The sequence below is a fragment of the Nycticebus coucang genome, chromosome 23 (genome assembly GCF_027406575.1).
Source record: "Nycticebus coucang isolate mNycCou1 chromosome 23, mNycCou1.pri, whole genome shotgun sequence".
In the NCBI taxonomy this organism is placed as follows: Eukaryota; Metazoa; Chordata; class Mammalia; order Primates; family Lorisidae; genus Nycticebus; species Nycticebus coucang.
Window position 1 is genome coordinate 37,390,791 of NC_069802.1, and position 503,100 is coordinate 37,893,890.

At 47.6% G+C, this 503,100-nt stretch overlaps 12 protein-coding genes, 2 non-coding genes and 2 pseudogenes across 29 annotated transcripts; 8 read left to right on the forward strand and 8 right to left on the reverse strand.

Moving 5' to 3' along the window:
- Positions 1–306: 306 nt before the first annotated feature.
- On the reverse strand, positions 307–26,366 carry RNF4 (ring finger protein 4). The gene is made up of 8 exons (XM_053577985.1): positions 26,218–26,366; positions 14,990–15,155; positions 14,193–14,307; positions 11,495–11,574; positions 2,166–2,175; positions 1,537–1,696; positions 972–1,020; positions 307–456 (listed from the first exon to the last, which is right to left on the reverse strand). Exons 2-8 carry the CDS (start codon positions 14,996–14,998, stop codon positions 307–309), a joined length of 573 nt encoding a protein of 190 aa, XP_053433960.1. The 5' UTR covers positions 14,999–15,155; positions 26,218–26,366.
- Positions 26,367–29,590: 3,224 nt separating this feature from the next.
- CFAP99 (cilia and flagella associated protein 99) lies at positions 29,591–60,710 on the reverse strand. Its single transcript, XM_053577652.1, is given in 16 exon segments — positions 29,591–29,707; positions 29,796–29,958; positions 31,871–32,076; positions 32,748–32,899; positions 33,061–33,202; positions 36,257–36,461; positions 37,069–37,157; positions 37,396–37,467; positions 38,258–38,332; positions 38,483–38,563; positions 41,286–41,463; positions 42,944–43,056; positions 46,654–46,748; positions 47,569–47,713; positions 55,406–55,533; positions 60,556–60,710. Coding segments are annotated over 15 exon segments (1,944 nt in total). The 5' UTR covers positions 55,517–55,533; positions 60,556–60,710.
- Positions 60,711–61,023: 313 nt separating this feature from the next.
- ZFYVE28 (zinc finger FYVE-type containing 28) lies at positions 61,024–158,453 on the forward strand. Of its 10 annotated transcripts, none has more exons than XM_053577986.1 (14): positions 61,024–61,424; positions 69,130–69,223; positions 109,561–109,701; positions 120,265–120,405; positions 122,211–122,413; positions 123,680–123,769; positions 125,493–125,582; positions 138,531–138,632; positions 145,055–146,341; positions 154,353–154,507; positions 154,938–155,054; positions 156,167–156,271; positions 157,026–157,129; positions 157,451–158,453. In XM_053577986.1, the coding sequence occupies exons 2-14, from the start codon at positions 69,173–69,175 to the stop codon at positions 157,580–157,582; spliced, it is 2,718 nt and encodes a 905-aa protein (XP_053433961.1). In that variant the 5' UTR covers positions 61,024–61,424; positions 69,130–69,172; the 3' UTR covers positions 157,583–158,453. The 10 variants fall into 10 exon arrangements, with proteins under 10 accessions (XP_053433961.1, XP_053433962.1, XP_053433968.1 ...); XM_053577987.1 differs by having other exon boundaries at positions 120,265–120,402; XM_053577993.1 differs by lacking the exon at positions 156,167–156,271.
- LOC128576040 (lactosylceramide 1,3-N-acetyl-beta-D-glucosaminyltransferase-like) lies at positions 89,562–90,797 on the reverse strand (annotated as a pseudogene).
- A 4,846-nt stretch (positions 158,454–163,299) lies between the features above and the next one.
- On the forward strand, positions 163,300–177,057 carry MXD4 (MAX dimerization protein 4). Its single transcript, XM_053577997.1, has 6 exons — positions 163,300–163,537; positions 163,630–163,729; positions 166,758–166,787; positions 172,261–172,375; positions 173,455–173,617; positions 174,021–177,057. Exons 1-6 carry the CDS (start codon positions 163,474–163,476, stop codon positions 174,176–174,178), a joined length of 630 nt encoding a protein of 209 aa, XP_053433972.1. The 5' UTR covers positions 163,300–163,473; the 3' UTR covers positions 174,179–177,057.
- A 4,817-nt stretch (positions 177,058–181,874) lies between these two features.
- On the forward strand, positions 181,875–194,478 carry HAUS3 (HAUS augmin like complex subunit 3). 4 transcript variants are annotated; one of them, XM_053578001.1, is made up of 5 exons: positions 181,877–181,969; positions 183,571–184,620; positions 185,865–186,304; positions 188,368–188,596; positions 194,159–194,478. In XM_053578001.1, exons 2-5 carry the CDS (start codon positions 183,712–183,714, stop codon positions 194,390–194,392), a joined length of 1,812 nt encoding a protein of 603 aa, XP_053433976.1. In that variant the 5' UTR covers positions 181,877–181,969; positions 183,571–183,711; the 3' UTR covers positions 194,393–194,478. The 4 variants fall into 4 exon arrangements, with proteins under 4 accessions (XP_053433978.1, XP_053433976.1, XP_053433977.1 ...); XM_053578002.1 differs by having other exon boundaries at positions 181,879–184,620; positions 188,524–188,596; XM_053577999.1 differs by having other exon boundaries at positions 181,882–184,620.
- Positions 194,479–195,322: 844 nt separating this feature from the next.
- On the forward strand, positions 195,323–301,256 carry POLN (DNA polymerase nu). The gene is made up of 25 exons (XM_053577998.1): positions 195,323–195,909; positions 197,067–197,211; positions 208,091–208,170; positions 214,567–215,064; positions 220,176–220,348; positions 225,622–225,734; positions 229,026–229,183; positions 231,322–231,390; positions 239,033–239,093; positions 239,655–239,719; positions 243,656–243,739; positions 244,073–244,168; positions 250,710–250,766; positions 251,648–251,701; positions 252,655–252,720; positions 267,799–267,856; positions 270,497–270,574; positions 271,478–271,592; positions 286,109–286,191; positions 291,868–291,999; positions 292,198–292,308; positions 292,827–292,905; positions 298,117–298,184; positions 299,829–299,890; positions 300,933–301,256. Exons 1-25 carry the CDS (start codon positions 195,874–195,876, stop codon positions 301,119–301,121), a joined length of 2,730 nt encoding a protein of 909 aa, XP_053433973.1. The 5' UTR covers positions 195,323–195,873; the 3' UTR covers positions 301,122–301,256.
- Positions 210,053–211,237, forward strand: LOC128575779 (neugrin-like; annotated as a pseudogene).
- Positions 301,257–306,220: 4,964 nt separating the features above from the next.
- NAT8L (N-acetyltransferase 8 like) lies at positions 306,221–312,052 on the reverse strand. The gene is made up of 3 exons (XM_053578009.1): positions 311,432–312,052; positions 310,363–310,527; positions 306,221–308,369 (listed from the first exon to the last, which is right to left on the reverse strand). The coding sequence occupies exons 1-3, from the start codon at positions 311,805–311,807 to the stop codon at positions 308,002–308,004; spliced, it is 909 nt and encodes a 302-aa protein (XP_053433984.1). The 5' UTR covers positions 311,808–312,052; the 3' UTR covers positions 306,221–308,001.
- LOC128575887 (spidroin-2-like) lies at positions 311,806–324,466 on the forward strand. Its single transcript, XM_053577653.1, has 6 exons — positions 311,806–312,008; positions 312,152–312,810; positions 316,953–317,030; positions 318,282–318,389; positions 320,865–321,457; positions 321,527–324,466. The coding sequence occupies exons 1-5, from the start codon at positions 311,806–311,808 to the stop codon at positions 321,122–321,124; spliced, it is 1,308 nt and encodes a 435-aa protein (XP_053433628.1). The 3' UTR covers positions 321,125–321,457; positions 321,527–324,466.
- A 26-nt stretch (positions 324,467–324,492) lies between these two features.
- Positions 324,493–326,152, reverse strand: C23H4orf48 (chromosome 23 C4orf48 homolog). The gene is given in 5 exon segments (XM_053578011.1): positions 324,493–324,595; positions 325,353–325,441; positions 325,643–325,803; positions 326,078–326,121; positions 326,123–326,152. Coding segments are annotated over 5 exon segments (390 nt in total). The 3' UTR covers positions 324,493–324,529.
- LOC128575888 (uncharacterized) lies at positions 326,151–328,309 on the forward strand. The gene is made up of 3 exons (XM_053577654.1): positions 326,151–326,171; positions 326,232–326,861; positions 327,936–328,309. Exons 1-3 carry the CDS (start codon positions 326,151–326,153, stop codon positions 328,191–328,193), a joined length of 909 nt encoding a protein of 302 aa, XP_053433629.1. The 3' UTR covers positions 328,194–328,309.
- Positions 328,310–345,472: 17,163 nt separating this feature from the next.
- Positions 345,473–385,053, forward strand: NELFA (negative elongation factor complex member A). 4 transcript variants are annotated; one of them, XM_053578008.1, is made up of 12 exons: positions 345,473–345,712; positions 356,965–357,136; positions 358,741–358,902; positions 360,905–360,994; positions 362,182–362,312; positions 362,401–362,470; positions 362,820–362,908; positions 363,793–363,904; positions 364,711–364,988; positions 365,065–365,164; positions 375,992–376,069; positions 385,038–385,053. In XM_053578008.1, exons 1-11 carry the CDS (start codon positions 345,503–345,505, stop codon positions 376,021–376,023), a joined length of 1,446 nt encoding a protein of 481 aa, XP_053433983.1. In that variant the 5' UTR covers positions 345,473–345,502; the 3' UTR covers positions 376,024–376,069; positions 385,038–385,053. The 4 variants fall into 4 exon arrangements, with proteins under 4 accessions (XP_053433983.1, XP_053433982.1, XP_053433981.1 ...); XM_053578007.1 differs by lacking the exon at positions 385,038–385,053 and having other exon boundaries at positions 375,992–376,240; XM_053578006.1 differs by lacking the exons at positions 375,992–376,069; positions 385,038–385,053 and adding an exon at positions 371,461–371,913.
- Positions 366,842–457,449, reverse strand: NSD2 (nuclear receptor binding SET domain protein 2). Its single transcript, XM_053578004.1, is given in 22 exon segments — positions 366,842–370,333; positions 371,931–372,135; positions 373,144–373,250; positions 373,798–373,939; positions 389,048–389,164; positions 390,342–390,611; positions 404,872–404,975; positions 406,733–406,938; positions 407,077–407,233; positions 407,562–407,741; positions 408,701–408,901; positions 409,892–410,015; positions 411,166–411,297; positions 422,654–422,778; positions 424,803–424,884; positions 427,028–427,146; positions 429,679–429,823; positions 437,329–437,811; positions 439,023–439,189; positions 452,638–452,800; positions 456,851–457,432; positions 457,435–457,449. Coding segments are annotated over 22 exon segments (4,098 nt in total). The 3' UTR covers positions 366,842–370,061.
- On the reverse strand, positions 374,047–374,170 carry LOC128576155 (small Cajal body-specific RNA 23). Its single transcript, XR_008377267.1, has one exon. It is a non-coding gene; the product is annotated as a small Cajal body-specific RNA 23 (non-coding RNA).
- Positions 453,744–453,877, reverse strand: LOC128576156 (U11 spliceosomal RNA). Its single transcript, XR_008377268.1, has one exon. It is a non-coding gene; the product is annotated as a U11 spliceosomal RNA (small nuclear RNA).
- Positions 457,450–503,100: the final 45,651 nt, after the last annotated feature.

Below are 503,100 nucleotides of genomic sequence, written 5' to 3' on the forward strand. Positions count from 1 at the left end.
CAGGTTCCGAAAACAGAGAGGAACCCTAATTCTCTAGTCCAGTGTGCCTGGCTCCCCTTCTCCAACTCTAGAACCAGAGGACTGTGGGAGCAGAGGGAGAGCCCTGTCTGGGTCCAGACCTGGGTCCAGCCCCACAGCATCAAAATAGAGAAACAAAAGGGTCTAAGAAGGGCTGGAAACAAAAGAGCAGTTTACACTTCAGATGTTGGTTTTTTGAGCTCAGGACAATGGAGGCAGATACCATACGGAGAACCCAGCCAGGCTGTCTGTCCGTCCATCTGTCTCTCCCGAGCAGCTCTCAACACTTCATATATAAATGGGGTGGTACCTCTTGTGGTTGATCTTTTTCCTACAAGTTGGACAAGTGTTAGCATTCTTAAGAGAATCACGGAGGCACTGGCTACAAAAGACATGGCCACATTCTGTAGAAACAATGAGACGTCCGTTCTGCACAATCTAGAAGACAGTAAAAGGAATAGCCTTCAGGTAGCCCTTGTCAAAGAGCAGCAGCCACCCCCAGGGAACCCCACCCTTGCCCATCTCCCAGATGACTGATGAGGAGGGAAGGGCTGGGCTGTGGTAGGAGAAGCAGGGAGCTCTGGAGAGTTTAGGGGACCTGCTATGCAGTCTCAGAGCATGGTGGGCTCTGCCAGACAAAGCAGCAGGTGGGAGCCACAGCCCCCTGCAATGGCAGTTCAGGGGCCCCAGTAAATTGGAGGAGCTCCTAGTCAGGGCCTGGACAGGGACACAGAGACTAACACATTGGCACAGGGACACTCCGGGCATACACAGGCTGAAGCTGAAGGCTGCATGCATGGTCCAAGGGACATTCTCCCCCCCACCCAAAGACACACAATAAGCCATAGCCCAGGCATGACTGCAGGTAGGGGTGTCAAATCCCTCATGAGAAGATCTTACCTTTCACTCAATTAGAAACCAAAAGCAGGGAAGGTATGGTGTGGCCTACTCACCTCAGAGTATCCATCCATGCAGATAGGGCAACTGACAGTACCAGACGGCCTAAGACCACAGGGACCACAGGGTTTCGCGTCAGTGTCAGCATAGCCAGACACTCAGCTACACCTCTGCTAGTACCCACATCCTCACACACGCCCCTGCCCTGGCTTAGCACTGACATCCAGGAGACTTTCCGGAAAGCCAGCTGCCCCAAAGGGGTGTGGAGGGGTTACCGTAAGAAAAAGGGAAAGAGACTGGAGCAACAATAATGCAGACAGCCTGGTCACTCTGCTCATGTGGAGGCCCCTCGAGGATCCCAGTCTGGGCTTGGGGATGTTCCACCCCTCAAGCATTCCTGCTATCGGAGGCAGGGGCACCCGGCCTGTTCACCCCCACTGGGTCAGTGCCCGGCACACCTGGTCACTGTGGGAATAGCTGGCCCCCACTGTGGACACTGTTCAATCATCCGTCTACTGGGCACAGGTGGAGCCAAGGACTCAGATTTGCTGAGAAGCACAGTACTCCTATACCCTAGCCCTCTACCCACGCATGGTAGCAACAGAGCAGATGTGGTAGTACCTCACTCCTGCAGCACCTTCATCCCTGGTGTTTCTGGGAGTTTGGGTGGTCACATACACATCTCTGTCTCTGGACAGTTCCTCGTCGTCACTGCTCACCACACAGCTGTCGGCATGGTCCTGACGCAGCCTCCTAGCATTCCTCCTTGGCCTTCTTCTTTCTAAGGTAAGAGTCAAATTTTCAGGTTGGAGGCTCCTATTGTCACCATCCCCACCTCTCCCCCTGATTCCTCTAAGAACCCCCCTCCGTGCCTAGAAACTCAGAAACTGCTGCCCTGTTACCCACCCCCAGGAGAGGTCCTGCCCAGGGTCTTGCTCACAGCCACTGTCTCGTCTTCCCAGGAGAAACCCCCCATTCCTATTGCAGTGCCTGTGCTACAGAGTAGTCTAGAGACATCCGCCTTCTCCAAAATCCAGTAGGCCCCAGGCAGGGCTTTAGCTCAGGGCTCAGAGATGGGGTACAGCTTCTTCAGCAGTTGCAAAAGGACTGACTGTGCAGGCGTGACCACAGCATCATCTCCCCACCTGGACTTCTCTGACCCCTTCAGGACGGTCTGGCAGGGCCTGTAGCACCACGGCCCTCACCCATCCCTTTCCAAACCCAGTGAAAAAGGAGATGAAATCACTCACCATCAACAATCTTTTAAAAGAAGAAAAACAAAAGAGAAATAAGCAATCAGTTTGACTTAGGCAATAAAATAGGAGCGTTTCTTGTTTCTGCGAAATTCTTTTGTGAGCAGCATAGTCCCCGGCCCTTACCAACCCCCAGAGGATCTGTGTACCTCTCCAAAGCAATCACTGCACCTTCTCTAGGTCACTTTATCCCTAGCAGCTGCTGTGCTGTGCCGTGCCCCACTGGGCATTTGGTGGGGTGTCTCAGAGCACAGGTATAGCCACACACCACGGACTGCCCATGGCCCAGGGAAGCGCCTCACTATGCTTCCATGAAGATGGAGTGAGAAGGTGAACACCCAGCATGATACCTGGGTGATGGCACTCAGTGAATGCTGCCGCGACTATTCTCACATGCTCTCCTCATGCGGCTACAGCTAACTCAGGCCACTGCCAGGTAGAGAGCCCGTATTTGAAGGAAGGTTTGCAGTGCTAATACATTACTAAAAAAAAAAAAAAAAAAAATCAAAGCAGGCCACCATGTGTGGACCAATGAGAATGGCACACAGCAAGGATGGAGATCAATTCAGCTTTGTATTGTTTCCTGAGACCTATGTGAAAAGTTATGGAGAACTTGACAAGCCCCTGGCTCAATGGCTCAGCATTTACATTTATACCATTTCTTCTAGGTGACGCCTGTGGCTCAAAGGAGTAGGGGACCAGCCCCATATGCCAGAGGTGGCGGGTTCAAACCCAGCCCCAGCCAAAAACTGCAAACAAACAAAAAACAAAACTAGACCATTTCTTCTATAACAGTTTCAAACCTGGTCACTTCTTCCACCTTCTGGTCAGGTTGAACACTTATCTAAGGGGTGGCCAGCGGCACAGCTTTCCCCTCCTCGTCAGCGTGCATAGGAGCTCACACCCTAAGTGCTGCAGCCCACCACACCTCAGCCACCCTTGTGGTGGAGGCAGGGGGCTGCCCCTCTAACAGTGCCTTGCCCTGCAGTGACTCTGTTGCAGTTCTTCTGCAACAGGGATTCTAAATATGGACTAAGTTCCCTCAATTAGATGTTCTCACGCTATAGGCAGGGCACAGGGTGGAGGCCAGTTTCAGCTGCTAGAGCATCGCTATTGGCTGTCACAGCTAGGGTTATCAAAAAGCAGTTCCAGGCAGGAGCTGCAGTAGTGTCTACTTGAATGCAAAGATGTTAGTGCAGGCAGTGGAACCCACCTCCAGACCTTCTGCTTAGAGCAAATACAACAGCTCCCAGACAGGTCAGTGCTGAGTGGCCAGAAGTATTCCTGGGGACTCAGCCTGGAGCCCACTCTTCTAGGCTTTTCAACATCATGTAAGTAACTCCTTCCACATATTAAAATCCACATGAGCTTAGAATAATTGGAGTGGGTTGTTTCCCAAACTGAACCCTCACAGGTACAAATTGCCACCCTGGGAATAACACAGTTCTTAGTATAAAGGACTTTATTTTGCAGATGGGACTATCAAATATACACATGGAGTGAGAGAAAAGTGTTCCCCCTTCCTCTCAGAGAGTAGTACAGAAGGGGACGGTGGAAATATGGGACAATCAGTTAACCTCCCCACTAGAACCAAACTTAGCAGAGTTGGCACAAGGTACCATCCACATGAAATCTAGAAAAAGGGGCCCAGACTAGGAGGCACTGATAGCAGTGCTGTCCCTGAGGAAAGCCCTGAATTTAGCCAGAAACAGAACTCTTCATGTCTCTAAAACACCAGTTAGCCTCTGAATACCTAAACCATAAGAGATCCAAGTAGCAGGAGTCATTGGCATCCCTGCACTCCAGCTGATCCCCAGCATTTCTAAGAATATTCATCTAGTGAGAGCACTGAGACGCCTGCTTTAGACAATCCTCCAAGTCACAGCACCACACAATGTTCTGCTGGAAAAAACAGCCACCTCCAACCACTGTGCTGTGCTCACAAAAGACTACTACTTTTTATTAAGGGACGGGGTCTCACTCTGTCACCCAGGCTACAGTGTACTGGCTTGATCATAGCTCAGAATAGACTCAAACTCCAGGGCTCAACCAATGTTTCTGCCCTAGCCTTTCAGATAGCTAGGATTACAGGTGCATGCCACCACACTTGACATGTTTTTGGCAGAGATGTTACCCAGACTCGTCTTGAATTCCTGGTCTCAAGCAATCCTCCTACCTTGGCCTCCCAAAGTGCTGGGATTGCAGGTGTGAACTACTGTGCCCAGACAAAAGGCTACTCTTATGTCCAACAGTTGCACAAACCATGCAGAAACTGATTACCGTCATCTGTAGCACTGAAGTATTGGTAATACAGTAGCTGCAATAGCTTTCTAGCCAGGTACCTGATCTATCTCCAATGCATGTAAAACTGTTCTCTTAATTCTTGGATGTGACATCTGAGCCTGCCTTTCTTCAAGTGTACTCAGGTTGGGCCACTCATTCCAACAGTGTGCCTCTTATGTCCTTCACTCCAACCAGAGAGCTGGACAGGGCTATATTCTTGCCTGCAAGGAAAACTCTCTCAACAGAGTCATAAATGAAAAATCAGAGTATAACACAAATAGCACAATTCATTAGCACACTATGGAAAGAGACCAAAAAATGATTCTAGGAAAATCATCTGGACCTTAAAAAAGACTTTCTGGCTGTGGGCAGTGGCTCACACCCACAATCCCAACATTTGTGAGCCCAGGAGTTGAAGGCCAGCCTGAGCAACATAGTGAGACTCTGACACTTAAAAAAAAAAAAAAAGAGAGATGAGACAATGTTTTGACATTTAATTAAGGAAAACAGCCCAAGCAAATAACATTTTCAATAAGCTACTGCTCAAGAACTTGATTCCTTAAAGTGGGGTGCCATGTCTTTTCCATCACTACATCACTTCTAGCCAGAGCAGACTGGCCTGTTGCAATTGTTCATGAAAAGTGACCTGACATTCTAACACACCTAATAAACCAGGTGAAAAACCAGTAGAATGGAAAACATAAGCAGAGATTTCCAATAAATAGCAGGCTACTTATTTTCATTACTTTTCCAACCGAAAACAACCAAAGCAAGATAAAATACAGAGTTATATAAACAAAAAGGTGGCAGAAAGGAAGAACAAATTAAAAAAACTGGTCAAAATTCAAAAGGAAACTATAATCTAGAGGAAAAACGCAGATGATTCTTAAAAACTTAAAGCTTGCTTTTGTAAGAATGAACAGAAGACAGAAACCAAAGTCCAGGCCTAAAGTTGTCCACTTACTGTAATAGAACCACCCTTGTGCAGATGAAGCCTTAAAGCAAGTCTCAACAACCATAAAAGAACTGACATACAGAATATGACCATATTCTGACCATAATGTAGTAATACAAAGAAACAGCAACAAAAAGAAAATCCACATATTTGCAAGTTAAGAAACATACACTTGGGTGGTGCCTGTGGCTCAGTGGGTAGGGCACCAGCCCCATATACCGAGGGTGGTGGGTTTGAACCCAGCACCGGCCAAACTGCAGCAACCAACAACAAAAAAATAGCTGGGCGTTGTGGCAGGCACCTGTAGTCCCAGCTACTCAGGAGGCTGAGGAAAGAGAATTGCCTAAGCCCAGGAGTTAGAGGTTGCTGTGAGCTATGACACCACAGCACTTACCGAGGGTGACAAATGATACTCTGTCTCTTAAAAAGAAAAAGGGAAAAAAAATAAATATACACTTCACAAATATGTTAAATTGAACATAAAATACCAATTCCAAAATCTGTAAGATACAAAGAAAAACATAATGTTAAATGCTATTATTGGAAAAGAAATGATGAAAATCGGTAAGGTAGAGAACAGCAAAATAAACTCACACAAAGAAAGAAAATAATGAAATGAAATGGGGACGAACTTAAAAGAGAAAGGATCCACAAAGCTAAAAGTTGGTTCTCTGAAAAAATCTAACAAAGCTAATAATAATAATCTTAAAAGACAGAAAATACAGATAACCAATATCAGAAATGAAAAGAGACATTACAGATTCCATAGAACACACAAAGACATTATGAACAAATTTATGCCAATAAAAGTGAAAATTTTAGGTGAAACTAACAAATTCCCCAAAACTGATTAAAACTTAAGGTTTAAACTATATGGTTACTGAAGAGTTCTACAAAAGACTCAAGGAAGAAGTAATTCCAATCTTAACAAAATTTTCTGAACAAAAAACAGGAGGCTGGTGCAGTGACTTCATCTGTAATCCTAATATTCTTCGTTAGCTGAGGTTGGAGGATGGCTTGAGCTCTAAGAAACCAGCCTAAGCAAAACCAAGACCCTGTCTCTGCTAAAAACAGAAAAATTAGCTGGGAATTGTGGCAGGTACCTGTAGTCTCAGCTACTTGAGAGGTTCAGAATTTCTGAGTTCAGAATTCTACCTCTTGTGAAAGGTCTGCTTTGGAGTCCTAAGAGTATTAACTCAGGACAAGGGACATCTGTCAAATGAATTAATTTCAGGGTGACCATAGGATCTGCTTATAGGGGAATATAAAATGGATGAAGACAGCCATTTCAAATTTGCAGTGATGTTACCATTTCCACCAGGATCTGTTGGAACAGTTTAAATGTCCTGCCTGAGTGCCAGGAGTAGCCCTATATCTCTAAGATAGGATTTCCTGGACTCTGGGACCCAGGGGCAGCCTTTGGGACATTGGGAAACCTCTTAAGACTAGCAGTTTTGCTCCAAAGTATCCTCAGGATCTCTTGAGCCCAGGAGTTTGAGGCTGCTGTGAGCTAGAATGAGGCCACAGCATTCTAACCTAGGCAACAGAGGGAGGGAGGGAGGGAAGGAGGGGAAAGAGAGAGGAAGAGAGAGAGAGAGAAAAAGAGAGGAGGGAGGGAGGGAAGGAAAGAGAAAGAAAGAAAGCAAGGAAGGAAACGAGAGGAGAAGAGAGGAGAGCAGAGGGTAGGGGAGGGAAGGGGAAAAAGAAAGGAAACAAAGAAAGGGAAGGGAAGGAGAGGAGAGGAGGAAAAGAAAGGAAACAAAGGAAAGAAAGAACCCAACCAAGCATCTTATCCAGGCATGGTGGGCTGTGCTGCTCAAGGATCACTTGAACCCAAAGTTCAAGGCTGCAGTGAGTTATGCTCATACCACTGCACCCCAGCTGGTAGAGCACGACCTTGTCAGCGGTGATGACGATGTGGAACACTAAGAACCTCCAATACTAGTATGAGTGTAAACTGGTAAACCTCTTTAGAAAACAGGTTGGTGTTTATCTACTTAAAATCAAAGATACTCATATAGGCTCGGCGCCTATAGCTCAGCAGCTAGGGTGCCAGCCACATACACTGGGGCTGGTAGGTTCGAACCTGGCCGGGGCCTGCCAAAAAACGACAACTACAACAACAACAACAAAAAATAGCCGGGCATTGTGGCAGGTGCCTGTAGTCCCAGCTACTTGGGAGGCTGAGGTAAGAGAATTGCTTAAGCCCAAGAGTTTGAGGTTAAAAAATGATACTCATACCTTTGGACTCAGGGGTGAGAGTGTTTCTAAGGTTATACAATGCCAAAAACAAAATTTTGAGGGAAACTTAACAAAAAAGGCATGTACAAAGTCTCACTGCATCTTATAGCACTTTTCATTTTCCCTAATTCTTCAGGGGCTTTGGATAGTTTGGGGCAAAACTGCTAGTCTTAAGAAGTTTCCCAATGTCCCAAAAGCTGCCCCTGGGTCCCAGAGTTCAGGAAATCCTATCTTTTTTTTTTCCTTTTTGCAGTTTCTTTTGCCAGGGCTGGGTTTGAACCCGCCACCTCCGGCGTACAGGGTCTGTGCCCTACTCTGAGCCACAGGCGCCGCCCCAGGAAATCCTATCTTATCTTAGAGATATACAGCTACTCCTAGGACTCAGCACACTTAAACCGTAAACTATTCCAACAGATCCTGATGGAACTGGTAACATCACTGCAAATTTGAAATGGCTACCTTCATCCATTTCATACTGTCCTATAAGCAGAGCCTAAGGTCACCCTGAACATAATTCATTTGAAAGCTGCCCCTGTCGTGAGTTAATACTCTTAGGCCTCTGAAGCAGACCTGCTCACAGAGGTAGAATTCTGAACTCAGGTATTATTTCTCACTATACATCAATAAATAGGAATTTGGACTTACTAAAATCATCACTTAAACTATGATTAGAATAACCCAGCTACTCAGGAGGCTGAAGCAAGAGAATCGCCTAAGCCCAAGAGCTGGAGGTTGCCATGAGCTGTAACGCCACAGCACTCTACCAGAGGGTGATAGAGTGAGACTCTGTCTCTACAAAAAAAAAAAAAAAAAAAAAAACAGAATAAGGAAAGCTATAAAGTCCAAAACATCTCCTTAGGCTCGGCACCCAAAGCACAGTGGTTACGGCACCAGCCACACACACACCAAAGGTGGTGGGTTCGAACCCAGCCCAGGCCAGCTAACAAATAATGACAACTGCAACAAAAAGAGGTGGGCATTGTGTGGCAGAAGCCTGTAGTCCCAGCTCCTTGGGAGGCTGAGGCAAGAGAACTGCTTGAGTTCAAGAGTTTGAGGTTGCTGTTAGCTGTGATGCCACAACACTCTACCGAGGGTGACATACTAAGACTCTGTCTCAAAAAAAAAAAAAAAAAAAAAAAAAACCCACCATTTCCTTTATAGCTGGGGACATGGCAGCTAGTCTGAGAGAAAACCTCTAACCACATCAACCAGTAGATCTGAGACTAGGACCTAGGACTCCTGCTTCCTAAGCCAAGACTTTTTAACCACCAACCTGCCTCTGGTCATCCACTCACTCCCAGGACAGCTCTCCTGTCCCTCCGAACACAGGACTTACAATGGTTAACTAGCAGCCCAGGTTAATGGAAGTGGAAGGCCACAGTAGAAGCCTACACCTAGGGAACCAGAAAGATGGAAGGGAAGCTCAGGGAGGAAGTTCATGTGGCAACTGCAGGCTAGTCCTCAAAACAAACAAAAAGAGGTGTGAAAGGGGAAATGATGATGTTTTTTCATCGAATGGATGCCAACTTGTCTTTTTCTTGTGGGCAGAATCCTGTCTCCCTGAGCCTGGCGGGGAGAGCAAGTCAGGTACACTGTAGGCAGACACTGAGAATTAAAAAAAAAAAAAAAAAAAAAAGGCTTGGCTGTAGGAAACTGAGCACCAGGCTTATATGAGCCATCACTGGTTCTTGAGGGAGGCACTGGGCCTGGGACAATCTCCTGGCTGGCATGGAAATGTTTTGCAGCCTGGAAACAAGCCTCAAGCTACTGCACATGTTAATGGCATTAACGCTCCTTAGGAAGCAGGTGTTGAACCTTGGACATTTGTGGTGCAACAGGGTGGGAGTCGAACCCACGGGGAAAAAACAGTAGTGATCATTAAGCATGTGATCCTAGTGTGTGGGCCCCCCACATCTGTTGTATAATGCTTCAGAAAAAGGCTACTCAGGGCTTCCCCACACCTATGGGAAGTCCACCTCTTGTAAGCATTTGTACTTCTAACCCGTGTCCTGGCTGTTTCTTTTGCGCAGTGACAGGGTGCCGCAGCAGGCACCAACAAAGGTAACTGGGGGCCACAGTGGCACCAACGCTTGGTGCCTGTAGCTCAATGGTTAGGGCACCCAGCTACATACAACAGGGCTGGCAGGTTTGAAACCGGCCCAGGTCTGCTAAACAATGACAGCAAAACAAAATAGCCAGGCGTTGTAGCTGGCACCTAGTTTCAGCACTTGGGAGCCTGAGGCAAGAGAATCCCTTAGGTCCAAGAGTTAGAGGTTGCTGTGAGCTGTGACACCATTAGCACTCTACCGAGGGCAACATAGTGAGACTGTCTCAAAAAAAAAAAAAAAAAGAACTTTGCAACTTAGCAGGCACTATTTCTAGCAGCATTCATCAGCAAGCAGGTTGCAGGCATCAGCCAATATGCCAAATTAGGCTTTCTAGAACTCCAGAGAGTCCACAGGGACTTGCCAGCAAATTACAGTTTGTATGTTCCTCAGAAAACACACGAATGAGACTTAAGCAGAGACCACTCACGATTAAACCCACTCCTACTTATGTCTCAGACAGTTCTAACCTATCTCCAGGAATACTGCCAGCTCCCAACTGGTGCCAACATCCCCTGAGCCATGATCCTGTCAATGCTAGAGGCAGTATGGCTGGGGGTGGTGGATGTGACAGGGCAACCAGTTGTTTCAAACCAAGACCAGAGTCCAAATCTGTCAAGACAGTTACCTGTCCTTACCCTTTTTATCTTTCTGAAGTCTTGACACTTCTCAGTACAACTCTACCCTGATGTTCTAAGCAGTCCGGGAGCAGTGCCTTACAGCTTGTCTCCGTTCTGACACACTCGCCTCAGCCAGGTCAGACAAATCCATTCCAATGAGCCCAGGGCCAAGGGAAACTCATCGAACAGCAACCAACCCCCACCTCACTGCACCCGTGTCCCACCCACCACTGTCAGGTGGATCACCACCTCCACTCTCCAAGTCAGTCTTGGCACACTATCAAAAAATGCTTAAGTAGCATTCTTTGTAGTGGCCAGGTGGGCACCCTGTAGGCACCATGGAATAGGTTTCCTAGAACTAACTTCTCTACACATCCTGACCAGACCCCATTCCCCACAGGCTATGCATGGGGCCCAAGTGCACCCTGCCAGAAGCCAAAACTCATGCCATGGCAAGGGGACACTAGTAGCCTCCTGGGCTCCCTGACATCAGAACACAGCCAAGGTATCTGATGGCAATGCAGGGTAGCTGCACCCCCACTTCCCCAGGCAAAGTCAACCAGCAATTGCTCTTGGAGTTAGAAGATTTCTCACTGGGGCGGCACCTGTGGCTCAAAGGAGTGGGGTGCCGGCACCCCCATATACTGGAGGTGGCGGGTTCAAACCCGACCCCGGCCAAAAATTGCAAAAATAAATAAATAAATAAAGATTTCTCATTGGCAGTGCGGACCAAACATCCCCTTTCTCTTCAGCCGGGAGGACATAAACCCACCTTGACTGTATTAATTCTTACAATATCCCACAGACATGGGTGGCTTACCCCCATACTATGGATGAAGTGAGTGAGGCTAAGGAATATGCCCAAGGCCACACAGGCGGTGTAAATTGTGGAATCAAGGACATAAAACACGTCAGAACCTTGAGATTGTTTCCAAACCACTTTTACTCAGACCTACTCCATAGTCACAATAAACGATTTTACCAGAACATTTTCCATTTTGGACTATAGTCACTAAATGACTGAACTTCTTTAGCACAAGCTATAACCTTTACCTATAATCTGTGGCCAAGGTTTTCAGTCATACACAGAAAATGGCTGATTCTCACACTCATAACACTTACCACAACAGAGTCATTGTGAGTCAGGTCAACAACCACGGGCTCTAACGATTCACAGGTAAGGTCCACGATTTCATCTCCAGCTTTAAAAGAAAGCATTTCAAAAAGCATTAGAAGCAAAGCAAAGGTGCATCCATCTAAGCTTCACTGATCTGATTACAAATGTAGTACAGGTTTCTACCCAACTAAAAGTTCCTGAAGTACACTATGAAAAGAGTGTCAGGACTAATCCCCTTTTCAGGAGTAATAACCAATAAAGGCCTTGCAGAATTTTGTGACAAGTGGGGGTACAAGGTTCTTATGAATTTACTACCAGTGTGTGTGTGTGTGTGTATGTGTGTCTGTGCACACCTCTATCCCATGGTGCCCCACTTCCACAAGGCTGTGACTCTGTGCCCACCTGCTTCTTCACAGGAGTGAGGCAGTGACTCACCTGCCAGGAGACCTGGGAGAAGGCACAAGGCAAGCTCAGCTAAGGGCCTTTCTCTTTAGGATGAACCAGCCAGAAACCTCTGCTCACCCCAGCAGGGGAACCACCTTCACTTGGCCCAAAGTCATGCTTAGTTTAGTAAGGTCATCAGCTAATGTAGGGAGGGCTTTTAATCTCCATTTCCCTCTTGAGTGCCCCACCCAATTTGGATGGAGATCAGTAATATTTATTAGCCCCCTACAACCTATGGTATGTGGGTTGGGCCTGTTGTGAAGCTTGCCTTTTGAGCCCTAGGATATACTGGGACATACACTTGAACACAAGATGAAGTTAAGTAGAGGACATGGACCAGGCAATTAATGGCAATTATAAGCAAGAGCCATAGCACACTATCCACTTAAAAAACTAAGAAAAGGCCCAGATGCAGTGACTCATGCCTATAATCCTAGTGCTCTGGGAGTGCCAAGGTGAGGGAATCACCTGAGCTCATGGGTTTGAAACCAGCCTGAGCAAGAGAGAGACCCCATCTCTAAAAATAGCCGGGCGTTGTGGCAGGTGCCTGTAGTCCCAGCTACTTGAGAGGCTGAGGCAAGAGAATCACTTGAGCCCAGTAGTTTGAGGTTACTGTGAGCTGAGACACCACCGCACTCTACTGAGGGTGACAAAGTGAGACTGTCTAAAGAAAAAAGAAAAGATTTACAACCATTTCTGCTTCTGATTACTATTAATATTAAAAAGTACTGTGCACAGTACTGAGATTAAGATTTTTAGAAGTAGTATTGGTCTAATGTCAAGGAAAATCACTCATAATACATTTAAAATACTTTAACTTGTCTTATTTTCTTGTATTTAAAGTTTCACAGAGGCTGGGCATGGTGGCTCACACTTGTAATCCCAGCACTCTGGAAAGCTGGGGTGGGTGGATTGCCTGAGTTCAGAGGTTTGAGACCAGCCTAAGCAGGAGGGAGACCCCATTCTGTGCTAAAAATAGGAAAACTAGCCAGACTTCATGGTGGGTGCCCATAGTCCTAGCTACTAGCAAGGCCAAGACAGAAGGATCCCTTGAGCCCAGGAGTGTGAGGTTGCTGTGAGCTATGATGCCATGGCACTCTACCCAGGGCGACAGAGTGAGACACTGGCTCAAAAAAATAAAATAAAATAATAAAAAGTATCACAGGAATAAAAACTACAATAGATTATAGATATCCAATATAATTTATAGAAACTTACATTCTTTATTAAAAAGGACTGCCTAGTAATCCATACATTGAAATACAATAATTCATCAAACCATTCTCTTTCTGGTGAACACACTCTTGGCTCTTATAAAACCAGTGATCCAATGGGCAGTATGAGCGAACAGCCTTGCCATGGGCTAAGACTGCCTATAGATAAGCGCCACACTTGGAAGCGACTGGATCCTTCCTGTGCCTGAGAGACTCAGTGTCACAACTGAGGACAGTACCAACTTTAGGGATGGAAGGGTCCTAGCCTCTAGGTAAACTAAGTTAAGGCTTTTAGGACTTCACGGTTAGAAGTCAAACTCAAAAACCACACAGAGAACTTTGTTACTCTGCGTGGCCCATGAAATTTATCTCATACTAAGTTCCTTCTCTTTAAAATTTCAGTTTTTCAGGCATCACAGTTACAAAAACAATTTTCATCTACAAAAAGCCAAGGCCATTTGACACTTTCTGGAGCAGGCAAAAGGAGAAAACCCAATCTGGCCTCTGCCTATACCAAGCTCCACCACTGGGAGCTCTGTTGACAAGTTTGCCTTCTTGGCAGATTTTCTGTCTTTATACCTTACAAGGTCAACCAAAGCAATTTCAAACACAAAAGGTGAGCCAGGGCAGTCTTTTCTTCCCTGCAGAACTTTACCAAAGGGCTGAATGGTCAGCCCAGCTGAACTGCTATTTTAAAACCTGCAGAGATCTTAGGGTTCCAGGGGGGCACCACTGCTCAATTTAGCACTTGGCTGTGAATGGTGAGTTGGACTACACAGGTCTTCTGAAGACAAGAGCCCTTCTTACGGTGAGCCCCGTGTGGTGTTACCTGCCAAGCCTCCTCTAAGTGGACTCACTTTGGCCTATGACAACTCTAGGCTGCAAGTCCTAGAATCCTTTGCTGAAGAGGGAACAGAGGCTCAGACTTATACAGGCTCCATGGCCAGCAGGTGGCCATGCGGGTTCTATCTCCAGCTTGCACACTCCGCACATCACAGATTTCCACCTTAATACCCAGCAGTCACGGGTGTCCCTCTAACCTTACCAGTTTCCACGAGTTCTATGGGTTCTGCTTCCAAAGAAATCTCAGGAGTAGAGGCTGTTTCCCGAGTCCGTTTCTGAGTTTGTCTAGAATTTACTGTTCCACCACGACGCTTTCTCTGAAGATAATAAGGTTGGGAAAAGCAACGGTCACATGAGCTCCAGATTGACAGAGTTTTATGAAGAACAAAAGGCCAACATGGAAATAGTTCACTTCTAAGATTTAAAAGCCAGCAAGTAAATTTGAAGCTGGGGTCCTTTCTTTCTTTTTTTTTTTTTTTAATATTAGTATTAATGTTGTTATTTAACTACTTCTTTTTTTTTTTTTTATTAAATCATAGCTGTGTACATCAATATGATCATGGGGCACCATACACTTGGTTCATAGACCATTTGACACATTTTCACCACATTAGTTGACATAGCCCTCCTGGCATTGGGGTCCTTTCAAAACTTGAGATTTTGTAATACTGAATGCTTACAGAGAGAGAAATCACCCCAAACATACTGTGAATAGAAATTTAATGAAATAAAATTTCTATTAAATATCAGTTATGGCAAAACTATGTGATAAACCCCTGTACAGAAGCCTCAAAATGCTCTGGCTGGACAGACAGCCTCCTGTCTTTAGACACCACCCCTGACAACCTGCTTAAAACAAGCAACTTGGTTTAAATACCAGAAGGCCCCTAAACACAATCCTTCAAGAACTAAGGTAACTCAGAAGCACCCATGTGGTACTATCATTAATGTGCTATAGCAATAAGGCAGTTGTTCAGCCTCAAAAATAAAATAACTTACTGTACTCATTGTGCTCTTTGGTGCTGACCTACAGAAGCAGCAGCAGCAATCTGTACCAAAGGTTGCAGGGGAGTTGAATGTTCTCAACCTCTTATCCCCATCAGTTATTTCTCCTCTGGCTTGGAAAAGAATTTGGAGCCAGACAGATTTCTAGTATCTTCAAGTCCTAAAAAACAAAGATACGATACTGACTTGATAAATGCTGCCTCTGCATCGCTGATAACAAAGTTCAGGTCAATAATGTACTAGTCCTTTCTGTCATCTGGGTGCTTTGCTGAACACTTCATGCCATTTGCATCCTTAATCCCACATTCATATTTAAAAATATATATATTATTGTTGAATAAAGGGCTTCCTGGTCCCAAAGCCTGCAATTGGAACTACTGTGCCTTCATCTAGGCCCCTGCCAACCTAGCCGAGTCCTGTGCCAGGTGCTGGGAAAAGACGGAGCGGCCACATATGAACACACCAACTCCTCAGTAATGGGGGTGGGGTGTGGGCTTCCAAGGCTAAGCAGATTCCAGAGCAAGTCTGCAAGTTCGAGAGGCAAGAGACACACACCCTGAAGCACCTTGTGTCCAGCTAAGACTTATGTCGTCAGCAACAGGTGAATGAAGGGCAGAGAAACTATGCATCAGGAAACCTGATGGAAGGTTCCACAGAGGGTAGAGAAAGTGCTAGGTGCAGAGACTGAGACATCCGTAGGTTTCACAGGGCCCACTGTGAGGTGGCAACTGAACACAGTAAACTCAGCGTCAGGGATGCAGTAGGTGAAGGAATAAATGAGAAACAAAACCTTAAAGCCAGAAGCTCAGCTATGGAAGGTGAGATGTGATTCCCATGCTGGGAGTCCTGGACATGGGGCAAGGCTGAGGAACTGAGAGAATGCCACTGCAAGAAGACTCCTATGGTCACATAGTCTGAGGACAGTGGCTCTCAAACTTGAGCCTGTATCAGTCCCACCTGGAAAGCTTGTTAAGCATAGGCTGCTGGGTCCCCCAAATTGCACTCTAACATGTTCCTGGGTGATAATGATGGTGCTATCCCAGAGGCTACACTGGGGACTCACTGACCTAGGATGATCATGGAGTTGCAAAGAAGTAGACATAGCTGAGAGAGATCTAGGTGGCAGAAATGACAGGATGGCTCTCACACCTGATCTTCTGTTCTCCCTCAGTGTTGCTGCCTTGTCACATTCCTGTGGACCACATCCCCTGGTAACCCATCTCCCGTCTCTGGACACTACCCTCTGCCAGCCTACCTTTCTAAAGCAGTTTCCCATGGCAACATTCCCGGGTTCCTCACTGTGTCCTAACTCCTGAGCACGGTGTGTGAAGGCAAGCTGGCATTGCCAAGACAGCACATCTCTGCAGCCTGACAGTTAGGACTGAAATACAGGCACCCCCAAATCCTAACTTGTGACTACTTTAGTCTGTGCCATTTCCTTACCTATAAAAAAGGACAGCACTGACCTCAACAGGTGTGTGAAGATTCCAAGAGCTAACACAAAGAGAGCCCTTGGAACAGTGCCACGTAAAGGCCCAGTGTCTGCAGACTCTCCCACCTTGGCCTTCCAGAGTGCTAAGATTACAGGCACAAGCCACCAAGCCTAGCCATAGCAATTCATTTCAAATATGGTTTTCCTCTTTTGGGAATAGTAAGGCTCAGGAGTGAGAAGGCACAGAAGGTGGGAAGGCAGGGTATAGAGGTGAGCAAGGAACATTTCTAGCAGATCATCCCCAGTGTGTGAATAGAGAGGCCAGAGTCATGGGACAGGTTCTGGATCGTGCAGGTGGCACAGGTCATCAGAATAACAGGACCAGTAATAGCTGAAACTTACAGGTCATTCCTACACACAAAGCACTGTGCTTTCTAAAAGCACACACACTCCTCCCATCACCCTGTACGGAGGCAGGAACCATTCTGCACACACGGCAGCTAAGGGTGACCAAGAATTAAGTAACTTGGACTTAAACCAGGGCAGTGTGACACCAGAACCCACACTCTTACTAAATACTATGTTAATGCTAGAATCAGATGTATTTATAAACAAGAAGGAACAATGAGATGTTTTCCAGATTTCTCAAATGTAGTAGGTCCAGAAAGGAACCCTTGCTGCCACCATCCTCCAGCAACCCTGGCCCCCACTTGGTTTGGCAGGACTATGTACAAATACCTAGCTGAGGCTCAGACCAAAGCAGATGCTCAGATTTAAAGAGACAAATACCTTGGGGGGAACCGTGGGTGGCTGACAGTGCTCCTGTCACTAAGAAAAGAGCTGGTATGGAGCAGCAGCCATTCCTAACTGGGAAAGGTTGGGAAGGCCAGAATCCAGGGATTCCTAAAGCTTCCAGGGTGAAAGAAACAACTCACACCAAAGTACCTAGCTAGTCACCATGTAAGATGATGCCAAAACCGAATGAAGGAAAGAAGAAAAGGAACTGGTGATGAGAGCAGTTTCAGTAAAGCTGGATGTGATACCCAAGAAGAGAGGTCCATCAGCAGCTAGAAAACTCAGGATCAAGACCTGGGGTGAAGGCCGGCACAATGGCTCATGCCCATACCCCAGCGCTCTAGGAGGTCCAGACAAGAAGATCTCTTTGACTCAGGAGTTCGAGACCAGCCTGAGCAATAGCAAGACCCCACCTCTACTAAAAACGGAAAAAGTTGGCTCGGTGCCCGTAGCTCAGTGATTAGGGTGCGAGCCACATACACCAGGGATGGTGGGTTTAAACCCAGCCCGAGCCTGCTAAACAACGACAACTGCAGCAAAAAAAATAGCTGGGGGTTGTGGCGGGTGCCTGTAATCCCAGCTACTTGGGAAGCTGAGGCAAAAGAATCACTTAAGCCCAAGAGTTTGAGGTTGCTGTGAGGCCACAGCATTCTACTGAAGTCAACATAGTGAGACTCTGTCTCAAAAAAAAAAAAATAAATAAAATAAAATAAAATAAAAATAGAAAAAGTAGCTGGGCGTTGTGGTGGGCACTTGTAGTCCCAGCTACTCAGGAAGCTGCAACAGGAGGATCACTTGAGGCCAGCAGTTTGAGGTTGCTGTGAGCCAGGCTGAGGCCACGGCACTCTACCAAGGGTGACAGAGTGAGACTCTCTAAATAAATAAATATTAATATAAATCATCAGCCTCCAAAGAGCCAAAATCACAGCAAGTGCTCCCAAATGATCATAACCCCTGCCTTCAGAGCATTGCCTAAAGTATTCATGTTATGTAGCCAACCTAATTTTCCAACTCGCTCCTCCACTTTCTCTACTCGTTGTTACAGATATTATGTGCTCCTTAAAAAATCATCTTGCAGTGCAAAACTCCACAGGGTTTATATGGAAAAAATGGAAATTTGTGGCACAGCACTCAAAACCTTTGTCAGTGACACACACAAAATAATCCAGCAGCAGCAAATGGCAGCAGCACAGTGCTCAATTAAATGGTTAAGAAACACAAGTGACAAACTGTGGTACTAATCTTGTGAAGGAAGGCCCTACAGCTTACTTGTGTAAATGGGCATGAGTTGAGAAGTGGCATCAGATGTGCATGGGCGGGTGCACACATGAAGCCAACCAAGCTAGCTGGCGATGGCTTGGTTCACGTCTGGGTTTACCTAGTATGTCTGACAGATGAAACTGCACAGCAGGCCGGGCTCAGTAGCTCACGCCTGTAATCCCAGCACTCTGGGAGGCTGAGGCAGGTGGGTTGCCTGAGCTCTTAAGTTCGAGACCAGCCTAAGCCTAGAGTGAGACCTTGTCTCTAAAAATAGCTGGGCGTTGTGGCGGGTGCCTGCTGTCCCAGCTACTTGGGAAGCTAAGGCAAGAGAATCACTTGAGCCCAGGAGTTTGAGGTTGCTGTAAGCTATGACACAACAGCACTCTACCAAGGACGACAAAGTGAGATTCTGTCTCAAAAAAAAAAAAAAAAAGAGAAACTTCACAGCAAACTAAAAATTCTCATTATGGGCGGCTCCTGTGGCTCAAAGAAGTACGGTGCCGGCCCCATACACTGGAGTTGGTGGATTCAAACCCGACCCCGGCCAAAAACTGCAAAAAAAAAAAAAAATGTCCCATTATGTTCAAGTTGTTCCTTAACATCATCAACCTCAATGAAATCAATTCATGCTTCCAAGCAGAACAACAACAAAAGCAGAACTGTACTTCACTGTAGGCACCAGGATGCCAGTCTTCCATCCCAGGTTCTCTCCTACAATACTGGATATGCGGTCAAGGGACTGCCGTTTCTACCCTACTTTGAGGAATTTCTGCCCATGCTTTAAGGGCAGAAATTTTTGCTCACATCGAATACTTCCATTTCTCTTGCTTCTTCCAGTCCTGATTTAACCATTTCTTCTACTGCACTTCTTTAACATAACACATAACTTTAAATCAATTATTTATCATGGCATCCCCTCCTCTTAGCACAGCACTTGGGACAAACATGGGAATAAGCAAGGATTTTTTTCCATTGAATTAAATTATCAATGTCATCAGTTGTTTGAAAGAGATAGCAGGGTGTTTTTGAGAAAGAAAAATAAAAGAATTTCAGAGATAGGGGGAAATGGAGCCTTCACATTGCAAGTAAAAATAGTCACCAAAAAGAAACAAAGGCAAGGAAGTGCCCCGTAGCTCAGTGGGTAGGGCGCCAGCCACATACACCCAAGGCTGGCAGGTTTGAACCTGCCCGGGCCAGCTAAAATCAACAATGACAACAAGCAACAACAACAACAACAACAACAACAACAAAAAGAAACAAAGAGAGACTTAAAAACAGATGATCTTGGCCCATGCCTGCAGTTTCACCTATTCTGGAGGTAGAGGTAGGAGGCTGGCTTAAGCCCAAGAGTTCAAGGCTGCAGCGTACTATGACTGTGCCTGTGAAGAGCTGCTGCACTCCAGCCTGGGCAACACAGTGAGACCCTGTCTCTTAGGGAAAACAACAGATGATCATCATGGCAGAATAGGAGAGAATATCTCGTCCTAAAGTATTTTCAACTTGTAAGTAGGAGGCCAGAATAAACACTGGAAGGCATCAATAAGGTACTTAGAAAGGAGGCAAATCTTAGAACAAGTTACAAAGAACATGGCCACAACAAGCCGCAGAATTTAGCAAAAGTTTGGCTAAAGAGGTAGGTTGCAGCAGACAGAGAAATGCAGAGGCCCTAAGACTGTTTTCCCTAGATGAAGAGAAAGGAGCAAACTCAGGAACAGCAACTAGATTCTTTAGGGATATAACATAGTCACTGAGAATCCACTAAGTTCCTTGAGAGTATTTATAATGAGACCCTTCTTGGGCAAAAATAAAATATCCCCATTTTGTAAGTTTTATTTTTACTATTATATATATGTATATATATGAAGCTGCTAGATACATGTGCTCCTTAAAAAAAACATTTGCAGGGCAAAAAAAGTGAATGACACAGCAAAACCCAACAAAAGGAACAAATCTGTAGAGGTTAAGATGCTAGCTTTGCTCACTAATTGTGTGACCCTAGGCAATGGCCCTGCTTTCCTTGTGCCTCATGATAAGTAATATGGAGCTAACCACAACTACTTAGTAGGTGGTTCTGTAAGAGACAGTATTAAGTAAGGACTTACTCAACAGGAGATATAGCACAAACCAAAGGTAACTTCTATAGACAACTAAGTCATATTCCCAACTCCAGAAAAAAATTGCCACACAGGCATATTTGATATTATGGTTCAGTTGCAGACCATTACAATAAGGCAACTATCACAATAAAGTAAGTCCTATGAAGTTTTTTGGTTTCCTAGTGCATATAAATGTTTACACTATACTGTAGACTATCATAAAAACAACACACATACTTTAATTAAAAGCTTACCCATTAGAAGCAACTCCTCATCTGTTCAGGTTCAGTCACATCTTCAGACTCCACCTCTAATTCTAGTTCTCTTGCCATGCCCACCATATCGTTCTCTAGTCTTGAAACCCTCGAGGTCACCCTTGAGGGTTAAACTACTTTTCCAAACTCTTGTTCATAATGGTATTTTGACCTCCTCCCATGACTTCAGTGTTCTTTTTTTTTTTTTAATAGAGACAGAGTCTTAATTTGTCACCCTCGGTAGAGTGCCGTAGCATCACAGGTCACAGCAACCTCCAGCTCTTGGGCTTAGGCAATTCTCTTGCCTCAGCCTCCCACCTGGCTATTTTTTTGATGCAATTTGGCCGGGGACGGGTTCAAACCCGCCACCCTCATATATATGAGGCTGGCACCCTACTCACTGAGCCACAGGCGCTACCCGTTGAGTGCTCTTAATGCTATCTGCAATGGTGAATTGTTTCCAGGTTTTCTATTTATATTGCCCAGATCCATCAGAAGAATCACTGTATGTGGCAGCTATAACCTAACAAAACATATTTCTTAAGATTTGAAAATCAAAAATATTCCTTGATCCACGGGCTTCAAAATGGTTGTTTCTGCTACCAGTCATGAAGACATTAATTTCCTTGTACCTCTCCATCAGACCTCTTAGGTGACTAGGTACAATGACAATGAACAGTAATCTTTTGAAAGAAATATTTTGTTCTGAGCAGTTCTCTACAATGGGCTTTAAATATTCAGTAAACCATGCTATTAAAAGATACACTGTCATCCAGGCCTTGTTGCTCCATTATGGAGCACAGGCAAAACCAATTTAGCATAATTCTTAAGGACCCTAGTATTTTCAGAATGGTGTTTCTAAATGAGCACTGGCCTTAACTTAAAAGCCACCAGCTGCATGAGCCACTAACAAGCTTTGAAGTAGGCCTTGACTTCTCTCTAGGTATAAAAACCCTAGATGGCCTCTTCTTCCCATGTAAAAGCTGTTTCTTCGAAAATTTGTTTATGTAGCCACTTTCATCGATAATCTTAGCTAGATCTACATAACTTGCTGCAGGTTCTATATCAGCACTTGTTCCTTCACCTTGCACGTTCGTTATAAAGACAGCTTCTTTCCTTAAACCTATGAACCGACCTCTGCTAACTTCAAACTTGTCTTCTGCAATTTCTTCACTTAGCCTTGAAAGCCTTCAAAGAATTAAAGAGAATTAGGGCCTTGCTCTGGATTAGGCTTTGGCTAATGTCCTGGCTGGTTTGATTGGTCAACAATAAGACTATTTTTCTTTCAGCTAATGATATGTTCCCTAGAATAACACCTTTAATTTTCTTCAAGAACTTTTCCTTTGTGTTCACAACTTGGCTAAATAGTGTAAGAGGCCTCCCTTTTGGCCTATCTCAACTTCCTCACTAAGCATAATCACTTTTACTTTTGATTTAAAGAGATGAATTTGAATTGTAATTGTAGGATTATTAAATGGCCTAATTTCAATATTGTTGTGGTTCAGGACATAGAAAGGCCTGAGAGGGCGGCGCCTGTGGCTCAAGGAGTAGGGGGCTGGTCCCATATGCCAGAGGTGGCGGGTTCAAACCTAGCCCTGGCCAAAAACCACAAAAAAAAAAAAAAAAAAAAGAAAGGCCTGAGAAGAATGGAAAAGGCTGAAGAAGTCAGAACACCCATATATGGATTAAGTTTGCCATCTTATGCGGGCATAGTTCATGGCACCCCATAACAAAACAGTGAAAGTACAGTTAGTAAGAATAACATGGAGTCAGGCAGGCTAGGGCAGACATGACACAGCTGGTCTGGTCAGTTTAGGTCCTGCCTGACCTTGCCCCCATCTCCGTTCTTACTATTTTGTAAATTTGGCTTCCACCCTAAAAATGCCTATCTGGAGTAGTTTAGGTGGATTGATTTAGGAGATTAACTTTTGAATTGGAATGTTGCAATAGGTCCCTGAGTTACGCTGATTATTCTTTAAAATAAGGGTGAATGTGATCTTTGCTTTGAACTTTTATGTATAAAACTGTAATTTTGGAAATGGAAGAATAGAACAGTCTTGAACAGGCTACTCTCACTGTTCTCCTGAATCCCTGCCTTCTGACAAAGTTTGGTAGACCTATCCCCATCTCTGCATATTGGCTGACAGTGAGAGGTGGCCGGACCCTCTTTGTCCGGTAACAATAGAAACATCAAAGATTACTGATTGCAAATCAAAACAGACATAAAAATAATGAAAAAGTCTGAAATATTGTGAACCACCAAAATGTGACAAGAGACACAGTGAGCACATGCGGTTAGAAAATGGCACCGAGAAACTTGCACAATGCATCGTTACCACAAACCTTCAACTTGTTAAAAAAAAAAAAAAAAAACCCACAATGTCTGTAAAGTGCAATAAAAAATGAAGTATTCCTGTGTTCTGCTTGCAGGGATTAGCTCTCATTCCCTCCACCCTTCCTTACCTCCAGGAAGACCAGCACCATAATTTTTTGAGTCTTGCTGCCACCCCAGCTACAGTGTAGTGGTGTGATTGTAGTTCAGTCAACCTCAAACTCCTAGCACAAGTGACCCTCCCAAGTAGCTTAGACTACAGAAACCACTGCACCAGGCTAATTTTTCTATTTTTAGTAAAAATGGGGTCTCATTCTTCCTCAGGCTGGTCTCAAACTCCTGAGCTCAAGTGATCTACCACTTCAGCATTCCAGAATGCTAAGACTACAGACGTGACCTACGCCACCTGGCTACAAAAACTATTTTGTGGGCAGCACCTATGAGTGGGGCACTGGCGGGTTCAAGCCCAGCCCCCACCAAACTGCAACAAAAAATAGCCGGCCCGTTGTGGCGGGCGCCTGTGGTCCCAGCTACTCTGGAGGCTGAGGCAAAAGAATCACCTAAGCCCAAGAGCTGGAGGTTGCTGTGAGCTGTGACACCACAGCACTCTACCAAGGGCAACAAAGTGAAACTGTCTCTAGAAACAAACAAACAAACAAACAAACAAACAAACCTATTTTGTTCATTGCTGAATCCCAAGAAGAAAGTTTGGCATCCAGAAACCAACTTAGAATACTGCCATCTTGTGTGGGCATGGTTCAAGGCACCCCATAATAAACAGTGAAAGCACATGTAGTGAGAATAACTTGGAGTCAGACAGCCAACTAACAATACTGCAACATCTGCATTGTTAAAGAGGTCAAAAAAAAAAAAGTTCATTTTCCTTACAATGCTAGGATACACACACACATTGTAAAAGAATGACCAAGAAAAGAACATCTAAAAAGCTCCTCACAAAGGTGGTACTTTAAGAAAAGCTGATATAGCTGGGCATTGTGGCAGGCACCTGTAGTCCCAGCTACTTGGGAGGCTGAGGGAGGAGGATGGCTTGAGCCCAGAAGTTTGAGGTTGCTGTTAACTATGGTGCTACAGCCCTCTACCGAGGGTGACAAAGTGAGACTGTCTCAGGAGGACCAAAACAAAAAAGGTTCATAAACACTATTAAAATAAGATTTCTGAATCCAGAGTTGGAGGTTCAAGTTCAGGTAATACAAAAATCAGTAATATATCTTTCCCACTTGATTGTTCCTATTCACCTCGAACTCATAGGTAAAACTGAACCCAATGTCTTACTGCCCATTACAAAGCAAATCACCACCATGGAATACTATTCAGCCATAAAAAGATGGAGATTTTGTAATAACCTGAATGGATTTGGAGAACAGTCTCCTAAGTAGCACAGGAATGTTAAAACAAGCATCGCAAGTGTTAAATACTAAGTTGAAACCAGTGAATTAACAACCAGCGCTTGGGCAGCCCCCTATGCCGAGGGTGGCGGGTTCAAACCCAGCCCGGGCCAAACTGCAACAACAACAAAAAAACAGCCGAGTGCTGTGGCGGGCGCCTGTAGTCCCAGCTACTCGGGAGGCTGAGGCAAGAGAATCGCTTAAGCCCAGGAGCTGGAGGTTGCTGTGAGCTGTGTGATGCCATGGCACTCTCCTGAGGGCCATAAAGTGAGACTCTGTCTCTAAAAAAAAAAAAAACAACCAGTGCTCACTAGAGAGAAAAAATTAAATTCAAGAAGATGAGAGCATTAGCCAAGTTCCCAACCAAAGGTGAACAATGCACTGTTATGTGGCACATGTCCTGGGTTAAGGAAACAACTACAACTGGGACTTTACCTTACACATAACCTAATCCTATGTAACTTCATATTATTCTGAAATAAGAAAAATTAAAAAAAAAAAAAAAAGGAAATTACCAGGAAAAACAACATCAAAAGATTCCCTTCAACAGCTCTACCTTTCATTGTTAGTACTGCCAGAACTCGAGTCACTGAACTAAGAGGTCAGATCCTGCAGTCAGAAACTAGACTCGATCCACCTACTAGTTGTCCGTGTGACCTTGAGTAGACCACCTGACCTTTCTGGGCCTGTCTCTACAACCAGTTGCACAGCTGGTTGCATTCAAAGATCTATAGCTGAGTGAGACCCTAGGTCTGGCCCAAGAACTTGGTACAGAAGCAGAACAGAGATTAAAACTGTGAACATCCGTGGGTATCAACAAGTATAAGACAAAAACAGTTACAAACAAAAACAACTTGCCCAAGCTCCACTTTCCCCCTCCTCTCTCGATGAATCAGGAGGTGAAAAAATGGTATTCAACAGGTATTATTGTGTTTGGTGTCTCGCGAATCCAATCTTTGTACACCTATCTACCTGGGCGCTAGGAAGGTGAAGGGACCCAGAGGTGGAGCGCTGGGCCGCAGGCCTCCGTCACACATTTTTCACCAACGACCAGGCCCGGAAGCGCACCCGGAAGCTGAGGCCCTACCAAGTTCCACATTTCCAGCTCGGCGCTCCCAAAGTTAGGCCTTCATCCCTTCTCAGTCCCATCCCAACCGAGGAAAAGCTCCGCCTCGCAGGCCTCACGACGGTAGGGTGGCCGCGGGAACACACAAAGGCGGCGTCGTCAGCAGAGAACAAAAACCTTGCCGCATCTTACCCCGAACCGGAGCGCCGACTCTCCGAGTGACCTTGGGCGCGTTCCAGCCCCTCCCCGAGCCTCAGTTTCCCTTCTCAGGTTACAGACTACGTCTCGCAGCCGCGGCTCGCCTGGGTGAGCCAAGACCCAGAAGGAGACGTCCCAATTTCCGTTGCCCACGCCAAGCTGGGCTTGGTACACCCGCGTGGACGGCGGTGCGGAGCGGGCAGTGGTGGCCCGAGGTCCCAGTGAGGCCCCGCCGCGCTACGGAGCCTCAGCCCGGTCGAGCCGCGCAAGGCGGTTCCCCAAGCGGAAGGCGCCAAAGGCCTCTGTAGGCCGCGAAGCACCCTAAGCCACGCATCAGCCCGGGCCCTAACCTGCCGTGCCCTTTCCGAGAAGCCTGGCCTTACCAAGAGCTGGCCTGGTCCGCCGGCCCCGCCGCCAAAGCTCTTCAAAGAGGAAGCACCTTTCCAAATCGTGGAGAACGCCTCAAGCAAGACGCCGCCGCCTCAACAGCAACCCACTTCCGCTCCGGGGTCCGCGGCACCGCCCCCTGCGCGTCCCCATTGGCCACCGCTGCCCCTACTTCAGCGGTCCGCCTGTTAGGGGGGCACGTTTTCAATCCTATTGGACGAGAAAACTATCTATTCCCACTTTGAAACGCTCCTCCTTCCGGCCCCGCCCGCGCTGGCGCGTTGGACCTCCCATCTTCCCGCGAGAGGAGCTGACGGCGCGCTTGTCCCGCGAGGCCTCTCGGGAATCGTGGTCTGAGCACAGCCAGAGTGCCTGGCGCGCAGTAGCGCCTAACTGTTCAGGTGCTGCCGGGGACGGCCCACGTATGACTTCCCATTTATAGGTGACGACCGGGCACATCCGCCGCTCTGCCCCAGGCAAGACGCAGCCAGCCAAAGGCGCGGAGCTGGACATTAGCCCAGGCTAGCCATTCCGCGCCCCTCTTTGGGATGGCGTTTCCTCGCCTGTGAAAGAAGCGTTTGGGAGGAACGTGCCCAGGACCCAGGGTGTATGATTACCGGCTGAAAACCAGACCTGGCGCCTTTCAGCTCCCCCTCGTGCCAGGGCCTAGGCCGAGTGTGTCGGTCCGTCCCTGCGAATGCCTGGTCCTGGGACTCTTCTCTGGGGCCTGATGGAGACCGAAGGAAAACAGCTTGTCCTTTCAACCAGGATGTCTGGGAGGTCTCCCTGAGGAAGCAACCTCGGAGCTTAGCCGAGTTCATCAGAGCCAGGGGAAGGGAAATGGGGGAGAGACTGCCTGCCCCACGTGCCAGGACCACAAAGACCAGAGTTACAAATTTGACCTATATCCCGAGGGCAGTGGGTGTCTTGAAAGAAACTGCCAGGACCAGTCTGGTCAGGCATTTATATTACTCATGAATCTACAAGGCAGCGGGGGAGGAAGAGGGTTCTGCTTGTTGATGTCCTCACATTTTGGAGTCTGCTGGTTGTAAGGAGGTCTTCTAGGATGGCCTCTGGGGCAACGGGCTTTCCTGTATATGGTGTCTCAACCCACCAGGCCACCCTGGTTATGTTCACAGAGGTCACTTGAGACCCGGACTCAGAACCAACACATGGCCACTTCTGCTGCAGCCTGTTGGTCAAAGTCGCTAGGTCAGACAAGACTCAGGGCCCTCTTGATGGGAGTGTAAAGTCTCAAGGGGTATGGATACAGGATGACATTTTGCCATCAATCTACCACACAATGCCTCTCCTCAGTTCTCAACTTCAGGGAATGGTCCTATGCCTGCTCCCACCCTGGGTTATATGGATGAGAGCCCCCAGGTGCTCTCAAGCTAGTTCTGAGCAGCTTCTCAGTCCAGGATTGTGGGACAGAGGAAGGGACCTTATTGGCTGCTGACAAGGATTATTGTCAATAGCACCATCATTTTGTTGGCCACATCTGCCCTCTGCTCCAGAGGCTAGCCTAATAAAGGAAGGGTAATTTATCCCGTAATTGCTTGAGGCAACTATGCAGGTGTTTCTCCTACTGTAGGAACTGGCTCAGCACCAATATGTTCAATTCAGGCCAGTGAGACTGGGAGATGTTCTATGTCCCATGTTCCATGTCTGCTACCAGCCTGGAGATATAGCTCCTGGATCAGGCACATCTTGAAGTCCACCCTAGTTTTTTTTCCGTTTGTTTTTAGGACAAAATCTCACTCTGTTGCCCAGGCTAGAATGCTGTGGCCTCAGCCTAGAACAGCAACCTCAAACTCCTGGGCTCAAATGATCCCCCTGCTTCAGCCTCCCGAGTAACTGGGACTACAGGCGCCCACCACAAGACACTGCTAAACACTGCTAATTTTTCTGTTAGTAGAGACAGGATCTCATTTTTGCTCAGGCTGGTCTCAAACTCCTGAGTTCAGGCAATCCCCCCACTTCAGCCTCCCAGAGTGCCACCCTACTTTTGGATGGGAATTAATAAATCCCCTTTTGAAACCTCTAGAGCTTCAGGAGAAACCTTTAGGAGGACTGTCTGGTCCAGTCATGGACTTATTTCCTTAATAGTAAATGAAATGAGTTTGAATCTCCCAACACAGGATGTAATAACTGTTTACTTATTTAAATGAAATGTTATCTGCTCCCAGTGCTAATTTAACACAACAGAGAGATGGGAATTCCTGTCTTTATCAACTTTGGTTGTAAGAAAGTTCTGGGGTTTTGATACAGAGTATTGGAGTAGGACTCTGGTCCTTTAATCTGTTCTTGTCACTGCCCACTTTCCTAGTCTGAATGTACCCCGGAGCCTGACTTCCCCGTCCAAGGTGCCACCTCTACTGCATACCCAAGGTGAATATGAGTGGGGGTGTCTCTCTCTCCTGAGCACATGTCCATTCCATACTCTCCCGTTTTCTCTAGGTCCTGGGAGCTGCAACATGTACTTTCTTCTCCAGGCTCTGCTAATGTGTCCTCCAGACAGAGCCTTCTCCAGCCCAGGGCAGGAAGAATCTATCCTAGTTCCTGCCTTAGGTGAACTCCTGCACTGGGCTGCTTCAGTGATGCTGGTGAAAGGGAGTATGGAGGGTGGCGCCTGTGGCTCAGTGAGTAGGGCGCCGGTCCCATATGCCGGAGGTGATGGGTTCAAACCCAGCCCCAGCCAAAGACCACAAAAAAAAAAAAAAAGAAAGAAAGGGAGTATGGAGGGTGCTCTAAGGTTACTCAGGCTTAGCTGTGGGTTTTGGCTCTCTGGGCAGGTCATGTCAACTGTTGGGGCGCCTGTGTCCTCTTCAGCAGAAAGGGGCAGGCCAGTCCTACGTTCCCGGATTGCAAAAGGATCCCGGGTCCCGCCAAGAAGGGCCAGACCCGAGATGGTTCAAACGCACAGGCACAATCGCACACCCAGTCTTGGGCGTTTCCCAGGTGAAGCCACCGGCTCCGAGCAGAGCGTGCGAGTGCAGGTTTCCACGTGCTGCAGGTGGGGTTCCACGTGCAGGGCGGGAGGACTGGGGAAGGGGGTCTCCAGGAATACCTTGTGCTGGCCGGTAAGGAAGGGGTAAGATCTGGGCCAGGCTGCCAGATTTGGCACATCAAAATGCAGGCGCCCTGTTATGTTTGATTTCCAGACAAGAAAAGGACACTTCAGCACAAATCTGTTCACGCAGTAATTAAGCGTCCTGCCTTTTATCCAGCAGCCCTCCGGGCAGATGGGGACTGCGGACGAGAGAGGATGCGGCAGCGGTACGGGACGGGAGCCTGGGGGCGAGGGGGCGCGGCCGAGGAAGAGGAGGCTCACTCATGGCCGCGCGCTTCACCCCCCGCCCACGCCGGTCAGGCGGCCTCCAGGCGGGGCGCGGGCCAGCGCCCTTAGCCTCCCGGTTGCGGCGCCCGAAACCTGCGCTCGCGGCTCTGTTCCAGTTCCAGCCAGTGCTGCTCGTCCAGCTGCGCCTGCGGCGACACCGCGCCCACCCCTTGACGCTACGACCCCCGCTGCGCCGGGACCCCCGCTCCCGGCCGCTCCCACCCGCCGGCTTACCCGGGGCTTGGGGCGCGCGGGCCGCGGCGCGTACGCGTGCAGGAGGGCCGCCTGCTTGCGGCGCTCCGCCGCTCGCTCCGCCACCCTGCGGCGCAGCTCCAGCACGCGCTGGTCCTGGGAGGGTGCGCTGGAGGCCTCCGCCAGCGCTTTCTTCTTCTCCCACCTGGAGGGTGACAGAGCGGGGGCTCAGGAGCCGCCTGGGACCGGACCCGGGCTACCCGGCTGTGCACGGAGAGGTTCGCTGGAATGACGCAGGTGCAGGACACAAAGCCCCGTCGGGGTCACCATGCAGGGCAGGGAGGATCCTGCCAGCTCCGTTACGATTTTGTTCTTTTTCCTTAACATCGTTTTAAAAAGTATTACACGGTACCACGTGTACCAACTACATAACTGGGGTAGAAGTGTGAACGACCCCTTTTATCTCACACCTCCCCTTGCCTCTTGCCTGGAGGTAACCACTGCCACAAATATACCCATCCATAGGCCATTATTCCTTTGCATTACCCATATTGTACACTGCTGCCTTTGATATAAGGGTATGTCCCAGCGTGGGGCCTTTGTATGAGCTGTTCCCTGTCTCCATGGCAGACTGTACACCCACCTCCTAAAATGCTCCTTGTGAATCAGTGCCATAGAGTCTAGCGGCATGCCTAAGGGGGGCTCTAGAGGAGACACCCCAACACCAACCAGACTGCATCTGGGGTCTGCCAGGCCCAGCACCACAGTCCTTCTGTTAACACCTTCCTCCTCCATCCCAGTCCTACTCAGACACTTTTTTTTTTTTTTTGAGATTGAGTCTCACTCTGTTGCCCTGGGTAGAGTACCGTAGCATCATAGCTCACAGCAACTTTGAACTCTTGGGCTCAAGGGATCCTCTTGCCTCAGTGAAAACATTTTTAGTAGAGATGGGGTCTTGCTCTTGCTCAGGCTGGTCTCCAACTCATGAGCTTCATCAATCCGCCCACCTTGGCCACCCAGAGTGCTAGGATTACAGACATGGGCCACCACACCCGGCCTAGACACTGTCTCTGGAGCCCTGAACTAGGCTCTGCTACCATAGGCCTGGGGGCCACATCCCCTGGGGCAGCTAGGCTCCCCTGCGTAATCAGGCCAGGGCCCAAAGCCCAGCCTGATAGGGGCTGAGGGGAACAGATAACACTACCTATCCCATGCCTGACCAGGCTGGACAAAGTCACCACAGTGTCCCCAATATAAACAAAAAGGTGTGTGTGAGAGATGGTACACTATGGATGACCTCAACTAGATCCTGGTTTAAAAAGGAAAAAAAGCTACATCAAACAGTCTTTACAGTTTTGGATGCCCAGAGAAATGTGAATATGGACAGGGTACTCAGATGAAGTTGGGAATTTGTGTTAAATTCTCTAGTTGTGTCATGGTGCTGTGGTTTTATGTAGAACAATCATTTGTTTTTTAGAAGACACATGCTGAAATGTTTAGGAGTGAAGTATCTGATGTCTACAACAACTTCAAATGGTTCTACAGACAGACAAATAACTAGCTGGCTAGGGGAAGCACATATAGCAAAGTGTCCTGCCCAGGACCTAGGTGCAAAATGACTGCATCTGGGTCACAGCCATCTAAGTCAGTGGTACATGACTTTTTCTTTTATTTTCTTTTTTTTTTTTTTGTAGAGACAGAGTCTCACTTTATGGCCCTCGGTAGAGTGCCGTGGCCTCACACAGCTCACAGCAACCTCCAACTCCTGGGCTTAAGCGATTCTCTTGCCTCAGCCTCCCAAGTAGCTGGGACTACAGGCGCCCGCCACAACGCCCGGCTATTTTTTTTTTGGTTGCAGTTTGGCCGGGGCCGGGTTTGAACCCGCCACCCTCGGTATATGGGGCTGGCGCCCTATGGACTGAGCCACAGGCACCGCCCGGTACATGACTTTTTCCACCATTTCTGTATGCCTGAAAATCATCTAATAAAATAACAGAGGTGGCAGAGTTATTGGAAGGGAACTGCCTGGGCAGGAGCAAGGAGCTCGTGGTAAAGAGACCCACTAGGAGTTGCAAAGGCAGAGGCCTCCTCCCTGGGCCTCTGGCACCTGCACAAACCTCAAGGCAGCAGACCTGCCCAGGGCTGCGCGGCACAGGGAGATCTGCTCTGCTGTGTTCTGCAGCTCCTGGCTCTGGGTGCGTTTGCCCTGGATGATTTGATCCCGCTTTTCTTCTTTCTCTCGCTGCTGGGTCTCTTTGAGCAGGGCCAGCCGCTCTCGCAGCTCCACTACAGACATCTCACCTTCCAGGCCATACCCAGGGATCTGTGGGTAGCAGGGGAGGCTCTAAGCTTGGAGCTGTGCTAGGCCAGGCTGGGGAGCACACATGCCGCCCTTGACCCCCTCAGGCCTGTCCCTTTGCCAGGAAGCTCCTGCCCTGCTGCATCGCGTCCTCCCCGCTTCTCAGCCTGGGCACCTCTTCTCAGCCAGGGCCCCGCTCTGCTGTGTACACTTGAAGCATGCACTGCAGGCCCCTCCATGGTGGAGGTCCCAGATAGAACTAATCACTGTGTCCCCAGCAGGGACCCCATGAGACTCCACACACCCCTTGGGGCGAGCCCCAGCCCTCACGATGCCTCCTCACATAGGCTTCCAGGAGGCCACCACAGCCTATTGCTCCATCCAGCCTTGGGCCCTAAACACCCATCCTTTCCCTACATTGCCCTTACCCCAGTACACAGCTTCTAAGTGGCCTCCTGGATCCTACCTTGGCTACTCCCAAGGCCCTCCCCAGGGGTTACAGAGGACCTGCTCAGTGTCTGCCTTGCTGTTAGGACTGTGAATTTGCAGGGCCTGTGTGCATAGCTGGCAGTGAGTGGCCATGTGGGTTTCAGTGGGGCAAGACCTGCCTTTGGCATCCATGAGAATTCTGGACATGCCCAGCATGGCAACATGCTCAGAGGCCTCCCTGAAGGTCCCTGGGCTGGTGTCCTCACCTGGGTCAGGTCCACGAGCTTGCCCTTGCGTGTGGGCTGTGTCTCCACAGCACGGAGCTGAGAGATGAGCTCACAGCGCCGCCGCTGCTCCTCCCTGGCGGCCTCTGCGCTGCGCTGCAGCAGTTCCCGGCTCTCCTCCATCACTTCCTGAGCTTGGGGACCCAGTGCGTGCTGAGGGGGCTGGTGAACACACCTCCCTGAGAGCTGCTTAGGCCTCTGGCTCAGTGCAGCTGCCTGGGAGAACCCAGACCTCACTGACCACAGCAGCCCTGGGCCTGGGCAGGGCTCCATGGCACCTGGCTCTCCACTGTACCTCTCTGCCGTCGGCCCTTCACAAGCTTCATCTGAGCCAACCTGATGTCCTTCTGCTGCTCCATCACCTGCTCCACCTGCTGCTTCAAGGACCTGTCCTCCTGGAGGCGCCTCTCAGCACACTGCAGCATCAGCCTGGCTGTCTGTGGGACAGAAGGCCTGCTGCAGTGAGAGTGGGGGTCAGAGGGGTCGCCCAGTCCTCCCCAGCCCAGGGGACAGCATGAGGTCTGAGGGTCAGCCCTGGCCTGAAACACCCAGAAGTCCACAGTCTCCTCCAGGATGGGCTTTTGGGGAACTCCTAGCTCACATCCCCCTTCCTCCCCAAAGTGCTCCTGTGCAGCAGGTCTCGGTCATTTTTAGCCAACTGGTTTGTGGTACTTTTTTTTTTTTTTTGTGGTTTTTGGCCAGGGCTGGGTTTGAACCCGCCACCTCTGGCATATGGGACTGGCGCCCTACTCCTTGAGCCACAGGCGCCGCCCTGGTTTGTGGTACTTTGTTATGGCTGTGCCAGGCCAGAGCTTTTAGTTACCCTCATGGAGACCCCCTCAAAATTGAAATGAACACAGAACCCACTGAACAGTGTTTATGTGCCCAGAGCCAGTTGGAAAAATGCTGCCAGCACTGTCCAACCAATGTGATAGGACTTGTGGTGAAGTGCGCTCAAAGGACAATCCTGCAACAGCCAAGAAAGAACCTGCAGCTGCTTACCCAGCAGCTCCCCTGTCTGAGCTGTGGATACCCCACAGCTATTCTGGATTAATTTCATGATGGTGATGGACTTAAAAAACAAGTAATTATATGGCCTTGATGTGTCTTGGTCAACCTATCTAATTATTTGTATGGTTCATCACGTTATTTTAAAAGGGAGATATTTAAATGAAGAAAATATATTCATGGTATTTAAGACAATGTTGGCACTAACTTAAATATATCCATGTTATAGTCATGGTTCTAAAAGAGATCCTTTTCTAGCCCTGTTGCTAGAGGATCTTAATATCCGTCACTGTGAAAATAAACAAAAGCACCAGACACAGAAAGCAATACTCGTTTTCATGAGGCACAGCAGCCCATGGAGGATAACTATGTCTGTGTCAGACATCCCTACCTCAATAGAAAAGTTGTTTCTAGAGGCTTGACAGCAGAAACTAGTGCTGCAGCTGATTAGGGCAGGTGACAGCTATACAGCCATCAGTCAGTCCAATAGGTGGCTCACGCTGGTAATCACAGCACTTGGGAGGCTGAAGCACTCCCTGACTTCACGGGAGTGAAGCTGGTGTCAGCCCCAAGAGGAGGGTCTGGCGGAACTTCACAAACCACATGTTCCAAAAAGCAACCACAGCAACAATTAAAAAGCCCACCTCTCCAGTTACTCTGAATCCCTCCTCTAGAACTTTACCCTGAAAATTCACTTCCCCTAAGATGAAAGACTTATGTGACATCATTCTTTGTAGAGAAAGCATGGTGTAATCCTTTATGTAAGGAAAAAGGAAGTGAAATGTGTGTATTATTTGCTTAGAAATGAAAGAAAAGGTGCAGTGGTTCACACCTGTAATCCCAGCACTTGGGAGGCCAAGGCAGGTAGATTGCCTGAGTTCACGGGTTCCAGACCAGCCTGAGCCAGAGCAAGACCCCATCTCTAAAAATACAGCCAGGCATTGTGGCAGGAGCCTGTAGTCCCAGCTGCTTGGGAGGCTGAGGCAAGAGAATCACTGAACCCAAGAGTTTGAGGTTGCTGTGAACTAAGATGCCACAGAAACTCTACCAAGGGTGACCAAGTGAGACTCTGTCTCAAAAAAAAATAAATAAAATAAAGAAAGAAAGGAAAGAAAATCAAGAAATAAATGAAAATAAGGGACAGGTGCTGTGAGCTCATGCCCGTAATTCTAGCATTCTAGGAGGCCAAGGGGGGAGGATCACTTGACGCCAGGAGTTCAAGACCAGTCTCAGTAAGAGTGAGGACTCCATCTCTACTAAAAATAGAACAGTTAGCCAGCTGTGGTGGCAGGTGCCTATAGTCCCAGCTACTCAAGAAGCTGGCAGAAGGATTGCTTGAGCTCAGGAGTTTGAGGTTGCTGTGAGCTAGTCTGAGGCCACAGTACTCTAGCCTGGGCAACAGAGTGAGACTGTTTCAGGAAAAAAATAAAAAAGACCTATGAAGGTAGGAAATTGTAAGTTATAAACTTACAAGAAGTGAGACTTCCCTGAGTCTACTTTTTCATAATTGTTTGGATTTCATTTTTTTTTTTAAGTGAACTAAAGGCTGGGTATGGTGGCTCATGCCTGTAATCCCAGCACTCTAGGAGGCTAAGGCAAGAGGATTGCATAAGCTCAGGAGTTTGAAACCAGCCTCAGCAAAACCAAGACCCCATCTCCACTAAAAATAGAAAAACTAGCCAGGCACAGCAGTGGGTATCTGTAATCCAGCTACTTGGGAGGCTGAGGCAAGAGGATTGCTTAAGCTCAGGAGTCTGAGGTTGCTGTGAGCTATGATGCCACAGCACTCTACCCAGGGCAACAGAGTATGACACTGTCTCAAAAAAAAGAAAAGTGAACTAAAAAGGTAAGAAAAGGCAAATCATCAGACTGAACACAGACGCAAACGAGTCTGGAGCAGGTCCTGACCACAGGTCCTCATGCTCCCCCCTGCCCAGGCCACTGAGAGGCTCACAGGGAGGAATAGGCTTTCTGGGGAAAAAGAAGTTGAGAGCCCCTGCCTAGGTAAGCTGTCCTAGGAGGAGGAAGAGCCAAGAGCTTCTTAAATGATGGCATGGACACCCTCAAACTCTCCTGTGGAGAGGATACCACATACAAACATATCATATGTAAACTTGTCCACCTTCTGGAAGTTTCTGCCAGAATCTCAGGGCTTCCCCTAGGGACACCCAGGGCTCTGTAAACCAACTGACACCTCTGGTGGGGCAGGTGGCAATCTGGAGCAGAACTGCTGGTCAGACAGCCCACTCAGCCCAGCTGACCTGAAACTCCTTCACACCCTGCCTGCTATGGTGGGGATAGAGAAATCACTGCAACCCTGTAAGATCCAGGGGAAAAGACCCAGGGTCATCCGAAAAGCCAGTGGCCACAGGAGCCGCTAGGCTGTGGCCAGCTGCAATGCACATCTTGGCTTCTCTGGCAGCTCCCAGAGGCCACGCAGCTTGGCCGGCTGTGCCCTGTCCTGCCTGTTCCTTGCGCGTCACCTCCTGCTTCTTTTGGTCGGCCCTCTGCTTTTTCTGCTGTGCAAGGTTCTGGCGCGCCAGGATGGCCTCCTCATGGCTGAGCTTGCCCTGCAGCCGCCGGCACTCGCCCTCGGCCAGCCGCTCCTCCCGGTCCTTTGCCTGCATCTTCCTCTGCCACTCGAGGAACTCGGAGAAGTCCCCAGCCCCATCCACAAGCTTGTCAACCCTGGTGACAGAGGGACCAAGGCCACAGGCTTCACAGGGGATAGTGGCCCTCACAGCCAAGGGCTGCTTTTCACTCAACATGCAGACTTCTCTATCCCCTGTCCACTGCCTGCCATTCACCTGTCCCCTCCTGTGTGGCCAACTGTCAGCCACATCATCCCACCCCTCCTTTTACCATCTTGTTTACTACCCTTGCTCTGTCTATTGGCTGTTCACTCATCCATTAGGCCAGCCATCAAGCTCCTGCCCACAGCCTAACTTACAGACACGGACAGACATACCACATGGCATGGGGTATGCCCAGAAGCTTGCAGGCCAGCCCTGGTGGTCTAGGGCTAGGAGCATCCTGAATGGGTCTGAGGAAGAGGGTACTCCAAGGGAGTATGGGGCAGGCCAGCCATTTGCTAAGTCACTGAGCCAGGATTATCTTTGTAAGATGCAATGGTGACCCTGACACAGTCCTGCCTGCTACTCCCACCCTGTTGATCCACAGCCTGGTCATGACCCTGAGCCCCCTCTCTGCAAAGCGCCCAGCCCCAGGCCTCTCCTGTGCCCTTGTTCCTAAGGGCACAGCTCTGGAAGGTGGAGAAAGGCTCCACCACCCTCACCTCTGCAGCTCCTTCTCTACTTGCCGCTGGTACAAAGCCCCTTCTCGCAGGATCGCCGCGGTGTTCAGCTTGACTGGGACGTTGTCAGGCTGTGGGAGGAGGAAGGCCTGACTGTGGGAATGAGGGGAGGCTGGGGACAGGTGCCCCTCCTATCCTCCAACTCTTCCTACTTGGCCCTGACCAGGTGCTTCTCTGTGTCTCAAGGGTGAGACTATGCTTGGAGCTCTGACTCCCCAGCTCTGGTCATCTGAGCCTCTAGGGGCAGGACAGATCAGGAGAAGTGGGTACCCAGGGAGAGGGGCCTGACCAGCCAGGAGTAGCTCTTACTCTGAAGAAGGTCAACTTCGGGGTCTTTCGAATTCGGGGTGGAAGTTGAAGCTGCAGTTTCTTCTTAGAGTCCTGCAGGAGTCAGGGTGGAGCTGGCACCTGGCACCTGTGCCTTCCAGGTGCCCCCACACCTCAGTGAGGGCCTGTTAGCCCCCCAGGGCAGCATCTCTGTCTCCCACTGCTCTCCCCAGGGGCCTCCAGCAGGAGCAGGGAAAGTGCAGGGCCTGTTGGGCCTGGGGGCAGAGGTTCCAGTCAAGATAACTTGGCCTTGGAGCTCAGCGGCCTCAGCTACCCTTCAGAGCTGGGGTCTAGTGGCTCATGGGCTGCTCCCAGAGTCTGCACATGGCCAGCCTCCTGCTGCTTTGCTGACACACCCAGAGTGAGCACCACCAGCCACAGTGTGGGGAAGGAGCTAGCAAAAGGCCTCCTGGGAGCACCTAGCCATCACAAGCCCTGTGGCCTGCTGCCTGCTTCCCCAGCCAGCTGCTGGGTACCATGGGGCCCGTGCTCCCAAGTGAGCATCCCAAGTACAGTTGCTCCTCATCCTCTGTCCCTTACTTTGTTGGCACACACCTCTTGGCTTGTTTTCTTCTGGAAGTGCTCAGTGTGGAATATCTGGGAGCACCCAGAGGCAGCGGCTGTAGGTAGGCGTCTACATTTGCCCACTGAGGAGCTGCACAGCAGCTGGATGTCATCAGTGTGGCTCGAGGGTCACTTCCTAGGGTCACTGGGAGTCTGCCCTCCACAGCCCTTCTTGGGGGAAGGCTAAGTGGCCACTGAAGTGGTGCTAGGGGTGCTTTCTGATGATGTGGGAGAAGGCCACCCTGATGACTGGTCTTGGGACCTGGAGAGCTGGTAGTACCTGAGTTGGTGGCTGCACACGTGACCTGGGCATGGCACAGCGCAGCTCCTCCATGTTCGCCTTCAGCAGCAGCTCCTGCAAGATGCACAGTGCTCCAGCCCTGCCACCGCTGACCAGCGTCCTCAGGAGGACAAACACATCCACCAACACCTCCTCCCTCCTCCACCCCTTCTCTTTACAGGCCTCCAGGAGTCTCTGGGAAGGCAGGGGTCACACAGGGCCCACCTCAGCCTTCCGGCGATTGTATCTCTTGACCATCTCCAGCTGCAGCTGCTCCTTGGGCACCTTGTAGGTGCTCTGAGGGACCTGGTGGCATGACAGGAAAAACAACTTGATGATCAGCAACGCTGGGGCTGGGGCTGGCTGGATGTAGGTGAAGGGGAGGGCGGTGGCCTACACCAGAGGAAAACCAGGCTGGAGCAGAAGCCACTGGGGCTGAGTGGAGGGAGGGGAAGGGGGTCAGGCTATTATTAATTCTGGGGTCTGGGTCTCGGCCTGGGGGGGCAGAGTGAGATGTGGCCAGCAGCACCAAGGGCCACCAGCCTACGTGGGCTGGCTGCTGTGGGAGGAGGAAGAGGGAAAGGTAGTCAGCTCTCAAGACACTGGAGGGGCAGAGTATGTCCTGGACCCCAGCAAAGTGAGCTGCCCATGAGAGGACACTGCAGAGGGCTGAGCTGTACTCCTGGGTTCAGGTACAAGATACTGCCAGGAGCAATGCCCACAGAGGGTCAGGACAGAGTCAGGTAAGACACTCTGAACTCTAGACCCCCGTACCCTCCTAACTCCATGCCTTCTCCCTCAAGTGGCCAATAGGCATTGGAAACTCCACCCTGTCCTCCCAGCCTGGCTGCCCAACTGCTGTCCATACTCACGCATGCCTGGAGGCAGAGCCCTCCTCAGCACCTCCACCTTACAGCCACGCCATTTCCACTCCAGCTCCTACCTCCTGCCTCGGCCATAGCAGCTGGAGGGACCGTGGCATACATCCTGCCTCCCTGCTCATGGGGGTACCCTGTCCCCCCTTCCCTCCTCACTCCATCCCAGCCACACACACTGCCCCCAAACACTGGGGCTTGTCGACACCTCTACTCTGTGGCACTTCTCAGGAGGCCTTGCCTAGCCACGCTGCCCAGAGCTGCAACTGGCTCAATACTTCCTATCCCCTTTGCTGCATTATTTTGTATCCTCAGCCTTTATCAACTAACACAGCAAATTACTTAGCCTGTTTTTTATCTGAGGCCCCCACTGGAGTGCATGCTCCCTGAAGGCACAGTGCCTAGCCCATGCTAGGCCTCTATACCTATTTGCTAAGTGAGTGGCTGTCAATTCATGAGGGGGTGGGGATCCTGGGCAGGGGGTACAGCAGGGAAGGCAGAGAAAAAAGGCCTCCAGGTCCAGCACAGCCACCTCGTGGACTGCAGGGAAGATAGATGGCCACTGACATCTCACAGCTTGTAATGAGACAAAGCTACTGAACAGTGCTGGGCATGGTAAGTGCCCTGGCAGGGGCTGTTCCAGGTGGGTAAGGACAGAGACACAGCAGTGCAGTTGGTAGGATGACCTGAGACACACTGAGCCCTGAGGATATGGGTCAAAAATGCTGCATATCCTGCAGGTCGGGCAGTGGTAAGGTCATTCAACAAGAACCCCGATCATCCACCTACCCATCCACGCACCCATTCATCCATCCAACAAACATTCACGCAGGGTCTTCTCTGAGCCAGGATAACGCCAGGCTTTGAGAACATGGGACCAGCAAGATGGAGAGGTCTGGAAGCAGACAGCGGCAGACACTGACTGAGGGATGTGACATGGTGGAGGGTCATGCAGTTCTCCCTGGGGAGCAGGATCTTTTTTTTTTTGAAACAGAGTCTCACTCTGTGGCCCTGCATAGAGTACCATGGCATCATCATAGCTCACAGCAACCTTGAACTCCTGGGCCCCAGTGATCCTCTTGCCTCAGTTTTTCTATTTTTACTAGAGACAGAGGTCTCACTCTTGGTCAGGCTGGTCTTGAACTCCTGAGTTCAAGCTATCCACCTACCTCAGCCTCCCAGAGGCTGGGATTATAGGCATGAGCCACCACACTCGGCCAGCAGTGGGATCTTAATGAGACCTGAAGGGTGGTAGGAATGGTGTGGGACCGTGGGACCCCCAGCCCCCGACCTATCCCTCTTGTCCTTGGTCCTGCTGGGGGACCAGACTGGCTCCAGGAAATGGAGTTCAGCACAAGCACTTGGGGTAGTGCCCATGACCAGTCAGGACATTGTGTTCCTAATCGTATCATCAGTTCCAGGCAAGCACGAGACCTAAGCTGGTGCAGTCACCTTTCCAAAAAGAATTCCTGACCCCAGGCATCCTCTTAAGTCTCTGGGTGGTACAGAGTATGGGGATGCAGCTGGGTTTTCTACAGTAAAGAGTCTGGCCCAAAGGTGAAGGTGACCCATAGGACAGCAGGGTAGAGAGAGTTGCACAGCAGCTGAGCAGGAGCCCTAGGCACTTGTGCCTGCTGCCTGTCCTACTGCAGCCAGTGCTGCAGTCTGGGCCCATTTGAGCTTCATTTTTCTGTGACTTGCAATACAAAGCATCCTGTGTGCCACGTCAGCAAGACCAAGGGACGGCAAGGTGGCAGTGCTGGGCAGACAGTGAGCAGAGGGCCTAAGGTGGGCACAGGCATGACTGGGCACAGATGTCATCCCCTGCCTACAACTGAAGAGCATGCATGATCTGCACAGGTGAGCTTTGTTGGGGTGTGGGGGTGACATACTGTGCAGGGCCTGAGAGCATCATTTGCCACCTACTGCTGGGACCACAGTGGTGCAGTGCCAGTACCTACTGGGGGGCTCTGGGGCAGCTGGATCTCCCTCCCTGCAGGGGGGGGGGATGCGGTCATCAATGCTCCTGTTCTTGTCCAGCCCACCCTCAGCTCTGGGAGGAGCCCAGTCCCCCACTGGTCCACAGTCCATTCTCTCAGCCTGGTCATTTTGACAGTAAACCTGTGCACATCGAGAATGCCAGAGGCACTTACTGATCTGGGCTTGGCCACAACAGGGACTGGCTCTGGCACTGGAATGGTGCGGGGCTTGGGAGCAGTCAGGTTGAACTCCTTGGGCTCTGTGACTTTGGCCTTGGTCTTAGAAAGAGGGGAGTGAAAGACCGACACTCCCTCCAGTTGGCTGATCAGCTGTTGGACCTCTGGCTGCCACCTTGAAGGCAAAATGGAGATGCTCCTTATGGTCACTTCCTAATAGGCCACAGGGAATGGCCCTTGGGATCCAAACAGCCCCCAAGCATTTGGGTCTACCTCAGGGTGGGGATGATAATGGGACAGCCCCTCTTTATGGAGTGCCTACTACTTGCAGGCATGATGCCAACCACACTCTTGAAACAGATGTCAGTGTTCCCCTTGTACAGATGAGGAGACAGGCCTAGAGGCATCAGTGTCCTAGGCCACATTGGTGAGGGGGGAGGTGGAAGGACAGGGACAGCCCTACTGCAGGAATCCTGGGGCTCTGAGGAGCAGCAGCAGCTGGGACAGGAAGCTAATCTGACGAGAGCAGATGACACAGGGGAAGGAAGCCGGAGCAGGAAAAGGGGCTAAGTTCAGAAAGGAACATCCAGAAGCTACGCTGAAGGGGGAGTGGGACTGAGGAGCAGGCAGGGCAAGGCCTGTTCCCCTGTATGGTACAGCCTCAGGTGGGGGTGGTCTGGAGCAGGGTCTTGAGAAGGGCCTTGCTGGGCCATTGCAAGGTCTGAGGCTCCACAGCCCACCATCAGCAGGGTATCCAGCAGCCCCTGCACGGTTTGAAACAACTCCTGCCTCACCTGGAGAGCTATGGCCAAGGGCCAGCAGCAAGTGGAGTCTCAGAAGGCACTTTGGGTAGTCCCCAGTGCCTCTGACTCTGGGGAAAGCAGGGGAAAGGGCAGCAGCTTTGTGCTGGGGCTGGGCCCAGAGTGAGCAGGGGAAGGCTGAACTGGGGTTAGGGGGAGTGTGCTAGAATCAGGCTGAGCAGCTGCCCAGAGGCTGCCCTGCAGGCCCTGGCCATGGGGGGACCCTGTGGGTGGGCAGAGTCCAGCCTGGGCAGGAGGTGGGGATACTTGCAGGGCCACCCCCTATTCCTTTGGAGGTTTATCCCCATTACCAGCTGGGACAGATGATTTCCCCTTGGTGAAGGGGCATCTCCAAGGTCCCCCACTTCCTCCTCTACCCACAGGAGGGGTGTCCACCTCTCCTGGGCCTCCAGGTCTCCCACACACAGCTGGCACCTAAGTGATCCACTTGCACTGAACTCTGTCCCCAGGAGGACAAAGTGGCTCCTCCAAGTCTTATCAGAAGGGACACAACTTGGGGATCCCCAGTTGCACTGTCCCACCTGCCCCAACCCCTGAAGGCTGGGGGTCTGCAAAGGACAGGCAGCTCCACAGCAGGTGGTCCTATCAGCACCCCACCAAGCATGGGCAGAAAGAGCCTGGGCTGGGGTTAGGGGGTTGGGCGGGGTGAGAAGGGCCACACCCACTTTCCACCACAGGCTGAGGACCAGCCAGCTCAAGGCTTCTTTGCCCCTCTGATCCCAACACAGCACAGTCTTCCATGGGGCACTGAGCTTCTGGGGCCTGAGCCTGCAGGAGCTTAGAGTGGGGTATAGGACACCGCCCCACCCCTGTGCCCCGCCCAGCCTGACCCACCTCATCAGCGGGCGGAGCCAGTTCTCCTCCACATGGGATGCCTCGTAGACCAGGCTCCACTCATCCTTGACCCATGAGCACAGATTCAAGGGGTTGAAGAAGAACCCAAGGAACTGGGGGAAGAGCGGGAGCCCTCAGGGGTTGAGCCTGGGGCAGACCCCTCCCCTGGGAAGCCCCCCAGCCCCTCTCCACTGCCAGCACATTCCAGCACTGAGAGCTTTCCCAGGCCAGGGCTGCTATGGTGCCCTGGGGATGGCCCAGACCTGGCCCACAATAGGGCCCTGGGCTCCTGAAGGCCTTTCCCCACTCCTGGATCTCAAGTCTAACAGATTTGGCCCCAGAAGACACAGATCAGTTTAGCTTCTGAGATGGAGCCCCGAGTCCGGGGGCTGGAAAACAGATGCACCTCCGTAACACTGGCTGTCTTCAGCTGTGGAGGCACCCTCTGCACAGCCCCATGGGCTGCTCTGTGGGGGTCTGGGAAGGAGCAGCACCCCCAGCCTTAGGGCTTGTCCTTGGAGACAGGCTCTTAGGGCTTCTGCAGGCTCCAGCATCAGGTGTGAGGTACCAGGAGAGCCCCACAGGGCAGTTTGGGAAGCACACGCTGCGGGGGTCATGGGAACAGGGGGTTCACGGGGAGGCAGCCTGGGAAGCATAAGGTAGAATGGGGTGGGGAGGAGGGCCCCCGAGGGAGTGCTGGGGTGGAGCGGGCTGGGCCTGTAGTCTCTGCTGTGCCTCCCCCAGGCAACATCCCCACAGCCCTTCCTTGGGTCGCCACATTCCTCTCCACACAGAGGCCACCATGGGCTCCTTCTAGAACCTCCCAAAGCCTCCCACTTGGCAGCCTGGTCTGCTGTCCCTGGTCTCTTCCTGCCTTCTGTGCCCCAATAAAGCATCTTAGCCCCTTTCCCTGGACCCCATCACCCCCCTTCCCAGCCCTCCTCACTACGTCTCCATCTTATTTTGAGATAGAGTCTTACTCTGTCACCCTGGGTAGAGTACCATGGCATCATAGCTCATAGCAACCTTAGTCTGTCTCTTGGGTTCAAGAGATCCTCCTGCCTTAGGCGCCTGAGTAGCTGGGACTATAGGCACCCAACACTAGTTTTTCTATTTTTAGTACAAATGAGGTCTTGCTCTTATTCAGGCTGGTCTCAACTCCTGAGCTCAGGCAATCCACCCACCTTGGCCTCCCAGAGTGCTAGGATTACAGGTATGAGCCATCCCACCTGGCTACGTGTCCATCTTTCCAGCCCTGCTACTACTCCCTGCCTGAGGGCACAGCTAGACCCTGGGTGGGGCACTGGGGACCCCAATCCACTTCTTCTTGGGCCACCCCCATTAGGGAATGTCCCTTTTGTGCTTTCCTGGGTCCCTTGAGACTCAGCACTACTGCCAACCCCCACCCAGCCCTCCCTCCCTGAGTGCCTGTGCCAGCAGCCCCTCGTCCCAAACAAATGGGGTGTCTGGAATGAGGCCCCATTCTCACTGGCATGTGTGGGGGCAGCCTCACCAGGGAACTTACTGGAGTGGGGTGGGGTTCTAGAGTGGGCCTGAGAAAGCCCTCTGGCCATCTGGCGGATTCCAGAGAGCTAGCACGACCAGTGGGCCCCCTCTAGGGGCTGTCTCAAGGCCACTTGCCCCAGGGCACACACTGTGCTCCCTGCCTTGTCACTCCTGACCACAATGGTGACAGTGCCCTCGGTGTGGCCATTCTGTCCCCAATAGCTTACAGACCCCTTCAAGGTCTAGGTTGGCCTCCTTCTGGAGCACTGAGGCAGGTGGAGGGACCCTAATGGGACCAGCATTGCCCAATCAGGCACAGGGTGTAGGGCTGCCACTCTAGCCCTGCAGCTTCATGGCTTCCTTGAGGATTTGTACAGGCTTTTTCCATGAATCCTTTTAGCAGCTCTCTCAGACAGTAACTGCCCAGGCTCCTATGTTGGAGGCATTTCTGGCTCTGGGTACTCTGTCCAGGGCTGGCACTTTGAGATTCTGTGGGCCAAGGTTGGTCCAGGGCCAGCTCCACTACTGCATGGCCCAAAGCAAGATGGAACATTGTTCAATAATTAAGAATTTGGTTGGGCACAGTGGCTCACACCTGTAATCCTAGCACTCTGGGAGGCCTAGGCAAGTGGTTTGCCTGAGCTCAGGAGTTCAAGATCTGCCTGAGCAAGAATGAGACTCTGTCTTTACTAAAGACAGAAAAATTAGCCAGATAGTGTGGCGGGTGCCTGTAGTCCCAGCTACTTGGGAGACTAAGGCAGGAGGCATCACTTGATCCCAAGAGTCTGAGGTTGCTGTGAGCTATGATGCCATGGAACTATACCCAGAGTGAGACAGAGTGAGACTATGTTTCAAAAAAACAAAAAAATTTCAGGATGGTGAGAATAGAGCATAATCTCAGTCCAAGCCCTTTTGAGTTTGGGGCCCATCTCAAAATGCCACTCAGAAAATGCCATCAGTTTTGCTTTTCATAAAAATGAAGCCTTTAGGTGACGCCTGTGGCTCAAAGGAGTAGGGCACCGGCCCCATATACTGAAGGTGGTGGGTTCAAACCTGGCCCTGGCCAAAAACTGAAAAAAAAAAAAAATGAAGCCCTTGCTTAAGATAACTATAAAAATATGTACTTGTCATGAATTACTTATGTTTATAGGTAGTTAGGAAAAAATAAAATGCTGGTTGGGGTCAGCACCTTCTCTTGTTTCATCTGTTAGGTGGCCAACATGCCACATGGGTTGCCAGTCCTAGGTCTCTGTGGCTGTGATCCTTACGAGCTCTATTGCTCCAGGTCCCAACTTTTCCGGGCAGGGAGCAGCCCCTGCAGAGTTGGATGCTTCCTTCTAGAAAGGTCCTGAAATGCTCCTGGGCCCAAGGTCTTCCCACTGTCTTATCTAGGGAGAAGTAGCCCTCCCAGGTTGGCAACTGCCCCTCCACGCAGAATGAGTGGTAGCAAGCAGTGGCCAAGAGCCTAGTCCAAGAACTGGCTGTGCTACTCACCTGCTATGTGATATTGGGTAAGTTACTTATGAAGTAACTTACTTAGAAGTTACCCTCTCCCTGCCCTAGTTTCCTCAACTATGGGGTGACCCACAGAGGGGACCACCTCAATGGGTCATTTTGTGGGTGAAGCAAAAATAAGCACTGTGACCAGCAAAAAGGATTCCTGACCAGCAAAGGGCAGCAGGCTTGGATGTTCCAGTCCACTGCCGCGGGGTGGCTGTCGCAGCTTTCTACAGAAGTGGACCCAGGCAGGCAGGGGAGTGAGGTCTTGCAGGCTTCCCCTCAGCCCTGCTGAAGCTGCACAGCTATCCCTGCCCTGTGTTGGAGTGGGGAAAAGCTATTCTGGGGCTGGAGTCCGGTCAAGAGTCAGGAAAGGGAATCAAGTTTCCCTAGGACAAAAAGATCACATTCACCTTTATACCTTGATGAGGGTGTCAGCTGGTCAGTTGTGTGTGTGTGTGTGTGTGTGTGTGTAGGGGGCAAGTCTTCCTGTTGCCCAGGCTGGCCTTGAACTCCCGGGCTCAAGCGATCCTCCTGCCTTGGTCTCTCAGTAGGTGGCCTGCAGGCACCTGTCATTGCACTGGCTTGTCAGTTGGTTTTAAACAAAGAATAAGCCCACCCGTTTCTTTCTTAAACCCAATCAGAAAGATGAAATGTCAAGGCTGAGAGACCTTTGCCCCCTGGGAAGGCAGGTGCGAGCGGCTCACCTTGCACATCTTGGCCATGGGCTGGGACTTGATGATGCTGGAGAAGAGCTGGAAGCCGAGCTCCTCCAGCTGGAACGTGGCCAGGTAGCAGATGACTGAGGGGACAGGGAGGCCAGAGCATGAGGTGACCCACAGAAGAGACACCCAGAGTTTTATGGGGGTGGGGGGATCTGCTAGAGGCTAAGAGATGTCACAAGTGCAAGAGAACTAGAGCCCATGGCCTTCACAGCGTCAGGCGCGTGGCCACGGGCAAAAACTCATAAAAATGACAATCTAATAAGAACCAGGCAGACACATCTTACACATAAGGGCATTTGTGTTTCTCAAAGCACTTCCACAAATACCCAATTTGTAAATTCTCAGAATACGCGAAGGTTCCCTGGGTAAAAGTGAAATCATATTGGATACTGGGGTTGGGGTAAGGGCAGAAAGGACCAGCAGGATCCTGCAGCCCTCACTCCCCTCTGGATGGGGCCCCAGGGCTGGACCAACTTCCCTGGTGGAGACAGTGGCCACCACCCTGCTGACAATGTCACCCTGCCTCAGACAGCCATCATTGGCTGTGGGAAGCCCAGGCAGAGCCAGCTCTCTTATTTAACCCCCACAGGACAGTCCAGACTGTGTGTGGCCCCAGGGTCTGCCCTGCCCAACAGCCTTGGGGTCAGGAACTGCTCAGCTCCTCAGAGTACTCAGGCTGGCCTGTTTGGGGACAGGGGCTGTGGGCAGGGGCAGCAGGGCTGAGGTCTGCTTGCTTCAAGCCTGGCCTTCATGAGCCTGAGGGATCAGGGAAAACCCCTGTGCCCAGGGCAGGTTGAGGACTGAGTGAGGAAAGGGGTCCTGGGGGGCAGACACTGTGGAAGGGTAGCACTGGTTGACCGTGACTGTTCACGCAGGCAACCAGGACACAGCACTTACCCTGGAAGAGGTTGTAGTCGGCCCACAGGCAGAGCCGGCCATCCCGCACATAGAAGGCGTCTACCACGACGGTCAGCAACTTCCGGTACTCAAGGCACCCAGATAGAACCTCCAAAATGAACGCCTGCTTCTGGGGGTTCAGGGCCTGGAAGACAAACAGCAAGAGGGGCACTTGGGGGCTCAGGGTGGTAGTGGGAGACAGTACAAAGGCAAGGGTTGGGGGCAGGCACTCCCCCACGTGTCTGAAAAAAGCAGCTGACAGTAACCATGGCAATCAGGAACCTAACTCCTCCCCCCTAGAGACTTAGCCAGTGACAGCTATGGTGAGGGTGGGTGCACAAACAAATAAACATGGAAAATGACCAATGAAAAGAATGACAAAAGGCAAATTCATAGACAGGTAGGTACCAGGGGCTGGGAGAAGGGGTGGAGCTGGTGTTCAGTGGAGACCAGAGCTTTGGTCTGGGAAGATGAAAACGTTCTGAAGGCTGAGTGTGGTGGCTCATGCCTGTAATCCCAGCACTCTGGGAGGCCAAGGTGGGAGGATCGCTTGAACCCTGACATTTGAGGCTCAGTGAGCTATGATCAGGGCACTGCACTCCTGCTGGGCAACAGACAGCCTGTCTCCAAATAGCAGCCACAACCCAGAAGGAAAGCTCAAGCAAGGAAAATCTCTGCAAGAGCTTGTGAAGCCTAAAAAACAGGTGGGTGCTGCAGAGCTAACTTTTTGGGGAGGACGCAGAGCTGAAGGGAACGGGCTGTTCCCCATTTACCCTCGGATTGTTCTGGGGCTCGTAACCTACGTGTGACAAGTGTTGTGTATTCACAAAAGCAAGTTTTTGAAAAGAAAAAGCATGAGAACACCTGGTGTTGCCAGCACAGCAACGGAAAGGCGGGCAGAGGGGATGCTGGGGGGCATCTGAGTTTCAAGAACCTTATTTTCTGTTCAGCGCCTGTAGCTCAGTGGTTAAGGTGACGGCTGGCACCTGGGGCTAGTGGGTTCGAACCCAGCCCGGGCCTGCCAAACAACAATGACAACTACAACCAAAAAAAAAGCCGGGCGTTGTGGTGGGCACCTATAGTCCCAGCTACTTGGGAAACTGAGGCAAGACAATCACTTAAGCCCAAGAGTTAGAGGTTGCTGTGAGCTGTGACGCCACAGCACTCTACCAAGGGCCACAGAGTGAGACTCTGACTCAAAAAAAAAAAAAAAAAGGAACCTTATTTTCCATACACTTTAATTGCCCAGTAATTATACTTTTGTTCTGCTTATTTCTCCACATACATGTATATCTTTTCCTGCAACTGCCATATGCTAATTTAAAAATTACTGATGGGTCTTCCCTTCAACTGGTCACCCCGTTAAGAGATTGTGGATGTGTCAGACTGCCTTTCCAAAAGCCTGCACCAAAGGCACTCTGCGTAGCTGGCGTGTGGATGAACTGCTGAACTCTCACCAGCAGTGTCATTTAAAATTTTCTCTTTTACTAATTTCACTCTTTCAAGATTTTTAAGTTAGGGGGTGGTGCCTGTGGCTCAAAGGAGTAGGGCACAAGCCCCATATGCTGAGGTGGTGGGTTCAAACCCAGGCCTGGCCAAAAAAAAAAAAAAAAAAAATTTTTTAAGTTAGGCTTGGTGACTGTAGCTCAGCAGTTAGGGAGCCAGCCACATACATCAGGGCTGGTGGGTTCCAACCTGGTCCGGGCCTGCTAAACAACAATGACAACTACAACAACAACAAAATAGCCAGGCGTTGTGGTGGGCACCTGTAGTCCCAGTTACTTGGGAGGCTGAGGCACGAGAGTCACTTAAGCCCAAGAGTGTGAGGTTGCTGTGAGCTATGACGCCACAGCACTCTACCCAGGGCAACATAATAAGACTCTGTCTCTAAAAAAAAAAAAAAAAAGATTTTTAAGTTAGTAGTGAAATTTTCATGTTTACTGGACTACTTCTTCTATGAATTATCAATTTACATTTATTGGGGTATCAGGTTTTTTTTTGTTTGTTTGTTTTTTTGAGACAGAGCCTCAAGCTGTCAGTCACCCTGGGTAGAGTGCCGTAGCATCACAGCTCACAGCAACTTCCAACTAACTCCTGGGCTCAAGTGATTCTCTTGTCTCCGCCTCCCAAATAGCTGGAACTACAGGCGCCCACAACAACGCCTGGCTATTTTTTGGTTGCAGCCGTCATTGTTTGGCAGGCCCGGGCTGGATTTGAACCTGCCAGCTTGGGTATATGTGGCTGGCGCCTTAGCCGCTTGAGCCACAGGCGCCAAGCTGGGGTATCAGTTTTGTAAGCTCTCTCTATAGCAGGGGTTCTCAATGTGTGGGTCGTGACCCACAGGAACTATATTAAAGGGCCACGGCATTAGGAAGGTTGAGAACCACTGCTCTATAGTAAGGCTATTAACATGGTTATTAATGTGATAGTTATGAGTTTCTAATTTGCCTTTTAAAGTTGCAGAACTCGTAGAAGTTTTACTTTTTTGGAGGTCAAATCTATCTTTTCCTCTGTGATTTCTTTAGTTGTTTTTATCCCAAGAAAACAACAGGATGATAAGGTGACTTGAGGTATCCTGGACCAGCCACATGACCTCTGGAACCCTCAGTTTCCAAACATGTATGAGAGTATTCTGGTTCTTGTTCTGGCAGACAGTGTTGTTCCCATTCCCAACTGTATCCTGCAGTCAACTGTGCCACTGGGGTCCTGGGTGCAGTCCAGGTTCTGCTGACCAGCTAGTCACAGGACAGTGGAAGATACAAGTGAGATAGACACCCCTTCCTCCCTCCCCAGAGTGACAGCCGCTGGCTTTACTGACAAGTACCCTGCTCATTCCCTGCAGCCGTGCCAGGCAGCAGCTCCCTGCAATGCCCAGGTCTCGAGGCTGCCTGGCATTAACTCCTCCAGCCCCTCTGATGACTTGAAGCCCTTTCTCCTGGAAGTGCCTGGACTGGCTCTGGGGATCCCACTGGAAGCCTGACTGGCAGTAGCATCCTCCCATTGTTGACCCATGTCCCAGGGCCCCCTGGCAGCTCGCTCTCCACCATGCCTACATATTGGAGCATCTCAAGCCTCAGTTCACAACCTTGTTTCTTCACTATCCACACGAAGTCACTGGTGATCTTATTCAGCTTCAAGGCTAAAAACATGCTGACTCCTAAACATGCACTTATGGCTGGCATCTCCCTCTGAGCTCCAGAAAGAAACCTCCATCCCGCCCCTGGCCAGGTTCCCCACAGGGGTGTCTGGCACACACTTCACATGAACACATCCCACCAGCCCTTGGGGCTCAGTGAAACCTGCAAGCCTCCCAGCTCAGGCTGTCCCATCAGTCTTGCTCCACAGCCAGTGGGCTAGGGACCCAAGCCACTCTCTGGCTTCTCCTCTAGCTCCTAATCAGTCTCATTCAACCCAGTGGCCAGAGCAATTATTTTAAGATATCTAAGGCCGTGTGTGGGCTGGCCCAGCTTCCTCTGAGTCCCTGCTGTCTAGCCCCTGATTTGTGTTTGTCCACCATGTGGGGTGTTCCCTCCGGGAACTGGCTGTGCCCCGGCCTGCTATGCCCCTCCCAGCACACTCATTTCCCCACTGCCATTGAAGTGAGTGCCCCTCATGTCAGATGAGGCGGGTCTGAGAAGCACAACACTGGTTGTTTTTCCCCTTAATCTGCTAAGTCACCTGGGTGCTCACCAGAGAAAGAGTGGAATGCCTTGTCCCCACAAGTTGAGGGGAGCACAGACCCAGGGAGGGCTCCTGTGCAGGTTCCTCAGACTGCCAGTGGTACCCACACCAGAGGGCACCAGCCCTAGTGGGGAACCAGTCCCCCTGTTTAACTTACTGCATTTTGACAAAGGGAGCCAGGGTGACAGATGAGTGAGCAGTGATTCAGCATGGCTGGCACAGAAAGACGCCCTGAGCCAGCTCAGCCAGAGCTGAGGGCTGATGACTTTGCAGGACACTGCCAAGAACCTCTGCCGGCCGCCGGGCTTAGACCACAGTGACTGCACTTCTCATCAATCGTGTGTGTTTGGGAAGTGTGAGCATGCATTTTTAATAAGGTTAAAGCCTTCAGTCCAGGCAAGGCAGGTCAGGCCGGGCTGCACCAGAGGATCCTGGAAGACTCAGGCTGAGGGGGAGCCAGTAAATGACACTCTGGTCCACACACCAGGACGGGCCCACGGCCGGGTCCTTACCACTGATGCTAGGCTAGCTGCCACCAGGACATGTGCTGGCCAGCTTGTCCACAGAGAGGGACTAAGGCCTGGGGGTGGTGGGTGATGGTGACACATGGATCAGAGGACCATTCAGACCAGAGACAGTGGGCAGTGGGTATAGGTGGGTGGTCTCTCCCTCCCAGAAGGGCTGGGCCTGGCCTTCCATTCAGCAGATGGTTCCTGGTTCTGAGCCAGCCTTAGTGGCTAAGAAAAAAGGGCTGTGGCTGCCCAAGAGTTTATGAGTTTGTGATAAAGTCTTGGGCCTTAGTCAAATTCAGGGCTCCTGTGTCCCCACCTGGAACCCTCAGCCAGCGCCAGGGACAGCAACAAGCACTGACCGGAGTCACCCAGCAGTCGCATAACTGGGCTTGTTCGCAGAATCACAGGATTAGGGCAGAGTTAGACCAGGGTGAGGGCAGGGAGGGGCCTGCAGCTCACATCTCCAGTACCTGTCTGCTGCAAAGACTACAGCTAGAAAAGTAGGCAAAAGAAGTTGAGGCTTCTGGATGTCCGCACAATACACATCTCCCCTTAACCCTGTGCAACAGAAAGAATGCTGTCCTGTTGAGGTTGTAATGTGCCAGGCTAAAACACTTTTTGCAACTCCCCTTTGCTGATAGAGCCACGTAACAATTTTAATCAATGAGATGCAATGGCAAGTTGCCAGGTATGGTCACCAAGAAAGCACCTGAAAGGAAGAAGGCGGATTCAGCTAGCACAGGCCTTGTGCTGTTGGCCTCTCTCTGACCCTCACCTGGAAGATGGATGCAAAGCTGGAGGTAGGCAGCCATTTTGTGACTGTTAGGCAGATGCACACATACCCTCTGAGTGGAAAGGAAGGGAAATGAGTTCCAAATGGCACCCTGGAGCTGCTAGACTCACTCTGCCCTGCCTGTCTGTAGATTACTTCTCACATGAGGCAAGATACCTCTTTACCCATGGCTTTTCTGGATTCTCTAATAGCCAAACACAGTTTTCTAACAAATAAATGTCCAAGCAGAAGGTTAAAAAAAGAAATACTTATGGTTTCAAAATTTGTGAACATATAGCAAGAGAAGTGCTGATTATAAATACATAAAGTGCCTTTTCCCCACCTATTTGATTGGTAAGGATAAAACCTTTTGAACACTTGACGAGGGTGAAGGGGAATAGGACTCCCTGCCTGCAGAGAGGGCAACGGCATGTGGATCTCTGTGGAGAGCTCTACCGGTGGCTGAGGCAGAGTGAATTCGGATAGCCGGGAGAAAAACCAAGGAGGTGAAAATAGCTGTGAGCAGGCCTGGGGACCTTCACCTCCATCCAGCTGGAGGGGCAGGCAAGCTAGCACAAGAAGCTTTCCCCCAGGCGACAAGCCTAGGGGCCCTTATGTAGTGGCCAGAACAGTGACTGGGAATCAAGCACTGATGCTGATTACTAACGGTAAAAGAGAATAGGCACCTGCCAGCTTAATTATGGTTACTCAAAACAATGTGGCACCTCATGGCCTTCAGGCAAGAAAGCCTAATTGACTCACATTCCCCACAAGAGTCAATTGGCAATACCTGTCACAAGGGCCACTATACAACGAGAATCTGTGCTTTCTGGGATTGACCATGGGTGTACCCACCCAGGTGTGAGGGACACGTGGGCCAGTCAGCACCATGGGTGGTTTGCAACAGACCTTATCTCCAATCCTAATTTAATTATATCTGCACAGACTGTACATACAAATAAGGTCATGTTCACAGCTAAAGGGTCAGAACTTCAAAATATCTTTGGGGGGACACAGTTGAACCCCCAACATTGAAGCCTGTGCTCTAGACTCTAGCCAGTGGCTTATATGTTGTGTAGAGTCTGGCAGGTGGCTGTTTCAAGCCTTGGCCTAACAAAATCTATGAATTACAATGATTTTTTGATGGCTAAAGAAAAAATGAGTTGTCTAAACTGGGTCAATATCCAGTGTACCATTCGCTTTGGTGCATGAGGGGCTTTGAAACAATCCAAAAGGAGCATGTGTCTGAAGAGAGAGCTGCCTTTGTGGACGCAGTAGCCACACAGACCCTCCTGCTGGCCCAGCACACCAGGTCTCTGCAGAGCTGCCTTCACTGACGCAGTAGCTACACAGACCCTCCTGCTGGCCCAGCAGACCAGGTCTCTGCAGAGCTGCCTTTGCAGATGCAGTAACCACACAGACCCTCCTGCTGGCCCAGCACACTAGGTCTCTGCAGAGCTGCCTTTGCGGACGCAGTAGCCACACAGACGCTCCTGCTGGCCCAGCGCACCAGGTCTCTGCAGCTGGAGTGGGGCCGCTTGGCTCCCCATGGAAATGCACACAATGGTCATCACATAGAGACCCATCAGGGGCAGTGGGGTCTCACTCACTATTGCCTTTGGTTATTAACTTCCTCCCCCAAACCAAACTATTTGTTGCAACAAACTTATTTTTCTGTAATGATCATTGTCAAAAAATAAGACATTTTACCTTTTTTTACTTGAGGAAGGGACCCCCTTTCCTTGCCAAGATGCTGTTGGGCCTTAGCTGGCCAGGGGAATGTCTCAGGGAAAGTGTTTCAGGTGGAGGGAACAGCAAGTGTGGGTGTGGACAGCTGCCTCCAGAATGTTCCAGAAACAACAGGAGACCTGTGTGACTGCAGCAGAGTGGATGTGGGCGGGGAAGGCAGAGCTGAAGGTAATGGGCATATATGGGCTAGAGGAATGGGGGACCCAGGAAGGCTTCAGAGTCTCTGAGCAAGGACGGTAGCTGATGATGAACTCGGCCATGAGATGAGCAGCTTAGTGGGGGCAGGCGGGCCCACACAGGAGGTGCCCAATGGGCATTCAAGTGAGAGTTAAGTTTGCCTTCTCTCTCTCTCTTTTTTTTTGAAACAGAGTCTCACTATGTTGCCCTCAGTAGAGTGCCATGGTATCACAGCTCAAGTGATTCACTTGCCTCAGCCTCCCAAGTAGCTGGGACTACAGGTGCCCGCCACAATGCCTGGCTGTTTTTTGTTGCAATTGTTATTGTTGTTTAGCTGGCCCAGGCGGAGTTCGAACCTACCAGCCCTGGTGTATGTGGCTGACGTTATAACCACTGTGCTATGGGCGCCGAGCCTAAGTTTGCCTTCTTGAGAGAAAGGCCAGGGCTAGAGGGAGGGGTGGGGAGCTGTCAGCAGGTGGGATACCAGAAGGGCCTTCAGGGGAGGTGGTGTGCTGAGCTGCAGGAGGGGTTTTTCTAGGGAAGAGGATGAGTGTGGATGGGCCTGGTCCTCAGCTGTTCTCATCATTTCCCCCAAATGCTTAGGGTCTCTGGGAAAGACTTGGGTACCAGGGCGTTTCTGAGGTGTGGGGAGGGAAGTGGAGCCACCAGATGGCCCCTAATAATGCAGACAATACAGACCCAGCATGGACATCACATCCCCTGAGTTCCAGCTAACACATCATCTCCCTAGAGCCAGGAGCACCTCCTAAGACACAGAGGGGTCCCCAAGGAAAACCCCATCAGCCACCCTCGTGACGTGGAGTCTCATCTCAGGCTGTTCCCCAGTAGGAAGACAGGCAGTGGGAATGAATGTGATGCTGTTTACTGGACAGCGAATAGCTGTGTGCAGTGCCCTCCCAGGCCCAGAGCAGCACCCTGACCCTACCTGCAGGGAGCTGGATGCAGCTTCCAGGAACCGCTCAGGACTGTCCTTATCAGGTCTGAATTTGTCCAGTTGCTCAATCACCATTTCGACACATCTCCCGTAGTAGGCCATCCTCCCAAGGAAGGACCCTAGAGACAAACTATCAAGGGTCACATCCTCCACAACCTCTGGGCTGCCAGCTTGGCTGGTGGCAGTAGTGGCCACGGAACTGTCACCAACAAGAAGTCTACCAGGGGTCCAGGGACCATGAGCAGTGAGGACAGTTGGACAGTAACATGAGTCCCACTTCCCACGAGGCCCTCACAGGCCTCTGCAGCCCAAGAGGCCCAGGCCAGCCTTGGTGAGGCCACCTTCAGGCCCCACTTGTCCGCATCCATGCTGCGTAGATAGAGTGACCCGAGGGAAGTGCCTAAGCCAACAGTGGAGGTACCTTGTGAGCCACTTCTGGGTCTGGGTGTTCCCCTGCTTAGCCCAGGAAGGGCAACTGTTCACTCACCAGGCCCTGCCTAAGGGGTGCCAGGTCCTAGGTGAGGGGGACCCAATCACAGATGGTTAGAGCAAGAAGAGTCCTGGAATCCGAGGCTCAACGTCTCTCTCTCTTTCTTTCCTTTCTTTTTTTCCTTTCCTTTCTTTTCTCTCCCTCTCTCTCTCTGTCTTTCTTTAAATTTCAGATTACCAGAAAGGCACATATGATTAAGCTACATCATGTTTGCCAGGTAACGTCCAAGTTGTAGTTGAGCCCTGCACCTAGGAGTGTGCCACGTACTCCTACACTGTGCCTCTTAGGTGGAAACTTATCGAACCCCCTACTCCCCAATGCCTCTGTTTCAAAGATAAAGGAAGTGAGACTCAGAGAGGACATGCAGCTGGCAAGTGGCCAGGCCTTGTAGGAGCACTGAACATTCCAGAATGCACCTGTCATTGCTTAAAAGGAGGGAGGCTAGATACCACCAGATGCTAAAGAGACACCTCTGGCATGAAACAGAAAAACAAAGAATCCAGAAAGAAAGGAGCCAGGAGAAAGCACATAATGCACAAAGCAGAAAAAGCCTGGAAGGAAACACCAGGGCCACACTGTGCCAGAACTGCATCCAAGAAACAAGGAGTGGGTAACAGCTAGGGAAAAAGAAAGGGCTCCCGGAAATTAGGTCACTATAGTGGACCTGCAAACACGAATAGCAGAGATGGAAGATAGACGCTGAGGGAATCTCCCACAGAAGAAAAAGATGAAGCTACAAAAGAAAAGAAAAACACTAATCAGGGAACCATTCCAAAATGTCAAAACCCCGATTAACAGGAGTTCCAGAAAAAACAGAAGAGAGCAATAAAACAAGAAAATGCCCCAGAATTGAAGGACATGGTTTTCCAGATAGACAAACCTCCAAGCACTCAGTACAAAGAATGAATCTTGAAATTTCAGAGCCGCAGGTGCCTCTGAATGTTTTCAGTAAAGGGTGCAGAGTAACCTCGGTCTTGGGAGGAGCCAGAGAAACACCAGTCAGCTCTTGAGGCAACCCACTTCCAGCCCGGAAGGCTTCATGGGCTATTCTCTGGGAGTGATCCCAGGGAAGGACAGATGTGGGTCTGGGGAGCAGGGGATGAACTGCAGGGAGCATCTCATGGGGTACTTCTGGGAAGGTGATGTAATCCCAGAGGACAGTGAGCGGCAGGACAGGGCAGGGGCTCCAGAGAGTCATCTCCAGGAGGAGCCACACCTGGCATGACTCCTGAGAGTTAGTAAAAGGGGCTGTGATGCCTGCCAGGGACAATGGGAAGGACAACGGGAGGGAAGCCCTTGCCGCAGTCACATCAGAGCCCAGCCCCCGCTGCACATGGACACCAAAGCCAGAGGGGGCCAGGACAGTGGCTCATACCATAATCCCAGCACTCCACAGGCCCGTGGGCCTGCAGTCCCAGCCACTCACTTGACCCCAGGAGTTTGAGGCTACAGTGAGCTATGACTGATGATGCCGTGCACTCTAGCTGGGGTAACAGAACAAGACCCTGTCTCTCTGTAAAACAGACAAACAAACAGCCCAGAAGAAAGGGCTCTTGCAATTTGGAAATTTGAGACTGGCCTGCAGCCTGATGCTGAGGATAGGCCCTGGGGACCAAGTCCCAGAAAACAAAATAACTGTGGCCCACTGGTACAGAGTGAGCTCACAGCAGGCACCACCAGGATGCAGTCAGTGCCCAGGCTCGAGCCCCAGCTTGTAATGATGATGATTAGGACAGACACCTTTTCCCTTTCCCCCACGTCTGGTCCTGATGACATGGAGCAAGCAAGCAACAGTGTCTGGATGGCGTCAGATTAAAAGCTATTAAACATGCAAATCCACAGATGCTGAGACTCCAGCCAGGCTTGGCTGGCAGGGTGAGATGAGTGAGGGCTGCATTTAGGCGCCAAACTTCCACCCCCTACAGGCCGCCTCTCCAGCAACTTCCTCCTGGGGCTACCCCTCACCTCCTGGATCGCTGGCATCACTCTAGTGGGCTTCTGGGGTGGCTCACAGCCACTTCACAGCTGTGAGCAGAAAGCTCAAGAGACCTGGGCAGCACCTTTGCTGGAAAACTGCTGGCCCTTGGCCATGTGTTGTGCCACATTCAGAGTAGGGCCTCAGCTTGTGACAGACTTGGCACCAGTTGCTGCTTTGGCCTCTCTGAACACAACGCCCCCTCCTTGGAAGGTCCAGCCCATAGTAACTCAGCGTGGCAGGGGTGGTGGGCCTTAGACTCCACCCAGCCAGCCTGAAGACAGCAGGTCTGGGCAGCTGTGACACCACCAGGAGGGGACAGCTAAACTGCTGGGGGTGGGAAGCACTTTTCTAGGGCACTGCTCAGTGGGGGCAGGGTCCTGTGACTTTCACTCTAGGCACTGCTGAGACGTGAGCCTCCCCTGCAGGCATAGAGATGGGCTGAACTCCCCATTTTCACTAGGGTCACTCACATTGAGGTGACACGGTAGACACAAACCACCTCAACACTCTCAACCATGAGAGAAGCCTCATTTACATAAGATCCCAAATGTGTATTAATTAAAAGACATTCTTTTCCTATGATGAAAACTAGTCTAAGGATTGCTGCCAAGTCAAGCCCCTATGGATTGTGCTTAAAGCACAGCTCCGTGTGGCAGACTTTGCTGGCTGATTTTCCACTTGCACTCCCGTTTTCCTCCCAAGTAATAAAACTGATTTTTAGTTGAACTTGTTGCTGCCCAACTGAAGGATAACATTTCCTAATCTCTCTAGCATACGGGTGGAGTCAATTGGTTAAATTTTTTCATATGCAAGATAGCCCTGCGTTGTGGTGGGCACCTATAGTCCTAGCTACTTGGGAGTCTGAGGCAAGAGTATCACTTAAGCCCAAGAGTTTGAGGTTGCTGTGAGCTATGATGCCCCGACACTCTACTGAGGGCAACATAGTGGGACACTGTCTATAAAAAAAAAAAAAAGTGGTACCTGATGCCTGGGCTCAGGTGATGGCAGAAACACGGGGAACCATCCTGGATCATGAGGAAACGTGATAGGATGGTATCTAGGCAATCTGATTCCTGGTGATGTTGGGGCTGCCACACCAGCCAAGATTGCCTCCCCATTGACCTCTTTTATGTAAACACAAAAAATCCTGTTTGGGCCATGGATTGCTCATTACATGCATCTGAATCTAACCCTAACTGATATACCCACTTTCATGAGGTCAGCCTTTGACTGGACCGCAATTGCAAACCATGAAGCACAGGAAGGGAGCCTCTGAACAGCAACAGCCCCAGGCCTTGGAGTCGGCCAAGGACAAACCCCAAGAGAACATTCACTCACTGGACATGTCCATTAAGTCTCTACTTGGAGTTCCTGTGCTGAGGAAATGGTGGCTTTGGGAGGTTCAGGTTTTACAGGGGGCCAGAGAGTACAGTTTTAGAACTGTTAGTCATCCAAATAGCAAAAAAGCAGGTAAACAAACCTGGAGTTTCAGAGTTCAGGCTGTATACATAAGATTTGGAAAGGTTGGGGAGAAATTGTTGTTTATAAAAGCATGTGCCTGCAGGAGGTCACCCAGAGAGGGGTGCATGGAGTAGCCTCTAAGGACTGGGTTTGGGCTCCAGTGTAGGCATGTTAGGGAGCAGGGAAAGCACCCAGACAAGGAGGCTGACAAGGGGTGGCCTTGGGTGAGGAGGGGAAGTGAGGACAGTGTGTCACAGAGGGAGAGCAGCCAGCTGGTCACCTGCTGCTGACAGTTCAAGGAGATGAGGTGCTGAGCCCTGTTCTTTAGATTCAACAACGGCAAGAAAGGCTTTGATAAACAGCTTCGAAGGAGTGGTTAGGGGGACAACCTGATTGGCATAGGTTCAAGGAAGAATAGGTGGAAGGAACTGCAGATAAAGGGAAATTCTAGAGGGGGATCCTCTTCAGAGAACAGTGACTGGGTGGTCGCTAGATGGGAGCAGGGAAAATCAATCAGGCTAAAAATAAACACAGACTACCACCACTATGTGAGGGAACTCTCCCGATGACCTTAGACCCACACTGAGTTTAATGGCCTGGAGGGATCAGGGTGTCTTCAGAACAATCTGAGCACCCGGACCTTGAGCTGGTGAAGACAAGGAGCAGGGAAACTTCTTAATTCCATACCAAGGAAAACTTTACTTCCTTCTTCTGTCTTAAATGTGCATATTCCAGAACAGGCCAGAAAAGCGGTGCTATTGGTGTATCCGTCCCTGCTCTGGATCCACCCCGTACATCGAGGGCACATCAGCCTCTTTGTGCCTCAATTTCTTCAACTGTAAATGGGAATTTTAAGCGAGCCCACATATTTCTTTTTCTGCTTGGCACATAATAGGTACTCAGTCTGGTGAGCGTTTTTATAGACCCAAATTGGGGCACCGATAGGGAGAAATAGTGCGGGAGAAGATCTTTTTTATTAAATAAAAGTACTGCTTATTGTTGCGATTAAAAAAAAAAAAGAAAGAAAACAGCACCGTTAACTTGAATCAGGGAATAGAGAAGACCCAAAAGATGGTTAGCGAAAGCAAGATGAGAAGCAAGGAGATGAGAGGTCTCCCGCAGAGAAAGGAAAATCGTCGGTGAGGAGACGCTGACGAGCTGGCAACACGCCTCGCCCCTCGCCCTCCTCCCTTCCGGTCCCCCGCTCCGCACCTGTCTCTGTGGCCGGCACCTGCACCCCGTACCGTCCGCCAGCCCCGCGGGCGCAGCGGACCGCAGCACTGTCCTTTGCGCGTCCACGTACCCCGCAGTGATCCCGGCAACCGCAGCCAGTCCCGCTCTTTACTTCGGGTGCTCCCGGACCCTGGAAGCCGCCGGGGGAGGAGCTGAAGCGGGGGCGCCGGTTGGGCGTCGTCACCTAGCAACCGGGTGCACGCTCCGGCGCCGTCGGAGGGAAGACCACAACCCCCACAATGCACAGCGCCCGCGGCGCGTCTACGGCGCCGCCTTCCCCGGTGCCCGTCGGGACTTGTAGTCTCTCGGGCCCGCGGGCGCGTCGGGTCGCCCGGCCGGCAGGGAGCGCGCCTCCGGCAGGGCGCGGCGCGGCGCGGGCGCCGGGATTGGGCAGCCTCTCGAGTCGGCTCCGCCCGCGGGCCGGGGGCTCACGGAGCCTTCCGCGCATGTGCAACGCTTGCGGCCGTGACCGCGGAGGCGCGGGGTACCAGCGAGTGACGAGGAGCCGCGCGCCCTCGAGCTACGCCTGTGGGTCAGCCTGTGCGCCCGCGCGCCGCCCGCGGGTCTCAGTGTCCACCCCGGCGCCGGTGTGCCAAGCATCTCTGGGCGGCTCACCTGCCTGGCGTACCTACCGGTTGCCTGCTGGTGCTGTGGGCTCGGCTCGTACCCCGCCGCCCCGGGACCGCGCGGTGCCCCAGAGATCTCTGGTCCGCCTCTGCCTCCGCGTCCGCCCCGCGCCACAGCCGGGCCCGGGCGCAGCGCTGCAAAGGGAGGAGGCCGCCTGGAGCCCGACCGGGGCCGGCGCGGCGATGATGAACAGATTCCGAAAGTGGCTGTATAAACCCAAGGTGAGTTCCCTCCGCCCTGTGTTGGACGACCCTTGCATTGAGGACCCCTTGCCCGGAGGACTGACCTTCTCCCGGTGCCCCCTGCCGAGGCGGACGCCCTTTCTCTGTGCAAGAAGGGTCCTCTTTTGTGCCGCCCGAACACCCTTCCCTCCACTCCGCGTCTCGGACAGACCTTCATCGCCCTACGCCCGGGGCGGGTCTCACCCCGCCCCCCACGCCCCAACCCGGTTCAAGACTCACCCTCATGCTCTTACTCTTACTCTCGGGCGCAGTTCCCTTCCCCCGCTGCCCGCAGCCAGAACCAGCCCCTCTCCCCAGGTCCTGGTTGGTCCCCTCTCGCTCCTTGCACCCCCCCTTTACGACTCTGGGTCCTCCTCCCTGCACCAAGGCTGGCTCCTCATTCTCCTCTTGCCCTCTCCCCTCCCCGTTATCTTGGGCCAAGAGTGGATCTCCCAACCTCCCTCCGTGTTCTGAAACAGACCTTCTTCCCTATTCCCCAGGTTCTGGAGGGAACCCCCATTTCCGGACCTACTTCTCCTTCCCTGTGTCCGGAGAGGATCCTCTTGCCACGGCCCTGGCCCTTCTTTCCCAAACCTGGCTTGCTCTACACCTCTGCCCAGTTACCGTCCCCTGGAATCCGGGACAGGTCCTCTCCGGCCCGCGGGGTGGCCCTCCTGGGCCCGCAGCCTCTGCAGGGCTGGAGGTACGGCTCCCCACCCGTGCTGCCAGCCCTCTTAGCGCCGCGGGGTCGGGGTCCTATCTGCGCGCCCCGCGCTCGGCCGCTCCGCCAGTCGCACTGCGGGCGCGGCGTCCAGCAGCCCCCCGGGGCTCTAGTCCTCATCAGCGGAAGAAGGGACCGGTGCGCCGCGCAGGATCGGTGCGCGGCGGTGCTGCGGTCTGTGGTGCTGGGTCCTGGTGCTCAGTCCTGGGTGCACGCTGAGCGTCTTGGGGCTGCGCGCTGGGGGCTGGCGAAACCGGAGGGCCGGGGCACGGGTCTTGGAGGAGAGATGGGTGGGATGGGGCCACCGCGGCGACTAGGGGCTGGAGTCGGGAGGCCACCGCACTCCCGTAGCTCAGACATCCGAGGTCGCCGCGTTGCCAATTATCCTGGGAACTGTCCCTTTCTCTCTGCGCTGACCACTTTTCTCGTGCGGCGTCCCCAGCGTCCTCCTCCGCCCTGGTGAGCACTCGCGATGGGGAGTTCCCTAAGTCTGTTCTGCAGTCCGTTCGCGCATTTTCGGGAGGCAGAGGTCGCCTTGGGAGACCGGCGCCCAAAGCTTTGGGGGCAAGCTCGGGACCGAAGGGCTCGTGCTTCGTGGCCTTTGAGGTCGGGGTTTTCCCTTGGGGTTGGTGTGTGCTGGGTTGAGGGCGTACAGTGTATAGGACCGCCTGGCCCAGAGATCTCAGGCTCGCCTGGTGCCCAGTGGGTGCGCCCCGCTGCCCGCGCCCTGCCCGGTAGCGGCTACTTATCCAGGCTTCGTCTCCTGGCCTTACGCTTCCTCGCATTGGGTGTGGTTGGGGCCTCGCCTGCCTCGACTGCCTTTGGCCACCTTCCGCCTTCCCCTGCGGTCTCTCTCTTGGCTGCTGTCGCCGGGAGGGTGAAGGCCTTCACACTGGATGTCTATTTGTGCAGGGAGTGGCTTTTCGTTTGAGCGACTTTTCCCCACCAGTTAAGGAAAAACCAAGTCCACTGTGAAAAGATGATTTTAGGGGTGAGAAGCAGCATTATTATTATTATTATTATTATTTTCAGTAACAGATAGCAGAGGGCAGACAGGGGAATGTATCTTAGGTCAAATGGCATTCTGATGTCTCTGAAAGCACTTGTCATGGGCACCTGCGCCCTGGGGATGCCTTTTCCAGTTGGCTGTGGAAGGGTGGAAGGGGCTTGTTTCCAGAATCACTGTCCTTATATTGTCGGCTGGGAAGAAAAAGTAATTGCAGGCTGTTTCCTTAATAGCTGAATCATTTCAGGGTGGTCTTGCCTGTTTCAATTTAGGGTACAAGACTTTAAAAGCAGAAAATAAGGCTGACGTTGTGGCTCACAATCTGGGAGACTGAGATGGGAGGATTGCTTGCCGCCTAGAGTTCAAGAGGGGGCAGAGTAAGAATGATACCCCATCTCTACTAAAAATAAAAATATTAGCTGAGGGCGGCTCCTGTAGCTCAGTGAGTAGGACGCTGGCCCCGTATGCCGAGGGTGGCGGGTTCAAAACCAGCCCCGGCCAAACCACAACAGAAAAATAGCCGGGCGTTGTGGCGGGCGCCTGTAGTCCCAGCTGCTCGGGAGGCTGAGGCAAGAGAATCGTGTAAGCCCAGGAGCTGGAGGTTGCTGTGAGCTGTGTGACGCCACGGCACTCTACCCAAGGGCAGTACAGTGAGACTCTGTCTCTACAAAAAAAAAAAAAAAAAGTTAAATAAAAAAAATATATATTAGCTGAGTGTCATGGCAAGCAACTGTAGTCCCTGCTACTCAGGAGGTTGAGGACAGAATTAACCTGGGCAACAGAGTGCGACCCCATCTCAAAACAGAGTGGAAACTGATACTACCCTAAAAGTTGTGAAGCTAAATCCCTTGCTGGCAGACCAGCTGCTCTTCCAGGCAATCTCCAGGGGCTGGCAGGGCATGGAGAAAGTTGGTGAATTAAGAGCCGTGTGCTTTAGGAGAAGGGAGGGAATGTGGCTTCATCCAGACCTCTCCTTTTCTTTTTCTTTTCTTTTCTTTCTTTTTTTTTTGAGACAGAGTCTCACTGTGTCACCCTCTAGAGTGCTATGGTGTCATGGTTCACAGCAACCTCAAACTCTTGGGCTTAAGCGATTCTCTTGCCTCAGCCTTCCAAGTAGCTGGAACTGCAGGTGCCTGCCACAATGCCCAGCTATTTTTGTTGTTGTTGTTGTTGTCATTGTTGCTTAGCAGACTGGAGCAGGGTTTGAACCCGCCAGCCTCGGTATATGCGGCTGGCATCCTAACCACTGAACTACAGGCGCCAAGCTCTCTCCTTTTCTTCATGGTCATGTCTTGTCTTGCTGTCTGATGTTAGTGCCTGAGCCCTGAACTTGGGGCATGTCTTCATCTCATATCCGTTTCTGGCTGTGGGGTTTGATGGGAGCCAGTGCCCTGCAATCAGTCTGAACTTAGGCTGTTTCTAGTTTGAGATGTCTTTGGGGTTAAATATCTTGATTGAAAGATTAGAATATATCAACCAATAGCTTTTCGTTTTTTAAACCAAAGCTGAGATTTTTGCCTTGGATTATGAATTACATTTTAGGCTTTTGTTTCCTAATTTAGCGTATTTTGGCATAAGTTAGCACAAAGTCAGTTCTGAGAAGATTCCAGGCCTGGGAAGAGTTGAAGTGTTAAATGTTAGCTGTAGGAAAATGTGTCTTGAGGAGATCACTTTTCATTTTTGTATTTGGATAGATACACAATTCAAACTGCATTTCTAATTTAATCCCTGCTTTGTTGTTCTTGTTGTTTATTTTTTTAGACAGAGCCTTGCTCTGTTGCTATGCTTGAGTGCAGTAGCATCTTCATAGCTCACTGTAACCTCAAATGCCTGGGCTTAAGTGATCCTCCTATCTCAGCCTCCCAAGTATCTGGGACTACAGGTGTGTGCCACAACACCTGGCTAATTTTTGTATTTTTTGTAGTGATAGGGTCTGGCTGTGTTACCCAGGCTGGTCTCAAACTCCTGGCCCAAGGGGATTCTTCTGCTTTGGCTTTCCAAAGTACTGGAATTATCAGCATGAGGCATCCTGCCCACCCCCTGCTCTGGTTTAAAACTGAACACTGGGCTTCTTGTTTATTATGATGTACAGTGGAAATATTCTGAAATACAATTTTTATTCATTGTTCTAAAAAGCAATTGGAAATGCTTAAAAATATTCCTCTATGACACTTAAATTTTTGATATCTGAATCATTAACTATCTGAGTTAAAAATAACTAGTAAAGAATACAATAGTTTCACATTAAAATGACATTTGCAAATTATTATATTTTTATTCATTTTCTTTTTTTTTCTTATTTTTTTGTGGAGACAGAGTCTCACTTTATGGCCCTCGGTAGAGTGCCGTGGCCTCACACAGCTCACAGCAACCTCGAACTCCTGGGCTTAAGCGGTTCTCTTGCCTCAGCCTCCCGAGTAGCTGGGACTACAGGCGCCCGCCACAACGCCCGGCTATTTTTTGGTTGCAGTTTGGCCGGGGCCGGGTTTGAACCCGCCACCCTCAGTATATGGGGCCGGCGCCTTACTAACTGAGCCACAGGCGCCGCCCTTTATTCATTTTCTTTAAAGAAATCTTTTAAATACCACTGTGATTTTTCTTTATTTAAAGTGTTCAAGTCTTGCATTATCCGGACTTTGAACACTACGTGGAAAAGGTGGTGTGCAGGAAAACTTACTAGCCTGTCCTTCTTTATCAATGTTGGTAAAATGCTTTTTGCTTTTCTTTAGGATAAAGCCTTTCCAAGAAAGAGTTGATGTTTTAAATAGGTGAACAATTTTAGCAGAGTTGGTGTCTTTATTTGAGACAAAAGTATCAGAGCTTACGTTTCTTGTTTGCTGGAAGTTCCTATTGATGGTCCTGGCTGGAGATGGCTAGTCTTTAGGAGGGGATAAATCCTGGCAGGGGAGAAGGGGACTGGCTGGAATTTCTGCACCTGGCTGGAATTTCTTGGCCATCATCAAAGAGCATGTTAAGGATCATCCCAGAGAATTTCTCAGGCCATGCTGGCGGGGCAGAGGGGCTAGCTTCTGTGTGTGCTGGCCAGTCATTGTGCTCAGCATGCACCCTGACTACAGCCCTCTCATCTGCACCCCCAAACTGCTTCCTTTCCCCCTTCTTTGTAGGGGAACATTTTTACAAAGCTGCTCTTCTGAGTGATGATAATCTGGTAACTTTCTATAGCAGGCAAGCCTGGAACTGCCTGTGCTTTGGCTACTGAGTTAACCCAGCCTCAGTTGGCAGGGGGTCCAGATCTACAGCCAGGGGCCCTCTGGGTTTCTGGAGTCCCAGCCCACCTAGCATACCTGCTTGTTGGTGGCCAGTTCTCTGTGTCCTGACTACTTGGCTCACTGGGGGTGGTACCCTGGAAGTGCAGTGGCAGATGGAGCAGCTCCCAGGGCAGGGTGGCCAGCACAGGCCTGGGTTTGTACCTGCCCGCCCCTAATTTGCATAGATGAGGAGCAGCTCATTCCTCCTTTCAGGGCTCCCCAGTGGTGGCTGAGGTGAGGGGCAATGACACAGATGACTGAGACCTCCAGAAATACAGCTCTGCTGCTGGCTAACCTGAGGCTTGGGGCTCTGAGGGAGGAGTCTTGGTGGCGTCAGGTGAAACCCATGGTCTTCTCCTACTTGGGTCTCCCGTGCCCTGGGGTCTGGACATGAGTGTGACCTGTGTGCCTCGATTTTGCTGCTCTGCCACCCCCATTTTGTGTCAGTGCTCCATCTGGGCAGACACTGTTCTGTGTTTGGGGTTTGAGTGTTAGCTTCCATCCAGGCTGCTAATGAATTAGTTCTTTTCTGCCCATAAACTTTAAGTGCCTGGCTGCAGCTGCAGCTTTTCTCTCTGAGGTGAGTTGCACAGGTGGGGGGGGGCCAGGGCTGGCCTTCCTCTCCTGGTGTGCCTGGCGCGAGTGGGCTGCGAGGTCCTGGGAGGGTTGCTTGGCAGCCCTGCAAACCCCTCTCTGTCACCCAAAGGTCCCCTGAGTTCAGAAGGCTCTGGGGCTCCTCCCTCCTTGGAGTATCTTTGTTCCCTTCTTTTAGATCACCCACCTCAGGCAGAGGTCAGCTTGGCTGTGGGGCTGACGACCTCTTAAGGTGGCTTTGTAGAATCCATGCCCCATCTCACAGGAGGTGCCTGTCAGCAGGCCTTTCCTACCTTACTTCTTGGGCCTCGCTGAGTCGTTTGCCTGTTGTGGGAGCTGAATGGAGGAGCTGAGCTGCAGACAGAGGCAGCATCCGCCTCTGTGTGGTTATGGGAGCTGCCGCTTGCTGGAAGTGTGTAGCTGGGCATCTGGTAACAGGACAGTCAGGTAGGAGTCGGAAGCTCTGCATAATTGATGTTTGGACCCATTGGGTGGGTCGCATGGGGGGGGGGGAACCTTTGGGGTAATCTCATTTGACCTTAAGTGGAGAGATGGTTAATTTCAGCAGTTTTAGTGAAACTGGTACCAGCCAGCTAGAATTCCCAGAATGCCAGATGTGCTTGCTATGAATGTGGGAAAGTGTGAGTCTAAGAGCTGGTGTGGTTTTGTTTTGTTGACAGCATTGTGTAGCTGTAGTTCTGAAAGTCTGTGTTTGGACCCGTGCAAAGGTGAATAATGGTTAGCTGATTTCAAGAAAAGTAAATGCCTAGAAGGCTATGGGTTTTAATATTTCTCCCATTTTTTATTTTAATTGCCTTAAGTTTTTGTTGCGTGCCATGGCTGGGAACCTCTTACAGGGTAGCAGGGGCTTCTGCTACAATGCCTGGGTGGGAATCCTCCCAGCCTCTGCCTCGGTTTCCTTAGCTGTCAGGTGGGGATGATGGTGCCTGCCTTGTGGAGTTGTTAAGGGCATCTGAGGAGACTACCTCTGCCAAAAGCTCATAGTAATAGCTCCACAAATGACTGAACTCACAAGTAGGTAGGAGGATGTGGGCTTATTACAGTACCAATGTTTATTTAGGGTTTAATGTTGGTATTTTGTGGGTTCCCAGAGGCTGTCATGGCTTCCAGTTGCTTCTGCCAGGTCATTCTGTGAGTGGAAGGGTCTCAGCAGGTGCCTGCTGCCCCGGCAGCTTCTGTTTCTGGTTGGGTACCAGATGCTTCCTTACTAGGAAAAGACCTTGACTCAGGACACAAGTAACAATAATGATGAATGGTACCAATGCTGCAGCCATCTCCAGCACCCTCCTGGAGATACTGCTGGGTACTGTCTGTAGCCTGTTGTTGGCAGAGCTGGAGTGGGCAGCAGTGGGATCTACCTGGCCCACAGACCTCTCCAACATCCTCCCATGGCCTGTGTCCTGTTTATTACAGGTCAGACTCCAGGACCATGTAATGGCTGGGGCTGGGTGGGGGGGATTTGCTGGCATGAATGACAGTGTGGGATCTCAGGATTCCCCTTTTCTATCTTGCTGCCCCCACTGAGAAGCGGCTGAGTTCAGAAGGCCCTGGGGTTCCTCCCTCCCTGATCCTGAGTGGGAATAAATTTCTGTTTTAAGGCCCTGAGGGTGGTGGGGTTGTTAATGAACTATCCTAATGCACCCTGTTTTACAAATCAGGTCATGGAGAGGACAAATGAATTTGCCTGGAGTCTTCACAGCCAGGAGGAGGCAAACCTGGGATTTGAACTCAGGTCCATTGGGTCCCAGAGCCAGAATCTATATGGGACGGGCAGTCTCATTTTCTGTAGTTAGGAACTGTACGTATCATCAGTTTGTACGAGTCCCATTTGGTGAAACAATTACTTTTGTACTCTTTACAGTTGGATCACAAGAAAACTTTAGATATTGATGGGCAATTCAAGTGTTTGAAGGAGGAAGACAACAATGAATGTATTTTTTTTTTACTGGTCTGAATAGATTAAACAGAAGTAGAATAGAACATTTGATATTATGGTAATTTATGTAGAGTAGTTTGGTAAGATGACTGGAGTGATTTTTTTCCCCTTCTTACAGTATTTTGAAGCTGTTCCGTTTCTCATTGTTTTCCTGCCAGATGGAGGCAGGAAGTGGAGGGCACTTCATGTGGGGTTCCTGTCATGGCGAGGAGGGGAGCGCTGCATGCCTGGCCCTGTCAGTCTCTGCTCAGGGTAAGGCTTTGGTCCCCAGAGTTCCCTACTTTCCCGGCCAGAGCAGGTGGCGTTTCACACTGGCCTCTCAGGGATACTGGGCTACTAACATGCCCCACTTAGGACCATGTCCTTAGTCTTTTTCTTTGGATTTCAGTTTTTGAGAATGTTTCCAATTATTTTTAGGGACACTGATTATAAAAGATGCCTAAAAGCAGAATCAACTACTTAAATGTTGGATACATTTAAGAATTGTATACCTATGTTCATGGCAGCTCTATTCATTGTAGCCCCAAGAAGGAGACAACCCAAATGGCCATGGAAAGATAAGCAAAGTGCAGTCAGTCCATACAATGGAGTATTACTCAGCCTTAAAAAGGAAGGACAGTCTGATCATGCTACAACAGGGAGGAATCTTGGAAACGTGCTCTGTGAAAGAAACCAGTCACTAAAGGCCACATCTTGTATGATTCCATTTATATAAAATGTCCAGAACACGCAAATCCATTGAGATGGAAGGCAGGCTGGTAGTTGCCAGAGGCTAGGGGTGAGGATGAGGATTACTCAACCCTACGTGGTTCTCAGCCTTCCTAATGTGTGGCCCTTTAATACAGTTCCTGTGGGTCACGACCCACAGATTGAGGACCGCTGCGCTACAGAGAGGTGAATGTAGCAAATATGAATGAATCACACACTTTAAAATGGGTGTTTGCATGTTATGAAGATGTCACCCCAATTAGAAAAATAGAAATTGGGTGGCTCGCGTAGCTTAGTGGGTAGGGCCCCGGCCACATACACCAAAGCTGGCGGGTTCAAACCAGGCCCAGGCCAGCTAAAACATCAATGACAACTGCAACAACAACAAAAAATAGCCTGGTGTTGTGGCAGGCGCCTGTTGTCCCAGCTACTTGGGAGCCTGAGGCAAGAGAATCACTCAAGCCCAGGAGTTGGAGGTTGCTGTGAGCTGTATGACGCCACGGCATCTCCCGAGGGCGATAAAGTGAGGTTCTGTCTCTACAAAAAAAAAAAAAAGGAAAGAAAGAAACCACCCAGGGCTGAAAGCTATAGCCCATCACCGCCTCCGCACCAGACGGATTCCATGGCTCTTCGCTGGGCGGGGTCTGTCCGCTGGGCGGGGCGAGGTTAGCCGACCCTGGGCCTGGCGGCCCACACTGCGAAGCGCGGTCTGTTGGGCAGCTCTCGCCATCCCTTTTGCGTCCCTAACCCTCCCGCTGAGTCGAGACTTTATGGAAGCTGGCAGGGCCGCCGAACAGAGCTGCTTGTGGCCCAGCTCTGAAGTCGACTGCGCCGGGTCACCGCCCTGTCCATACGGCCAGCCCCCTCCAGGAGAGGGGCAGTCAAATTCGCTTATCCTATGGGAGTAGCATGTACTGGGGCTTCGGGAAAATGCTGTAGCCGGTGGCTGGGAAGGCTGTCCACCCCCTCTCCCCCTAAGCATGGTAGGCGAGGGGTGCGTGTCGGTCCAGCGCTGGGTGAGCGTGGACCTCCAGCTGGGGGCGGGAGAGTCAGACGGGAAGCTGACCACTGCACCCCAGGTTGGTGCTAAGGGGTGCCTGGCAGAATGAAACTCAGACTGTCTGGAGGAGCCCTCCTGCTGCACCTTAAGTGGAGTTTATAGCGGTGTTACAAAACACATGAGAAAGTGGTTTTCTCCAAGCAAAGATAGCAAACCACAGGAAAATGGGAACCAAAGTGCCAGAGCAACTCTAAAGTGCATGAGCTTAAACCAATCCATGAGACAGGAGGATAGAAACCACAAGAACTCCAGACCCTTTTTAAACAAGAGACGAATGGAACTTCCAGAAGTGAAAAAGATAGTCACAGAATTAAAAAACAAAACAAAGTGACAAAGTGGGTCAGCCGGTAATCCCAGCACTCTGGGAGGCGAAGGTGGGAGGATGCTTTCAGCTCAGGATTTCAATACCAGCCTGAGCAAGATCAAGACCCTGTGTCTATTAAACATAGAAAAATTAGGCCGGCATTGTGGTGGGTGCCTGTAGTCCCAACTACTTGGGAGGCTGAGGCAGGAGGATTGCTTGAGCCTGGGAGTTTGAGGTTGCTGTGAGCTATGATGCCACAGTACTTAGCCTGGGCAACAGACTGAGACTCTGTCTCCAACTAACAAACAAACAAATACCCAAAGCTACCCCAGTGAATGGGTTAAACACCTGAAGGGGGAATCACTGATCTGGAAGTGGGAGTTGAGAGCTGGCATGCAGCACAGGGAGATAAAGGGGAATCAGGAGAGGTTCTGATCACAAAAGGTGGATGAAAAGGCTCAAGGGGCATCTCATGAAACTTGAAGGGATAATGGTACAGCTGGAAGCGTCAGCGTGAAACTGCAGGACACACGTCTTAAGGGCCTAAGAGAAAGACTACTACATGGGGACAGCTGGACTGGCCGAAGATTCGGGACAGATGACTGTGGAGCAGACTCAAATCAGAGTTCTGCTAAGCTGTCATCAGCAGAGGAGGGCAAAATGGAAGACAGTTTTAGATTAAGACAAAAAAGTAACCACCCCCAAATCCTTGCTGAAGAAGTACTGGGAACTCTACTCCAAAAGGAAAAAATTAAAGTCAGAGGAAGGAGTGGGCGGGAAGAAGCAATAGTGGGCAGAGTAGTCAGGGAGTGTGTGGGCAGAGTGCTGGCAGTCAGTGCAGTTACTCCACTGCAAGAATGTCTGCAAAGACAGGTGAGTGAAATGGTAGGCAGTAACACCTGGAGGTACTACCGAAGGACTCAGGGTTGTTTCTGAGCTCTTTGATGGTTGCAAGGGCCACATGAGGCGGTGTGATTATATTTGTTCTCGTTTTGTTTTTTTACTTCAAAATAAGATATGTGCAGTGTGCATAGGAATTTGTTCATAGTCTGAGGGACAGTGAACTGGCCCCCTGTTTAAAAAGTTTGAGGATCCCTGGTAAGGCTTGAAAGGGTGGCCGACTTCAACCCTGAGCTAATAAGCGTGTGAATCCGCATGGGGTAGACACGAGGGCAGCAGCCACAGAATGAAGAACTTCCACAGCAAGACAGGGAGAAGAAACAATAAAGAAGGTGTGATCAGGTGGACTGAAGTAGAGGGCAGGGAGGGGTCAGAGCGGGAGTAAAAAGTGAAAAAATGCAGCTGCAGAAGTGACCATGTGTGCTGGCGGTGACACTAAGCGCTAGTGGAGCAGGCCCAGCTGGTCAGACAGGGCCTCTGGGAGTGAGTTCAGAGACCCAGCCATGTGCTGGGGGAGAGGTGTCTGTAAAATGGGGTTTGCAGGATGCTTGAAAGTGAAAGGACAGGGAAAGATGCTGTGCAGAGGTTAGGTGAGTCAGCTGCCGCATCCAAGGGTGCCAGACAGCACCACGTGGGCTTCCCCTCCTCAAAGGTGCTTCTTGATGCAGTCACTGGTCCCAGGAAACAGGTCTTGAGAAGGGGCTTGTCTGTTGGGCAGCCTCAGGAAGTGGAAAGGCAGTGAGATGGCCAAGCCACCCGCATGCTGGTGGCTCCCTGGCCTCTGCTATCTGTCTTCCTCCTGCCCCCATCATAGTGGGATGAAGTCTCTGGTAGGCCTTCCCAGTGGGCATTTTCAAACTATGTTGAAAGAACCAAGGGCGAGTGTTGTGGCCAGCCCTAGCGGTCAGCACTATCTAGTTCCCTCCCACGCCCTCCCAGTCAGTAGGTCTCAGGGACAGTGGGCACTGGGACTGGGCTTCTGGGCACCAGCCACTCCCTCTAGCCAAGACCTATGGGGCTTCCCTGGCCTGTGGCTCTTAGGACCTGACTCAGTCCCACCATAATTAAGGCTATGTGGCTGGGGGGCCCTGCCAGGGGCTCCTCGGAGCTCACACCCCATCCTGCTTGGCCTCACCCAGGGTCACCAATGGCTCATGGAGACCTCAAGCTAGGACCTGGTTCCCCTGTCCATTGACCATCAGTGGTTGGTGTGTGGCCTCCTGCAGGTGTTTGAACTCCCAGGATGGCCATTGGTCCTTTCACAGTGTGGGGCCTTTTGTGGCTGGTTTCTTTCACTTTCCAGTTTCATCCCTGTTGTAGCAGGTGCCAGATTTCATTTTTATGTCTGAATAATATTCCCTTGTGTGGGTAGACCACCTTTTGTTTATCCATTCTTTGGTTGATGGACATTTGGGTGGCTTTTACTTTTTGACTATTGTGAGTACTGCTGCCAGGAACGTTTGTGTGCCAGCCTTCTTGTGGGCATTTGTTTTCATCCTCCTGGGGACATACCCTGGAGTGGAATTGCTGTGTTATGTGGTGACTCCACATGTACTGTTTTGAGGAACTGTAGCTGTTTTCCCCATTGTAGTTCTTGACAAAGGGAGAAGGGCAGGGTGTGTGTGTGCAGTGTGGTGCCCGAGAGGACTCTGTGGCCACCTGGCCATCTGCTGTGGCTTTGGGCCGCCCAGCTCTGGTAAGTGGGGTGTTCTGATAGGACCCCCCACTTCTCTTGTGCTTGAAAACCAAGATAGACTGCTTGAGATTGTAGATCTGGGGAGGTCTCCCAAGGCAGGGCTGTATCCTCCCTGACCCCCACTGCAACAGCATTTGGAGATAGGGTAATTAAGGTTAAATGAGGTCACAAGGGCACACCCCGATTTGGATTAGTGCCCTTACAAGATGCCACAGTGCCTGCTTTCTCTCTGCCACGAGAAGCCCTTGCCGGGGAGCTGAATTAGCCGGCACCGTGACCTTGGCCTTGCAGCCTCCAGACTGTGAGAAGATACATTTCTTCTGTTAGAGCAGCCCACATTGACTGATGTGGAGTGATGTTGTTAGGTGATTTTGCCCCACTGTGAAGGGCATGGGCTCATTTGGTCAGATCATGGCAGTTCCAGCCCTGTGGGTGTTTGTCGCCTCTGTGGGACAGCCTGGCCTTTCTCCATATGCATCCCATCCTTCAGCAGCCTGGACTGGGCCTCTTCCTGCTGTGGTGCACGTGGACCAGAAGGGATCTGGTGTATGGCCAAGAGTTACTTGGAGAAATACTAGGTGCATCCTCTGGGGTCTAAGCAAGTCACAGTCCAGTCCCAATCCAAGAAGAGGAAGAGACTCCACTCTGGGTGGGAGAAGGGGCAGGAACGCACCTGGTGGGAGGGTTGATGGTCTATCTTCCAGTTCCTGTACGCAGGTCTCGCCCCCATTCCCCCCTCCCTTGCAGGGTGGCACCCTCCCTCCTGTGAGGGTCTCCCCTGTCTCTCAGATGAATCCTGTAGAGATGAAAACCTACTGAGACTGTCTGTACAGCACCAGCTGCGTACAAGCCACCCTCAACTGGAGGTTTCTTGGGCTGTGATGCTGCAACTTCAGGAGCCTCCTACCAGCAGAAATCCTTGGGAACACCCTCTTATGTGTAGTCACAGTTCACTGCAACCTCAGAGTCCTGGGCTCCAGTGATCCTCCCACTTTGGCCTCCCAGAGTGCTGGGGCTATAGTTGTGAGCCACCCGCCTGGCCTCTACCACTGGCTTTAGGCAGATTCCTCTCAGGTCAGCACTGACCTCTACTGGTCGTCCCATGGTCCATGTGGTCCCATTACTTTTCTCCCCTTTGGCTTCTGTCCTGTGTCCTCCCATCTCCACGTGTTGTTGCCCCTGAGCCCTGCACTGGCCTTCCCCATCCATACTCCCATGTAGGTCAGAAGTCCATCAGTCAGCAGCTCTAAATCCTTCTGCCCTTTGTCTCCCAACCTTGCATTTTCAGCCCTGACCTCTGCCCTGGTGTTGGACCCGTTAGGATAGATGCCCACATCTCGCTCATCCCGCCTCTCACCCCCATTCATGCAGGTGCCCAGCCCCTGCACCTGGACTCAGCCTGCATTCCCCCTGTCCTCACTGTACAGCCTCAGCCTCAGCATACCCTGTGGGCACATCCTCCAAAATGTTCCCAGGACACGCCCATGTTCACAACAGTGTTTTTCCCACAGCCAAAGGGTGGAAACAACCCGGTGTCTTTCAGTGGATGTGTGGATAAACAAAATAATGTGATCTTTATGTACAATGGAATATTGAGCGCATATTCTTTTTATTTTCCTATTATTTCCAAAAATGTCTGATAGTTACAACCCAAGAATAGGGGGAAGGGGGAGAGAGAAGGGAGGGAGGGGGGAGGTGGGCAGAGGGAGGGAGATTGGTGGGATTACACCTGCGGTGCATCTTACAAGGGTATATGGCTAAATCTTCGACTTCAGGAGATTCTGACACCTGCTGGAACAGGAATAAACCTTAGGCCATGATGCTCAGTGAAATGGGCCGGTTGCAGAAGGACCAGTCCTGTGTGATGCCACTCATGTGAGGGCCCTGGTGCAGGCAGGTCCCTAGAAGAATGGGTGCTCGGGTTGGGGAGCTAGTGTTTCATGGGGACAGAGCTTCTTACTGGGAGGATAAAGATGTTCGGGAGGTGGGTGGTAGCAGTGTGTACAACGTGAATGTATGTAACGCTGCTGAACTGTGCACTTAAAAATGGGCAAAATGGTGGATTTTATGTTATGTGGATTTTTTTTTTTGGAATTTTCAATCATAAATCTAAAACGTTTCCAGGTGAGGAGCACTTAGATGTCTCTCCCGTCCCAGTCACAGCAGCAGCTTGAGCACCACATGTGGAACAGCCACTTTCTAGGTGGTCAAATACATTTGTCTTTAGCAGCAGAAGGCAAATACTCTGTGTCCAGAAAAGAGGAGTGAATGGGAAGCCTCTCTGGCTGGCAGTGTGGGTGCTGCAGGGCTCCTGGGCTCCAAGATGGGCAGGGGTTGGCTGCCTCAATCAGTGAGATAGGTGGCTGGGAGGACACAGCCCATCATCCTCTAGGGCAGGCGTCCTCAAACTGCAGCCCGCGGGCCACATGAAGCGGTGTGAATTGTATTTGTTCCTGTTTTGTTTTTTACTTCAAAATAAGAGATGTGCAGTGTGCATAGGAATTTGTTCTTAGTTTGTTTTTTTTTTAAACTATAGTCCGGCCCTCCAACGGTCTGAGGGACAGTGAATTGGCCCCCTGTCTAAAAAGTTTGAGGACGCCTGCTCTAGGGGGCAGCTTTGTAAATTCTCATCCTTTCCCTCTAGGAGAAGAAGACACTATTTGCCTGGATCTGGAAAGGGATGTAGATTTTTACCTTTCTTATAACTCCAGGATCAATTCTCTGTGGGCACATTTAGCTGTGTCTTTGTAAATTCCTTATAGCTGAGGAGTGTGACAGGAGTCCCCTAGACACACGGGGCTAACCTAAGCCTCTCAAGTGATGCCAGTTTAAATACTGGGTATGTGGGGCTGGGGGTAGGAGCTGGACAACGGAAGTAAGAGGACATAACGTTTCCTTTGATAACTTTGAGTCGTGAAGAATTAAGTGATGAGAAGAAAGGATATAAGCAATTCATTGTGAGTTGGAAAATTTAGTTGTATTTACATAATTTTAGAAGATTATTTAGTAATTTTCAGTAGGATGCACAAGGAGTGTCCTACTAATGACCCTGGACTTTTTGGCACTCACTGTAAAGGATAAATCTGTCCTGACCTGCTTATAAATACTGGCTCTTTCCCTGATTACGCCTGAGGTGACTGGAGGGGGGAGAGGAACTATGTGACATTGATGTATTTTTTCAGAGAGTCCTGCCTATTTTATACTTTTGGGTACATTTTTTTATTTTTGGTTTTTGGCCGGGGCTAGGTTTGAACCCGCCACCTCCGGCATATGGGACCCGCGCCCTACTCCTTGAGCCACAGGCGCCGCCCACTTTTGGGTACATTTTTAATTGTCATTTTTGTTTCTAACATAGAGTATACCTAGGCATTGGGCTTTCCAGTTGGATGGAAAGTGATTACTTGGTACAACTTGTTCAGGAAAGCAGCTCTGGGTCACAGAATATGAGGGGTAACTTCTCCCTGTGGTGTCCCAGCACAAGGAGCTGCTGTTTTTCCCCAGGGCATTTTTTAAAATTAAGTGGAACTCAAATAACATAAAATAAACCATCTTAAAGTGAATAATTCAGGAGCATATGGCCCATTCTCAGTATTGGGCAATCATCACCTCCGTCCAGTTCCAAACCCTTCTCAGCCCCTCACAAGGAGACCTTGGCATTAGTGGCATTAGGCCACTCCTGCTCTCCTCCCCAAGACCCCCGCACTCCCACCTGCTGGGGAGCTGCGATCGCAAGTACACAAGGATCAACATCAAATGGTTTAAAATCCAAAGTGCAGGGAGGTGAGCAGCCTCAGGGCAAGCAAGTGGTGGGGCTGAGAGCTGGGGCCTGCCTGCCCCTGACCCCACAGCCCCAAAGGTCATGTGCTAGCTACATAGCCTTGACCAGTGGGACAGCCTCTTTGTGCCTCAGTTTCTGTACATCAGATGAAGCTGGTGGGGCATGAGGCAAGATGCCAGCAGAGCATGGAGGATGGAACTCCTGCAGGCAGGTGCCCAGGGAACTCAGGTGCCCCTCTGAGAGTGTGGGGTGTTGAGATCAGAAAACAACCTCAGCACTGAACACAAACGTACTATCCTTTAGTAATTACTAAAATCTGGGTAAATTTGAGAATCCCGATTGCTGTGGGAGGACTTTTGCTTCTACTGAGACATGGATGAATCCCACCCTGACATGGAGGAAATGCCCAGGGCCCAGAGAGCTGGGGTCACAGGGTGAGTCTAAAAAGCCCCTCAAGATTCCATGTCCTAGCATCCTAGTCTTTGTGGAGTTCCCTCCTGAGCCTGTGCCACGTTCTGTCTCACATGCAGCCTTTCAGGTGGGCCGGGTCTGGTCACGAGTCCTTAGAAGCAGGACCATCCTCTGGCTGGTGGCAGAAGACAGAGCTGAATTAGGGGGGCCACAACCTGGCGCTTGGTTGGGGGACACAGCTGAGGGGTGGGTGGCCTCAGGATCGCAGAGCAGCTCAGGGCAAAGGAAGGAGGGGGCCTCAGATGTGTACCCACAAGGAACTGGATTCTGCAGCTACCTGAGCACATGCAGGGGCCATTTCTCCCCTCGACCACCCCAGGCTGATCCCTGATCCCGGTCCCGTGAGACCCTGAGCTATTTCTCCCCATGACCACCCCAGGCTGATCCCTGATCCCAGTCCCGTGAGACCCTGAGCCATTTCTCCCTATGACCACCCCAGGCTGATCCCTGATCCCAGTCCCATGAGACCCCGAACAGAGAACCCAGCCACGCATGCCACACTTCTGACCCACAGAACCACACGTTGACCAACAGGTGTTTTCTCAAGCTACTGGGTTGGGGTAAATTGTTAGCACAGAAAATGGATATGCAGTGTGACAGGTGAGCTGAATTCCTGGGGGACAAGCCCCAGGAAGAGCCAGGGCTTGTGCACAACTGACCTTGGCAAAGCGTGGGTGATAGGGTGGCTGCTTGTGGGAAGAAGGAAATGAGAAACCCCCTCTTGGCAACAGGATAGAATTCCTGGGAATTCTGTAACACCCAGGTCCAGGCCAGGTGTTACCTGAAGCTCCCTCCTGTGGGCCTTGGGTCCCCTGGGACAGACTGGGGCTGAACATGAAGGATGAGTTTCCTGCCTTAAATCCCCATAACAGAGAAGCGACAAACTCATAGAGGCAGAGAAGAATGGAGGGTGCCAGGAGCTGGGGAGATGCGAGCTGCGGTTTGGGAGGATGACAAGGTTCCAGAGATGGGTAGAAGTGAGGTTGGTGTGAATGTGCTTCGTGTCCTTTAACTGGACACTTAAAGATGGTTAAAGAGAACGGCATTTTACCACCGTTAAAAAAAGGGAATTGACCTAAATGATACTGACCTAAAATAGCAGGCTTGTATTCAGGGTTTGTAACATACGTGGACATCACATCAGTGTATGACTCACACCACGTGTGGAGACGTCTGTCACATGAATGTGGGCAATGAGAGCTCAAGGAGGGCTGTGGACCCCCGACCAGCCACCAGGACACAAGAATGAGTGGCTGGAGCTGGCAGCAGGGTTGAGACGGGCTTGCAGAAATGTGCTCCATCTGGAAGTCCCTCTCATGGGTCACTCTCAGGGAAGGCCTTGCGGCCATGGGCATCTTACTCACTGCCCCTGGGGTCAGAAAGCCCAGCAGGAGGATCCCTTCTGGATGTGATTTGGGGAGTCCTGGGGCCATAGCAGGGTTCATGCTGCCTGGCCAGCGACAGACCTTGTTTTCTTATAAAAATAAAAACAATGATTTTCTGATTGTTATAGTGATATCTTTTTTTGTTGTTGTTGAGACAGAGTCTCACTATGTTTTCCTTGGTAGAGTGCTGTGGTGTCACAGCTCACAGCAACCTCAAACTCTTGGGCTTAACCAATTCTCTTGCATCAGGTTCCCAGTAGGTGGGATTATAGGCGTCCGCGACAACGTTCAGCTGTTTTTTGTTACAGTTGTCATTGTTGTTTAGCTGGTCCGGGCGGGGTTCAAACCCACCAGCCTTGGCATATATGGCTGGTGCCATAACTACTGTACTATGGTGCCAAGCCTAAGCAATTCTCTTGCCTCAGCCTCCCAAGTAGCTGGAACTACAGGCGCCCAACACAATACTTGGCTATTTTTTTGTTGTAGTTGTCATTGTTTAGCTGGCCCAGGCTGGGTTCGAACCCGCCAGCCTCGGTGCATGTGGCCAGCGCCGTAATGACTGTGCTACAGGCACTGAGCCTGTTATAGTGATATCTAAAAAGTAGTACATGCTCATTGTTAACTCAAACTTCAGACAGCCAGAGGGGAAATGTGCTCAGAATAAAACAATGTTGATATTTTGGCATGATTTTTCCAGATCTTTCTTGTTACATATTCCTACTGATGTATAATTTGTAGAAGTGGAGTCTTCTGGGGATATTTCTGAACCCAGTCTTGGCCAGGTCATCTCCCTGCCTCCTGGCCATGGCCTGGGGCAGTTTGTCTCCAGTCTGTCCCTCTAGTGTGGCATGAAGGTGTCTGCGGAAGCTGCTGGCCTTGAGTTGGGCCCTTGGAGATCATCGGACCCCAGTGGACCGAGCTCCCAGGTGGTGAGTGCTGAGGCTGAGGGCACAGGCAGGCTGGTGTGAGACAGGGTGGGCCCTGGTACTCCAGACTCCTGGAGGTCACTATCCCTGGTGGGCTGACCTGAGTGGCTATCGGGGCCATAGAGAAATGGGCTGGTTCCATGAACAGGTGCTATGCTTTGAGGGAAGGACAGGACCTAGGGGTCTCTAACGGAGAGACCTCCCTCAGCCTCCCTCCTTGGCCTCCTGGGTCCTTCACCTACAGAAGGGAGAAGGGCAGAGCTGGAAACCAGAACCCCTGTGGAGCACACCCTCAGGTGCATTGGCGACTCCCCTCCAGCAGGCTGGGCTCTTCCTCACGCTAGGGCCTGCTTTTAAAAGGAGGCAGGTGGGCGGTGCCTGTGGCTCAGTGGGTAAGGCACTGGCTCCATATACGGAGGGTGGTGGGTTCAAACCCACCCCAGCCAAACTGCAACAAAACAGTAGCTGGGCGCCTGTAGTCCCAGCTACTTGGGAGGCTGAGGCAAGAGAATAGCCTAAGCCCAGGGGTTGAAGGTTGCTGTGAGCTGTGTGACACCACGGCACTCCGCTGAGAGTGAAAAAGTGAGATTCTGTCTCTAACACAAAATAAATAAATGGAGGCAGGTGCCTATGATCCGAGCACTCTGGGAGGTCAAGGCGGGTAGATTGCTTGAGCTCATGAGTTTCTAGACTAGCCTGAGCAAAAGCAAGACCCCCGTCTCTACTAAAAATAGAAAAACTGGGGTGAGAGGATTGCTTGATCCCAAGAGTTGGAGGTTGCTGTGAGCTGTGACACTACGGCACTCTACCTAGGGCAATAGCTTAAACTCTGTCTCAAAAAAATAAAAAAAATAAAGGGAAGCATGTTCCTAAGATTTGGGTTGAAATCATAAGCTCCCTGCTCTCTACCAGGGTGACTCCCCAAGCTGGCAAGAAAGGTCTCGGTGGTCTGGCCCTGGCCCTGTCCTCACTGCTTGGTTTTATGCAGCCTCCGTTGGGCTTCCCTGGGACAGACCCTCCCCTTTGGGACACATTTGGGACTGAGGGACCTGGGAAGTGGAGCCCTGAGATGCTACCCTGGATGTGTCCGGAGCAAGCTCCTGTCCTTGCTGGCCTGTGCACCTTTCTCCAAAAGCCTCTCTAAATAAAGTTGTCAGGACTGGGGAGGGGCCTGTTGGGTGGCTCTCAGGACTCTGGGGTGACACCTCCATGTGCAGGAGAAGCCTGCACTTGAGGAAGAAGGAAACTTCCGAGCAGAGCTGGGAGCCTCCCTGTCCTGGGTGGCTGGTGACCTTTTTCTCTGCCTGTAGATTCTTTCTGTGGGGTAACTGTGCTCCGTGTCCATGTGTTAGGACTAACTTTGAGGAGTTAATTGGAAAATTGACATGGTGAAAGCTTTTAATTTGCTTCTCCTAATGGAATCCATGTTTAATATGGTCATAATTGCCAGTTTTTATGTGTCTAGATGTCTTAAATTTATGCCAGGCTTTGAAGAGAATCCGCAGGAGCAGCCGTGCAGGGCAGATCAAGGCAGAGCTGGCAGCGGCCTGCTGGGAACCCTCTGTGTAAACAGCAGGTGCTGGGTGAGGGTGGGTGGGAGGGCGGTGCTGCCTGCACCAGGTGGTCTGGGCCATGCCCAAGGGTGGTAGATCCCTGCTGGGGCTGAAATTTGGGTTGAAATCTAAGATGGGTGGGGGCAGGTGACCCTGATGTGATAGCCTATCACAATGGGCTCTCACAGTTCATATTTTAGCCGTTTTCCTGGCCTATAACTTATTCTTCTTTGTTTGATGCTCCTTTGGCAGGAGAATGCAGGGTTCAGGAGGCAGCATCTTCAGTATTTCAAAACCTTCTAGAACCCCCTCCCCATGCACCCCTGATATCCAGGTGTTTGGAGAGGACAATCCCTTGGGCCTCCTATGCTGAGGAGGCTCCTGGGAATAGGGTGCCTGCAGGGAGGTTCCCGTGTCCCTCCCTGTCCATACCATCTTTCTCCTGGCCTGGTCCCTACCTGTTCACTTGGAAGAGCCCTGGCCACTCTTCTCCCGGGAGGCCTCCCCAGCCCCTGCTCTCCCAAGTCCTGTGTGGGAGAGCTCCAAGACGGGAGCACTGGGTGGGCGGGCGGGCAGGGCCTAGTCTCCACTTAAGGGTCCCATGTTTCTGCCAGTGAATAGAAGAGGGGGTCTGTCCCAGGGAGGCCCAAGGGAGGCAGAGCAGTGGGACTGGAAGGCATAGGCAGTGGGCGTCCCTCTCTTGGTCTGTGTAATGGTGGGCCAGGTCCTTGCCAAGCCAGGGCTCCTGAAGGCCCCAGAGAACCTCTGGGGGCTGTGGGGGCTGTCCTGGCCCTGCTGGGTGCTGAGCTGCCGCAGAAGCCAAGGTGCCCATGCTGTCCCCATGGTGGGCAGGGCCAGCTGGTGAGACAGAGCCCTGGTCTCAGGCCCCAGGCCTTGTGAGCTGTACTTCCTGTTTAAGGTGGTCTCATCCTTCCTGCTGCTGTCCCAGCCCAAGTCCTCACTCCAAGGTTCTACCAGAGCATCCATGGCTGTGTGTGTCCTGAAGCTGCTGGCTAGGAGGGGTGGCAGTCCCAGCAGATGCGATGGGTACACCCCAGGTGGGCCAGTCCCCTTAACCAAGAGTCCTGGGGCGGTCAGGCCACTGGGTTTGCCTGGACAGTTCTATGCGTGGCTCTAAAGCAGTGGCCACTGCTATCATTGTGCAGTGGATGGTTCTGGTAAAGCTACATTTCACCTCTTACTGTGATGCTTTAGAGAAACACATCAGGGTCTTGGCCCCATATGTTTAAAATTTCTATTGGAAGCTCCACTCTTGTCTGTTCCTGCACTGAGTGCAGTGGTTTTGGTGCCCATCGAGTGGACAGTTTGTTCACCTTCAGTTGTTTGGTGAGAATTGTGTAAGCTGAGCTGCTGGAGACATCTGTGGTGTTGGCTGTTATTGCTGCTGTTAATTGTCAGTCTCTTCAGACTGATGAATGAGATTAATGAGATTAATCTTTTCCTTGCAAATTGGTGTGGATGGTCTGCAGTTGTGGCTTCATCCTCAACATACCCCACTTCCTTAAAGGAGTTGTACATTGGGAAGCTGCTGGTTTCTCTGGGGCTTTGTCCCCATTACATTTCGTAGAGTGCCTGTGATTTCACCGTTCTCACACACAGATGTCATGCTCATCTCAATTTGTTTTCTGCAGAGCTCAGGCTGCCCCAGTGGGGGCTCTTTTCAAACTGCCATCTTACCATTCTCGGTGCCACAAACTCAATCCTGTTCAGACATTTTATAACCAGTTAGCATGCATTTATTTTGGTGCAAAAAAAAATTGAAATCCATGCATAATTTCTTCATGAGATGCATATTTCATGAACTTTTTGAAGACCTCACGTAAACTACATCTATGTTGTTGCAGAGAAGTGGGGGTGATCAGTAAAAGAGTTTGAAGCATAAAAATGTATTCCATGAGGACTCAATGACAGGAGAGAAGGGGAGGGGATGTGAGTGGGGGAAGGTAAAGGAACTGTGTGTGTGTGTGTGTCTGCCAGATCTGTGGTGGAGGGCAGCCAGGTCAGGGCTACTCGGAGTCCAGGAGTGAGGGGCAGTTGGCTTGGTAAGGTCAACAAGTATAATGTGGGGCAGTCCCAGCCGCTGCAGCTCCGTAAACTTTAGCAGAACAGTGGCTGTCAGCTTGTTTTTTCCTGATTCTCTTAAGAGGAGAGGGCTTCAAATTTGAGGTGCTGGCATAGGGGGATGGTTCATGGCTTTGGAGGAACATGAATTGTTGAACCACTTGCTCCCCAGATCTGGATGGAACCTGAGGTTCTGATATTTCCTTTTGGTAGGTGAGGAAACTCAAGTCTTGCCGTTGCTGCCGTTTGATTTTCGAGGCTGTGTCATTCCTGGAAAGTCCCTCCCTGTCTGCTTGTTCCTTGACAGTCTGGGGGCTCAGCACACTAGGGTGCTGTCCATCCACATGACCAGCCCTCCCCCGCCCCTGCCTGCACCAGCTGACCCAGCAACCTCCCCACTCAGGCTGGTCCTTGCTGTGTGAGCCAGGCAGGGAGCCCCACAGGGTCCCGGGACTGCCTTTTAACTCTTCAGCCATCTCTTTGTCCTCCAAGTTCTGTGGTTTTACCACAGCCTGGCCCAGCGTGGGTTTACGTCATGTGTCATTTAAGGACAGGTGTGTCCTGCTCACATGTTCCTAGGCGATGTTGCTGTGTACATAGGGTGCACTCACACAAACCCAATGGTCTGGCCTGTTGCTCCGGGCTGCACATCTAACCAGCAGGTTACCCCACTGAACACTGAAGGCAGCTGTGACTCCATGGTGAGTGGTCCTGCAACTAGACACGTCTAAATAAGGAAAAGGTTCAGTGAAAACATGTTGCTGTTACTGGACAAAGAGGGTCCAGCCGCCTCTCAGAGACGGGGATAGGTCCACCAAATTTTGTCAGAAGGCAGAGATTCAGGGGAACAGTGAGAGTAGCCTGTCCAAGACTGTTCTGTTCTTATATTTCCCAAATTACAGTTTCATATATAAAAGTTAAAAGCAAAGATCACATTAACCCTTATTTTAAAGAATAATCAGCGTAACTCAGGGACCTATTGCAACATTCCAATTCAAAAGTTAATCTCCTAAATCAGTCCACCTAAACTACTCCCAATCGGCATCTTTAGGGTGGAAGCCATATTTACAAAATAGTAAGAATGGAGATGGGGGCAAGGTCAGGCAGGCCCTAAACTGACCAGACCAGCTGTGTCATGTCTGCCCTAGCCTGCCTGACTCCATGTTATTCTTACTAAAAGTGCTTTCATTATTTTTGTTTTTTTTTTCCCCATCAAAGACATCCTGATCATTTTTTTCTCTTTCTTTTTTTACCAAAGGCATTCTGACGACGTTATGCCTTTATGGAACCGCCATCATCAGTGCCCAAAATGTCATTATGTGGCACATCACCGTATATTTATCCTGCTTGGAACTCATAGCCCACTTGGTCTCACTCTGCCTGTCTTCAGGCTGGGAGACTCTCCTGCCTTCCAACACTGCTTTTCCACCATCCTTGCCCTGTGCTCCAGAACTCCTATGAGATGCTTTTATAGTCAGAGTAACTACAAATAAAAGGAAAAACTTGGCAGGTTTCTTCTTAACAAGCCCAGGTGCAAAGGGGAGGTGCCAGGAGTCCCGAATTTTATACCCAGATGGATGACTTAGGGCAGGGCAAGGGAAAGCTGTGTTCAGGCCGACCGAGCTTTAAGCCATCGTGGGCTGCATGTCAGCAGAGAGGGAAAGCAGGGGATAAAAGAGACAGCTGTGAGGGTGGAAACTGGACTACTGATGCAGTTACTAGTTTAGCTACTAATTGTTTAAGAAACAGCATGGGCTGGAAAGAGGTAATGCTCCTGACCAGCACTGTCCAATAGAAATAGGACCTGGCTTGTGGGAGCCACGTGTGTAATCTTACATTTTCTAGTAGCCACATTTTTAAAAAGTGAGAGAAACAGGTGAAATTGATTTTAGTAATATATTTTATTTAACTGACTAGATCTAGAATATTGTTTCAACATGTAATCGGTATGAATGCTATGACAGATCTTTTATGTTCCTACTGAAGGCTTTTAAATCCACTGCGTGTTTTACCTTGATGGCACCTCGCTGCCTGATGGCTCCATGTCACGGGCTCTGTGGCCCCATGTGGCAGTGACTGCTGCTGAGGATGATGGGATCTGAATGGCAGCATCAGAAGTCAGGGTGGAGGCTGGCAGCAGGGCCCTCCTGTGCTCGGGCCTGTGATACCAGGTGATTGTGGCACAGTCCCCCCCACCCCCCGTGCCCAGCTCCAGGACAGGTGTGTCGTTATTTATACTTCATGTTGTTCCATGGAAGATTTATGGGTTTAGTGTTTGGGTAATCTGCCTCCTCCCACAGCCTTTCATGTGAGCAGATGCACTGGACTCATCCACCACTCATTCTCGCCAGCGGGTGTGAGCTGACATAGGGCTGCCACCCCGTCGCAACTTCATCCGGGGCTCACAGGGTGAGCCATTTGCTGTCAAGCTGGGGCAGCTCAGGCAGGCCACATGGGAGGTGCCAGGCTACCTTCCACAGGTTGGCCAGGGTGACTAACCCCAGCTGACCTGGCCTGGTTAGAATTTAGCCCCCTAGTTTATGCAAAGTTACTTACAAGGAGTAGAAATGGCTTCATTGTAACATGTTCTGTAAACAGACTGCCTGGGGATCAGAAGAGAACTCATAGCCCACTTCAGGGGCTTGGGGAGAGGAACTTTCCTGAAGGGCAGGGCAGTGGGCAGGACAGCGACGTGGCCAGGCACTGTGTGGGTGACAGTGCCTGAGAAAGGTGACTGTGCCATTGGAGCTTCATTGTGGATGTCTGGACTTTCATGTCATTTGAATCTGCATTTTTATAAGTGGTACAGACAGGAGAACCATCTGTGGGAGGACTAGGTGCCCTCCTGCCAGCCTGACCGAGAGCCTCTCCAGGCACCAGGTGCTGGCAGGGGACACCCCCGTCACACGCTTTTGAGCCTACACCTGCCAAGGATGAGCTGGCTGTGGTGTGTGGGATGGCTGCAAATTGATTCCTCAAAACCTGGCCAGAAAGTGTGTTTTAAGTATCTGCCCAGATGTGGGTGGAAATGAAGCAAGAGCCGCTGTGTCTGACGTTGGGGTTTGTGTGGGTTAGATTTTAAATTTCAGGTTTGTTTCAGAGATATTTTGGGCATTTTCCACATAAGCACATAAAAACATCCTGAAAAACAGATTTCCGACAGACATCTGTCCTTGTCTTAACAGCTCTCAGCTTCTAAAAACACCAGTTGGAGACATATTAGTATTTCTTTTTGGAGACCTTTGCTGTGGTTCTGATTCTTTCTGTGTAATATCACCCCAGTTGCCCTGGGGCTTTTTCCTATGATCTTGACAGCTATATGTTTGTGATGTCACTTATTGTGACTTTACATGGAAGACATTACCTTTGCAGCTTAGAGTGAGGGTCTCTTGGAGAACTGGGCATGGGACAAGGCCTGTCTTGGTGGGGAGAGGACGTCGGGTGGAGAATTGAGAAGAGAGAGGGCAGAGGGGGCCTAGGGCTCTCGGTGTGATGGGGGACTTGGCAGGAATTCCCGTGTGCTTGTCCAGTCTTGGTTTTTGAAGGTGGAGTGACGTGGCACTTGTTTTATTCCAAACTTCAGCCGTGTCTGCGCTGTTTTACATACCAGTGCTTTTGAGGGTTTTGTGGGGAATGTGAAATTCTGTCAAGACGCAGGAGTGTGCCGACGGCTGCTGAGGGCCCAGGCTGACTGTGAATTAATTGATGTGTTTGCAGTTTAACACTGGCAGAAGACTGAAACATTAGCAGAGTTTCTACCCTGGAAAATATTATTTTCCTCTTTACATTTTTCTGAATTCCCATACTTTTCACTATCAAAAGTTGAATTTAAAAATACTTTTGTGTTCCGTGCACTGTGTCAGGGCATGGTCACACTTCACAAGGTTTGAGTACAACAGATTGAAGTGGAATTTTCTTGTTCATCTTTGGGTGATTGGTGAATGCTACCAGCCACCTTGTTCTCAAGCTTTCTGTCAGCATGGCGGGGGTTGTTGTGGGGTGAGATGCTGGCCTGGGCACAGGGTGGGGGGACCCTGAGCATCATCTTGGGGATGTAAGGGTCTTCTGTGGGGTGCGCTGCGGCTGTCCCCTCCTCTGCCACCATAGTTCCCAGGACAGTGCTCTGCAGGTGCCCAGGTCCTCAGGCTGGCCAGAGAGGCCTGCAGGGCTGGGATAGTCCTCTGAGGAGGAAGCCTTGTGGAAGGAGGGTTTTAGAGTTGTGCAGCATCCTTGGTCTAGGTGGGCAATTTGTTCCCATCCCCAAATCCCTGTGGCCAGCCTGTGTTTGACCCACCATACTGGAGGTAGCCCTGAATACTTGTCCCCATCCTTGGGGGAGGAGAGATGGCCAGACCACGTCCTAGGCTTGTTGGTGTTTTCTGCCCAGGCCCCACTCAGCACTGGGCCAGCCTGCCCCACATGACTCTGTGGCCCCACCACTGTCCTCTCTGTACCCTGAGATGCTGGGTCAGGGAGACATCTGTGACAGTGATGTTTTAGCAGAGAACTGAGCGGGTGCTGAGCCTGGAGGTGTTGGGGAGGAGGCTGCTGGGGCAAAGGCTGGAGGCTAGAATGTGCAGTCCGCTTGGGGAGGAGCAGGGCCAGGGCTGCAGGGCGGCAAGGAGGGGCTGGAGCGACGTGACGTCTGCGAGGGCTGGCGAGGGCAGCTTACATGCAGTTGATGGCTGCTCAGGCACTGTGTCCCTATGAGCGGACACATAGGGACACATAGGGGACCGCTCCATCTCTTACACAGTGCTCTTACAACCAGACTCACCATCACCCCTGTCCTTCTCAGCTTGAATTCTCTCCACTTCTAGCTGGTATGGTGGCTCATGCCTGAGTCCTAGCACTTTAGGAGGCCCAGGCAGGAGGATCACTTGAGGTCAGGAATTCAAGACCAACCAATTTCAGACCCCCTCTCTGAAAAAAAATTACCCAGGCATTGTGGTTCACACCTATAGTCCTACTTACTCGGGAGGCTAAGACAGGAGGATCTCTTGAGCCCAGGAGTTCAAGGTTATAGTAATTGGGCCATTGCACTCCAGCCTGGTGCCAGAGTGAGACCCTGTCTTTAAATCTCTGGTTCTTTGGAAAATCCTTTGGTTCTTCTTGGTCACATGAATGGTCTCGCATGGATGGATGTTCATAGAGGCCACGCACCCTGGGGTCTTCCTACTCCTCATGACCACGTACCAGCTGTGGCTAGGCTATGCCCTGGAACCCACTCTCCTTCCTCCTGTGGTTCCATCGTGGTCATCTGGGCGGATCTGCTGCTGTCAGGCTGCTCAGCCTGGGATGGCCTCCGCCCCGGGCCCCTGGCAGACACATGGCCATCTGCTAGAGGCCCTACAGTCCAGCCAGCTCAGTCCTATCACCGAGCAGGCCTGGCTTCTATGTGTGGTAGGTGGGGGCTGCCAGCCTTCGTTGAGTTAAGGCAGAGTCCCAGCGCAGCCTTCCCAGGTGAGCTTTTGTCCATTTGTAAACTTAGTTGTCTTACTGAGCAGTGAGGTAGATATCTTTACATATCCTGGGTGTAAGTCCCTTGGGCCAAATGCCTAGTCTATGGCTTAATGTTTCATTTTCATTTTCTTTTTTTTTTTTCGGGCTTTCAAAATATTTCTTTTGACTTTCATATTCATTTTACGTAAGGTAGACAAACATTTAAAAGTTTCCCATGCAGGTTTGGCTCAGTTGACAGCGAAAACATACAACATTCAAGTACTGTTAGACAAACGTAGCCCAACAAGGATATGTGTCCATATAGGCAAATTTGCAAAGGAGAACTGTCTTCCTTAACCTTCAGTATATCCGACCAAAAAAACCTTGTGAAATGATTTTTACCTTTGGATCTGTAGCATTCTTCCAAAGATAGTGAAGATCCTGTACGTGTCCATGAGATGCCATCATTTTCTCATGTATGCAGGGATGATAAGGAGTTTTACCTTCCCCAGAAAAAAAACATGGTATTGTGGTACTATTCCCATTTTATTGACACAGAGGCCCATGAACACATCGTCTATATAAAGGCTGGAATTAGGTGTCTGTGATGCCACATCCATTTTGGCAGCTACATCACCAGAGATTACATAGGCAGCCCAGCAGAGTAGTCAGGGTAAGATGGCCACTGCTACATGTCATAGGAGACATAGTATTTGCTGTTTTTATCTCTAATGGGAGGGGCGCCACGATGCACGTGACCGATCTAAAAGTCTTGAACACCAATTTGTGCTAAACTTTGAAGGTATTTAATAAGATTTGGCATGTGAATAAATATGTCATCATCAGCAATCATAAGGAATTTGGCATGTGGGCAAAAAGTATTTGCCCAACTGAACTGTGTGAGTAATTTAAGAGTAAGATTGTAGAAAGAACTCACAAAGTCTTGCTGTATTATTTCATGGTACTTTTGGTCTTCCAGAACCAATTTTCTTTGCATTGCTTCTCCCTGCCACGGATTAGGAGTTCCTAAGACAAACAGTGTTTTGATGTTGACATTGAGTTGAGACCAGACATATTTCTCATTGCCCCATGTTGCTCTGATTGCAGAATGTCGAGCCTGGTTCTCAGGAGCGGTCATTACAAACAGTAAAAGGAGGATGTCCTGTGCTTGGCACTTCTCCTCGTGGTGAATCAAGTATGGGTAGCGGGCCCCAGCCAAGCTGTTCTTAAGAGACAGGGTATCATTCGCAAAGTCGTAGCTGTTTACGAGGTATCTGTAAGAGTAGGACTTCACGTGGCTGACAGTGTGATTATTGATCGGTTCCCCAAAAAACATGAGGCTTAGTATAAAACAAGTGGCACACAGATGAATAAACTGCCATTTTTTGACTCTTCTGCCACTAACAAACGTTCTCATATCCACTCAGGTCTGTTTTTATTTATGATCAGTTTTAAATAGGCACTTGCTTCTTCGAGACCATAGAACTTTGTATTTTGTAGAACAAGATGTCCATCTTACTACATGTTTGGTCACTAAAAGTGGAAAAGGACCTTCTTTTTTTTTTGTAGAGACAGAGTCTCACTTTATGGCCCTCGGTAGAGTGCCATGGCATCACACAGCTCACAGCAACCTCCAACTCCTGGGCTTAAGTGATTCTCTTGCCTCAGCCTCCCGAGTAGCTGGGACTACAGGCGCCCGCCACAACGCCCAGCTATTTTTTGGTTGCAGTTCAGCCTGGGCCAGGTTTGAACCCGCCACCCTCGGTATATGGGGCCGGTGCCTTACCAACTGAGCCACAGGTGCTGCCCAGAAAAGGACCTTCTGATTTCACCAAATATGTTCTCTTACTACCATTTTCCTGAGACTGCAATAGAAGGGAATGCAATGTAGACTGAAGATGCTGGCTCCTCAGAATTCTTCCACCCTGGTGGCCTTCATGGCGTCTGGAGAGTGGCCTCCAGCAGCTGTCCCTGGGCTGCTTTCTGTGAACATACAACACTACCAAGTTCAAGGTCAGTTCTTTAAATATCCATATCCGAGGGCATCTTTCCTCCCCGCACCAGAGCAGGCACAAAACTTGCCGGCTTTAAATCTTGTGCGAACTCAGGGAAGGCAGCGCAGGACTCAGTTCTTGGTTCCTGTGGGCGCGGGCTAACGTTTCATTTTCTAATAGGGTCTTTTTTTTATTGAGACAGAGTCTTACTTTGTCACCCTTGGTAGAGTGCCATGGTGCCATAGCTCACAAGAACCTCCAACTCTTGGGCTCAAGAGATTCTCTTGCCTCAGCCTCCGAAATAGCTGGGATTACAGGCACCTGCCACAACACCCAGCTATTTTATATTTTTGTTTGTTTTGTTTGTTTAGCAGGCCCGGGCTGGGCTCAGACCCAGCAGCCCCGGAGCATGTGGACGGTGCCCTAACCACTAAGCTACAGGCACCCAGCCTCTAATAGGACCTTTGATGAGCAGCCTTTTTAATATTGATAAAGTCTCATTTGTTGATTTTTTCCCTCTTTTAAGTTCATACTTTTTGTGAACTACTTAATAAATCTTTCCTGAGCCCAAATTACTATGATTTTTCTGTTTTTAATTACTTTTTAAATTTTTTTTGGTATATTGTCCATAGTAAGAGTTTGTCACCCAGGCTGGAGTACAGTGGCAGGATGGCAGCTCACTACAGCCTTGAACTCCTGGGCTCCAGGCTCCTCCCGCTCAGCCTTCAGAGCAGCGGGGACCGCAGTCTCCCTCACCACACCTGGCCCAAACATCTCTTGCCCCACATGGCTGTCCAGTTGTTCCAGGACTATTTGTTGAAAAGATTCTTTCTCCATTACATTACTTTGGCACGCTTGTCAGGATCAGTTGACATGGGTGTGTGGGCTTATTTCTGGACTCTGTTCTGTGGTGTTGCTCAGGCATCGTGACAATCAGAACCATCCCTGAATAAACCCAAACACCCACTTAGCTGGGCACTGACTGTGGGTTAGTTCTAAAAACTGAAACCCAACCCACAGCCTTTCCCTGTGAGGGTTACACAACCAGGCGGTAAGGCAGCACTCGTAGGAAAGGGTATGCTGTCTTACGTTAGGGAACATTCTAGGCATCAGAGGAAAGAGGGCTCCTCTTTTGCTGCTCACTTGTTTTGGAATGCTCTGGATGCCCCTTCCTGCTGGGTTCTGCCCTCACTCCCCAGAGCCTCTTGGGTGGCTTCTGTGTGGGTGTGGACTGGGTCTGGCCCTGGCCCTTTGCCCTGTCCGGCTGTAGGATGATGTGGCACTTGGCAGCTTCCCCGCCTGGGTCCCCACCTTCAGCCCCCATCCAACCTTCAGGAGGTATCTGGAGGCGGGAGGTGGCTGGGAACCCACAGGCTGAACAGCCCGTTTGCAGAAGCCGCCTGGGCCCCATTGCTGCCCACTGCTGGTCCCAAGGGAAGCAGGGTGGGGCCAGGAGAGTCCATTCCAGGAGCCCAGGCGGTCCAGCCCCATTGCCAATGCAGGGTCACGTGACAAGTTTTAATTATTTGCCCACTCTAGTTGAAGGGAGTGTTCTTATTTTTTGTCTTCTGGTGTTTTGTTGTTGTTGTTTACTTGCTTGTTTTTGTAACTTTGACTTGAGAATCTGTGTCTGAATTACTTTTCCGCACATCCGCTCCTTGTTTTTCTGAGCAGACACCCATTTGGTTCTCTTTTGCCATATGTTGAGCCTCCAGAATATCCGTCTACATTTTTCCTGTAATAATGCAGGAAAACAAAGTGTAGGCTCTTGCTGGACTATTTTGCAAATAATTTTTACCCTTTGGTGAAACACTGTGTTGCTGAGAGCAGGTGTGCCTTCAGGAGGGCTAGTTTTAAAGAAGGATGGGCTTGTCTGAGACGTCCCTCTCCTCCAGGCCACCAGAGATAGCCACTGTTAGGAGTCAAGCGTGTCTGAGTTTTATTTGCATTCTTTGACCATTTGAATAATAACTTCCCTGTGAAAAAAGAATGAGTGATGGCACGAGTCTGAGGCCCTACCTTGCCCCGGATGGGCAGCCTGGATGGGCTGTGAGCCAGCTTAGCCAGTTGTCCCTTTGTTGTTTTTTAATTAATTTCTTTTTGAGAAGAGTCTCACTCTGTCACTCCTGGGTAGAGTGCTATGGCATCATACCTCACAGCAACCTCAAACTCCTAGGCTCAAACTGTCCTCCTGCCTCAGCCTCCCCAATAGCTGGGACTACAGGCACCTGCCAGCTAGTTTTTCTATTTTTGGTAGAGATGGGGTCTTGCTCTTGCTCAGGCTGGTCTTGAACTCCTGAGCTCAAGCAAGCCGCCTGCCTCAGCCTCCCAGAGTGCTAGGATTATAGGGGTGAGTCACCATGTCCAGCCTTCATTTTCTCTTTGAAAAAAAGCCCAACTACCTCTAGGTGTCATGCTTGGCTTACAACCCAAGTGCCACAGTCAAGGCTGGCGGATCTCCCGGGGTGTTGGAGGCCCCATGTCTAGCTGCTCTCCTGTGAGGGGTGTCTTTGCATGTCAAGGGGTGCCTCGCCTTTATGAGGACAACCCAGCTCTGCCCCAGGGCTGGGGTCTGGCTTCTTGGGAGTTTTTCTTCCCTGGTGGGGTCTGTCTCCACATCAGAGGCCAGACTGAGGTTCTAGCAGGCCCTTTGCCATCCCTAGGGCAGGGGGCTTTGGGTTTTGTGGGTTTTTCCTGAGGTTGCCCAAGTTGCAGGGTGGACGGCAGCTGTGGGGAGGGCTGCTGGCTCTGCCACACCATCACCTGCTTCTGAGTTGGCTGTAGCTTCTGTTTGCCAGTGAGACTAACTCAGCTGGGAAAAGAGGTGCCACTCGATGAGAACTGATTTATTGGAGTATCTAAACTGGTTCTCAAAGTCTACCTTATACCCCATCCCCATGCTTTCCTGGGATACCCTTGGGTCTGACATCCAGGGAGGGCAGAAAGGACACATAGCTGTGGGTGGGAACACTTATGCCCAGGACGGGATCAGCTCTCCCCAGCCCCAACGTGGCTGTGCCCCTCCACGTCCGGGGCTCCCAGGTCCCACCTGGGAGGTCGAGGTTCCCTGCAGTTGGGACATCAGGAAGGATGGCTACTATTTGGTGTATTTCTTATCCTCATCAGCCGCGTCCACCATTGTTCTCCATAACAAGGGGGGTGCCAAGCACTGGGCCGTTATTGAGTATGTGGTGTGCCTGGTCCCAGGCCAGCTTCTCTGCTCAATTTAAGCCCACTTTGCAGATAACACACTGAGATGAGTGAACGACTGATGGCCCTCAGTGAGGCCGCATTTGAACTTGGAACCCAGCCCGAGCACCTGTGGCTGGCACCTGCCCTCTGTGCCCACTCAGCTCCTCTTGCTATCCCCACCGTGCTGTGGACAGCTCTGATTCCTTGAGTCTAAACACTTACCAAGATGGTTTGTTTCCTTCGAGGGGATAAAATGCTTTTGACGTGAGTTAAATAGAAAGCCATTGGCCTTTCTTGGCAGCATTGGCTTTGAAGGGCTTTGCAAGGAAGTGGCTGCACCTGGGGCAGGCAGGGCCCACGGCCAGCTGGCCCAGATGCTGGCTGTGGCTCTGAGTCAGGCTGGAGGCCAAGCGGGGCAGGCTGGCCATCTGCAGGTGCCTGCCGGGTGTGGTGGGGAAGCGGGCCTTGGACTTCCCTGCTGAGCCTTTGGTCTGCAGTGTAGGTGGGGCTGGCTGGATGCCTCCCAGGTGCTCAGAGTGGATGTGAGAGCCAGCCCATTGACATGGGCTTTGGGCAACCTGGGTAACATCCCAGGCTGGCATTATGCACCCCAGGGCCCCATGGGCCAGAAGGCCTTGTGCATGAGTCTAGGCCTTAAGCTCTTGAGCCTGAAGCTTCTGTGAACTGAAGGCCCTGAGGCTCAGAAACTTAAGGATGAGGCCCACAGATGAGTGTTCTGGCCCTAGGGACCAGTGTAGATGGTGGCTCTGTGCCACTACCTGGCAGGAGTGAGCAGGGGACCGAGTCTCAGGCAGGCTGAGTGGCTTTGGCGAGCCCCCCACTGCTTACTGGATGTGGGGACTTGCATGCATTTGTGCACCTCTCTGAGCCCCGGTTCTCCCTCTGTGAACTGAGGGTAGCTTCTCACCTCCCCAGGGTGGGGATTGCAGAGCAGGCTCGCTCATTACCGGTCCCAGAGAGGACTCTCACTGATTGGAGAATGGTGATGGTCCCAGGAGCAGTGGTCTTAGTACTCTTCGGCTGGTGAGGCCCATGTGCACGGTTCCTCTCTGCGTCTAGTGAGACTCACATGTTAATGAAGCTGCTTTGTTACTTAAGGTAGGTGGCGAAGGACAGAGGAAGTCTGGGATCTGCCGTGAGCTGGTCCCTCAAAGCTCCGGAAAGCTGTCCAGGGTGGATGACGTCTTAGCTCTGCCTGCTGCACTTTGCACTGCAGCTGAGGGACCCCAAAAGCAGCACCCCAGGATAAATGCCTCAGGGTGTTACTGGGGAAGATTTGATAACATCCTGCTCTCAGTGGGAGCCAGGCATTTCCTCCCCATCTCAGGACACTGCACAGTCTGCAGTTACTCTGGAGAGCTGCAGTCAAGATCAAGGAGAGGATGGGGCTGGTCCAAGGCCACCCAGAGAACCTTCCTACAGTACTCCCTGCTCTCACTGACCTGCCAGTGGTCATGTTTGTGATTAAACTGAGCTCAGGCCACACTCACAAATTCCCAGAACTCCCGACCTCCTGAGTCCTGGGAGAAAGCTGCTTAGTGTGTTGGGAATGCTCACTGTGTGGGCAGAAGTGAGGACTCCGTGAGGCCCCTCCTTATGGAAGGCATGAGGAGCAGGTCCCCAGGTTCTTAGAGAGAGTAGCGTTGGGCAGGGCTGGCAGGAGCTGTGGCTAGTGGAGGAAAGGGGAGCAAACCCCCCACTGAAGCCCTGGCAGGAAAGGGGCAAGGAGAGGGACCGTTCCCCCCCCACTCTCCTGCCAGGGCTCCTGCTGACCAGACATGCCTCCCTCAGGCTGTGGGGCTCCAGAGCAGGGTGAGAAGGAAGGTGAGGGGCTGGGGTGTCAGTAGTAACCAGCGACCAGCCCGCCAACCCCTAAGGTGGACAGGACAGCAGGGCTGCTATGTTGGGTGACTGGGCCCCAGACCCAGTGAGAGGCAGCTGGTGGTGCTGTCAGGTCAGTCGGGCTTTGGCCTGGTGGCCTGGGGTGTCCTGCCACAGATGAGGCCCACACGGGGCATGGCTCATGGCTGCACCGGGATGCCAGGCCTGGGTCAGTGTTTCAAACAATGAGTGTTCTGGCCCTAGGGACCTGTCATCCCCTAGTGGTCGTGGGTTTCCTCAACAACTAGGCATGGCCTGGGCTGCTTCCTCCTGCCCAAGGCTGAGGATCAGCTGGCTGGAAGGTTTGGGGGGCCATTGTCACAGCCTCAAGGGAGTAGCCAAATTTGGACAACCCAATTAGAGGCTTCTCTCTGGATTTCTTGTGATGCTCTTGGATTTCTGGTGTGGGAATGAGGAGTCTAAGGCCCTCCTGAAAGGCTGGTCCAGGAGAAGCCAGGGCCCAGGGTGGGCACCAGCCCTCACCCCTGAGTTCTGCAGCCTCTGTCTAACTCAAGTCCACATGTGGCTACTGTGTCCTGTGGACCTGCTGACATCTGAAAGGCAAACTGTGGGGTTCCTATGGCTGAATCTTGGGGCAGTGGAGAGCAGTCATAGGGCCGCAGAGAGTGGCCTGTCTTGGAAACTGATGTTCAGAGCCCAGCTTATGTCCTGGGGATCGCTGCTGGGAGCAGGGAGGTGGGGGGCTGGACTGGGCTCCACTGCAGCCGGACATACTTGGGGTTGGGGGCTAGTCCTTTCTGGTCTGGCCATGCTGCCTATCCCTCCATCTGTCCTGCCCACCTGTCCCCACCACTTGCCTGCTCCTGTCTTTCTCCCCCTCTTGAACTTGGTCAAGGCTGTAATACTGTCTTCCTGGGATGACAAGGTGTCCTATTAAAGTCCACTAACTATGGTATTTACATCATATCTGTGAAGCAAGAGTGTAAAAGGGATCCAGGTCTGGCCTCTCTCACCCCCCTGCCTTTCCCATATAGATGCCTCAGGGTCTTCAGAGTGACATCTGGGCTGAGATCTGGCTCCCTGGCTGCCAGCTATGTGACCTTGGCCATCAGTTACCTTCCTGAGTTTCAGCCTCTGTCTGGGTCAGAAGTGTTGCATAGGTTAGTCTTTCAGAGGGCTCTGATTAGCAGTGAATCACAGTGAAACTGTGAATGCTGAGGGGGTTAGAGGCCCCATCTCTCCAGGGGCAGCTCACCATGGCCGGGCACCAGGAGCCCTGGGAACTTCTGGGCAACAGTCTAGGGTCAACACATTTGGGGCTCAGCCAGGGCCCCAGCTCCGTGTACCACAGGCCACCTACATCCCATCTGCAACTCTCACCTGCAGCCACACCCCATGTGAGGACTGGGTAGGTGTTTGAATGAATGAATAATGTAATCAACTTTACAAAATTAGCTCTGAATGAGTCAGTTTGCTTTGCACTTTTGAACTTATTCAGGACTGCTTTGTTACTGCATATTTTTCCTCCCTTTTGAGGATGCTTGTTAAGTAGTCATCAGATCTCCTAAATTAAATGTTTTCTTTATGGGTTGTATTTCTCACTTTTTTTGCTGTAAAAGCTTTCACTGCTATGAATTTTACTTTGAGAAAATATTGACATGGTATGATATTAAAAGATATTCCTACTGGGTCCTAGTTTATTCTTCTATAATTTTTATTTCAAAATTTTAACAAGGTAAGGGGCTAGGTGTGGTGGCTCACACCTGTAAATCTAGAACTTTGGGAGGCTAAGGTGGGAGGATTGCTTGAAGCCAGGAGTTTGAGACCAGCTTGAGCAAGAGTGAGACCTTATCTCTACAAAAAGTAGAAAAATTAGCTAGGCATTGTGACACACGCCTGTAGTTCCAGTTCCTAGGGAGACCAAGGCACGAGGATCACTTGAGTTCAGGAGTTTGGGGCTGCGGGAGTATGAAAACACTACTATACTCTAGTCAGCCTGGGCAATAGAGTGAAATCCTTTCTCTTAAAAACCAAAAATTTTAACAAGGTGAGTACTTCTTCCTATTTATGTCAGTTGATTCCCTTTGTTGTGGACATTTTACTGAAGGACATTAAAAAACTTATAATTTAATTTTTTTTTTTTTTTTTTTTTTTGTAGAGACAGAGTCCCACTGTACCGCCCTCGGGTAGAGTGCCGTGGCGTCACATGGCTCACAGCAACCTCCAACTCCTGGGCTCACGCGATTCTCCTGCCTCAGCCTCCCGAGCAGCTGGGACTACAGGCGCCCGCCACAACGCCCGGCTATTCCTTGGCTGCAGTTCGGCCGGGGCTGGGCCTGAACCCGCCACCCTCGGCACATGGGGCCGGCGCCCTACTCACTGAGCCACAGGCGCCGCCCCCTTATAATTTAATTTTAAAATGATGATTAAGGCTAGCAGATTCAAATCAAAGATAGTTTCTTACGTTCCCAAATGTTAATTACTTTAGTCCATCAATCCTGCCTGTGACCTGACTTGAGGGTAACCTCAGAGTCTTCTAGACTACTTAGCTCTAAGTCATGAGCAGGTTGACATGATAATTGTTTGATTCATACTCTGCATGTGTAGTGATAGAAATTCAGTACCAAAAATGTTCTTTCAGATTCTGTTAATCAGGAAAGATTGAATTTTGTGACTGTGTTAATTCATTTCCTGGGACCCCTGCCTGGAGGAGTCATCTCTCATGGCTCTGGGGCCTGGGGTGCTTTTGATCAACATAATAGAGACACACAGAAACTATGAATGCTGAGGGGGCTGGAAAGCTGGCTCAGGGAGTATAACTAACATTTTTAAATAGCATAGATGTTCACCAAGAGTGAGACCTTATCTCTACAAAAGTAGAGGGCTCAGCCAGGGCCCCAGCTCCGTGTACCACAGGCCACCTACATCCCATCTGCAGTGGGTGCACGTAGTTCAGTGGGTTGGGCGCCGGCCACATCCTCCAGGGCTGGTGGGTTCGAACCCTGCCCGGGCCAGCTAAAAAACAAAAAAATAGCCAGCTGGGCATTGTGGTGGGCACCTGTAGTCCCAGCTACTCAGGAGGCTGAGGCAAGAGAATCGCTTGAGCCCAAGAGTTTGAGGTTGCTATGAGCTGTGACAGCACGGCACTCTACCGAGGGCGACAGCTTGAGACTCTGTCTCAATAAAAAGTAAATAAATAAATAAATAAATAAAATTAAAAAATAGGATAGGCCTTTGTGTTTCAGTGATGCTCATTTGTTTCCCTCTGAATTCTCTGAATTTCATCTTCTCTGTGTGATTATTAGCGCTTTGCTTATGGTTAGCACCTTTGGAGGTCTGGTTTTAATAAAGTCTTTCATGTTCTGAAATCAAACAAGGTAAAACCAGAGGGCAAGTGCTGTGGGCAGGTGCTGAGCAGGTAAGCCTGCTGTGCCCCAGGACCCTTTACAGGGAGAGCATGAGGCAGTCTGAAGAATGTTATCACTTACAGTCCTGTTCCTACTGGCAGGTGGCAATTGGTTTGGGACCTGCTGTTTGGGATGGCCTTTTCCCACCAACATTCAAGCAGTGATACTGTCAGAGTCTGCAGTCACAGACACCGTAGTGGTTTCTTCTCCAAATGGAGTGGAAGGTCTTTTGAATGCTGAGCACTTTGTCAGGGTTGTTAACTGTTGCCATGCTCAGGTCCAGAGCCCAAGGGGAGTGTTTCCCTGGTTGACGGGGGGGTGGGGCATAGGTTTTAGGGGGGCCCGAGTCAGCCATGAGAGTGGCTTCTTGGGAGTTGTGCAAGCCCATGTCAATTTCACTTAGCGGCTTCACTAGCTGGCATCACGCCAGTGGCACAAGCACAGACACAGCAGTGGGTCAGCTTGCTGTGTGCCCTCCTTGGTGGATGCCACAGCAGCTGCAGGGTCTGAGGGAGGGCTGGCTTCTCCCCAGCCTGCTCCTGGCTGGTCTACTACAGGTCTGTACCAGCTTCCTAGGGTAGTCATGACAAAGTACCCCAGACTGGGCCAATTAAACAGTAGAAATTTATTGTCTCACAATCCTGGAGACCTGAAGTCTAAGACCATGGTGTGGAAAGGCCTGGTTCCTTCCTTCTATAGCCTCTCCCCATACTTACAGATGGCTGCCTTCTCCCTGTGTCCTCACATGGTCATCCTTCTGTGTGTGTTTGTGTCTTAATCTACTCTGCTTTTAAGGACACCAGGCATATTGGATTAGGGTCCACCCTTATCACCTCACTTTACCTTAATGACCTTTTTAAAAGTTCTGTCTCCTGGGCGGCGCCTGTGGCTCAAAGGAGTAGGGTGCTGGCCCCATATGCCAGAGGTGGCGGGTTCAAGCCCAGCCCCAGCCAAAAAAAAAAAAAAAAAAAAGTTCTGTCTCCATAGTCATTATGTAATGGTGAAGGGAACAGTTCAACAGGAAGACATAACAATCCTAAATGCCTATGCACGTAACACAGTTGCACCCACATTCATAAAGGAAACCCTACTTGATCTAAACAAAATAATGAACAGCAGCATTTTTTGGGGGGCGAGGGGAGGACAGAATCTCAATTTGTCGCTCTGGGTAGAGTGCCACAGTGTCACAGCTCATAGCAACTTCAAACTCTTGGGCTCAAGCGATTCTCTTGCCTGAGCCTCCCAAGTAGCTGGGACTACAGGCACCTGCCACAAGACCCAGCTATTTTTTTGTTGCTGATGTCATTATTGTTTTAGCTGACCCAGGCTGGGTTTGAACCAGCCAGCCTTAATGTATGTGGCCAGCACCCTACCCACTGAGCTACGGGGTGCCACCCTGAACAGTAGCATTTTAATAGCCAGGGACTTCAACATTCCACTGACAGAATGGGACAGATCCTCCACATGGAATATAAATAAAGAAACAAAGGACTTAAACAGGACTCTAGAAAAATTGGCCTACCAGACATTTACAGAACATTCTATCCCCAGACTACTGAATATACATTCTTCTCATCAGTTCTTGGAACATTCTCTAGGACTGATCATATTCTAGGCCACAAAACATATCTCAATAAATTTAGAAAAATAGAAATTATACCATGTATCTTCTCAGATCACAGTGGAATAAAATTAGAAATCAACACCAACGGAAACACTCAACTCTGTGCAAAGTCATGGACATTAAACAACTTACTGCTGAACGATTGTTGGGTCAAGGAGGAAATTAAGATGGAAATCAAAAGATTGTTTGAACTAAATGAGAAAGGGAACACAAGTTACAAAGATCTGTGGGAAGCAGACCTAAGAGAAAATTCAAGCTTTAAATGCCTCTATCCAAAAGACAGATCACAAATCAACAGTTTGTTGAGTCATCTCAAGGAATTAGAAGAGGAAGAGCCAATCAATTCCAAACCCAGTGGAAGAAAAGAAATAACTAAGGTCAGAGCAGAACTTAATTTCAAAAGAATTATATAGAAGATTAATAAATAAAAAGTTGTTTATTTGAAAAGGTAAAATCAACAGGCCTCTTTATAGATTAACCATAAACAGAAAGAAAGGACTCTTAATAAGCTCAGTAAGAAATGAAAAAGGAGATCTTACCACTGATACCACACAAGTACAAAATATCATCTCTGAATAGTATAAAATCTCTATGTACTTGAAAACATTAAGTTCAACAATGGACAAATTCTTGGAAACACGCAAATTCCCTAAGCTCATTCAGGGGTAGAACTCCTGAACAGACCAATATCACATAATAAAATTGAAGCAATAAAGAATCTTCTAACAAAAATGTCCTAGACCAGATTATTTCACAGCTGAATTTCATCAGGCCCACAAAAACAACTGACATCTCTATTGCAGAAATTATTTAATAACGTCAAGAAGGGGCGGCGCCTGTGTCTCAGTAAGCAGGGCGCCGGCCCCATATACCAAGGGTGGCCGGTTCAAACCCGGTCCTGGCCAAACTGCAACAAAAAAATAGCCGGGTGTGTTGGGGCGGCGCCTGTGGCTCAGTGAGTAGGGCGCCAGCCCCATGTGCCGAGGGTGGCGGGTTCAAACCCAGCCCCGGCCAAACTGCAACCAAAAAATAGCCGGGCGTTGTGGCGGGCGCCTGTAGTCCCAGCTGCTCGGGAGGCTGAGGCAGGAGAATCACGTAAGCCCAAGAGTTGAGAGGTTGCTGTGAACCGTGTGACGCCACGGCACTCTACCTGAGGGCGGTACAGTGAGACTCTGTCTCTACAAAAAAAAAAAAAAAAAATAGCCGGGTGTTGCGGGTGCCTGTAGTCCCAACTACTTGGGAGGCTGAGGCAGGAGAATTGCCTAGGCCCAGGAGTTGGAGGTTGCTGTGAGCTGTGTGACACCACAGCACTCTACCAAGGGCGATAAAATGAAACTCAGTCTCTACAAAAAAATAAAAAATAAAAGAAAATAATGTCAAGAAGGAAGGAATCCTCCCAACAATCACCTTGATACCAAGCCTGGGAAAGGACACAACAAAAAAAGAAAACCAGAGACCAGTATCCCTTATGGATAGATGCAAAAATTCTCAGTAAAATTTTAGCAGACTGTATTCATCTGCACATCAAAAAATTAATCTGCCACAACCAAGTAGGCTTCATATCAGAGATGCAAGGATGGTTCAATATATGCAAATGTATAAATATGATTCACCACATAAATAGAAGCAAAAACAAAGACCATATGATCCTCTCAATAGACATAGAAAAAGCATTTGACAAATTCAACACACTCTTCTGATAAGAACTCCTAACAAAATAGATACACCCTGGCAGTCATTGAGTTACCAATAAAATAGGTTCTATATATTTGTTCTTAAGTTGAATTTGTATGTAAGGTGTAACAGTTACATTTTACCTGTTACCTGTAATAGCCTCTGTTCATAAGTGCAATTTATATGTTGGTTGGATGTTTGTAACTCAGGGACTTACTGTAATAGCTTCTGTTTGTAAGTGTGAGTTGTATGTAAGCCAGATGTTTGTTTAACTTAGAGTCTGCATGAACACACCTCAAAATTATAAAATCCATACATGACAAACCCACAGCCAACATTATACTGAATGGAGAAAAATTCAGAGCATTCCCTCTTAGAACTGGAACCAGACAAGGTTGCCCACTGTCACCACTTCTATTCAACATAGTTCTGGGAGTCCTAGTCAATTAGAGCAATCAGGCAAAAGAAGGTAATCAAGGGTGTCCAGGGGGGAAAGAAGAGGTCAAACTATTGCTCTTTGCTGATACAGTCTTATATTTAGGAAACGCCAAAGATTCTGCCAAGAGACTTCTGGAATTGATAAATAAATTCAGTAGAGTCTCAGGTTACAAAGTCACTGTACACAAATTAGTAACATTCCTATATATCAACAGCATCAAGCTGATAAACCCTTGCAACAGGTAAAATGTAACTGTTACACCTTACATACAAATTCAACTTAAGAATAAATATATAGGGCAGCGCCTGTGGCTCAAGGAGTAGGGCGCCGGTCCCATATGCCGGAGGTGGCGGGTTCAAACCTAGCCCCGGCCAAAAACCACAAAAAAAAAAAAAGAAAAGGATAAATATATAGAACCTATCTTATTGGTAACTCAATGACTGCCAGGGTGTATCTATTTTGTTAGGAGTTCTTATCAGAAGAGTGTGTTGAATTTGTCAAATGCTTTTTCTGTGTCTATTGAGAGGATCATATGGTCTTTGTTTTTGCTTCTTTTTATGTGGTGAATCATATTTATAGATTTGCATATATTTTCACAGTAGCAACAAAGGGAATAAAATACCTGGGAATATATATATTTAACCAAGGAGGTGAAAGACCTTTACAGAGAGAACTACAAACACCGAGGAAGGAAATTGCACAGGATATAAACAAATGGAAAAACATACCATGCTCATGGATCAGCAGAATTAATGTTAAATGGCTATACTACCCAAAGTGATTTACAAACTCAAAGCAATCCCTATTAAAATACCAATGCTAGTTTTTGCAGATCTAGAAAAAATAATTCTATACTTCATATGTAACCAGAAAAGACCCCCTTACTATCCAGGACAACCTTAAGCACAAAGAATAAATCAGGCATCAGCTTATAAAACTTTCAGACTATGCTACAAGGCTGTAATAACCGAACAGCATAGCACTGGCACAAGAATAGAGACAGAGACCAATAGATCGGAACAGATAATACAGATGTGAAAACATCCTCATGTTGTCATCTGGTCTTTGACAAGGCAGACATGAATAGAAACTTTTCGGAGGAAGATAGTCTAAGGGCCAAAAAACAAACGTGAAAAAATGCTCAGCATCTCTGATCTTTAGGGAAATGCAAATCAAAACCACAATGAGATACCACATAACTTCAATGAGAATGGCTTTTATCAAAAAGTCCCAAAACACCGAAAATGCTGATGTGTATGCAGAGAGATAGGAACACTTATGCACCATTGGTGGGACTCCTAACTAGTACTTCTATGGAAAGCAGTATGGAGATGCCTTAGAGAACTAAAAGTAGACTAACCATTTGATCCAGCAGTCCCTCCACTGGCTATTTACCCAAAGGAATAAAAGAGTTGTTTTTTTTTTGGAGACAGAGTCTCAAGCTCTTGCCCTGGGTAGAGCGCTGTGGTGTCATAGCTCACAGCAACCTCAAACTCTTAGGCTTAAGTGATTCTCTTGCCTCAGCCTCCCAAGTAGCTGGGACAACAAGCGTCTGCCACAACATCTGGCTATTTTTTGGCTGTGGTTGTCATTGTTGTTTGCCAGGCCCGGGCTAGATTTGAACCCACCAGCTCTGGTGTATTTGGCTGGCGCCCTAGCTGCTGAGCTACAGGCGCTGAGCCATAAAAGACATTTTATAAAAAGGACACCTGCACTAGAATGTTGATGGCAGCATGGTTCACCATTGCAAAGATGTGGAAACAACCCAGCTGCCATCAGTGCATGAGTGGATTAATAAGATGTGGAATATTCTACCATGGAGTACTACTGAGTCATAGAAAATGGTGAACTAATACCTCTTGTATTAACTTGGCTGGACCTGGAGACCCTTCTTCTAAGTGAAGTATCACAAGGATAGAAAAATAACTACCACACATTCTTGCCATTATATCGGAACTATGATCAACACTGCGTGCACACAAGGAAATAACACTCATCAGAAATCAAGCAGGTGGAGGGAAGGAAGGGAGGGGCAAATTCACACCTAACAGGTGCAATGCACACTGTCTGGGTGAGGGCACACTTATAACTTTGATTCAAACCATACAGAAGCAATTTGTGTAACCAAAACATTTGTACCCCATAATATTTTGAAATTAAAAAAGAATATTTCCTATCTCCAGATACAGTCACATTTTAGGTCTTGGGGGTTAGGGCTTCCATGTGTGAATTGGGGGGCACAGTTCAGCCCACAGTAAAGAGCACGCAGTGAATTCTCCCTGCCAGCTGGCCCCACCAGCAGCAGGTCCAGGCAGTGCGATCTGCCCAGTGACCCTTCCACTCAGGAAGACCCAGGCAAGCCTGTGGATCGAGGTCGGGATACCCTAAAGGGGAAGATGGGGGGAAGGCCACAACCTGAGCCTGAGGGCATTTGGGTACCCCGAGCAGCCTCAGTGTTTTCAGCCTCTGTTTGTGCTCTCCTGGGAGCATTATGGCATGAACATGCTTCTGTCCTGGTGGCAGCGTGTTTGGTAACATTCCCCCCACTGGGCAGCTTTATGCAGGGTGGCACAGAGAGGCGAGGGGGTGATGAGGGAGTGTGGATTGGGCTGGGATGAGCCCACCCCTGTCTTGGGCCCTGTGGGGAGCTGCTGAGGTGATGCAGGCTCACCTCTGCCCAGCGGAAGGCTGTCTACCCCAGCAGCTGGGACCACAAGGAGGATCTGGGTTCAGGCAGTCACCACCTTGCAACTGCCTGAGCACTTGGGGTCGTCAGGGTGGACGGCCATGAGTGGAGCTGTATTTGATTTCATTTTGGACACCAGTCCCTTGAGGCTCTCCTCCATGGGGCAGCAGGATATGCACCTGAGCCTCACCTGCTTGCGAGCGTGTGGTCACACCTGTGAGATTGCTTCTCAGATGAACAAGGTGAAAGCCCTTTCCCAAGTGATGTGCTGGCCTCAGTGAGCAGTCAGGAGCCATCTGGTTCTGATGGTTCTACCTGAGTAGAGTTAGCACAGGACAGGTGGGCATGGCCCATGAGGGTTGGAAATCCGCAGAAAGATGCCAGCTGCACGTCCCTGTGTGCAGGGCTCTCAATGCCATTCCCAAGGCTTGGCTGCCTAGATCCAGGTGGAAACACCTGTGCTGGAGACCATGGACAGTCGACACCTTCTCAGGGGGGTGGCTTGTGGGCAGCCACAGGGCTGAATCGGCCCCCAGTCAGGCTTTGCTCTCTTCTTCCTTGTATCTTTCCACGGGTGCATACCTGTCCCCCACTGGCCCCTCAGTCTTCCTGTCCGCTTTGCATTGCCTGCCTAGCCCAGATGTTTGAGCATGCACCCAGGTGGGACGACTTCCTGAGGAGGCCCCAGGACAGAAAACAGGCCCCCTTTGTGCCATGAATGAAGGGAGTAGAGTGCAGGGCAGCCTGGGGGGGCCTGGAACCCAGGGTTGAGTTAGGGACACCAGCCAGCTCCAGGCCTCCCACCCCAGGCTGGTGATGTGTGCAGACGTACACGCACACACAAATACTTCTGTGCACGTGCATGTACACACACTGTCACGTAGTTGCACACACAGACTCAGGTGTGTGTGTGCTCATATATGGTGGTTTGTGGCCTTTCCTGAGCATGGAGAAGGGAGTGTGTGGATGAGCTTGAGTGGACGTGTGCACAGTCCCCTAGAACCTCAGTCCCTTTCTCACTCCATGGTGGAGTAGATGACAGCCCAGCCTGTGATGGGTGGGGCTTCACATTCAGCTCCACAGCCACCATCCCCCTTTCACGCACCTGCAGCGCTGCCATGCCTTCTCCAGCAGCCAAGCGGGGCTGTGGTGATGGGGCAGTTGGTATGAGTATTTGAACATGGTATCTGTTTTTGCATGGTGCAGATTTTGGTGCCAGGCAGAGCTCCCTCATACCTGGTGTCTTTGAGCATGGCCCCCATCACACCCTCCTTCTCAGAGCAGAGATTTAGGTCCCTGGCAACACCTTCAGTGCCCTAAATTCAGCACCTGGCTCGGTTGTTGGGCCAGGTGGTGTCTTGTCAGTGAGCATAGTCAGGGCTGCGGGAACATGGGAACATGTGGGAAGGAACATGAGGGCTTCAGTGCAGCAGGGATACAGCCCACCAGGTGGGGTGGGTCTGGGTCTGTCCTGCTCCTATCCATGTCCCTGTCCTGCCAGCTTCTGGCAGCACAGGTTCTCAGACAGTGTCCACTGGGTGAATGAACAAGGCTCCGTCCTGTAGGAAGTCCTGGGAGCCTCTCACAGGCCCTGCCCATCACATATCCAGGTGGTCTGTCACCAGAGCCGGGCAGCGAGGTGCTGTGGGGGTCCTGTGCTGTCCTTATCACTCTGGGAGCTGTTGGAACCCATGAAGCCCCCAGTTCATGATGGTCTGCTCAGCCTTTTTTGGGGTCTCCTCTCTCTGCCCAAGCTGACCAGGAGGGTCAGGACTGTGGGATCTGCAACTGAGACTCTATACCCAAGAGAAAGTGATGGTGGACGAGGTTGTGAGAGGAGAGGAAAGGATTGAGAAGGTGAAAGGAAAAGGGAAACAGATACAAAAAGAGAGCTCGTATCAAACTGCAGGCCACGAACAGGGCCCAGTGCTGATTCTCTGGTGGAACTGAGAGTGAATCATGTTGATTTTGTGCTGTGTGTGTATGAGTGTGTGCGCACACCGTGTGTACATGTGGGTATGAGTGCATGTACGTACAATGTGTGCGTGTGTGTGCACGAGTGTGTATGCATGTGTGCCTATGAGTGTGTGCACGTGTGCTCACTGTGTGTGCACACATATGCTTATGTGTATGCGTATGAGTATGTGTATGTGCATGAGTGTGCACATGTGTGCATGTGTGTGCGTGCATGAGTGCGTGTGCTCACCGTGCATGAACGCACGTGCTCACCATGTGTGCATGTGCGTGTGTGAGTGCAACATTGTAGCAAATTGGAGCTCCTAGTGATGTAGTGTGTTCCCTGTCCTTGGTACCTCTCCATGCAGTTATGGAGAGTGCCTTGACAGAAATATTTCCCAGGGCTTCATCACTTTTCCAGTGGGCTTCTCTTAGTCCTTGAAACTCAGATCCAAGGGAAGCAGCTAAAGGCCCTGCTGGTGTGTAGGGCTGAGAAGGCGGGTGGGGCCGTGAACTGGCCACCAGGGGAGGGGTGACTGGGCTTCAAGACCCAGGATCAGAATACGTGCACATGTGATGGGAGCCTCAGAGTTTAAAGTTTCCTGTCACAAAGTGCTGGCATTTTGGAGACTAGGCTGAAGGGCTGAGAAGTTTCTAGAGAATAGGGAATGGGAAATTGTCAGTCATTCTTCATTTAAGTGGAGGAAAATATTACTGTATTACTCTGGGCCACTTCTTTTAGTGGCTCTCTCTGTCATCTTATTTTTGTGAATAGCACTCTTCCCTAGAGGGCCAGGCGCGGTGGCTCATGCCTGTAATCCTAGTACTCTGGGAGGCCGAGGCAGATGGATTCCCTAAGCTCATGAGTTCAAGACCAGCCTGAGCCAGAGAAGAGGCCCCATCTCTAAAAATAACTGGGCGTTGTGGTGGGCACCTACAGTCCCAGCTACTCAGGAGGCCGACACAAGAGAATCACCGAAGCCCAGGAATTGGAGTTTGCTTGTGAGCTGTGTGACATCACGGCAATCTACTGAGGGTGATAAAGTGAGACTCCATCTCTACGAAAAAAAAAAAAATCACTCTTCCCTAGAGCATCAATGATGTCCCAGTCCCAGGGCTGGGACCCACTTGTCCAACCCGTCTTCTGTGGGCTCTGCATGAGTGGGGCTGGAGCTGACAGTGGCATCCAGCAGGCTTGGGCAGCCTTTTGCAAGGGGGCACAGCCATGAGTGAGACACAGAGGGACCTTGGATGCCAGGCTGGGGGCAGAAAGGCAGCTTGAGCCATGCTTTAGCTGTGTCCTCATGGGTCTGGGTGTGGAAAGCTGGTGGGAGAGCCCCTGTGGCTCAAGGTAGAAGGTCTGGGGACAGGCCACATGCTGATGCCCACTCCAGCTGCTGTGGGTTGAGGCAGGCCACCCACTCATGCCTCCGGCCCCTTTCTCCACAGAGGTCGGACCCACAACTGCTTGCCCGGTTCTACTATGCGGATGAGGAGCTGAATCAGGTGGCTGCAGAGCTGGACAGCCTAGATGGACGCAAGGACCCCCAGCGGTGCACACTGCTTGTCAGCCAGTTCCGCTCCTGCCAGGTGAGTTGCGGTGCCAGGAGGCCAGGTGGGCTTGGACCAAGTGCCTGTCCTCAGCAGACAAGGACAGTTTTGCCACCTGTCTACACCTTGTGGGGACATTCTCAGGGCTCACCAGGCCAGGAAGATGGATGATCCTGGTGGCACAGCCTGGGGTAAAGGGCTCAGCTGGAAGTGGCAAATTGCATAGGACACTGAGGAGAGCAGGAGTGGGGGGGGGTAGCACCTGAGCCAGGAGCAAGGGCCTGCTGGGCACTGCGGGTCTGCGGGTCACACTCTGTTGCTGACTCACTGTGCTGCCAGCTCCTGCTGCATATTCAGAGATGCCCCAGAAGCTGCTGCGAAAAACATCTCAGCGAGGTTCTCTTCTCAGTGCACCAGACACAAGAGCAACTGGCAATCAGGATTTTTTACAGAGTTCCAGAATGTTCTCCATGAATTCTGCCTGCAGGTCTTGCTGGATCCTTGCTGCCCTGGGAGGTGGGGGGACAGGTGCCCAACCATCGGGGGCACCCACCATGTGTCACTGTGGTCCCAGATTCCACCCACGTGCGGCCCCTGCAAGGTGGCAGAATTGGTGGTGCCGGGCTGGTCCTGGGGCCTCGGCAGCATCAGAGACCTGTCTGTGGCCAGGACAGCTCTTCTGGCCACCTCAGGCCCCATGTGATTTTCTGAGCAGCTTGGTGGCTGTTCCTGGCCCCTCCAAGCAAGCATCTTGACACAGTGAGACCTGCCCCATGAGAAAGGTCAGAAGGGAGTGACTTGAGCACACACGTTCTTCTTGTTCTGGGTCCGCGAAGGGACCTTGAGGGCATCTGGGCATCATCTCACACCATGTGGCGCCTTCCTCCTTGCTGCACTCTGTCTACTTGCTCCAGGACCCCTCCCAACCCACCAGTCACTTCTGCTCCGGTTCTTCAATGACCCTCCTCCCCCAGCCACTTACACTTCAGGCCTCGGCATCTCCCTGTGCCCCTGTTGCTCCTGGCCATAAGCACCGTGTGCTGACCACCCCAGGCGACCCTCTCAGCCTCTGCTCCTCGCAGACCTAGCATGCTCCCCGTGTTCTTCCCAGCCACTCAGATCCAGCGTGCCCAGAACCAACCCTAGTCCTGTTGACCCTTGATCTAGATTTAATCATCAGGGGTCCACTTAGACACGGACCTTTTCAAGCCTAACAGGTTGAGGGATGCGAAGCTCGAGCATGGGCAGTTTGGGCATACACAGGTGGTCCTGGAACCATCCCCTGCGTGCTCCTAGGGGTGACTGTATTTCATGTCTTTTCAGGGTGTTATAAATGACATCGCCTTTTAAATCTTCAATTTTCAGTCATTTGGTGCCAATACATAGAAATACAACTGACTTTTGTGTGTTGATCTTGTGTTCTGAAGCCTTTCTGTAGGAATATAGGTAGCAAGAGTTCAGTCACTCAGTGCTCTGTGGCCAGATGTGGGAGTTTTCCACACATCAGGTGATTCTCCAGCAGACACCTGCTGGGGGTCTTCAAATTCACCCATTTCTGACCCTGTCTGTCTGGGGGTAGCCTATGATGCCAGGGCTGAGGGCTCAGTCTCTTAAGACCACCCCCTTTCAGATGCCGGCCATTGCCAGCTCTGGGTGTGATCTGTGCTTTTACCAACTGGCTGTAAGTTGGGGTTCCCATGACCCCTCCTGGGTTCCATTAATTGTCAAGAGCAGCTCAGAGGACTCAGGGAAACTCAGTTTTACCAGTTTATTAATAAAGGACATGGATGACCAGTCAAACAGAAGAGATGACTAGGGCCAGGTCTGGATGGGTCCCCAGGGAGGAGCTTTTCCTCCCGTGGAACTGGGCCCCACCCTCATGCAGACAGATGTGTTCCCAGTCCTTTGGAAGCTCTCTCTTGGAACCCAGGCCTTTTGGGTTTTTATGACGGCTTCATTAGGTAGGCACTGTTGATTACATCTTTGGCCCCAAGGTTTGGGGGTGAAGCTGAAAGTCTTTCTAGAGATGCCTAGTCTTGAAGCTGTCACCTGTTATCAGTCGTCACATTACCATACAAAAGGCACTCATCACCCCAGAGATCCCAGAGGGTTTTAGGAGCTGTGTGCCAGGCAATGAGAAGAAGGCCCACCATGTATTTTGTACTATCATACTAAATTCACTTCTTAGTTCTGAGTAGAGAGCATACTGTTTACACAATTTCTTTATTGCTTCTTTTTTTCTGGAAACTATAACAAGCATCTCTCCAGGATTTGAAAAAATTTTTTGTAGGTATAAGTAAAATGACCTTTGCTGGGTTTTTACTTATTATAAGAATAAAACATGTTATTTATTAAAATTAGAAAGTACAGCTGGGCGCAGTGGCTCACGCCTGTAATCCCAGCACTCTGGGAGGCCAAGGAAGGTTGATTGCCTGAGCTCCCCAGTTCAAGACCAGCCATAATGGAATCTACCAAAAAAGGGCAGCTTTTTTGGTAGATTTCATTATGTCTTTATTTGAAAATATGCATCAGTACATCTGTAAATGAATAATGCAAACTAAAAATGGCATGAGAATGTGCTCCCTCTGTAGCTCTATAATACAGACAACCTAAGTACAGAAGGAAATGCATGAAAATATTTGTAGAGCTTGTCTCTGAGAGGTGGGATCATGTTTGGTTTTAGTGAGTTTCTTATTTGAGCTTATCTGCACTTTCTTTTCTTTTTTTTTTTTTTTTTGTAGAGACAGAGTCTCACTTTATGGCCCTTGGTAGAGTGCCGTGGCCTCACACAGCTCACAGCAACTGCCTGGGCTTAAGCGATTCTCCTGCCTCAGCCTCCCGAGCAGCTGGGACTACAGGCGCCCGCCACAACGCCCGGCCACCTTTTGGTTGCAGTTTGGCCAGGGCCGGGTCCGAACCCGCCACCCTCAGTATACGGGGCCGGCGCCCCACGGACTGAGCCACAGGCACCACCCTTCTTTCTTTTTTTTTTTGAGACAGAGTCTCACATTGTTGCCCCTGGTAGAGTTCTGTGGCATCATAGCTCACAGCAACTTCTGACTCTTGGGCTCAAACAATTCTCTTGCCTCAAGCTCCCGAGTAGCTGGGATGACAAGTGCCCACCACAACGCCTGGCTATTTTTAGAGATGAGGACTGGCTCTGGCTCAGGCTGGTCTTGAACTGGTGAGCTCAGGCAATCCACTTGCCTTGGCCTCCCAGAGTGCTGGGATTACAGGCATGAGCCACTGCACCTGGCTGCACTTTCTAATTTTAAAAAATAACATGTTTTACTCTTTATAATAAGTAAAAACCCAGCAAAGGTCATTTTACTTATACCTACAAAACTTTTTTTTCAAATCCTGGAGAAATGCTTGTTACAGTTTCCAGAAGAAAGGAAGTGATAAAGAAACTGTGTAAACAGTATGCTCTCTACTCTGTATGTAACGTGGAGGTGCTGTGTAAAACCTTGAAGAACAGAAGACAATACACTAAAAGGTGACAGGTGTTGTCTTTGGAAAGTGATTTTTTTAATCGCTATTTTCCTGTATTTTTCCAAAACAACCTGAACTGCAAGAGTAAAGAAAAGTTTACCATGGATGTTTATTTGGGTTTCCAGAAAGAGAAATAAGCCACCCTAGGGTAGAGAATATTTTGGTCCTGACTCCCACAAAAAGTAGATTTTTTATACTCAAGGAAAAAAACAATATTTAAATGCTCCCCCCATTGCCAGAACACACCTAAAATATTATTTTTAAGGTGGGGGCACAGTGGCTAATGCCTGTAATCCCAGCACTCTGGGAGGCTGAGGAGTGGATTGGTCAGGAGTTTGAGACCAGACTGAGCTAGAGTGAGACCCTGTCTGTACTCAAATTAGAAAAATTAGCCAGGTGTGTGGCAGGCGCCTGCAGTCCCAGATACCCTGGAGGCTGAGGCAAGAGTGTCCTTGAGGGCCTGGTGAGGTGGCTCACACTTATAATCCCAGCACTCTAGGAGGCTGAGGCGGATGGATCACCTAAGCTCCCAAATTTGAGATCAGCCTGAGCTAGAGTGAGACTGGGTCTCTTAAAATAGCTGGGTGTTGTGGCGGATGCCTGTAGTCCCAGCTATTTGGGAGGCTGAGGCAAGAGAATCACTTGAACCCAAGAGTCTGAGGTTGCTGTGAGCTATGATGCCACAGCACCCTACTAGGGGGCAACAAAATGAGACTCTGTCTCAAAAACAAATAAACCCAGGGCAATAGAGTGAGATTGTCCCAAAAAACAAAAAAATGCTATTTGTAAATTATTTTAGCAAAGTTGAATGGCCTAAGAATGCACAGATACTGAACAAGTCAGCCAGGGAGAGAGACGGCTGCAGCAACACATCCAACTGTTGGGGCAAGGAGACAGTGTTTAGCAAAGTACGGGGCAGGGAACCCGCACCTTCTAAGCAAAACACTGATGACAACCTAGTATTTGAAGACCAAATGTTTAGCAAACACAAATCCAAAGTCTAAGAACTTTCTACAGTATTTAGATCTTTGGTATTAGTTGAAGACACACTCAGGACACTGAGATCTGCCAACATGTTCCCCAGACTGGAGATGTAATTCACCCTGGCTGTTCTAGAACTAGTTTTTTTTTTTTTGGGGGGGGGGGGCAGGTCATTTGTGCCAGGGGGTTGCAAATGGAGATGGTGCATCCTTTGCCTGTCAGTGGCTTTCAGCAAAACTTTTGTCACCTTTAAAAAGTCCTTAAATTAAAGAACCACTTCAGGAACAAATTATAGTTGCTTTACTTAGATGGACTTTACCTGACAATTATTGCCCAAATGCTAATCCATTCAAATTGGAGGCTTAGTAGTGTACTATTATGTTGTCTCCAAATCCTGTTTCCTCCTTCCTGAATTTTCTTTCAAAAACTCCATTTAGGGGAAGGGGGAGGGAAGAAAAAAATTCCTTCTGTTTATTCTGTTAAAAGTAACTTTCTCACCTTGCACTATTGATGTCACCAGGAAGATAAAAACTTAGAAAGAAATGAGAAAGAGATTCTATGTTTCACTTTACTGAAGCGAAGAAATAGTCACCTTGAACTTAGGCAGTCATTTCAGATAGCAAGCAACTCCTCAGTAAGAAAAATGCCCCAAGACAAACCACAGAAGCCAGTGGGCTCTGAGAAGCAGAATTCTGTCGGCTCAGGAGGTCCTTCTACAGAGGCCTAAGCCTTTTGGAATTCTAGGCTGAATGTCATTACATCTCCTGTCTCTTCAGCTTACTGACCATGTCATGAAAACTGTCACAATTACTCTTTTAATTTCTGTTATCTTGGGGACTCTTTCATACCATGAGAAGTATTAAATTTGCCTCTGTGACTAAAAAAAAAAACCCAAAAATGGTAAAACCATATTTTAAACCTGACAGTATTTTAAATTGTCACTACTATACCATCTTACCCATCAGAATATCAAAACACTGAATATGTTTTGATATGAAAAATATGAAACACATATTTCATCAAAATATGAGAGAAGGATAATACCACTGTTGTCAAAAATGCAGAGAAATGCACGTTGAAATGTTGCTAGCAGGACTGTGAACTATTGTATCATTTTGAAAAGGAACCTAGCAATATCTTGCAAAATTAAAAATATACATTCTCGATCTGGGCCCAGTGGCTCACATCTATAATCCTAGCACTCTGGGAGCCCAAGGCAGGCAGATTACCTGAGCTCAGGAGTTAGAGACCAGCCTAAGCAAGAGTGAGACCCTGTCTCTAAAAATAGCCAGGCTTGTGGTGGGTGCCTGTTGTCTCAGTTACTTAGGCTGAGGCAAGAAGATCACTTGAGCCAAAGAGTTTGAGGTTGCTATGAGCTGTGACTCCACAGCACTCACCCCCAGGGAGACTGAGTGAGACTCTGTCTCAAAAACAAAAAGCACAACATTTTCTTCCATCCAGCATTTCTACTTTTGCAAATCCATCCCTAGAAATAAATATCCTATTGCATAAGGATGTTCAAGGCTGTCCAGAAAGTATCCAGTCATATTTTTCTTTTTATTTCTTTCTTTCTTTTTTTTTTTAAGAGACAGAGTCTCATTTTGTTGCCCTGGGTAGAGTGCCGTGGTGTCACAGCTCATAGCAACCTCCAGCTCTTGGGCTTAGGTGATTCTCTTGCCTCAGCCTCTCATGTAGCTGGGACTACAGGCCCCCACCACAACACCCGGTTATTTTTTGTTGCAGTTTGGCCGGGGCCGGGTTTGAACCCGCCACCCTCGGTATATGGGGCTGGCACCCTACTCATCTGAGCCACAGACGCTGCCCCACATTTTTCATATGATATGGCTGGATAGTTTCTGGACAGCCCTCATACATGTAACCCCTATATTATGGAATATTAAAGCAGCGATTTTTTTTGCTTTGCTTTGTTTTTGTTCTTGCCCAGGCTAGAGTGCAGGTGCACATCATAATTCATTGCAACCTCGAACTCCTGGGCTCAAGTGATCCTCCTGCCTCAGCCTCCTAAGTAGCTGGGACTACAGGTGCTCACCACAAGGCCCAGCTAGTTTTTCTATTTTCAGTCGAGACGGGGTGTTGCTCTTGCTCAGGCTGGTCTGGAACTCCTGTGAGTTCTGCTTTGACCTCCCAAATTGCTAACCACAACATCCGGCCCTCTATTCAATCTTTTGGAAAAGTTTCTGAAGAATTAGTGTTATTTCTTGGTAAATATTTGATAGAATTCATTGTGAATCTCTCTGGACCTGGAATTTTCTTTGTAGGAAATTTTTTTTTTTTTCTTGAGACAGAGCCTCAAGCTGTTGCCCTGGGTAGAGCGCGGTGGCATCACAGCTCACAGCAACCTCCAACTCCTGGGCTGAAGCGATTCTCTTGCTTCAGCCTCCCAAGTAGCTGGTACTATAGGTACCCGCCACAGTGCCTGGCTATTTTTTGGTTGTATTGTCATTGTTGCTTGGTAGACCCAGGCTGGATTCGAACCTGCCAGTTTTGGTGTATGTGGCGGCACCTTAGCCACTTGAACTACAGGTGCTGAGCCTATAGGAAAATTTTTAACTACAAATTCAGTTTCTTGAGTAAATGTAGGGTTTTAAGATTGTCTTTTTATTCTTGAGAGAGATGTTGTCTTTCAAGAAATTTCATCTAAATTGTTGAATTTATTGGCATAAGTTGTTTTTAATATTTCCTTATGGTTGTTTTAATATATGTAGGATCTATAGTGAGGTCACTTCTCTCATTCCTGTTATTGATAAGTTGTGTGTTCTCTGTTTTCTTCCTGAACTACATCAATAGATTTTTAACAATTTTATTGATCTTCTCAGAGGAGCTATTTCTGGCTTCATTGTTTTTCTCTTTTCTTTTCTTTTCTTTTTTTTTTTTTTTTTAAGACAGAGTTTCACTTTGTTGCCCTAGGGTTAAGTGCTGTGGCATCATAGCTCACAGCAACTGCAAACTCTTGGGCTCAAGCGATTCTCTTGCCTCAGCCTCCCAAGTAGCTGAAACTACAGGCACACGCCACAACGCCTGGCTATTTAGAGACTGCGGCTCACTCTTGCTCAGGCTGGCCTTGAGCCTGTGAGCTCAGGCAATCCACCTGGCTCGGCCTCCTAGAGTGCTAGGATTACAGGCGTGAGCCACCACGCCTGGCCTTTGTTTTCTCTTTTCAGTTTCACTAAATTTGTGTTCTGATTATTATTATCCCCTTTCTTCTGCATGCTTTTGGGTTTCATTTGCTCTTCCCTTTATAGTTTCTTAACGTAGAAGGGAAAAAATAAACTTTCTTCCTTTGAAATGTAGGAATTTCGTGTTGAAACTTCTCCCTAATGGTTGTATTGTGGCCATCCCATAAATTTTGGTATATCGCATTTTCACTTTCATTCCATTCAAAGTTTTTTCCCAATTTCCTCCTTGAGTTCTTTGACTTGTGAGTTATTTAGAAGTATGTTATTTAGTTACCAAATATTTAGGAATTTTTCTAAAGACATTTCTGTTAATGATATCTAACTTAACGTCATTGTGGTCAGAGCATATACATCCTATGACTTCAATTATTTTTAAGTTTATTGAGGTTTATTTTATAGTGTACAATTTGGTCTTTCTTGGTGTATTTCATGTGAAATTGAGAAGTATGTGTATTCTGCAGTTGTTAGGTAGAGTGTTCTGTAAATGTCAACCATGCCAAGCTGGTTAATAGCATTGTTAAAACATACTATATCTTTGCTGATTTTCCGTCTACTTTCTGTGTCCCATCAAAAAAGGGACATTAAAATTTCTGATAATAAATGTGGATTTGTTTATATTTCCTTACTTCATGAAGTTTGAAGCTCTATCATTAGATTTATAAATGTTAAGGACTATTATGTGCTTCTAATAAATTTACCCCTTTATCATTGTGAAATAACTTTCTTTATCCTAGGTACTAGTCTTTGTTCTAAAAGCTACTTTGATATCCATATAGCCACCCCAGCTTTCTTTTGTTTGGTGTGAACATGGTATAGCTTTTTTTATCCTTCTACTTTTAACCTATTTGTGTCTTTGTATATAAAGTAGGTATCTTATAGGTAGCATGTAGTTGGGTCTCACTTCATTATGCTGTCTGAAAATTTCTGCCTTTTTTTTTTTGTAGAGACAGAGTCTCACTTTACCGCCCTTGGTAGAGTACTGTGGCATCACAGCTCACAGCAACCTCCACTTCCTGAACTTATGCAATTCTCTTGCCTAAGCCTCCTGAGCAGCTGGGACTACAGGTGCTTGCCACAATGCCTGGCTATTTTTTTGTTGTTGTTGTAGTTTGGCCGGGGCTGGGTTTGAACCGTGTGCTATCATGGCACTCTACGGAGGGGGATAAAGTGAGACTCTGTCTCTACAAAAAAAAAAAAAAAGAATGACTGGGCCTTGTGGTGAGTGCGTGTAGTCCCAGCTACTTGGGAGGCTGAGTCAAGGGAATCGCTTGGGCCCAAGAGTTTGAGGTTGCTTTTGCTGTGATGCCATGGCAGTCTACTGAGGGCGACATAGTGAGACTCTGTCTCAAAAAAAAAAAAAAAGAAGAAGAAGAAAAAAGAAACATCATGAATGTCCAGCAAAAGAGAGAGGAGTGGGTTAATAGGGTGGTTCCTATGCTGGAATCTTATATAGCTATCCATCAAAAGTTGTGTTTGTAAAGAGTTATAACATGTCCAACAGTAAGTGACAGCTGTGAGTACAGAATTAAGCTCACAGGATGCTCTCAGCACTGAGCAAAGACAGGCCCACAGAGGACAAGGATCAAAGGAACTATGCCCAACCTGCTGGATGGTTTCTCTAGGGACATCTTCCTGGCCTTTATGCTTTTCCATTGTTTCCAATTTTCCTATGATGAATTAACTTTATATTTAACAAATTAAAGGAAAAAAATTAAGCTTTCAAGGTTCTTGTAGTTCTTCTGAATGAACGGTTGATGTCTAAAGAATAGGCCAATTTAAAAGAAAAAGATGGACTGTGATTTAAGATGCAATAAAAAGGGCTTGTTTCTCTTACACACAGGAAGCGTTCAAATGGCCCATTGTGCTTTGTATCTTGTATGTAAGGAAGTGAAGTAAAACCAAGTCTTTAAAACAAAAGTTGCTGTGTGTGAGGCTGCCGAGGGCCAGGATGGAGCCAAGGTTTTTACAAGCACGAGCTTCCACGGTCCCCTCGGCAGCCCGGGGCCAGCTGATCAGAGAAGTGAAGTGGCCTGTCCCGGGTGTCATAGCCGTGAGGGGTGGAGTCAGGGTCTCCACGTCACTGGAGCTAGCTTCTCTTCAGTGTTACTGATATGCTGGTGCCAGAGGAGGTGGGAGGTGACCCCCATCAGGGAGCAGGGCCCAGCCTTGCTCTCCTGACCCTAACGTGGGTCTGTGCCCCTCACCCTACAGAGGAGTAAACTGAGGTTCTGAGATCCGAGGCTATGCCAGGGTTCCCTGCTTGCTGACTCTGGTGGACATTGGTGTTGAAGGAGGCCCTTTTCCTATCACAGAGGATGCTGCCTGCATTACAGTGACAGGCCCTGGAGTTCTGGGCCAGTTTCACTGCGTCTCTTAGTGCCATCACTCCCTGTGGCAGGTGCTGCCTGGCAGTGTTGAGAAAACCTAGGATGACAGGTTGGAATCTCAATAAAAGCAACACAACAATTTGGCAGCAAAAATCAAATTTTTACATGTGTCTATCAACCTAGCGATTCCACTTCTCAGACTCTGCCCTAAGAACAGGTGTGCGGTGCTCAGGGATACTCGTGTGGTTCTTTTGCAAGCCTGCAGGAACCTGCTGTGGGCCACAGATGGAAAGTGTCCTCTTCCCATAGGGACCCATTACAGCTGCCACAAAAGGCTATGTGACATCTGCATAGAATGTGGACATCGTGCCACCACCTACTCCAGGGAATATGCAGGTGTGGGGGGTATCGTGGTTTCTGTCTTCACTCTGGATGCTGCTGGAATATTTGAGCTGTTTGCAGTGAGTATTTAGCAAGGATGGATGTGCTGCTGCATCACTTTTGCAGTCCTGAAAACAGTTGAAACTCACCGTGTGTATTTCTAGCACGAGTTGAGAGGCGCTGGCTGGACGCAGTCCCCAACATGCTCTCCCATTCCATTTTAGGACAACGTACTGAACATCATCAACCAGATCATGGACGAGTGCATCCCTCAGGACCGTGCCCCGCGAGACTTCTGTGTCAAATTCCCTGAGGAGATTCGGCATGACAACCTGGCCGGCCAGCTGTGGTTCGGTGCTGAGGTAGCGGGTGGCCGCCTGGTTTCATGGTCCCCATGGTGTCCCTATGAACCTCATCCAGTGGCACCTGCTGGTGCAAGGACCTGGTGTCTCCTCCATGGCTCAGCCTGAGCCCATTAGGCCATGTACCCCTAAGCAGGTCTGGGAAAGCCATGAACTTGGGCTCCCCAAACTACACATGAAAATGGAGTTCCCAAGTGCATTTTATGAGGTTCTCAGACCCCCAGACTTGTTGGACCTAACACCAATTCTTAATAGCAGTAATAATCAAGAATGGAAGATCCCCAATTTTGATATAAGGACAATTAATGACAATGAATGTCATGCTTGGGGTGAGAGAAGGGGAGAGCAGAGAGAGAAAGAAGGAGGGAGGAGTGGGGGAAAGGAAGAGCAGAGAGAGGGAAGGAGGGAACGGGGTGAGGTCTTGGTGTGTGCCACACCTTTTGGGGGTAAGACACTTTCTTAAGGGGGACTTTACCTAACAAATGCAATCAGTATAACCTGGTTTCTTATACCCTCAATGAATCCCCAACAATTAAAAAAAAAAAAAAAAAGAATGGGAGATCCCTTCTGTCACTCACAGCAAGGGTGACAGGGAGGTGGGGAGCTGTGTGTCACTACAGCCCCTCAGACTTTATCTTCACCTCCCAATGAGGAAGTGAGGCTCAGAGAGGATGGTGCCTGCTCCCTGCAAGGAGGTGGGGCCAGCCTCCCCTAGCTCCCACCATGTGGATCCCCCACCCCCGCTCTTCCCCTTGGCTGTACCCTGGTATCTGACTGCAGCCCTGACACCTGTCCCTTGGTTGTCCTGGCCTCTTTCCTCACCTCTTGATGGATCCCTGGGACGCCTAGGCCCTTACACAGTGCCACCCAGCAAGTGTGCCCATCTGCTTCCCATTTCACACTGCCCCTGTGCCCACCTGTCTAGTTGGGGTATCCGCCAAGGCTGCAGCGGTGTGGGTGGCCCCTGGGCAGGTTATCCCTCATCCCCAGCCTCAGTTTTCACCTCCATAAAGTAAGAAGTGGGTCCCAGACAGAGGGTGAGGAGTTGTAAGGAGGGGCAGGCCCTGTACCCCCTGGCTTGGTGGGCATGTGGCATTCAGGGCATTGTCAGCTCCTGTGTGGTCCTGGTGCCTGCAAGCTCTGTGCTCCCCCAGCTCTGTGTTCCCCCCTGAGAGTAGGCCTGGGAAATTCTTTTTTTTTTTTTTTTTTTTTTGTGGTTTTTTTTTTTTTTTTGGCTGGGGCTGGGTTTGAACCCGCCACCTCCAGCATATGGGACCAGCGCCCTACTCCTTGAGCCACAGGTGCCGCCCATGGCCTGGGAAATTCTTGACTCCCTGCTCTCTCACCTGGGAAATAGCTTCTTGTCCTGCTTGTCTGATTACAGCAGACGCATGGGTCGTTTGATTGGTTCTGCCCTGAACCCACTGAAGCTCTGCTTTGGGAGAGCACCTCTGTCATAGCACCCCTGCCCTGAGATCGGCGGGTGGGACCCCATGTCCCTGACATGCCAGGGCCTGCCCCCAGAGCCCACAGCAGATATGGGGGTATGGGGGTTCATAGGTACAGCAGGCCCTCTCCACCAGCTTGGGTGCCTGGTGGTGATTCTGAGCGTATTGACAGCATGTGTCCGACTCCCTCAAAAGGGCGGCATCCTGAAGTTACAACAACCATCTTGATGGGTGACCATTGCAGGTGGGAAGACAGGCACGAAACCTCAGGGCACAGCAGGCCAGGTTCCCGGGACAGGTGACTCCTGAGAGCCCTGCCCTCCACCCTGGCTGCTCCCTTACCATGTCTCTGCCCCACAGTGCTTGGCCACCGGCTCCATCATCATGAACCGTGAGCTTGAGAGCATGGCCATGCGCCCACTGGCCAAGGAGCTGACTCGCAGCCTGGAGGATGTGCGGGGTACCCTCCGAGACCAGGCGCTCCGGGACCTCAACACTTATACAGAAAAGATGCGGGAGGCTCTGAGGCACTTTGATGTCCTATTTGCAGAGTTTGAGCTGAGGTAACTGAGGACTACGTATGGGAGCCGTTGGTGGGGCCAGCCTTTGCTTTGTGAGTGGAGGGGGGTTTGTCAGCTCATGGGAGCTCACTTGGATATTTCAACTAAAAAATTGTGCAGAGAGAGGAGCCCAGGTTTAGGCCAGGGCCCCTGCTAGTTAACTCTGAGGGGCATAGCTTGGGGAGGGGAGACAGGCAGAAGGGACACAGGTGGGGCCGGAAGGGTCTGGCTGGCATGGGCCTCCAGGGCAGAGAATTTGGGAGAAGCCCACATGGCTAGGCACCTGTGACGGCCATACACAAGACAGCACTCGAAGTAAGAAAAAGAGGAGGCAGCATCTGCAGTGGTCCTGGTTAATAAAAAGTGTCATCTTGTCATCTATTGACCTCTAAGAAACCAGCCATCACTTTAAGGGCTGTAGGAAGTGAGGGCACAGAGGGCAGAGTTTTATTTTCTCCTGGCCTCCTTGTCTTCCCAGATTTGCTGAATAAGCTTTCATAAGAAAAAATCAGTTAGTGACTTAGAGAGAAAATGTTCTCATGTGGAGATGGCTGGGCAAGCCTTAATGTTCTTGCAGCAATCCAACATGTTTCCTGCGAGTGCCTTTGCAGCCTGGGAAGCTTCCAGGGCCACTGAGGTGCCCACGGCATGACGCTGCTGTGCGGAGCTCTAGGGTGTCCCCCTGTTTACCACACAGGCCTCCCTGCCTTCATCCATTCTGTCACTTGCTCACTGTTAGGGCCAGGGCTACAGTAGGAGACAGTTCTCAGACATGGGCAGTGCCAGTTCCAGGGTCATCAGGGCTAAGGTTGTGAGGCCTAAGTCTGCCCTGCCAGGAGCTTTGATTTAAAATAGTTGTAAAGTCTTGGCGCCTGTGGCTTAAGCGGCTAAGGCTCCAGCCACATAACGCCTGAGCTGGCAGGTTCGAATCCAGCCTGGGCCCGCCAAACAACAATGACGGCTGCGACCAAAAAATAGCCGGGCGTTGTGGCGGGCGCCTGTAGTCCCAGCCGCTTGAGAGGCAGAGGCAGGAGAATCACTTAAGCCAAGGAGTTGGAGGTTGCTATGAGCTGTGATGCCACCGGCACTCTACCCAGGGCGAGTAAAAATATATATAAAATAAAATAAATAAAATAAAGTAGTTGTGAAGCTGGGAGTCGTGTGTTTCTGAAACTGTAGAAATGGGGCAGGGTTGCAGTTTCAATACCTTAAAGGAGAGCCCTGTGGTGGTCTGAGGGTGGCCTTAACCTTATTCATTTGTGTGTGTAGCTATGTCTCGGCCATGGTGCCCGTGAAGTCCCCCAGGGAGTACTATGTGCAGCAGGAGGTCATCGTGCTGTTCTGCGAGACAGTGGAGAGGTGAGGATAGGAGGGGAAGATGGGTGCCCAGCAGTCCCTGCTCCTCCTCCTTGCTGACCTGGGCCTGGGTGGAGGGCAGCTTGGGCTACCACTCATCTATGGCACGTGTGGATGGAAGGCACCAGCCCACGAGTCCCCAACGCATGCGCTTCCCATCCCTCCACCTGCGGCACCATCTCGCTCCCAAAGGGGAGATCCTACAGGCGAAGTCACAGCTGAGAGGAGGAAGACTCAGCAGTGTTGGAGGGGACTTCCAGACTTTCTTACCTCCCCCTCCTCCCCCACCTCCTCACTCCTCAGCCCCTCACCTCCTACTCCTCAGCACCCCCATCACCCCTCACCACTCACCTTCTCACTCCTCAGCCCCTCACCCCACACTTCCTCATCCCTCACCTCCTTACCCCCCACCTCTTACTTCCTCATCCCTCATCTCCTCATGCCTCACCTCCTCACCCCCTCACTTCTCACCTCTCACCTCCTCATCCCTTACCCACTCACCCCTTACCTCCTCACCCCTTCACCTACACCTTTCACCTCTTCACCCCTCTCCCCTCACCCTTCATCCCTTATCTCCTCATCCCTTACCCCTCACCTCCTCACTCCTCAGCCCCTCACCTCCTCATCCCTCACCCCCTCACCCCTCATATCCTCACCCCTTCACCTCTTCATCCCTCACCCCCTCACCTCTTCACCCCTTTACCCCCCACCTCCTCGCTCCTCACCCTTTACCTCCTCACCCTTCACACCTTCACTGCTCACTCCTCACCCCTCACCTTCTTACTCCTCACCCCTTCACCTCCTCATCCCTCACCTTATCACCCCTCACTCCTCACCTTCTCACCCCTCACGCCTCACTCCCTCCTTCTTCACCTCCTCTCTCCTCACCCCTCACTTTACTAACCTCCTCAATTCTATCAGGCAGGATGGGGTTCTTGCTGGGTTTCGTGTCTGCTGGACCAAGTTTTGTGTGGGTGAATCATCAATATTGTTATCAGGCCTTTATGGTTATTAAAGTCACCTTTTCTGGATGGATTTTGGGCTTAAGATTTAATGTTGAGTTTTTCTGTGATTTGACTAGCATTATGGTGTTTGGTATGTTTTCGAACTGCTTGATGTCACATCATGAGTTTATTTTTTAAAGATGGAATATTTACTGTTCATGCTTTCAGAGATATTTCAAATTGCCAAAAAATAAGATGGCTGAAGATATTTTTATTTTGAACACCAATTATGCCAGCAGGCCTGCTCATCATGTGTGGAGGCCTACACACACCTAGGGCATGAAAATACATCCAGTTTCTCAGGGAAGTCTTAAATTTGGGGGGTAGTGTTTTTGTTCCGTGTTTATTCTTAACACTTGAGTTGTTTCTATTTCTTGGGTAGGGAAAGGCATTGATTGCATTATCTTTCTATTTTTGTTGGACGTCACAGCTGTCCCACTCATTGTACCCATCCCCTACTTCCTGGGGCAGAGGTGGGACAGGCAGATGGAGAGCTGGGCAGGCTGAACTTCGGCCACCTTGCCCGGGGCATCAGAGCAGAGCGTGGGTTTCCTGCTAGCACCAGCCCTGAGCTTGTGTGAGACACGAGTCGGCCTTTGGATGTGTCTGCTGAGCATGGCCACAGGCACGGCCTGAGCATGTTGTCCCCTACCCAGCTCTGGTCAGAACCGAGGATGTGGGTGGGCCAGTCTTGCCCTGCTCACTCTCTCCCCCTTGGACAGGGCCCTGGACTTCGGGTACCTGACCCAAGACATGATTGACGACTACGAGCCGGCCCTCATGTTCACCATCCCAAGGCTGGCCATCGTGTGGTGAGTGCCCCTCCCGCTGGGACAACTGTCAGGTCTGGCACCAGGTCCCTGCTGGGTGCTGGTGCATGGTGCTCACACCTGGACAGGTGCTGCCTGGCTGCCCAGACCAGGTGCCAGCAGGTCTGCCGTCGGTCCTCGGCAGGTGAGGAGCCAGGCATTCTGCGTATGTCCTATGCACCTTGTTGGCAAGGGAGGGGCCTCCCGCCTTAAACAGTGTGGACGGCCAACCATACCCCTGGACAAGGGAGATGGGCAGCAACTTTTTAGTCATAGAATCACAGCTCGTGGACCATGCAGGGCCATACAGGGTGCACCACATGGGGTGCACTGAGGAACAGAGTGACTGCTCAGTGGCTGTGGGAGGCAGGCTTTGTAGTAACAAGGGGAGGAGGTGCTCCTGGCTTCCGCAGGAGGACATGATAGGTCTGCTTGAATATTTCTGAGGGCTGGCAAGGAGGTGGAGCCCATTAGACTGAAGACCAGATGGGTGCAGCTGGTTTGGTGGGAATGGGGGCATACCTGTGGGGAGGGAGCATCTCAGAAGTAGGTTTTGGGGCTCAAAGATGTCAAGACAGCGTGTGGAATTTTAGGCCTTAAACACACTGAGGGGCACAGTGGTAGGGACACTTATAAAGCATCTCTGAGCTTCTGGGGCCAAGTTAGAGCCCAGGTGTATCACTGATGTGCAGCCACAGCCTGACTCCAGGCAGGGACACCCTTCCCTCCTGCCAGGTGAGTGGCCATTGAGAGAGGAGAGGGAGTGAATGGACCATGAAGAGCTTGGTGGAGCAGACTGGTGGGCTTTCGGGTGTGAAGTGGCTGGGGAAAGTGTGGGGTAGGCACAGAGGCTAATACCAGTCCAGGATCAGGCCATGGAGAGGCCCTGCTGAAGGCCCACGGCACCCAGAACAGAGGTACACACAGCACTGTGCTGGGGTGAGCATAGACCCTGCCCAAAGGAAACGGGCTGCCCTGGAGGGAGTGTGGGGGCAGTGCCACTGGACAGGCCAGCCTTCTGGGCCAGTGGAGGACAGAGGTGCTTCCTTCAACTGCAGGGACAAGTCAAGTGCTGCAGGCAGGAGTTGGGACCCTGGGAGCAGGGTGGAGGGAGTCCAGACATGCCCTGGCAGTCTGCTCACCTGTGTCTCACAGCAGACTTGAGGGTAAGGTGTGTCGAGAGTATCTCTGGAAGCCTTCTGGTTCAGGCTTTGCCAGAACCCCTCTGACAGCTCAGTGCTCACTCCTTTCAGAGTCAGCCAACAGCAAAGCGAGACTGAGCTATAATACTGGTATTCGTTATGATTTACCTTCATCTGGGATGTCCCTGGTGCCAGCATGAAGGTGGCTTGGAGGAGTGCGTCCTGGTGCACAGAGCACCCTTCAGGTGGCCACAGGATTTTGTGATGTTGGTTTCTTACCAGGAAGTATCACTCTGTGGCCAAACTCATTTTGAAGAAGACGATGGAGGGTTTTAGTCCTTACTCTTCGTTTTGTTTAAAAAACAAAACAGCAGGCCCAGCTTCTAACACATGGTGGCTTCTTGCACTCTGGGAGGCCTAGGTGGGTGGATTGCCTGAGTTCACGGGTTTGAGAACAGCCTGAGCCAGAGCGAGACCCCATCTCTAAAAATAGCTGGGCATTGTGGCGTGCACCTGAAGTCCCAGCCAGGCTGAAGAAAAAGAATCGCATGAGCCCAAGAGTTTGAGGTTGCTGTGAGCTGTGATGCCACATCACTCTACCAAGAGTGACAAAGTGAGACTGTGTAAAAAAAAAGATCAAAACAGCAAAGCTGCTGGGAGTCAGGGCTTTACTTAGGCAGCAGGGGTCTGTGAGCCTTTCCTTTGAGGGCTGGCACCCCTTCCTCCCAGCACCACTTGCAGGTCTGAGGTTTGGATACCACCTTCAGGAAACACCAAAATTCTGATCTTTTTAAACATTTCCCAGGAGCAATAGTTGGCATCTTATCCTCATCTTGATTCCTGGCCAGTTTCCCCCAAAAACTCCATCCTGGGGTGTGCAGGTCCCTGGCAGGGAGGGAGGGCCTTAGCCTCAGAGGCAGCATACCAGCTTTGAGGTGGAAGCTGCAGTGGGTGGGGTGTCAGGCCACCCCAGATCTGCTGTTGTTGGACTTCTACACCTGTGTCATGGCTTGGTTCCATGTCTGCCCACCTCTTGGTCTGCCTACTGGCCGCCAGCCCAGCCATGTCCACAGTGTACGTGGCCAGCCCAACAGGGGAGACCCTCAAGCTGGGGGGCCTCAACCTGCTGGCAGGGGCTTTGTCCCCAGAGTCTGTCCTGGAGGGACCAACATGGGGTCCACTCGGGCTCAGGCTAGAAAGAAGACCTGGAAAACAAGCCCAGTCTGGGCTCGGCACCTGTAGGTCAGCAGCTAGGGCGCCGGCCACATACACCAGGGCTGGTAGGTTCAAACCCAGGCGGGCCTACTAAGCAACAATAACTACAACAACAAAAATAGCCAGACATTGTGGCAGGCTCCTGTACTCCAGCTACTTGGGAGGCTGAGGCAAGAGAATCCCTTAAGCCCAAGAGTTTGAGGTTGCTGTGAGCTGTGATGCCACAGCACTCTACCAAGGGTGACATAGTGAGACTTTTGTCTCAAATAAAAAAAAAAAAAAAAAGCCGGGCGGCGCCTGTGGCTCAGTGAGTAGGGCGCCGGCCCCATATGCCAAGGGCGGTGGGTTCAAACCCAGCCCTGGCCAAACTGCAATAAAAAAATAGCCGGGCGTTGTGGCGGGCGCCTGTAGTCCCAGCTGCTGGGGAGGCTGAGGCAAGAGAATCACGTAAGCCCAAGAGTAGAGGTTGCTGTGAGCCGTGTGACGCCACAGCACTCTACCCAAGGGCAATAAAGTGAGACTCTGTCTCTACAAAAAAAAAAAAAAAAGCCCCATCTCACATGATGAGGGGTAGGAAGGAGTAGGAAGGAGGGAGCAGGTCTGGCTCTTGGGACTCCTGAGGTGCCCCAGGCTGTAGCAGAACCACTGCCCTGCAGCTGCTGCAGCCCAGGTTGTTGACCTCTCTCTCTCCCCCTCCCCACCCCACATTGTTTACAGTAGCCACTGTGGGCCCGACAGGGAGAGAACACAGCTACCCAGTGTGGGGCCCAAGACTTACTCCTTTCGGTATTCCCTCAGGAGCATGTATTGAGTGTCTGCTGTGTACCCAGGGATGCTGCAGCGCACATGAGGGAGATGACAGGTGGACAGATGAGCAGTTGCTGTGCAGTGTTCTGGCTGCTGGGGGTGCCTCACTCAGGACCCCCTGGGAGACAGGAGCTGGAGGCTGCGGAGGGGTCCCCAGAGCAGCCTGCAGAAGTAAACCTCCTGAAGCAGTATGGGAGCCAGACAGGCACTAGAGCTGGGGATTGGGGCACTCTGGGCACCTCACAGGTACTTGTGCAAAAATAGAGACCCAGGCAGGCTTGCCCACCCTACAGGATCGAGATTGTGATGTGAGTGTCCTGGGCCCCCCAAAGGCCCCTCAGTAAACAGTGTCACAGAACAATAACCATGTCTGCCAGCACTCGTGGTGTGCCAGGCCCTACCAGTTTTGAGGGGCTTCCAGGCCAGCAACTGGAGGTGGCAGGTTCAAGTCCAGCTTTTGGGTCAAAGCCAGTGCCTGAGAACACAGGGAGGCTCTGCCCAGGAAGGGGCAATGGGTGGCTGTGGCCTGACGGCCAGAAAAGGCTAGCGAGTTTGGTCTTCACATACAAGCTGGTGGGGACAGTGGGGATGGAGCCAGAGTGACCCTGATGTCCCCGCGCCCCTGGTAGGGACGTGCGTTCAGGGGGAGTGTATCCACCAGGTTTAGAGACTCCTCCACAACCTGGTTGTACTTTTAGGACTTCCCAGCCCCGCCCCCCCGCACTCCCCTGTGGATGTGGTCACTGGCGCCAGCCCGGGACCCCACCAGGCCTTGGTGATGTTCCTCGCCTGGGCTAGGCGCTGTCTACACTCACAGCTCCCCCTGCCCCTAGCTTGGGGCAGGGCCCAGACTTGACCTGTGCTGAGGAGGCCCCGCCCCCAGCCCCTCCAGCTTCACCGCGACTCTTCCCCATCTTGCTCTCCCACCCGCGCCTAGTCCGACCCCGCCAGAGCTGCTCACGTGGGCCATGGGTCTGTCCGGTCGGCATCCTCCTTGGTAGCCCCTGGCCCACCTGCCAAATAGGAGGCGTGTCACTCACCCCTGCCCGGAGCCTCCGAGGTTCCAGTCAGGACCTGCTCCCGAGCCCGCCCCACCTCGCCCCGCCTTACCCCGCCCTCTCCAGACCCCTGCTTCCCTACCCCGACACCGAGCCCCGCCCAAGTCAGCTCAGGCCCCGCCCACCACCGGGCCCCGCCCACCACCGGGCCCCGCCCCTGTCACCCCCGCCCCGCCTCCCGCTTCGCTGCTCCCTCAACCCTCTCCGCCACAGGCTGCGCGATCTACTCTCTGCCCTACGACTCACCGTCTGAAGTGTGCCATTCCGTGGGTTTCGGTAGGCACCCAGAGTTACCACTAATTTCACATTTTCGTTACCCCACAGAGATGCCTCTCACCCCTTGGTCTTCACATCCATCCCTAGTAATCCTTAATCCTGCCCGGCCCTAGCAGGCCGCTGACCTCGGGCCGTCCCTGTAGACCTGCCTGTTCCCATCATTCCCCGACTGGGGTTTGTACTGGCGCTGTCTCCGAAGGTCAGCGCCTGCAGGCGGGCTGCTCACACCTTTATTCCCGCGGTGCCCGCGGTGCCCCCAGTGCCCGGCCTGTGGCAGCACAGTGGACTTTGCAGGACTTTGTTGAGTTGGTCTGACAGGGCACAGATATTTATTAACAAAGACTGTTGGTTAAGTGTTACTGTAACCATAAAGATTTGAGGGAGGATGGATATCCAAAATTAGGGGATTGATGAAAAATGATGCTGTAGCCATTTAAATAGTGTTGAAGAAAAATTTCTAATGCCATGCAAAAAAATTCCTTGTGTATCAAGTATAAAAATTATCAAAACAATGTCTGTGTTTTACAAAATGTCTTAATATATAATGGGTAAAATTTTTGTAAATAGAAATTAATGTCCTTTTTTGTGTGGCAAAATATGCATAATATAAAACTGACCATTTAAATCCTTTCTTGAGTACACAATTCAGTGGCATTCAGTACATTCACGTGTTGTACAACCATCACCACCATCCATCTCCTTTTCACCATCCCAAACTGAAACTCTGTCCCCATCACACACTGAACCCTTTTCTCCTCACTAGTTAAACCCCCTTTTTACTACTCAGGGACCCTACAGGATTTGTCCTTTTGTGACTGGCTCATTTCACTTTACACTGTGTTTTCAATGTTCATCCATGTGTCAGAATTTCCTGCCTTTTTAAGATTAATATTCCTTTGTATGTAATTAAATATTATTTTAAATAAGATTTGAAATAATATTCCAGGGCGGTGCCTGTGGCTCAGTGGGTAGGGCACCAGCCCCATATACTGAGGGTGGCGGGTCCAAACCCAGCCCCAGCCAAACCGAAAGAAAAAAATAGCCGGGCATTGTGGGGGACCCCTGTGGTTCCAGCTACTCGGGAGGCTGAGGCAAGAGAATCGCCTAAGCCCAGGAGTTGGAGGTTGCTGTGAACTGTGACTCCATGGCATTCTACTGAGGGCTATAAAGTGAGACTCTGTCTTTAAAAATAAAAAAAGAAAGAAATAATATTCCAAAGAGTGAAACAACTAGGAATAAATTCAACCAAGGAGGTGAAAAGTCATGAATGCTAAAACTATAAAGCATTGCTGAAAACAATTTTAAAAGACCCAATTAAATGGAAAGAGATAGCATATTCATAGATTGGAAGACTTAATATAATCAGGATGGTACTATGCCCATTCAATGGAATCCCTGTGAAAATTCCACTGGCATTTTTTTTTCTTTTTTTGCAGAAAATGGAAAAGGTATTCCTTAAATTCATGTGGAACTCTAATGGGCCCTGAATAGCCAAAGCAATATCAAAAAAGAAAAACAAAGTTGGAGGACTCACACATCCTGATTTCAAAACTTACCTACAAATCAAAACAGTATGGTACTGGCATAAAGATAGATGTATAGACCAATGGAACAGAATTGATGGGCTGGAAATAAATCCATACATCTCTGGTCAAATAGTCTTTGACAAGGGTTCAAAGACCATTCAATAAGGAAAAAATAGCCTCTTCAACAAATGTTGCTGGGCAGTTGGATAACCACATGAAAAACCAGAAGTTGAGCCCTGGCATGGTTAATTTTGCTTGTCACCTTGCTTAGGCCATGTTTGCTCAAATACCAGTCTGGATATTGCTGTGAGAGAGTTTTTTCTTTTTTTAATTGTAAATTAACGATTTACAATTGTATAAATTTACAAGGTACAACATGATGTTAAAATTTATGAATCCAATGTGGAATAATTAAATCAAGCTGGTTAACATATCTGTCACCTGAAATGCTTAACATTTTTTGTGGTGAGAACATTTCGGATTTATTCTCTTAGTAATAGGGAAATGTATGACAGTCTATTATTAACTATATTCACCACACGGTGCAATAGAACTCAGAAAAGAGAAAAAGCTTCTTCTTCCTGAGATTTTACACCCTTTGACTGTGTTCTCTCCATTTCCCGCACTGCCCAGCCTCTGTGACCACTATTCTGTTTTCTTCTATAAGTTCAATTGTTTTAGATTCCACGAGTAAAAGCAGTAATACTCATCTCTCTGAACCTGGCTTATTTCATTTAGCATAATGCTGTACAGTTCCATCTATGTTGTCATGGGTGTCAGAATTTACTTTTTTTTTTTTTTGAGACAGTCTCATTCTGTCGCCTTTGGTAGAGTGCTGTGGCGTCATAGCTCACAGCAACCTCAAACTCTTGGGCTTAAGCGATTCTCTTGCCTCAGCCTCCCGAGTAGCTGGAACTACAGGCACCCGCCACAATGCCCAGCTATTTTTTTGTTGCAGTTATCATTGTTTAGCTGGCCTGGGCTGGGTTTGAACCCACCAGCCAGGGTGTATGTGGCTGGCACTGTAAGCACTGTGCTACAGGCGCCAAGCCAGAATCTCCTTCTGTTAAAAGACTGAATAGTATTCCATTGTGTATATGTGCCAATTTTCTTCATCCATTCATCTCTTAATGGGCACTTGGGTTAATTCTGTAAGTTGGTGATGGTGAATAATGCTACAGTGAACATGGGAGTGCAGACACCCCTTCCACAAGCTAATTTCAGATCTTGTGGGTAAACATCCAAAAGTGGGATTGCTGGATCATGTGGTAATTCTGGTTTTAGTTTTTTGAGGAACCTCCATACTGTTTTCCATAATGGCTATATCAACTTACATTTCTACCAACAGTACACAGGGGTTCCCTTTTCTCCGCATCCTTGCCAATACTTACATTTCATATTTTTGATAAAACATATTCTGACACGTGAGAAATGATATCTTATATTGGTTTTAATTTGCATTTCCCTAATGATTAGTCATGTTGAGCATTTTCTCATGTATTTGTTGGCTATTTGTATGTCTTTTTTTTTGTTTGTGTGAGACAGAGTCTTACTCCGTCACCCTGGGTAGAGTGCCTTGGCATTATAGCTCACAGCAACCTCAAACTGTTGGGCTTGAACAATCCTCTTGCCTCAGCCTCCCGAGTAGCTGGGACTTCAGGTGCCCGCCACAGTGCCCAACTAGTTTTTCTGTGTTAGTAGAGACTGGATCTTGCTCTTGCTTAGGCTGGTCTCCAACTCCTGAGCTCAAGAGATCCTCCCACCTGGCGTCCCAGAGTGCTGGGATCACAGGTGTGAGCCAGTGCTCCCAACCTGTATGTCTTCTTTTGAGAAATATCTTTATCTCTGGGATGCAATGATGGCTCAACATAGGCAAATCAATAAATGTGGTACATTACATTAACAGAATGAAAGACAAATGCCATGTGATCATTTATTTCATTAGATGCAGAGAAAGCATTTAACAAAAATCAACATTCTTTTAAGATAAAAAAAAAAATTCCTATTAAATTACAAGGTGTACAAGGCATGCAACACCTTCAAGCCTACCACTGAGTGAAAATTAAAAAAGGAGGAACATGGGGGCTTGGTGTGTGCCCCCCCTTTTGGGGGCAAGATATGATTGTAAGAGGGACTTTACCTAACAAATGCAATCAGTGTTACCTAGTTTCTTGTACCCTCAATGAATCCCCAACAATAAAAAAAAAAAGTAAAGTAAAAATTAAAAAAAAAAAAGGAGGAATGTACCTCAATACAATAAAAGTCATTTATGAGAAGCCCACAGCTAACATTATGTTCAGTGGTGAAAAATTGAATGCCTTTCCTCTAAGATCTGTAACAAGACAAAGATGCCTACTCTCACCATTTCTGTTCAATGTAGTATTGCTCTTTCCCGAGCAATTAGGGAGGAGAAAGAACTAAAAGGCATATAAATAGAAAAAGACGTCGAATTATTACTTTTGGTGACATGATCTTATATATGGAAATCTGACTGATTCTACCAAAAAAAACATGTTAGAACTACTAAGTGAATATAGTGAAATTGTAGGATACAAAATCAATATACTAAAATCAGTAACATTTCTATATACCAACAACAAAGTATCCAAAAAAGAAATCAAGAGAATAAGTGCATTCATAATAGCTACAGAGTAAAATAAAGTGCTTAAGAATAAATTTAACCAAGGAGGTGAAAAACCCATACACTGAAAAGTATAAAACATTGATGAAATAAATTGAAGAAGACAGAAATAAATGGAAAGACATCCCATGTTCATGCACTGGAAGAATTAATATTATTAAAATGTCCACATTACCAAAAGAGATCTACAGATTCAATACAAACCCTACTAAAAATTCCAGTATCAGCTCGGCACCCATAGCACAGTGGTTACGGCACTGGCCACGTGCACCAAGGGCGGCAGGTTCGAATCCAGCCTGGGCCAGCTGAACAACAATAACAAACGCAAGAAAAAAAAAAAAATAGCCGGGCGTTGTCATGGGCGCCTGTAGTCCCAGCTACTTGAGAGGCTGAGGCAAGAGAATTGCTTAACCCCAAGAGTTTGAGAACTGTGACGCCACTGCACTCTACTGAGGGCAATGTACTGAGACTCTGTCTCAAAAAAAAAAAAAAAATTCCAGTATCATTTTTGATGGAGATAGAAAGTACAGCCCTAAAATTCACATGGTACTGTAGAAAACCCACAAATAGCCATGGCAATTATGAGCAAAAAGTACAAAACTGGTAGTATCACATGACCTGATTTTAAACTATATTACAAAGCTGTAGTAATTAAAAATCATGGAACTGGGAGAGAAACATAAACACATCAACAAATGGGAAGAAGAGAGAACCCACATGTGACCCCAGATGAAACTTGACAAGGATGCCAGGAAGACAAGGACAGCCTCTTCCATAAATGGTGCTGGGAAAACTGGATTTCCACATGTGGAAGAGTGAAACCAAGACCATCACACCATATACAAAAGAATTCAAAATGGATTAAACACTGATGTGTAAGATCAAAAGATCCAAAATTGAAAGAAGACGACAGAGGGAAAACCACACAACATTGGTGTGGGTGATAATTTTTTTGGATTTGACCTAAAAAGTGCTGGCAACAGAAGCAGCTATAGACAAGTGGGATCACATCAAACTAAAAAGCGTCTGCACGACAAAAGAAACTGTTATCAGGATGCAGGGACGACATGTGGATGGCGAGGAAATATTTGCAAGCCATACATCTAATCAGGTATTAATATCCAGCATATATGAGGAGCTCAAAGAATTCAATAGAAGGAAAACAACGAAAATTTAAAAACAAGATTGAAAGAGAAGGGGAGAAGAGCCGGGTATTGCCGTAGGTGCCTGTAGTCCCAACTACTTGGGAGGCTGAGGTAAGAGAATCACTTGAGCCCAAGAGTTAAAGGTTGCTGTGAGCTGTGACTTCATAGCACTCTACCGAGGGTGAGACAGTGAGATTCTGTCTCAAAAAAGAAAAAAAAAAAAAGGAAGAAAGAAAGAGAAGGAGAGAAGGAAAAAATGAGTAAGGGACCTGCATGGACATTTCCACTGACTTTTTTTTTTTTTTGGTTTTTTTGGCCGGGGCTGGGTTTGAACCCACCACCTCCGGCATATGGGACCGGCACCCTACTCCTTGAGCCACAGGTGCCGCCCCTCACTGACTTTTTTTGTTGTTGTTTGTGTTTTGAAACAGAGTCTCACTTTGTCACCCTGAGTAGAGGGCAGTGGCATCATAGCTCACAGCAACCTCAAACTCTTGGGCTTAAGTGATCCCCTTACCTCAACCTCCCAAGTAGCTGGGACACAGGTGCCCACTGCAATGCCCATCTATTTTTAGATGGTCTCAAACTCCTGAGCTCAGGCCGTCCACCTGCCTTGGCCTCGCAGAATGCTAGGCTTACAGGTGTGAGCCACTGTGCCCAGCCTGCCACTGACGTTTTTAAAGCCATAAATGTATTTTGGCACAAACACTGTGTATATGCAATCATTTTTTGTAAATAATTTATTGTAAAGCCATCAGATAGATGTTAAGAATGGTTTTTTTTTTCACCTGAGGATATGATGGGGAAATATTTGAATCAATACGTGATCCTCTGCCTGGTGCTGTTAATCTTGGAGGTTGCTGAGCAGAGAGCAGTAAAGGTCACTTACCTGCACTTGCAGACGAGGCTGGATTATTTGAGACAATAAAGTTGTTCATTGGCAGAGTTTCCCACCAAGTTAGTATAGATTAAATCCTATTTGGTAAAAGATAGCGACAATAAAGTTAATTGTGTCTTTGTTTTCTCTTTAATATTTGCTTTAAGATGGGTGGCGCCTGTGGCTCAAGGAGTAGGGTGCCGGTCCCATATGCTGGAGGTGGTGGGTTCAAACCCAGCCCCGGCCAAAAACACACACACACACACACACACACACACACAAATATATATGTATATATATATATATTTGCTTAAGAGAAAAATCCTGAGGCTTGCAGTGATTCTTGATGCCAGGAAGCCTTGAGCTGCGAGCATAATTAGCAAGCAGGTGACTTAGCTCTTGGTAATTGGCATTTGTATGCTTATGGTTTCCATTCCAATTGTTTAAACCAAGAGATTCTTCATCAGGCTGGACGCACTGTGAGTAGATCTCTTTCCATACAAAATAAGATGGAGAGCCTTTGGAGGACGGTCTTGCCAAACTGGCAAATCATCTTCCTCCAGATGTCAGTGATTTCCCCAGTTCTTCTGGGATGTCCTAGGGTCACAAGAGGAAGTGAGCATGGCAGCCATGGAGATCTGTGTGCTGATCCTCCATTTTAATAATTAATGGATTTTTCTCTGGGGCTTCAGTCCAACATCACTCATGGGTGGGCCTCATCCCCAACGCTGTGCCGGGCCACACAAGGAGGCGGGCCTTCTCCCTGCATGGACAGGACAGATGAGCCTCACTGGGCCACACTGCTGCCAAGTGCAGGCAAGGAGCAAGGTGTCCAGTGGGGCAGACACGGGGTCAGTGGGTCACAACCAGGCTGAATCCCAAGTTCCCAAGTGCAGCAGTGGAGGGAGCTCTGCCCAGGGTCATGGAGGGCTTCTCGGAGGAGGGGCTGGCAGAGTCAGGCCCCAGCCTTCTCCCAGCTTTCTGAAAGAAGATGTCCCCAGGAGGCCAAGACAGGGGTTCACCAACCTCCGCAGTTTTCAGTCCTGATTGCACCTGACTTACCCTGAAGTCAAGGTTCCATCTGGGAAACTGTCCAGTCAGTCAGAGCAGTCAGCTCATGTGAGAACCGTGAAACAAACCACACAGAACCTAAGGCTGGACCTGGCCACTATGTCTCCCACATGCTGAGGACAGCCCCTGCTGCCCCACTGAGCCTTCTGGTCCGGGGCCTGTGGCCTCCTGTCACCACCCTCCTGCCCCAGGAGAGGGCTCTGCTTAGGTTTTCCTGTGACTTCTGAATCTTTCTTTTTGCACATGGAATCCAACCAATTTTAGGGAAGAACAGTTCCTTTGTTCAGTTCTGTCAGTTTTTCTCACTGAACTGCACATGTAAGATAAGGAGACTGTGCCTGGCCCTGGCAGTAAGACCTTGTCACACTTGCAGAGAGAGATTCTGGCAGCATCCATGTAAGCAGATGAGCTCATGCGGCCTGTTCCCAGATAAGGAAAATGGGGACAGGTGGCGCATTCAGGGATGGACGCTCTCTGGGAGAGACGGGTCCAGATGCAGATGATTGAGGCTCAGTCAGAGCTGAGCAGGGCTGTACAGCATGTGGTGGGGCTGCTGCCAAGGGTGGACGTGGTGTGGCCTGTGGGGGGGGGGCTACCAGAGCATGACTAGTCTTTTAGTGGACGTCGAGCCACGCTGCACGGGGAGGGGGCTCTTGAGGCATGGTGGGCACCTTGTGGAGAGAGGGCTGGTTCTGCCTGGGTATGGCAGGAGGCTCTTCCCAACTGGAAGGGTGACAGAGCATCGGCCAGACTGAGGGAAGGGGACCCATGTGGGACCTCATTTCTCACTTCCAGCTTCTGATCTGTATCTGGAGTAGATGGTTTCAGGTCTGATTCTTATAAGCACAGATGAATTAAATCACAAATCCATTTCTCTATTTTCAAGAAGGCAGATTTTAGTAACAAATATGAGGCTAATTTATCTGATTGCAACACTGATGTGTACAGATATATTTTTATGATTATTTTATGATACCACCAATGAACAGAAGCTAATCAACTTCAGAAGGTATAGTCTGGGTATGATTTTCATTGCCTTTTTCTAAACTTATTTAAGATTCACAAGAGGAGAAGTGTGAACCTGTGACTGCTGGGCTCGGCGATGTGATGGGTGTCTGAGTGTGGGGGGGGTCTCAGCCTCATGCAGAGGACCATGGGGCCTAACTATACTGACTTTTGTGTCTTGAATGCAGTGGCCTCGTGGTCTATGCAGATGGACCCCTGAACTTGGACCGCAAGGTGGAAGACATGTCTGAGCTGTTCCGGCCCTTCTATACCTTGCTGCGGAAAATAAGGTGGGAGGATGGGGAAGGAGTGGGCACTGGAAAGGGGGAGGGGTAACGCATGAGTGTTCAGCCACCTCCATGTCTTCCCTCCTCCTGTAGGAAGGACTGGCAAGTTAATGCTCCTTGTGGTTGTAAATGGCCCTGTGGTATTGTCAAGCCCAGCCTGGCTTTGCCTCACCTGGGTGTCACATGGGGCTGGGAGTTCTTGCCCCGGGAGCTTCTGGTGGTGGAGCTGCAGAGTTCCTGACGTGGTCCGATGTGCACCCTTTGTTCACTGAGGTCTGGAATTTACCTCTGTTTCAATCAGGGCCACTCATGCTTGTGGCTTTGTCTTTCATTACTGGTGTGTGTTTGTGTTGACACGTTGAAGCCCCCATTGAACCCTACACCTTTTTTCCTGTGGATGGATACTCTCCTGGGCCTCTCTGCATTGGCAGAGTCCTGCTACGGCCACATGGACGATGGAGCAGCTGACGGCTGGAGTCCTTGAGTGACTCCCTGGCCACGTGGCCTTGGGCCCCTGGGTATGTTCTACCACGGCTCCTGGTCTCGAGGACCAGGTTCCCTTGGGGCATTCAGAGAACACAGAACTCGGCCCCATGTAGAGTCAGAAGTGGTGTGGGTCTAATGGAAAGTGACCCAGAATGGGGTTTCGAGCTCTCGGTGCCTCAGCGGGGTGGCCCTTGGCGGGTTTGTGGGCCCCAGGGCGTGGCCCCGAGGTGACATCTGAGAGAGGAAATGGGAGGGATGACCCGGAGCTGGGCAGGAAGCAGGGTGCCCTGGGCAGATTGTGAGGAAGGGCATGTGTGGTGGAGGGCAAGGGGAGGGGGCGTGTAGGGCTGGTGGAGAGCCCTGACTGTGTATGGTGATCCCCACAGCCTTGTCCACCCACAGGGACAATGGAGACAAAGGTGGGGCTGAGCAACCCAGAGCAGAGTGTTCTGCAGGCACAGTGGGGAGGCCTGGGACTGCGGGCTGGATGGGAGCGGGTCCAATTGTGTCCGAGGGGACAGAGCCTTCTCTATTGAGGATGAGCAATTCGAAATCCCAGATGCTCTTTAATATCATTCTTTAAATATTATCCCCAAAGCTGGTGTGGGTGGGAGGTGTGCAGCCGCAGGCTGGCCCTGCCTGCTGCCCCTGGGGAACTAGAATCACTGAGGGTACTCCCCACACATGGAGGATGGTGAGGCTCTATAGGTGAGCCTGAGCCGCCTCTGAGGACGGGCCTCCGGCTTACCCACTGTCACCCATTGCAGTCCCATGATGACAAATAGGGCTTCAGAAGCTGCAGCCTCCATTGCAGGTCGAACATCACCCCTGGGAAAGAAAAGCCAAAAAGAAATACCTAAATAGAGTACTTAAAAATGAACTTGGATTGAGGCTAGGAGTTCTATGGACAGCAGAGCAAGACCGCATCTCTACACAAAATAGAAAACCTGGCTGGGGGCGGTGGTATGTGCCTGTAGTCTCAGAGTCTCAGGAGGCTGTGGTGAGTTATGATTGTGCCACTGCGCTCCAGCCTGGGTGACAGGGCAAGACCTTGTCTCTGAAAAAAGAAAGAAAAAGTGAACTTGAATCAGTTGTAGAATAATTAAAGGACATGATGAATTTTGTGAGAGGGTATTTTAATAAATGACTGCTGTCAAATACCAGACGTAACTGGACAGCTTCACACCTTCTCTCAAGGGTAAATGAACTGAGGATACTAGGATTGGGTGAACCAAAATTCCAGAGAGGGGAGGACCTTTGTGGGGGTGACTGCCAGGCTCTGTAGCTGTTTTCCCTCGGGGAGCATCTGGCAATTCTAGGCTTGTCTGGGGCTTGGGCTGCCCAGGCAGAGATTCTCCTCTGGGGAAAGGCAACTGAATACAAGAGGCTGGTGAAACAAATTTGGAGCCTTTAAGCAGTACACCTGGGCAGGGGGGAATCCCAGGCAGACCCTCCCGGAGGGCACGGAGAGGCTCCCTGCAGATCTGGGGTGCTTAGGAGACATACAGGCCTTAAGCACACTTCTAGTCCAGACATTTGACAGGTTCTGAAGCTACATGGGTACTGGAGGGGAAGTCCTAGTATCAGAGCTACAGTAACCAGACTGAAGCTGCAGCCCAGGGCCAACCTACTTAATTTTGGAAGGGAATATGATAATGTACCCTGACATCATCTGCCTAATGCAGGAAGGGGGAAGGCCCTTGTGGTGGAAACATCATCTGTAGCCTCTGTGAGTCCTTTATATCCAGTATCTGTCATACAGTCCAAAATCACTAAAAAGTAGAGGTAAGAAAATATGACTGATAATTAAGAGAAGAGTAAGAAAATTGATGCAGACCACAGATGATCTAGACATTAGACACAAGGACTTGAACACAGGATCAATGTGTTAAAGAAATAGGGGAAAATCAGATAAGAGGGCAGAGAACTTAAACAGAGAATTGGAATCTATGAAAAAGAGACAAGTAGGGCAGTACCTGTGGTCAAAGGAGTAGGGCGCCGGCCCCATATGCCAGAGGTGGTGGGTTCAAACCCAGCCCCGGCCAAAAACTGAAAAAAAAAAAAAAGAGAGAGAGAGAGAGACAAGTGACATTCTAAAGGTAAGAAAATTCACTATCTGGAAATAAGAACACAATAAATGGGTTAATAGCTGATGGGACCCAGCAGAACACTGAAGTAGTGAACTTGTGGACAGCTCAATAGAAGGGACCCGAGCTGAAGCACAGAGAGAAAAAGAATGGGAAAAGCGATAAACCCAGAACCATGCGTAAGAGACATACAACATGCTCAAAATGTCTCACTTATGGCCGGGCGTGGTGACACACGCCTGTAATCCCAGCACTTGGGAGGCTGAGGCAGGTGGATTGCCTGAGCTCACAGGCTCAAGACCAGCCTGTACCAGAACAAGACCCCATCTCTAAAAATAGCCGGGTGTTGTGGTGGGCGCCTGTAGTCCCAGCTACTTGGGAGGCTGAGGCAAAAGAATCACTTAAGCCCAGGAGTTTGAGGTTGCTGTGAGCTAAGACGCCACAGCACTCTACCAACGGTGACAAAGTGAGAATCTGTCTCAAAAAAAAAGTCTAACTTATATAATTGGGATCTCAGAAGAAGAGAACAGAGAGGGTGGGCAAAGCAATATTCAAAGAAGTCATGGCCAAGAATTTTCCTAATTCCCAAAAGATGAAAAATCTCTATCCACAGATTCAGCATGTTCCCAAGATCACCTCCCTCACTCCCTCCTTCCCATTCTTTCTCTCTTGTTTTTTGTAGAAATTGACAAACTAATTCTAAATCCCTATGGAAATTCGAGGGACCTGGAATAGCTAAGAACAAGAAGCAGACCATTACTCATCTCTTCTACTCTTTTTTTTTTTTTCTTGAGACAGAGTCTTACTCTGTCACCTGGGTAAAATGCTGTGGCCTGAGTTCAAGTGATCCTCCTGCCTCAGCTGTGGAGTAGCTGGGACTATAGGTGCCTGCCACCATGCCTGGGTAATTCTTCTATTTTTAGTAGAGACGGAGTCTTGCTCTTGCTCAGGCTGTTCTCAAACTTCTGAGCTCAAGGGATCCCCCTGCCTTGGCCTCCCAGAATGCTGGGATTAGAGGCGTGAACCATTGTGCCTGGCCAAAGGATGGACTTCTGACCCATTCAATAGAATATAAAGTCTATGATGTGTGCCACACCTTTTGGGGGCAAGACACTATTGTAAGAGGGTCTTTACCTAATGCAATCAGTGTAACCTGGTTTCTTGTACCCTCAATGAATCCCCAACAATAAAAAAAGAAAGAATAGGGCGGCGCCTGTGGCTCAGTCGATAAGGCACCGGCCCCATATACGGAGGGTGGCGGGTTCAAACCCGGCCCCGGCCAAACTGCAACAACAAAAAAATAGCTGGGCATTGTGGCGGGCGCCTGTAGTCCCAGCTACTCAGGAGGCTGAGGCAAGAGAATCGTTTAAGCCCAGGAGCTGGAGGTTGCTGTGAGCTGTGTGAGGCCACGGCACTCTACCGAGGGCCATAAAGTGAGACTCTGTCTCTACAAAAAAAGAAAGAATATAAAGTCTCGGCACAACCAATACATATGTGGCCCCCTGATTTATAGAGCAGTAGGGGATCATTTTTTCCCCATTCAATGGGCTGAGATACCTATATGAGAAAAATATCTCATATGGATGTCGTAAGTGTCTGGGTCACTACTACAATCATATACAAAATCAATTCCATGTAGAATGCAGGTGTGAGTGAAAAGTAAAATAATAGAGCTTCTAGAGGCAAAAAATCAAGTAGAATTTGTGACACTGGAGCAAAGATTTCTTTTTTTTTTTGCAAAGATTTCTTAAACAGGACACGAAAGCATGAGCTATAAAGAAAAATGCAGTATACTGGACTTCATTAAAATTAAGAGAATGAAAAGGCAGGACACAGTCGGAGAAGACATCTAGTAAAGACACACCCAACAGAGAACTCCCATCCAAAATATGTACAGAACTCCTTACAGTTACCAAGGAAAGGAAAAGGCAGACAACCCAAGTAAAAACCAGCAGAAGCCTTGACCAGGCCCTTCCTGTAGAGGATACCTAGGGGCTGTTGAGCACTAAAAATGGTGCCCTACTTCATTAGTCCTCAGCCTGCAGCAATTTAAAGACACAGTAAGATACCATTGCACACTCACCAGAAAGTAATTAATAGTAGCATGTTCACGAGGGCCTGGGGCAAGCAGAGCTGTGGGTCAAGGCCGTGCAGCAGACATGGCCATGGTTCCCCTGTGGCTCAGCCCTCAGCAGGATGCACAGGTGTTCTAGAGAGTTGCCCAGGGCTGGGGAGGTCACAGCAGCCAAAACCCATCAGGTGTAGGACAGAGAAATAAATAAACTGTGGTATAGTTATACAACAAAATACATAAGAATGAATGATCTGTGACAATGTGTATCATTGTGGATGAATTGTCCTAAATTGGATGGCTGGATCTACCAAGACAACAGCAGAAAGCCCCATTAAATTCAGTAAAACAATGAATACTTTTTCAGCATAAGTGTGTCCAAATGCCCCTGTTTAGGATATACACTAAAAACGTATTTATATGTACCCTTACAAGTTACATACTTGCTGTTCTTCTGAAATTGAAACTTAATTGGATATCCTGTGTTTTATCTGACAATTCTACACAAACACAGTGGCACCTGTGGCTCAAAGGAGTAGGACGCCAGGCCCATATGCCGAGGTGGCAGGTTCAAACCCAGCCCCGGCCTGAAACTGCAAAAAAAAAACACATGCATAGTATTAGCAAACAAAGCCTGCCACAAGGGAGTGTTGCCGGCACATTTCCATTTTCTCCAGGGAATGAAGGCAGGAGAGACCCCAGTCTGCCCTGATCATCAGGACCAGGGTGGTGCCAGCAGTGAGGGGCTTGGGGAGTGTTTGTATCTTGGTCTATGGTCTGGGTCCCTTTTACACAGTGTATTCAGCTGGTGAAAATTCACCATCTGTCTGGTGCCGAGAAGTGCACTTTCTACAAGTTCCTTGACTGTCCTGGATGGTTTAATGTATGACTCGGGGCCCCATGGACAGCGCGTGCTTTCAGGTGGTAGGACCCGTGGACAGCATGTGCCATCAGGTGGTAGGACCCGCTCAGGCCCACCCTGGCTCGGGGCCCTGTGGACAGTGTGTGCCATCAGGTGGTAGGACCCGTGGACAGCATGTGCCATCAGGTGGTAGGACCCGCTCAGGCCCACCCTGGCTCGGGGCCCTGTGGACAGTGTGTGCCATCAGGTGGTAGGACACACTCAGGCCCACCCTGGCTTTGCTACTAAATCAACTGCACCTTTGGTCAGGGCTGCAGTGCCACATCCTGTGGGATGCCTTCCCATCTGAGCCAGGAGCCCTCCTTCGGGCCTGTGTTCTCTTTTGTTGCAGGTGTCATTACTGTGGTTTATTTGTTGCTCATGTAGATACCTGTTCGTTATCTGTCTCGCCCAACTGGAGGCCGACTCCACTGGGCAGGGACCGGCTGCCTTCTTCCTGTGTCCTCAGCGTGCGTGCCTAGCACAGAGCTGGCACATGATAATATTTGCTGAACGAAGGATAAAAGTTTGTATGTAAACCAACGTATTTTTTTTCCCACTCCTTAGAGTTTTATTTGTGCAGTTAGCACATACCAAAGAATCAGGATTTCCTTGTTTTAAGTGAGAGGTTTCAGAATCTCATTATTAGAAGGAAACCTAGAATCAGAGTCAGCCACCCTGAGTACTGCTGACCCACCTCCAAGACTTGGTTTTGTGGTGGAGGAACCATTCTGGTGCCATGTGAATTTATGTGCAAGCCTTCCACACGTGGCTGCTTTCCTGCTGGTGCAGATTTCAGGGGACTGTGTCCACTCTTGGCCAAGGGGGCTAGTGTGGCTTTTGGGACCCTCACTCTTGTTTCTTATCTCAACCCTTGTAGGGATTTACTACAGACGCTGACTGAGGAGGAGCTGCACACTTTGGAGCGAAACCTCTGCATTTCCCAGGATGTGGAGTTCCCCATCCGAGCGGACGTGCAGGTGCCCACTGTCCTGGCCCCCACCTTTTCCGCACCCCTTCCCCCTGAGGAGCCGCGCTCAGCTAAGGCCAAAGACACAGAGGCAGAGCTGGCCTGTTCCATGCAGTATGATGACCAGGAGCTGGAGCAGCTCAGCCGCATGGTCCACAGGGCTGGGGACGAGATGTCCTCTCTACTGTCACCGCCCAGTGCCTGCCAGTCCCCCGCACACAGGGCGGGAGCAGAGGGCAGCCCATGTGGGGAGGCCTCTCCAGGCAGAGTGCACCTACAGGTGGACAGCAACGAGGACCGCGTATTCTTTATGGATGACGTGGAGGACACAGCAGACACCCCTGCCAGGCCTGAGTCCCCTCAAGGCCCATTTGAGTGGGCAGGCGGTGCCCAGCCTGACCCCCAGAAGAGAGGTCAGGGAGGCCAGAGCCGAGGTGCTGAGGTCAGTGTTCCCACTGCTGAAAAGGAGGACCTGAGCAACAACAACAACGACATGGGGGATGGCGGCGCACATGTGGCCAGTCTCCTGGGTTCCAACTCCTGCAGCTGCCTGGACTCACAGCTTTACCTGGATGGCTGGGAGGTGGGGACAGACGATGCCGAGACGGCCGAGATGATCGCCCACCGCACAGGGGGCATGAAGCTCTCGGCCACTGTCATCTTCAATCCCAAATCGCCCACCTCCTTGGATTCTGCTGCCACCACCCAGGAAACCCCAGGCCTGGGTGCTTCCCCCTCTGGGCCTGTGGCTGAGGGAACAGAGGGCAGCTCCCACAGACTCAGCACCGCAGCCAGCGACTGCCTGCTGCATTCCTGTGTATGCTGTGGGAGCTGCGGGGACAGCAGGGAGGATGCTGGGGAGCATCTTCGGGAGAAGTGCCACCCCGGGAGCCTCATTGGTGCCTCTTACACAGCTGGCTTAACCAAGTCCGGCAACAAGGGCCCTGACAGGCAGGACAAGGCCTGGCCTGTCCCTGAGGGCCCCCTGCCCACAGAAGACGCCTGCGACAGACAGGACCCCAAAGCCCCCACTCCCAGTAACTGCCTGGCACAGACCTCAGGTTCCCAGGTGGATGCAGCAAATGGGTCTCAGGGAGAGGCTGAGGTCACCGGTCAGCAGCAGGGACTGGAGGCCAGACAGCAGGATAGCAGGACACCGGCAGCCCAGGTGGACCCCCAGCAGCCAGTGGGCTCCAGGTAAGAGTCAATCTGCTTGAGGTATTGGCCTCATCTTCTCTGCATTCAATGCCCATCATGTCGGCAGCTCCCACAGCATACATAGGAATGCAGCAGGCAGGAATGCAGAGTCCTGGAAGTATTGAAATGTCTCCATGTGGGGCTTCCTGGCCACCAGCAGGTGCTGGGCCCAAGCCAGAGTGTGATCCTGTGTGTGGCAGGTGGGCAGTGGGCTGGCTCTGGGAGGCGCCTACCCTGTTGGAAGTTAAGCAGCCAAGAAATGTGCCCAGTGAACCCAAACTCCCCCTTTCTGATGGCACAGGTACTTCCCAAGTGCTGTGGGCAGTATCCAGCCATCGGCCCACCCTCTTTCACTGCCCTGGTGTAAGCTGCATGTAGTATCCCCAGACCACCCTTGGGCCAGTTGCCAGGCCATGTCCCCAGATGCCAGTACCTCCCAGTACTGTCCCCTCCCCTCCCTCTGAATGAATCTCCCTTCCTGCCACTTCCCCAGTATATGGCTTGGCGCCCATAGCTCAGTGGTTAGGGCGCTGGCCACATACACTGAGGCTGGCGGGTTCAAACCCAGCCTGGGCCTGCTAAAAAACAATGACAACTGCAACAAAAAAATAGCTGGGCATTGTGGCGGGCACCTGTAGTCCCAGCTGTTTGGGAGTATCAGGCAAGAGAATTGTTTAAGCTCAAGAGTTTGAGGTTGATGTAAGCTGTGAGGCCATGGCACTCTACTGAGGGTGACATTGTAAGACTCTGTCTCAAAAAAAAAAAAAAATAGAGGCAGGCTGCTGGGAAGACAGTGGGGTGGGTTGTGCAAGACCTGGGGCAGGCACCTCCGTTGGACTGCAGGAAGCTTTCCTTGCTCCCACTCCCCTGAACAAAACAGACTAGTGACCCAGCATTGGAGATAAGAGGGGAAATGCAGGTGCTGGGCCAGCCACAGTGGTTCACAGTTCACTCGTGGCTGAATGGTCAGGACGCTTGGGCCTCTAAGCAGGACTCCGCTTTGTGAGGTTCCCACCCTGGCTACAGCTGTGTCCACTGGCCTCTCTACCAAGGCAGGAGGTAGAAGGACAGGGAGGCCAGAAAAGCTCCCGGGAGCCATGGGAGCTGGGGCTGGGAGGGCCACAGGTGCAGTCAGGGAGGGTGTCCTCACTCCTGGGCACTCCTTCCTCCTGTGCCTCAGACCCCCTGGGCACCACGAGGCTGTGCCCTCCAGGGCAGTTGCCCAGGTAGGTGGCGGGACCTCAATGGCTATCAGGGCTGCGTTTCCTCCCAGCTTCTGCGCAGAGCTCCACGGCCTCTGCGGTGTGGGCTGTGCTGGCTCCTAGGGTCAGCAGTAGCTGCTCTGCAGTCCCCCATGCCCCGCCCAGCCCTGGATTTGCTGCTTCTGGACACATCCTGTGAGTGGAATCACTTGCAATTTTTGGTTTTACAAAGGTGTGAAAGCCGTACACCTTCAGAGAAACTGTACTTTGAATTTTGAAGGTTAGGTGTGTTAAATGCATTTTTAAGTTATGACATTTTCAAGTTACAGTAGGTTTGTCAAGACATAACTCCTCGTGGGTCGAGGGACATTGGTAATACGTGACCTTTTGTCTCTGGCTTCTGTCTCTGAGCACAGAGTGTTTAAGGCTCGTCCAAACTGAAGTGTAAATTAGTCTTCATTCCTCTCTGAGGCCAAGTAATGTTCAGCTGATGGATGTGTGTGTTGTCTCCACTTTGGGCTACTACGAGCAGTGCTGCTGTGGGAATTTGTGTACAAGTGTTTGTGTGGACACGTGTGTTCAGTTCTGTGGGGTTTGTCCCCAGGAGCAAGTCGGTGGTTTATGTGGTGACTCTGTGACAGCTTCCTGAGGAACTGTCAATCGTGTTTCAGAATGGCTGAAGTTTGCATCCCACTGACTGTGTACAAGGGTCCCAGTTTTCCTGCATCCTAACTAACACTCATTACTGTCTAAGCTTTTTTTTTTTTTTAACCTATTTTACAGATGGTTCGGTCCTTAGGGCATATCCCACTCAAATATACAGTCAACTGATTATTTTAACAGCACTTGAAATCATTCCTCTCCTGAGGTTATGTCACCAGTTTTACTCACGGTTAGGTTACTTTGTTCCATTTAGCAGTAGATTTATAGAGATTTTATACAGATTGCTATTTTCATAGAACTCAGTTTTATAATTAGGTGAAATACTTGTTTGGTTCCCAGTCAAATCTAGAGAATAAGGTATACTCAGAGAAGTCTGTCCAAAGGCACTTTTATTTCCTCCCACCACTAAGGGGAACAATTTAAAATGTTTTCATTGTTTATCCTTTTTGTAGATAGATACACACAGTATTTTGCCCCCTCCCATTCGTAACAGTGCTACAAACACTGCTGTCCACTGGCCTTCCTAGCCTCCCAGCCCAGAGCCTGCCTGCTGCTGTCTGGGATTGTCCTTCATTTCCCGTCCAGCTGAGTAGGGCCCAGCCGTGGGGCTGGGCCAGAGTGTGCTCAGTCAGGCTCTGCTGCTGGCTATCGGGTTGTTTCTGGACTTTTGCTCTTACAGATGGTGCTACAACCACAGCCTCGTGAGAACAACCTCTCCTGTTTTTTGATAAGACTTTTTTTGAGGCTCCTCGGTGGGCCTCAGACTTAACTTAGCTCGTTGGTAAGTGCATTGCTTATCTCCAGAGTTGACACGAAGCTGTTCTGAATCCTTTGACAGGCTCGGGGCAGTTTCCAGGTTTGGCCTGCGCTGTTTTTGTTGTTTGTCCAGGTGACAACAGGCAGACACCCACCCCATCTGGAAGCTCCTCCCATCCTTCTGACATGATCTTTGTACCCCACAGTGGACATGGCCTTTCACACAGCTGAGAAGTCCTTGGCCTCATCCAGCTCAGCACAAAACCCTGTACTTCAGTGGAGAAAAGGCAAGAGGACCTGTAAGTGGCCTCAAAGGCAATGCTGTCTTCCAAGGAAGAAAGCACATGGCAAGTGGCCAGGTGACAGGGACAGCCATGCGTTTGGTCCAGACCCCCAGACAGTGGTGCCAGGGCCCAGGACTATGCCTGGAGGTAGTTGGGAATAGGTCAGCCTAGTGGCAGCAGGTCAGACTTCCACCCTTCGTGGGCAGTACTTACACTGGAGCATCAGCCATTCACCATCCATCCATTTCTCAAGCATCTTCCAGGGTGGCCGAGCCAGGCGGCTGAGACCCACCGAGGAGCAAGAGATGGAGCCTGTCCCCTTGGAGTGTAATGTGACACCCGTGCTGAGGTGATCTGCAGTGTGTATTCTTAAAACAAAAGACCAGCTGCACACAACCAGAAGGTTCACCAAAATTCAGACGGCAAGACATCAGGGAGTGTGATTGGTACTGGGTAACACTTGTGCAAAGCTTTGTGGTGACACAGCTAGTCCATGAGTGGCCTGGCTGTCCTCACCCTTCCTGTTCAGCTGCTGAGAGATGGAAGCCGAGACAATGGTACTGGCCTTAGCTCAGAGCCCAGTGTCCTGGACATCATGCTGCTACCCTGAGGTGACTGTGGGACGTGTTCATCCAGCAAGCACCTCTGGCAGCCCTGTGTGTGGTGTGGGGGGCTCACAGGCAGGCCCTGTGCTCACAGGCCTCTAGTCCATGTGTCAGGCCTCTGTATGAGACAGGCAAAGAAGCTGTGGCAAAGGCCAGCCTAGGGCGTGTGGCTCTGGTCAGGTAGATCACAGCCTCCAAGTGGAAAGGTAGGGCTGCCTGGGCACTGGCCAGGGGACTGACACCAGTGTGGAGGCAGATCACATGAGGGTCCCAACCAGCAGGAGCCCCCTCTCCAGGGCATTTCCTCAGGCCCCGGTGGCCAGACATCGTCAATGGCAGATGCTAATGCATTCACCTGCTGCTAAGAACATTCCAGGTCCTGTGTTCTGAAACTTCTCTTGTTTTACTGGCTGCTTTCCACCTTTTCAGTCATCATACCTTTCCTGGAACAGTTGACATCTTTTAAAAGCTTGTTTTCCTCACCTAGCCTCACCTCTCTGGTCCTGAGCCTCCCATGCCCGTGAAGCCGCTAGTCTGCATGACAGGAGCTGGGCTCCAGCTAGCCCTGCGCTTTTCTCAGGGACGTGCCATGGTGTGTCTCCAGCCTGCCTTCTTTGGAAAGCAGCATGGACCCCCTTATTCCTAATTATAATTGTGGTCCTTGTTCATTGTAGAAACTTTGGAAAACATAAAAAGAATAAAAGAAGGAAACAAAAATCACCCCAAATCTTATGAGTTTTTTTTTTGTTCATTGAAATGAATATATGATCATTTCTCTACTAAGTTCTTTGAAAGCGCAACTTTAATTGGATAGTACTCTATTGTGAGGACAAATGCTTAGTATATCCTTCCATTTTTCCTTCATTAAACTACTAGCCTCATGAGTAGTTCCTTCCATGGTTCTTTTTCACTCGGATTAATTCTTTAGCATTAGTCCTCAGAAGTAGAATCACTATAGCAAAGGTATGACATCCTGCAAAGCTCTGCCACTTACTGTCCGCAGAGCGGTGCTGACTAATCCCCACAGAGCAGCACCAGGCCTAGAGGCAGAGAAGTCACATGCCCTCTTCCTGGACACCTTTTCCTGTCAGTGCCTGGGTGTGTCGTCTTTGAAGTGACTGCTCATGTCCTTTGCCTGTTTTTGGTTTTGTTTTTTTGAGACAGAGTCTCACTATGTTGCCCTCAGTAGAGTGCCATAGTGTCCCAGCTCACAGCAACCTCAAACTCTTGGGCTTAAGCAATTCTCTTGCCTCAGCCCCCCAAGTAGCTGGAACTACAGCTGCCCACCACAATGCCCAACTATTTTTTGTTGTTGTTGCAGTAGTGATTGTTGTTTAGCAGGCCCAGGCTGGGCTTGAACCTACCAGCCTCAGTGTATGTGGCTGGCGCCCTAACCACTGAGCTATGGGTGCCGAGCCCTTTGCCTGTTTTTCAATTGTATTTTGTGTTTTCTTACTGACTTTAAAATGTTCCCTCTGTCTGTTACATCTCAGTCTGTTCCCAGGCTACAGAGTGTCAGCCTAGCTTACAGCCATCTCAAATTCTTGAACCCAGGCTCAATGCCTATGGCTCAAGCGGCTAAGGCACCAGCCACATACACCAGAGCTGGTGGGTTCAAATCCAGCCCAGGCCTGCCAAACAACAATAACTACAACCAAAAAATAGCCAGGTGTTCTGGCAGGCGCCTATAGTCCCAGCTACGTAAGAGGCTGAGGCAAGAGAATACTTAAACCCAGGAGTTGGAGATTGCTGTGAGCTGTGACACCATGGCACTCTACCCAGCGTGACAGCTTGAGACTATGTCTCAAAAAAAAAAAAAATCTTGGACCCAAGTGATCCTCCTGCCTCAGCCTCCTAAGTTGCTGGGACTATAGGTGCTTGCCATGACCTGGCTGGTTTTCTAAAAATGTAGAGACAGGATCTCGCTCCTGCTTCGGCTGGTCTTGAACTGATCTCAAACAATCCTCCTGCTTTTGGTCTCTCAAAGTGATAGGATTATAGGTGTGAACCACTGTGCCCAGCCTTCTTTTGTATTTTAATCTTTTTGTTGCTATTGTCAATGGGAACATTGTCTCAATTTTATTTTTATTTCATTGCTACCATATCTCAATACAAGTGATTTTAAAAATAAATCTCTATCATTTATGGTATACATATCATAAAGTTCTCCCTTCAAAGTGTACAGTCAGTGGTTTTTAGGAATGGACACTCTAGACCTTTTGAACTTAATGCCATGCCAATGCCATCCTCGTGGCTACATATTTGCCACCTCAGTTCCTTTCCCTCTGTTCTTTCCCTGCCTCGATTATCTTTTTTCCCATATTAAAAATGTTGGTAAAATTCATGTGACAACATTTGCTATTTAACCCTTGTTAAGAGCACCATTTGGGACACTAAGTACATTTGCCATGCCGGGTAGCCCTCCCTACCAGCCACCCCAGAACTTTCTCATCTTCCCAAACCAAAGCTCTGTCCCCACTGAACACTAACTTCCACTCCCCAGACCCAGCACCCACAATTTTTTTCTGTCTCTGCGAGTCCGATGGCTCCAGGACCCTTGTGTGAGTGGGATCACGCAGGATGCATCCTTTCACTTCTGGCTTATTTCACTGATCGTGGCACACACTAGGTTTGTTTGCTGCTGTGTGTGTCGGAACTTCCTAAAGCTGAGTATGTTCCACTGTGCACACACTGCCATGTCTGTGCTCCGCTGATGCACACTTGGCTGCTCCCGCCCACTGGTTGTTGTGAGGCATGCTGCATGGAACATGGGTGTGCAAGTGTCTATGACGTGGCAAGGCTGAAAGCGAGACTAGTGACATTCAGAAGCTGATATTCTGGATAGTGATGGTCTCACTCCCTTGCCTTGCCAGTTCCCAGGCTGCAGGCCACCATCAGGGCTCAGCAGAAAGTCCAGTCCTGCAGCTCAGCTACCCCAGCAGCACAGCCAAGTCCCCCGCCTGCACCCGCCCCACTGAAGGAAGGGGACCCGCAAGGCTCTAGCCTCTTCCAGCTCTCCTCCCTCTCTGCTGGAGCAGACGCTGTGCTTCTTAACGCTCTTCCATGATGAGGCTGTACCCACAATGGTGAGGGGCCAGGCCATCACCGCAGACTGGGACTCCTTTCTAGTTGTGCACAGGGACAACCGTGCTGCCTTGGGTATTCTGCAGTCTGCCGTGTACAGAGAGAGTTTGGGCATGTTCCCCAGTAGGCACTGGGCTGCAAAGCGTGAGCAGCTCAGTTTTACTCAAATTATTTTTCCAAAGTGGTTGCACCAATCTCCACTTCCTCCAGCAAGGCAGATGCTTCTGTTGCTCCCCTCACCTACCTCTTAAACAAGCCTCCGGCATGGGTAGCACACCAGACGGCTACCCCCATGAGGAGAACAGACAGGGTACTCTGCCAATGGCAACTTTTAAAAAATTGTAATGAATATTTCTAGATATATAAAAGATTTTGCATCCATGAAACAACTGTAAGAACTGTTACAGTTAAAGAACCTAATAGCAGATGGAAGGAGTTGAGGAAATTTCCCAGAAAGTGGGACAAAAAGACAAAGAGAAGATAGATAAATTATTTTAAAACTGGAGGGCCAGTGACACACAGCCTGGGCTGGGCAAGTAGACACTTTGGGGTAGCTCAGCTGTGAATAGTATTTGGACTATCACAGGGTAATCTGCAAACAGTGGGTCTCACAAAAACCAAGGACACAGCTGCTAGAGGATGGAGAAGGGAATGTATGGGGAGGGTCACTGTCAGCCAGGAGGAGGTGTCGTTCACAGTCCGGAGGCTAGACGTCCAAATCTGGCAGGGGGGAGCCTTCGGGAGGACCTACTTCAAGGCCTCTGCGGGAGGCTCCTTCCTGCCTCTTCCAGCTCCTGGGGGCTCCAGGGGTCCCCTGGCTTGTAGCCACATTGCTCCACTTTCTGGTCTGTGTCCACATGACCTTCTCTCTCTTGTGTCTGTCTCCTCTTGTGTCTCTTATAGGGACATTCATCACTGGATTTAGGGCCCATCAGGATCATCCTGAGTGATCTCCTCATCTCAAGATCTTTCACTTAATTACCTCCACAAAGACTCTCTTTTCGAGGAAGGTCATGTTCAGAGGTTCCACAGGTCAGGGTATGGGCATATCTTCTTGGAGGGCTGCCATTCAGCCCACTGCCAATAAATAGTGTGAAGTGTGAATCTCCTGCTAGAGGAAGTTGGTAGATGATATTAAGCTGGGACTTGTGGGTCACATCAGTGTCTACACAAGGAGACGCCTGTGAATGTGGCTGTCTTAGGGCAGCCCAAGGCAGGGCAGGGCAAGGTCGGAGCCAGCTGTAACCCCTAGCTGAAGGGTGCACCTGTATTACATTGATGCCATTTGAAGTTAAGTTATAGGAAAGTCGTGCGTCTGGGCAGGACCCCCACGCCTGGGGGCCTTCGAGCTCTGTGTGGACCTTCAGGCCACACCTTTGCCACAAACCCTTCTCTATGTCCCCTTCTCTATGTGCAGCGGCTCCACGGCTGGCTCCTGTTCCTCAGACAAGACTGGGCCAGCAGTGGTCCTGGCAGCAACACCTATCACCCCAGTGGCCACAAGAGAGAAGATTCGGTCCAGGTTCCACGGCAGCCGCGACCTGATCCACCGCCTGTTTGTGTGCATTTCAGGTGTGAGGTCCCAGCCTGAGTCGCTGAGGACTCAAGCGAGAAGGTGCATGCCTTAGGGCCGCACGGCCGCCCCCTGGTGTTGCTGTAAATGGTACCTTCTCTGTTGTTTCCCAGAAAAGGGCTAGATCTACGTAAGACTGGAAGGCAGAGGTGGGGACCTCCCAGGTGAATAGGGTGGGGAACGCCCACGGGCAGGCACAGTGTGGGGCTCCAAGTGTCCCTCAGCGAGTGTCCAGAGCCACCTTGCGGTGACAGCTGTGACCTGTGGCTAAAATGCATGAATGTAAATAGCAGACCTCCTGCCCCCGGGTTTTCACTCCTATCTTGGATAGGAGTGTCTCCAAAGCCCGCCTCCTTTTTCCCTGATTCCCAGCCTCTGAAGTTCCTGCTGTTGCCCTCTGTCCCTCTTACCATGGTCCTCCTCCCTCAGGTGTGGCTGACCAGCTGCAGACCAACTATGCTAGTGACCTGAGAAGTATTCTTAAGACGCTGTTTGAGGTCATGGCCACCAAGCCAGAAACGGATGACAAGGAAAAGTTAAAGAAGGGTGAGTTGAATGCCCACTCAGGATAGGTCCGGAGCCTGTGCCAGCTGCCTATGTCCACTGCCCCAGGGAGGCGGGTGCTGAGAAAACCACACCTTCAACCCTAGGCAAATATGGCCCCTAAGAGGCAGGCGTGTACCCAGGATTGGCTAAGCTGCCAGTCCACACATGCAACCAGGGGATGTGTAGCAGTGGGGCCTGGGAAAGACCCAGAGAGACCCCTGCCTGGAGAAGCAGCCCCATCCCCTGAATATGCAGATGGTCCAAGCCCTCTGTTCTCAGGCAAGTGGCAGGTAGCTCTGACCCCTCCCTACACACTGCAGCAAGGCAGTCCGGCTCTCACTACTGACAGAGGCCAGACAGTGCCACAGCACTGAATTCCATCTGTCACAGCAGAGGCTAACTGGGAGTCATGGGGGGACCATGGGCCACACAGCTCTATGGGATGGGAGAGTCCACTCTCACACAGGTGCACACATGATACGCACATGCATACAAGTGCACGTTCACATGCATATAAGTGTGCCACACGTACATGTGACACATACTTGCACACATGTGCATACTCCCACACATGCACACAGCAGTTATTTGGAGAGGGAGATGATGTCAGGGCAAGGTCAGATTAGGCATGGGGTGTTTGGCCCCCGGTGCCTGCTCTGGGGACCTACCCCTCACCACAGGGCTCTGGGCACATGGGGCAGCCCTCCTGGCCCTGGAGCCCTGGCCCAGCAAGGCATGTCCTTGCTGGCGGGAAGAACCTGGTGTCCATTCAGCTCGCCCCAGAGTCCACGCCACACCATTCTGCCTGGGGATTCCTAGCAGGTCTGCCTTCTGGAAACAACACTGCAGGAAAGGTGGTGCCATGGACTGGCTGTGCACATGGGGACTGTGAGCCCCTTGGGCCATGCCCTGGATTGGGCTCTCAGACACTGGCAGTCTGGGGTCCAGGACTAGCACCTAACCTGCTGTGGGCCCTCCCTCTGCGTGCTGAAAGACTGTCAGTGGGTCTGGAGGAGCTGACCCTGCTGAAGACACTCAGGGTACCCATCAGGGACAGGTGACCATGCATCCACCGCCTTGCTACCACCCAATGGCCTCCCTTTCTATGCCAGTCACCCAGACTCTGCGGAGTGCAGCCTTGGAGGACTGTGCATTATGTCAGGAGACCCTGTCATCCTCAGAACTTGCAGCCAAGACCCGTGATGGGGACTTTGAAGGTGTGTGGGAAGCTCTGGGCCAGGGGCTGGCATGCTGCATGTTGACCAAAGCACTCAGAGCCTGGTCTGGATGTTTCTACCTCTCTGCTCCAGTTCAGCCCCTTCCCTACCCCAGACCCTCCTCCCCTCCTGAGTGGACACACAGCCAGCCCTAGACACTACCCAAGAGACAAGGTGGGAGGGGCTGTCTCTTGGGAAATGGGGGAGCAAAGGGGCCTCCTCTTGGGGGGTTTGGGGGTCACAGGGCCTTCTTCATAAAAGGAGCCCTCAGACTGCCACATCTGGGCAGGTGCAGCCAGGACACAGCTCCCCTGTGTGCCTGCAGGGCAGCTAGGGGCTAGGTGGCTTGGCAGTTGGGGGCACTGAACCACATTTGGGCCTTCAGAAGGGGCTGGTGGCAGACTGTGAAAATGGGGCCCTGGGTTCCTGGAGGTCTGGATGAGGTGCCAAGGAGGATGCCAGCAGAAGGGCCTTACCAGGGAGAGCTTGGGAGAGTCACGGCTAGAGTGTGCTCACCCAGCTGGACGCTCCCTGAGGCACTGCCTGCATGCCAGTGCATGACCTGGGGTCTGGTGGCCAGCACTGCCATCACTGGGAGGGGTGCCTGGTGCAGGTGACACCATTAGTTTCCTGAAATCATAACCAGTGTCTAAGGGAGGAGAGAGGTCAGTGGCCTGCACCTGCCAGGCCTCTGATCCTGCCTCCAGCCCACCAGGCCCTGCCATTGCTGATGTGTCCCTGGCTCTCATGACAGACCCACCTGAGTGGGTGCCCGACGAGGCGTGCGGCTTCTGCACCGCCTGCAAAGCACCATTTACCGTCATCCGACGAAAGCACCACTGCCGTAGCTGCGGGAAGGTAGGTGGGACCACACCCCCGGCATCCGGAGACCCACGCACAGGCACGGCCTGAGGCGCTGAACCAGGACCTCTGCCCCTGAGGGTCCGTATTTGGATTTCCAGCCTGGGCCCTCCTGTACGCACTTCGCTCATGTACAGCCCTGGTGCAGGGACCCCCTCCGAGAGCCCCACCTCCTGGGCCAAGCCTTTGCCAGCGTTTCCAGAGGGTCCCAGCTCCAGCGACCCACGCTCCTGGCCTGGGCCCTGGATGGGAGGGGCTGGGTCTCCGGGCGAGGCCCCGCCCCTCACCCCGATCACCCGCCTGCCCGCGGCCTTCCAGATCTTCTGCTCTCGCTGCTCCTCCCACTCGGCGCCGCTGCCACGCTACGGGCAGGTGAGGCCGGTCCGCGTGTGCACGCACTGCTACGTGTTCCACGTCACGCCCTTCTACAGCGACAAGGCGGGCCTGTGACGCGGCCCTCGCAGGACCTGCAGGAAGGACAGGAGAGGCTCCCCGTGGATCGTCGGGCTGCGGGGACACAGGGCCACCGAGACTCAGATCGTTGGGAGCCTCCATCCCACCGCGGGGGCCTCCAGCTGGGGATGGGGGAGGGGGAGCCCGGGGGCAGGAGGCCCTGCAGGTGGGCTGGCCTTCCTGCCTGTGGGGCTCTGCTCTGTGCGCGACTCGCGGATGACCGGCCTCTTCTGTCCCTCTCTGGAAGCGGCGGGGTAGGCTGGACCTGGCTTGGCAGGGCTGGGCAGGGCTTCCCCGGGCGCTCACCAAACCCGAAATTGCAGGCTGTCCCTCCCCTGCCCCGCTGCTGCCCAGCGCCTACCCTGGCCGACTCACGCATCTCGTTTCGTCTTGGCGGGGAATTGCGGGAAGTGCACTCAGCGTCGGCTGGGCCTGGGCGAGCAGGGGGCCCTGGTCTCTGCCCGCCGTTATCCTGCTGCTGGGGGTCAGGTCCTTGGGCCCAGGCTCACCCCAGAATTGCGGAGTATGCTGATTTGGCCACCACAACCCCGCACCCGCACCCCTGGGGCCCACTTTTCCAGACCAGGCTGACCCATCAGAGTGACCCCTTCGCGGACACCGCCTCAGGCTTAAATCTCAGGCTTCACATTGCAATGATGATTGCGGTTTTCTTTTTAGAGATGACACACCTACCGCTTCTTTTATAGGGTAAAATACGATTTCTGTTTAACAGTGGAATACACGTGTGCAAAAAGGCTTCTGTGGGGGGGAGAGTATATAGTGGAGAGAACATTATGTATTGAGATTATATTTATTTTCTAAATGCTGTAATTCGAAACCATTTCCATAAATCTATTTAAGGATTGCAGACGCTCTTCCTGTCTTCTGTGACCACCGACTCCTCCTCCCTCTGACAGACCACAAGGTTCATACTAACATGTGCTTTCCAGAGGGAGCTGGGGGCTTCTGTGCTCTTGGGACAACTGGAGAGCAGGACCTGCTCCCTGTCAACCCAGAAGCAGGGTGGCCACCCCCTGCCCCCCTGCAAGCCTCATCCCACCCACCTCCCCTGCTCCTCCTTTTGGGGGGAATCTTAAGCTTGGGTCCCTGGCTTTTGTCCCTGCCCCCATCTTGGGGTCCACCCCACCTGGGCACTCTGGTCCTAGGGCTATGGGGCTCCTTCTAGAGTGCCCTGGAGAGAACAGGTTGTCACAGCAATATGCCTGAGCCTGGAGGTGGCCACTGGAAGGCCAGAGGAGGCATTTTGTCTGGTGAGAAAGTGTTTCAGAAGGCAGGGCCTCTGCCTTTAGGAGCAGAAGAGAAGGGGTGTCTGGGGAACCTCAGTATCACTGGCTTCCCAAGGCTGGGCCCCATCTACCCCTCACCTGGGCAGAGCACAGAGAGATGGCCCTACCCACTCCACATCCCACTCTAGTGGACAGCTGTACCTGTGTCACTTGGACAGCTGGCCCCCAGGCAGAGCCCCTGTCATTGGTAGGAGGGAGACCTGCTCCTCTGATCCACTGGTCCTCCCCAGGCCTTGGGAAGAAAGGGCCTCCCTGACTCTTTGTCTCCAGCAGACTGAGCAGAGCCCTGTTAGTGCCTCTGGCCTCCCCAGTTTTGGAGGCCACCCCCTAACACCACACAAGTGTCCAAATCTGAACCACATTCCTTCTTCACAACTCCTTTATTCCTGTAAAAGTTTTGAAAGGAAATTTTACTATTTTAATTTTGGGCTATAAGAAATTCATTTAATTAGCAATTGTTTAAGTTGTCCAGGGGTCATAGAGGGAAAACCTTGTAAAGTGAGAAAAAAATCTCCCACACAGACTCTTCACAAATATAACAAACTGTTTTCTTATTTTAAGTTTAAAAATAATGTTCACATTACGTTATGTTAGTATTTAATTACATCTTCATGCATTTTGAATTGGCTGTTTTCTTTTTGTATTCTGGAGATGGCATTTTCCTGAGTGTCAGACTTTTTGGAAGGTCCCCAAATGCTTGGAGGCCTGGCCTGGTACCCATGACTAGCATTCCAGGTCAGCCTGGGCTCCACCAAGATTCTGACTAAGACTGTTATGACCAGTTGTGACCGGGCAGGCCCCTTCTCCTGGAGGCCCTACTGCCCTGTGGGCAGGGTGGAGAGCTGGGACCCCTTGTTGACTTGGAGCTGATTTCTAGGTTCCTCCCACTTCCTAGGCACCCGCTGTACCCAGCCCGATGCTTTTCATGCATACTTCACTGCACCCCCATGTTATAGCTGGGGAAACTAAGGTTCAGACAAATTTAGTTGGCCAACTTTTTATGGCCAGACTAGACTCTAGGGTGTCTTTGGGAGTGGAACCCAGTGATAGAACTCCCCAAGACAACCCCCTATCCCCCGGCGTTACCACACACCAGGCCTCTCAGTACAGAGGACCTTAAGGGGCCAATACTGGTGGGGGGTCAGCATGCGATGGGCTGGGTTGCTTGTGGCTTTCTGGTGCCTAATGACTGAGACCATCTTCCAGACCCAGACCTGCCCACGACAGCCACCCCCAGTCTGAGAGGCAGGCTATAGCCTAGGGGAGGAGGTATGTGGGGCAGCCTCCTGGCTGGAATGTGGGGCTGGGAACCCCAGTGACTAGGGAGGCCGAAGGTGAGAGGAGGTGGGGTTAGGGCTCAATCATCTTGGCAGTATGGGCAGACCCTCGAGGAGGACGGGCCTCAACAACCTCTTGCCCTGGGACACCCTGAGAAAAGGGTTAAGGTTGTGTGTAGTGGCAACAGGGATGTTGGTGATCCTGAGTCCGAGATAGGAAGTTGGGCCCAATAAGTGTAGGGAGGGCTGGGGAGCAGACTCCTTAGGGCCCTCAACATCCTCAAGGGGCCCTGGGGAGGGAAGTAGGGCAGCCTTTCCCAGACTGAACCAAGACTTCTTCATCCCCTCCTCCCAGTGCCACAGAGGTGGTCAGAGCACCCTTATTTTACAGCTGCAGAAACTGGGGCAGGGCTGGGGACTGGGGGAAGAAACCCAGGGAAGTTAAGGCAGACTGAAGATGTGCCAGCCCTGACCTTCCACCCCAAATCAGGGAAGCCCCTTCTGGATTCTGGCCCTGCCTTCCTCCTGAGCCCTGGCTGGGCTAGGCTGGTCTGGGGTGGGGAAGACTGGGCTCCCCACAGAGGCAGTGAGGGAGAACACTCCAGGGGAATGTCCAACATTGGGATGGGTGCTTGGAGGATGGGGCCCTGGGGGCTTGCATGAATGGAGGTGGCTCAAGACGAGGATGGAGACGGCCCTGCCAGAGCAGAGTGGGGGGACTGAGCTTCCCTGGGCAGAAGGCTAGGGATGTCTACTACTACTTTCTGGCCATGGGCTGCCCTGGAGAAGGGGCAGGAGGGGCTTGGCATGGGGAAAGGAGGTACTTGGTCCAGCCTAGGCCCAAGAAAGGCTCCCAGGAGATGCTGCCACCCTCCTGCAGACCTTCCTAGGAAGGGTCCAGGGGTGGCCCACCTACTGCAGGGCTTGGGTCCAATTGGCCAGCCCAAGCCATGTGCTCTCCCTCTCCAGCCTTCCCCCTGGGGCTCCACAAGCATCTGTGCCCCTCAGCACTGACTCAAGGTGCCTATGCCCATCTTGGGGGTGCACGTTGAGGCTTGTGGGTGTAGAGTCCCAGCCAGCCCCAGAAGATACCAGCACTTCACCTGTATGTCCTTCCTACATCCCTGGGGTGCACTCGTTTCCAGATCTCCCCTGGGGGCCTCCAGGCCGGGCCACATCCACCCAGGCCTAGCCAAAGTTGGCTCCAGGACTTGCGCAGCTGCTGCCTCCCAGCCTTGGTGGCCAACACCTGTTGTGTCTCCCTGGCTGCCCCTCGGTCTGTCCAGCCCCTGGCTGTTCCCTATGGCTCCTTCACACTCTCCCAGGCGGTGGCACCCCCATGTACAGTCACAGGCAAGGTCGTGCCTTTCAGGTACCTGAGAAGTGCTAAAATCTCAGGCTGGCAGGTTGCTCCCCACAGTCACACCTGGGCACCTACCCTGCTGGCTGTGGAACTGAACAAACCCTTACCCCATGGCAGGGAGGAGGCAGGGCACTGTGCCCAGCGGGGACACAGCAACCTACTGGGCAGCCAAAGCAGGAATGGAGCAACTTTGGTGGAGAGCCTGAGTCCCAGAGCCCAAAATGCACCCCCCTCCACCTTGTACGGTTCTGGGCAGACTAACCCAGAGGGCCTCAGTGCTGACTTCTTGTAAGGGGCTCTGCCCTGGCCTTGGGGTGACATGGGGCAGGAACCAGAGAGCCCTATGGACATCAAGGGGGTTAATGTCCATGCAGGGCTATCCCTGTGGGTTCCACAGGGCTCTGGGGGAACACACCGTATTCTTAGTCCCACTTCACAGATCAGACAGCTGGGCCAGGAGGTGGCTTTGGTCTCTGGTGTGGGAGCACTAATCTCATCCTACTGCTTGGTGGCGGGGGCGGGGGGATACTGGCAAGTCCTTGAAGCACAGGGCGGTTTCCACACTGGTAAGGGCCTGCAGAGATACACAGGAGTGCTCAGGAGGCGTTCACATTGGTCTGGGGCTGCAAGTACTGAGCTTTTATAGATTTTTGTTTTACTTTGCCCCCCTCACACACATTCAGAACTTTCCACCTTATGCCACAAAACTCTCCAGCTTGCTGGTCCCACCCTCAAAAACACCCAGACCACTGACCTCAAAAATTAGTGAGAGGGATGCTGATGCTAGCGCCTGCACCTCCTGGCCAGCCTCTGTGATCGCCTAATTAGGGCGACTTCTCTCTCTGGAAAGAGCATCTTTGGCCAGAAGGAACAGCACCTGCCCTTGAGAATGTCTCAGCCTTTCAGCACAGACACAGCACCCAGCCCTTCAATTTTGGAAGCCCCTCTAACCTGTGGCGGCGGATTTTTGTCCCCTTCTCTGCGACTGGGACCCCTCCTTCAGCCCTGGTGTCTACTGGGCCGCTCTGAGTGACCCCTCCCACTCTGGGCCTCAGTTTCCCACTGATAACATCAGAGGCCTGGCTCTTAGGCTCAAACGGTGTTCCCCCTTACCCCCACGCCCAGCCATTATTGGGACCACTCTTTGTCCGGTGGAGAGTGGAGTCGCTAGCACCCCCACGCTAGACCCCCAAGCAGATGTGAGGCCCCGTCCTCCCGCGGAGCTCGTATAGCTGCTGGCCCCGGGCACAGCTTCCTGAGAGTGGTGTGCACAGCTCCAGCTGACTGACGGCGCGGCGAACTCATGCCCGGGCTGCGGATTGCTCCAGTCGCGCCCCACTTCCCCACGGTGTCCCCACGGTCCTGGAAGCCGGCGCGGACAGTCCCCAGAACGCTCCGCTTCCTCTCGGCAACGGGTCCGCCCGCGGAGCCCTCATTGGCCGCGCGCCCCGCCGCCGGCCATTGGTCCACAGCCCTACTTTACATAGCCGCTCTGGCCCAATCAGCGTGCAGTGCCTACTTAACATGCACGGTGGCCGCCAGTCAGCTAGCGCGGGGGCCGGGCCACCACGTGCTGTTGCTAAGCTTGAGCTTCTAAATTGTTACTACCGCGGCTGGCCTATCCGGACCGAGCTTCGCATCTGTCAACATTCTGGGCCCGGCCCCAGGCGTTCGGTTCGTCCCCATTGGCCTCTGACCCAGCCTAGTTCCCGCCCCCAGAGCCGCAACAACGGCTTCTATTGGCTGCATCGGCTGCCGCTCGTCCTTATGTGTCAATTTGACGGCCCGAGGTAGAGGGTGGCGGCCCAGCTCACAGCGAGTCGGCGGAGTCTGGGAAGTGGTGCTCCGGGCGCGCGGGGCCGGCGGCAAGCGGAGCCGGCCGGAGCGGGCCGGGCAGCGGCCGCCGCCGTCCCGTGGCGCGCGGGCGGCGCGGGCAGGAGGATGGAGCTGAATTCCCTGCTGATCCTACTGGAGGCGGCTGAGTACCTAGAGCGCAGGGACCGAGGTAGCGCCCGCGCCCCTTTGTGCGCCGGGCGGCGGGCGGGCAGCGGGGCGCGGGCGGGGAGGGGTCCCGCTGACCGCGCCGTCTGTCCGCAGAGGCCGAGCACGGCTACGCCTCGGTGCTGCCCTTCGATGGCGACTTCTCCAGGAAGAAAACAAAGGCGGCCGGCCTGGTGCGCAAGGCCCCAAACAACAGGTACCGCCCCCCGCCCGGCCCGAAGCCAGTTCCGCTCGGCCCGGCTTGGGGCCCTAAGCGCGGCCCCTGTCCCCACCCGGAGAGTCCTCCCGGGCCGGATCCCTAGCCCGCAGCCCTCGCCGCGCCGCTGCGCGCCCCGGCAGCCAGCCTGGAGGAGGAGGCGCGCCGGGCCGTGGCTACCGCCCCGCCCGCGCGCCCCGCCCGCGCCGTCGCCATCTTCCCGCGGCCGCGCCTCCTCGGCCTCTCGCGTAAACAGTGCCACGCGTACAGCGCCCGCCGCCCGGGGTCTCCTCCCGCAGCCGCGCCCGCCCCCAGGTTGTTCTGGACTTTTCCAGGAAGGAAAAAAGTTGTCAGGGGGCGCTGGCCGGTGCCCCGTATATCCAGGGAAACTGAGGCTCAGTCAGGGCACCGTGGGGCTGCCTGCTCTCGCCCCGTCTTTCCGCGGATGGGTGGGCTTTCCCTCCAACTATCCCCAAGAGCCGGACTCCCCCTCAGAAGCCTGGACAAAGAAGGCGCATGGGAGTACTGCCCGGGCCCCCACTACTCCCAGAGTGCTCACAGCGCCTGCCCACCTTCCGCCACACGTGCCAGGGTCCCCTTCTTTGGGACAGGAGGCCTTTCTAGGGGGGAGGAGGGCAGTCTGCAGGGCAGGCTTTGCGACGGGGTTCCTCTTGGTGCTGCTGCCGCCGTGCCCTTGGCTTCCCTCTTGGATTGCAGAAGCCCTAACAACTGGTGGTGCACCTCTCTGGGAGGGGAGTGAGGACCTTAGGCTAGAGGTCTCCCTGGAGTTTCCACTCTCCTGGCACACCTGAAGATCATGGCACACCTGACTCTTGATTCAGCCACTTCCATGTCGCCAGGCTGGGAACTGCGCTTGCAGGGGGCTTCAGGGCCCCTTGGCAAAGGGTGCGGCTCATTCCTGTGGCCTGCCTGTTCTTGGGAAACAGAAAGGCTGGCACAGGGACCCATCTCTGTGGCGTCCTGGCGTCCTCAGGCTGGCCAGGAATTGGTTGAGTTTCCAGCTGCCCTGGTGGGACCTGTCTACTGAGTTCCAGCCCCTGGCCCCCTGTGGGGGCAATTTGGTGTGCTGGACATAAGTGTGTTGGGGACTCCTCAATGACCAAACCTGGCACTTGATGCTGTTCCTCCCCATCCCAAATTCTTGCTACCTGTAGAAAACTCCAAAATGCGACTCAGGCCCTGTAGCCAGGGTACCCATAGCTGACAACCAGAGGCATAGCTGAGACTCCCTGAATGCTTTCTCTGTACAACTGTTTCACACTCACAGCTCGTTAATCGCTGCCCCATCCCAAAGGATGCAATGGCATTTTTAATGCCATCTACTGCTCAGGAAACTGAGGCACAGAGCAATTTTAGTTACTTGCCCAAGGCCACTTGTCCACCTCTGATGACTCCTATCCTGAGGTGGGGTCCTCGCCTTCCACACCTGCTGGTATGGAGACTGGGGGGTTGCCTGGTGAGGGGTGTGGAGAGCTCCCCAGGTGGGCCCATATCCCTTGAGGCTCCCCTGGGAAGAGCCCAACTCCCCCTACCTGAGGAAGCCCCAGGCTGACAGACCACTTTTTCTTTGGCAGTCTCTTCCCTAGAAGCTATTCTCAGCCAGCCCAGATGAAGACCTGGGGCAGAGCAGGGGGCCAGGATTCCCCCTGCAGGGCTTGGGTTCTATGAGATGAGCAGATAGGTCCTTGTTTGAGGGCCCAGACTGGCCAGGGCTAGCCCATGTCTCCTTAGAGACAGGGTGTTCCTGGGATCCATGTTCACACACCTTTGCAGGGGGTCAGGGGTCTCTGAACCCACGAGGAGCTTGGGGCTAACCCAGAGGCTACATGGGGAGGCCCAGGAACCAGCAACCCCAGGGCCCTGTTGGCTGCAGCAGGAGATGGAGGCAGATAAGATGGGCAGGCAATCTGGCTTGAGGGATGGGGACAGTAGACACCACATCTCAAGTTCCTAGAGCAGGAGAGAGTGGGAGCAGCAAACAGTAGTTAGTGGTCAGCAGACAGTTAAGGAAGGGGTGGGGGTGGGGGGCGGGGGCTCCGGGCTTTGTTCACATGTGCAGCAGCCTGGGAGGCCTTGATGGCCTCTAGGGTTCCCCTGGGCTGGGAGGTGATCTGAAGCTGGGAACGCACCCTACCACCCCTTCGTCCTCCAGTGTAAATGCTGTGGCACTGCCCCCTGTGGTGTGTGGTATTAATACTGTATCCTTGTCTGAATGGGCCAGACAGGCAGCATGAGCTTCAGGCAGGGCCCCTGCCCCAAAGAACTGATCATGGGCCCAGGGCATCCTGTCTACCCAGAACATGGCCCCTGAAGGAAGCAGGAAGGCTGGCCTCAGTGTCCCCCTGGGCCCACTAGCCCAGCAAGCACCACGTCTCAGAAGCCTTCTTGTGGGCTGACCCGGCTAAGACTGCTCTGTCCCTGGGTGTCCCTATTGATCCAGTGATCTGTGATCGTGCAGGTATGTGAGCTGCACAGGTCCTATTGTCAGGACTGCCAGGTCTCCTGAAGGCTTGGCCTCTGTGATCTAAACTCAACCTGCTATTGTTCCTCTGTGCTGGCCCACGTTGGTTCCAAAGACACCGTGAGCCTCAGGGAGGCTGTCTGGGCAACTATGGGGCACTGGGCAAGTCAGCCCCAGGACTAGCTACTGCTACTCCCTGGGCCCCCTGCCCCTTCTGAAAGGGGTCTGGATTCTCCTGTGGTCCAGAGCTCTTGCAGACCTTGCCAGGTGGCCTGGTGGTCCTGGATACCCTAGACCTGCTTGCACTTGCATGCTTCCCTGTTCTCATGGTTCAGTATGCAGCACCTGCAGGCCCTTGGCTAGCAGCTGTTCATCTACTCCAGCCTTCACCTCCCTGGGTGATTTTGGGTCCCATACCCACCTGGCAACTAAATGTAGCGCCCCACCCCCACCCCACCCCACCCCCGCACCCAATAGAGCTGTCATCCTTTGTGCTCTGGTGATTGGGCAGTGCAGTGAGCTCTGTCTTTCTGTCTTCTCTAACAGGTCTTCACACAATGAGCTAGAAAAGCACAGGTAAGTGGCACCCTCCCAACCCCGAGGCGAGCTGCCTGACATAACTGGCCCACCCCTCTGCTGAGGGGATGGTGTAGCCGCCTAGTGTCCTGCCTGGCCTGGACGTGACTGGCTGTGCTGCCAAGGTCTGCCCTCGTCTTAGGAAAGGTCCTAAAGAAGGAGGGCAGGGTGTGTATTCAGGCACCATCCTGCAGGGAGGCCAGGGTGTGTATTCAGGCACCATCCTGCAGGGAGTTGGGGCCCCAAGGCTTGTACTCCAGAGCTTAGCCTGGGGGTCAGAGCCAGGTGGTGACAGAGCCTTGGAACTGGAGGTAGTCAGGGCCAGCTTGCTGGAGGAGGAGGTCAATCTGCTTTGGAGAGGCTGAGCCCTGTTGGGAGATCTTTAGCTTTCTGAATGATGGGCTCTGATCAGGAGTTGGGGCCTCTGGCCCCTTAGCCCTATGTTCCCTGCCCCTGTGTCTTCTGGGGTCTGCTTTCTAAGGAGCCACACTAGAGTCTTGTCCAAGGGGCAACAGGACAGCAGCCAGTTCTAAGCCACATGGGCCAGGTGGGAAGCCCTAGCCCAGGGCAGGACTCAAGTGAGCCCTCTTCATGGCCACTCATCAACTGTGCCGCTGGGTCCACAGGGGAGCACAGCCACCTAGGAGGCCTCTGCTCCTACCTCAGCCTGGGGCCCTGCACATAATGTGACCAGGAGTCCTTCCTCTGGCTGACACAGGCCTGAGCAGCTCGGGCAGCAGACCAACTGTACCAGTGGACATGCCGTATTGTGATCTTGGGAGCTTGTGTGGGTGCAGAGGTTCCGTGGGCCAGGCAGCACTAAAGATAGGAGCCCCTTACCAGGACCAGAGAGACCTCCTGAGGGATGCCAGGTAGTCACTCCTCCTGACTTTGCTTCCGTCTGTGAAATGGGCTAGCTCTTTCTTCCCTCCTGGCAGAGCAAGTCTGCACACTAGCTGAGCCTTCCCTGCCTGCTGTAGAAGGCCTGGCATTTGGCCAGTTCTCCACCCACCCCCACATCTGCACCCACAGCAGCACCAACTTCTGCTCCCCCAGGATTCAGGCTGCTGGCTGGGACAGGCAGCCAGGCAGGGGCAGAACGCTGTGTTCTCTGAGGAACTGCACTTCCTGGACTGGCCATGTGTGTTTGGGGGTTCCCCAGAGGGACAGAGATGGGGGCAGGTGCAGGGCCTGAGGAAATGAGGCAGGCCTGGAGTTGCTTCCACACCAGAGGAAACCAGCCTGGTCTTGACCTGAACCCAAGACTTGGGCAGGCCAGGTAGGGGTATTCTGGAGAAATCTTCTTGGATGTGGTGGCTGGGAGGACAGACAGGGATGCTGTTGGGCACTGGTGGGTGGCAAGGGTGTGGCCGTTTCTGACCACTGCAGTTGCCCCTTGACCTTGGCCTCGGCCATCTCTTCCAGGGATGTGAAACATGGGGGTAGGGGGAGATGGGTGGGCACCCTGGTGTCTCTGTAGGCTCCTCTAACCCAGCACAGGGGTCTCTGCTCTGGCTGGCCAAGAGGCAAGTGCGAACAGCCCTGAGTACCCGTAGGCCTGGAGCTTAGGGCTCTGGTGGGGACTCAGTCACAGCCTACCTGTGGGTAGCCCGATACTGATCCCGGATGCTCCTGGCTGCTGGCTGCTGGCTGCAGGAAGGGCTGCCTGTTGTCCTGAGGATGAGAGGAAGCATCTGGCTGGGCCATGAGCCGCCCTGGGAGGCAGGCCCTAAACGTCACCCTCCCTGGAGGTGTCCCCTCCCTAGCGCTGGACTGGGCCTCTGGGACTTCCCCTTGCAGGTTCTCTGGCCACCCTGAGGCCCACCCAGGTCTGTGCCCCCTGCTTCCTCCCTTGTAGCTGAATGGCTCTGTGAGTAGCTCTAGCAGGGCTGCTTGGCTGCTAACCTTGAGGCCTGGGGGTCAAGGTGACCATACGTTTCTTGGCCTGGTGACCCTTATAGCAGAGCTCTACACTTTGACCTTAGCACAATTATGGGGAGGATCCACAGCCATCTTTCTAGGCCCTCAGCACTTCCTGAAGTGTCAGCGCCCATCCCAGAATCCCAGAGGTCAGTCCATAGTCCTCAGTGGGCCCCATCCTATTTCCACTCCCAAGCATGGAAACACTTGTCCAGGTCCTGGGCAGCCTTGTCCCTCTGCAGGGCAGCCACATGCAGCCTTCATGGACCATACAAGGGACATGAGTTTGTTAGTAGCAACCAGAAATGCAGGTAAACCCGGGAGAGGGGGAGTTGCACTTGATCCTGTCCGCACCACCCCTAGGACTGCTGGTCAGCATGTTTCCTTGCTGACTGGGACCCTGGTGTGGTGCCAAGCCCTCTGGGAGCTCTGGGTCTTCCTCTAAGGAGTGGGTCAGCCTCTGGGGACAGAGCTGCAGGTGGTCCTAAAGGCAGGTTCTGCCTCACAAGCCCATACAGTCTTCCCTTAGGAAGTGGTAGGGTTTAAAAGTGCCTTGGAGTGTTTGGGACAGCCACAGAGTGCTGGCTGAGGGCCTAGGGTGCTGTAGCGGCTTCAGGGGGAGGGCTCAGTGGGATCCCATACAGACACAGGCTGTGGGGCCTTGGGGCTCAGGAGGCAAAGAGGGTTCCAGGCCCTGGGTACCCTCTCGGGGGCTGCCTGCTGCCAGGGGGGTAGAGTTTTGACAGTGTCCATGTGTGTCTCTTGAGAAAGGTCTGTTTTCTGATCTCTGAAGTAGTCTGTTCCAGTGCCCCCCTGCACCCACCCCCAGGGATTGCTTCTCGACGCAGCTGCTGATGTTTCTGGGATAGGAAGGGGATCTTACTATCTGCTGTGTCCTCACTCAGTTTTTCACCTAACACTGCAAAAGTGGCATTCACCCAAGTTGGGCACACTCTGCCCCTCTGGTAACACAAGGGGAGTTCCTGACAGCACTGCGGTGACCTGGTGAGTGAGACCTGTGCATACCCCAGGGGATAGTTTTATAGGACCAGAGTTCTGGAAATAGAGACACTGGCCAATGGACAGTGAGGATTGTGGGCCAAGAGCCCTTCAGAACTTTGTCCCTTTGCTCTCCCACCAGCAAACTGTGAACTGTCCTCTGCACTGGCTGGGGAAGAGCCAGTCTCTCCTTTTCAGCCCATTGAAAGGGTGAAAATTAGCTTCTCCTTGTTTGAGTTTTTATTTCCTCCACTACATGTGCACCACGGAGTCGTTTGTATGTCAGATCAGCCATTCGTACTCTGCAATTTGCTTGTCTGTCTTTTGCCCATTGTTACATGGAGATATCCTTCTTTTTATTTTTGATGTGTACATGCTCAAGATAATCATGAATACTAACCGTTTGTCTTTTATATGTATCGCAAGTATTTTTCTCCTGTTATTTGTCTTTCAGCTGTGTTTTTTCTTTCTTGTACAAATGTCTTCTCTGATTGTAATAGTAATCTGTGGTTTTTAGCATAGAAAACCTGGAAAATACAGAACAGCACAAAGCTGAAGAAATAAACGTTGCCAGCCGTGTCAGCTGGACTTGCTTCCTGTGCTTCGTTGTGTTCTGTGGAGTCTCTCATGTGCGTCTGCTGTTTTATTTTTCTAAACAAAATTGGGTCACTTGTCACATGTGGTTCCTTATCCCAAGTTTTTCCACTTAACATTTGTGCTGTGGCAATGTAGATACACTGAAATGATAATGAGGTTGTCTTTGGGTGGTGGAATTTGGGGGTATTTCTGATTTATTTTCTTTTTGTTGATTTATGTTTTCTAATTTTTCCACAATGGTCATGTGCTGCTGATGTAATTAAATGGTGGGTTGTAGAAATTGCCATTCGCTTTGTAGCAAGTGGGCAAGGGAAGGAGGGCCCCTGGCAGCAGCCCCACTTGTAAGCTTAGTTCTAGTGGTGGCTGCAGGATGGTGGGGACATGGCCTGGGCAGAAAGAGTGCCATTCACTCACCCAGCTCAGTGTCTCCTGCCCACAAAGTTCCTAGGGTGATGGGTGATGGGCACTGGGCACTACTCCTACGGGAGGTAAGGAGGTGGAGGTTTCAGCCCATAGCAGTCATGGAGTGGGGGCCTGGGATCCCTCCCCAGGCCTATGGAGCGTGGGGGAGGGGTTGAGGACTCTCTAGCCTTGCGGTGGAGTCATTCTCCGTACAGGTTCCTACCAATGTGAGTCCTGTGTCCTGGAAGTTCTTCCTAAGGTCTAATTTAGCTTCAACCATAAGAACTTCCAGGCCCCATGGGGCTGTGGGCTGGGATGCTGGATGAGAAGGTGCTTTGTCAGTGGAGGGTGCCGTGTGGATATGGGTGACAGTCTAGTGACCCCAGGTTGTAGCCCTCTCCCAAGGCACTGGTCATAGCCCTAAAGGCCCTCCCTGCAGCCCAGGTGCTCGTGCCTCTGGGCTTCAGGCTCCTCCTCTGTCCAAAAGAAATGGCTGTCATACCTGCTTCCCACCTAGGGAGACTGGATTTGCTGGAAGCAGAGGTGACAAGGTGAGGATGCTCAGTGTTAGCACCACTCGGGCAGATGGCATGCGCAGACATTGGCAACGCCAGGGCAGTTGGGCAGCAGGTTTCCAAAAGCCTAAAAAAATATTGCTCCCTGTTGACCTGATGTTTCCACTGCTGAGGACCTCTCATAAGCAAAGCATCCTGTATATGCAAGCAACCTGGGCAGCCTGCTATTGAGCACTGCTGTGATGAAGCCTTCTGATGTCCCGAGGTGCTGGGCCAGGTGGAGTGTGGATGTGCCAGAGGTTCAGGCCGAGTTAGAGATTGCTAGGGGGGTGGGGGGGAGTACCACCAGCCTGCCCTCCCAAGACCAGCAGACTAGCCAGGAAGGCAGTCCTTTTGCAAGGACAGTCAAGCAGAAAGCCCTTGTCCTTCTTGTAAGGCCCATGACAAACAAATTCTAGAGGGTTGTGGCATATGAAAAAGTGCCACTGAATATGAGTGCTCCAGTTTTATGAAAAAAATTGATTTATCTGGGTGGATACAGGGACAAAATCTGGAGTGAAGCAGTTTCCAAAGGGAGACTAAACTCAGGGTTGGGGGGGGCCAGTCCTTGGCTCTCCATGACCTGGATGGACTCACATTTTTGTGGTGACAAGAATGACCAGAGAGCACATTGTTCACAGTGAAGTGGGGGGGAATGTAAATCTTGTCTGAGTTCCCCAGACCTGGTGCACGCTGACCGGCATCCCCTGCCTTGCTCCCTGGCCATGCAGACTACAGATGTGTGGCAGCAGGAGAGTTGGGTCTCTTGGGCAGTGCCTAGTGCTGGGGCTCTGAGGCTCTGATACGCCGTGCTGGTCTGGACTCACTCTCGTCCAGAGGGTTCCAGAGGAGTCACCAGCCAGGCCAAGGAGCATATGCCTCTGCAGCAGGGTGAGGGGCTCTACAGGGCTCAGTTAGCTGCCCCTGCCTCCCCCAGACCTCTTGCTCCAGCCAGCCTTGCCTGCCATCCCGCCTGATGGTTCTGTCTCTGGCTCTTTCAGACGAGCCAAACTCAGGCTCTACCTGGAGCAGCTCAAACAGCTGGTGCCCCTGGGCCCTGACAGCACACGCCACACCACGTTGAGCCTCCTGAAGCGTGCTAGGGTGCACATCAAGGTGAGCGGGCCATGTCCTCTGCCCCTGCCCTGTCCAGCTGTCTTGGCTGACCCTAGCCCATTCCTTTGCACTCTGGGGGTATGCCCAGGCATAGGGGTGGACAGGGCAGTGCTTTGACCGAAAGGCCTGAAGGTGGGTGGGGACCTGCTTGGCAGGTGCCTGCTAGGTGTCCCTACTGTGGATGGGGGAGCAGCAGAGCTCTAGGGCTGAGGTTGTGTGGCTTGTACCAGGTTTTGTTGGGTGGTGACAAATTAAGAGGGGTCGGAACACAGGGCTGAAGGAGGTATTGCCTGGGGTGGCCCTATTATGGCTCTTAGACTGAGATCTGCTGGCTTGGGGATCTGGTGAGAGCTCTAGGGCTGAGGTTGTGTGGCTTGTACCAGGTTTTGTTGGGTGGTAACAAATTAAGAGGGGTCGGGGCACAGGGCTGAAGGAGGTATTGCCTGGGGTGGCCCTATTATGGCCTTTAGACTAAGATCTGCTGGCTTGAGGATCTGGTGACATTTTGGCCCACAAGGGTGAGTGTCCATTCCCTCTAAGGACTTTGTTTACCTGCACCTCCAGCTGGGGTGGCAGGAGTTGGGAGAGAGACCTGGTTAGAGCCCTGGGATCCTCACAGCAGAGCAGGCCGTATCTCAGCTAGGCTTAGAAGCACTGCAGGTACCGGTGTGGCAGAAGCCAAAGCCCAAGACTAGCGGGGCCGAGAGTGTGTGAGAAGGACTGCTGTGGGTGAGACCGACTTCCCAGAGAGGTCCCAGCTGAAGGCTGGGTGGTGCTGACCTGGGGCTTTAAGCCCACATGACTCTGCCTGACCAAGGCTGGCTGGCCACCAGGGGCATTAGAGCCAGTCAGCAGATGGGGAGCACAGGGCCAAGAGGTGGCACCTGTGTGTGACTGGCTGGCTAGGGCAGGGAGGGGTGCAAATCAGGCCACAGGGGAGCAGCAGGAACAGGGCACCCTGTGTTCCCTGGCTGGGCCGTGTGGTGGATGGGGAGCCTGCCCTGCCTAGCCCCCTGTGCCTGACTTCTGATAGAGGGACACTCCCTCCCTGCCAAGACTCACAGCTCCCCCACCCCCAGAAACTGGAGGAGCAGGACCGCCGAGCACTGAGCATCAAGGAGCAGCTGCAGCGGGAGCATCGCTTCCTGAAGCGGCGCCTGGAGCAGCTGTCAGTGCAGAGCGTGGAGCGTGTGCGCACAGACAGCACGGGCTCTGCCGTCTCCACGGATGACTCTGAGCAAGGTGGGGGCGCAGCCCAGGCCTCCTGGAGCTCCCCAGGGGGGTGGCAGAGGAGGCTCCTGGGGGTAGGGTCAGGGACAACAGGGTGTCCTGGCATCATCTAGCATCCTGCATAGCACAGCTCCTTGTCACCACTTGCATGCAGAGGGACGAGATGCAGAGGGTGTGGCACAGAGGCTGAGCCACCTGCCCATGTTGGGGCCGGAGCTGGGTTTGGCCGGGCAGTAGGCTTCAGGGGCTGGCATTTGCCGCCTCAAGGCGCAAGTAGAAACTCCACACCCATTGCCAGAGCTGCTGCTTCCAGTATGGGGGACAGAGGAGACCAGTGAACAGAATGGGAGACCAGTGAAGGAAGCCAGGCTGGCTCTGCGTATGCCTCACCCCAACCCCTCTCTGTTCTCTTCAGAAGTGGACATAGAGGGCATAGAGTTTGGCCCCGGTGAGCTGGACAGTGTTGGCAGCAGCAGTGACGTGGACGACCACTACAGCCTGCAGAGTGGCGGCGGCAGCGACAGTGGCTATGGGCCCCACTGCCGGCGGCCTGCCCACCCTGGCCTCTTGTAGGCCCTGTGCCCTCTGCTCTTGGCCCACCTGCCTGCCCAGCCAAGTGTGTCGGCCCTCCAGGCCTGCCTTGACTGACGTCAGCCTCACCACAGGCCTATTGCTGCACCATTCTGGAAGCTCCAGCTGCTGCCCGGGCTGCCTGCCTCTGCCCGCTCACCAGTCAGGGCCTGCTGAGCCGCCCACCCCTCCCAGCTGGGCAGGGTCCCCTGCAGAGAGGCAGGGCCCAGATCCTGCGTCCTGGAGCCCAGCGTAGCCACCCACGGTCTATTCTCAGATTCCTAAGCATTCCAGAAGTATTAAATGTCATTGCTGCAAACCTCGGCGGACACCGTGTAAGGGGCTTACTGACCACCACAGGGAGCTCAGACCCCAACCCTGGATTCCAGGAGAAAGGATCGGACCCAGGAAGGAAGGCGAGGCTGTCTGTCTGTCTGTCCGTCCATCTATCTGTTGATCCACACAGGATCCTGAAGCTTGGATGGAGGGATCCACGAAGGGCGGGACCTGGGTGAGCACCTGAGGCAGGTGGGCGGATGGGGGCCTTCCTGCCTTGTAGCTGTTGGGAGCCAGGACTGGGCCATGCCACCCTGGCTGGCCTGCTCCTGCTCTGGTAGGCCTGTCACGTGCATCCACGCACAACATAGACACATTCAATCATGTACATGCTCATGCATAGATACATGTGGCCACCCAAAAGGCACATGTCATAGGGAGGTTGGTCTTTGGGGGTCACCTAGGCAAATATTAGCTCCTGGTCTATGCCTGGCTCCTCCTGCAGCCCCCAGCTCACCTGCACCTGCCCAGTGGCCCTGCCTAGCCATATAGGACAGGGAGCTTCTCTTCCTGCAGAGGCTGGTGAATTAAAACCACTGGATCCTCAGGGAGCATTTGCATCTCCCTTTTAAAGAAGCAAATAAATAAAACGCTGCACAGCCCAGCAGCCTGGACAAGGCTCTGGGAGCCCCCCTGGGGGCTTCCTCACGAGCTCTGCCTTGTCCGCCTTGGCCGGCAGAAAGGCTTTTTCCAAAAAACAAAAAACATTTTTGAAAACAAAAAGCTGTAAAGCCCTAGGCCAAGGGACGTGAGCGTGTGCTGCTTCTATTTCCTGTATGAGATTTTTGTACTCTATTTTCCTAGCCGTTGTTACATCCTTGTTTGCCGAGGGGTGGGAGCAACCCAGCGTCTCAGGGACCTGTCCCTCTGTCATGTTGTCATAGTGTGCCTTGTGTCCTGTGTCTGGCCCTGTCTCCCCACCAGCATGTCCCCTGTGGCCTGCCCACCACATGTTCCCCATAGTCGGCAACCCCTACCAGCATCTGGGCTTCCTAGGAGTGATGCAGCCAGGCCTGCCTGGGTATATGGCAGCTCTCTGCCACCAGCGGGAGGGACCGTGATCTGGCCCCCAGTTTTGCCCTCCCCAGCAGCTGGCAGGGACCTGCCGTACAGCCTGGGGACAGCAGACCACCTGGGGGGCTTGCTTGCTTCCCAGAAAAGTAGATTCCCATCTACTACCTGACTTGAACCCTTTGCCCCTGGCCTAGGTTGAGATCTGCAGTCTCAGACATGCTGCAGACTAAGACCCTGGTGATGCAGGCCTGGTATTAGGAGGCGTCTGCAGCTTTGCATTCCTGAAGTCCTTTGTCCCTGGGGACCATGCAGCAATACTTGGTGGTGGGTGTGGGGCTGGCCCGTAGCAGTGCCTGCCACCTTCTCTGGTGCATCTGTAACCAATTTCTAAATCTTGGGGAAAATGCATGTTTATTTTCAGCCATGTGGATGGACACCCCCGAGTGAGTGGCCTACCAAGGCAGAAAGCCCCATGAAAGCAGCTTTGGCATAGAACCTGCCCTGCAGGCACTTGGGATGGCAGGCAGACAGGTTGGGGGGCTGAGCGTGGGGTTGGGGAGACTGTTCAGATGTCTTTCTGGCCCTACTGGAAGGGGCTGCTCCTGCTGGCCCAAGCCTGCCCACCATGCCTGCACTGCCAGCCCTCTGTGAGGGCCAGTGCCTGTTGCTGAGCCTGCTTCCTGGGTCCTGGGACAGTCCCTGCTGTCCATTATTGAAGCATCAGCTCCCCTCTTCACCTTCAACAGAACCCAATCGGGTGACCAGTCGTGGCCTCCCTCGGCAGCTTTCCTGCCAGCTCAGCTGCAGTTTTTTAGGCTATGGTTCCTGGGTGGACTTGGCAGCCAGCTGCTGCCCCTGCCCTGGCTGGCATGTGCAGGGTGGCTCTTGAAGAGTTACCCACATCTATTCTTCCTCCCCAGCTCCCTGCTGTTGGCATAGGCTGGCCGCTACAAGTGGCCACAGGGATGCGGAGAGGGCTGTTAGAGTGTCTATAGAAAGAACTGGGAGTAGAGCAGGGCCACTGGGGGTGTCCTCCTGGGCCATGCAGGGCACTGTGGTGCTCAGTGGCTGAGAGTCTGTAGCTGCAGTCTCAGGTGTGGAATCCCCAGTCCTCACTATATCCTGGTGCAGGCCCCACTGTCAGAAGAGGCTGCAGGGAGGTCTCAGTGCTGGGGCCTGTGGTCCTGGGCAGTGGAGCCACATGCCAGAGGGTGGCCAGCCCTCCTGTCTGCCCTGCTTATCCCTGTCCTGCTGTGCCAGGCAGACCTACCCTTGCCTGTCTTTGGGCCAGCTACCTAGGACGCCTTCCCATTGCCTGCTTAGAAGATCCTAACCCACTGCAGGGCACCCCAGGACTCAGGTCCAGAGCACTAGGGCAAGTTCTGTGCCTGAGTCTGGGGCCCCTTGAAGCCTGGTGCTGGCAAGACAGGTGCACTGGAGTGGGAAAATGGGCCCCCATACCCTGCCCATTGGGTGGGGCAGTGCTGTGTCACTCTGTCGTTGTTAATATAAATACAGATTTTTATACCTCACCCCTCTGGCTCAGCTCTTTCCGTCACTGTGCTTCGGTTCCTTCCCTCAGCCTCTTGACTAGAGAGCCTGGGGCCATTGGTGGCTACATGGCCCAGCCTTTGGGGATTGGCCCTCACTGCCTTGCCCACAGCCTCTGCTTTCTGGGAAGCCTAATGGACTACTGCCCCCTCCCCCCACCAGTCAGCACCATCGGGCCTTGCTGGACACTGTCACATTGGACTTGGATGAAGGTGGGGTCCAGGCAGATGCATTTGCCATTGTCATTTGGGCTCTGTTCCTAGTCAGAGCTGGGGCACCGCCTGGCTGAGGACAGCTCATCCCTTAGGGTGTCCTCCCTGTGCAGGGCCTGCTGCCTCTCAGAGCTGTACCCTGAGAATCCCTCCCTGGGCACTCCCATTTAGGAGTAGCTATAGGGTGGACACCTCATGCAGTGGGAGGAGAGGCCTCACTCTCACCCATGCAAGCAGAGCAGAGCACTGGACCTCAGAGTGGGGACCCTTGGAGGGACATACACTGGGGACCCTAGCAAAGGGCACCCACAGGGAAGAAATGCCTGCCTTGAGTTCTAGACAGTAGATGAAGTGGTGTAGCCAGACAGGTGTTTGTGAGCATGGGTGGCCGCAGCACAGGGGAGGGGCCCTGATAGATGGTTCTGGGGTGGCCACAGGAGGGGCCTGGGTTCCTTCTCCCTCCCCCAGCAGGCAGCAGTAGACTCTGGATTCTTGACCCTGTGTGAGCCTTCCCCCAACAGGAGGTCCAGAAAAGAAGGAAATTCCTACTGGGGTTTCAGCTGGGGCCCTACAGAATGAGAATTTGGGCATCAGTGTGTGGACATTTGAATTATGATTTAGAGTCACCACCACCCTTGTTTCTCTTGAGGGCAGTGGCTGAGTACTATACAATTGGAATTTGTCTGGTCATGCTGGGCCCATCTCACAGGCAGCAACTGGGGCTCAAGGTGGAACCCCCACCATCATGGAAGTCCCTTCTGAATCCCCCCCAAAGTCTCTCTTCCACAGTCCATCTCCCTGTTTGTTGCGTCAGAGCAAGGGTTCCCACGGGGGACCTGCTGCATCTCAGCACTCGGTGGTCAAATTGACTTCAAGCTGGTCTCACTGCTCCCCTCCTTCAAATCCTCCTTTGGGTCTCCAAAGCCCACCCCTGCCCATGCCTCCACACTCTCCAGCTCTGCCTGGACCTCACAGCACAGCATAGCCTCCTCTGTGAAAGGCCCTGAGTCCCCTCTGTCCTTGCCTTTACATCTTTGCTGGAATTGTGGCCCCAGTGCATACCACCCTGCCTTATGGAGATCTTTCCAGGATAGCAACAGGTTATACCCCCACTGTCTCCTTCTCATTGCCCTCAGCCTCTTTAGCCTATCCTGAGGTCTTTTACGAGATGCCTCCCACCCTGTCCTCTGCCCCACCATCCCCTGTCAGCCTGTCGTTCCCACTTTCTACATGGCAAAAGACTCTCCACCTGCCCTGTGGTGAGCTCTGTGACTTCTGTTGGGTTTGGTGCTAACCCAAACCTACTCTCAAGTTTTCCCCTTCATCACATAGATGTCAAGAGGATGGAAAACAAACTCTTACCCACCTTCCTTCAACCCCCTGGTATCAATCAGTGTGGTCTTCACTCTTCTTAGTAGGAAGAATTAATAGGAAGAATAGAAAAAAATGTTGCCCTGTGCCAGCTCTCTCCTCTGTAACCTCATGCTGAAGGAGCTGCCCTGAGTTTTGTCTCTTGCCACCACTTGTCACTTTTGTTCCTGCAGAATCATGCTTCTAACACATCTGACAATAACTCATTGCTTGTAGAAAAGACTCCCACCACCTTGCCTGAGAACCACATCTGAAATCAATCTTTAGGTTGGGCATGATGGCTCATGCCTGTAATCCCAGCACTCTGGGAGGCTGAGGATCGCCTGACCTCGGGAGTTTGAGACCAGCCTAGCAAGAGTAAGACCTCATCTCTAAAAATAGTTGGGTGTTGTAGTGGGCACCTGTAATCCCAGCTACTCAGGAGGCTGAGGCAGGAGGATTATTGGAGCCCAGGAGTTTGAAGTTGCTATGAGCTATGACCACACTCAAGCCCGGGTGACAGAGTGAGATTTTTGTCTCAAAAATACATATAAAAAATAAATAAAATCTTTAACATCAGACTGATACTTATGAAGTTTAAAAAGAGTCTGAAAAGACATTGTCCAAAACCTAAAATACTTTTTAATATCAGTAGGAGAAAAAAAACTTCCGGTAGGAAGGAGAAAAAGCAAATAGTGAAAACACTTGATCCTTACAGCTCTGTGTTTGGATCTGTTTAGTCCATTATAGTCTCATGGGTTTTCTCAGGGAGGATTAATTCCTAGGTCCTACTTATCCTTTGACCCCACTAAAATCCCAAATGATTTTTATTGGTGAAAAGAAAGCTTGTTCTAGAAATAGCTTCCTTAAATTCCAAATACAACCTCAAGAAAAATTTTCAAGTCTGTATAGTTAAACTTAATTGTGTTATCTGAATTCTGGGGCTGGTACCACTGCAATTTTTATCTTATATTTTTATAGCTTTCTATGGTTCCCTACAATCACTTTCAAACAAATACCTATGGTCAGCAGTTCAAAATCACATGGAGAATTTATGGTTCCAGAAATCACCCAGGAATCACTAGGAAAAAGTGTGTTTCCAGAATGACTTCCAGACCTCTGGAGTCCAGCCCGAGTCAAGAGCGCCTGGTTTTGTGCGGTTGTGCACCCCTCCTGCTCTCTGGGGATCTCTTTCTATGAGGTAGCCCCTTTCCTTTTGGCATCTTTAATTCTGTCTCCTCTGAGTCTATAAATATCCCCAAGTTCTTCCAATTTTAAAGTAAACCAAACCCCAAATCCTCCCCCAGCCCTGCATTCCCACCCTCTGTCTAGTGTTATTTTGTTTGTTCTCTCCCTCCCTCTCTCTTCCCTCCTCCTCACTCTTTCCCACCTCAGCAAAATTTCCTGAGGGTGTCCCCTGCACAGCTTCCTCCTGGATTGCTCAGCCCTAGGAGGGCTGGCCCTCCTGCCCCAACCCCCTAGTTTGCCTGTTTCCATGTTGGGCACCACTCCATGAATTTTTTTCTCCTGTAATGTTTGCTTTTCAGATCACTTTAGGCTTTACTGACTTTTGAAAGAGGAAGATAAAAAAGTAAAACAAGAATGAATAGGAAGTATCTTTTATCCAAGATTAATTCACAATATCTGCCTTAGAATATACTTTTTTCTCCTTTAATCAAAGTATTAAACTATCCTAAAGACTTATACCTAGTCACCCTTGACTAGAAAATTGTCTAACAAATCAACTTAGGACCATGGGACACTAGGTGGGGGGGCTCTTAAAACTCATAATGAAAGCCTACACCTTGCCAATGTGGATTAACCTGTAGAGGACTGGCAAATTGCAGATGCTTTTTGTTTATTAGAAATACAAACAAATTCTGTCCGATAGAGATGATGCCCCAAAGGTCTGATTTCACTGGACTGTAGGGCATTAAGTAGGTTTGCATTAAATTCAACAATCTTGCTTCAGCGTTCTTTCACTGACTGCGCATGCCGTTTCTCGCATCCTGCTTGAAAATAGTGTTCCTTCTGCACTAGTTAAATCCATCTTTGACATATAGCCACTCTATGTGAGTTTATTTTTAACATGTTGAAAATGGGATTGTGGAGGAAGTTAGCTTTCGCTTAGTGGTCAGGTGAGGATTTAAAAATTACGTGCTTTTAGCTGGGTGCGGTGGCTCACGCCTGTAATCCTAGCACTCGGGGAGGCCAAGGCAGGTGGATTGCCTGAGTTTACAGGTTCGAGACCAGCCTGAGCCCGAGCGCCTCGTCTCTAAAAAATAGCCAAGTGTTGTGGCGGGCGCCTGTAGTCCCAGCTACTTGGGAGGCTGAAGCAAGAGAATCGCTTGAGCCCAAGTTTGAGGTTGCTGTGAGCTATGGCGCCACAGCACTCCACCGGGGAGCGACAAAGTGAGACTGTCTCAAAAAAAAAATTATGTGCTTTTGCAAAATAACGTTCATTGTAAAAGATTCTAAATCTAAAGCAATCACTAAGCCTTTACAACGTGCCAGGCACTGCTCTCTGATTGTTGTGACACACGAGCTCATTTACCTTGTACAAGAGCCCTATTAGTGGACCCTCCTCTGTGAAGGGCCCTGCGTCCCCTCTTGTCCTTGCCTTTACATCTTTGCTGGAATTGTGGTCCCAGTGCACACCAGCCTGCCTTATGGAGATCTTTCCAGGATAGAAACAGGTTATGCCCCCACCTCCTCCTTTCTCACTGCCCTCAGCCTCTTTAGCCTATCCTGAGGACTTTTACGAGATGCCTCCCGTCCCAAGACACTCTGCAGAGACCTGTGCAGGTCACGCAGCTGGGCAGCGACAAGGCTGGAGGTTGGGCCAGACCCTCCAACTCCGCTATCTTTGGGAAATCTAAGCTTGTCCCCTTTCCCCCTAAAAGTGGATTTCGGTATGGCCGAGGGCAGAACTATAAAGAGAAATAAAGGCTGAACCGAGAGCAGAAGGCCATCCGCTGCTTCCGAGCCGCGCGCCGCCGCGGTGCACGTGGGCGTAGCCGCACGCTTTAGGGCCGCTCGGGAGAGGCCCCCGCTCCCACCGCGCCTCAAGAGAGAGGGCCCCGGCTCCAGCTCGCTCTGGCCACAGGGTACGCGTTGGGCGGAGCGGCGCCTGCTAAGCTCCGCCCCAAAGCCGAGCCCCGCCGACCCCGCCTCTCTTCGAATATTACGCCTGCGCAGACAGTCGCCTCGCTAACCGTCCGGGCCTTCTGCGCTTGCGTAGATCCGGCGTTCTCTTGTAGTGCGAGGCGCGCAGCGCGCGAAGGGTGGTTTTGGCCTGAGACTGTGCGGCGGCGCGTGGGCCCTTCCTGAGGTGAGTGGCGCGGACCACGGTCCGGGCGCCCGGGTGTGGGGCTGTTGGAGCGGCTTCAGTCCCTGTCTGTGCCCCCTGCCTCCTTTTCCCTGCCGTCCTGGGGACTCTTCCAGGCGCGCGAGGGCGGCGCGTCTGACGGGCGGCCCGGAGCTCTGTGGAGCTTGGAACCTGCGCGAGGTTTGTGCGACTGCCTTTACGCCGATGTGGCGGTTTTCGTGAATCTTTATTTCATGAACATGCATACTGGATTGCACCCCCAAACCCAGAAGTTTTCTTTTTTTTTTTGGAGACGGAGTCTATGTCGCCCCCGGTAGAGTGCGGTGGGATCACAGCTCACAGCAACCTTCAACTCCTGGGCTCAAGCGATTCTCTTGCCTCAGCCTCCAGAGTAGCTGGGACCACAGGCGCCCCCCACGACGCCCGGCTATTTTTGTTGTTGTTGCAGTTGTCATTGTTGTTTAGTTGGCCCGGGCCGGATTTGAACCCGTCACCCTCGGTGTATGTGAGCTACGGGCGCCGAGCCGACCCAGAGGTTTTCGCCGCTAGCGTATCAAGTATATCGCGACTTGAGGGTCGCTAATCCTTACGATTTGTCGCAGTCACTGACTGGCGCGGGGGCGGGAGGCCCAGGCGGGCGGATCTCCTGAGCTCAGGAATTCAAGACCAGCCTGAGCAAGAGCGAGACCCGGCTCTACTAAAAATAGAAAAACTAGCCGGGCGTTGTGGCGGCCACCTGTAGTCCCAGTTGCTGGGGAGGCTGAGGCAGGAGGATCTCTTGAGCCCAAGAATTTGAGGTTGCTGTGAGACTCTGTCTCAAAAAAATAAAAAATAAATAAATAATAAAACCAAAGGCCTGAATTAGACTCGGAGACCGCTTGGTTCTTTGGTTTTCTCTGCACTGAGTCTATCGTACCCAGAGATTGATTCCTGCGTGCTTGGTGAATGCAGTGAACCCTTGAGGTAAATATCTAGTTGATTTTTATTTTAAAAAATTGCTGTGTTTATTTCTCATTTCTTACACGCAAAGGACCCGGCAAAGAGGCTGCTCAGCCACATAGTGGCTTGGGTTTGTTTGGATTCATTTACTGTCATTTAAAAACAACTGTTTTTCTATTAAACATAATGTGTTTTAAACTATTTTATCTTTGAAAAAAGTAAGAATTTCTTGTTAATTAGGTTTTCATTACTGTATTTTAAAGAAATACCTTAATTGCTTATATTTATATTAAGCATTGCAGCTACAACTACTTTTCAGTTAGCTGGCTCTCAAATGTCATGCCTTCCTTTTGAAAATACAGTTGTCTTCAGGAGGCTGAAGCAAGAGGATCACTTGAGCCCAGGAGTTTGAGGTTGCTGTACACTGTGATGGCACAGCACTCTACAAGGGTGCTTTTAATTTACATTCTAAATTTGAAATTTGTGTTAATTCAGATAAAGACTGAACTGAGATTTTCTTTTTGTAATATGAGTAGGAACATTGATTTATTATCAGCTTTCTGCCTGCCTGCTCTAACCAGAGCACAGAGTGAAACTGTCTCAAACAACAACAAAAAAGCATTCATCTTTTATTTGTGGCCTAATACTTGTTTTTTTCCCCCTAGGAAGAATAATACATTCTAAAGTTATTTTTTTCCTCTCTATGGAATTAAGGTGAAACTTAGTTTTGTTTCTGTTTGGATTTACTTCCTAAAAGTCAATACCATAAACCCATATCAGATATAAAGAATTAGAGTAGTTAAACCATGAGTTGTGGAAATGACTTTGTGGGAACGTTAAAGAAAATCGGTTATCCTAAAGCGGACATTCTTAATGGAGAAGATTTTGACTGGTTGTTTGAGACTGTTGACGCTGAACTGTTTTTGAAGTGGTTTTGTGGGAATGTGAATGAACAGAATGTATTGTCTGAAAAAGAATTGGAAGCTTTTAGCATTCTTCAAAAATCAGGCAAGCCCATCCTAGAAGGGGTGGCATTGGAGGAAGTTCTTAAAACCTGTAAAACTGCTGATTTGAACACACCGAGACTGGATGACAAAGAGGTGGTGAAATTAGAGGATGATGTTCAAACTCTGCAGAAATTAAAGAACTTAAAAATTCAGCGACGTAACAAATGCCAATTGATGGCTTCAGTAACTAGCCACAGATCTCTGAGGTTAAATACTGAAGAAGAAGAAGCCACTAAGCAGCTTAAGCAGAGTCAAGGAATTCTAAATACAATGATTGCTAAGATAAGTAATGAACTTCAGGTTCTTACTGATGTGGTTACAAAGTTGATGATGTTCTTCAAACAATCTAATTTGGGTCAAGGGACAAATCCACTAGTATTTTTATCTCACTTTTCCTTGGAAAATTATCTAAGCCAGGAGGAGCGAAGCACAGCAGCATTAACCTTATATACCAAAAAACAGTTCTTCCAGGGTATACATGAAGTAGTTGAAAGTTCAAATGAAGAAAATTTTCAACTTTTGGATATACAAACACCATCTATTTGTGATAATCAAGAAGTCCTTGAGGAGAGACGACTGGAGATGGCTAGGCTGCAGCTGGCATACATTTGTGCTCAACATCAGTTAATTCATTTGAAAGCAAGTAATTTGAGCATGAAGTCAAGTGTGAAATGGGCAGAAGAGAATCTCCGTAGCCTAACCAGCAAGGTAAACATACGCTATGAGACATATTGGAATTATTGTTAGGAATGGAGGATATAGTAATTGCTATTAGTACTTTAGAAGGAGGAATGGGGGAGGTCTAATAAACTATGGTTTTTAAAAAATTTGATATGTGTCAGTGTTTCCTACAAATATATTGATGGAGGGCAGAAATAGTTATTATAACCCCAACTGCATTATCCAGTTTGTTTTAAACAAGGGTGCTTTTAATTTGCATTCTAAATTTGAAATTTGTGTTCATTCAGATAAAGACTGAACTGAGGGGGCGGCACCTGTGGCTCAGTCAGTAAGGTGCCGGCCCCATATACCGAGGGTGGCGGGTTCAAACCTGGCCGGGGCCAAACTGCAACAACAACAAAAAAAAAATAGCCGGATGTTGTGGCGGGCACCTGTAGTCCCAGCTACTTGGGAGGCCGAGGCAAGAGAATCGCTTAAGCCCAGGAGTTGGAGGTTGCTGTGAGCTGTGTGATGCCATGGGACTCTACCTAGGGCCATAAAGTGAAACTCTGTCTCTACAAAAAAAAAAAAAAAAAGACTGAACTGAGATTTTCTTTTAATGATGTGAGTAGAGACATTTATTATTGGCTTTCTGCCTTCTTGCTCTAACCAGAACTCAGTGCTAATGAAGTCAAAGGTCCAGGTTTGGTAGACCGAAACCCCGATTCCTTGTTCAGAATCTGTAGATGTATTGCAGGTGTCCATTTGCACTCTTAAAAAGCTTGCTTTTTTTGGTAACGTAACCACTAGATAGTTGTAAAAGTATAACTTTTCTGAATCTGAATAACAGCACTAAGTTACTACAACTGATAGACTTCAGAATGATACATAGGAAGTTCAGTAATTTATAGAAGTACTAAAATTTACTGACTGACTAGGACCTACTGAGGTATTTTTAACCTTTAAGAAAACTTAAATAGCCTGTACTTGGATTCATTGACTAGTGTGCTAATGGTTTTGATAGAGTAGAACAAGTGTGACAGGATCTTTATTTTGGTAGCCATTACTGTACATGTATGGTAGTAGTAACATTAAAATTTAGTATTTCATACTGGCTTTACCCTTGACCTAGTGCACCTTTTTAAATTTTAATTTTGTCTATGCTAACATAAGATTAGTTTTTGTTCATTGAGCTTATTATCGGATCACTTAAAATGGAAAGTAAAAATTATTTTAAGACTATTTCAGGTTTACATCTACAGTTTGAAATGTAATTCCTTTTCTTTGTATAGGCTATTGGTGAAGAAAATCTGGATGCTAAAATTTCTAGCTTGAACAATGAGATTAGGAAACTTGAAGAACAAATCACTCATATGAAAGACAAAAGTCTGCCTGCTATGGTAAAAGAGAATGCCCAGTTACTGAATATGCCCGTTGTAAAGGGAGATTTTGATCTGCAGATTGCCAAACAAGATTATTATACAACAAGACAAGAGTTTGTTTTAAATCAATTGATAAAGCAAAAGGCATCTTTTGAACTTCTACAGTTATCATATGAAATTGAATTAAGAAAGCATTGGGACATACATCGTCAACTTGAAAATTTGGTTCAAGAACTTAGTCAAAGTAACATGATGCTGTACCAGCGATTAGAAATGTTAACAGATCCGTCAATCTCTCAGCAAATGAATCAAAGAAACACCATTGATACCAAGGATTATTCTACTCACAGGTATGTATGCTTAGGTAATTTTTTTCTTTTTTTCTTGGTAAGAATACTAGAGAGTTTGAATTAAAATTGTAGAAGTTTTAGTATTTATTGTCATTCATTCTTTACAAGGTTTTTGTTTCTAGTCCTTAAACATTGTTATTGTTATTAAATTTTAAGCCTTTTTAATTCTGTGAAGGCAAAAGTGGAAACCTAATAAACACAAATACATGTTAAAAAAAAATACATCATCCTACAAGAGCAAACAACTTGTTTAAAAAATCTGAGGCCACATCTTCCACACATATCTGACAAAAAGTCTGCTTTTTCCTCAGAATTAAAATAATTTTTTAAACAAGTTGTAACAGACTTCATAAAACTGGTTCAAACCCAGGACTGGCAATTATGGTCTCATGGAGACGGAACTGCACAATTCCAGGGAGCACCGTTCACATAGGTTGTATCAGTGGCTCTCCCTGAAATTATGCAGTGAGGCAGCTCTATCAGGTCCCTCATTCTATTAATAACAAAAGAATTAGGTAATTTTATCCTAGTCTTGGAGAAAAATCAGGAGGATTCTGATTTATAAGGTCTTAGACTATTTTTCTGCTATTCATATTTATGTTTGGAGAGTTTTTGGGGTTTTTTTTTTTTTTTTTTTTGGAGATAGAGTCTTAACTTTGTCGCCCTCAGTAGAGTGGTGTGGTTTCATAACTCACAGCAACTTCAAATTCTTGGGTTCAAGTGATCCTCCTGCCGCATCCTCCCAGGTAGCTGGGACTACAGGCACCTGCAATAATACCTGCCACACCCCACATCTTCTTTTTCTATTTTTAGGAGAGACAGGATCTCAAACTTGCTCAGGCTGGTCTCAAGCTGCTTAGCTAAAGCAATCCACCTGCCTCGGCCTCCCAGAGTGCTGGGATTATAGGCTAAGTGGCACAGTTGGGCCTTGTTTTGTTTTGTTTTTTATTTATTTATTTATTTATTTTATTTTATTTTATTATTATTTTTTTTTTTTGTAGAGACAGAGTCTCACTGTACCGCCCTCGGTAGAGTGCCGTGGCGTCACACGGCTCACAGCAACCTCTAACTCTTGGGCTTACGCGATTCTCTTGCCTCAGCCTCCCGAGCAGCTGGGACTACGGGCGCCCGCCACAACGTCCAGCTATTTTTTTGTTGCAGTTTGGCCGGGGTTGGGTTTGAACCCGCCACCCTCGGCATATGGGGCCAGCGCCCTACTCACTGAGCCACAGGTGCCGCCCCTTGTTTTGTTTTTTAAAGAGACAGGGTCTGACACTCACTCACCCATGCTGGAGTGCAGTGGCATGATCTTTGCCCACTGCAGCCTCCAACTCCTGGGATTAAGCAATCCTTCTACCTCAGTCTCATCCTCCCAAATAGCTGGGACTATAGGCATGTGCCACCAGGTCCTGCCAATTGTTTGAAATATTAAAATGACCTCAAGGCTCATCAGTGATTTTAATTTGCAACAAAATATGGACAAGACTGGAGTGGCAAAGGTTTGTTATTATTTCTAGCTACTTATTTATTTATTGTTTACATTTTGTATCTTACATTGTTTTAATCTTACATTTATTTTTACATTTTACCTTAATTACATTTTAGTTTTTCTCTTTTAATTCCACCACAATCCTGTAAAATAGGTAGGTATTAAGATGTGGAGATTGAGTCACCCTACTTCTCACACAATAGAGAACTCAGACCTGGGTCTTCTGTTTCAGATTCATTGCTGTTCCTACTATGTTGCAGTTATATTCTGGAGGTATCTCTGAAATAATCTACTTTGTTTGAAGTAGGTTAATGGCAATTAAAGTCAAGAAGAATTTTTTAATCTAAAACTTGAAAGGTAGGGAAACTGGGGATACAGATATAACAATATATATTTCTGCACTGACACAGTATTATATTTAGAATAATTTCAGTTGCTTAATTTTAGTAGCAGAAATATTTTCATAAGTTTTTATTCAGCTATCCCCACAAATGTCTTGATACAGTGGATTGTAATTTTGAAAACTGTACTGACTTGAGAATTTTTCCCTGTAATTTTTATTTTTATATTTTAGGCTTTATCAACTTTTAGAGGGAGAGAATAAGAAAAAAGAATTGTTTATAACTCATGGAAACCTGGAGGAAGTGGCCAAAAAATTGAAACAGGATGTTTCTTTAGCACAAGATCAGTTGGCAGTATCTGTTCAAGAACATTTTTTCTTTCTGTCCAGACTGAATAATGATGTGGATATGCTTTGTGATGCATTATATAAAGGAGGAAATCAGCTTTTGCTTAGTGATCAGGTGGGTGTTTGCAATTGGAGTTAAAAATGCTTTAAAATAATATTTGTTATAGAAGATAATAAAGAAAATGTTAACATTAGGAACATATTACCCCAATCCTATGTCCTAAAATAAAATTTTTTTTTATATATCCTCCTAACTTTTGTTTACATATAAATCCATTTTTCAGATAGTTTTGATGAGTGGGGGCACAGAATTTTTTTTTTTTTTTTTGTAGAGACAGAGTCTCACTGTATCATCCTCGGGTAGAGTGCCATGAGCTCACACAGCTCACAGCAACCTCTAACTCTTGGGCTTACGCGATTCTCTTGCCTCAGCCTCCCAAGCAGCTGGGACTACGGGTGCCTGCCTCAACACCCGGCCACCTTTTTGTTGCAGTTTGGCCGGGGCTGGGTTCGAACCCGCCACCCTTGGCATATGGGGCCGGTGCCCTACTCACTGAGCCACAGGCACCGCCCGGGGACACAGAATTTTAAAAATGTATATAGTTTCCCAGGCACACATGAAATGTTTATGCTAAGTATTAAAAAAATAAAATCCAGGGCGGTATCTGTGGCTCAAAGGGGTAGGGCACCGGCCCCATATGCTGGAGGTGGCGGGTTCAAACCCAGCCCCGGCCCAAAAACATTGCAAAAAAAAAAAAAAAAAATCCACTGCTGTTTTTTCACTCCTCTTAGCAAATTCAGCATTGCCTTTTGATCTTTAAAATTCTCTGTGTACAACCAGGCCTGGTGGCTAACTCCTATAATTCTAGCACTTTGAGAGGCTGAGGCTGAACACTTAAGCTCAGGAGTTCTAGATCAACCTGAGTAAGAGCAAGACCCCGTCTCTATTAAAAATAGAAAAACTAGCAGGCACTGTAGTCCCAGCTACTTGGGAGGCTCAGGCAAGAAGATCTCTTGAACCCAAGAATTTGAGGTTGCTGTGAGCTGTAATGCCTTGACACCCTACGGAGGGTGACAGAGTTGACTCAAAAAAAAAAAAAAAAAATTCTCTGGGCACACTTCCTGATACATGCTCCTTCTAAATAGAATTCCCCTCCCTTCCTCAAAGAATAACTAGTGTGCTTAAGTTGGTTTACTTTTTGCTTGCTTTTATTTATAGCTTTATTACACATATATATCCTAGACTATATATTTAGTTTTATATGTTTCTGAACATTGTATACATGATATTATACTGTATACATTCTTCAATAACTTGTTCTTAACATGCTTTTAAGACTCATCCATCTTGATAAGGCTATAGTTGATTCATAGTTTTCATTTTTATGTAGTTAATGTTCCATTAAATGAAATTCCTATAACCAGGAGTGGTGACAAACACTTGTAGTCCCAGCTACTCAGGAGGCTAAGGTGGAAGGATTGCCTAATTAAGGCCAGGAGTTTGGAGTTGAAATGAGCAATGATTGTGCCAGTACACTCTAGCTGGGGTGACAAAGTAAGACTCTGTCTCATAAAAAACAAGCAAACTAAAAAGAAATTCTACAATGTAAATATCTGTTCTGTTGACAGACATTTTTAGGTTGTTTCCCCTTATTGCTACTATAGATCATTATTGCCATGGATTATCTTTTTGAATGTCTCATAGTTGCACAGTTCTAATTTCTGTACATCTTCACTACTACTAGTTATATTTTGTGATTTTTAAAAAGAGTGCCCATCTTAATGGGTGTGAAATGATATCTGTGATTTGTTTGGGCTTTTTCTTTTTTTTTTTTTTTTTTTTTTTTTTTGAGACAGTCTCGTTTTGTTGCCCTTGGTAGAGTGGCAACCTCCAACTTCTGGGCATAGGCGATTCTCTTGCCTCAGCCTCCCGAGTAGCTGGGACTACAGGCACCTGCTACAACGACCGGCTATTTTTTTTTTAGTTGTTGTTGCAGTTTTGTCTGGGGCCGTGTTTGAACCCACCACCCTCCGTATATGGGGCTGGCGCCCTACCCACTGAGCCACAGGCGTCACCCTGTGATTTTTTTTTTTTTTTTTTTTTTGTAGAGACAGAGACTCACTTTACCGCCTTCAGTAGAGTGCCATGATGTCACAGGACTCACAGCAACCTCTAGCTCTTGGGCTTCCGTGATTCTCCTGCCTCAGCCTCCCGAGCAGCTGGGATTACAGGCGCCTGCCACAACACCCGGCTATTTTTTGGTTGCAGTTCAGCCGGGGCTGGGTTTGAACCCGCCACCCTCAGTATATGGGGCCGGCGCCCTGCTCACTGAGCCACAGGCGCCACCCTGTGATTTGTTGTTTTGTTTTTGGCCGGGGCTGGGTTTGAACCCGCCACCTCCGGCATATGGGACTGGCGCCCTACTCCTTGAGCCACAGGCACCGCCCTGTGATTTGTTTTTTAACAGATCTCCCATTACTGATTTTGTCTTTTTGATCTTTTAGTGAGAGAATTATGTAAAAATTTGAAAATTTCTTCAGGTAGTTATCAGTTTTGTTTTGGTTTTGTTTTTTGAAACAGAATCTCCCATTGTTGCCCTCAATAGAGTGCTGTGGCATCCTAGCTCACCGTAACCTTTTGGGCTCAAGTGATTCTCTTGCCTCAGCCTCCTAAATAGCTTGGGACTACAAGTGCTGGCCATAGTGCCCGGCTAATTTTAGAGATAAGGTCTGGCTCTGGCTGGTCTCGAACCTGTGATCTCAGGCAGTCTGCTCACCTCCACCTCCCAAGTGCTAGGATTACAGGCGTAAGCCACCACACCCGCCTGCCCTATCAATTTTTTATGTATTTTGAACATTTTATAGTTATATCCGGGTTTTAAATTGTGAATAATTATCCTGGTAGTTTTTTTTTTTTTTTTTAAGAGATAGTCTCACTTTGTTGCCTTTAGGGTGCAGTAATATCACAGCTCACAGCAGCCTCTAGCTCTTGGGCTTAGGCAATTCTCTTGCTTCAGCCTCCCAAGTATCTGGGAGTACAGGTGCCGGCCACAATGCCTGGGTATTTTTTTTGGTGCAATTTGGCCAGGGCCTGGTCCAAACCCACCACCCTCGGTATATGGGGCCAGCACCCTACTCACTGAGCCACAGGTGCCGCCACCCATCCTGGTAGTTTTTTTTTTTTTTTTTTTTTTTTTGAGACAGAGCCTCAAGCTGTCGCCCTGGGTAGAGTGCTGTGGCATATCAGCTCACAGCAACCTCCAACTCCTGGGCTCAAGCAATTCTCCTGCCTCAGCCTCCCAAGTAGCTGAGACTACAGTCGGCTGCCACAACGCCTGACTGTTTTTTGGTTGCAGCCGGCATTGTTGTTTGGCGGGCCCAGGCTGGATTCTAACCTACCAGTTCAGGTGTATGTGGCCAGCGCCTTAGCTGCTTGAGCCACAGGCACCGAGCCCATCCTGGTAGTTTTTAAATTGAGGTGAATCAAAACATTTATTTTGCATAATGACCTATAATAATTCATATAATATATTTTGTCTTGATGGTCTTTTGTCTAATAATAATATTCTTTTATTTTATTTTTTTGAGACTGTCTCATTGTGTTGCCCTCGGTAGAGTGCTGCTGTGTCACAGCTCATAGCAACTTCCAACTCTTGGGCTTAAGAGATTCTCTTGTCTCAGTCTCCCAAGTGGCTGGGACTACAGGCGCCTGGCACAATGCCTAGCTATCTTGTTTGTTTGTTTGTTTGTTTAGCAGGCCCAGGCTGGGTTTGAACCCACCAACCCTGGTGCATATGGCCTACGCCCTAACTATTGAGCTATGGGTGTCGATCCTAATATTAATATTCTTGTGCTTTCTTTTAGTTCATAATTGCAAAGCAAGACTTATAGTTTTTTTAAATTATTTTTTGTTTTTACACTTTTCTGATAGGTTTTTATTAGTTAAATCATGAATCAGGGTCCCAGGACAGGGATCGGCTGTGTACCTAGATCTCCCTTTACCACACCATGATAGGAAGGAGGGCAAAGGAGAGGTAAGATTGAGCCAGTTCAGATCTTCCCAGGAAACATACCTTCTTCCTAGTGCTTGTTTCTGGCTGAGTGAGACCACGCTATGGGGCAGAGGATATATTGGTAACATTCACACATAGAGACATCGCCGCCTTTAGCAGGCAAGGCCTTCTCACAGTAGCGAGAAGTCCAGAGAGTTATACTGAATAGTTCCTGGTCTTATTCTGGTTGGGGAAGTGGCTGTCAAATGGAGAAGTTACTGTAGTTTGTGATTTTGATCTGGATCTCTTCTGCCATGCTGCTGACTCCTGATGACAAACTTACGCAGCCGGTAGTCTGATGTGACCATCAGCAAAGACTATAGTTTTCCTTTTACTTTCCATCTTGTTAATTCTTGGAATTATGAAATAAACATTTTCATTCTCTAAATATTTTTCTTAATTTTTTAAGTTGCAATACTCTATTGATTTAACTGCTGTACCATAGTTTCTGTGACCTGTCCATCATTGTTGGACATTTTAGTAATCTTAATGTTTTTCTTTTGTTTGCTCTTGAACAACATCATGTATATCTTTTTTCTTTTTTTTTTTCTTAAGACAGTCTCACTTTGTCACCTTTGGTAGAGTGCCATGGCCTTGTAGTTCACAGCAACCTTAAACTCTTGGGCTCAAGCAGTTCTTTTGCCTCAGCCTCCTGAGTAGCTGGGATTATAGGCGCCCGCCACAACGCCTGGCTTTTTTAGAGACGGGGTCTCACTCTGTCTCAGGCTGGTCTTAAACTTGTGAGCTTAAGCAATCTACCAGCCTTAGTCTCCCGGAATGCTGTGATTACAGGCGTGAGCCACCGTGCCCGGCCATGGATTTCTTTTTGTATATAGATTTTTATTGTTAGATACTTTAATTTGGACACAGTCTTGGAGGTAGAATCCTTGGGGGTTTGAGGGTTGTAGTATATACATTTCTCCCCCCCCCCCCCGGTAGTTTTTACTTTTCATACTTCTTTTTTTTTTTTAGACAGAGTCTCAAGTTGTCACCCTGAGTAGAGTGCCATGGCGTCACAGCTCACAGCAACCTCAAACTCTTGGGCTTAAGCGATTCTCTTGCCTCAGCCTCCCAAGTAGCTGGGACTACAGGTGCCCACCACAATGCCCAGCTATTTTTTGGTTGTAGTTGTCATTGTTACTTAGCAGGCCTGGGCTGGATTCGAACCCGCCAGCTCTGCTATCTTTGGCTGGCACCCTGGCCCTTGAGCTACAGGAACTTTTCATAATTATTAGACAGGATCTTTTTGGTATAAACAGACAGATTTTTATCAAATCACTCTAGAATGTACATTACAAGGAAAAAATAAGCCAATTAACATGGGTAGGGTATTTCTAAAGCTTTACATTCAGTATTCAATTCTTCTGGGAAGTAAGAGTTTGCTTTGAATCATTTAAAATTACCTATCAAAAGTGGCTGGAATTAATCTACATAAAATTGATATTAATTCTACTATGGATTTTTAATTGAGGTCTATTTCTTGCTAAAATTGTGGGAAGTTATTAAATCATTTAGAGTCTTTTCATGTGAATTACACTTTCTTTTGTAAATTACATTATTAAATTTATAATTACTGTTAGAAATAAATTTCTTGTATTAAAAGCATTTTATTTATTTTTTTTTAGGAGTTAATGGAGCAGTTTCATCAAGTTGAAGCTCAAATGAATAAGCTAAGTCATCTCCTTACTGATATTCTGGCTGATGTGAAGACAAAAAGAAAAATTTTGGCAACTAACAAATTGCATCAAATGGAAAGAGAATTATATGTATATTTTTTAAAAGATGAAGACCATTTGAAAGATATCATAGAGAATTTAGAAACCCAATCAAAGATTAGGTCTGCTGGTCTTGAAGATTGAAAATTACTAAAAACTGAATCTTTACTATACATGCTATGTATTTTCTACATAGGAAGAGAATATATCTAATAAACACTTATAAGTTTGCAAATTTGTGACCAATGAAACATTTCGTTTAATGAATTCAAGTATTTTATGTTTGTTTTTTTCCTCATATAACATGTTTGTTCAAAGTACCAGCGGTTTTGGTTTTGTATGACTTGAACATTTATTTCTTTAGTGGTACTTAATTTTTTAGTAATATTTTACTTACAAGGAAAAAGCATTATTATAATGCAAAAAAACTTTTTTTTTTTTTTTTTTTGAGACAAGAATTTTACTTTGTCACCCTCAGTAGAGTGCTATGGCATCAGCTCACAGCAACCTCAAACTCTTGGGCTCAAGCAATTCTCTTACCTCAGCCTCCCTAGTAGCTAGGGCTACTGGCGCTACCACACACCTGGCTATTTATAGACACGAGGTCTCTCTTTTGCTTAGGCTGATCTCTATAACTTGTGAGCTGAGGCAGACCACCTGCTGTGACCTCCTAGAGTGCTTGGATTATAGGCCTGAACCACGGCACCTAGCCATAATGCAGATATTTTTAATAGTTATGTCTCCTCTTTACTATTTTTTTAAATAGAAATTACTGTTAAATGCTTTTTAATGGGGAACTTTGAATCAATGTTTTTTAATCCATAGACCTTAAATACAAAATAGCCAAGTTCCCTCATATTTTGCTTTAAAAAAAAAAAAAAAAAAAAAAATTTTTTTTTTAGGGCGGCGCCTGTGGCTCAGTCGGTAAGGCGCCGGCCCCATATACCGAGGGTGGCGGGTTCAAACCCGGCCCCGGCTGAACTGCAATCAAAAAAAAATTTTTTTTTGAGACAGTGTCACTCTGTTACCCTGAGTGGAGTGCTGTGGCATCATAACTCAAAGCAATCTCAAACTCTTGGGCGCCAGTGATCTTCCTGCTTCAGCCTCAGTAGTTGGGACTATGGGTGCCCACCACAGACTCAGCTAGCTTTTCTATTTTTAATAGAGATGGGGATCTTGCTGTTGCTCAGGGTGGTCTTTAACTCCTGAGCTCAGACTATGCACCCACCTCAGCCTCCCATGGTGCTGGGATTACAGTGTGAACCACCTTGCCAGGCCCCTCATATTTGATTTTAAAGTACTGTTCTGCTACTCAAATATTTCCTCATAATCCCCTGCAATAGATTTTGAGACTAAAAATGTTCCACTTGCACCACAAAGAGTATTAATATTCCACTGGCTGTTAATTCAATGTAGAGACTAGGTTCCAGGGACTCAAAGTTTCTATAAGACAGATCTCAGTAGTACTTCGACTTTAATGTGGCTTACCCATCATAAATAACTTTCAAAAGAAATTTGAATTTCAAAATTCTGTGAAAGATGATAGAGTAGAATATGGACAATTGAAAATTATATTAGGAGATGGTATAAAATAACTTGAAGTAGTTTCTCTCTTACTACATTGGATGCTTCTTGGGGACCCAGTTTATACATGGCCTGTGGTAAGTAACCATCTGAGCTTTACAGAGAATATGCTCAAGAGTATTCCTTACATGTGAATGCCAATCTAAAAACAACACAGATAGTGTTTATGGAATTTTTCAGCAATAACTATCAAAAAATAAGCATGCTTGGGTAATACATGAGCCTTGATGATTTTTATAATCCATTAAGCAAAAATGTTTTGCCAGCTGTATTGCTGTATTAAATATGCAATATACTCTAAAAATTTGTAGCAATAATTCTTGTCTAAGATTTTGTTACCAGATTCTTTTCACTTGAGTGACTTTTGTTTATTTTTTTCTCTATTACATCTTGGGATAGAAAATTTGCTTTAAATTTACTTTTTATTTTTCTCCAATAATGTAGAAAAATGTGTCACCTGGTTTTCTGGTTTACAGTACCATATTCTGTTAAGTTAGTGCCAGATATGTGTGACCAGATGCTTGATGATTTTTATTGTCCCTACACAGACCTTTACATGCTCAGCCCAGGGGGCTACTAGGTGTGAGCAGTGCAAGGATAAGAGGTGTGTGCCACAATTACCCAAGTCAGTTTTAATTGTTGTGTTATTAGATTCATGTAATTAAAGATTTAATACCAGTTTTTCAAATTTCAGGAAATATTTGAGTAGATGGCTTCAAAATTGTTAACTAGAAGATAAGTTGTTTATCGGTTTCCGTGATACTCCAACTGAGCCTCTAGCTGTTTTGCTTTCTTCTTACTATCCTATCTATATTAAGGGATGATTGATACCTATTTCCTGTGATTATTAATAACAGACTTTTTAAGTGGCAGTCTCAGTACATAAAAATATATATATATATATATATATATTTTTTTTAAGACAGTCTCATTTTATCGCCCTCGGTAGAGTGCTGTAGCATCACAGCTCACAGCAACCTCCAACTCCTGGGCTTAGGTGATTCTGTTGCCCCTCCTGAGTAGCTGGGACTACAGGCGCCTGCCACAATGCCCAGCTATTTTTTTGTTGCAGGTTGGCTGGGGCCGGGTTTGAACCCACAACCCTAGCTGTATGGGGCTAGCGCCCTACCCACTGAACCACAGGTGCCACCCCCATAAATTTTTCAAATAATTGTATTTCTCATTTTGAAGTCTCAATATATGGGTATTTGTCTTATGTTGCTCTTAAATTTAGGATTTTATGAAAATGGAAAATTATGAGGCATTTGTAGACTTTGATCTCTGTAAGATACCACTCTCCAGTGTTGCTCAGAAGATTCTGTCTGCTATGCATTCACATGACTTAGTGGATTCTGAGAATTGGAGAGAGAGTACAAAGAGTAAGTAATTTTTAAGAACCTTTCTATTTTTTATTACCTGAATATCTTAATTCTTAAAGCTAAGAATTGAAAATGAAATATATGTAGCAAAATTATTCAGTAGAACTTTGTTATGCAAAGTTCCATGCCTGCAGACAAATGAAGCCCAGTTCCTGTCCCCTTTATTCATCCAGTACTAAGTTTCTGCTTACTAAATTTCATGTTTCCTTAACACTTACTGCTTTAACAGTATAGCACTCTTTCGTATTCCAGGCATTTCTATTAAAACATTCCCTTAGAATCTAGATCAGGAATTTTAGTAGGCTTGGACTGGGCTTGAATCCACCAGCTTCAGTGTATGTAGCTAGCACCCTACTCACTGAGCTACAGGTGCCAAGCCTAGATCAGGTATTTTGGTATCCTCAAAAGAGATGAGTTCTCACAGTGCCTCCTGCTTCAAACCTTGGCTCTCGAGTCACAAAACCTGAACGTAGTATCTGCTGTTGTGTGTGGTGAACAAGAGAAGTATTTTTGACAATATCTGCCATAGAGATGTATAAACGCTTAGGTGGCAAAAATTAGTTCTCATTGTGGGTATGTTTTCTAGGGTGCCAGCCACATACCCTGGAGCTGGTGGTTTCAAATCCAGCCCAGGCCTGCCAAACAACATATGACAACTACAGCCAAAAAATAGCTGGGCGTTGTGGTGGGCGCCTGTAGTCCCAGCTACTTGGGAGACTGAGGCAAGAGAATCACTTAAGCCCAAAAGAGTTTGAGGTTGCTGTGAACTGTGATGCCACCGCACTCTACCAAAGGCTACATAGTGAGAGTCTGTTTCAAAAACAAACAAACAAAAAAACCAGGCCAGGCACAGTGGCTCATGCCTATAATCCTAACACTCTAGGAGACCAAAGCAGGTGGATTGCTTGAGCTCAGGAGTTGGAGGCAATCCTGAGCCTTGGGAGGCTAAGGCAAGAGGATCACTTGAACCCAAGAGTGTGAGTTTCCTGTGAGCTGTGATGCCAGGGAACTCCAGAAAGGGAAACAAAGTGAGACTCTGTCTTAAAATAAAATAAATAGTTTAAAATTAAAAAATATCTTTAAAAATATTTATAGAATAAGGCTATAATGAAAAAGTGTTTTTGTACAGCTATATAATATGTTTGTGTTTTAAGCTAAGTATCATTACAGAACATTCCAAAAGTTAAGTGTATAAAGTAAAAATGTTACAGAAACATGCCTGTAATTCTAGCACTCTGGGAGGCCGAGGTGAGAGGGTCACTTGAGCTTGGGACTTCAGCCTAAGCAAGAGTGAGACCCCCGTCTCTACTAAGAAGAGAAAAAACTAGCTAGGCATGGTGGTAGGCATTTAGAGTTCCAGCTACCGGAGAGGCTGAGGCAAGAGAATCACTTGAGCCCAGAGAGTTTGAGGTTGCTGTGAGCTATGAAAGATCACACACTCTAGCCTGGGGTGACAGAGTAAGACTGTCTCAAAAAAAAAAAAAAGCAAGCAAAGGTGAATCTTTTATTGAAGAAAGAAAAATATTTTTTGTAAATTTAATATAGCTTAAGTGTACAGTGTTGATAAAGTCTATGGTGTGTACAATAATATCCTAGGCCTTGATCTTCACCATGCACCCAGAGAAGCTTCCAATCCTGCAACGTTATTTTATGGTACAAATGTACCATTTTTTATCTTTTAATACCACATACTTATTGTACCTTTTCTATGTTTAGATTTGTTTAGTGTTAATGGAAAAAAGCCAAAACTCTAAAATAATGTAAAGAGATTTATTCTGAGCCAAGCATGAGTGACCAAGGCCCAGGAAACATGCCTATGAGGTCTTAAGAAAATGCACCCAAGGCAGCTGGGTTATAATTTTTTTTTTTTTTGCAGTTTCTGGCCAGGGCTGGGTTCGAACCCGCCCCACATCCGGCATATGGGTCCTGCGCCCTACTCCTTTGAGCCACAGGTGCCACTTTTTTTTCTTTTTTAGATCTCTGTTTCCCAGGCTAGAGTGCAGTAGTGTCATAGCTCACAGCAACCTCAAACTCCTGAGCTCATGAGATCCTCCTGCCTCAGCTTCCCCAGCAGCTGGGACTACAGGTACCTGCCACAATGCCCTGCTAGTTTTTCGTTTTTCTATTTTTAGTAGAGATGTGGTCTCGCTCTTGCTCAGGCTGGTCTGGAACTCCTGAGCTCAGAGGATCCTCCTGCCTCAGCCTCCTGTAGTGCTGGGATTATGGTTAGTATCTTGTTACAAAGAGGAACTCCAAAAGGGAAAGGACCAAGGGAGATATGTCTGACATGTCTCACGGCCAGCAACTTGGCCTTAAGGCTTTCCTGGAGTCTCCTGGGCCAAAGAGGGGGGCATTCAATCAGCTGGGTGGCTTAAGATTTTATTTTAGTTCACAAGTACATACCATTGTGTTATAGTTGCCAATAATATTGGCAGGTTTGTAGCCTAGGAAGAATAGGCCAAACAAGGCAGATTCATGTAAGTAATTCTTAGGATGTTTGCACAGCAACAAAGTCACTAAATGGCATGTTTCTCAGAATGCTTCTCTCTCCTTAAGCAATGCTTCGCTGATTATAGCTTCTGTATCTGTGCCTGTGCCAGCCAAACCCCCCTCCTCCGTGGCATTGTCTGAGTGTTGTGATATCAGTTCAGCATCCTCAGGTTCAATCCTGATTCCTAAGACTTCTCCCCAGCTTCCTGCTGACAAGTCTGATTCCCAGGAAATAGATCTGCTGCACTTGGTGCCAGGAGTGGTCTGAGGAAGTAGATGTGGGATTTTGGAGTCAAGTCACCCTCGGGCAGGCTGGCACTGATTCCTTCATCACTAGTTGTGATGGAACACAAATGGTGGCAGTGCGGTTAGAACTGTGGGAAGGGAGCCCGGGCACAGTGGCTCACACCTGTAATCCTAGCACTCTGGGAGGCCAAGGCAAGTGGATTGCTTGAACTCAGAGGTTTAAGACCAGCTTGAGCAAAACCGAGACCGCGTCTCTACTAAAAATAGAAAAACTGAGGCAAGAGGATCACTTGAGCCCAAGTTGGAGGTTGTTGTGAGCTATGATGCCATGGCACTCTACCCAGGGCAACAGCTTGAGACTCTTGTCTCCAGAAAAAAAAAAAAAAAAAAAAAGAGCTGTGAGGAGGAGTGTCTGCCCTGACAGTGGAAGCTGCAGATTGGTACAGTGCTGCTTATCTGAGCAGTATCAGGCAGCTGAAGACATGGAACTGGATGGCTGTGGCTGGGATGATACATCCTTTGGAAAAAGACAAGGCCTGAGGGAAATTAGCAATTAAAGGCTAAATGTGAAAGCCAGAGGGGCTTCCTGGCACCAAGGCCCAAGACTTAGTCCTTATCACTCCAGAGAAAGTTGGATTCTCAGTCCTTACAGATGTGCTGCCTCTAGGTTGGGGTCTTGATGTGAGAGAGAGGACCCAGACCCTGAGGACAGGATGGGAACCTTTGAATCTGTGAATTAAAGTCTCAAGTTTCAGGTGCCTCTTAAACTTGAACAAGTGGCTCCCCCACTGGTGTCCCTCACCTCTGCTTGAAGACAAAGTGGGGTTGTTTCCTTGGTGGAGGAGAAAACTGCGCAGGCTGTGTCCTGAGAAAGAAGGCTTGTGCCCTCTTTATTTTGTATTGTTTCAGTGTAGGGGGCAGAAAAACCAAGCATAAAGTTCATAAGTCCACATTTTCTTAAAATTTGTTTATATATTTATACACACATAAATAACGAGATTTCAAAAGCATTCATATATGTTCAGGTTTTTCTTCTTTACTGCTGCTTCCCTTCATGGTCATTAAGTCATAACATAACGTAGCCCTGAAGTGCTGGGCCTGTTAAGGAAGTATCTTGAGATAGGCCAGTCAGGACAGAAAACAGCAGTAGAGCTTCTGTAAGTGACCACCCAGGGGACCATAACAAACTGGTCAACCTAAAGGAACCAGGCCTACTGAACTAAGACATGCATGTGCGTGACCAGTTTATGAAAATTAGGACACCTTGAGGAGATGATCAGTGCAGGAAGGTGGTCAGCTGTGGAGTGTCTAATGATTTGAACAGGAAAGTGTTAGGCATTATTAACTAGTAGGGATCAACTACCAAAGAATAGAGAGAACTCTAAAGAACCCAGTAACAGCAGATTACAGGGAGCAGCTTCCTCCCTTAGGGCTGGAGTCGAGTGCTGAAGAAAGGCAAATTTAGAAGAGCCACTCCCACCAAGACTAAGATTCCAACCTTGTCAGAGATGTGTGTGCTGTAGCCCCTTGCATGACCAAGACATCTGCTGAGGTGCCACACACAGGTGGCAAGCTGGAGTCATTATAGGGTAACCCTGAGCTTACTGAGCAGCTGTGTACAGGGATCTGCTGAAATTAGGTGGGATTTCTAGCACACTGGCCAGGTGGGGAGGACGAGGAGGAAGGAAGACCAGACACAGCCCACCTCCAGGCATGTCCCTCTGGCACCCTCTGCTGGCAGCCTTAGCCCTGTGCCAGGGGTGGAGCAGGCTGGTCTGTAGAGGGCCTTACTCCAGAATAGTAGTCAGTACACTGGGGCGAACTCATCTGAGAGGCAGGGAACTACCTGGCATGGAAGTGAAGACACTGTGCTCTGAGGACCTGCAGGACCTGGGGCACAGACAGGGCCTGTGAAAGTACCTGTAGGATGGGATCCTAAGAGTGATAGGTCAAGGTAGGCAGAATCAATGTTGGTGAAGGGACAGTTTATGAATGTGGGATTACTCTTCAGGGACACTGGACCTGACAACCTGATGAGATCCCAGGAATGGTGCTAACATAGTGTGAGGATGGCTCTTGGCTTCTTGTAGGAGATGGGTTATGCCAAGTGAAGGAAAGCTGCTGGGACTGCCATGGCAGGTGGTAGAGGAAGGCATAGAAGAGAGGCAACATGCCAGCATGGCTGTATTGTGTAGGGCTGGGGACTCAGCAAGTGACAGTGCCCAGAAGGGTCCAGTGGACTCTTAGTCCACCACAGCCATAAAGCACACTCTGATGAGGTAGTGGGGCTGGTGCACCAGCATAGCTCTTGTCCCACCAGGCTGTGGCTGTTGATAGAAGTTAATCCCTGGTGACAGTGAAGTGGTGGGGTTCTGAAATAGTGGCCAAGTGGTAGTGCCTATCAGGAGCACGGGAGGCAGGATTCTCATGAAGAGTGACATCAGGTCAGGAACTGACTGCCCGAAGGCAAGGCCAGATCCCTCAAAGGAGGGGGGACCATGTGACACCATGGCAGGTGTGTGTGGCAGTTATTCCTCCAGAGGGACCTGTGTCATTTACACTGTTAACTTATGCATGGGGAAGGGGGAATATGTAAACATTTCAAGGACAGTTGGGCACAGAGTTTAAGGTGACATTGATACCTAGAGATCTGAAGTGTCATGTGGTCCCTCTGTTGGAATCAGGGCATGGGGACTCAGGCAGTGAATGGATTGTGCTCATAATGGTTCCATAGGTGGGCTTGTCCAGTTGCCATTTTCCAAGTGCCCAAATGTTATCTGGGGTGAATATACTTTGTTGGAAGAACCCCAGATAATATTCCTTGGCCTGAGGATGAGGGCTACCATAGCAAGGGAGCCACGTTGGTGACTCTGTAACTGCCTTACCCCCAGATGGTAAGTCAGTGTAGCGACATAGCAGCCTAGGAAGAGTGGCAGAAATTAGGGCCATCCTTAAAAATATTAAGGTTTCAAGGGAAGGAGTGAATTATATTCCATTTCATTTACCAATAAGGTCCTTATAAAGCCGGCTGGATCTGTAATCGCAGTTAACATCACAGACTGCAGCCTGTGACATTGCAGCTCCAGTGACACTGCAGGGCCATGTGGTCTATAAGTTAACAAGTCCCCAGGTACAGGAAGTACAGTTGCTGATCTGATGAATGTGTTCTCTTCCATCTGTATTAGAAAGGAAAATCAGAAATAGTTCATGTTCACTCAGAACGGGCAATGTAAATTTACACCTGCCCCAGAGCTGTGTTACCGCCCAGCTTACTATTTTGATGGCATCATACTAATCAGCATGAGCAGGAAATGGCAAGTTTGTTAGGGGTCTTGCTGTCCACGGGTGGGAGAGAAACCCTACAAAGATTCAGGGCCCACCACTCCGTAGTGGGGAACCTGTGGCCTTGTGGCCACTGTGGCCTCTGGATCTTTGAGTATGGCCTTTTGACAGAATCCCAAATTTTATTAACAAAGGTATTAGTTCTGTGAAGTTTGGATTCAGTCAAGGGGCTATACTTGAGGATATGGAGGGCCACATACAGCCTGAGGTCACAGGTTCCCCTCCTCCAGCTAGGGTATGGTAGGATGTCCTCTTGGAAGTAAATGGGCAGTAATCATAGCTGTGTACATTTGCTTTTTTTTTTTTTTTCAGAGAGGGTCTTACTCTGTCACCCTGGTTGGAGTACAGTGGTATGATCATGGCTCACTGCAGCCTGGAACTCATGGGCTCAAGTGATCCTCCTGTCTCAGCTTTCCAAGTAGCTGGAGTCACAGGTGCAGTGCTGCTACGCTTGGCTTAATCACTGTATTTTTAGCCTCTCACTACTAAGAAGGCATAGCACTTGGTGGCATCTTTGGGTCTGGGGAGTAGAGGCAGTACACTCTTCATGTGGGAATGCTGTTTGGGAAGGCACTGTGTGAGCAGCCTGGGTGGTGGAGCAGGTGGCTCAGCTGCTTGGAAGTCCAGCCTCACTGACCTGCTGTTAGAGGCATTGGCAGTGGGAAAAGGTGCCACATGAAGTATGGGGCAAAACTCCAGCAGAAAAATCCCAGTTTAGACTCCTAGAAAGCTGGGACAAAGCCATGCCATCTGTAGCAGAGTATTATATATTTTTTGAAAAACAAAGCAAACTCCTGCCATGCTTCTGGCTGCTGGTAGAGATGGAGCATGAGACTATGGGTATATCAAATGACCGTGAAGTCAGAACTGCCCAGCACAAGTCGGTGCCATCAGACCTGCCAAGGGGTAGACCTGCAGCAATCTGCTGTGAGTTGGAAATGGTTCTTTTAGAATTAGGTACCAAGCTAGCCAGCGGGCACAACACAGCTGTGTGACAAGTGGCTCGGACTCCACAGCATCATCACTGTTGGCACTGGCACTTCTTTTGGGGAGGGGCAGAGCCTAAAGACCAGCTGATGAAGTTGGAGAAAGGTCAAGCTTGACCCACAGTGGGATATCACAGCATGTGGTGCCTAACGCAGGCTGCAGGTCACTACAGCATGGTCCAGGTGGGCCTGAGAGGCAATGTTGAGGAAAAACGCAGTCAGGCTGTGCACTGGACCATCCACCAAGGGTCCCCCAGCCAAGGACATTCACCACAGAGGACACATCCAGATAGCCATGCTAACACAATCACCTGGCCAGTTGATACCTGCCAGCCTCCATCCCCTGCTGTCTCAGCACCAGTGTACTGGGCTCTTTATTGGAGTGATCTTGGGGTGGTTGAGGTGGGTGTGGGCTCAGCAGCATCAGCACTGATCTGGCTGTCTCCCTGGTGAACATCCAACTCTCCAGTGGCAGAGACCAAATGCTGAGTCCCCAACAGCACCATCCTTTGAGGAGAACAGTCACTTGGGCAAATTGACAAAACTTAGCCCCTTGCACCAGAAAAGATAAAGTGATTCATCTTTTTAAAAATTGTATTTCATTTATTTATTTATTTTTGAGACAAGCACTCTGTAACCAGGCTGGAGTACAGTGGTGTGATCTTAGCTTAGTATAGCCTTGAACTCCTGGGCTCCAGTGATCCTCCTAGTAGCTGGGACAACGACTAGGTAATTAAAATAAAAAAATTACCATGACTAGGTAATTTTTTTATTTTTTGTAGCTATGGGTTCTCACTATATGGCCCAGGCTGGTCTCAAACTCCTGGCCTCAAGCAATCTTCCTACCTTGGCCTCCTGGGTCACTGGGACTGCAAGTGCAAGCCACTTGAGAGGCTGAGCCAAGAGGATTGCTCAAATCCAAGAGTCTGAGGTTGCTGTGATCTATGATGATGTCACAGCAGTCTACCCAGGGTAACAGAGTGAGACTGTGTCTCAAAAAAAAAAAAAAAGAAAAAGTAATCATCACCATCAGTTAACTGATCCAGCTGTAAGTCATCTTTTTAATGGCTATGTATTTCTTGATGTGGATGTTACATAGCATGCCCATCAATTTCCTCTTGACTAGTATCTACTTTGTTTCCAGTCCTTTGCCATCATGCGCAATTCTGCCATAAATATATATATTTTTTAAACTTATTTACTATTGTATATATTTCTGTGCAACGAGTGAAATTGGTTAGAGATTGGTTAGGTGATTGATTTATTTTATACCTGTTTCTATCGAGGGGTTCCCATGCTCTCTTACTCTCACTCTGTCATATATGTGTATGTGAGCACACATATCCTAAGTTTATAAGTCAGAATTTCATAAATACAGCTCAAGAAACAACACTGCTAATATTCCCAGAGGCCCATCTTGTCCACCTTTGGGTCACTCCTCCCCTTCCCAACTCCCAAGAGTGATGTAAGCATTTTAATTTCAATAAGTCTTGACAGTTTTCTTTCCAAAAAGGTTCTAACAATTCACATTTTTTTTTTTTTTATAATTTTTTTTTTTTTTTGTAGAGACAGAGTCTCACTTTATGGCCCAGGGTAGAGTGCCGTGGCCTCACACAGCTCACAGCAACCTCCAACTCCTGGGCTTAAGCGATTCTCTTGCCTCAGCCTCCCGAGTAGCTGGGACTACAGGCGCCCACCACAACGCCCGGCTAACAATTCACATTTTTTGCCAGCAGTACATGAGACTACCTCTTTCTTTTTTTTTTTTTTGTAGAGACAGAGTCTCACTTTATGGCCCTCGGTAGAGTGCCGTGGCCTCACACAGCTCACAGCAACCTCCAACTCCTGGGCTTAGGCGATTCTCCTGCCTCAGCCTCCTGAGTAGCTGGGACTACAGGTGCCCGCCACAACAGCCAGCTATTTTTTGGTTGCAGTTTGGCCGGGGCCGGGTTTGAACCCGCCACCCTCGGTATATGGGGCCAGTGCCTTACCGACTGAGTCACAGGCGCCGCCCGGGACTGCTTCTTTCACTCCATCTCCAGTTATATTTAATTTGCATTTCTCTGACTAGTGAGTTTGAGTATTAGCTTGTATTTGTTTGCTGTTTGTATTTGCTAGTGTGTGTGTTGTCTCCTGTTCTTTGCTCATTTCCCTGTTGTTTGTCCTTTCCTGTCAATGTGTAAGCACTTACTGTATAATGCAGGCATTAACCCTTTATCATTTAGTCATTTATTTGAAGTAGTTCCCCCAGTGCATTATTTTATCTTTTGGATATGGTACTAGTTAAATCACCCTATTTATTAATCTATCCTTTTCTGTTAAATTGAAACGCTTCGTTATTTTAATATCTTATAACTCCTGGGATCAGTCTCTGGTTTGTCTATTCTGTCCTACAGGCTTTTTCTCTTTCATTTTCTTAAACTTAGATTTCTTTTTTTTTTTTTTCAGATATTTAGTGTTTCACATGCACTTTGAAATTATTATATTAGATTTGAAGATCCCTGTAGAGTTTTCTAAATGGAATTGCCTTAAGTTTATATTTGGAAGAATTAAGCACTCAGGTCCATGTGCTAATGCTATGTGTTTCCATTTATACAGACCTTCTTTTGTGCCATTTCTTAAGATTTTAAGTTTTCATCGAGGGTCTTGCCCTTTTTTGTTACTTTTATCCTAAGTATAACTTTTTTCTATTTATAAATGAAGTGTTTCCTCCATTCACATTTCTTGGCTGTTATCATTTTAATAAAGGGAGTATACTTTGCAGTGGTTAGGAGCACAGACTTCTGAGTCGTGTTGCCTAGGGTTGAATCTCGGGTTCATCACTTATTGTTTAGCCCAGGCTTATTAAAATTAAAGCAAAAATCTAAGTTATAAGTTTGTATTAATGATGCTTTACTGACTCTTTAGTTGTTCCATTGCAGTATTGTTCACTTTAAGAATTTCCTCAAACATTTAATGCTTATTAGGTTTCTCTAAAATGTTGATCATGCGTTTTTAGAGTCAAATATTCACATGCAAATGCCAATGCCAACTAATGATTTTTTTTTTTTTTGAGACAGAGTCTCAAGCTGTCACCCTGGGTAGAGTGCTGTGGCATCACAGCTCACAGCAACCTCAAACTCTTGGGCTTAAGGAATTCTCTTGCCTCAGCCTCCCCAGTAGCTAGGATTACAGGCACCTGCCGTAATGCCCAGCTATTTTTTTTTTTTTTTTTTGGTTGTACTTGTCATTGTTGTTTGGCAGGCCTGGGCTGGATTTGAACCCACCAGCTTCAGTGTATGTGGCTGGCGCCCTAGCTGCTAAGCTACAGGCGCTGAGCCCCAAGTAATGATTTTTAATAAACATTTCATAATTACAGAGCTCTGTCTCCAGTTAATTTGAAGATAATTTATGTATTTTTTTTGAGACAGGGTCTCACTGTGTCACCCTCGGTAGAGTGCTGTGACGTCACAGCTCACAGCAACCTCAAACTCTTGGGCTTCAGCGATTCTCTTGCGTCAGCTGGGACTACAGGCACCCGCCACGATGCCTGGCTATTTTTTGTTGCAATTGTCATTGTTGCTTAGCTGGCCCAGGGTTCATCAAACCCACCACCCTTGGTGTATGTGGCTGGCACCATAACCACTGTGCTACAGGTGCTGAGCCTAATTTATGTAAATACTTACTGCAATAATAATATATGTTTTGGTTGTGAATTTTATTACATTGTTCTAAGTAAGTTAATAATAAGTTAATTGCATGACAATGGTGGCTGCTTTCAGTTCAGCTATTACATAACTTCTTTAATACCACATTCCTTTTTGTTGCTGTGAAAGCTGCAGGAGTGATAAACATATCCAGTTCTAAGCATTCAGCACCACCTGAGGATGAGAAGAATCAATCACTGGGAAAAATGGTAAATATTTCAACAGTATCTTTATGCTATAGAGAAAATAGGAATAATTCTGAACAGATAACCTTCCTTTGTTCAACAAATACTTATTAAGTATATGCTGGGCACTGTGGGCATATTAGTTTTTACAAAAGGAGTTCTTGTTCTTTAGGAGCTTCTAGTTTAGTTTGAAATGGGGACAGGCAAGACAGAGAAGCAGGACACATCTCCACAGTAGGGTGTGAAGTGCCGTAGAGAAGTGAGTTCAGAGAACTCTGCGACACCTGGAAGAACGTCTAACCCAGTTCTTCTACTGTTTCAATTTGCTTTCTGGGTGTTGGGGAGAGGAGTCTGAGATGTCTTTTTGAAGTATGAAAATTTTATCTGAGCTGCAATCTACTGGGTGGTTAGGAGCTTCCGGTCAGCCTAAAGATGCTCTTTTTTTTTTTTTTTTTTGTGAGACAGAGTCTTACTCTGTCACCTAGGGTAGAGTGCTGTAGTGTCATAGCTCACAGCAACCTTAGATTCCTAGGCTCAAGCAATTCTCTTACCTCAGCCCCTCAAGTAGTTGGGACTATAAGTGCCCTCCGTGATGCCTGGCTGGTTATTCCCTCTTGCTCAGGCTGGTCTCGAACTCCTGAGCTCAAGCAATTTGCCTGTCTCAGCCTCCCATAGTGTTGGGATTACAGGCATTAGCCACCGCTCACCTTTAGACAGCAGTGTGGAAAGACATTGAGAAAATTTTTCAGGTTAAGGAAGAGCTTGACTTTGGACTAGCAGAAACAATAGAAGTTCCTGGCGGCACCTGTGGCTCAAAGGAATAAGGTGCCAGCCCCATAGGCCGGAGAACACGGGTTCAAACCCAGCATAAAAAAAAAGAGAAAGAAATAATAGAAGTTCCAAAATTTACAATGGGAGAGTTACTGAGTTCTCGACTAGAGAAGAGAGATAAGAAGAGGCCTTCTTCCTGAAGACATGTGTGTGAAAGTGGTACAGAACATGGTGGTTAAGAGAATAGACTCAAGTAAACCACCTGTGTCCAAGACCCAGCCTAGCTTAATTTAAACCTAAACTCCCTGTAGGAAAGTGGAATGCTAATAGGATCTATCTCTTGGGTTGAAAAGACAATTATCTACCCTTGGAGTGGAGAGAACACAGCGGAGGAACTCTTCTCCTTTTCCCTCTGTTAAGTGATGGAAATGTATCTCTCAGTGGTGTATAAACATTGCTCCTTTGATCCCCAAGGCAGAGGTCTTCAAAGTTTTTGTTCCCTCTCACTCAAAAGAATTTTGAAGATCCCACTCAGTTTGACAGTCAGACCCTGACTAAAAAAAATAAAAATAAAAAGATTTTGAAAAGCTATGTGCCTCCTTGCATATTTTATTTTATTTTTTTTTTAATTTTTTTATTAAATCATAACTGTATACAATGATATGATTATGGGTCCTTGCATATTTTAAAGTTGACATTTAAAATACTCATCACAGTGGTAATGGCACCAGCTGGTGGGTTTGAACCCAGCCCAGGCCAGCTAAACAACAATCACAACTGCAACAAAAAAATAGCTGGGCGTTGTGGTGGACGCCTGTAGTCCCAGCTACTTGGAAGGCTGAGGTAAGAGAATTGCTTAAGCCCAAGAGTTAGAGGTTGCTGTGAGGTGTGACACCACAGTACCATACGGTGGACGACATAGTGAGATGCAGTCTCAAAAAAAAAAAAAAAATACTCATTACAAGTTTAAAAAGTTATAAAGGACATTATTTCTGATAAATTGTTAATATTGACATTTAAAAAACTGTTAGATCACATTAAAATATATCCACTCATAAATAGTGTCTTTGTGATTGATACCCACACATCTTGTTAAAAAAATAAATGAGGACCCTGAGTCTGGCTGAGCAGGTGTATGTGTGGGCTGTTGTCATGCGTATGGTCGAGACCCAGGGTGGTGTGCTCCAGCCCCCTTGGCCGTGAGCCAGACCCAGACTCCACTGGGAGCCAGAGGAGCAGGAGCTGCAGGAACTGGAGAGGTACTGGCTCCTCTAGGGGACCTGGCCTGAAACAGGGCCATGCCCGCTCAGTGCCCCAGGCCTCGCCCCCTCGGCACCAGACGTCCTGCCCATATCTGGGCAGCGGCCCTTGTTTCCCCTTAGCAATTGTCAGGGAGCAGGAACAGATGTTCAGATCTTTCCAGTCTAGCAAGTCTGGCCTGCTCCAGCAATTGTAGCCATTAGTTTCCTCGGCTGCTGTGCAGCATTACTGGAAGCCAAGGCAGGGCCCCCGGACAGGGCCCAGTTGAAGAGGACTGAGCCTCTGTGATTTAGCCTAAGGCTCTTCAGATACCCATTTTGTTTTTACACATGGCTTCTGCTGTTGGTTCTCTCCCTTAGCACCCTGAAACAACAGAGAAAAGCAATCCAATTCCAGAAAATTCGGAGGCATATCAGGTTCCCAGCCCAGAACCCTGACATGGGAAGCAATGGAGCAGATCCAGTATTTACATAAGGAATTTGCAGAGTCCTGGTCAGTTCCCAGGTTAGCTGAAGGCTTCAATGTTAGTGCTGATGTGATCAGAAGAGTTTTAAAAAGCAAGTTTGTACCCACATTGGAGAAGAAACTGAAGCAAGATCAGAAAGTTCTTAAGAAAGCTGGGCTTGCCCACTTACTGCAGCAGATCCCTGGCTCTGGAGGTACCTCAAAGCCACTCTGTATCAGGCCCTTTTCTGATGCCAGGGGATGAGGCTTTGTCCAAAGGCCAGAGTCACAGCCTGGCTTTGAAAGTGTTAGGGTCAAATGCTCACAGTACAAATACACCAGGGAGACAGAAGGGAAGGAATAAAGGATTCCGGAAACTGGAGAAGGGGAGCTTTGTGCCTGCCACTGCAGTCCTGGGTCATCAGAAAGCACTGCAGAAATGCTCTCCCAGTGATTGTGAGTGCACCAGGGAGCTGATGGTGATGGGTTGCCAAGTCATGAGAAGCTGTTGGAGTTGAAGGCAAGGGAACCAGGCAACCAGAATGTTAGCAGCAAAGTAGTGCAGAGGGGGCAGGAATTCTTTGGCACCAGTGGGAACTTCCTGTACAGAGATTAAGCTGGGGCTTGGCCTCTGGAAGTGCCTCTTGAACCACAATTGGGGAGGTTTGTTTGTAGCTGCCTCAATTTCTGAGTATGGATTAGCTACCTTGGCATAGGAGGAAGTGATGAGTCTGGAAAGTGGCAGGAAAGATCTGCATGGATAGATTCAGGCTTCTGGGGACACTGCTCCTATCTGACCCCTTGAGATCTCTAGTGTTTCTCTGTGTTATTTGAGCTCTCTGGTGAAAAGCAGCCAGGTTGCATGTGTTGTTACTGAGTTTCTGTGATACTTGCAATGTATGTTTAGGAGGAAATGAAAAGTTTGCCTTCTGACTCATTTTCTTCTTGGTCAGGGAACCCTAACAGTTCCCAAACGGCTTAGTCAATTGGTTTTTCTTTTTCTTTTTTTTTTTGAGACAGAGTCTTACTATGTCACCCTCGGTAGAGTACTGTGACATCACAGCTCACAGCAACCTCAAACTCTTGAGTTTACGTGATTCTCTTGCCTCAGCCTCCCAAGAAGATGGGACTACAGGTGCCTGCCACAATGCCTGGCTATTTTTTTGTTGCAGTTGTCATTGTTGTTTAGCAGGCCTAGGCCAGGTTCGAACCTGCCAGCCTCAGTATATGTGACCAGCACCCTAACCACTGAGCATGGGTGCCAAGCCAATTGCTTTTTCTTATATGCAGAATAAAGTAAAATGTGGCAAAATAAAAAAAAAATACATGAACAAGATCTTCAACAGCCTAAAACTTTGTATTTTTCTTCTTGAATTCTTTTTCTTATATATTCCTCCACAAAGTGTTTAACATATAATTTTAGGCTTGAAAATCTGTTCTCTGCAAAAACAATTAAAATTTTTTGTCTGTGACATATGACCAACATTTTCTTTCAAATTATTTTTAAGGTAAATTAACACACAATTGTTCAAAATAACACATATTATACATTTGAAAATAAACATTAAACATAAAGGGTTATATTAAGTCAATCCTATAATGAAATGGACAAAGATGCCTTTCCGCACCAGTTAGTCTATAGATCTACCGATGTATATTGCATATTGCTGGGATGAGACCGGAAGTGGGCTGCTACTGAACTGTGTGATTTTTTAAAAATTTTAGTAGATAATTTAACATAATATTAAATAGTTTTAGTGATTTCATTTTCTCTATAAGTGGCCTTTACTTGAAAGTTATAAATTATTATTTTTTTAACCTGGTCTTAGCAGATCAGGAAGTTGTAGGGTTTTTTGTTTGTTTGTTTGTTTTTTTGAGACAGTCTCACTTTGTCATCCTTGGTAGAGTGCCATGGCATTATAGTTCAAGTGATGGGCTCAAACTCTTGGGCTCATGCGATTTTCTTGGGCTTAAGCAATTCTCTTGCCTCAGCCTCCCAAGTAGCTGGGACTACAGGTACCCACCACAACATCCAGCTATTTTTTTTGTGTGTGTAGAGACAGAGTCTCACTTTATGGCCCTCGGTAGAGTGCCGTGGCCTCACACAGCTCACAGCAACCTCCAACTCCTGGGCTTAAGCGATTCTCTTGCCTCAGCCTCCTGAGTAGCTGAGACTACAGGCACCCGCCACAACGCCTGGCTAACACCCAGCTATTTTTTAGAGATGAGGCCTCACTCTGGCTCAGGCTGGTCTTAAACCTGCGAGCTCAGGCAATCCACTCACCTCAGCCTCCCAGAGTACTAAGATTACAGGCATGAGCCACCATGCCCGGCCTTTTTATTTTTTGAGACAGAGCCTCATTTTGTCACCCTTGGTAGAGTGCTATAGTGTCATAGCTCACAGCAACCTCAAACTCCTGGGCTCAAGCTATTCTCTTGCCTCAGCATCCCAAGTAGTTGGGACTACAGGTGCCAGCCACACTCTCAGCTATATTTTTAGAGATGGGTTCTCCCTCTTGCTCAGGCTGCTCTTGAACTCCTAAACTCAAGCGATCCACCTGCCTCGGCCTCCCAGAGTGCTAGGATTACAGGCGTGAGCCACTATGCCTGGCATAGGAAGTTATACATTATTAATTTGCACTCTGATGCATGCATGCAACGTACTCTCATCCATGACCTCTGCTTCCACCGTGATTCCCACAACAGAGATCAGAGGCTCTTTGAGCTCCTGCCTGCTCCAGTCCCATGATCCAGATATGCACACCTGCCTTGGCTGGGAAGAATTGCTACTCTAGAAGATACTATATGGTTTCATTAGAAAGTTTGATCTGCAAGAACAACAAAAATAAATGGAACTTAAGTAGCTGTATATTGCTAAGGAAACAACCAAAGCACATAGACAACCTTCAGAATGGGAAAATATATTTGCCTATTATGAATTGGACAAAAGCTTGATAACAGATCTACAGAGAACACAAATTAAGCAACAAAAAAAGACCTAACAGTCTATCACTGGGCAAGAGACAAGAATAGAATCTTCTCTAAAGAAGACAGACAAATGGCTAAGAAACATATGAAAAATGCTCATAGTTCCTAATCCTCAGAGAAATGCAAATCAAAACCACTCTCATTTATCACCTAACCCTGGTGAGAATGGCCCACATCATAAAGTCTGAAACCACAGATGCTGATGTGGATGTGGGCAGAAGGGAACACTTTCACAGTGTAGATTGGACTGCAAACTAATGCAACCTTTTTGGAAGGAAATATGGAGAATCCTCAAAGAGCTCAAATTAGACCTCCCATTTGATTCTGCAATCCCATTACTAGTCATCTACCCAGAAGAAAAAAAATTCTTTATCATAAAGACATTTGCACTTGACTGTTTATTACAGCTCAATTTACAATTGCAAAATGTGGAAACAGCTTAAATGCCTACCAACCCAGGAATGGATTTAACAAGCTGTGGTATATGTATACCATGGAATACTATTCAGCCATTAAAAAAGACTTTACATCTTTTGTATTAACCTGGATGGAGGTAGAATACAGTCTTCTTAGTAAAGCATCACAAGAATGGAGAAGCAGGAATCTGATGTACTCAATTCTAAATTGAAGGCAGCAGATGAGCTAATACAAGGGGTTGGGGGGTAGGGGAATGAAAGAGTGGGGAGAAGGGAAGGGGAGGAGGGGTCACGGTGTAAGGCACACTTCTTGGGGGTGGGACACAATTATAAGAGGTACTTTATCTAACAAATGCAATCAGTGCATCCTAATTCTTTGTAACCCAATGAATCGCAAACAATAAAAAAAAGTTCAGTCACAGATAATGTGAAGCTTGTGTCTGCACATTACCTTAGACAAGTTTTACCAGAAATTAGTTTGGTTTATGGATCTGTCTTATGAATCCATATTCTAATGAAATATTTCCCTATTTTTCTGTAGAATCCTAAATTTTTAATGAGCCAGACATCAAGAGGTCCCGCCAAGCTCCTTCCTCCATCCTCCAGTGTCAGGTGCACACATCAGCTATCTACTGACCAAAACCAGGATGGCAGCAGCTCATTGGCTCTTTCCAGTTGTTTAATTGCAGAGTATAATCGAGAGGCTTCAGTTTTACAGAAAATGGAACATAATGGAAAGCATGTCCAAGAGAAAAATATAAATAATGAAAATAAGAGAAGCACAAATCTTAAAAGAAAACTTATTACATATAATTCATCAGAGAAAATAAGTAAACAAATGGCATTGGAACAAAATGTTGAAAAGGTTGAAGCCTTCTTAAATTCTGAGTACACAAGAGCACTTAAAAAACATTTTTCTGATATTCGGTGTTTGGATGATGTGGCAAAAAGCCAACTGATTGAAACAGTCAAACAGGCAGCAGCCCTGGTGGTAACGCTAATGTATAAGGATGGCTCAACCCAGCTAAGAGCTGACCAGGTTAGTGAACAGTGTTGGGTTTTGTTGTTGTTGTTGTTTTGGTGATGAGAGGTAAAAACTGAAGAAAGCGAGACCAAAGTGTAACCAAGGTGGCATTGTTTATTTTGACACTTGCGTGCAAGTAGAATGAGATCTAAAGGATGTTGGGGGGAGGTTAAGGAGGGAAGCCAATTTTATACAGTGGCCAAGGGGAAGCTGGTTTCTATCAAGGACCAAACTGTTGGTCTCAGCAGGATGTCAAAGATCTCACTGTAGGGACTCTCCTGGCAGATTCGTATTGGAGTGTCAGCGTATTTCTCTCAGGTGGGTCTGTAATTGGGCCAGTACAAGGGCAAGCCTGCAACATGTCTCTCTCTTATCTGAGTTATGTCCACCTATAACAGTATTACAGAATGGCTTTCCAAGATGGAGTTAGTTTGCCCAACCTAACAGACACCATAAATCAAGCCTATTTTCTTAGTGTCTGACTTTGGTTGGAAAACTAGAAACAAGATGTTAAGCCTTCTCCTCTGTCACAGTGGTGATTGACAATGTTTAGTTTCCAACTGCCAAACTTTTCCACAGTGTATGTACCTGCAGGGAGAATGGGGACCAAAGACCCCATTCTTGGCAAGGGAAAACACCCCCAGAAAATGGGGAAAACAGAGAAATAAGATGAGGAAGGCAGAATAAAAACAGTTCAGCTAGCTTTCTTTTAAACTAACAATTTAATTACTTGTCTGGGAAGTTTCTGCTTTTATTGGAAGCCTGGCCTGTGAGGGATGTAGCTTACAAACATCCCTGCTGGGTCTGGCACTCTGAAGAACAATGGCCATAGCAGAAGCTGTGTGCAAGGCCTGGGAAGGAACATTAACCAGGCCGACTCCTGCCCAATAAAAAGCAACCTTCCAGAAGCAAATACCCATTGTGGGAATGTGTATAATGGCCAGGGCAGAAATCAAGGGAACAGCTTGATCCCTGAGATGTGGGCAGGAGGGCTTGTACCCTAACCATGGAGGGAAGTACCTCCAGTTAGAGATAAGGGGAAAATTCCTCTTTTCCATCGATTCTTCAGAGGATGACTGACGCCATCTCCTCTGCTCCATAGAGAAGCTAGAGGGGGATCCAACCTCCCACAAGGCATCTGTGTGTGGGACCGCAGATGGAAGGCTGCCCCTGCACAAGGCTCAGGTTCCGGATTTCTCAAGGCTGCCCAGACCTTTTAAGTTAATGATTATAGATAGAATGAGAATTAACATGCTTACTCTTTGAAACTGCTGATGTTTTTACTCCCTTTCTCAGCTTACCCTCTCAGCTAGATGAGAAAATAGCCTTCAATAAAAGCTGGTTGGAAGCACTCAGGGCCACTGATGAAGCCCCTCAAGCTAGCAGTGGTCCCCTGTGCCCACTTTTTATTTATTTATTTATTTTGATATGGGGAATTTTTTTTTTTTTATTAAATCATAGCTGCGTACATTAATGCGATCATGGGGCACCATACACTGATTTTATAGACCATTTGACGTATTTTCATCACACTGGTTAACATAGCCTTCCTGGCATTTTCTTAGTAAATTGTGTTAAGACATTTATATTCTACATTTACTAAGTTTCACATGTACCCTTGTAAGATGCACCATAGGTGTAATCCCACCAATCACCCTCCCTCCACCCATCCTCCCCCCTCCCTCTCCTCCCTCTCCTCCCTCTCCCCCTTCCTCATATTCTTTTTTTTTTTTTTTCCTTCCTCATATTCTTAGGTTATAACTGGGTTATAGCTTTCATATGAAAGCCATAAATTAGTTTCATAGTAGGGCTGAGTACATTGGATACTTTTTCTTCCATTCTTTTTTTTTTTAATTTATTTTTATTGTTAAATCATAGCTGTGTATATTAGTGCAATCAAGGGGTATAATCTTCTGGTTTCATGTACAATCTGAAATATTCTCATCAAACTGTTCAACGTAGCCTTCATGGCATTTTCTTAGTTACTGTATGTAGGCATTTGTATTCTGCATTTAGTAGGTTTCACCTGTACCCATTCTAAGATGCACCGTAGGTGTGGCCCCACCTATTACCCTCCCTCCACTCTAACCTCCCCCCTCCCTTCTCCTTCCTTGGCCCTTTCCCCATAGTCTTGTGCTATAGTTGGGTTACAGCCTTCATGTGAAAGCTATAATTTAGCTTCATAGTAGAGCTGAGTACACTGGATACTTTTTCTTTCATTCCTGAGATACTTTGCTAAGAAGAATATGTTCTAGCTCCATCCATGTAAACATGAAAGAGGTAAAGTCTCCATCTTTCTTTAAGGCTGCATAATATTCCATGGTGTACATGTACCACAATTTATTAATCCATTCATGGTGTGCCCACTTTTTAAAACTTTATTCTGTGTGTCCTGTCTCTTTATCTCTGGCCACTTTTACTTTCATTTTCCCCAGGCGATCTCTGCTGGTTCCACAGATCTTAAAGGATCCTGCCCCCTGGGGTTCTGGCAGGACCCCAGCCAGTATATACCATTTTACATTCCATAGGCAACATACAAGGGTTCAAATCCTTGCCAATAATTGTCTGTCTTTTTGGTTTTAGCCATTCTGTAGCGGGTATGAGGTGGTATTTCATTATGGTTTTATATTGCATTTCCCAGGGACAGGTGTGGTGACTCATGCCTGTAATCCCAGCACTCTGGGAGGCGGAAGCAGGTGGATCCCTTGAGCTAAGGAGTTTGAGACCAGCCTGACAAAGATAAGACCTGGGCATGTTGGCAGGCTCCTGGAGTCCTAGCTACTCAGGAGGCTGAGGCAAGAGAATCACTTGAGCCCAAGAATTTGAGTTTGCTATGAGCTATGACTCCTGGCATTCCACCCAGGATGACAGAGTGAGAAAAAATAGGAAGGGATGGATGGATGAATGGATGGATGGAGGGTGGGAGGGAGGGAGGGAGGAATGAAAGAAGGGAAGGAAAGAGGGAGGGTAGTTCCCTATCATCTAATGGCATCGACCACTTTCTCATGTGCTTATTGACCATTGACATATCTTCTTTGATGAAAGGTCTATTTAGATTTTTTTTTTAATTTAAAATTGGCTTATTTGTGTTTTATTCTTGATCTGTAAGAGTTCTTCACAAATTCTTATGCAAGGCCCTTATAAGATATATGATTTACAGTTCTTCCAGTTCATTGGCTTTTTTTTCTTTTGAGACAGAGTCTCAGTTTGTCACCTTTAGTAGTGTGCTATGGCATCATAGCTCACAGCAACCTCAAATTCTTGGGATGAAGTGATTCTCTTGCCTCAGCCTCCCAAGTAGCTGGGATTCCAGGTGCCCACCACAATGCCCAGCTATTCTTTAGCGATATGGTCTTGCTCTTGGTCTGGGTGGTCTCGAATGCCTGAGCTGAGGGAGTGCACCCACCTTGGCTTTCCAGAGTGCTGGGATTACAGGCGTGAATCATCACACCCAGACCTAGTCCATGGCTTTTTAAACAGATTTCTTGTCAAAAGCTAAGATGTGTTTTTGAAAAGAAAAAAAAAAATTTAAAGCAACACATCTTTTGGAGCACAATATTTTTTAAATTTGACAAACTCCAGTCTATTAATTGTTTTCTTTTATTGTTTGTGCTTTTGTTGTTGTATATAAGAGTGCTTTGTCTATCCCAGGTGAAGATGACTTACTCCTGTTTTCCTCTAAGAGTTTTACAGTTTTAGTTCTTACATCTGTGATCCATTTTGAGTTAATTTTTGTCCATGGTATAAGACAAGGTCACCAAATTCACCCTTTGCATGTGACTATCTTTTTCTTCCAGCACCATTTGTTGAAAGACTCTTCTTTCTCCATTGAATTTTCTTGGCACTTTTATTAAATACCACTTGACTATAGGGTTATTTCTGGATGTTCAATTCTTTCCTTTAATTTTTGTGTTTTCCTTATGATACTACCACACCATCTTGGTTACTGGAACTTTGTAGTAAGTTTTGAAATCAGGAAGTGTGAGTCCTCCAACTTTGTCTTTTTCAAGATTGTTTTGGGTGTTGTGATCCCTTTGTATTTCCATAAAAGTTTTAGAAATAGTCAATTTATGTAGATATCCAAATGGGACTTTGATACAAATTGTCTTCAATCTGTAGATTATCCTCTTAATAGTATTGAATTTTTTGACCTATAAACATGGGTCAGAATAAATAAACTTAAATAAACGCCATTTATTTAAGACCAATTTCTTTAGGCAGTGTTTTTTAGTTTTCCATGTAATATATGAGTCTTGTTTTGCCTTTCTTTCTTATTTCTTTTTATGAGTCAGAGTTTCACTCTGTTGCCCTTGGATTGAGTGCCACGGTGTCATCATAGCTGACAGCAACCTCAGATTCCTGGGCTCAAGCAATCCTCTTGCCTCAGTCTCTTGAGTAGCAGGGACTATAGGTACCTATCACAATGCCCAGCTAGTTTTTCTTCTCTTAGTAGAGATGGGATCCATCTTGCTCTTGCTCAGGCTGTTCTTGAGCTCCTGAGCTCAGGCGGTCTACTTGCTTCAATCTCCCAGAGTGCTGGGACTATAGGCATGAGCCACTGCACCCCACCCACTTTTTTGGTTTCTTTTATCAGCATTTTGTAGTTTTCAGCACATGGATCCTGCCTGTATTTTATTGACTTATACCTAAGCATTTCATTTTTTGGAGTTACTATAAATGGTAGTTTAAAATTCTTCATTTTTACCTGTTTATTCCTAGTCTATAAAAACACATTTGACTTTTGTGCTTTGTTCTTATATTCTGCAACCTTCTAAATTCACAGATTAGACTTTTGTAATAGACTCCTTTGGATTTTTTACACAGATACTCATGTCATCTGTAAATAGGATTAGTATAATGCTTCATTTCTGATTTGTGTGCCTTTTGTTTCTTTTTCCTATCTTGTTGCGCTGCTTAAGTCATCCATTATGATGTTGAATAGTGTAGAGACCAGATTTGGAGGGCTTGAGTTTGACTTTTGGCCTTGTAAGTAAAAAGAGCTATTCATTTTCAAATTTAATTTTAGGACTTTTCGCTTTCTCTCAGCTTAATTATAAAATGTGACATTTTTTCTTGAATAGATTGTTGTCAGTGTTTAATTTTGAAACTTTACTGTGTATTCACAGGCTCCACTTCCCTCTGTTGAAGGAATTGTCATGCTACTCAAGCCCCAAGAAGAAGGCAGCTGTGGCAGTGTTCTGGGAAAGGCAGTCCCTTCTGGGGATCAGTGTATTTACATACAAACAGAGCACTCTTCTATCAGGGGCCAAGAAGAAGAAGCAAATAATCAATTTGCTAGGTAAGGAATCTTCACTCATCTTAAATCCTACTGATGTGCCTGCTTTATCCTAATGTGAAGTTTCCAATTTTAATTTTTTTTTTCCAAGACACAGTCTCACTTTGTCACCCTCGGTAGAGTGCTCTGGCATCATAGCTCACAGCAACCTCAATGGGCTCAAATGATTCTCTTGCCTCAACCTCCTGAGTAGCTACAGGCGCCCACCATAATGCCCAGCTATTTTTGGAGATGGGGTCTTGCTCTGCCTCAGGCTGGTCTCGAACTGGTGAGCTCAGGCAATCTGCCCACCTTGGCCTCCCAGAGTGCTAGGATTGTAGGCGTAAGCCACCACGCCTGGCCTCAATTTTAATTTTTTTAACTTTCATAAGTTTTGTATGGGCACATGAAAATAAAATGAATCTCAGTGATAGAAGTTCCTGCAAACACTGGCCCTCTCTCCCCAGAGAGCACATGGGATGGAGTTGCTGTCCTCTAAGAGCCTGCTTAGACCTGATAACATCAAATACAAACAACTGCCTCTTTTGAAGAGAACTATAACTACTCAGAGCATGAATTAGCCTTCAACTTACCAACTTTATGCAATACTTCAAAAGGAAAACAGTAGAACCTTTGTCAGTTGACCACCCACAGGACTGTAACAAACTGGGTCAACATACAAAGATGGTCAACATATTTCATATCAGCATTTCAAACACTTTTCAAATCTATATAGCCATTTAATTCTAACTGTCCTCATATAATGACTCAAATATTTTTTCAATCATAAAAGAAAACTTAAGGTAATCTTTATATACTCTGTTTACTGAATCAGGAAATCTCAATTTTTTTTGAGACAGAATCTCAAGCTGTTGCTCTGGGTGGAGTGTCATGGTATCATAGCTCACAGCAGCCTCCAACTCAGGCTCAAGCTATCCTCTTGCCTCAGTTTTTCTATTTTTGGTAGAGATGGGAGGTCACGCTTTTTTGCTCGGGCTGGTCTCGTGCTTGTGAGCTCAAGAAATCCACCTGCCTTGGCCTCTCAGAGTGTTGGGATTGCAGGCATGAGCTACTGTGCCCAGCCCAGGAAATCTAAAAAATTTTAGAAAAATTATCAACTACTAAGTTTGAAACAAAATGGGATTTTATTTAAGTCCACCTAAAATTTTTATTATTTGGAAGACCTTGTTTCACTAAGTTAAGGCAATAATTGACTTAACTTTCTATTTTGCATTGGGGTAGATATTGCCACTTCTAAACCGAATCCAAATAGCTAAAAGCATAAACTATTTAGGAATTACTAGAAGCATTATCTGAAAAACTGAAAAAACTTAAAATTTCAAAGTAAGCATGCCATAGAATTTAAACTAAGCACCTTTCTGCTCTGAAATTAATTATATTTGTACTCATGATCCTATGATCACATGCTTTTTCACAGTGTATGCACTGTTGGTCTTTTTAAAATCAATGCTAGTTCACTCAACAAAGAGGTTCCAAATTGCCTGGAAAAATATTATCTGTCTGGTTTTGTAGTATCCATAACAAAGGAAATTTAGCCAAGCATCTCGTTCCAAATTTAGTGAGGATGACATGTTTGGCAGGAAGAAGGATATGATTTACAGATTGAAAAGTAGAATATCAAAGTGAGTAGAGTTTCTTTTCTGGACATTCTGTTTAATTATCTCTGATAATCTTTAAAAATCAGCACAAAATCCATTCCAGGTAGCTTTGCCTCCCCACCTGCTGTGGCGGCATTTGTCTAGATGCCATCTGTCCCAAGATGTTCATCTCAAGGGACAAGGGCTGAGAAAGAAGAGAGGCATCTCTGCCTGTCTCACAGCTCTGGGACACATTTGGCCTGGACAGCACAGGCAGGAAGAGGCCACAGGACTGAGTGCAGGGACAAAAAGCCAGGGTCCTATGTGTCTGACCACCCACTTCATATTTTTTTTTCATGTATTTTTATTATTATTAAAAAATAAGCCACAATTACTGGCAGAGACCAAAAAAAAAAAAAAAAAGATGGTCAACATAAAGAACCAGGCCTGCTGTGCTGAGATGTACACGTGGTGCATGTCTAGGCTGTGAAAAGTAGGTCATTTTAAGGAGGTGGTCAATGCAGGGAGGTGGTCAGTTATGGAGGGTCTACTGTATATGTTATTCAATCACTGTGGATAAATCAGCTGATACTACTTACTCAGTCTAGGTTTTATAATTCATTGGAGTCATAGCAGGATTTTCTTTGCTACAAATAATTACTTAGGGCACTCTTCCAAACAAAACATGGGAAACAGATATCTTCAACAATTTTTAAGATAAATGTCTTTTTTTTTTTTTTTGTAGAGACAGAGTCTCACTGTACCGCCCTCGGGTAGAGTGCCATGACGTCACACGGCTCACAGCAACCTCTAACTCTTGGGCTTACGTGATTCTCTTGCCTCAGCCTCTCGAGCAGCTGGGACTACAGGCACCCACCACAACGGCGGGTTCAAACCCAGCCCCAGCCAAACTGCAACAAAGATAAATGTCTTGAAGTTAGAATGAATTTGGTAAATTTAGTGAGTGTATGCATAGACAGTGGACCTTCCATGATAGGAAAACATGAAGGGTTTATTGTACAGATAAAACGAGTATAAACAGATTCAAATGCTTTCGTTTCTTTTCTTTGTATCTTGCATCAGCAAAATCTTTGTTCTAAGCTGCTATTTTAAATGACACTTTGCAACAGATTGTAAGTATTGTTACACTATTAGTACAAGTGCTACATGGCATTGTCAGTTTGTAACATGCTAAAGTTGGATGATGAGGGATTCAGTGCGGATTTGCCATATCATTCTAAAGTGTGGTGGCTCTCACAGTGACAGGTGTTAGCCAAAATTTTATCTCTGTGAGAACATAAATTTTATGAAGAACAGAATCAGCAATGTGATTTTTTTTTTTTTTTTTTTTTTTTTTTTCAGTTTTTGGCCTGGGCTGGGTTTGAACCTGCCACCTCTGGCGTTTGGGCCAGTGCCCCACCCCTTTGAGCCACAAGTACCACCCAGCAATGTGATTTTTTTTTTTTTTTTTTTTTTTAGACAGAGTCTCACTCTGTCCCCTAGGTAGAGTGCTGTGATGTCACAGATCATAGCAACTTCAAACTCTTTGAGTTCAAGAGATCCTCCTTGCTGGGCTCTGCGGCTCATGCCTATAATCTCAGCACTCTGGGAGGCTGAGATAGGTGGATCACCTGAGCTCATGAGTTCAAGACCAACTTGAGCAAGACCCCATCTCTAAAAACAGGTAGGCATGTGGCTGGCACCTGTAGTCTCAGCTATTCAGGAGGCTGAGGCAGGCTTGAGCCCCGGAGTCTGAGGTCGCTGTGAGCTGTGATGCCATGGGATTTACTGAGGGCAACAAAATGAGACTCTGTCTCATAAAAAAATTAATAAAATAAAAATCCTCCTGAGTAGCTGGGACAGCAGCCACACATCACCATGCCCCGCTAGTTTTCTCATTTTTAGTGGAGATGGGGGTCTCGCTTTTGCTCAGGGGGGTCTTGAACTCCTGAGCTCAAGGGATCCTCCCACCTTGGCCTCCCAGAGTACTAGGATTACAGATATAAGCCACCATACTCTGCTGCAATGTGATTTCCTGAAAAGATTTCTTTTGGAAAACAGCATTTCTGTGTGATATCATGTCAGATCAAAACAACTTGAGTATTTCTTTGTAAGGTAAACCTAAGTCTTTATATGATATGTGGCAAAAAGCATTCCAACTATTTCCAAAAAAAGCTATCTTTTTTCAAAATACTACTTCAAAAGGAAATTTTAGATGAACATTTTCCCTAGTTAGCAAAGGTCATTGATGAGCAGCATGATATATGCAAATCATTTGAAAAATATGCAGCTGTTACAAACTTATTAATTGGAGAATACAATGAAAGTTTCACTGACTTGAGAATCATGACATCACACTCAAATTAGCATTGCAGCCTCACCTAGCTAGTATCAACAAGGTACCTAAAGAACCACAGAGGTAATTGATTGAGCTCTTAGTAGGTGGCATTTTAAAATAATTGTTTGATGCTAAGAAAGATCCAGTTGAAATATGGAAAAATATACTAGTATACCCATGAAAAATCCTTTCTTGCTTTTTTTTTTAGAGACAGAGTCTCACTTTGTTGCCCTCAGTAGAGTGCTGTTGCAGCACAGCAACCTCCAGCTCTTGGGCTTAGGTGATTCTCTTGCCTCAGCCTCCCAAGTAGCTGGGACTACAGGTGCCCGCCATAACACCTGGCTATTTTTTTGTTGCAGTTTGGCCAGGGCCATGTTTGAACACACTGCCCTCAGTATATGGGTCTGGCACCCTACCCACTGAGCCACAGGCGCCACCCCAGCTTTCTTGCTTTTTAATCAATTATTGTTGAGAGTCTACATTTTCCTACCTACCCCAAATCAAGATGCCCTAGGCAGGGGTCCTCAGAATTTTTAAACAGGGGGCCAGTTCACTGTCCCTCAGACTATTGGAGGGCCAAACTATAGTTTAAAAAAAAAAACTATGAACAAATTCCTATGCACACTGCACATATCTTATTTTGAGGTAAAAAAACAAAAGGGGAAGAAATACAATCACACTGCTGCATGTAGCCCGCGGGCCATAGTTTGAGGACCCCCTCCTAGAGGATCAACTGAAACTGCAGACATCCCTGCTGCAACCAAACATTCAAATGCTTTCCACCAAAAAGCAGACACAGAGTCCCTAGAAGGTTAGTTAACTTTTTTTTTGAGACAGAGCTCACTTTGTTGCCCTTATTAGAGAGCCATCATAACTCACAGCAACCTCAAACTCTTGGGCTCAAGCAATCCTCTTGCCTCAGTTTCCCTATAGGCGCCTGCCACAACACCTGGCTATTTTTAGAGACAGAGGTCTCACTCTTGCTCAGGCTGGTCTTGAACTCCTGAGCTCAGGCAGTCCACCCACCCTGGCCTCCCAGAGTGCTAGGATTACAGGCATGAGCCACCATACCTGGCCAGGTTAGTTAATTTTAAAATTAACAAATAGTTCTCATGTTTTGAAATTATTAAGTACATAGTAGTTAGAATTTTACAAAATAATGTACATTTTTAAGTATATCTAATAGAAGTTCTAGAATGAGACCTGATTTGATTACAGCTAAATTAATGCGGGTTCCAGCATGAAAAGCTTCCCCAGCCCTGATCAATGTGATAACTATTAGTAGAGTAGTAATAATATTTTTCCAAGGTTGAAAGTTCTAAATTAATGTCTAAATGAGTGAATTTCTTTTTATCTTCTAGGAATGTGCTATTTCGAATGCTGAAATGTAAATGCCCTGTTATTTGTTTTAATGCTAAGGATTTTGTGAGAACAGTGCTGCAGTTTTTGGGTAGTGATGGCAGCTGGAAGCACGGTAACTCATAGTTTTTACTGTCTCTAAAACTTACCTCATGAGCTCCTGGGAATCGGAGGCTGCTGTGTGCACCAGTCTTGGGGCGCCTGGCACCCAGACTGAACACACCACTGCACAGGCCCTGAGCATGATGAGGCACTTTCCCTCTGTGCTTCCAACTTATTTGGATTTCTATCACTTTTATAATTTAAGATAGCAAAGAATTAACTTATTCTTATGGTCAGAATGGGATTTGTTATTACTACAAACAATTTATAAACTTTCTAAGAATTAAACTACAATCCAGAATAATTAACATCCAAACAATATAGGACACATTTTTACCTTTCATTTAAAATAGTAAAGAGTTTTATAGTATCTTTTTACTAGATGGACTAGATATATGGTGAAACAAACAGAGCAACATACTCATTGTTTCACCCAGCCAGGAGACATAGGGGTGTTCCCTGTATTAGATTGTTTATACTTGAAAATGTTCATTAAAAAATGCTGGGAAAATCCCCCCCCCACCATTTTTTTTTTGAGACAGAGTCTTAAGCTGTCGCCCTGGGTATAGTGCTGTGGCATCATAGCTCACAGCAGCCTCAAACTCTTGGACTCAAGCAATTCTCTTGCCTCAGTTTTTCTATTTTTAGTAGAGATTGGGGTCTTGCCTTTGCTCAGGCTGGTTCGAACTCATGAGCTCAAGCTATCCACCTGCCTCGGCCTCCAGAGTGCTAGGATTACAGGTGTGAGCCATTGTGCCCCACCAAGAAAACCCCCCTTATTGTAGAAAATTTCTAACACATACAAAAGTACCCTTCACCCAATTTCAGCAATTATCAACTTACAGCCAGTTTGCCCTGTAACTCCTTAAACTTCCAAATCTCTACCCCTTGGATACTTTGTAGCAAATCCTAAACATTATATGATTAATCTCTAAATATTTCAGTTCTATGACTAAAATATGGGATTCTATCATTAAGATGATACCATCATCTTCTTTTTTTAAATTGACACATCATAGATACACATTTGGGGGAGGTACATGTGATATTTTGGTACAATCATATAATGTGTAACAACCAAGTCAGGGCAATTGGGATAGCTATCACCCTAAACATTTATGTTTTCTTTATGCTGCAGGCGTTCAACTTATTCTTTACTAGCTATTTTGAAATATATTGTAGATACGCTATAAATCTCTAGGAATAAGTTTTTCTATTTAACTATATTTTTGTACCTATTAGTCAACCTCTCTTAGACTCCCCCTTCCCCTTTCTCTTTCTGGCATGTGGTAAGCAGCAATCTACTCTATCTTCACAAGATTCACTTTTTTAGCTCCCATGTACAAGTAAAAACTTGCAACACTTGTCTTTCTGGGCTTGCCTTATTTTGCTTAACATCATAATTTCCTGTTCCATTCATATTGCTGCAAATGACAGGATCTAATTGTTAGTATTTTCATGGCTAAATAATATTCCATTGTGTACATACATCACATTTTCTTTGTCCACTTAGCCATTGATGGACACTTAGGCTAATTCCATATTTTGGCTACTGTGAGTGGTGCTGCAATAACGTAAGAATACAGACCTCTCTTTGATGTATTAGTCTCCTTTCTTTTGGATACCACCCAGAAATGGGAAGTATATGATACATAGATTCTGTCATTTCTTTGTATAATTCTTCTACTTCTAATTCTGATTTATGTATTTTTTTTATACCTTTTATCATTTTCTTAATTTGTCTTAGCTTATTTAAAATCTTCCCTTGTTGGCATTTCTTTTTCAACAACTGGCTTTTTCTCTCCCAGTGTAAGGATTTGTCCTAGCAGGCTCCAGCTTGTCAGTTGCAAGAGTTTACAGGGACCAGAGCATTCCAACACTGCCAAGCTTTACCCATGGATTTTCATAATGTGGTTCATAAGAATCCTTTTAGAACACAAGCTTTGAAAAGGCAAGTGGAGTGAGATAGTCCTGTCAGTCAGTCAGTGTCACTGTGCCACTGGCTATCAGGGGTGGCTGCCCTGTGGCTACAATCAGATGCCCACTTCCTCCCCTCATTTAGAGCTCCAGAGCTCCCAGTGCAGGAGACTTCTGGACATAACATGAAAGAGTCATGATACCTGATGCTTTGGTAAATACAAATCTCTTAGACTAGTACAATTTAAAGCTGCCAGACAATATTTAATGTGATATAATCTAAGATTATAGTTTTATTTAAAGGCAAATCCTGTCTTGGTACCTGTAGCTTAGCAGCTAGGGCACCGGCCACATGCAGCAGGGCTGGTGGGTTGGAATCCAGCCCAGGCCTGCCAAACAATGACAACTAGAATAACAACAAAAAAATAGCTGGGTGTTATGGCGGACGCCTACAGTCCCAGCTCCTTGGGAGGCTTGAGCCCAAGAGTTTGAGGTTGCTGTGAGCTATGACAGCACAGTACTCTACCGAGGGTGACATAGTGAGAATCTGTCTCAAAAATAAAATAAAATAAAATAAAAAATAAAGGCAAATCCTTATTTTTACATGGTATAACTCAAAATTAACTTAAAAAGCAATCACTTTAGGATTTAGCTTGTCTAAAGTATTCTGTACTAAAATATTTTCTAAAATGTTTTTAGAAAGCACTTTCACTTGTGTCTCACAGGTATTTACAGTAATCTTTTCCCCCAGATTTCAGTTCAGGAAACTAATAGTGAAGGGATAAGGCAGCTTCATAGGCTCTTGGTGGGCTCTAAACCCAGGCCCACTGTTCTTTCTTCACTGCAGCGTGGGTGCCAAAGCATCTTTGCTCTGCACATGCTGCCCACTAAGCAGTGAAAGACTGGTCCCCACAAAGTGATGAGGATGCCGTGTGTGCTTAGACGGCCCAGGCCCTTCCTCCTTTTACCCAGGAGGTCTGGCGGGAGGCTGGGGTAGGGACTTAGCAGAGAAAAAGCCCAGGGGTGGGAGGATGAGGGATGGACAGAGGAAAATGGGGCCCAAGGCACTGGCTTCCATAGCCTTTAACATGTTTTTGAGAGACCCAAATTCCAAGTGAGTTTGAGACCCCGTGCCTTGTGTCTATAAGGTTTGCCTCCTTCATGTGATGCGCATAGAGCTGGGTGTGGAACCCCATGTGGCATCTGGGTTCACTGAGGCCAGTTCATCAGGGGTTTGAAATTCTTAAGAATGATGGAGAGTCACTTTGGCCTGGTTCTGTAGTCTGTAGGGATGGTTATACATTTGAACTTGAAGAACCTTGACTAAGCAGGAAAAGCAACAATTATTATTTTTTCTTGAGATAACTAAATGGACCTCTCCCTTCAGTTGCTGATTTTGTAGGACTAGATCCCAGAATTGCTGCGTGGCTTATAGATCCTGGTGATGCCACATCTTCTTTTGAAGATTTAGTGGCAAAATACTTTGAAAAATCCATAACAGTGAAAGTGAGCAGCACATATGGAAATTCCTCAAGAACTCTAGTGGTAAGTTGTTTTAAGACATTTTATTGAGCTTAATACAATCCTAAGGTTTTTTCTAGAAACCTTTTGTACTTTATAGGTGGTCTACTAGTAACAAGAATATTTTCAACATTCATTTTCACTTATTCGGCACAAATAATTCTGACCCTGGCATTTCTGGTGGCAAATGTTGAATCAGGATTGGTGATTTCTGTTTTGCAAAACTTGTTCCTCGGAAATCCCCTTGACAGTATGATTCTTCTAAGTAGACTTTCTGGGGCCACAGTCCCTGCTCCATGAGCAGAGAAATGTTTGTTTATAAATCCTTGTGATGATGGGACCACCATTCTGGGGGTCCTGGGTCAGCCACTCCTCCATCCATGTGGAGAAAACTCTAGGAACTGTCCCATGCTGTCCAGGCCCCCCTGGAGGGGCACTGGCTGTCAGGAAGCATTGTCAGAGACAGCGGAGGCCTCACAGACACAGGAACTGTGGCCAGACAGAGGCACAGCATACCCTGGAGGACAGAGTTCTGGTGAGAGCTATAAGACCATAGCGAGGGCTACCTTCTTAGGCTTCCTAGTTTTCAGCAAACAGCCAAATGGTAAGAGAACTGCTGGAAGAACAGGCAGAGTGCCGAGGGCACTCACGGGTCAGAGGGAAAGCAGAACTAGGCCTCAGGAAACAGAGAAGCCAGTCGCCCTGGAACTGCTAGGCATGGTGCCAACACTGAGCCATGGCCTTTCTTCTCTGTGGGTCAGCACTTGGAGAGTTTTTCTTTCCCTCCCTGTACCACGTGTTTACCCCCAGGGGCAAGGAAGCCATCTTGGTTATACTCCTCCCCTTGGCTGTTGGCAGGGAGACTTCTCTACACATAAGTTGAGGTGTTAGTAGCGGAAGGAGGAGTTGTCCACCTCAGTATTATCAGTCCTACTTTACAGATGAGAAAACTGAGGGGCATAAAGTTTAACTGCACGCCCCTTCCCCAAGGCAAAGTTGATGCTGGGGCTCAACTCATGCACTCTCCAGGCAGAGAAGAGCACCTTTGGTTGCAGTTCCATTTGTGTCTTATTGGCCAGATATGTGTCTGTGGCAGAGCCAGGCAGTACATGAGAGTGGAATGTTGGCCATTAATCCACACCCTGCTGCTCGGAGAGTTCCAGGTAGCAGGAGTGGTGTGGAAATGGTCAGGACTCAGAGACCAGACTTCTTGGGGGGAGACAGCATGCCCAGCATGGGGAGAATGTGGCTGGGAAGAGTGTGACCAGCACCGGGAGAGCATGGTCCGCTGTAGCAGCCAGGGAGATGCTCAGAGCCTTGTCACATGGGCTAGACCTGTGCTGGGACCATTTGAAGCAGGAGCCACATGGTAGGCGCTGGAGTTCAGCACTCAGGTGGCCGCCACGTGGAGTTCTGCTGGTAGCAGCTGGGAGCGTTACTTGAGGCTGCTCCTCTGCTAGTTGCTCCTGACCAATCTTCCATGAAAAAGCCACAGTCAGGTGACCAGGAAACAATGCCATGTTATATGCAGCTGGCCATGGGTCTACTGGGGGCTCACCCTAATCCTAGACCTCTAGTAGAAAACTGAGTGGCCTAGAGTTAGGGGTGTCGTTTGGTAGAGTCAGGTGCTGCACGGGAGATCCTGGAGCACTGTCTTGGGGAACAGAGAACTTGACCTTGTGTGGACGGTCCATATCTCTTCCCGTCCCCTGCTCCTTGTCTTTTGAGCAGAAACCTTTATTTGCCCATCTCCCAAGGACTGTGTGCATCTATCCAAATGTGGGAAAGGACTGCTGTGACCCCATGAGGGTGCAGGTAGTGAGTGAGAGAATGGGGCTATGGGGTCCAGAGGGGCCAGGCCTGTGTTCTCTATCCTGTCACCTTTGATATTATGCCTTTATGGGGTTCTGTTTTGCAATCTGTAAAACGAGGGAAAACCTTAGGTTTGGAGGAGTGCCTAGATAGCTTGCACTGGCTCAGTAGAAGTGCTTTCCAGAGCCAAGCTCATCTTCTTGACCTGAGTGGTGACACCACCACGTGTGTGTAGTATCTGCCCGTAGAAGTCCCATGGGACTTCACTTGGAAACATTCGTGAGTTGTGTCAATCCCCAGATGGTGATAAGCATTGTTTGTCTAATTTTTAATACTTTTGCTCTTTAAAGCATCAAAATGTACATGTGAACCTGAGGATACTCTACAGACTTACAATGGACCTTTGTTCTAGATTAAAGGCAAGTCACTTTACTTTCATTTCTAGCTGATGAGGGAGCTCTTGCTCGCTGTTTGTGCAAGGGCTGTATTTTCATTTTCACCCATACTCCCAGAGGGCTACACAGCAGTGTCTTTGGATGTAAAGGAAACAAAACATTGAGTTTTAAGACCAGAATAACCCCTGAATCACTCAGAAAAGGATAGTCTGGGACAATAAGATCTGAAGTTTTAAAAATAGGTTGAGAACAATTGTTACATTTTTAAAAGCCTCCTCTTTAACTGGGGTGTTTCCAATGTTACAGTTACTATGAAAGCTAAGCATTTATTTTGGCTATAGTGGGAGGGACACAGCTTCAGTCAATCAGAGTCTTACTAGGAAGCAGATAGCCACTAGCACCAATAGCTGGGAAGAGTGCAATGCAGGAACTGACTGTGTGCAGGGGTGAGGGCAGGGTGAAGGGAGCCATTGAGGTGGAGGTGCCTCCAGGGACGGTGATAGCCATATGCTTTTCTACCCCTGGACTCCAAGGGCCAGGCCGAGAAAACCCATCTGTGTCCCTTCTGTCCTCAGTCTCCTGCTGGTACCCAAAAAGGTGAATCCAGTCTCGGGGCAGAGAAGGAGCCCACGTGAGGTGGCCAGGAGGGTTCAGGCCTGACACAAGGGCAGTGCACAGGAGGGTCTGCAGGGGCAGGAAGAAACACGACAGCAGGAGTTGGAAGATGAGGCCCAGGACTTGCAATGACAGCAAGGAAGGATAAAAACGGTGGAACTCTAAGGGGATGAGAGGTGATCAGATTAAACAAAAGGAAAAGGCTGGGTACAGTGGCTGGCACCTGTAATCCCAGAATTTTGGGAGACCAAAGCAGATAGATCACTTGAGCTCAGGAGTTTAAGATCAGCCTTAGCAAGAGCGAGACCCTATTGCTAAAAACTAGCCAGGCATTGTGGTGGGCACTATAGTCCCAACTACTCAGGAGGCTGAGGCAAGAGTATCGCTTGAGCACAAAAGTTTGAGGTTGCTGTAAGTTATGACACCATGGCACTCTACCCAGGGCACAGAGTGAGACTTTGTCAAAAAAAAAGAAAAAACTCCCAGAGATTTCATACTCTTTAGAGGAAGTGACCTGCTGTAAGGATTACAGTGCTCCTCAAATTAAGCCATAGTGTCAGTGAAAAATCAATGCGAATGCTAGGTAATGGGGGGATTCATTAAGCCTATTCTGTAGTTAAAATGAAAGACTTCAAGTCCACACGTACTTAAATCTTTACACCTATAATCCCAGCGTTTTGGAAGGCTGAGGTAGAGAATCACCTGAGCTCAGAAGTTCAAGACCAGTCTGGGTAACACAGTGTAACCCCTTCTCCATAGGAAAAAATCATTTAGTTGAGCATGGTGGTGCACCTGTAGTCCCAGCTACTTTGGAGGCTGAGGCAGGAGGATCACTTAAACCTAGGAGTTAGAGGTTGCAATAAGCTATGATTGTGCCATTTTATTCCAGCCTGGGCAATAGAGAGAAACCCTGTCTCTAAAAAAATTAGAGAGAGGCTCAGGGCCTGTAGCACAGTTGTTAGTTAAGGCGCCAGCCACATGCACTGAAAGTGGCAGGTTCAAACCTGGCCTGGGCCAGCTAAAACAACAGTTAAACAACTACACTGGGCATTGTGGTGGGTGCCTGTGGTCCCAGCTACTTGGGAGGCTGAAGCAAGAGAATCACTTAAGCCCAAGAGTTTGAGGTTGCTGTGAGCTGTGATGCCACAGCACTCTACCAAGGACAACGTGAGATTCTGTCTTTTAAAAAAAAAAAAAAAAAAAACGATGTCAGGAGGGGAGGCGGAGCAAGATGGCAGCCGAGTAATAGCTTCCTTGCATCTGGGCACCATGAGTCTGGGGAGATAGGACTCCAGGCATCTCTGGCTGGTAGGATCTGCCTATCATCACCCCTGAGAGGATACAGGGAGTCAGCGAGAGACTTCTGGACCCCAAGAGGAGGACTAAAACAGTGGAAAACCGGCAAGTGGTCGCGTGTGTTCAATCCGTCTAAACCTGCCCGCAACTTCCACAGGCACGAGAACTTAAAGAGCAAGAGGACGTGAAAGGAAAATTAGGGCAAGGAAACAGATAAAAGAAATCACTCATGAGGAAGAATCAGCAGAAAACTCCAGGCAACATGAAGAACCAGCCCAGAACAACCCCGCCAAGGGACCATGAGGTAGCTACTGCAGAGGATTCCACCTATACAGAAATGTTAGGAATGACAGAAAGGGAATTTAGAATACACATGTTGAAAACAATGAAAGAAATGATGGAAACAATGAAGGAAACTGCTAATAAAGTGGAAAATAACCAAAAGGAAATTCAAAAACAGAATCAAATAAGAGATGAACGATATGAAGAATATAAAAAGGATATAGCAGAGCCGAAGGAACTGAAAAACAGTCAATTAGGGAACTTAAAGATGCAATGGAAAGTATCAGCAACAGGTTAGACCATGCAGAAGAAAGAATTTCAGAGGTAGAAGACAAAGTTCTTGAGATAACTCAGATAGTAAAAGAGGCAGAAAAGAAGAGAGAGAAAGCAGAACGTTCACTGTCAGAATTATGGGACTTTATGAAGCGTTCCAACATACGAGTTATAGGAATTCCAGAAGGGGAAGAAGAATGCCCCAGAGGAATGGAAGCCATACTAGAGAATATTATAAAAGAAAATTTCCCAAATATCACCAAAGATTCTGACACACTGCTTTCAGAGGGCTATCGGACCCCAGGTCGCCTCAACTCTAACCGAGCTTCTCCAAGACACATTGTGATGAACCTGTCCAAAGTCAAGACAAAAGAAAAGATTCTGCAAGCTGCCAGGAGTAAGCACCAGTTGACCTACAGGGGCAAATCCATCAGATTTGCAGACTGCAGACTTCTCTAATGAAACTTTCCAAGCAAGAAGACAATGGTCATCTACCTTTAATCTACTTAAACAGAACAATTTCCAGCCCAGAATTCTGTATCCTGCTAAGCTAAGCTTAAAAATTGACGGAGAAATCAAATCATTTACGGATATACAAACATTGAGGAAATTCACCACAACAAGACCAGCTCTACAGGAAATACTTCAACCTGTTCTGCACACTGACCACCACAATGGATCAACAGCAAAGTAAGAACTCAGAAATTAAAGGACAGAACCTAACCTCCACACTGATGCAAAAGATAAAACTAAGCAATGGACTCTCACAAAATAAGACGAATAGAATACTACCACACTTATCAATTATCTCAATAAATGTTAATGGCTTGAATTCCCCACTGAAGAGAAATAAATTGGTTGACTGGATTAAAAAACACAAGCCATCCATTTGCTGTCTGCAAGAAACATACCTGGCTTCAAAAGACAAATTAAAGCTCCGAGTCAAGGGTTGGAAGACAATTTTTCAGGCAGATGGAATTCAGAAGAAAAGAGGAGTTGCAGTCTTATTTTCAGATACATGTGGATTTAAAGCAACTAAAGTCAAAAAAGACAAAGATGGTCACTTTATATTGGTCAAGGGAAAAATACAACAAGAAGACATTTCAATTCTAAATATTTATGCACCCAATTTAAATGCTCCCAGATTCTTGAAACAGACCCTACTCAGTCTGAGCAATATGATATCTGATAATACCATAACAACAGGGGACCTTAACACTCCTCTTACAGAGCTGGACAGATCCTCTAAACAGAAATTAAACAAGGATATAAGAGATTTAAATGAGACCCTAGAACAACTGTGCTTGATAGACGCATATAGAACACTCCATCCCAAAGATAAAGACTATACATTCTTCTCATCACCCCATGGAACATTCTCCAAAATTGATCATATCCTGGGACACAAAACAAATATCAACAGAATCAAAAGAATTGAAAATTTTACCTTGTATCTTCTCAGACCATAAGGCACTAAAGGTGGAACTGAACTCTAACAAAAATGCTCGACCCCACCCAAAGGCATGGAAATTAAACAATCTTCTGTTGAATAACAGATGGGTGCAGGAAGAAATAAAACAGGAAATCATTAACTTCCTTGAGCATAACAACAATGAAGACACAAGCTACCAAAACCTGTGGGATACTGCAAAAGCAGTTTTGAGAGGAAAATTCATCGCTTTAGATGCCTACATTCGAAAAACAGAAAGAGAGCACATCAACAATCTCACAAGAGATCTTATGGAATTGGAAAAAGAAGAACAATCTAAGCCTAAACTCAGTAGAAGAAAAGAAATATCCAAAATCAAATCAGAGATCAATGAAATTGAAAACAAAAGAATCATTCAGAAAATTAATGAAACAAGGAGTTGGTTTTTTGAAAAAATAAATAAAATAGATAAACCATTGGCCAGACTAACGAGAAATAGAAAAGTAAAATCTCTAGTAACCTCAATCAGAAATGATAAAGGGGAAATAACAACTGATCCCACAGAGATACAAGAGATCATCTCTGAATACTACCAGAAACTCTATGCCCAGAAATTTGACAATGTGAAAGAAATGGATCAATTATTTGGAATCACACCCTCTCCCTAGACTCAGCCAGGAAGAAATAGAGCTCCTGAACAGACCAATTTCAAGCACTGAGATCAAAGAAACAATAAAAAATCTTCCAACCAAAAAATGCCCTGGTCCAGATGGCTTCACTCCAGAATTCTATCAAACCTTCAAGGAAGAGCTTATTCCTGTACTGCAGAAATTATTCCAAAAAATTGAGGAAGAAGGAATCTTCCCCAACACATTCTATGAAGCAAATATCACCCTGATACCAAAACCAGGAAAAGACCCAAACAAAAAGGAGAATTTCAGACCAATCTCACTCATGAGATGCAAAAATTCTCAACAAAATCCTAGCCAATAGATTACAGCTTATCATCAAAAAAGTCATTCATCATGATCAAGTAGGCTTCATCCCAGGGATGCAAGGCTGGTTTAACATACGCAAGTCTATAAACGTTATCCACCATATTAACAGAGGCAAAAATAAAGATCACATGATCCTCTCAATAGATGCAGAAAAAGCATTTGATAAAATCCAGCATCCTTTTCTAATTAGAACACTAAAGAGTATAGGCATAGGTGGCACATTTCTAAAACTGATTGAAGCTATCTATGACAAACCCACAGCCAATATTTTACTGAATGGAGTAAAACTGAAAGCTTTTCCTCTTAGAACTGGAACCAGACAAGGTTGTCCTCTGTCACCTTTACTATTCAACGTAGTGCTGGAAGTTCTAGCCAATACAATTAGGCAAGACAAGGAAATAAAGGGAATCCAAATGGGAGCAGAGGAGGTCAAACTCTCCCTCTTTGCTGACGACATGATCTTATACTTAGAGAACCCCAAAGACTCAACCACAAGACTCCTAGAAGTCATCAAAAAATACAGTAATGTTTCAGGATATAAAATCAATGTCCACAAGTCAGTAGCCTTTGTGTACACCAATAACAGTCAAGATGAGAAGCTAATTAAGGACACAACTCCCTTCACCATAGTTTCAAAGAAAATGAAATACCTAGCAATATACCTAACAAAGGAGGTGAAGGACCTCTATAAAGAAAACCAGGAAATCCTCAGAAAGGAAATAGCAGAGGATATTAACAAATGGAAGAACATACCATGCTCATGGATGGGAAGAATCAACATTGTTAAAATGTCTATACTTCCCAAAGCAATCTACCTATTCAATGCCATTCCTATCAAAATACCAACATCGTACTTTCAAGATTTGGAGAAAATGATTCTGCGTTTTGTATGGAACCGGAAAAAACCCCGTATAGCTAAGGCAGTTCTCTGTAACAAAAATAAAGCTGGGGGCATCAGCATACCAGATTTTAGTCTGTACTACAAAGCCATAGTGCTCAAGACAGCATGGTACTGGCACAAAAACAGAGACATAGACACTTGGAATTGAATTGAAAACCAAGAAATGAAACTAACATTTTACAACCACCTAATCTTTGATAAACCAAACAAGAATATACCTTGAGGGAAAGACTCCCTGTTCAATAAATGGTGTTGGGAGAACTGGATGTCTACATGTAAAACACTGAAACTGGACCCACACCTTTCCCCACTCACAAAAATTGATTCAAGATGAATAAAGGACTTAAATTTAAGGCATGAAACAATAAAAATCCTCCAAGAAAGCATAGGAAAAACACTGGAAGATATTGGCCTGGGGAAAAACTTCATGAAGAAGACTGCCATGGCAACTGCAACAACAACAAAAATAAACAAATGGGACTTCATTAAACTGAAAAGCTTCTGTACAGCTAAGGAGACAATAACCAAAGCAAAGAGACAACCTACACAATGGGAAAGGATATTTGCATATTTTCAACCAGACAAAAGCTTGATAACTAGGATCTATAGAGAACTCAAATTAATCCACATGAAAAAAGCCAACAATCCCATATATCAATTGGCAAGAGACATGAATAGAACTTTCTCTAAAGACGACAGACGAATGGCTAACAAACACATGAAAAAATGTTCATCATCTCTATATATTAGAGAAATGCAAATCAAAACAACCCTGAGATACCATCTAACCCCAGTGAGAATGGCCCACATCACAAAATCTCAAAACTGCAGATGCTGGCGTGGATGTGGAGAGAAGGGAACACTTTTACACTGCTGGTGGGACTGCAAACTAATACAACCTTTCTGGAAGGAAGTATGGAGCAAAGCACTCAAGCTAGACCTCCCATTTGATCCTGCAATCCCATTACTGGGCATCTACCCAGAAGGAAAGAAATCCTTTTATCATAAGGACACTTGTACTAGACTGTTTATTGCAGCTCAATTTACAATCGCCAAAATGTGGAAACAGCCTAAATGCCCACCAACCCAGGAATGGATTAACAAGCTGTGGTATATGTATACCATGGAATACTATTCAGCCATTAAAAAAAAATGGAGACTTTACATCCTTCGTATTAACCTGGATGGATGTGGAAGACATTATTCTTAGTAAAGCATCACAAGAATGGAGAAGCATGAATCCTATGTACTCAATTTTGATATGAGGACTATTAATGACAATTATGGTTATGGGGGGGGAAGCAGAAAGAGGGAAGGAGGGAGGGGGGTGGGGCCTTGGTGCGTGTCACACTTTATGGGGGCAAGACATGATTGCAAGAGGGACTTTACCTAACAATTGCAATCAGTGTAACCTGGCTTATTGTACCCTCAATGAATCCCCAACAATAAAAAAAAAAAAAAAAAAAAACCTTAAAAAAAATAGAGAAAGAGTAAAGAAAATGGGTTGGTAGCCTGAGGCAAGAGGATTGCTCAACCGCAAGAGTTTGAGGTTGCTGTGAGCTGTAACACCAGGGCACTGTACCCACAGTGAGACTCTGTCTCAAAAGAAAGAAGATAGGGATGAGCTCTGGCCTAACTGATATTTATAAATCCCTCTCTGGGTCTTGGTAATAAAATAGGATACTTAAAGGAAATACAAGTTTTATTGGGAAGAGCAAGAGAGAGAAGTAGATGTTGGGTACAAAAACAACCATGTCTGTGATAGGAGCGGAATCAATTTTAGCTCAACAAAATTAAGTAGGCTTTTCAAAAAAATGCAGATATAAATCAAAACTTAAAGTAACGTTGATGTAATTTCTTCATGTGAAATAGGTTTATGGTTTGTGGCAACTGTTTTGTACTTTGGAGCTTCCTCTGATACCAATTTTAGCAGGTAAGTTACCATAATGATCAAGTATAGGCATTTCCATAGAGTTCCTTAGTGTTTGGGATGACCATTTCTCTCTAACTTAGAAGGAGGTCATGCTGCACTGGAGTGGTCAGGGCCCCACTGTTTCCGCTGTCTGTAACAAGGAGGGGTGGACTGTGTCATCTCTTTGTCTGGAAGGACTAGAACATTCTGATATCCCTGTTGTGGCTGTCTCTAATCCTGGTTTGCTGCCCTTGTAACCACCCCCAGCCTGCTGGAGCCCTGAGAACCACCCTGTGAGGACCAGGGGAGGGCTCTCTTCTGCCTCCCACTCAGGTGCTGCTGGGTGCTGCACAGCCAGAAGCAACTCTCCATTCACAGCATGCCCAGGGCCAGGCTACAGCTGACAGCACCGTTCCCCTGCCCATTCCCACCTCAAAGGCCCGCTCTGCCAATGCCCCTGTTTCCCTGTGACTCTGGGGTCCTGGTGGGTCCTATGCAAAGGCTGGCGCTCGGCCCCTCATTTTTACTAAGCAGGACTCACGAGTGCAGTGTACACAGGGTCTGATCTGACTTGAATCGCAGTGATGGAGAGCCACAGCATCCAGGTGAACAGAGAAGCCCTGGAGAGGACATCCGCACTTCTCGGGGTAAGTTACTATTCCTGACTATTTGCGCTTATTGTCCCTCCTTCATGAGGAACTGTTCCCAGTGGAGAGAGTAGATTCTGCTTTTGTTCCTCTGCTCATCTGAAGCTGACACTGACCTCTGCTCCCTCTGACTTCTGCAGGGTAGTGCGAGCCTTGACAGATTTAAGCAGCCCTGCCATCGGGTGGCTCCTTGGGACCCTTCTCAAAAGTCAGGTTTTTCTTTTCTTACAGGGACATTGCCCCCCATGGTTTGGTGAAGGAATTCTTGGGTCTCTTGAAAAATAAATATACAGAGATGCCTGAAAAAAATGCATAGAAATGTTCCACTTCAATCTTCTTAAAGGAAACTTTTTTTTGTTTTTTGGTAGTTTTTGGCCGGGGCTGGGTTTGAACCCACCACCTCCAGCATATGGGGCCGGCGCCCTACCCCTTTGAGCCACAGGCGCCGCCCTTAAAGGAAATTTTTTTATAATCATCACCTCAGTCAAAGCATGGGACTTCCAGAAGCCCAGTGTGCTTTCTTTCCCTGACAGAACCCCTTCCTGCTGCCAAAAGTAACCACCATCCTGACTGGTATAGCCATTTTCACAGTTGCTTTTCTTGATAGCTTTTTCTCCTCAGTGTCTAAACCATGTAGTTGGGCTTTGCATTTGAACTGCTAGTAAATCAGTGGTTTGTGAGCTGCTTGTCACCAGCCTATCACAGCTTTCCGTGTCTCCACTCTACCCGCATCAGTGCGTGTCCTCAGTGCTGTAGCATCTTCCCTGTGGGCTATACCCCTTTGATGTCTCTGTCCCACGGCTGATAAGCACCTAGTGGTTCCCCAGAGGGGGACATTACAAACCACGCCGTGTCCCTGAGTGTGACCTCTGTTCCTGTAGGGTAGGAGGTGGTGTGCACAGTGCTACTGGGGCTGGGGAGGTGCTGCTCAGCTTCTGTCAGTAATGGGGAGTCTCACCAACCAGAATGCACACAGTGTCCTGTTCTTGCACGTACTACCTCCCCTGGCTGCATCAGACCTTTATTTTTTAATTTACTTTTATTTATCTTATTTTTAACATATTATTTAATTTGTAAATATTATACAAATTTTAATAGTTTAAATTATATGACAGCCAAATAAAAAGTTGCATTAATGATTGGTGATGCTTGTGTCATAGCATAACTGTGTTGGGTTCCATTTCCTTGCTGAGGCTAGAGACTTAGGAATGGGCTGGAATCTCTAGCAGTGAGGTTTCATGTAGGCCAGCACTGGGGACACTGTTGATCATGAACTAATTAGGAAGATGTGGCCATTTTACATATGGGAAAACTGAGGTCCAGAGATGTTCACTACAGGGCCTTAAGTCAGAGAGCGAATTGGAGAGCCAGGGTCGTAGCTAGCCTGATGTCAGGGTGGGCGGGGCAGGGAACTCAGGCCTTTCACCTGTGATGCTAAGGATGGGGCCAGTATGAAGGCGGACGGGGTGGCATGAATTGGCAGGGGCAAAAGCCCACCTTGATTCCAGGTCTGCAGGGTAGGGAAGTCAGCCCTGCTCTGTGCTGCAAGAGGTGCCAGGCACTTGGTGGTGGTTAGGTCCTCCAGAAGCTAGCCCTTAACCTCCAGGAGCTGGGAACTGTCAGGCCCAAGTCTGGTCTGAAATGGAGAAGGGACCTGGAATGGGCCTCCTATCTCTCTGTCAGACAGAAAGAAGCCAGCAGGCTGACATGGGCACTTCTGGGTCCCTGTGCTCAGCATTCCACTTGGAACTTGGGACCTCCACGCCCTGTGCCTGAGAAATCTGTGTTCTCCATGGTTTACAAAGCCAGGCCAGACATAGAGCAAGGGCTCAGGAAGGTTTGCAGCAGTGAGCCCTAGTGGCCAAGGAAGGGGTGTGCCCAGTCCCTCAATTTGGGTTGGGCTACCACACCCACCAGACAGACCCTTGAATCTGAAGCCCCAGGGCAGGAACAGGCCAAAATGGGGGAGAAGTGACAGCAGTTAACCCCCCACTCGCTTGGTCATTCCTGGTTGGTCTCCAATGTTAGCTGCCCCTTCCCCAGTGCTGACACCTATGCACAGGGCTTCACTGACCCCAAACCCTTTAGCTCTCACACTCTGCCCTGCGCTAGCCCTTAGCCCTGGTCTCTGTATCCTGGTCCCAGAGGCTCCAACACACTCTACTGAGGTCCTCTGGACTCTAGTCTGTGGGGACAGGTCATGCAGGCTGCTCAGCGGGGCCTCTTCAGGAGCCAGGCCTTGACCTGCTGGTGACAGTTATCTTCCCCAGCAGTGAGCTCAGGAAACCTTTCACATCCTTCTGCAGAGCCCAGATCACAGTCACTGGGTGGCTGCCACATGTGATGTCCTCGCAGACAAGAGTGTTGTGCATCTGAGAGTACCCTGCATAGTTGGGTAGGAAGGGTGTCACTGGAAGGCTGTCAGCCACTAGGAGGGGGACAGTGTTTGTGTTCTGGAGGTCTGAGATGCTGGTGGGGTAGCAGGTGCTCCACAAACTGTGTGTGTCTCACCCACAGACACCACAAAGTGGGGTGCTCCAGAGGCTGGATGCCAGTTCTCCAGCCCCGAGGGGTAGCCAGAACATGGTAGTTACCATCTCATCAGACTTTTAAATTATGCCACTTTGGTGAGGACATAGTAGTGTTTCATTTACATGTTAGTTTCTATTTTCCTTATCGCTAATGTCCAGCAAGAGAGTTGAAAAACCAGACTGCAGAGCAGTGAGCCCTGGTGTTATTGGGGTCTTAGGACTTGCAATTTGGGAGATAAAGAGATTCAGCCAATGGCGAAATTATATTCCAAAGGGAAGAAGAGGGGTCAGGGCTAAGGGTTTTTGAAGGAATTGTAACTGGTGGAGGCAGCTGGCTCAACACGTGAGTCTGTGGCTTGTTGGTGGTCACTCTTGCAGCACTGGCTGAATCCAGCCATTTTCTATGATGTTATGGTGGTTGTAGTTTGCCCCCCTTCAAAGACTCAAGGCAAGTTCCTGGGGGTGGTGGTGGTATTTTTGTTTTTTTGCAAAATTGCAAGTCATGGAGGTAGTCCTCCTTAGAATGACTTCCTGACTACATTTTAGAGCTCTGAACCAGAGTGACACTGTTTTGAATATCATATTTTATTTCACACTAATGAGACTGAATAGCTTTCATATTGTCATTGGCTCTTAGGAGTTTCTTTTTTGTAAAAGATGTGCTCAAGTCTTTTAGCTCTTTTGCCCATTTTTATATTTTTTCTTATTGGTTTATAGGACATCTTGATATATGCTGGATATGAGCTGCTCCCATCCCATTTTTTTTTTTTTTTTTGAGACCTAGTCTCACTATGTTACCCTTGGTAGAGTGCTGTGGTGTCACAGCTCACAACAACCTCTAACTCTTGGGCTTAAGCAATTCTGGAATTCAAACCCACCAGCTTTGGTGTATGTGGCTGGTGCCGTAACCACTATAGCTTAAGCAATTCTCTTGCCTCAACCTCCCAAGTAGCTGGGACTACAGGTGCCTGCCACAATGCCTGGCTATTTTTTTTTTTTTTTTGTAGTTGTCATTGTTGTTTGGCAGGCCTGGGCTGGGTTTGAACTCGCCAGCCCCAGTATATGTGCAATGGGCACCGAGCCTCATCCCTTCTACCTCTCTGTCTTGATTGATGTTATGCTGTTATGTTATGCTTCTCATTCCAGTATTGCTGGGGAATTTACTCTTTCCCTCTCTCATTGTGATGTATTATAATCTTTGCTCCTTTCAGTTTGTTAGTTTTAGGGAGGGTGACTCTGTGAGCTGAGTATTCTACCATGAGTCAATATGTATTTTTTCAATGTTCTTTTTGGTAAATTATATATATATTATTCCATTAAGAGCTTTTGGGGGGGATTGTTTGAACTAATTAAATAACTTTAAATTGTGGAAACCGTTATGAGATTGTGTGTATCACATTTTCAGGCTCGTCTCAAGGAATTAGAGCAAGAAGCTCATTTTGTTGCCGGGGAACAGTTCCTTATAATGAGTAATAATCAGCTCCGAGAGGTAAAGCTATTGATCATTTCATAAAATATTTTATTTAGGAGTTAAAAGGGAATTTATTCTGAATTTATAAATATTATTTTGTCGACTATCTCAAAAGTATGTAAGTTGTTTGTGTTCTCTCACAAGTAATTAACACATTGAGATTCATTACTTCAAAGCCTTTAAATCCAAGAAAAGTATTAAATCAGAATTTAAGCATTTTGTAACATCTGTTGGGAGTGCAAGTGGTGTGGGTTGGGTCTTCTGTGGTGGGTAGCTTTGCCTCTGTTATAGTAATATTCCATGTCTCTCAAATGTGGGACTCTCCCACATGTGTAAATTGCTTTGTTGAAGATCCTTTTTGGCAAGTTAAAGCTGCACCTACTGAATCCAGGAAAGAGTCTTCCCAAAATGAGGCTACAGAAATACCCATGCACGTCGGAAGCTGTGGTAAGGTTGCAAAGTCGTCCTTTTTCTTTTTGGGATGATAGCCTGTCTACACCACCTGTGAGCTGACTCTCAGACCCGCCTGAGCTTCCCTCAGAGGACCACCCTCATGCTGGCAGCCACCATTGCGAAAGAGGGCTCTCGCCCCAAGGTCCATCTCCTTGGTATGGACTGTGGAGTAAGAGGCAGGCAGTGTGCTGTTGCAAAAGCAATTAATTGGCTTTCTGCAAAGGATACTTTGGGAGAGGGTTTTGACATGTGAGCAGATCTTGCCACTGAGGAACTCCTGTGCAAAGAGCGAGACAAGGCCTTGCCATGGGACAAGGCTTGGGCTGCCCAGGAGGCTGAGGCTGGAGCTTGTGACTGATGGGAGAAGAGCAGGGGACAAGGACATGATTGTGCTGTGCTTTGCAGGCTGTGTTGAGGAACTTAGACTTTTAGTAAAATGGGTAGCCTTGGGAAAGTTTAGGTAAGGTAGCAACTATCATCTTAGGTTTTTTTTAAAAAAAGACAGAACAGGTGGCGCCCGTAGCCTAGTGGGTAGGGTGCCAGCCACATACACCAGGGCTGACGGGTTCGAGTCTGGCCTAGGCCTGCTGAACAACAATGACAACTGCAACAAAAAAATAGCCAGGTATTGTGGCAGGCGCCTGTAGTCCCAGCTACTTGGGAGGCTGAGGCAAGAGAATTGCTTAAGTCCAAGAGTCTGAGGTTGCTGGGAACTGTGACACACAGCACTCTACCGTGAGACTCTGTCTCAAAAAAAAAAAAAAAAAAAAGAACAATTTCAGTTTTAAGTTAAGAACAAAACTGAGCAGAAAGCATAGAAAGTCCCCTATATCCTGCCATACACGGGTATAATCTCTCCCACTGTCAATGTCCCCACAGCATGGCACCTTTGTTACAGTGAACCTACCCTGACACATGATAGATACCCAAACACCACAAGTGTGTGACTGTCGTATGTAGCAGGTTCACTCTTGGCACTGTGCATTGTGTGGACTTGGACAAATGTGTAAGGATGTGTCTGTCACTGCAGTATTGTGATAGTTAGCTGCGCTGCTCTGAACACCCTCTGCACTCTGCCTGTTGTCCTTCCCTCTCCGCAACTCCTGACAACCACTGATCTTTTTACTGTGTCCATAGCTTTGCCTTTCCAAAACTTGTAAAGTTCGACTCACCTAGGACATAGCCTTTTCAGAAGGACTTCTTTCACTTAGCAGTGTGCACTTAGGTTTCTTCTGTGTATTTTCATGGCTTAATAGCTCATTGCTTTAATGCTAGTATTTCATTCTGTGGATGTTCATCAATTCACCTACTAAAGGACATAGCTATTGCTTCCGAGTTTTGGCAATTGTATAAAGCAACTATAAATATCCATGTGCAGGGCTCAGCGCCTGTGGCTCAAGCGGCTAAGGCACCAGCCACATACACCTGAACTGGCGGGTTCAAATCCAGCCCAGGCCCGCCAAACAACAATGATGGCTACAACCAAAAAATAGCTGAGTGTTGTTGCAGGTGCCTGTAGTCCCAGCTACTTGGGAAACAGAGGCAGGAGAATCACTTGAGCCCAGGAGTTGGAGGTTGCTGTGAGCTTGATGCCACGGCACTCCACCCAGAGCAACAGCTTGAGGGTCCGTCTCAAAATAAATAAATAAATATATATATATATATATATAAATATCCATGTGCAGGTTTTCATGTGGACGTAAATTTTAAATTCATTCGGGTAAAATACCAAGGAGCGTGATTGCTGGACCATATGGTGAGAATATGTTTAATTTTGAAAGAACAAAGTGCATTCCCTCTAGCAGTGCATTAGAGTTCCTGTCACACCACATCCTTACCAGCATTTGATGTTGTTAGTGTTCTAGATTTTCACCATTCTAATAGGTATGACTTTTTTTTTAAGACAGTCAAATTTAGTGGTGGGGAGATATGTTTGTTTTCTTTTTTTTGAGAAAAAAATCTCTGTCACCCTCGGGAGAGTGCCATAGCATTATAGCTCCTTGCAACCTCAAACTTTTGGGCTCAAGTGATCCTCTTGCCTCAGCCTCCCCAGTAGCTGCGACTATAGGCATTTGCCACAATACCTGGCTAGTTTTTCTATTTTTAGTAGAGACAGGGTCTGGATCTTCCTCAGGCTGGTCTCGAACTCCTGAGCTCAGGTGACCTGCCTCAGTCTCCCAGAGAGCTAGGATTTCAAGTGTGAGCCACTGTGCCCAGTCGAGAGATACATTTTTACTTTTTTTTTTGCAGTTTTTGGCCGGGGCTGGGTTTGAACCCACCATCTCTGATGTATGGGGCTGGAGCCCTACTCCTTTGAGCCACAGGCACCGCCCTTGAGAGATACATTTTTAAAAGATCACTCCTGCAGTTGTTTAGAGAATGGAGGAGACTTATTAATAAGCTCTCACCAGAGTCAGGTCTAACAATGAAGAGGGAGCAGATGGAATTTCTGAGCATTTTTTAGAACAGAAAGGACCTTCTGATATGTGAGTGTGAACAAAAGTCAGAATGTGGAATGGTTCCGAGTTCTCTGTGTTATGCACTTGAGCAAATGGATGGGCACAACGAGAGGAATAGTTACTGGGGGATTTGGGTGCTTACTCTTGGACACGTCAGGACAGAGTGCATGTAAGACACTGATGTGCCATGGACACAGTCACACAGGCACTGGGTCTGGACAGAGCTTAGGACAAGTCCTGAGCTGTCAGCTGACTTCTATTAAAGTTGCCCTGGGATGGTCCTCTCCCCTGGCAGAAGATTTGGAACACACTGATGCCAAGACCCATATTGGTCCACTGAGTCAGAATGAGGCTATGTGGCCTAGTCATGGGCCTGTTTTTTGAAGTCCCCTCTCCAGCTGATTCTGATATAGCACTGAGACCCACAGATTTGAATTCTGAGAAACTGACATTCAGAGGTTGTAGAGAGAGGAGGCAGGCTGGTGAGGTGGCTCATACCTGTAATCTGAGCACTCTGGGAAGCTGAGGGGGGTGGATTTCCTGAGCTCACGAGTTCAAGACCAGCCTAAGCAAGAGTGAGAGCCTGTCTCTAAAAATATAAAAACCAGCCAGGCATTGTGGCAGGTGCCTGTAGTCCTAGCTACTCAGAAGGCTGAGGCAGGAGGATTCCTTGAGCCCAGGAGTCTGAGGTTGCTGTTAGCTATGACACTACGGTACTCTACCCAGGGTGATGGAGTGAGATTCTGTCCACTTTCCCAAAAAAGAGAGAGAGGAGGCCCTAACAAGACTGTGGGGTGGCCAGACGGGAGGCCAGAAGAATGTGGTGTTAGCATCCATTGCTGAGCTCAGGGTGGGCCTGCCTGTGGGTGGGCATTGCCTCTGACCTCCAGCCCACTTCATTCTTTTCAGGTGTTCTCAGGCTGTTTGAGTCAAGATATACTGCAAGCCTGTTGGTTAGAAAGTTATTTTGTGGGCGGCGCCTGTGGCTCAAGGAGTAGGGCGCCGGTCCCATATGCCAGAGGTGGTGGGTTCAAACCCAGCTCCGGCCCCAAAAAAAAAAAAAAAAAAAAAAAAAAAAGAAAGTTATTTTGTGAATAAAGTATCAAGATAAGGAGTTAGATGATCTTGGGTGGTTTTCTTGGCTAAGCATTTTCATGTGTTTTCGTTCCTGGGGAAGCTCCTCCAAGCAGATGGCAAATTTGGATTGTGCAAGGCAGGATACCTCCCTGGTGATGGTTTATGGCTGGTCACGACTCTGCACTCTCAGTCTTTATTCAGAGAGTGGTCCAATTTAGTGGTTTCCACTATTACATTAAAATCATATAATTTATAGATTCTAAACATCCTAATTAAAAACCTGGAAAGAGGGCAGAGCGCTGGCCCCATATACCGAGGGTGGCAGCCCCGACCAAACTGCAACAACAAAAAAAAATAGCTGAGTGCCTGTAGTCCCAGCTACTCGGGAAGCTGAGGCAAGAGAATCGCCTAAGCCCAAGAGTTGGAAGTTGCTGTGAGCTGTGTGATGCCAACGGCACTCTACTCTGGGCGATAAAGTGAAACTCTGTCTTTACAAAAACAAAAGAAAAAAACCTGGAAGGAATTATTTTTTGGTAGAAATTGTTGCTAAGCTGATTCCAAGATTTACATGGAAATGAAAAAACCTGAGAGGAGCCAAGATAATCTTGGGGAGAAAAAAGGACTATATGAGGGTTCAACCTGTCAGGTATCTAAGACTAATGATAAAGCAACAGGAATTACTAGGACTTAGTCAAGTGATGCCATCTGGTGTTGAGTCAAGAATAAACAAACTGACCGCAGGACTAAGATGGGAAATCCACAAACAGACCTCCACGAGTGGGTGTGACATGCTTGGGCTCCAACAGGGCAGTGCTGTGAGGCACTGAGAAAGGCTGTACGTGAGGGTGCCCAGCTAATGGGGCTTGACCCCCTCTTTACAGCAAAGCACAAGGCAAACTCTAGTGAGCTGTATATCCCACATCAAAACAAAACAGTAAAGACTGGAGAAGGCATGGAAAGAGTCTTTATGACACAAAATGCATCAACCATAAGGGAAAATATTGGTAAACTGGACAACAGTAAAATTAAGACTCTATGAAAAGATGCCATAAAACAAGTAAAAAAACAAGCCACAGAATAGAAGATATTTCCAGTAAATATAACTGACCAAGAAAACCCTGGCCGAAATGACAAATTACTATGTCAAGAAGAAAAAGATGTACAAGCCAATTTCTTTAAAATAGTTGACTTTATTAGTAAAAGGCATAAACAGGGTTTAAGCACATACATAATAGTAAACAAATATGGGTAGCGTCCAACTTCAATAGTCATTGGGAAAATACAAAGTAAAACTCCAGTGAGAGACTCACCCTTGTAATCCCAGCACTCTGGGAGGCCAAGGCAGTTGAATTGCTTGAGCTCAGGGGTTTGAGACCAGCCTGAGCAAAAGCGAGACCCCGTCTCTACTAAAATAGAAAAACTAGCAGGCGTGGTGGTGCTTGTAGTCCCATAGTCCCAGCTACTCAGAAGGTTGAGGCAGGAGGATCACTTAAACCCAGGAGTCTGAGGTTGCAGTGAGGTAGGCTGAGGCTACAGCACTCTAAATCCAGTGGGATATCACTTCTTTATCAGAACAGCTAAAATTAAGACCAGTGATAAGACACATTGGGAAAGATTTTGGTCAACTAGAACTGCCACGCTTTGCTGATGGGGGCATAAGCATGTTTATTCATTTAATTTATTTTAAAGAACTGACAGTATCTCTGCTAAAATTGACCAAGCAATTTCACACCTCTTCATTACAGGGTGGCCATAAGGTTCATGTGCAATTTAGAATAGTCAACTATTCGTGCCTTTTGCTTAGTTGAGAAGCACCCTGTACATTGAACAGAACTCTGGAAACATGTTAACTATGTACCAGAATGTTCATAGCAGCATTATTCATAGTAGCATCAAAGTGGAAGAAACCCATGTATCCATCAAGGGTAGAATGGATAAATATTTGTCCCACAGTCATACAGTTAAATATGAAATGAATGAAATAAAATAAATAAATAAATGAAATTTGCTCCATACAACATGGGTGAACCTTAAAATTGTGAATACTGAACAAAAGAAGCCCCACAAAGAATACTCCCCACTACATTGATATAAAGTCCAAAAGCAGAAACAGGTAGCCCTTTGTGGTAGAGGTCAGAGCTGTAATTAGCTCTGGAGCAGGAGCTGGCACCTAGTGGGCAAACTGGAATGCACCACCCTTCATAGGTGGCAGTTATACAAGTATGTTCAGTTTGTCATAATTCAACAAATTGTGTTCTTATTATCTTGCATTTTCCTGTACATATGCTGTATTTTGATTTTTTAAGTTAGTTTAAAAACTTACGGCTGAGCACAGTGGCTCACGCATTTTGGGAGGCCAAGAGGGCTCAAGACTAGCATGAGCAACATAGCGGAACCCCAGTTTTGACCCCAGATTTTTTTTGTCATTAGCCAGGTATGGTGGCATGCTCCCAGTAGTAGCTACTTGGGAGGCTAAGACAGGAGGATCACTTAACCCTTGGAGTTCAAGGCTGCAGTGAGCTATGATGATGCCACTGCACTCCAGCCTGGGCAACAGAATGAGACCTTGTCTCTACAAAATAATAAAAACCCCACGTAAACATATTCCTGTGCTACCTCTCTGTGACTGTGCCCAGTAGCAAGTCCAGATGTGGGTATTCATAAACTCGTGAGTTACATGTTCATAGGCTTCTTTGTAGCTTCCTCCCCCATGTGGCATTTTACATATCCTGGATTCAGATTTCACTAATTTAAATCTCAGGGGGCGTTTATTTCCAGGTTTGTGTGAAATGCTTTCAGCTCCCATATGAACAACAGAATGATTTTTATAAGTGATTAGGGTTAATACACATGATACACTGAGTTTATTATAAATCTTCATTTTGGAATATATGCTCAGATCGTTATTACTGGGATTTTCTCCGACAAAAAGTAAATGCTTAAAGTGTTATGGTAAAGTAAAACAAAGGCGTTACATTGGTGATATTTCTATTTTTTAGTTGAGTGCTTTGCAAGACCTTCATCCATTACCCAAGATAATTTTGAAATACAGGCAGGTAAGTTAATTTTTGGTAAGTAAGTTGGCAATGAAGGGAACCACATGGCTCTGTCCCTTAACAGAAACCCATTGTGGCTGAAATCACCCTAACAGCACTCTCAAAGGAGGGTGGTTTGTCCAGTTGATCTGTGTCAGCACTGCTTGCTTGCTCCCTGATGTGATTGTACTCGAGTCTGCAGTCATCCCCGCTCAGCATTGTGAGTCCAAGAAGTCTAAACGCAAGATTAATGAAAATTTGGATGGAAATATCTGGTGTTTGAAGTGTGTGGCTTCAGTGTGAAGATGTCAGGCAGTACAGAGTTTAGGAGCCTCCCACAGAAGCCTCCCCTCCTCCCCTGAGATAGTTCTGATTAACACTTGCCAGGGATTTAATGACGTGCCTTCTCCTCTTCTAGCAGCTCACATTTTCTCTGTTTGTACAGATGTTCTCTGCCAAGTGTCAACCATGTTCATAACCTTTGCCACCACCCGTACTCAGGTACTGTTACTACCTGTGGCCTGCTGTCGTTACGAGAGTCTGGCAGCAGTGCGGGGATGCACAGGCCCCAAACTGGCCCTTTCCCCCAGAAGCAATGTAAGGATTGCAGGATAACTAAACGGCTGCTACAAGAACACTGTCTGGGCATTCACTATGTATCTTTGCAACTTTCTGTACATTGGAATTATTCCAGAATAATGGGCTTTGTAAGGGCAGGATGAAATCTTTCTCTGTGGGTGTTATGTAATCCTGGTACCACTTGAGGTCTTTTGGGGCCTCCCAGAGTCACCTGAGGCGGCACCAGCAGTGTGAGCCCCACACTCTATGAAACGCTGCTGTGCACTTGTTTCTACTTAAACACTTCAACAAAGAACAGGATTGTTCTTGTCTTTGTCACTTAGGTCCAGAAGATCAAATCAACCTTTGTAGATGGACTACTGGCTTGCATGAAAAAGGTAACCAAAGCTTAGAAAGAGATGCTGTGGCTCAGCACCTGTAGCTCAAGCGGCTAAGGCACCAGCCACATACACTAGAGCTGGTGGGTTTGAATCCAGCCTGGGCCTGCCAAACAGCAATGACGACTACAACCAAAAAATAGCTGGGCATTGTGGCGGGCGCCTGTAGTCCCAGTTACTTGGGAGGCTGAGGCAAGAGAATCGCTTAAGCCCAGGAGTTGGAGGTTGCTGTGAGCTGTGATGCCACAGCACTCTGCCCAGGGTGACAGCTTGAGTCTCTGTCTCCAAAAACAAAAAGAGAGATGCCGTGAGGAACTAAGGTACCAGCCACATACACCTGAGCTGGCAGGTTTAAATCCAGCCAAACAATGACGGCTGCAACCAAAGGAACATAGTTTATGCATAAGTTCACATACATTGAGAACTTATATTTTAGTAACTAATCTAAGATTCCTAAAACTGTGAACCACAATTTTGTTGTCAGCAGATCTGCTCATGGCATAGGTCTGCTCTCACATCTATTATTGCATGTTTTCTGAGATCATTTGAGGTAGATGTGACTGTTTTAATTCATTTGTGAGGAGGCTATAGCCAGAACAGTTCCGTGACTTGTGTGAGGACACACAGCAAGTGACAGAACCTGTCTGTGGCAGATAGCTGAGTTCCCCACCACCCGTCATTGCCCCTGCCTGCCATGCACAGGACCTGTGACAGAAACCTGTGGGTCCCATTGCAGCTTTACTTGAGTTAGAGGGAAACTTCCTTCCTTGCCCCTCTCTGATCACACATCAGGTGTTTTGTAGCCCCAAGGACATTTCAGGGCTGGGAGTCCAGGGCCAGCTTTGTGTGGACCTCTGGAGGGGCAAGGGTTTTGTGTTGTAGGTAAAGGGGCTGCCCATTCTGGACTCACACAGCACCACTGAGTCTAACCTGGTTTCCTCTAACTGGCAAAGGGCTCTGTCTCCTCAACATGGAATCAGACTGGAACCGTGACTGGAAGACTTTCTGCCAAGCGTCCTGTGAGTTGTTTCCACTGTCTTTGTTAAGCACTGATTTCCATGCCTTGTAGTTGAGGTTTTGCCCCAATGTGTGTACTGTTTCCCTGTGCACTTTCTGTTTTGTACTGATAAACTGTGTCTTATTGTGTTTATTCGCTTTACTGACGTTCACTGAGCACCTCCTGTGTTCTGGGCAACCTCTCCTTATGAGGTGGCTGAGTTAGCAAGGAAGGAACCATCATGGCCAGAAACTCTGGGCTCCAGCAACCGAGTTCCTTTTCATATTTGTGTTAGCAGAGGGCTTCCAATTTCCAGAAACACATTGACATATCTGTTGCTCTCATGACAAACTCCATGTTTTTGTTGTTATTGCAGACTGTTTGTGATGAAAAAAGCTATAAATGCTAGGAAATTTATGATGTATCTTTAAGAAAACTTAAAGCATGGCTCCGTGCCTGTGGCTCAAGCGGCTAAGGTGCCAGCCTCATACACCTGAGCTGGCGGGTACGAATCCAGCCAAACAATGACAGCTGCAACCAAAAAATAGCCAGGCATTGTGGCAGGCACCTGTAGTCCCAGCTACTTGGGAGGCAGAAGCAGGAGAATCGCTTGAGCCCAGAAGTTGGAGGTTGCTGTGAGCTGTGATACCACAGCGCTCTACCCAGGGCGACAGCTTGAGGCTCTGTCTCAAAAAAAAGAAAAGAAAACTTAGAGAAGTTAACTTTTTAAATGACTTTATATTTTTAAATTAAAGAAGAGGCTATGTGCCAGTAAGTGTACCATATATGTAGATGCCCAAAGGAAAGCCTGACTATTCCTGGAGGGAACCCATGGGACAGACAAATGTTACCAAGGAGAGGGGCAGACAACTCACGTTTCCTTATTCCATAAACTTCCACATACAAATATCTGTATTTCTTTACCATAAATATACATTATTTATACATGTTATATAGTGTATATTTAAACAACTCACATAGTTAATTCATATATTTAGATATAGATTAAGATCAATATTTATTAATGCATAATGATATCAAGAGATAATAAAATAAAAAAGCATAATATAAAATAGCATGGCTTTATTTTTGTAGAAAAAATGTATTTTGTGAATACAAATTTTGTATAGAGACAGAGTCTCCCTATGTTGCCCAGACTGATCTTGAACTCCTGTGTCTCATACAACTTCCCTCAGAACACAGGTTACAAACTGCCATCACCTCTGCTTCCCATGCTCATCCTTGCTCAGTAAACCTCAGCTGATTGAGATTCCTGTCTCAGTTTTTCATTTGGGTTGACACTGTCTTAATGGAGGCAGATACATTTAGGATTGTTATGTCCTCTTGCTGAAGTGGCCTCTTTATTCATTTACATGTATGTATTCTATTTTATTTTTTAGATATGAGGGCTCACTGTGCTGCCAGGGCTGACCTCAAACTCCTGGCCTCAAATGATCCTCTTGTCTTAGAGCACACACCACCATGCCTGACTCTGATTGCCTTCATTTTTATGAAATAAACTTTTTTATCCCTAGTATTTTCTTTGCTTTGAAATCCATTTTGTCTAATATCCAAGCATTAATTTAATATTAATTAATAGAATTTAAAATAGTTTTAGAAATAATAAAATCAGCAAAAGTATAATTTAATATTAATGTTAAAATAGCCTCTCTAATTTTCTTTGAGTAATGTTAACATGGTATTTTTCATTCTTTGATTAATTTTGGGGGGGTTTTGTTTGTTTTTTGAGACAAAGTCTCACTGTCATCCCGGGTAGTGTTGTGGTGTCATAGCTCACAACTTCAAACTTTTAGGCTCAAGAGATCCCCTTGCCTCAGCCTCCTGAGTAGCTAGGAGTACATGCCCAGCCCCATCCTTTGGCTTTTAAGTCATTTGTCTCTTTATATTTAATATCCGTTTACTGTGGGAAGTATACAGTTGGTCTTGCTATTTTATTCATTCTCACAATATCTACCTTTTGACTGAATAGTTCATTCTATTAGCACTCCATGTGACTATTCACAGTGTCAAGTGTAAGTGTGTTATCATGCTATTTGTTTTCTATTCATTCCAGTTGTCTTTCAGGTTGAGGTTTTAAATTTTTCCATCATCTCCTTTTTTGGTTTATTAGCTATACCTTTTTGTTTTATTCTTTTAATAATTAATTTAGTTTCCAATATACTTCTGTCAGGGCCCACCTGCAGCACTGTCTCTCATTCCACCCATGGCACAAGAACCTTATGGACTTGCATTTTTACCCCCCCCCCTTTATGCTTCCATTGTCACACATGTGTGTCTTACCTTATATGGCACATAGGTTATAAATCCCACAATATATTTCATTATTTTTGTTTAAGCAGATCATGATCTTTTAAATAGATTTAAATAATAAGAAAATCCTCAAGTATTTACCCACAGTTACAGTTTCCAGGATTCTCATTTCCCTGTTGGCATCCAGGTTTCTGCTTGGCATCACTGTCCTTCTGCCTAAAGGCGTCCTTTAACACTTGGTGTGAGTCTGCCATCGATGAGTTCTTTTGGCTTTTGTGTTCAGGAAATGCCTTTATTTCACCTTTGTTTTCTGAAAGTTATTTTTGTGAAGTGTAAAATTATCAGTTCAAACCTATTTTTACTCTCAGTACTTTAACGATGTTACTTTCTTCTTATTTAATGTTATTTCTGACAAGAAATCTGCTGTCATTGTTATCTTTGTTTCCTGGTTCCTTTTAGCTTTATCTTTAGTTTTGAAAATTTTGATTATATTGTAACTTAGTGTATTTTTTTAATGTTGTCTGTGTTTGGGATTCATTGACTTTCTTGGATTTGTGGGTTTATAATTCTCATCAAACTTGAAAAATTGCTGGCAATGATTTATTCACATACTTTTTTATGCCCCGCCTTCTCTCTCCTCTCCCTTGGGGACTCCATTTATAACTGTATATATTAGTAGCTTGAATTTATCCCACAGCTCACTGAAACTCATCTTTCTCCTTTTGTTGAATTGTTTTTCTTGTTTCAATTTGTATAGTTTCTATTATTATGTCCACTAATCTTTTCTTTTGTCATGTTGAATCTGTTATTTAATCCCACCAAGTGTATCTTTTATATTAGACATTGCAGTTTTCATTTCTAGAAGTTCAGTTTGGATCTCTTTGTATCTACTTAATAGATCTACTTAATAGATCTCTTTGTATCTATTTTTCTCTATCTTCTATGTATCTACTTAATTTTTTCAGTATACTGAATGCTCTTATAATAATTAATGTCCTTGTCTGGTAATTTTAACATCTGTGTTCAGAATGGATTAGTTTTAGTCAGTGATTATTTTCATTATGAGTCCATTTTCAGGCTTCTTGGTATGCCTGATAATCTTTGTTTGGATGCCAGACTTCATAGATTTTATATTGTTGGGTGATGGATCTTTTTGCACTCTCATAAATATACCTGGACTTTATTCTGAGATGGTTAAGTTACTTGAAAACAATTTGTTCCCCTCTGGTCTCGCTTTTATGATTTGTTAGGCAGGTCAAGGAAAGTGCTTCATTTAAGGCTAATTATTCTTTACTTCCGAAGAAAGCCCTTCCTGAATATTTTAGCTAATATCCTATCCTCGTTGTTATGGACTTGTCAAGAATGGCTGGTGGGAACAGTTCCTTTTCGTGGCCCTATATGAGTATTGGTTATTATTCTTTACCGCTTTTGGATGTTTTCCAGCCCATGGTAGTTTCTTCATGTATGTGCATTGAACAGTTCTCTGCTAAATACGCAGCTCTCTGATGGGCTCAAGAAAAGTTATACTTTTATAGATTATTTGGCTTTTCCTCATTATTAGGGTGGGAACAACTTTCTTTTCAACTGTATATATCCCAAGCAGAAGTAGAAACTCTGCTAAAACTGCATCTTTATGGTCTCCTAGCATAGGAATAGTTCACATATCAGTATTTGCTTTATCAGAACCTCAGTCTGGTGTCCCTCCTAGATACCTCCATCACGATGCTTGTTAGACTATATTGGAACAGTATGTGCCTCTGCTCACTTCATTGGGTTGTAATTCTGTGAGAGAAGGAACCTTTTTGCATGCGTCACTGACACGTCCCTAGGCCTGGCTCTGTACCTGGAATGTAGTAGGACCAAGTATTCACTGAACGTAAAACTGGATGAGTAATCCATTCTTGAATTCTCTTTCAGCGTCTCAGAATCCTCTGGTTTGGGGTCGTCCTCAGGATTACAGCGTGTTGACAGTGTGCACCAAGTGTCTCCCCATGCACGACTGTCATGCTCTTCCCTCAGGCATGAGTGGGTCTTGAGGTCTTTTGTTTATCTAAATTCTCTTCTTTCCCCCACTCAGATATTTTAGGGCTCAGGCCTATCAATCCTTGTTTTGTAGGTCCCCCATAGAATGATCATATTTTTTTACAAAAGCCTTCTCATGGGAAGGTGTTGAGGACCTTTGTTCTCATTGCGCTTGCCAGGAGCCACATTCTTACCATCCAATACCTGTTTATCACACGTAGCTTTGATGTCCCTTCTAAAGTTTCTGCATCAGCAGGACCAGTTTTGTGAGTGTCCCCATTTCACTCAATGCCACTTGTGATACTGACTCAGAACTTATCAACATTATGTAATTCAAAATATCTGACCTTTCACATTGTATTTTTATGAATTGTTTAGTGTTTCAAGTTCTGATTTTTCTTCTAGCTTAGTATTTTCTTCTAGCTTAAAAAATGTTATAGCTATATAAAATCTAGATATTATATAGCTACATATTTGCTTTTATTCCTTTATTAGTAGGTCTTTTTTCCCCTTAGTTCTTTTTTTTTTCTTCAAACTATATGTTCAGTGTTTCATTGGCATGTTTGTAGTAACTTATTATTTATTTATTTATATTTTTGGAGTCAGAGTCTCAGTTGCCCTGGAGTTAAGTGCTATGGCATCATAGCTCACAGCAACCTCAAACTCTTGTACTCAAGTGATTCTCTTGCCTCAGCCTCCCAAGTAACTGGGACTACAGGCGCCCACCACAACGCCAGGTTATTTTTAGAGACGGGGTCTCGTTCTGGCTCAGACTGGTCTTGAATTCCTGAGGTCAAGCAATCTGCCCATAATAGTCTCCCAGAGTGGTGGGATTACAGGCATAAGCTACCAACTTTTGAGTATCTAACTGGGTTCAGCCAAATTAGCATTTGGACATCACTTGTGCTCCTTGGTCCCTCACGCTTTTCCTTGCCTTCAAGCCATTGCCCTCATTACCTCTGTTTAGGGACTTTTTCTGCCTGTAGATCCCTGAATACGTCTTCTTCCAGTGTAGCTTCAGTTTCCTGATGACTGCCTGTTAATTCTTCTGGTTTCCTCTCAGAGGACATGCCCTCAGAGAGCTTTGTTTGATGCCTGCCCCCATCCTCCTGAGGCTAGTTAGATCCCCCTTTTCCTATTAATATAATGGACATCTGTGTGTCCATCATCCAGTTTGGGAGTTAAAGCTATGTGGGTACATCTAAAGCCCCCATCTACCCTCTCACAAGTCTGTTCTGCCCGAGTTGGTTCCCTTTTCTGCCCCAAAGTTGGTGTTTATCATACCATTTTAATACTTGTATATACATATGTGTATTTAAAAATTCCTTAAAATATATATTTCCTTAAATCATAGTTGTTATTTAAACTTTATATAAATGATACCATGTTGTACTTACATAGTTTGCTGTTTTGGCTCAACATGTTTTGAGATTTATCTATGTTGGCAGACATAGCTGTAGTTTATCTATTCATTTCAGCTGTCATATAGTATGTCATAATATAACTGTAATAGATTGTTTACAATCTCTATTACAATGGGACAAGAAAAAAATGCTGCCGTGATGAATATTCTTGAACCTGTGCAAGGGTTTTCCCAGCATGTCTCCAGCATTGCCCTACGATAGGGTGTGCTGATGTCCACCTCTCCTGGTACTGCCAGGCACCCTCCAGATCACCCTCCAGGCATGCTCACACCCTACCTGCAGGATGGGAGACAGCTCACCGCCCCCGACCACTGCATTTGGTTTTTCCAGACTTTTATCAGCCTGATGAGTGTGAGTTAGTTTCATATTATGGTTTAGTTATTATCACTTTAGTTACTAATGAGGGCAAGTACATTTTCATGTTCATTGGTCATTCCAGTTTCTTCAGTGACATCCTTGTTTATCTCCTTTGCCTATTTTCAATTTAGTAGTTTGTCTTTTCTTGTAATTTGTAAAAATGGTCTTTGTTTTTTTAGACAAAGTTTCAGTCGCCCCGGGTAGAGTACAGTGGTGTCATCATAGCTCACAGCAACTTCACACTCTTGGGCATCCTCTTGCTTCAGCCTCTCAATTAGCTGGGACTACAGGCACCCACCACAATGCCTGGCTAGTTTTTCTATTTTTTTTAGTAGTGACGGGGTCTCACTCTTGTTCACCCTAACTTCTGAGCTCAAGTACTTCATCTGCCTCAGCCTCCCAGAGTGCTAGGATTAACAGGCATGAGCCACTGTGCCTAGCCCTATAAAAATTCTTTCTATATTGTAGATTCTAGTCTTTTGTTCAATTATATAAATATCTTCCCCTAATCTATGATGTTTGTTTTTCTCTTGTATTCTATATCTTTGATTTACATATTTTTTCATTTTAATATCATCAAATTTGTAGGTTTTTTGCGGTTTGAGTTTATTTGTGTCTTGTTTAAAGAACCCTTTCTTGTTTGAGGATCATAAAGGTATTCAAATTATCTTTTCATAAATAATTTTAAAGTTTTGCTTTTTGTTTTTTGAGACAGAGTCTCAAGCTGTCACCCTGGGTAGACTGCTGTGGTGTCACAGGTCACAGCAACCTCAAACTCTTGGGCTTAAGTGATTCTCTTGCCTCAGCCTCCCAAGTAGCTGGGATTATAGGCACCTGCCACAATGCCCAGATATTTTTTTGTTGCAGTTGTCATTGTTGTTTAGCTGGCCTGGGCCAGATTCGAACCTCGGCCAGCCTCGGTATACGTGGCTGGCGCCCTACCCACTGAGCTATAGGCACCACCTAAAGTTTTGCTTTTTACATTGGGTCTTTAATTCCAATGGAATTGGTTTTTTTATGTAAGTGCGAGATAGAGATCTGATTACTTTTCAATTTAGATAAATGCTTTCTTTTTTTTTTTTTTTTTTTGAGATAGTCTCACTTTGTTGCCCTTGGTAGAGTGCTGTGGTATCTCAAAGCAACCTCAAACTCTTAGGCCTAAGTGAGCCTCTTGACTCAGCCTCCCGAGTAACTAGGACTACAGGCACCCACCACCACACCTGGCTAGTTTTAGAGACACAGTCTCGCTCTGGCTCAGGCTGATCTTGAACTCCTGAGCTCAGGTAATCCACTCGCCTCAGCCTCCCAGAGTGTCAGGATTATAAGCATGAGCCACCGCACCTGGCCTGGTTAAATGCTTGTTATTACTATTATTATTGTAAGAACTTACAATAATTTGTAATACCTGTCATGTGGATTTTGATAAATGCATGGGTTTGTTTCTCAGCTCTCAGGCCTGCATCCTTGTTCTGTTTTCCCGTTCTTAACATACCACAGCTTCATTATATTTGTGTGTTCCCAGAGCAGTCAATCCTGGACCCTGTCCTGTCACTATTACTTTGCTAGTGACTGACTCAACTCTGCTCTAGGCTCCTGGAGTCTTCAACATTTTATGCCAATTAATGAGTGTAGTGTCTACTATATGAAAGGTAGTTACTAAATATTGTTGAAGAAAAGACTAAAATCAGTGACTTAAATCTTAGTTACTAAGTGCTAAATATAGCTAATGTATTGTTGAGGGGGGAAAATGCTTTTAGGGAAAAATATATATTAGCTCTTACAACTTGTATTTATTAGGCAAAGAAATTTCCTCTAGTAGTTTGTATATTATTTAAATATTAATATTTAGAAGTTGTGTAAGTGAAGAACTACCATTTTTCATAATAGCTGACACATAAGATTTTGATAAATATAGTGAATGAATTCTTTTAGTTAAGAGAATGTTCCTAGGAGTTTTTAATAGTAAATATATATTTACTAATTTACCAATAATAGTAAATATATATTTCATAGAAGACCCTTTTTATAATTTTAAGGAAAATTATTGTTTTTTCAAAAGAATGTTTATAATGTGTGCTATTATGAAAAAAAGATATTAAGTTCCTCATAGTAAGTTTATTGTGACTCAAAGCTTCTGGTCTGAGTGGATTTCGTTCTTTTTTTTTTTTTTTTTATTGTTGGGGATTCATTGAGGGTACAATAAGGATTTCGTTCTTAAGAACATATGGATTGTTTTCTATCTGGGCTGCTACAGGCTTTGTGTGAACTTGAGTCTTCATTTCTCCAAAATAGGTGCCCCCGTGTGCAATTATTGGGTCTTACATGTTTTACTATGTTGCCAAATTCTGTATGCTAATATTTTCAAGGATTTTTGTGTGTGTAGGGTCCCTAATGATATTCCCTGTTTCATTCCTGTTAATGATAATTTGTTTTATCAATCTAGTGAGAGTTTTTGTCAATTTTATCATTTAAAATAACCAGCTATTCGTTTCATTGATTTTTCTCTATTATTTTTTTGTTTTTAATTTGTCAAATTGGTTCTTTATTATTTCCTTTCTTCTGCTTGATGTGAGTTTATTTTGCTTTATTACCTCTAGATTCTTAAGATGAGGGTTTAAATCATTGCTTTGAGAGTTTTTCTTTTTTCTCATGTATGCATTTTAGTGCTATAAATTTTCCTCTCAGCACTGTTCTAGCTTTATCCCATAATTTTTTTAATTTTTAACTTTTTGGACAAATGTTGCCTGATAATTTATCCCATAAATTTTGATATGTTATATTTTGTCGAGAAACAAATTCCATCAGACTTAAACATCCAAGAAAGAGGTGATTTATTGCAATAGGAGGCTGAGTGGGGTGGTGCACACCTGTAATCCCAGAACTTTGGGAGGCTGAAGCAGAAGGGTCACTTGAGGCCAAGAGTTGGAGATTACAATGAGCTATGATTGCACCACTGCATTCCAGCCTGGATGACAGAGAAAGACCTTGTCTCTGAAAAAACATTAAACTTAAAAAAGGAGACTATTGCAATAGGGGAGAGAGATTAAGCTCAACTCCAAATATTGTAGGAGAAGGTGAGGATTTATAGCCAAAAGCAGGGTGAGGAGGGGTCAGTGGGCAGAAAATTATTAAGAGGACCTTGGCAGGATAGCAAAAACAGGGAGTTCTTGCTAAACTGCTTGCAAAATTTGCCAAATTCAGCTACAGTTTTTCTGTGGCATTTGACTGGAGTAGTGTGCTCATTGTCTACAAGTGTTCTGTCTTGCTAGGCTATTCCTTTTCTGATCCTTCTGCTAATGAGAGCAGGTTTTTTTTTTTTTTTTTTTTTGTCAGTGGCTATTGGCATTTCCAGGTTATTGCTGGCTTCTCCAGTATCCAGTCTGTGACATATTAGACCAGAAGACGCCCGGGAACTCACCTGTGTGTAATTCTCTGGGTCCTGCCTGCCTTGTTGGCTCCCCTTGCAGTCTTCTTAGGTTTACTTTCTGTATAATGCCCAGGGTTGTCATTATACGTGGTGGCAAGAACAGTATAAAGCTGAAGTCTCCTTATCTGCAGCTGTAACCGAACACAACACCTGATAGCACAGGGGTAGGTCTGAAAGACCGGAAAGCACGTTTCACCCCATCATCTCCAGCTATGTAGAGGCTGCTGAGGCCTCTGTTACTTCAGCAGGAGATGCAGATTCTGCGAGGAAAGGAGTCAGAGCTCAGCTCTGGCTTTTGACTAAAACCTGTGAAAGAAAACAGCAAAAACAAGGGAAGTATCAGGCACTAGAAATCAAACAGTATTTTCTTTTATTAATATTTAAATTTTAGAAGCATCTCTTAATTATAAGGACTCAAAGCCTTGTATTTTCAGAGTTTAATGCTACACATGTGGAGGAAGCTGCTGAGAGAGAGAATACAAGTTGCCACGGGCAGTTCCATGTCTCAGGGAGGAGATGCTGTTGCCTGGGCTGGGAGCTGCTGAGTGGGAAGCAGAACCCAGAACCATGAGCGATGGGAGGGTCCAAAAGGCAGTGACTGTGGCCCTCCTGGTGAGAGGAAGGCACCCCCACAGACTGCACAGGCCACAGGGACTGAGGCTCCCAGGGACGCCAGACACTTGGTAGTGTTTGGGCAGAGAATGCCTGAAGCTGTCCCTCCCGCCACGTGTCTATGGCCCCATAGTCATAAGTGGGGGCTGGGAGCTCCTCTGGCCCCTGGATCCACTGCTGCCTGATTCTGGCTGGACCATGAGAGAGCTGTGAGATGGATAGTCCAAGGCCTGGTCCACAGGGAGGGTAGAGCTGAGCTTCAGGAGATATCAGTCTCTAGAGCCACTTCCAGGGCCAAATCAGCAGAGGAGGGACAGCAGATACTGGCTCTGCTGAGAGCACAGATGGCCGTCCTTCATGGAGACTTCACCAGCAGAGACAGACAGGGCAGGACACTAGGGCAGGGCAACCACAGCTGGTGACATAGACCCCTCCCTGCTGGTGCCATGTGGTATGTAGGCCCCCTCCATCACCTACCACCCCAGACACTGCACTGGGGGGAGAGCAAGTGGAGGGAGGGTGACTGAAGGGGAGAGTGGCTGGAGTCTGGGTCAGCCCTGCAACTGGGTGCTGCCCCCTCGTATGAAACTGGGGTAAAACACAGTTCACTGGAGGATGATCAGGTACAGGTAATAGAGAACCAAACTCAAACTGCTCTCAAGCATTAGGGACTATTTCTCAGCCTCCCTGACTTAGAAGTTGACAACCCAAAATAAAAGAATGAAGCAAAGAGGGCAGCACCTGTAAAGGAGTTGGGCACCAGCCCCATATACCGGGATGGCAGGTTCAATCCCAGCCTTGGCCAAAAACTGCAAAAAAAATAAAAGAATGAAGCAAAGATCTCAAGTGAAGTCAAAACTCTGAGGATGCACCTAGAATAACACAAACCACAGAAGCCTCTGGGACTTTTTTCTCTGGTGAGGAATTTGGGGACTTCAGTATCTGAGGAGAGGGGGCATACAGAAAGGAAAAGGAGGGGTGGGCAGTGAGGTAAATGGTTACACTCTGTGAGGAAACCAGGAAATTCACCTTTTACATCAGGTCAGGTGAATGTTTGATCAGGACCAGGGGTGAGGGGTGTGTGTGTGTGAAGAAAGATCTGTGATGGGATGTCCCCAGGCAGGTGGAGGGGACTGCTCTCATCTCTTCTCTGGTCTGCACCTGGGAGATAAACCTGAAGTCGACATTATTAGTTTTAGGAGTCACACTCAACCTGTAGACCTAAAGCCACAATTTGCACATCCTTGTTTATGGGAGGCCAGCAAGGAATTTCCTGTGTGGTCTGTAGGGCAGCCCTTATACGTGCCTTGTCTTTCTGTGGAGTTCTGCCAAGTGTGTAATGTTAGAGCTGCACCCTCAGACGGGGATGTTGCAGGATTCAGCCTCTAAGCTTGACCTTACCTTTTGCATAAGTACTTGAAGAACAGTCCTGAGATTTTTATGCTCCTTTACAAAGTCTAAGGAAGTACTGGCTTCAGGAAAGGTTTGATCTGGCAGCTGAAGTTTTATGTGCAAACCCAGCTTCTTCTCTCCTTTTCTCAGCCTCTCTTTCATGTAGACCTCCCTTAATGTAGGAGGGATCAACATTGGAGCTGAGAGCTGCAGCAACAGCGGGAGGCTGTATTTGCAGAACTCTTAACTCCCCAATGCTTTGCAAGACCTGCCCCTAGAGGTGGGATATCCTGCAAGGGGGTGGGTTGGGGGGATTGCTAGATTCAGAGATTCTTGGATTAGCAGAAAAGAGTGTTAAGAGGGTGTGACAGGCCCTTTAGGGGGAAATTTAGAACAAAAAATGGGGTCAGCTTCTTAATTTTAGCTTAATCAGGTGTTAAAATGCCACCTTTTAGTTCCCATAGGGAACCAGGACACCTGACTCTGGCTTGCTTGGAGGCTATTGTTCTCACTGGGTTGTGTCCAGGACTTCTGGACTTCCCCCTGGAAAAAAACTCAAGCTTTTCCTTTATTTCCACACTTGGGGTGCGCCTCACAGAGAGGCGCACCCTGCTTGGTCTCAGAGGCATAGCACACAGGCCCAGCAAACCTGGAGATGCTCTTAGTTTATCTCCAGTAGGGGTGAGGGGCATCTCTGCAGTCAGCTTCCAGGAAAGTGGGAGAAGGCCTCTGGTAGGTGCCCTTGATGGCCTGGAGGTGAGGTGGCTGGCTTAAGACAAGGCAGAGAGGGCTTAATGAAAATGTGAGTGCCATTTTCTAAAGGAAAAAGGAGAGAGAGTGCTGCACGGCCCCAAACAGACAGACTCTTTCCACAAATGGCAGCATTATTTTTTTCCTGCCATCAGCAGAAATAAGAGTTACAAATTTAAACCTACTCGTTGAGATAAGTTTAATTTAACCAATATCCCGTACTCAGCCCTACTATGAAACTAATTTATGGCTTTCACATGAAAGCTATAACCCAGTTACAACCTAAGAATAGGGGGAAGGGGGATAGGGAGGGGTGGGAGGGGGAAGGTGGGCAGAGGGAGGGGGATTGGTGGGATTACACCTGCGGTGCATCTTACAAGGGTATATGTGAAACTTAGTAAATGTGGAATGTAAATGTCTTAGCACAATAACTAAGAAAATGCCAGGAAGGCTATGTTAACCAGTGTGATGAAAATATGTCAAATGGTCTATGAAACTAGTGTATGGTGCCCCATGATCACATTAATGTACACAGCTATGATTTAATAATAAAAAAAAAAACAATATCCCTTTGAAAGGGCCAAAAAAAGCTAAAAGAGCTATTTATTATTATTATTTTTAATTCTAATAGGAAGTGTTCTATTCTGTCTTGCAAGGCACCAGCCATCAAAAGTTATTATTTGATGAAGACTCTTAAAATTTTTCTTTAGGGTACAGATTGCACCACATATGAAGAGGCCTTGCTTTCCTAATACAATATTGAAGCTCTATTTTCATTAGGACATACACAAATGTTATAATAGCTATCTTGAAATAATTCTAATCAAGGTATTTACATTGCTGTGTGCTGCTTTCTACTTCATTAATGAATTTCCCTCCTATGTGATATAAACATCTATCAAAAACCATATTAGCAAGATATCCATAAATTATATAATGGTTTCAAATGGTTTCAGTAGTGGTACTAAACCCATAAACCTCCTTATACCCTCCCTTTTGGCGTTTAGACCAGCATGTTAAAATAGAGATCAGAAGGCTGACAAAACATTCTTTGTGGCAATAAGACACCAAACTACAGACAGTACCTAAGGCCCAGCAACGCCAGGTGCGTTCACAGCTTCAATTCTTCCCAGATCACTCTGAGTCAGGATTCTGGGGCTTTGCTCTGACTAGCAGACTTGTGTATCTTAACTTAAAATATCCCTTTCTGCTTATTCCAACAAATAAGCAAATTCCTTTAAACAAAGCTTTATTTCTTTAAGCAATTATAAATTAAAGAGTCTCTGAACCCACCTGTAACCTGTAAGCCCCTATTTCTAGTTGTCCTGCTTTTTCAGGTCAAACCAATGTGTGTCTTCCGCTTATTGGTGTATGATTTTATCTGCAATTCCTGTCTCCCCATGTATAACACCTAACTGTGACCCAGCTGCCTCAAGACCACTTACTGACAGTCTCTTGGATTCGTGGATCTCTGGCCATGCTCAATCATATTCAGCTTGTTAATGGAAAAAAACCAACCTCTGCAAAATAATTTAAAGAGGTTTATTCTGCGCTGAACATGAGTGACCATGGCCCTAAGACCGTATCTCAAGAGGTCCTGAGTAAAGGTGCCCACTGGCAGCTGGGTTTCTTTCATCTGTAAATCATAGTGCCCCAGGACAGCAACACGGGCTCTGCCCTCCCTGCCCAGCAAAGGCTCAGGCTTCCTTCCCTCTGGCAGCTTGGTGGCTCCTCTGCGCTGCACCATCTCTACTCTGCCCTGCTGGGGACCTGACTTGGCTCTGTGCTCAGAGTGGTCTCTCCTGCCTCTGGGACTGTGAGGGTTTGGCCTTTTCCCAGAGGAGTGGTCTCTCCTCCCTTGGCCCACTCAGCCCAGACGCTGCAATACAGTTGGGGATATTCCTCCTTTCTCCTCAGAGCCTTCTGCCGCCTCCTTCCATGCCCATGTAAATGCTCTCAGGCCTCAAATCTCACTTGTTGCCAGGGGAATCCCCCCCAAAAAAATGCAATCCCAACTTGACCTGGGTAGTGACTGACACTGGCACTTTGGGACATCAAGGTGGAGGACCATTTGAGCCCAGGAGTTCAAGATCAGCCTGGGCAACATTGAGACCCCCGTCTCTACAAAAAAATAAAAAAATTAGCCAGGCATGTTGGCACACACCTGTAATCCCAGCTACTTTGGAGGCTTAGGTAGGAGGATCACTGAGCCTAGGAATTTGAGATTGCAGTGAGCTATGATGACACTACTGCACTCTACCCAGGGCAAGACTTCCGAGGAAAGAAAAAAAAGAATTATTGTATATAATTATGATAACTACCATGCAGGCTACAGTCAAAAAGAATTGTTCTCAAATCTGCTGACTATACTTAGTGATGTATCCACCAAAATTATGTTTCAATATCAGATAATAGTATTAAATATTAATATACTTATACATGATACATTGGCATTACTTTTTTTTTTTTTTTTTTTGTAGAGACAGAGTCTCACTTTATGGCCCTTGGTAGAGTGCCGTGGCATCACACAGCTCACAGCAACCTCCAGCACCTGGGCTTAAGCGATTCTCTTGCCTCAGCCTCCCGAGTAGCTGGGACTACAGGTGCCCGCCACAGCACCCAGCTATTTTTTTTTGTTGTTGTTGCAGTTTGGCCAGGGCTGGGTTTGAACCCGCCACCCTCGGCATATGGGGCCGGCGCCCTACTCACTGAGCCACAGGCGCCGCCCAGCATTACTTATTTTGTTAATGTTTAATAAAATGTGATGCAATTTAAATACCCTTAAATAGTATAGATTAATTTAAAAGTAGATGATTCCAACTAAAGGTATTTTCTTATTTTACAGAACATCCAAGGTATCTCCAAGCAGCCAATTCAAATTACAAAGCCTCAAAATTTTAAAGGTAACTCATTTTTTTCTACCTTGCTAAAATTTGTGTAACATTTTTTTTAAACCTAGAAGTTTATGTCATCACTTTTCTATATAACTAACTGCTTCACTTTCCTGAAGTTCTCTGTATTTGTATGATAAGATTTAAATATACATTGAAAATAAAAAAAAAAGCAGCTGAAGTGATATGGTGCCTCCCTGTTAGCAGCTTACAAGTGAAAATAGATAATAATTATGCAAGGGGAGTAGCTCCCCTCCTACCCTCTCTCCCCTGCCAACTTCCCAATAAAGAGCAAACAAAAATACAACAGCACTGGCTTTCATTAAAGTCTGAAAATTACTGGAAATGTTGTAGAAGCACACTAACACTCTCTACTTTTTTTGCTCTGTTGCCGGGGCTGGAGTGCAACAGTGGTGCAATCAACCACTCCTCCAGGATCAGCTGATGGTCACTTTTCTTTTTTTTTTTTTTTGTAGAGACAGAGTCTCACTGTACCACCCTCGGGTAGAGTACCGTGGCGTCGCACGGCTCACAGCAACCTCTAACTCTTGGGCTTACGCGATTCTCTTGCCTCAGCCTCCCGAGCAGCTGGGACTACAGGCACCCGCCACAACGCCCGGCTATTTTTCTGTTGTGGTTTGGCCGGGGCTGGGTCTGAACCCGCCACCCTCGGCATATGGGGCCGGCGCCCTACTCACTGACCCACAGGCACCGCCCTGATGGTCACTTTTCTAAAAAAGACAAAGCTTATATATGAGCAAATGAGCCTTCTGTAGCCCATTGGCAACACACATCTGCACTGTAAGGGGGTTGCTCCTGCCCCTTGCTCCAGGAAACAGTGGAGCATGATCAGAAGTCCTTTTTAAAATCCACAGTCACGGCCTGGCATGGTGGCTCACACCTGTAATCCTAGCACTCTGAGAGGCTGAAGTGGGTGGATCACCTGAGCTTAGGAGTTCAAGACCAGCCTGAGAAAGAATGAGGCCCTGTCTCTACTAAAAATAGAAAAACTAGCCAGGTGTTGTGGCAGGCACCTATAGTCCCAGCTACTTGGGAGGCTGAGGCAAAAGGCTCACTCAAGTCCAAGAGTTTGAGGTTGCTGTGAGCTATAATGCCACAGCACTCTATCCAGGGTGACAGAGTGAGACTCTGTCTCAAAAAAAAAAAAAAAAAATCCACAGTCACAGCCAGGCACAGTGGCTCATACCTGTAATTCTACCCACTCTAGGAGGCTGAGGTAGGAGGATCTCTTGAGCTCAGGAGTTCAAGACCAGTCTGAGCAAGACCAAGACCCTGTCTCTACTAAAAATAAAAAAATAAGTTGGATGTTATGGTGGGCACCTGTAAGTCCTAGTTACTTGGGAGGCTGAGGCAGGAGGCTCACTTGAGCCCAGGAATTTGAGGTTGCTATGGCTAGGCTAAGACCATGGCACTCTAGCCTGAGCAGCGAAGTGAGACTCTGTCTCAAAAAAAAAAAAAAAAAAAATACAGTCACACTAAACAGGGCTCCTGGGTCACAGTCATGAGCAGCTTGGTCACCTTGCCCTTAAAGAGATTTTCAGCTGGAATTTACAACGTGCACCCCTCATAGACCCTCTCTCAGTAAGAGTCCCCAGCAGTCTCCAGACTGCTTTTTATTGGAATGCATTCATTGTCAGTATTTGACTTTTCCTTTCTTCATTAAGGATTTAAGACAGAACAGAAAAACAAATTTTTTTTTAGACAGCATCTTACTATGTCACTCTTGGTAGAGTGCTGTAGCATCACAGCTCATAGCAACCTCAAACTCTTGGGCTTAAGCGATTCTCTTGCCTCAGCCTCCCAAGTAGCTGGGACCACAGGCACACACCACAACACCTGGGTATTTTTTGGTTATAGTTGTCATTAATGTTTGGCAGGCCCGGGCTAGGTTCAAAGCTGCCAGCTCCGGCGTGTGTGGCTGGTGCCCTAGCCTCTGAGCTACTGGTGCCGAGCCAGAACAGAAAATTTTAATACCAGAAGATCTAGGTAACTTTTAGTAGTAATATATTATTTTTAAATTAAATTAATAAAAATATTCAGAAGAAATAAAAATCTACAGAGAGAGGGAAGGAGGGAGAGGGGTGGGGCCTTGGTGTGTGCCACACCTTCTGGGGGCAAGACATGATTGCAAGAGGGACTTTACCTAACAAATGTAATCAGTGTAACCTGGCTTATTGTACCCTCAATGAATCCCCAACAATAAAAAAAATTAATAATAATAAAAAAAAGAAATAAAAATCTAGACTTGACCTTAGAATGATATTAAAATCATTTTGGGCTTGGCGCCCATAGCACAGTGGTTATGGTGCCAGCCACATACACCACGGCTGGTGGGTTCAAACCTGGCCCAGGCCAGCTAAGCAACAATGACAACTGCAACAAAAATAGCTGTAGTGAGCGCCTGTAGTCCCAGCTACTTGGGAGGCTGAGGCAAGAGAATCACTTGAGCCCAAGAGTTTGAGGTTGCTGTGAGCTGTGATGCCATGGCACTCTACTGAGGGCAACATGGACTCTGTCTCAAAAAAAAAAAAAAAATATATATATATATGTATATAATCGTTTTGTACTGAGAAATAACTATGAGTCAGCTCATGACCAAATTTACCAAGTGCTTTTGAAATAACAATTCAGGTAAAGAAGAGGAGACACTCTCGATCTCCCCGAGGACCATGTTTGTCTCGTCCACAGGCCACACCTTCCTAGCAGCAGGTGAGACTCAGGATCACAGAAGCTCACTTTGTGCATTTTCGTACAGTCGGATACTTAGAAACTGAGTAACTCAAAGGTCCTTATAGAACTTACTGTTTCAAATAAATCTTAAGGCAGAGATTTATAGGAAATAAAGATTTCTCATGCACAGTAAATAAGAATAGGTCTTTTGCTTCCAGGTTCCCTTCATCTCACTACAGCCAGACCCCAGACAGCCCCAAAGGGTCCCACTCAATTTGCCTCTTTCCTGCCTGTCTTCATCCACTGATTTCTGCCTGCCTCACTCTCCATGGCCTCCACATCTGCTCTGGTCCTCATCCCCTCTACAGCTAGGCCACCCAGGCTGTGCTTCTTCCCCAGATGGCATCTTCACACCTCCTTTGCTGCCCCCATGCTAGATGTCACTGTCTTGGGGAGGCTTATACACCCTTGTAGAGTGGTTGATTACCCTACTTATAAAGCAGTTGCCCTCAACATACTCCAGACCTCCTCACACACCTTGGTCAATCTTTTCCATTTTATTTTTCAACTTCTAACATACCAAATAATTTATTCAAGTTCTCTGTCTCCTCCTAGATGTAAGCTCCATGGGGAAGGTAATTTTGTTTGTTTTCTTCACTAATATACCACAAGCACTGAGCCTGACACATAGTAGGCCCTTTCTAAAATGTCATGTACAGAATGAATGAATGAACCAAAGAACAAATGAATGAATATCACCCATCCTGAAGACCTCACTGGCCTGCAGGAGGCAGTGAAAGTATGCAGACCAGGACTAGGCCTTGGGGAAAGGGGTATTGACTTTGACTCTAGGAGGAGAGGAAAGTCTGAGGGTGGGGTGGAGGAGCAGCAATGAGGGCCATCCTCCCGAATTTTGAGTTAATGCAGAGCTCTCTCTAACAGACTTTTCACAGATTGAATTGCGCATTCTTGCACATTTATCTGGGGATCCAGAACTTTTGAAGTTATTCCAAGAACCTGAGAGAGATGATGTGTTTTCTGCTCTGACTTCACAGTGGTAAGCTACCTGTGTGGGTCATCAGACCAGTAGGAATGCCTGAGGTCATTCCACAGCTATTTTCATAAGACAGAAATTATACTTTTTTTCTGTGGTAGTTGATCTGGTTGAAAAAAATAGACGGACGGCACCTGTGGCTCAGTGAGTAGGGCACCGACCCCATATATGGAGGGTGGCATGTTCAAACCCGGCTTCAGCCAAACTGCAACAAAAAACAGCCGGGCGTTGTGACGGGCGCCTGTAGTCCCAGCTACTGGGGAGGCTGAGGCAAGAGAATCACCTAAGCCCAGGAGCTGGAGGTTGCTACCAAAGACAATAAAGTGAGATTCTGTCTCTACAAAAAAAAAAAAAAAAAGAAAGAAAGGAAAAAAGAGTAGACAACCAGGAGTTTCCTAATAATGGAGGGACTAATTGTTCTTCCCTACTAAAAAGCTGAAAAGGGAGAATGTAATAGAAACGGTGTTAGTATTAAAACCAGTAGCCCGCCCTTAGTGAGTGTCTGGCAAGAGCACTGTACATTGCCCTGAGGGTGGTGGCCTGGCCAGCATAGCAGGCCCTTTCCACAAAGCCAGACATGCAGGGGCCTTGGGGCAATGTTGGCAGCAGGCCTCCTGGTCCTCCTTTCTGTGTCTTTTCTTAGGACATTTGCTCTCCTTCTACCGGGCTGTGCACAAATTCCAGGTGCTCTGTCTGTAGACAGTGGCTATACCTCTGTGGAGCAAAGAGGAGCAGATGTATAAATGGCTTGTGGTTTATACTTTATACAGTCCAGTGTTCAACAGAGTCAGAGTGGGAGTCTGCTAGGAGGAGGAAGGTCACCCACACCCAAGGGTGCCTGGCCCTCCTATGCTACCCCAGTTGTACCCGCTGCTTCTCTCCTACCTCAACTATGCCTGGCATTCCTCTCCTACTCCAGGTATACCTGGCGCTCATTCAGGTCCAGGGGGGACCATTTCTGCAGAGCTCCTTGGCAAGGCTCACAGTGGTGGGACTCAGGAGACTTACTGATAAGTGGATGGACAGCACCAAACTCAGACTTTCCTTTGGATCAGAAAACATCTCTCCAAAATGACAATCATCACCATGTATTTGAATAATAAAATTCAGGAAGAAATATTTTATGTAAAGGGAGCACAGGAGGGGAAGGTCACTATACACAAAGCCAGACTTAAAAGAGTAGCTGTAGGAGTTGTGTTTGTGAGAGTGACAATAGGCAAGTGACAAAAACAAAGAATAATGAAGCGTTCACCAGCACAGAAAAGGCACTGTGCCAGGTAGAGGGGAGTCTCGGGGCCCACTCAAGGCTCTGAGGTCTCCACATCCAGCAGCCTGTAGTACAAAGTGGTGGTGGTCATAGTTCTGACTTGCGTTTCCCTGGTGAGTATGGTCTGAGCATCTTTTCATGTACTTGACATTCATTGTCTCTTCCCTCCTCTGCACCTTGGACACAAGGCACCCATCTTCCTTTACATTCTTCCCAGAAGGTGTCCTTCTTTTTCACTTTCACTTTCTTTCCAGTTAGGAGATGAGCTAACAGAATTGTTAGAGTGTGCAATAGATTTAATAACACCCCTACCTCCCTGCAGAGATATAAAAAGTCATAGACAATGGCTTTTCTTCAGGCAAGAAGAGTATTTTGCTTCTTTGATCAACTTGTGAGCTTTCTATTGTAGTGCTTAGATGGAATAAGTGCCCTGGATCTTCTGTTTACAATGTGTGAGAGACTCTCTCTGCAATTCAAGGCCAGTGTTTGTGCATAGATCACAAGCATGCCATTTTTGTTCAGTGGGTTCAAAACTACTCTGGCTGTTGCTGACCAAGTATTACAGCAAAACATGTGAATCAAAGTACTAGGCAAAGGATGCAGCTAAAGAAGCACCAAGAGGTAAATGTGCAGCACTAGACGCTTACAGTAGAAGTCAGGAAAGTTCTCATATCAGCAATCTAATTTTCTATCCTAAGAAACTTGAAAAAGAATAGCAAGGTATACCAAAATCAAGCAGTAAGAATGAGATAATAAAGATAAGAGCAGAAATCGATGAAGTGGAAAATAGGAAAACAATAGAGAAGATTATGAAAAAAGAGCTGATTCTTTGAAAAATCAATAAAATTGATAAACTCCAGCAAGACTGACAAAACATGAAAAGAGAATTGTCAGAAATCATTAATATCAGGAATGGAATAAGGAATATCACTGAAGACCCTGGAGACATCAAAGGGTGAACAGCTTTCCATTCTAGAAATTCAGCAATTTAGAAGAAACAGACCTATTTCTTAAAAATTACAAACTATCCAAATCTAATTAAAATGAAATAGAGAACATGAATATTTATAACCTAATTTTAAGATGAAATAGATGACATGAATATTTTAATAACTATTAAAAACTTACATTTTTTGGCTTGGTGCCTGTGGCTCAAGCAGCTAAGGCACCAGCCACATACATCTGAGCTGACAGGTTCGAATCCAGCGCAGGCCCGCCAAACAACAACGATGGCTGCAACCAAAAAATAGCTGGGTGTTGTGGCAGGCACCTGTAGTCCAAGCAACTTGGGAGGTGGAGGTAGGAAACTCGCTTGAGCCCAGGAGTTGGAGGTTGCTGTGAGCAGTGATGCTGCGGCACTCTACCCAGGGTGACAGCTGAGGCTCTGTCTCAAAAAAAAAAATTTACATTTTTAAGTTAAAAGTTCCTGGAAAAGAAATTCTCAGTCCCAGATGACATAAGTAGAGAATTTTACCAAACACTTAAGTAATAATTAACACCGATTTTATGCAAACTCTTTAAAAAAATAGAAGAGATTACATTTCATTTCATTCAATAAAGTTAATGTTAACCTTGATACTAAAATCAGACAACAAGTAAAACAATAAAATATAAAACTAACAAGCAAAAAACTACAGACCAGTATCATTTATGAATTAGGATGCAAAATCCTCACAAAATATTAGCAAACCAAATCCAACAATATATAAAAAGAATTATATCCTATGTTCAAGTGGGATTCATTCCAGGAATGCAAGTCTGGTTTAACATTCAAAAATCAAGCTGGGCACGGTGGCTCACGCTTGTAATCCCAGCACTTGGGAGGCTGAGATGAGTGTATTGCCTGAGCTCACAAATTGGAGACCAACCTGAGCAAGAGGGAGACCCTGTCTCTAAAAAAAAAAATAGCCGGGCAGTGTGGCAGGTGTCTGTAGTCCCAGCTACCTGGGAGACTGAGGCAAGAGAATTCCTTGAACTCAAGAATTTGAGGTTGCTGTGAGCTAAAATGCCATGGCACTCTACCACCAGTGACCAAGTGAGACTCTGTCTAAAAAGAAAAAAAAAACTCAATGTAATCTACCATGTCATCAAGCTGAAGAATAAAACTAATATAATTATATTAATTGATGCAGACAAAGCATTTCACAAAATCCAACACCCATTCATGATAAAAATTCTCAGCATTGGGGAGAGCAAGATGGCACCCGAGTAACAGCTTCCTTGCAGCTGGGCACCGTGAGTCCGGGGAGATAGGACTCTAGGCATCTCTGGCTGGTGGGATCTGCCTATCATCACCCCTGTGAAGATACAGAGAGTCAGTGAGAGACTTCTGGACCCCAAGAGGAGGACTAAAACAGTGGAAAACCGGCAAGTGGTCACGTGTGTTCAATCCGTCTAAATCCGCCCGCAACTGTAAGTTCAGTAGCAGTGAGACTGCAAACTGGAAAGGCCTTACCTGTGAACTGTTTTGGTGTCTTTGGACTTGGCACTCAGTTGAACTGCCTTGGGGAGAGCCTGAGCGGGAATGTGGAGAACTTTGGCCGTTCTCTAGGGCCCCAGTCTGAGCTGCTGAGCCAGAAGGAGCTAATAGTGTTTGGCTGTGGGCCACAGGGAGCCATTGTCAGCGATGTGCCCCAGCAAGCTCCACCCTCAGGGTCACAGAGCTAGAATCGGGTAGGAGCTGGTAACTCAGCAACCGAGTAGCCTAAGGGTGGGGTCTGAGCCGCCTTGCAGCCCTAACCCTCAGAGTGAGACCTGTTTTGGCACACTGGGTAAGTGGATAGCCACTTCAGCAGTGATTCCAGTGACAGGCACTTTCCTGGGAAAGCTTCTCTCAGCAAGTTTACAAGTTCAAAGTGCCTTTTAAGTGGGCTGAAGAGAGATTTAGGGTGTCTACCTGCTGGGGTTTGAGAAATCAGCAGCCCTCCAGTCGTATCAGAACTGTGATTAACATCTCATACCCCAGAAGACCACGTGTTGCCCAGACAATATCAATAACATATACATACTGCTTTGTTTTTGGTTGTGTTTTGTTTTTTCTGTTTTTTTTTGTTTTTGTTTTTGTTTTTTGTTTTGTTTTGTTTTGTTTTTTTTGATTTGGTTGTTTTTTGTTTATTTTGATGTTGTTGATGTTGTTTTGTTTTTTAATTTCAACCTTTTCCATACAGATCTTTTTTCTTTCTCAATTTTTCTAGTTTAATTATAATTTCCCATTGCTGCCTTTTTTAATAACTAGAACTTCATTTTTGCTAGTGTTTCTACCGCTATTATCTGGTTTTTCACCCAATTTTATCCCGTAAAGTTTTCTGTTTGCTTGTTTTGGTTTGATTTATAGCATTTTTGTCTTTCCTCTCTACTTGGTGGAGATGGGGTACTGTGTCTGATCAGCAAAGAGCTGCTGACTCCAAGGGACCCACCCAACTGGGCACCCCCAGAAGGTGGTTTTTTTAAAGGTTGTGTCAAAGTACCCTACTGTACACCTGTATTGCTCTGTCTCCCTCTTTCTGTGCCTCTCATCTTTTTGTCAATATTCCTTTTACCCACCCCATCTCCTTTCTCTATTTTTCTTTGTTTCTTATCACTTGGTCCTCCTTTCTTTCATCCCTTTCTTGCTCTTCAACCTTCTCACCCTTCTGGTTCTGTACCAAAAGGACTCATCTAACCCTTAGTCCACAGGCACAAGAACTTAAAGAGCAAGAGGAAGTGAAAGGAAAATTAGGGCAAGGAAACAGATAAAAGAAATCACTCATGAGGAAGAATCAGCAGAAAACTCCAGGCAACATGAAGAACCAGTCCAAAACAACCCCGCCAAGGGACCATGAGGTAGCTACCCACAGAGGATTCCGCCTATAAAGAAATGTTAGGAATGACAGAAAGGGAATTTAGAATACACATGATGAAAACAATGAAAGAAATGATGGAAACAATGAAGGAAACTGCTAATAAAGTGGAAAATAACCAAAAGGAAATCCAAAAACAGAATCAAATAAGAGATGAACGATATGAAGAATATAAAAAGGATATAGCAGAGCCGAAGGAACTGAAAAACAGTCAATTAGGGAACTTAAAGATGCAATGGAAAGTATCAGCAACGGGTTAGATCATACAGAAGAAAGAATTTCAGAGGTAGAAGACAAAGTTCTTGAGATAACTCAGATAGTAAAAGAGGCAGAAAAGAAGAGAGAGAAAGCAGAACGTTCACTGTCAGAATTATGGGACTTTATGAAGCGTTCCAACATACGAGTTATAGGAATCCCAGAAGGGGAAGAAGAATGCCCCAGAGGAATGGAAGCCATACTAGAGAATATTATAAAAGAAAATTTCCCAAATATCACCAAAGATTCTGACACACTGCTTTCAGAGGGCTATCGGACCCCAGGTCGCCTCAACTCTAACCGAGCTTCTCCAAGACACATTGTGATGAACCTGTCCAAAGTCAAGACAAAAGAAAAGATTCTGCAAGCTGCCAGGAGTAAGCGCCAGTTGACCTACAGGGGCAAATCCATCATAGTGACTGCAGACTTCTCTAATGAAACTTTCCAAGCAAGAAGACAATGGTCATCTACCTTTAATCTACTTAAACAGAACAATTTCCAGCCCAGAATTCTGTATCCTGCTAAGCTAAGCTTAAAAATTGACGGAGAAATCAAATCATTTACAGATATACAAACATTGAGGAAATTCACCACAACAAGACAGCTCTACAGGAAATACTTCAACCTGTTCTGCATACTGACCACCACAATGGATCAGCAGCAAAGTAAGAACTCAGAAATTAAAGGACAGAACCTACCTCCACACTGATGCAAAAGATAAAACTAAGCAATGGTCTCTCACAAAATAAGATGAATAGAATACTACTACACTTATCAGTTATCTCAATAAATGTTAATGGCTTGAATTCCCCACTGAAGAGACATAGATTGGCTGACTGGATTAAAAAACACAAGCCATCCATTTGCTGTCTGCAAGAAACACACCTGGCTTCAAAAGACAAATTAAAGCTCTGAGTCAAGGGATGGAAAACAATTTTTCAGGCAAATGGCATTCAGAAGAAAAGAGGAGTTGCAATCTTATTTTCAGATTCATGTGGATTTAAAGCAACGAAAGTCAAAAAAGACAAAGATGGTCACTTTATATTGGTCAAGGGAAAAATACAACAAGAAGACGTTTCAATTCTAAATATTTATGCACCCAATTCAAATGCTCCCAGATTCTTGAAACAGACCCTACTCAGTCTGAGCAATATGATATCTTATAATACCATAACAACAGGGGACCTTAACACTCCTCTTACAGAGCTGGACAGATCCTCTAAACAGAAATTAAACAAGGATATAAGAGATTTAAATGAGACCCTAGAACAACTGTGCTTGATAGACGCATATAGAACACTCCATCCCAAAGATAAAGACTATACATTCTTCTCATCACCCCATGGAACATTCTCCAAAATTGATCATATTCTGGGACACAAAACAAATATCAACAGAATCAAAAGAATTGAAAATTTTACCTTGTATCTTCTCAGACCATAAGGCACTATAGGTGGAACTCAACTATAACAAAAATGCTCCACCCCAGGCGGCGCCTGTGGCTCAGTCGGTAAGGCACCAGCCCCATATACCGAGGGTTGCGGGTTCAAACCCGGCCCCAGCTGAACTGCAACCAAAAAAAAAAAAAAAAAAAAATAGCCGGGCGTTGTGGCGGACACCTGTAGTCCCAGCTACTCGGGAGGCTGAGGCAAGAGAATCACTTAAGCCCAGGAGTTGGAGGTTGCTGTGAGCTGTGTGACGCCCCAGCACTCTACCGAGGGCCATAAAGTGAGACTCTGTCTCTACAAAAAAAAAATAATAATAAATTAAAAAAATGCTCGATCCCACACAAAGGCATGGAAATTAAACAATCTTCTGTTGAATAACAGATGGGTGCAGGAAGAAATAAAACAGGAAATCATTAACTTCCTTGAGCATAACAACAATGAAGACACAAGCTACCAAAACCTGTGGGATGCTGAAAAAGCAGTTTTGAGAGGAAAATTCATCGCTTTAGATGCCTACATTCGAAAAACAGAAAGAGAGCACATCAACAATCTCACAAGCCATCTTATGGAATTGGAAAAAGAAGAACAATCTAAGCCTAAACTCAGTAGAAGAAAAGAAATATCCAAAATCAAATCAGAGATCAATGAAATTGAAAACAAAAGAATCATTCAGAAAATTAATGAAACAAGGAGTTGGTTTTTTGAAAAAATAAATAAAATAGATAAATCATTGGCCAGACTAACGAGAAATAGAAAAGTAAAATCTCTAGTAACCTCAATCAGAAATGATAAAGGGGAAATAACAACTGATCCCACGGAGATACAAGAGATCATCTCTGAATACTATCAGAAACTCTATGCCCAGAAATTTGACAATGTGAAGGAAATAGATCAATATTTGGAATCACACCCTTTCCCTAGACTTACCCAGGAAGAAATAGAGCTCCTGAACAGACCAATTTCAAGCACTGAGATCAAATAAACAATAAAAAATCTTCCAACCAAAAAATGCCCTGGTCCAGATGGCTTCACTCCAGAATTCTATCAAACCTTCAAGGAAGAGCTTATTCCTGTACTGCAGAAATTATTCCAAAAAATTGAGGAAGAAGGAATCTTCCCCAACACATTCTATGAAGCAAACATCACCCTGATACCAAAACCAGGAAAAGACCCAAACAAAAAGGAGAATTTCAGACCAATCTCACTCATGAATATAGATGCAAAAATTCTCAACAAAATCCTAGCCAATAGATTACAGCTTATCATCAAAAAAGTCATTCATCATGATCAAGTAGGCTTCATCCCAGGGATGCAAGGTTGGTTTAATATACGCAAGTCCATAAATGTTATCCACCATATTAACAGAGGCAAAAATAAAGATCACATGATCCTCTCAATAGATGCAGAAAAAGCATTTGATAAAATCCAGCATCCTTTTCTAATTAAAACACTGAAGAGTATAGGCATAGGTGGCACATTTCTAAAACTGATTGAAGCTATCTATGACAAACCCACAGCTAGTATTTTACTGAATGGAGTAAAACTGAAAGCTTTTCCTCTTAGAACTGGAACCAGACAAGGTTGTCCTCTGTCACCTTTACTATTCAACATAGTGCTAGAAGTTCTAGCCAATACAATTAGGCAAGACAAGGAAATAATGGGAGCAGAGGTCAAACTCTCCCTCTTTGCTGATGACATGATCTTATACTTAGAGAACCCCAAAGACTCAACCACAAGACTCCTAGAAGTCATCAAAAAATACAGTAATGTTTCAGGATATAAAATCAATGTCCACAAGTCAGTAGCCTTTGTATACACCAATAACAGTCAAGATGAGAAGCTAATTAAGGACACAACTCCCTTCACCATAGTTTCAAAGAAAATGAAATACCTAGGAATATACCTAACGAAGGAGGTGAAGGACCTCTATAAAGAAATTATGAAATCCTCAGAAAGGAAATAGCAGAGGATATTAACAAATGGAAGAACATACCATGCTCATGGATGGGAAGAATCAACATTGTTAAAATGTCTATACTTCCCAAAGCAATCTACCTATTCAATGCCATTCCTATCAAAATGCCAACATCGTACTTTCAAGATTTGGAGAAAATGATTCTGCGTTTTGTATGGAACCGGAAAAAACCCCGTATAGCTAAGGCAGTTCTTAGTAATAAAAATAAAGCTGGGGGCATCAGCATACCAGATTTTAGTCTGTGCTACAAAGCCAAAGTGGTCAAGACAGCATGGTACTGGCACAAAAACAGAGACCTAGACACTTGGAATCGAATTGAAAACCAAGAAATGAAACAACGTCTTACAACCACCTAATCTTCGATAAACCAAACAAGAACATACCTTGGGGGACAGACTCCCTATTCAATAAATGGTGTTGGGAGAACTGGATGTCTACATGTAAAAGACTGAAACTGGACCCACACCTTTCTCCACTCACAAAAATTGATTCAAAATGGATAAAGGACTTAAATTTAAGGCATGAAACAATAAAAATCCTCCAAGAAAGCATAGGAAAAACACTGGAAGATATTGGCCTGGGGAAAGACTTCATGAAGAAGACTGCCATGGCAACTGCAACAACAACAAAAATAAACAAATGGGACTTCATTAAACTGAAAAGCTTCTGTACAGCTAAGGAGACAATAACCAAAGCAAAGAGACAACCTACACAATGGGAAAGGATATTTGCATATTTTCAATCAGACAAAAGCTTGATAACTAGGATCTATAGAGAACTCAATCCACATGAAAAAACCAACAATCCCATATATCAATGGGCAAGAGACATGAATAGAACCTTCTCTACAGATGACAGACGAATGGTAACAAACACATGAAAAAATGTTCATCATCTCTTTGTATTAGAGAAATGCAAATCAAAACAACCCTGAGATATCATCTAACCCCAGTGAGAATGGCCCACATCACAAAATCTCAAAACTGCAGATGCTGGCGTGGATGTGGCGAGAAGGGAACACTTTTACACTGCTGGTGGGACTGCAAACTAGTACAACCTTTCTGGAAGGAAGTATGGAGAAACCTCAAAGCACTCAAGCTAGACCTCCCATTTGATCCTGCAATCCCATTACTGGGCATCTACCCAGAAGGAAAAAAATCCTTTTATCATAAGGACACTTGTACTAGACTGTTTATTGCAGCTCAATTTACAATCGCCAAAATGTGAAAACAGCCTAAATGCTCACCAACCCAGGAATGGATTAACAAGCTGTGGTATATGTATACCATGGAATACTATTCAGCTATTAAAAAAAATGGAGACTTCACATCCTTCGTATTAACCTGGATGGAAGTGGAAGACATTATTCTTAGTAAAGCATCACAAGAATGGAGACGCATGAATCCTATGTACTCAAATTTGATATGAGTACAATTAATGACAATTAAGGTTATGGGGGGGGAGGAAAAGCAGAAAGAGGGATGGAGGGAGGGGGGTGGGGCCTTGGTATGTGTCAACTTTATGGGGGCAAGACATGATTGCAAGAGGGACTTTACCTAACAATTGCAATCAATGTAACCTGGCTTATTATACCCTCAATGAACCCCCAACAATAAAAAAAAAAAAATTCTCAGCATTTACAAACAGACGAGAATGACCTCAATGTGAAAATCTGTTTGTTTAAAAAACAAACATACCTACAGACTGTAGTGTATTTTAATGGTGAAAGGCTGAATGTTTTCCCCCTAAGATCAGGAGCAACTTATTAAGATTGAATATTGGAGTTCTGGCCACTGTCTAAGATAAGAAAAAGAAGTAAATAGCATGTAGATTATAAAGGAAGAAATAAAATTATCTCTATTTGTAGATGACAAGATTGTCTATGTAGAAAATTCCAAGAATATATACAAAGGAAAAAATGTTTTTTAACTCTTAGAGTAAAGTGTGTTCAACAAGGTCTTCAAGACCCGAAATCACAATGCAAAAATCAACACATTTTGATAAACTTGACAATGAATATGCCGAATGAAATAAAAAACATGATACCATTAGTAATCACTCCAAAGATAATAAAATACTTATATATCCAGTTTTCAAAATATGGAGAAGTTCTGGTGTGCCTAAAAGTACAAAATACTGGTGAAAGGAATCAAAGATCTAATAAATTTAGAGAGATGTTCATGGTATGGAAGACTCAACTTCCAAAAAATGTCAGTTATCATAAATTGATCTATAGGTTTGTGATGTAATTCCTATTAAAACCCAAGCAAGGGATGGGTGGTGCCTGTGGTTCAGTGAGTAGGGCGCCGGCCCCATATGCCAAGGGTGGCGGGTTCAGACCCAGCCCCAGCCAAACTGCAACAACAACAAAAAAACCCAAGCAAGGTTTATATTGACATAGACAAGCTTATTCTATTAATAAAATGTGTATAAAAAACCACAGGGCCTAGAATGGCCAAAGCAATCTTGACAAAGAAGAATAAAGTGGGAAGAATCACTCCACCTGATATGAAAACTTAATATATACTAATCAAGAAGGAGTGGCATTGGCAGAAAGACAGAACAGAAAAGAGAAGCCAGAAATAGACCCTCACAAATGTTCCCCACTGGCTTTTACAGAGGTGTAATGTATCAGGCAGAAAGTAATTCTCTCCATATCCATGTCAACCCCATCACTGTAAAGCCAGCTTGAAAAGTTCACCTCTTCTTTTCTGCATTTTGTTAGCTTGCGTTAGTTCTTGGGAGAACTTTAAAACTAAGATATTTTTAATATTTGCATGTTGGTTGCTTCTAACTCCCCACCAGCAGCAGTAATCCAGTGTTTGTGACTTATACTATAATTAATTACTGTGGAAATGAGTTTTAGGTTCCAAACAGAAGACTAAACAATAAAAGCAGCAAGATCAAATACATTCTTAAAAATGTCTGTTTCAAGCCAGTGTCTTATTGTTGAAACACAAAAAATAAAAAGACAATTTGATGTTATATTCTGAAATATCTGGTGACATTTTCAAAGAATAACAATTTCCTTGAAATCCTTTAAGATTGTACTTGTACAGACGGAGTTTAGGAGAAATGGAAGGAAGCACCTAGCGAGCTGACAGAGGGAGTGCTGTGTCCTTTATAGGGAGCAAGTGTGCTCTTCAGTCTCTGCTGTTCTTTTATATAAAACTTCTAGCATATAATAATATTTTTGAAAATTCTAAGAAGAAGCAAGAAAATGTGGCCCCTCCAAGTGTCACTTTAATACTTCCGATGCTGTCTGTGTAACTTAATATACTAGCACTTACAAATATGCCGTGTGTGCTCAAGAAGAAAGTTGACTCTATGCTCTTGTCATCGGAGAGTTTTCCTGACATATATGCATAAAGTCTATTTATTGCATTGCTTGGCTCTTGTCATAGTTTGGTTCTCTGTGAAGCATGTTATGGCAGATTTTAATGCTGCCTCCTCTGACAATTTTCCAACCTGTACAACAAACTAGGAGGGGGCCCCTGTGTGGTCTGATTGAGGGGCCGTGCCTTAACCTCAGAGCACCCCACCACAGTTGTCATCAGATGCATTTGAGCTCCAACAATGCCTGCTTTACTTGCAAGTGGTCCTAGAGGGTCACAGAGGGAGCTGTTCTTAATACATTCATCAGCAATATTTTTCCTTTGAGTAAGTTTGGAGCACATTTCCCAAATAGAGGTAGGGAGGGAGGTATTTTGTGACACAGGAATTGACGTGTGAGCATGGACACATTTGGCTGTTTGCTTCCTATCTGAATTCAGCCCTTAACAATACCAAGTTTTAGGCTGGGCACAGTGGTTCACGCTGTAGTCCAGCACTCTGGAAGGCAGAGGCAGGTGGATTGCCTGCGCTCAGGAGTTCAAGACCAGCCTGAGCAAAAGCAAGACCCCATCTCTACTAAAAATAGAAAAACTGAGGCAAGAGGCTTGCTTGAGCCCAGGAGTTGGAGGTTGCTGTGAGTTATGACACCATGGCACTCTACTCAGGGGCACAGTTTGAGACTCTGTCTCAAAACATATATATATATAAATAAAAATAAAAATAATACCAAATTTAAGGGTAAGGTAAACAAGAGGGCAAAATAGCTTAACATGCAGGGGGGGATGGACGCGAGAAATGCATTGGTGCTAAGAACTGACGAAGTAAAAGTCCATGAAGTCTGGGGTGTCAGCAACAAGGGCAGGGTGACAGCACCATGTGCCCATCCCCCACAGAAACAATGAAAAATAAAACAAAGTCTCAGAACCAACTTTGCTAGAACTCTGGAAAGTAGCCAAAGGTTTACAGCAACCAAGTAAAAGCTGAATCAAGAAAAAGGCAACTTCAAGGTACAGGAGAGCCTTCTGGTGTTTCTGCTTGCTCTTGCTCCCTCTCCCTTCAGTCTTGAGAAGGGCAACAGCATGTCCCCAGAACACTGAGGACCTGGTCCTTGGCTCTGGACGGAGCGGAGCACAGCTTATTTGAAAAGAGGCGTGTGTGTGTGCTCACTCACCCAGGGGCTGCCTGAAGGTCTGGCACAGACACTTGGCATGGTCTCCACAACTCAGGACCAACTCAGTGCAGAAGAGTGGCTGGCTCTGCTTAAAAACATTGTAAGGCAAACAGCTTATAGCTTGGAGGAAAAGCTGGGGATAGAGATTCTTTGGGAAATTAAGACATTTAAAAGCACCCATCTATATCAGCAAATTTAGAAAGTCCCATGCAGGCCCAACAGCTTGCATCTCAGAAGAGACCTACAAAGAGCCTGAGTTTTTGCTGTGGCCTGGTGCCCACGCTCAGTCCAGGCAGAAAGTGAAGGCTAAGGCCAGGTTAGCAATGGAGGCCTAAGCATAGAGCCGTTCACAGCCTGGGGGAGGTATTTCTGTCTCTCTGCTTCTAAATCTGACACTCAGTCCATCAGGGGAGGCTTGGTGGCTCAGGGCTGTCCAACCTTTTTTTCTTCTGCTTCACATTGGAAGAAGAGTTGTCTTGGGCCACACAGTAAACACACAGACACTAAAGAAAGCTGATGAGCAAAAAAAAAAAAAATTTTTTTTTTTAATTTAAAAATTTAAAAAAAAATTTTTTTTTAATTTTAAAAAAATTAAAAAAACTTTTTAAGACAGGCCTCAAATATTCCACATGTAGCCCACAGGTCACATATTGGACACCCCTGATAGATGATAAGGACGTTTACAAGAGCAACATCAGGAAGAAGCATCAACACATGCTGGGGGGCTTATCCTTGGAGTGCCCTGGCAGAGAGGGACTCAGTGCTGCTGCAGTGCCCTGCAGCTCCTGTGCTGCTGAGATGTCTCAGCTCTAATCTCCGGAGGTTGCTGCAGTCAGAAGCCAAGCTGACCCTTCACCTGTCTGAATGCTGCAGCTCCAGAACAGGGACTCCCCCCACAGCCCTCAGAGGGGCCAGAACCATCCTCTGCTAACGTAGGTCCCAGACCCCCACCACAGGGGCAGCCTGTTCTCCAGGTAAAAGCAGTTAGGGGTTTTGATTCTGGATGCCTCAGAACTTGGGGATGCCGCAGCCTCACTGCGAATACCTGAGCAGGGCCTTTGCAGAGCTGGGCATGACAGATGTTGACCCTGTCCCCTGCCCATGTGACAGGCACATTTGAAATGGCTAAGAACCTCCAGAGGAAGAGTTGTGGGGGGGGGGATGTGTGAGCCTTGGATCCCCTCTGCTGACAGTGCCACTGTGCCTGATGACATGCCGTCTTTCCATGCAGGAAGGACATCCCTGTGGAACGCGTAACACACGCAGACAGGGAGCGGACCAAGAAGGTGGTGTACTCAGCGGTCTATGGTGCAGGTAGGCCGCAAGCAAGGGGTTGAGCTTGCCAGATGGGTGTGCAAATATGGCCGTGCCTCAGGGAAATCATTCTGGGAGTCCTTGTGTGCTGTGTACACAGATACTCTGATGATATTTGTGACCTTCAGACACTCATCAGACCACTTCACACCATGAGTGGTCAATGGCACAACCACCCTTTCCAGGTGAGGCCAGAGCAGGGAGAGTGGGTGTGACCGGGCCACCCAGCCCCAACCCCACATGGCACCGCTGTACTGGGCATTCCTGCTGGGCTTTGAGACTCTCCAGGAACCCTCATTTGTGCATACACTGAGGCTTTCTTACTTCCTGATCTCCCCAGCTGAGTGGGGATCCAAAGCCAGGCCCTACGGGGGCAGAGCCAGGTCTCTGGGCAGCAGGCAAGAGAGGAGGCCTGGCAGAAAGGACTGAGGACCAGTGGTGTGTCATCTGGTGCCACCTCTGTGCCTTGCCCGCCTTCTGTGGCCCAGATCCTGCAGAGCGCTCTGTACTCTCCCACTGTCCCTCCTACCCCCTCACCATGGGCTATCTGGGCTTTTTAAATTCTTCTGTGCCTCTGGGTCATGCTCAATCAGTGTGGCCCAATTTCACCCAGGAGGGGCTGTTGGCAGCTGGGGAGGGGCCCGAGTAGCTGTCCAGCCAGTGCAGACCTTCTCCCTTGAGTCACCACTTGGAGTGCCAGGGCCTTGTAAAGTCACTGAGAAGAGGATCCAAGGAAAGTCCACAAAACTGAACAAGCTCAGGACAAGAATAACAGACAGGTACACAGTCGTCTGTCCCTGGGAGCTTCTGGGCCCACCTCCAGCAGGGCTGCACTGCCCATGTGTCCTGCAGTAGGACAACATGTCCTGGACGTCTAGTCAGCTTTGGCCCTGCAGCAGGCCCACAACCAGCTCAGCCAGAAGGCAGCCACCTGCTGACTGCAGGCCTGTCGAGAACCTCCACCTCTGTGCTCTTCTCATCCTTAGAGATGTTCTTGAGGGGCTGGTGCGTCCGAGCCTGGCACACAATTCTCTCTTGTCTCTGTCATCTGCCACCACGTCTGGGTCCTGCCTTAGTTCTGTGCTTCCCTGTGGCACCCCCCCACCCCCACCCAGCTGTCCCAGAGAGAGACTCTGGAGTATTGGCTCTGTCTTTTCTGGAGAGGAAAAGAGCAGCACTGTATAAATCAGTGTGAGTCATTAGTGGCAATGTTGGTGAAGGGGGTAATTCGGTTGCTTTTAGCCAGAGGGTGACATAGGAGTTCCCACCCTCAGCCCCCGCCACTGCTGTTCCCTTTGTTCCTGGCCACCCCAACAGCTAGAATCACTGTGTATATGCTGCAGCCCCAGCTGTCTGTGTTCTGTGTTTGAGACTTTGTCACATGAGCTGGGACAAACGAGCGAGCTTGACCTGGGCTGCTGGGCACCCTTGAGAATTCAAGAGAGGATCTTGGGCCATCCAGCTCTCAGCTGGTGCCAGTGACATGTCTTTACACAAGCACACTCTGCCAGTGTGGGGTTGTCTTGAAACAGTGACCTGACCATTGTGAAGACTGACTGGGAAACAGGCAGAGAGGCCACTCCCAAGTTGTTGGCCTGTGTGCTCAGCCACCACTCTCAAACGTGCCTGCCCAGAGTGTCAGAATGGGGTGCCAGAGCCCCAGAGCAGCAGCTGCCTGAAGCCTCAACCCCAGGGCTTGCTCCCAGGCTTCCTGTGCCTCCTCCATCACTGAATTCAGAAGTCTACTCCCCACCCCCGCTGAGCCCAGTGGCGATCTGCCTCCTGCAAAAGCAGCTTCTGACTCTTCCAGTTTGCTCTGAGCTCTTAGAGCTCTTAGACTTGAGTCTTCTCAAATTACTGAGTAAAGCTGACATTTGCCTTCATATCCGGTCACCCCTGATGGACAGACACCTGCCAGCCTATGGTGGGCCCAGGGCTGCTCCAGAGGCTCTTACCTGTCAGAAGACATAGCTGTACTTTGGCAGGAGGAGGGCCCTGGGCCAGCCCAGAGCAGCAGCACCTGAGCTGAGGGTGAACGTTGCATGGAATTCAGTCAGACCGGCAAAGATCCAAAGGCCCACTGTATTCTCGGCCCTAGACACACAAACAGGAGTGAAAACTGTCAGCAAAATGGGCACAAGTGGGGCAAGGGCACTCGGAGAAGATTGTCCTCCTAAAGTTAGAACTGTGACACACATGCACGTGGGATGCAATTAGCCCCTTGTAGGAGAAGCCACATAGCCCACGCAGGAGGCAGAGGCAGGGTGTGCCTGGGGCTCCCGTGGGAGTGCTCTTGGGACGGGTCTGCCTGTGGTCACAATGTGAGAGAAGGAATCCACTCAACTGAGTGAATGTGTGGAGGCAAATTCTGTGAGAAGAGGGAGCCAGTGCACTTGAAGCACAGCAGAGAAGCCCCCCAGAGCCAGAGGACAGTGGCCTTTGAGTGTGACAGTCCTACTGTCAAGGGCATCCAGAAGTGGGAGCTGGAGTTAGGGCCTAGGCTGCTGACCAGACCTCTGCTCCATTGCGGTCCTTCACCTCTGCTCTTTTTGGAGTTGCCACATTTGCTTCTCTTGTAAATAGGCTTGTTTCACACACCAGGACCTTGGTCACTGATTGTCTTCAGATGTTCTCACAGCTCTGCATAATACATAAGTGTTCAGAAAGACAGGTGTAACTTCTAGTGATGGCCAAATAGCCCCTAAAAGACCAAGCCTCCCGCAAGTATCAGCTGTAATCTATGGAAAATGTAGAAAAACCCAACTACCTGAAGGCACTGGAAAGGGACCAAAAGCAACCAGAAACTGGAGGTTGGTTGGTACTTGGAAGAAAGGAGGGTACAGCCGAGTGTCCCATTCTACAGCTCCTTACCTGGAGGCAAGCTGCAGTCAGAATCTCTGATGGAAAGCCTGAGTCCTACTACCTATAAGCATCAGAGGACAGAGTTGGGACAGAATCTAGAAAGCGAAAGAAATTCCAGGAAGAAAGAAGGCAGAGGTAAGCCCAAATTCTGAGTATGAATCTGCCTAGATTTCCAGCTCACCCTGCCTATGGCTGTATGGGGCAGACCTCAAGCAGTCAAGCTAAGGCCAAAAGGATCAGCTGAGATTTCAGCCACTGTCCTCAGCAGGGAGACTGAGTTTGGAGTTTGACTTTAGCCAGATGATCTGCCCTCTTAAAAAGATTAGTACTCCTGAGAAGAACATAATGGAATTGAGAGTATCGGTGACATCATTCACTATAACCAGGATACAAACCAGAATCCCTAAACATATGAAGATACAGGTAACTTGACCTGACTTGAGAAAAGGCAACCATGGAAACAGATCCTGAGATGACCCAGATGTTAGAATTTGCAGACAAGGATTTTAAACTTGCTATTAATACCTGAGCCCAAGGATATAAAGAAAAATATGTTCATAATAAATAAATAAGGGAGGGCGGCACCTGTGGCTCAAAGTGTAGAGTGCCAGCCCTATATGCCAAAGGTGGTGGGTTCAAACCCAGCCTGGCCAAAAACTGCAAAAAATAAATAAATAAATAAGGAAAACTTCAGCACGTAGTTAGAACGAACCAGATGGAAATTCTAAAACTTAAAACTACCATATCTTAAATAAAAAATTCACCAAATGGGCTTAACAGTAGATGGGAGATGATAAGAGACTTGGCTAAGGAGACTGCTTGAAGTCCTGTCTGGCTGACCTGCCTAAGGTGTCCAGCTACAACCTGATTCCTTTCTGAGAACTGCTGGAATTTTCCACTGCAGGGTCACAACTAAGGGTGCTGATGGGGCTTAATAGAGTTATAGATGAATTATTTCAGTAAAGTGTAACAAATACATAAAGTGCTCATATTTGTGAAGATGCCAGAGTAATAGGTCTTAATGAAGCCCTAAAAGAGATATTAGAGGTTTTTTTTTTTTTTATTTCCAACCAAATGTCTCCAAGTGATCAAGTGGCCCTGGGCTTATAGGAAGGACCAGGGCTCCAGAGCTGATTCCTCTCTGCTGGGACCAGCCTTGGGAGAACAAGGCACCCCAGACTCTCACACTCCTCCTGGCCAAGCAAACATCTGCCCCTTTACTGTTCCAAGACTTGACACTCTTTCTGTCTAGAACCAGTGAGGCATCTGCTGGCTGGGGCCAAAAGTGGCCTGGTTGCTGGGAAGGCTGGACCTAAGAGCCGGGCAGATCCCACAACTCCAGCCCTAGGCCAGGGTTTCTGGGCCATCTTGTTGAGCCAGAGCAGAGGGCAGTAGGCCCAATTTCTGGTCCCATTCTCCCAGAAATGAGGTCTCTAAGCAGCTTGTGCTCTGGGGTTCCCGCCAAGCACACAGCCCCCTCAGCCAGGCCTTTCCCCATGATCCTACTGTCAAGCCAGGGATTATACCCTCATGGACTCCTTTTCTCTAAGTTATATGTCTCTTCTGGAGGAAAAGGGAGGGGTGACTATAGACCGAGTACCAAGCAGGAGCAGGTGCCTTTCTGAGCTTTATATATTCATGGGGTTCTCTTAACAACCTTTGGGGGTAAGGACAATTGTACCCAATTCAGAGGTGAAGAAACGGGTTTGTTGTGGGTCATGTGAGGCCACAAGGAGCCTCCCATAGGTGACAAAGCTGTACTCAGGCCCAGGTGTATGTGGCCCCAAAGCCTACACCAAGCATGCAGGGGCTCCCATGCTACACCGGGCTCAGGTTGCCACCACAGCCAGAGACATCTTTATTAGCAGCTTCTCAACACCTGCATTTTCTAGGAACCAAAAGCATTTATCTCCAGATAAAACAGTGGTTCTCAAGCTTCCTAATGCTGCAACCCTTTAATACAGTTTCTCATGTTGTGGTGACCCCAACCATAAAATTATTTTTGTTGGGCGGCGCCTGTGGCTCAGTGAGTAGGGCGCCGGCCCCATATACCGAGGGTGGTGGGTTCAAACCCAGCCCCGGCCAAACTGCAACAAAAAAAAATAGCCGGGCGTTGTGGCGGGCGCCTGTAGTCCCAGCTGCTCGGGAGGCTGAGGCAAGAGAATCGCGTAAGCCCAAGAGTTGGAGGTTGCTGTGAGCCGTATGATGCCACGGCACTCTACCCGAGGGCGGTACAGTGAGACTCTGTCTCTACAAAAAAAAAAAAAAATTATTTTCGTTGCTACTTCATAACTGTAATTTTGCTATTGTTATGAATCGTATGTAAATATCTGATATGCAGGATGGTCTTAGGCGACCCCTTGACCCAAAGGGGTCGCAACCCACAGTTTGAGAACCACTGAGATGAAAGTTCTTAGGATAGGAACTCCTAAGTACCTTGTTCTCATAATCTGGCCATGGAACATCCCCTTCCTCTTTTCCTCTTTCACCCAGTCCAGCCTCCTCAGTTCTGGAATTAAGCCTCCCACTAGCCAGCCTGAGAGCAAGGACCACATCTGCTTCCTTCTCTGCTCTCCTGCAGTGCTGGCAAGTGCTAAGGCAGGACTGGGCCAGAGAAATGCCAAACAGGCCCCAGTCCTGACTGGCAAGCACCCAGCACGCAGAATTGAAGGCCAGATGCTAACCTCCCCCAACTGTGCAGAAAAGGCCAGTGGTGCTCCCTGGACCCTGACTCGCCAGGCTGGTTTCCATGTACGCAGTCCCTGCCTGGATGTGAACTGGGAGTTAACACCGATCTGTGTCTTTGACTCACAGGGAAGGAGCGGCTTGCTGCTTGCCTTGGAGTTACTGTTCAGGAAGCTGCCCAGTTTTTGGCAAGTTTTTTGCAGAAGTATAAGAAAATCAAGGACTTTGGCCAAGCAGTTGTGGCCCATTGTCAGCAGACAGGTAAGCTAGCTATATCCAGAGCCCCTGCCCCCTCCCACCACCAATGCCTGCCATGGCCAGTGGTGTCCACGGCTCCTGGCTCTGCTGGTTGGTGAGTGGACAGGTGGGTAGGTCAGTGGTGGGTGGCCAGAGGACAACTGGGTCCTGCTGCGTGGCTATTAGTTTCCCCGTTCATCTATCTTCCTTCATGTGACCCAGGCTATGTGGTGTCCCTCATGGGCAGAAGAAGAGCCCTGCCGAAGATCCATGCGCGTGACCCGCAGTTCCGGGCACAGGCAGAGCGACAGGCTGTGAACTTTGTGGTGCAAGGTATAGGCCCTCGCTCGCCTGCTGGCCCCTTGGCCCCAGAGTTCTGGACCCACCTGCTGCTCAGGTTTTAGCTGCTGCAGCCTGAAAGGTGCCCACCACGTTGCTGTCAGGGCATCTCCTGTCCTAGCAAGACTTAGCAGGCCTTCCTCCAGGAGCCCCACAGCCACCCTCCTGCCTGGTGGTCACTGTGGGAGGCACTAGTGCAATGGCATCTGCAGGTGACAGGTGCTTGGGGCATGGTCCTTTTTATAATTAGGACGTTTCCTACAAGAGCAGCCAAGGCAGTGGCTTTTCCCATATCCACAGGCAGGAAACTGAGGCTTCAGCTGCTCAGCGAACACAAGAACCTCCCCACCCCACCCCCAGTGGGGGGTGGTTGGAGGCAGATGGACGCCTAGTCAACTTCAGACACTGCTCAAGGGGCTGAGAGCCAGCAGACCCTGCATGGCAGTGTGGTGACAGGCTCCAGGTACCCCACCATGAAGATGGGGCCCTGAGATTGCCCTTTGTGCCCACAGGCTCAGCCGCTGACCTCTGTAAGCTGGCGATGGTTCGCATCTTTGCTGCAGTGGCCTCCTCCCCGACCTTGACAGCCAGGTCTGTGATGGGTGTCCTTTCCTGGACATGGGCAAGGTGGCTGCTGGGTGAAGGGACTGCTTTGGGCCCACCACATCCCGCCCATGAGATATGAATTCTGACCTTTGCCAGCTATGAGCAAAGGGCCCCAGGAGCCCAAGCCCCTGTGACATGTAGCCCCCACTCCCCCTCAGACACGGATCTCCCCTGAGGAGGCACAGCATCCCTGAGACACAGCCCCAGGGGCCTCTCACGGCAGGCATCCCCCAGCCAAGGGCACACATGAGGCAGCTCAGGACAGAAAGACTGTGTCCCTGGACTCCCTCCTCCTGGAGTATCTGCATTTCTCACAGGCACCCCACAAGGCTGCCTACCCCAGCTATAGGTGGATGTCACAGCCCCTTGGACTCCAAACCACTCCCACTCCCCAGCCCTGTTGATGCCACCAACGCCAGCATACAGATGTCCAGGTCTAGCTGCCGCAGCCCCAACCCCAGAGCCAATGCTCAGACACCCCTCAACAGTGGGGGCTGCCCCAGGGCCACAGGTCTCTCTGGTCTCTGTCACTGCCTCTAGTGTTCCCCCTGGACGCACACCCCAAGGGACAAGGAGCCCTGGACCAGCCAGTTCCTGTGGCTGAGGACGTGGGCTGCTGGTGGCCACCCAGATGCTGCCTCCTCCTGGGGGCGGTCCTCTCTTCAGGAAGCTTAGGAGCCCCTCCAAGAAGTGACCCTGTCAGGCTCCAACAGGGCCTTGCTCCCTCTTATCTACCCCAGGGCAGGGATCCTCACCTCAGTCCTGTAGGGGCTGCTGCAGCTGGCTCTGCCGAGGGAAGAGGGAAAGTAGGGGGTGGTCAGCATCTCTAACACTGCAGAGAGGCTCATAGTGGGCAAAGTGGCAGCTTCTCTAGATCATAAAATGTTACGCAGGTCTCACCAGCGCCCACCTCAGCCCCATGCAGCCTGCCTCTGCACACGGCCTCTTTGCCACCTGAGCTCACACTTTTCTCGCAGCCCTTGATACTACTTTATATTTCCCAGGCCTCAGTCCCTCCCAGAGACCTTTCCTTCTGTAAACACTCTTGTGTTCAGATATTTCCTTCTGTTCCTTTTGACCTTTAAGCCTATCCTCCTTTGTGGTCAGAGCCTTGTGTGTACCTGTATGACAAAGGCCCTGCCTGAGGCCTACAGGGGCACCTTGTAAAGGGACAGGGACAAACTATCCCCAGGCCACAGCCCCCCTTGGCCCTCTGCTTTAACACCCCTCCAGGCGCTTCCTCTGTCCAGTCACCTTGATAGCTGTGGGGAGCAGCCTAGGAGGCCAGGCTGTCATCCAGAATTCTAAGAGGAGACTACCCCAGGCTCCCACCCGGGCCAAACACAGCCCCTGTGGCTTCACTGGTACCTGCAGTGGGCTCTGAGGGTGGCTCCAACCTTTGCAGTCACTGGGGGTCTATCTCCTGCCATCTGCTGCCCTCCCCAACATGCTCACACACCAATGCCAGGCACCCTCTAGTGGCTCTAGGTTTTCTCATGGTTTCCTGATTATTTCCTGAAATCCACACATATAACAAATTATAGTTTTGCACAGGAGATGAGTGGCTATGCTGGTTTCTGCTAGGCAGAAATTGAAAACCAAACCATTGTTCTGCATCTAAGATTCTGCAAGTCTAGAAAAGTCAGTTCATTTTCAGTTTTTGTGGAATTATTATTCACTTTTTCACCAACCTTCAATCCTGCAGACAGTTTTTGAGGAACTGATGAAGGAGATTGGTCAATGAAGACCCAGGTCTCCCCTTGGGGTGACTGGGTCCTGCTGGAGCTGAGAGCACACTTTCTGCTCAGGTTCTGACAGCTGCTGGCCATCTTGCTGTCACCAGCCTCTGCTGTCTGTAGGAAACACTCCTCCTGGCAAAATGCATGTCCCAGAGAGCAGAGCAGACTCACGCAGTGTCCCGGGCCCTGTACACTCCGTCTTTTGGCTGTGCCTTGTTCTTTCGGGAATAATGTGGAAGGTTTTGGACAGTATCTGGAAGGGGCGGATGCAGGCCAAGTGTGGGCTGACACTGGAAAGGATGTGAGACAGTGCAATCACTGGAGGGTCTGGAGCCTCAACCAATGACCCCAGGACCCACATGGGACAGGACCACAGGACAGTCCCCATTCACCACCTCTAGTCCCCAGGACAGGGACGTGGCGTCCATTCGTGCCTCTCGGTCCAGATCCTGAAAAGACTGAGGCCAGGCCCAAAACAAACTAGTGGCTAGCATCCTCAGGCCTGTATGCTGCGATGCTCAACTCCCAGACCACTGCCCAGCGAGGCCTGCCTCTCCTCCCACGCCTGTCTCTTCTGACTAGGACCTTTTTCAAAGAGACCTTTCTTGTTTCACAACATGTCCGAGCTGGAAGGAAGCTTCAGAGACTGTGTGTAGAGGCCCAGAGCCCAGCATGACTGGTTCAAGTTCACGTGTAGCCTGGCCAGCACCAATTCCCCTGGGAGCCACAGCATCCCCTCTCCCCACCTTCTTGTGAGTGGGCGCAGAGAGAACAGCAAAACTGGGTCCTCAGACAGGAACTTCCCAGCAGGCCCCAGACAGGGAGATGAGAGAGCAGGAACCTGAGACCTTCCAGCTGCAGAACACAGTGGCTTTGGAGTAGGGCTGAGAAGTTACATCACCAAAGAGTTGTGGAACACAATTGGTACAAGGCCCTATGTCCTTTGGCCCCTCACCGAGATGACGCCCTCTTCTTGCTCCCTGTGCCCCACTTTCCAATTTGAGGCACGGTCATGTCTCAGTGGCTGTGAGAGTGACGTGTGTGACTGACGATCACACCTATTCTTAGGTTCCTGCCACACCAGCAGCTCACAAGTTCACAATGGGATTTCAAGAAGTGTGAAAACTGCTTCTGCTAAATCTGGAAGAAGTTACAAATGCATTTGCTAAGGTTTCCACCCATTTGAAAAGTAAGTCCTTCTGGAAGCTGAAGACCCTGCAAGAGGCCTTGAAGTTAGTTTAAGAAAGCACGTGCTGATGCTGCCAGCCTAATCTCTACCACTTCTCACCATCTGACCTTGAAAGGGCAGTGCCGGGCGGCGCCTGTGGCTCAGTAGGTAGGGCGCCGGCCCCATATACCGAGGGTGGCGGGTTCAAACCCGGCCCCGGCCAAGCTGCAACCAGGAAATAGCCAGGCGTTGTGGCCGGTGCCTGTGGTCCCAGCTGCTCGGGAGGCTGAGGCAAGAGAATCGCCTTAAGCCCGGGAGTTGGAGGTTGCTGTGAGCTGTGTGAGGCCACGGCACTCTGCCGAGGGCCATAGGGTGAGACTCTGTCTCTACAAAAAAAAAGAAAGGGCAGTGCCCATGGTCCCTGGCTGGTCTGGGCCAACATGAGGCCCTGTGTTTGCCCCTCCTAAGGATGCACACCTGTGGCAGGGGCCCAGAGAAGGTGCGTCTTTCTCCTACCATGAGAAGCCCAGGGCACAGAGGTTGCTGACTTCACTTTTCAGAGGTTCAGAGTCCCCTGGCCTTTTCCCTCTTGCTGGCATGATGAAGGTAACTGCTCCAGCCATCACAACACATTTTAGGCAAAAGGAGAAAGTAATGATGGTCAAAAGAGCACCTGCCCCTGGCCACTTGAGCCTTTCAAAGAGCCTTCCTTAGTCTGGGTGCGGTGGTTCACGCCTGTAATCCTTGCACTCTGTGAGGCCAAGGCGGGTAGATTGCCTGAGCTCACTGGTTCGAGACCAGCCTGAGCAAGAGCAGAGACTCTGTCTCTAAAAATAGTCCGGCCTTGTGGCAGGCTCCTGTAGTCCCAGCTACTCAGGAGGCTGAGATAGGAGGATCACTTGAGCCCAAGAGTTTGAGGTTGTTGCCAGCTATGATGCCACGGCACTCTACTGTGGGTGGCAAAGTGTGACTTTGTCTCAAAAACTAAAAAATAAAGAGCCTTTCTAGAGACACTTGGTGGGCCACCCCACCTGAGAGAGAGCCTGGAAAGTATCATCTGTAGCTGGAGACATAGCTCCATCTCTACCCCACTCAACAATAAGAGCTGTCATGAGAGTGAGGAAGTGTGGTTGGGTTGCCAAGTGCTCATCTTCTGTTAGAAGTGTCAGCCGAGGGCATCTGTCTCTGCTCTGGTGTTGGAAGAGCTGCTCCCAGCCCAAGTTCAGCACTCGGTGCCCAGACCACTGCCCAGCGAGGCCTGCCTCTCCTCCCCTGTGCACCCAGCAGGGCCGATAAAGATCCAGCACGATCCCTGCCCTTGAAGGCTCAGTGCAGGTGACAGAACTGAGGCCACACAGGTCAAGAGCAGGGGAGCCCTCCATGCCCCCACCCTTCCCAGCGGGCTGTAAGTTCCCTCCCTGAGTGTCCCCTGAGGAGGGGCTGGCACTAGGTCTGGGGGCAGCAGCTCTTGGCAGGGGCCTTGCGTCCATGAAGATGCTGAGGCATCTCCTCAGCCATGTGAGCCAGTGCTGTCCCCTTCCAAAGAGCGTGGAAGTTGCAGCCAAATCCAGCCCACAGGGTGTGCCGTATGGCCGTGTCCCCCGTCACTCCTCCCTCCTCTGCACCTACACACCTGCTCCTGTATCTGTAAGCACCACCCGAAAGGCCCCTGCCCCTGCCAGTGCCTTTCACCTGAATCTTCCCCCAGGGTCAGTTCCCACTTTTTTCCCTACTGATGCCCTGGTGGGCAACCTGGGAGGCCCATGAAGGACTGCTAGAGAAGGGAGAAGGACCACTGGAGAATGCTCACCTGCATGAGACGCTTGGTCCAGCACGGGAGGCTCTCTGGGGTTCAGGGAATGACAATGGTGTCTACAGGACTCAGGCCAAGGGCCACTCACGCTTCTCTAAGCTGGTATTCAGGGTGGGATGTCTGGTCCCAATTCCCCAGGACCCTCACAGCAGGCCTGTGCTTCCCCCAGGCCCATGTTGGATTCCTCCCCTCTTCCACCCCACCAAACATTTCAGATAATGAAGTGCTCCCTGAGGTGGGGTGGACCCGAGGCCACCCAGCTGCTCCTGCCTCCCCTTTCTCCCAGCTCTCCTAAGAGCCTTTCTGGTGATGGGGGTGACTACAGGCAGCAGTGCCCACTGGCTGGGTCCTCTTCACGTCCCAAAAAGCCACATCCTCTCAGAACACCTAGTGCCAGAACTGCCTTCAAGGAACCTTGGTGAGTGAGCCCCGCACCCCAGTCCTGACCTTCTGGGGTGACTCGCTCCTCCCCCCAGGTTGGTGGCCCAGATCCACGATGAGCTGCTGTTTGAGGTGGAAGACGCACAGGTGCCCAGGTTTGCAGGTGAGCCCAGGCTGTCAGTGAAGGTGAGAAGACAGTTGACGCAGCCCTTCCCCTGGCTCCTGCTGCATGGCGCCCCAGAGCCAAGCTGGCTATGGGAGCCTTTGGAATGCCCAGGTTGGCTCCAACCCAGGCCAGCACCCTTCAGGGGGCACCATGTGCTCTAGAGCAAATGTGAGCTCCAAGGGGTGTGTGGAAAAGTGAAGGCCACAGGCCTCAGAGCCTGGGGATCTAGAGAGGCAGGGCCTGGGCTGGGCTGTGGAGCTAGCAGGATTTTCTTGCTGGGGGTGGAATGACTGTAGTCGAGGTTCAGGGCAGTCTCCAGGCAGCTCTACCCTGTCCCCGGCCCTCCCTCCTGAGCCACTGTGCCTATGGACGCACCTGGGAGTATCACCATAGCTGTCAGCCAAAGTGTTTCTTTGAAGCCAGAGAGCAATGGACCAGGACCCCCCAACACTCAGCCTCTGGTCCTGTGGAGGCTCCAGTTCTGGCCTCACTGGTGAGGGGGAGAGAGCAGGCACTGCTGGGGTCCAGGGCTCCCGGCAAGGTCCATAAGTGGCCAAACTGGGGCATGTGCTAGTCCCCTGTGACAGCACCATGCTAGAATGGTTCCAGGAGGCAGGATCCAGTGTCAGGAGGGCCTATACCAGCTCTGAAGGGCTGGGTGGTCAGGATGACCACATTGGTGCTAGCTGCAGCAGCCCTGCCCCTCTCTGGGTCCCAGTACCCTTCACACCAGTGTGGGCCCTGCCAGGTTCAACTCTCCCTGTAGGAAGTTCCTAGACAACCCTGCAGCCCCAAGGGTCCCCACTGTGCACAGGGCCATCTGCCCCCCTGCAGCCATGTGACCACCTCCCCTCCCCCACCTGCCACCCTGCACTGCACAGAGGGGGAAACTGAGGCTCCTGGGCAGCTGCTGGCCCTGCTTAGGCACCCCAGGGACTGGAGATCAGTTTTCCCGGGAGGCCTCTGGCTCTCCAGGGCCCCAGGGATTGGAAACAAGGCAGCATCTGGCCATGGCTTGCGTGTTTCTGTGATAGTCTTTGCACTGAGATGTCATATAACATGGAAAGGGCATGAGGAAACTGAGAAACACTGAGCTAGCCTGTCCCAACCCTTCAGCCCAGGCTGTACTTTGCATAGGGCTCTGAGCTCCATTGCTCCATGGTGACCCGGGCTCCATGACAGGCCATCAGCATGAAGCTACCCTCATGGGTCAGAAGTGGTGGGATCCCAGGTGCTCCTATGTGCCCGGCAGTGCTGGTGGGTGGGGGCTACCCTGTCCAGCTCCTTCCGTCCCTCGATACTCACCACCCCCACTTGGGCAGCCACGGCTGGCATGAACTGAACCTGACGGGAAAAGGGTGATGCCAGTGTGGTGGTGTGGACTGGACCAAAGAAAGGGACCAGTCCCCCAGACCAGGGGACTGTCCTGGGCTGTGGACATGGGTGGGGTGACTAGAACCAGGCTTGGGGGCAGGAGGCACTTCAGGGGCTGCTTGTGGGCATGGGAGGCCCCCCAGAACTGGTCCAGGTGACAGTGTAGACAGGGCAGGAAACACCCAGGGGTGGAGGCCGGGGTAAGCCTACGGCTGGGAAGGCCCCAAGCTGGGAGATCAGCGGGGCCTTAGTGCTGTCTCTGCCCAGCTCTTGTCCAAGGAACCATGGAGTCACTGCAACAGGTGCGGGTGCCGGAGTTGCAACTGCAGGTAAGGGGCTCAGCCCACCCAGGCCGCCTAAAGCCTGCCCAAGGTGGGGGCAGCTCCCCACAGGGCAGGAGCCCCAGCCCTACGGCAGGATCACTGCTCCTAGGTGGCTTGACTGTCTGCCTGAAAGAGGACCTACTGGTGCCCTTGGCTACCCCCGCCATCTAGGGATCCTCCTACACCTGTAGCCAGGCAGCCTCTGGCCACACCCACCTTTTCTGAGGCTCACTCTTGCTTAGCGCAGGGGTGCTGGGCCCCCACCTGCCTCAGGGGCACCCCCAGGTCATGTCCAGCCCAGCTCCCGTTCCTGGCCAGTCCCCTATTGAGGCATCTCTGAATTGGGTCCTCACCAGGAAAGACTTTTGGGCCACTGGGTGCAGGCTCCCCCAGTAGCAGCGGGTGAGAAGGAACCCCAGATCTGAGGTCCACTGGTGGCATGACAGGGTCAAGCAGCCCTTGCACCCCACCAGGGAGACAAGCCCAAGCCTACAGCAGGCAGAGACATGGGGGCTGGGTGGCCCTGGAAGCCCCACCCATCCCGCCCACCAGCAGTGGGACGGATGCAGGGGGCTGCGGGGACATTGGCTGCAGCTGGGGGCTGGTCTGGCCCTTCCTGTTAAGAGGAAGCTGTTGAGGTTTTGTCCAGGACCCTGGGCAAGAGCCCACTCAGGGTCAAGGTCCCCAGAAGGGCATCTCTGCCTGGCTGGCACCTCTGGGAGCTGCCAATGGCCCCAGAGGCAGGGTCCTGAGGTGGCGAGTCCAGGTCGCCCCAGAACATACCTCACCCACACAAAGGCACCTTGCCTGGCCTGTCACTGGCACAGAGGCCCCGGAAGGTGGGAGGCCTCGTGACTGGAAGGTGGCTATGTGTAAGCCTGTCACTTCTGGGCGGGGGCATGCATGTGCACAGCCAAGTGCCTGTGCTGTGTCTAACTGAGGGTCTTTGGGGTGTGTATGTAGGCTCCACCCACCTGCATTCAGGTCTGGGAGGTGGCTGGGGACCCCTGGTCCAGGCCTGGGGCTCACCTCTGGCTGCCCCCCACAGGTACCCCTAAAGGTGAACCTCAGTGCCGGCCGCTCATGGGGAAACCTGGTGCCCCTTCAGGGGGCCCTGAGCCCTCCCTTGGGCCCAAGGGGCACTGAGCCTCCCAGCAGCAGCCTGACCACCTCTGAATCCCACGTCAGCACCTGCCCCCTACCGCCAGCGCATTTTTCTCCTTCGTTTTGTCTGTAGCCTCAGGCAACGTGGGAGAGGAGAGCTGGTTTCCACCAGCCCATTGTGTGGCCTTCCCCAAGGTCACCAGCTGCTTTGTATGTTAACCCTTTGGGGCTGAGTGACCTTGTCATCCCTGGAGTAAATGCTCACACAAAGCCATGTCCCTTGTCCTTGTCAGAGTGAATTCTTCCCGTGGATGGGAAACGTCTTTCTATGGCCCCCAGCCCCCATCAGGAGTGTCCCATCTCCAGCCCAGCTGAGTGGGCACTCCCCACTTTTCCTGTGGAGCCGGGGGAGGGGGCATTCCTCCTGAAGTGACCAAGACTCCTGGACTCCTGTTCCCGACTGAGAGGCCTATTGGCTGGAGCTCACCTCCATGAGGGGGGCCACCAAGGGCCAGTGGGGCCATCAGGGGTCTCTGGAGTGCCCCTCAGGGGAACCCACATAGACTCTCCTTGCTGGGGGGGGGGCTTCGCGGTAGTGGGTACCAGCCCAGCAGGACGCCTTGCACATGGGGAAACTGAGGCACCAAATTTCTGCCACATCCTTACTCAGCACCATGACTCCCCCTCTGTGCTGTGTGCCAGTCTCTGGGAATGTGCCCCTGGGGTCCTTTCAGACCCCTGTGTCTAGCCCACTCCCACACATGCCTCGCCTGGGTCTGGGTCTGGGCCTGGGCTCAGTGCCCACCCCTTGTTGTTTCGGTGGTGACTGTCTCGTATGCTGTGCTCCCTTTGTGGCCCTCCCGCACATGCATTGTCTCTTCTGGCTGACTTCAGTGGCCACAGTGGACAGTGCACCAGTGCCATTTCTCCATCCACTCTTCATTCAGCAAACATTTGTTGGGCAGCTGCCGTGTGTCCAGCATAGGTGAGGTCCAAGTAGGACAGCCATGTGTGGACCACATCCCTGGGCTGGTGCCATGCCACCCTGCCCCCTTTGACCCCTTCTCCTGGGGAGCACCAGGCACCTGCCCCAGGGCTGGGGAATCACCTTGTCCAGCCCCTCTAGGGTGATGCCCACACTCTTCTCGTGGCTTCGAGATCTTCTCAATGGTTTCACAGAATGTGCAGGATCCTGGGTGGCCAGGCCTGATGACAAACACTATGAAGAAACATTCCAACAATCCAGAGAGCTGGTGCAGAACTACTGCTGGGCCCCTGGCCTGCATGTGTGCATGTGGCTGGAGCCAGGCAGCCTCGGCAGAGCATCTCATGCAGAACTGGCATGTCTAGCCAGTGGGGCAGGATTGAAGGCAGCCCTACCTTTCAAAGCAAACCACCCAGCTATGCCCCTGGCTTCTGGATCCACTGGCCAGCTGTGGTCACGGCTGAGATGATCCCAGGGATCATTTGTTACCCGAACCTGGGCAGAACTGCCCAGCTCCCTGTGCTGGCCAAGAGAGGCAGTCCTGGCCTGGCCTTGCCCTTTAGGAGGGAATGTGTGGAGCTCAGGCCAGGAGGGCCTGGGAAGAGGGCCAAGGGAACCCCAACAAGGGATGCTACCAAGAGGCCTGGACTGCTGGGTCTGAGCTCTGGGGTCTGGCACCCTGCACCTCACTGTCCCCCAGGCCCCATCCCCGTCCCCTTTCATGCTGCAGCCCACCAGCACCTCCTCACCACCCAGCATCCCTCAGCCACCTACCATTCAGCACCCCAGCCATCCTCCTTCCCTCTGCACCTTGGGCTTCTTACCTACAACCTTAGTCAGCTCTGACACCCACACACCTGGACCCCAAACCTCACCCCCGCCCAGAGCTGAGCTGTTCCTCTGAGGTGGCAAGAAGACAGATGCCAGGACTGCAGTGACAGCACCTTCCAGGGGCTGTAGACCCAGGTGAAGTCCGCCCTACATCCCAGCACCCACAAGCCCCGGATCTCAGCCTCAAGGGATCTCAGTGGCCAGGACAGACCAGGTGGGCTTGTGGGCTGGCTGGATTGGATTTCCCACCAGGGGCATGAGGACAGGAGAGGGGCCTAAGGACTTGTCTTGGCTATACCAAGAGTTTGGGTGCTCAGGCCACAGCCAGAAGAGAAGGCAGAGCCCCTGGGGTGCTGCTGAGGGGCTCATGGACAGATGCTTCCTGTTTTTTTTTTTTATTTTGAGACACAGTCTCATTATGTCACCCTCGGTAGAGTGCTGTGGCATCACAGCTCACAGCAACCTCAAACTCTTGGGCTTAAGCAATTCTCTTGCCTCAGCCTCCCAAGTAGCTGGGACTACAGGCACCTACCACAATGCCCACCTATTTTTTGTTACAGTTATCGTTGTTATAGCTGGTCTGGGCCAGGTTCGAACCTGCCAGCCTCGATATATGTGGCCAGCACTGTAACCACTGTGCTATGGGTGTCAAGCTGGATGTTTCCTTTTCAACCTACCTTACCCAGGGGCACAGGCTGCGAAGCCCCCCACCAGCTCCAGGTCCCAGGGATCCTCCCCAGATGGTACCCTGGAGGTGGAGACTGGGTGCCTGCATGAAAGGGCCTCTCTGCCCACAGGTCATCTAAACCCCAACCCCTAGATGTGCCATGTCCTCCAGGGTCAGAGGCAGGAGAGCAGCCCAGGTTGGGGGGTTGGAAGGGAGCAGGTAAGAGGGGGACAGTGAGGAAGGGGTGGGGCCCAGGTAGGGGAGGTCACCCCAGGACACCACTGCAGAAAGCCAGAAAGCCAGCCCTATGCATAGGACAGGAGGCGCCTCAAGAAAGCAGCAGAGCCAGGTCCTTCCACTCTGGTTTTATTGAAAACAGCAGCACTGGGGCCATGCAAGAAGTGGGCACCATCCGCCACAGTCTTCTAAGACCAGCAGCTTGCACTGGCCCAGGGGCTGTTTGGCACATCCCAGGGTCTCAGGACACCCTGCCCATCTGGACTCACAGAACTGTTTCAAGAACAAACCCCATAGGTGATCCCCCTCCCTCATTCACCATGGACCTGCACTGGGCAGGCAGGGCTCAGCCAGCACCCACACAGCTGCGTGCTGAGGGGCAGGAACCCAGTGCATCCCGAGCAGCCTCCCTGGCCACTACCACACCTGTGCACGCCACAGGTACACACGTCCTCACACAAACACACATTCGCTCACACGTGTGCACAGGTACACTGGCCAGTGTACACGATCACACATCCATACATGCACAGCACATGCACATAACTCACATACACACATGCTCAGTACACATGTACACACTTGCCCACACATACACACGTGTACACACAGATGCACTCCATCTTTAAAATGGCTAATTATTGCTGTTTAAAAATAATGTGCCCACCAGTGGTATAGGAGCTCCTTCCCTAGGCTCTGGGCAGCCATGTCACCACCCTGCGTGGACACCACATGCCACTGGAGCAAACACCCAGCCCAGGACTTAAACCCCAGAAGTGTCAGCCCAAGAGCCACCAGCCCTGGGACACTGGACTGTGACCAACACTGGTCTACAATAGCAGTTTCTAAACAGGTGAGGCTGCAGGGACACGTACAGCACCACAACACTACGTCCCCACACAACTTGGGCAATTGTTCAGTGGCCCCAGGGTTCCCGCAGAGCGCCCAGTGACTCCCATAAAGCCCAGTGCACCCAGAGAGCCCAGGAGCCTGAGGCCCAGCCCTGGAAGGAGGCTCTAGAGAGGGCCTAGGCTTGGAGCCACCCTGGGGCAGGAAGGTACAGGCCTGCTGGAGGCCAGAACAGGCCCTTGACAAGCCCAAAGAGCTCCCCAGCACCTGCCAGCAGCCCAGTGAGCTGTCCTCAGGGCCCCTAGCAGGATGGTGGTTGCCCAGGAACTGGAGGCCTCAGGCCTGCTGCCCAGGGTTGCCGCCTCTGCACAATAGTTCTCAACCTTCCTAATGCCGAGAGCCTTTAATACAGTTCCTCATGTTGTGGTGACCCCCAACCATAAAATATTTTCATTGCTACTTCATAACTGTAATTTTGCTACTGTTATAAATTGTAATGTAATTATCTGATATGCAGGAGACCCCCAAAGGGGTCGCGACCCACAGGTTGAGAACCGCTGGCCTAGGGGCAATATCTCAGTCACTCCCAGCCTTGGGGGACACCAGTGAGAAAGAAGGTTGGGCTTGGGGTGGAGGAGTGGAGAGACACTACTTGGGGCCGTTCTGCCTCAGCCATGCAGGCCACCCACCCTGACCCCACCCTCAGGGGTCAGCCATCTGCAGAGATGCCTGGGCAGCAGCACACTGGGACCTGGGAGATCCTAGGTAGCTGTCAGGTCTGTGCTACAGGCTTGTCTAACGCTGGCATAGTGGAACACTCCCCCTCTGCACACAACACTCTAAAAACAGAGGCTTCCCAACAAAAAAAAGAAATTCTGGGGCCCCAGCCCCCTGAGCAGGGCCAGGGGGAGCAGCACCAGATGCAGAGCAGCCAGGCCTGTGGGCACTTCACAGAGGTAGAAGTAACATCCAAATTTCTACAAAGGTACAGAATTCATGTTAGTGCACACCTGCAGAGCACTCAGCTCCCAAGCTGGTAGAAGGAAGTGGCCAGGGCCGGGCCTGTCTGGAGGCAGCGTGTCTAGCCTCCAGCCAGGGAACAGGGGAAAGCTGACCTGGGTGGCCCTGCAGGACCCTAGAGCTGCACACTGGCCTGGTGAGGGCTCTGGGCAGCTCAGTCCTGGTTTGGCAGGTGCACAAGTGCCTCTACCCGTTTCAGAGGCCAGGCAACAGAGCTTCCTCCTCACACCCACCCACCTCATCCTTCCTGGCATCTCCACCAAGACCTGGTAGTAACAAAAAGGTCAGGAGTCCAGCACACGTCCCACCCCCCCTTGGCCCTGCAACCATGGACCCCTTGCAGGCAGACAGATGCCATTAGAAGGGCCACACCACCATGGGACACTCTGAGCCCATCCTAGGTCCGCATCCAGGAGACACTGGCAGCCTACAGGCTCTGCCTAGGCCTGGGTGGGCTCTGCCAGCCACATCACAGGGATCACAGGCTCCGAAGGCACAGGATCCAAGAAAGCCAGCAGGGCCCAAGCTACCCACCCAAGAGACACACCTCTCAGCACCACTGGGCCCAGATCACCAGCAGACCCCAATGCATCCCAAGCCAACTAAGACCAGCCCCAATAAACCCAAACCAAACAGAAAGAGGAAAAAGGCACAACTGTTTGTTTTCCATTTTGCTAAAACACTTTACGTCTGTCTGTATAATCCAGATTAACAAAATCTGAGAGCTGCAAGAAAATAGGGTGCCGATTTCTGTACAGTCTACAAAACTCCCACCCAGAGCAGGGGCCAGGCACCACCAGGGAGGAATATACAAGGGAGAGCGGGGTCTGTACAGTATTCTGCAAATACCTCAATTGCTAACGGGACAAAATGCCCCTAGAAGCTGGGCTTGTTCCGTTAATTCAATAATTTCTGAAGCACCTTTTTATGAAGGTCCCGTCTGCGGCCCAGCACGTGGCTTAGTGCGTGGCACCCAGGTCTGTGGCCACCCAGCCCACACTTCCCCATCCCCGACCCCCACATCAAGGGGCCTAGGTGGGTCTCATGCCCCTCCAGCCAGATCCAGGCTGGATGTGCGGTCATGCTGTCCCTGCCTCCCCCTCCACTTCCCAGGCTACTCCTTGCCAGGACAATCCCTGCATCTGACGTCTAGAGGAGAGGCCAGGCCAGGAGCACAGCCAGCTGGAGCCAAGCTGGCCACCCCCAACCCAGGCCCCAAGCAGTCCAGCCCTGCCCCTGCAACCACAGGGACTCCACCTGGATCTGCCCCTCCACCTGCTGACCTAATGGCTGGAAGGAACAGCTGAAGCCTCCTCACTAATCTGGGCTGCTCCTGGGCAGGAAGCCAGCTAGCTCCGGGTCTCCCTCCAGATGTCACATTGTGAACGACTCACCCACCCGGCCACCTACCCTGTCACACTGGGCCAGACACAGTGCACATTCCAGCACCACACAGATGTGCGTGTCTCAGGGTGCAAACTACCGTTTTGTCCCAAGAATTAAAGTCATGCAGAGTGCTATTCGGTCTAAATAACTTAGAAAATGGGTCGGTTTCAGGCTAGGAGAAGCTGTGGGCTGGGCATAGTCAGCAGCGGCCTGGGTTAGTGAGACACGTGGGCAAACCCCACCAGCCAGGCACAGGGGTCCCCGGGGATGTCTGGGAGAAGCCACCGTGATCCAGCAGGTGCTGGGGGCAAGGTGTGTCCCCATGGGCCCCCACCCCTAGGTGATGTCACCAGTCAGCCAGCCCAGGCGGGGGAGGGGCAGGGATGGGAGGGCCGTGATGCGTGTCAAAGCACAGCAAGAGTGGACGAAGCTGGGGTGGTCCAGGCCCCTCCAGAGAGCAGGTGGGATGGGCAGCAGGGCAGGCCCCCTGTCTAGCTTGGGCTCGGGCAGGGGTGCTCACCAGCCATGGACCTCAGGGTCCAGTCTGGACAGGGCAGCTGCAGGAGGCAGTGGGCATGCGGCATGCTGTGGCCGGGCCACACCCTCAGCATGCACGTTGCAGAGCAGGGCCCCTGGCCGCCCGCAGGCCTCCCCGCCAGGGCCCAACAGCTGATCCATAGCTGGGGCCTCATCGCAGAGGTTCTGTGGCTGGTGGGCAGGGCTGAGCCTTCCCAGTGGCAGCGCCTGGGCAGCCTCATGGACAGCTGCAGAGGTCCAAGTTGCGACTCTTCAAGGCGTTGCAAGCTGCCTGGCAGGCTGGGCAAGGCAAGGGGCCGTGGCTGCAGACAACTCACCCAAAGTGTCATGAAGAGCCACGGTCCCTGCACCCCGAGACCCAGCTGGGAGCCATGTGATGATGAAAAAGAAAAACCCAACACAATGCCGAGGTGAGGGTCTAAGCAGGGCCACACTGGGCGGCAAGCAGGCGGGCACAGGTGGGCAGGGCAGCCGGGGCAGTGGGCAGGCAAGCAGTGGTGGTCACTCCTCACGCAGCTGCAGGCGGTAGCGATGGTAGCGGACCTGGAAGAAGAGGCGCTCAGCCAGAGAGAGGGTCATGCCAGGCAGCACGTAGTGGTCACTTGCGCCCATGTGTCTGAAGCCCAGTGACTCGTACAGCTTGTGGGCAGCCACCTTGACAGCCGTCGTGCCCAGCACCACGGCAGAGTAGTTGTGCACCACGGCGAACTCCAGCACCTTCCGGCCCAGTGCCTTGGCGATGCCCTTGCCACGGAAGCGCGAGTCCACAGACATGCGCAGCAGCTCAACGGTGTTGTCCTCCTCATGGGCCCTCGCGGCCACGATGCCCACCACATTACCGTCCAGCACGGCCACCCAGAAGCAGGAGCCTGCAGGGGACAGGGTAGTCAGGGAGACTCACCAGGGAAGGCCAAGAGACCCCCTGGACTGGGCCGCACTACAGAATAACACCTGATTCCGCCAGCCCCGATGATCCACTGCCCAGCTCTGCTGGACCTTGGGTGTGTGGGGAAGACAGCCACAATTTAGGACAAGAAGCTCCAGCTGCCTCCTTCAGACCCCCAAGCAGAGGAAGCCCAACAGCACCTGCAGTCTGGTCCAGTCTGCAACCAACCAGGATTCACTCAGCCCTTGAGGCCAGATGTGTAGAGTCCTCCCCTAGGACTGGGAGCTGGGCAGACCTCGGCCAAACAGGCCCCTGCCCAGCTACACTTGGGCCAAACCCTGAATAGCCACAGGACAGCAGTGGGTGAGGCCACCCTGCTCTGGTTTGCAGCTCCTAGGGGCCAGCACACTGGTCCCCAGGCACCCACACTGGAGGGCAGAAAAGGAGGAACAGTGAAGGATCTGGCATGGCACTGGGAGGACATTTCATGAATCTAAGTGGGAACCTAGCCCACTGACCCTGGCCACTCCTGGGCAGGGAGCCTAGTGGCCAGGCCAGCCCATTCCCACCCACAGCACAGCCCAATCCCAGCCTCAGATCAGTGAGAGGGGGAGAGGGAGACTTAAGGGGCCCCAAGATGAGGTAAGCTCATAAACCTCTCTGCCAGCCAGGGGAGCACCTGTCCAGGAGCCTGACCCCCTCCTCAAGGGGCCAATACCCGCTCCCTGCCTAGCTAGCAGCCCCCTTTCACCGCAGGAGCCTCACCAGCCCACTGGCTCACTGAGGGGACCTCTGTCTCCTCCAGTGTTGCACCCTGACCCCAGGCATTGGCTAAGATGGTGCTAAGGGCCCTGTCCCCTCACCCCCATCAGAGGTAGAGCAGGCGAGGCAGGGCGAACCACTGGACATGGCTGCCAGCATCAGGACCCTGTGTATGTCCCTCAAAACTCTGAGCAGCTACAGGAGGGCTCCCTCCCTGCCCCACCCCATACCCCCACCTAAAGTGTTTCCAGCTCCAAGGAGGCCAGTGCCCTCCTACCAGCTGGCCCGGGCACATCCAGGGGTTCCGGCCTCTCCTCACCCACGCAGACCAAACCAGAGGTCAGAAAAGTTGAGGAAGTGACAGCCCCCTAGCACCATGTGGCCAGGCTTCAGTCTCCCCATATGTATTAAAAGTACCCACAAATCTAACAGAGCCTCTGCCCTTGTGGGGTTCCTGCAGACCCACCAGGTGTTGTGGGAGGAGCACACAGGGGCCCCCCATTCCCTCACATCTAGTGGGGCTAGGTCATGGGAGCCACTTTGAGCTGGGCCAGACGCAGGACTGAGCCTCTCAGCTGCCGTGCACTGGGCTTCAGATGGGCACCTCCTTCCCTCCTGAGCAGAGCCAGGAGAGGCGAGGGCCTGGTGGAGGCTGTCCAGATGCTCTGTTTGGGTTTTGAGAAGAGTCAAAGAATGCCAGGTGCCAAGGCTGGCTGGGTGGGGGCAGGGGCCAGGGCTCAGCAGCTGGCAGTGCCAGAGTGGCTGTCCTTCCCTGGTACTCACCATGCCCTGCCAGACCCTAACTAATTCAGGGTGGTCAGCGGACCTTCCAGCACCTGGGAGAGCCTCCTGCCCCAGAGGACTGATTCTTCTCCCTAAGAACCTTCATGGCCCTGCCTCCAACCTGCCAGCCTGAGGGCAGGGATAGCCCCAAAGCCCTCCAGACTGTCCCAGCCCTTCCTCTGCTAGGGGTCAGGGCCCTGGCACTGCCGGCCAGCCCAGGATCTTCAGAGCCAGGCCAGACAGGACCAGCCGGAGCAGCAAGTCCCTCGTCCCTACTTCAGCAGGTGCTAGGCCACTGGGGGGAGGACCCAGCCCATTGGCACCCACCCACAGCAGGAGGCCCTGGTCACAGGAACCCCCTGGGCCCTGCCCTGCGGTTGCTGGGGAGCTCTGCATGATGAACGCGGGGAGGGGTTGGCAGGATGTCTCACCCGGTGGTTTCATGTAGTAGTGCTCAATGTCGGCCATGTCCGTGCGCAGCGCGCAGTCCAGGTAGGCGCGGATCACCTTGTGGCTGTAGTAGTAGCGCAGGCCCAGCAGCCCGGCCGGCACCAGGCAGGTCAGCAGTAGAGAGCGGGTCAGGGCGAAGCAGAGCGCTGCGGGACAGGGAGATGCGAGGGTGAGAGGGCGGGGCCATGTGGACCAGGTCGTGCCAGAGGCGGACAGGGCACCGCTGTCCTCTGGGGAGGCGGAGCAATGGACATTTCGGGTGCACGCCCTGCTTTTCCCTATCTTAATACTTTCTGCCCTAGAGACACGCTACCTTTACCACTGGAAACGACCACCACAGGACTTCCAACCCTTTGGTGGCAGCCTCTGGGCAAGCCACCCTGTGTGACCCGAGGACGCAGCCCAGGCTGGACCCTGCGGTCGCCAGCCGACAAGGACCATGCAGATCGCCCCTCCGCTGGGAAGCAGGCAGGGGTACCCCGTTCAGCAGAGCCCCAGGGTCACTCTCTCCCTGGACCAGTCACTGCACGCCGCAGGGTCAGGGCCAGGGCCAGGGCCAGGGCCAGCCCGACAGCCTCCAGCCGCAACAGGGCTGCTGTGACCTTGGCAGAGTCAAGCTCCTCATCCGCAAAATGGGAGGACAGCCCTCCGCCGGGGGAGCTCCCGGGAGAGGCTCCGACGGACCCCCGGGCAGAGCCCCCGCCCTGCCCCGCGCCCCCTCCCGCGGCGCCCCGCGGTGCTGGCTGTCTCCCCCCCATAAATTAGCACGCGGAGCCGCCGCCGCAGCCTCCCCCGCCCCGCGGATTATATATAGTCACCGCGACGGGCGCAGCGCACCCCCACCCCCGCCGCCCGGCCCCGCGGCCGTTCTCACGCCCCGGCCCCGCTCCTCCTCCCAAGCCCGTCCTCGAGGGTGTCTGCCCGGACTCCGGGTGGGCGAGCTTTGGGGAGTCCCGCGCGGCGTCCCCAGGGGGCCCCGGGCTCGCTCGGGCCGGGCCCCGCGCAGGACTGCGGCAGCCCCGGCCCGAACCCCGCCGCCCGCGCACTGACCCGCCAGCAGGGCGTAGAGCAGCTGCGTGCGCGGGTGCTGCCGCAGGCCGCGGAAGGCCGTGTTGGGGATGCGCTCCATGATGCCGTCGTAGAAGATGCGGCGCGCCGCCTCCTGCTCCGCCGGGCGGAACTCGCGGATGCACACGCCGCGCCCCCCCGGGGGCCCCGCGCCCCCAGTCCCACCGCGCTGCTGGACACCGGGGGCGGGCGGGGGTGCGGCAGGCGCAGCGGCCGGCCCGGGAGCGGCGGGCAGCGGGGGCCACATGGCGCCGGCGGCAGCGAGCAGCGCGTCCTTCTTCGCCCCCGGCAGCGCCTCATGGTCCTCGGCGGCCACGATCTTCGTCTCGCAGACCATGTCGGGAGGCCCACAATGCATGCACCCGGCCGGGCGGCGCAGCTCGGGGACGCGGCCGGGCGGCAGGCGGGCGGGCGGGCTCGGCCCGGGCCCAGGCAAGGGCGCGGCGCCCTCGGACCCGCGGCGGCGGCGGGCGGCAGCGGCGGCGGCGGCTCAGGGGCGCGGGGCGGAGGCGGCGGGCGGCCGGGGCGCGCGCAGGGAGCTGCGCCGCATTTTGGAGAAGTATTTATAATGCAGCGGCGCCGGTGCAGTAGAGGCGCCCGGGGTCCCGCAGGGTCCTAGCGTCCACTGCATTGGCTGCCGAGGGTCACCATGTGATCTCGCGGGTGGGAGTAGACGCCGCCTCCACGCCCGCCCGATGGCAGACTGGGCGCTGCGCGGCTGCCGGGCGCCGGCGGCCGGCGGGGGTGCGGCCGGCCGGGGCAGCGCGGGCAACCCAGGACGCAACAGAGCGGTAGAGACACGCGAGGTGGCCGGAGACAAGCGAGCGCGCGCGGCGGGGCGGGTGATGGGCGATCTGGGCTCGGCGTCCAGCCGGTCTCCGGACAGGGCCAATACCGGGAGCGGGTGATGGGCACGCGCCGCCGCTCCGCGAGGGCCTGGAGCGCCCCGACCGGGCTGGCCGCAGGAAGCCAGTCAGGAAAGCATCTCCACCTCCCTCTCCCGCCCCTTTGTCTGAATGCGGCTCCCGGCGGAGGCCTTGGGCAGGGGGCGCCCCGCGAACCAGCGTCCGGGACCGCACCAGATGGAGGAGAGGAGACGCGATCGGAGCGCGAACTGGTGCCTAAGCGTAGCCCGCAGCCTCGCGCATCCGGGAGCGGCGCAGCAGCCCCCCGCCCGACCCCAGCAGCGGGCACAGGGCTCCGGGCCCGCCGGACCCACCCGGCCCAGCCCCCGCCCTCCACGGCCCGCGCATGCGCCCCGTGGCCTCGGTGCAGGTGCACTGGAGGCTCGCGGACCGCATCTTCCCAGTCCTCGCGAACCGGACCTGCAGACACTGCCGGGCGGGTGCCGAGGAGTTCAGGTGAGGGACAGGTGGTCGCAGAGCCCATTCTAGGCACTAGGCACTAGAACCCAGCCCCTCGCAGCTCCGCCTCCTTCCCCTAGTCACCCTGCTGGGCAACCAAATCTCCACACCTGCGCGGGCCGCGCTGCGCAGCGGAGTGAGGCTGGCGGGGTGACTAAGGTCACCCAGAGGCCGGGGGGGCGGGCTTGCCCGTGGGACTTGAGAGCTGGCGTGCAGCATCACGCGAAGGGAGCGAAGCAGATGGAGCAGGGTGGGACGCCGAACTGGTACACAGCAATAGGCCCTCTCATGTCAGGGACCTGGCAGTCACCTTCCTCGCCCTAAGGAAAAAACCGAGGCAAAATTAGTGTATGTAGAGAGTTTATATGGACCAAGTTAGAGGACTGCAGCCCTGCGGCCAGGACGCAGGTTGCCCTGAATAGACGCCCCCATTTGCAGCAATGGGTTTGTCGTCGTTAGGAGAGAGCGAGCGCCCTGTCCGCAGGCGGGAGTGCGGGAGTGCGCCACAGCTCGCTGCAGCCTCCACCTCCAGAGCTCAAGTGATCCTCCCGCCTCAGCCTCTCAAGCAGCTGAGAGAGACTACAGCCCTGAGTCACTGTGCCCTGCTTCTAGCAGAGGTTGTGTGATGGAGCTCTGGCGCCTAAGCTAGAGAGTCCTGGTGAGACTAGAGCCCCAAGTAGTGGGTTTTCTAAAGAAAAGGGGCAATTCCTAATTGTTCACCATGAACTTACATTAAAATAGCATGAGCAACTGATTGGACACGTTATTTTTTTCAATCACAAAGTCAAGTAATAATGAAGATAACGAGTAAGGCAGCAAGTTAGGAAATTACAGGAAAGAACAAAACGCCTTTAAACATTGTGCTGGGTCCGGGGGAGGGCATGGCTGAAGTCCCATAGCTTTGTCTCTCTGGACCTGATAAATTTTGAATACCTCACTTAGCTCTGAGAGCTCTGAGCTATTTTTCTTTCATTTACCCTCTTTGATCAAAATCTTTCTCTTGTGAAAGAACTAGTCTAGTCACCCACACGTTAGATGTAAACATGTCCCAGGGAAGGCTCACTTCAAGTAATCTCATCTGTATCTTGTCTGTGCTGTGGCCTGGAGACTCAGCCAGGGCTCAAGGCCAAGTTGATGGTAACAGCGAGGGAGGAGGGGATGTCAGGCCAGCCCCTGACAAAGCTGGGTCGCTTCCAAGTGTTGGACTATCATGATTCGTGTTTGTGTTTTAGACACATAGAAATATAGGGCATAATCAATTTAAGAATAAATGATATGACACAAATAAAGACAATTATTAACAAAATTTGAAATCCGGATCTGAAAAGTGTTCCTATTCCTCAAGGTAATCAAAGACACATTTCGTGTACTTCCTGTCCTGTCCTGAAGGAGAAAGTGTGAAGATCTCCTGATGTAGACATCCACCCAGGCTGCTAATGTGGGAGGGAACTTTGATTTGAGGGCTTTTCAACAAACAAGACCTCCAGGTTGATTCTCCTTGATCTTTGATGCCTTCATCTCCCAAGAAGCCTGCTGTTTAAAAAACTGTTAGTTGGAGGTGGCAGGTTCAAACCCAGCCCTGGCCAAACACTGCAAAAAAACAAAACAAAACAAAACAAAACAAAACAAAAAACTGTTAGTTAATTTAGAAATTTTAATGTGAAGGTATAAGGCTGAGGCAATAAGGAGGAATGTTGAATTAAGGGCTCCTGGACTTCCTCACCCAGGTGCTGGGCCTTCCCATTGTTATTTGAAAGGGAGAAAGCTGATCTTCCCACACGGGGAAGAAATAAGTAAGTGGAAAGGCCTGAGGCCAGGAAAGGTCAAACGTTTTCTAAAGCTTTGCTGGTTGATTATTTTATATATATATATATATATTTATTTATTTATTTATTTATGATCCACTGTGAGCCTTCTGCTAGTTCCTAGGGTGGGCTGCTAGAGGGATGCTGGTCAGCTCCATCCCAATCACTTTGAACTTGCCAGATAAGATGGCCATAAATCTGTTACAGCCTCTTGGGAGTTCCCAGTTTTCTTGTTCTCCTCTCTTCCCACTCTGTACCCACTCATTTTTATCTTTCTTTTCTTAGCCCTCAACTTAAAACAATCTTTAAAAACCTCTAGACAAGGGTGGTGCCTGTGGCTCAGTCGGTAAGGTGCTGGCCCCATATGCCGAGGGTGGCGGGTTCAAACCCGGCCCCGGCCAAACTGCAACCAAAAAATAGCCGGGCGTTGTGGCGGGCGCCTGTAGTCCCAGCTACTCGGGAGGCTGAGGCAAGAGAATCGCTTAAGCCCAGGAGTTGGAGGTTGCTGTGAGCTGTGTGATGCCACAGCACTCTACTGAGGGCCATAAAGTGAGACTCTGTCTCTACAAAAAAAAAACAAACCTCTAGACAAAATCACTTTTCCTTTAAAAAAAAATTCTCATGCCATCTTCATAAACTTTATCAAAACCATATCTTATTGTTCCTATACACTATATATAGGATTGTTTTTCTCATACATAGTAGGTTTAATTACATATATTAGCTACAATTTTAATTCTTAATAACAATTTTTAGTGAGAAATCTAGGAATTTAGAACTGTTTCATATGAGTATTTGTAGATGAAAACCATTTCATCATTTTTAGAAGGATGTTTCAATTTTCTGTTTATTAATCTAAACATATTTAGTTTTTTGGGTGGCTCCTGTGGCTCAGTGAGTAGGGCGCCGGCCCCATATACTGAGGATGGCGGGTTCAAACCCGGCCCTGGCCAAACTGCAACAAAAGATAGCCGGGCATTGTGGTGGGCACTTGTGGTCCCAGCTACTCAGAAGGCTGAGGCAAGAGAATCGCCTAAGCCCAGGAGTTGGAGGTTGCTGTGAGCTGTGATGCCATGGCACTCTACCAAGGGTGATAAAGTGAGACGCTGTCTCAAAAAAATTAGTTTTTCTATACCATATAAAAATACAATGCCAAGGGTGGCACCTGTGGCTCAGTGAGTAGGGTGCTGGTCCCATTTACCGAGGGTGGCAGGTTCAAACCCAGCCCTGGCCAAACTGCAACAATAACAACAACAACAAAAAAAAAGTTGGGTGTTATGGTGGGCGCCTGTAATCCCAGCTACTCGGGAGGCTGAGGCAAGAGAATCGCCTAAGCCCAAGAGCTGGAGGTTGCTATGAGCTATGATGCCACAGCACTCTACCAGGGGCAAGAAAGTGAGACTCTATCTCTAAAAAAAAAAAATACAATGCCAAAATATAACAACTTACACTTATGTTTAATTATTGCCTCAGTATTTTAACTAAGAAATGACTCACTTTTCATGCTTATCTATTATTTAATCTAATATAATATGACTAAATTACTGGAAAAGGTTTTTTGTTTTTTTGAGACAAGAGTCTCACTTTATCACCCTTAGTAGAGTGCTGTGGCATCACAGCTCACAGCAACCTCTAACTCTTGAGCTTAAATGATTCTCTTGCCTCAGCCTCCTAGTAGCTGGAACTACAGGCGCCCGCCACAACACCCGGCTATTTTTTTGTTGTAGTTGTCATTGTTTAGCAGGCCAGGCTGCGTTTGATCCCACCAGCCCTGGTGTATGTGGCCGGCACCCTAACCACTGATCTATGGGCGCCAAGCAGTAAAAGGTTTTCAAAGTGATGAAAAGTTCATGTATAAACTTTTCCCACTTACATTCATTTGGTTTGCTTGTTCTTCATAACTTGCTTGAGTGTCCAGCAAACAAACAATTGCCACCATCAAGTTGTTTCCTTGTTAATAGTTTTTATAGCCTGCAGATGCTTCACCTAAAGTTAAATATGTGGGTGTTTTGCTGATCAGAAGATACAGCTGCTTTCATTAAATCAACAATATTAAACTAATTTTACCAAAAATTAATCCAAATGAACTGAAAAGGCCATTAAACTTAGTTTTTAATTTTCCTGATAAAATATTTGACATAAGCTCTTTTTCTTCAAGCCATTTGATTAGAGCTTCATACGTGCTGGTCGTGAAATATATGCACATACATGTATGAACATAGAGACATACGGACAGAAACAGATCTTACAGCTTCTACATGACTCTTCATTTACCAGGGTTATGGAAAAACTAAATTCTGCCAAAATATTTAAAGAGACTTATTCTGTCCCCAGGAACACCATCTCCAGAAGTCCTGAAAAGTGTACCCAAGGCAGCTTGGTGTTATTCTTTCAGGGAGCCAGAAATTACAGGTAAATCATAAATTATTACCTAGAAGGTAAACATTAGTTTGGCTTAAAGAAGGGCAGGACATCTAGAAGTAGGGGCTTACAAGTCGCACATGAGTTTTAGGGATTCTTCAGGTGGCAACTGGGTGAAAGAGTTAAAGCTTTGTGTAAAGAATTGGAGTCAAAGCCAAGCACAGTGGCTCATGCCTGTAATCCTAACACTGTGGGAGGCTAAGACAAGGTTAGAAGGGTCAGTTGAGCCCAGGAGTTTGAGATCAGACTGAGCAATATAGTGAGACCCTGTCTCTAAGAAAAATTTTAAAAATTAGCTGGGCATGGTGGTGCACACCTGTACTCCCAACTACTTGTGAAGCTGAGGAGGAAGATCACTTGAGCTGAAGAATTTGAGGCTGCAATGAGCTATGATCTTGCCGCTGCACTCCATCCTGGATGACAAAGACCTAGCCTCTAAAAAAGTCAAAATAACAAAATAAACCCATTCAATGAAATTTTATGGTTTGTAAGGCATGACTTACCAGTCCTCTGTAGAAAGAAATTAGGGCAAAAGAAAAAAAGGTCAAAGTCCACTCCTCAGTTCCCCCTCTTGGCCAAAGATTCCCCCACTGGTCTGTGCCTATGCAGACCAGTGACCAGCAGGAGGTCCCAACAGAGCTGGGGAGGCTCATTGTCTGTGTGGCTATCTGGCATTGATGACAACAGCTTCCATGGTTATGATGTTGGATCTTAGAGCAAGGACAGGATTTGACTTGATTTAAAAGGCAATTGTTTAAAAGGGGCAAAAAAGTGAGACTTAGCATTCAGTCTGAAAAAAACATTATTCTACAAGCTATCACCTTCCGGGTGTCTGATTGTGTCTTTTTTCTTTTCTTGTATCTGACACGGGTTTTCAAATAATTTGTTCTCCTTCAGATTATCAATCCCTCTCTTTTTTTATGTTTTATTTATTTATTTGGAGGCAAAGTCTCACCTTGTCGCTCTCAATAGAGTACTGTGGCGTCATAGCTCACAGCAATCTCAAAACTCTTGGGTTCAAGGGATTCTCTTGCCTCAGCTTCCTGAGTAGCTGGGACTACAGGTGCCTGTCACAAAAAACAAAACAGGCCCAGCTGTTTTTTTGTTTTTTTTTAGAGAGAGGAGGTCTCACTCTGGCTCAGGCTGGGCTTGAACCTGTGAGTTTAGACAATCCACCTGCCTCCGCCTCCCAGAGTGCTGGGATTACAGGTGTGAGCCACCACTCTTGGTTCTTTTTTTTAGAGATGAGGTCTCTGTTGCCCAGGCTGGAGTTTGGTGGCATCATCACAGTTCACTGTAGCCTTGAACTCCTGGGCTCAAGCACTCCTCTCACCACAGCCTCCCAGGTAGGTAAAGACTACAGGTAGGTAGAAGGGGGTCTTTCTCTGTTGCTCAAGCTGGTTTTAAACTCCTGGCCTCTAGCGATCCTTCCACCCTAACCACCAAAAGTGCTGGGATTATAGGTAGCAACCTGTGATCTGCTCAGTCTTTCGACCACCTGCTCCCCTGCTCTGAACAAGAGTTAGTTTAAGAAACTCCTAAATTTGCACTTCCAAAGATGTGACTCCTAGGTGAAACCAGGTAGAAAATTTGCCTCTCAAAGGCACAGAACTTAAGTCTAAACACCATTATTTTCTGAGACAAAGAGGGATTTAGGTAAAGGCCCAATTAAGACGAGATAGCCAGGAAGAGTACCTTAAGCAAAGGTACGATTTGTTTTGTAAACTTTAAGCCACTGTCTTCCCCTTTGTGTATGGGGGGGGGCGGGGTAAGGGAGAGGAATGTTCTTACAAATGGAGATTTCCTTTATAGATGTAAATTTCTCTTACAAAGGGTTTCAAAATAGCCAGCCAGATAAAAATCAGAAAGTTGAGTTCTGGAGGCAGATTTACTTGACAGTTTTTTCAATTTAGTTTGTTTATTAGATTACCGACTCCTAATTAGAGACCCTTCCCTCTCCGGAAGGAGGTGCATAAAAACAACAAAAATCAGGCCGGGGGTGGGGGGCTCCCGCCTGCAAATCCCGGCATTCTGGGAGGCCCAGGCAGGTGGATCCCGGGAGCTCAGGAGTTTGAGACCAGCCTGAGCAAAAGAGGGACCTCTGCCTCTACTAAAAATAGAAAACCAGCTGGCCTTTATAACGGCGTCTATAAAGGCTACTGGGGTGAGAGGAAAGGCTAAGGTAAGAGGATGGCTTGAGCCCAAGAATTTAAGGTTTCTGCCTACCCAGGGTGACAGAGTAAGATTCTTGTCAAAAAAAAAAACCCACCAACAACAAAAACCAAAGTGGAGCCCTTTTAAGGACTAGGGCAAGAAAGCATTTGCAGTTTGGGAGCCTGACATTTAAATAAGCAAAAAAGCAGACACAGCAGGTTTAAAAATCAAGGATCCCATTTTTACATGGAATCCTGGCTCCCCTAAAAGAGGGAAACACCTCTGGCAGCACAACTTTCCACAGGGTTCCTTGCTGCCAAGATTCCCCAGGACTGGTGAGGGACCCATGCCCATCCGCCCTCCAGAGGCTGAGGTGGAAGATAGCTTGACGCCAGGAGTTGAGGCTGAAGTGACACCGTGGCTGCACCAATCATAGCACTGCACCCTCTCCTTGACAACATCATAAGACTCTGCTTCAAAAATAAATAAATAAGAAAAGAAAGAAAGCAAACAGAGGGACCAAACATATTTAAAAAGCAGTTTCAGGGAAAAAATTCCTAAAAATAAGACCCAAAAGAAAAAAATCATGAAGACTCCCTTATGTATATTTGTATGTTTTATCTTACTATCTACTTACTTAACACACGGGCCTCACTGTGCTGCCCAGGCTGGGGTGCAGTGGTGCCATCACACCTAACCCAAGGCCAGCAGTGTGTCTGGGGTTATAGCTGCTTGTGTGTGTCATTGCTGTAGGTGTCGCCCAAGAGTCACGATCACTCTTCAGGGTCTCAGACTGCCTCAGTCAGGTGGCAGCAGGGTATTTAGTATATTAGGGAGACCAGTCCTTAACTTACACCTTTCCAAATAGCAGGAGTCCCTGGCTCGGCACCAGTAGCACAGTGGTTACAGCGCCAGCCTCATATACCGAGGATGGTAGTGTGAACCCACCCGGGCCAGCTAAACAACGATGACAACTGCAACAGAAACCAGCCGGGTGTTGTGGTGGGTGCCTATAGTCCCAGCTACTTGGGAGGCTGAGGCAAGAGAATTGCTTAAGCCCAAGAGTTAGAGGTTGCTGTGAGCTGTGACGCTACAGCACTCTACCGAGGGCAAAATAGTGAGACTCTGTCTCAAAAAATTAAATTAAATTAAAAGTCCCTGGAATGCCCTTCTGCGGAAGAATGACCTCTGTGGCTGCTTCCTGTCCATGACAGCAGTCCTGACACCTGTGCAGTGTCCAGTCACCTGGGCTGCCCATGAGGCTCAGAGGGAGAAGTCACCTGTTCCCTTCTGTTTGGAACAGGCACTGACCACAAGGGGAAAGACATGTCCCAAATTATGAGCAACAGAAGACAGCTGCAATGTTTTAAACTGTACTTTGCAATTTTAGTTCAAAAGAAGTGAAACCTGATAGGGCCCAATGTAGGGACCTGCCCAAATAGAACGTCCCGCCCAGGAAGAAATGAATGCACCAGTCTCTACCCCTCCGCACTTCTATATTCCCATCCACCTTAACCCACATGCTCACTCCTTTCTCAAACTCAGCTCGCTCACACCCGAGTGGAATCAAGGCTGCGTTTCCCACACAGAACCTGGACTGATTCCTTTCGTTCACATCTCGGCATAATTTCTTATTTTTGGTCCTTAACCTCTCAAAACTTCCAGCGCCAGACAGCGCTGTCGCCGAAGCCTTCCTTCCAGGAGACGGAGGCAGCTCTCCACGGAGCCCTGTGCTGGAATCTCCTGCAGAAGAACAGCTGGAAGAAAACTTGGCCTCACCTGGAAGGGAGGTTGCCCTGTGCGCCCAGCAAGACCTCACAGTGGACTATGGGGCCTGGTGCCGGGTCCTGCAGGGAACTATGGGTGGCCGGGGGAGGGGTAGCCCCCCTGGCCCTGGCTCTGGATCCCCATGGCCAGATAGGTTGACATAAAGGAAAAAACTGAGGAGAAATTATTGTAAGTAGAGAGTTTATTTGGGCCAAGTTGACCCAAACTCTCTACTCAAGTTAATTTTACATCAGTTTTTTTCTTTTCCATTACGTCGACACTTCTCAGGAGAGCAAAACAAAATTACACAGATGATCCAGAATTAAGCCCCTGACACCATGCAACGCTGAGCCACAGCAGCAGCAGGCAGTGTCCTGAGGTGGGTGGGTGGACGGCATTAAGTGTCCAGGAGGGTGCAGCATGCCAGGGACCCTACTGGAGACAAGGCAGGTGGAGTTGGGGGCAGGTGGGGCTGGAGGGGCGGGGCTGTCCTAGAGGTGGGAGTCAGAACTTAAACTCCAGACAAGGTTGGTAAGTGCGGCTGGAGGGGTGGGGCCGTCCTAGAGGTGAGAGTCAGGACTTGAGCTCCAGAGCAGAGACTGGGGACCTTCTTTCATGCTCCTGACCGGGCCAGGAAGGGGAGCAGCCACGTCCTCCCCCCAACCACAACCTCAGAGCAGAATGAGGACAGGGCCTGGCTTCTGCTGACCCCAAGGCTACCTCTGCTCTGCTGTCCACAGCCAGACCCCAGAAAAGAGGTGGGGGGGGGAGGGCACAGCCACAGAAGCTCCTCCCACTTGCTGACTGACCTCACCTTTCAGTCCTGAAGTCCCCACAGCCATGTGACTCCTCCAGGGGCTTTCATGGCCTGGTGGGGCCTGCACCCTACTCTCTGGGCCACAGGAGCCTGAACACTCCACAAAGAATTTGGGAGTGGGGAGGGGTCAGCCACACTCAGCTCATAAGGGGCAAGGCTGGACCCTGGGGACAGACACCTGGAAGGTCTGGGAGTCTAAAAACTTCTAAGTGGAGCTTTGGGGAGCTTAGAGCCCTCTTCCCTTCCCTAAAAGGGGAAGACTGCACAGGTCCCAGGCTGTCCCGGGGCCATTGTTCCTGTATCCCCCTCGGTGAGGGGTGGATCAACCCCAGGTTGGCATCAGGGGCTCACTTTACAGGTGAGCACATTCAGCCCAGAGCTGTCTGTCCTGCTGAGGCAGGAGGATCACTTGAAATTACGAGTCCAAGACCAGCCTGGGCAACATGGAGACCCCGTCTCTATGAAAAACAGAAAACCTATTGGGGCCTGGTGGTGCCTGTGATCCCAGCTACTTGGGAGGCTGAGCAGGAGGATCACTTGAGTCCAGGAGTTCAAGGATGCCCTGAGCTATGGTCATGTCACGAAATGGGGAGGAAAAAGACAGGGAGCAATTCAAGGCCCACTGCACCACTTAACGGGAGTTCAGGAGAGGAAGGAAGGGCAAGAAATAGAAGTGAAATAACAATTTCTCTCAGCTAAAGGAGCCAAGACTCCAGATTCAACCTGCTCAGCACACTGAACCAGTGCAAAAAGTCTCAAAACACATCCATGGAACCTTCCAGAGTCCTGCTGCAGGCAGATGGAGGGGGTGTAGGCACCCACATCTGACTGAGAGCCCACCCTCCTCTCAATCTCCCCTGCAACTGATCCAGGCATGAAAAGAACAAAGTTCGCCCTCCTAGAGCTGCCAGAAAGGAATTGCTAACAGAGGCAGGCACTCCAGTGTTTCCCAGGGACGGAGTCTACAGAGGAGAGGAGGGAGTGGTTTGGGCCCAGAGAGCCAGCAGAGGCATTTTCTGCAGGGCGACCGGTAACCAGGCAGCAGAAGAGGGCACAGGGTCTGGGGGAAGTTGACTCGGAGTTAGAAGCGTGAAGAGTGAGCAGTAGGAACGCCCAGCTGGCAGGCAAAAGGCAAGGGTCTGAGATGAAGGGGCAACCAGATGCTGGAGAATGTACAGCTAAAGGCAGAAATAGGGAAAAGGGAACAGGGTGGACATGGAGTCCTGGAAAGCAGGTGTTGGGGAAAAGACATTCCCAGGTCTTCACTGGCCATACCATGAGCAGCACCTCCCAGCGGACACCAGGATGCTCTGTGACTCAGCCTCAGTCATGCTGGGAGCTGCCCCATGACTCTGGGTCATCATGGGGCAAGCACCAAGCCAAACTCCTTACAGAGTTGCCTGTGCTGTCTCTCTCCCCACCTGTCCTCCCGTCAGCCCTTCCCCTGATGGACCAAATCTGATCACTTGCCATGGCCTCAGAACCCCAAGTCTCTCCTTGGCCTGCTTCCGAGTTCTTCACAGGCCACCAGCTGCACATCCTGCTGGTTTGCCCTGCAGGGAGCTGCTGGGGAGCATTCTGCTCCTCCCAGAGCCACGAGTCAGGACATGCCAAAGCAAAAGGGCAGGACCACGGAATCAGGCCCTAGCAATCAGCAGAGGTGGGGGCTGGTGAGCTAAAGTTCTCCTCTGGGGCAGTGGGCTGGGGATGTCCAGCCTTACCTACCCAAGACAGCAGCACTTGTGCTGTGGCAGTGATAGTCAGGGAGCTAAAGCCACACAGAGACCAACTGTCTTGCTCACGTGAATGACAGTCACTTCCAGTCTTTGTGCTGCTGTTCCTGGATGTTTCTAACAGTGCGCATGCATCACTTTGATAAAAAGTTCTAACTGTACTTTTAAAAACACACACAGAAAGGATAAGGGGGCTGGGTGCAGTGCCTCGTGCCAGTTATCCTGGCACTCTGGAAGGCTGAGGTGGATGGATCCCTTGAGCTCAGGAGTTCAAGACCACCCTGAGAAAGAGCCAGACCCCCAACTCTACTAAAAGTAGAAAAAATAGTCAGACGTTGAAGTGGTGCCTGTAGTCCGAGCTTCTGAGGAGGCTGAGGCATGAGGATCACTTTAACCCAAGAGTTTGAGGTCTGTGAGCTATGCCACCACAGCACTCTACCCAAAAAAGAGAGTCAGACTCCATCTCAAAAAGAAAAGAATAAAGGGAGAAGATGCTGCCTGCTTCATCTTGAGGTCACCTGCTGGGCACTGGGTGCATAGGCCAGCTCCCCATCAGGGGGCTAGGGATCACATTAAGGGCTAAGGCTGGAGAGAGGTGGGCTCAGCCCTCCCTATGGCAGCAGCCACAGGCTGTGCAGATTGCAGCTCAGCCTCCAGGGACCCCATTCCATGTAGAGGGCTTAGGGAGCTCAGTCCCGGGGTGCCAGGCCAGGCCAGTGTCCCTAGGCAGCCAATGCTTGGGCCCCTGGAAGGTGGGCTTGCTCAGCACACGTGCCTGTGCATGCAGGCCCAGGGTGATGATGGACATGTGTGGATCTACCACTCAGCTCTGGCGTGGGACAGGTGCTGAGGGGGCCACCACTCACATAGAACTGGGAAAAACAAGGCCCAGAAAGAGGCCCAACCAACCCTGGGCTCCTGGGGTGACGCAGGGGGCTCTGGTGTCCAGAGCAGGGAGACAGGAAAACAGGCGTGCTCTCCTGGCATTTATTGACAGGGGGCAGTGCTGGTGAGGGTCCTCAGCGCCCAGTTGGCCAACAGGCACACAGGGCCCGGCGCTCAGCCTGTAGCAGGAGGGTCTCTGTCTGTAAAGCAACAAGAGGCCATGAGAGTGTGGCATGGTTGCCCCTGGCCCTTTCCCCCAGGGCCTCCACCTGCTCCAACAGGACCTGCTGAGGCTGACACCAGGCTGGGATGACTGCCAGGCTTTCTTCCAGCCCACTCCCCTTCTCAGTGGCCCACCATCTGTCAACACCCCCTGTGGAATCCCCAAGGAAAGGTGGGAGTCTGTTCCTCCAAGACCCAGCTCCAGGTTCAAGGGTGAAGCAAAGGCTCCAGGTCTTAGCCTGGGTCCTTTGGAGCAGAGAAGAGCAGCAGGACTGGGAAGAGGTGGTTCTTTATTGAACGCTTCTCCCTCTGGGAAGAAGTACAAGCTTCTGCCACAGAGAAAAACTCTCAGCTTCAGTCAGTGTATGCAACTACATGCTCCCTCCAATCCCTCATGCTCCAGCCACACCGTTTTTTTCCTCTTCAATTTCCTCTCCAAACCCTTGGCGTCAACCCCCACCTGGGGAATTCTGGACTGGGCTGTGGGTCCCTTCCAAGGCCACAGCGCCCAGACCAAGCAAGGGTGGAGGGATCACAGGCCTGGGAAGCAGAGGGGTAGAAGGCATGCGGGGCGTGGAGCGTGTCTACAGGGATCACAGGGGCTGCCCACAAACGGATGATTAGGTAAGTGCTGGGGTGTCTCCTAACTGCTGCTCTACATTCCGCAGACCAGCCTCCTCTGCATCCACCCCTGACCGAGGTCTAGGACCACCCTGGGGCTGCGGGCGGGCTCACCCGCGCGTCCAGGCTGTAGGCCGTCTTCCGCAGGTCCTGCAGGGCTCGCTGCATGAACTCGAACGCGTGACAGTCAACGCACGGGCGGCCTGTGGGGGTCACACGTCAGGGAGGGAGTCTTCGGCGGCAGTCCCGCCAGGAAGGGCCCTGTACCCGCCCCCATTCTGCCGAGATTGGGCCTCACTCCGCATTCCGCCATCTCCCGCCAAGGGCAACACCCGCTGCCGGAACAAAAGACAGGCATGGCCAGCACGCACCCCCCACCCGAGGTTGTCGCCCGTGGCACCTACTCTGTGCAGGGACAGCACTGCCGGTGGCGGGCTCGGCGCGGAGGGTGCCTAACAGCGCCAAGCTCAGCAGCAGCAGCAGCAGCAGGAGCGGTGGTGCTGGCGACATCGGGGGGAACCTGAGCGCTGGCGGAGGGGCCATGGCCGAGGAAGCCCGGGCCGCCCTGCACCAGGCGGGAGGGGGGTCAACGGCGTCCGCCGCGCCCCCGGCCCCACCCACTCGCAGGACCGCGACGTCCGCCCCACGCTCCGGGCTCGTGCCCCATCCCCCACTGCCTGATGGCGAAGTGCAGCCCCTTCCCCACTCTCCGGGCTCGCGACCCCCGCCCCACCCACTCCCAGGGCCGCGGACCCCAGCCCCATTCCACGGACCTGCGACCCCCGCTCTCCCCCGGAATGACGAGAATCCCCACCTGGACGTCCCCACCCCCGCCCTACCGCAGTTCAGGGACCCCGAGACCAGCACCTCTGGCGACTCGAGACGACTGTCCGCGTGCGCCGCGCAACGCGCATGCGCCTCGACCCCTTTAGGGCCCGCACCTGACGTCGTCGTCATGGGAACCCGGAGACTGCGCTACCCTCCTGCCTAAAGGGATGGAGGGGTCCCCGAGACTCACGCGCGTCCAGGCTTGGCCGCAGGCGCTCCCCGGGAGCAGCGTCGCGGCTGCAGTGGGTGGAATCCGAGGGCTGCTCGCAGGCTGCGTCAGGCGGGAACAAAGCCGGAGCCGCGGGAAACGCCTCTGCCCCGAGGGAGGAGGCGAGACGCGAGCAGGCGAGGGCGCGGGTACTGCGGGCGCGCGCACGCCAGGGCGGGGTCGGGCGGGGGGCGCGGGGTCCTCGCTCCACTGTTCTCACCCTGGCCCAGCCCCGTCTTGGCCCGCGGCGTGGGGGAGGGAACCTCCAGCCTTTCGGTTCCTTCGAGTCGCCCCCTCCTCTTGGAGGCGGGCGCTTCTGGGTGAGCTCGGCGTTGTGCCACTTACGGAGCCTGGCGTGGCCCGGGGACCCCGGGAGCGCCCGGCAAAGCGAGTCTCACGGCCGCGCCCTCTGGGAGGAATGGTTTCCACTGGCCGCCGGAGCCTGGGTCCGACGCCAGTGCAGAGGCCGTGACATAGGGAGAAGGCGCCCAGGCCCACGCGAGTGCCTGCGTCCTCCAGCCCCGCATCCCTCGGGGTGGCGTGCAGCTCCTGGCCGGGCGCTGGCCGCGGGCCAGGTCCCCTTCCCGGTGAGTGGGGCTGAGCCTTGGGCCTGGGTAACCCCCCAGCCAGCTGCCCTCTCCCTCTGGGCACCACGTGGTGACGTCCGGGCGTCCACTTCTCCTGCGGTCAGAGTGGCCGGAAGTGGGTATCGTGACCGTGAGCGGGGCAGATGCTGGAATTCAGGAACCGAGTCGCTCTTCGGGTGCGCTGCGTCCCAGAGGGTTCCCAGGTTCGGCGCCCCGAGAGCCACTTCGGTTCGCATGTGTGCAGCACATGTACATTTCTGCTCTCTTATCTGGTACTTGGGGTCAAGCGGACACGGTCACGGGGGTGGGGGGGCGGCGATGCACGGCCTTGGGCCCTTGGGTGAGGTGGGATATGCTCCCCGAGGGCACCACAAGTCACAGGCTGGGTTTTTTTTGTTGTTGTTTTTTGAGACAGAATCTGCTTTGTCACCCAAGGCTGGAGTGCAGTGGAGGGATCATGGCTCACTGCAACCTCAGACTCCTGGGCTCAAGCAGTCCTTTTGCCTTGATCTCCCCAGTAGCTGGGACTACAGGCCCCCACCACCACCCCCAGATAGTTTCTATTTTTAGTAGAGGAGTGTCTCACTCTTGACCAGGCTGGGCTGGAACTCTAGAGCTCAAGGGATCCTCTTGCCTCAGCCTCCCAAGTGGTGAGATTCCAGGTGTGAGCCACCCCGCTGGCCTGTGCGCTTTTTTCTGCTGCATGGGTCTTACACTGCCTCCAGCTGTGTGACCTTCTCCTGTCACCCACCACCACAGACAGCTGCAACCCCTGGGGGAGGGTGAGTTGACATGCCCCAGAGGCTGTGCTCTGGACAGTCACAGGAGTGCCGCACCCCCCCCCCCCCACTAACATGTGCTGTATGGCAGGGATGGGTCTGAGGACATTTGGTGGGTGCCCCTTGCCCTTTTGGCCACCTGTCCCTCCCTCACCCGGTCTCTTTCGCTGCACACCTTCTCCTGCAGGCCTGTTGTACCCCACCATGCAGAATGACCATGACTGCCCACCCACCCTAGCCCAGCACCTTCTGCCAGCCTCTGTTTTCTTCCCATATCAGTTTTCCTTTTCCACAGGATTTTTTTCTTCAGCAAACCAACTGTGACGCTCCCAGCACCTTCCACACCAGCGATTCCTGCTGCTTCCTCTCTAGAGCCACAGTCCTGACCCGAGGCCCCTGTCCCCTTGCTCCTTTGCCTGCATCCACCCACCCTCCTTTCAGACGTCTTGTTGGTTCCACTCAGAGCCACCAGAATCGTGTCTCCTCCCCTGCCACAGTCCTCAGGGACCTCACTCAGACTCTGCTCCAGTTTCCACTCAAAAGGAACTTATAAAAATTATAAAATCCACGTAACAAAATTTGCCATTGTAACCATTTTTAAGTGTACAGTTCAGCACCATTGATATTTATATTGTCACAATCACCACCTTCCATCTCCAGAACTTTTTTTTTTTTGAGACAGAGTCTTACTATGTCACCCTGGGTAGAGTGTGGTGGCGTCACAGCTCACAGCAACCTCAAACTCTTGGACTTAAGCGATTCTCTTGCCTCAGCCTCCTACGTAGCTGGGACTACAGGTGCCCACCACAACACCTGGCTATTTTTAGAGATGGGGTCTTGCTCTGGCTCAGGCTTGTGGCTGTGGGGGGTACTACTGGCATTAGTAGGTACATGCCAGGGAGTGTGCAGAATGGCCCCACAAAGAATGACCTGGTTGGTCCATGTCCCTGTGCTGTGGTAGAGAGTGCCTGGTCTGTCTTCTCACCGAGCAGCTAGCCCAGTGAAGGCAGGGTTGCACCTGTCTTTGCTCCCTGAAGCATCAGCAGCATCCAGAACGTGCACACATCTGAGTGTGGGACACACTATGAGGGTCCAAGGACTTGGATCTGTGCAGGCACAGGAAAGGGTGGCCACCCGGGGCTTCACTCTGCAGGCCAGCCTGGAGTGTAGTGGTGTGATCACAGCTCACTGCGGCCTGGAACTCCTGTGCTCAAGGGTCCTCCCACCTGGGCATCCCAATTAGGTAGGACTGTAGGTGCCATCACACCACTAGAAGACAAGGGCATGGGGCTGCCCTGGCACAGGATAGGAGGGGGCAGGGTGTGTGGTGGGTGTTTGGACATGGGGCTGGGGGTGGCATGGAAGAAAGAGCTGGGCCAGTTACTGAGCCATCTTTGCAGATGAGAAATGCAGTAATCACTCTGGGTGAAACTTGAGATGTCAGCTGTTTTTAAACTGCTGAGCTCAAGGGATCCTCCCGCCTCAGCCTCCCAGAGTGCTGGGATTCCAGGTGGGAGCCACCTTGTTGGCCTTTCTTCAGTGGGGGTGGTGGTTGCTGCTTTTTCACACAGTGACTCCATTTGGTTCTGGTCACTTTCACATTTCCACCTTCGGGTCAAGAACTTTCTCCAAAAACATAACTGATCACTTATCCTAAAGTTGGGTTTTGATTGTCCCTTGGTTCTGGGATGAACCTGTCCTGAGTTGCTGGTCTGGCCCATGTTAGAGGGAGGGATTGGCAGGCTGGGAGCTGCAAAAAGTGTGAAAACTCTTTTACCCACCCTTGAGTAATGAGGGTTGGAGGGAGTAGTGGTCAGTTCACTTGGAGCCCAATTTAGGTTCAATTTTGTCTGTTCTGCAGGCATTGACTGTCATCTCAAAGTGCTGGGCCAGCATTATTCTATTAGGAGTCATACTTCTGCAGAAATTTAGGTAACAGGTAAAAAGTTTAAGAAGAAAAATACAAAGTAAAGTGATAATCTCAGTTTGCATAATAGTTTTGAGCTATGAACCTAGGGTTAAAGGTAACCAATGTTTTTTTGGTAGAGATAGGGTCTTACGATGATGTCCTAGCCGATCTCAAATTTCAGGCCTCAAGTAATCCTCCCACTTGGGCCTCCCAAAGATCTGGGATTACAGGTGTGAGCCACTGCACTTGGCCCCAGTCATTTTACTTAGGAGAGATAACCACTTAAGGATGATAACCTGTGGTGCAAAATTCTCACACAAAATTGTTCTTTTTTTTTTTTTAGCTTTCTTATGAAAAATATATCTTAATACCCATAACTTTCTTCATATCTCTTTCTGTCTCATACTTACTGATTCTTTGGTATCTTGTTTCTATTCTTTTTAAATCCGTATTTTGAAATAACCTTTAAATAATTCTGAATTAGACAAAAGTTTTATTTTCCCAATAAATAACACATTTTTATGCCTCTCTTACAATTTTAGCACACTTTGGAAATGACCCAGGCATTTAACGAGTATCATTTAATTTAACATGAGTTTAATATTTTAATTTACATAAAAATTCATTTATATTGGCTCAGCGCCCATAGCACAGTGGTTATGGCACCAGCCACATACACCAAGGATGGTGGGTTCACACCTGGCCTGGGCCAGCTAAACAATGGCAACTGTGACAAACAAATAGCTGGGCATTGCAGCGGGTGCCTGTAGTTCCAGCTACTTGGGAGGCTGAAGCAAAAGAATCACTTGAGTCCAGGAGTGGGAGGTTGCTGTGAGCTGTGATGCCATAGCACTCTACTGAGAGCAACATAGTGAGACTCTGTCTCAAAAAAAAAAAAAAAGTTCATTTATACATAAATGTTTATCCTATTTACATTTATCCAATTTACTTAGATTACTTAGACAAATTAACTTATCATTAACTAAACTTAACTAAAATGATGATTAACTTATCATTTCAAGTTATTTCCCTATTAACCATTTTTTTTTTATTTATTGTTGGGGATTCATTGAGGGTACAATAAGCCAGGTTACACTGATTGCATTTGTTAGGTAAACTCCCTCTTGGAATCATGTCTTGCCCCCATAAAGTGTGACACACACCAAGGCCCCATCCCCCTCCCTCCGTCCCTCTTTCTGCTTTTCCTCCCCCACCATAACCTTAATTGTCATTAATTGTCCTCATATCAAAATTGAGTACATAGGATTCATGCTTCTCCATTCTTGTGATGCTTTACTAAGAATAATGTCTTCCACGTCCATCCAGGTTAATACGAAGGATGTAAAGTCTCCATTTTTTTTTAATGGCTGAATAGTATTCCATGGTATACATATACCACAGCTTGTTAATCCATTCCTGGGTTGGTGGGCATTTAGGCTGTTTCCACATTTTGGCGATAGTAAATTGAGCTGCAATAAACAGTCTAGTACAAGTGTCCTTATGATAAAAGGATTTCTTTCCTTCTGGGTAGATGCCCAGTAATGGGATTGCAGGATCAAATGGGAGGTCTAGCTTGAGTGCTTTGAGGTTTCTCCATACTTCCTTCCAGAAAGGTTGTACTAGTTTGCAGTCCCACCAGCAGTGTAAAAGTGTTCCCTTCTCGCCACATCCACGCCAGCATCTGCAGTTTTGAGATTTTGTGATGTGGGCCATTCTCACTGGGGTTAGATGATATCTCAGGATTGTTTTGATTTGCATTTCTCTAATACAAAGAGATGATGAACATTTTTTCATGTGTTTGTTAGCCATTCGTCTGTCATCTTTAGAGAAGGTTCTATTCATGTCTCTTGCCCATTGATATATGGGATTGTTGGCTTTTTTCATGTGGATTAATTTGAGTTCTCTATAGATCCTAGTTATCAAGCTTTTGTCTGATTGAAAATATGCAAATATCCTTTCCCATTGTGTAGGTTGTCTCTTTGCTTTGGTTATTGTCTCCTTAGCTGTACCCTATTAACCATTTTTATACCTGTGAAGATCAGATGTTCACCTAAGTAGGAACCTTAAAATTAAGTTTATGGATATTTTGCCAATAACTCAGAAATTAAAGCTATTTTAGTTAATCCATTAGTAACATTAGTCTTACCCAAACAAAGATTATTTTGTCTTAGGCTGGGCTTATGGTTTATATATTTTTTGTTATAATACTGGTATTACAGTTTTATAGCCTTAAAATAGCAGTGAGATCACTGAGGGTCTAAGGAAATGTTAAAAAACACATTATCTTTAATAGTTGTGGACTAGGAATGCTCTTGGCAACCAGCAGAAGCACATTCAGATCATCTCTGCAGGACAGTATCTTTACCCAAAACCTTGGGAAACCCAACAAGTTTCACAGGCCAGGAGCAGTACACAATGACAACAAACCAAATACACAAGGAATACAGCATCATGATCAGGAGAAAGAGAAATAGGCCACACATGATAACAAAAACAGTGAAATTATCAGACACAGATTTTAAAGTAACTATAGTTAACGAACTTTTAAAAGGAGACAACCTGGAAAATACTAGGAAACAAGTAACAGAAAACCAGGGGGGAAGTGGTAGGGAAAGTTTGAGAAATAACCAAATAGGTATGTTAGAGTTTCAGAATACAATTTCCCCAAATGCAGTTAGCAAGTATAGCTTACATTGGATACAGATAATGAGAGTATTAGTGAACTGGAAGAGAGATCAATGAAACATCCAGTATGAAGGATAATACATCAAAGTATTGAAGAAAACTAAAAGTGGAAGAAAATTAAAAGTCAAAGCAGAGCTAGTAAGAAGCTCTAACGTCGTAACTGGAGTTTGGGGAGGATGAGTGCATGAGCAGGCTAGAGCAGTATTCTAGAAATAATGTCCAAGGTGTTTCCAGAACTGAGAAAAAGACTCCAGTTCAAAGACTGAATAACCTCAATCAGGTTGTAAAAATTGCTCCTTTACCAGTTAGCCAAATATTGGTCTTTGTCAACAGAAGACCCTGGGAGCAGCAAGGCCAGGCCACCAAGGCCAATGCAGGAGGAAGGGCTTGCCGTCCTTTCTTCAGTCCACTGTCCAGCGCGGAGCAGGGAGCCGGGGCCGCAGCGTCCAAACCAGTGGAGATTGACCGGGTGTGGCCACACCTATTGGGCTGCTTCTGTGCCCCAAGGGGTGATTCAGCTTTCTGACAAGTTTTTCCACTAGGAATAAGCTGAGTGTTCCAAAGGCAGCCCTCACCCTTCAGTGCATCCTCAAGCGCAGAAAACTTGGGAACCTCCCTGAAGTTTCTCAGCTTTATCCTAAGTGCTTTCCCTCGGCCCTTCAAGTACCATCTGCTTTTCATGGTTGCTACTTCTGGACTCACTTTTGTTCTTTTTAGTAATTAACCATCTTTTTATTAGTTAATAGTTCGTTTTTTTTACACAGAGTCTCATTTTGTTGCCCTCAGTTGAGTGCTTTGGTGTCACAGCTCACAGCAACCTCAAACTCTTGGGCTCAAGCAATCCTCTTGTCCCAAGTAGCTGGAACTACAGGTGCCTGCCACAACACCCAGCTATGTATGTATGTATTGAGACAGAGTCACACCTTCTTGCCTATAGTAGAGTGCTGTGATACCATCGCCTACAGCAACCTCAGTGCTAGGATTACAGGCATGAGCCACCATGCCCCGCCTGGATAATACTTCTTTATGTAAGGTATTCCTGGTTCTCATTAGTGGTGTAGTTTCTGCCTCCTACTTGGACCCTGACTGTGAACAGAATAAAGAGTACAGGCACAGACCCACAGGTCTGTGTGTTTGATCACAAAAGCACCACCCTAGTACTGTGAGGAGGATACTTATTTTCCATAAGTAGTGATAGATCAATTGAGTATTCATGTGGAAAAGGATGAATTCTAATGTCTTTCTCATCTCATACATCCAGAAGGTCAATTCCACATAGACTGTAGATCTAAAAATGAAAAATAGGCTGGGTGTGGTGGCTCATGCCTGTAATCCCAGCTGTCCAGGAGGCTGAGGTGGGTGGATTGCTTGAGCTCAGGAGTTCAAGACCAGCCTGAGCAAGAGTGAGACTCCATCTCTACTAAAAATAGAAAAACCAGCTGGCATTGTGGTGGGCATCTATAGTCACAGCTACTTGGGAGGCTGAGGCAAAAGGATTGCTTGTTCCCAAGATTTTTGAGGTTGCTGTGAGCTATGATGCCATACACTCTATGGAGGGTGACAAAGTGAGACTCTGTCTCAAAAAAAGAAAAAAAAAATCTTTGCCTGACTTAAGATCACGGAGGCATTGCGCTACATTTGGTTCTAAAATCTTTATTGTGGGCTGGGCACAGTGGCTCACGCCTGTAATCCCAGCACTTGGGGAGGCTGAGGCAGGTGGATTGCTTAAGCTCAGGAGTTCGGAACCAGCCTGAGCAAGAGCGAGACCCCATCTCTACTAAAAATAGAAAAACTAGTTTTTCTGGCACCTATAGTCCCCCTATAGCTACTCAGGAGGCTGAGGCAGAGGGATCACTTGAACCCAGGAGTTTGAGGTTGCTGTGAGCTATGATGCTACGGTACGCTACCAAATTATCGGTTGCTTTGATTACATTAAAGTTAAGAACTTGGGCCAGGTGCCGTGGCTCATGCCTATAATCCTAGCACTTGGGAGGCTGAGGAAGGTTGATAGCCTGAGCCCACAGGTTCAAGACCAAAGCAAGATCTCGTCTTTAAAAATAGCCAGGTGTTGTGGCGAGTGTCATAACCACAGCTCTCTACCAAGGGGCAACCAAGCAAGGCTCTGTCTCAAAAAAACAAAAAAAGAAAAAAGAATAAAATTAAGAACTTATGCTCATCAAAAGACACTATTACCAGAGTGAAAAAGAAGGACACAAGAGTGGGAGTAAGTGTTTGCAGTGTGTCTACCTGGCTTTTTAAACTTAAGATCTTTGAGATGGGGAGTACTCCTTCAGTGATTAGGAGAGATGTGAGAGAAGTAAAGATTTCATTACTTAACCAGCATGCCTGGAGGCCACACACAGACACCAGGGAGCATATGCAGAGAGAAAGAGAGGGGCCTAGGCCAGTGTCTTTTCTGGGTCCAGGGCATTATACCCAGACAGGCTTCCCGCAGGGTGTTTACAGCAGGCAGGTGTGAGTCCCACACATCCTGCCTTAACTGAGCGGTGGTCGTGGTGGTGGGTCTGCACAGGCTCTGTGGGTGTAAGGGCTACACGTCCAGTCCAGTAGGTGGTATCTGCCTGCTCACAGGGGTGTGGTCACCAGGAGGAGGGTATAGAGGGCAAGTCTCTGGGTCAGCCACATTGAGAGAACTTGGGGTGGCATAGAGCTGGGGACCATCAGTGACAGAGCCCTGTACTGGTGCCAGAGAGGTGAACTTGGGTTCAAGATAGGTCCTCAGGCAATGTACAGGTGTAAGAATTCAATACACAGACAAAAAAGGCATGTCCAGAATACGAAGTCTGCCATTTCTTAAACTCATCCTAGAAAAAGTGCTACAGACCTCCCTGCTGATATCACTACTGTCACCTTTGAAGTGCTCCCCTTGGGAAGTTACGCACTGACACCAGCACCTAGTCCAACCTTCAAAACAATTTGGAACTCGTTTTCTGGAATGAACTATCAGAGCTGGCATTGTTTACATCTGATGTCCTGCATGTCATCAAAATGTCCTTTCAGGGCTGCGTCTGTGCTCAGTGAGTAGGGCTCCAGCCCCATATACCTATACCAAGGGTGGAGGGTTGGAACCCAGCCCCAGCCAAACTGCAACAAAAAAATAGCTGGGCATTGTAGTGGGTGCCTGTAGTCCCAGCTACTCGGGAGGCTGAGGCAAGAGAATCGCCTAAGCCTAGGAGTTGGAGGTTGCTGTGAGCTATGACGCCACAGCACTCTATCGAGGGCGATAAAGTGAGACTCTGTCTCTAAAAAAAAAAAAAAACCCCAAAAAACAAATGTCCCTTCAGTATTTCCTGTCTTCGGGTAAAAAGTCATTGGGGGCCAGCGCAGGAGAGTAGGGAGGGTATTCCAATACAGTTATTTATTTACTGGCTAAAAATGCCCTCCTAGACAGTGCTGTGTGAGCTGGTGCATGGTCATGATGCAAGAGCCAGGAGTTGTCCGCCAAGATTTTTGGTTAAGCTTTTCCTGTTTCTCTGTTGATGTTTATTTACTTGGCCTGCTCTGCTTCTCACAGCCAACAATTTTGATGCCCAGTTCAATGAATTTTTGCAATGTTTTTGTCACTTCTGCCTGTTACTTACTGATGTCTCTTCATCAGTGATGCTTCTCTCCCCACAGAAAAATGTTCTGTCCATCCATACATACCTCCCTCCCTTTCTTCCCTCACCTTTTATTAAAGAATATCATACTAAATCATCCATAATCAAAACATAGTACAGTCATGCATAGTATCACACAAAATCAATACATGTACTGTTTTCTCATGGTTTAATGATTCTTTCTGAAAAGAGAGTCAGTCTTGGTCTGTTTTTTATTCTTATTACAAACCTAAGTGAGAAAGCGCTCTCAGTGCTGGCTGTGCCACTCAGCACAAGTGAGAATTTTTCCACAGCAAATTACTTCAGCTGCATTATCAGATGCCTGACATCTTCTTCTTCTTTTTTAAAATTATTTGGAATTCATGGGGGTTCTTTCTTTCAACAAGAAATTTACCAATGTTTGTTAATTATTCTAATTCAAGCCCTGACATTCTTCCAAGGACACACAAAACATGCAACAAGGATAATGAACACCACTCAGCAAGGTCCTACCACATGTCGACTTGAACACAACAGCGGGAAGCTGATCCCCAAGGTTACGAAGCTTACTGAGCCGTTTGTACAGTGCTGCCAATGAAAGTGCACAGTGGTAGATTACTGAACTCAACTGTCAGTCCCTTTTATATAGAGAACTACTGCAAATCAATAAGAGAAAGATAATCCAGTTGAAAAATAGAAAACACACTGGTGGGCTAGTCTTGGCACTGTGGGAGGCTGAGGCTGGTGGATCGCCTGAGCTCTGGAGTTTGAGACCAGCCTGAGCAAGAGTGAGACCTTGTTTCTATGTGGGTGCTGTGGCAGGCACCTATAGTTCCGGCTACTTGGGGGGCTGAGTCAAGCAGGACCGTTCAAGCCCAAGAGTTTGAGGTTGCTGTGAGCTATGGTGCTACGAGACTCTGTCTCAAAAGAAAAAGAAAAGAGAAAACACACCAAAACTAAAATTGCAATGAGATACCAACATACATCCACTAGGACAGTTAACATTCAAAAAATTGACATTCCTAAGTGTCCATAATGATGTGGACTCACAAACACACTTGGTAGTATCTACTAAACCCAAACACACTTGCAACCCAGTAGTGCCCCTGATAGCTCACACCCACCAGAAAGGAGCCTGTGTTCACCAAAAGACAAGCACAAGAATCTTCATAATGGCACGTTAATATATTTACACAGGCTCGCGCCTGTGGCTCAAGTGGCCAAAGCACCAGCCACATACACCTGAGCTGGCAGGTTCGAATCCAGCCTGGGCCTGCCAAACAACAATGACTGCAACCAAAAAATAGCCGGACACTGTGGTAGGTGCCTGTAGTCCCAGCTACTTGGGAGGTGGAGGCAGAAGAATCACTTGAGCCCTGGAGTTGGAGGTTGCTGTGAGCTGTGATGCCCCAGTACTCTACCCAGGGTGACAGCTTAAGGCTCTGTCTCAAAAAAAAAGAAAAAAAATATATATATACAATTAAATACTATCTAAAAATAAATGATCTACAACTATACTCAGTGACATGGATTAATCGCATGGACACAAATGTCCTAGCTTTACAGTGAGTAGAAAAGAAGTGTAAAATCTATGGCCTGCTTTGGTTTGGCTTGCTATCTTCCAGAAGTTTTTAAATCTGAGATTTTTTTTTGTGGTTTTTGGCCAGGGCTGGGCTTGAACCTGCCACCTCTGGCATATGGGACAGGCGCCCTACCCCGTTGAGCCACAGGCACCGCCCTTAAATCTGAGATTTGTATGTGATCAATGTAGAGAAAAAGTAATGCTTCCAAAGAAAAGTGATAATGGATCTGTTGTTTGCAACCCTGTGTGTTTTCAGTTCTTGTTAAGTAGCAACGTCTACCTGTTGATAACTCTAGATCCTGAATTTTTCTGGGTTCCTTTAATCCAGTGGTTCTCAACCTGTGGGTCGCAGTCCCTTTGTAACAATGAAAATACATCGTGGCATTAGGAAGGTTGAGAACCACTGCTCTAATCCATCTTCCTCCCATAGAATTACTAAAAATGGGAACTACTTTGTTCCTAAAGACCTATAAGCTGAAACTAATGAATTTATTGCCCTTGGTAGAGTACTCTGATGTCACAGCTCATAGCAACCTCCAACTCTTCGGCTTAAGTGATTTTCTTGCCTCAGCCTCCCAAGTAGCTGGGACTACAGGCACCTGCCACAACACCAGGCTATTTTTAGAGACAGGGTTTCCCTGTGGCTCACGCTGGTCTTGAACCTGTGAGCTTAGGCAATCACTCACCTCGGCCTCCCAGGGGGCTGGGATTACAGGCGTGAGCCCACCACACCCAGTCCAAAACTAATGAATTTTAAGAACAAGTCTAAGTCTCATGTATGGGCCACTCAGAAAGTTCACCAAGCCACCTGATGCCATAACCAGAGACACTTGGACTGCGAACCAGAACAGGAGGCTGATGGCTTCCTGCTGTGGGCAGCTTCCCCAGGAAGTCACAACAGGACTCCCTATCACAAGGAGACACCTGTCTCTCTCAGCACCTACCTTCTTCACTTGGCAGGATGATGGTGTAATCGAAATTTCACAATCAGCAGCTTCTGCTGGTAACTTGACCTAAGAGCTCCTTGAGTCCACCTAGCGGTGACTCTGACAACCTCCTTACACAACTGCTGCTCACACGCTGCTTTAATTGAGCCCAGTCCTGGGACCTCGCTGATAAAGCTGCTGCGTGTTGTGTGTATGTAAGGAGAGCTCTGCACTGTCCCTGATAACATGCTGTGCCGGACACAGCCCTTTGGGGAAGGTGAGACCCATATACACAAAGTAAGAAAACCGGTCATATCTTTACAAGTCTCACCTAATTCCCCACGATCATTTGATTTATTCAATTGGTTACCTTTGGCCAGGCATGGTAGCTCCCACCTGTAATCCCAGCACTCTGGGAGGCCAAAGCGTGTGGATTGCTTGTGCTCAGGAGTTTGAGACCATCCTGAGCAAGAGAAAAACCCCATCTCTACTAAAGATAGACTAGCCAGGTGTTGTGGCCTGTAGTCCCAGCTATTGGGAGGCTGAGGCAGGAGGATCACTTGAGCCCAGGAATTTGAGGTTCTAGTGAGCTATGATGATGCCAAAGCACTCAAGCCTGGCAATACAACAAGACTGTATCTTAAAAAATTAAAAAATGGGCGGCGCCTGTGGCTCAGTCCCTAAGGCGCCCGCCCCATATACCGAGGGTGGCAGGTTCAAACCCTGCCCTGGCTGAACTGCAACCAAAAAATAGCTGGGCATTGTGGTGGGCGCCTGTAGTCCCAGCTACTCGGGAGGCTGAGGCAAGAGAATCGCTTAAGCCCAGGAGTTGGAGGTTGCTGTGAGCTGTGTGATGCCATGGCACTCTACCGTGGGCCATAAAGTGAGACTGTCTCTACAAAAAAAAAAAAAAATTAAAAAATGGGGCAGCGCCTGTGGCTCAGTGAGTAGGGCACTGGCCCCATGTACCAAGGGTGGCGGGTTCAAACCCAGCCTCGGCCAAACTGCAACAAAAAAAAAATAGCCAGGCGTTGTGGGGGGCTCCTGTAGTCCCAGCTACTCGGGAGGCTGAGGCAAGAGAATCACCTAAGCCCAGGAGTTGGAGGTGCTGTGAGCAGTGTGATGCTACGGCTCTCTACCAAGGGTGATAAAGTGAGACTGTCTCTACAAAAAAAAAAAAAATGAAAAAAGTGAAGTAAAATGATAGGGCAATTCACTTATAAACAGAGGTACAATTTTTTTTTTTTTTTGCAGTTTTGGCAGGGGCCAGGCTCGAACTTGCCACCCCCAATTTATGGGGCCTGTGCCCTACTCCTTGAGCCACAGGCACTGCCCCAGAGGTACAAATTTTAAAGGAATTCACAATGAATTTTTTTAAAGAATCAGGGCCCTGATTTGTTATTTTTGAGTTTTAAAAATGTTTATCATGATTGAGGTTTTTGTCACCTCCTTAAACTTCACTTGGCTCCCTCCCCTTATTGTGGTGCTGGTCCTGAAAGACTCTGTCTTGATAAGTGGGGCTCATCTGAGGAAAGCAGGGACAGTTGAATATCAGAGATTCTATCGACGCAGTTCCTCTGACAGTGCCCGCCACATCCACAGGCCAGAGGAAAAGCAGTGCTAGATTCTCTCCATAGATAGAGAAAAGGCATTTCATTAAAGGGGAAACAGTGTTATGATTAAAACTCCAGAACATCGGGGAAACAAGAAAACTTCCTTAACTTGATAAAGGCTACATACCGATAACATAAATATACATTATATTTACTGGATAAAATTTAGACATACAGGCTCGGCACCCGTGGCTCAGGGGCATCAGCCACATACACCTTGGCTGGCGGGTTCAAATCCGGCCAGACCTGCTAAACAACAATGACAATTACAAAAAAAAATAAAATACAGCCAGCTGTTGTGGTGGGTGCCTGTGTCCTAGCTACTTGGGAGGCTGAGGCAAGAGAATCGCTTAAGCCCAAGAGTTAGAGGTTCCTGTGAGCTATGACACTACAGCACTCTACTGATGATGACATAGTGAGACTCAGTCTAAAAGAAAAAATTTACACGTACAACTTAAAGAACGGAAACAAGGGCAGCGCCTGTGGCTCAGTGAGTAGGGCGCCGGCCCCATATGCCGAGGGTGGCGGGTTCAAACCCAGCTCCGGCCAAACTGCAACAACAACAACAAAAAAAAATAGCCGGGCGTTGTGGTGGGCGCCTCTATCCCAGCTGCTCGGGAGGCTGAGGCAAAAGAATCGCGTAAGCCCAGGAGTTAGAGGTTGCTGTGAGCCGTGTGACGCCACGGCACTCTACCCGAGGGTGGTACAGTGAGACTCTGTACAAAAAAAAAAAGGAAACAAGATAACAGCACACCTATTGCCTGTGCTAATATTTAGCACTACCGGGCACTCTGACCAATACAGGAAGTTAAGAATAAAGGAAAAATATAAATACAAATAGAAGGTACGGAACTGTTACTGTCTGGAAATGAGATGACAGAACCAACTAAACCAATTCACTGTTTCAGTAAATCTCAGAGTGCATCAGGATTGATCGACTAAAAAAAAAGAAACTGTGTTACTCTATGCTCATAATAACCAAACAAAAAATATAATAGAAAACAAGATTCATTCATAAGAGTGACAAATACTCTAAGGCAATGGTTCTCAACCTGTGGGTTGCGACCCCTTTATAAAAATGAAAATACATCCTGCATGTAAGATATTTACATTACAATTCATAACAGTAGCAAAATTACAGTTATGAAATAGCAATGAGAATGATTTTGTGGTTGGGGTCACCACATAAGGAACTGTATTAAAGGGTCATGGCATTAGGAAGGTTGAGAAACGCTGCTCTAAGGCATCTGAATCTAATACAAATGAATGAGAACTGTATGGAGAAGATACTAAAGTCCAGTAAGACCATAAAAAAGACAAATGAAGGGTATTCTATGTGCCATATACTATCCAATATGCCAATTCTCTATAAATCAATCCCCAAACTCAATGGAAATCCAATTAAAATTCCACTAGACATTTTTTTAGAAATTCAACATACTAACTCTAATATGTATGGAAAATAAAGTAAAAAAATTCATTGTTCTAAAAAAAAAAATTCATTGTTCTAAAGTACGAGTATTATAAATAAAAATCAGAACTCTTGGCTGTTACAGTGGCTCACCCCTATACTCCCAGCATTATGGGAGGCAAAGGCAGGTGGATTGTTTGAGCTCAGGAGTTCGAGACCAGCCTGAGCAAGAGTGAGACCCCGTCTCTACTAAAAATAGAAAAACTAGCCTGTGGGGGGTGCCTGCAGTCCCAGCTACTTGGGAGCTGAGGCAGAGGATCACTGGAGCCCAGGAGTTTAAGGGTGCTGTGAGCTAAGCTGCTGCTATAGCAGTCTGCCAAGGGCAACAGAGTGAGGCTGTGTCTCCGAAAACAACAAAACAAAACAAAAAAAACGGACTCTTTCATGTTGCAGAATCAAGTAACTGGATTAGTAAAGAAGTACAGCTGTCTCCACAGATATTATCTTTGTAGAAAACTCACAGAATCTGCAAAAAAAGTTACTAGAACAAACACGTTTAGCAAGCATGCAGGATACGAAATGAATATACAAAAATCAGTTGTATTTCTATACTGGCAACAAACACTTGGACACTAAATATTTAAAACAACACCCTTCCCTAGCCATTGAAACTACAAAGATAAATAATTTTACAAGTGTCCTTTACAATAACATCAAAAGATATGAAATACAAATCTGACAAAAGGTGTGTAAAACCTGTGCAAAATGCTGCTGAGAGAATTTAAAGAAGATGTAAATAAATGGAGAGAGACATGTACTGTGTTCACAAGACAAGCTGTCAGCTCTTCCCAAATTATCTACAGACGCGATACAATTCCAATCAAAATTCATCACAGCTCACTGCAACCTTGAGCTCCTGGGCTCAAGTGATCCAACTGCCTTAATCTCCTATAATAGGTATGAGCCACCTCACTTGGCCAGCATTTTTTTTTGGTAGAAATGGACAAAGGATTGTAAATTTTTTTTTTTTTTTTTTTGTAGAGACATAGAGTCTCACTTTATGGCCCTCGGTAGAGTGCTGTGGCGTCACACAACTCACAGCAACCTCCAACTCCTGGGCTTAGGCGATTCTCTTGCCTCAGCCTCCAGAGCAGCTGGGACTACAGGCGCCCGCCACAACGCCCGGCTATTTTTTGGTTGCAGTTTGGCCGGGGCCAGGCTTGAACCCGCCACCCTCTGGTATATGGGGCTGGCGCCTTACCGACTGAGCCACAGGTGCCGCCCAGGATTGTAAAATTTTTAATGGAGATGCAGGCAGGTGTAAAATAGCCAAAATAACTTTGCAAAGAAACAAAGTTGGAAAACTAGCACTACCTTATTTCAAAGCTGATTAGAAAGTTACAGTAATCAAGACAGCGGTACTGGCATAAAGACAGATGAGAACGCCAGAGGAGTCCGGAAACATACCCACGTGTGTGGGGGCAATAAATTCTTAACAAAGGATCAGTGCAGTTCAGTGGGGCAAGGATAGACTTCCCAGCAAATACTACTGAAACAGTTGGTTATCCATATTAAAAAAATACTTTGGCCTTTTAGTTTTGCTGTGTACTTGGTTTAATGAGGCACTTCATCATTTTAGTTTGAAAATTTTCACGTTATTGATGAGTCTAAGCATCTTTGTGTATGCTTACCAGGTATTTGGGTTTCCCCTTCTGTGAATTGCCTATTCTTATCTTTTGCACATTCCTCTATTGAGTTTCCTGTCTTTCTAGGGTTTTCTTTCTCTTTTTTCTTTCTTTTTGAGACAGAGTCTTCACTTTGTTTTCCTGGGTAGAGTACTGGGGTGTCATAGCTCAACTCAACTCAGCACCTCAAACTCTAGGCTCAAGCAATCCTGCCTCAGCCTCCTGAGTAGCTGGGACTACCACTATGCCTGGCTAATTTTTCTCTTTTTAGTAGAGATGGGTGTGTGTTGCTCTTGCTCAGGCTGGTTTCAAACTCCAGCAATCCACCTGCTCAGCCTCCCAGAATGTTGGGATTACAGGCGTGAGCCACTGCACCCAGCCCCATTGTTCTTGTTGTTTTGATATTGTAAAATAATCTCCTCTTAGTGGTCTGTCCTCTTTAGGCCAAAGGTTTATAATAAATTTAATTTTTCCTGATGACCTAGAATTCGTTTCAAGGACATAAAACCGAGGACTCTGATGCATCAAGTACTATCTATTCTCCCGAAAGCTACAAACAGGGTCAGAATCATTTGGATTGTTTCAAGTTTGGGGCTGTCATGAATAAAGCTGTTGTAAACGGTTGATATAGGTTTCTGTGCGAACAAATTTCAGCCAACTGATGGTTACAATTGAATCATGATTTGACAAGTGAAGCTGCCTCCGTATTAACTCTTTTCTTAGCGTTGTCCATCAAGTTCATGTGCATTTTAGAAATTGCAAATGAACTTTATGGACACCTTGTGTACTTACTGAACTTGGTATTTAGAAAATTTTTTATTTGTAAGCGACTGGTAAACTATTTCTCATCTTCAAGTTGTATTTATTAAACTTTTTTTTTTTTTTTTTTTGAGTCAGTCTCAGGCTGTCGCCCTCAGAATGCTGTGGCATCACAGCTCACACCCACCTCAAACTCCTGGGCTCAAGGATTCTCATGCCTTGGCCTCCCGAGTAGCTGGGACTACAGGCGCCCCCATAACACCCGGCTATTTTTAGAGATGGGGTCTCGCTCTGGCTCGGACTGATCTGGAACCCTTGAGCTCAGGGCAATCCACCCGCCTCGGCCTCCTAAGTGCTGGGGTTATAGGCGTAAGCCACCGTGCCCGGCCCTTCAGGCAATAGCTTTTAAATAGTGGTAGAAATATTTCCTCACTTTTTTTTGTGCTATTCACAATGTAATGACTATAAGCACAAGATACTAAGTTCAATTTTCATTATTAACATTTTCTGTATCACTTTCTTCAGATAATCAACAAAGCAATCAATGCAGCCTTGATTTATGTTATTTGCCAATTTCCACGGCGCAAATTCGCCCACCACTGTCAAGTTCAAAATGCCAAAGTCACGTCACCATCAGCAGAATCAGGCTGGAGACTGCAGCGGCATTCCCACCATCAGTTATAATAAATGTAAAATAACAGTAGAAATAAGTAAAATGCCTTTTGTAAAAAGTAAAATAGTAATATAATAAAAATGAAGTTTGATTTCTATTGATGTCTGTCTTTAATGACAGGCTTGTAAAATTCCCGAAAATTTAACAATGGGCTCTTGCAAGGCGGCTCCGACATCTGCCCGGCAGCCAGGGCCCTTGCTGCACCGGGTGGGAAGGCGACCCGTGCACCCCACAGTACCTTCAGTAGCCCCAGTGACGCCGTGTGCCCTCTGACCCTGAACCCCTACTCCTGGACACGCCCCGCCCAGACTGTTACGGCGGCCTCCGAGAGACCTGTACCCGCGCGCTATAGCAGTCGCGTCCGCGTGGTGGGCAGAAGAGAGCAGGGCGCGGATCCAGCCCCGGGGACCGGAGGCGCGCGCGGGCGGCCGAGAAGCAGCGTGTCCGAACTCGCCCGCTCCCAGCCCAGCCGGCGCTGTCCAGGTGCTGGCTACCGGGCGAGAGCGCGCCAGCACGGAGAGAAAGTGGAGGCTCGCGCGGGCTGGTGGCCTCGCCCACGCCTAGACCCGAGGAAGGAAGGAGTGAAGAGCTGATGGTGGGCAGGGGCAGCCGGAGCTTCAGGCCAGCCCGGCAGTCCACCCTCTGAGCGCCCCGGGACGGTGAACTCGGACTGCCGCCCGGCCCACGAGCTGCAAGGACGCCACGGCGCTCTGACGTCATCTTTCACGGCGACTCCCAAAATTCAGCCGTGGGCGTCGCCATGATGCGTTACGGACGCTGACAGAGCTTCCCCCGCCGCGCCTCGTATCTCCAGCTCGTAGCGCGCCGCGAAGCGTACCGCAGGCAGAACGCCCCCCAGCCGCGCGGCTGCTCGAGGCGTAGACGCTCGAGACCCCGCCCGTGGGGCCTCACCGCCCCTCGGCCCGCAGCCCGGCGGGCGCCGCCATGTTGGGGTCCTCGCCGGGTCGCGTAGGTGTCTTCATAAGATGCTAGCTCGGCGGCGCGTGGCTTCCCCCCAAAATGGCGTCCATGCGGGAGAGCGACACGGGCCTGTGGCTGCACAACAAGTTGGGGGCCACAGATGAGCTGTGGGCGCCGCCCAGCATCGCGTCCCTGCTCACGGCCGCGGTCATCGACAACATCCGTCTCTGCTTCCATGGCCTTTCGTCGGCGGTGAAGCTCAAGCTGCTGCTCGGAACGCTGCACCTCCCGCGCCGCACGGTGGACGAGGTGAGGCGGGCGGGGCCGGCCGCGCCTCCTGAGACCCGGGTCCCCGGGTCCGCCACCTTTCCACGGTGCTCCCCAATTTTCCCGCTTCCCCTCACACCTGCCCGGACCCCCACGCCTCCCCGCCGCCCCGGTGCCCTCACCCGCCCCCAACCCCCAGGGCCCTTACCCTGCCCGGATCCCAGCCTTTCCTCCCCCCAGGGCCCTCATGCCCTGTCCATACCTCGTACCCCTGCCCCGACTCCTTACATCCTCCCCGGCCCTCGCTGTTCTTCCTCACCCCCCACCTAGACCCTTGCCCGGGGTCTTCTCCCTGCTCCCAAATGCTCGCTCCCGGGGCTGTAACCGAATTTGGGGGGCGCCGCTGCGGTCCCGATGAGGCCCGGGGAGAAAACTTCGGGTTCCGGAGGGGTGTGGCTGGGCCTAGCCAGGCTCGGGTTCAGGGCTTTATTTCCCCGTTAGTCTGCCGCCCTGAGAAGTATCCAGCTGTTGAGATCGCTCCGTCTTCTTTTTAGTGCAATATGTCAGATTTATTTTTCCTTTTTCCTAAACGTCATATTCTGCCCCTTTCTGTGTCAAGATAAACTAAGTAATTTTGAAAATATCGATGCACCCTAGATGTTAAAGCATCCTCTACTACTGTTGTATTTTTATTACGTTATTATAGGCTATAATTGTTTTTTATAGAAATACGTATATTAAAGTGCGTGTTTGTTCAATTTTACAAATAATTAATAACGTTGAGACCCACTCCCACAATCACACAGGTAAAAACAGAACAGTGTTGGCCCCTCTGAGCCCGTTGACGACCTTGCCCTTCTCCCTTCCCCGGTTTTGGAGGGGTAATCGTTTCCCTGCCATTCTTCCCAGTGTTACGCATCCTAGGCAGTAGAGTTTGGTTTTGTTTGTTATAAACAATATTATGATATCATGCTATGATTTGTGTGTGGTGTGGGTGTGTCTGTCTTCTTTTGACACTTTGGTAGGGTTCATGTAAGCTGCAACTGAGATTGTTCACTTTCCATGCCTGTGTGGTGTTAGCAGCTTGGCACTTTACCCATTCCATCATAGGGAGTCATGGATGCTGCCGCCAGTTTTTTGCTGGTATGAATAAGGCTGTTACCAGCATTATTATGTATGTGTTCAGGGGGTGTTAAGTACGGATTCCTGTAAGTGGGGAATTGTATTTTTCTTTCTTTTCTGAGCCAGAATCTCATTCTGTCATTTTTGGTAGAGTGCTGTGGCATCACAGCTTATAGCAACCTCCAACCCTTGGGCTCCAGTGATCCTCTTGCCTCAGCCTCCCAAGTAGCTGGGACAAATGCTTGGCTATTTTTTCTACTTTTATAGATTAGAATCTCACTATAACTCAGGCAAGTGTCCAACTCCTGAGCTCAGGCAATCATCCATCCACCTTGGCCTTCCAGAGTGCTGGGATTATAGGCGGGAGGCACTGCACCTGCCCCCAAATTGTTTTTCAATGTGCCTTTATCAAATTATTCTCCTCTCTGAAACTTGTCAGTCTTTTGTGTGTGATCACCAAGTTTTTTTTTTTTTTCTTTTCTTTTCTTTTTTTTTGAGACAGAGTCTCACTTTGTCGTTCTAGGCAGAGTGCCCTGGCGTCACAGCTGACAGCCACCTCAAACTCTTGGGCTCAAGTGATTCTCTTGCCTCAGCCTCCCAAGTAGCTGGGACTACAAGCGCCCGCCATAATGCTTGGCTATTTTTGGAGATGAGGATCTTGCTCTTGCTCAGGGAGGTCTGCCTGTGAGCTCAGGCAGTCCACCTGCTGTGGCCTCCCAGAGTGCTGGGATCACAGGCATGAGCCACTGTGCCCAGCCCAAGTGGTTTTAATTTACATCTGCCTTTTTTTTTTTTTTTTTTTTTGACACAAGGTTTTCCTCTGTCACCCCAGGCTGAAGTACAGACAGTGTCATCATCATAGTACACTGCAGCCTTGAACTCCTGGGCTCAAGCAGTCCTCCTGCCTCAGCCTCTCAGTTAGAACTACAGGCACTTGCCACAATGCCTGGGTAATATTTTTATTTTTTGTAGAGACAGCCTGGCTTCATTGCCTAGGCTGTCTCGAACTCCTGGCCTCAAGTGATCTTCCCACTTTAGCCTCCCAAGTGCTGGGATTCCAGGCATGAGCCTCCTCGCCTCTCCTATCTGCCTTATTTTTAATGTGGTTGAACATCTTTTCATGTGTTTATTTGTTTGGTTTTCTTTTTTGTGAACTGCCTGTTCTCATCTGATTTTTTCCATTTTTTTTTTTTTTTAATAAATGCTGGATACTAGTCCTCTTTCAGTTATATATATTACAGATATCTCCCAGTTGTGGGTTGATTTAGCATTTTTCTTAGACTCTGTGGGTGAACAAAGGTAGAGGGGCATATTCATCTTCTCTACGGTAGGTGCTGACCCCATCTCCTTTAGGAGATGCTTCCCAACCCAAGGCCGGGCCACTCTCTGTGTTTTCTTGGCAAAGCTGTACAGCTTTGTCTTTACTCTTGAATCTTCTACGTGGAATTGATAATGGTGCGAAGCTGGGAGTCGGATATTCCACATGGATGTCCAGTTAGTCCAGCACTGTTGATTGAAATGACTCTTTTTCCTGGGGATCTGCACTGTTGACCGTGGCCGTATCTGTTGCTCTGTTCATTTGGGCTGCTTACGTACTGCTGCGCTAATAGCCCACCAAGTCAGATACTGACCCTTATGTTCGCAGTGGGTCTTGTTAGCTAATGGGGCAAATCCTCTCGCTTTATTCTTCAGAAGCATCTGACTGTTCTTGGCCCTTTATACTTCTGTATAGTTATATTCATTTCTCAGGTTACACATGTAAAAGGTGCCTATTGGGATTTTATCGTCTTAGTAATATTAAATCTTTTAATTTGTGAATATGGTCAAATCTATTTAGATCTTTAATGTCAGTTATAAAGTCTTACTGTTTTCTCTGCAGAGGCTTTCTATTATATATTCCTAGGTGTTACGTATTTTTTGGTACTGTTTTAAGCATTATCTTAAAATTTTATTTTCTGCCTATTGCTGGAATGTAGAAGTAAAATTGACTTTGGATAATGAATCTGTGAATAGAATAACATCTATGATTATTACAATTGTTTTTCTATAGAATCTGATTTTCTGGGCACTTAATATTATTTTGTTTCTTTTTCCAATTTTTTTTTTTCTTGTCTTACTGTACTTGCCAGGACCCTCCAGTAAATTGTCTTGTTTCTCATTATACAAGGAGAATTTTGAAAGTTTTGCCAATAAACATTATGTTTCCTGTTGTCTTTGTTAAATACCTTTTATCTAGTTAAGGAAATGCTCTTCTCTTTGTAGAAGTTTTTTTTACTTCAAAATATTAAGGAGGTACAAATGTTTTTGTTACATAGTTTTTATAATGCTTAAGTCAGGGCTGTTAGTGTGTCCGCCACTGAAAGAGTGTTCATTGTACCTATTAGGTAGGGTCTTTTTGTGTGTTTTCTTTCTTTTTTTCTTTTTTTTTTTTTTGTTATAGTTGTCATTGTTTAGCAGGCCCGGCCGGGTTCAAACCCACCAGCCCTGGTGTATGTGTCCGGCACCTTAACCATTGAGTTACCGGCGCCAAGCCTATTAAGTGGGTTTTTATCCCCCTCTTGATTTCCAGTGATTTTACCTCTCTCTTGGCCCGTATATGTCCACTGATTAGTTCCAGGCTATTAGAGACTGCATGTGGTTGGTGTTTGTTTTTCCATTCCTGAGATACTTAGGACAGTGGTCTCTAGTTCCTTCCAAATTGCTGCAAAAGACATTAGTTCATTTCTTTTGTAGCTGAACAGTCCTCATGGTACATATATAACCACATTTTGTTAATCTGCTTAGGAATTGGTGGGCACTTAGGTTGATTCCATATCATTGTGATTGTGAATTGTGCTGCAATAAACATTCAAGTGTTGGTGTCTTTTTTAGTATTCCTATAAGTTTTTTTTTTTTTTGGAGACAGAGTCTTACTTTGTTGCCCTCGGTAGAGTGCTGTAGTGTCACAGCTCACAGCCACCTCCAGCTCTTGGGCTTAGGCTATTCTCTTACCTCAGCCTCCCAAGTAGCTGGAACTACAGACACCTGCCACAACGCCCAGCTATTTTTTGTTGCAGTTTTGCCGGGGCCAGGTTTGAACTCACCACCCTCGGTACGTGGGGCTGGCGCCCTACTCACTGAGCCATAGGTGCCACCCTCCTAGAAGTTTTTAAAAAGTTCTCATAATTATGGTATTTTAAAAATAGCTTTATCATGGTCAGGCACAGTGGCTCACGCCTGTAATACTAGCACTCTGGGAGGCCAAGGCAGTGGATTGCTTGAGCTCACAGGTTTGAGACCAGCCTGGGCAAAAAAGCAAGACCCTGTCTGTACTAAAAATAGAAAAACTGAGGCAAGAGGATCACTTGAGTCCAAGATGGAGGTTGCCGTGAGCTATGACACCATGACATTCTACCCAGGATGACAGCTTGAGACTTTGTCTCAAAAAAAAAAATTAGCTTTATTGAGATATAATTCACAGTTTAGTGGTTTTTAGTATATTCACAAAGTTGATTATCTTGGTCAAATTTTAGAACATTTTTCATCATCCCCCAACTAAATCCTGTATTCATTAGCAGTATCCCCAATTCACACCCTCCTCACCCTAGTCTTAGGCAACTGCTAATCTACTTTCTGTTCCTGTAGGTCTGTAGATTCTGGATATTTCATGTGAGTGGAACCGTACACGTGGTCTTATGTGTCTGATTTCCTTCACCAAGTATGTTTTCCAGACTCGCTCATGTTGTAGCCTGTATCAGTACATCATTCCTTTTTTATTTCTGAATGATACTCAGCTGTATAGATAAGACCACATTTTATTCATCCATTATTCATTGACAGGCATATATTTGGGGGGTTTCTACTTTGTGGCTGTTATAAATAATGCTGACTGAACATTTGTATGTGTAGAGGGTTTTGTGGGGACCTAAGTTTCTCGGGTATATACCTAGAAGTAGAATCACTGAGTCATATGGTAACTCTGTGTTTAACATTTTGAGAAACTGCAGTACTGTTTTCCATAGTGGCTATATCATTTCACATTCTCCTCTGATTTTTCTGAGTGTTCAGTTTCTCACATCTTTGCCAACACTGGTTATTATCTGTCTTTTTGATAATAGCCATCCTAGTGGGTGTGAACATAAATGAACTTTTTTTTTTTTTTTGAGACAGAATCTTGCTTTGTTGTCCTCAATAGAGTGCTATGAAGTCATAGCTCACAGCAACCTCAAACTCTTGGGCTCAAGTGATTCTCTTGCCTCAGCCTCTCAAATAGCTGGGACAAGAGGCACCTGACACAATGCCTGGCTATTTTTTAGAGATGGGGTCTTGCATTTGCTCGGGCTGGTCTCAAACCTGTGAGCTCAGGCAATCCACCCATCTCTGCCTCCTAGAGTGCTGGGATTACAGGTGTGAGCCACTGTGCCTGGCCCATAGATGAACTTTTAATTTTATCATGTTTAAATATCTATTGACATATACTTTACCACATTAACAGAATAGCATTAATTGTAAACCAACCTTGCATTCCTGAGGTAAACTTAAGTTGATCATTTCATATTGTTGGATTACATTTTTCTGATATGTTATATAGGAGTTTTTTATCTGTATTCGTGACTGAGATTGACCTATAGGACCAGACCTTGTCAGAGTTTGGTATTAAGGTTTTGTTACACATACACAAGGAGTTGTCTCTTACGTTTTCCTCTTCTTTGGAAGGTTTGCTTAATAATGGAATTACTTCTTCCTAAATGTTTGGTAGAACTTGGTCAGGAAGTCTTCTGGACTTGGAATTTTCTTTTTTGGGAAGGTTTTTTTTGAAATTCTATTGTTTATTTATTTTTTTGTTGTTGTTGCAGTTTGACCAGGGCCGGATTTGAACCTGCCACCCTTGGTATATGGGGCCGGCGCCCTACTCACTGAGCCACAGGCGCCGCCCTTGGGAAGGTTTTTGAGAATACTTGGTTTTATGTTCTTAGTAAGTTTGATGATAGTTTTCTAGGAATTTGGTCATTTCTACTAAATTTTCAAATTTATTAGCATAAGGTAGTTAATTATCCTTTTTAAAAAAAAATGTCAGAAGCATGTGTAGCAATGTTTTCAAAGTACCACCTTTTGACTTGGTTGCTGTTTGCTATTCCCTGTTTCACTAATTTTTGCGATATTTTTTTCCTTCTACTTTCTTTGTACTTATTTTGTTCTTTTCCCAAGCTCTCAAGATGGATGCCAGGCTTATTTTCAGCCTTCTCTGTTCTTTAGTAGATACACATAAGGTTATAAATTTTCTTTTTTTTTTTTTTTTGCCGTTTTTGTCTGGGGCTGGGTTTGAACCTGCCACCTCCGGCATATGGGGCCGGTGCTCTACTCCTTTGAGCCAAAGATGCCACCCGGTTATAAATTTTCTAATTACGACTTCTGAATCCCACAAGTTACTTTATTTTATCTTTTTTTTTTTTTTTAAGAGATAGAGTCTCACTCTTGCTCAGGCTAGTATCAAACTCCTGAGCTTAAAGTGATCTGCCCTTCTCAGGCTCCCAGAGTGCCAGGATTGTAGGTGTGAGTGCCTATGCATGACCTATTTTACATTATTTTTATTGGTGTGTTATTTTACCATTTTATTTATTTATTTTTGTTCTGTTTCATTATTTTATTTTACACAGGGTCTCACTCTGTTGCTCAGGCTGGAGTGTAGTGGCAGGATCATAGCTCACTGTGACCTTGAGCTCCTGAGCACAGGAACCCTCAGGTCATGGTCCACTGCCCTGTGTGTCCCTCAGGTCGGGGCTGCTCAGTCAAGTCCCACAGAGCTCTCTGTTTTTCCTGATTTTTAGAAATCCTTTAGAGAGAGCATATGTTAATCTCCTATTATGATTATGGGTTTATCTATTATTTCTTATCAAATTATTCTGTGTATATTCTGGGACTATTTTATTTGAGACATGTGAGTTTACAGTTGCAGTTGCCATGGGAACTGAACCTTGATCTTTATGTAGGGATCTCTGTATTTGGTAATGTTTTGTCTAGCATTAATATAAGTGTACTAGCTTTTTTTTTTATTTATTTATGTATTTAATTTTTTTTTTTTTTTTTTTTTTTTGTAGAGACAGAGTCTCACTGTACCGCCCTCGGGTAGAGTGCCGTGGCGTCACACGGCTCACAGCAACCTCTAACTCCTGGGCTTAAGTGATTCTCTTGCCTCAGCCTCCCGAGTAGCTGGGACTACAGGCGCCCGCCACAACGCCCAGCTATTTTTTGGTTGCAGTTTGGCCGGGGCTGGGTTTGAACCCGCCACCCTCGGCATATGGGGCCGGCGCCCTACTCACTGAGCCACAGGCGCCGCCCTGTATTTAATTTTTTGACTCTGGGTCTTGTCCTGTTGCCCAAGCTAATTATTTATTTTTTACTTAATTTTTGTTAATTTTTAAAATGTGTTTTTTTTTTAATTTTTGCTTTTTTGTTTTATTACTTTTGAGATTGTGTGTGTGTGCGCGCGCGCGTGTGTGTTAAAGTCTCCATTCCCCAGCTACAGTGCAGTGGTGGGCTCAAATGATCCTTCTGCCTCAGGTTCCCTAGTAGCTGGGACTATATAGGTGCCACCACCATACCTGGCTAATTTTTTCTATTTTTAGTTGAGACGGGGTCTCCCTCTTGTTCTTGATGGTCTCAAACTCCTGAGCTCAAGCAGTCCATTGGCCTCAGCCTCCTATAGTGCTGGGATTACAGGTGTGAGTCACCGTTCCCAGCCTCATTATTACTATTACATTTTAGAGATAGGGTCTCACTGTGTCGCCCAGGCTGGAGTACAGTGGCCTGATCATCACTCACTGCGGCCTGGAACTCCTGGGTTCAAATGATCCTTTTACCTCAGCCTTCAGAGTAGCTGCACAGTCTCCACTGAGCTTTACTTCCTCTCTGCACGTGTGCTCATCAGCTAGCTCCAGTGTATACTTCTTTTTTTTTGCTGTTTTTGGGCAGGGCTGAGTTTGAACCCGCCACCTCTGGCATATGGCACCAGCGCCCTACTCCTTTGAGCCACAGGCGCCACCCTCCAGTTTAATATTGAGTACATGTGATGTTTGCTTTTCTATGCTTTAGATACTTCATTTAAGAGAATGGTCACTAGTCCCATTGAAATTTTTTCAAAAGGCCTTAATTCGTCCTTGCTCATGGCTGAGCAATATTCCATGAAGTACATATACCACACTTTATTAACTGAGCATGAATTCATGGGCACTTGGGCTGATTCCATATCTTTGCAATTATGAATTATGTCGCAGTAAACATTTGCGTGTAGGTCTCTTTATGATAATATTACTTATTTTCCTTTGGGTAAATATCCAGCAGTGGGATTGCTGGATCAAATGGTGAGTCTACATTTCGTTCTTTGAGGAATCTCCATACTGTTTTCCATATAGGCTATACTAATTTGTAGTCCTACAGTAGGTGGAACTACAGACATGTGCCACCATGCCTGGGTAATTTTTTCAAATTTTTGGTGGATACAGGGTCCCTCTCTTGCTCAGGCTGGTCGTGAGCTCCTGATCTCAAGCACTGCTCCCTCTTCAGCCTCCCAGAGTGCTAGGAGCCACCACACTGAGTCTGTCTGGCCTTTTTTTGAAAGGGTTTTGAGGAAGTAATAAATGCTGTTACTGGATTTGAAACCAGTACTCACTCTGATTCAACAGCTCAGCATTGGTGCCAAAGGAAGTTTTAGGGAGACCAGATGCAGCTGTGAGGTAACTGTTGAATATGTAAAATTGCCCACCTCACAGAGCTACCATGGGAGACGCCAGGGCATTGCAATAACGTGACTGGGATAGCTGTGTGTTCATTAGCTGGGGGTCACACATGAGGCCAGCTGCAGAGCTGCAGCAAACTGTTTCTCCCATGAGGTGTTGTAACAACTCCCAGTATCGCTGTGGCTGTTGTCTTCACTGAGAAACTCTGTTGTCTAAAATCGTGAATTCTTGGAAGCTTTGGTATTGAGATCATATCAGTAAGAGTGAAATGTCCCACTTTTGCTCACTTTGACACAGAGAAGCACCTTCAGTTTCCAGCTCGGTGCAGAGTGTCTATCAGGGGCATCTGAAGCAGCACCCATGTCTCTGTCCCCTTTGTTGTTTCCAGTGGAGTAGCTGCAGTGTGGGGCACAGTCTTCACCCTGACCTTTTCCAGAGACTCGTCACTTTGTTGGAACATTACCTGAATGCAGCCTTCCCCCAGCACCTGTCTGCTCTCTGTTCCCTTTCTGTGTGCACGGCTGTGCAGCCCTGCCATTGCAGTGGGTCAGTTCCCTGACTTTGTCAGACCCCAGATTGGACCCCGCAGGTATGTGGCCCTGCCATTGCAGTGGGTTAGTTCCCTGACCTTGTCAGACCCCAGATTTGGACCCCATGGATATGCAGCCCTGCCACCGCAGGGGGTCAGTTCCCTGACCTTGTCAGACCCCAGATTTGGACCCCTGGGTACAAGGCTCTGCCATTGCAAAGGGTCAGTTCCCCGACCTTGTCGGACTCCAGGTTTGGACCCTGGTTGTCTTAGCAGATTGGTCTGGGGCAGTAGCTTCACCTTGTAGGGATGCATTTCCTTAGGATGTGTTTTGGTGGAAAAGTTTTAATTTAGTCTACAGAGTTTGCTTGGCTTCCTAAAATTATGGTTATCCTTTATCAGATCTAGAAAATTCTCAGCCGTCGTCTCCTCAGCTGTTGCCTCTGCCCTGCTCTCTCCTTCCTCCCTGACTGTGCAAGGAGGACTATCTCCATCATGTCTGGCTTATTCTATTCATCCATCGTTCTTTCCTCTGTTATTACTGATTTTCTTTTCTTTCCTATAGAGCCTCTTATTTTATTCTCATAGACTACTCTCCACTCTCCCCATAAGCAGCAGCCATTCTCTTTTGTTTAATGTGTGTCTTTTCTTGTGTTTTTAAAATACTCGTTTCCTGGCTTTTTTAAAGATATGATTGACATACACTACCCATGTTTAAAGCAGTGTGGTGTGTGCTCTTGGAAAGCCCCCATGGTGAAGGTAATGGAATACCCACCTCCTGCCCCTTTGTACCCACCTGTGTCCTCCTCATGCTAAGGTGACACTGGCGTGCGTTGACACTTACAGGTGAGTTGGCATTTTCTGCAGTAGTACGTAGTGGGCCCTCAGTGAGCTTGTGCCTGGCCTCTTCACTCAGTGTCACCGTGTGGAGCTTCCTCTGGGCATGTTAATGGTTTGTGGGGTTTTGCTGAGTAATGTCCTTGTGTGGCTGTGTACACTGTTGTTATTTCTCTGGGAAAGCCCTGGTGCCGGTGGCCAGGCTGTAGTGCAGGTGTGTTTCACGGCCACACTGCTCTTCAGAGTGACCTCGAGTTTCCCTCTGCGTCACCTTGTGAGGGTTCCGACACTCTGGGTCCTCGTCAGCATTTTAGGGTCAGGCACTGTCACAGGTTTCGGTTTGCATTTCCATCATGACTTAGCAGCATCTTTTCCTATGCTTTTTGCCATCATAGATCTTATTTGAGGAAGTTTTCACATCTTTGGGGCCATATATTTTTATTATTTATTTATTTATATGTATATTTTTTTCAGACAGTCTTACTATGTTGCCCTCGGGAGAGTGTCGTGGCATCATAGCTCACAGCAATCTCAAACTCTCTGTCCGAAGTGATTCTCTTACCTCAAGAGTAGTTCCCAAGTAGCTGGGACTACAGGAGTCCACCACAACGCCCGGCTATTTTCTTGTTGCAGTTGTCATTGTTGTTTAGCTGGTCCTAGCCGGGTTTGAACCCACCAGCCTCAGTGCATGTGGCTGGTGCCCTAACCACTGTGATACAGGCGCTGAGCCAGGGGTCATATGTTTTTCACTGATATAAATTCTATTGTTCTACATATACCATTCAGTTTCTTTACATCTAGTGTTTGCCTGGTTGCTCTGAGTGAGCTGGGCCTGCCTTCCTGCCCGGTGCTCCCCTAAAAGGTTTCCTGAATGGAAGTGGCCTTCAGGCTTCGTTCCAGTGCACACCCAGGATGGAGTGCTGAAGGGGCTGCCTGGGTGTTGTGGGGAGCACTGTATACTGGCAGAGGCTGTGGCAGCTCAGGAAAGCTGGGTGACAGGGGGGCACAGGGAGGGGAGCCCACCTGAAACCTCGGTGGCTGGGTAGGCACAGCGGACACCTCCCCTGCAGCGGCGTCTACTCTCTCTGCAGATGAAGGGTGCCCTGATGGAGATCATCCAGCTCGCCACACTCGACTCGGACCCTTGGGTGCTCATGGTCGCCGACATTCTGAAGTCCTTTCCTGACACAGGGTCGCTTAACCTGGACCTTGAGGAGCAGAATCCAAATGTTCAAGACATTTTAGGAGAACTTAGAGAGAAGGGTATGCTGTGTGGCTTCAGTAGATGTTGAGAGGAAGGAATGCATTTTTAACAATTTTTTTCTAAAATGGATTTGGTTTTTAGAGCGTTATGTTATTCATTGTGTCATGTGTGCGGGTCCTAAAACACGAACAGCACTTAGGCTACCCTTCCTGCTTGTTTGAAAAACAAGCTTGTGCAGCTCACAGGCCCTTCCCTCTGCTCCTGCTCTGTTGTCTTACCCACGACAGCCTCACACCGTATGTGTCTGCCTATCAGTAGGGACTTGGCCCCTTCAAGTGGTGTCTCTGGAGTCTCAGAAATGCATGTCAAAAGTATCAACAATTAAGTAGTTTAGAGTGTGAATTGAAAACCATTTAGAAACTATGTTCTTTCTTTTTTTTTCTTTGAGACACAGTCTCACTCTGTCACCCTAGGTAGAGTGCTCCCTAGATAGAGTGCTGTGACGTAACAGCTCACAGCAAACTCAAACTCTTAGGCTTAAGCAATCCTCCTGCCTCAGCCTCCCAAGTACCTGGGACTACAGGTGCCCACCACAAGGCCTGGCTATTAGAAAATATTTTCAAATGGTTTTAAAGAACATGAAATGATGTGATCGCCTCTGCCTTTTCTGAATTTCTCTCCTGTCCTGGAGAATTAGAACTGGCAGCTCCTGCATCCAGAGAGCTACTCAAGGGCTGGGAGAGGCGGCCTGGTGTTCTTCTCCCCTGCAAAGTAACCACTCTTGTACTTTCTAGGTTATCTCTTGATTTGGGGTTTTTTATTTGTTTTGGTTTTTTCTTTTTTGAGACAGGGTCTAGCTCTGTCATCCCAGCTGGAGCGCAGTGGTGTCATCACAGCACACTGCAGCCTCAAACTCCTGGCTCAAGAGATCCTCCTGCCTCAGCCTCCCAGAGCCTTGGGCATGCAGGCGGAGCTGCCTGGCCTGTTACTTGCTTTGTAACTGCTGGTCTGGGTGAGCCTGCTCCCACCTGCTGCAGCTTCCCTTGGGGGCAGGAGAGGCTTGATCCTCCTGCCAGTTTGTGGGTTTTTCCTCAAAGTGGTTTCTGGGAAGCAGGAGCTCCTGGCCCCCTGTTTTTTTTCCTGAGACTTCACCACTGGGTGACCACACAGACCCAGGGAGTGACATGGGCAGTGTTGATGAGGCGAGGCCCATGGGGACTGGAAGAGAGAAGCCACAGATGCAGTCTTCCTTTTGTTTGGGTGGCATGTTTTGTCAAAATTCCATGATCCTGAAGTCCTAAGTGTGTGAAGGTCCCTCCAGAAATAACTGAATTTGTAGACACACGTGGTTCCCAGACACCAGTGGTGCTGCAGGCTGACAGCTGACAGGCCAGCAGTACAGTCCCTGTCCTTCCTCCCACGCAGCTCCTGGGGCTCTGATGAGCTCTCCCTGGTGGAATGCCTGTCCCACGTGGATTGCCTTGGCTGCCGGGGGTGGCAGGGCTGGAGCAGCAGGGAGCTGGTCCAGGGACCACAGGGGACTCGAAAACACAGAAACTACCACAGCTGTTGGTGTGCGGTGGGGGTAGGCAGCTCTTTGTCTTAGCTGTGAGCCTTCTGGTCTTGACTGCCTGGTAACTGGGCTGTGGGTGTCTCCGTGCAGTGGGTGAGTGCGAGGCATCTGCCATGCTGCCGCTGGAATGCCAGTACTTGAATAAAAATGCCCTGACGACCCTCGCCGGACCCCTGACACCTCCAGTGAAGCATTTTCAGTTGAAGCGGAAACCCAAGAGCGCCACGCTGCGGGCGGAGCTACTGCAGAAGTGTGAGTGCCCGCTGTCCTCCAGCATCTCCTTCTTAGGTTCTTGTAGAGTTTATGGTGCTGATGCTGATCTTTTATGAAGGCAGAGGTCTGCATAAAGTGTTTTTTTCTTGAGATAGTCTCACTCTGTCACCCTGGGTAGAGTGCTATGGTGTCATAGCTCACAGCAACCTCAAACTCTTGGGAATCAATAGTCCTCCCGCCTTAGCCTCCAAGTAGCTAGGACTGCAGGTGCCCACCATAATGTCTGGCTAATTTTTCTATTTAGTAGAGAAAATCTTTCTGCCTTGGCCTGGAATTACAGGCATGAGCCTCTGCGCCTGGCCCATAAAGTTTTTTGTGAAAAATTTATTTATCACTATACCTGTGTGGTGGAAACATGCTTTTAGAAATTTTAGAATTTCAGGTTAAGGTGTCTGTAATTTCTGTTAGAAAAGTGAGATCTGGGGCGGCGCCTGTGGCTCAGTGAGTAGGGCGCCGGCCCCATATGGCGAGGGTAGCAGGTTCAAACCCAGCCCCGGCCAAACTGCAACAACAAAAAAAAATAGCCAGGTGTTGTGGCAGGCACCTGTAGTCCCAGCTGTTCGGGAGGCTGAGGCAAGAGAATCGCGTAAGCCCAAGAGTTAGAGGTTGCTGTGAGCCGTGTGACGCCACGGCACTCTACCCGAGGGCGGTACAGTGAGACTCTGTCTCTACAAAAAAAAAGAAAAGTGAGATCTGTACCAGCCAAGTGGAGTGTGCTGCTGTATGTAGTGGCCCAACTCCATGCTGTGCGCCGGGAGGCTGTGTGTAGTCTGATGCCCCGCCTGGCTCGCAGGCTGTCAGTGAGCTCAATTTGACTTTAACGGTATTTGAGAGGCAGGAGGATCATTTGAGCCTCAGGAGTTTGAGACCAGTTGGGCAACATAGTGAGACCCTATACAAAAAATAAAATTAAAATTAAAAAGTGATTAGCCAGGGCGGCGCCTGTGGCTCAGCAGGTAGGGCGCCGGTCCCATATGCCGGAGGTGGCGGGTTCAAGGCCAGCCCCGGCCAAAAAAAAAAAAGTGATTAGCCAGTGTGCTGGTGCACTTGTAGTCCCAGCTACTTGGGAGGCTGAGGCAGGAGGTTCACTTGAACCCATGAGTTTGAGGCTCCTGTGCGCTATAATCATACCATTGCACTCTTGTCTGGGCAACAGAGTGAGACCCTTTCTCAAAAAAAAAAAAAAAGAAAGCGCCTATAGTCCCAGCTACTCGGGAGGCTGAGGCAGGAGAATCGCCTATGCCCATGAGTTGGAGGTTGCTGTGAGCTGTGTGACGCCACGGCACTCTACCAAGGGCGATAAAGTGAAACTCTGTCTCTACAAAAATAAATAAAAAAAAAAAAGAAAAACGAGAAAGATATCTGATCATTTCATTTAATGCCTTCTCCAACAGCGTCTTACCGAATATGTATGGAAGATATTTGCTGGGAAGAGGGCAAACAAATGATTCTTCCAGTTAAATGACACAATACAGATTTCAGTAAACTTTTATTTTGAATGGCTATGGAGGTAATATTTACAGACTTTGCCGGGGCCCTCAGAGACCTGACCTGCCACCTTGCTGAGCTGGAGAGTCTTTGTTTCTTTGCCGTGCCTGTGTGGTGGTGACAGGGACTAGGGGAGGACAGTGCTCTCACCAGGCTTCAAGCTGAGCTGGTGTTCCCAGCCCTGAAGCCTAGAGCTTTCCTGGGGGCCCTGTGTGGCCAGTGCAGTGGTTGGGCACCCCCTCAATGCCTCTGCAGCCTGTTCCTGCCGTTGGTGTCTCTGCTGTCACCCGGAGCTCTGAGGTGTCCATGTGGAAAATCTAGGCATGGTATTTCAACTTGTGCTAGGCTTCTCAGTGAACAGACAAGTGCTTATTTAGAAAAAAATGAACATTTGCACGTGACTCTCTAACTCATCAGGCTCACTGAGGTGTGATGTGAGGGGTGAGGGCACTGTTGCTTGAACGAGCACCCACATGCACCCTTTCCCTGACAGCCACCGAGACAGCCCAGCAGCTGAGGAGGAGTGCGGGCGTGCCCTTCCACGCCAAGGGACGGGGCCTGCTCCGGAAGATGGACACCACAAGTAAGACCACACCCCCCAGTGCAGGCCGCGATACCGGGCACATGTTCTGCTTGCCAATAGGTCAGAGCTGTCTGTGGCTGTCCTAACAGCTACCACCTGTCTTTATCAGGAAGGTCACATAGATGTTACAGCTGATCAGGTCCTAGCTCTGGTAGGACTGAGAACTGGAGGACTCGGGGTGTTGCCTGAACTGTTCCACTTAGAGAGGGAGACCTGGGAGGAAGTGTGAACTCATTAAGTGGGGGAAGCCAGAATTGGAGGGAAAACTGGATTTTGTTAGATGGCTGTGGTGGGTGGGGCTGGCAGGGGCAGGTGTGGGTAGAGGTGAGGCTGCTCCTGACTTTCTGGCTTGGCCACTGGCCCAGATGTTGTCCCTGTGCCTCAAACGTCTCCAGGGTGGGGAGAGCCTGAGGAGGTGGCAGCCTCACAGGCCCAGCCTCACAGTGCTACAGCAACTGGGGGAGAACCGTGGTGGCCCCAGCCCAAAGTACTGCTCTTAGACCTGTCCCTTTGTCCTCATGATTTGTCCTCACTGCCCTCAGGGTTGAATAACTTACCAGAATTGATAGGCATTGATGACAAGAAAACAGGGCTGCCCTTGGGAACAGTAGCAGAGCACACACACCTCTAGAAGGTGCTGGACAACAGCCGAGGGGCCAGAGGGCTGGAGGCCATTGTCCTGTATGTGGGGAGCACCTCCTTGAGGGTTGGTGAGCCCTGTCTGCGCTGGTGCCACTCCCGTGTGTGAGATGTGGTGGCTGGAGATGTGACCTTTGTTTTTGCTGAGTGTCACAGGCAGAGATGTCACAGATTGACTGAAGCCATTGCTTTCCTGGGAGAGGGCCCGCACCCTAAGGTCCAGGAGTCCTAGGTGTCCCGGCCAGCTGTCCTCTCTCTCACCCAGGTCCTATGGAGATGTAGCAAGTCCCTGAGAGTCGAGGGCTTGTGCCTGCCAAGTGCTGTGGCCTGGTGCTTCCTGGCCTGGCAGGGTCTGAGCTGAGCATTCTTTCCTCACAGCAATACTGGCAGGACTAGCTTTCACTCATTACAGAGAAGGGCGGAGCACACAAACCAGGGACAAGATGTGCTGTCCCTGGCAGCCGAGACCCAGGCCCTCTCAGTTGTTGGGTGTTGGGGCCCTGCTGGTCACTGCTGCTAAGCAGCTGATGGTACTACCTTCTCTCCAGCCCCACTCAGAGGCATCCCGAAGCAAGCACCTTTCAGAAGCCCCACGACGCCCAGTGTCTTCAGCCCCACTGGGAACCGGACCCCAATCCCACCTTCAAGGACACCGCTGAGGAAAGAAAGGGGTGTGAAGGTGGGCCAGTCCCCTGGCTTCTTTGAGCCCCCCAAATGAGCCTGGCTTCTCTGTCAAGGTTAAATGTGGGCTGTGCTTGTTTTGGCAGCTGCTTGACATCTCTGAGCTGGATATGGTCGGTGCCGGCCGGGAGGCAAAGAGGAGGAGGAAAACGCTAGGTGTGTGGCATGCGTCCTGTCAGGGTCTGCAGGGAGGGGCTGGCAGCCTGGACCTTCCCTGGCCTGGCTCTGCCCCTTCCTGGGGCTAGCCAAGGCCATGTGGGCACTTGCATGGATAGGACTGCCAGTGGGCGATGCGGGGCCAGCCACGGTTCCTCTGAGCTCCCTGCCTTGACTGGCAGACGTGTTACTTCCCTCATGGGGACGGCAGCCCTTTTCCCAAAGGGTCATTTCCTTTGCCTGGAAGCTGGTATCTTGAGCTGAGTCTGTGTAGATGATGATACTGGTGCCTTCTGAACTCATAGGAGGCCTCCGGGGTTACTAACAAGGACCTCAACTTCCTCAACAGATGCAGAGGTGGTGGAAAAACCACCCAAAGAAGAGACAGTTGTTGAAAATGCCACTCCAGACTATGCAGCTGGCCTGGTGTCCACACAGGTAGGATCAGTGCAGTGCGGCTGTGTCTTCGCAACCAGGTGCTCCCTCTGGTAGCTATGGCTGCCACTAAAATATGTTTTGTTGGAGACTGTGCATGTGCATGTGTGCGTACATGCATGTGCACTTTGTGCATGCATAGTATGTGTGTATATGTGTGCAGGTGTGTGTGTGGTGTGTGCAAACAGGTAGATGAGAGGCAATGAGGTGAGGGCCCCGACATGGGCGTCAGACTCAGGTTTGGGAAGCGCCTGCCCCACACTCACTGGGGGGGTTGCTTAGGGAGTCTCCTGACCACTGTGCCTCGGTTTCCTCTCTGACACGGGGGGTGGCAGTGCCTGTCTTGCAGGTCGCTGTGCGTGGATGAGAGCCAGGTGGGGGGCCATTGAGTGTGCAGCCTGAGATCTCAGCACCCTGGAGACCCTAGTCCTGCTTGTGGGTGGGGCGGGGGTGGAATAGGGAGCAGTGTGGCCATGCAGAGGTGGTGGGGGACCGTCCTCAGCCGCAGTGGTCGTTTTTGTATAACAGGCTTCTTGCTTCCTATTGCGCACACTGTGTCTTCTAATTTTCTTAGAATCAGCGTGTCATCTTTTTGTAATAGCTTTCGTGGTAAGAAAAAGCAGTCAATTTTCTTCCTTCCTCCCAGACGGCTGGTTTGGGAGGTTCCCTAGGCACCACCCTCTCCATAGACAGGAGCAGCTCAGCCCTCTCCTCTGCTAAGGTGGTTGCAGGTGCCAGTGGGCTGAGGGGCAGGAGGCCAGGGCACTGCCTACCCCAAGGGGGTTTGGGAGGGCATCCCTGATGTCCTGCTGCAGCTCTGGGAGCTGTGGGGGAGCACACTGAAGACCTGGCCCGTTCTGAGAGGAACCCTAAACTCTGTGTTCCAGAAACTTGGGCCCCTGAACACTGAGCCTGTGCTGCCCTCCACAAGCTACCTGCCCTCCACGCCCAGCGTGGTCCCAGCCTCCTCCTACATCCCCAGCTCCGAGACCCCCCCTGGTGAGTAGATGGCAGGTCGGGCAGGTTGGCCCTTTGCTGGGCCCATTCTTAGTAAGCTCCTGGCCTGGAGGGAGTCCAGCGTGTCCATCAGGAGATGGTCTTGCTCAGGGGAGCTGCTGGGGACTGCATTTCTCACCTTGATACCAGGACATCTGTTCTGTTACTTTCTTTAAACCCCTGCTAGCCAGCACAAGTTTCAAGAAATAATCAAAAGCTTTGATCTGCTTAGTCCTTCCTGGGAGGAAGCAGGCAGGTGCCCCCCTGTGGGCTTGACTGGAGAATCCTGGTCCTGGGGTAGCAGCGCCTTTCTTGCAGGTGGCTGTGCCCACCCAGCAACCCCAGCTCTTGCTTCTGGGCAGGTGAAAGGGGAGCTGTGGAGGGCAGTGCTAGGGCTCCCTCAGACAGCCCCCAGGTTGGGAGAGAGAATATCTAAGGGAAGGTTAAACTTGGGGTAGTAAATTCTGTTCAGGCTTTTGCTCCAAGCTCAGTTTAGCAAGGAAGAGAATGGCTCACTTTGGGGTCAGGTAGCCTTTCAGGGGCCCACAGGGCTAGGGTGAGGCTCAGGCATTGTGTCTGTGAACTTGGAAAGGACTGAAATCTCTGGCTTTGCCCTTCCAGCTGGGCTCAGGGGGCTTGTGCCCCTGGCCTGGCCAGCATCTTTGGGTGTCCTGGCTGGGGAGGGTAGAGCTGGTGGGTGGGACAGAGCTGCAGTCAGGAGTAGAGCTGAGCCTATCACCTTCCCCATAGCTGTGGGGGCTGGAAGCGGGGCAGGGGACTTTCCTCACCAGGCCATACTCTGCCTGCAGCCCCATCTTCTCGGGAAGCCAGCCTGCAGGCCAGCCGGCCACCGGAAGAGCCCAGTGCCCCAAGCCCCACGCTGCCAGCACAGTTCAAGCAGAGAGCACCTATGTACAACAGTGGCCTGAGCCCAGCTGCACCCACGCCTGCAGCACCCACCTCACCTCTGACACCCACTACGCCCCCAGCCATTGCCCCTACGGCCCAGACACCCCCGGTGGCCATGGTGGCCCCACAGACCCAGCCCCCTGCCCAGCAGCAGCCTAAGAAGAATCTGTCCCTCACAGTAAGTGATGCACCTGGGGTGGGAGACGGCAGCCTTGCTGAGGCCCAGGCACCCACACCCTCTCCCCGACTCACAGAGGGAGCAGATGTTTGCTGCCCAGGAGATGTTCAAGACTGCCAACAAAGTCACACGTCCCGAGAAGGCCCTCATCCTGGGCTTCATGGCAGGCTCCCGAGGTATGTCCATCTGGCTGGGCCTGGGTGGTGCCTTGGGTGGGGGATGGGTTCCTTGGCCCAGGCACCCACCCAGCAGCCCCCGCCCCTGCCCCCTGTAGAGAACCCATGCCAGGAGCAGGGGGACGTGATCCAGATCAAGCTCAGCGAGCACACGGAGGACCTGCCCAAGGCAGACGGCCAGGGCAGCACCACCATGCTGGTGGACACAGTGTTCGAGATGAACTATGCCACAGGCCAGTGGACGCGCTTCAAGAAGTACAAGCCCATGACCAATGTGTCCTGAGGGTGCCTGCCCAACTGCCAGCCCTGACCAGGGCTCTGAGGGGCGACAGCTTTGGTTTTAAGCAGCCAGGTGGTGGACACCCAGCAGGCTCCTTAAGTTTTAGATGTTTCTCTGGGGTGTTTTGGGCTTGTTTTTTAAATTTTAATATGGGTTAATTTTTGTGTGATATAAGATACTATTTTGGATTCCATATGACATTTTTGAATGTTAAAGCTAACCAAAAAAGTTATAACATTCTGATTTTAGTGACAGCTCTGCCTGTTAAGACTTACACCGTTAAGAAATTTTTTTTAATTCCATTGACCTCAAGTGAGGGCTTTCCCTTGTTAGTGCAGTGCCCTCCCTCCCCAGCAGGGTTGAGGGGACCAGAGGTGGTGCACGGCATTGCTGGGGACCGGGTGGGAACACCCTAGCCATGCCAGAGAACAGGAAACAGCGCTCTGTCCATCACCAAGACCTGCCTGGGAGTTTTGTATTTGTCTTTTGTACAGTTGCTGACACTTCAGACAGTCTTTGGGTACCTATTTTCATTGTAAAACAATCTGAATAATTAAAGTTTAGCTTTTCTAAAGCAAGCCCCTGGAGCTGTGTTTCAGACCAGCTTATCCTCCCTGCTTGGGAGCCCCAGTCACTCCCATGGCCTGCTATTGGGTTCCAGGGATGTGGCCAATCCTACCCACTATACCCCTGTTGTTGTACAAGGGTTGCCCACTGACTTAGGGGCTATGGTGAAAGGTTTCTTAGCATAGAAGGCTGAGATCCTGCTAGGAAAGTCAGCTGTTTCTTCTCTCCTGACCATTCACCATTAATGGGAGTTTGGGAACCAAATTATTTTATTTATTTATTTATTTATTCATTTATTGAGACAGTCTCACTATATGGCCCTTGGTAGAGTGCTGTGGCATCACAGCTCACAGCAACCTCTAACTCCTGGGCTTAAGTGATTCTCTTGCCTCAGTCTCCCAAGCAGCTGGGACTACAGGCACCAGCCACCTCTGGCTTATGGGACTGGCGTCCTACACCTTTGAGCCACTGGCACCGCCGCCTGGCTATTTGTTGTAGTTGTTTAGTTGGCCTGGGCCGGGTTCGAACCCACCACCCCTGGTGTATGTGGCTGGCACCATAATCACTGTGCTACAGGTGCCAAGCCCAAATTATTTTTGAAAAAAAAAAAAAAAACAACAAAAAACATTGTTCCACAGCTGGTGCCCCCTGCTCTTTCCATTATTTGTACACTTTCCAAGGCTGGGCTGCACCAGCCTCTCCCTGGAGGGTCAAAAGTGAAATGACAGGCTGGGGTTCCCTCCCTAAGGGAGGTGGTGTCTCCACTCTGCCTGGTGCCTGGGAATTTAAAGTAGAGAAAAAAGTCAAAACACAATCCCATATAAAATAAGTTAAGAAAAAAAGCCTTTAAAAAGTCTTTAATACAAAAATACTCATACACAATTTTCCAAACACAACTTTCCACTTTAAATGCTATTTTTCCCCAACTGGCAAATCTCAAATCTATATTTCAGTATACTTCCCCCCTCAAAAAAAAACAAAAAAACAATGAGTTCAAGTTTTTAAGTCTAACTATCAGAACTGGTGACAGCACCCGGTATTCTTAAAAGGACTCTGACCTTACACTGTATGAAGTTTAGACACCAAGAGGCACATTTAAATTTAACTTCTAGGTGGGTACATCACATCTCAACAGGGCACGGTGACACGTAGCGCCTAGTGGGCAGGCATTTCACTGACAGTCATCAGCTGACCAACGAGATGGTCAGTATAACTGGAACTGACCATCTCGTTAGCTGATTGAAACAGGTTTGCCTTTAATTCTGAAACACAAGGTGATTATTCTAGGAAGTGGACACTGTACACATCATGGTTCATGTGTCAAGCTCAATACTTGGGAGGTATCAGCAGCAGAGGACCTGAGTGGGCACACAACCTCTCAGAGACAGGACAAAACTGGGTTCTCCCCACTTCAGGGGCCACATTTCCCCATAAATAACCATGTTTTAAACCTGCTCATGGAGTGTATCCCTGTGGCCGCATGTGCAGTGTGGGCGCTCCTGTCTCGGGCTCACGCGTGCAGCTGCTGCCTGAGGTCTGGGTCTGCAGATCTTGCTCGGTTTCTGACGTCAAAGAATCTTGAGGTGTTTGGCCAGTTTTCATTTTGTGGTTTGCTTCACATTAATGACAAAGGATCGAAGCTGACGTTCAGAAAGTCACCAAGTCCTCAAAAAGAAACCTCTCCCAGACTCTTAGAATAAAGCTGGGCAGGTCAGAGCACCGGCCATGTATCCATGGTCATGGCTGGGTGCTTGGTCAGCTCCAATGAGAAAAGGCCCTTCAAGCTTGGCACCAAATTTTTGTTTTACTCTGGTTTAAAAACTGATACTCTAAAGACTTCCAAAGTTAGTGTTATTTGCTCATTAGTTTAACAGTTTTTGGAAAGGGGAAACATATTTAAAATGTTTGCAGTATTTCCTTCAGAAAGGTCATAAAATAATTTGCAAGTAAAATCAACATAACTCAAACATCCTAAGATTTTACTACTGTCAAACACAAAAATAAGTTAATCGGCTCCCCCAAAGTGCACTGCAAAACTAATTCTGATGTTTTGACTTACGAAGAAACCCTCTACTGGTAGGAAAGGATCTCTTGGACGGGTGACAGCATCTGCCTGCATGTATCAGAGGGCCCCTGGGGCCTTGGCTCCAAAGGCCTGTCACTGCAGCAGCCTCCAAGTTCAGGGCACAAGAAGCATAACCCTATGAACCAGTCCAGCATTTTCTGGAGACCATCTGAGAGGCTAGAGTCTAAACTGAAAGCTCTCCCCACTGCCTGTCCTTCTGGTGGCCATGGCAGCTATGTTTGTAGAGGGATGAGCTGGAACACAGGAGCCAGCCAACCGCAGAGCTTGTTTTCTTTTGGTCCCTTTTTGTCTGGGACCATGGTAGCAGCCACCAGTCAGGAGGACCTCCTCCCACAACCAGTGCTTAGGGAGGGCAGGATTGTGGGTCCTCACACCTGAAGCCCAAATGTGCTGGTCACAGACCCACCAAGTGGTCAGTCTTAGGTCCAAAGACAAACTGCACTTGGACAGAGCAAAAAAGACAACATGAATGAACAGGAGATCTCAGTAGCAGTTTTCAAGAGTTTTGTAAACTTTCCTGCAAAATGGATCTTCTCCTTGGGGTATTCTAAGAAAAAGTCAGAAAACGCAGCTGCCGCCAAGTATCCTTCATCCTCTCCGGGAGATCGCTGCCCCTTGGGGCATACACACCTCCTCCTTTCCCAGGCTGTTCCACACTCCTGGGGTCTAGAGGAACCCCTAGGAAAAAAGAATTAAATCTTCGACATTCTGTCAAGAGACTCTAGTGCTTGGGCATTTCTCACTGTGGGGCTGGGCCTTTGAGTAACTAAAAGATAATGGACTTGCACAGGGAGGAGGTGTTGGGCCCACCTGGTGCACAGCATCTGGGAGCTAGCGGCACAATTGTGTTTCCAGTAACAGACCTGGACTGCTGACGGGAAACCATGCAGATGGTACCAGCACAAAGCTCCTTGGTCTCCTTGGTCCTGGTCCCGCATGCTGTGTCCCTTGGGGGTGGAGCCTGCAGCGCCTTCCAGGGCTCCCTAAGTTGTCAGTCCCTGCACTCGAGGCAGACGCAGTGTCACAACCTCACCGAGGTAATTCCTTTTGCCGTGGGACTCAGGTCACATCAGTAAATACACGTTTCAGTCAGTGGTGATTTGTGGAATGGGTTTAGCAAAAATATATTGAGAATAAAAACCAGAAACTAAAGAAAAGCCAAGTAAAAAAATAATACAGTTTTCCCATAAATGATGAAAGTTCAGAAGATAGTCCCAGGTGGGAGGTGGCCCAACCTGACCAGGTCGGGAAAAGGGTTCCCCGAGACCTGTGTTTTGATGGTGGACAGGTTACTGGCATTTAGGTCAAATCCACAATGAGGAAAAGCTATGGGAGGAAATCTTACAATACTATCACTATCGCCATCTGCACCGCCAGCTTCTCACTAGGATGGAAAAGAAGCATTGAGGAAAAATTCACATTAGTACAAAAACAAAAACAAAAAAAAAAAAACAACAGCTGTTTCAGAAGAGCAAAATAATCAAAATCATGGTTTCCAAGGAATCCAGGGTCCAAGTCCATGCACAGGTCCCCCCGGTCTCACCTGAGTGATGACGGCTGTAGGCAGAAGCGTAGCGACATCAAGGTCAGAGTTAATAGTGCCCTTTAGAAAAAAATACTATTCTATACACTTCAGATGAGAGAAAACATTTCATATGCCAATTAACTTTCAATCATAACTTTAACCTAAAACAGCGGGAGGAAACCTCGACATTCTCAGAAATTCAAGTGTTGGTGTGGCGCTTGTGAGTAAGGCGCGTCTGTCCTGGCCACAGCGGCTCCACAGTCGTCAGTGCAGGCGCAGCAGACGCTGCTGAGGATGGCTCAGTGCGAGCAGGTGCACCCTCCCAAGGAGGCCTATGCATCTGTCCTGGCCCCTGGGCCAGTCCTACGCTTGCCCTCCCCCCACAGGCAGGGTTGGCCACCTCACACCGCCCTCGATCTGGCCAAGCTGCCACCTGGTGCTATTTGCCTTCTGTGACCCTCCGCCAACACCTCCTTTTCTTCCTCTTCCCCTTCAACTTGACTGGTTCTGGAAAAGGTTTCTCAGTCTTGGCACTTCTGACGGCCTCTGGCCCCAAGTCATGCTCGCAGCAGTAGGACTGCCCGTCCTTGGTTGAACTGAAGGCTGTCCCATCTTGGTGTTCCTTACAAAACGAATTGGGGCAAAAGTGGCAGAACGAAGTCGAAGGCTTGCCACATACGTCACAATGATGCCAAGGACACTCCCACTTGCCTGCAACAAAACACAAAATTTTAGCACACAGAAGTGATGGGATTGTAACTAACACTGTCCTGGTCGAAGATGTTTTTTTAGTCCAATCAAGTGGGGCTGACTGCACTGTGCCCCAGCAGAGAGCCTCAGCTTCCTGGGCAGAGCCATCCACGCCGAAGTGCCCAATGGGCCCTGAGCACCAAGTATGGGCTTCTCCTTATGTCCCGGCCACTGACAGAAGCTGTGTGAGAATAGGCAAGTCATCCCTGAGCGCAGGGAAGGGGCCCGCCCTGCTCCAGGTCACGGGTCCACTCAGGGCCCTGGCCACACCCATAACCTGCCTGTTCCTAAGACTGATTTGCTACCTGGGTACTGATCTTTCTGGCATGAGTTTGATTGCTGTTCTTTGTTAGCTCAGGGATAACTGTTATATCTGTACAAGTATTTCTTTCTGTCATTGTCCATTAACTTTGATTTGTCATTTTCTACCATACAAGTTTTTTTTTTTTTTTAAACAAATCTGGACTTCTTTTTATAGCTTTTTTTTAAGATAGGGTCTTAACCTGTCCCCTGGATAGAGTGCTATAGTGTCATAGCTCACAGCAACCTCAAGCTTCTGGGCTCAAGTGATCCTCCTGTCTCAGCCTCCTGAGAGCTGGGACCACAGGCGCCCACCACAATGCACAGCTAGTTTTTCTATTTTTAGTAGAGACAGTGTCTCCCTCTTACTCAAGCTGGTCTCAACTCCTGAGCCACCACGCACATCTTCTTTTTATAGCTTTTCAGTTTCCTATCTTTGGGTGAAGACCTTATTTCTTTTGAGATGTTCTTCTGAGATTATGTCCCTCATAAAGATGTTTTAAATCAACAAAAGGCTGCATTTATGACAGTCATCCTGTAAGATTATCGAGGAGCAGAGAAGGCGAGGTGGGTTTGTGTGAGGAGTGCTATGGTGTCTGCACAACGCTGATTTCTCAGAATGTACCCCATCACTAAGTGACAAGGGACTCTTAAGTCACCTGACAACGTATTTCTCAGAATGTGCCCATCACTAAATGACAAGGGACTCTAGTTCCTGTTTTCACATGGAGGCTTGTGATCTCTGAAATGTGTGGCATGGGTGACAGGCAGGCATTTTCTTTCTACAGGGAGAGCGATCTGTGGCCCCAGCATCAACCAGCAGCTGCTTTAAGGCACAAGCATCATCTCTGTGTCCCGCACATCCTAGGCAGTAGCTCCAGGACTCTCCTTTCCAGTTGTACAGCCAGTCCAGGCCTTACTGAGCTGCCTGGGAGACCAGAGATGCTGAAACCACTGAGAGGGCCCCTCTGGGAGCAGCTCTGTTCTCTGGGCCACCTCCTTGCTGCACCACCCCCCCGCATGGAAAGGGGCCCTGTTCTCCCAAAGTGGACTCTGCCATCACTCACGTCTTTGCTCTATACACATCTAGAATGTGCAGCTGGTGGAACAAAGAGAGAGGTGCTCTGCCACCCCAACTCTGCCAAATGAGTGACACCTCTGCCACCAGACGAGGCTTGGTCAACAGAGAAGAACAGTGGGAGCTGGCAGAACTCGTGCCACAGATGCAGCCCGAGGCTGCCTGGAGTGGCCCACCTACCAAAGGGCCTCTTGCCCAGGCCCAAGCAGGACAGGTGGTAGGCCTTGGTGCAGAACTTGCGGTCACATAGCACCAGTTGGCCGCCATCGCCACAGCGGAAGCACTCATCCTCAGACTGGCGTTTCCCATCCCCTCTTGCTCTGCGCCGCCTGGTTTTCTTCTTGGTCTTTTTCCCCTTTTCCTCTGAAGAAAGGGATGTGGAGGTCTAGAATCAAGATTTAAGCACAGTTCACTGAAGCAGTAATAAAAGGCACACTGTGAGGAGAGGTACTCAGTGCCCTAGACCCTCTTCTGGCAGTGGAGGGTTGGTGGGGCATCCTTGGCAGGGCAGCTCACCAGATGCAGCTTGGGCTTATCAATTGTGTGTGGACAGCTAAGTGAGACTGACATGGGTGTAAGCCTCGAGCAACAACTCATCTCAGCACTCGTGGCTAATACCGGGCCTGGGACCCCCTACTGGGGCCCATGGTACAAAGGATGCCTCAGCAGGAAAAGTGACGCCCACCTGCCTCCGGGATCCCTTCATGAGGTATCGCATCAGTGACCTGAGAGTGCCACCAACACAGACAAGAGACAGATACCAGCTCAGAGAAGGGAGCATTGTACCGGGTAGAAGAGTATCCCCAAATTCACCTCCTTTCTTAAGCCTTGGAATGCGACCAGGAAGGGCCGTTCCAGAAGTAATTAGCTATGGAGTCACACTGGAGTAAGGGGGCCCCTGGTCCAACATGACTGGTGTCCTCATAAAAGGGGAAATCTGGACACAGGTGCAGAGGAAGAACACCACATGGAGAAGGAAGCAGAGGCCAGAGTGAGGCTTCTGCAGGCCACAGACACCAAGGGTTCCCAGCAAACACGAGGGTCTGGAAGAGAGACGGGAATACTCTCCCAAAGGGCCTCAGAGGGGCACAGCCTGCTCACACCCCAATTTCAGCTTTTAATCTCCAGAACTGTGGGACTAGATTTCTGTTGTTTTAGCCTTCCTGCCTGGAGTATTTTGTGATAGCATCCATAGGAAACGCATCAGTGAGGCACTGCCCTGTGTGCCTGCACACCTCTAGAGGAGGCCCCCTAACTTGCTGTCTTCTGCCTGCATGTCACAGCAACATGCCAACAGGAAAACCCCTGCTCACTGGAAGGTGCAGGTTCCTAGATGTGTGAGATGCCAGCAGCAGCTATGAAGTACAGACACTCACAAAAGGGACGACTTTACCTTTGGTCTATCCCCAAGGAATCCACTGCAGTTAGAGGCCCCGCACCGACAGACCGTCTTTTCATTGCCCAAACAGTCGAGGTTGTAATTAAAAGTTAGCTCTGTCCCTGGAAAAGAGAAAGCAAACATCATACTGCAAACATGTAAGGCTAGGAAGCTTGTGTTAGATCTACAAAATGCATAGCATTTCTATAACTATCCTGGGCATAACTCTTGACCTCTCAGTTTTGTTTCATAAAACAAATAATTAAAACAAAACACAGGTAGTGCCTGTGGCTCAGTGAGTAGGGCGCCGGCCCCACGTACCGAGGGTGGCAGGTTCAAACCTGGCCCCGGCCAAACTGCAACAAAAAATAGCTGGGCGTGGTGGTGGGCACCTGTAGTCCCAGCTACTCAGGAACCTGAGGCAAGAGAATCACATAAGCCCAAGAGCTGGAGGTTGCTGAGAGCTGTGATGCCACAGCACTTTACCGAAGGCGACAAAGTGAGACTCTTGTCTCTCAAAAACAAACAAACAAAAACCCCCCACAACTTCCACATCACCACCCCCTCCCACAGAGCCTTTCCAGTCTGGTCACACACAACTCAAAGCAACAGCCACTCTACTTGTCCATGTGGCGAGGGCCCTCTTGTAGAGTCCCCCGAGAGCTGTACCTGCAGGGATGTCACACACAGCAAACAGGCCCACACGAGTATCCCCGTTCACTGTCCACTTGAGGGTTTCACAGTTGGGCTGGCAGCTGTGATTCATAAATCGAGAATAGTTTCCTTTGGGGCCAGCATCAATTATACGGTCCTGTGAAGTGAAAGTCAGGTTATGTGTGTGGTCAACTCTTAGCAATTACATGTCGTTTTTAAGGGGAATTAACTTTGTCATAAGACACATCAGACAAGCAGTTTGTCTGTTGTACTGAAAACCGTGGTGTCCCATGTCCACTCAGACAGGACACCCCCAAACCAGTTCTATTTTTCTTGCTCCTGAAGGGTAGGTCCTGACCATGTGGGCAAGACCAGCCCTCATGAGCGCCTGTGGGAATAGACAGTGAGCCAGGGCTTCCCACACCACCCCCATGACAAACAAGAAGGCAAGAGCCCTCAGTACCACAGCGGGCCAGGCCCATGGCCGACAGAAACACAACGCTGACGGAAACAACAAGATGAACCTGATCACACACAGGCAGGGCACAGAGACAGTTCCCGAGGAGCCAGTCCAGACAGATAAGCTCAAGGGAAGAGGTTCAAGTTCCCAAGCAGCTGAGAAATGCAGATCAGGGTGACTCTTAAGCTATGACAGGACCTGAGACATGACACTAATGTCACGTTGGCCAAGATGAGAATTGGCCACAGGGTTGGCAGGAATGGCTTTGGGAAGCAATGTGGCGAAGACCCTGAGACTCACAAGTACTCTGTGGTCCTGGGAATCCACCTAAAATCCAAGTGCCCATTTGCAAAAGGCCACTTTATGTCTATCACGGCAAAATCTTCTGGCAGTGCCACTGCCCAATGATGGACAGATGGACAGATCAAGCACAGCCTTGCTGTCCTTGCCCTGCAAGCATCTAGGTTAGCCATGCTCTGAGGGGAGAGCACTGACTGAGATGAAGACTTAACACAAAACCTCGGGGAGCATGCAGGTGCATGTGTAAACACAGCAGTATAAGCTGCACCCGTGTGTCCTGAGGGCCGCTGCTCACATGGTGCCTCCTGTACTGCCCTGCCTGGAATTTTCTGTGCATCCTTTCTACACCCCCACAATAGTGTCTCTTTGAAACAGACTTGGCACTACAATGAGGCTACTCTGCACTGTCAACAATATGGCTGAAGTGATCCTGCTCCTTGACACACGTGTGCGCTCTATGGTGCCATCCTGGGCTGTTCCTCTCTTTTGCTGTGACTGCAGCAGTCACTGTGCTCTCAGACACTTCTTCAGGAGACAGTAGGGTGGCAGTGGTACAGGGCACGAAAGCCAGACACGCTACCACCCTGCCACAGAAGGACAGCCCCTATCCTCTGACCTCCCAATAGGAGCTTAATCTCCATTTCTCAGGCAACTGGCGAGGCTCAGCATCCCTTCCTTTTTAACAGGCGCATGTATTTTTTCCTCTATGGATAGCCACCGTATCTGTTTAAAAAATTTCTCGTTTTCTGATCTGCAGATGTTCCCTGTATATTCTGAATATCAGACCCTTTATAACTACATGTGGAAGATGTTCTCACAGGCCAACACTTGGATTTTAACTTTATAGTTGAGAAGTAGCTGGTTTTCTCTCACAAGTCGTCTCAGTTCTATGCAGCTGTGTTATCACTTGCTTTAAGCATTCTGGGGTTGCTGAGAAGCTTCACATATCTCCCCTCCCCAAAATTATGAAATATATCTCCCACACTTTCCTAGCTTGTTAATCTATCTGGAATTTATTTCTGTAAGGCATTGTGCTCACTGAGTGGTAGCCCAGCCCAGCACTGCTCACAGGAGAGCAGAGGAGAAAGGCCTTCAGTACAGCACTGCCAGTCACACAGATTCACAGTTCTTCATGGACTTTTAAATGGCCTGTTCTGAAAATGATCTTGGGTTTGTTTTCTTCCTTTTCCCAATGACTGGGTTTTCAGCCATCCTTGTTCTCCCACAAGTGACTTTTCCTTATGCCTACCAGGCTCACCCCAAAGGGCACATGAGCTCTCTTGGTTTCCCGGACCCACTTCCCTCTTCCCTCCTGCGACACACATCCACTCCACTGGGCTTGAAATGAAAAACAGACAGCATCAATTTGTGTTTGTAAAAATGGCTTACTCGTTATCTCTGTTTCTGTTTTTTAGCTTCTAAATTTCTATTTTCAATTCCTTCCTCCAGCTTACTTGCTGTTCTTTGTAGTCGGTGATTAATTCATGCTAATTATTTGTCCAGGATCTCTGCCTTCAACTAAGAAAGGTGAGCACACCATCAGTTTGTTCATTTGTCTTTCTCTTGTGCCTCCGCCAACCGTAGAGAAGCACATGGTGGTGGTGTGCTGCTTGGTGATGCCGTGTCATAGATAACTTTCTGGGTATCACTGAAAGCAGTGGGGCCTCAACAACTCCTTTTGACTTTACCTGGCATACCTTTGCCCACAATTTTATTTTTAACCCTTCAGAATCTCTTTGTTACATACAGAATTAGGTTTTGCTTTATGAATCAATCTAGGAGTCTTTTAAGTTACTTAACCAATATTCCTCTTTACAGATTTGACCAACAGGCTGGGCAAAATTAGAACACACTAGCCTAGGCTTGGCGCCTGTAGCACAGTGGTTACAGCACCAGCCACATACACTGAGGGTGGTGGGTTCAAACCCGGCCCAGGCCAGCTAAACAACGATGACAACTGCAACAAAAAATAGTCGGGTGTTGTGGCTGGCAGCTGTAGTCCCAGGTACTTGGGAGGCTGTGGCAAGAGAACTGCTTGAGCCCAAGAATTTGAGGTTGCTGCTTGAGCCCAAGAATTTGAGGTTGCTGTAAGCTGTGACACCACAGCACCCTATTGAGGATAACATAGTGAGACTGTCTAGGGGGGAAAAAAAAGAACACACTAGCCTATTTCATTTATTTCTATGGTTTTCAGCCTTTCAATGCAGTGAGGTAATTTTATTTTCCTTCAGGTGAACAGTATTTTTTCCTATGGGCTGCTCTATACATGATGCTCCAGCATTTCCACCTGCATTTCAATTTAAGCCATTATATCTATTATTTTTTGTATTTTGTATTTCATTTTGTGCTAATTACAATTATCCCCTGCTGCTTCTGCTAGATTGACTGACTTTTCTTTATTCCCTTTCTATCCTTTAATTGTGTAGAAGCTTCACATTCTTTCTAGTCATTTAGTAATTTTCCATGTATACTTGAGGAAGTCTAAAGTTAATAAATTCTCTCCCCTCCACCCACACAAAACAAGAAGCTTACCCTGGCTTCACTGCACTGCTTCCAATACTCTCAGTGACTGTCAGAATCTAATGCCTCCCTCCTAATATTCATATCTCTCTAGCAAGCAGATATCATCCGTAATTTTATAGAACCTAATTTATGTAGATATTTTTATAAACTTACTTGTTCACCATTATTTCTTGGATCTCACATTTAAATTCTGAAGTTTGATTTTCTTATTCCTGAAATGTTGCTGGGAAAAATGGATATTTACATGGCAAAAGAATGATGTTGGACCTTTACCTGACATGGTATACAAAAATTAAAAATAGTCCAAGACCTAAAACAATAAAACTCTTAGGACATAGGGCAAAATCATTGTAACACTGGATTGGGCAAACATTTTACAACACTGGGTATGCCAATGATTTCTTAGGTATAGGTAATAGAAGAAAAAAATAGACAAATTGGACTTCATGGAAAATTTAAAAATTATGTGCATCAAAAATATTATCAACTAAAAAAAAAGGCAATCAACTAAACAGAAGAAAATATTTGCAAATCATACATGACAAGGGATTAATATCCAGCATCTACAATCAGATCATGTTTCGTAGGTCATACTTCTCAAAGCATGGTAGAAGCCAGAGGACATGTGAGATGCTGAGGGAGTCAGCCAGGCCTTGTGCTTACTCCCCGATGACCTCCAGTTCAGACAGAGATGGGGAGGGGAGAACATCAACGTGAGTTAGCGAACTTTCCTTAGACCTCGTAAAATATCATCTGCAAATAGATCATTTTACTTCTTCCTTTCCAAATTGAACGTTTTTTATTTCTTTTTCTTGCTTAGTTGCTCTCTTTAGATCTTCCGGTTCCATACCAGTGAAAGCAAGTATCTTTTCCTTGTTCCTTACCTCAGAGGAAAAGCTTTCAGTCTTTCACTATTGAGTGTGATGTTCACTGGGTTTTTCATATGTGACTTTCATTATGTTGCAGCAGTTTCCTAGTTTATTGAGTTTTTTTTATCATGGAAGCATGTTAAATTTTGTCAATTGCTTTTTATTTCTTTTCTTTCTTTCTTTTTTTTCTTTAGAGACAGAGTCTCACTTTATCACCCTCAGTAGAGTGCTGTGGCATCACAACAACCTCCAGCTCTTGGTCTTAGGCGATTCTCTTGCCTCAGCCTCCCGAGTAGCTGGGACTACAGGTGATCACCACAATGCCCGCTATTTTTGTTGTTGTTGCAGTTTGGCTGGGGCTGGGTTCGAACCCACCATCCTCGGTATATGGCACCCTACTCACTAAGCCACAGGCACCACCCTCAATTGCTTTTTCTGATCAGTTGAGATGGCTCTGTGGTTTTTCCCTCATTTTGTTAACGTGGTGATTACCTTGATGGATTTTTGTATGTCAGACCATCCTTGCAGTCTAGGAATAAATCCTACTTGGTCATGGTGTATAACCTTTTAATAGCTGGGCATGGTGGCATGCAACTGTAGTCCCAGCTACTCAGGAGGCTGAAGCAGGAGGACTGCTTAAGCCTGGGAATTTGAGGCTGCAGAGAGCTATGACTGCACCAGTGTACTCCAGCCTGAGTGATAAAGTGAGACCTTGTCTCTAAAAAGAGAAAATACTTTCCTTTTCTTGACTATCCTCTTTTGGATATGCCTATTATTTTATTATTTTTTATTTTTTTAAACTTTATTCAAATTAATATGAGGGTACAATTTTTAGGTTACATTGTTCTCACTTCCAGGATAAAGTTCCATTTGTAGAAGAGCCCCTTACCCAGGGGGCGTGTTATACACCCTCATAGTGTGCACATTAGGTGAGATCTCGCCTCATGCCTTCCCTCCTCTGCCATACGTCCTCCTCTTCCCCCTCCCATTTCCCTCTACCTCTGAACTGCACTATATTAGTGTTTTATTGTTCTTATGAACATGTAATTGTTTATATATTGACTTCATATTGGTATGGAGTACACTGGATATTTTTCTGTTCTTGCGATACTTTACTAAGAAGAATGTATTTCAACTCCATCCAGGTAAATGTAAAAGATGTAAAGTCTCCATCTTTTTATGGCTGCATAATATTCCACGGTATACTTACACCACAGTTCATTGATTCATTACTGGATTGATAGGCACTTAGGTTGCTTCCATGACTTGGCAATTATGAATTGAGCCACAATAAGCATTCTAGTGCAAATGTCTTTGTGGTAAAATTATTTTTGTTCTTCTGGGTAGATACCTAGAAATGGGATTGCAGGGTCAAATGGAAGGTCTACTTTTAGAGCTTTGAGGATTCTCCATACTTCTCTCCAAAAAAGCTGTATTAGTTTGCAATCCCACCAGCAGTGTAGAAGTGTTCCCTTCTCTCCACATCCATGTCAGCATCTGGTGTTTTGGAACTTTGTGATGTGGGGTAATCTTGCTGGGATTAGGTGATATCTTAGAGTGGTTTTGATTTGCATTTCTCTGATGATTAAAGATCATGAGCATTTTTTCATGTGTTTATTGGACATTCACCTGTCATCTTTGGAGAAGTTTCTATTCAAATCTCTTGCCCAGTTATAGAGAGAGTTGTTTGTACTTTTCTTATTGTTTAATTTGAGTTCTCTGTAGATCCTAGTTATCAGGCTTTTGTTAAACTCATAACATGCAAAAATCTCCCATTCTGAAGGCTGTCTGTTTGCTTTGTTTGTGGTACTCTTAGCTGTGCAAAAGCTTTCTTTCTTTCTTTTTTTTTCTTTTTGCAGTTTCTGGCTGGGGCTGGGTTTGAACCCACCACCTCTGGCATATGGGGCTGGCACCCTACCCCTTTGAGCCACAGGTGCCACCCAACTGTGCAAAAGCTTTTTAGCTTGATCCAAGTCCCATTTATTTTTGATTTTGCTGTAATTGCTAGGGGAGGTCTTCCTCATAAAGTTTTTCCCCAGGCCAGTATCTTCAAGTGTTTTCACCACACTCTCTTCTAAAATTTGTATTGTTTCATGTCTTAAATTTAAATCTTTTATCCAACGAGAATCAATTTTTGTCAATGGTGAGAAATGTGGGTCCAGTTTCAGTCTTCTACATGTGGATAACCAAATGAAGCAAATATCACCCTGATTCCTAAACCAGGAGAGGGCCCAACAAAAAAAGAAATCTATAGACCAATATCATTATTAAATATTGATGCAAAAATACTGAACAAGATATTAGCAAACAGAATACAACAACACATTGAAAAGGTTATACACCATGATCAAGTGGGTTTTATCCCAGAGACACAAGGTTGGTTCAACTTACGGAAATCTATAAATATAATACACCACATAAATAGAATCAAAAACAAAGATCACATGATTCTTTCAACTGATGCAGAAAAGGCTTTTGACAATATCCAGCATCCTTTCATGATAAAAAACATTCAAGAAAATAGGCTTAGATGGAACATTCCTTAAGTTGATAGAGGCTATCTATAGCAAACCACAGCCAATATCATATTGAATGGAGTAAAACTCAAAGCATTTCCACTCAAATCTGGAACCAGACAAGGATGCCCACTGTCTCCACTGCTATTTAACATAGTGTTAGAAGTCCTAGCCATTGCAATCAGGCAAGAAGGAGATTAAAGGAATCCAAATGGGGACAGGAGGTCAAACTCTCCCTCCTTGCAGATAACATGATCTTATAGCTGGAAAATCCCAGGGACTCCACTACAAAGCTCTTAGAAGTGATCAAGGAACATAGAAGTATCTCAGGATACAAAATCAGTACCCACAAATCAGTAGACTTCGTATATGCCAACATTTGTCCAGCCGAGAACAAAATCAAAGACTCTATTCCTTTTACAATAGCACCAAAGAAGATGAAATACCTGGGAATGTATCTAGCAAAAGACGTGAAAGATCTCTACAAAGAGTATTATGAAACTTTGAGAAAGGAAATAACAGAAGATGTCAACAAATAGAAGAACATACCATATGGTCATGGCTGGGAAGAATCAACATTGTTAAAATGTCCATACTACCCAAAGCAATCTATAGACTTAATGCAATCTTCATCAAAGTACCATACTTTTTTTTTTTTTTTTTTGTAGAGACAGAGTCTCACTTTAGGGCCCTCGGTAGAGTGCCATGGCATCACACAGCTCACAGCAACCTCCAACTCCTGGGCTTAAGCGATTCTCTTGCCTCAGCCTCCCGAGTAGCTGGGACTACAGGCACCCGCCACAACGCCTGGCTATTTTTTGGTTGCAGTTCAGCTGGGGCTGGGCCTGAACCCACCACCCTCGGTATATGGGGCCTGCGCCCTACCGACTGAGCCACAGGCGCCGCCCAAAGCACCATACTTTAAAGATCTTGTAAAAAATAGTACTTCAATTCATATGGAACCAGAAAAAAACTCAAATAATAAAAAAGAAAATACTTTTGGCTCAGTGCCTGTAGCTCAGCGGCTAGGACGCCAGACACGTACACTATTACTGGTGGGTTTCAATCCAGCCCTGACCTGCCAAACAACAATGACAACTAATACCAAAAAACAGCCAGGTGTTGTGGTGGACACCTGTAGTCACAGCTACTTGGGAGGCTAAGGCAAGAGAATCGCTTAAGCCCAAGAGTTTGAGGTTGCTGTGAGCCATGGCACTCTACCCAGGAGGATAGAGTGTCTCAAAAAAAAAAAAAAAAGAAAAGAAAATACTTTTAATATGGTACTGAATTCAGTTTGCTAGCACAGCTGTTCCTCAACTTATGATGGGGGTTTATATATTGTAAATACACTGTAAGTTGAAAATCCACTAAGTACAAAATGCATTAACCTAGCCTACCAAATATCATAGCTTTGCCTAGCCTGCCTTAAATGTGCCCAGAACACTTACGTTAGCCTAGAGTTGGGCAGAATCATCTAACACAAAGCCTATTTTACAATAAAGTTTTCAGTAGCTCATGTAATTTGTTGAGTCCTGTACTATAAGAAACAAACAGAATGTCTGTATGGGTACTTGAAGCACATTGTCTACTGAACGAGTATCGCTTTCACACCATTGTCAAGTTGAAAGATGAGTATCGCTTTCAAACCATTGCAAGTCAGGGACAGTCTGTATTCTGTACAGGATTTTTATATCAATGTTCATAAGGGATGTTGGTCTATAGTTTTCTTTTACTGTCCTTATCTGGCTTTGGTATCAAGGTAATGCTGGCTTAATAGAATGAATTTGTAAGTCTTCCCTCCTTTTTAATGTTTCAGAAGAGTTTGAGGATTGGTATTAGTACTTTTTTGAATGTTTGGTAGAATTCATCAATGAAGCCATCAGGTCCAGGGCTTTTCTTTCTCAGGAGATTTTTGATTACTCATTCAATCTCTTTACTAGTTATAAGTCTATTCAGATTTTCTATCTTTTCATTATTTAATCTTGTTAGGTTTTTTTTTTTGAGACAGTCTCACTCTGTTGCCCTAGATAAAGTGCTGTAGTGTTATAGCTCACAGCAACTTGAGACTCTTGGGCTCAATGATCCTCTTGTCTCAGCATCCTGAATAGCTAGGACTACAGGTGCCCGCCACAACACCCAGCCAGTCTTTTTAGAGACAGGGTCTCACTCTTGCTTAGGCTAGTCCCAAACTCCTGACCACAAGCATTCCACCCATCTTGGCCTCCTAGAATGCTAGGATTACAGGTGTGAGCCACCGAAACCTGGCCTCTACAGAATTACATTTATACACTGTGTGTTCCAAAATATAACTAGTAATTCTTTTGTTTTTATTTTTGAGATAGGATCTAGCTCTGTTGGCCTAGGTTGGAGTGCAGTGGCATGATCATAGCTCACTGCAGCCTCAAACTCTTGAACTCAAATGATCTTTCTTCACCCTCCAAGTAGTTACATGCCACCAAGCCTGGCTAATTTTTTTCTTTTCTTTTCTTCCCCCCCCCCCCCCATTTTTTGTAAAGACATGGTTTCTCTATGTTGCCTAGGCTGGTCTCAACCTCCTGGCCTTAAGCAATCTATGTGCCTCAGTCCCTCAAAATGCTAAGATTACAGGCATGAGCCACCATCCCAGCAGTAATTCTTTTAAATGTATTAATAGCTGAAGTTATGTAGAAAACAAAAGGTGGGGTTATAAACAAAGGTTACAATAATACTAGCTTTTAATAATAACTTAAAACTGTATTAGTTTCTGAAAACATGTAAAAAACAAAAAGTAAAGTTAGAAACTATTGTTACAATAATATAAGCTTTTATAGTTGTCCATGTATTTACTTTCATTAAGATCTTTATTTCTTCGTAAAATTTACAGTTACTATGTAGTCCTTTATTTCAACCTTTAAGACTTCCCTGAGCATTACTTGCAGGACAGGTCTAGTGGTAACAAAACTCCCTCAGCTTTCATTTATCTGGGAATGTTTTAATGTCTTCAATTCTGAAGGACAATTTGCCAGACATAGGATTCTTGTTTTTTTTTTTTTTTTGAGACAGAGTCTCACTATGCCACCTTTGGTAGAGTGCTGCCGTGGTGTCATGGCTCACAGCAACCTCAAACTTTGGTCTTAAGTGATTCTCTTGCCTCAGCCTCCCAAGTAGCTGGGACTACAGGCACCCACTACAATGCCCGGCTAGTTTTTTGTTGTTGTTGTAGTTGTCATTGTTTGGCAGGCCCCAGGCCGGGTTTGAACCTACCGGCCTCAATGACCTACAGGCGCTGAGCCCAGATACAGGATTTTTGGTTGAATTTTTTTTTTCCTTTAGCACTTAGACCATATCAGCCTTCAGACCTCCAAAATTTCTGATGAGAAACTGGCTGATAACATTATTGAGGATCCCTTATGTAACAAGTAGCTTCTCTTTTGCTGCTTTCAAGATTCTCTCCTTGTCTGGTTTTTGAAAGTTTGATCGGGTGGCGCCTGTGGCTCAGTCGGTAAGGCGCCGGCCCCATATACCGAGGGTGGTGGGTTCGGGCCCAGCCCCGGCTGAACTGCAACCAAAAAATAGCTGGGCGTTGTGGCGGGCACCTGTAGTCCCAGCTACTTGGGAGGCTGAGGCAAGAGAATCGCTTAAGCCCAGGAGCTGGCGGTTGCTGTGAGCTGTGTGATGCCATGGTACTCTACCGAGGGCCATAAAGTGAGACTCTGTCTCTACAAAAAAAAAAAAAAAAAAAAAAAGAAAGTTTGATCATAATGTATCTCAATGTGGGGTCTCTTTGAGTTCATCTTACTCTAAGTTCATTGAGCTTCAGACACATTTATATTAATATATTTTGTCAAATTTGGGAAGTTTTCAACAATTATTTCTTCAAATGTTCTTTCTGCCCTTTTCTCTCTTTTCTTTCTGCGATTTCCAGAATACAGGTTAGCCTACCTAATGGTGTCTCACATGTCTTCTAGGCTATGTTCACTTTTTTTTTTTTGAGACAGTCTCACTATGTCACCCGTGGTAGAGTACTATGGCATCACAGCTTACAGCAACTTCAAATTCTTGGGCTTAAGCGATTCTTTTGCTTCAGCCTCCCAAGTAGGTGGGACTGCAGTTGTCATTGTTTAGCAGGCCCAGGCTGGACTCAAACCCGACAGCCTCATCACCTGACTTACTGAGCTATGAATGCTGAGTCAGTGTTCACTTTTCTTCAGTCATTTTTTTCTGTTTCATGGACTTGATAATTCCCACTATTCTATCTTCAAACTCATAGGTTCGTTCTTCTGCCTGCTCAAATCTTCCTCTGAATCTAATGAATTTTTCATTTAAGCTATTGTACGTTTCAGCTCTGGAATATCTTTTTATGTTTTTTTCTCTCTTTGCTGATATTGCCTTTTTGTTTATATATTGATTTATTTTTAACCTTCTCCACATGGTCTTTAGTTCTTTGAGCATATTTAAGATAGCTGTTTTAAAGTCTTTGTCTAGTAGATCTATCATCAGGTCTTTTTTTTAGAGACAGTTCTGATTATTTTTACTTATTTATTCATTTGTTCATTCATTTATTCATTTTGGCTTTTGAATGCATAATATTCTCCTGTTTCTTTGTAGCCTTGACTTTTTTTGTTGTTGTTGAAGACTGGACATTAGAATCAAATAAATATGGTAACTCTAGAAATTAGATTCTCTACCTTACCTTGGGCTTGCTGAGTTTTTGTTACTGTTTTTATTTATTGTTCTTGTTTTCTTTTAATTTTCTTTTCTTTTTTTTTTTTTTGTTGGCCAGGGGTGGGTTTGAACCCACCACCTCCGGCATATGGGACCGGCGCCCTACTCCTTGAGCCACAGGTGCCGCCCTGTTCTTGTTTTCTTTTGATTGTTGTGGGCTACCTCTGTGCCAATAAACAGCCCAAGGTGTAAACTTAAAGTCTTCTCAGGTCTTTTCTGAGCCTGTGCCTTTCCCTAGGCATGCATGGTCACTTTCTAATTTTCCCCACATATGCAGTTGCTTCTGAATATCCTACTGCTTTAATGTCTGGATCTCAAAGGAAAAAAAAAAGAAAAATGAAGATAGGGAGATTGGTGCTTGTTCTTTAAATCCCTTTAAAGTCATTTCACCTGTAGGAGGAGGAACTGACAACATGGAAAGAGGTATACCAACAGTGGCCACCTGCGTCTTTGCACCTGTGTCATCAGCAGCAGCAGTCAGAGATTCAGAGCACAGAGCCTTGTTATTTGGAGGATAGGGTCCTTTTTGCCCATCCTGGCTCCCATGAGCTTCATGCAAGATGCTCAAGGAACATGTGCACATCTGCCTGTCAGGAAGCTGCCATGCCTACTAGTGGTGGCACAAAAAGTAGTTGCTACTGTGCAATGAGCTAAAATGGATCAAAATTAACTACAGTTTACCTTCAAAGACTTTCCCCTGGAAGTTACAGTCCTTCAATAGACCCTAGAGTTCCAAAACAGTGACATCAGAGAAATTCTATCACTGTGACTGTTATCTAGCTGCAGAGGCAAGTTCTTGGTGTCTCCAACTCCACCAGCATTCCAGAATCCTCTAATAACTCTATTTTAAACTCATAGAGTTTTTTATTTTTGTTTTTTGTAGAGTGCCATGGCGTCATAGCTCATAGAAACCTCAAACTCCTGGGCTAAAGGAATCTTTCTGCCTCAGCCTGCCGAGTAGCTGGGTGTATAGGCTCCCACCACAACACCTAGTTTTTCTATTTCTATTTTAGAGATGGGATCTCAGGCTGGTCTCCAACTCCTCCTGCCTCGGCCTCCCAGAGTGCTGAGCCATTGCACCTGGCCCTAACTCCCAGTTTTGTTTGCTTATATCTTCTAGATTTACCTCTTAGTATCTCTTTCTTTTCTTGTGTTCTCTAAACGTTTTCCCATGTTTCTAACCATTTCTAATACACTTCATATCCTTCATTAAACTTAGTCTTGTTACAACAGGTTCTCACTAAAAGTGAAGCCTTCTGTTTGAAAGATCTGCACATAGGGATTCCATCCCATTAGAACATTGAATACAGCTCCTTTTGTGTGTTTTGTTTTTATAGAAAATAGACAAGGTTTGGATTCTTTAAATGTCTCATGTCACAGGCTTTAATCTTTCCTTCACCAGGTACCCAGGTGAATTATAGTGTCAGGGACCAATTTGTGTGTTAAATGCTTAACTTGGCATTCTTACACCATACAAGTAGCTTTGAATTTAGACTCAAAAACATAGTAAGGCATAGGCCTAGGGTTTCAGTTGCTAACAATTTAACCTCCCTTGCTCTCCCATCACCAAATAAAAGAAAGAAGCACATTTGCTGCCTCTTGGAACAAGTTTATTAGGCCTTTCCCTAGGGCTACAACCCTGCAAGGGATCTACGCAGGAACCATCATAAAGCTGTTTATGTAGCAAGCTTGGCCTCATCTGTCATGGGTACTACTAGAGAGTTTCACTGGGGCTTACCCTTTCTCTATAGTTGTTTATTCTTGGTTTTCTGTTCATTTTATTCTTCAGAATCCTTGTTCACCTACTTAATGACTGTGCCAGTGTCTACCTCCTATAGAAGGCATGTGTCAGCAGGGCCCTGAGAGAATATGCTGGTATGTTCTGACAGGCTCAGGAAGGAAGCAACAAGGCCCACACTCTTTTTAAGCAAGTCCTTTTATTTAAAAAAAATGTTATCTGGGCAAGGTGGCTCACGCCTGTAATCCTAGCACTGTGGAAGGCCCAGGCAGGTGCATTGCTTGAGCTCAGGAGTTTGAGACTAGCCTGAGCAAGAGCAAGGGCAAGACCCTATCTCTATTAAAAATAGAAAAACTAGCCCGGCACCTGTAGCCTCAGCTACTTGGGAGGCTGAGGCAAGAGGATCAATTGACCCCAAAACTTTGAGGATCCTGTGAGCTGTGAACTCTACCTAGGGTGACAGAGGGAGACTCAATCTCAACAAATAAATAAATAAAATAAAAAAATTTCAAACCTACAGAATAAAATGAGAGAATAGTACAATGAACACCAGTACACCCTTCAGCCAGATTCACTATTAACTTTTTACCATATTTGCTTTTTCTCTCTACCCGCATATGTATACATATGGGTGGGTATGCATATTATGTTTGTGTATAGTTACACACACATTCTTTCCCTTGATCCTCCAAACACAAGTTACCAAAAGCTGATACTGACACCTAAACATATCTCAAGGCATCCACTACATAGCCACAGCACTCTCCATGCCTGAGAAATTTAACACCAAGAACTTCTTGTCCAAATTAAGATTTCTCCAACTGTCCCTTATAGCTCCCCACTCCTCACCCCAGATTCAAGATCTTAATCAAGATGCATATGTGTCCTCTAGGTTTCTTTAGTTTCTTTTAACCCAGAACCTTTGCCCCTCATGATACTGACCTTGAAGAGTCTAGGCCCCATGACATGCAGTAACACAGATCCCAGTGTGCACCAAGGGTGGGTTCCACTGGGCATAGCTCCCTCCTTCCTGGGTGGGAAGCTTCCCTAAAGACTATCTGATGGGATCCCTGGAACCTTTCTTATTTCCCCTAGGGAAATAAGCAGCCCTTTTCTCTATATCTCATCACATCTTATTTGGGTCTTATCATTCCAAATGTTTGGTCTGTGATCATTTTCTGTCTGATTTTCAAGCACTATCATTCATCTACTGTTTTTACAACAGCCACATAAGGCTGGGCACAGTGGCTCACACCTGTAATCCTAGCACTCTGGTAGGCAGGTGGATTGCCTGAGCTCAGGAGTTCAAGACCAGCCTGAGCAAGAGCAAGACTCCCGTCTCTAAAAGTAGCCAGGCACTGTGGTGGGAGGCTGAGGCAGGAGCATCATTTAAGCCCAAGAATTTGAGGTTGCTGTGAGCTATGATGCCACAGCATTTTACAGAGGGTAACAAAATGAGACTGTGTCTCAAAAATAAACAAATAAAGCCATACTTTCCTAGTACATCGTGAGCCTAAGAGCAACAAAAGCAGGAGAAAATGTATTCTGTCTAGCCTCCTCTCAAATAGCAATGAAGCATCAAGGAGACTGCACCTTCCCAGCTGAAGTTCAATGTGCAAAGGAGATAATGACGCCCCTTCTTCTGAGGCTTTGGTCACTGAAAGAGCTGCCCTAGAAGGCCAGGAAGTATCCACTGGCTGCAGACCTAAGAGCATCTCAGATGTGCTTTCTCATAAACAAGTCATCTCATCCTCCATTTCTAAAGACATTGACCCTCTCTAGCACCTTGGTTCCAAAACGTTTAATAATACGGGCTTCAAACAAGCATTGAAAAACCAAAAAGTCTCCATATGTAACTGAGAAGATGTCAACTTTCATATTCTGCATTTTTCCTTTTTCTTGTCCTGGCCCTTCTTAATATGACACATCACTAGATGTGTGAAGCCCAGGAGGCTCTCAGTGCCCAGAGGCAGTTAGCTCTGGCCTCGGACAACTGCTGCAAGGCACCCTGCACCTCATAAGAAAATGCACAGTTTGAAAAAGCAACCTAGAAGACAAATGATAGCACAGTCCCAGTGCAACGCCCACCTCTACAGGCGAGCCCTTGGCCATGTTCAGAATGTGCAGGACACCAGAACAGCCCTACTCACAGTACCTTGTCTATCGTGAGCATGTAGAAGTGGGTGATGTCATTCTCATGCGCGTGTTTGATTCTTGCCATGCACTCCTCCTCATCAATCAGCTCTCCAACATACTCGTTAACAAATTCTCCCTGGAAAGCAGAAGAACACAGTGATGACAAAGAGCATGCTGACCAATTCTTAGTGTCAGGCCCAGCACATGACCAATTAGGAAAGGGCACTCATATTTCATACCTCAAGTGGGGTCCTACAGAGTCCTCATAAATTAAATTCAAAAGATCTTATATATCTCCCAGAGTGCTAGGGTTATAGGTATGAGCCACTGCACCTGGCCTATTTAAGTATTCTTGAAGTAGCAATATTCCAACCCCTACTTCTTACAATACCTTGCCTTTTAGGAGCACTGTCTGATAACCAGGCTTACACACAACTCACCTTTACATGTTCATTGCCCCAACAGAGAAAATGGTCACAAAGAATGTGACAGGCTCTACAACAAGAGTCTGGGTGAATCAGCAATCCAGAAAGGCAGAGGAACAAGAACACTGGGGGTGTTTGTAAGCGATCCTTTCTGCTGGGGCTGGACTGCACCCAGGGTGCATTTTCTCTGGCTCATGCTATATCTGTCCTGGGGCTTGAGCCCACCCATCCCTCTGCCACGTGGAGGCCTGAGCCCACCCATCCCTCTGCCACGTGGAGGCCTGCGCCCACCCATCCCTCTGCCATGTGGAGGCACACTGGGGCAAGGCAGGGACAAGTAAGTCCATCCATCTCTCTGCACACCAGGAGCACTTGGCAACTCAGTCAGAGCAGGAACAGGGCGCTGGCAGCTTCTGGTTCTAATGATGTGGTCCCAGGCCGTGCCCGACTGCCCTTGTGGGTCACCACCCATCCATGCACCTTCCTGGGGGACTTACCTGCTAATGTATAGGAAAGTGGGTCACTTTTCAGTCTTTCAGTTGATAAAAGCAATTACCATATTCTAACTTAAGGCAAGTTTTAAGAAAATTTTTGAGTTTTAATGCCCATGGATATCTTTCACGTAACATTTAAAAATATTCAATTGTAATGATTCAATTAAAAAAAAATTTTTTTTTAGGGCGGCGCCTGTGGCTCAAAGGGATAGGGCACCAGTCCCATATGCTGGAGGTGGTGGGTTCAAACCCAGCCTCAGCCAAAAACCACAAAAAAAAATAAAAATAAAATAAATTTTTTAAATGTCACTCTGACACAAATGCAGAATCAATAAGCAAGTAAGAAGCCAATGACCCGTAACCCCTGAGAAGCCCAGGAGGGATACGCACACACCTTTCTGATGTCCCTCTTGGCGACCAGGCCCCACCCTTTGCCATCAGTCTTGATGATCTTGGTCTCTGGGTACTGGCGCTTGGTGAAGCACTGGTTCTGGCAGTACTCCCCTGCTGGACACACCTGCGGGTGGCACTCGAACATCAGCATCCTGTTCAAACACTCGGAATCAAAGCCACATGGATTCTCATCTGTGGGCTTACAGTTGCATTTTGGGATTTCAGAAATATCAGCTGTGTAGATTTGGACTTTCCCATAAGGCTTATTCACCTGCAGAGACAAAGTAAGCTGTCTTGGTCCTTGCAGATTCCCCAGCACAGAACTATTGCCCCTTCTAGTGCTCTTTAGCTTCAGAAGCCCAGCTGGGGCACCCCTCACCCAGACCCCCAGAGGAGCTCTTCTCTGTCCTCATAGCACAGGAGGCAGACACGTGACCTTGAAGCCCAATACCCCTGCCCACCCTTTATTTTATCTCAGTGTTTGTGTTCTTCGTTAATGGAAGATAGCTGGCTGGGCACTGTGGCTCACACTGTAACCCTAGCATTCTGGGAGGATCACTTGAGCCCAGGAGTTTGAGACCAGCCTGTGCAACATAGAGAGACTTCACCTCTACAAAAAAATTAAAAGCAATAGCCAGTCATGGTGGTGTGTGCCTGTAGTCCAACCACTTAAAGGCCAAGGTGGGAGGATCACTTGAGCCCAAGAGTTGGAAGCTGCAGTGAGCTGTGATTATGCCACTCCAGCCTGGTAAACAGAGTGAAAAGGGGAGCTGAATCTTAATTATATTTCTGAATGGGACAGCTAAACTTTATTTGACTTGATAGGAAAATAAAGGCTGTGGGTAAAAATCAAATTAAAAGATCATACAGGATATGGTTGAGTCTTACAGACAAGCACCACCCACTATCTCAGAGATTAAACTGGGTGTGCCACTATCTAAACAAAAGAAAATCCATTGCTCCGCACCTGTAGCACAGTGGTTACGGCGCCAGCCACATACACCAAGGGTGGCGGGTTCGAGTCCAGCCTGGGCCAGCTAAAAACTGCAACAAAAAAATAGCTGGGCATTGTGGTGGGCACCTGTAGTTCCAGCTACTTGGAAGGCGGAGACAAGAGAATTGCATAAGCCCAAGAGTTTGAGGTTGCTGTGAGCTGTGATGCCACAGCACTCTACCAAAGGCGACATAGTTAGACTCTGTCTCAAAAAGAAAATCTATAAAGAAGCTAAGCTGTTCCAGACAAGAAAAAATTAACGAAGATCTCTAGATATATGAAAAGTCAAAGTGAAAAGACACCCCAAAAAGAAAACAGAAACTCCATACCAATGAAAACCAATCTAAATGAGAACATTGAAATGATAAAGAATTTTGAATATGGACCATAAGGAAGCTCAATGAAATGCAAAAGAAAATAGAAACCCAACACAAAGAAATCACAAAAACAATCCAGGAAATGAGTGAAAAATTCACTAAAGAAATCAAATTATTAGCTGGGTGTAGCAGCTCACACCTGTAATCCTAGTACTCTGGGAGGCTGAGGTGGGTTGATTGCCTGAACTCAGAAGTTCAAGACTAGCCTGAGCGAGAGTGAGACTCTGTCTCTACTAAAAATAGAAAAACTAGCTGTGAGTAGTGGTAGGCTCCTGAAGGCCCAGCTACTCGAGATTCTGGGGTAGGAGGATCTCTTGAGCCCAAGAGTTTGAGGTTGCTGTAAGCTGTGACTCCACAGCACTCTACCTAGGGTTACACAGTAAGACTCTGTCTAAAAAAAAAAAAATCCCATGTAGCAGCCCACATAGCCTATGGCTAGGAGGAGTGAGAGTTTTAAGAAATACCTGTATAGCTCAATAATGGAACACCTTGGTAAAAAGGGCATAGAGAGGGATTTGCTCCTAACAAGCATAAGAGCTCACAAAATGAGAGCCTTAGTGAATCGGCAGTCTCTATACCTGTGGTGTTGAAAGACACGAGATCAGCCTTATATTAGGCTGGGAGAAGGCTGTCAGGAGCATGTGCATTCTATCACGGACCTGCTTTACTCTGACTCTCTCCTCTCCTGCCTGCAGAACGCCAGCATGGTGTCTCTGCTAAAGATCACCAAGATCTACTAAAGACTAAGATCTATCTTTCTAAGAAGACTGCTTTTCTCTCTCTCTCTCTCTCTCCCTCCTGCTAAAGTAGATAGCCCTCAGGCATCTAAGAAAAAGTGTTCCTGAGCAAGGTAGCTTAGCGTTTTGCATCTGGAACCTAGTTAAACCTGGCCAGTCCCAGGCCCTGACAGTCCTGGACCAGACAAATTTTATGAGACCTACAAAGAAGAACTGCTACCTATGCTGCAGAAAGTATTTCATAACATAGAGAAGGAAGGAATCTTCCCCCGGCTTATCCCACAAAGCCATATCATCTTCATACCAAAGCCTGGAAAGGACACAACAAAAAAAAATTACAGACCATTATCTGTTCTGAATATAAATGCAAAAATTCTCAGTACAATCTCGGTAAACCGAATTCAGCTGCACATCAAAAATAATAATAATAATCCACCACAATTAAGTGGGCTCCTAGAGATGCAGGATGTTTCAGCACATACAGACCCATAACTGTGATTCCCCACATAAACAGAAGCCAAGACAAAGACCATATGATCCTCTTGATAGAAGTAGGAAAACCATTTGACAAAATTCAGCACCTGCTATGATAAGAACTCTTAACAAAATAGGTATAGATGGAACATACCCCAATATTATAAAAGCCATATACAACAGATCCACAGCCAACATCATACTGAACAGAGAAAAACATTCCTGCTTAGAAATGGAACCAGACAAGGTTGCCTAGTGTCACCACTTCTGTTCAACATAGTGCTGGATGTCCTCATCAAAGCAATCAGGCATGAGAAGGAAATCAAGGGTATCAAATGGAGAAAGAAGAGGTTGAACTGCTGTTCTTTGTTGAAGATATGATTTTTGTATCTAGAAAACTACAAGGATTCTACCAAGAGACTTTTGGAATTGATAAATAAACTCAGCAAAGTCTCAATTTACAAATTCAATTGTACACAGATCAGTAGCATTCTTGTATATCAACAACATCAAGCTGAGAATCAGATCAAAGATTCAATACCTTTCACAGTAGCAAATAAAGTAAGTAGAGATATATTTAACTAAGGAAGTGAAAGACCTCTACAGGGAAAACTATTAGACACCGAGGAAGGAAACTGTAGAGGATGGACACAGATGGACAAACACTCATGCTGTGGACTGGCAGAATCAACATTGTTAAAACGTCCATAATACCCAAAATGACTTACAGATTTAGGGCAATCCCCATCAAAACACCAACATCATTATTTGCAGATGTAGAGAAAAATCATTTCATGCTTTTTATGGAATCAGAAAAGACCTGAATAGTCAAAGCAACCTTAAACAAAAAGAACAAATCAGGAGGCATCACTTTGCCAGACTTCAGACAATATCTCAAGGGTACAAGAAACAAAACAGCACAGCACTGGCACAAGCACAAGAGACATAGATCAATGGATCAAAACAGAGAAAGCAGATATGAAACCATCCTCACATTGCCATCTCATCTTTCACAAGGCAGACAATAAATGGTGCTGGGAAAACTGGATAGCCTCATGTAGAAGACTGAAACATGATTCACACCTCTCACCACTCAAAAATTTTTTTGGTCACTCTTTTTTTAATTTTAGGATATTGGGGGTACATGTTTTGTTTACATACTTTGTAGTACGTAACAAAGTTACATACTTTGTTTTCTGCACAAAGTGAGTCAAGGTTATAAGCATGCCCTATAACCATTCACAAAAATTAATTCACAATGTATAACAGACTTAAACTCAAGGTGTGATACTGTTAAGAATTACAGAACAAGCTAGATTGGAAAAACTCTTACAGACACTGGCCTTGGCAAAGAATTTCTGAAGAATATCCCAAAGGCAATCACACCACCACCACCAATAAATAAATGGGACCTAATAAATTAAAAAGCTTCTGCACAACCAAGGAAACAATCAACAGAGTAAATGGACAACCTACAGAATAGGAGAAAACATTTGCATGCTATACATCCGATGAAAGGGCTGATAACCAGAATCTACAAAGAATTCATGCAAATCAGCAAGAAGACATCGAAGACACCTGTTAAAAGGGGGCAAAAGACGTGAACAGAAACTTTTCAAAAGAAGATAGACTAATGGCCAATAAACATGAAAAAATGCCCAATGTCTCTAAATCATCAGAGAAATGTAAATCAAAACCACAACAATATATCACCTAACTCCAGTGAGAATAGCTTTTATCCAAAAGTTCCAAAACAAGAAATGGTAATGTGGATGCAGAGAGAAAGGAACACTTACACACTGCTTGGGGAGCTGCAAACTAGTACAGCCTCCATGGAAAATGGCATGGAGACACCTCAGAGAACTAATAGTAGACCTACCATTTGACCCAGCAATCCCACTACTGGGTATTTTACCCAAAGGGGAAAAAAAAAATCATTCCTTAATGATTTGCATTGAATGTTTATAGCACTACAACTCAAAATCACAAGATGTGAGGGCGGTGCCTGTGGCTCAGTCAGTAGGGCGCTGGCCCCATATACCGAGGGTGGCGGGTTCAAGCCCGGCCTCGGCCAAACTGCAACCAAAAAATAGACAGGCGTTGTGGCAGGTGCCTGTAGTCCCAGCTACTTGGGAGGCTGAGGCAAGAGAATCGCTTAGGCCCAGGAGTTGGAGGTTGCTGTGAGCTGTGGGAGGCCACGACACTCTACTGAGGGCCATAAAGTTAGACTCTGTCTCTACAAAAAAAAAAAAAAAATCACAAGATGTGGAAAAAACTAAAGGACCCAATCAATACATAACAGGATTAATACAATGTGGTGTGTGTACTCCATGGAGTATTACTCAGCCATAAAAAAAAAAAAAAGGTAACCTGGGCGGTGCCTATGGCTCAAAGGAATAGGGCGCCAGCCCCATATGCCAGAGGTGGCGGGTTCAAACCCAGCCCCGGCCAAAAACTGCAAAAAAAAAAAGTGGTAACCTAAGACTTTTTTTCCTTCCCTTTTTTCTTACTCAGGCCCAGGTGAGGTTTGAACTTGCCACCCCTGGTATGCAGGGCTGGCACTCTAACCACTGAGCTACGGTGCCCAGCTAGGCCTGTGTTTTTCTTTCTTTCTTTTTTTTTTTGGTAGAGACAGAGTCTCACTGTACCGCCCTCCGGTAGAGTGCCGTGGCATCACACGGCTCACAGCAACCTCTACTCTTGGGCTTACGTGATTCTCTTGCCTCAGCCTCCCCAGCAGCTGGGACTACAGGCGCCTGCCACAACGCCTGGCTATTTTTTTGTTGCAGTTTGGCCGGGGCAGGGTTTGAACCCACCACCCTGGGCATATGGGGCCGGCGCCCTACTCACTGAGCCACAGGCGCCGCCCCTTTCTTTTTTTTTTTTTTCTTTTGCCTAATATCTTGTTTAACAACCTGCATTGAACTGGAGACCATCCCACCATCTCGTAAGTGAAGTATCACAAGAATGGAAAAACAAACACCACATTTGCTCACTTTTAAATTGGAACTAAATGATCAACATCCATGTGTATATATGGTAGTAAAATTCAATGGAAATCAAGCAGGTGAAAGAGGGAAGGCAGGGATGATTAAATTCACACCTAAGAGGTACATTCCACACTACCTGGGAAATGGACACAATTATAACCTTGGCTTCAACTGCATAAAAGTAACACATGCAAGCAAAATGTTTGTACCCCTGTAACATTCTGAAATAAAGATAAATAAATAATAAAAGTTATGAAATAACTCATGCGTTGTAGTAACAATAAAGAGTTAATATTGGCTGTGATAACCTAAAAAGAAATATTCTTCCATTCCCCTTTGTTGGATTCCACCTTTACCTAGACTCCTTCTGAGCAGCCTGAACTTTTCCAGGCTCTTTGACACCAGGCAAGTAGTGAAGGAGTGGGCAACTTCTACCTCCCAACATGAAATTTAAAAATTGGTATTCTGGTATAGGGTTAAGGCTTTCTGTTCCTATGGTTTTTGCTATTTCTAGAATGTTATATTTATGTTTTTGTTTTGAGACAGTCTCACTTTGTCACCCTTGGTAGAGTGCTGTGGCATCACAGCTCACAGCAACCTCAAAATCTTGGGCTTAAGCGATTCTCTTGCCTCAGCCTCCAAAGTAGCTGGGACTACAGGCGCCCACTACAACGCCCGGCAATTTTTTTTTATTGTTGCAGTTGACATTGTTGTTTAGCAGGCCTGGGCTAGGCTCAAACCCACTACCCTCAGTGTATGTGGCTGGTGCCGTAACCACTGAGCTATGGGTGCCGAGCCTAGAATGTTATATTTATGGAATATCTTAAGTACAGCTGCATTCTAAAAAATAATAAAAAGAAATCAAATTAAACAGAAAAATTTTAATTAAAAAAAAAAGAAAAAGAGGGTGGTGCCTATGGCTCAGTAAGTAGGGCGCCAGCCCCATATACCAAGGGTGGCGGGTTCAAACCCAGCCCCGGCCAAACTGCAACAAAAAAAACAATAGCTGGGCGTTGTGGCAGGCGCCTGTAGTCCCAGCTGCTCTGGAGGCTGAAGCAAGAGAATTGCATAAGCCCAGGAGTTGGAGGTTGCTGTAAGTCCTGTGATGTCATGGCACTCTACTGAGGGTGGTAAAGTGAGACTCTGTCTCTACAAAAAATAAACAAATAAATAAAATAAAAAAGAAAAAGAGACGACAGCATAGTGCAGGGTGTCTAGCAAATGCCTGACCAGAATTCCCTTGAACAGCTTCCCAGCTGTCTGTCTGAGCCTCCTCAGTCATCTCTGGCCACTTGAGAGGACCCCAGGGAGGGTGTAGTTCCTGCCCTCAACCATACACTTTATTGGCATAGAGGGAACAACCAAATGATGCTAGTGGTGGACAGAGCTGGGAGGAACTAAAGTGTAAATGGGAAGGAAGCAAGATGCCATCCCTTTGAAGACACAGGGAGACAGCGAGAGACTTCTGGACCCCAGGAAGAGGACAAAAGCAGTGGAGAACTGGCAAGTGGTTGTGTGCATGCCTTTGGTCTGAGGCCATGGCTGCCATAGCTGTAATCACAACAGCAGCGAGACTACAAACAGGGAAGCCATTCCCTGTGGGCTGTTTGGTTTTTTTAGACTTGGGCACTTGGATGAACTACCTTGAGAGAAATTTGGCAAGAGTTCGGATGACTTTAAGCGTTGTCTAGGGCCTCGGACTCAGCTGCTGAGCCTGAACAGAGCTAATCTTGTTCATCTGTGGGCTGCGCGTAGCCATTGTGGGAGAACTGCCCCTGAAGGCCCTGCCCTCAGGGTTGCAGAATGAGACTTGGGCTGGGAGACCTAGGGTGAGTGATCTAGTGACTGAGCAGTACCAAAGGCTGCTGGAGAAGAGTGGTGATTTCAGTGTTTGGCAGTAGCAGCTAACAGCTACCACCCTCAGGGGCATGGAGTAAGACCAGTTTTGGCGCACTAGCTAAGCGGGTAAGCCACTTCAGGAGAGATCCCAGTGACAAGTACTTTCCTGGGAAAGCTTCTGCTTAGCCAAGTTTATCAGTTTAAAGTGTCTTTTAAGTGGGCTGAGGAGAGATTTAGGCTCTCAACCCCGCGGGATTCGAGAAATCAGCAGAGGTCTCCAGTCTCCCATCTCATACTGCTGTTATCAGCACTGTGATTAACAACTCATACCCCAGAAGATCACCTATTTCCCAGACAATATTCCGCAAGATATATATACTGTTTTGTTTTTGGTATTTTTTTTATTTCAACATTTCCCTCTAGATTTTTCTTTCTTTTCTTTCTTCATGTTTCTAGTTTAAATATAATTTTCCATTGTTGCCTTCTTTAATAATGAGGACTTCATTTTTGCTAGTGTTTCTGCCCCTGTTATTTGGTTTTTCCCCCAATTTTACACCATAAAGTTTTCTGTTTGTTTTGGTTTGATTTTTAGTATTTTTGTCTTTCCTCTCTATTTGGTGGAGGTGGGGTACTGTGTCTGAACAGGCTGGCAAAAGGCTGGCAAAGAGCTGCTGACCTCAAGGGAACCACCCAACCCAGCACCCCCAGAAGTTAGGGGGTTTTAAGGTTGGGTCAAAGTACCTTACTGTACACCTTTATACTCCTGTCTCCCTCCTTCTGTGCCTCTCTTCTTTTTGTCAATATTCCCTTTTACTCACCCCCTTTCCTTTCTCTTTCTCTTTTTTTTAAAATCTTTTTTCCCTTCTTGCTCTTCAGTCTTCTCATCCTTTTGGTCCTGTACCAAAAGGACTCATAGAAACCTTAGGCCAGAGGCACAGCAACTTAAAAAGCAAGAGTAAGTGAAAGGAAAATTAGGGCAAGGAAACTGATGAAAGAAAACACTCATGAGGAAGACACAGCAGAAAAATCCTGGCAACATGAAAAACCAGTCCAGAGCAATCCCCACCATGGACTGTGAGGTAGGAACTACAAAGGATTCCACCTATAAAGAAATGTTAGAAATGACAGAAGGGGAATATAAAATATAGATATGAAAACAAGGAAGGAAATTGCTGAGAAAGTGGAAAATAATCAACAAACCATGAATAACATTGCTGAGAAAGTGGAAAATAACCAAAAGGAAATCCAAAAACAGAATCAAATAAGAGATGAATGATATGAAGACTATAGAAAGGATATAGCAGAGCTGAAGGAACTGAAGCAGTCCATTAGGGAACTTAAAGATGCAACAGAAAGTATTACCAACAGATTAGACCATGCAGAAGAAAGAATCTCAGAGATAGAGGACAAAGCTCTTGATATATCTCAGTAGTTAAAGAGTCAGAAAAGAAGAGAGAGAAAGAAGAAAGTTCACTGACAGAATTAAGGGACTTTATGAAGTGCTCAAACATATGAGTTATAGGTATCCCAGAAGGGAAAGAAGAAGGCCCCAGAGGAATGGAAGCCATACTAGAGAATATTATAAATGAAAATTTCCCAAATATCACCAAAGATTCTGACACAGTCCTTTCAGAGGGATATCGGACCCCAGGTTGCCTCAACTCTAATACAGCTTCTCCAAGAAACATTTTGATGAACTTGTCCAAAATCAAGGCAAAAGAAAAGATTTTGCAAGCTGCCAGGAGTAAGTACCAGTTGACTTACAGGGGAAAATCCATCAGGGTTGACTGTAGACTTCTCTAATGAAACTTTTGAAACCAGAAGACGATAGTCATCTACTTTTAATCTACTTAAACAGAACAATTTCCAGCCAAGAATTCTATATCCCACTATGCTAAGTTTTAAAATTGATGGAGAAATCAAATCTTGTACTGATATGCAAACATTGAGGAAATTTGCCACAACAAGACCAGATCGACAGGAAATACTTCAACCTGTTCCACACACTGACCATCACAATGGACCTTCAGCAAGGTAAACACCCAGAAATTAAAGGACAGAACCTAGCTTCCACAATGATGCAAAAGACAAAACTAAGCAATGGACTTACACAAAATAAGATGAACAGAATGCTACCACACTTATCAATTATCTCAATAAATGTTAATGGCTTGAATTCCCCACTGAAGAGGCGTAGATTGGCTGATTGGATTAAAAAACACAGCCACCCATTTGCTGTCTGCAGGAAACACACCTAGCTTCAAAAGACAAATTAAAACTCAGAGTTAAGGCTTGGAAGACAATTTTTCAGGCAAACGGAATTCAGAAGAAAAGTGGGGTTGCAATCTTATTTTCAGATACATGTGGATTAAAAGCAACTAAAGTCAAAAAAGACAAAGATGGTCAATTCATATTGGTCAAGGGAAAAATACAAGAAGACATTTCAATTCTAAATATTTATGCACCCAATTTAAATGCTCCCAGATTCTTGAAACAGACCTTAATTAGTCTGAACAATATGATTTCCTATAACACCATGATAACAGGGGACTTTAATACTCCTTTTACAGAGCTGGACAGATCCTCTAAACAGAAATTAAACAAAGATATAAGGAACTTAAATGAAACCCTAGAACAACTGTGCTTGATAGACGTATATAGAACACTCCATCCCAAAGCTAAAGAGTATAAATTTTTCTCATCGGCCCATGGAACATTCTCCAAAATTGATCATATCCTAGAACACAAAACAAACCTCAACAGAATCAAAAGAATTGAAATTTTACCTTGTATTTTCTCAGACCAAAAGGCACTAAAGGTGGAACTCAACTCCAACAAAAATGTTCAACCCTTCACAAAGGCATGGAAATTAAACAACCTTATGCTGAAAGACAGTTGGGTGCAGGAAGAAATAAAACAGGAAATTATTAACTTCCTTGAGAATAATAACAATGAAGACACAAGCTACCAAAACCTGTGGGATACTGCAAAAGCAGTTTTGAGAGGAAAATTCATCGCTTTAGATGCCTACATTCGAAAAACAGAAAGAGAGCACATCAACAATCTCACAAGCTATCTTATGGAATTGGAAAAAGAAGAACAATATAAGCCCAAACCCAGCAGAGAAAAGAAATATCCAAAATTAAATTGGAGATTAATGAAATTGAAAACAAAAGAATCATTCAGAAAATTAACAAAACAGGAGTTGTTTTTTTGAAAAAATAAGTAATATAGATAAACCTTTGGCCAGACTAACTAGAAACAAAAAACTAAAATCTCTAGTAACCTCAATCAGAAATGATAAAAGGGAAATAACAACTGATGCCACAGAGATACAAGAAATCATCTCTGAATACTACCAGAAACTCTATGCCCAGAAATTTGACAATGTGAAGGAAATGGATCAATATTTGGAATCACCCCCTCTCCCTAGAGTTAGCCAGGAAGAAATAGATCCCCTGAACAGTCCAATTTCAAGCACTGAGATCAAAGAAACAATAAAAAATCTCCCAACAAAAAAATGCCCTGGTCCAGATGGCTTCATACCAGAATTCTATCAAACCTTCAAAGAAGAGCTTATTTCATTTTATTTATTTATTTGTGTGTGTGTGTGGTTTTTGGCCAGGGCTGGGTTTGAACCCGCCATCTCCAGCATATGGGACCAGTGCCCTTCCCCTTTGAGCCACAGGCGCCGCCCAGAAGAGCTTATTTCTATACTGCAGAAATTATTACAAAAAATTGAGGAAGAAGGAATCTTCCCCAATACGTTCTACAAAGCAAGCATCACCCTGATACCAAAACCAGGAAAAGACCCAACTAAAAAGAACTTCAGACAATTTCACTAACGAATATAGATGCGGAAATTCTCAACAAAATCCTACCCAATAGATTACAACTTATCATCAAAAAAGTCATACATCATGATCAAGTAGATTTCATCCCAGGGATGTAAGGCTGGTTTAATATACACAAGTCCACAAACATTATTCACCATATCAACAGAAGCAAATAACAAAGACCATAGGATCCTCTTAATAGATGCAGAAAAAGCATTTGATAAAATCCAGCATCCTTTTCTAATTAGAACACTGAAGAGTATAGGCATAGGTGGCACATTTCTGAAACTGATTGAAGCTATCTATGACAAACCCACAGCCAATATTTTACTGAATGGAGTAAAACTGAAAGCTTTTCCTCTTAGAACTAGAACCACGCAAGGTTGTCCTCTGTCACCTTTACTATTCAACGTAGTGCTGGAAGTTCTAGCCAATACAATTAGGCAAGACAAGGAAATAAAGGGCATCCAAATGGGAGCAGAGGAGGTCAAACTCCCCCTCTTTGCTGACTATATGATCTTATACTTAGAGAACCCCAAAGACTCAACCACAAGACTCCTGGAAGTCATCAAAAAATATAGTAATGTCTCAGGATATAAAATCAGTGTCCACAAGTCAGTTGCCTTTGTATACACCAATAACAGTCAAGATGAGAGGCTAACTAAGGACACAACTCCCTTCACCATAGCATCAGGAATATACCTAACAAAGGAGGTGAACGACCTCTATAAAGAAAATTATGAAACCCTAAGAAAGGAAATAGCAGAGGATATTAACAAATGGAAGAACATACCATGCTCATGGATGGGAAGAATCAACATTGTTAAAATGTCCATACTTCCTTGGGGCGGCGCCTGTGGCTCAAGGAGTAGGGTGCTGGTCCCATATGCTGGAGGTGGCGGGTTCAAACCTAGCTCCGGCCAAAAACCGCAAAAAAAAAAAAAAAATGTCCATACTTCCCAAAGCAATCTACTGATTCAATGCCATCCCTATTCATACACCAACATCATACTTTGAAGATTTGGAAAAAACGATTCTGCGTTTTGTATGGAACCAGAAAAAAACGCATATAGCTAAGGCAGTTCTTAGTAATAAAAACAAAGCCAGAGGCATCAGCATACCAGATTTTAGGCTGTACTACAAGGTCATAGTGGTCAAGAAAGCCTGGTGCTGGCACAAAAATAGAGATGTAGACATTTGGAATTGAATAGAAAACCAGGAAATGAAACTAACATCTTACAACCACCTAATCTTTGATAAAACAAACAAGAGCATACACTCGGGGAAAGACACCCCTATTCAATAAATGGTGTTGGGAGAACTGGATATCCACATGTAAAAGACTGAAACTGGACCCACACCTTTCTCCACTCACAAAAATTGATTTGAGATGGATAAAGGAATTAAATTTAAGGCATGAAACAATAAAAATCCTCAAAGAAAAATAGGAAAATTACTTGGCGATACTGGCCTGGGGAAAGACTTTATGAAGAAGACTTCCATGGCAATTGCAACAACAAAAAAAATAAACAAATAGGACTTAATTAAACTGAAAAGCTTCTGTACAGCTAAGGAGACAACAACCAAAGCAAATATACAACCTACAGAATGGGAAAGGGTATTTGCATATTTTGAATCAGACAAGAGCTTGATAACTAGGATCTATAGTGAACTCAAATTAATCCACATGAAAAAAGCCAACAATCCCATATATCAATGGGCAAGAGACATGAATAGAACCTTCTCTAAAGAAGACAGCCATTAAAAAAGATGGAGAGTTTACAGCCTTTGTATTAACCTGGATAGAAGTGGAACACATTATTCTTAGTAAAGCATCACAAGAATGGAGAATCATGAATCCTATGTATGCAATTTTGATGTGAGGATAATTAATAACCTAGTACATAGTGGGTGGGTGGGGAGTGGGGTCTCGGTTGTGACACACTACTTTGAGACAAGACACAATTGTAAGAGGGACTTTACCTAATAAATGCAATCACTGTGACCTGGTTTCTTTTACCCTCAATGAATCCCCAACAATAAAAATAAAATAAAGTGCATTATGGGGGCAAGACATGATTGCAAGAGGGACTTTGCCTAACAATTGCAATCAGTGTAACCTGGCTTATTGTACCCTCAATGAATCCCCAACAATAAAAAAAAAATAATAAAATAAAATAAAGTGCAAATGGACAGTGTCACGGAAGGCGAGGTAGGCCAGCCTAGTGGCCATGCCTGTTGTCCCAGCACTCTGGGCTCACAAGTTCGAGACCAGCCTGAGCCAAAGCAAGACATCATCTCTAAAAATAGCCAGGCACCGTGGCAGGTGCCTGTAGTCCCAGCTACTTGGGAGGCTGAGACAAGAAGATCACTGGAGTCCAAGAGTTTGAGGTTGCTGTGAGTTATGACGCCACAATACTCTACTGAGAGCATCAAAGTGAGGCTCTGTCTCAAAAAAAACAAAAACGTCATGGCAGAAGACGCCCTTCTGCTGCTGTGGCACGATAGACGATACAGCACTCAGGACAGCTGCAACTATTCCACAAGAATCTTAAGGAACATGCCCTCTGATCTGTAATTCTATTTCTGGGAAGTCATCCCAAAGAAACTATTATAAAGAGATGAGCCCAGAGGATGCTTTCTTTATACACAGAGGTACTGACTGCAGCCCACAGCCACAAGGCCGCTGGTGGCCCTTGTGTCACTGGGCCACACTCGAGGCCCTGGGTGGTGGGACTCGGTGGTACATGCCCTTTTTTGCAGACTGCTCTGGGCGACATGAAGCTCTCACAAAGCCACACTTGGGGACGCTGGACACAAGCTTCCCATCGGGCTCTCTGCCGTAAACAAAGGACAGCAGAGTTGTCTCACAGCCTTGTGGTCATCACACCTTTGAGGCAGGAAGATCATGCTGTCTCGGCCTCGTTGACTGAGCCACACTGAGGGTGAAACTAGCCATGACAGACCCACTCTTATCTGAGCTTATCTCTAGCACTTGGTGACAGCATGGTCCAGGTGGGGGGCTGGTCCCTCAGCTCCACTTGCTCTAGACAGCTGAACAGAACTGTCATTCCAGCCCTTCTCTGGCCACCAAGCTGAGCCTCACACTCTAAGGCAAAATCAAGTCCCCCCCATAGACCATATGGCCCCGCACACAGTCAACCTATGTGAAAAAGACACATAGTTGGTGGTGACAGCATTAGCAATTTTCCTGTAGTGTCCTCTTCAGCCAGCCTGTGCAGGCGCACGCCTGCATGCACACACACAGAGCTCTGACGTGTCACCTTGATGTGCTTGTAGGGTGGGGGCTTGCGTTCACTCTCCTGTGTTTCTCGGGCTTCCCTTTGAAGTTTAATTTCACGAAAACGAGCTTCAGCTTCTTGCAGAGCTGAAAAGTCAATGAAATGTGAGTAAAGATTTTAGTAAATAAATACATCTATCTTTTAAGCTCAATAGTTTAATGACTTACTCTAAATTCCACTGGTTAGTACAGTTTCTAGTTCCCATAAAGCTAGAGGTTATGGGGTGGCACCTGTAGCTCAAGTGGCTAAGGTGCCAGCCACATACACCAGAGCTGGCAGATTCTAATCCAGCCTGGGCCTGCCAAACAATGACAACCACACACACACACACACATAGCTGGGCATTGTGGTGGGCACCTGTAGTCCCAGCTACTCAGGAGGCTGAGGCAAGAGAATCACTTAAGCCCCGGAGTTTGAGGTTGCTATGAGCTGTGACGCCATGGCACTCTACCCAGGGCAATAGCTTGAGGCTCTGCCTCAAAAAGAAAAAAAAAGCCAGAGCTTATGGAAAACTGTAAAAAGGCAAATGTTTTAAATGCTTTAAATTTTTTATTTTTTGCATTTTTTTTGGCCAGGGCTGGGTTTGAACCCGCCACCTACGGCATATAGGGCCAGCACCCTTCTCCTTTGAGCCAGAGGCACCACCCTAAATGCTGTAAAAATTTTTTAAACAGAAGAGTGTCAGTATCATCCAAGTGGCTGGTGGACCCTAGGCACTGCTTTGCACCAGTTTCAGCAGCTCTTTGCAAGAAGACCCCAAGTGGGCTTCTGTTGGGCACTCCCTACCTCTGCTGTGATCTGAGGACTAAGCACCAGATGAACACCCAGGACTCAGTGTCCTAAGATGGAACTTTGAGAAAGAAAATGCAACTTTGTTTCTGAGAGGTGAACCACAGACTCTAGCAAGAGGAAACACAAACAACCAAAATCTGTCCAGAAAGGACAGCTGTGCCCTGCCGTCTGCCTTGTCTGGACAGCTGCCGGCATCACTAATGAGTCTGCCTCTACAGGACATGTCCAGAGTGAGGGGACCCCAGGGCTTACCAGCTGACTGCCACACCAAACACAGTAGGCCACCTCTCATTTGCAGTATCTTTCCCTCTTAATTTTTGAAAGAACACCCAACTGTGGCTCCTCTGCTTCTGTCCTGGCTTTGGGATCAGAAGCAGAGCACTCTTGTCCACCCACTCCACCAGACGCCTCGTGAGGCCCTGATGCCCAGCTCTGCCTGTTGAAAGGAAAAGGGACCCACAGAGAGTCAGGTTTATACAGTCTAAGTAGGGGTCCTCAAACTGCGGCCCGCGGGCCACATGAGGCGATATGATTGTATTTGTTCCCATTTTGTTTTTTTACTTCAAAATAAGATATGTGCAGTGTGCATAGGAATTTGTTCATAGTTGTTTTTTTTAAAACTATAGTCCGGCCCTCCAACAGTCTGAGGGACAGTGAATTGGCCCCCTGTTTAAAAAGTTTGAGGACGCCTGGTGCTAGAGAATAGGAGACTCTCCTCCAAGCCTGCATATTAAACGTAGCAAAGCTAGAAAACTTTTTGTGAATTGGTACTAAAAGTAACTTCTTTTAAAAATAGCCTCACTGCATGTTAATGAAATTAATCATGAACTAACAACACACCAGTTAATAGTGTATCTTGTTCCATTCCAAGCCTCAACAAATATAAATCAATCTGCAAACTTACTTTTTTTTTTTTTTTTTCCCAATTTAAAAGTACAGATAGAATGCTTAGTCCAGGATTTTCTACAAGGAAGAAATTTCAAAAAGCAGAGATCAGGGTTAACAAAGCTCACGAGAGTGCTACCCACTCTCTGTCTGGAAATCTCCATACCGTTTTTGAAGACTCTTCCGATCCCTCTGACCCCCTGGTAGCGACTGCCCCGGTCCCCCTCCATGTACGGGAACACTCGAGCCTGATGCGTCCAGTAATAATCTTTAGACCCAAAGAAAAACACAGGGAATTCTCCAATCTCGTGCTTCATTTTCTGAATATTTGGGGGAACATTTTTGGGATGGCAAACTTCTGCCGGCCACCATCTATTATAAATATTAAAAACAGGATTCACAGACTCTTCAGAGAGAGTGACAATAATTTCAATACGTTAAGTACTGTAAAGTAAAACAAACACATTTCAACAAAAACAGACACAAAAGCAGACAATTCTGTCCTCACACCTGTAGTTCCCAAGTTTAACCCAGATGATATCTTGGAAGTGCAATCTCTTCCCAGCCCTGCAGTCGTTACAGAACCAGCTGCCATCAGGCATCTCGATGTTCAGGCAGTCAGGGTGGAAGGCTGCCGGGCAGGACTCACAGCACAGGAGGCTCCCCCCTGCAAAAGAGGTGAGGTGGGTCCAGCCTGCCCAGCGCAGTTGGCCCAGCGGCCGCTCTTCACAGTCCAGAGCTACTGCATGTTTGTCTCTTCAACATCAGTTTAAAAGTGGTAAGATAAAAACTAATTTTATTTTTACCAATTTCCCATAAATCTGTGAAATGACCACAGTGAATGTGGAAATATCATGCTACACTAGCAGATATGAAGACATGGAAAACTTGAACATCAATGAGCAAAGCATGGATAAGGTGAGTACAGGCCTCCGAGGGTGTAGGTCGGGCTGCATGGCGAGGAGCCGTGCATGGCTGGCACCCCAGGCCCTTACCTTTAGAGCACACGAAGCACCAGCTCACGTTGACATGGGCATGGTGCCTCTTCCCCTTGTGAGCGGTGAAGTGGGATGTGCAGACGATGCTGTTGGAAGCGATGACTGAGCACCCTGCTGCCAGACAGGCATCTCCTCCATGATAGGCAACAGGGCAGCGCACACAGCGCATCATTTTACCTGCGAGCAAGAGACACACCCTGAGACTCCAGATGCTGCCCACTTTACAGCTGCTCAGCTTACCTCTGCAAATGTGAAAAGTTAAAGCAGAAAGAAACTCCAGGTATTTGATAAAAATACCTTTCAACAAGGCAAAGGGGCTTCAAGACTATGTTTAAAACGATGAGCGTGCTGGCTCACGCCTATAATCCTAGCACTCTGGGAGGCAGAGGTGGGCAGACGGCTTGAGCTCAGGAGTTCAAAGCCAGCCTGAGCAATAGTGAGATCCTGTCTCTACTAAAAACAGAAAAACTGAGGTAAGAGGATTATTTGAGCCCAAGAACTTAAGGTTGCTATGAGCTATAAGGTCATAGCACTCTGTCAGGGAGCCAGAGTTGAGGCATTGTCTCAAAACAAAAAACTATGCTTAAGAAAATAGTAAAGCATCTGAACTGCATACTCTAAAATAAAGTCCCCGAGCACTTCTCAGCCTGGCATGGCTGGAATATGGGCATTTGGGTGGCTGCCCCATGCACTGTGTGATGTTTAGCAGTGTCCCTGGCTTCTGCTTACTAGACTTCGACCTCCTGGGCATTATCAAATGTCCCCCAGAGGGCAAAACTGACCCTGGTGGAGAACCCCTGAAGTCAGGAGACCTGCCACCCTCAATCCCATATACCTAATGTTAAATAATGCAAATATCACTTGATCTAAAACTGTTTTTCTTATATATGAAAGGCCATGAAAAACATACTAATCTATCAAAATGGTTCAAAGGTTGCCTCATTCCTAAAATTAAAAATGATATCAGGAGGGAGAGGAAGCAAATGGGGGGCGGGGTCCTCTTTGTCAATGGAAACCCTAACCCAACCTGCACCAAGTCAGTAACGAGGATTGATGGATCTATGTGACAAACCCCCAAACTGCTACATCACGCCCACCGCCACCACACCTGTGGGCCTGTGCAGGCACAGCTGTACCTTTCGACGGCCTTGGGTTTGCAGGGTTTGAAGCATGGCAGCTCACACAGCTATGCAGGGGGCAGCGGAAGCCTCGGCTCTCAAACACAGTCAGAGGGAATTTCCTCACACAGGCCTCATGGTAAAACTTCCCACACTGAGTCACAACACAGCGCTTAACGTCTGTCTTGCTCTCCTTACACACAAAACACGAGTGAATCCCTAGCAAATGTTAAAGAAAGAGGTGGAGAGAGAAGAGCAAACAACAAGAATTAAGTTACAGTTCTAAGCCACCAAATCCAGCAACTCTCCTGTGGAGGCAGCCTCTCCTGCTAAAACATCTGGCTCTGTTTCCAACCTTGCTGACTAGTCCAGGCATTCTTCAGGGAAAAAATCCAGCCATCAAGAGTTACCTTGGTGTGATCTGAGCTCCAGCTTCACCTGAAACACAGGGAAGTTGTACTTGGCAGCCTAGCTGGGAGGCTCACTCTAATGGCAAGAGCTCACGGGAAGGTGCTTCTGAAGAAAGGCTCATCCCCTTCGGGAGCAGCCAGCCAGCTTGTGGCCCTTCATGATCACTGGCAGAAACCCTCAGAGGAGAGGAGCTGCTGCCAAGCTGCCTTGGCTCAGGACTCCCACGGCATCTCCTTGACCCAGGATGTTCTCTGACAAGAGCAAAGAGAGTCCTCGGGACTGGCAAGTAGACAGGAAGGGCAGTGGCCATGCAGCAGAGCCATGCAGCAGAGCCCACCACACCCTCGACTGCAGTGAAACTTGCTGTGGGAACGTGCCGGGAGAGCTTGCAGCTGCTCTTCTGCTGAACAGAAGCTCAAATAGATGCTGTGTCTTTGAGCAAAACCCCATGCTCCTATGAACTCCAACATCTGTGACCCATGATCACCTGCACTAGGCGTGACCCACAATTGCAGCCTCACAGATAGAATAAGGCTCAGGTCGGCCAATGGGAAGGGCGTGGTGAAGCCCACAACTGCGGTCTCACAGAAGCAGAAAGGCCCACACCTGTCATAGGTGCACCAGGGCACATGCACGGCCCAAACCAGAGAGCTCCTGGGGCCTCTGGGAGGCAGGAGGGAGGGAGCCTGTTCTCCGCTGGTGTCTAAGGAGAGACTCATGAAGAGAGAGCAGGGGTGTGGTCAGCAGCAGCACTGCCACACTGGGGACAGGGGACACCCTAGAGGCTTCCGAACTTGCCTGAGGCGCACTCGCTGCAGGTGAACCTCCCCTCTGGTCTCAGGGAAAGCCCGAGGCAGGAGAGGTGGAAAGCGCCACAGCAGGGGCCTTCGCACAGCAGGAGGCTGCCTGTCTTCTCACACAGCTGTGGGGGCAAAAGGGTGACAACATGAGCTCCCAACACCACCCAGCACCATCCCTTGTGCACTCTTCTTACCACAAGGAGACATTTGATTCTGTCTCCAGTAGCAGAAAAATCCCATTCTGCTACTCAAAGAAATATAACCACAGGTGTCTAGTGAAATGCCTGGCTTGAGCAAAACCCATAATAAACAGTGTCAAATCAAACCAGATGACATGTTACTGACAGTAGTGAGTCCCTCAGCAACGGCAAAGGAAAACAACAGTGTCAAAACCCCAAAGGTTGGCTCAGTGCCTGTAGCACAGTGGTGATGTGCCAGCCACATACACCGAGGGTGGCGGGTTTGAACAATGACAACTGCAACAACAACAACAAAACAGCGAGGTGTTGTGGCGGGCACCTGTAGTCCCAGCTACTTGGGAGGCTGAGGCAAGAGAATCGCTTAAGCCCAAGAGTTGGAGGTTGCTGTGAGCTGTGATGCCACAGCACTCTACCGAGGGCAACATAGTGAGACTCTGTCTCAAAAATACAAATACAAATAAAAAAAAGTACATTCAAGATGTTTCAACTCAGATTTCAAAATCAAGAAAACCCACAGCATGTTTCTGTCAGAAATCAAAGTCATTGCAGCACAGGTAATAGGTATGGAGCTGGCTGCAGAGGTGCTGGGCTGGCACTCCTCACGCATCACCAGCCCTGCAGAGGAGATCTGATTTATCTGTACCTTCTAGATGGAGGAGGGGCTGAAGCAGAGAGCTCAGATGACCCAGCCCAGGGCACCGTGCCCACACACAGCAGAGGCAGGATGCTGCCCCAGGCACAGGTCTGCTGATAGCCACCTCAGCCATGACCTGGCCCACCCAGGGGGGTATCAGCAGTAACATTTGAACATCAGCCTGCCACCTCCCCTCCGCTAGCATGACTTTTACGTGTGTGTTCTATGATGTATGTATAAAGCATACATCCTGATGTGAACAGGATGCTAGCTGAGGCAACCTAGTCCCGGGACTCTGCTGGCAGTCTAGCCCCTTCCAAAAAGAGCTGTAAGAGAGGATGGGGCTGGGGAGGGCCGGGACACACAGCCTGGCTCTACCACACCCACAGCCCTCAGCAGGTGCCAACACAAACAGGGCAGACGCTGCCTTCCCCTCACCTGACACACGTACTCCTTTTTGGCAGTCATTCCTCGCTCAGACTTTTTAGATGAGATGGACACTTCAGTCTGTGTTTCGTCCGCACTTTCATATGGGGACTCCGAAGGCTCGTCTCCTGGGCTGTCCGAGACCTGGAGGTGAAGGAGGCGGACGACAGTTCACTAGTCGCAGAGGCAGCGGGTGGCCGTCCTTCTAGAGACCTCGCCCTGCCCAGCCTCATCTCCTAGTTTCTCTCAGCAACTGTCACTGCCAGTGACCCCAGCATCAACTTTTTTTTGGTGACAATACAACTTGTTGATTGAGCTGTGTAGAAAATTAAAAAATAAACTTTACCCTACTCAACATTTAGTAAACATATGTATATATTAGGCATATTCCTTAAAAAAGTAACTCATGAGAATCCAATTTGATCTAGGAAGTGAACTAAGACCGGCTTTGGGATCAAGAGTCTTGATCTTTTCTTAACCCAACTATTCAGGTCCTACTATTTTTAGGTAAAAAAAACCATGTTAATGCCAAATGAATTTTTAAAGAAACCAAGATGAAGTGTCAAACGTAAAGTCTAATCAGGTGACTGTGCTGTCCCACTGCTGCCTAGGTGGAAACCACGAGCCCTTGCAGATGCCGACCCAGAGGCCAGGTCTTCACTCTTCTTCCTCCACTGCCGCGTCTCCCTGATAACTTCCTTAGTTCATTCGCTCCTGCCCAACAGAGCAGTTAGGTGGGAAAAGGGAACTTTGCTAACATTTCAGTCTAAGCAAAAGGCCTGGGAGAAAGACATAGCATCTCTGAATAAATGGGATGATTTTCAGGCTGTGCTGCATGCACCCGTCTCTCCTCCATTTAACACAGATGATTTAAGCCCAGGCCTAAGCCTCACCCTCACTGCACACACCATCTCACCCTCCCCGGACAATCAGTATCAATAAATGTTCAAATGGTTAAAATAGAAAACCCTCTTGTCTGTCAAATTCAGGTATTAAAAAAAATTGGTTTTTATTTGATGTTAGGTAAATAAATGTCAAAATTGAATTTTAGAGATGAAACAGATGAAAAGTATCAATTCCTGCCACCTCAATACTCACAACAAGTAATTCTATCACAGGCTTGTTTGCCAACAAACATAAAACTAGAAGTTGAAATAGGTTCTGCATTAAAAAAACAAGAATGAACCCTCCAGGGATTCTGACCAATTCTGTAGCTTTATCAGTGAGCTTTTCCCAAATTTAGGTCACTGAAATTATAGGGTACAATGGAAGAAAAAAATTAAAAATAAACAAAAGAGTTTTTATTGACTTAAAATTAGTGTAAAGGTAGCCGACTTCTTCCTTGGGCCCCTGGACCTGACTGGCAAATGGGCTGTTCTTCCAGCCTCACTAGACATGTCCGGTACCAGCACAGCCTAAAGAAAGTGGCCTTTTAAACTGGATTTCCTCACCTGGTCAGGAAGATGGAAATAGCAGCGTGCCCGACACTAAATCAGCCCAGGGCCCCGCGGTGAGGCTCTGCCACTTCGAGGCCGTAGCCCTCCCTCGAAGCCAGCTCACCTCCTGCGCTGTGACGTTAATATCCACAAAGGCCATTTGAAATATCTTAGAGCAAACCCCAAATCTAATATGTCCAGGACATACAGGGTCACAGGAGGGGGCAAGCACTTCTGAGGTGGCATTGGGGGAGCCTGGGGCAATGGGAAGCAGCAGCCTCCCTGTCTGGCTGGGGCCCCCACTCAGAGCTGCCCACACGGCTACCTGAGGCTGACCCATGTGTCTTATGAAGGAACCATGGGGTGTGGGAAGGGGCCACTTGGGCTCAAGGAAGACAGCCCGTGTACTACCACCAACCCATGTTCTTCCCTTCATGTGGTTGGAACAAATTGAAAAGCTAAAAAAGAGAAAAAAAAAAAATGCATGGAGAAGAAGACAGAAAACACAAACCAGTCCTGGATCAGAGGAAGGAACAGCACCTTTTATTTAAGATTTACAGAAAAAGTTAGCACGTTTCCACTTGGAGATATTTACTAAATTAACAAAGTCTGTTTTGAGGAAATAAACACTGAAATACATATTTGAATGGAAATATAAATGTTAACGACACACATGAGGCTCGTTTCCTGATTGGGGTCTGAGACCCACATACAGAATACAGACCTTACAACATTACAGTTCATGACACAGATTGCAGAAGGCCCGACGTTCACCCACACACCCCTTCCCAGCAACTACACAGAAACTAGCCACAGTCGGGAGGATCAGCTCTGCAGTCAGCAGAGCCCTCACACGAGCAAAGCACAAGGCAGTGCGCAAGGACCTCACTCCAGCGGCAGGCGCCACCTCCATGCCCCGGGGACATGACTCACTTGGAGACGCCATGTGTGGACGTGGCACGTTCCACCTGTGCGGTCCCAACACAGTCCCAGATCTCAGTCTGGACATCTATGATCTATTCCATATCCAACAGGGTGCATTTGGAAAGAAAAGTGCAGCAACTGAATGGACAGAGACTGTCAAGATTTTCCCGTCGCTTCCCATGTCCACCACGGCCACGCTTGTGGCATCGATTTCCGAGCAGCTTAGTTCCTGACTTTTGAAAGTTTTCTTGAGTCTGAAAATACTTTCTCCACTCTCTACTCAGTATGAGATAGTACCGAGTTGCCTAGTTGCCTTAGAAATACATTCCTTCAGGGCAGGGAAAGCAGTTTCCTCGGTATTACAGGGACTTTTCAGCATGATGTTACCCAGTTTAAGGCAGCCTAGGGCACACATTCCAACCAACTGCTAGAAGCCATGTGGCTGTTCAGGGTGACTTATGTGAATTGCAGTCAGGTGCCACAGCTGTGACTGCAAAGCAGGTCCCTACTCTTCGGAGTGGTGTCATACAAATTGTTTTTAAGTTTTTCACAAAATAAATCCCTTCACAACTTGAATGCTACATCATTTTAAAAATACAATTACAGACCTTGAACAACAAATATTTCTATAAACCAACATTATTTTCATGTTTAAGTTAGGCTTTTGTAAAGGAAGAAACTGGTAACTAGAAGTCCTACTTCCACACAGTGTTTTGGATTGACAAGTAATAATAACCCTGTGCTCAGCAGCTTTAATGAGTTTAAAATGAACTTTAAAAACTAATCTCAAATAGGTCTTCCAAGTCAACATCACAGTGAAATATCATAGTGGAGTTAAAATAATTTTAAAATAAGTCACTCATCATCTAAAATACTATAATTCATAATATTTTTATTAAAATGACCCGCCTAGGTTACATAGACTAGAATCCTCCTAGGTGCCCTCAATTCTAGGCTTAGGGCAAAGTGTGAGTCATTGAGAACATGAAAACTCTACTTCACAGAATGTCATTGTGCTTCACAGTCGTCTTCTAACCTATATGGGCTTCTGTGTCATTCCACAGCCCCAAGAAGGTGGCCAAGTGGTGGCTGTGGCTACAAAGTCAGACCATCCCCTTGTCAGAGGTAAAATGAGTCTTTAAAATGTCCTATCAACCCAGCTTTGTCTCAACTGTGCCCTGAGCACTGGACATCCATGGGGAGACCTAGTCTGGCCAGCTGCAGGCAACAGGCTGTGCATTGTCCATGGAGGACTTGAAAACAATGACAGAACAGCCTACTGTCCCCACCCCTACTTCCTCCAGCTGGGCCAAGACACTTGCTCCCCACCTCAATCATTTCTTAACAATGCAATACATCTAGTTAGCATACTCAAAATATTGGCAAAGAGTTATATGCAAAAAGCCCAGCAACTACAGGTTTTCTACGGCAACTAGAAAAAATTATAAACGTAGATCTAACATGTAACCATGTATTCACAAAAGTATCTAACAAGATGAGGCCTGTGGGTTGTTGGAGGGAGGCCCTTACCGGTGAAAATGCCGCTCACCATTCCAGCGGAAGGAATGAGATGAATAGGAAAATCACAATTTTCTACCTACTAAAGATATTCCATTTTATTTATTATTTAATTTTTTCTAGGATAGTCAATTTTATATCACTGGCAGGTAAGTTAATAGTAATTTCTATTATTCTAGGTAAAACAAGAACAGTACCTAAAAGGACTCAAAATCACTTTCATTGACCAAAAATCCTAAAATATACAGGAGTCAGTATATTTAAAAAAATAAAAATAAAAAAAATAAAAAAATTTGAAAGTTAATAACAAGCCATTAACAGCTCAGAGGGCATTTTGGGTAACCTTTTCTAATGAGATAGTGGGATTCTGGTTTCTCCAGGAAAAAACTATAATTTAGCTTTATAATCTTAAAGATAAACAGCAGTCCTCAGCAATTACTTTTTCTGTGTATAGATTTTTTAAAACTAGGGTAATGAACCTATTGATTTTAAAAACATAAAATGCTACAGTTTCATACTAAGTTAAAAAGGCTGTTGCTCAGTCTGTGTACAAAGCCTACCTGGCCAGAAAGTTCTTTAAAATAAATTAACACTTTAAAGTGGACAGATGTTTGAGAAGTATGCTATATCAGATATCAAGTCGAGTGTGACATATCAGCAAAAGAAATGAAGCAAACCTGCTGAAGTCAGAACCATCTTATTTTTCACCATCCACTATCAGATAGGAATTCTTCCCAGCGAAGGGAAACTCAAGTCAGAGCAGCCTTCCAACACAGCTTAAACCCATACAGAACTGACACCAGTCCCACCACTCAACCACAATGCCCATTCCTATTTGACTGGATGAAATGAACCAAGGACTTTCCTCTCCCTGGGAAATATCCTTACCCACTGAAGGTGGACAAGGTCACAGCACAGCCTTGCCACAGCAGGCAGGTCTCATACTCACTGCAAGCTTTGGGCAAGAACCTTCTGGAGGGCATCTTCTGATCATTTTAATTTTATGTAAATCCACAGGCAAGTTTGTTTTTGAACAAGATGCAAATTTATATTCTTCATGTTCTTTTCACAAACATTTCTGTGATAGACTCTCAGCAGGTGGCAGAGCCCTTTCCCAGCAGGCTGGCATTTGTTCTGCCCAGTCCTGTGGTCTGGCCCCTCTCTCACACACCTTTGGGCACAGATCTTGGGCAAGGAGGTCAGGGCCAAGAGATCATGGGGTCTCACAAACTCCTTCCTGACAGTTCAGGTCTCACACCAAGTTTTCTTCTTCCTTCCCCCAGGTATCTTCAGCTGTTAACATCCTCAACTACATAAGCCTTTCAAAATAGTCCCCTGCTTTCTGCTCCCCAATTCCTACATACACCATCTTAAATCTTCCTATGCATCTGCGTGAACTATTCCACCCAAAACCATGGAATCAGATGTGCCTAAAGCATAGGGCCTCACCAGGACGACCCAGGCCAGTCTCAGGAGAAGCAGGCCGACCCTCCTCAGAGGTGGCAGGACTGGTGGGCCCCTTGCTTCCGCCCAGGACTCCCTGCAGATTAGAGTGCCCTCTGACTTCTACCATACGCTTCCTTGTCATGAAATTCCACTTAGGTTTCTTGTTAATTTTTAGGAACATTCTCATAAAAACCCTAGAGTTGTTTTCAGTTGGCAGATGGAATACAATAGATACAACTATACTGAAGAGTCCTGAGACACCACCACACCTAGAGTCACATGGCTGAAAAAGACACTTAACTTTTGGATGAAATCTTAAGAAAGGTTCCATAAGAGAGAAAGAAATCCTACAGCAGGTAGGACACTTTTAGATGTGGCCATTTAAAGACTTGACAGCCCTGTAGCTCTCAGATCTGTCTTAGAAAAACAACGCAAGACCCTACTGCTCCCATGTGCAGCACCCTCCCCCCACCCCACCCCCCATAGTGCTCTATCACAATGGGGCACTTTCATTTTTAGAACAGCTACAATCTCAACTTTTATATGCTGTAACAAGTTTTCACCTCTTGCAAATGCCTCCGTTGTTTGTTTTTGTTTTTTGTAGGGACAGAGTCTCACTTTGTTGCCCTCTCACTTTGTCTGCCCTCAGTAGACTGCTATGCTATCACAGCTCACAGCAACCTCCAACTCCTGGGCTTAGGCGATTCTCCTGCCTCAGCCTCCTGAGTAGCTGGGACTACAGGCATTTCCCACAACACCCGGCTATTCTTTTGTTGCAGTTTGGCCGGGGCCGGGTTTGAACCCACCACCGTCGGTATAGGGGGCCAGCGCCCTACCCACTGAGCCACAGGCGCCGCCCCTAATGCCTCAGTTTTTATAACAGCTACTTCCCCACACAGGCACAAACATGGTATATGAAAGATGGTCTGAAGCAAATCCAAAGGGATCACAAAAGTGGCTGTGTGGGCGACACGAGCAAAGTCGTCTACACAACGGGAAGTTCAAATACAAAATGGTTGTGTGGGGCTCAGCACCCATAACTCAGTGGCTAGGGTACCAGCCACATACACTGGAGATGGCAGGTTTGAATCCAGCCCAGGCCAGCTAAACAACAATGACAACTACAACCAAAAAATAGCCAGGTAGTCTTGTTCTTGTCGTTGTCACTTAGGTCCAGAAGATCAAATCAACCTTTGTAAATGGACTACTGGCTTGCATGAAAAAGGTAACCAAAGCTTAGAAAGAGATGCTGTGGCTCAGCACCTGTAGCTCAAGTGGCTAAGGCACCAGCCACATACACTAGGGCTGGTGGGTTTTAATCCAGCCTAGGCCTGCCAAACAGCAATGACAACTACAACCAAAAAATAGCTCAGCATTGTGGCGGGCACCTGTAGTCCCAGTTACTTGGGAGGCTGAGGCAAGAGAATCGCTTAAGCCCAGGAGTTGGAGATTGCTGTGAGCTGTGATGCCACAGCACTCTGCCCAGGGCAACAGCTTGAGACTCTGTCTCAAAAAAATAAATAAATAAAAATAAAATATGGCTGCATGAACAACATGAGCAAAGTCATTCACACAACGGTAAGTTCAAATGACGTAAGGCTAGACTGCATCATTGCTATTTTGATGTCTCTAGGAAATGAAGGAATTCCATATTAAACTCGTAGCATAATGAATTTCCATACTCTTGGTGGACACACTACTGCTCCTGCCTAACCTCTTTCAAACAAGAGCACCTTTCCACTCACTGCTCCTCAGTGGTGAGACCACAAGTGGGACAGTTCACTGCAGAGTAGGGAGTATACCTGCCCCTGCCTACCTGGTCACCCTTCAGATGTTCCAAAGGGTGCTACCTCCCAGTCAGGACAGACTACATAACTCCCACACTTGCCCTCCAGGCCCCAGCTGAGGATGACTTTTTGCCACTCTGCATATACCGCTCACCCATTCTGAAGGGTCTCCCTTCTCCATGGTGGAGAGAAGGCACCTAGGCCAAGGCTGACTTCTCATGAATATGTACACATGGACTAGCTGGCTGGCCACCCACTCAAAATTCATCATGCTGTCATTTCAGATGAAATCCCTTAATTCTTGCCAAAAGCCTTCAGACTAGAGTCTTCACTTTGGGTGACCACTTCTTGAACCAGGGCCATTTTTCTGTCATTTTTTTTTTCTATATCTTTAAACTCAATGATTTTTCTTTGAAAATTATAATTATTCTTTAAGCTTCTTCATATCCTTTAGGGATAGTTCAACTTAGATTGCTCCTAGCACCATATACCACAACACTGAGCACAGCCAACAGAGCAGTCCAGCCACACTGTCCAGCACCCTGAAGTGCCACACAAACAAACCCAGTGCTCTGCCACTTCTGGGTTTATTCTGTCCCCACATGCATAATGCAGTCTAGAGGACCACTTTTCATGCCAAAGCAAAATTTATACTTGTGGATAAAAACAGAATGATGGCGATTTTATTATTTTTATTGTTAGAACCATTACTATCACAACGCGAACCACGGAGTCCTTGCCAGGCATAGGCGCCCTAAGTGTGTTACATGCGTTACATCACTTAATGGTTTAGAAAAGAAGTATTAGTCAGGAAGTTTTCACTAAAGGTAAAACACAGCTGAAGCATGTGCTGGGAATGAGCCGCTGGCTGCCCACGTGGCCCTGTGACTGGCATGCATTCTGCATCTACGGCTACAAGGCAAGTGCAGCCTCCTCCTCTCCATGCAAACATGCGGACGCCTGGGGCATGGCACCAGGCTGCTCACCCAAGATTAAGACACTGAAACATGAGGGCTCATGTTCTATAAAAGCAACTAATGAAGTGGCTGGTATAAATAACCTGGTTATAGTATCCTTAGATATATATATCTGTTCTTGAATCAAAAGAGTTAAATGGTTCACAATGATACTGTAAATGGTATTTTTTCCTAAAAATTTACTACATCTATTGTCATAGTAAAACTGTTTAGTAAAAAAGGACAGAATCAAAACTCTTCCTGCCTTTTACACTGGAAATTAGTATCTACAGTCTTGAATACATTTCATTGGCAATGAGAATAGTTGACAGAGACCCTTTAATGTGTTGTTTGTTCTTTGTTTTTAAAAGTACAGATGCTGACACTTTCCAGTAAAAATTCATAGGTTATGAACCAGAGGAGAAAACTACCTCTAAAAGGACCACCCCTTTCTGTGCAGTGTCACTGCTGCAGCTCTGGACAGCCCGTGATTGAGGGCTACTTTTCAACTGAAATCTACATTGACCATTGGAATATGAATGTGTTTCTATTATGAGATGAATGTGATTGAGTAAATGGCCTTGATTAGGTATCTTACCTTGGTCTTAAAATTTGTTATCTGTTTTCTTCATTGTATGTGTTTATTAATACCAGTAAAAACAGATTATCACACATCTTCCATAAAATGATTGTGATAGAAATGTCACTTAGTGTGTACGATGATACACCACCTGCAGCAGGCATCTTGGAATATTACATCATTTTAAGTGCAGTACAGGGCAGCTGAGTTCAAATCCAACTTGACTGATGTGGGCTCCCATAAAAGCTGTTACCAGTGAAGGCGAAAAAAATAAGAATTTGCTCTACTAAGGGAATAAGAAATGAAGTTACAAAACACTTAAATCACATTAATTCCTTCACAGGCCTTTGTCATGCAAGTGTGCAATTTCTCTTCATTGGTGTGAGGTAGCACCATGTAATAATTAATCTAATATAAATTTTATTTATCATATATACCTTTTTCAAGAGGAATTTAAACACAACATGACCTAAAATGTCTTGAAATACCAATCTTATGAAAATATCTTATTTCAATCAAGTGTGATGAAAGGAAATATAAACATGCAAAAGGTATGTGACCCAAATAGGGGGTCAGTCTAAACCCCCCAAAAGCAATTCCCATGGTCATTTAACTCATGTCAGAACCAGGCCCAGCAGTGTTTTGTTTTTTTGTAAGTAACACTACACTTTGCCTCATGAGCTAACAGGCATTCAGCATTATATACAATGTAAACATTTATTATAGCTCAGTAGTGTTAATACAGAATAGATAAGTCTACCTGTTTGCCTAAAGTTGTTTTAATTAACAGCATAATTCTGTAAAAATGAACTTTAATGTAAAATTTATATAAGCCATACGAAAGTAGCTTAATGGAAATGTTCAGTAATTTTATGTTGTTATATAAGGAAAATAATGCACACTATGGGATCTATGTCTCACCTTCAAAATGTAAAAGGTATACGAATTTAACGTGTTTAATGTTTGATATAAATGTATTTAATAATCTATATTCCAAAGAATTTAAAATCAATTAAGTCTAATGATTATAAAATACTTCATCTAAGTTTCCTCATGTTCAGAACTGTCTAAGCCAGAAAGGTCAAACAGCCGCCTCACAGGCGCCAGCCCCGAGAGCTCAGCCTCACCCTGCATGTCAGCCTGTGCTACTCTAAACCAGAGCATTTGATACACAGAATGTATGACCAGGAACCACCGATGGGATATCAGTAGTCTCAGTGCTCTTCCTTTTGTACCTATAGCAGTGTAAGTAAAAAATCACCGAGATAAGTGGACCAAAATATGATGTAAAACAAACAAACAAAAAAACCTCATTAAAAATGTTTTAAACAAAAATGCCAACTTAAATGAAAGGGTCTACAGAACAAAAACTTCTTATTTTTAATATTCTTCTTTTTCAGAATTGTAGACTGCCTTTTGCTTAATTTCCTAGGATAATAACCTGAACTTGGACAAGAAAGTAAAGAAAAATAATTTGCATAAATTTTGCCTTTTCATGTTTCAGTAAGCTCTAGAAGTTTAGTAAGGAATTCTTACTGCACGTTCTCAAATCTGCCCAAATAGAAGAAATGCTTAGTTATCTACACATATCAAACTACAGACAAGCCCCAGTCCCACATACGTGAGCAGCTCCTGACCACTACTGAGTTGGTTTCAGCCACTAAAGAAATGTCCACTTAGAGGAGTTGTCTCTGTTTGCACCAGCATTGAGGGTTCACAGCGGCGAGGGGAAGCACTCTCTGGGCACGTTCACACCTGAGAGGCCTACATGTCCCCTAACGGGGGGAGTCAGCTGAGGCATATCCCATCCCTCCCTGGGGACCATGCAGAGCCCAGGTCTAAAGTGCTGCCCCCTTTGATCCAGTAAAACTAAAGGGCCTATCCAACCTCTGCCTGACTGACTACCTTGTTCCAAAAAGGCCCACTTCTTCATAAATATTATAAAAACAGGACTCATGTCCACAATGAGAAAAACAGAATCACAGGGAACAAAGTAACAAGAAATTAAAACTTTAAAGCAAACTCCATGAAGGTAATTACTAAGATCAGGAAACTAAAACTATCTCTGGACAAAAAAGTGGTCACATGTAGATTCTGTGACTGTTTTTTGTTTTATTTTAGCAATGGCAAAGATTCTAGATCTGATAATAAAAATCTAGATGTCATTTTACAATGATAGCCGGTAACAGCCACAAATAGCTATTATTTTGCTATCATGCATTTTGCAAGTCCAGAAAAGAGGAGTCATATTACAACGGTAGTCCTGACTCACCTCAACACTCAAGTAGCTGAGAATATGCCAGAATTTAAAGGACCAAAGACATGGACCCAAAGCTGTGGAACACATGAGGACAAAGAAATCTCTGGCTTCCACCGCGATCCTCGGTCTGGAAGCCACAGGAGTTAGGTGTGGCATGTCAGCTGCCCTTCACCCGACCGTATGAATGCAGTTACCAGTGTCAGCTCAACTGACACAGTGTGTCATGTTAGAACCAACACAGACTTGACTTTCATGTGAAAACTTAGTGTGCGGACTGTATAAAACACATTTTAAAGATAGATTTCAAGAACAATTAACTGCATCAAGACTAAAGTATACAGGAACATTTACACATACACTATGTGTATTTATATTTAAAGTGCTCAAATAGACTAAAATAATGTACTATATTTTTCCATTTCATGAATTTTAGATAGTTAAGGGAACCTATAACTCACCTATGTTTACAGAGAATACCAATGTTATGCTTATTAAGTCTGACCCTTTACTCACATTGCAACTTGGTAGCTAAGTAGCTGGCCTTCGTATGAATACCATGGTTACCATCATGATTATCATCATTATTATTTTACCTCATTCTCAGTTAAGGATGCAGAAGGAGATGAGCTTTTGCTAAACCCAAGAGCTGAAGACGCTGTCGCAGAAGCCCGATTTCGCTTCTTCAGTGGTTTGCATGAATCAGACAGATTTTTCGTAGCTGTAAAATAATTTTGGTTTATAAAGTTTTACATGTTAAACCCTCAATGTCTTTACTGCTTTAAAATTATCCCTCAAATAAATGAAGTTTTAAAGATGAATCTTCTGGGTCCCTCAGTCAATCTGGCTTAACATTTTATCATGGAAGAATCTGAATGTAAACTAAAGCAGACAACCTATACAAGGAACCCAAGTCCCTGCTGCCGGGGCCCCAAGGCCATCAACCTCCAAGCCAATGTGGCTCCATTCACACCTGGGTTCACATCCCCCTGCCAGATTATCTGGAAACAAATCCCACACTTATCATTTCATCCATGGAAGGCTGAGTACAAATCTTTAAAATATAGTTTAAATGTAACCACAATATCACTGTCATACTTACAGGTAACCATCTGTTTATATCATCAAAGATCTAGTCAGCATTCAAATCTCCAATTGCTCACAAATGCCTTTTTTTTTTTTAACAATCTGTTTAACGGATTGGCTGATTCTATTAAAGAGACAAGATCTCTCTCTATTGCCCAGGCTGGTCTCAAATTCCTGGGCTCAAGCAATCTTACTGCTTCAGCCTCCCAACTAGCTGGGACTACAGGCATGCACAATCTCATACAGCTAATTTAACTGATTTTATAAACTAGTACAGCAGCCATGTGCTGGGGTACACTCTGTAGTCTCAGCTACTCAAGAGTGGGAAGTGAGAAGCACACTTGAGCCCAGGAGTTTGAGGCTGTAGTGAACTATGACCACACTACTACATTCCAGCCCGGGTGACAGAGTGACACTGTCTCTTTAAAAAATTAAAAGCACATAAATAAATAAATAATAAAAATCCCACCAGTATAGCACCTCACGCAAATCAATAAGAAGAGCCATCCAAGTGCCAGGCATAGTGGCTCACACCTGTAATCCTAGCACTCTGGGAGGCCGGAGGCAGGCAGATTGCCTGAGCTCAGGAATTCGAGACCAGCCTGAGCAGGAGCGAGACCCTGTCTCTAAAAAATAGTCAGGCATTGTGGCAGGCACCTGTATTCCCAGCTACTCACGAGGCTGAGGCAAGAGGATCACTTAAACCCAAGAGTTTCAGACTGCTGTGATTATGATGGCACAGCACTCTACCGAGGGTGACAAAGTAAGATTCTGTCTCAAAAAAAAAGCCATCCCCAAACTGCACTTGTTTTGTTTTCCTCAATAATTGTCGGAGATGGTAAGCTTTTATAAACTATCACACAGTATTTCAAAAAGATAACTAAAAGAGAGTATGATTACCCTTTTATTATTTTGATAGTTATTTTCTTTTTTATTTATTTAATTTTTTTTGTAGAGACAGAGTCTCATTTATTACCCTTGGTAGAGTGCCATGGCGTCACACAGCTCACAGCAACCTCCAACTCCTGGGCTTAGGCGATTCTCTTGCCTCAGCCTCCCAAGTAGCTGGGACTACAGGCACCTGCCACAACACCCAGCTATTGTTTTGTTGCAATTTGGCTGGGGCCGGGTTTGAACCTGCCACCCTTGATATATGGGGCCAACGCGCCACCCACTGATTCACAGGTGCCGCCCAATAGTTATTTTCATAAATATTTCTAGTTTCTTTGATGCATGACAGAGAAGTAACTAGTCATCACTTGCCGCTATACAGAGAATCAGGATACTGAAGAATGGCAGAATTTATAGCAACAACTGGCACTATCAAGTAAGAAACTTAAAGTTTTCTACTTTAAATCACTTCTACAGTAAAATTTTAAATTGAAAACAATGGAGCCGAGTAAAAATCAGTAGAAAACTTCAATAAAATTTAGCCAAATCCTTAAAACAACTTCTACATTAAAACAGCTTATTTTCCAGCTGCATGAGAACCTCCTTTCCTTATCCTTCTGGGTTCTAGCTTAATTGTCGACCCTTCCCTACCCTGCTCTTCCTCTCCACACTCTCAGCCCAGCCCTCACTGGGCCACTCCGTTCACCCACCTAGCCCAGCCCAGGCACCCAGAAGCAGTCAGGAAGGAAGGAGCGCTGGCCACATTACCTGCCTGGCTCTTGAGTGAGGAGGCTGCCTCTGTGACCTTGTAAGAACTTGTCCTGGCCGTTTTGTCAGTGATTGTGTCTCTCTATTATTTAAAAAAAAAAAAAGAAAGAAAAGAAAAGAAAAAAGAAAGGGAGGAAGGAAGGGAGGGAGGGCAAGAAAAGAAAAGGAAGGAAGAAAAATCTCATGTGAATAAAAACACAGGGAAGTTTCCTGACAGAAACTTTTTCCTTTGGAAATGTGTCCCCCACCCCCACCCCGAGTCAACTGAGGTTGCCCAATCTCAGACTTTTTTTCTCATCATCTGGACTGATTTTTTTTCTTTGTACTTCCAGCTCTCACATCTGTCAGAAGGGTGGGCAGAGCAAGTCATGTTAAGATACCTGATATGAGTTGTACTCAATGTGCCTTCTAAACATTGCCCCAAGTCCAAAGAAGTCTATTAATGTGAGGAAATCTATCCCTCTACTCCAGGTGCCCAGTCAAGTTAAAGTCAGCAATGCTAGGTCAGACCAAACACTACTGGTCAATTCACAACACGGAAGATTTCCAATTTTGAAACAAACTTCAGACACACCTATTAAAGATCAGTTAAATGCAAAAGAGAGAGAGAAAGGATCATGAACTGAACATGCTGTCAAGTGCACAGATTCTGAAAAATGTCGTTGAAAATGCCCCATCTCCAGGGCACCAGGGAAGTACTGCCCAGTGGTTACCTTTCACTCCAGAAGACAGGTCCCTGTACTCATATCCCACCTTGCCCACCTGCCTGAGACCAGGGCAGGTAGACAGGATGCTGGGGGCAGAGGGGGCAGTGAAGAAGGACTATGGACGAAGTTAACAGGTAAAAGCACTTGGGACAGTGCTTGCACATCAGAAGTACTCTACTCACATTAAAATTCATATGTGCTATGGCTTTATAGGGTTCTGGAAACCAGACCAGAGGGGACACTACTGCTTTTCTTTATCATGTGCTATTTCCTCAGCTACTACTAAATAAAAATCTTTCTACCTAGCTACTTAATGGAACATTGGTATTTCAAATGTCCAGGAACATTTAGGGACATTATTTATACACATATTTCAAAGCAACCAATTTTAGTATGATTGCCAACAAAGGGCTGCTTTATAACCACAGGAAATACTAAGGATGAGCTTCCTGGCAACTGCAAACTATCATGACTAAAGGTGAATTTTACTTCGTTCACTGCTGCACACTTTGGTCACTGAACAACCCCATCTGATGGCAGGTGGCCCAGAAGAGTACAAACACTTCCCTGAACAACAAATACTACTTTAAAGAAATAAGATAGAAGATGGGGTATCCACATATTTATACTTTAATATATGAGGTTTATTTTCCATTCTTCAAAATAAAACAACATTTATTTAGATCAGTAAAAGACAGTTTTACTCAAAAGCTACAACACGCCTTCCCTGGCAGAACTATTACTGAATAAATGTAAATTCAAATATAAAGTTCAAAGTCTATTTAAACTTTCAGACTGGGAAAAAGTTAACTGGGCGTCCAAGATGGTTGAGGTAACTGGCACCACATCATACACTCAACCAGAGTTCTGCTCTGTTACATGCATGAGTGGCATTGCTAGACAGAACACCCCCTGCTTCTCTGGACCTATGGGCCTTGGTCAGTTTCGCTCCTCTCCCGGTCCTTTGATACATGCTGGGAATATGCTTGGTATCCCTGTGGCAACCTCTGTGTGAAGCTGAGCCTTGGTTTCCATGTTGTTCTGGCTCTGCTGCGTAAATAGTAATGTGAGTAAATAGTAACGTGAATTACTAATAAACTAAATGAATCCATAAATCTATTTTCAATGTCTTTAATGAATTCTTTAACTTTTTGATGAAGTATATAATATGTATCTCTAATGGACTTTCAGATCAACTCATTAGTTATACCTTAAATAATAAGCCTTATAGGTGAGAATCATTTTTAATATATAATTTTGTCCAATCTAAACTTCAAGAATTACTCAAAGCATTTGGATGTTTACAGAATCAGCAATTTCTCTTAACATCTGAGGATGATAAGAACTCACTTTCTCAATGGGATTCTGTGAGAAAAGCAAGCCTCTCTGCTTAGTGCCACCCCAGGGAGAACCAAGAAGACTACTCCTGTGTCCTGTCTGCATTCTTCTGCAGGGAAAACAGGCCCCAAAAGTCCCAGGACATGTTCTGACAGGCCAGGCAAATCCAGATACAATTACCTTCCGAAGACTGTGCTTATCTGTCCTGAGTCTTTTCCTAGGCGCATCCTCAACTTCAATATCATCTGTAGGCTCCTGTGTCCTCTTTGTGTGGTTTCTTTTTTTCCCATTAACGTTACCTTGAAGTAAGTAGGGAGTAGGGGAAATTTCCGTGAAAAACACTCCAAATGAAAGGTGCCTTTCAAAGCACTGAAAATCTACCCAGGATATTCAGTGTATAAACATAGCCCATGATAGATCCCTGTAACTTTATAGATTTCCAGGGCTTACATCTTACAGATTAACTCTCAACTGATCTATCTAATCTACAAGTTTTTACAGTAGTATTTGTTATAATTACAGTTCAACATATTATAGCCTGAAGTCAAAGTACAGGGTGGATATAAAGTTCATGTGGAATTTAAAATAGTTTGACATTGGCTTAGCGCCTGTAGCTCAAGCGGCTAGGGCACCAGCTACATAAACCGGAGCTGGCAGGTTTGAATCCAGCCCGGGCCTGCCAAACAACAATGATGACAACTACAACCCAAAAAAAAAAAAATAGCCAGGTACTGTGGCGGGTGCCTGTAGTCCCAGCTACTTGGGAGGCTGAGGCAAGAGAATTGCTTAAGCCCAACAGTTGGAGGTTTCTGTGAACTGTGATGCCACGGCACTCTTCCCAGGGCAACAGCTTGAGACTCTGTCTCAAGAAAATATAAATAAAATAAAATAAAATGTTTGACATAGCAAATTGCACACAAACTTTATGGACACCCTGTATTACACATTGTTTTTAAAATAAATATCTTGCTAATATTTAAAGACTTGAAGAATTTAAACTGAACTCTAATATATATATGTGTGTGTATATACATACATATATATATATATATATGCAACACCTGTGGCTCAGTGAGTGGGGCACCAGCCCCATGTACCAAGGGTGATGGGTTCGCACCTGGCCCGGCCAAACTGCAACAACAAAAAAATATATATATACAACTTACCATTATTTATACAATTCCTTAAAGAATCGTTTTAGGTAGCAACGTTATATTTGTATCTGTAAGTTAAGAGCTCTTTACAAATTTGCTTGCCTTTGCCATGAATTAGGTGTTCGCAGGAATACCAACTAATCAAGACCTAAAGTGTCCAAATAATGACCTAGAAAGATATCAAGAGTGCAGATTCTAGAAAGGTGATGAATTTGAACACACCAGTGTTTATTTTTTTTTATTTATTTATTTATTTATTTATTGACAGAGTCTCATTATGTTGCCCTTGGTAGAGTACTGTGGCGTCACAGCTCACAGAAAACCTCAAACTCTTGGGCTTAAGCGATTCTCTTGCCTCAGCCTTCCAAGTAGCTGGGATGATACAGGTCCCTACACAATGCCCGGCTATTTTTTGGTTGCAGTTGTCATTGTTGTTTAGCAGGCCCAGGCCAGGCTCAAACCCACCAGCCTTGGTACATGTGGCCAGTGCCCTACTCACTGAGCTACAGGCACTGAACCACCAATGTTTATTTTAACCACAAACCCAGTATTTTCATTTGCATGACTACTTTACAAAGGCCTAGGGCTTTTCACTAACAGACTTTTCAGATATCTTATACAAAGACACTGTCCTCCCAAAGCCTCACTATTGCTGAGACAGAACAAACCAACCCAAAAGTGCTAAGTCCCAAGTCACCCAGAAGAGGCCTGGGCAGAGGTACAAGTGCCCTTGTTCTGGGTTCCAACACGTGCAAAGGCTCACCATGGATCTGGGCCTGAGGTTGCTACTAGAGGAGAACCAAGCAAGCAGAGAGCTGGGCTGCAGAGACCAAGAGCACCTGGGGTCTGGCAAGCCTCAGCACACTCTGCTCCTATGGCATACAGGCGGCGTCAGGAGAGGCCCACAGAGTGGGAGATGGTGAGATCTACTCAGCCATTGCCCAAGCATGAGCACCAAACAGCCCAAGAAGTCTAACTCCCCAGAACCCTCCCTCAGCACCCACTCATTAACCCAGACACCTGCCAGTGGCAGCATCAACCTGTACCCTCGTCTTCCCAAAGGTGAGGTGAATTCTCAGCTCTTCACATAAGCACATCCCAAGTACCCATCCCTCTACATAGAATGAGGCAGCAGCTGTTTAATTACAGAAATAAGCAGCATGGCCATCTGTCTGAATTTCTAACACAAAGGCAACGTGTTAAGTGACACACAACCATGGCACACAGCCCAGTCACCCTTCTCATTCTGTAAGCTCTCAAGCCAACAGGCCAGGAACTGCCCCTGTGCTAGGGCAGTGCACGTTGAGACTGGCAGGGCAGCTCTAAGTAGCGTAAGAAGGGCAGCTTCACTGGCAGCCACAGACCTTAAGTCTGACCCTGCCTCTCCCCGCCACCCCATCACACCTCAAATGACCCATTGGCAGCAGTGATGGCAGTGCCTGACCCACAGGCCAGACAAAGGGTCATACAGAGCAGGTCTCACAACCAGCAGGGGAAACGCAGACAGCAGAAGTTGCTTTTAGTATGACTATAGGCACCCTAACTGCTGGCCCAAACACCATGGGTCAAAGCTGTAGATACGGACACTTGTCCCTACAGTTTCAAGACTAGAGCTCAGTCTGCTACACTGCATATGTTGTACCTAAGTAGAGGACACTAGCACGGTCTTATGTTTACCAGAATCTTCTTCAGATGGGGCAGAGGTCACTGGGGCAAACTTGGTGTTATAACGTGCTTTCTGTTTCTCATTGAGCATGTTCCACTGGGATCCAAGCAATTCTTCAATCTCTTCACCTGAAGCATCTGGGTGCTCAGCAACCACCTGTGAACACAGGAAAGGGGTGTAGGAAGGAGGTTAAATGCACAAAACTCAGTTTGGTTTGGTTTTGCTCAGATCAAATGCATGGCCCTTCAGATCTTAGTGTGTGGCTTTTTATTCCCACATCATGAAACTATGTCCCATAAAGGCTTCAAAGAACAATAGCAGGCCTGGCGCCCGTAGCACAGTGTTTAGGGCACCGGCCGCATACAACAGGGCTGGTAGATTTAAACCCAGCCTGAGCCTGCCAAACAAAAATCACAACACAAACAACAACAACAAAAATAGCTGGGCGTTATGGCAGGTGCCTGTAGTCCCAGCTACTTGGGAGGCTGAGGCAAGAGAATCACTTGAGCCCAAGAATTTGAGGTTGCTGTGAGCTGTGATGCCACAGCGCTTTATTGAGGGCAACACAGTTGAGACTCTGTCTCAAAAAAAGAAAAAAGAACAACAGTATTTAATTGAGTTTTCAGTGTGATTCACTGAAAACTCATAAACGAAAATAGTGCCAATAAAAACAATGCAACCATACTTAGGTAAATGTAGAAAATGATAAACACAGAAAGGGAAAAATACATACTTTTCCAAAATCATTAAATCATTTGTAAGACATGGTTTCTAGGCATCCTTGAAAAACTAACTATAGTGTGAGTCCTACGGAAAAGCCCCTCTGAGCATGGAGGTGAGGCTCAGGCTGACTCTCCCCACTGGCCACAGTGCCCACCTTCCAGGTATGAGCCCTGGGTGGGCAGTAAAAGTAGTACACCTAACAGTGTATGCCCAGATCTGTGATAGGCCAAGCCAATACATGGAAACAACCACTGCACAGTCAAGAGACAGGGCTTCCTTGCCCCTTCAGCCACACTGGGGCTGCTGGCCTCAGCCCTTGGGAGTATGCTAGAAACTTAGGCTCCCAAGCCTTGCTCAAGCCCTGCTCAAGTCCTGCTCTAGCCCTGCACAGGAATCTGCATTTTCATAAGGTCTCAGGAGATTCATGTGCCCATGGAGGTCCCAACACTGCGCCTTCAGCCTTGGCTGCACATGGTGACAACCCAGGAGTTTAAACACCTATGGGTCCCACCCAAGACCAACCCAATCCAGCAGGCCTGGCACAATTGCTTTAAAAGTTTCTCATGGGCTGCTAATGTGGCCCCTAATTTGAAAGCCACAGGTACTAAGAGCAGGAGAGAGGGTCCAATCTGACCCAACCTGTTTCTGTGTAACCCATGAGCTAAGAATGGTTTTTATACCTTAAAATGTTTGAAAAAATTCAGAAGCCAGGCATGGTGGCTCACGCCTGTAATCCTAGCACTCTGGGAGGCTGAGGTGGGTGGATAGCTTGAGCTTACAAGTTCAAGAACAGCCTGAGCAAAAGTGACACCCCATTTCTACTAAAAATAGAAAAAAAATAGAGGCAAGAGGATCACTTGAGCCTGAGTTGGAGGTTGCTGTGAGCTATGATGCCATGGCACTCTACCCACGGTGACAGCTTAAGACTGTCTCAAAAAAAATTTTTTCAAAAGAATATTTAATGATACACAAAATTCATAGGCAATTCAAATATTAGCATCCTGGATGGAGTTGAAACACATTCTTCTTAGTAAAGTAGCACAAGAATAGAAAAGCAAGTAAGTATCCAATGTACTCAATACTAATACGAAGCCAGTAGATGACCTAATACATGCCCCCACAAGAGAAAACTCAAATGCACCAAACCGCTGCCTGCTTCACTGGCAGCTACAGGCCTTAAGTCTGACCCTGCTTCTCCCCCCACCCTTGCTGCCCCAACACATCTCACATGACCCAATGGAGAGGAAAGGAGAAGGAGGGAGAGAAGGGGAAGGAAAGGGAAGAAGGGGATTGGTATGCTCCCACTTAATCGGCACAATGTAATAGTACATGGCACATCTCCTGGGTGTGGAACACAACCCCAACAGAGACTCTACCTAACAAATACAAACACTTTAACCTAATTATGCCTTTGCATTCATCTGAAATTTTAAAAGAGAGAAAACAAAAGCAAATATCTACGTCCACGAACAAAGCTGTATTGGAGCACGGTGCTACATATTTGTTTCTGTGCTGTCTGTAACTGTTTCCAGGCTCTGGCAACCGAGTTGAGCAGTCACGACAGACACCTCACTGCCCACTGGCTGAGAGCACTGGCCAGCACACTCTGGAACCATACCCAGCCAGATAACAGCTCACTCTCGGCAGTTGTGTGAACTTGGGCAAGTGAAGGTACTGTCTCCATCTGTACCACCTGGCATGGTACACAATCAGAGAGTTAACGTCACTGGTCACCATCACCACTCACCTGGGGGTGTCCAACTTGCAGCCCATGGAGCACATGTAGATTATTTGAGGACTGTTTTGCTTATCTGAGGTGTTGGATATCACAAAAAGCATGCACAGACTCTTTTCTTTTGCTTATCAGCTTTTGTTAGCATTTGTGTATTTAATGTGTAGCCCAAAGAAACTCTTCTTCCAATGTGCAGCCAACACAGGTAACTTCTGGCCCAAAACTCAAACCCCTCCTCACAAGGCAGTCACACAGACAGCTTCTCGTGGCCTCCCCTGCCACCTGCACAAGTCAGGTGACCACCCCTTCAGCCTTCTTCCTGCTGCTGCTATCCCCTGCCTGGACACAACACTACTTGCCCACCACTGCTCCAGACAAGGATGAATCCCACCTGTAGTCCCCCCAGCCTGTCTGTGGCCTCCTGCCACCAGGATATCTTTAGCAGTTCCAACTCTGGCTCTGACCTCAGCATTCACTGGGGTTTTCCTAGGGGAGGACATTCCCACCTGCCCCTGACTGGGTGTTCCTAGCCTCTGTCACTCCCCTCCCAAGCCCGTGGGACTCTGTCCTGCCTGTTGCACCCACTGCTGAGCTCTCTAAGCATCAAGGGCACCTTAGACTCTCATCCAATAAAGGTTCCTGCACAGGGCTTCAGATCCACAGGGAGCCTTTCCCAGGCACCCCAAATGCAGCACATTTCTTTGCAGCCTGCTACCCTCATTTGCCACTGCCCCCAATTAACGTGAGTGATAACAGTATCCACAGCTTAAATGCTACTTCTCAAGCTATAAATGCTATTAGTACAGAATTAGGACAGGTTAAAGAAGCAGTCTTAGAAAATGAGCTGCACTAGACTATTACTAATTCATAACCATAGGGGCCAAGATTTCAAAGACATGTTATTTTGTCAGAGGATGACGATTAATTTTAAAGATACAAACTATTAATAATACAATCTAAGACATAACACAAAGAAACAGATTTTTTTTCACTTAAGTACTGGTTACCGGACACTGGCTGGCCACACACAACAATAGCCGTGGGGCGGCACCTGTGGCTCAAAGAGTAGGGTGCTGGCCCCATATACTGGAGGTGGCAGGTTCAAACCCGGCCCCCGGCCAAAAACTGCAAAACAAAACAATAGCCGTGTTGGGGGTAGGGAGGCCCTCCCATTAGGCCTCCTAATATGTTACGGTGTATGTTGCTGTGTACAAGACATGCTTGCTTTGCTGTTCACTCACTGTGTTGGTTTTCAACTAAAGTGCTTTATAGCTGGGTGCCATGGCTCACACCTGTAATCCTAACACTCTGGGAGGCTAAGGCAGGAGGATCACTTGAGCTTAGGAGTTCACGACCAGCCTAAGCAAGAGAAAGACCTCATCTCTACTAAAAAGAAAACTTAGCTAAGCATTGTGGCTCATGCCTGCAGTCCCAGGTACTTGGTAGGCTGAAGCAGGAAGATCACTTGAGCCTAGGAGTGTGAGGTTGCAGTGAGCTAGGCTGATGCTACAGCACTCTATCCTGGGCGACAGTGTTAGACACTGTCTCAACAATGACAAAAGTGCCTTATAATCTCAAAATTAATACTTTAAACACAGCCATTATTTCTATGTCAAAAAAATTGGGAATCCATAAATATAGACCTATAAACAGTAAGAGTAGGAAGTTTAAAGTGGCCACTGTTGTCCTAAATAACCATTACGTACAAGGCACAGCTGGACAGGCCTGTTTGGGCTGGATAAGCCCGTGCACCACCATCTGGAATTGTTTATTCATGTTTAAAACTTTCTGTTACAGATAAAATTAGGAAACTGGACACTCCAAAGACCCTGGTATCAGTCAAAGACCATGTGCACAAAGTGCATGGAGTGGTGACAACTATAAAATCAGTCTAGAGGGAAATCTGTGAATATGCAACCATATCAAGATAGATGTTGTGTAACCTTGTAACCCATGAGAAAAAATCTGTTTAATATATAATACTACGATGATTAATGACACTGCTGATGCTTACTTCTACTGTAAGAGTATAAAAGTGACAAAGAGGGGTGGCGCCTGTAGCTCAAAATGGGTGGCTCCTGTGGCTCAAGGAGTAGGGCGCCGGTCCCATATGCCGGAGGTGGTGGGTTCAAACCCAGCCCCGACCAAAAAAAAAAAGTGACAAAGAGAATCAGGAGAACAGAACAGCCTTGAGGAGATATCCTCACTGTTCTTCAAAATTGCTGGCTTTTCTGTAAATAAAAACTAAATTATTAATTTCTTCACCCACTCAGGTGAAATAAACACTATAAAAAAAAGCTTTTAAGCCCTAGACTTTAACGCGCTCACTTCAAGTAATAGTTAACATAACCAAAAATGGAAAGCCTAATTCTTTTGGTTCTTTAAAATGGAATTAAGCCTTTGTACTTAATAGATTGTATATTTTATGAAAATGATTAAGAAAATTATTTAAATGCTTTAATCATATTACTTTTTAAATACCATGGAAATACGTCTTCAACATACTATATCTTGCCATGTACAACGTTCACCCATGTTTTTGGCCCAAACTTTCAAGAAAAATAAATCTTTCATTTTAATTCTTTAAATGGGGGTAGAATTGGCTGCACAGTGGCACCTCCTCTCGAGAGGCATGAGGTTCAGTGCTAACTGCTATGGAAGAAGCTGGGAGTGAGTCCAAGAGGCAGATGAGAGTGGTCTGGATGACCTGAGCTATCCCGTCCTGGGCCACCCTCATCCCCATGTCCTCTCATTTCCTATCCCACCTCTGTCCACTAGTGGAAATGTGGCCATGGACAGTCTGCTGAGAACCCAATGGGCTTATTGCCTGGGAACTTGGTGTTTGGGGCCAGGACTGGCCCTGTGTGCCCTGGGTTCCTGACAATAGATCCCTGCCCTTTCTGGGCTGCCTCCGCTCTCTCTCAACTGGCCCCACTCTGAGGCCCCCAGGACACCCTGCTGAGGAGGATGTCATCAGCCTTCCCTGATGACACCCCAGTGAAGTACCCTGCATTTACAATTCTGTTTAGTGACTAGACCATGATCTCTCTGAGTCATGTAGACCCTGGGCACTCAGTAACATCAAAATAAACAACACCAGCCTTTCCCAAACTTGGAAGTCCTACAAATCACCCAGGGGATTAAACTCCTGAACCACACCCAAATACATTAAATCACCTCTTCAGGAGAAAGACCTGGGTACCTATTCTGTTAACAAGCATCTTAGGCTCGGCGCCCGGACCACAGTGGTTACGGCACCAGACACATGCACCAAGGCTGGCGGGTTCGAGCCCAGCACCAGCGAGACAACTGCAACAAAAAAGTAGCTGGGGGGCGGGGGGGGGGGGGCAACACCTGTGGCTCAAGGAGTAGAGCACTGGCCCCATATACTTGGCCCAGGCCAAAAACTACAAAAAAAAAAAAAAAAAAAAGCTGGGCATTGTGGTTGGGTGCCTATAGTCCCAGCTACTTGGGAGGCTGAGGCAAGAGAATTGCTTGAACCCAAGAGTTTGAGGTTACAATGAGCTGTGACGCCACAGCACTCTACCAAGGGCAACATAATGAGACTCTGTCTCAATAAATAAATAAATAAAATTCTTTTTTTTTTTTTTTTTTTTTTCAGACAGAGCCTCAAGCTGTTGCCCTGGGTAGAGTGCTGTGGCATCACAGTTCACAGCAACATCCAACTCCTGGGCTCAAGCGATTCTCCTGCCTCCACCTCCCAAGAAGCTGGGACTATAGGCACTCACCACAACACCCAGTTATTTTTTGGTCACAATCATCATTGTTGTTTGGCGGCCCAGGCTGGATTTGAACCTGCCAGCTCAGGTGTATGTGGCTGGCGCCTTAGCTGCTTGAGCCACAGGTGCCAAGCCATAAAGAAAATACTTAAAAAAAAAAACAAAAAAGGCATCTTAGATGATTCTTCCCACTGGCAACTTTGGGAAATTATACCAATTCAACACCTTGGGAGTTCAGACAAGTCATAGGCTCAAAAGTACAATCTAAGGGCTCAGATACCCCCTGGCTTTTGTGCTCCACTACCAGATGCCATCACAGACAGAAACTTCGTGGGGACTGAGGCGCAAGGTCTCCCAGACCCTAGCTCAGGGATCTTCCTCAGCATAGGGTTCTGGGGGACCTAGAATAAGGCCAGTTGCATGAGAGATAAGGGAGCCCAGAATGGGGAGGAGTTTACCGTCAGGAGCCTAGGCCCCTCACACTAACTTCCTGGGCAATAAGTCCCCCAGGAAAGAATGTGGGGGCAAGGGTGGGTCAGGAGGAGATAGTTGAGGGCTGCTGGGTGTTCAGGTTATCCCCACTCTCACCTCCCACCTGGGCTTGCTCCCAGCTTCTCCACGCCTTGCACCTCTCAAGGGAGAAGGAGGCACCACTGCACAGCCACTTTTGTCCTTCTTTTGCCAAGGTCCCAGCGCTAATGGTTACATTGACACCAGCAGCATACCTGCTTCCAAAGTGCCAGCAGCAGAGGTGGTGGCACTTGGCATAATTGCCTGGGTAGGCTGAGGCTCCTGCAGCTGTGGTGAATGCCCAGTGAGGAGGTAGGAGAGGGTAGTGTGAAGAGGGCACAATTACCATGTTCCATATACCACAATTACCATATGGAAATCATTATTGCTTTCTAGAGTTACACTTTTAATATACAAGCATAAATAAAAGAATTTAAAACATTTATATAGATATGGAATTAGTACTACCTATATATAATGTACATCCTTATTTTTCCATCAAAAATTTGGGCCAAAAAGTAGACATTATTGTACATGGCAAATTAGTACTCAATGCTAGTAAATACAGTCAGTTTTATAAATGAGCACACTCCATAATGGAGGAAGCTTCAGAAAAGCCAGCTGCAGAAACGCTAACCTAAGTCAGATGTTAAGGAAAAGACTCAGGTTCCCAGAAAGACAAGACCAATGAAAATCCCTTCCCACTGTTCCTGGTATCTTCTCACCCACATTGGGAGGAACACTTTAGTAAATCCAGTTCAAAGGCAAATTATTTTGCCCAAGGGTCAAGATGGCTATTCCCTAAAAGTATTTAACCAGACCTAAAATCTATACAATGCTCACTATGGACTGTTGACAGTGAAGAGAAACAGGTGCAGAGTGATGAAGTGATGCTCTGCAAGGGCAGAAAACATCTGGCATGAAACCCACTAACTTGAAACTGTCAGAGCACTGACCTCATCCCTGTGCTTTTGACAGAAGACCAAAAACTGGGATGCTGCGTCTCCCTTCCTGCTTCGTGGAGCGGAGGCCATGGCTTTCTTCCTCCCAGGAGGAGACCCTACTCCTCTTTTGGAGTCTGCCTCTGCCATCTTTTGGGGAGTGTTCCTTCCTGTGCTAGGATCACTCTCCTGATTTTCAGCAGACCCAGACAGCTTGGTTCTCCGCCTTCTCTTCACAGGAATGGCCTCTTCTCGTACAATCTTGGAGTTTTCAGCAGCTTCCTCACTGACTTCTGAGGATCCTGCCATTTCTCCTGAAAACTCCACAGCAATGCCAGCCTCCTTTGCCACTTGAGGGTTGAGATGAAGCTGGTCCCCCACATAGACGAATGTGAACTTGGCTTTCCGCTCCTCTACCGACATGCTTGCAGCCTCTTCTGCTTGAACAATGCCCATTTCCCACTGGGCCCTCAGTTTCCCTGAAATAGGTTTCAAGAGCTGAAAAGAAAAACATAAGACATTGTAAGTTTGTTACATAAACATAAAAGTTAACTCATTTTAAAAAAGCATACTTTCACAATTTCAGATATTTAAGAATCAAAAACTATAAAACACAATTGATTTAGAAGATTTCAGACAGAATTCAGCCCAACATAATAACTTTTTTTTTTTTAAGACAGAGTCTTACTCAGTCGCCCTGGGGTTGAGTGCCACAGCGTTATTGCTCACAGCAACCTCAAACTTTTGGGCTTGAGTGATCCTCTTGCTTCAGCCGCCCAAGGTGCTGGGACTACAGATACCTGCCACGGTGCCTGGCTATTTTTAAATAGACGGGGTCTCCCTCTGGCTCAGGCTGGTCTCGAACTTGTGAGCTCAAGTGATCTGCCCATTCTCAGCCTCCCAGAGTGCTAGGATTACAGGCATGAGCCGCCGTGCCCAGCCCACAATAACTATTATTTCTTTAAACCAAAAATTAATTCTAATCATGTTAACTTATGTTTATATGTACATATATGTATATAAATAAAAGGAAATAAAAATTGTAAAACAAATTATCACTAGCAGTCATCAATGAGTGAAAAAAAATTGTGTCTTGAAAGAAACTTGTCATATTTTAAAACATTGCATATTTGGGCAAAAGTAAAGAATGACAAACATAAAAAAGCTATTATAGGCAGACACAGTAATCCTAGCACTTTCAGGGGCCAAGGAGGGACAATTACTTGAGCCCAAGAGTTTGAGAACAGCCTGGACAACACAGAGAAACCCCATCTCTACCAAAACAATTTTTTAAAATTAGCCAGGTGTCGGGCAGTGCCTGTGGCTCAGAGGAGTAGGGCACCGGCCCCATATGCCGGAAGTGGTGGGTTCAAACCCAGCCCCATTCAAAAACTGCAAAAAAAAAAAAAAAATTAGCCAGGTGTGGTGGTTTCTGCCTTTAATCCCAGATACTCAGGAGGCTGAGATGGCAGGATCATTCAACCTCAGGTGTTCGAGGATGCCATGAGCTATGATCCTACCACAGCACTCCAACCTGCACCACAAAGTAAGACCTTGATTTAAAAAAAAAAAAAAAAAAAAAAAAGACATTATAATATTTCAAGTAACCATAAGTGCAAAATGAGATAAATACATGTAATAAAAAGTTAAAATTAAAATTAAAATTGTGGGTCTAAAAGTATATGGAATACTAAAGGGTCATCTGTCACCTTAATTTTCTCAGCTTTCGTGGGTGCCTGCTTGGCACTTTCCTGGCATAATTTTTCAAACTGTCCTTCTCCTTCGAAAGCTACAAGGCTCTTCTCAAATATCCAAGCTCTTTCTGGGGCATCACCAAAGAACTGTACATGATACTGGCGTGCACTCTTTTTCTGACCTAGTTTTTAAAATAAATATTAGAACACGAAAGTTAGAATTTGGGGTGAAATTAGGCAAATCTATTGCTGCTTTGTAATTGTTTTCTTCAATAATGTTGGAGTCTGTTAATCTCAAAATAAATCATCCCTTTTTATCCCCACCATGCTCCATGACAAAGGGAAACTCATTTACAAAACAAAATGAGGTTCAAAAGTGACTGAGAGAGAAAGCTAACCAGAAGATCTACCCCTAAGATCTTCTTTTGCTTTTCTGAGACAGAGTCTTAAGCTGTCACGCTGGGTAGAGAGCCTGGGTAGAGAGCCGTGGCATCATAGCTCACAGCAACTCTTATCCCCAAGATCTTCTTAAAAAGATACCAAATAGGCTTAGCACCCGTAGCACAGTGGTTACAGCGTCAGCCACATACACCGAGGCTGGCAGGTTTGAATCCAGTCCAGGCCAGCTAAACAACAATGACAACTACAACCAAAAAATAGCTGGGCGTTGTGGCAGGCACCTATAGTCCCAGCTACTTGGGAGGCTAAGGCAAGACAATGCCACCACAACACCCAAGTGTTTTTTAGAGACAGGGTCTTGCTTTGGCTCAGGCTGGTCTCGAACCTGTGAGCTCAGGCAACCCCCCCATCTTGGCCTCCCAAGTGCTGGAATTACAGGCGTGAGCCATGGCATTCAGCCCAAGATAAAATTCTATACCCAGCCAAACCATCAATTAAGTGTGAAGATAGAAAAGGAGCATGCTCCAAACTGCAAGGACCCAAACTGACCATCCACACACACTTTCCTAGAATACAAAAAATATATTCCATCAAAAAGGAAAATTTGGACCAGGTACAGTGGCTCACGCCTATAATCCTAGCATTCTGGGAGACTGAGGTGGGTGGACTGCCTGAGCTCGAGTTCAAGACCAGCCTGAACCAGAACAAGACCTCATCTCTAAAAAAAATTAGCTGGGGTACGGCACCTGTGGCTCAGTGAGTAGGGCACCGGCCCCATATACCAAGGGTGGCAGGTTCAAACCTAGTCCTGGCCAAACTATAACAAAAAATAGCCGGGAATTGTGGCAGGCGCCTACAGTCCCAGCTACTGGGAGGCTGAAGCAAGAGAATCACCTAAGCCCAAGAACTGGAGGTTGCTGTGAGCTGTGACATCATAGCACTCTATGGAAGGCAACGGAGTAAAACTCTGTCTCAAAAAAAAAAACAATAGCTGGGCACTGTGGCAGGCACCTGTAGTCCTAGCTACTTGGGAGGCTGAGGCAAGAGAATTGGTTGAACTCAAGAGTTTGAAGTTGCTGTGAGCTATGACACCCCAACACTCTACTGAGGGCAACAATAAATAAATAAATAAATATTCACGAAAAGAAAAAATTAAACACAGCATGAAACCAAAGAAAACAGTGCAAGTAACTCAGGAAAACTTCTTAAAGTATAAGATTACTGCAATGCAAAAAATTAAGAGCACCAGCAGTGCAGATTGAGACAGAAAAAAGGAAGATTCTAGAAGAGAGCTCCAAGGGAAGAAACAGTGAAAGAAAAGACTTCTTCTACCCAGAAAGAAAATTTAGGTACCAAGGAGAGAGATTTAAAAGATGAGTCCAAACAGCAGAAAAGAAAAGGAAGATGATACTAAAACACAGGGTTTCTGGGGTGTTTTTTTTTTTTCTTTTTAAGGAAAAAGTAACTACGTAAATATATAAATAACAGAAGCCATATATTAAGAATCAGTTTTTGGGGCGGCGCCTATGGCTCAGTGAGTGGGGCGCCAGCCCCATATACCAAGGGTGATGGGTTCAAACCCTGCCCCGGCCAAACTGCAACAAAAAATAGCCGGGCATTATGGCAGGCACCTGTAGTCCCAGCTACTCTGGAGGCTGAGGCAAGAGAATCACCTAAGCCCAAGAGCTGGAGGTTGCTGTGAGCTGTGACACCATGGCACTCTACCTAGGGTGACAAAGTGAGATTCTGTCTCTAAAAAATATATATATATAAGTTTTTGGGTTTATTTCTTTCTTTCTTTTTTTTGAGACATAGTTGCACTCTCTGTCCTAGGTAGAGTGCCATGGCACAGTTCACAGCAACCTCAAACTCTTGGGGTTGAACAATCCTCTTGCCTCAGCCTCCCCAGTAGCTGGGACTACAGGTGCCTACCACAACATCTATGTTTAGTAGAGACGGGGTCTCACTCTTGCTCAGGCTAGTCTCAAACTCCTAAGGGGGATTCACCTGCCTCAGCCTCTCAGAGTGTTGGGATTATAGGCATGAGGCACCTTGCCCAGACTTAAGGATGAGTTTTGTTTTTTGCAGAGACAAAGTCTCACTTTATCACCCTCAGTAGAGTGCTGTGGCATCAAAGCTCACAGCAATCTCAAACTCCTGGGCTTAGGTGATTCTCTTGCCTCAGCCTGCCAAGTAACTGGGACTACAGGTGCCCATCACAACGCCCAGCTATTTTTTTTGTTGCAGTTTGGCTTGGGCTTGGTATATGGGGCTGGCACCCTTTTAAGGATGAGTTTTAAGGACAGAGAGATGAATACTTAAAAAAAAATTATGGCTGTGTTTAATCATATACAGCAAGTATACGATTTAAAAAGAAAGGGAATAACTCCAGGAAAAACTAAAGGTTGTACAAGAAAGAAAATGCAATCATAGAACACAAATTGAGTTTTCATTGAATGATATTTACAAAGTCTACATTATGTAAACATTTTTTATTTAATAAAAACAGTAACTTATATAGGGAGGATGCAGGAGAAGACATAGGGAATAGCTGGAGAGCTTAATCATCGTTTACTATAATAGAAAGTCAACAGAAAATGTCTAAATGATAAATCAAATATACCAGTAAAAATTAGAAGAAAATGGGCGGCGCCTGTGGCTCAGTGATGCCATGGTACTCTACCGAGGGCGACAAAATGAAACTCTGTCTCTAAAAAAAAAAAAAAATTAGAAGAAAATAGGCTGGCAGCAGGGGCTCATGCCTGTAATCAAAACACTCTGGGATGCTGAGGCAGGAGGATCACGTAAGCACAGGAGTTTGAGTTTGCAGTGAGCTGTGATGATGTCATTGCACTCTAACTGGGGTGACAAGTGAGACTATGTCTCAATTAAATAGAAAAAAACAAAAAAGGCAAGTGTCACTATGCCTGAGTTTCCTGGTTCAGTCCCTGGGGGCACTAGAGCCCCAACATAGGTAAACCAGAGACAGACTCTAGAAAAGAGCACATACACTACCCAGTAGACTTTAACACATCTCTCTCAGCAGCTGAAAACAAAAAAGAAACAAATCAGTAAAAAGTTTATACTATCAAATAATATAAGACATATATCAAATAACAAAAGCCAGATTACTGGTAATATTTTTACAAAATATTAGAAATAAAGCAATGACGGTAAAGTTTTAAGATTCCTTTCCGTAACAAGAAAAGTACACAAAAATGCCCACAACAGAAAATTACTTGATTTGAGACTACAGTCATCTAAAGAAAAGACCACTTGGATCCAGGTATGACAAGGAGATGATAGAGTCCTCAGCAAAATCCAGTTTTCTCCATAGCATGACATCTAAAACATACAATTAATCACCTTCTATCTCCACCTTAAAGGGTCAGAACTCAAAGCTGTTGGACCATCTAGATAGTAGCCAAGACCAGTTCAGCTGCTAGATAAAATCACAAAAATGCTATTAACAGGCTGGGTGCAGTGGCTCAGGCCTGTAATCCTAACACTCTGGGAGGTTGAGGCAGGTGGAGTACTTGAGCTCATGGGTTCAAGACCAGCCTGAGCAAAAAGCAAGATCCTGTCTCTACTAAAAATAGAAAAACTAAGGCAAGAGGATCACTTGACCCCAAGAGTTGGAGGTTGCTATGAGATATGATGTCACGGCACTCTACCCAGGTGACAGCTTGAGATTCGGTCTCAAAAAAAACAAAACAAAAAACCTGTTATTAACATTTTCACTAACTTAGATTTCCAAAGGAAATTTAGACCTTCAAAAGAATCTAGATTGCACTGTAATAAGAGTTATGTTCTCTTCTTAGAACACATATATTAGGCTTCAGTTTAAAAATTTTAAGTATATTACTAAAATATACACGTTTAAGTAGACCTATAAATTCCAAGCATGATAAATTAAAATATTAAAAAATTGGGGGGGCAGCACCTGTGGCTCAGTGGGTAGGGCGCAGGCCCCATATACCAAGGGTGGTGGGTTCAAAACCAGCCCCAACTAAACTGCAACAAAATATAGCCGGGCGTTGTGGCGGGCGCCTGTAGTCCCAACTACTCAGGAGGCTGAGGCAAGAGAATCGCCTAAGCCTAGGAGTTGGAGGTTATTGTGAGCTGTGTGATGCCACGGCACTCTACTGAGGGCGATGAAGTGAGACTTTGTTTCTAAAAAAAAAAAAAATCATAAAATAATTGGGACGGTAACGGTAAGGAAGTTCCATCTTACAGAGAAAATAAAAGCACCTACTTCACAGGACCTTGTGCTCAGCCCACTCCATGTGAGTAACCATCCCTCACAAAGATACCCACCAGTCACCATCTCACTCCCACTGTGGGGGCTGCAGGCCAAGAAGTGAAGAATCATAAATAGACCCCATATTTCCACTTGGAGCCAGGGCTCAGCACTTCCTAGAGACCTATTTCACAGGCATTCCTGGCAAGTTCTGTCTCTTGGAGCAATGAACACCACTAGTTCCTTTATCTGGGTGTCTACATACTATTCTCTACTAAAAGGACCTAAACCTCCAGGAGAAATTGTTTGATTCCAAGACGAGGGTTAAAAAAAGTACACAGGTACAAGATCAGCTCAAAATGTGTTACTGGACCACAAGGTAAGGAAGTACTCAGAGGCTGATAGAGACATAAAAATAGGACTGGACAGCACGGTCACTCATGCCTATAATCCTGGCGCTCTGGGAGGCCAAGGCAGGTGGCATTCAACCCTTAGGCTCAGGAGTTCGAGACCAGCCTGAATAAGAGTGAGAACTTGTCTCTATTAAAAATGGAAATTAGCCATGCTGAGGCAGGAAGACCATTTGAACCCAGGGATTTGAGGTTGCCGTGAGCTATGATGATGCCATGGCATTCTAACCTGGGCAACAAAGTGAGACTCTATCTCTAAATAAATACTGTAATACATAACGTTATTTTTCAGGGGGAGCTCATTTTCACAGAAAAATGCTAGCTAAGACACAGAAAGCATGGGCCACGTACAGTGGCTCTAAAACTCTGGGAGCAAAGGCAGGAGGATCACTTGAGCTTAGGATCACTTGTGCAGTTTCTTGAGACACTGGAACAAAGATCAAACCTTGATCCATGGCATAGAGTCTTCTAAAAAGCAAAATAACTGTTCTAGGAAATTCAGCAATAAATATTGTTGTCCTGATATGATTAAATAAATAAATAAGGGCGGTGCCTGTGGCTCAAGGAGTAGGGCACCAGTCCCATATATCAGGGGTAGTGGGTTCAAGCCCAGCCTTGGCCAAAACTGCAAATAAATAAATAAAAAAACAAACCAAGGAGGCTAAAGAGGCAGGATGGCCAAAGGAAGAACATGCATCTCAATCTCAAAAGTGTAGGAAAGCACAGGGATCAGGATACTAGGATAGCTGAGGAACTCTCAGCTAGAACCATAATGACAGTCACATTCCTGATGTAATGTTATCTACGTGTGGCTCGGTGCTTTAGTAAGGAAACTGTCCTTGACCTGACACAGTTGGTCAGAGAAGTGTCATGACAGCCTTGACATTCAGTCTGGCAAAAGAGACAAGTGTTGGGCGGCGCCTGTGGCTCAAAGTGGTAGGGCGCCAGTCCCATATGCCGAAGGTGGCGGGTTCATACCCAGCCCCGGCCAAAACCCACAAAAAGAAAAAAAAAAAAAAAAGAGACAAGTGTTTATAGTATAGAGAAAAAGATGGAATAGGCAAAACAAGATGTTCAAAGTTGGCGAATAGAGATGAGGGGAATAAGCATCCAGCTAGCTCCGCCCTCAGGGTCACAGAGCAAGGATCCAGTAGGAGAAAGTAATCTAGTGACTGAGCAGCCTAAAGGCAGGGACTGAGACATCTTATACCCTTGGCCCTCAGGGGCATAGAGTGAGACGGGTTTTGGCACACTGGGTAAGCAAATAGCCACTTCAGGAGTGATCCCAGGGACAAGCGCTTTCCTGGGAAAGCTTCTGCTTAGCCAAGGTTAGCAGTTTAAAGTGCCTTTTAAATGGGCTGAGGATTTAGGTTCTCCACCCTGTAGGGTTTGAGAAATCAGCAGAGGCCTCCAGTCTCCATCTCATATAGCCGTATCAGCATTGTGATTAACATCTCATACCCCAGAAGATCACCTGTTGCCCAGACAACATCCAGCAAGATACATATACTGCTTTGTTTTTGGTTTTGTTTGTTTTTTTTAATTTCAACATTTTCCCTATAGGTTTTTTCTTTTTTCTTTCTCTCTTCTCTATATTTTTCTAGTTTAAATATAATTTTCCATTGTTACCTTTTTTGACAATTAGAACTTCATTTTTTGCCAGTGTTTCTACCCCTATTATTTGGGTTTTCCACCAATTTTATCCCATAAAGTTTTCTGTTTACTTGTTTGGTTTGATTTATAGCACTTTTGTCTTTCCTGTCTACTTGGTGGAGGTGAGGTACTGTGTCTGAGCAGGCTAGCAAAGAGCTGCTGACCTCAAGGGAACCACCTAACCTGGTACCCCCAGAGGTTGGGGGTTTTAAGGTTGGGTCGAAGTACCCTACTATACACCTATATTGCTCCTGTCTCCCTCTTTCTGTGCCTCTCTTCTTTTTGTCAATATTCCCTTTTACCCATTCCCTCTCCTTTCTCTTTTTTCTTTTTTTTCTTTCTTTTTTCCCTTCTTGCTCTTCAATCTTCTCATCCTCTGGTACCAAAAGGACTCATTGAAACCCTAGTCCAGAGGCATGGCAACTTAAAGAGCAAGAGGAAGTGAAAGAAAAATTAGGGCAAGGAAACAGATAAAGAAATCACTCATGAGGAAGAATCAGCAGAAAACTCCTGGCAACATGAAAAACCAGTCCAGAGCAATCCCCCCAAGGGACCATGAGGTAGCTACTGCAGAGGATTCCACCTATAAAGAAATGTTAAAAAAGACATAAAGGGGATTTAGAATATAGATGATAAAAACATTGAAGGAAATGACGGAAACAATGAAGGAAACTGCTGATAAAGTGGAAAATAACCAAAAGGAAATCCAAAAACAGTCAAATAAGAGATGAAAGATATATGAAGAATATAAAAAGGATACAGCAGAGCTGAAGGAACTAAAGCAGTCAATTAGGGAACTTAAAGATGCAACAGAAAAGTATCAACAACAGATTAGACCATGCAGAAGAAAGAATCTCACAGGTAGAGGACAAAGCTCTTGAGATAACTCAGATAGTTAAAGAGGCAGAAAAGAAGAGAAAGAAAGCAGAACGTTCACTGACAGAATTATGGGACTTTATGAAGCATTCAAACATATGAGTTATAGGCATCCCAGAAGGAGAAGAAGAATGCCTCAGGGGAATGGAAGCCATACTAGAGAATATTGTAAATGAAAATTTCCCAAATATCACCAAAGATTCTGACACACTCCTTTCAGAGGGATATCAGACCCCAGGTCACCTCAACTCTAACAGAGCTTCTCCAAGACACATAGTGATGAACCTGTCCAAAGTCAAGACAAAAGAAAAGATTCTTCAAGCTGCCAGGAGTAAGTGCCAGTTGACCTACAGGGGCAAATCCATCAGACTGACCGCAGACTTCTCTAATGAAACTTTCCAAGCAAGAAGACAATGGTCATCCACCTTTAATCTACATAAACAGAACAATTTCCAGCCCAGAATTCTATATCCTGCTAAGCTAAGCTTTAAAATTGATGAAGAAATCAAATCCCCATTTACTGATATACAAACATTGAGGAAATTCGCCACAAGACCAGCTCTACAGGAAATACTTCAACCTGTTCTACACACTGACCATCACAATGGATCAGCAGCAAAGTAAGAACTCAGAAACTAAAGGACGGAACCTAACTTCCACAATGATGAAAAGATAAAACTAAGCAATGGACTCTCACAAAATAAGATGAATAGAACACTACCACACTTATCAATCATCTCAATAAATGTTAATGGCTTGAATTCCCCACTGAAGAGGCATAGATTGGCTGACTGGACTAAAAAACACAAGCCATCCATTCGCTGTCTGCAGGAAACACACCTAGCCTCAAAAGACAAATTAAAACTCCAAGTTAAGGGTTGGAAGACAATTTTTCAGGTAACTGGAATTCAGAAGAAAAGAGGAGTTGTAATCTTATTTTCAGATGCATGTGGATTTAAAGCAACTAAAGTCAAAAAAGACAAAGATGGTCACTTTATATTGGTCAAGGGAAAAATACAAGAAGAAGAAGTTTCAATTCCAAATATTTATGCACCCAATTTAAATGCTCCCAGATTCTTGAAACACACCTTAATCAGTCTGAGCAATATGATATCTGATAATACCATAATAACAGGGACTTTAACACTCCTCTTACAGAGCTGGACAGATCCTCTAAACAGAAATTAAGCAAAGATATAAGGGACTTAAATGAGACCCTAGAACAACCGTGCTTGATAGACTCATATAGAACCCTCCATCCCAAAGATAAAGAATATACATTCTTGGGCAGCGCCTGTGGCTCAAGGAGTAGGGCGCTGGTCCCATATGCCAGAGGTGGCAGGTTCAAACCTAGCCCCGGCCAAAAACCAAAAAAAAAAAGAATATACATTCTTTTCATCAGCCCATGGAACATTCTCCAAAATTGATCATATCCTGGGACACAAAACAAACCTCACAGAATCAAAAGAATTGAAATTTTACCTTGTATTTTCTCAGACCAAAAGTCACTAAAGGTAGAACTCAACTCCAACAAAAAAACATTCAACCCCACACAAAGGCATAGAAATTAAACAACTTTCTGTTGAATGACAGTTAGGTGCAGGAAGAAATAAACAGGAAATCATTACCTTCCTTGAGCGTAACAACAATGAAGACAACAAGCTACCAAAACCTGTGGGATACTGCAAAAGGACACAACTCAACAAAATCCTAGCCAATAGATTATAGCTTATCATTAAAAAAGTCACACATCACGATCAAGTAGGTTTCGTCCCAGGGACGCAAGGCTGGTTTAACATACGCAAGTCCATAAACGTTATCCACAGGATTAACAGAAGCAAAAATAAAGAACATATGATCCTCTCAACAGATGCAGAAAAAGCATTCAATACAATCCAGCATCCTTTTCTAATTAGAACACTGAAGAGTGTAGGCATAGGCAGCACATTTCTGAAACTGATCGAAGCTATTCATGACAAACCCATCATCTCAAATCAATTTATGTGAGTGGAAAAAGGTGTGGGTCCAGTTTAGTCTTTTACAAATGTGGATATCCAGTTCTCCACTCACAAAAATTGATTCAGCTAATATTTTACTGAATGGAGTAAAATGAAAACTTTTATTCTTAGAACTGGAACCACACAAGGATGTCCTCTGTCACCATTACTATTCAACATAGCGCTGGAAGTTCTAGCCAATACAGTTAGGCAAGACAAGGAAATAAAGGGCATCCAAATGGGAGCAGAGGAGGTCAAACTCCCCCTCTTTGCTGAGTATATGATCTTATACTTAGAGAACCCCAAAGACTCCTGGAATTCATCCAGGAAGAGAACCACAAGACTCCTGGAAGTCATCAAAAAATATAGTAATGTCTCAGAATATAAAATCAATGTCCACAAGTCAGTTGCCTTTGTATACACCAATAACAGCCAAGATGAGAGACTAATTAAGGACACAACTCCCTTCACCATAGCTTCAAAGAAAATGAAATACTAGGAATATACCTAACAAAGGAGATGAAGGACCTCTATAAAGAAAATTATGAAACCCTAAGAAAGGAAATAGCAGAGGATATTAACAAATGGAAGAACATACCATGCTCATGGCTGGGAAGAATAAACATTATTAAAATATCTATACTTACTAAAGCAATCTACTGATTGAATGCCATCCCTATTAAAATACCAACATCGTACTTTCAAGATTTGGAAAAAACGATTCTGCATTTTGTATGGAACCAGAAAAAAACGCATATAGCTAAGGCAGTTCTTAGTAATAAAAACAAAGCCGGGGGCATCAGCATACCAGATTTTAGTCTGTACTACAAAGCCGTAGTGGTCAAGACAGCACAGTACTGGCACAAAAATAGAGTCATAGACGCTTGGAATCGAATAGAAAACGAGGAAATGAAACCAACATCTTACAATCACCTAATCTTCAATAAAACAAACAAGAGCATACACTGGGGGAAAGACTCCCTATTCAATAAATGGTGCTGGGAGAACTGGATATCTACATGTAAAAGACTAAAACTGGACCCACACCTTTCTCCACTCACAAAAATTGATTTGAGATGGATCAAGGAATTAAATTTAAGGCATGAAACAATAAAAATCCTCAAAGCAAGCATAGGAAAAACACTGGAAGATACTAGCCTGGGGAAAGACTTTATGAACAAGACTGCCGTGGCAATTGCAACAACAAAAATAAACAAATAAGACTTCATTAAACTGAAAAGCTTCTGTACAGCTAAGGAGACAACAACCAAAGCAAATAGACAACTTACAGAATGGGAAAGGATATTTGCGTATTTTGAATCAGACAAGAGCTTGATAACTAAGATCTATAGAGAACTCAAATTAATCTACGTGAAAAAAGCCAACAATCCCATATATCAATGGGCAAGAGACATGAATAGAACCTTCTCTAAAGAAGACAGACAAATGGCTAGCAAACATATGAAAAAATGCTCATTATCCCTAATTATTAGAAAAATGCAAATCAAAACCACCCTGAGATACCATCTAAACCCAGCATGAATGGCCCACATCACAAAATCTTAAAACTACAGATGCTGGCATGGATGTGGAAAGAAGGGAACACTTTTACACTGCTGGTGGGACTGCAAATTAATACAACGTTTTTGGAAGGAAGTATGGAGAACCCTCAAAGAACTCAGCCTAGATCTCCCATTTGTTCCTGCAATCCCATTACTGGGCATCTACCCAGAAGGAAAAAAATCCTTTTTTCATAAGGACACTTGCACAAGACTGTTTATTGCAGCTCAATTTATAATCGCCAAAATGTGGAAACAGCCTAAATGCCCACCAACCCAGGAATGGATTAACAAGCTATAGTATATGTACACCATGGAATACTATTCAGCCATTAAAAAAGATGGAGACTTTACAGCCTTTGTATTAACCTGGATGGAAATGAAACACATTATTCTTAGTAAAGCATCACAAGAATGAAGCATGAATCCTATGTGTTCAATTTTGATATGAGGACAATTAATGACATGGTGGAGGTGGGGGAAGGGGAGAGCAGAGAGAGTAAGAAGGAGGGAGGGGTGGGGAAAGGAAGAGCAGAAAGGAGCGAGGGGTAGGGTCTGGGTGTGTGCCACACCTTTTGGGGGCAATACACAATTGTAAGAGAGTCTTTACCTAACAAATACAATCAGTGTAACCTGGTTTCTTGTACCCTCAATGAATCCCCAACAATAATAATAAAAAAAGAATAGAAAAAGAAAAAAAAAGTAAAAATGAGGATAACAATTGCTTACCTGAGTGCTCAATGGTCACTGTGTTATCCATATCCTCTTTTTTCATACATAAGAAACTGGCTTAGAGAGATTCAGTAGTTCATTACTAAGATCAACCAGCAGATCTGGACCCAGCAGGCTGATTCCAGAGCCTCAATTACAGAGAATACACTACAATGTCATGAGCACAAGAGTGGAAGTGCTCAGCCACAGCACATGGTCCAGGAGTCAAGCAAAAAGTGAGGGATAAATTAAAATGCTAGGATGCCTTAATGTCAGATAGGAAGGTGTTATAGACTACAGGAACTATTTAACTCTAAAGCAGGGGAAAGATATAATAAAGTTAAAGTAATGAACCTCAACAGAAAAACAAAGGAGACATCAAAAAACTACTTCAGGCAGGGCGGCGCCTGTGGCTCAGTCGGTAAGGCGCCGGCCCCATATACCGAGGGTGGCGGGTTCAAACCCGGCCCCGGCCAAACTGCAACCAAAAAATAGCCGGGCGTTGTGGCGGGCGCCTGTAGTCCCAGCTACTCGGGAGACTGAGGCAAGAGAATCCCTTAAGCCCAGGAGTTGGAGGTTGCTGTGAGCTGTGTGAGGCCACTCTACCAAGGGCCATAAAGTGAGACTCTGTCTCTACAAAAAAAAAAAAAAAAAAAAACTACTTCAGGCACAATGGCTCATGCTTATCCCAATACTTTGAGAAGCCAAGGCAGGAAGACTGCTTGAGCCCAAGAATTTGAGACTCAAGCAAGGCCCTCTTTACCCTGAATCCATCCCTCTAAAGTTGACATTTGCCAGGGAGGGGCCGCAATGTCCCACTCCAGCAGTCAGCCCGGGTGGCTACTCAGGTGGCAGCGTAGGACTTAAGTAAACCCAGAGGGAGAGCAGCAATGCTGGTCCTGGGAGAGCTCAGGCCTCCAGCCAGACACCAGGAGGAGTTACACACACTGCACTGAGGGGCCACACAGACCGCCTGGTCAGCAGTACCAGTTTGGAGCATGGGCCTCCAGCCCAGTCATGAGTGTAGCCGCCCACCCTTTTGAAGGATGCACAGGTCACAGGCGCACTAACCTGCTCAGCTCCAAATCTGTACGTGTCAAACCTCACCATCCTTAAACTAAATGCAAATTTTAGAAAAATGTTCTAGAAGAATCTTAAACTACCTGGTCCTTTACTTTTCCTTTTTTTTTTTGAGACAGAGTCTCACTTTGTCACCCTTGGTAGAGTGCTGTGGCATCACAGCTCACAGCTACCTCAAACTCTTGGGCTCAAGCAATTCTCCTGCTTCAGTCTCCCAAGTAGCTGGGACTACAGGCACCCACCACAATGCCTGGCTATTTTTAGAGACGCGGTCTCGCTCTGGCTTAGTCTGTTCTGGAACCTGTGAGCTCAGGCAATCCACCCACCTCAGCCTCCCAGAGTGCTAGGATTACAAACGTGAGCCACCACGCTCAGCCCAAAAATACATGTATGTGTTGTCTATTTGCTCTTTATCGGTGAACAAATTACATTATTAACATGTTACTGTGTCTGTCCCAAGCACAGATCAATCTACCGAAGTCCTGTAAAACAAAGATGGTTCTTTCCAAAGGCCTAGTAAGTTTGGACATTTTTGTAACTTAAACTTAGTATAAAATACTATTTCTGCAGATCATGCTGAAATAATCGGTCACTGCACATCTAAATACTAGGGCTACTTAAAAAAGAGTTAGAAAGAAGCCTGGAGACAAGAAAGACTAAGTGCAGAAGAGAAAGATTAAAAAACAGCCCCAAAAGATACACTACCTTTAAGTTTGGTGTAGCTGTGAAGGAGTGGATCTGCAGAAACCATGCAAGGCCACCAAGGGTAACCCGACACTTTGGACCACACCAAATCGCCGATGTTGTATTTCAACAGGCAGTCTTTGTCTCTGCCAGTACTTGGGCAAGAATCTTTCTTAACTGGAATCTGAAAATGAACAACAAAAGACAAATACTAACACATCTAATAACTACCCCTAAACCCAGCCTTCTATCCATACAAGACCCAAGACTGATTAGGCTGGAGGTTCAAAGGATATGAGGACCCCACAACAGGAGCATGCCCTCCCCCCGGCTATGTTTCAGATCAGAACCCCAACACCACTTCATGGAGACCATCTGTGTCTCTTGCCCTCAACTAAAGGGTCAGCACAGTGTCTGGTCCACAGAAGGAGTTCAACACTGTAAAGACCTCTCTATAAATCTATTATTTCCTTGGCCTGGTGGACAGTGTTTAATAGTTCTTCACTCAACTGGTCAAAGAGAAATTCTCACAGAACCCTGAATTTTTACTGACTCCTACCCCAAGATACTCCTGACCATCAATTCTCAGCAGCACACACAATACCTGACATGAAGGTACAAGTATGGTGAGGACAGGGCTGAAGCAAGTCCCAGCTCCACCACTTGTGATCCGAGTCCTCGGGCTAAGGTTCAGTTTCTCTGTCTCTGGCACATAAGTTAGTTATAAGGCTGAACATCCCACCAAAGGCAACTCCTCCCAAGCCACTCTGGGTTCTGCTCTCTAGTGGGAACGAGTACATCAGCAGGGCCCTGGCCTGAGGGTAAATTCCTGGCCTTCTTCCTAAGAATACCAGCCCTGAAATCTCACTGTCAGTCACAAAGATCTGTGGGCATGCTATGGAGGGATGGCTTGAGCCACCACATCACACACTTCTGAAACCATCAGCACAGCATCCCAGGATTACATTGACTGACCCCACCTGAAGTTTGACTGAAGTGAAGGTGATTCACCCAAGTATTTTTTTTTTTTTTTTGCAGTCTCCGCAACATGAGGCCAGTGCCCTACTCCTTTGACCCCCAGGCGCTGCCCCCCAGCGATTTTTTAACATCTTTCTTTTATAATAAATATGGGTGCCAGGACCAATGATCACCAGCTGCCCAGATACCAAAAAATTATGCTTCCAAAATCTCTTGATGTCGATTGCGCACGAAGAGCAGCTGAGTTGCCCCACGTGTGCCACTCAAGACAGAAGCCCTTTTTTCACCCAAGTTTTAACAAAACCAAGTGGCACAGCTAGGAATAAAAGCCAGGTCTCTGATAATTTGCACAGGCCTCTTCCCCTTATAAAACCATGAGGTTTAGGGTGGTGCCTGTGGCTCAGGGAGTGGGGCGCTGGTCCAATATATTGAGGGTGGCAGGTTCAAACCCAACCCTGGTCAAAACTGCAAAAAAAAAAAATTAAATTAAAATTTAAAAAAAAAAAAAAAAAAAAGCATGAGGTTTAGCTGGGCACAGTGGCTTACACCTATAATCCCAGCACCCTGGAAGAGCAAGGCAGGAGGATCCCTTGAACTCAGCAGTTTGAGACCAGCCTGACCAAGAGCAAGAGCCAGTCTCTACAAAAATAAACAACAACAACAACAACAACAACAAAAAAAAAAACAGAAAATTGAACTGGGCATGGTGGTGCCCAGTTACTTGAGAAGCTAAGGCAAGATCACTTCAGCCCAGGAGTTTAAGATTGCTGTGAGATACAATGACTGACACCTCTGTTCTCTAGCCAGGGAGATAGATTGAGACTTTGTTTCAAGAGGAAAAAAAAAAGGAGGGGGGGGCAGCGCCTGTGGCAGGTTCAAACCCAGCCCTGGCAAAAAAAAAAAGCATGAGGTTCAACACAACTATGGATACTTAAAAAAAAAAAAATTCTATCAGCCCAGATTACTAACCTAGTCTTTTAAAAACCTTGCCATTTTAGGGCAGCGCCTGTGACTCAGTGAGTAGGGCGCCGGCCCCACATGCCAAGGGTGGCGGGTTCAAACCCAGCCCAGGCCAAACTGCAACAAAAAAATAGCCGGGCGTTGTGGCGGGCGCCTGTGGTCCCAGCTGCTTGGGAGGCTGAGGCAGGAGAATCGCGTAAGCCCAAGAGTTAGAGGTTACTGTGAGCCATGTGACGCCACAGCACTCTACCAGAGGGCGGTACAGTGAGACTATGTCTCTACAAAAAAAGAAAAAAAACCTTGCCATTTTAATTATATTAGAAAGGGGTAAACAGCTCCTGAACACTCAAACATTTTTTAAAAAACCTCAGGCAGTTGGGCGGCGCCTGTGGCTCAGTCGGTAAGGCACTGGCTCCATATACTGAGGGTGGAGGGTTCAAACGGGGCCCAGGCCAAACTGCAACCAAAAAATAGCCGGATGTTGTGGCGGGCGCCTGTAGTCCCAGCTGCTCAGGAGGCTGAGGCAAGAGAATCGCTTAAGCCCAGGAGTTGGAGGTTGCTGTGAGCTGTGTGAGGCCACGGCACTCTACCGAGGGCCATAAAATGAGACTCTGTCTCTACAAAAAAAAAAAAAAAACCTCAGGCAGCACCTGTGGCTCATTGAGTAGGGCACCAGCCCCATATACCGAGGGTGGCGGGTTTAAACCCAGACCTGGCCAAACTGTAACCAAAAATAGCCGGGTGTTGTGGCTGGCGCCTATGGTCCCAGATACTTGGGTGGGTGAGGCAAGAGAATTGCCTAAACCCAGGAGTTGGAGGTTGTTGTGAGCAGTATGAGGCCACGGCACTCTACCGAGGATGATGAAGTGAGACTCCACCAAAAAAAAAAAAAAAAAAAAACCTCATACCTCTTAATTATTTTAATAATTTCAAGAAAATTCCAGCTATTCCCACTATCTGTGGGAATCTTCCTTGTTCACAGTTTTACTATTTATTTTTGAGACAGAGTCTAACTTTGTCACCCTAAGTACAGTATCGTGGCATCCTAGCTCACAGCCATCTCAAACTCATGGGCTCAAGTGATCTTCTTCCCTCAGACTCACAAGTAGTTGGGGCTACAGGACCCACCACAACTCCTGGCTAGTTTTTTCTATTTTTAGTAGAGACGGGGTCTCCCTGTTGCTCAGCCTAGTCTCAAACCTCCTGAGTGCCAGGATTACAGGCATGAACCAAAGACACTGGCCACCGTTTTGAATTAATATCCCTACCATGATGACAATGTTAACTCTCACAGATCTTAGGCTCCCTGTCTTCACCCTCCAAGTGGAAATGGAGCTACAGCTAAAGACCAACACCCTACTAGGGGATGTCCAACCTGCAGGGGACCACAGGCAGATTATTTGAGGACTGTTTTAATTTATCTGTAGTGTTGGATATCGTGAAAAATATGCACAGACCTTTCCTTTTGCTCATCAGCTTTCATTAGTATTTATGTGTTTAATGTGTGGCCCAAGACAACTTTTCTTCCAATCCTGTCCATGGTCCAGACAGAATAAGCTGCTGACCCGTCTCTATTTCTTTCTGCCTAAGCCCTCTGGCTGTCTTATATGGCTTATACTCACTTAAGTGCTAGGACCATCAAGAACGTTACTTTATGACCACACGGAATGGTGCAGAATTTTCCTTCCCAGCCTTGAGAGGTGAACACCCATCTGCTTATGTTCAGCATGCTGGGCTCATAAAGGCGTAAGACACAGCCCCAGTCCTCAAGGAGACAGGCCATTTGTTAGACCACCGCATTGTGGACAGTAACCTCTGGGAGAAGATGGCAGGAGCACCCCCACAGCACTGCTCTGCTTCTCATTCACTAAACAGCGTGGGCTTAAAGGGTCTCACAAGGGAGCCCAATGTGCCCCCACTGACCACATCAGGACAGAGAATACCCTGGAGAGAGATCTGTGAGAACAGCACACGCTCAAGTCACCAAGCAAGGGCTCTGGAACTGTCAGGCCCAGAGTCAGAAACTGGTTTTGCTTCTTTTTAGCCATTTTAATCCCAAACACCTAGTTCATCTCTCTAGGCCTCTCAACAGGCTCAGTAGCTGGCTGGGAGGCCTCAGGAGGCAAAGTCAAAGCATCCGGAAGCCTGATGTCCAACACAAGGGCAGGGCTCAGTCAAGTGTGGCCACCACCAAGTTGTCCCCATCTCCCCACCTGCCACTGCACTTGCCCAAGTACCCTCCCACAGCTCCCATGCCCACTGCCATGAGACTCTAGATAGAATCTCTCTTAAATACCTTTTTATCAGAAGGACTTGAGATCTTAGACACTAGAGCTGCTTCAACAAGGCCCTGCTCCAATAAGGAGTCATACTTTACACTCCTCTTCCTGTTCCTCCTTGCCTTGTTTTCTAGTTTTTGTCCATTTTCTCCAGACTGGGACACATCGGCAGCACTGTCACCACAGATAGAAGACTCAAACAGAGGTTTCCCATTCATGTATGTTTTGGTGATTTTCAGCTTAATTTCTGGAGATCCGTTTTTGATAGGGGTGGTGCTAGGTGGTGTCCCCATTCCTTTCATTTCCTGGGGTTCAAAACGCAATTTGGCATCATGAGTGCCAGGTTCTCCATTAAATACACGGGAAGTAAGATCCTTCAACTTCTCAGCTGGAATAAAGGGAAGTGCATCGTGGCCATTAAACTTCTGCATGACGCCCTCCTGTAGACTGTTAGAAAGCTGGGCTTTGCTGAGGAACACCGAACACTCACGATTTACTTCACAGCTCTGAGTCTTTCCATTTGTGTTGCCAAGGATTTCTGGTGCCTGCTTCATCTTAATGCACTTTACAACTTTCTGAACAGAAAGAGGATTTTTTTTTTGATGCTAAATTCCATCTAGCCCAGATGTTTCCGTTCTTAGAACACTACAGTATTAAAAAAGAAAAAAGAAAAAGCAACACATTACATTTAAAACTATGACAAGTATGCCAACACCTCTACAACTTGGTGGGATTTGGGGTTTTTTTGGTGGGATTGGGGTTTTTTTTAAGTAATTTATGATGTTTTATATAATGATTTAGGTCATAGGAGGCAGTTTTCATATCACAAAAATAACAGAAGAATCGGGTGGCGCCTGTGGTTCAGTGGGTAGGGCACCAGCCCCATATACCGAGGGTGGCAGGTTGGAACCCGGCCCTGGCCAAATTGCACCAAAAAAGTAGCCGGGCGTTGTGGCAGGCACCTGTACTCCCAGTTTCAGGAGGCTGAGGCAAGAGTTGGAGGTTGCTGTGAGCTGTGTGACGCTACAGCACTCTACCGAAAGTGATAAAATGAGACGCTGTCTCTACAAAAAACATTTTTTTTAAACAAAATAAATAAATAACAAAGAATCACAAAATGATAAAGCCAAAAGGAAAGATAACAAGGAATCATCTTTAAAAGGGAGAACAGAGGCAGGGAGCAGTGGCTCACACCTGTAATCCTAGCACTCTGGGAGGCCAAGGCAGGTAGATCACTTGAGCTCAGACGTTGGAGACCAGCCCGAGCAATAGGGACATCCTGTCTCTACTAAAAATAGGAAAAACAAAACAAAACAAACTAGCCAGGCATTGTGGCTGATGCCTGTAGTCCCAGCTATTTGGGAGGCTGAGGCAGGAGGATCACTTGAGCCCAGGAGTCTGAGGCTGCTCTACACAGGGTGACACTCTACGCTGTCTTAAAAAAAAAAACAAAAAAACAAAATTAGGGCCGGGCATAGTGGCTCACGCCTGTAATCACAGCACTTGGGAGGCCAAGCCAGGTGGATTGCCTGAGCTCACAGGTTCAGAAACAGCCAGAGCCAGAGGAAGACCTCATTTCTCAAAAAAATAAATAGCCGGGCATTGTGGCAGGCACCTGTTGTCCCAGCTACTTAGGAGCCTGAGGCAAGAGAATCGCTTAAGCCCAGGAGTTTGAGGTTGCTGTGAGCTGTGATGCCACGGCACTCTATCCAGGGCGACAGCTTGAGATTCTGTCTCAAAAAAACAAAAAAAGAAAGAAAAAGAAAAAGAACATTTTTTCTTTTTTTGTAAAGACAGAGTCTCACTTTACGGCCCTTGGTAGAGTGCCGTGGCGTCACACAGCTCACAGCAACCTCCAACTCCTGGGCTTAAGCGATTCTCTTGCCTCAGCCTCCCGAGTAGCTGGGACTACAGGCGCCCGCCACAACACCCGGCTATTTTTTGGTTGCAGTTCAGCCGGGGCCGAGTTTGAACCCACCACCCTCGGTATATGGGGCCGGTGCCTTACCAACTGAGCCACAGGCGCCGCCCCGAAAAAGAACATTTTTTTAAAGGGAGAACACAAATCTCAATCAAGGACAGCAAACTCACTTATGCACTACACTAGGCATCAATATGGCCATGGACACCTGACTTAACCTGCCCAGTCACCCCTGAAAAGCTGATTACCACCTGCCCACCAGTATGAGATGTACTTCAAAGGCCACTGTGTGTCAGGTATTAACATACTGCCAGGCCTATGCAGCAAAGCAGGAAAGCAGCTCATTCCAGCCCCCCCATCCACCCCCAATACAGCTAAGGGCCCTGAGGCAGCCAGAATCACCTAGACAGCACGTTTAAAATCAGACCTTCCAACCTCACACAGTCTTAGCCCCGTACTGATGAAGAAAGAAACAAGAAGCTAAGAGTAACAGAGTGCAAAAGCACTCACAGTCAGTTCTAATTTGTGTTCAAACTAGCATTCTAATCTTTGGCCCCCAAACCCTCCTCATTCAGGCCCAAATAAATACCATAAGGAACACTGCAGAAACTCTAAATTTTATTTAGCTATCCACTAGTCAAGGGCTACACTGCTGAGCTATAACAGGCACTACTCGACAACATGGAGAAAATAGCCATGAATTACCCTGGCCATATGAGGCCCCAGAGCAGAAAGAAGACCCTTCTGGCTGTAGTATGGTGATATGAAATCTTCACAGAAGCTACAGTCTCCAATGTGAGATATAGTGAAAGGACCAGAGCTAGGAACTGGGAATAGGCACCCACCCCAGCTGGGGAGACATCTACCAAGTGTTTCCGTCACAGACTCCATTCAACAAGACCCCTCTGAGAAGGCAGCAACCAACATTAGACACTGGGGAAAAGTTGAGAATAATAAGGGCCAGAGATGCTTGAGAATGTGCCCCAGGGACATTTAGCCCTGTCAGGAAACATTTTAGATTGTCACCCCTTGAGGGCTACCACTGACCTATCAGAGTAGGCTCTCCTTCCAGTTCTTATCAGACCCAGACCAAATGGCTCACAGGTAAAAACTATAAACCCTGGACAAAATATAAAAAACAGCTACCACGGGTGGCACCTGTGGCTCAAGGAGTAGGGTGCTGGTCCCATATGCTGGAGGTGGCAGATTCAAACCTAGCCCCGGCCAAAAAAAAAAAAAAAAAGAAGCTACCTCAAAGTACCAAAAAAGTAACCAAAAACAGGAAGAAAACGGATGGAATCAACTTTTTTTTTTTCTGAGAGAGTGTCTCATTCTGTGCCCTGGGTAGAGCACTGTGACACCATAGCTCACAGCAATCTCAAACTCTTGGGCTTAACCTCAAACTCTTGTCTCAGCCTCCTAAGTAGCTGGGACTATAGGAGTCTGCCACGATACCTGGCTAATTTTTCTATTTTTAGTAGAAACAGGGGTCTTGCTCTTACTCGGGCTGGCCTAGAACTCCTGAACTCAAGCAATCCACCTGCCTCAGCCTCCCAGAGCGCTAGGGTTATAGTTGTGAGCTACCACGCCCAGCCCTGGAGTCAACTCTTAAAAGAAAGGGAACACTGGCTAAACTCAATTTTTATTTTTGAGACAGTCTCACTTTCTTGCCCCTAATAGAGTGCCATGGCTTCCTAGCTCACAGCAACTTCAGACTCACGGGCTCAAGCAGTCTCCTTGCCTCAGCCTCCCAAGTAACTGGAACTACAGGAGTCATAATGCCCACCTATTTTTTAGAGATGGGGTCTCACACTTGCTCAGGCTGGTCTTAAACTTGTGAGCTTAAGCAATCCACCTGCCTCAGCCTCCCAGAGTGCTGAGACTACAGGTATAAGCCACTGCACCCAGCCTACACTCAATTTTTAGAGTTGTGCTTGAAGAAGAGTTTGAAGCAACTGCAACAACTTTAAAAGGAAGGGGGACTCTCAAAAAAGGAGAGTCCCAGAAGGAGAATTCCAAATTCTACATATAAACTCTGCTCAAATTTCAGGCTGAAACATATACAGGGCAGAATCCAAGCAGCCTAGCTTATGAATACCTGAAATGATGTTCCATCTTCTGGACAAAAAGCTTTTTTTTTATTTTTTATTAAATCATAGCTGTGTACATTAATGCGATCACGGGGTACCATACACTGGTTTTATATACCATTTGACATATTTTCATCACACTAGTTAACATAGCCTTCCTGGCATTTTCTTAGTTATTATGTTAAGACATTTATATTCTACATTTACTAAGTTTCACATGTACCCTTGTAAGATGCACCGTAGGTGTAATCCCACCAATCACCCTCCCTCCGCCCCTTCTCCCCTCTCCCTCCCCTCCCTTTCCCCATATTCTTAGGTTATAACTGGGTTATAGTTTTCATATGAAAGCCACAAATTAAGTTTCGTAGTAGGGCTGAGTACATTGGATACTTTTTCTTCCATTCTTGAGATACTTTACTAAGAAGAATATGTTCCAGCTCCATCCATGTAAACATGAAAGAGGTAAAGTCTCCACTTTCTTTAAGGCTGCATAATATTCCATGGTGTGGACAAAAAGCTTTTAGCACTCTTAAAAGGAATATAACAGAATCCAGAGTGTCTACAACAGTGGTCCTCAACCTTCCTAATGCCGCAATGTATTTTCATTGTTACAAAAGGGTCGCAACCCACAGGTTGAGAACCACTGGCTACAAAATGGCATTCGTAACATCAAGCATACAATCCAAAATCACTAAACATATAAAGAAACAGGGAAACAACAGAAACCAACCCCAAAATGGTCCAAATGTTGAAATTCATCAGACAAGGACTTCAAAGCATTTACTACAACTATGTTGAAGGACATACAGAAACCAGAAGATAGTAAAATAATACTTAAGTATTGAAAGAAAACCCAACCTATCACTCAGAAATTTACATCCAGAAAAAGTCCTGCAAGAATGAAGGCAAAACACATTTTGAGTGAAATACAAACTAGGAAGTTGTCACCAGCATACCTATACTACAGGAAATGTTACAAGAAATTCTTCATGTTAAAAGGAAACGAGACCAGGCTGAAACTCAGATCTTTAGAAAGAAATAAAGAGCATCAGAAATGGTAAATATATGAGTTAATGTAAAAGACTATTTGTTCCTCTTAGTTTTTTTAAAATTCATATACCCAAAGCAAAATTTATAATACTATGAGGGTTGTAACTTAACAGGGGTATAATCCAGATGACAACTACAGCATGGGTGAGGGAGAAATAAATCTATAGATCCTTATATTTTGTATGAAGTGGTACAATGTTAACAGAGTAGACTATGATGAGTTATGCATACAAACTACAATCCTAGCTAGCATAACCACCAAAAAAATAATGTAAAAAGTTACAGCCAATAAATAAATATGAATTAGTGGCAAACAACTAAAGTTTGGAATATTTTACACAAAAAATTCAGAATTCTGGCTTCTCTAACAACTTACCCTAGCTCACAGGGCTAGAAAATAGGACGCAGCCCTGGTGAGGTCCCCAGAAGTGGGATATCAGGGTCACGTAGTGAGATAGTCTATCAGCACACCCACAGCACTGTGAGGCACTCCACAGGGGCAAAGCCTAACACCTGAGTCATCCAGCTAAAAGGAGAAGGGCGGGCACTCAAATACAAGCAACCGACCTGAGGCACTGCCCCACAGATCTCTGGTAGGGAATGAATGAATAAAACACACACATATCTGATCAAACTAAAAAGCTTTCACACAGCCAAGAGCACAGTAAATAAAGCAAACAGCCTTCAGAATGGGAAAAGATATTTGTAAGTTACGCTTCTGACAAAGGTCTGATAACTAGAATCCACAGAGAGCTCAAACTAATCAATAAGAAAAAAAACAAACAACCCCATTTCTATGTAGGCAAGAGACTTGAACATAAAAAAATGCTCACCATCTTTAATTATCAGAGAAATGCAAATCAAAACCACTTTGAGATATCATCTAACTCCAGTAAGATTAGCCCATATAACAAAATCCCAAAACTACAGATGTTGGCATGGATGTGGAGAGAAGGGAACACTTCTACACTGCTGGTGGGAATGCAAGCTAATATGGCCTTTTTGGAAAGAAGTTTGGAGAATATCAAGGAACTAAAAGTGAACCTACCATTTGATCCTGCAATTCCCCTACTAGGTATTTACCCAGATGACCAAAAATCATTTTACAACAAAGACATCTGCACCAGCCCAATTTGTAGCCCAATTCGTAACTGCCAAGTGTCGCGACAGCATAAATGATCACACGAGACATGGATTGACAGTACACAGTGCAAGAGGTGAAGCTAACCATAGGTACAGGATCTCACTGAGCACTTCTCACAGAGTCCTTTTATTGAGAAGATACATAATAGGCAGAAAGATTACTAAGCAAAGACATGCAGGGGCTGCATGCTTGGGGAAATGATCTCATAGGTGCCAAGAAAGTACGTACTCAAGGAAATGATCTTCAAGGGTGGTAAGGAAATGATCTTCAAAATACTAAATGCAATTTTTCTCCACTAATCCTTTAAGGAACTGTCATAAAATGCTTAATGTTTAACAACAGCCTTACTACTACAGGACTGAACTTTGCTCCTCCAGGATTACTGAGTTACTTGATGGCTTGCCTTCCAAGTCACAGATTTCCAGGCTTGCCAGAAGAATGTCTTGTTCTCAGTAATTCCACAGATGAATTATGATATTGGTGACTGTTGTAGTAAGTATGATGTTTAATCCTCTATAGCCAAGTCATGGAAGCAACCCAACTGCCCATCGACCTATGAATGGATTAACAAATTATGTTATACGTACACCATGGAATACTATGCAGCCATAAAAAAGACAGAGACTTCACATCTTTTATGTTTACCTGGATAGAGCTGGAACATATTCTTCTTAGTAAAGTATCTCAAGAATGGGGCTCGGCGCCTGTAGCTCAGCAGCTAGGGCACCAGTCACATACACTGGAGTTGGCAGGTTCGAATCCAGCCTGAGCCTGCCAAACAACAATGAGAACTAGAACCAAAATACACCAGCCATAGTCCCAGCTACTTGGGAGGCTGAGGCAAGAGAATTGCTTAAGCTCAAGAGTTGGAGGTTGCTGTGAGCTGTGACACCACAGCATTCTACCCAGGGCGACAGCTTGAGACTGTCTCAAAAAAAAAAAAAAAAAAAAAGTATCTCAAGAATGGAAAAAAAAGTATCCAATATATTCAATACTACTATGAAATCAGTATATAATCACCTACATATTCATAGGAATGGTAAAACATAACTATAGTCTAGAAAGGAGGGAAGAGGGAAGAAAGGGGAGGAGAGAGGGGAGGTCAGGAGGAGGGAGGGTATTTGGGGGGATCCAACCTAATGTGCAAAATGCAATGATAAATTATTAAGACTAGAGGCTCGGCACCCGTAGCACACTGGTTACAGTGCCAGCCACATACACTGAGGGTGGCAGGTTCAATCCCAGCCCGGGCCAGCTAAACAACTACAACAACAACAACAACAACAAAAAACAGCCAGGCATTGTTGGTATATAAACAGGAGGCTGAGGCAAGAGAATTGCTTAAGCCCAAGAGTTTGAGTTTGCTATGAGCTGTGACACCAAGGTACTCTACTGAGGGGAAAATAGTCAGACTCCATCTCAAAAAAAAAAAAAAAAAAAAAAAAGAATACAGCATGAATGTTTTTACCACAACTAAGTAAGCAAGGAGATGGTTATTAATCAGATGTAAGCATTCCACATTGTATACCAAATCGGTACACTGTACCCCATAAATGCATTAATATACAGTTATGATTTAATAAAGAATGAAAACACACAGAGATGCCATCTACCTTATTTGCTCTCTTTATTTTTAAAGACTAGTCAAGTGCAGTAGTGAGACTGTAACTGACTGTGAACAATCAAGTGAAATAACGCACTACCTTCAGACCAGAGACTTAGTCTTAAAATGTAAGTTCCATTTGCTCTCCCCCAGCGGTTAGCCCCATGAATTTAGTATACATCTTCCCAGTCTCATAGTATATATCCGTTAACACAAAATTGTGGTGTGGTATACACTTTATGTTTCTATAAATGCTACGCATTACCTTTGTTCTACAATTTGATCACTCAACTTATCTTTATCTCTCCACATTGATATGTACATATATAGCTCAATCTTTTCAAATGCTGTGTTATTCATCACATAAATATTTCATTCCTATTGTTTAACTCTATATATTTATAGAAGATGGAAACACAGAACATAGAAAATGATGTAAAGTTTCCCCAAACATACAAGACTGCCATAACCCTTCCACCAAAACCAGAATAAAAAAAGTAAAAAAAAAAAAAAAGCTTGCTCAGCGCCCATAGCACAGTGGTTACAGCGCCAGCCACATACACCAAAGGTGAAGAGTCTGAACCCAGCCCCAGCCAGCTAAACAACAATGACAACTGCAACAAAAAATAGCTGGGTGTTGGGGCGGTGCCTGTGGCTCAGTCGGTAAGGCGCCGGCCCCATATACCGAGGGTGGCGGGTTCAAACCCGGCCCCGGCCAACCTGCAACCAAAAAATAGCCGGGTGTTGTGGCGGGCGCCTGTAGTCCCAGCTACTCGGGAGGCTGAGGCAAGAGAATTGCTTAAGCCCAAGAGTTGGAGGTTGCTGTGAGCTGTGTGAGGCCACGGCACTCTACCAAGGGCCATAAAGTGAGACTCTGTCTCTACAAGAAAAAAAAAAAAAATAGCTGGGTGTTGTGCTGGGCGCCTGTGTCCCAGCTACTTGGGAAGCTGAGGCAAGAGAATCACGTAAGCCCAAAAGTTTGAGGTCGCTGTGAGCTGTGATGCCACAGCACTCTACCAAGGGCAACATAATGAGACTCTGTCTCAAAAAAAACCCAAAAAAGCTGTAGGCTAAGATCAATCCAGAACTGGAGGAAGAGGGGGAGGAGGAAGAAGGAAGAAGAAGGAGGAAGGAAGGGGAAGGAGGAAGAAGAAGATCAAATCCACTCTTTTTATTTTAATTTTACTTTATTATTAAATCAAATCCATTCTTTACCAAATTAGAATAAGATATCATGCAGAGGCCGGGCTCAATGGCATAGTAGCTCACACCTATAATCCTAGCACTATGGGAGGCCAAGGTTAGTAGGTCACCTGAGCTCAGGAATTTGAGGTTGCCATGAACTAGGATGCTAGGGCACTCTATCCAGGGCACAGAATGAGAATTTATCTAAAAAAAAAGAAAAAAAAAGATACAATATAGAACCAAACAGGGTTTATGCAAAAATGTAAGGACAACTCAACATCAGCAATTCAATTAAAGTTGTCACCATGTTAACAGATCATAGAAGATTTCTGGTGAAGATGGCTAAAAAAATAAAAAAAATAAAAAATAATTTTTTTTTTTTTTTTGAGACAAGAGTCTCACTCTGTGCCCTGGGCAAAGTGCCATTCTGTCCTAGCTCACAGCAACCTCAAATTCCTGGGCTCAAGAAATCCCCCCTCCTCAGCTTCCCAGAGTGCTGAGATTACAGGCGTGAGGCACTGGGACTGTTCTAAAATACTGTTTTAAAGAAAAAAGTTAACTTATACTGCGTAACTCAAAGCAAGCAAGAGCAATCTCCAGGTCTGCGTCTGAACCTCATAAAGTGCAAGTTGCCCATGGCCGCACCCCAGGCTTTACAAGCTAGGGTGTGGCAACTGAAATAAAGAGCACAGGGGCAGAGCAAGACCTGGGTCTGCCTGGGAGTGGTTGGGAGCAGAGTGTAGAGGCTAATGCCCAGGCTGGAATCCCAGCTCTGCAATTAGTAAATTGTGGGTCCCCTGGTAAAGTAACTACCTCTAATCCAGGAGGAGACAGAGGACTGACTTCACAAGTACTTTTAAACATTAAGAAAGAAGAGAAGGCACTGCCAGGAACTCTGCAATCACCAGGTCGTCATCACTCGAGTCATCATCATCATTCTACCGCTGGCCAGCCAGGGTTGAGTCCTCAGCAAACACTCACCAGAAGCCATTGGGGTGATAGAATCACCTTGAGAAATCTGAACCCCCTGCCTTTGCCTCAGAAGTCTGTGGTGTCATGAAATTTTTATCAAAACAGATCTAGAATGAGTGACACTGGTAAGACTCTGCAAAAGCAACAAAACTGCTCAGAAATCTTTGACAGCCCAGAGCACTCGACCACCTGCTCAGACAACTTCGTGGAGTATGCTGGAAGCCAGAACACACAGCCCTCACTGCCAGTGAGATTCCCAAGGAATCAGGCAAAGGAGAATGAGGAAGGTCCTCAATAGAACAGGAACAGGAAATTACTGTTTTCATAACTTACAGACTTAGAAACAGGAATTGAAATAAAAACTTAGTTGTTGAGTTGAATACAGCAGACCAGACACAGCTAAAAATATAACAGAAGACAAATCTGAACAAATCACCAAGGGAAAAAACTGATAAGAGATGGAAATATGTAGGAGAAATTAAGAGACAAAGCATTCATGTTTCATTCTTTAAAATATAAAGTGCCTACTATGCACCAGACACTGGTTTTTAGATGCTGGGGTTATAGCATTGAACAGAACATAGTAGAAAAAACTCTGCCTGCCCAAAAGAACTGAAAGCAGAGACCTGAAAAGATATTCGCACATCCCTGTTCATGTTAGTAGTATTCACAAAACCAAAAGGCAGAAGCAGGGTCCACTGACAGATGAATGGATAACAATATATGGTCTATCAATACAATATTATTCAGATTTAAAAAGGAAAGACAGTCTCAACCAGCAGCGCAGTGGCTCATGCCTATAATCCCACCAGCACTTTCAGAGGCCATGGTATGATGACTTGAGGACATGAGTTCGAGAATCGGACAAAGGAGCAAGGCTCTGTCTACCAAAAAAAAAAGTTAAGCCTCATATTGCTGTTTTTTATTTTATTATTATTAATTTTTTAGAGACAGAGTCTCGATGTCACCCTCGGTAGAGTGCCATGGTGTCACAGCTCATAGCAACCTCCAGCTCTTGGGCTTAGGCAATTCTCTTACCTCAGTCTCCCGAGTAGCTGAGACTACAGGCATATGCCATAACGCCCAGCTATTTTTTTGTTGCAGTTTGGCCAGGGCCGGGCTTGAACCCGACACCCTCGGTATATGGGGCTGGCGCCCTACTCACTGAGCCACAGGTGCCGCCCAATATTGCTGTTTTTTAAACAAGTCCTTAGGAATTACATAACTAATGATTTACATTTCACAGAATATAAATAAAATATGACCTAACATGTTAAGTGGCTGGGAGGCTGAGAAGCCCATACAGGACCACACAGAACAGAAGAGGTCTCCAACCTGAAGGGAGGTGTAGTGCTTTCAGAAGGCAGGAAAAAGGAAAAGGGACCTGGGCAACAACAGGCAACATTCAAAACATTCACTAAGTATCAGGCCTATTCTAGCATTTAGAAACAGAGCAATAAACAAAAGGTATTCCCTATTCTTATGGAGCTGGTTTTCTAGAGGACAGAGTCAGAAATTGAGAAATACAGACATGTTAGAGAAAGAAAGAGAGGGCAGAGAATTGGGAAAGGCAGGAAAACCATCACTCTGAGCCTGAGACTGAGCCAGCCTCACAGCTCCTTTCTGCCCAGCTTTGCCTTGGGCACAGCAGGCCCCACTGCCCCTGCCATCCCACTGACTGATGTCAGCCACAGCCCACACTTGACCATTCTGTAACTCTGAGAGGCACGCTGGGGAGGTCTCAACTCTGAGAAAGCTGTAAGGCTTTCAGGACATTCTCCAGAGCCAGACCATGACAGGGAACAAGCTCCAGCCATTCCTCCAGCGTCTCAAGAGAGACTTAAGTGAAAAACTTACGTGTGATCTACACACACCTAAAATCCACTCATTTTCTCACATTTCACATGCATCTATTGGAAATATATTTTAGTCCCACCATAACTGAATGACGACAGCACCTCTGTTCTTTTACATTTTATGTAGAAGTCGGCCTAGAGTTTGCTGTAGAACAGTCTCCAAAAGCTCTGATCACTCCATTAATCCAAACTTCTCTAACAAGATTACTTTATAAAATTTAGAATCTGTTCACAGCAAAGTTTCACTTCTCCTATGAAAATGCACCTATGACAATAAGGACTTTGTAACTGACTATTTCCTTTTTGTTTTGGCTGCAAAGAAACTCAGAGCCAAAGGCAAACAGCCCTCCAACTGCCCACTCACACTGCTTCCCTCACAACTCCAGTCTGAAACTTACCATCACACACACACAGAAATGTTCCCTGGTCTCAATTACTGGTTTCTTACTATTTCGCTATACGTATTCTTTTTTTTTTTTTTACTTGAGAGAGAGTCTCACTCTGTCACCCAGGCTAGACTACTGTGGCATCAACCTAGTTCACAGCAAACTCAAACGCCTGGGTTAAAGCCATCCTCCTGTCTCAGTCTCCCAAGGAACTGGAACTACAAGCATGCGCCGCCTTGCCCAACTAATTTTTGTCTTTTTAGTACAGATGGGTCTCATTCTTGCTCAGGCTGGTCTCGAACTCCTGAGCTCAAGGAATCCACCTGCCTCGGCCTCCCAAAATGCTAGGATTACAGGCATGAGCCACCATGTCCAGCCTATTCTTAATGTAACAGGTCAGATACTTGCACTCCCCATCCACTGCTGGTAGAAATATAAAATGGTGCAACCACTGTGGAAAACAGTCTAGTGGTTCCTCAAAAAGTTAAATATAGTTAACCATGTGACCCAGCAATTCCACTCTTGGTTATCTACCCAAAATAGCTGAGAACATGTTCATACAAAAACTTGTTCATAGCAGCATTGTTCATAATAGCAATAAACAACCCAAATGTCTATCAGCTAATAAATGGACAAACTAAATGGTCTATCCATACAATGGATATTTAGCCATAAAAGGGAATGAAGTATTGTTATGCTACAACGTGGATGAACATTACACTCAGTGAAAGAAGCCAGACACAAAAGGCCACACACACATGAACCCCCTTATGTGAAGTGTCCAAAATAGGCACATCCACAGAGACGGAAGTAGAGTGGTTGCCAGGGCAGAGAGCAGGGAGAGTGGAGACTGACTGCTTAACAGTACAGGATTTTTTACTGGGATGATGAAAATGTTTAGGAGTTAGGTCATGGCAATGTTTACACAATGCTGAATTATACACTTTATAAGGGTTTAAGCAATGAATATTACATGAATTTTATCTCAATAAAAAATCAAATCCTTTGTGGAATGAGCAATATGTCAAAGGTATCAGGCTGTATCACGAATGCCATCTATAAAATCTTTTTTTATTTTCCCTCTAAAACATATTGAAAGCATAAAGATAGTTTTCTGAACATAGTAGGGGCATCTGCTCCAAAATCTGGAAAAAGAATAACTGGCTTCAAGTCCAAGTCACAGCCCTGGCTCTATTCCTCACACCAGGCAGCCAACCCTGCCCACATACACTGGAGCCCAAACAGGAGCAAGACTGGAGGTTTAGTCCAGAGACAGGGTACCTCAGCAGGATCACAGCTGAGGCAGCAGGAGCTCTGAAAGCCACAAGCTGATAAAAAAGCTGAGTAGGGAACTGTTAAGACCCTTAGCCCTGCCAGGCAGCCAGCCAAAGGACACCTATGAGGACCCAGGAGAAACATCTTCTGATAGATGTAGTCCTCACCAACCAGCCCTCAGTGAAGTCCCCATCCATAGTTCTCCTATCAGCAATTGAGCCTCCATCTCAGCAACAAGCTTTCAGCGAAGGATCACCAGGCATTTGAGGGAAACTTACTATGAAAGACAAGAGTTCAAAAGCAGGAGAAAACTAAGATCTTAGAGGAACACATAGACAGAAAATGGGAGAAACCTCAAAAGTACACTCCTATCTATAGTTAAAATACACCAAACACATACTTTTACTTAGGTATGCTCTACCCACCTCTGGCTACACTCTTACTTCTTTTTTTTTTTTGTTAGAGACAGAGTCTCACTTTACTGCCCTTGGTAGAGTGCCGTGGCCTCACACAGCTCACAGCAACCTCCAACTCCTGGGCTTAAGCGATTCTCTTGCCTCAGCCTCCCGAGCAGCTGGGACTACAGGCGCCCGCCACAACACCCAGCTATACACTCTTACTTCTAAGGAGGTGGTCAATGGGGGTGGCTGAAGAAAAGGGAAATAGGGAAATTTTTAAACCATACATTTTTTAATTCAGAAGCATGAGAATGTATTAAAGTTTTTAAGTTTTTAGCCCAGGCATGGTGGCTCATAGTACATCAGAAGGCTGAAGTGGAAGGATACTTTGAGCCCAGGAGTTTGAGACTACCCTAGGCAATATAACAAGACCCTGCCTTATAAAAATTAAAATTAAAGGCTCAGTAGCACAGTGGTTATGGTGCCAGCCACATATACCGGGGTTAGTGGGTTTGAGCCCAGCCCAGCTTAAACAATGACAGCTGCAAACAAAAAATAGCTGGGCTCTGTGGCGGGCACCTGTAATCCCAGCTACTTGGGAGGCTGAGAAAGAGAATGGCTTAAGCCCAAGAATTTGAGGTTGCTGTGAGCTGTGACACATGGCACTCTACCAAGGGCAACATAATGAGACTCTATCTCAAAAACAAAACAAAAGGCTCGGTGCCTGTAGCTCAATGGCTAGGGTGCCAGCCACATACACCAGAGCCAGGGGCTTTGAACCCAGCCCATATCTGCCAAATAACAATGACAACTACAACCAAAAAATAGCCAGGCATTGTAGTGGGCACCTGTAGTCTCAGCTACTTGGGAGGCTGAGGCAAGAGAATCACTTAAGCCCAAGAGTTTGAGGTTGCTGTGAACTGTGATGCTACAGCACTCTACTGAGGGCAACATAGTGAGACTCTCTCTCAAAAAAAAAATTAAAATTAAAAAATCAGGCAGCGCCTGTGGCTCAGTGAGTAGGGCGCTGGCCCCATATGCCGAGGGTGGCGGGTTTGGACCCAGCCCCGGCCAAACTGCAACAGAAAAATAGCTGGGCGTTGTGGCGCGTGCCTGTAGTCCCAGCTGCTCGGGAGGCTGAGGCAAGAGAATCGCGTAAGCCCAAGAGTTAGAGGTTGCTGTGAGCCATGTGACGCCACGGCACTCTACCCGAGGGCAGTACAGTGAGACTCTGTCTCTACAAAAAAAAAAAAAAAAAAATTACCTGGGCATGGTGACATGCACCTGTAATCCTGGCTACTCAGGAAGCTGAGGTGAAGAATCGCTTCAACCCAGGGGTCTGAGGATGCAGTGAGCTATGACTATATCACTGCACTTTAGTCTGGGCAACAAAGCAAAACCTTGTCTTTCAAAAAAACAATGAAAAGGTGCTGGGCACAGTGGTTTGCACCTATAATTCTAGCACTCTGGGAGGCCAAGGTGGGTGGGATCGTCTGAGCTTATAAGTTTAAGACTAGCCTAAACAAGAGCAGACCCCGTCTCTACTAAAAAAAGAAAAAAAAAACTAGCCAGGCATTGTGGAGGGTACTTGTAGTCCCAGGAGGCTGATGCAAGAGGATCACTTAAGCCCAAGATTTTGAGGTTGCTATGAGCTATGAAGCCACAGTACTCTACCCAAGGCGACCAAGTGAGACTCTGCCTCAAAAGAAAAGAAAGAAGAGAGAAAGAAAGAGAAGAAAAGAAAAAATAAAAATTAAGGAGAAAAGTAGGAAAGAAAACAGAGATATAAGAAAAAAAAAAAAAGAAGGGCGGCACCTGTGGCTCAAAGGAGTAGGGCACTGGCCCCATATACCGGAGGTTGAGGGTTCAAATCCAGCCCCGGCCAAAAACTGCAAAAAAAAAAAAAAAAAGAAAAGAAAAGAAAACCTGAAGATATGTCAGGGAAACATCTACATAACAGGAGTTCTAAAACAAACAAACGATAAAAAAAACTTACAAAAGGAATAACTCAAGATATCCCAGAATCACAAAATCAAAAAGGGCCAGGTCCGTGGCTCCCGCCTATAATCCTAACACTTTGGGAGGCCAAAGTGGAAGGACCCCTTGAGCTCAGGAACTTAAGACCAGCCTGAAGAAGAGCAAGAATCTGTGTCCACAGGAAAGAAACAAGAAAAATTAATTGGGTATCATGGCTAATGCCTATAGTTCCAGCTATTCAGGAGGTTCACTTGAGCCCAGGAGTTTGAGTTTGCTATGAGCTAGGCTGATGCCACGGTACTCTAGTCGGGGCAGCAGAGTGAGACTGCAACTCAAAAAGAAAGGTTAAAAGGACCCACACCATGGACACAGTGGCTCACACCAATAATCCCAGCACTTTGGCCTGCCCAAGGATTGCTTAAGCCCAGGAGTTTGAGACCCACATCTCTACAGATAAATTTAAAAATTATCTGAGCATAGTGGCGGGTGCCTATAGTCCCAGCTATTCAAGCCACCCTCTGGGAGGCAGAGGCAGGTAAATCACTTGAGCTCAGGAGTTCGAGACCAGTCTGAGCAAGAGTGAGATCCCATCTCTACTAAAAATAGAAAAACTAGCCAGACACTACAGTGGGCACCTGTGGTCCCAGCTGAGGGAAGAGGATTGCTCAAGCCCAAGAGTTAGAGGTTGCTGTGAGCTATAACACGGCACTCTAACCAGGGGTAACAGTGAGACTAGGTCCATGAAAAAAAAAAAAAAAAAGATGACCGAGAATTCTTCCTCACTTTCTTCCTTAAGAGACAACATCTATTTCTCCCCACAAAGTTTGGCCTGAACTACTTTCATGGTAGTTATCTTTTTTCCCTATTGTATTGTATTGTTTTGTTTTGTTAAAGAAGAGACAGGGTCTCACTCTTGTTGCCCAGGCTGGAGTGGTGGGATCTGGACATCAAGGGAAGCAACGATGGCTCCTATGAAGTAAGGGCCTCTCCAGAGAAGGCACAGCCAAGAAGGCAGCAGCTCCCTGCAAACCCAGTGCACACCCTCCATGCTCCAGTGTTTTACTCAGCGCCGAAGAGCCACCTGGGCTTGCACCAGAGGCAAAAATATAGAGCAGAACAAGTCCTATTAAAACACATTTCTGGGTGGCGCCTATGGCTCAGTGGGTAGGGTGCCAGCTCCATACACCAAGGGTGGCAGGTTCAAACCCAGCCCCAACCAAACTGCAACAAAAAAATAGCCAGGCGTTGTGGGTGATAAAGTAAGACTCTGTCTCTAAAAAAAGAAAAAAAACAAACACACATTTCTAGGCTCGAGGCCCATAGCTCAGTGAATAAGGGCACTGGCCACATACACTGAGGGTGGTGGGCCTGCTAAAAATATAGACTGGTATTGTGGTGGGCACCTGTAGTCCCACTTACTTGTGAGGCTGAGGCAAGAGAATCACTTAAGCCCAAGAGTTTGATGTTGCTATGAGCTGTGATGTCACAGCACTCTACCAAGAGCAATATAGTGAGACTCTGTCTCAAAAAAAAAAAAAAAAAAAAAGCACATTTCTACTTCTAATGGGCCATGGGCCATCAAGACAGATGTCCTTTATCTCAGAAGTTTATCAACCTACAATAATGGCCAGGGCCCCATCCCCAAAGGAAGTAGAGAAATAATGACCGATAATTGGTCCTGTTACTATTTCCTCTGAACCAGCAGAGAGCCCTCACTAACGCCCCTGACCACAGCAGGGGCCTGAGACCAGGGCACTGGTGACACCTTGCTTCTGATCTTCACTGATTTGCTCACATCCCTACAGCAGCCAATAACAAAGATATCTGAGAAACACTTCAGTTTAACCTCTAAAGGTATACACTAAACAAACAAGGATTACCAGTATTTGTTTCAAAGGATTTACAAGCACTTGAACTTTGTTTTTTTTTTTTTTAGCAATTGAACTTTAAAGAAGCAAATACTTATTTTTTGCAGATTTCAGAACTTAACTGAAAAGAACCCAATAAACTTAACGTGATATATACTCTCAATTCATCTTCCACAAATGTAGTATGCAACTGATTTTACATGAAGAATAAAAAGAAAAACCTAATTTTTCTTCCTTTTTTTTTTTTTTTTGTAGAAGACTTTATCGCCCTCGGTAGAGTGCCATGGCGTCACACAGCTCACAGCAACCTCCAACTCCTGGGCTTAGGCGATTCTCCTGCCTCAGCCTCCCGAGCAGCTGGGACTACAGGCGCCTGCCACAACGCCCGGCTATTTTTTCGTTGCAGTTCGGCCGGGCCGGGTTTGAACCCGCCACCCTCGGTATATGGGGCCAGCGCCCAGCTCATTGAGCCACAGGCGCCACCCCGAAAAACCTAGTTTTTCCACATGCAAACTTTCTCAGTAGTCTCATAATGCAAGTTTTCATTGCACTATGAAGCAATCCTCCTGCCTCAGCCTCCCGAGTAGCTGGGCCTACGAGCACTCAACACGACGCACTGTGAATTTTTCTATTTTCAAGGTGGCTTGCTCACGCTAGTCTTGAATTCCTGAGCTCAAGGGATCCTGATCCTATCTTGGCCTCCTAGAGCACTAGGACTACAGGTGTGAGCCCCTCCACCTAAGAATCTGAATTTCTAACAAGTTCCTAGGAGACTGATGCTGCTAATCTGGGGACCAGCCATACAGTGCAATATGGCTCAACCCAAAGGTTTCTTTCTTCCTCATGGTACACATCTATTTGTTTTCATAGGAAAAAGGGAAAATGACAAACCACATGTCTCTTACAGCTTCCTGTCAAAAATGACATGTCTTTTTTATTGGCAGAAGGAAATCATAGGCCATACCAAATTTCAAGGTGGCAGGGCTGTTCAATCCTATCAGGCTCAAGAAAGACGGTTACCTGAACAGACAGAGTAACTGCAGACCGGCCTACTATACACGCTTCCCTAATCCACCCCCACCACCAACCGAAGTACAGAGGATCCTAAGAAATACACTTCCCAAAGCAAATGGAACTGTGCCACACCTCATACTCCTTAAACTTTAAAGGGGGCTCTTCAACGGCCTCACATTGCTTTTAGGATAAAAATACCTACCTAATAAGGCCAAAAGCACTTGCCTGACACTACCCCTGCCCCAGCCACCCCCGTTTTTTTGTTGTTGTTTTCTTTTTTTTGAGACAGAGTCTATGTCACCCTCAGTAGAGTGCCATTACATCACAGCTCACAGCAACTTCCAACTCTTGGGCTTAAGCGATTCTCTTGCCTCAGCCTCCCAAGTAGATGGGACTACAGACACCCAGCACAACACCCGGCTATTTTTTTGTTGCATTTGTCACTGTTGTTTAGCAGGCCCAGGCCAAGTTCGAACCGCCTGCTTCAGTGTATGTGGCCGGCACCCTGACCACTGAGCTATGGGCACTGAGCCAAATACCCCAGGTTTCTTCCTGCTGCTCAGGGGGCCTCTGCACAGGCCCTCCTTCCATCTGGTGCTCACACCCACCCCACTGCTCTCTGCACCAGGGTCAGGTCCATCAAAAGACTTTCTGACGCCCTGTCAGGTATAACCTCTCTACTACATGTGCATGGATCCTTCCTTCCTGATTTGCTTTTTGTGATGTGGAACTCTAAGTAACACATAAAGGTGAGTAGAGTAGTTAGAATACATGTACCCACACCACCCTTAACCTGGGCCCACTCTGATCTAACCACACACTGATCCACTCCCTCTTCCATAGGATTGTGAAGCAAATCCCAGATGATGTATCTTTTTTTTTTTTTTTTTTTGGTAGTTTTTGGCCCGGGCTGGGTTTGAACCGGCCACCTCTGGCATATGGGGCTGGCGCCTACTCCTCTGAGCCACAGGCGCCATCCCTGATATATCATTTCATCATTAAATGTCTACACATCCCCAAAGGTAGGGATTATTAGGCATAAAAAAACCACTATCACAGCTAAAAAAATAGCTCAGTAACTAATGTAGTCAGAGTCCCAGATTCTAACTGCCTCAAATATTGTAAAGTGGTACTCAGTCATGTCTTGGACTAACTGACCTGACACACGCATGAATAAGCCCTCCTGCTAAAGCAAGTTGCTGAGCTTCAATCTTTTGCCGTGCAGTCTCCTTCTTTTTTCCTTCACTGAAGAGCACTGGTTACTGGTCTTGTTGCTTCCCCTGTTCTGAGTGTTGCCAATGGCAACCCTGTAGTGTACTTGAGCCTGCTCTTCTCTTGCTTGAACTTCCTCTAATTCATGTTGGTCAGATTCAAGTTTGATTTTTTGGCAATGATATTTGCAGGTTTTTCAAAGATTTTATCCTTCTTCCACTCTTCCCCTTTTTTCAGCCCCTCTGAGATCTATGACACCCAGGAGACCAAGGAAAGGCAAGGTGCATCGCTCGCGTAACAGCTGATGCTCAAGGAATAAGAAAATGTCACACTGCCACACTGGCAAAAACAGAACTGTCCCTTCCATCCACCTATAGACACTTGTATGTTAAAATCGCAGAGTGGCAGAACCAGAGGTCAGGCCTGCAGGAGTTCTAACTCCATCACATACACATTTGAGACTTTGGGTCAGTGACTTAGTATCTTTGGGATCAATTTCCTGCTGTGAGGATTCAATGAGATGTTGTAAAGAAGATTTACTGCTCAAAAATGTATATAGCAAAGCTCTACACAGATGGCACTAACTTCAAATCTTTTGGAAGAAGCAACACAGGAATTTCCTTTTTTTTTTTTTTTTAGACAGAGTCTCACTGTGGCCCTTGGTAGAGCGCCATGGCGTCACAGCTCACAGCAACCTCAAACTCTTGGACACAAGTGATCCTCTTGCCTCCCAAGTAGCTGGGACTACAAGCGGCCACCACAACACCCAGACTTGTAGAGATGGGGTCTTGCTCTTGCTAGGGCTGGTCTCTAACCTGTGAGCTCAAGCAATCTACCCACCTCAGCCTCCCAAAGTGCTGGGATTACAGGTGTAAGCCACCACATCCAGCTAAAAACTTCCTATTTCTAACATTTTAATTAAAAAATCTAAGAATTGGGGCAGCACCTATGGCTCAGTCGGTAAGGCACCGGCCCCATATACCGAGGGTGGCGGGTTCATACCCGGCCCCTGCTGAACTGCAACCAAAAAATAGCCGGGCGTTGTGGCGGGCGCCTATAGTCCCAGCTACTCGGGAGGCTGAGACAAGAGAATTGCTTAAGCCCAGGAGTTGGAGGTTGCTGTGAGCTGTGTGATGCCATGGCACTCTACCGAGGGCCATAAAGTGAGACTCTGTCTCTACAAAAAAAAAAAAAAACTAAGAATTCACATTTTTATGAAATAAAAATCCTTTGGAAAACAGAGTAATTACCCACTGAGTGCCTTCAATATTCAGGCACTGAAGACAAGTGAGAAAGTCCTCATCTTGTAGCCGGGCGTTGTGGCGGGCGCCTATAGTCCCAGCTACTCAGGAGGCTGAGGCAAGAGAATCGCTTAAGCCCAGGAGTTGGAGGTTGCTGTGAGCTGTGTGAGGCCACGGCACTCTACCGAGGGCCATAAAGTGAGACTCTGTCTCTACAAAAAAAAAAAAAAAAAATGAAAGTCCTCATCTTGAAAAACTCACAACCTGGGCAGCGCCTGTGGCTCAAAGGGGTAGGGTGCCAGCCCCATATGCCGGAGGTGGCAGGTTCAAACCCAGCCCTGGCCAAAAACTGCAAAAAAAAAAAAAGAAAAAAGAAAAACTCACAACCTAGAGAAGAGAACGTGACAACAGCCTGTGCAGTGTCCTAACAGGCCTATCATTCACAAGGGCATGACAACCTCAGGGGAGCAAAAAATGTACCTACTGCCACAGGCCCAGGAAACACTGTGGAAATCAGGAAAGGCTTCACAGAGAGGAAAGCTGAGTGGGAGAGCTCTGTGGCAACACAAGACAGGGCAACTCAGAAAGAAGCAATAACACATGCAGAGACACGTGGGCAGCACACAGTTCAGCACAAGAGCTACAGGCAGGACAGCACCAAGACCTGAGTGCAACCACAAAGGACTGGCCAGTGAAGGCGCTAGACAGCCAGGCCAGGACTACATGTCTCTGCTAAGCAAATAGTGAAACATTAGGGAAACACTTTAGGTAGGTAGGTGAGATCAGAGCTTCTGGAAAGAACAGAAGTGAATCAGAAACTACAACCAACCCCCCTTCCTTTTCGCTGGGTCACAGTGAGGTAAAAATGGTGCCATCAACTAACCAATCTTGCAGATCATAAATACTGGGATCACCCAGCCCTGTCAATGCTGCCTCAGCTCCCTTTCCCTCATATCAGTCCACTCTTATGCACCCTCACTTCCAGTGCCTCGGTGAAGCTGTTCTCTGGCTCTGGTACTGGTCCGCATGCCTCCCCCCTGACCTCTGCCACCACCCCGGCCCCTCTACCTTTTCAGCCTCATACCAAGACAAACATGTTCACACCACTCCCCTTCATTCACACCACTTCTGGAACATATCCCCTTATCATACAAAGTACTGAGGCCTCATTCATTCAAATAATCAATGAACACCTGACATACACTCAGGTGCTATTCTAGATACTGAAGATAACACAGAAATCAAAGCAAAAAGAGAAAAGTCACTGCCTCCACAGATGACTCAATTTGTCAGGCAGACATGTGGAATACTGGAGGATAAGTGCTATGAAAAGAAAAAAAAACTAAGGAGCTCAGCACCTGTAGCTTAAGTGGCTAGGACGCTAGCCACATACACCAGAGCTGGCAGGTTTGAACCCAGCCTGGGCCTGCCAAACAACGACAACTACAATCAAAAAATAGCCAGGCTTTGTGGCAGGCAACTGTAGTCACAACTACTTGGGAGGCTGAAGCAAGAGAATCACTTAAGCCCAAGAGTTGGAGGTTGCTGTGAGCTGTGACGTGATGGCACTCTACCAAGGGCAACATAGCGAGACTCTGTCTCAAAACAAACAAACAAAACAAAACTAAGGAAGGCTGGGCTGGGTGGCTTACATCTATAATCCCAGCACTCAGGGAGGCTGAGGTAGGAATATCACTTGAGCCCAAACTGAGCAACATAGCCAGACCCTATCTCTATAAAAATTTTAAAAATTAGCTGGGCAGGCTGAGTGTCCATAGGTCAGTGGTTAGGGTTGGCGGGTTAAACCCAGCCTGGGCCTACTAAACAATGACAACTACAACAAAAAAATAGTTGGGTGTTGTGGCAGGCACCTGTAGTCCCAGCTACTTGGGAGGCTGAGGCAAGAGAATTGCTTAAGCCCAAGAGTTTGAGGTTGCTGTGAGCTGTGATGCCACGGCATTCTACCTAGAGTGACAGCTTGAGATTATGTCTTAAAAAAAAAAAAAAAAAAAAACAGGCAGGGTATACAGAACTGATTGAAGGCAGTAAAACTGGAGTCAGAAACATGCTTCCTGATCTGTCGCCCTCCATAATGTAGCCACAAAAACACACGTGAACACAACTGAAATGTAAAAACATGGTAATACACATAGATCCTTTAGCATAACACATTTCATTCACATCAACTCTTTCAAATGCCAAACCACCAGTCAACTTAAAAATTGAAGTCATAATTCCTTCACAAAAAAACAACAACAACAAAAAAAACTACATTTTTTTTTTCCTAGACACCCATGATAGTAGTCTTACTACTAGGGTTTTTGAGCTGTAGGACATCACTCAAGCTCAATCAACACTTTGCAATTTCTGGGTGGCACCTGTGGCTCAAAGGAGTAGGGCGCTGGCCCCATATGCCAAAGGTGGCGGGTTCAAACCCAGCCCTGGTCAAAAATAGCAAAAAAAAAAAAACCACACTTTACGATTTCTATCCTAGTATATTTTGTTGAAAAGCATTAAGTGTTGGGCGGCACCTGTGGCTCAGTCGGTAAGGTGCCGGCCCCATATACCGAGGGTGGCGGGTTCAAACCCGGCCCCAGCCTAACTGCAACCAAAAAATAGCCGGGCGTTGTGGCAGGCGCCTGTAGTCCCAGCTACTTGGGAGGCTGAGGCAAGAGAATCACTTAAGCCCAGGAGTTGGAGGTTGCTGTGAGCTGTGTGAGGCCACGGCACTCTACCGAGGGCCATAAAGTGAGACCCTGTCTCTACAAAAAAAAAAAAAAAGAAAAGCATTAAGTGTTACAGAAATTAAAATACTTTGCAAGTTCATCCATTGCCATTTGGTTTTAGAAAGGCAGATGCAAGAACAAAGATAATGTGGGGGTCTCGATTTTTTTTTTTTGAGACAGTCTCACTTTGTTGCCCTGAGTAGAGTGCCGTTGCATCATAGCTCACAGCAACCTCAGTCTCTTGGGCTCAAGCAATCCTCTTGCCTCAGCCTCCCAAGTAACTGGGACTACAGGTACCCACTAATTTTTAGGCGCCAGCTAATTTTCCTATTTTTAGTAGAGACAGGTCTTGCTCTTGCCCAAACTAGTCTCAAACTCCTGAGCTCAGGCACTCCACCTGCCTCCACCTCCTAGAGTGTTAGGATTACAGGTGTGAGCCACCATGTCTAGCCCCTTTTTTTTTTTTAAACAGAGTCTCACTTTGTCAGCCTTGGTAGAGTTCCAGGTGTCACAGCTCACAGCAACCTCAAACTCCTGGGCTCAAGTGATTCTCTTGCCTCAGCCTCCCAAGTAGCTAGGATTACAGACACCCATCACAACGCCTGGCTATTTTTAGAGACGAGGTCTCGGTCTGGCTCAGGCTGGTCTTGAATTTGTGAGCTCAGGCAATCTACCCTCCTCAGCCTCCCAGAGAGCTAGGTTTTTTTGTTTATTTTTAACAAATACAAAATGCTGAAAAAGTCTCTGGGTATCCAACATAAGTCTTTTTCTCCCTGAAAGTGCTCACTGTAAATAACCACTCCTAAAAAATGAATTAATAAAACATATAACGACAGTCTATAGGCCAGGTGCAGTGGCTCCAAGCCTATAAACCCCAGCACTTTGGGAGATCAAGGTGGGATGACTACCTGAGCCCAGGAGTTCAAGACCAGCCTGTACAACAAAGCAAGACTCCATCCCTACCAAAAAATTGTAATTAGCCAGATATAGAGGTGTATGTTTGTAGTCCAGCTACACAGGAGTCTAAGGCAGGAAGACTATATGAGCCTATGAAGTCAAGGTTACAGAGCTATATGATTTTATCAGTGCATTCTAGCCTGGGCAACAGACCAAGACCCTGTCTTTGAAAAAAAAAAGGGCAGCGCCTGTGGCTCAGTTGGTAGGGTGCCGGCCCCATATACCGAGGGTGGCGGGTTCAAACCCGGCCCCGGCCAAACTGCAGCCAAAAAATAGCTGGGCGTTGTGGTGGGTGCCTGTAGTCCTAGCTACTCGGGAGGCTGAGGCAAAAGAATCGCTTAAGCCCAGGAGTTGGAGGTTGCTGTGAGCTGTGTGAGGCCACGGCACTCTACCGAGGGCCATAAAGTGAGACTCTGTCTCTACAAAAAAAAAAAAAAAAAAGTTTGCAAACATGAGCTTATTCCTGTAGTTTCCAAGTCACCTCTTTCTTTTCTATTCTGTATACTTCATATTCTCTTCACCAAGTGATACAGAGAAGGTGGCAACAATGTAGGGCAGAAACTCTTGCTCCATCTTGGTAATGGGTAAAGGTATGTTCCATTATTTGTTCTACTTAGGTGCTTAGAATGTTCTATAGCTAATTTCCTTTGTTTTTTTTTTTTTTGTAGAGACAGGGTCTCACTTTATGGCCCTCGGTAGAGTGCCGTGGCCTCACACAGCTCACAGCAACCTCCAACTCCTGGGCTTAAGCGATTCTCTTGCCTCAGCCTCCCGAGTAGCTGGGACTACAGGCGCCTGCCATAACGCCCAGCTATTTTTTTTTTGGTTGCAGTTTGGCCGGGGCCAGGTTTGAACCCGTCACCCTCGGTATATGCAGCCGGCGCCTTACCGACTGAGCCACAGGCGCCACCCTATAGCTAATTTTCATTCAACATTTTAGTTAGCTATGATGAGCAAAGGAAACTGTCCTACCTGGCAAAAAGTCTTCGCTCCCCAATTAAAACAGAATGACCTTAGCTCAGCCTCTTCCCTTCCATAGTCAGTTTGTTTGTTTTTTTTTTTTTTTGAGACAGAGTCTCACTTTGTCACTCTAGGTAGAGGGCTGTGGTGTCACAGCTCACAGCAACCTCAAACTCTTGGGCTTAAGCAATAATCTTGCCTCAGCCTCCCAAGTAGCTCAGACTACAGACACCCCCCACAACGCATGGCTATTTTTTGTTGTTGTTGTTGTAGTTGTCATTGTTTTTGAGACAGAGTCTTATTATGTCACCCTGGGTAGAGTGCTGTGGCGTCACAGCTTACAACAACCTCCAACTCTTGGGCTTAAGTGATTCTCTTGCCTCAGCCTCCCAAGTAGCTGGGACTACAGGTGCCCGCCCCAACACCTGGCTATTTTTTTGTTGTTGATGCAGTTGTCATTGTTGTTTAGCTAGCCCAGGCTGGTTGGAACCCGCCAACCTCGATGTATGTGGTCGGCACCATAACCACTGTACTACAGGCGCCGAGCCCATACTCAGCTTCTTCCTCAAGAGAGTCCCTTTCTGCTCCAACCCTTTCTGTGGTCGGTGCCATAACCACTGTGCAACCACTGTTTGGCACACCCAGGCCAGTTAGTACCCACCAGCCCCAGTGTATGTGGCCAGCACCCTAACTGCTGAGCTATAGGCGCCAAGCCCATACTCAGCTTCTTCCTCAAGAGAGTTCCTTTCTGCTCCAACATGACACAAAAAAAGGGATAAACAGACAGATACCAACATTAAAATGAATTGTTTGGGCTTGGTGCAATGGCTCACAACTGTAACCCTAGCACTCTGGGAGACCAAGGCAGGTGGATTGTCTCAGCTCAGGAGTCTGAGACTAGCCTGAGCAAAAGTGACCACCCGGTCTCTACTAAAAATAGAAAAACTGAGGCAAGAGGATCACTTGAGCCCAACAGTCAGAGGTTGCGGTGAGCATGATGCCACGTACTCAACCCAGGGCAACAGCTTGAGACTCTGTTTCAAAAAAAAAAAAAAAAAAACAAGGCAGCACCTGTAGGTCAGTGGGTAGAGCGCCAGCCATATACGGGGATACTGGCAGGTTCTAACCCAGCCCCGGCCAGCTAAAACAACAATGACAACTGAAGAAAAAAATAAAAATCCAGCCATTGTAGCAGGTACTAGGGTGCTAGCCACATATACCAGAGCTGGCGGGTTTGACCCTAGCCCGGGCCTGCCAAACAACAATGACAACTACAGGGTGGTGCCTGTGGCTCAAGGAGTGGGGCGCCGGTCCCATATGCCGGAGGTGGCGGGTTCAAACCCAGCCCCGGCCAAAAAAAAAAAAAAAAACAATGACAACTACAACCAAAAAATAGCCAGGTGTTGCAGTGGGCAACTGTAGTCCCAGCTACTTGGGAGTCTGAGGCAAGAGAATCACTTAAGCCCAAGAGTTTGAGGTTGCTGAGAACTGTGACACCGTGGCACTCTACCAGAGCAACAGCTTGAGACTCTGTCTCAAAAAAAAAAAGAGTTGTTTATTTACCCTAAGCCATATGCTCATTTATTTGGCATTTGCTGAGTACCCACCATGAGAAGGCACCAGTATAGGTCAGTTTTCCCAATGACAGAGGCCTTTCTTCAAGAGTTCACCCAACAGGAGAGAAAAGTCACACATAGCCAGTTAAGGCTGTGAACGATGCTAAGAAAGAAAGTGCTAGTGGTGATCCCTGCCCAACAACAGCCCACACAAAGGCCTGGAGTCAAGACAAGGTACCACATATTTGGGGAACAAGGACACATTTACTGCACTCAGGCAAAAGAAAGTGAGGATCAGAAGACTAAGAAGCTTATCCAAAGTAATATGCATTCTATGGCCATGAGAAAGTCCACCAGAGGAAAAACCTAAAAACTATACAGAAGAACATGAGTACAAAGCCATACGTCTTCAATTCCCACTAATTTTTTTTTTTTTTTTTTTGGAGACAGAGTTTCACTGTCACGCTGGCTAGAAAAAGGGCACCATAGCTCACAGCAACCTCAAACTCCTAGGGTCAAGTGATCCTCTTGTCTCAGCCTCCTGAGTAGCTGGGACTACAGGTGCCCACCACAACATCTGGCTAGTTTGTTTTCTATTTTTAGTTGAGACTGGGTCTCACTCTCACTCAATCTGGTCCCGAACTCCTGCGCTCAAGCAATCCACCCGTCTTGGTCTCCCAGAGTGCTAGGATTATAGGCATGAGCCATTTTGCCCAGCTGGTTCCCACTGATTAAGCATTTTCTTTTTTTCTTTTTTCTGAGACAGTCTCACTATGTAACCCTTGGTAGAGTGCTGTGGTGTCACAGCTCACAGCAACATCAAACTCTTAGGCTCAAGCAATGCTCTTGCCTCAGCCTCCCAAGTAGCTGGGACTACAGGCGCCTGCCACAACAGCTGGATATTTTTTTGTTGCAGTTGTCATTGCTGTTTAGCTGGCCCAGGCTGGGTTCGAACCCACCAGCCTTGGTGTATGTGGCCAACACCCTACCCACTGAGCTACAGGCACCACCTGATTAAGCATTTTCTTAGGGCCAGTCATGGTGGCTCACACCTGTAATACCAGCACTCCAGTCGGGTGGATTGCCTGAGCTCACAGGTTCCAAGGCTCATCTATAAAAATAGCCAGGCGTTGTGGCAGGCACCTGTAGTCCCAGCTATTTCAGAGGATGAAGCAAGAGAATCATTTGAGCCCAAGAGTTGGAGGTTGCTGTGAGCTATGACGCCACGGCACTCTACCTAAGGTGACAAAGGAAGGCTCTGTCTCAAAAAATAAATAAAATAAAATCTGTATTATCTGAAAATAAAAAAATAAGAAAGGTTATTTCTCCATTTGTTCAATGCACAATGCAGAGCTGGGCGTAGTGGCATGCACCTATAGTCCCAGCTACTCTGGAGGCTGAGGAAGGAGAATCACTTGAGCTCAGGAGTTTGGAGCCATAGTGTGCTACGATCACGACTGTAAACAGCCACTGAGCACCAGACTGGGCAACATAGTAAGAACCCATTTCTAAAATTAAATAAAAAGGATAGGGAAAAATAAGTTTAGATTATGAACTTTAGCACCATCTTAGCACATCCTTTTGTATGTGCTCTTATTTGGAGAACAGAACCTTACAACTCACGTAGCATACATTACAATGTTTTCTACTCTCACCAGTACACTCCTAGTAAGCCTAATTCCACCTACTTCTACATGTTTTACACTGAATCTTCAAGCTGTAAAAAAAGAAGAAAAAAAAAAGGAAGCAACTAGTTAGTTCACATTCTGTCAAGTAAACCTTTTAAGGTTTGACTATTTTTAGGAGAGGACAGTCTGGAGACTGCACCCTCTCCTCCTAACCCACAGGGTCTATGATTCCTGACTCATTCTGAAATTCTGCCTTATTCTTCATTTGGTTCCTCACATTTAGCATGTACTGTTTTAATAGCCCTGTATAAATTAATTGTATGAAAACAAATCTAGTAGTCACACCTATAACCTGTTTGCCTTTTTGTTTTGCTCTGTATGTCTCCACAGGTTTCAAGTGATATTAGTTTGCATGTTACATATGAATACATCATATATGATAAGCTGTCCATTACTCTTTGAAATTAATAAAATTTATCTGATACTCTTAAAAGGAAATGTGTACCCTTGACATCAGAGGTCTATTTGGCAGTAATGCAGTCAGAAGGAAAAGATTTTTGTACTGAAGAGATTGAAGTTCTTCACAAAAGCTTAACACAAACTCAGAACAGTGCAGTAAGTCCCCATTCAAACAACCATCAGCCCAACACTACAGACTGCTGAGTGGCTGAGAAAATGGAAGGAAAGAAAAGGAAATGACTCAAAGTAATCATGTTTCAAGTATGAGTCCTCTCCATTTTCAGTCGGCAGTTTAGATTTGAACTACATAGGCTGTGGGAAGTAAGAGTGTACATCAACCTTTCCACAAGGAAAGGTTGTACTCACAGATTTGTTTCCTTCATGTTATTTGGAATTGTCCTTTTTTAATATTGTTGCTCTCACCACATTTAAATATGTAACTAGGACATTTGGGAAAATAAAGTCAAAATTCCAGCTTCATAAATAGGATGGCTCTAACTTATTTTCCATGTGGATTACCTAATTAAAAATACATAAAATAGAGTCAATATAATCAATGCATGCTCTTATTATTCAACTCATTTAAAAGTCAACACTTCAAAGTCTGAGAGTGGGTTAGCAGTACTGAAGAACTTCCCCTAACCTAGATCTCAACTCGGTCCCTATTAATTAGTCTTCTCTTCACAAGGTCTGTTAAAACACACACACACACCACACACCAATTATCTACCTAAAAATGATTAACGTTAGAACATCGGTGTTGATACAAAGTTTCGACTTGAATGTCAAATCCCATCCTGGAGACAGAAAGGAGGAAAGATTAGTGTTGCAATGGGTCCTATACCATACTTTCATCTGTTTTCTTTTTATGGAAACTCAAGACTAGCGTTTTTTAAATCCCGAGGTTTTAAACCCATTTCTGCAAGCAGGGTGAAACCAGCCAGCCATTCAGTCGCCGGGTTCCATCCCTACGTGTCCTGAGGCTTCAAGGACTAGCGGTGCACAGCCTGGGAGCGAGGGGAGCATCCTGGGCGGAGGCCGACAGTGCACCGGCCAGAGTCCCCACGCCCGGCCCACCCACCTGAGAAGTCCCGGACCGCGGCCCAGCTCCCCGGGGGCGCGCCCGCGCTGACCAACGGCCCGGGAGCCGCGAGTGTCAACGCCGGACACCTTCTGCAAACAAAAAAGCGGCCTCTCAGGCCGACCCCTGCCGGAGCGCCGGCCTTGGGGCCCCGACCAGTTCCTCCCACCGCGGTCGCCCCGCACAAAGGCCAGCCCGGGCCGCTCAGCGCCGCAGGAACAAAGGCGGCCGCCCCGGTCCGGCCGGCACAGGTGCAGCCGCCGGGCCCCGCAGGGCCCAACATGGCCGCGCCCGCCGGCCCCGTTAGCCGCCGCCTCCCTTGGCCCTCCCTTGGTCCTCCCCTGGCCCTGCCTGCGCCCGGCCTCCGCCGCCGTCCCGGCCCTCCCCTCCCTCCCAGCGGCCCCTCACCCGTCCGCCCTCCCGGACCTCCCCGCTCCTCCCGACTCCTCATGCCGTCGGCCCCTGCCGGACCCAGCAGCTCCTGACCGGCCCCTCAGGCCTCGCCGGGCCTCCCGGCCCTCGCGAGTGCCCCGCAGTTCTCCCGGCCCTCCCCACTCTTCCACCCTCCCGGCCGTCCTCCATCCTCCCCAGTCCTCCCGGCCTCAGGCCTCCGCGGGCCTCACCACCGCCCCCTCAGGCCCCCGCCCGGCGGTTGGCCGCCCCAGTGACCTGTGGTACGTCGCATCCTCCGGGCGCGGCGGCTCCGGCTGCTGGGCAGAGGCCGGGCCGGGCCGGGGCCTGTGGCAGGAGGGCCGCGGCGGGGAGGGGGCGGCGGCGGGCGCAGCGCGGCCAGGCCGAGGCTCTCCGCGCGCGGCGCCGACCCCGCCCCCGCGCCTCCCGCCCGCCGCCGCCGCCGCCGCCGGGGCCGCCGCCGCTCGCAGAAGCCGCGGGAAAAGTGCGCGCCGCTGATTGGCTGCCGCGCTCGCGGGACCCGCGGACCGGGCTTTTCAAATCCTCGCCGGGGCCGCGCGGGCGGGGCCGGCCGCGGGACACGCGCGCGCCTCGGAGCAGAGCCGGGCACGCGCCCCGCTCCCGCTACTCTCCAGCGTGCGCCGGGCCCGGCCCGTGTCCCGCGGCGCCGCGCTCGGTGACGTCACGGTCGCGAGCCCATTCGCGGCCCGGAGCCGCGCCGCCGAGCCCTGGGCCGGGGCGCGCGGGCGCTGCCCACGCACGGGGGCTGGCGCGGGGTGGATCTCCCACGCTAGTGTCTGGGATCCTTTCCGTTTCCCCCTGGTCCGGGACCCACTTTATCTAGGCGGCTGGAGTGTCCGGGACAACCCAGCCGGCAGACGGGCCCGGGAGGCGGGACCTGGCTGACTGAGGCGGCGCGAGGTCTTCCCGCGGAGTGTCTGTGTGGGAGGCGCGGGGAGGGCAGGAGGGCCCCGCAGCCCTTCACCACCGGGGACGTGTCCAGGCCGGGCTGCGGGGCCACGCTGCGGGGTGCGTGGGTCTAGCGGCTCGGGGTGCGGTTCCCGGAGACCTTTTGGTGAATTGCGGACCCGGAGAGGTATCGAGGTAGGGTAGACCCTGGCTGAAGTGGTAAGGTCGGATTTTCTTTAGCAGTGTACTTTTGCAGTGCAAGAAAGTACCCAGGACGTGTTGAGCTCAGTGCCATAGGCACCGAGAGAGATGGGAGTGCGGGGGATGGGGGAGGCGGTGGGGTCCGGGAGAGAAAAGTGATCAACAGCGGAAAGGGGGCTTGGTCGCTGCGAAGTTGGTCTGAGTTTGCTGACTGGAGCTATTGGAAGTTAGGCTCCTGCCTTCCCTCTGAGGGGTGGGGGTGGCGACTGACCTATTTCCAGGTGCTGCTGGAACAAACAGTAAATTCTCTCCTTTAGGCAGCCTTGGATTTTCTCAGGCACTTAAAGGGAGGCAGGGACATCATAAGAATGCGGCTTTGAACTCCTAGAAACTATGTTAACGTTTCTTCAAGTCTTAATAGGCCAAGCTCCCCAACTAGTGGAGACAGAGCCCTGAGGGGCCTGGCTAGAGTTAGGTCAAAGTACATCCAAAGACTGTACTTTCAAGGCCATTTCTATAATTAAAAAAAATAACAGAAAAGAAGTGTCACCCTGGTCCTTGCTGCTACTTGGCCTCTAGCTGCAGCCTCCACGGGGTCTGCCTCCATTGCAGAGAGCCACCTTGCCCCAGATCATGCCTGCACAGCCACAGCTAGCGACTAAGGGACTGAGGTACAAAGACTTAGCCTGTTCTACATACTGTTGGGAGTGCAGCTTAAGACATTCTGGAAAAGGCAAAACTGTGGACACAGTAAAAAGATGAGTGTTACTGGAGGCTGGGAGGAAAGAGTGATGAATATTTAGCAGAGGAAAGATGTTTAGGTCAGTGAAGCTGCTCTTCTGTACAATACTGTAACAGTGGATGCATAGCATTATACACCTGTCAAAACCCACAGAATTACACCACCATGAGGGAAACTTAACATAAACTGGATTTTCAATGATAATGTGTGTCAATGTAGGCTCATTGATTATAACAAATGTACTATTGTGGTGGGAAATATTGGTGATAGGGAAGGTTGTAAGACGTGAGGAAGGGGTGTATTGGAACTCTGTACTTTTTGCTCAGTTTTGCTGTGAACCCAAACTTACTGTAAAAAAGTTTAGGTTAGGCACAGTGGTTCACACCTATTATCTTAACACTTTGGGAGGCCAAGGCAGGAAGATCACTTAAGGCCAGGAGTTTGAGCCCAGTCTGAGCAACATATTTTACAAAGATCCCATCTCTATAAAAGCTTTTTAAAATAAGTAGCCAGGCATGGTAGCATGCACCTGTAGTCCCAGCACTTTGGAAGTCTAAGGCAGGAGGATTGTTTGAGCCCAGGAGTTTGTGGTTGCAGTGAGTTGTGATGATGCCACTGCATTCCAGCCTGGGCAACAGCAAGATCCTGTTTAAAAAAAAAAAAGTTTATTTAAAAAATATACATTATTTAAAAATATATATTAAAATATATATATATATATTTTTTTTTTTTTTTTTTTTGGTAGAGACAGAGTCTCACTTTACCACCCTCAAAAGAGTGGAGTGCCAGGGCATCACACGGCTCACAGCTACCTCCAGCTCTTAGGCTTACGTGATTCTCTTGCCTCATCCTCCTGAGCAGCCACAATGTCCGCCTATTTTTTTGTTGCAGTTTGGCTGGGGCCGAGTTTGAACCCACTACCCTCAGTATATGGGGCCAGCACCCTACTCACTGAGCCACAGGTATTTTATTGGCTCGGTGCCTGTAGCACAATGGTTATGGCACCAGCCACATACACAAGGCTGGATGGGTTCAAACCCAGCCTTGGCCAGCTACACAACAACAACTGCAATAAAATATAGGCAGGTGTTGTGGAAGGCACCTGTAGTCCCAGCTGCTTGGGAGGCTGAAGCAAGAGAATCACTTGAGCCTAAGAGTTTGAGCTTGCTGTGAGCTGTGATGCCACAGCACGCTACCGAGGGCAACATAGTAAAACTGTCTCCAAAAAAAAAAAGTGTATGTATATATATAAATAAATTTAGAGAGAGAAGAGTGCCTGACCCCCAATACTTCAGAATGGGGGTCTTTTCAGAGGAAATGAAATAGGGTGAAAAAAGAAATAGGGTGGACCCTAATGCATTATGACTGGTGTTCTTATAAAAAGAGGAAATGTGAGCTCCAGGAACTGGGGAGAGCCCAGCAGCAGGTTCCCCCCCACAGCCTCAAGAGCAACCAGTCCTGCCTATATCTTGATCTCAGATTTCTGGCCTCTAGAATTTTGAGACCGTAAGTTTCTGTTAAGCCTCTTGATTCGTGGTACTTTGATACGATAGCCCTAGGAAACTAGTAACAGTCCCTAATAAACATCTGGCCTTTCAAACTCCATCTCTTTCTGGGGAAGCTGGCCTGTGGCAACTGAAGGGAGCTGGGCTAGAGTCCGGCACACCAGGGAGGGGTACATGGCAATGGAGACAGACACATGCCAAGCTTAAACAAGTGTGAGGGAGGAGGGAGGCAAGCATGGCTTCTTTCTTCCCAGGCTCCTGAGAGCTGTCCCACACAGCAAGAGACGCAGCCTTGGGCACCAGAGCTGGGGGAACCTCCATTCCTCAGAGTTTCTACTGCTGACTATACAGTGAGAAGCAGGTGGCAGGAACCAGCCTGAAAATCTGGCATATGGTGCATAGCCTGTGTTCATTTCCTTCCTGGCAGTCTGGGCTCCTGAGTGGTGCTGAGAAAGATGTGAGCTGTCTGGACAAGGCTGTGCACCTCCCATCCTGTCCCTGGGCCTCTGACACCTCAGACTGCAGCACACTACTTAAGAGCCTCTGCTGCTGCAGCCAGGTCACCCATAGACACAGGCACCTGGCGTTGAGACCAGGTGCTATAACCCAAGACTTCAGCCAAGCCCTTGCTTGTCCTGCTCCTAAATCCCCCAGGCCTCCCCAACCCCTCATGAGTGCCCACAGTCCAGTGCTCTGTCCACTGGTCTAAAAAGATGATAGTTCCCTAAGCCCAGGCAGGGTCCATTAAAAGCAAGCAGGATGTGGGGGAGCCCAAGGCTTATGGTTCAGGAAGGGGATCAGGGACAGGAGAATGACTGAAGCCTGTTGAAACAGACTTCCCACTGCCCTCAGTCACAGCTTCATCTGCTTCCCACTAGGACAGGGACCACCCCAGTGGGAGAGGTTACCAAATTGTTTACCCATTTTCCAAACCCTATATGGTGAAGCCCTACTGTCTCCTGTAGTTGGGCTGCAGCTAGAAGTTTTGCTGCTCCACGAATTTACTGCCAGGACACACTGCAGGCTCCCAGAAGCCCCAGCTGAGTAGTGGCCCAACCCCTCTGGCTGTGGGGAGGTGAATAGGTGCCCTCTCCAGGCTCTAGATCCCACTGGGCCTAGAGGCCAAGCCTGTAAACTTCCTGCCTCCCCAGCATCCTTTAAATCCCTGCAGCATGTGACAAATGCCACCATATTGCATTTGATTTCACATATTTGGAATTAGGGCTACTTCCCCCCCCCAAAAAAAGAAAAAAAAACAGCATTTAGAATAATGTAATCAACATGTATTCAAAACATGTGAGTGTGTGTTTGGATTTTTCTTGAAGAAAGTTATTTGGGGCTGATTGGTCTTTTCCTGCCTAGCATAAGCCTCTCTGAGCCCAGCCAGGCCTTCTCCAGAGGTGGAGGTTCTGAGCTCCTTTCAGTCATTCTGGCCTGCTAAAGCCCTTATCTCTCTACCCTGCACACACCAAGGGCCTTTCCAGAGCAGGCAGAAAGAGGCCTGCACAGGACTCCACCGCAGGTTCCTGAGAAAGAAGGCCCTCTGCTGCATGCTCCTCCACAGCTCAAATGTGGGGTCCCAGTGGGCCATCACCTCTGGGCCTGCAGATGTCTTAAAAGTTCTGAAAGCCTGGGCTGGCTCCAGGCTCTGCAGGCAGCAGGAGCTGCCCTTAGAGGGCAACCTCAGACAGGTTGAGAGCTGTTAGCAGGAGGCCAGCTCTTGGGCGGGCCACACACGGCAGGCGGAATACACAGGGAGAGGCACAGTAGCAGCTGGGGCTGGGCCTTGTTTGGTCTTGTGAAGACTCTTCTTGCTGCTCTTGAATGAAAACTCTATTCTGGCTGCCCCCTGTTCAGTCTCCACGTACTCCGGGCCTACAACCCTAAGGGGCCCATGTGGCCTCCCTGATCCTTAGCCACATGTCCTGGCCTGGAGCTATCCCTCTAAGAGCTGCTGCCAAAGGAGCCCCTGAGCTGGGGCTGGGCCTCCCCATCCCTCATTGGAGCTGAGGTCCCACAGGGGCCAGGCTCATTGCTGTTTCCATAGAGATACATGCACTCTGACCCCAGCCTTTCTTTATCCTGGGCCAGATAAAGAGGGCTTCTAAGTGGAAACCCATGGTCTCAAGCTACCCCTCCTCCTATGCCCAGGTGGCGCTTGCCTCAAAGGGAGGGAGGGAAAGAAAGGTCCCTCTTCCAGGCCCAGTAGGCCCAGGACCTGAGCAAGGCTGCAGTGAAGGCCTGTAGGCCTTGCACCGCAGGCCTTTTGAATAGTCTCTTCCCAGGCCTGAACATGGCTCTCCAGCCAAGGCCCATCTCTGCCCCGGCTGCCACCCAGTCAGTCCAAAGGCCATTTTAGTCTTCCTAGTCCACAGAAGCAACAGCTGCGGCCACCAGTAGGTAGCGCTGCAAGACCCCTCTGGGCCACATGGACCAAACTTCCATGGAGCTGCAGTACCATGGGGTAGGGAGATGGGTATGGGTGCTGAAATCCAGCTGAGAAGTTTCTCTTCTCTCCACTCAACTCCTGGTTTAGAGTCTTGAGGTGCCTGACATCAGAGTCTCAGTGGTCACCTCCAGGAACAAACCACATCCCAGGACCAGGGTTCAGTGCTGGGAACAACTGCAAACCCACTTTCCCACCAGGCTACTTCCTGGAAAGTCCCCCCAAGCCAGCAGAGCCCAGGTCTGGGAAGCCTCCAGGGACAGCCACGGGCATCACCCCTCCCCTGGCTGGGTGGAGACGCTCTGAGGGGACCCTCAGCCCACTTTAATTCCTGGTGGCAGTACATACCTCCTCTGGAGTTGGAAGCTCATCACCCTGTACTGGTCTCTTAGGGCCACAGAACATCAAAAAGTTACTGTTAACAACTCTGGAGGCTACAAGCCAGAAACTGAGCTGCTCACAGGAGGGAGGCTCTGGGGGAAGAGACTTCCTAGCCTCTGGCCAGCTTCTAGTGGTAGCCCTGCCCTGGTGTTCTGAGCATGTGTCAGGAGCTTTCTGATCGTCAGGTGGCCTTTTCCTTGTGTGTCTGCCTGTTAATGTATCTCTTCTTGAGGACCAAGTCTTAATTGGAGTAGAACCCTAAGACTCCTCTTAACGTGATTACGTCTGCCAAGATCCTATTTCTGAACCAGGCCTTATTTACGGGTACCACAGCCAGGACCTAGCATGTCACTTTGGAGGGCCACAGTTAGCCCGCTGACCGGGACTGTATGTGAAATGGTGACAATGACAGCCAGAACAGTGACCACGCCAGAACTGGCCTCCCTCGGGGCGGGGGTGTGCGCACGCGCGCCTCCTGGGCGAATACTCCGGGCGTGGCGTGGACGTGGGGGCCGCGCTGGGCTCGTGGCGCCGCGGCAGGGAGAGACAGGCGAGCTCTAGGAGCTCGTCAGAACCCAAGGGAGGCTGCGGGGCGCCGGGCGAGGACTCCTTCGGCCTGGGGCCCGCGGGGCCCGGCCCCCGGGGTTTGGTCTCCAGCCCTACGGGTCTCTCCGTGGGGAGAAAGCAACACCTGCGGGCCGCAGCTCTGGAGCGGGGCGGGTAGATGGGCCCCCGGCCCCCCGCTCCGCACCCAGCTGCCCCGGGCTTAGCGACCATCCTGGGCACAGCCGCACTCCCGCTTCTGCTAAAGGCGCCTTTTTTGTGTGCTGAAGCAGCACTTCTTGTTTTGATAGTGAGAATGGCGGGATTCCAATATTCCTTCTGCAACTGCAGAAGGAAGAAAATGTGCGTCCTTCCCAAGCCACGGTCAGCCGAGACACCCTAGGGCCGCCGGGCCGCTTCTCTCCTGCCACCCTGCGCGGGCCAGGCCGGCCTCCCTTACGCCCAGCCAGCCGCTTCTCTTCTATTGGAGTATTTTAAAATCTCAAAACCTGCAAACAAGAGTTTCCCACACACGTTTCCTCTAATGGTGACTCCTTCAGGGTAGCTTTGTCGAAACTAAGAGTGTTCGTTATCATTAAGAAATGCCCGGGTTGGTGCCTGTGGCTCGAAGGAGTGGGGCACGGGCCCCATATACCAGAGGTGGTGGGTTCAAACCCGGCCCTGGCCAAAACCTGCAAAAAAAAACAAAAACAAAGAAAAAGAGAGAGAGACGCCCAGACTTGATTCAGGGTTCACCTGTTTTCCCACAAATGTGGAAGGATCTAAAAGGCAAGTCTTGACAGTGGATTCCATGAGGGCTGCAACAGAAGCCTGCCCTAGACCAGCTGTAACGGGTAACCACATAGCCTGGACAAAGCAGGCAAGGCAGCTGTTTCCAGGTGGTGGAAGTGCAGGAGTGTGGTCCGCAGAGAAGGGAAGCTCATGAGGCAAGTCTTGACCTGCCCAGCTCTGCATCTTTGGGAGTCTACGTGAGCACTGGTGCTGGGCCACTGAGTTAAAGGGCACTGGCAGCTGGAATCTGTAGGTGGGCACTGGAGAAGTGCGTGTGGGATAGGGATAGCCTGACATGTCCCCCTGTCCTTGCTCAGAGTTAGAACTCCTAGACTTACCAGGGAGTAACTGCAGTGGGAGGTTTGGCCTAGCCAACTAGAGCTGGAGAAAGGCCTCATTCAAACATCGTGCACATCTCTAGTGTGAGGCTGAGAACTGGCATCCATGTCCTGGTAACTGGGACTTCATCCTGGAGTAAAACATTCCCTAGACAGAGCCTCAGTTATCTGTTGCTGCGTAGCAGGTCACCCTCAGTTCTTCCCCATGTGAGTTCTCTCCACAGGGTGTTTGAGTGTCTTCATGACATAGTGGCTGGCTTCCCCCAGAGAGCAAGCCTGAAGCTGCAAAATCTTCAGCAATCTGGCCTTGGAGACCACACATTGTGTGTCCACAAAATCCTGTTGGTTACACAGGGCAGCCCTGCCCAGTGTGGTTGTGAACAGCTGAAGCAAGGATCTGCAAGGGCTGTCTGGGAGGCTGATAACCACATAGCCTAACAAAGTCAAAAGCCAAGTCCTGAGAAGCTCCACGGAGGATCTCAGGCACAGAGAAGACCTGACAGCATAAAACCAAGCCTATCTAGGGTGACACGTATAGCTCAGTGGGTGTGGTGCCGGCCACAAGCACCAAGGCTGTCAGGTTCAAACCCGGCCAGGGCCTGCTAAAACCAATGACAACTGCAACAACAACAAGAAAACAGCCAGGCGTTGTGGTGGCACCTGTAGTCCCAGCTACTTGGGAGGCTGAGGCAAGAGAATTGCTTAAGCCCAAGAGTTTGATGTTACTGTGAGCCACAGCACTCTACCCAGGGCAACAGCTTGAGACACTATCTCAAAAATAAATAAATAAATAAACCAAGCCTATCTAAGTTCAAGATGATACTGCAGTAATTGAATCACCTGCTGTCAGAAAAATCAAGACTCCTCAAAGGAGGAGTCTGGGAAGCTGATGTGGGAGGTTGCTTCATGTCAGGAGTTTGAGAGCAGCCTGAGCAATAGCAAAACCCTGTCTCTAAAAATAGCCAGGTGTTATGGTGGGTGCCTTTAGTTTCAGCTACTCTGGAGGGTGAGGCAGGAAGATCGCTTAAGCACAAGGGTTTGCTGTAAGCTAGGCTGATGCCATGGCACACCAGTCTGGGTGACAGAGTGAGACCCTGTCTCAAAAAAAAAGACAAGAAAGAAGAAAGACAGGGTGGCACCTGTGGCTCAAAGGAGTAGGGCGCCAGCCCCATATGCCAGAGGTGGCGGGTTTGAGCCCAGCCCTGGCCAAAAAAAAAAAAAAAAGAAGAAGAAAGACAAAAGAAAAGAAAACGATTTGTCAGTGTCTACTAAAGCAAAGCTGTGGCACACCCTCTGACCAGCAATTGTACCCTTCTAGAAGGCATGTGCCTGTGCTACAAAAGTTAAGCACAAGAATATTCACATCTTAGGCTGGGCATGGTAGCTCATGCCTGTAATCCTAACACCCTGGGAGGCCAAGGCAGGTGGATCACCTGAGCTCAGGAGTTCAAGACCAGCCTAAGCAAAAGTGAGATCCCATCTCTACTAAAAATAGAAATAAAACTAGCCAGGCATTGTGGTGGGTGCCTATAGTCCCAGCTACTCAAGAGGCTGAGGCAAGAGGATTACTTAAGCCCAAGAGTTTGAGGTTGCTGAGAGCTATGACGCTACAGCACTCTACTCTGACTCAAAAAAAATAATTTCAACAATTAGTCGTGTAATAAATGTTTTGTTTTTTTAAATAAAAAAAAGAATATTAATATCAATGTCATTCACAAGGGCCAAAAATTCTGAGTTCACCAACCACTAACATTGATAAACAAATCGTGGCATATTATACAATGGGATACTACATAGTATTGAAAAATAACAACCTATTTGTCACTCATACAACCTTGATGAATCTCATAGACATAATGTTAAGTGAAATAAGCCAGATAAAAAAGTATGCACAGTTTGACTACATTTATGTAAAGTAAAAAACAGGCAAAAGTAATATTTGGCTGCAGAAGGTGGAGTAGAGGTTATCTTTGAGAAGGGGTGAGGCTAGGAGAGGGCTTGAGGAGACTTCCAGAGATCTGGCTATCCACAGCCTTGATCAGAGCCAGGGTCACTAGCTGCTTATGAGATGAGAAAATGCTTCAGATTATACCTTCAGATTATACGTAGGGTTTATGAAAACATACATTTGCATTCTCTCTGACCTAGTAATCCATCTTCCAGGAATCTGTCTTAAATCCATTATGAATAAATTCAGCTTCATATACAGAAAACCCCCCAGATAACAATGGCAGAGAAAAGAGAGATGTTTCTTTGCTCTTATGTAAAACACGTGTGAAGTAGGCCCAGCTGCTCACAATGTCTAACAGCCAGAAGGAAATCCGAAACGGCCAAATGAACCCTCCTGGCTCCAAAGACCTCTCCCCTGAAGCCAGATATAACTGCAAGGGAGGCTGCTGGTGAGTGGTGTTCCAGCTGAGCTGCCCTAGATGTACCAGGGTTGTGTTGCTCAAGGTAGGAGAGTGTGGCTATGGCTGTGGGGAGCCTACAGTCTTGACCTCAATCCCCAGACACTATTCTTGGGTTCTCAAGGTCCAAATGCACTGCCCTACCATGTCCCCTCCAGGAACCCCCACCTCCATATGCAGGTAGTGCCAATGGGGCGAGAAGAGGCTAAAGGCTAGCCCTTGTCCCCACTGCTGTGTGTCCCTGGCTGAGGCTGCTCCTAGCTGGAGGAAGGACCTGGCCCTCCAACCTCACCTGAGGCTTTTCTCCTGGATTTGCATCATAGAGATGAAAAGGTGAGAAGGGATGAGGCTAGGAGAGGGCTTGAGGAGACTTCCAGAGATCTAGCTATCCACAGCCTTGCAATCACCATTAAGTGCAAGTTACCCACCACCTCTGAGGTTAGCATCCTGCCTTTGTCAGGTCACTGGCTCTGGTACATGGCTTCAAACCCCCTCGGCCCACAGGCCACTAACCTTGTCACCTTCTACTGTCCCAGGCTGCCTTCTCCAGTTCCTTAAAGCCAGTCTCTTGCACTCATCTTTGACTCTGTCTCACTCTTTCCTCATCAAACTTCCCAGCAAAACCCTAAAGCCATGCAAAGCTCACTCTGCCTACTCTGCACCTGAGTGTGAGAGGATAGGACACAGGCTTTATTTTTTTTGTTTTCTTTCTTTCTTTCTTTTCTTTCCTTCCTTCCTTTCCTCCCTTCCTTCCTTTCTTTCTTCCTTTCCTTCTTTCCTTCCTTCTTTCTCTCCCTCTTTCTTTTCTTTTTTTTTTTTAGACAGTCTCACTTTGTTGCCCTATGTAGAGTGCTGTAATGTCACAGCTCACAGCAACCTCAAACTCTTGGGCTTAAGCAATTCTCTTTCCTCAGCCTCCCAAGTAGCTGGGACTATAGGCACCCGCCACAAAGCCCGGCAATTTTTGTTGTTGTTGTTGTAGTTGTCATTGTTTTGTTTTATATTGGGGTTTTTTTTTTGAGACAGAGTCTCACTTTGTTGCTCTAGGTAGAGTGCTGTGAAATCACAGCTCATAGCAACCTCAAACTCTTGGGCTTAAGTGATTCTCTTGTCTCAGCCTCCCAAGTAGCTGGGATTACAGGCACCTGCCACAATGCCTGGCTATTTATAGAGACAAAGTCTCCGGCTGGCTCAGGCTGGTCTTAAATTTGTGAGCTCAGGCAATCTACCCTCCTTGGCCTCCTAGAGTGCTAGGATTACAGGCAGGCGTGAGCCACCAGGCCCAGCCTCTTAACCTGATTCCTAATCTGATTCCTAAGCCCCTCCCTGGCCTGATCCCTGATTTTTTTTTTTTTTTTTTGTAGAGACAGGGTCTCACTTTATGGCCCTCAGGAGAGTGCCATGGCATCACACAGCTCACAGCAACCTCCAACTCCTGGGCTTAAGTGATTCTCTTGCCTCGGCCTCCCGAGTAGCTGGGACTACAGGCGCCCGCCACAACGCCCAGCTATTTTTTGGTTGCTGTTCAGCTGGGGCCGGGTCTGAACCCGCCACCCTCGGTATATGGGGCCGGCACCCTACCTACTGAGCCACAGGCGCCGCCCCCCCCCCAACTTGATTTTTAAGCTCCCTTTCTTTTTTCTTTTTTTTTTAGAGACAGAGTTTTACTTTGTCACCCATGGTAGAGTACCGTGCCATGGTGTCACAGTTCATAGTAACCTTTCAGCTCTTAGGCTTAGGCGATTCTCTTGCCTCAGCCTCCCGAGTAGCTGGGACTACAGGTGCCCGCCACAACACCCGGCTATATTTTGTTGCAGTTTGGCCAGAGTCAGGTTTGAACCCGCCACCCTCGGTATATGAGGCCGGCGCCCTACTCACTGAGCCACAGGCACGGCCCTTAAGCTCCCTTTCAAACCTCTTCCCTGACAGATCCCTAACCTAATTCTTTTTTTTTTTTTTTTTTTTTGTAGAGACAGAGTCTCACTGTACCGCCCTCGGGTAGAGTGCCGTGGCGTCACACAGCTCACAGCAACCTCTAACTCTTGGGCTTACGTGATTCTCTTGCCTCAGCCTCCCGAGTAGCTGGGACTACAGGCGCCCGCCACAACGCCCGGCTATTTTTTTTGTGCAGTTTGGCCGGGGCTGGGTTTGAACCCGCCACCCTCGGCATATGGGGCCGGCGCCCTACTCACTGAGCCACAGGCGCCACCCTAACCTAATTCTTTTTTTTGAGACAGTCTCACTTTGTCACCCTCGGAGGACTGCTGTAGCGTCATAGCTCAAAGCAACCTCAAACTCTTGGGCTCAGGCGATCCTCTTGCCTCAGCCTCCCAAATAGCTGGGACTACAGGTGCCCACCACAACACCTAGCTATTTTTATTTTTGAAGCAGTGTCTAAAGCTGCCACCTTAGGTAGAGTGCCCTAGCTCACAGCAACCTCCAAGGCTCAAGCGATCCTCTTGCCTCAGTTTTTCTATTTATAGTAGAGATGGGGTCTCACTTTTGCTCAGGCCAGTCTTAAAATCGTGAGCTCAAGCAATCCACCTGCCTTGGCCTCCCAAGAGTGGTAAGATTACAGGCGTGAGCCACCGTGCCCAGCCTGCCTAGCTTTTTTTTTTTTTTTTGACAGGGTCTCAATAGGTTGCCCTTGGTAGAGTGCTATGGTGTCACAGCTCACAGCAACCTCAAACTCTTGGGCTTAAGCGATTCTCTTGCCTCAGCCTCCCAAGTAGCTGAGACTACAGGCACCTTCCACAACACCCAGCTATTTTTTTTTGTTGCAGTTGTTGTTTAGCTGGCCCGGGGTCAGTTTCAAACCCATCACCCTCGGTGCATGTGGCTGACACTGTAATCAGTGTAGTGCAGGCTCCAAGTCTGCCTAGTTATTTATATTTATTTATTTTTTATTTTTTATTTTTTGTAGAGACAGAGTCTCACTGTACCGCCCTTAGTAGAGTGCCGTGGCGTCACACGGCTCACAGCAACCTCCAGCTCTTGAGCTTACGTGATTCTCTTGCCTCAGCCTCCTGAGCAGCTGGGACTACAGGCACCCGCCACAATGCCCGGCTATTTTTTTTTGTTGTTGTTGCAGTTTGGCCGGGGCTGGGTTTGAACCCGCCACCCTCAGTATATGGGGCCGGCACCCTACTCACTGAGCCACAGGCGCCGCCCTGCCTAGTTATTTTTAAAGATGGGGTCTAGCTCTAGCTCAGGCTGGTCTCGAACTCATGAGCTCAATTAATCTGCCTGCCTCGGCCTCCCAAAGTGCTGGGATTATAGATGAAAGCCACTGCACCCAGCCTCCAACCCCCTTTTAACCCCTTCCCTGACTCGATCCTTAACCTGATTCCTGAGTACCTTCCCTAACAGATCCCTAATTCCTGAGCCCCTCCCTAATTCTCTCCCTGACAGATCACTAACCTGATTCTTAAGCCCCCTGGCCTAGCCCCTCCATGACAGATCCCTAACCTGAATCCTAAGCCTCCTCCCTAACCCCTTCCCAGACCAGATCCCTAATCTAATTCCTGAGCCCCCTTCCTAACTCCCTTCCTGGCCTGATCCCTAACAACCTCCCTAACTGGGGCATGTGTGCTGCCTGAACATCTTGTTTTCTTTTTTCTTTTTTTGTAAAGATAGAGTCTTACTTTGTCATCCTCGGTAGAGTGCAGTGGCGTCACACAGCTCACAGCAACCTCCAACTCCTGGGCTTAAGCGATTCTCTTGCCTCAGCCTCCCAAGTAGCTGGGACTATTTTTGTTGTTGTTGCAGTTTGGCCGGGGCAGAGTTTGAATCTACCACCCTTGGTATATGGGGACGCCGCCTTTTTTTTTTTTTTTTTTGAGACAGTCTCAAATTTGTCACCCTCTGTTGAGTGCTGTGGCATCACAGCTCACAGCAACCTCAAACTCTGGGGCTCAAGTGATTCTCTTGCCTCAGCCTCTCTAGTAGCTGGGACTACAGGCACCCGCCAGAATGCCTGGCTATTTTTTTGTTTGTTTTGAAGGCCTGGGCTGGGTTCGAACCCACCAGCCCTGGAGGCATGTGGCTGGCGCCCTAACCACTTAGCTATGGGCACCCAGCCAACATCTTGTTTTCTTGACTCTTATCACTTGTATATACACTGAGCAACTATGGAAAGTTATGTATGGGCTCGGCGTCATACCGAGTGGTTACAGCGTCAGCCACATACGCTAAGACTGGTGGGTTCAAACCCAGCCCAGGCCAGCTAAACAATGACAACTGTAACAAAAAATAGCTGGGCATTGTTGGGGGTGCCTGTGGTCCCAGCTACTTAGGAGGCTGAGGCAAGAGAATCACTTACCCCAAGAGTTTGAGGTTGCTGTGACGCCACGGCACTCTACTGAGGGCAACATAGGGAGACTCTGACTCAAAAAAAACCAAACAAGAAAGTTATTCTGATTTGCAGGAGCCATAGGGAGAAGGAAAAAGGAATCTCTCCCAAAAAAAGAGAAACAGAAAGGCTAAAAAGAGTCCTGGATATTAAAACAAACCACTGTACCATGGTTCTTTTTTTTTTTTGCCCTCAGTAGTATGCCGTAGCGTTACAGCTCACAGCAACCTCCAGCTCTTGGGCTAGGGTGATTCTCTTGCCTCAGCCTCCCAAGTACCTGGGACTACAGGTGCCCGCCACAACGCCCAGCTATTTTTGTTGCAGTTGCCACTGCTGTTTTAGCTGGCTGGGGCCAGGTTCGAACCCATCACCCTCAGTATATTGGGCCGGTGCCCTACCCACTGAGCCACAGGCGCTGCCCTGTACCATGGTTCTGTGCACTTAAGGATCAGACAGGAAGATGGTCACTTAATGCTTTCTACTTAAATTTATAACTTTGAAATGGCTACATTGAGCATGTCTTCTTTAGATAAATCAGGAGACACAAGAAGGCTGTTTGTTTGTTGAAAAATGAGTTCTCCGGCTCGGCGTCTGTAGCTCAGTGAGTAGGGCACCAGCCACATACACCAAAGGTGACAGGTTCAAGCCCAGCCCCGGTCTGCTAAACAACTGCAACCAAAA

Coding starts and splice junctions, on each gene's coding strand:
- RNF4 (XM_053577985.1), bottom strand. Junction 11,575..14,192: donor CATAGAACTCGTGGAAACTG/GTAAGGTTAGAG, acceptor TTTCTTTTAAAG/CTGGAGATGAAATCGTGGAC. Junction 1,021..1,536: donor GAAGGTGCTGCAGGAGTGAG/GTACTACCACAT, acceptor CTGTGGTCTTAG/GCCGTCTGGTACTGTCAGTT.
- ZFYVE28 (XM_053577986.1), top strand. CDS start 69,173: ATGGCGAGGAGGGGAGCGCTGCATGCCTGGCCCTGTCAGTCTCTGCTC. Junction 109,702..120,264: donor GCCAGTTCCGCTCCTGCCAG/GTGAGTTGCGGT, acceptor ATTCCATTTTAG/GACAACGTACTGAACATCAT. Junction 123,770..125,492: donor TTCTGCGAGACAGTGGAGAG/GTGAGGATAGGA, acceptor CCCCTTGGACAG/GGCCCTGGACTTCGGGTACC.
- MXD4 (XM_053577997.1), top strand. CDS start 163,474: ATGGAGCTGAATTCCCTGCTGATCCTACTGGAGGCGGCTGAGTACCTA. Junction 166,788..172,260: donor AATGAGCTAGAAAAGCACAG/GTAAGTGGCACC, acceptor TGGCTCTTTCAG/ACGAGCCAAACTCAGGCTCT. Junction 173,618..174,020: donor CACGGATGACTCTGAGCAAG/GTGGGGGCGCAG, acceptor TGTTCTCTTCAG/AAGTGGACATAGAGGGCATA.
- HAUS3 (XM_053578001.1), top strand. CDS start 183,712: ATGAGTTGTGGAAATGACTTTGTGGGAACGTTAAAGAAAATCGGTTAT. Junction 186,305..188,367: donor AAGGATTATTCTACTCACAG/GTATGTATGCTT, acceptor TTTATATTTTAG/GCTTTATCAACTTTTAGAGG. Junction 188,597..194,158: donor AGCTTTTGCTTAGTGATCAG/GTGGGTGTTTGC, acceptor ATTTTTTTTTAG/GAGTTAATGGAGCAGTTTCA.
- POLN (XM_053577998.1), top strand. CDS start 195,874: ATGCTTCTTGGGGACCCAGTTTATACATGGCCTGTG. Junction 208,171..214,566: donor ATCAATCACTGGGAAAAATG/GTAAATATTTCA, acceptor ATTTTTCTGTAG/AATCCTAAATTTTTAATGAG. Junction 270,575..271,477: donor CCACACCTTCCTAGCAGCAG/GTGAGACTCAGG, acceptor TCTCTCTAACAG/ACTTTTCACAGATTGAATTG.
- LOC128575887 (XM_053577653.1), top strand. CDS start 311,806: ATGCACCCGGCCGGGCGGCGCAGCTCGGGGACGCGGCCGGGCGGCAGG. Junction 317,031..318,281: donor CAGGGAGCCAGAAATTACAG/GTAAATCATAAA, acceptor TCTTTTTTTTAG/AGATGAGGTCTCTGTTGCCC. Junction 318,390..320,864: donor CACCACAGCCTCCCAGGTAG/GTAAAGACTACA, acceptor TTCCAGCGCCAG/ACAGCGCTGTCGCCGAAGCC.
- NAT8L (XM_053578009.1), bottom strand. CDS start 311,807: ATGCATTGTGGGCCTCCCGACATGGTCTGCGAGACGAAGATCGTGGCC. Junction 310,528..311,431: donor GCTCTACGCCCTGCTGGCGG/GTCAGTGCGCGG, acceptor CCTGTCCCGCAG/CGCTCTGCTTCGCCCTGACC. Junction 308,370..310,362: donor CTACTACATGAAACCACCGG/GTGAGACATCCT, acceptor TGTCCCCTGCAG/GCTCCTGCTTCTGGGTGGCC.
- LOC128575888 (XM_053577654.1), top strand. CDS start 326,151: ATGCGCCTCGACCCCTTTAGG. Junction 326,172..326,231: donor TGCGCCTCGACCCCTTTAGG/GCCCGCACCTGA, acceptor TCCTGCCTAAAG/GGATGGAGGGGTCCCCGAGA. Junction 326,862..327,935: donor CGGGCCAGGTCCCCTTCCCG/GTGAGTGGGGCT, acceptor CCTTTTCCACAG/GATTTTTTTCTTCAGCAAAC.
- NELFA (XM_053578005.1), top strand. CDS start 345,503: ATGGCGTCCATGCGGGAGAGCGACACGGGCCTGTGGCTGCACAACAAG. Junction 363,905..364,710: donor CAGCTCCGAGACCCCCCCTG/GTGAGTAGATGG, acceptor CTCTGCCTGCAG/CCCCATCTTCTCGGGAAGCC. Junction 364,989..365,064: donor AGAAGAATCTGTCCCTCACA/GTAAGTGATGCA, acceptor CCCGACTCACAG/AGGGAGCAGATGTTTGCTGC.